Below are 544,024 nucleotides of genomic sequence, written 5' to 3'. Positions count from 1 at the left end.
CGTCCATACAGCTTGAACACAGGGTCTGCCAATGTGTAACAGCTCGTTGTGAGCACGCTTTGTTTATTTTAATGAAAGAGTCGGCACGTGGGATGCAAGTTAAAGCACATTCCCCTCTGTTTAGCATTACACGTCAGTCTTTGTGCAGTGATTTTCTATCCGTAAAATGTCAGAGATCCACGTTCTCGTTGCTGCGGTGTCAATCCACAGTAAGTGCAGCAGCAGCTCAGGTTCTCCATTGGCAGAGCAGGTGTATGTGTGTCCTCGTTGGGTCCACCCACCAGCATGGTGTGAGCCACTGTAGTTCAAAAGCCCATTTGCAATGGTGCTGGCAAGGCTGGAATTTTGATCATAGTCTTATCTTCCTAAAGCAAATGTTTGCTGCCATTATCGTGAATCAGACTTACCCCTGAAGTCAAAAGAACTGCTCAGAAGTGCTTGCGATAACACTGGCAAGCAGGATCCTGATCCCACTAAGACTTAGGTGGCCGCTTAACTTAACCCAAATTATCAGCATCGCTGAGTTCAGTACAAACACTGCAGTATCTCAGCTTTACTCATCTGAGTTCAAGTTAAACACGTAACCTATAGATTCCAAAGGGGCTCATGTTTTTGTTACAAATGCATCACAGCATTTGTTTTCAAAAGCAAAGCATTCTTTTTAAATATTCTCTGTGTTTTATAGTTTGGTATTTGCAAAAGGAATAGCTAAGCAATCCATTCTTTATAAGCATTTCAACTTCGACCAATACAGACAGAGTTAAAGTTTACCCTTGCACTTACATGCAAAATTATTAACAGTTATGGGAGGTATATGTCACAATCTCACTTTTAGTTCCAAAGTCAGTGTAAATACTCTGGGTATTTAAGTGGCTAAAAATTCATTTCTGTTAATTATAGATCATGTTCTGATACTTGCTTCAGACATTTGGGGTCACTGAGTTTGCCCTGCGTGCCAAAGGGTTCTGGACACGGTGCCTGAGAGACAAATGTGCAATTCTCAGGAGTAATAACATGCCCAGAAAATCTCAAATGCAACTGTGGTTGATAAGAGCAGTTTCTGGATCAATATATCCAATCTTAGGTAGGGAGGGCAGGCTGTCACCCCAGTGGATCTCTGGAGGAGAAGGAAGCGAGGACATAGGAGTGTTTTAAAGTGGCTTTGCATCACTGAGTTGGTCCATGGCCAGCATTCAGTGGTCATTTCTCATGCATTTGATGGAGTTACTTTCCATGAGTAATTTTAATCAGAGCATTGCCATTCTACCAGGGTTTTGTCTAAGATAAAAATCTTTTTATTGTAGACAACTTGCCAAGTGGGGCAAGGCTGGAAAAATATTTCTAAAGATAAAGGAGTAACATTTCAAGGAAGGAAAAAAGCAAAACAAAAGAAAGTCTGTAGAATGGTGCAGTGTACCGATGAGCTTCCAACAATAAAATGTTTAGAAGTTGGATGCCATCCTTCAAATGCACCCCTCAAAATCTAGGGCTCTTATTAATGAAAAGGAGGCAATGCTATCTGTTTTGTGGAACTCATTACACACATGGAAAAGGAGAAGAGAATGAAGAACTTGTGTAAAGATACGGCACGATAAATTTACTAGAGTCAGAATCTGGTAAGCTATAACTTCTGTGTTGTTTTATAAGGCATTTTACTGCGCTCTATCATTCTAGGAAGGAAAGCCTTATAACCACAGTAACTGCCCTATCATAGGCTGGTTAAATGGTTTTTGAGATAGAGATCACCATTTTGAAGACTCATATATCCCAGCACGCTAGGTGGAATGCTACTTTTGTACTTTGCTCGGCCTTGTCAGGGATAAGTGTTCATAGACACATATATCAAATGGTGTTTCTCCTTCCCTCCATGTACACCATGAGTGTAGCTCAACTGTAAGGCAGATGAACTTGGGCTTGAGAGCTGCTCGGTGTGGTTTGCATGATTCCCACCAATAAGGGCTGTGGCAGAGGGCTCAAAAGCAGTTTCCTTCACACTGACAACGCTTTACGATCGAATGATGGCTTCACCTTTTATAGCTCTTTCCTTTTGGGATAAGAAAATTGAATTTTTAGGATATATAACAAGCAGCACATGTAACATGAAATCATAGTGTTATGGGTCTGTACATATAAAGGACTGGCTGGAGTGCAAACTCAAAGGACTGCTGTTGTTCCCTATCCTGAAAATTCAAATTTACCAGAGAAGAAAACTGTTCTTGTAATACTATACAAATACTCTCAAACTGTGCTTAATATTCAGCATTTGTAGAAAACTCTTCCGTACAGCTTTTCTTTTATTTTTTTTTTCCCTCTAAATTTTCTCTTGCAGAGAATCCTTAATTGGTTAGACACCTTTGAAGTTCAAGATATGTCATTATCACTAACTGGCATAAAATGCGACATAAAATCCTGAATTTAAAATCCCAAATGTTATAAGTTTGAACTCATCCAAAGTTCTAAAATTAATTAAATTAGGAGAACAGCCAGAATAAGGAAAGTTTATCAGGAATATTTTAATTCAAAGAGCATTCGTTTATATTAGCTCTCTATCAACTAACATCTAAATTCTGCAACAAGTGTCTGGATTAGAGGACTGTATTTCTGTCTCAGAAGTATGTGCTTGGTTGTTTTTTTTTCCTGAAATCCAATAGGAAACACATCCTGTGAAATAGATATCGTAACTATGTGTAAACTGACTTTCCTTCCTTTTGTGTTTTCCTTGTTGTACTCACATTTTGACTTCTCAGTATGATGCAAATTGACATCTTTAGGTTCAATGCTAAGGAGAATGGGATGCCTTGCATCTCTCAGGGCACAATTAATTCTGCAATGTCCTACAATGGGGAGGTATCAGTCTTTGTCTTATGCACTTCACATTTTCAAGATTCTAAGGATGGCAAAGGAAGCAGCATTTTCCATTTCCAAAATACTCCAGAGCAATGTGATGTGTTTTGTCTATAGGTGGTGCTGCATGAGCCTGGAAAAAGAGCTGTGTTTCCTCTATGGTCCCCAAATGGTGTTTCCAGGGGTGGGGACCAGAGTGCAACACTGTAGGACCGGCCCTTGGGTCTTATGGGATCCTTGTTGGGGTCTTATGAGGTCATGAAACATTTGGGTAGTAGGAGCGGTGCTCAGCAGTTCGGTGCTGGGCTTCAGATATCTCGATCTATGGTTGAATGCCAAGCTGTAAAAGCAAATCAGTGGAGCAGAGTGATCATTATGGCAGTGGTAAGAGCTTTGCAAGGAAGAAGGAAGGCTTGTTGGAGTGGTGCAGCAGTGTCTGTCCCTCGCGTTTGTTTGGAGTTGGGCGTTTCAGTCATCTATGCAGATTTGCTCATCATTTTCTGATTTTGACCTTGGAGAGAGCAAAGTACAATAAAAGAAGGATATTTTCTTAAGGATCATCATCAAAAGCAAGAAAGGGTGAAATCAGAGGGCTGGGTCAGATATAGCAGTCAGATACACAGCAGTTTTATGTCAGAAAACATAATTGTGGGATATACAATTGCTGTGCTTCTCTTCTAAACAAATTCATGTGATTTATTGTGCTTTATATGTATGTTGTATTTAATATTTTCATTCCCCTTAAACACTCAGCGGCTTTCCAAAGGTTGGAGAACTACAAAGCCATGTTTTTGATGTTATGGCTGACCTCATTATTAATCAGAAAACATCTGGGCATTTAAAGCTGTGTATGTATGTTCTGAAAACTAGGGATAGATTGTCAGTCCTTTACAGACCCTCAGACTGTGTATCTTAGAAAAAGCCCTCATAGACTGTCATCTCTGGATTTTGCAGGCATTTCTCTGTGAGCTGCATCACATACAGATATTTGAGCCCATGCCTCAGTGTCTGGCCCAAAATCTGACTATAGGACAAGGGCAGATGATGCCAGTTACTATCTGTGGTTGTTGATTAAGGAGAAATCTCATGTCCATTGGCTACCTGTGTCTACAAGATCCATGATTGCACTGGATCTGTTTATGCATTCATGCAGTCTCTCCCAGAGTAAAAGTATTTTTCCTTTTGTTTTGAGTTGTTGAGCATTTGCTCAGGTTGACACATCCTACAGAGATTTGTATTAAACTTTCATATTGCATTTTCAGCGGAGACCCCACAATTTGCTCAGTACACATCAGTGGAGAAGATATGTAATAAAAATCAGACAAGTGTACTTATTTTCCAGAATACAGACACTACCCTACCATTATGCTTTTTACATTTAACAGTATAAACAACAATTTAGTTTGCCCTTAATGTCCTAAATATGCTTAGATCCATCATGGTCAAAATTGAAGGGCAAGGCAAAAGGACAAAGAAAATACGCTAAATGTTCTGCAGAAATAACCCAAAATACACTTCTAATAGCATAAGCACATTGTTTAAAAAATGAGCAAGTAATGGTCCAGGAAAGGGTGTGTATTTATGGTGTCATGCAGAGTGGAAACAAAGCCAGGCTGTTTCTGATGTTGTTTACCCACCAATGGAGAGAAATCTCTTTCCCTCTTGCTATTTATGCAAGGAGAGAAGAAACACCCTGTGATGGTTGCCTTGGATGGTAGTCCTGCAAGTGGGTCGGTGGGTATCAGTGCTGCTGGGAGAGCAAGCAGGAGAGAGCTGGAGCCTTCTGATGTACACAGCAAGATGCACGTTCACAAGTTGAACCTCCAAAAAGGCAGACTTTTTTTGGTCTGTGTGTGAATGTTTGTCTGCACAGAGAAGATACTGAAGAGTAAGACTGAGCAAGTTTAAGTTGGACAGGAGGTGAACTCGAGCATCCTTACAAGACCTTTCCAACTTGGGATGGTCTATGATTCTATGACTTATGCTACAGTCACTTCCTAGGTGGATTGGATGGTCTTGTAGGTTCTTTCCAACCTTGTGATTCTATGATTCTGTGACTTTTTTTTGGCACTTCCAGTGCTTATTGTGAGGTAAATTAGTTTGGTTGGCAGCAGGGCTGTGTCCATGCTGGTAACAAGTTTGGGGAGCTGTGTCCAGATGGTTATTTGTATTAGAGCATTCCTTGTTATTCAAGCATCAAAGAAATAATAAATAAGCAGGTTGAATATAAGCAACAAGGTGGGTTTAGACCAAACCTAGTTTTGCTAGCTCAAAGCAGAACAAAAAACCAGGGCTGCAGGTCTTGCTGTATTTGCTTCTCCTTGCTGCCCAGAGGAGCAGGGGCTCCTTGAGAGGGAATGAGCAGGTATGTAGAGATGGGGCATGGCAGCTGAGAGAGGTAAGAGCAAGCAGTGAGGAAATCTTTGACATCAGACACTTATTTTACCATTTATCTCTGTACAACTTCTCCACTTTTAAGCAAATTATTACATTCTCAGTGACGTTTTACTCCAGTTTTTATTTCAGGCATCAAATACATATCATTGCTAAATATTGTTTTTATTCCTATGGTTTCCCCTTGTCATGTCAGTCTTAGGTCTCCTGCTATCCTGTTATAATTAGCATTGTAACTACTCTGGCTATGCTACGTATTCTTCCTGCTGCTTAATTTTAAGTGTAGAATACTTCCCCATACAAATAATATTTTTATTGTTGATTGTTGTGAGCTAGCTAAAATGCAAATGAGTTTGGCTAAAAGTTACATTTTTAGTATAGCCGCTTTTTATCAAATGATGAAATAGTGGTTGTACCTCTTCATCAAGATGAAACCCAAAGTCCTATATAAATCCCACCTCAATTAAAGGTCAGTAAAAGTTTTTGGTTTGTAAAATATTTGCAATCTTACCTCGACTCAGACGTCTGCTAGAATGTGTTGAGATTGAACAGCCATTTTGTGCTCTTCATAAGCATCAAAATATGGTAGTTACCTAAGGAAAAGTGTTTCCTCTTATCTTTAGATGTACTTTTTAATATAATGCAGGAGTATAGGTGTATTTTATCTTTTATAAAAGGTTTGAAGTTTGTATAGTTAACCTATCAAGAAATGTATAAATTATAAAAGAAAAAAAACCTGCATCTTTTTTTTTTCTTTTTCTTTTTCTTTTTTTTTTTTTTCCCTGGGAAGTGGAGCAGTTAATATTCAACATGAAATGTCTAATCTTTAAATACATTATAATCTAACTGCTTAGGATAATTTTTGCTTTAATACCTTAAGAGTCTGCAAAGCCTGAAGGATGGGATTATTAAAATGGAATTTTAATGTCAAAATTATCAGAGAAGAGAACATATTGCTAGTGTTCATAAAAAAATGTATTCAATTTCTGTTTGATTTGTTCAAATAAGAGATGAGAATATATTTGATTATAGCTAGTAAGTATTCTGAAAGTTGATCAGATGACTGCAGGTCATTGCAACATAAGTGCTGTCAACTAGAGGGGGATTAGTACATTTAAGACATTGAAATATGTGGTAACATATAAACATACCTGAGCTAATGAATCAGCTACAAGCTTCTGTGAAGATGCTGCAAGGGGAAAAAGATTCGGGAATTAAAATCATACAGTTAATACGCTGCCCCATTGCTACAAAAAAAAAAAAAAAAAAAGAAAAATAAAAGAAACCAACCAATCAAGCAAAACAAAAACAAAAAAAAAAAAAAGAAAGAAAATCTACAATGTCTCTTGCAAGTGTATGCGAAAATGTTTAACATATTTTAAAGTTAAAATAAATACAGTTAAATAAATAAAATTAAATTAAATAAAAAAATAAAGTTAAAATAAATATAAAGTTTTCATCCCTGTCTCGAAAGGACTGTCGTGCTAGTGCTCAACAGTACAAGCCAGGCTCCTTGCAGCTCTGAAAAGTAATGAACATATTCAAAGACATTCCCAAATTCAGAAATAAACTTCATTGTTAGACTACCAGTAAGTCTTCTGCAGATAGCCAGGTCAACCTGGAGGCTGCAGCTCCAGACTACCCTGCCTTGCCTTCAGGAGTTGGGATCTGTTCTCTACTTCTGTCTGTTGGGAAGGAGCATCGATTGGAGGGATCTAACTCGAGGATAAGAGGAAAGGATTCCTGTAATGGAAAGGAACACCAAAGTGCTTTAGAACCAGCTGCTTTCAGTGACTTGGGAACCTAACCATGTCAAGCAGTTGCAGTGACATTTTTCCTTATTGGAAGAGCTAAAGTTGATTGATGTAATATTGCACAAGGTAAAAACTGTTGTTGGAAGTCACATGCTGTATTTGTAGGCTTCTCATGCAATAAGCTAGTCGGCATGGGTGCAAATTTGACATGCTTCAAAACAGAAAGCAAGAGTGAGGATTGCTTGTTTTTGGTTTTCATTTTTTGTTTGTTTGTTTGTTTGGTTTGGTTTGTTTGTTTTTGTTAGAAGCATGGGAAAAGAGAAAAGCAGTTCTGGAAAAAAAGTAACATGGAAGTTTGTCTACAAGGGAAAGGCGCTGTCAGTGTGGTTTTGTTTTTATCTCAGCAGTATGAAAGAATACTTAAGAGAGTCTAAAAGATGATTTTATAATTATTAATTAAGATATCAAAGTCACTTTCATATTCATAAATCCTTTTCTGTTTGTCATGAACAGCTATGCACAGTTTTCAAAAGAACATTCAGAGAAAATGACCATTTAGCAATAAGTATGTTATGAATTTATACACGAAAAAAAGGACAAAGTAATTTTGTGAATCCATTATTTTTTTTCTAAAAAAGTTGTGCCATGAGTAATATACCCAGATCATCCATTTTTTACATTGAAAAGGACTTATTTTGTGAAGAGACAATCTATCCATCTACCTTACAGTGACTGGTTGAAGACTAATCAAGCAACGACCAAAAAAGTACCAACAACCCAGAGGTTCAAACGTCTTTGGATAAAGTATTGAAACAATTTCAGATAACACCTGAGTTTGTGAAAAAATAAAAAATAAAAATAAAAGATCAACATCTGTTCATGGATTATTCATGAATCAGAATGTTAAAATTCCTTCAATAAATACAGACTTCAAGTGAACAGTTTCTGTGGTTCTGCTGCAAAGTAAGACTCATGCAAAAGAAATCTTAACTTTAAGACTTTCGTGCAATATAGATTCATTACTGCTGAAATTATTCTCTGGTGCCCAAATTGCCTCATACAAAATATTCAACTCAAAAAGAAGTCAATAACAAGACAGCATTTGACTGTACTAATTTAGGTTTTACATTTTATTTTTGCTTTGTTTTTGTGTTGTTCTCCCCCCACCAAATTATATATATTTAGCGTGCATCTGTAACTGTTTGTTAGTTTGTGAAGGAGGATTATCCCTGTAGTAATACCAACTTTTCTTTCTACTTCAGCAAATACTTATCAAGCAAAGTTCGTACGTAACAACTCACAGCTATTAATAAAAACTAAAATAAGAAATCAATAGTCATTCAAACCTACAACTATAATTTTTACACAACTGAGAGAGAGGTAGGAATCTATCCTATGGTTCAGCATAAAGACTGAAAACACAGTAGGTATCATTTTCAGAACAATGCACATTTTTAATTTATGAATGTTCTTTTATATATTTGTATATACAGTCACTTTTTTTTTTTTTACTTTTTTTTTTTCCTCCAGTGCTACATAATTATAACTTGCAAAATGTAAATATTTATGAATTCACAGGATGTTCGCTGGAAGAGGAGAATGTTATACTTGCAGATTTTTCTTGTACTTGCAGGATTCATATAATATTATTTGCCATCATGATGTACTGAAAATGCAAAAAAAAAAACCCAAAAAAACCCAATAATTCTACATTTGACTTTTTCTAAAAAATACCATCTGGTGTTATTTTTTGAGAGCTGGAGATTAGCTCTGTAATTGCTTATAGTTAAAGATAGACATTACTACATTTATTGACAATTTTATTCTCTACAATAATCTTACATTTAAATAGTGACTTTGTTCCTGAAGGATGCCAAAGTGATTAAACTGATATTCAAACTCTTTGGATCGCATCACCCACAAGTGAAATGCAGCCATCTCTGGGGTGAAATATTACAGCTGTTTAACAGCGCTCAACAGCACTGTATAACAGCTTTGGAAATGAAAAATACCTTATTCGAATGAAAACGGGGACATTTAGGTAGGCAAAATAATTATCCAAGTTGGTAGTTGGCCAGGATGTCAGTGCTCACAAGTCTACGCTCAGAGGAACTTACACTGAATCCTTAATAACCGCGGTTGGTTGGGATATGGCGCTGATGTTGGGCATTGCCCAAAGGAACCCCCATGGCACTGCTTAGAGCAGACCAAGACCTCAGAGCAGCTTTGGAGCACAGACTATGGAACACACTGCTTGGCTCACTCGCATTGCTCTTCACTAACTGGGTCTTGTACACCAGCCCTTCTGAACCTCTCCTCACACAGATCTCCCTTGTGGTACCTGTGCAGGTTTGGAGGCTGTAAGTGAACCTGTTGCTTACCAAAATGGACCTTGGAGATATTTTCATGTGACCAAACTGCATGGGATTGCACAGCAGCTTTTCCTTTGCCAAATTTCATCACACTTCAAACTGTTCCCTCAGCACAGCAGTCAGTGCCTTTCCAGAGACCTTTGTTGGCTTTCATACCTATCAGAAGATGGCAACTGCTATCTCGTCACCACATTGCCCTACTGTTCTGGGCTGACTGCTCTATGTTTTAGTTGGTGTTTCCAAGCTCTACAAATATTGCAGCAGAGATTTGCTTCCACCGAGTTCTGATAAAACTGTCCATGCCATTAAACTTTTCTCATCCTCATGCATTTGTTGATTGTGAATTAAATAGGCAGCACTTGAAATGTGAATTGCAACCATCAATCTCAGCATAACAGTGTGTTTAGCTGAGGTCCATCGTCAGCACAGAAAGAAAATGCTTGTCAAAGTCAGAAAGTAAGCAACTCTTTGGTAAGTCATCTGCCTTCAAGCAAACTTCTGTGCTCATAAATGCCAAAAGCTTTCTTCACCCACAGCTGCCAACCACGGTATATTTAAGCAACGTTCTTCTGTTTGTCATCTACAGTGCTTATTGATGTGCAATTACATTAAGACACATGTAGCCAAGCTGCACTCTTTCTCACTGCGTGGTTGTCAGAGATGAACAAAGTATCACACCTGTGGGTCGCTTCAGTTCATGTGAGAGAAACCTTCCGTGGGTATCCCCTTGCTGGATACGTCACAGGAAGGAGTAGTTTGGAATGATAGGTCCTCACTGTGTCACCAGACTAATTCCTCTCTGCTCCTGGCTTTGTGAGTTATGCATTTGAGGTGGGGAGAGTGCTCTATGGGAAATGATTGAGTGCTGAGACTGGATGCCATTATAAGGGGAGTTAGTCATGTGGTTTTAACAAGGACATTTGTTAATCAAACTTTTTGAGTAAAGGCTTTTAATTCATAACTTCTGTTTGGTGAAAACTTGAGATTTTCTTTGGGAAAGAAATGTGAAAAATTTCCCAACTTAAAAAAGTTTGAGAAATTAAAAATCTTGGTTCAGTTTTCTGAAGTAGTTCTGGAAATGGAAATCTGTATGATTTTCATTAGTGGGAATTGGGAGGAGATGGCACTGGTCTTCCATTTCTTCCTCTAACAATCAAAATTATGGAAAGAATGATTCCTTGGAGACATTTTTTTTTGATCATACAGAATTATTAAGATATATTTTAGTTCAATTAATTGATAGCAAATACTTGAGCCTTTGTATAGAACTTCAGTTGAAAATGATTGTGCTAGAAGCTGCAATGACCATCTTCTGCTAATAGCTTCCTTTTCCATCTGAAACACTTGAAGTCTTTCAAGTCCAAATGAAGATCTTTTATAATTTAGAATACGCATCCTATATACATCATAAAGTCTTTAAGCACTGAACTTGCTTCTGTGCTAGTTTGATTAATCCCATTATATATACACATATATTTATGTAATATCATCAAGAATTAGGAAATACATAGCAGCAGTGTCCTGAAAACTAGGGAGAAACTTCTCATTTCTGAGCACCTCGCTGTATGTAATGGTATCTACATGAGATAACTAACCTGTAATATCACAGAATCACAGAATTGTAGGGGTTGGAAGGGACCTCTAGAGATCATTGACACCAACCCCCCTGCCAAAGCAAGTTCCCTACACCAGGTAATATGGAGACTGCTTTTTCATGAGGTTGCTTAGCAAGGCAGTGACGTTTCTGTGACTGTTGAGACGTTTATTTTTTGCTGCAGTGATTGGCATCGTGCAATCAGCCAGTTCTCTGGAATAGCTACTTGGTGTTCTTCAGAGAAAATTCTGTAGGTTTCTTGATGCATTATTGTTTTCCCCTCTTTTCCACCTCAGCATCAACCCATTTTCCTGTGTAGCTTCTTTCTGTTTCAGCTATGTAATGTTCAGAATTGCTTCAGAAACTTATAGAATCATAGAATCACAGAATGGCTTGAGTTGAAAAGGGCTACAATGATCATCCAAGTTTCAACATCCCTGCTATGTGCAGGGTCGCAAACCAACAGACCAGGCTGCCCAAAGCCACATCCAGCCTGGCCTTGAATGCCTGCAGGGATGGGGCATCCACAACCTCCTTGAGCAACCTGTTTCAGTATCTCACCACCCTCTGTGTGAAAAACTTCAGATTTTCTTTTTGCTTGAAAGCAAGTAAGAATATATATATATATTTTTTAAATTATTATTATTTTTTTTCCTTGCAAAATGGGATTCTATGTTATGATTTTGTGACAAAACAACCACAATATTTTTTTATCTATCAGGTATGGCAATAACGTGGATACCCTTGGCTTCCTTAGTTAATGACACATCCATAAACATGAAGACCTCAAACTTCAAACACAAAGATTTTGAGAACAGAAAGGCACAATCATCTCTGAGCCAAAACACGAAGATCTGTTTGATAACGTGAATCCATTCTCTTTGCTGCTGAAACAGCAGTTGCATGAATTTAGGGTTTATGATTAAACACTTCAAAGGATATAAAAACTGAAACTTTTCTCTCACTCTTCCTTTCTTCCTGGTGCTTTTTAAGGAAAATATTTCAAACATTTCTTTGTGATATCTACCCTACTTCATACTCATATTTCAGAGCAGAGTTTTCCAATCTTGCACTGATCTTTACCATACCCCCTGATCCATACCATACTATACCATTGGTACTGTCTTTTTCACCTCTTACGCCAACTTCCTAGACTTCTTTGTTATGATAGAATAATAATTTTTCATAGATCACAGAAGTACAATAGGACATAATGAAGTTATCCACTGAAGACTGACTCTGAGTCAGTTCTTACTGCAGTTGGAATTCTTGCACATTCATCCTAGAAGTTTTCTTGAGGCTGCAGAAAGGCTCTGCAACGCCAAGCACTGAAAAGCAGAATGTAAGCCTCCACGTTCACCAGGGATTGTTTTCTGAGAATGAAAAAGAGACTTTTATAATGTTCATTTTACGCTCATTTAGAATGAGTATTTTGGAGATGCAAAAGTAAACGATAATTTTAGGGCAAATGAAATATGTCATTCCACTCAAAATGACTGTTCTCATTTATGATGGGAGAGTTTTTTTGAAAGCTTTTTTCTACATACATTTGAATAATATTTTGAACAAGTTGTCATTCTAAATTGAAGGGGAAAAAAAATCTTTGTGTTTGTTATAGAAATGATTTGGACTTGATAAAAAGACTTCAGAAAAGCCTGGGGAAAGACTTCAGAAAAAACAATTTTTTAAGAAAAATGGCTATATTTCCCAGTTGACATATTGTGTATTTTGATGAAAATTGTGAACAGAAGATGTGTCTGAAATTTAGGATCATGTTACACTATTTATCTTTAGTAGATGTTAGTGTTTCGACTGCAGGTTGTTAGAAATTTATGCTGCAATTGGCCTTTTGTCGAGAGGCCTTCTCTTGGTGCATTAGAAGGACAAGACTCCTTTTGAAGGAGTAGAGTTGAAAGGTTGGGTATTCACTAGTCCCTTTGGGGAGCAGACCTGCATTTCAGGGAGGTGCTAGAGCATGTAAACATTTAAAGAACAAAATATTTCTTCTAGAAATCACAGAATCACAGTTAGTCCTGGGTTGGAAGGGATATCAAGGATGATGATCTCCAGTCCTCCCCCGCCACATGCAAGGCCACCAACCTGTACTTTTAATATCAGCCCAGGCTGCCCAGGGCCCCATCCAACCTGGCCTTGAACACCTCCAGGGATGGACAGGGCATCCACAGCCTCTCTGGGCAGCTGTTCCAGCACCTCACCGCTCTCATAGGAAAGAACTTCCCCCTGACATCCAATTTAAATCTTCCCTCCTTCAACTTAAAACCATTTCTCCTTGTCCTGCCATTATCTACCCATTCAAAGAGTTGATTTCCCTTCTGTTTATAAGCTCCCTTTAGGTTAAAATGAGACCTTTTAAACATTCATACCCTTATGAATGCATCTAAAAAGTTTTCATCTCAGTAATTCATTTCTGATCAAATTTCCTAAAAGAGATGAAGGTAACCCTTCAGATGACAAGCAGAGTTTTTAGAAGTTGTTATAATTGAGAAGATTGTGTGTCAAGAAAACATTTTTACAATCAGTTTTTACCAATGTTGAGGAAGGAAATCAAAGATGTTTTAGGAAACGTTTTCAGAAGCTAAGCAAATTTCCCATAAGATTGAGGGCTAGTTGGTTTTTTTCTTTCACCTGCTTTCTGTTGGCAAGTTTTGGGTGAATTAGATGAACTTAGTCTTGAAAAATGAGCAAATGATGGAATTAGTTAGATCTAGGCAAATTCCCATTTGTGTGAAAAAAACTGTTCAATGTAATCAACTTCAATTCACTTAAACCACCCTTGCAATTCTGTTTCCAGTCCTCTTGAGGAAAATGTACAAGTTTATATTCTCGAGTGCCAAAATGTTTATTAGTTTGTTTAAATGGGTAAAGGTAGAACAGGACTGCATTAGGAAAGCAATTATAAACCCGAATATAGCACCATGATGGACTTGATGAACCAGCAGATCCCTTTTGGCACTGTCAGCGTGAGAAGAGGTTCTAGGTGAAGTAAGGGTAGTAAATACCAGATTTGTTTTTGAAGAGAGGTATTTACGTGGATGTAAATAGAAATGTTGTGCCCAGCAATGCACTTACAGACGCCATGCAGATAGAAGTGGTGCTGGGGGGTCTGTCCACTGTTGGCATGGCGTAGGTGTAATCTGGCAGAACACACAAATGTTTCTGTTACTGCAGTATCTGCACTACTCCACAGGGAGCTGTCTGTAAACTTGGAATTATCCAGACATGGTTATTCTGTTGCCTCGGGGTTTCTAGTTACAGCAAGTACTTCTCAGAACAGTGAATGTGCTAGAGATGTTTAAGGGATGTGCTAGGTTGGTGTTAGTTGCTGAACTGAAGCCCAAATTTGAACTCTGAAATGATTTTCTAATATATTGCATCCCTACAAATCTGGACTGGGAGACTGTTGTCAGCTGAAATAAATATGTGTGTAGTAGAAAAGCAAAATGCTGATGTAGTTACAAAGTATGCCTCTAGTTTAAATGGCACCACATAGCCTCCTGTACCTGCTGGGATGCAATATTGCTGTCAGTTCAGAAATGCAGACAACTGTTTCCTTCCCTGCAGGTGCACGACATGTGGGCAATCTCTAAGTACCTGTGGGGAGATCCAGATGGCTCATATCTTGCTACCTTGCTGCACCTCCACTTTCTTGCTAAGTGTTTGTAGGCTTTAAATACTCATTGACACTCTTTAGTGGGTAGAAATATTGTGTGCATTGCAGCTTTCCCATTGTGCCCTGCCTTTCTCTACGGGCAAGGAACGTGAAGCTGATTGTTCAGATCTTTTAGTTGTTGTAAATAATTAAGACCTAAGGGCTTGAAGATGGACATCATTGTGCTTTCTGCAGTGGGGGGAAATATCTCTAGATATTTCTATGCTAGCATCCTTTCTGAAATAACTGTGTCTTCTCATTTTAATTACACCCTGATAACATCTGAATGTGTGCTCTCTGTTTTGGGACATGAATGTAGTTGTCTGTGTTCTAAACAGTTCCAAACCTGACCAATAATTTAGAAATTCAGTTTAAAACAAAGTTCTAATCTAGACTTTTAATTTGTGTATTACAGCTGAGTTAGCTAATTAGAGTTATGATCAGGTGGCAATGAGTTTTTCAATGAAGATTTCTATTTTATATCTTCTACCAGAAGATTTCAGTTTGCTCCTCCAGCTAATGTCCGAAGCAAGTCCTCGCAGATCTCTATTACAAGTTACTGGAAAACCTGATACTTCTCAGTCTTGCTCAAAGGATTGCTCAGAGTCTTCCAAGCCAGAAATTTCTGAAGTCTGTTCAGTGTGAGTATATACTATAGTTGCTTGGTGTAAATACGATTGCCCTTTAAGAGAGGGTCAGAAAAGCAGGTGTAGTTTCTAATTATATAGTTATTTTCATAAATAACCTATTGTGACATCTCAGAATATTTTTACTGCATAGGAAATGTCTACAGTGTCTTCACATTTAAGTGGTTTTTTTTTCCCAATTTGTCCAGGTGGATCAGTGCAGTTGAACCTGCAGCTGGGCAGAGCACTGCTAAGCTCAGGGTTGTTCTGTACAGGGCCTTATGGGGAACTGAGCAATACTAAATATTTGGGTTTGATATTATGACTTTGTTTGCTTTTGACCCCTGCCTTACTCAAAGGCTATTTACTGTAGTGTTACATTCTGAGCAGCTCTGGAGTGCAAAAAATTAATACAAGAAGAGAAGTTTGCATAAAATGAGATTTTCCAGGGTGCCTCGTCAATGCTGATGGCTCATTACAGTGTTCAGTAGTATTTCTTTCATACAGGGATAGGATATAGTGGATATTATTAAAGTGTGGCAGATTTGGGAGACTCTGGAGAAAGACTTGTGCAGTGATTGCAGGTAAAACCATGTACAAACACTGAAATCTCTGTCATCTGCTGAGGGAACTGTTTGCATCTGTGTTTGTGTAGCATCCTCACTTCAGTGAGACTTCACATTGGTTTCCACTTTACATCAAAATCAGCTAAAATGAGTGTCTGTTTAACTCATTATTTGTATCATTGGCTGGAGTTGGCTTTATTCACATGGTGCTGGCTTTGAAAACAAAAATCCAGCCCAGAATCACTGTGTTCCCGTCCGTGGTTTAAGGAATTACATATTCTGCCTTTTGAGAGCATGAAATTATAGTTGTGTAAAATCACCTAGCAGTTCTTTATCATGAGTTGCGTTTTATTACCAGTTTTCAGATAGAGCCATGAGGTTACACCTAAAAAGGTCGCAGTGCAAATACATGTGCAGAATTTAAACAAGAACTTACTCTTTCTCCAATAAACACACACCGGATACAAAGGAGGAATTGGAACACTTTCAGAATGCAGCTCGGGCCAGCATGGCCCTCATCGGGGACCCTTTCAAAGATTAGTTTCTGATGTCCATAGAAACATATTGTGCGAGGCTGTTTTTAGATAATGCTCTGTTTCTGTGCATCGCCATCTCCTGTGGAAGCGTTCCGGCTGCACAGGTCTGATTGCTGGATTTTTCAGTGTCCTGTGAGAGCTGCAAAACCTCAGCAGCTCAAGCAGGCTGGCTCCCTTTGTAAAGTGAGCCTGGAAAGCTTTATTTCCTTCTGGGAAACCAAGCCTATCTGAATATTGCCCAGATTTCAAATGACCTGCCCCAGTGCTAAACAAAGATTCAAAGGAAGAAGAAAGGAGAAACGTTTCCAGAAGTGAAACCTCAGGTGATCTGCTTTCTATTCTCAGCTCCGACACTCATATTTTTGTCAGACTTGATAAGTCATTTAGCTGCGCCTTTTTCCTTGTCTTTATAATAGGGATAACAGGAGTATTGTAAAGCCAAAATCAATATTGCCAGTAAAACGCTGAGGGTCACACTAATGCAGGAGGCCCACACAAGTGTGTGAGCGTGTGTGTGTGCAGCTTAAGGCATGAAATACCATCAGTAAACCCTCTGCTGGGACTGAGTGTCCTTAGTCCAGATGGCTGTGGGCAGACAGTGATCTCCAGCAGCAGGATTTGCTTTAACAATGTGCACGGAACCCTTTCATGCTGAGTGGTTTTGGGCAAGAGTGGCCTCTCACCCTGACCTGCAGAACTCCTGCTTTTCCTGGTCACTGAGTGGACGTGGAAGGGCTGTTTCAGAAAGGATTCTAGCACAATCTTGTCTTGTTAGTAAATATTAATGAGAATTAGCTGGACAAGAGGTGAGAATAATCTCACTTTTTTTCCTGCTTTAGTCTTTGGTTCAATGGATGGGGATGTTTGGGTATGATTGTTATTAGCCAGTGTTGTGGAGATGGGGAAGGAAAACCCTCAGAGTGGCATATTCAGCTTTTATAGCTCTGGTGATATCCTGCAAGTGGTGGGCCTTCACCAGGCTTCACTGGTCAACTTTAGACCCATGGCTCAATGTTTTAAAGGGTGAAACTTCCTCCAAATTTGACTCAGACTCATTTCCAAAAGCACAAACCTGTGGCTGTGAGAATCTCTCTTTTGTAATCTGTCTGTTTGAGTTTCTCAAAGCTGAGTGACTGCATTATTGGGACGACTTGTCATTCCTGATTACATTTGCATGTTGGTTTAAACATAACAGTACATGCCAGAGCTTTCTAACTGGATGTGATGCAGCATCAAAGTGATTGTTTCATGCTTTGGGAACTTTAGAAAGTCATCGAAGGGAGAAAAGTGAGATGACAATGGGAGGAATGACAGAAATTTGGGCTTGGTACTACTCTAATCAAGGTAAATAGTAAAGCATGTTGACTGAGTTTGACACAAGACAGGGCTGTAATGACTGACAAGGTAGTGTATGTTTTATGATTTATCAGCCCTAAACTTCTGAGGAACAGAATGTCCTTCTATTGTTTTATTTTATTTTATTTTTAACATTGTGCACTGCATTGCCTGTTTCTTGTAAATACATAGAAAAATAATAATTGCTCTCTGTTTTATTTATAAAAATACTGGTGGAGGTATTCATTATAAATGACATTCAATTTGAATTATCCTCCCTTTTTGTTCGGGAATGTTTTCTACAAACAATGCAAATAAATGGAAGGAGAAAGTTTATTTTATTTTAGTAGGTAGGACATGGGGACACAGGAGCCTATAAACCCATAGTATCTGATAATGTGCAAAAGATCCTGAACTAAAATCGCCAAATGCCTTTTGTTGGTGTTGCACGGGGTCCTGTGCAAACCTTGATGAGAAGTAGAAGATGACTTCCCACCCCACAGCCTGGGACATCCAGCCAGCCTATTTAAGCAACAGGTGAGCTGTGGTTAAAGAGAAGGTATAGAGAAGGAAATGCTCCTGAAGACAGTCATTTTCACTGATTGTGAATTATTTTGCTTTTTCTAGTTTTTTTTTACATGTGCTTGCTGTTTTTTTGTTAGTGAATACTGTTCCCAAGATTCTTATTATCTGTTTGACTTAATAAAAATGTATTTTCTTCTCTAATCTGGGGAAAATAGAATTTACTGTTTATATATGTCCTTGGACTCAAATACACAGCAGCCTTTTATTCTTGAAATACCCAGAAGTTTCTCCCTACTGGGTACCCCAAAGTTCTCCATTAGACCAAATGTTTTCATATGCTCAGTTGTAAACAACGTGTATGATGGAATAGTAAATAAGAGGACTAATTACCTACCATATTTCATGACAGGAACAAAATAAGTTTCATATAAGGTTCACAGAACAGAGAAAACGTACCTTGAAACAGAGCTGGCAAATTTTTGTTCTTATAGACAAAACCTGACTGAATTAACCTGAAGTAAATGAACAATGAAAAAGTAAAAAAGAAAGAATAGCTGTTTGGTCTTGGGTTGCCTGTGATCTCTGAGTTTATGTGCAAAGTTTGAATCCAGAGGGAGTCTCGAGTCTTCATATACAAACTTTATAATGGAAATGCTGTCAAATTCTTAAGTACAGCGAGGCAAATGGTGCAGCTATAACATGTTAAAACAATATGAAAATGCTCTGAACATAGGGTGAAGGCTAGCTGTCTTGACACTGAATGTAGAAAGGTAAATGATTGGAACTTTAATTACTTTGATCCGTCATGCCTTGTAGCTATATGTCAGCTAAGCCAACAAAATTGACACAGAACAAAGGCCATGACTGTTTCAACATCTTAAGTCATTTCTTATGGTTGATTAATAAGTCTATTGAATGAAACATGTGATGAGAATTGAGAAAAACATCAAGTGTGTGATTTTTACAAACACACACTTCCCATGTACGTGACTTTTCTTCAGTGGATGTATTGGTTCCAACAATGGAGCAGTAAAAGGCAGCGTACAACTCTTACTGTGAGTGTTGTGCCTGAGAATGAAGGTCTGTAGGCAGTGTATGCAAGCACTTTAATAGGACGTTGTCCATGTCTAGGTTACATCTATGTTTGTGTAAATCCTCACATAACTCCTGGAATAGTTCTGTTGCATTGGTTTCTTATTATTTATGGGCTAGCCTAAATTCCTGCTAGATTGAATGTCCGTGGCCACCCAGTAGTTTCTCTGATAAAATGACAAAGTCCCCGAAGATACCGTAAAGCCTGTAGTATACAATAAAATACACTTCATGGGGATCTTGCTGTGTAGTCTACTGTCATTTCCTTCCCTAATCCAGTCCTCTTTCTGAGCCTCTAACAGCATTTTGGTCACCTAATACAGAAGTCCAATGGGACAGCTCATGTTTGTGATTTGTATTCATGTGGTCTCTTTCATTACTGAAGGATGCTGCTGATTTGTCAGAATGAGGCAACAACTATGAACTTCTCACCCAGAATAATAACTTGGATCTAAAAATTTCGTTTTAATTTCCTCTTTGCACAAATTCAATGCTGATTTCAGAGGCACTTCTATGGATATGTTAGTAAGCTTGGCATCAATAAACATGGCTTCCAAAAATAAGATCCAGTAGCTGCAGGTATGGTGAGAGAATTTGGCCTGTGTAGCATAGCCTAAAGCCAACTGCATAACTGATGTTTCAGATAGGTCATGCGATTATGTAAGGAAAAATAAAAATATTTCCTTGAAAAACATGTAAAACATGTTTTACAGCAGTTGCCCCAGGAATTATATAGATAGGGAGGAAATGTGCATGCTGCAGCTGCGTGGCCATGACATTGATTTCCATGGGAGCCATTAGACACCATGGTGTCCCATGCCAGGATGGGTACTGAGTCTCAGTATCTCCATCCACATGAACCTTCCAATGCCTTGTGTACTTCCTTTGCAGAAAGTAACTGCCTAGTTCTCATTTTGTAGTATATGTTGAATTACAGAATCAGCATTCAAGTTTTGATATATATATATTTTAATGTCTGCAATATTTCTTGTATTTGGAGCTAATTTTTAAAGCTAGTCCTTCAAGATGCAGTTGAAATAGCCTGCACTGGATTTCTCACAACTCATTTGATGCTATTTTCCAGTCAGCACATCTAGTTCAAGACCCCTCTCTTCCATCATTTGAAGCTCTGGAACATTAAACACTGTGTTGTGTTGTAGTTTGAATATGAGATTACTTAAATAGCAGTGAATATCTCAACAACATATCTGCTCTACAAAGAGAGCACACATTTGGATGCTGCCTGAAATGCTAATATTTTACAGGGAATTATATGGAGCTGTTCATTAACTACTTATTTTTGCCTTTGTGCAATATTGTACAAAATACGTTTCTAAACTCTAGTTCAGCAACTAAACCAGTGATTTTATTTGAAGAGCAGCACTAAAGAGCCGGCTTTTAAAACATTTAGCTCTGATTTTGCATTTTAAAAGTATGCTAATACTATAAAGGATCAAATTGCTCAAATACTTCTATGAAATCAGATATTTTTTGTTAAAGTTTACATGGGAAAGTAAAATTGGGTTTAAATAGAATGCAGTCAATTAATTCTTTTGAGCTTATTTATAGATTTGAGTAAATTCCCTGTCCCATGAAAATTAATAGGAGTCCATTTGCTTTGATTGAAATGGTCCAGATATCATCTCCTGAGTTTGGCACATCTTTGGTGTGTGTCTTAGTGCAAAATTTGTCTGATGTGACTACATGATTGCTTTATAAATTTTTTACAATGGAATGCATTTTAAGTACATTATTATGAAAGGGTATGTGTGCACGTGTCTTTCATATCAGTTTGATATTTGTATGTGTTCTTACTGTTAGAGCAGCCTATTATTAACCAGGCAAATAGGCAGTAAGTATGGTATAAGGTAGAGTAATGGAGTAAAATACCTACGTGAGTTCTTTACATAGGCTTCCTTCCCAGTCAGTAATAGTATAGCAAGCTGATAGAAGGTAGATATTTTGCATTTAAATAGCCCATAGTAAATACATGTATAATAGGGTAGTTTTGTTATGCACAAGTATGCTTGCAATCTACCTGTATTGAAAGAGATCTTTGTGACCAACTCTGATTTTCATTTTCTGTAACTGCAGAAAGTTTATGCAGTTTATACATTGTTAATATCTGTGCTTTTATTTCTAATACTTTACTAATATCATAGAATCATAGAATCCTTAGAGTTGGAAGGGACCTCTGAGGACCATCTAGTCCAACTCCCTTGCAATGTACAGGAACAGCACAGCTAGGTCAGGTTGCCCAGAGCCTGATCCATCCTTGAAAGTCTCCAGGGACAGGGCATCAACCACATCCCTAGACAACCTATTCCAATGCCTCACCACCCTTTTTTCCTTATATCTAACCTAAATCCACCCTCTTTGAGCTTGAAACCATTTCCCCTTGTTCTATCACCTCAGATGCTGTTATCGTACATTGCTAACAACTGATAATGGCTGCCCATTCTCATCCTGAAAAAATAAAAATATGAAAGAAGGAGCCAAACTGTATCATGTAGATGCCTGTATGATGAAGCAAAAAGCACTAGGAACAGCACATTGCACTAAAGCTCAGGAAAATGTCAACTATATTCCCAGTTGTTATGGTGGCCTGCTGTCTGCCCTTGAGCAAGTTACATCATGAGTCCATATCTTGGTGTGATCACACAGTGCAATGCTTAGCATCCTTGAAGAAGTGTTTTAAGATTGACAGATGAAAACCTACTATTTAATACACTATCCAGTGTAATTATTATTGAGTTACTGGTTACTGTTATTGAGTTATTAAGTTGGCAAAAATGTGTCTAGAACAAAAAGGGCAGCAAGATAAAAGCAAATGCTGATAACTTGTCTGTTCTTCCCTCTGTGTAGACACTGGACGGTAAAGGAAACAAATCCTTCATATGTCATGTGAGCCCAGCAGGGAAACAGAAATGCTTTCCAAAAAGAGAAAAGAAAGAAAAATGTAAGTAAGAAAGGAACTGATCCTTTGTATTTATTTAAGAACTCCTGAACCCCATTTTCATAGGTGTATTCTTTCTTGGGCAAATGACTTAATTTATGTTATATGATCTATGCAAATATTGTTTCAGATCTCTTGACTTTTCCAAATGAAAATTGAACTTACTGAGGTCTTTCTCCACAAAATAATAAGCCTATTTTTAGTGCCTTGGATGCCTAATAAAGAATGTTTTGTCCACCTGTAGGAAAGTTTGCTATTCAAAACAATATTGTATATGGCACCATTTTGTCCCTGCCACAATATAAACCTTGCTAAAAAGTATTAAGTGACATTGAAGACAGGAAAACTGGAAACTGTAAAGAGTAGAAGGCTCTTGAAAGCATCGTCTGTTATAAATACTTACAGCTGTTAAATATACCTGGATGTTGGAATTCAGTGCAGCTGTGATATTCTTGTTATTACTTTCATTTTTGATGGCACAATAATAAGAAACGAGGTGTCTTTAGTTTAAAACAGCTGTAATTTTTTCTTTTGAAAATGATGTGAAGATTTCTTGAAGGACAGAAGTGGTTTAATAAACCATGCAGTAATACATGCTGTGTATATATATATATTTAAAGTCTTCTTTGTGGCTTCAGCTAAGACTCAACCTTGTAGGAGTAAGCGCAGAGTGATTCACGTATGTTGAGTGTTTTTATTAAGAAATTGTTTTGATTATAGCTGAAACTGATTCCTCAAGCCAACTGTCTGTACAAAGAGAAAGCATTAACTGTAGGGATAGAATTGATTAGTGAACATTCCTGTCTGGTAGCATAAGTAAAGATATGTAGGGAGGTGGAAAAGAAGGACATGAATCAGCAATCACAGGAGACAGGGCAGTAGAGACCTGAGAGGTCACCTAATGCATCCCTGCCTCAAGGTAAGATCAACAATACCTATGTCAGTCTTGGCAGATGTTTGTTTAATTCTTCTTAAATGCCTGCAGTAATAGAGATTTCCTCGGCATATTATTTCAATTGGTAACTATCCTCACAATTCAGAAGTTTTCCCCAACTCCTGAGCTAAATTTTCTTTCTACGGCATAGTTTTCTCTTATTCTCCTAGTGAATATGGAGAAGAACACACTTCATTGATGTCATGGAAAACTTTCACCTTGTTTGAAGATTGCTACCATGTTTTTCCTGGTGAAAGAAATCCCTTCCTTGTAAGCCTCTCTCATTTCTTGAACATTCAGAGTATAATCAGAGGCTCTAAAAAGCAAAAATTCCTTCTTCTTCTACAGATGCAGCTCAGTTTTCTGCCCTGTTTTACTCAAAATCAAGCCTCTAGAGTTTGTGAAAGGATATGCACACCTTTACCTGTAGGATTACCTGTGAATGAGTATGGGTTACAGTAAAACACATCTTAAGTCACTTTTGGATCCTAATTTTGAGAACTGAACAATAACGTTGAAGGATCACATCCCTTTTTTTTTCCCCTCGGTGCTATCCTATCTAACCAGCACATTCATCTCACAGATGCTCTTTTACTCTTTCTTCTGAAGCATTTTGTGTTTGCAGTTGCTTTTGTGTTGCTTGTAGAAAATCAGCATATCTGCATCTGGCAAGGAGGGCATGGATGCAGCAGGTGAGGCTAGTGCTAGCCAAGGTGTCAGCTCAACAAGAGAAGTGTTTGGGGCAAAGAACCAGCCAAGGTACCGCTGTTCTCTGTTTTCCATTTTTATTCCAGTGGCACCCTGGAATGGGATTATCATATCATAGAAAACTTTCATTACTTTATTGTTGCTGTCTTTTCATCAGCTGCAAGTATGCGCTGCCTCAGATTGGGCTTCACTGGTTGAAAACTGGTTGGCCAACAAGATAAATAGTATCAATGGGAGACAAGAACTGGTTTACAGCACATTTATTAATTACCTGTGAGGATTAGCAAAAGATTCTTATCAGTGATTTTATTTTTCATTATCTATTTTGTACTCAGCTGCAGAACATTGCAGCCAAAGATGACAGAGTATAACATTGCACTTGACTTAACTAATTCAGCTGCAGGAAACTTAGGTTCAGCATGAACAAGCAGTAGATTATAAGTTACACTGATATTGGTCTATGTTCATTAGTCTAAGCTGAAAGCCAGAGTTTATTGGCACAACTATTTTTCTAGCATCTAACAAATAATTCTGTGTATCTGAAAGGCCTTTCAGTAATGTACAGCAAAGATGTTTTCTTTTTAATATCTATGAAATTCTACGCAAGAAATCCATGCTGAGTGATTTACAGTAAAGGCAGGAAAAAATATGTTGTTTTCCTTTAGCTATCCTTTTTCTCTGAAATCATAGAATTGTAGAATGGTTTGGGTTGGAAGGGACCTTACCTAATTCCAACCCCCTGCTATAGTCAGGGACTCCTCCCTCTAGACCAGGTTGCTCACAGCTCCATCCAGCCTGGCCTTGAGTGCTTCCAGGCAAGGGGCATCCACAACCTCGCTGAGCAACCTGTTCCAGTGTCTCACCACCCTCACAGTAAATAATTTCTTCCTAATATCTAGTCTAAATCTACTCTCTTCCAATTTTTCAAGACGATTTCCCATTGTCCTGCTTACCTGTCACAGCTTGATTTTTATCAAAACTCCTGGAGCTTCGGAAGCTTTCAGTAGAGTTGCCACCAAGTAAACAAACATACATGCATAATGTAACTTGGCATCATGATGCAGAAAGCCCAGCTGTCATGTTTCCTATGTTCTGCTCATATCTCATGAATTGTTTCCTAAACTGACCTTATCTGTGTATTTTAGCTTAATCAGCACAATGTTACTGAACAACATGTCTGAGACTGAAAGAAACAAGGTTTTCCTCAGAAAAGATGCTGTGGCTGGTAGGTCACCTGCAAATCCCAAACAAGTGAGGTCACTGCCCAGGTTTTCCATTTTAAATCATTCATACTGCTGACTTGGGCTGGGAAATTCCTGATGTGTATGATGGTATGTGTAAAGAAGGGTTGCTCTGGTCAGGACCTGTACCATTTGGTGAGAATTGGAAGGTTTTGAGATGCAGTTGGTTGGGCAATGACAGATACTCAGTCCATCTCTCACTGCATTCTCTTTGTGGTAATTAAATCTTACGAGCCGAAGTCAAAGCTTATCATGAGGGAATCAGGATCTCATGACTAAGACAGCGCATCTTGAAAATGTCAAAAAGCATATGAAGAAAATCCTGTCATCTTGGTCTATAGTTTTCAGTTGCTTTTAGTTTAAGCCTGTCCCAATCTATGCATTCATTAAACCCCATATACGTGAATGGAGCAGGGGGGGAGTGTGGGTGGTAACTTTTTGTGAGGTGCTTATGGGACATTCAGAATTGCAGAAAACAATCTTTTCAAGATGACACAGCCAACATTCCCAACTCCTTAGACTTCAAAAGGGCTCTGCTAATTTGGGATATCAGGAGCTTGAGCAAGTGTCCTTTTTCCATTTGAGATTTTTGCAGGACAGATTTTCATCTTCTTGTTCGGCAAATGTTGCTCTCCCTATCCCTGAAAGCATCCTAACTATCCTTCTCACATATATATATATATATATATATATATATGTGGTGCTCTATCCCCTATGTGTTAATGCTGATCTAGCAACAGCAGGCGAGTTCCAAATGGAATTAAGAGCGTGTGTGAAAAAAAGCCTGGAAAAGAGACCTAGAAATTTTTCCTTATTGGTGAATATTAGGCAAGGATGAAGTAGTTAAATAATTAATCCCTTTTTCTATCTGTCCATCAAAATATCTATCTGAAGGCAGAATAGAGGACAGAATAGAGATACATGAAAGAGCAGTTTGGGAACTTTGGGAGGGTATATATTTTGTTTGCTTTTCTCTCTTCCTATAGAAAGATGAAAGAGGTTTCATTTAAAGCAGTGGCATTGTTATGAAATTGCTGTGGGGTTTAAAATACATTTTTCCCCCTACAGTCATTATTTCTTGTAGGTTTCTACATTGATATGAGTCCAACCATGTCACTTTCCAGGCCTCAGTGTATATTTCCCCTTCAGTCCTACATTAAAGGTTTAAATATTCAGCTGTACATATTGTCCTGTAAAAAAATATTAACTTTTAATAACCGTGAAACTACAAGCTGCCAAAGGTGGAATGGTCCTGCTGGGGTGGCATGGTGATAACAACATACCGACAATAAAGGCAGTAAATTTCACTTACGAAAAAGAAAATGTGTAAAGTGAGTCATTTCTGCAAACACTGCAGATAGATCATAATGAGCTTCACTGTAAGACAAATGAAAGTACTTTTAAATAATTTCACCAAAACTGCTTTGATAATTATCTTTAGATTACAAGGCTACTTTCTGAAGGCCAGGTTGGATGTGGCCCTGGGCAGCCTAGTATTAAATGTAGAGGTTGGTGGCCCTGCCTGTGACAGGGGGTTGGAGCTTTGTGATCCTTGAGGTCCCTTCCAACCCAAGCCATTCTGTGATTCTGTGATTCTGTGAAGGAGAAAATCCTGTCTAATCATGTGAAGATCCCAGATATTCTGCAGGCTGCTTTAATATATTTACTGCCAAACATTTCCACCATTCAAATCTCTTTCTTACATCATGCCATCCCCATTATGCATCCTAAACAATCCATAAATAACTCTAGTGTGAATGGTTATGGACAAAACTGACTCTGATGGGAAATTCCACCGCAAGGAAACTTTGGGACATCCAAATTTCAGCAGCCTTGTTTAGCTTGAAAGATAACAAAAGCTGTGCTCTGGGTGAGGGCTGTGTAGGATAAGCAGGAAGAGGACAAGTTGCAGTGATTCTCACCATTTGAGCTCCTGAGGAATTCACTAACCGCTAGATGACCCCTGCATGCACTGAGATACACAAGGGGGAGAGAGACGGAAATCTCAGCTGCCCCATCCTCAGACATTCTCATGGGACACAATAGATTGTCTTCATGGAAATAGGAGCAATATTCAGGCCATTGCATTGAAACCAATTTTTTTTTTTTCTTCAGTATCAGATCTTAATTATGGTCTAAATAAGGCCCTTCTAACGTGTTTTCTAAAAGAATTATTTCTACTGTTTATTTAAAATTTTATTTCCAATTTTGTTTCTGTTGCTGACCTATAACAGCCCTGTACAAAAAGGAAAATTGAACTGACTTTCAGCTAATTACTTGGCTTTCATTTGCAGTGTTTGTTTTTATTTAAAACTTATTAAAATTTACCTTCAGTATTAATGGCAACAGAAAATTTTTCTGTTTCTTTGGAATTAATCTCTTCCTATTCTTAATAGAAACATTGATACATCAGTGTTTTTTTCCCCTAGAAAACTAGAAAGCAGAGGGATAGCCTATGTAACTCACCTATGCTTTCAAATGTCATCTTTTTAGGACATATCTTCTCTTGGATCATACTGTGCATTAATATATAATATACTCTTTAAGGAAAGAAGACTCCAAATAATTTTCTTAGAAAAGTGCTAATACATTTTATTTTAAACAAAAAGAGGATTTTTATTTATATTAATTACTTATGAAGGGTAAGTATCTAGTGATATATATTGCATAGATAGCTGGCTCAATACATTGCATTTCTGCTGTTACAGGTCGGCCTGTCATTGGTGAATTCATATGCCATGGGCAACATGAATTCTTCTGAACTTGGAAACCTTTCATTTGAAGGCATGATTCCCATTACCCCATTTCTTTATTTTTTTTTTCTTCCCTACAATTTCTCTGAAATAATCAGTCAAAAACATTTGTAGTTTTATTTCTTCTGGTGAAAAGTGTTCTTTCATTAGTATAGTTTGTATTTCTGATTTGTATGTTTTCAGTATTTTTTAAAATACATATATCTTTTATGTCAGTTAAAAAGCAAATCAGAAATTTTACTTATTTAGTGAGATGGCTGTGTCTGTTGCTGTTTTCATTTTCCCACTAGTATTGTACTTATTTCTACTTAATTTTAGTCAAGCACATAGCATAGAACAGAGAGGAAAAGAAATATTTTTGTCTGAAGACATTGGAGTAAATCACAGCTCTTGAGAGAAAATGTCATGAATATCTATGTAGAAAAGACAAGACTTAGATTTTACGAGAAAGAGATAGAGAGAAAAGTGCAAGGACTCAATTTATCTACATCTGAATGATAAAAGACTGACTGAACCCTTCTGGTATTGAAATCTATGCTTTTAGAGAGAGTATTTTTAATTTTTTAAGATAGTATTTTGGTCACTAAAGCATTTATAATTCATAAGGTCAGAAGAGACCATTGCCATGATATAGTTTGACCTCTGCAGTACAGACTATAGGGCTCCCTAAATTAATTCCCACTCAAAAAGAGTATATCTTTTAGAAACATAACTTATTTTAATTTGAACTTGTATTGATGAAGCACCCACATCTCCAATAAGCTGTTAAAAGATTTTGCTACTTCAGCTCAAAAAACACATAGATTTTGGCCTAATCCACACAAGGATATCTTGAAATTCTGTGGCTCTTCCCTCACCTTTCTTGGCTACTTAAGCATTTATTATGAATATCCTAGTGCTCATGTAAATATCTATGGACTGGTTGAGTCACGCCTTCAATTTCTTTGTTAAACTCAGTCTGCAGAAAGTGTTTCCCATTATATCATTTCTTCTGATTCTTCCCACGTTTTCCTACTGGGATAATTTTTTGTATTCCTCTGCTTATATATGTTACAAAAATATATTTTCCATCCTTCGTGATTTTTATTAATTAAAGATAAGACAGCAAAAGATAACTGTGCAGGTGGTATGCGTAGACAGGGTATCCAAGATACCAGCATTTTTAAGAACATGGCATCCACTGCTTCAAAATGTGGTTTGCTAATGACTTATGTTCTAGTGTTTATGAAACAATTTGAAGTTGAGAAGTTCAGTCTGATTACTGGTATTGCATACACTTCAGGAACTAGAAAATAATGGTTTACTTTTTAGTCGCTCATCTCAGTCCTTCAACACAAGCTACTGCTATTGGCTTTAGATGTGGGGCAGAGGTGTTTTTCCTTTTTCCCATACTATGGGAATGGGAATTTACAGTACTTTTGTAACTAAGATGATTGGAATACATTTATTTGTGGATCACACACATTCAAATTCTCCTCGTCTCTTGGAGAAATGGCTAAATTACGAAGGAAATTGTTCAACTTTTCTGTGTCAGCACTGGAAAAGGATGTCTTTTTTTTTTTTTTTTTGGTTGGTTGTTTTTTTTTTTGTTGTTGTTTTTTTCTTTTTTTTCTGATAGGCAGTGAGGGTTTTTAGGCCTCCATCTTGTTTATATTCCTTTGCAAAGAGGAGGGCATTGAGTATATTCATGAGCTGAAAGGAAATCTAAAATATAAGGTAACTGAACAGCTGACTCACTGGGACTCTATCACCACCCCAGATACCTCGCTAAGCTGGATAATTTGTCCATCACAAGACAAGTCCGACTTAGGAGGGGATTAGTGTAGCTAATGCTATAGACACTACTAGCTGAAACATCTTCTGTGTAATCACTGTATTGTTGTTTTTTTTTTTTTCCTTTTCTTTATCAACACATCCAAAAGGTTCAACTCTCTCTGTGTTGTCCTCACACAGCTTTCTGGTGGGCTGTGCAGGTCCTACAGCAACTGGAAAGAACTTAGAAAAGACACTCAACAAATGACAGCACCTGCCACAGTTTTCACATTTCTGTGGGAAAAAAAAAACTGTAGGTAATAATAGTGAGCACTACAGTGGCTTCCTACCTGCTTCTTGAATGGTTTCTTTGGGAAATGGAGATTTATGTGACATCCTATCTGAAAGATGTTTGACTATTTGATTCATAAGTGTAGCCCACACATGGGTCTGTGCTGCAACCGGAAAACTCTCTCTGTCTGAGGATTTCTACTCTTTATATCAGTGTTTTTTGCCTTTTTACACACAAGATACCTCTGACACTTTGTTCTCTTTAGAGTTTCCAGCAATATGTCCATCACTGTAGTAGCACGACAGCTCTTATTCCACTGCACTAGGCAGAAAACTTGTAAGAAAAGAGATGTACATGTCTGTGTGCATGCTGCTGCACTTGTGCTTCTCAAAAACACCTTGAGTTAATATTATGCTATACATAACCGCTCATTCTTATTCTGTATGAGTGAGTCTTTGTTCCCTGAATTTGCCATGGGCATTCTGGTGTTTCAACTTTATCTCTGACGTATCACTAAGATCATGTTCTTTTGCTGGCAGATTTAAAAAAAAAAAAACAACCCACAAACCAAAAGCAGAAAACGTATGTAACTCCCTCATCCATATTAACGTAAGCATCTGAATTACATTTTTAATGTACATCAATAATTTTGCCATTTCCAGTCCTATAATGTTTTAGCAGGTTGTTTGTTCATTTTAACTTTGCTCTGTAAACTACCACGCTTTGTTTTTGACAAAAAAAATAGCAAATATATTGTTCTTACACTGCTTTCTGGTTGCTACCTAGTGCTCATAATTTTCTCCTTTAGATTTCCCTTGCATTCTTTTGGATTTCTTTGAAGTGAGTGGAAGGTTTTAATGTTGACCCAAACTGAATTGGTTACAGGAGATAAGAAAAAACATTTTAATAGTGCATAGACAAAGATGATAAAGACAATTTCAGGCAGATAGGAAAAGCAGAGAAGGAAAAAGAAATCAAGCAATTTCTGCTCGGGTCTGGTAGATGACTGATTTCACACGCTTTTCAGCATAGGAATGTGGATGTTCATGAAAACTTGATCAAGAGCCATATCCAAAAGAGCATTTGCATATCTGAAATAGAGTGCACAAAGATTTTAAAGGCCTACATCCAAAATCATCATCCAAAACTTCATTTGTTCAGACGTGCTTGAGCCTGAAAGCATCACTGAACTTTATCAAGTCCTTTGTGGGAAAAAGAGAAGTTAACTGTGAGAAGTTGACCCAGTCACAGTCAGCCATGGGGAATGGCATAATGCCCTTCCTTCTGCTGCCAACAAGGCTGAAGTCACAACAGTCCCAGGAGTACATCCAAGCCTGACACTCATAAGACAGCATGGCTCATAATTACCTGCATGGAAGAAAATCATTGCATGGTGTGTTACTGTCATGAAATGGCAAGGAAGCCGGAAGCCTGGAAATGTATTGTAGTATCAGGAGAAGAAAAGGGTCCTGATAGTTCTATTAAAAAACTTGAAGGAAATCTTGAGAGGTTGTAGTCAGCACTTACTGGTGATGTTGAGTAAGTAGAGCAGACTCCAGAAGCTAAGGGGTTTGTGTAAGACAATTCAAAGTGCTCTGGTGTCTGAGGAAGCAGCGGAGTGGATAGGATATATTCAATAAAACATTTGATATAGAATGTACTCATCTAAAGTGCCAGTGGTTTCAGACTAGATTTGAATAAGCTGCTGTTATGAAGACAAGTGTTTAAAGTAACACATAAACTGTCCTGTGTCTGCTTAAGTAGTCTAAATGTTCATTTCCAAACTGACCCAGTTTAATTTTTTCATTAGAGGTTTGAACAAGCCTGGGTTGAATAGCGTAGCCCACATCCAGGGGACTGTGAAGAGAGAATTTAACCAAGAAATCAACAGCAGTCTTACTGCTTTGTTTCACATGGACTTAAAACTCTTCTCCTTGCCCTATATTGAGCACAAAGCAGATTCTGTGCAGGGGTGGTCATTTATTCTCTGAAGCAGCAAATCTCCAAAAATTACTTGAGTTGTTTTGCTCTGTCTTTATATAACCAAGAGAGAAAGACATGCATTTAAAAAGGGCCTACACTTATTTTTCCTTCTGTATAATTTCTTTCTCATTTGTCAGGGTAAGTATGGTTTGGGTTTAGAAGAATATTTAGTGTGTAGGCAAGACGGCCACTGATTTCTAATAATCTTCTTTCTCAAAATGGAAAACTAAAATGAGGAAAAGGGATATATTACAGTATAAAAAAATTCTATCGGAGCTGTGTATATTCAATAAGGCAATACATGCTCAACTTATATGAGGCCTTGTCTGCCATCTTGCCTCTCCTGACAGCATTACATGCTTGTCTTTTAGCATAAATTCTGAAAACCTGTGAAATCTGGTATTTGTGCATCTTTGCCTCTGCTGCTAAATCTTTATTGTCTCGTCTCTCAGAAAACACACCATCCAATTTCAGAAGCAGGCTTTGCATCCATTGTTTGGAAGAAGGATAGACAGTTTTGATTGCGTTTTGCGTTATAAACAACCAGCTTACTATAGAAATAGCTGGACTTATTGCAGTAAAAATCTCCTTTATGCTGAGGGCACTGTTTGCATGAAAAGAAGCCTTCTGTATGTAATGTGAAAGTTTCTGTGACTGAGAACTGCACAGTAGTAGTAGTAGTTAGGGCTTTATTACTTAGTTCTAATTTGTATTGATGGCCTAAAAAAAGTAGCATGCTTTGCAGTTCTATGAAAGAAAAGATTATAAATGGAGATTAATTATAATTTTGCTAGCTCAGTACTTGTAAAACTAAAGCAATTTATATTCTTTCTCTTAATGATCTCCATTCCTGATTGCAGTAATGTAATCTAATTGTGATTATGATAGTATCTGAATTATGTGGGCCTCTATGTGATTGGAACTACTCTTTGCATTAAAAAGTAATTTTGGAGTAATGATGAAAAGTTACTGTGGAAAATTGGCAAGTAATATATTTTACTCTGTATCTTAAGTTTCTGCTTTCATTTTTGATTATATCTTATAGCAAGGATAAGTATGATACTATATCAAGGATTTATTACATCAAAGACTTATCAATGATAACTATGAGTATCAAGGATGAGCATGATATTATTGGAATAACACAGATATGGTTGAGGCAAGAAATTGAGGTTTTTGAGATACTGGTCTGGGATTTGTGAAGAGAAAGGGGAGACAGAGGAGTAGCCATATCTGTATTCCTGGGAGATGAGAAGAATGCTGCAAGTGTTTGGGCTGGCATGGCAATGTCAATTCTGATGAAAGTTAAGCACAATAAAGGTAGTCATGTGGTTTCCTGAATGATTTTTTGAACTTTTAGATCTTTGCTTGCAGATGAGAGAGGCCTTCAAGAAAGCCAGAACTTTGATAACGATGGCTTTTAATTACTCTATTATTGACTGCAATAAATATGGTGAAACTAAAGAAGGAATACTCACATCTCTAAAGCTAACATATGATTGCTTCTAGTTCCTCGATTCAATAAAGTGTGCTTTATTGAATTGTCTTTCAGAAACTATTTGAATTAATTCGAGGATTTGAGCCAAGGGTAATAAAGGGTGTTGAACTGAAGAGGTATGAAAGATCTAGTGATCTCGACATTATTTGATTTGAAATATTTTTTGAGCCTTATGGCAGGCTGACTTTGAGGGAATGCAAAGTGCGCTGAGGAATTTTTATCAGGATTTTATTATAATGTATGGTAAATCTACTGAGGAAAATTGGAATATATTTCAGAAACAGTTGGAGGACATTTGAAATTCATCTTGGTTTAAGTCTAAAGAAGGATAAAGGTAACAATGCCCAATGTGGCTAAGTAGGGTTGTGTAGTAGAGAGTAAGATAAGCAATAAGCACAAGGTGTTAAAAAAAAAAAAAAAAAGTACAAAATCTGGTAAGGTGAAGCAGTTGAAAGCCTATATAAGATAGGCAGAAGCAAACTAAAAGACTAATTAAAAAGCAAAAAAGGGAATGCTGAATGCTAACCGCAGACAAAAATATTTGAGATGATAATAATATTCCGTAAATGTATTCCAGAGTATTGAAAGAAAAATAGATCCACAAATCGTGATAGTCTGGACAAAGAGATAACGGATTTGTTTAGCAGGTTTTATTTTTGTGTACAAATACGCAGAGGCAGATGGATGGATGGATGGGCAGATGGAGAGCTGCTGAACAAAGGAGGAACATTTTGCTTTACATTGCAACATGTGTATCTTCACCTGAGGAACTGACAAAAGTGACAAATATTGCAAAATTCATGTCATGATCTGTTAATGTGACCTCATTGGCAGTACTTGGTACAAAAAATAATCCAGTTAATCAAACTTCAAAGAAAAACAGAGCTATTGATAGCATTCGTTTTGGGCAACACCCACAAACCTGGCAGGGTAACCTGCGCCTCTAGAGAAAGCGTGAGCAGGAGGTGTGAAGAAAGCTAAGGATATATCTCAAGTATTTGAGATATCATTAGATCTCGTAACCAATTGAGATTGGTGTATTGGCCCCTGAGACTGGCAAGACTGTATTTTAGCCAGGATTTTGCCACAGATTGTCCTTTGGTTACTCGCTGAACCACCAGTGAGTCCTTTGCTCTGTCCTTGCACTGTACTTTCCACTTGAGTCACCCAACCAAAGCCAGTGTGCACTGTTGCACTGTCAGGTGGGTCTGAAAGGGCTCTGCTATGCCTGTGAGCTGTGTGCTGCTGTATTTGCATGGCCATTACCTTCTCAATTTAGTTGGAATGCAGACAGTTAAAAAATAATAGTAAAAGAATTAGAGAGAGATTCCTTATGACAAGCTGCAAATCTTCATTGTCTTTTTCAGCTTCAAGAGGGGGATCCTAGCATTTTAGCATTTCCATCACGAGTTACAAAGAGCTTGAGTCACACATTACTTTTGTTGCAAACTTAAGATTTCTCCTAGCTGTTGTTTGCCTCTGCTAATAGTTTTCATAGCAAAGTTTGGGCTAACCTTACGGCTTTGGCCTGGCTGGCAATAATAAAAATGTAGAAGAATTGTTTTCTTCGGGCTGTCTATTTCCTTTCAGAAATGTTTTTTGAATATCTGGTATTATTGTGAATTCCCCAAAGATGCAGTGATTTTTGCTCCCCCTGCTGTCTCTACAGCAGCAAATTAACCAATCCTTTTGCCCACCGTGAATGTGTATTGGTAATATGTATGAACAGGGTATTTTTGCTAAAAGCAAACTTCCAGTGAAGGGAGAATGGAGCTATGCTGTATTTAAAAAGCCAGTCCAGAGAATATTCTATATTTTAGTCCCCAACGGTGCTATGTTTTGAGCAAAAAGTTGACAAAAATTGATCAGGTGGAAAGATTAGTTGCTCTTTGTTGAAGATTACACACACACACACACACACACACACAAAAAAAAAAAAAAAAAGAGAGAGGAGTTATATTACTAACACTCTTTGGTTCTGAGAATGCCTACCTTGGAATTGTTCAGTATTCCTGCAGTGAAATTACTGCTTTATTAAGAGCCACTTTTAGAGGTGTAGGTTTGCTTTGCTTTCCAGCGAGCTAATCTGCTGACAATTTCCTTCAAAATTAATTGCATTTAGCTGGTTAGGTTCTGAAAAGATAAGGGCGACCTGTTTTTGAGGGCATGAAGTTTGTCGCGGTGGTTGTGCAAAACTGTGGGGGAAGTGCATCCTAGGTGTGGGGACAGCAGAGTTGGGCTTCGTTTAACATCTCTGCTTCTTAAACAATAAATGAGAAACAACAAATCCAGGCTAAAAAGCTTTCGAAAGGAGCAGGCTGGCAGGAAGATGCCTCTCGTGGAGGGCAGTTCGGAGCAGTGCTGCCCTCCCGAGGTGTCAGAGCTGGGGGCCCTGTGCCCCCGCCAAAGAAGTTCCTCGGGTGCCTGTGAGCCATGGAGCGCTTTGTGATAGGCTGCATAGCCTACCGGCTGTCAGCCCGCTCCCTTAAGGGAACTTGACAGATCTTAAAAAAAAATCAATTTTAAGCTCACATGCCCCAGTGGGTGCCAAAGCCACTTCAGAGAGGCTGAAAGATGGCTGAGTCGACAGGATTTGACTTCCAGAGGTAGAAAGGTGACAAACTCCATCATGAGAAAGGGGCAGCTCAGGGCCTCCGAGGCCGAACCTGCTCCCAGGATCCGGGGCCTGGCATTGTATTGAACCTATTTATCTCTTTCATGGGCCCAAGGTACCACAGGGAAAGAAAAGTTGTTCAAAAAACGCTGGCAGAATTCAAGGGTGTAAATGATGAATTACTTTTCATCAGCTGAAAGGAAACATACTCCGGAACAATACTGAAAGGGAGCAGGAGCATCTGACCTCCTGCTTCAGAGCAGCCAATATCTTCATTCAAGAAGACAACCATGAAATTACACAGAAAATGGGATTGTCATGAACAGCCCCTTGAAATCTCAGTATACAGTCATTACTGCATGGGAAAAAGCCTTCATCCACACATCATAACTTGTAACAGACAAGGGGGGGGCTGGGGCTGGAAAACCCTGAAAACAGGCCTTGGAGTTACCAGTCAGAATGTAGAAAATATTTGTTGATTCAAACTTTTCCCCTCTATTCTCCCAAATCACTGTAAATAGACATAACAATGTATGAGCTTCATAGCAGTGCTGGCTTTCTGGCCACAGAAAGCTCATTGGAGCTGTTTTGTAAATCAAAAGAAAGGAAGAGCAAGGGAAAACCAATCTATCGCTTTATTTATATTATCAGTCTTTGGTGAATGATTTATCATTTAAGTGCTTTGAGAAGAGAGTCCAGAAACCGTTGTCCAATTAGTGCTGCCCTCTTAAACCACATACTATAAATATTCATAATTATCAGAATCACAAAACAATGTTCATCAGGGGCTTCATATTCAGAGTAACAACTTATTTTCTAGGTTTGCCCAGAAAAGTTTATATTTATCCAAATTAGGCAAGCAAGAGGCTGTTGGTTTATTTGAGAGTGAAACAAATCACAGAGAATGAGAAGCCAGGAATACAGGGATAAAAATATAAAAAATAACATGTTTAACTGTTTATTTCTTCACTCTTGCAAATTTCTACGTTGACTTTAATTAAGCTTGCCCTGGGCTAGTGGGCATGGGGAGGATTTTTTTTCTTATTTCTTTTTTAATTCCTCATTAGACTGCTTTTTTTCCTTGGCTCTCGTTGCTCTAATGACTAGTCCCATTAAATAGGTCAATGGGTTTCTTTTATTTCAAGTTTTATACAATCTCATATTCCATAGAATCTTAAACACTGAACACCCAGGGTCTTTCTGGGCATATTTCTTCTTTCCTGTTGATGTAGATGCATTTATTGCACTTTTCCCTTTTCTCCACGGCAGCTGACCTTTCATTTCAACATACCTGCAGGAAGCTCTAGATAGTCTGGGCCTGCCACTTGCAAAACTACTTACTGGGTAAGTGCTTGGCTGATCTTTGCAACCTGCTAGCAGCAGCAAGGAGGAGGATAAACATGGGAGGTGCTCTGTGTACCCTTGCACCACCTTCTTCCCTTTTCTTGATGGGGCAGCAGTGTTGGCAGGACCAAGGGTAATGTAAGTGGACACCCCATATAGTTGGCTATGGGGACGGTCAACTTGAAGAGTCAAGAAGACTGATGCAAGCACAAGCAGCATATGAAAAGGCTGTTGTGTTAGGGCAGGGCTTGTCTTGGAGGCCAGTGCAGAGCCTCCTGCCCAGGGGGCTGGACTGTTCCTTTGCAGGGCTCAGAGACTCAAATCAGTGTGAAGAGAAACATGAAAGAAGTTGTCTTATGAGAGGTTCAAAAAGACTATTTTCCTAGTAAGAAACAAATAATATATAAAAAATCTTCTCTTTCTAGTGGAGGGAAGAAAAGCTGTGTATTAAGGAGATAAATTTAATCAATGTCAGTCTTTGGAATGAGAATGTGTTGCATGTGATTTTCCCTGATGGTCAGTCTGTGCTCCAACATTGCATGTAAGATGATCCTGCCTCCATTTCTGTTTTCAAAGAAAAAAACCAACAAAAGCACAAATGAGAGGACTATTTGTACTGTAATGCACTACAAATACCTGCATGCATGTGGTTGGAAGCAGTCACTTCAAGGTGCTGTGGATATTTAGAGAACTGCTTTACCCTGTTTTTCTAAGCAGAAATCTATGTGGAGCACATTCTAAGACATTGGATCAGTGCCATAGGTTTTGCTGTGATAGAGCAGTGGCTCTTTGCTTGTGAATAATTCATACCTATAAGAGAGATGGAACTTATCTGAAGGCTTTCCGGCTTACATGAGTTGCTGCATCATAAGCAAGTTGATCCAGCAAACATTATGAGCTGAGAGTTAATTAACTCTGCTACCAATTCATCACCAGGTCCTTGAAATGCGTTTTTTCATATGGTCTTTTTGTCAGGTAGACCATTCTTGAACTAGGTCATACTACGCAAAGTATCTGATGTCACTAATGCATCAGGTAAAAGCATGGAAGGCAAGCATGAGCTAACAGGGAAATATGGTCTTTGTTGTACATGATTGCCATTATAGTGCAATGTGCAGGACACAAGGGGATTGAGAAATAGTTCAAGATACAAATTCAAACTCTGACCCTTCCATACAATTTGAACAGTACAGTTTGAACTAAAAACATATGAGAGTTTCAACTCGTATGTCCTACATCTGTAATCAAATGGTTTAAATTGTGAATGAATTGGCTCATCTGCTGGCTCTGTAAGGAGCCCATGCAGACCTTCCTCCCCAGCCCTGTGCCTCAAGCAGTGTGCTTAAGCGTGAGAAGATGAATCTTACAATCTAGCTTGAATTTGTGGAGTAATTAGGACCTTGACTGTGACAACCTTTTAGCCTGTCAGCAGTCGTGGTTTAGCTCATAGTTAAAATGCCAGTGGCAACAATATTGCAGCTATTCTAAATATATCCATATTTTAAGTAGATGAAGTGATATGTGGTTTTGATTGCCCCTTCCTCCTTTAGAACTGTGCAGAGATGAAACCTGCAGTGGGAAATTAGGGAACCCCCCAAAATATAACCAAAGAGTGACAGCAGTGTATGGTGAATACAAACCTGTCACAGGCTCTGTTCCACAGCAAAGGATATGTTTTATTCAGATTTAAAAGATTAGGTGGGTACAATTAATCAAGCAATTTGACCACGGAACATTCTTTCATGCTTTAACAACATGACCTCAAACTACACAAACTGTGCAGCTGAAATGTAGCCTCATATACTCAGCTTATATATTTTATAACCTGCATGTTTTCCAGCACATTGTTAAGGAGCTATCGTTATTCTAATTGTAATTAAGTCACTTGAAATAAATTTGGAAATAGTAAACTGTAAAAATATCTAAATAGGGAGCTGGTCCATTGATTTTATGGCTAAGTCATCACCTTATGTAGAAATGATTCTCACACGCCACAATTGATAAACACTGCTTTTAGTTCACCAGTGAAAAAATGCTTGAAAACAAAAACTGATGTAAATACCTCTGATTTTGAGCACAGTATCCCATGCAAGTGCAACATGTGGGCCAGTATGAGGGAAAATTGAATTTTTGGCATACAGATCAGTACTGTAGATGAAGGAACTTCATCTCATTGGTAAACATAGCTGTTCCTTATGGGGAGGGGAATCTTCTATCCTGACCAGAGTTTCTAAAGTATGAGGCATCAGAGAGGTAATTAGTGGGGTCTTCAAAACTGTCTGGGCAGTGGATGCCAATTGAGTTTCTAGGTGATTTTTGAAAATGATGCTAGAATCCATCTGCATCCCTTGGCACCCAGATACCTTCAAAATGTCAGGTTCAGATGTCTGCCTCCATTGGTGATGGATACAGTCTGTAGCACAACTAATTGTGACTGACAGCACAAAAGGACAGGTGCAAAATTAAAGTGTAAGTCTTGAGGTTTGGTCCCATGTAGTTGATGGACATTTAGTATACTTTTAATGTCTCGCTTTCACTGGCTCCTTAATTAAATATTTTTTTTTTAGATAGAGCAGCAGAAATCAACTTATTTGACTGATATGAATCCTGTTTACTCTCCAACTCTGAACTCAGCAGGTTAAGTAATTGGGAGACAGAAAAGTTCCTATACTTCTATTTCCAGCTGGTGTTACACAAAAGGCAGGAAGTTATCTCATTAATGGGGCACCAGCTTTATGCAAATTATAGTAACAAAAAGGCTTCCCTTCATACTTTTCATAAATTACCTAATAAAGTAGGAATAAATGGCCATATTCAAGAGCCTTTGTTGTATTTTTAGCACAAGACTCTTTCTGTTACTGCAAATATGACTAAATGCGCCTTGTTCAAAAGGGATGTTTATGAAATAAGGCCACTCAAAAGCTTTTATTCCTTAACAGCCTTCAGTTACTTTTATGGCACAAAATTAACATAATTAGTCACAGAGAATAGATGACATAAGCAGCGTGCCATGCACAAAAGGGGAAACCAGTATCTAAGGAAGGTATTTTGAGAGATCAAAAATTTTCAAAGTGCTCAATACTAGAAGGTCCTTTTTATTTGTGCACAGCCTTAAGATACTTTCTTACTCCGTGAAATTCACATAATGAGATGCAGCAGACAGATGACATTAGCGATGAGCCATTAGAAAGAGGTCAGTTTCCTCTGAAAGATAGTCACTGTTCCTGCTCGTCATTAATTTGCAGCTTCAAAGCAGTGAGCATATGATAGTCTGGCATGTTAAGCAAGTTGCAGTTATCTTTAAATAACCATTTTTTTCCAGTTATTAGAAGCTAAAGTTTTTAAACTTCTGACTGAAAGCAAAATTAAAGCACGCAGCAGTGTAAAAAGGCTGTGGAGAGATTAGAAAAAGGAAATCAAATATGTTTTATAAATGAAGTTAGCTTTTCCCTGGGGAAAGGCTGTCTTAACTTTATGAAATTTTGGGTTGTATGTAGACCCCATAGAATTGATTGCTGGATAAGAGTAAAGAAGCTGTGTTTAGCTGCTACATACTTGTTGATTAACGTGCTGATCTAAAGGGCAGGAATGTGCAACTACATAAATGATGCTGAAGATGAGAAACAAAGATATCAGAGAAGCTTGAGTGAGGTGAGAAAAGGTAGAATGATCTACTTATCACTTGGTGTGAAGTTTGGGTGCATCTCTGGTTTGGCAGTGGAATATATTTGGATATTAAAAAGGGCTTGGGAGATTTGAATCATGTCTTTGCTATATGTGATTAGGAAATGCAGAAGCATGGTGCAGTAGGCAACTCCAGTGCACACCACTGAAATCTTGTTATAAAAAGTCTTGTCACATCTCCAAATAATGTCACATGTCCAAGCGGGTACTAAAAAACGCTCTTGTTTTATAATAAATATCCTTTCATTTCTAGTCTTCCCTTCATACTTAATGCTGGAGCTATGTCATGGGTGAAGCCTCAGAAGGATCCCAGTTTAAGCATTCCAGTCTCATTGTTTAAGCTCAGACTTAGTCATGGTGCCTTAGCAATGCAGAACAGAGGACAGCATCGCTAATGGTTTTATGCTTTGCCAGGGTTAGTAGAATTAACACAAGTATAAGGAAATAATAAAGTAGTAACTTGCCCTATACACCCTATTCGCATTATCATTAACGAGAGCCCTTCAGCTTAATTCAGCATGGATCAATGTACCCCTAGTTTAAGAAATGCATATGTCACCCAAATTAGGATTAATTTTCTTGGTTTCTCTTCATTGCCCTGCTGCAAAGAGAGGTCCCAGCCCATGCCTACCCTACTCAACCCAGTTCCCCATGTGCATATTTGGTACATGCTTACCCATCCTCTACATCTTTATCACAGTCCATGGCACAGCTCTGAACAGGACCAAGGTGTCTTCCATTATACAGACACCCCACTCTGCTCCTAGGGAGGCCAGGAAGCTATCAAGGTGCTATCTGTGCCACGTTCCTTGCCCTTGGAACCAAGCAACTAAACAGTTAGTTTATTAATTATAAACTAATTGATATATAGACCCAGAGATCCACATGTGGCCAGCTGCCCATTAGTGGCATTGGCATTTTGCAGCCCATGGCTGGGGAGGTCTCAGCCCAGTAGGTCAGATGTCTGAAGTAGGATGGGATGGAGCTAGGCTAGAACTCCTATGGAAAATCAGCTTACTGCACAAGCCTGGAGGCTATCATTCATCTGTGGTGTTTTAATTTAGACCGGACTTTCATTCTGTGCTGTGATTTACTTGGAATGAAGCAGGGTTCACTGAGCAAAGAGAAGCGCAGGATGTTCTACAGTCTGACTATGGGCTAGGCTGTTTTGAGTCTCATTTAGGATTACCAGTGATGCTATTTTTTTTTTTTTTCAGATAGTTGAGTCAGGTCATAGATGTATTATGACCAGTAGCATACACATGCAAATTTTGGATGCACTGTTGAATCCATCTATTAATTTTCTTGAAGCCTTGAGATACCCCAGTTTGATGACCCAGCCTGGTTTGCCAGGAGCACTTCCAATGCTACCTGCAAAATTTGTGGAGCTCCAGCTGAATTTAACTGGTGCTTCCAGTTGTGCATGTATCTAATGCCAAAACAGCTTCAAAATGACTGATTTCCCAACAAAGTTATTATCAACATGGGATTACCAGTATTTTTAAAAAGAGCGGACTTACATCAGAGCCCTGTTTTCTGAGCAACCTTAAAGCAGTGACTTCCCTCTCTAGTCAGCACCAGGGACTTACTCCCAGGGTGGAGCTTTCTAAAAGTTCAAACCTTCCCACTGCAAGGGGAAATTGGACCAGCTGAGAAATTAGGAACCAGCTTGTCAAATAGACACACACAAAATTAAGACTGTAAAATAAAGAGAAGATTAACAAACAAACTATTCCTCCCATCTTCCTCTTTCTCTTGTGAACACTGGGGCATTGCAGACTTACATTTAGGACAGTGCTCTCTCTCATTTTGTAAGAGCCATCCTTTCATTTTCCGTGCTGTGCTTTTTAATAGTTTTTTAGGTATGGGGCAATAGTTGTGGACTGCTCTTATATGGCATATGAAAGAATCTGTTTATGAAGAGCAAGGGGAGAGACTGGACAGATGGCGTTACATTAATCCTAACCCCTGGCCCCTACTTGCTTGGTTAACAGAGACATATCACCAGTCGTTTTGGAGTGCAGGAAATCTTCTTTCCTTCCTTAGGATGATAAACAGAACAGTATTCAAGCCTCGATAAGTGGTATTGAGTTTCAATATTTTGGCCAAAATTTTATTTGATTATCGTATTTTTTCTGCAGAAGAAAAAGTTAAGTTTTAAGGAAAAACCTGAAATCCGAAACATTTTGCTTCAGAAAGTAAATATTTTGATTTTGAAATGTTTTTCTTTTTTTGTTTGTTTTGTTCTATTTTTCCAAATGAAGGTTTTAGCCCTGTGGGTCATGCCCTGCAGTGGTTCTGTGGCTCTCTTCCATCCTCCCGTTTAAACAAACAAAAGCATGTTATAAAGAAACAGCTTCTCACATCTCCTTGGGCAGAGGTGATACAAAGTCCTTTATGTTACTTTTGTAGGTGCTCAGCACTTCACACATTTTGTACTAATAGGTCATAATGACTGCCAAAACCAGAATCCTCATTGTTCTCTTCTTGGCTCCTAACCTGTAGCAGGTTATCAATAAGTTGGGACTGGGACCCAGGTAAGGTTCATAATATGAATTAGTGTGTTGGCCTGCCTACCTTTATGTGGTGCAATGCCACAAATGTTTCTAAAGAAAAGAGAAAGCCAGAAGAGCTAAAACTTATTTACCAATGTGCCATTTATCAACAGACCCTTGGTAAAGATTGCACGTGTGTCAGGATTTCACCACACACCTTCCAAGAAATTATTGAATCTTTATGTCTAAAAAGTCAAACAGTTACTATCAGCTGTTGTTCTCATCTTGTCTGTGCCAAAATTGGTGAAACTGATACCAGCAAGTTTTCAATCTATTTTTACATATGTTGCATGCAAAATATCACGTGGTAATGCAGAGATGGAAGCTTATTATACCAAATCCAAAAAATATGGTTGGATGGGTTAGGAGAAGGGGAAATGCAAGCGTTCAACTCATGATGAAATGAAGAGCACTGAAAGCTGATGAAATGCCACTGTTAGTCTGCAAAATCAGTGAACAGTGAACACATGGGCAACAAATACCAGTGCAGAGATGTGTAATATGCAAACCTGTTCCAAAAAATGATGTACTTTGAAAAGAAGGATTGGCTACAAGATCAGTTTGATGTGAATGTGGGGGAGATGGAGAGGGACTTTTCTGCTATTTGGAATATTAATACTTATTACGGGCCTTTTATTAAGTTTCTTCAAGGGAAAATATAGTTTGTTTGTGATACATTCATACTTTTTTTTTTCCTGCTATGTACTTCTATGAATTTCTACTGTTCCGTTTTGTATTCCTTATATAAAACTCAAGTAATATATCAGTATACAACCTATCCCCAAATGAAAATGTTCATCAAGAAGAACTTGTTAATTTTCCATTTGGCTAATTTGGCTAATAGTATAACCATAAAGGTATCTTCCAAAAAGATGAATAGAATTTGTCTTGGTTCTTTGTTCAAGTATCTGAAGTGCATAAGAATTAACATTCGGGCACCCTGACAGCATTTTACAGTATATTATTTTGGTTTTCCTTTTCTTTGCTTTCTTCTCCATGGAAAGAAAAAAGAAAAAATCCTGGTTTGGTTTGTATTTTTTTTTTTTTTTCCAGTGAAATATAGAAAATATCCACAGTCATTCTTCTCTTTTTCAGACAATCTTTTCTTTGAAAAAATATTATACACCAAATCCCAGCATGCTACTGATAAAGAGTTCAGGTTAGTACTTGACATTAAACAGTGGGAAAGGCTTTGTGAGAACACTTAGTTGACCTAATAATACTCCTACTTACATCAGTGGGAGTAAATTTAATCAGTGCTGAGAGTATTTCAAAGTCTCATACCTAAAATGTCAAAAGGTGCTATTTCAGAACATTGCATTTGAATCTGACTATGCAATTATTTATTGTTTGGTATTTTGTTTATTTTTTGACAGTAAAGGTGCTGTATTTAAGTTATAACCGAAAAGATATGCTGAAGTGGAGATTTTACTGGGATAAGGGTGGTGATGCACTGGAACAGGTTGCCCAAGGAGGCTGTGGATGTCCCATCCCTGCAGGCATTCAAGGCCAGGCTGGATGTGGCTCTGGGCAGCCTGGGCTGCTGGCTGGGGACCCTGCACACAGCAGGGGGTTGGAACTGGATGAGCATTGTGGTCCTTTTCAACCCAGGCCATTCTATGATTCTGTGGGATTGATGCAGTGATACTGGATATCATCAGTTGCTCAAATTAAAAGATTTTAATTTATGTAATTTTCAAATTCTTTATCAGCCACTGTTGATAATTTTCTATTATTAATACAGTGACAGCAAAAGCAATTTTGGAAGAGAGACAGAATGGGAAAGTGCTGCTGGGAAAAATGGAAGGCTTCAGGATATTTTCTGAGATTCTTATAGTAAATGGAAACCAATGGTAAGGAAAGAAATACAACGAAAGAAGATATTAGCAATTTCTACATGTCACATTTCAGAATGGATTATTTCTGCTTTAACTAATAAGAATCTATAGAACGGAATGAGAGAATTATGAATTGGATGTTCTTGTTAAGGTCTAGTTCAGTTTAATTAAAACACGAACTCTAAAGCAATATATATGTACGTGTGTCTGTAGACACGTAGTCTGGTTTATCTATCAACATGCATACAACCCAATATATGCAATACAGACACCCTTGTTCATTATACCTAAACTTTTGCTTGAAACATAAAGCTTTATACATTATTTTAAACACGTTTTTAACACATGTTAATAATATTCATGCTGTTGCTTTGAAAAATCTGCGAGATGTAGTTAATGAAGAGAAACTGCAGCATAAATTGCATGTAAAATATGCAATCCACAACAACATATTTTTTCTCAGGCTACAGTTTTTTACATTAAACATCTTTTAGCTTGTTTAAATTTATTTGCTTTTGTTTATAAAGAGCATCGTCAACCACCACTGCTTGAAACAACTGCAAGTAGTAAACCAGGCAGTCTTCTTTCTTTAATAAGATTCTTTGGTTAAAAATAGATTTTAAGTATATCTCACATTAAAAGATGTAAATCCTAATGAAATTGCTGAAAATGTTTCTCATTTTCGATGCTTTTTTTCCCATAAAGCCAAACAGTTTTCCTTTTTTTTTTTTTTCTCTGAAGTTTCAGGAAAGTATTCATAGCTTCTTTCTGCTCCCGACAGCAGATAATCCATTGTGTATTTCCTGACCTGTGGTTTACTAAATGCATGTCATCTGGAGGTCCATTCCAGACACTTGCGCTTGCTCCAGTAGAGCACAAGATCATGTTATGCAGAACATGATGTTCCCTGTTCTGTATTTATTCCTGATACATACTGGTTATTCCTAACTAAGTATAAAGTTTGCAGTTTTCCTTCTATGCTTAAATGTTATTTTGTAATTTCTGCCATTTGACAAGATGTTTTGAGACCTAATTCTGTTGCCTAATGTACTGGATGTTCGTCTTTGCTTGGTGTTAGATTCACATGTTGTGCATATAGAGGAAATGTTTGTATGAGCTAGTGCTCAGTACTCAATCTAGGCATTCATGGTTTAAGAAATTAGTCCACCCTAACAATTGCTTAGCTTTATTAATGTTATTATTATTTGGGGAACTTTCAAGACTACAATTTAGGACAAAGTCCTATTGTTGTAATACCCTGTAAAAACGCACATGAAAACAGAAACCCTGATACAAATAATCTGATGAAAAAATAAACACAGTTACAGAGTGTGACAAGTGGTGATTTATATACTATCTAGAATCACCCAATCAGTCATATTAGCACTATATGCAGCTTAACAGTTCTCAATCATTTTAAAATGTGTCAATAAATGAGTTCATGTGCACCTCTGAAGCCATTCTTCATAGAGCTGACTTCCTAATGCCACCATGGAAGTCTCAGATATTGAAAAATAGGTGAAGAGATCCTTGGACTGGACATGACATAAATACACAAAAGTGTAAGTGTGACACAGGATTGTGTCACAGGACTGTGACAGATAAAGAGGCAGTGGATAATATAGAAGGAGAGGTACAGTGCTGCAAAGATAAAGCTGAAAAAAGGTATAAGGTATAAGGATAGGCAGAAATGAGTGACCTACACATAGGATTTATGCTGGTCCTACAGAAAAGGAGAAAGTGGCAGAGTCCCACTGTTGATTATTTCCCTTTTTCACTGAATTGAGTTGGAAGTCAATTTAGGTAGGAAAAAGGTAGGAAAACGTAAATTCTGTTCTTTTTTTTTTTTTTTTTTTAATGTGGATGTTAGTTTAGATATTATTGTTCTATTTTGCATGTCTGTATTAGCATATTAGCCCAATCTTTTGATTTTCCAAATTGGTGTTTTAAACCCCTCTGAGTTGGTGAAAGAATGGAAGCCAAATGAATAATTTTGGATTTGAGCTGGCGCCTATGAGAGATAAAGAAGCAAGAGTTGATTCTGTGTTTTTGAATTGCTTCTTTCAATGCGAGTCCCTTTGAACTGGTTTTATATTGCCAGCTAAGGTTTCTCTTTCAGGGGTGTGCTTCTTTGTACTAAAAGTACTCAGGTGAGCAACATACTGCAGTGTCATGCAGTTGCAGATTTTTTGCTTCTGCAACTAAAACCAGAACTGTTTTGTTCCTTTCTCTTGATGCATTTGATGCTCTGCTGCCTGATTTATTTGTGTTGGGAGATACCTGAAGCCTAGTGGTGTAGGATAGAAAAAGTAGTGGGAGCTTACCTACAGAATTGTAGGCTTTTGTTGAAGGTCTTCAGAAGAAACACAAAGCATATTTGAATTTGAAGCATGATCTGCATTAAGCAGATTATTAAAAAAAGTTTGAATTTGGGCTAGGAAGGGGCTATTTAAGTTGACGTAGATACCCTTAGCTTAGAGAAAATGAGCCTTCCTAAGTTTATGTGAGTTGCTGCTCAGCAGCATGTCCAGCAAGGCAATTTGTTGTCTCCAAAGGTACAGCTGACTTTAAGATTTGCAGTCAGACTCCAGGCCCTACACCTCACTCAGCAGGATCAAATTTGAGCAGTTTTGGCTGTTTGTACAGGTTTTGTGTTAGAGTATAATAACACCCTCAGCTTGCTAAGGATTGCTGTCTAAAGGAAAAAAAATAATTCTTATTTTTAAAATCTGAATTAAAGAAGGGAACGGGCACTGAGAGCCAGAGCTAGAGGTCATTTATAATGGAAAAAATTGTACATGCTCTCCCACCTGTAGGCTGTGGCTCAGCAGTACCTGCTGAGTTGTTAGCACGTATATATTCCATGGACTTCCCAATACGTTTCTTCTGATTAAGGTACATATGTAAAGGGGAAGGCCACCCTGAATCAGGCTGGGGAGACATACAGCCCAAGCCAGTCAGAATGTTGTGCTTTCCCCCTCATGGTGACTTGTCCAGGCTGGGGGAAGGGAGTGCTTCTGCAGCAGAAAACATAGGGAGCGAAGGAAGAATCCTATTAATGCTGGCTGCTCTAATGCAAAACCAGATTTCATTTTTAGACTTCTATTTTCTACTTTAATTATATAAATCTGAACATGCTTTCGAGATTATGAAATAAGAGCTGAGAAGCCAGTTATTTTTCATCATTTATTTTTAAAGCAAATTTATCTTTGAATTGTCATCTGTTAAAATTCCTGAGAAGCATACCACAAATGAGTACAATATGAACATGATTTTCCATGCCAGCCCAATTCAAATAAGTGATGTAAAGATTTTTTTTTTTTTTTTTTTGCAGGATTCCTTAGAACAATTCCACTGAGCAGAAAGTGTGACCAATTCCACCTGAGTAATACCTGGGTCATCCTCCACATTAGATGTGCACACATATATTCGTAAGTAGACACAAAACTAATGCTAAGCTCAGCCATGTATTGGCAACAAACACTCATTAAATCTTCAGTATAACAGATTCCGAAACCTTGAAATACTCTGTAAAAAGGAAGAGCTATGGAAACAAAGGAAAGAACGAAAAAGTTCTTTCCTGGAAAAGACAGGGAGGAGGCTCCTAAATGCTTCCTTTCCTTTCTGATAGCCGTCTCCCATTTAACGTCCTAAACTTAAAATTTTGTTCCATACATTTGGATTTCCAGGAAGTATTACCATCACATTGTATTAATATAGGAGAGGGTTGAGGGAGAGACTGTGAAATTTTAGAAGTATACTTTATGTTCCTTTCTTGCCATTTTGGGTGAGCAAACTGTTGCCCTTTATACTACAATTTTGAGAAGCTTCTGTAGCACTTACCCCCTTTCAACATAACAGTTGCATTTCTTTCATAGCTCCTTTCCCCAGCAATCATTAGGGATGATTGGTACACTTTCTAAACTCAGGCTTATTGGCAATATAACTACCATCTGTTTTATGCTTGCTGATAGTTTCTGTATGTTTCTCTCAATAGTTACAGGATTCTGCTTTCTGTTAAAGCTCTCCAATCTCTTTATCCTTTGCTATGTCACAAAGAGAGAAAGTTGTGACCCATAAGTCCTGGTCACCATATGTCACAACATATAATGTCCTGACTGCCATTTGTAGGTCAATTCTGTCTTCTGAACAAGCTTGTTTGGTCTCCCACATCCTGAAAAATTTGGAAATTCCAACTGGTTACTTAACTGTGAATTCAGCAGATACTTTATTTAAGAATGGCCACATTTCTCCTTCATGTGCAGTTTGCTTCCTCCTGCCAGAGTGCTTCGGAGCAGTTGGTGGCATCTGTTTAACACCACATTTATCATGATCAGGCACTGATTGCTAGTATAGCCATAGAGCACTTTTACTCTACAAATCTTAGATTATATCTATGCCAAATATCTTCTTTTTTTGAATTATACTTTTTGCATTAAGAAGGCACACCTACCTGTGTCTCACCTGGCCAAGGATATTTCAATGCAGACTCTGTACCCTGCTGTTTTCTAGCCCCAGCCAAACCATTCTTTCCCCTGTGAATTTTCTTTAACCTGAGTCTGTACAATAATGTCATCTTTCTAATCAGGCAGCTAAAAGTGCTTTTTCTCTGTGTGGATTGAATGATTGCAACTGTAAATTAAAACCTAGTTCTTCCTTTGTAGCTTAAATATTTGGCATCTAAAATATGCCAAAAAGTGATTACTTTTGGGGGTCCAGTGAAGGAATCCAACTGTGATATAAAGAGAAAGGAATATGAGAAAAACAAGCATTTATCACTTTGCAATTTACATATGAAGTTTAGCCCAGCTATGATTTAAAACAGCACATAGAGCTCCTAAATTGATCTTTGAACAGCAAAGTTGAGCTTAACGGCAGAAATGTCATAAGCATTGTTAGGAAATACTAGAATAAAATAACAACATTCATTGCTGATATCTCCTTAAAGTTTATTAACTCCTTGGTGCTAAGAAATATAATTTGATGTCACCAACTGTTGCAGTTTATTTTTGCACAAGCTCTGATGGACTGAGTCATCCGCATCCATTTCCAGTGGGTCACAGTGACAACTTAGCACTTTGATTAAAGGTTGAACTCTTTATTTAGTCACTTTTGTTCTACTTGGAAGTCTCTTCTGGTTAATACATATTTTGAAGCCAGAACCTGTGCTGGACTCTGTTGTTAACCAACCTTCTGGGACAGAATTGAGTTCCTGAAAGTCTAAACCCAAGTACAATTATGAATCGAATAGAGAAAGGAAATTGGAAGGAGGAACTAAAGATATTTTACTCTTATGAATCAGTACACAAATACAGATTTATAGTCTGCATATGTGTTTTGTTTTCACTGATGGTTGTAACTAAGGACACCTGTAAGTCAGGGGAAAAGGGAAAGAATGAAAAATGAATGGAAGAAAAATGTAATAATATGCGGCATTTTGGAGCTGATTTGGAATCTGTTATGTGAGACTTAAAAATTAGTTGTTCTTCTTCCTGGAAAAACCTGTATCATTTTGCTGGTGCGCTTTAGTGTAAAGTATGGAATATAATGATTTTTTTAAAAGATTCTTTCAGTGTTTCCAGCGGAAATGTTGAGCTAAGTGTAGAATTTGTGGGATCAGTTGGCTTATAAATAATGATCCTTTATGCTGGCATTGGGAAATCCGTGTTCCCACAGCTAGTTCAATAAAGCAATTAATATCAATGAATGCTGAAGAAAGCAAATCTCCATTCACTTTTGTCTGGATTAGTTAACATAAGAAAAATCCCATCCCTCTCCTAGAATATTTAGCCTGCTCCTAGGAAGACATGCTAATGAAAGGTAAATACAGTGTGCTGCTTGACATATGTTTGCCATTCTTTCCCGTTCCCCTTGTCCCACACTTTCCCTCTTACAAAACAATTAACATTTTTCTGTAGAAATCATCACTGTAGCAATTTTGTTTCCTGTATCCCTCTGTGCCAAACCTGTCTTGTCATTAGCCCTCAGCATTCCTGCTGGTGTTTCTAAGTTAGTTCCTGCTCAGCTGAATTTCATTACGGAGGGGCTTCACCTCCCAAACTCACAGATAATGTGTCTTAGGCACACAGGTCTGCTGAGTAAAACCTCCTTATTTCCTTGGCACTGCCTTCAATTCAAGGGCACGTGTTTCTCGTCTGACAGGGCATATTTCTGTAGCCCGCGTAAAGTTGTCTACTAAAGGAAAAGGAAGGTCTGTTGAGGGAATGGGTGTGGTTTCTCTGACCTCATCCAACAGCAATGAATTTGTGCGTTCAGCCTCTGTAGATCAAATTTTTTGATAAAACGGAGTCATAAAACAGCCCTGAACTTTTCCTGCATTTGGCTGCGTTATCTGAGATTTCACACACAAGCAGTAAAAAGCTTAAAAGATTTTTATCTCGTAGCAGCCAAGAAGTGTGGTAATAAGGTAAAGGTTGAGAAGCATTGTTGGCATAAGAAATCCCCTGCTTATGCTGGATTTATAACACACCCAGTTTAGTAAGAATTGGCGCTGCTGAGCATTTTCTGACAGTGTTGGGATAATATATTGCAAAAGGCAGCACAGCCAAGTCTCACACCTGAGAAGTAAGGCGCACTTCATTCTGCCGATGGAGAGACCTAAATCAAACCTTAACTTTACTACAATGCAATTACACCTCTCTTAGGAGCCCCAACTGTACAGAGCTGAGGTATAAAACTTGTGATTTTGGTATACTGTAAGAGTTTATTAACCCCTTAAGTATTTGTATATGCTCTGATTTTGGAGGGATAGCCTTTTAAAGTTTACTAGGCACGTTTCAAAGGAAAGTAATAGTTTCTGGTGGGTGATGCTATGGGTGTGAGGCCAAAGCAGGTTTTCAATGAAGCTTAATTTTCAGAGAGTAAATAAAACAATATGTGGACCTTTGGACTGCATTTCCTCTCGTTAGTGTGTGCTGTGAGACCTACCCCACGCTTCAGTAAGAAATGCTGCTTGGTGAGAGAATGTACTTTCCATGTCTGTATCTGTGAAAGTCTGATATTGCTCTTTAACATTCCCTTAGCTTATCTGTGAGCTTCCATACCTTGCCACAATCACCTCTCCTTTCTCCTTGCAGTAGGATTAATAAAAAAGATGTATTGTTATAATGAATGTATGCTAAAGCTATACAGGCAGAAGAAAATAAAAAGTTTTGTGTGTGCAGATGTGCGAGCTGCACCAAAAAGGGAGTGTTGAATATGAACTCGTGCGTGCTTGTATTCTGTATGCTATTTCTGTTCATTATATATACTCTTTTTCTAAAAGATCAGATTTCACAGACTTTAGTTCTTGTGATTTTACTTAGCTCATTTTCTTTCCATATATCATACTGTGTTACTATTCTCGTGTATGCTGTTTTGTACCTCCAGTGTTTTCCAAGCAGAAGAGAAAAAACAGAGGAGTTCAAGCCTCACATTTGATCTATTACTATGACAGCGGGAAGTTTGAGTTGAGAAAAAATGTAGTTGGAAAAGAAATAGAAGTAGACATATTAAGGCTGCAACAAGAGTTAAACTGAAAAACAGACAGTTTTTCTTGTAATGTGGGGGTATCATTGATATAGAGACTACTGATACAGCATTTTACATTTTTATTTCTTCAGTTTCTATAAAATTGATTTCTTTTGTTATGCATCATTATTGCATGATAAGGAGCATAAGATAAAAGAACCAAAACAATATTTTGCTTCCGGTTTGGTCAAACCTAATAAAAATTTCAGTTTGTCGTTTCGAAGAGAAATATTTCATTTTATATCAGCTTGACAGTCATCTGCGCCAGCTTACGTCGATACTGTTAAAGACTTATAGCTGAAGTTCCTCAGACTTTCTTTTTCTGGTAAACGCTAAATTATGATGTTGGTTTATAACCATCTATGATGATCAGCCCAACAGGTTGAGTTACATCATGAGTTTAATTCATCATGGAGATTTTGTTATTTTAGGGTAACTTAGCAGTTGGGTGTGTGAAATGTTGGTCTGCAGGAAAAGACTGAGTCATGAAACTGCCATCAGATTTTCAGCTTTTTGCTTCTGACAGCTCCAGGGAGAGCTAGCACGTGGCCTCTTCTCCCCACTCTACGCAATATTAAGCACACTGCTGTCCACTATGGGCAAGAGAGGTCTCCTATACTGCCTGGGAAGCGTTGCTGTTTGCATGGCTCTTAAATCAGCTCTTTCTCCAAAGTATTGGGGCATTTTCAACAGACACCACCAATACCCCCCAAAAAGCTTCCCAGTGTTCAAAAACAGGAAATTCTGTATTAAATAGGGCAACAGAACCTAGTAGCCTTTTAATACTTCATTGAACAGTGAATTATAATGTAACGTATATTTTGCCACTTCTATGTTTTGGCTATAATTTTATAAGACATTGGATCTCTTTTTTCATAGCCATGAGGCACTGCACTTCCAACACTGCTGAATGTCATGGAACAGGTTTGGCTGAAGTGCAGACAGCAACAATACAGCATGTACCATTTCTCCCTGCCCTGCAAAAGCACTGTTGAAATCTGCAACTACTGGCTGATGTCATTTTTTTGCTTTCAAACAGAAAATGAAAAAGTTACAAAAACTAGTCAGCACCAGAAGAAAGTATATGGCTGCACTAGAGGAATTTTGGACGTTTACCAATGTTGCTTTTCAGGTAAAAATATGTCTTCTTTTTCAGGTAAAAATAAACTAACCTTCTTCAGATAATACAGGTAGCAGCAAACTTTGGCTGTTCTGTAATTCCCAAACACTTATCCCCACATACACTTCCTGTTCTCTGACTCTTGTCAGCTGGAAAAGTCATTATCTGTATGGAGAGCTTTGCATCTGTCAGCTGGGAAAGTGATTACTTAAACTGATAGCAATAGCAGTTGTTTTAGCTTAAAATGTCTTGCTGTGTTTTTGGGAGGTTTTCTTTCTTTTTCTTTCTTTTTTTCTTAATTGTTCAGTCAGTTTTTCTTATTAATTTTGTGAACATCAAGCATCTAAACAATATCAACAACTCCGTTTCGTGCTAGGCAACCATCAGAAATAAACTTTCCCTGATAAAGGACATGAGAATGACATTTGTAGAGAGTGTTCTTTGAATTTTTACTATGACCTTCAAACATAAGTGTTTATTTGAACCCCTTTCTTTTGCCCCTTCTCTTTAAGCTGCTTCATCCCCACTGCTCTTCTGTCCTACACATGAGAGGCCAGCACTGGTGGTGTAAATTCTGCCCTGGGGTCCTACTGCTTGTTCTCCAGGTACCACGGATCCAAAGCTGACAGGAGCTGGAGCCATCCTAAGTATGTTGAGCAGACTGAAAAATGATGTTTTGTTAAAGGAAAAATGGAAGTGTAGCCAGTAACCATCCCTCTTCAAAGTCATCCTTTTTTCCGATCATGTGAATTGCCTTTAATTGCTATGAAGAACATAATAAATATTTTGTTCTTCTGAAAAGTTGTTGTTCGATGTCTCAAACTTTTCTTTATAAAAATTGAGGCCAGCTCCAAAATACTCAGAAGTATGACTTCACTGAATGCTCTTAAAATCCATATTTAGTTCCCAAATAAGTAGCCTAATTTTCCGTAACACTGTGTAATCAGTAAGTCTCATTGACCTCACTAAGAGTGTCTGCCTTCTCAGCATTTCCAAAAATGAAAGCAATTTTTTTTTTCAAATATACTCAGAGAGCCTTAAGTTTTGAAAGAAAGTACTTTCTGAGGAATACTGAACTTTCTCTGTTCCTTTTTTTTTATTTTTATTTTTTTTTTTGAGAGAGAGACATAGCCAGGATGAAGAATTGCATGTGTTTGCTTTCAGATGCTTATATGTTACTGTATTCAAAGCTGATATTAATCTTTCATTAGATTTGAATTGCACGAGAGGATTGAGATGTTGTGGGCTGTGCAGGAAATAAAAGAACAGTTGTGGATATGACTGGAAAATGTAGAAATTCCTATCTCCTCATTTCAGGTGATTTTGGAGTTTAAACGGTGCTTGGATTGGTGTAACCTCATTTTAGACTTACATGTTGTCTGCACTATTACCTCAAATCCTAATTTTGTCATTTTGACTCTTATCTTGTACTTCTTTATGACTTGAAACAACTTGTTGTCATTCTGCTATCAAACGAATGATTTGTTATTCTTAGATCTGCTATACAAATAAGGCCATGAGGACTGTTAACTGTGTGTTTATCCTGTGAAATATCACAAGCTGTTATGAGTATTTTATTAAACACGAAGCTTCTCAATAAATCTTACATTTAATTTGTAACAAAATTTAACTGAGAAAAGTTCAGAATACACTCCTCTAACACCCTTTTTCCACACAGGAGATGCAAAATTTACCTCTTCTTGTAATCTTATGGAGACAGAATTGTCTTGTATTTAAACCTGTATGCTACAGTCTTCTGTTTCACTAGTGATGGTCAAACTTCACTTTTTTCTTTCCCCGTCACCAACATTTCTCATTATTTATGGTCCACTTAAGATTTTTTTTTTCCATGGAGTGTCTTGTGCATTTGCCTTGAAACATGAAGTCAGAATAGATGAACCTGCAAGGCAATGCTTTACAAGGGAAAAGGGGTAACGTGCTAGGAAGGAAAACCCATTGGAAGTTCGCAGCCCTAAGGCTGAGAAATATTTTAAAATCCTGACAAAGTTCCCTTTTCACCTCTGTAGAGCTGTGCAGCGTTCCAGAGTGTCTTTCTGGAGGCCACAGATCTGGAAAAGCTGGAGTTTGCTCCTCACTTAAATCCCTATGTGCATCATCAAGAGGTGGCAGCATTACCTTTACTGCCCTCAGCTGAGCAGTTCCTACCTCCTAGCAGGGAGGAAGAGGGACCCTGACGCCCAAAGCCATGAGTAGAGGTATCATATGGAATGTGTCACTGGAACGCATGACTGCAAAACATGGTGATGCAGGCTGGGAGGTTATCTGTTCTGGCATCTCCTGATTCATATTTTATATTTCCAGTACTTTCCTGAACCTCATTTTACCACCCCTCCAAGTGTCGAGGTTTCCACAGTTTCCTTAGGGAAAACAGTGCTATAATGACTTCAACACAGACTAAAACAACCAGTAATTCCCTTCCATTTTAGCTGCTTTCTTTTATTTTATAGTCTGAAGAAAGTTGTATACAATTATCCATTAAATGATAATACCTCTCTTTAATTTTCCTCTGATTCTTTTTTTTTTTTTTTTCCTTAGTTCAAGTATTTTTATGGTAATAGATGCAGACAATTCCTGTATGTTGCTGTATACATTTTCCTAACGAGTCCACTCTTCTGCAACCTTGCATCTTTTCTATATGTTACACCAACCCAGTGCATTACAGAGCGATACATGCCAGGATATTTCTGCTAGTGCAAAGTAGCTTGCGCAGATGAAAACGCTGCACTGGGTGTAAGAGCTGGAAGTTCTGAGCCATAGTGGTGCTATGGAAAATGAGAACCTGTAGCACTTGCAGCATAATGAAAGTACCCACTTATTTCATACGTAGAGTTTGTCATAAAAACCAGTTTCATAGGTGCTATCTACACATGTACCGCTTGCAAAACAAGTTCTTTATGATTTAATTTTGTTTAAACTCACGCTGTTCTATCATGCAGGAATCACCTGCTGTTCAGCAAGGAGACAGGCCCCAAGTAGCTCAGCTCCATCTGATTTGATAGCTGTACCCTATCCAGTCATCAGTCAAACCCACCAGTGGCCAGGCCTGGAGCTGGGCTTATTAAGCCCATTATCATCAAGGTATGCTGTATTTTATATAGAATTCAAAATTTTCTCTTATGAGATACCATTTATGTGTCATGTTTAATGACACATAAACATGTTTAAATGTTTCCATGTTATGAGAAGATTGTAAAGGTTTTTGTTTACCAACACTTTGATTAGCAGGCTTATGGGCAGTTGTACTGACACTGCAGGTGAGATACAGCTTATTTATGTTATTTTTAAGAGTTTTGGTTGGATTTTGAATGTTTTCAGTTCTGTGATTTAAAGAAAATGTTTATTTTGCTGGACTTTGTACTCACAGGGAATTAGCATAAAATTTTGTTTCAATACCATGAACGATTAATTTGGTGAAACATTACTTTTCACATCACTGATTCCTCTGCCACTTTCCTTAGAAGTGCAGTAACTGTTGAACTTAAAAATAAGCCAGTAACAACTTCAGAGAGTGGAATCTATGCCCATATGATAACTGACAGCAATTTCAGCATCCTGCTTGTTTTGAAAGAACATTTCTGATGTAAAATAAACTGTAGAACTCATAAAGTACTGGAAATTCATTGTAGAGTGTAATTATCTGACTTTTAATAATTACCAAGAAATGCGTGTATGGACTTTAAATTTATATTGCTAATTGAATAAATAAGAACAAAATTTTCAAATGAAAACATAAAAAAGAAATTTTAATTATATTTACAAACCAGTTACTGATACTTAAATTAGAAAGTTTGGCAACTCATCAGTAGGGATCCTCAATTACCACAGAAGCTGTGACTCTGGGTATTCACAGAAGTAGGGAGGAATTTTATCTTAGAACAAGAATGATAAATTGAGTTTTCTCTGTCTCATAAATAGAAATAGACTCACAAACATAAAATGTAATGATATTCTGTACAAATTTGCTTTCGTTACTACTTTTCCACTGTTTTATATATCTAGTGCATCTGAAATCATCTATCCTTTTAGGAAGATAATAAACCAAACAATAGCAGTCTGTATTGTGAATTAACTAAAAGGGAAGCAGTGCACAGCTACTTCATAATGAAGGACAGAAAGATTACAGGATTTACTTACATAGGTGGTTTTAATTAGTGATAAGCAAACTGGACAAAAAGGATGGTCTTTTTCATATACATTTGTATTCCAGCACTTAATAGTTTGTCTGCAGGAGAGAAACCACATTTCATGATAGTTCACCACTACTCAGTGACCCCCATAGGGCAGTATGAGCTGAAAACTATGTGTTTCAGTGGATGTGGTATGGGAGAGATGTCAAATGCTACACTGTGAAGTGATCACAGCGTCTCATACATCTTATTAATAACAACAGAATTCAGTTGCCCAAATGAAAATTGCTCTTGACCAGACAAGGAGACTAAATGAGATTGTGCTATATATCAGTTAAAATACAAATTGCCCTGCAATCATTATGAATTTTTAGAAGATAACTTCTGTTTCATGTGGCATCAGTGTTCTTGGCATCTCTCACCATGGTATGCAGTCCTGGAATCAGGCCAGATTAACCAGCCAAGTATCATTGCCTTTTGATCCAAAAGCACAGGAGAGTAGAAAAATAATTCTCCAATGTCAAAATCTATTTTCTTACTTTTTGCAGTAGTTAACATTTTGTGATATATATGCTCAAGCCTATAATCTTATAATGAAACACGGTATGTTTTATGAGGCTAGCAGGACATATGTGGGAAAGAAATATGATGCATCTTTAAACTTTGTAAGAATGAAGATTATTTATGCTTTGTGTGATGTTTGAAGTTAATATTTTGAAATCTTGCTATGGTTGTGCTGTGTAAAATGAGTGTTGCTGTTGCTTAGGTAACATATCATCGTGTCTCATGAACATAGATTCCTAAAACTTGAGAAGTTTGTCATCTCTAGCTCATCTATAGGAAACCTGTGAGTCTTGTGAGTTTGTTTGCCCTTGTGGGGAGGTATTTTGAAACAGTTCTTATTTTGTTGCTTTGTGGTGTAATCAAGTGAGGTCCACAGAAATTAATCTACAATCTACAAATGCAAATGAGAGTATTATTTATAGTTTTCTCATTAAACCCAATATATTATTCTTATATATTTAAGCTTTTTGGTATTCCTCTTATTCTGGAATTCGCAAGCTGTCTTGCTTGTCAGAAAATTTATTTCTTAAAAACATATATTACTAAATTTGTTTATGAAAGTTTTAATTCAGCAAAAGAAAAACGCTTATGAAGTTGAATTGTTCTTTGAACTTTTAATGGTAAAATTTGGTATTTTTTCAATGACATTTGGCTGCCTTACATCTGAATATCTTCTTATACTTCTTGTAAGCTAATTGCTGATGATCATTGTTTCAGAAATGGTTAACAGAGTGAAGATTAATTGGTTAGAAAAAGATTAGTTCTCACGCAAGTAACTTTGGGTTTCATCTAGAGGTGAAACCAAAAAAGGGGAAAGTCTAAATCAATACTATCTCAGGTTCAGCTGCAACTATTTTGAGTGAGGATGATGTTATGTGAGCTTTTGTTTTTCATACTGAAATACACTTAGAATGGTCATTAAAGCCCTGTGGTGGCCATTGTCAGTATTGTAGCTAAGATAGGAGATGGTGGGTATTACCTGATAGCTTTGATGTTGCTTTATTCGCACAGGAGCGTGAGCTGTTCTTCAGAGAATAAAGAAAAAGACAAGAGTTTGACAAATGAGACTCGTCCTCTTAAAAAAAAAAAAAAGAAGTTTAAATTGCAGTTCAGTTGAATGTTCATTTATTCATGTATGTATTTAACATGTAGCCACTTTCAGGTCTTCAGGTGATCATGGGAGGTACAGATGTTGAACACAAATCCATGGTAGAACAATTGCTTCCAATGTTGTCGACCATCGCAAATACATGTTGTGGAGGCATGTGCCTGAAGGCAGTAAAGTGGTCCTGTATAAGACCTAACACAGTGTAATTGAAATCTAGATGATTACCAAAGCTCCATGATTTGACAAGCCTTGCAAAATTTCATTTTCAGCCATTGTCACCACAGTAAATACATTTTTAGTTCTAAGTGGTTGAGAAGAAATTTGAGTGTTGTGTTGAAGTCAGGCTGCAACTTGTGAACACTTTCACATCTTTCTTTGGTTTTCATTGAGTATCAGGTGTTGTTCAGCTGCAAGAAGGTTGCCATCAGAATGGACCACTGGTTCACTATTAACTGCCATGCATTTATCTAACAACTCTGAAGATTATTACCTTATATCTTAAAGTAAATAGAACCTTAAACCTTGAGGTATTCTTGAACCCTCTGAAAGGTTCCTGTAACTGGAAATACTGGCTGCAGGAGTAAAAGCCTGCTGAATTCTCAGTGACAGATCAAATGTAGAGCAATGTAGTGTGTGTCGTGATAAAATAATATGGGCGTATAGTAATGCATAACGGCACATGACAGGTAAATAAATAAATTCAAGATGTAAAATAATTGGGAGGCTCTCTTTCTTCCTGTGAAGATCATCAATATACAGTAAGTGTTTTAAAGACCAGCATTTAAATTATTAAGACCGCCAGTTTAATGAAAACATAACAGCTCATTTTAATAATTCATGACAACAATTCGACACAAAGCACACCAAATATTTTTAGCATGTGTCTCAAGAATAGCTGTGTGCAGATATCCCCAGTATCAAAATATGCAGTGCTACACACAGTAGTTTCTTATCTGCTAGGTCTGGCAAAGGGAATAAACATTTTTTTCCTGATGAGAAAATCAAAGTTGTATGCCATTTCAGTGAAGTCAAGTTGACACCTGCAGAGAAGCAAGTCATGACATTTTAGCTGACTGCTTTCTTTTTCTCCCTGTTGTTGTGTTTAGTTTCCTCATTTTATTTACCCTGACAGACAAAAGAAACCTAGATGAATATGTTTAGAATTTGGTGTCCTTTTTCAATTTTTTTTCCCTCCCCACTGTTAAGTAAGTAGTTCATACATACTGGGCTGTGAAGGTTCTACAGGGAAGAAAAACACTTGAACATATTTATATGAAAACACTGCATCCCTCCTTTCTCTTGATATCCCTCCCAACCCCACCCTGATTTCTCAAACCTAGGTACATTTATCAAGATAATAAGCTTCAGATTTTGTAATAAGAGATCTATTTTCTTGTCATCCTGGTGCAGTCTTGACTGACTGAGTTAGTAAGATTCTTTAAAAAAATATGAATTTAGGATCAATAATATTTACAGCCTCATTTATAAAGCAGAAGTCAAAGGCATGTATAATGCCATATTTATTAAGAGGACTTTCTCCAGGGACTTGATTGGCTAGCCTCTAATCCTACTTCTACTTTTTAACATCTCATTCTCTATCAAAAACCACAAAAAAAGTTGCAGGTGTTCATAAATGTAAAGTAGTGCATAAGAAAGTTCACAAATTTTATGTATTATGACCTAATATTGTAGTCTACAGCACTCATCAACTGGGCTTTTTCTGGCTCTAGCGCATTTTTGTTAACTGTGGATACCATTAAAGAATATGTTAAAGTTATTGTAATAGAATTGAAATACCTTTTATTACATCAATATAAGTTCCATTTACTGTGCAATAAGACAGTGCTTAATAATTTTATATTGCAAGCATAATTATGATATCAAATTAGTAATTTTCACAAAGTACTTGCATTAGACACTCATATGATACGATACTGTATATTCCACTTCTCAAAATGCCTCAAAATGCACGTTCCTTTTAATGGAGAAAAAGCTGAGATGTGGTCAAAGGAAGCACCTCGTAACTGCATCGAGCAATTTCATAAGGACACTTACCTTCCTCTGGGGTACAGATATTACCTTGATTGTTTTATAACTAGATTCCACTGCACTGTTGATAATGCTAGAAAATTACTGAACTCTAAAAATTATGTTGTCTTCCTCTTCGAGGATAATGTCAGAGGTCCCCAAACTACTGCCCTGCTATTCTGAGCAGCCTCTCAGTTTGGCTAGTTCAGTTTGGCACCAGTAAGGCTGTTCCCAACAGAGAAGTTTGTGGACAGGATTAAAAACTCCAATTCAAAAACTCTGAAAATGTGAACTAGTGGAGCAGCAGAATACACTTGTGATGTGGAAAAAGGGATGAATTTGTATCCCACTGAAGTGCAATTCCTTCCAAGGTAGAGCACAGCACACTTGGCAGTGCTGAGCCACATCAGTTTTAAGGCAGGAGCTGGAGACTCATGCATCCAGGTAATGGAGCATGTGGAGTCTGTGCTTTTTTTCCCCCTCTTCTGAGCATTTTTGCATGCAATTTATTTTTTTATTCGGGTACTGACAACTTTTGCAATGTAAATTTGTTCGAAGATTTGGCTTTTATCTTCAAAATGAATGACAGAGTGCTATGAAGATTCACTCCTAATTTAATAAACCTTTAGGAGTCTGCCTTAAATACAAGTTTTCTGTACTAGAAAGCTCATCAATATCTAGACAGCCATGCAAACAGCTAGGAGGCCAGTCCATTAATGAAATGTTAATGACTGAATTAGACCTGTAATAACAGAAGTAGAATGTACTGCTGTGAGTCCATTAACATCAGCAGACCCTGCTGGGAACAAGTAAACACAACATACAAAGGAAAAACTTGTGCTAATAAACAGTTTTTGTGCTGTAAAGGTGCTGGGAAGCCTGAGTTGTAAATCCCACTCACTGCTGTGCTACTGTCATTTATTTTTTTTTTTTTTACAAAGTTTATCCCAGCAACCTACCTTGATACACATTTCCCAATATGATGATAAAATACGTTTAACAGCACTCATGCAAAGTCCATGCCCTGATGGTAAGACGAAGCCTGCTGCCAAACATCCAAACAAACATGTCTATTGTGTCATGCTGTAAGGATACATTCAGTGGTAATTGCAGCTTTGCATTGCAGCCAGCCCAGGTGGGTAGCAGGGAGTGGTAGTTATCACCTGATGGATGGTTGACCCAAGTGAAATAGAATTTATGGACCCTAACTCTGGCCCTTGTGGGCTTCACAGAAAATGCCACTGTTGGAACTAATTACCAGTGCTGTTAAACTTTTATACTGTGCCTTCAAAGTAGATCATGCTTTGCAGAAGTTTTAAACCCTAACAAAGGAGATAAGAATAGTAACATTGCTAGCAGCTTAGTTGATGACCTTGTAACATATGGTGTAAGTGTTCTTGGCTGCAAAAGTGGACTCAGGATGCATAAAGTAATGACTTCTTGGAATGAGAGCTTCCTCTTCCCAAAAATATCACTCACCTTTTTCAATAGAAGTGAAGTGAAAATAGTTGCTTTCTCATCTGATCCTGAAAACCTCAGCGATTTCCTGCAAGGCAAAAAAGCAAACCATTTGCCACATCTTCCCACTGTGCAAAAGCTGCATGTCAAGCTGAATCGTGGCAGCTTTTGTAATGTAGTTGTCAATAAAAATTGCACACAAAAAGGAAAATATGTGTCCACAGTATGTTGTACAAAATACAAATTAATAACTCCCAAACTGCTTTTACAATATTTGGTCTTTTATTGAACTCAGTTTGGTTCCCTCTTTTTAACTTCCTCAGATGTGCAGCATCAGTTCCAGCTTGCCACATTACTTAGCAGAAAGCCAAAGGGGGGAAAAACCAAGATTCCTTCCCCTGAGCTTTGTGGATGTTGCTGCTGTTTCTTCTCCCCTGAAGCTGTTGTAGCATCCAGTAGTTTTGATCCTGTGTTTATCCCATTCATGTGACTGCTAACAAGGTTCTCCACTGCCCTCATTCCCCTTCTGACATCTGATGGCTGTGGAGGGTCCAGAATGAGCTAATGGTTGGGGTACAGCAGTTTCTTTTCCATCCGTCTCTGATGATACATTCTGGTGTGACTGCCTTCATGTCAACCACATACCTTTTAATTTTAGGTAGTTTTTTGCTTATCTTTTCTTTCTCAAGATTTATACTTCTTTTTTTAGTTGAATTTTTTCTTATATTACAATAAGATTATGATGTTGTTTGTGGTCTTAGAGTTACTACCATGATGCAACTAGTAATAAAGGAAACAGGGAAATAGAGAAATATTTTTGGGAATTGTATTTGAGAATTATACTTGTTATGCTGATGCTGTGGGTGTCCTGCATGCATACTCACCTCAAGGCCATGGTGCTCCCTATGCAGCTTTGAGCATATCAACTACATTCTGTGTTTCAGGTCTTCATCCCTAAATTAGGGATGTTATCATCAGCCTGTGTTGTGGAGAGAAGCTGCTGCTAGGCTTTGAGACTGCAAATATTTGTGACCCTTTTAAAATATGTTTTTAAATGATTTTTTCCTTTTCAGAAAAAGCAACTTTGTTGGTTTTGTAAGTTAAGTTGCACTTACTTTGCTTGTCAGCATGACGCTATTTTTCTGTATTTTGATGATTTTTGATTATTTTTTTTTTATTAGCATCCTGAAGCCTTTCCAGCTTCCTTACTACATTTTCACCTGCTATCAAGCTTTCAAGGAGTTAAGTTTTGTACAGTATTCACAATTGTTAGATCTGCTACCATGTTCACATTCAGATCATACAGTGAAATTGTCCTTGAAGAGGAGGTCAAAGACAAGCAGCAACATCTGACAAAAAAGAGCATTTGTTGAATCAGAACTGATGAATTAATCTTCAGTCCTGAGCCCTTGAGCACAGTTTCCATTCTGTCTACCTGGTAAGGAAAGAGAAACACATGGCAGATTTTGTATTTGATGACTGTAAGGTGAAAATCAAAATATTAACTAGAGATAAACTTTTCAAGTAGTACACTCACCATAAAGCATGTTGATGCAAGTTATTCAAAATACTGATGTAACTATAGCATGAGTTATTAAAAAAACAGTGACCTCACTTCATATTGGTCAAGTTGGCATTTTTCCTGAGTTTGGTGCAAAATTAATACAGATGCAAATGGGTATCCAATAGTAGAGCCTCAATGAATGGTAGAATCTTTTTTTCTTTTTTTTCTACAAGACTTCAGATGTGAGTCTTCCTTGACTTTAAGGATGATAATTTCAATAACGGCACATTTTACCCATTGCATCAAAATGCCAGGATGACAGGATGAGGGCTGTTGCAGTGACCAGAACTGGAAATGAAAACCTCTTGAATGAGAAGTACCAGTTCTGTGGACAGACAAAAATTATCTTACCAGCATTGGTGACCAATTCAGACCAAAACTCAGTTCTGCAGAGCTACCTGGCTCCATTGCAACATCTTACTTCATTTCTCACCTCTAACGCAGTAATGTAATTTTCTAAATCCACTTACAGCTGAAAGTGGGCTGGTAATGACTGAACATAAATTATTACATTACAAAACTGCATTATTACAGTTTGTTTATAATTAGATTGGGCAAAGGTCTTCTCCTTTCTGCTATATAGTTCTTGTGTCCTGATGCTGCAGATAGCCTAGTGTGCCTTGGAGCAGCCTGCCCAGAAAGCCAACCTGTGTAGTTAATGTGCAAAAAGACTGGGGACTCCCTGCCTTGAAATCCTTTGCAGTGCATCAGGACCCCAACACCGAGTGAGAATGGTTGCATTTAAGCTAATTTTTGAGACTTCAGAGGCTGGAATGATTTCAGCAAATATATGTCTGGTTTTTGCTGTCTTCTGTCATACAGTGAGGTCTGCTGAAGTGTTAGCTATCACTTTAAATTCTTCTCGTCTTGAGTCATTCCATCCTGTATGTAATTCGAACAGGTTTTTGTATAATTATTTCTCTTAATAATTACCATTATACAATTGCTATAGCTGCCAGTTTTGTTTCTCTTTTCTGCCAGAGAATAGAAGAAATGCATTACGCATTTGTGTAACTTAGGATCTTTGCTTCATGCTTAAAATGCATGGAATATTTTTCATTTTCTGTTTGAGGCAGTACCTCATCTGGGATCACCTCTCACAGTGTAAGCTTACACTGTATAAATGGACGCCTTGTATTGCAATATTGCAACTAAGTATAATCTACAGTAAAAAAGCAAAGGAGGTCAAGAGAAATGAATTTTTTAGGGCGATAGGGGCCAGTGAATACTAATGGCTGCAGGTAGAGGCATGCTGCATCTGGACAGTAATGCAGAAAGCCTTTTTGTACGGTCATTTTTTTCCCTTTTTAAATAAATTTGATTTGACTATCATTATAGCCCTTTGTTGTTGTCTTTTGATGAGGATTCTAGGAAATTGGCTTGCTGGCACGCATGGCTTACCGGCAGGGAGAGCAAACTGGAATTTGCAAGCACAAGTGTTCCTACTAGAGATCTAATTCAAGAAGTTATGTTCTCCAATTGAGAGAAGAAAAAAGTTTTTTTTAGGGTTGAGTTTTTTGTGGATGTCTTTGTTGATTTTTCTCCAGGATGGGTGGGAGCAGGCACAGCAGGCTGGAGGAGAGATGCATGTGCTCATCCCCAGCACACCTGGTTCCTTGCTGAGGTCTGCCTTGCAGCTGCCACTAGGGAAGATAGGAAATGAGCATGCATAGAGGTTGGTGTGGAGAGAAGAAAACTTTCTGGTACCAAACCCAACCTGTCTGCAGACTGTCTGGGAAGGAAGGGGAGTCATCATCCCAAGAGATTGCTCATGAACCGTGGAAATGTGGTACAGAGGGACACGGTCAGTTGGCATGATGGGGTGGGTTGGGGCTGTGCTTGGGGATCCTGGAAGATCTACTCTGATTCTGTGAAAGATTCTCAAGGAATACGTAGCCTTCAGCACATAATTGGTGTTATGCTAACTTCATTATGTGTTTTCTTAAAGTACATCCAAGATAAAACCACACCTATAGTTTGTAATCTAATGCTGTGTGTTCCACAGTACTTAGGATAAAGAGGGATATTTTAATCTCAGTTGTCTGCTGAATGTTGTTCTGAGGGACATCATAAACTAGAAAGGAGGGGGAAAAAAAAAGAGAAAAAAAAAAAAATTGAAAATTCTTAGAGTATGTATACATGAGCATGAGTTTCTTTCTGAGAATGTGGTTTCAAAGGTTGCATTATGGCACAAACAGTTTACAACTGCAGCTACAAGGGAGCAGACCAGCCCTGTGTGTCCATGGTGTGCATTTGGCACATGGGAGCTTGGACACCTCACTGCTCTGCCTTGTAATATTTTGACTTTAAGTGAGCAAACAGGCTGAGTATACAGATGCATTTGATTACTAACAATCACTAAAATGTGAGCAGCACCATGATTTATTAGCATAGCTGTTCACTGTGATTCCAAGAAAAGGTAATTGTTTCAGAATAATACCCACAATTAATTTCACATGTGTGAAGTCCATTAACTCCAGCCACAGGCCATGGGATACATGTAAATGTTCTCAAGCATGGGCTGCATTTTGAAAGGGAAGGATGGACCTCTGGTGATGATGGCTGATTTCAGGGGAATCTGAGTATGGGGTGACTTGTGGTGTTTTTTCCTTTGTCTCTGACTTCCTCTATACCCTAATTATTCAGTTCTTCTGAAGTGAAAAAGCTCAGCAGTGAAATTAAACGTTGCAAACATGCAAACATCAGAGATCCTAAGATGCTCAGACTATGGTAACTGTAGCATTTGTAGCTATGAGAATGCAAGTTTTAACACATTATTATAATTTATCCTTAGTCATGCATATGTTTTTGGCTGTTTGTCCAATGACACTAGAGCAGTGATAAGATATCCAACTATTATAAGAAATTTGTATGTCTTAGCTTGTGCTATACCATGAAACGCTAACATACATGGTGTGCCAGAAAGCCAGTAGTATCCATTCTCAGCAAGCACATCGATATACGTTATGACTTGTAATACGATTAATTTTGAACGGAATTAATCCTTACTCAATCATTAAACAATGAGAAATATTGAGTTGTTTATCTTAAGGATTAGGAAAATTCTTTTGGAAAGAGACAAACATTTGTCCCTGCTGGAAGCTCCTTCAGCTGTAATGCATCATTGTGCCTGACCAGCCCTAGAAACCTTGGAAAGACAAAATATGTACAAGCTGGTTGTTAAGCATATGTGATATGTTTTGCCTTGTCACCTGGCAACGAAAAGGTTTTTCTAAACAAATTTCATAGATTGCCAAAATTCCAACTTTTTGAAACACGTAAGCTGCTTATTTATTTATTTATTTATTTATTTATTTATTTATTTGCTTTTCCTTTGTCAAATGCAGCCCAAGGTACGTCTTCCTCAGGAGAGCAAATGTTATCGTTTCTGCTGGAGAAAGAAATAAATTTAATTAATTTCTTCTTGCGTACTGCATGTAGAAGCGTTGGGACTATAAAAAGACTGAAAATGCGCTGCCTTCAAATCTAACTCATCATCTGTTCCTACACATGTTTTAAAGCAAAACAAACAAATTAAAAAGCCCACCTCGATTGACCTAAATTAAAAGATGAAAAACTTCTAAAACAATAGACAATTTCTGGGGTCTATGCGTTGTTTAGTTGCAAAATATCTACGAGTATTTAGCAAGGAAGCGATCAGCTCATTGGCTGCCATGTCCCTAAGTGTTTAAGGGAAGGCAAAGAAATGTGGAGATGTTCTTTCTTAAGCTTGAATTAAAGCTTTTAAGCAGGACAACTGCAGTATAAAAGCCACATTGCTACACTCTAGCAAACTTTAATAACCTAATACATTTGGTTACCTCCTTAATCTGCCGCTTATGTTCTCTATACATCTGCTGCTATCTGATTACCAATATATTTATCTTTACCATTGGTACCTCCCTTCCCTGGGTGAGATGGTGTCAGTGATGTTCCAAGGCAGTGCTGATGGGATCACAGCTCATTACTGCATGGAAGGTGATTGAGATTTGGGCGCACAATGGGGTGTGACACCATTGAGCAGAGCGGGCTGCGAGGGGAGGCAACTCATTATAAATGGCAATGACACGCAGAGCTGGGGAGTCAGCAATGATGAGCAGACCTCTTAGCATTATCCTCGATAGGAGGAAACAAAAGTGACACCCGGGAAATAACGACGGATGGCTTAGGTGTGATTCAAACACCACTGTGCTGATGCCAAGTTAGCAGTGTGGTCATCGGAGCGAATGCTAAAAGCAATGGGTTGTCAGTGGATGTGCATGCCGTAAAATGGCCATGAACACTGGTATCAGCCCAGGAAAGTGTTCAGATTTTTACTACCTTAATGATGAAATAGAAAGTGTTCTTGTTTCTTGTGCCATGAGGAGAGAAAAAAAAAAAAAGGCTTTAAAGTGATAAAACAATAGTATCCTCTTTGCTGAATGATGTGGCACTTGGTAATAATGTGGTACCGTTTGAGAAGATCTGTATTTTTTCAAAGGCAAACATCAAATAGAAGGAAAAAGGTTATGTCACCTTCACCCTCACAGTACTGTCATTTATATGCTATCAGCTCATTAAATTCACATTAAGATACTCCATGGGACTTTAGGAGCTATTAATGCACCTAAAATGGCATAACAAAATCTCAGTTCACTTTAAGAGAGATGGCATTGCGACATTTTGTATTTCATCACTGAATTATTATAGTCTCAGATGCATTCTGCTGTGATGGTAATGGAAGGAGGAATACTAGAGAGGAAAGCTGTCCATTTGTTTATCCCCAGGGAGAGAAAAAAGAAAGTTTGATAAAAAACTACAGTGAAAGTAAAGCATTAACAATTTAACCCCTGTAGCAATGCTGAAGTACATGCAGGATTTTTATATTCTGCTCTTCGGGATGTTTAAGAAAGAAAAAAATAAGTATTGGAATATAGTGAGTTGCTTTGAACAGTGGAAGGTGCGGCAAATAGACTGCATGAATGCCAACATGCAGCAATCTTTTATAACTTTATAGGTGAAGTGTTGCAGGACAGACATAAAATACCTTCATTTGAATTATCATGAAAAAAATGTGGTTATTGTAATCAGATTCGGTTTTCCTGTTAGATTTTTTTTTTTTCTTTTCCTCTCTATCATCAGCATCCATACCCAAGTGCACTGCTATAGGTAAATCTGCAGACTTGTATGTATAAATCCCATGTGAGATGGTTGTTTGGACACTATGCTCAGTAAAGAGCAAAGAAACTAAAGTTTCTCTGAGTTACTTTCAGAGGAATCAAATACATTAATACCAAATAAAAACTATGCTGTTTAATCCATGGGAGATATATATATATATCTCCCATATATATATGTATAAATGTATATATATGTATAGGCTCCGGAAAGACAGCTTGATCTCAGAATTCTTTTTCTACAGAGTACATCTTTGTAGCTGGAACTATATATTTTATACATATATAATATGAATTGGAGGATAAAGAATAAAGTTAAATTCAGTTTTTAATAGGGGCCTATATTAGACTAATGTACTTCTAAGTGTGTATGAATGGTTAAAAGAAAAAGTGAGTTGAAGTAGGCTCAGTGACTTTTTGTAACCTATTTTCCTGATATTTAGAATTATTTAGAAAACATTGTAATTCCTTAGGATTCCTTCCCTCTCTAATCAACAGAAAAATGCCATCGCTCGAGAGCTTAGCCTCATGCACAATAAGAAGCCATCAGAGCGAAATGACAATTTGTGAGTCTGAAACATTTTAGAGCCTTCAAAATGCACAGGGAGTGAAATTCTTTCCTGAGTGGAGAGCCAGGACAAGTGCGACTTAAGCCTTCAAAATAGCTCTTAACTCCAATTATCTGATGTATGGGCCTTTGGTGGAACAGCAGTGAATTTCTTCAGTGGAGAGGAGCTCAGAGATGTAAGAAGAGTCGTTGCCAAAGAAAGCTCAGGTTTTGAAAGTAAGGTGGAGGGGAGCAAAAGCACAGGGAATAATCACTTAATAAATGCACGCCGAGCACCTGCTAAATTTAACACAGCATTTTACTACATTCAGTGCTTCAGAGCGTAATCTCTTTAGCACAGGGATTCTGCTGCTTATTAGATAGTTCACCTGTTGAAAAGCATGAGATAGACACCAATTTTATCATCAGTAACACTGTTCTTGAATGGCCAGTCTGAAGGCTAAAACCTGATTGCATGGAACATATGGTTTTCTAGCAGAAAAAGAACTGTGTGGCACATAAAGCCTTGCTTTTTGTGCATCACTGACTGATGATGTGGGATGCTGATGTGAGAGCTGGGCTGCCTGGCTGATTCCCATTAATGGCTGCTGGAAAACAGGGGATTTAATAGGGAAATTTGTTCATTCTGGGACAAGTGTTTAAGAAGTCTAATGAAGGTTCACAGTACTAGTGTTACTGTTGAAGAACACTGAATTTTAACCTACCTTCAGACAACAGTAAAGTGGAAGCCCTGAAGAGTAGTTGAATGTAAACATGGAAACTTAATATTTAGAATAATAAGAGAGAAATCAGTAGTATTTGTGCAATTAGTCTGGGGATGACACAGGTGCATGGGGTCTCCTCAATAAGCAGAGGGAAGATGCCAAACCCAATGAAAGCAATGTGTTTACTGATCAATTAATCTGATAAGGGTGGCCATCACGCTATGTATATCAAGCATTCTGTTCAAGCCTCAACATGCAAACTAATTGGGTTAGAGAAAAAAAAACAACAACCATATTTAAGCTTGATTGTATATTTATTTCTGAAGGAAAGCAGCTACCATGTGAGTAACTAAATTTATACTTATCATCTTACCAGAAACATAGTGACATATTTTGGAGTTATAAGTAACTTAGCATGCATAAGAGCTCAATTCATGCTCAGTTCATCCCCAAGTGTATTCTCCACTGTAAAAAAATGAGATTTAAGCCTTGAGATTGTGCCTGATTTAGTCCATACACTGCAAGAATGCAGTGCATTTGCACCAACGCTCACATAGCTCAAGCTGTAACTCATGCTCATACCTGTAACGATGGTGTCATGGATTTATGGGCATTCACCAGGAAAATCCACAAAGACTTGACCACCTATGTAGAAATACAGTCTTATAACCCATTCTTACATTTACCCCTTTTTTTTTTATTTTCTAAAATGTAGTTCCTATTGCTCTTTCAATGGTAACGTAGTTGACTTGGAGCCAATCATGCCATCAGTGGGTGAACCAAAGCCTGTCTCCATCTCCCAGCTTAGACAGAGGATTTCTTCTGATCCACGCAGCTTTAACTCCAGACTAGATTTTCCTCCTAGAAGTATGTATGTATCTTGGTGGGGGATATCCTATGGCCAAGGAGCTCCAGTACACTAGATTCAAAGCAGAAAAAGCCTCCATTGCCATTGGGAAGAGTCTGGGAGAAATCTTTGCCGTGTTCATTTTCCATCTGCATCCCAGCATAGCAGTCAGGTTACTAAGAATATCATTTGGTCCAAATTTAATGGGAGTTGGCTAACACTGTCCTTTTCAAAGTAGATGTCACAACAAAATAGACCCAGCTGAGAGCACACAGCTGAGAGCTGTGGGTGAGGACCTGGGGGCCAGCACTTGCCTTCTGCCCTGTCAACTTTCAAAAAGCAAATAAGTGGGCCAGTTTATCTGCTGCGTATTATAAGCTTCGTCTGCAAGATGGAAATAAAATAAGTGTTGACATCATTACCATCCACCAGAGAGTCTGATTTTGCATTGAAAGCACTATGTAACCTTTTAGTAAATTTGCCAAAAGATCCAGTAACTCTGATGTTTAATAGCATTCAGGGATATCTAAAATTTATCATCTTCTCATCAGCTCCAAATAATTCATGTTATTTGTTTACTGTAAGTCTATCACAAAGCAGATTATTTTTCATATCTCCACCAGCCACCAAAGCCCTGTAAGTGCCTTGCACCGTGGTTTACTGATCCTTAATGTTTGTTTTATAAGGTGAAGCAGAGTCTATCCTTTATCCTTGCATAGACACCTAAACGAGAAATCTCCTTAAGCTAGTAAAGAGCTTAATTCTGCACTTTAGTTTTTCATCGCATCTTATGACATATAGTAGATAATCATTGTTGCCACTAATGGCTTGTCTACAGCACTAATCCTTTCACAAGAATTAACTGAAGCGCTTGAAGTAAATATTGCTTTGGTTATAGATCTACCTATGGCTCAGTATCTCACTTTTATGCAGTGTGTCAAGAAAATAACCGTGACTTTGTAAATTGCTCTTGCAGCTGCTCAGACCTGCCCGCCTCCATGACGTTTGCAGGAGGGCTCAGCAGTACCCACCTCCTGCTCCAAAGCTCTTTGGCCAAAAGTTACACTTGGACCTAGAGAGGCTGCTTTGCAGAATCCGCCCCAGTATCCCACTCACAGAAGCTTTTAATTTCCTCACTACCAGTTTGAGGGGGATGGGAATAGAATAAATTGAGAGCAGAATAAATTTACGCTCTGTTAAAGAAACTGACAGGCTACAATGTTAGCGTACAGTAATATTATTCTAAGTACCCACGATGCTGTTTTTGGCACCATCACTCCGCTCCAGTGTGTAGGAGAGATCCTGACCTGCCTTCCTTCTATGATTCCGTGATTCCTCTTGTGGCTGCACATGAGGTACTGTATCAATAAGAAAATTATTTGCGTTATCTCAGTCAATTAAGGAGTGTATTTTGAAATAACGAGGTGAAATCTAGAGCTGCAAAGTGTGGTATGTACTTCAACCAAAACAATATTATATCTTATAGGGATATAATGGAATCCCTGAGCAGCCTGGTCTAGTATTAAGTGTGGAGGTTGGTGGCCCTGCATGTCGCAGGGGGGTTGGAGATTCATGATCCTTGAGGTCCCTTCCAACCCGGGCCATTCTGTGATTCCCTGATACATTTTTACTTGCTTAAATGTTAAACATCAGCTGTAGTGTTTAGTTTAGTAGTAAGTAGTTAAATACAGTGTAGAAATATGGAATTAAAAAAGACAATCTTATAGTGAACCACAAGTACATTTCCTAAATTAGAAAGGAAAAAAAAAACAACTGTGTTGTTTGTTTGTTTTGTTTTTGTTTTCCAAAAGGAAAATAAATACAAAGGGGGTTTATAACTCATCTGGAGATAGAGGGGAGAGCCACATTAGGAGAGTTCTCTCATGGACAGCAGGCTTCAGTTCAATGTGGTAGTTGGGAGTGATCAGTCAGAGCTTCAGTCTCGTGCCCTTATCTAAGCAAGAAGATCCTGAGTATTCTGCACCTGGAAAACTCACTGTGAGAGAAATCCGCACTGTCACAGCATTTCTGCCACAGAGACAGGTCTTTTCTGTTGCTGCCGCCAACTCCTACCAGCAGTCACCTCCTGCCTGTGTCTGCTCCCTGCTTTGGCAAAGAGGGATTGCTGCTGTCAGTGGTGAGATGTGATACGGTGTTGGAGCCAAATCCCCCACCGGATCCTCCATCACCAAGGCACGGGAAAAGCAAAAGGTTCCCTGACACATTTTCCAGTGTTTCTATTTTAACTGAGCACAGCTTCTAAGATGGTGCATTAATATCTGTAACTGTTTTGATTGCTAGCATAAGGCATTTAGCATAATGGCAATGACTATTGCTAGGGGTTTGAGTATGTGATTGAATTACTGTGGCCTGACAAATTAACAGACATCAGCTGAGCCCCAGAAACCAATCTGGTGCACTCTCATAGCCTGTGGCAATGGGAAGGTAAAATACATTATCTTTAACTTGAAAGAAAGAAGTCTAATCTAACTTGTATTCTCCTTGAGGTGGTCCAAGAATGTACAAATTGGGCAGAGCACCTCAGCAGATTCCTAGCAATTCCTCAGGCTGCAGCAGCTCTTGAGTCTCAGCCATGGTTCCCAGTATTAGGTCTGTAGATTTGCCAGCACCATGCCTAGGCTTCCTTGAGGACCTGAACAGCTGATGTCAAATTAAGAAGGATATCTGCGTGCTGCCTTCTGCAGGGCTGATGTGTCAAAGAAAGGGCCATCAGGAGAGGTGCTGTAAGGAAATGTATGCAAATAAATAGAAGGAAGGTAATGCCAACTGGAACACCACAGCCTGTTAATACCACCTCTTTCCATACAGCACCTCTGAAGAGTTGAGACATCTGTCAGCTTTGATAAAGGTTCCCATTAAATTCTCACCTCTTCATTTTTTCACATTTTCTAAAGCACAGTCTTGTATGAGAGGAAGTCTATTGTGAGCAAAATTAGGAAAGATTTGTTAAGATCTGAGGTGAATTTCTGAGGGTGCAGTTCTCCTACATTTGCTTGCTTTCAAAGAAGGTTGATATGCATGTTGCGTTGCACTCAGACACACTTAATTTTGTGTGGGACACAAAGTAGACTTTAGGGATGACAGTGTTGTATATTTGCCTGTTTGATATTACTCACAGTGAACAGGCTTTTGGGAAACTCACACTACCATGACCCACAAGAAATGTGGAGGTGCTCATGCACATGTAGTGGAGAGAAAATATTAATTTGGAGGATGAAAATGGCTGCTTAAAAATGCCTGTTTGTAAGTTAAGTGGTAAAAATGTATGTTAGGCCCGTAGGACAACTTCCTCCCCTTGTAGGACATCACACAGATTTTCTTTGTGATTTAACAATTTGTTTGTCATGTAGTAATTTACTTTTATGAAGCCCTATTTCTTTCTACTAACTTAAACTCTTGGAATGCATACAGGGATGTGGGGGAGGTATATGATATGGTGGTCTGCAGTCTCTAGAAGGTTGGAGAAGATATGAACTTCTGTCCTTGAACTCTTAAACCCAGAGAAAGGACTACTGGGGCATAAGGGGAAGATCGACCGCTTGGACTAAGATCTTATGTGAAAACAATTTACAGATAGCAGAAAAGTAATGTCCAAGCTCAGGAGAGGTTAAAGTACAGTCAGAACCAAGACTTTGATGAAATGCAACAGAATGCACACAAGGTAGAATAATGATCCACATGCTCAAGTACACAAAGAGAAATGGTTCCATAAGTAAAAAGTTGCCGCCTTACTGGACACAAAAGCGCTTTCAGAGTGAGTATGAAAAAGCTTTTAAATTTTTATCCTAATGTGTAACAGCAGTAAAAAAGACTTATTAGGATTACAAATCAAGAAAATAAAATAGAGAATTTGGAACAAAAAAAGGAAAAAAAAGAGTAGTTGGAGAAAACTATGTTATAAATTTGTATAAATCAGTAGTTGACCAAGCTAGCCATGGATCTAAGAGTGGTTTCAGGTCTTGGCAGTTGCACTCGTTGCTTGATCAGGTTTCAAAGCAGAAATGTTTATCCCTTACATCACCAGCACCAGTCCATAGTTACTTTCTGAGCTTGGAGTAAGCCATGAAGAACCAAACCTGCTGTTCGTACTCAAATCAAATTACTAGTAGGAAATTGTATGAAATAGCACAGATGAGTGACTGTGTGACAGCCCTGAGTGACTCATCCTGTGATATTTTTGAGATGCCGTTTTCTCAATCAGAATGTTTCAGTGTATGAGAAAGATGGCCATATTTATCAAAACCCATTCAATGGGCAGACATCATATTTCCAGAATTTTAAACTGTGTTTATATGTTTTTGAAAATTAATTGTTCATTTCAGTACCTGACCCAGATACATAGGAACACATACTAGCTCAGGTTTGGTCCAAGAGTGAATATAAGTGGTGCAGACAAAAAAAGTGTAATTCAGAGCTTTTGGCCACAGGCCAGAGTCCTACACATATATATAAATATATATATAATATAAATAAATATATATATATATATATATATACTGTACCATCCACTCTTATAAGCATCTTTCTGATCGGATAAAGCATAAACCTGAAAAATGTTTAAATTGATGAGGTGAGCAGTACCACTTACTACATAAAGTGTTTCCTTGGCATGCCTGCCTGGTGGAAAGATTTGGGGCAAATCAGGTCACCCCGGCTGTTTCTCGTTTTACTCATAAAGTAGGGATGTTTAGTTATGCTTTTCCTTACTGTGAAGTCTGGATGTATGCTGCTGAGCCGGATATGCTTGTTCTTATAGGTGGGGCTTTAAATCTAGTTTGCAGTGAAGGAAAATATGTAACAGAAAAAAATCCAACCTGTTATGTACACTAATAACTATTGTTATAAATATTGTTGGAGAAGTGGAGGAGAGTTGGCCAACAAGAGTATGCAGGAGTACTTCACTGTATTCTTAGATCTGCCTAGCAATTTTGCATGAGTTGTTTTGCGATAAGAGTTAAAATCTATATTATACAAAGCATGCTGTCTGGTCCAACCTTCCAGCAATATTTGCTTGATAAGTACTTAGACTCTCACTAGTACTGGGAAAAACTAATCCTGAGCATATCTGTTGTGTAGGAACAGCCCCAAGAGCATTCAGCAACTTCTCATCCAGACAGCAAGGTTTGAAGTGGATCTGCCAGTGCACTGACCTTGACTTTGCCCTTATTCCAAGTATATGTATTGCTAGATGTCAACAATCTAAACAGAACTAAAACCCTAAGCAACCGAAATATAAACAATCAAAACAACAAATGCATTTGTTGTATTAGCTGACAGCACCCATAATGTCACTGGACAAATATGTAAATACTGACCTAAATCTCTTTGCTAGAGACTTTGGATTCACTTTAAATGTTGGAATAGACAGCAGCCTGACTAGCCCGCAGCCCAACCAGAAACCTCTATGCCCACGCAGCCCCGGGTGCAGAGCTGTGCCATGGTCCCTCTTCCTGAGATCTCAGGCCTATGGGTATGCTATGGGATTGCAGGGATCTGTGACAGAAAGAGGATTTAATTCTCGTGAATTTAGCACTATTCATTAGTTGTCAATTAATTAAAAACAAACCTGTAATATTTTTGGCTGAGCAGAAAAAAGTAGACAACTAAATATGTGGAATACTGAAGTGCTGACCCCAATCCATCAATTAGTCGGACATTAATTGCATTTTTTCCCACTGACTTCAGGAGCTATGGATCAAACCAAATGTGGTAGATTGCATGAAATCAGATTTCTGTTGCTGAAGCCAAGGACTTTCATAGGTGTTTCCTGGAGCAGGTGATTAGTCACTTTAACCTTCCTCTTCATTTTAATGGTTAAGGGCAGGAAAAAAGATAGTGATGCTTGGTCATGTTGGCCAAATGGGACAATCCTGAGGGACAGAACTCAGATTGGTACCTCCATGGAAACTGATAAAATATTATAAAAAGTTTATTATCCCTCTAGTAGGAGGTGGTTTTTTGTTTTTTGTTTTTTTTTTTTTTGCTAAGGACTAGACAATTCTTAATATTTTAAATTTTCTGTGTTAATATAACTCTTTGTAAGTTCATAACTCCAATTCTGGAGCATGGCTTCCTTGCTAAAGTGTTTTTTACCTCAAGATAGGCAAAGCTTCTCTACTGCTGGAGTGCTATGATCTGGCTTATACACAATGCTAGGTATCTGTAGTATTTCCAGATGCTTAATTCAGATTAACTTCAGCAGGAGCTATGAAGCTCGCTGTCTTGTGGGACCTCTGGTGTAATTTAATATGTGTAGAAAGGCAATAATGCTATTTTATCTATCTCAGTGAAATTTGATATGTATAAAACTAAACTTTAAATCATCTTTACCAGTATGTCTGACACTCTTCAAGTTTTTTGGGAAAACGTTTCCTGTTGCTGCACTTTCTGTTGAGGGATGCGTAAGGATGCAGGAGCATCAGGAAGAGCCTACCTAAGTATTGTGCTGTGATAATTTTTGCTTGAAATCATTTTTAATGATAATCTGGATGATTCTAAACATGATTAGAAATGATGAAGTATCACAGTTTCTCCTAATACAAATGGAGGGAGATCCTAAATGCAAGGCAACCTCTGCCTGTTTTGCACAAGTGTGCACTTTCCTAGAGTAATTTGCACTTTTTGTGTATTCCTATGGTAATTCCCATTGCATCAGAGCTATAGAAATAGGAAAAAACACAGTATTCAAAAAGTGAGTATTACACAGTTCGATGTTAGGAACTTTATTGTCAGTTATGTGAAATTGCCTTAGTTCTCCTTATTTTTTTTGCATCACCACATTAAGCAAAACCAGCACTTAAACACATTCTCATCCATTGAAATGACACATGCTTACTAGAAACAAATTGCTACACAATAGAAAAAGTGAGAAAATAAATATTATAACATTGCCCATATTCGGTTTCTCATGTAACAGTAGAAGTGCAGTAAGTCACTGCTATTCTACAATACTAAAAATATCATTTTAAATAGAGTAGTTATCTGCTGATGTGTAATTTCTTCTAAAATAGTGAATAACCAGAGAAATTTTTCATTTGCGATGCAATTTAATTCTGAATTTTATGTTTGATTGTAGTTGAGGTTAACTTTGATGTTTTCAAAATGAATTATTTCAAAGACCGTTTATTCAGCTAATTTTGAAGGCAAAAACACACAGAAACTTTTATCCCAGTTGGTAAGCAGCTATCCCTTAGTTTTATTCAAGTTTTCACATAAAAATGTCAGTCGGGAATAAAACTGACAAATATATTCAATCAAAGATGGAATATTTTTTCCTCTTAAGTTGCAAATGGCTTCATTAAAATAAAAGCACCACCTTAGGGATTGCATAAAACAGAATATTGGTACCTAAATGGTATTTATGACTTGGCTAAATGTAAAGTGAATTAAAATTTAAAGGATTATAGTCAGGTAGGCCACAGACATTCATAGAGGAATGTCCATTAGGAAGATGAAAGAACCTGCTGTCCCCAGCGACAGCAGTATGTCGGTTCGCAGTCAGGCGTACCTATGCATTCAGTGGCACCGTAAAGGAGCGCATCATGGCTGAGCCCCAAGGTACTCGTGTGATGCTTCCTTCAGGCAGAGGAAACAAAGTAAACCTCCTGTAAACATCTATCCTTGTGTATACATCTGTCTACATGTGAAGGAGATGGAGTGCGTTTGGGTTGTGTAACACGTTTGCACACAGCTCTGGTATGGGTCGCGGTCCTGCATTTCCCGACTTCTTGCCTTCAAGAAGCATGAAATAATTTGCTCAGTTCTTTTAATTTGTTGAATTGAATTCTAGCCTTAGCGGTCAGTATTTTACACCGCAGTCAGCAGATGATTGACGGGAGTTCTTGGAAGTCTTGTTTTCTTCCCATCGTTTTGGTTTCTTCATGGAATAGCCATTGTTCGAGTTATTGCGCGGTGGGGAGCTGGTCAGGAAATAGCTGCTCATTACTCAAAGTGTTTGTGACCAAACAATAAAATATTCTTCAAGATGTGTGCTTCTAATTTACAAATGCAATTCAATGAGAACCAAGATTTCCAGTTACAGTTTTAAAAAGTATTGAAAAACATATTCAGTCATCTTTAATCGAATGCCATTGTATGACACCTATCTGTGCACTCTTCTGGCCATCTTACTGGGGCATTTTGCTTCAGGCATTGGTCTTGTTTATCTGAAAAACCACTTACATCTTAGAATCAGTCAAATAATCAGTCCTGATATTTATTCACCCAGCATCAGCCCCTTGAATATAGTGTGCGCAGGATCTTGACAATTATTTGTGTTGAGAAATAGATATCGTGCATTTCGCTGCCTTTTAAAAAGATGTGGCAAATTTGCATAGCATTAATTTACATAATTTTATTTATTTCCTATTGCTTCTTCCCAGCTACTCCCTATTGTAATGTGGTTCCTGGCCCTGTACGTTGCCTTCTCTGCTGCAAGTTCCTGGAGCTTGCACACACACATCAGTGTGTAATTTGCACAGCCATTTGTGTCACCTCTCTCTGTGGCCCTGTATGTTTAACTTAGCATATTATAATACCACAAAGCTTTAAATCCAAAGGAATGTGAGATGGGATATATCTATTTATTAGAATATTAGCATTTCTAACATGACACGTTATACAATGCTTTGAACCACATGGTGCATATTCCTTTATTTAAATAGTACCTCCGAGTCTGAATATCTCCTTTCCAATTTGGACAGATTAGCTAAGTGGTTAAGTGGCGTCCTTTTATTATCCATCTGCTCTGTGCCTTACTTGTATCTTTGATAAATAAGTGAATAGATGAATGTTTTTTTCAAAGCGGGTGTCTTTACAGCTGTGCTGTTATTTTTGTTTTTATATGCTTCACTTGCCACTTTTTAGAAAATTTCAGAAAGTCTTTTAGGGAAAAAAAAAAAAAAAGAGGAGGATAAATAGTAAAAAGTAAGCAAGCTCACAGCTACAGTATGAAGAGTAAAAAGTAAGTTTCAGTTCCAGAGTAATGCTTTAAGATTTTTTTTCCTGTCTTTCTACAATTCTGGGAGTTCTCTGAGAGGTTCCAGTGGGTAAAAGCAGATGCATCACCAGACAGCAAAACTTTTTCAAGGCAGGTCATTCAGCATGGTTACTGAACACTGTACGTTAGGAGCAAATGAGTGTAAGGAAAGGGAAGAAAATCAAAGCCACTTTATTTACAATGGTAAGTTCTAGAACACTGTTTTTGACAGTTTTCAGTTGGTTTGAAGGAAGATAACCATAGAACTGTTGCAGAGATTTCAGTATAATATGCTATTTAAAAATAGTGTATATGAGAAATACATCTTTAAGATGAGATGCAAAAATATAATGAAACCGGATGCCTTTAGCTGTGCTAATTGCACTTTGCCATTATGGGGATCTGACTCATAAAAGCACCAGACTGACACCATCCGAAATCACACAAAAATGCAAACTGCACATTTGGAATTAGCTTTTGGAAAGGTTAAATGCTCCTAAGGAAGGGAAAGCCCACATATCATGGCGAGGGATATGCAGAGTACTCTTGGAGCAGAGAGCTCTTAAAATTCATCTTAAAGGTTGAGCTTGGACAGTCAAGGACATGGAGAACATACATAATATGATGTTTAGTCAAATGTGGGCAATCCTTGGTTTAGGAAGGCTATACCAGAAATGCAGTGGATGATATAGCTGTGCTACAAGCAGATTGTATGAAGACATGGGTAAAAATCTTATTTGTTTGAAGGAGCTCATTACAGGGAATTTGTTGTTAGCAGAGTGAATCACTGAAGCTTTTGGTTTCATTTTTTTTTTTTTTTAATTTAAAAAACATTCTTGCTTTTAAGTAGCTCAGTGTTAGTAGAAAACAATGAGAAATGTATGGAATAAAATAAGATTTTGTACTTCTTTGTTTGTTTTAACTAACGTAACTGTAGTCCTCTACAGCTGTATAGACACCTGAAGACCATTTGTTGATTGCTGTTAGAATTAAACACGTGGCTGGTAAAGCCTGGAGCTAACACTGAACTCAAGGTGGGGGTGGGTTTGGGTTGGGTGAAGCTCAGCTCAGCTCAGCTGAGGCAGCGATTACTGATGAGCAGCAGCTGGGGCTGCAGGTAGGCAGTCATCTCCCACAATTCCTTTTGCCTGGCCCCAAGAAAAGAGGCTGGATGGTCTTTCTGGATGGCTGTGAAGCTCTACTATGTGTTAGTTACTTCAGTTTTTCCAGTGCTTCAGTAATGGGGCTCTACAGAGCCACCATCAGCTCCTGTGCATCACTTGCAGCTCCATGGCCTATTGAGGTAAGTGCAGTGTGATTTTTTTTTTTTTATTATTATTTTATTATTTTTAGTTCTTTGATGGTTTGGGCTCATTAAGTGGAGTTCAGTGTGGTTTTTGTTGGTTTTGCCGTTTTTCTTGGTCTGTGATCTGGTGGGTTTATATCAAGTATTGATGGTAAAAGTGAAGAGTGATGAAACTGTTCTGGCCTTGTGTCAGAGTTCTGTTGTGGCTTTGTTCTGGTGTCTTTATTGTTGTGATCCTTGGGCTTTAAATTCAGTAGATCCAGGTTTTCTGGAGTAAAAGTGGAGGCAGTTGTAAGTGGAGAGAATCTGCAATGGCCATGGAAGGCAGAAATAACAGCCTGGCGTAAGCTTCAGTCCTGTTCCTTCTATCTAAGCTTTGTTTTGACCAGGTACTGAGTTGTAGCAAATTCTGTGCGTGTCTCTAAAGCGTTCTTACGAAGTTTCTTTTCTATCACTGCTTGGTCTTTCTTTCTTCTTGTGTTATTCTTCCATGTTGCTATGTGTCCTTGGGATGTCCTTGTCCTTAATGGCTGCCAGGCAGCTCCTAAGTGCTTTCTAGGGGCTTCTCCATAATGTCTCCCTAACGTTCCTTAATTGTGGGCTGAAGTTTGCTAATGGAGATGTTGAAGTATCAATGAATCCAATGAAAAGAGTGACTTTTCAGGTATTCTTGTAGTTCATAATGTAGGTGCAAATGGGCAGTTGAAGGTGCAAATGAGAAAGAGAATTTTAGTATGAAGTTAAAGATCTGGGAAGACTGGTCTCTCAAGCAAGATTAGGTTTGTTTGCCTTGGAGTAAAATAAATACTACTTTTCCAAGAATTAGTCTGCTTATTCTTGTTTTCTTGTGCTAGACATGGCTTCAGCATCGATGAGTATATTAATGTATCTGGTTTTGCTAGATGTGACGTAAGTGATAATGTAATGGCGGATCAAATACAGGCAAGAATTTGCACAGCTTGTGGTGATTGTGAGTTTAAATGCATTAGTGTTTGTTACTGCTAATTATTTCAAATAAGAAGACATTAAAATCAACTGGCTTAAGAAAAAACCTGAAACGTAATTGTTTTAAAATAGCGGTCTAACAGTGAGATATGTGTTTCCTAGATTAGATTTTATTAGCAACAAACAGAACAAGCTTTGTGCTGTGACAGAGGCAGGAAAACTGCAGCAATATAGAAGATATGATGTTTGATAGCAGGAGCAATGACTTTTGGGTCAGGGTGTTACTGTTTTCTTGAGCCTGATACAGTGAAAGCTTTCAGAAAGCATCAGGAGATGAGAGCTCTGAACAACTGGTTTAACTCTCAATGCCAATTGTATTTGTGTCTCTGCCAGAATAAGTGGGCTATTGTGGAAGGGTTCAGCTAGTCCTGGTACGAGCCAGGTAGTGAGTCTGAGTGCTTAAAACAGGTTTTTTGTGATGTTAAGTGTTTGGATTGCTGAGCTCTGACTGGGGACTTAAGGGGCACGGGTTAGTGAGAACTGTAAGGGATTTGGCAGTTTAAACTTTTTGCCTTCAAATGGGTAAGCATGTGAACCTGTGGGTCCCTGAAATTGGCATGAGCTGCTCTATATGATGGTCAAGAGATGCACCTGGGCTGCTACTGCAGAATAACCAGCTAACCTGTACTGCCTTTGGTTCCAGTTGGTGTGGTGACCTGCTGGGCTGACTGAAGCCCGGATCTTTTGTTCTGGACTTTAGAATGCTGAAGGTTTGTGGCAGATCTGTTTTGCAGAGGGCACGTATTTGCCTGGGATCTCTCCAGTTGGGGAGTTGCTGCACTGAATTCAAAAGAAAACTGATTGGAGCAGCTGTGGCTGTGGAAATAATTAAAAGAAATGATTTATACCTGCCCAAGTTCTTTCTTAGGTATAGGACAGTCAGCGGAGTTCACTGAGATTCTTGGCTGCTGCTTGTCCATGCTAACAGTCTGAGTAATCTATTTATCACAGCAGCACATTTCTGATCCTTCTTAAAAGTATCCTGGACAAAATGTGCCAGCTAAACTGTACCCAGCAAGAATGGGGGAAGAAGGAAAGAGGAAGGAAAAAAAAAAAACCCTCGAAACCTGACCTGACTGTTATGGGAGATGATTATTATAATTCTTCACTTGCAAATTTCCCATTTGTGTTCAGCAGCTTCCCACAGTCTCTAACTGTCACATTCATTCAAAAGCCAGAATGGCATTGATGGTGTTGAGCGTTTTGGCTCGTTCTTCCCAGTTCTTCCTGGAGACTGGGTGTACAGTATGTAACGGAAACCTTCCACCAAAGTTCTGCCCTCCCAGTCATCCCTTTTCAATTGAAAACTCCGCTTAGACTTTCCTCATCCTCCTTTTGTTCTCAATCAAATATGTTTTGAAAACAAAACAAAACACTTGAAACGGCGCTTTTGGAGCTTCCCCTTTGCTAAGCTGTTCCTCCTTCAGATTATTATTATTATTGCTTTTAAAAAGCGAGGCAGCTCAGAAATCCTCTTTTGAAGCTCCCTTCACCTATTTATCTTTAAAGCGATGCGAAGTGTGGCTATAAAATCATTATGAATTAATTCGTTTTGTTTCCAGCTAGTTATCATCCAGCTCAGGAATATTTCAGGGATATTCATGTTACTTTTCAGGGAGCACTGTGCCATTTTCTAGATGTTATCATTATGGCCTTTTAGTAAAGAATTACCGCCACTATTACAGCAACTACAAGGAGATACTCCCACTCGGGGCTGTGATAAGATGTCTCACATCCCCCTTCTTGCGATGGCTTCCTTAGTATCCCACTTCTCCAGTGGAGACATGTTTGCAGCAATGATAACAATTTTCAAAAAGAAACTAATAAAATGTGGACTTTTTTTTTTGAGGATTGTGATTTCCTCCCTACAAAACTGTCACTGAAGCTAGTAACCACATTTAGTAGAAATGATTAGAGATGTGTGACAAACTTACAGCATAATGCACAGCGAAACTGGAAACATTTTTCTTTTCATCAGCTATATGAAAAGCAGGGGGGGTTGGGACATGTTTTTCTCTCCCTTTCTGCCTGACAGAATATTCTGAATTTTAAGATGTGGGAGTATAACTTCTGAATAATGTTTCTGTTAAAGTATTAGCCAATTTTTTAATAGAGAAAGCACATTCTCGATGGTAATCAGATGTCAGTGGCCACTGGCTAGCATCATTAATCAACAAGGATGAGAGATCTTGGCTTATAACAACAAAGAGGTGGAAACAAATACTGTTGGTTTGAGGTTGTTTTTATTTTTAACAACAATTTTTAAGTAGGAATTCGTGAATGAGAGAGAAAGTGTTTACTCCATGGGGACAAGTTGAGTTTAAAACTAAAAATGCAGACAGATCAATCTAGAAATGTGTAAAAGTTTAGATTTGGGCTTTAAGTCACTCAATTGATAAGTGTTTAGGCCAACTTGAAACTTAAAAGTAGTATATGACTGTCTCTGTGTCACGTTAGATTTGGTTGGCTTAAGGAGTACTGAAAGTATTATCTTTTGTCTCTTTGTTTTTGGCTTTAAAAGAAAACAACCATAACTCTTCAAACTCAGTGGCCGCTACCCAGCTAATCAGAAGGGTTCAATGTTCTAGCCTTGGTACTGTCTTCTGCTCTTGAGTGTTATTGAAGGTGGAAGAGTAAATGAAAGATTTCACACTTGTTGCTTCTCATTCTATGCAGGCCTATTCACTTACAGAAAATAAGAAATGAGTTTGGAAATAGTTATGAGATGCAGCTCTCTTGTTTAGAAATGTTCAACCCTTGACCCAGCCAAACACTGTGTGCACCCTGAGCACATTAAAAAAGCACGATACATGGCATAGGATGCTTTCGGAGCCTCTCAAAGGTGCATCCCTGCCTGTGCAGATCTTAGTCTTCAATGGTGATTGATAGCTTTTTTTTTTTTTGTTCTACTTGTGTTTGTCATTTGAATCGAGTGTGGGAAATTAGGCTAAGCCTATTGAAGGCTTTGAGCACCTCTTAGGACAGTGGATTTGGGTTCTTTACGCTGTCTTTTAGTGTCCGCAGTGCTCTCTTCATTAGTCAAGCAGTGCACGGTGTGAATACGTAGCTGAAATCTCAACTTGTGGCTTCATGACTTGGACCTGCATGCTTTGTCTGTGTAAAGGTGAGGGCTCTGTGTTCCATGTGCAAAAAGGAAATGTGAATGGCGCATAGAAAAAGCTGCTTGTCTTCAAGTCTCTCCAGAAACAAGAGTTCTGAGCTTTGTTTGTTCTCTAGCTGTGATTGTTATTCTGTAGTTTAAGATGAAGTATAAAATATCATTCTGCTTAGATCAAGGGGAAAAAAAAAAAAGCAGTAACTATTTGATACCTAAGTAGTGTTTTTAAGGGCGAGCACTGTAAGGAGTAATTATTTGGCTATCACGTGCAAATTACAAGTTTTGAAAGAGTAGTATTTGAAATTGAGATTCAAGAAAAAAACCCACCAGATTTAATGTTGGAAGTGAATAGACTTATCTCATGTATTCAATATAAAAGCCTGAGCAGAGTTAATGAAACACTGCCTTTCATAAGGAAAGGTACGTCCTATATTTGGGTGAGGTTATCAGCAACACAATGGAAAAAAGATTAGGGGTAAAGTATGTACAGGCCTCCAATCTACTGTGAGTTAGTATGAAAATAATGTCTGGAAGTAATTTAAATCCCATGGTAGTATTTAGGTAGAGGACAAGCTATAGAACTTAAGTTCTAAAGAGCACATTGACCTATTGGATGTTGTTTGGTGGGAATGTAAAGGTGTTGAATAACTTTGGGAACATACAACATGCAAACACAAAACTAGATTATTAAATACCAGACCTTCCCGAGAGATGCAGTACTTTGTTTTCCAGGACAGTCTTATCAAGAGGAAATAATTATTTTTAATTCTCATGTTTATCCTTTAATATTTGTTGAAAAATATCTTAAGTATCGTAGTGATGCAAGATGCTATTGTGACTTAAAGTCTTGGCACAAATAGTGGAGTACCATGATTGCATTCTTTGCTTACGATTTTTCTTTTACTAAATTTTCTAGGTTTAACTGCCATAGGGAAAGTTCTGTGCTTTTCTGTGAGCTTAGGAATGTATCGTGCTGCGTCACTGTGAGGTTTATGGTGATAGTATAAGCTTTGATTTGAACTAGCCAGAATGTATCTAAATGCAGGTACTGCATGACTTTACTCTTGTAGGTTTATACAGGTAATGAAAAGTATACAAGGGAGGATGATAAAATGAAAGAAAGAGTGTGTATAATAGTTTAACATCTACCATTTTGTTGGCTTAGGGACACTGAAGGGACTTGAGCATTTATCTTCAGGACTGAAAGTAAAGAAATGCCTAGCTTTCCCAAAGGTAAGCTAGTCATGACGTAAGGATGCCTGATGTGGCATCTCTAATGTGTTCCCATCAATACCATTTCACTGGTGTTCAAATGCTGGATTATTCCTGACTCAATTTCCCTTCCTGAAAACCACAATACTGTTCCTCATCTGTTGTACTGAGTTGTTGTATTTACCAGGGAATGTGTGTGCAGAATGATTTTTGAACCATGAATGAAAGATGCTCTAGAGTGCAAAGAATTATTGCATTGTTTTTATTCATGACTTGAGCTGGGTTTTAGTTAGTTGTGTGCCTTTGTATGCTGCGTACTGGGTTTTTATAGCAGTGTCGATGTTCTCTGGGTACCTAAGCAGAGATTTTCATTTCAATAGTACATAATTCAGATGCTGGATTCATACCAAATTCACCTCCTCTGCACATTTTAACTGCATTATTAATAATAATATGGTTGATTGCTGATGCTATATATTTGTTTTCTAAAGAGCTTGTTGAGAAGCTGGGCGTGTTAATAAGGTATGGTGTGTTTCTCCTGTGTTCCCAGCAAGACTCCTGCCTGTAGCATGCAACTGGCACTGCCTATATTCTCTTTTCACTGCTTCTAGGCAGAGTGTGCAGGCATTTTCAATTCACTAGATCATTCACAAGTTACCTCCAACCCAACCTTGTCATTGCAATTAGTCACACTTGCAGTGTATGCTTTTTATCTGCCGTATTTTGCTGAAGTCTCATCACATCAGGCCAGTGCTGCAGGGTACTAGACAACAACGAAGATCTCGAGCATGGTTGAAAAGGTAGCCCTGTAAAAGAGAAAAATAATGGCCCCAATCACTGCTAGATGTACTGTTCCCACAGATCCTGCAGCCTTTTTGCCATTCCAAACTACAGTTGTATGACTCCCTTCCCCATTGGCAGTACACCTGGCATTTTCTTTAGCATGGCAGGGAGGGAGAGCAGAAACTCTGACAAAGTGTCTCTGGAGGGAACATGCTGGGCACTGTTTCAATGGGAATCATTTCAGGGGAGACTCTCTCTCTGATCACCTTTTGGCTTACTGATCGTGGGAATTAGGATGGTGTCACGAATGGACGTCAGGCTGTGCAGCATTCATGGCTTTACCACAGAAATCTGAGCTGTCCTTGGACAAATCATCAAAGGTTGCTTTATCTCATCTTGGAAGCAATGAAGTTGTGCTAATACCAAAATTAAAAAGGTGAGAGCAGAATCAGTCTCCTTTGCTTCAGTGATAAATGGATGATTGGACTGGATAGTCTTGGAGGTTTTTTCCAACTTTGGTGACTCAATGAAAAAGTCCTAGTTTTCTCATGCCTCTCACATCTGTAGCTGAGGTGCTTAGAACTTGAGTTTGTTCCTTGGTGTGCTTTTTGTGCAGTCCCTCACATGAAGATTCCTTGGTCCCAGCTGCAATTTTGGGTTCATAGACACTGCGTAGTGATTTCTGTAGAGAGATGATGTTGTGTTGTGAGGTACCTTCCTTGGAAAATGAAGGTTAAATAGCTGCTTCTACTGATATCTGTGGTTGTGTGCTCCTTTATGGAGCTAGGTAAATTTTCATTTTCTGTAAGCATGAGTTATAGCAGGTAGTGATATGTACATACCCTTATGAATTGTGGTACAAAACTTACAGAAGCAAAAACAAAACAAAAAAAAAAGCAAAAATGAGGAAAGCTGCAATTCCATGCCAAAGGCGAGCAGAGCTTCACTGAGCTTCTTTCTCAATTTCTCCTTTTATTAACATAGAACGTTGCTGAATGTTTCCTCAGATATACTGCAATAAGTTCATGCTAGTACTATGCTCGTTTTCTTGGGAGAAAGAGATAGAGCTGCTGCCCCACGAAGGTGTACAAGGGCATAACAAAGGAGCATGGAGCTCCTCTTCCCTTCATCTTGCTCCCTTTTTAGATCAGTGCTGGTAGTTGAAGAAGTCTTTGACAGAGGCTTGTGTCCTACTGCGAGAAAAATGAATGCAGGGACCTACACATGGGTACGGGTCCAGCATTGTTTTGTTAGCAGACCACACAAGTGTAGTGATACTTCCCAATCTCAGCCTGTGGAGGGCAGCATTAATCCTAATCCCAGATCACCCAGCATACACACAAACTATCAGACAGGAGATGAGTCTGAGGAATGCTGCATCATCTTTTGAAGATGAGACCATTTTGCTTGGAATTTTGGTTAGATCCTGATAAGCGGAGTTAAGAATGTTGATGTTACAAACTCAATTGTTGCTATTATTTCTTGTCCCCACGAAAGGAGGAGGGGTGGTTTGAGATGCTTCATAGGCTGTGCATGTGCTCTGCTTTAAGCTGTAGCACTGAGAGACTCCTCTGCTGCGTTTGTTCGTGTTTTAAGCATCTTTCCTCTTGTTTAATAGTGTTGCTGTAATAAGATTAGGTCTGGACTTTTCATTGCTGCCTCTCAAGTTTCGGTTAGCGTGTTCTCAGATTGCAGGAAGCATATTTGAGCATATGCCTATAAATAAGCTCCATTGCTGTCTTTCCTTCTGAAAAACATTAAAGGATTGGAAATGACGATGCCATTGAAGTCTTGGGATCAGTTTGTCTAAACAATGTAGGACCTCATTCCAGATAATATTCTGAAGATGCATTTTTCTTTTTAAGAAGATTTGGTCAACAGTTGACAGGAAGAAAAGGTTAAATAGTAATGAGAAAGTACTGTAATTGCACTTCTTTCAAGACTGGTGCTGTAAGTGATTACATGCATGATCGCAAACCATACGTTGGCTCCACAAATGCAGTCTGCCCTACCTGTATATTTTCAATAAGAAGTAATGTCTCCTATTTCTAGGAGAAGGAAAAAAAAATCTGCTGTTTTAAGCTATATACAAATGATAAAAGCGAAGACATCAAAGTGTGCAGCCTTTCAACTCATGCTCAATTAGAATAAAAGTTTGGTTGCTGTTTTAAACATTTATGGCTAACTAACTGTGACAGCGTCTCAGCTCTGCAAAGGGGATGATTTTGGATTGACTTTTGATCTGACTGACAGTTTCTTATATACTTTGGTGTTGGTTTATAGCACACGAGTCTGCATTTGAATCCACATGTGACTAATTAGGAGCTGTTTATGGTCTGTATGTACACATTCACACAAGAGTAAAAGCTTTTTTTAACTGGAGCCACGTTATTAATGGAAAAGTTAATTTAACAAGGTGCTTGACCTGCAATGTTTAATGCTCTATAACAAAGATTAAAAAAGAGAAGAAAAATGTGTTTTTTAGCATAAAGAAACTTAAAATAGTATTAACAGTAAGTGTGTAAGCTGAGAGGAAGATGCACTTAAAATCCTTCCATACTTCTATGGCAATTACACTGCGAATGTTGTTCAAACTGTTTTACATGTGAGTCTCTCAGTGAGAAACTTAAGTGTAACTTCTGGCCTTTCTTATTAAAAAAAGAAAGACGACGTATGTCTACACCCATCTCTTCATCTACCTTTATCATAAGGGCTCTTGACAACACGAGTACTCCTATCGTGTGTTTGTGCTGCTGAACACCTCTGGGGGTTGCAAAGAGGCTGCAAAGAGAAGCACTAAGACGAATAGGAACATAATAACGTTTTGGTGATAAAATAATGCTTCCGTGTCACAGAAAACGAAGCTGTCAGCATTCCTTTGTAGGCCTCTCTCAGGCTTAAGAAAGGGTCCTTGACAGTTTCAGCATTGCCTTTAAATATCTTATTGAAATGTAGATTAAGACTGTACATCTTATAATGGTTGGAAAGCCTTTTCATTTTAAGTCTTGTAGAAAAGCAAGTATTAAGTAAGTATTAACTTTAGCAGTTATATTTTAGCATTTTTCTCAGGTTGATCCTTCCTAGACCTAATATTTAGATTTATTTAAAGAGGCAGTAGATTACCTGCCAGTACAGTAGTATGGCATTGTGTGCTTTTCTGAGTCACCATGAAGTCAGATTAGTTCTGTCTCTTATTAGTGCCATCTTTCATGTTTTACAAAAGCCTTGTGTGCACACTGATACTATCATCAATGATGCGTCAGTGTTCTTGGGTAATATGTACTGTTTTCAAACATACTGTAGTTTAATGTTAGCTTACTGGGAGTGGAAATGACATTGAAATTTTCTTCTGTAAGCCGGGCTTTTTCAAAATATTCTGGAATTCAGAATTAATCTTTTAACTGTTTCTTCTAATGAAATGTGAAATAGTGTTTAGTGTAGTTATCAATCAATATTTCTTTTGAATTACTTTGAGTCTCAGTTTTTGGGTGCTAACTTTGGACTCGTTTGGTCTAAATTGGGAGGAGTTTATCTTTCAGAAGGCTCTTAACTTCAGAAAGTCAGTTTCTAGCAGTTATTGGTCTCTCACTGTGAAATGGCCTAAGCTGAAAGTACCAATAATCCCAAATCATTTCCACATCTCATACATGCAGATACAAATCTCCACCAGGGTTTAAGATAATAATGGTTAAGCTCATAGGGATATTATCTCAAAGGTAATGACCTGGATGTGATGAGGTAGTCTTGTTGCTGTTGTTTCTTATATAACCCATATTATGTATATAATGAGCTTGATTTTTTGCAAAGCTTAGCTGTTACAAGGATAACTTTCAGCTGCATGGATGTGATATAGTTAATTGGAAGCCAATAAATGTACTGTTTATACACACTGACCTTTCAGAGTGGGTTCCTGCTTTAAACAAGTGCAAGAAATATAGTGCTTTAATGATGGTAGATTCATGTTTGCTGAAAGTATGTCAATAAATATTTGAATGTAGAAGAAAATAGTCTTGGCTCACATGAGATAGGAACAAGACAGCATGAGAAAATGATTCACGAATGAGAAAGATGTCATGTGAGGATGCAGTAATGACATGGGTGCTTTGTGAAGTCCAATAGTGGTAGCTAAGCTTCCGAATAGCCAGCATATAAAGTACCTAAAGTACTTCAGTGGTCTCTGTAAACACTCATATACTCCAGGATATTTTTAATTTTGAATGGTAGATTATCTTTTCTAGGACTTCTAGAATGAGTTGATTGGTGTGTAAGGTAATAATTGAATGGCTCTACAGAGGTTTAATGTGTGCTAGACTTCGTTTGAAGCCAACTGAATTTTTTTGATTTCTTATTCTCTTCTTCTTTCTTGTTCCTCCATTCTTATTTTTTTTTTGCTATGATATGTAGTATTTAATGCTTCATATCTGAAAAGGTAGGAAGCAAAATATTGATATGTCTGGTTTTACAAATAATTGATTTGGAGAAGAAGTAGACAAAACTGTCTTGATTATTTTTGGGGTAGGGTATTTTATTGTTTTTAAACCTGTGTTTAGCGATTAGAGGGACTGCAGAACTTTCAGTGTTGACTAAATAACAGTAACTTGTGTGACTATTTTGAGATGACATGGAAGAGCTTCTCACATGCACTTAGTCACAAAACTGCACTCAGCCCTCTGGTAGGCATTCATACGCTGCTTTTTTGTGCAGTTTTCTGCACAACAATGAGAAGAATGTTCAGCTCAGCAAGTTGTAAGGATTCATGGAAAAACTTTTTTCCTCTTCGGCCTCAAAAAATCAAGTTAAAGTATCATCTAAAATGGCATAATGCTGGAATAACTCCAACAAAAATCTGGTTTTACGTTCATAAATAAAGAATTTTGTCCTCCTGATCTTACTCTGAGGTTAAAATGAAATTGAAAAGTAGAAATGAAGCTTGCTTAGAAATGTGATGTTGTACTTGATTTCAAGCCAAAGCCATGAAAAATAATTGAATTTCCCTTTCTGTGATTTAAAAAAAAAAAAAAAAAAACCAACTTAAATCACACAAAGTCCATTCAAGCTGAATCCAGGGATTTCCACCAGCCAGATGTGAGAAATTCTTGAGAAACTCTGGAATTTCAGCAAATTTTAGATGAACCTGAGATTTGATTGCAGTATCCATAATCAAGATTTTTTTCTTGACTTATCTCCACATAACTGATAGATCTCATTTGATCCCAGTGAATAACGCTTCATTTTTTTTTATGAGTTATGTATTGAATGTGGTCAAAATACATAGCAGCCATTACAAAAGTAGGGAACTTTTCTACATTGTGTTGAACATGTCTGTTTTAGGAAACAGTTGTTTTTCTGCCCTTCTTAGGGCTTTTCAGCCCTTAATCTCTACTTTCTTTTGGTCTGAGATTATCTCAAAGCATTGTGATGGTCTTGCGTGATTTTATGCATTTGTGTTCTTGGATGTTACCATCCATCTCACCAGAAAAACAACTCTGAAACAGTGAGTTCACTCTTTGTAGCTATTGAATACTTCTTTATGCTCTCGTGCTCCCTCTACTGACTCTGAACCTAGGAATGAGATGCCCAGTAAGTACAAAGAGAAGACCAAGCGTGGTTGTAGGGACAGGAGTTAAGAGATAACATGTCTTGGTTTGGTGTTACAGCCTTGATTGCAGGCTGGTAAAATTGGAACCCAAATTGTGGATATCTGATGTCTGGTCAGAAAGGAAGCAGAATACTTAAGTCTCTTCCGGAGGGGAAGTCAGTCTGCAAGTTGGTATTAATTATTAACCTTGTGATCTTTGAGGAGGATGAGGAATACAGAAGCTGTTGAGAGAAGTGCACGTAAAGAACACCTCTATCTTTGCAACTGTTGAGTCCTATCAAACTCCAGGAAATTCTTTAGTACAGTTGAAGCTTTGGTGTTAATATAGCTTTTTTTCCCACTCCAGTGATGGGAAAGCTTTAAATTTTAAAGCATGAGGATGAATTAAGTACCAGCTAACTTGTTTAGACCTGACCTTTTGTCAGTCAGCAACCTTATACAAAAGGTATGTGTTGAAAAGACCAATTCAATGAAGGCATCCTGTCTGAATACAGTTCTGGTATTTTCCTAAATGTAGTCAGAAGTGTGGAAGGATTCGTATCTTCAATTCTGTTGAAGGGAGACAGAGTTTAAGGTGTCTTTGATCCAAATACTTGGTCATGAGTGAAGTAAATTATTTCAGTAAGGTGAGAAATCAAGAACAATTTCTTTCTACCATTTTTCTTAGATTTTCACGTTTGTTTTCCCTCTGATCAATGATTGGTGATGGACCTCTCCTGGGAGTAAGGGCACTCAGCTAGAGGGGAGATGGTCAGTCTATCCTTAAACTGTTGGTGCCATACCTGAACTTCAGCTCGCTAGCATGACAGCTTTCTACGGATGATCTATTTTTCTCTTCAGTTTACTCTGAACAATTTATTAAAACCCAAGTTCATAACATGTAAGATCATGTGAAACTCCACTTTTGCTTTGCAGATCAGTTTGCTGAGATGTGTTGGTGCAAGAGGCACATGGGTTGGATTTGCTTTTCTTGACATTACCTCTCTTGTACTGTCTGTATCTGGTGATTGCCTGTAGATGAATCAGTCACTTGGGTACTACTGCCTTCAACAAAGAGGGATACTCAATTCTGATATAAAGCATTTTGGGACTGAGCTGACTGAAAATAACTGTCTAATGAGAAGCTTCTGTCAGACTCGCGTTGCAATTTTAGAAGACTTTGTCCTTCATCTTTACTGTGTCCTATAACATGGAGGACCCACTGAGCATCTGAAGTGGCACTAGAATCTTGCTAGACAGCTGAATTAAGCTTTATATTTCTTCCTTGCAATTAAAGAAATCCCACCCTAGTGTGGGACCTGTTTCTCTTCCTTGACTACTAAGGACATTATGCATATGCAGCTTGAGACATGAATACATCTAGCTAGGTAAAGCAAATGTCATCACTTCAATCTGTTTTCATGTGGTCAATGCGTAATGCTTATGTTTGTATGGATGTTGTGCCTTTTTTTTATTTTAAACTCCATGTAAGAAGAACAGAATGAACTTTAGCTTCTGATGATTCATTTTCTTGGTTGTTTTGGGGTGTTCAGGCACCAAATCATTGGTCATGATTTTTATTTCTAAATGCACTCCAAACATTCATGTGATGAAAATACATTTCTATGGCTGACAGCAACCACAAGATACACAATTATTGGATTTCTGTCATACTGCCTTGATGTAAGTGTTAAAATATCCCTAATGTCATAACAGAATCAAATTTTAGATATATATATAGAGAGAGAGAGAGAGAGAGGGTATAAGAGTATTAGAAGCATGTCCTCCTAAATGACTTTAACATTGAAGTGTGTTTTTACTTGGAGATTTCAAAACATTCAGCATGCACCTTCAATTTTAATATAGGAAATATTCAAAGGCTGAAGCTAGGTGATGCAAATGGATTTAGAATGTGAAGTTTATTTGGGACAACGTAGAAAAATGTGAGAGGAAATCTAATCTGCACTCCAGGTTCTCAAGATTTATTTTTCTAATTCGGGTTTATCACAAGTTTCAGTTGTCCCCAGTCCTGCCATGTTGGGACTGGGGCTGCCCAGAGCGGTGATTCTTCAACCAGATGTGAACATTCACTTCAGCTGCTGTATGGGCACTGACCAGCTTTGTGTGTGAATCTGTCACTTGCTTAAGAATTTGCCAGACAAAAAGTCCTCCTAGATTGCTTTTTCCTTTTGCCACTTCTCCTGAGACCTGCAGGGGTTATTTCAAACTGGAGCCAAGATTGGACTCACGACTGCATCTTTAAATTACATCACCAGGCATGAACGGAGCAAAACTCCTAGTACTTCAGAATGTTCGTAAGATTTTTGTATTATTGGAAGATTGAAACACTTGTTAATATTAATTTACATTTTTCTAATGTTTATTGCCTAGCTTTGAGCTGAATTAGTGATTTATTAGACCACAAAGTATTACCCGAATTTTTCTTGCTTCTGATGTGAAACAGCAGTAATAGGCAAGCTTTTAGATGGTGAGATCTTAAACACCTGGAAAGAAAAAATGTTCTGTGAAATGGGGGACTGAAGTATTCAGGTTTAAAACAGCTTAGCTGGGATGCAAAATGTGTGCTCCAAATTATTAGTGTAACAGTAGATGGATTTGAGACATCTCAGTCTTATTTTTCAAGTGATGGCATTCTCAGTTCTGTTTTTCTTCTTCCCTTCTCTGGTCAAACTGGGATGCAGAGAGTTATCAAAAAAGAAAAGGGTGAAAATAAGTGACAGAATAACTTCATATTGATTATTGCACTGGAATATAAATACATTTTATTAGTGCATAGGTTGAAGCAAGCTTCCTTCCCCTTGTTAGTAGATGAGATTCTCCTTGATACACTTTAATGGGTTTATTCTAGTGTAACTGAGAAATTTCACAATTTTCTTTTCTTGTGGAAGAATGTACTTAAAGTTAACAAAATAGGCTGTGATGTTCCTGTGTATTCAGGTAGGTATGTTTGTTTAATTCTTGTATACTTAGTTTTGCATGTATTAATACAGGAGAAAAAAAAAAAGGGGTTCCTTATTGTTTCTTCCCTCCGTTAATAATCTGTCTCATAAATAATAAGAAGTGAATCCTCGATAGTTTGCAGTTTCTCTTCTATAAGGTGCCAAAGAAGTCAGTGTGTTGTCCCAAGGGAGTAGATGAAAAGGAAAACGAGTGTGTTTCTGTTTATTTTCTTGGCTCATTGCTTCATGGATATGCGGGACCTAAGAAATAAATGGTGGTCAGAAAGGAACAAACGCGTTTATTAGGGCAGTTAGAAAAAGATGCTGTTTTTCTATTTGCCAGGGTCCTTCTGAGTAGCGTGTTTGGCAGCTACCAAATGACATGGCCTGCACTGAGCTGATTTTGACGAAGCCTCTGGGATGTGTTAAAAAGTAAACCAGAGCAAATCATGTACTGGAAAGCATAACTCAATCAAGGAAAAATGTATGATTAAGGGCGACATGGGCAAGGAAAGCTTTGTCAGAGCTCAGGGTAAATATTTGTATCAGTGTGAAGTGAAAGCTTCACACTGCTGATGTCAAGCAGCTGGAATTTTCATTGTTTATAAACTTTTGTTGTTACAGTTGGGTTTTGGCAGAAAAGGTAGCAAAGAGAGAACAGTTTCCCAGCAAGCAAGTCTGAATTTTGATAAGGCAGTTTGAACGGGTAGAAATACTGCATCTTCACATTCCTGTGTCTCACAGCATCATGTGTGACCACCAGTTGCTCTGACACGCGGTTGACCTGCCCTGTTGGAGTTGTCCAAGCACACTGGGCAAAGCTGAAGAGATGCTGCAGATGGCTGCTAGCCCTCTCGAGAAGGCAACTAGTAACCATCAGCTCATGAGACTTAAATAGCTGCTTTAACAACCACAGCTCTGTCTTGTTCAGAGTCCAGAGTTCATTTGTCTTCAGAGTGTTGCTGGCATGAGTCAAATATTTTAAAGAGGAAAATATATGACCTATTTGGGGATTGAACCCAATTCTTTGGATTCTGACCAGGAGACTTAAGAAGATGAACGAACATGCTACCTTCCCCCACCCCGTAACCCTAATGTACTTAAACTGCAGCTATGGGCATGTGTTGTACTTTGCAAAATACTTTATTCTGCAAGTTGTTTTATTAGTGTGTTCCAAGGATTTGAGATCTAATACAGTTAATCTGCAGTGATAAAATTTTGGGGATAAAATTTTGGATTCTGGTCCTGTGTAACATGAGTTTAGGTTGTGGTTTTGTGGTTTTTTTTTTTTTTTTTTTTTTTGGTGGGAGCTCCCAATATTGGATATACTTTAGTAAACTGCAGGTCAGCTGCTGTGGATAGAAGTTTTTAACACTGGTGGTTCTTACGGTGCCATTTGTCATTAGGGACATGATCTCAACTGCCACTTCAGGTTTTGTCTCTAATGTAGAAATGAAAAGTAAGGTATTGTAGAAGCAACCTGCAGGAGAAAAAGTGTTGCAAGAAAAATAGGTAAAGCTCTGAGAATGGCTATTAAATTCCCAAGAAAGGAGCTATTGCACTCTAAAAGAAGATAGGTTCTGTTGAAGAGCTGGCTGGGGGTGTGACTGGAAAGCGTGTGCTCCTCTGCACATGTATGTGAGGATGCTTTCAATTTTAAGAGCTCTGTATTTTAGTCAAAGCAAACCAGGGGCTATCCCTGCCAATGAAAAACGGTGCTCGGCAAGAACCTAACAACATTACCCAGCTGCACTAAGAATAGAAATCAAGCCCCTGCTGGTATAATTAAGAAATCTTCACTTCCAGTCCCTGGGCTTTAGAGACCTGGATCACTCACTAATTCCAATTTAGAGAGCTTTTTTGATAAGAGCTTTTGTAAACTAGGAAATAAGCTGAGAGTGAAAACTTTTCATTGCAAGTATTTTAGTTACGCAGTCAGGCTGTTCAGTGTTATTTAATGTTTGGTCTGTCCTGGAGGGAAATCAGATATCAGCACTGAATTGAAGAAATACAGTGCACTCATCTTCCTAAGGTTTTCTTTCTTTCTTTTTTTTTCTGGGGGGGGAAGGGGGGACCATGGCACTCATCCACAGTCTGCTGTCTTACATTTGGAGAAAACATCAATTTCATTCATAAATGTGTAGCCTGGCTTGGCAATAATCTCCTGAGCCTCCTGGCTGCTTGGAGCTGCGGATAATGTAGGGGCAAAAACTCAGCCTGGGCACAGATGGATGTTTGGGTGAAATTAATACCTTTCTGCAGCATAGACTCTGTAGTTGATTTTGATCTCATTTATGTTGGTCTGGGAGCTGGCTACGGGAGTTGATCTGGCTGGCAGTGATGGGAGGGTTCAGTGTCTCACCTGTTTACCTCCAAACAGGATAGGTAGACTGGTGATATCTATATATTGTTTCTCTCTCTATGTGGGAAGAATGTCAGCTGTAGAAATGCTGAAAAGCTTGACTGAACATCCACTTCTTTAACGCAGGTGGACATTGATTTACTTTCACTGTAGCTTCTCTTTGACTCATCTCTTGTTCATTGTTTCTTAACATTCTTCCTTCTCACCAGGCTCTCTTCTGCAGTATCTTTGAAACAGCATGCAAATTTTGTACTACTTCTGTGTGATTCAAACCTTGTAACCCACACATTCCAGGAGGTTTAAAGACACTGGTGAGATCACCCACCCACTCATTACTTATTATTTTATGCATGGTAATGGAACAGGTCAAGTATATGCCTTGTAAAAGTGTGCATCATAACTATTACACTGCACAGAAGGTGGAACAGCATATTCTGTTTCTAATGCTGTCACTGACATCAAGTTTATCTTTTCTACTTGCTTTCTCACCTGGGACATGAAAATGTTGGTACCTATGATGATTTTGGAGGTATAAATTTAGAGTATGTTGGACCAAATGAGATAATGATGCTTATCGAAAGATCTTGAGATGGAGAATTCTCATATGGCTTGTCTGCTGTTTTCCACACATTGAGTGTAAGAACACTTTGCCTTCGATGACAGACCTTGACTGCACTGATAATCTATTTATAGCAGGTTTTTAAGTTAACGATCTCTATTGCTAGTGAGATCTTCCCTCTGTACCTCACTGTATTTTCTGCTCACCTCTGCTTTTTCCAGTCATGGACTGAGCCTTAATCACCCCCCCATTGCTTGTACCATGTGCCTGTGCCTATTTATTTATTTTATTTATTTTTGAACACAACAGCTGTAGTAGGAGGAGATTATGGTCTGAATTCTCCTGCTTTACAGAGGTTTCTCGGTGTTCTTGCTGATGTAAATCATGTCTTTGCTGTCCAGGATGAGATGTTGCTCATGAGTTTGGGCTTTCCTCCTTCTAAGAGTTGGTGTTCATTCTGACATATGTCTTTCCAAACAATACTGTGATAGGAATCCAAACATAGGAAGTCCCTCTAATGGAAGAGGGTTTCTGCTTCTCAACAAACCTGGTGCTGTTACTGTCAGAACTCTGAGTATCAAACAGAGCTCAGGGCTTTAATCTAGCACTGGGCCTTCTTGGAGTCTGAATTAGCCAATGAACACAATGTGCAATAAATGTCTATCTTCCTCCTTTTTTGATTTCTCTCCTTGCTTTAGAGGCATGCAGCATATTTGCTGAGCTTTTTGTGTAAGTACTTTAACCAGGTGGCAGAAGATGAATGATGGTGGTGTCCAGCAGGTCTCTTCTAATCTTTCTGATATTTGGGGGCACTGAGGTTTGTATGTAGTTATCTGCCACTTGTACAATCAAATCTCTTCTCATGGTACGGTGGGGAGGTGCTCCCCGCCCCGTGTGCAAAAAAAACCTGAGCAAATGACTTCCTGCAGCCTAATGTTTGTTCTGATCAACTTTATTCCCAGGGAAAATAAGTCTCCTCTGCAGAAGAGCTGCACCCCAGGCAGATAAGCAGGGAACTGGGCTCTGTGGGGCCTGGTGAGGTTCTGACGATGGCCCAGGCTTTAGATACCACTGCAATTTACTTGGGCGTGCGGCCCCCCTCCATGTGATCTGCTACCTTCCCTCAAGCGCATATGGTGCACTCTGCAGATATGCTATTATATGCCACCAGTAACAAAGTTTGAATTAGTCTTGAGGAGTTTCATTTGAGTAAACAGAATATTGGAAGGATTGCATTTGATGCTTTCAGAGACTGGCTACTGCTTTTTCAAGTTACAATCCCAATCATATTTGAAGCATTTTTTTTTTTTTACTTCCTAAGAGTAAAAACACAACTTAGGCAAACTTTTTTTTTAATGGAATGATGAAACTACTGAACTGCAATCAAACTGCAATAAAAATGGCAGATGCTGTCAGATGATACGAAGCCAGTGCGAATGAAAGCTAGAGAGAGGCAGAATCCTCAAACTAATTCCAGGAAAAAGCAAGCTTTCAAAATACAGAAAGCCAACTAACACGAAACGTACTCGGACAACGCAGTCAATTTTTGCATTTACCCAAAACGTAAGTGTGTATCTCGAATTTTCAGCAGTGATAGGAATAAAGCTGAAGCTGAGCGTTGGAGCAGCGCAGAACCAGCTCTGCAGAGGGGACTGTAGGTGGAGCTCGGCTCTGCGATTCCTTGCTGCTGCTCCACAATGAAGCGATTGTTTCCCGTCTCCTCTCATCAATTTCTCCTTCCCTCTCTGTGCTTTCTGGTCGCGTGTTCTATTTATTTTAATGTATACCTTTGTGAAAAGCCTGTCTGTGAGTGGTTAGATATCCCGTTGATATGTGGCCTTCTGGGGGGGAGAGCCGGGGGAAGGAGTGCAGTCTATTCCCATGACATCCGTGGGCTTTGTAGAGCCAAAAAAACCTTCTCGGGAACACCTAATCCTTGGGTTTGCTCCAAGGACCACAATCTCTCTGCACAACTGACATGGGCCGCTTGGGACACTTGAGGGCTTTAGGTGTGTCTCTCTGAAGTCAGCCACAGCCAAGCATGAGGCAAATGTGCCCAGACCAAAGAAAATAAATTATGTGGGCTCCAATTTTCAGCAGTTATGAAGTATTAAATTACACATCTGAAGTATTCACTCTGGGATTAACCCTTTGGAACCCACACTGTGTTGTGGCGGTTCCTCCCGGTACTGGCATTTTGAAGGCACGTGGGTCATCAATCGTAAGGCTGGAGTGCTGATTGAAATATGTTGTAATTAACAGTTAACAGTAAAAAGGGAGAGAGGGAGCAATGGTACCTGTGCAAGAGGAGGTGTGAGGAGCAGCTCTGGCCCTGGTGCTTTGCTGGGTGTTTTCTGGAAGGACTCTGTGCCATTGCAGTTTTAGGAGGAAAAAAAAAACAACAACAACATAATTTTTTAGACTTCTTTGGAACCACAAACACAACTTGCAGCACATCATTAGCATATGCTTTAGCACAATTAGCACTGCCCTGGTGGCTGCCTCTTCAGTCAGGTTTGGAGAAGTGGTTGCAAACCAACGCAGTTTTGCTGAGTTTCTTGCAAAAATCTACTTAGAAGGCATCAGCTCTTAGTAAGAGATACAAAAAGTACATCCTGCCCTGCCTCCCTCAAGTATTTCTGGTTCCCCACAACCATCTGTAGCATCAAAAATCTGGTACATTATGTTGCTGCAACTTAGTGTAAACCCCACTCTGGAAAAACAAACTACTGACTTTTATCTGTGTATTTTTAAAGGTATTTTCTGAAGCAAATAATTGGCTTTTGGAAACGTTAATAAACAAATAGTTATTCAGAAGGAAACTTTGGGCATTTTCACATACTCCCCTCTTCTTGCACTGATTAAAATTGGGAATCTTCTTGCAAGCCAACCCCAAAGTAAAATTTGTAATCGGCCTAGGAGCTGCTCCTTCACTGAGATTGTTGAACCTGGTGCTATCATGTTATCTCTTGACATATAACGTTTTCCCAAAGACTTAAAAAAAAAAAAAAAAAAAAAAAAAAAAAAAAATAATAATAATAATAATAAATAAATAAATACAAAACACACTAGATTTTTTTTTTTTTTGAGCCTGAAGGACAGATCTGGGAGATGCAAGCTTTGTGATTTAAATGTTGCTTGTACTAAACCACCCTGTTGCTGCTTTGCTGTCCTGCTTTGCTGGGGCCATGGGTGGCTGCCATGGGTTCTCCTGGGGAAGGGGTGGATGATGGGGGCCTATGGAGTGCTGGGCTGGAACCTCCCATCAGGAGCTGGAAAGGGAACTGAAGAAGAACAAGCAATCTCTTGGGGATCAGCTTTGAGGTTTCAGAGATTACTTTGGCCCAATCTTCAGTCTCTCCTGTGGTAAGGAGAGCACTTCAGTGTCCCCACACAGTACCAGCAATGCTCTGTGTGTTGTGTGTGCATAAATACCATGTATGCATTTCGGAGATGACAAGTTGGCACAGTTTGTATTAGAGATGAGTATCTCTGGCTTGAGAGTGTCTTTCAAAGTTCTATATTTCCCCTTTCCCTACCTTGCTGATTTAGTAGATCTCAAGTATGAGTTGGTTTTCCATCTATGTATTTTTAGGAGAGCTTTCACGAAAGTGTAGGCTTGGTGTTTGAGGGGGAGGCAGTTGCAAGTTATCAGTAAGAGATATCAGGAGAAGTGGAAGGAGGTATAAACAGGATATTTTTGTATATTTTTAAAATGACCTTGCAAGTGAAGATTTCTTCTGTAGTACTATCTCCAGGTCTTTAAAGTCTGCTGCATTAGAAGAGAGGGAGAACAAATTAGAGAACGTGTGTAGAGGGAGATTCTTTTTAGCCGCTGGACCAATGCCCAGCTGGTGGTTGCTGCAGGGCAATGGAAGTGTGTGGGGTCATACAGTGCTCTGCTGGTGGGCAGAGACTTGTGAAGGAAACCTCCCTGCTGTTGCTCCTAGATAACATCGCTGTCTTTCCTTAAACCATCAGCAATTCCAGGCTTTAAGCTTAAATGTCTTGTCTTGAGTACAGTGCTGAAGTTGTGCGAATTCACCTCTCTCTTCACTCCTTCCTCCAGCCCTCAAGAGCACGAGCAAAGCCTATTCTTAGGCTTAGCTCTGAATGTGTTTCCTTCTGTGGGTTTAAGTCAGGCCCTTAATGCTCCTTATGTCGTTTTTGTGGTCAATTTTTTCTCCTCTTGTGCTCATAAAGTTCAGAGACCTATGTGGTGTACACGCTCAAGTCAGGTCTCTATTTATACCCATAAGTCCTCTCAAATTGGAATTCATCCTTGAAGACCCAGAAACTGCAGGAATTTTGCCTTGTTATACTTTATTGCAAGGACATAAATTGCTTCCAGTAATCACAGTTTTCTATGCAATGGTGTTGTAGCTGGTGTTTTTGTTTTTTTGTTTTTTTTTTCCCCAGTAGCAATAGGGTGAGGAGGTGTTTGTTTTTTCTCATCCGATTCTTCATTGATACGTGACATCTTGTTGACACCAAAAAAGTGACAGAGAAATAGTTGCTTTTAGGACCAAACCTAAAGCATTTCTGGCGTGTCTGAAAATCAGGGGTTTTGCCTGCTCAAGAGAAAAGAGGATTTGGAAAGTGTGGAATAGAGCTATACGCAAGGGCTTTAGTGTGGATTAGAGCACCAAAGCATTTTGGCACGTTTGGGTCTGGGCCAGCGCATCACTGAGATGAGGCCAGATGAAAAACTTGGATCTAGCTTCTTTTCCCAACTCTCCCGGATTGATGCTTGGGTCACTGGTTTGGTTCCAGCTCTAGGGGAAGCTGGTTTTCTTGTGTTCTGGTTTTGAATACCTCGAACATATGAATTTTCTAGCATGCATATTTAAGACACTCAGTTGATTTTTTCTGAAGCTTTCCTGTGTTCTGCTTTTGAACCCAGTCAAGCTCTCGTGTAGAATTTAGAGTCAAGTGGAAAGTGAGAAAGCTGGATTGTAATCAGAGAAACCCTGTGAATGTATGAACTGGGAGGTAAGGGGTAAGGTGCCTCCAGTGACTTATTAGATCCAAAACAGCACTGAGGATATTTGCTCTCCTGTTCTAGGGAAACCAGATCCAAGTGGTTTCTTTGCTCTGTTCCCTTTGTAAAGTAGCTATGAGGAAAACTGCAGACAAGTCTCAGCCAGAAAATCCATCTGGTATGAGAAGAAGGGGCCAAAGTACAGCTCTTTGAACACTCAAGTCTGCCTTCTGTCTTGACTAAACTGTCTCCTATCCTGTCTGTTGATGCGGTCTCCCGTTCACTGGTGCTCTTCGCATCAACTTTACTATAGCACCTTCACTATCCACATGCAAAGTAAACCTGTGTTCAGTTTTTGAAGGATTGAGCATAGCACTTAGCGACCTCGCATCCTGCTCGCTTTCCTCCTCACGCTTCTCCTGTAGCAGCCCCGTGTCTGTACGATGGCAGGGCAGTGATGGGCCGTCAGGGCTCAAGTCTGGGGAGCGGAGGAGGCTCTGACACACCTGTTCTTACAGATGATGCTTAAATTCATGGGTGGTTCCAAAATCTTTCCCCCAAAATATTTAATATGCACTTTAGTTTGCGACTTTCAACCAACTTGAGAAGAGGAAAAACAAGTTTGTAGTTGAGCTTGATGTTCAAGCAGGAAGAGAACATGCAATATGACAAGTTGAAGTGAAAAGATAATTTTGAAACAGTAAAGATAAAGCATTTATTTCTATGTAGAATAGAATTCTCTATTCATACGGACTTAAAGACAAGTTCACAAAATATAACACTTGCAAAAAAGAAAAAAATCCTGTATATATTTTCTTCTTTCCTCGCAGAGCAAAGTATGGCAATGGCAGCCACCTCTAGCTAGTTATTAGAGGCTGTTCTCAGGCAGTTTCAGGGCAGCAAGAAAGTGTGCTCAAAGGTAGGATCAGGCACAGCTGCAACAATATATCCCTGAGGGCATCTAATGTGCATGGAGTAGAAGCTAATGGATGTGTCTAGAGATGGTTTAAAACTCTCCTTTAACTTTTCTGTGATCCAACTGTGAAGGAGATTACTCTAATTTTTACGTGGCCCAAAACGCATCCACAAGTGGGGATCACTTCTGTGTCTGTTCTGTGACTATTTTCTTTCTAATGCTTAACAAAGCAAGGTTTTGCATGAGTGTTATCCAGCAGTTGGTGATACCTATTCTGCAGCCATCCTTCCTCTTTGTGCTGTGTGCCAGATGGAGACAGGCATGCTGGGGATACCATGCAGTAGAGAACTCACACCCATCCTTGCGGGGAGGTGGACAGTAGGAAGACAGGAGGAACTGGAGCTTGGGGAAGCAGGAGACCTGAAGTTACAGTGGGCACACTGTGGGCTGCCATCTGTGCCAGGATATCTGAAGGCTCAGAGCACGGAGGTTTAAGAGGCATCTGGACAAATCTCAGTCATGTGATCTGACTTTTGAATGGTCCTTTGTGGAGCTAGGAGCTGGACTCGATGATCCTTATAGATCCCTTACAACTCAAGATACTCAGTGATTCAGTGTTCTGAAGGTGAAGGTAGTGTGAGAGACTCTGGGCTGTGTCAATCACATCCCCTTGAGAGCCGCTGCCATTGCTGCAGTGACACTTGTGATTTGCAAACCATGATGGGTTTAAAAGCAAAACTTGCACTGTATCAGGTTTTCTTTTAAGAACAGAACTCATTTAAAAAAGACAGTTTCTCTAAGGTTTCTTTAACCCCATTAACACAGCTGTTAAGAACATAACCACCAGACTGTGTTTATTTTTTTGTGGGAATTCTTGGCAATCACTCAAGAGATGCTATTTCCCCCCAATTATTTATTTATTTATTTGCTTCTCCCTCCACTAGAGGCAGAAATTCAACTTTTCCTCTGTTGATCTGAGTAGGAAAGCTGCCATCAGGGCTTTCTGCTCAAGTTGGCTATGGGTGTAGCAAAAACAACTGTTTGTTTCATATTAGCAGAGGGCCGAATCTGGTGTTTTGGATGACTTGATATGGTTTTCTTCACGAAAGAAGAGGCAGATTTGGGTTTTAGGCTCTGAGCATAAAGATGCATCTGGTCTTTGATTCCAGCGCATTCAGCTGCTATCTGCGCCTGCCTCTCTGTTTAAGTTTTGATGCAAGGTATTCATGCAAACAGTAATGCAACTTTTATTCTTCTACTGTTTCCTGGAATATTGCATGAGAATTAAATGTCTCTTTTAACTGAACTTCTGGAAGAGCCACGCATAAATATCAATAATCCCAAAGCCACATAAAACCCGTCCGTCTATCTCTTGGTAGAAAAGCACAAGCATTAAAAGTGAAATTCTGATTTTCTGAATACTGAAATTCTAATCAGTAAAGATCTTTCTTTCTTTATTGAACTCTTCTATACATAAAAATAAACTTTTAAAATCTTAATGCTCTCCTTTCCTCATCTTTCTCCAGTTTTGACTCCATTCAATGTGTCACCCAGAATCAGAAACAAAAAATGTTCAGCTTTTCTTCAAGTACGGTGTATTGGGTGGACAGTAACATTCTCCTGTAAATGTGTTAATTCTTCTATCAGTATTTCTTGTGCTGTTTTTTTTTTACAGCATGAAGTATGTTTACTTCTAGACTTCAATGCATGATATTGTGTCAGTAAGAGGAAAGAACAAACTTTGAACAGCAGATGCTTGAAAAATAAAATGCATGCTGCTTTTTTTTTTTTTTTAGTCACCTAAGGACAATTAGTAAGGTTACTGTTAATTTTGATCTAAAATAACATTTTTCTGACATTAAAGAAGGCAAAACAATCCTGCTATTGTAAAATGTGTTAAAAGTTACTCATGATAATTTTTTACAGTTCCTCTGGAGAGAAACTGCAGGAGTGATTAGAGCTTAATTTCATTTTTATTTCCATTGTCTTATATATTATTAAGTGGAGAAACTAGTGTTCTAGCTATAAAACTTGTCTTTTGCTCGGGGAAGGGATGGACGCCTAAAAAAGATGGATTCAGCACAAAGATACTGTTTCCCCATTTTTAATCAGGTGTTGGGAACAGGATTTCCCACACGCACTGCTGTCTTCATTAGTAAGTATGGATTTAGGACTGCTGTGAAAGGTTAGGCTAAATTGTCTATTGCAGTTCAGCAGCTTGAGCAACCTTAGGAAATGCAAGTCTTTTAACCTTAGTACAGCAGTGATATGACTTAATGGTGCTGTTATCACCTTATAATAACGCAACTGCATGCGAAGTAAGTTGTCCATAGGCTGTTGTCTCCTGCAGAGATGATGGCTTGCCGTAACGCGGCCCAATGGGCAATCTTGAGAGAAACTGCCTGAGATCTTAAAAAGGGCCAGTCAATTAATTTGTTCCAGCCCTGCAGGTCAGGAGAAAGATAAAAATTGCTGCTGTTTACAGCTGATCATCTTGTATTAAATATAATTATTTTAAGCATTCAACTCAGTTTTCCATGCGATGTGCTGGGGCAGGGAGCGTCCGGTCTCCGTGGCTGACTGGAACTTTGCATTTGCTGCTCATAAAAAATAAGGCATCTTGGCCTTGTAATATTGGGTTATTGGATCTTGTGTGGGCGTCAGTTCCCATACTGTTCTGTTTTCCTTTTGGTGTTTTTCTCCATCTTGCCGTTTACCTGCTTGCTGTTTCCCATGCGGTTCCTGGTGGCATTGTGATGGTGCTGATTTTATGTCCACACAGCTCTAGAGTTCCCTTACCATATGGTCATCCTGATGTTACCATTTGCCTCAATCATCCTTTTTGTAGCTGCGTGAACATCTTAATTGATCTCATGAGCTATGTTAAAGATTTATAACAGACGTCAGTGTAGTTTATTTCACAAGCACGTAACTACGCGTTTCGATTTGATTGGGGCATCCTCACCTCTTGCACATAAAAAAATGCTTACAAAGTACATTCTTCTGTCCCCGTGGAAAGATAATGGTCATCTTGAAGGATATTAGAGACCTTGCTTGACTTTAACCCTACACAAAAGAATAGGCTATGGACTCTTGGATTGTTGCTTCACTCTCTTAAAATAACACTTAGGAATTCTTCACTTCTCCCCTTGTAGTAGAGATAGTAGAACTCTTTCTGAGTAAGATTCAAAACCATGTGTTGATAATATTGTTAAAACTAAAATGCATATATCAGAATGGCAATGGTGCCAGGAGCTGCTTTTGGCCAGGCCTGTGTTTCTTGGTATATGCAGTAGAGGCATGTGCAATTAATAATGTTGGCAAAAGGAGCACTGTAGGAAAAGCACAAAATAAGAGGTTTGATGGTTTCTGCAAAGTACTGTGCCCATTTTTTCATGCAGAAAATGAGTAAATCATTACTTTAAATATGATTGGAGCATAACATAGCATTTTCTGATGGGGCTTGTCAGAGAGCGTTTAGAAAAAGCTGCATGTTTGAAGATAAATCTGATCACAGAGAAAAGAGAATGTTTAGAGGTAAATAGGAAAATGATAGAAAGCATCTTTTGTGCCATAAGAAGAGTGTTTGGAGATCCAAATCTATCTTACTGAGAATTTGTTCACCATTAATCGGTCAAGATATCAAACTATAGTGCTGTTGTTGGAAATCATCTTTGGTCGGAGACTGTTTTCACTGGCTGAAGTCTGTGTTACCTCCTTTCTCACCTGCATGGTTGTGGTCTTGAGCTTGAATCTATGCCTGCTTTTGGCTTAGGGTTTGATTTCAGAAAAAGAAGTGTGGCAATCCAGTGCCCATGTCTACCTGTGCTTTCTGGGTTGGGCCTCTGAGTAATGCCACGCAGCCCAAGTCTTAGTGAGTATTGCCTGTACTGCTCATCAAAATCAGATGCAGAAATCCTCTAAAAACTGTAGAGAAATTAAATGCGGGCAACCCATTTACCTGGCCACATAGCCATTGCTTCATATCCCTCACCCATGTTTGACTCCTCTGTTCTCATAATGTGGATATATTTAAATGCTTGCTCTCTATCCATGGGATTACTTGCTCTTTTTTTTTTTTTCTTTTGTCCCCGTGTTCTCTACGTAACCCATCTCCAGCAGAATCTGGCAGTAGGTTGTTTCTAATCTGAAGTATTTGTGACTGAATCACTTCTGCTCTCAAGTACCTTTAAGAAGCCAAAGACTCTTCAGTGGTAAGATGAAAGTCTGAACACATTTGGGTCTCGTGTTCAGGCTCTGGATGAGTGTTTTGAGAACCACGTGCTTCAGCAGCTATTGTAAAATAGAATGGAAATCTTTGTATTGAAGGAATCATAATCTTGGTTCTAGATTCAATAATTTATAGTTAGCATTCTAAGTCTATTCAGATATGTTAGGAAAAACTATACAAAGCTGTGAGGTTTTTTTTTTCCTAACAGGTGGACTTAGCCTCAGATGTTCATGTAGGGTGGCAAGATAGGAGGAAGGTGGAAAGGAATTGGTTATTTTCCTTTATCTAGGGAGTACAGAGTAATTTATACAACATTCTGGAGATAGATACAGCTTTTTTTTTTTTCCCTCCAGTCCCACGTACTTCAGTTTTTAAAATTTTGCAGAGTTAAATAATGAGAGTGAAATTATTGGACCCGAGGAGCCCAATAAAAGCAGATCTTTCTTGACTGTAGGAAAGCCAAGATATCCCTGGTTCTTCAATCTTGCATCTTCTCATCTCTAAACACCTTTACGCAGCATGTGGCCAGTTCTTTAGGAAAGGAAAGAGCAGACTAATTCTATGGTTGTTATGTAGGAAAGGTCCTGTCCAGTTAAGGCAAAGTGTTTCATATGCAGGTTTGTATACCGTTTAGAAGATAACACTGGAAAAATTTTTCTAGTTGGTGGCAAATAAAATAAGTGAAATGAGCTTAATTGAGAGTATCAATGAAATTGCAGGAGCTAGCATGCAATTAAATTGTGTGTTCACCTTGGCAAACCAGGAGTGATTGTACGTTATCCATCTCTGTAGCCTTCCCCTCGTGGGAGCTGCATGTAGGACTGGCAGCTGAGCACTGGTTCTTGAAACCAGAGTGAACCTCAGCACCAGGCCTGTGTTTGTACATAACATTGCAACAGCTGGTTTGGATTTTAAAAATTCTGTTTTTATTAGAACGCTGACTCTTGTTTATCGTTATTGATTTTATTGGGTTATTATTGACTGACTACACCCCATGGGCCCATTAGTGAAGTGCTAGTAAAGCATTAAAGGAAGACTTAGGCTTTTCAGTGCTTTGTACTTATAACACTTGCTTTTATCAGTGATTTTTAGCCAGCTGCCTAGCTAGAGATGTGGGCCGTTTCACCCACCAGATATTGCAAAGGGGACAAGAAAGGAAATAAATTGATGCTGTTCAGCATATAGAAGAATAGAACTTTATAAGATGATTTATTGCTTTGTTGGAATAATTCTAATACTTTTGCATCCTTCTCGTCCAGCTAAGACTTCTGGCTAATGTTGGATAGCGAGCAAACCTACCGGTCTTATTTGCAAATTAATAAGAATAATCTACCATAATTTTGTCGTTTAATCTTTCCATGTGGAAAAGGAAGATTTATTTTCTTACTCATATGAATCAAATGATGCATGCTTGTCTGCTAAAGCCCAGATGAGAGTTGAGTGGAGCTGTACATTGGTCTACATGCTATCTTAACTAAAACTTTAGGAATCTCTGATTGCTCTCTCCTAATACAGTGGATCTTCATATAGCACTCCTGACCGTCTTACTGATCCAAATCATCTTTCACCTTAGTAGACGTTTCTCTTTTTTGCTCAATAGAAATGAAATCTCCATTTACCTGCATACCTCAGTGGAGAACTGTGGGGTGGCCCCACAGAAGTTTAATGGTATAAGCAGAGGAGACATTAAGCAAACGATTGATTCCATTGTTTCATTCCTAAAGACTTGTCAACTACTGTGAACGATCAGCAGATGGATGGCAAAGAGGTCTGTCTCAGTGAGATCCCCTTTCCTATTAATAGTAGTCAACTGGTGCTCCTGACTAAGAATGTCTGTTAGGGGATAGCAACAGTGGGATGCAAGAGCAAGAAAGTCACTGTATAGTAATTATGTGAGTAATACTTTTCTTTGACAAACCTACTGCTCTAAGCTGTCATAAACTAAAAACGATGGCAGAGGGATGGCTCTACAACGTACCGTCAAGCTGAACCAATGAGTAAACTTTATTCTGTTTGTGGACAGTAAATCTTTGGAGGGGATTATTTAAAAAAAAAAAAAAAAAAAAAAAAAAAAAAATCTCTGGCATCGAATGTACAGAAACCATAGGTAGGTGAGCCATAGATTGGTCAGGTGCTTATCAGTTTTGAAAACGTAACTTAGAGGTTTACTGCACTGTCTCACTCAGAAAGCACGTGAATAACTCGCCAGTAAGATTTGATTTTTACCTGTGTAGAGAACACTGAGGACGTTAAGGATGGTATGATCAGGATGTAAGTGATGCTGAAAGTCATCTAGTTGTCTGAATTGTATGCAGAAGAAAGACTCGCATGATAACTGCAAATCAAAAGTAAGGCTTTTCTCTTTTTTTACTTTTTTGGAAAGATTTCAGTGCAAGTTGAGTTCACAAAGGAATCTGTTCTCTACTTTCAGCCAATCTAACATGTGAATGTGTCATTAAATGCAGGAAGTATACTCATAACTTTGTTCAGATACACACACCATTTTATTTTAAAAGCAATCTAATTTTGTCTTTGAATTTCACGATGGGTGCAGCAGATAGCAGCCAGGAATCAACAGTTAGTATTTAATTTGCTGGTACAATCAAACAGCTAGATGCTCTTACAATTGACTGTGCCCACAATTTTGTGCTTGACTGCAGGTGCAAAATCGCGGATGCAAAATCAGAGCACAACTTGATGGTTTAAAAATTTGGTCCATTACCGTTTGAAAGCCTTTAACTTCTGTCTGTCAGGAGAATAATGTATTTGGGTGGTGGTTTTTTTTTTTTTTTGTGAAGCGGGAGTTGTTCACCAAAACTTACTCTCAGGAATAAATAATCCTCCTGTAAACAGATGCTATATTCATGCTCCAAGACTGAAAGACAAATAAAAGGTTGTATTACTTCAAATAAAATATTTCTGTAGCATTAAACAGCTGTCTAGCCCCCTAAAATCTACCTCACTGTCATTTATCATGTATAAAATATTGAGTTTATTCTTTCTTTTGGTTTTTAATGTAGTATGCACACCTTATATAAATAAAGTAGTTCTGTAGCAGAAATGTGCATAATACAAGACTTCTTAAAAACAGCCACTCTTAAAAATTCCAATCTGCATAATATTCATATCTTTAATTTTCTTTCTGATAAAATACATGTGCTAACAAATCTTTTTAAGATATTATTAGACATCATGTAAACCTATACCTTGTTCAGTAGCAGTGATCACTGCCCTGTATGCGGTAGTGAACCCTTAGACTTCTGACAAAGTCACATGTACTCATGTTTGGCCAAATTCAGCAAAGCCATACTTCCATGCTGGCCAAGCAACACAGCTCTGACAGCTTCCTTTTAACAGTAATAACAACGATAAGCACTTCAATTGTGTATTGGAGAAATGACAAATAATCTGTCTCACATCAGATCGAGAAGTTAGCGTAATTTAGATTTAAAGCCGCTAACTAGTTATTTCTGGAGTGGTCTACTTCAGTGAAGAAAGCATTCAGAAAGCTTTTTTTTTTTTAACTAAGATTAGTACAATATTTTTTCATAACTATTAAAAAAAAAGAACCCAAGCATTGTCTGCTTTTCCAATTTTTTTTTATCTCCATTACTGAAGTATGCTGGGTGCACGCAGCAAGAGGCCAATTCACTGATCTAACTGTTCATTCAAATGTGATTAATAATCTCTCCTTTATGCCAAAGGACACTAGTCTGGCCCTGCTGGAGGATAGACCAGAGATAGTTGGCACACTTAGTGCCTTGATATTGTGCTAAGTATTACAATACGCGTGGGGTGATGTATGACAACATTTGATTAGAGTTCTTTTAAAAGATTAAAGATAACTGGAGAGCTAAGATCAAGTTTGTACATTTTGTGCCTTTTTTCTTTTTTTTTTCTTTTTTTTTTTTTCCACTATCTTTGGTGCAGATTTTTTTTTCAGAATTTAAGGTTGTGGTGTTTTGGAAGGGGCAATAGGACATCTCATAATCCCCTTCCCATCAAAATGTTCCTGGGAATGGAGATCAGGAAGTAGGGAAGGTAAAGAAAGTCAAAACCTGTTGCTGTAATGGTTCTCAGAAGTATGTTTGAGTATAAAATCAAGGCTGGAAAAGACCTCTAAGGTCAAGCCCCATCCCAAACATGCCCACTGACCATGCCACGTAGTACCACATCACCATAGTTCTGGAACACCTCTGAAGACAGTGACCCCACCGGTTTTCTGGGCAACCTGTGCCAATGCTTTGCCACTCTTTCTTTTTGACCAATTTCTAGGCTATGGCTGGTGAAACGTGTCAACAAGAGTCTTGCATTAGTGGAAGATGTTGAACCTTTCTGTTTTGCTTCGATTAATATAAACCAGAAATCATTTTGCATCTCACGCAGCTCCTGAGGCTTGACTTCTAATGAACACCAGTATTTTCTCAACAAATTCCTTGTAAAACTGATGTTTTTACCTAAAACAAATAGAGCACCAATCCTACTTAACTGCTTTAGGTAAGCTTCTTTCAAAGTAAATAATGTCACAGCTGCTTCTAACCAAATGCATGAATGAAAATACATTTGCATGTTCATGATCTTCCCAGGGTCCAGCTCTCTTCCTATTAATCCTATTCCTATTAATAATGCTTATTGGCAGATTCTCTCTGGAAGTAGCCAGTCCTGGAGTTCAAGCTCTTGGAAGTCTTATTATTCCTTTCATGTTATCCTTAGCTATTTTTCCTCTGATCTTCCTTTTACTTTTACAAAAATTGCTGAAATTTTCTGTGGAGACTGTACAATTTTTATTAGGGGAAAATCACTGCTTTTCACTTAGAAATCCCTCTGCAGCTTTTCTGCATCTTTTTTACTTTCCTCTTTCTAATGTTTCTCTTATTTCATGTGTTATTATTACTTTTCCCTCTGTTTCCTTTTCGTAGTTGCTTGCTTGCTTCTAGATGTTATTCCTCCCTGTTTCTTGATTAATTCCTCTTCCTCAAATTATTTTTCTGCTCGCTCCTCTCCATTCCTTGCCAGTTCTAACAGTCCATGATTTCAGATGGAAAATTTGTCACCAGAGCCCCTCCTCCACTAACGTTAATGGCCACTCTAGAAAGCCTGCCCTGCCCTCCGTCATCTAATTTCAGGCACTGAGGGGGCAGACAAAACAGATGGTTGGCACAGGGAAGGATGATTCACCGCTTGAAATCACGGTGCAACATTTCTGAAATTGGTGAGAGAGAAGGAGGTCTGACATTTGACAGAGCCACGTAAAAATTGCCCGATCCAGACAAAGTTCAGGCTAATCACTTGACTGTTATTTTCCAGATGCACCAGTCGTATGACTGTAATTGTAAAGACAACAGCACGTGTTGACAATACCCTGTTTCCCAAACGTGCTGTAGTTGTCCTTAACAAAAATGTTTCTTGCAGGATGCTCAGGTCATACTGATGTAGTAAACTGTGAGTGCTCTGCTATTTGTTTCAGCCTTGAGTTGTTTTGTTTTTGTGCAGGTTGGTTAATTCATCTACTTCCTGGCTATAGAAAGCTGTATGTTTCCAGGTACGCCATACATCTGACCAATTTGGTGCTGATTTCTTTATGAAGTGACAAGCTTTTAAAGAAAAATAAAGACAAGGCAGAAGTCAGCAAGGAAAACAGCAGGAAATCAGCTTCTCTGAATGAATCTGACTGGCATTTTGTATGTTACTATGATTATGGAGGTGTGTGTGTGTGTGTGTGTGTGTGTGAAGATGGTAAGACCCTCCTATAATGGTAGCAGGTATTAAGGCTGGGTAGATTATGTAGTGTGTGCATGGAATTGTGGAAGTGTGCATGGCGTTGGCCTCACTGACTTGTAGGTAGGTGCATCCCTCACCTGATTGCTGCTGTCTATTTGGATATAAGTGCCTGCAGCTATGCTATGGACTGAGCTGAAGTAAAAGAGTAGTCTTCATACGAAGCATTTAGTCAGTAAAGGGACATGGATCTTGAATGCCATGGTGAAAATATGTAATGACATGGAAAAAATACGAACTCCTAATTGTGTGAACTGAAAAGTGTCTTAGGAACTAGAAATCCTTGCTCGTCCCTGATGGCAATTAGTGTACTGCAGCTTTAAGCATCCAACTTAATGAGTGAAGTTGCTTATAATTAGTCTTGCTAATTTTTATGAATTTTGGGGTTAGTTTTCCAAATGTTCTCAGCCTTCTGCTGTTCCTAGTGCTCTGAGCATGTCTGCAAATCTTGCTATTTGTTTAGATATCAAAGTGGTAACTGAAATATTCTTAAATGTCAGTGCAGTTTTTGTTTAACGCTTGCAAATTAGGCCTTTGTTTTATTGTTCACTTTATCATTCTAAAGCTGAGACTGAAGGAGGAAAGCAGACGTAGATAATTGAAAAGTGCAAATTAAGTTACTCTGAATTAAGCTCCTTGTGAATTCCATGGGTAAAGGTAAACCCTGACTGGAATGGTGTAGGTGCATTAAAGAACTGGCTAAAAATCTAGATCTGCTCTTATGTTTTCTCAGCTCAAAGCTTGCTTCTGTTATCTCAAATTTGCTTAACACCTGGAGAATTCCAAACACAAAGGGTGAAATTCCCATGGGGTTCAGATATTTTGGTTTCCCTGCATCATCTAGGATGCAATGCATGGTTTTATTATTTTTCGAAAGAGGCGTTATTGGTATTTTCTAATGAACTTGTTGCTCCTGACTGGGATAGCTAACTTGTGATACCCTAGTATGTTCTTAGTGTGCAAAAGCGTGCTATGGCAGTGAGACCTAGTCAATATAATCAATTGGAAACACTTCAGGTTGATGTAAGACAGATACCTGAATTTGACCGTCAGGATTGTTTTCTGCACTGCATGAACTCCATTGACTTGCTCTCCTTGACAATGGCAGGCATGTATGTTTATGAGCAGATGCAGAAATGTCAGGCCCATCCTCCTGGAGCTGGGTTCCAGCCTGCATGTCTCAACTCTGAGCATCTTTGATAAAATCATGTCTTCTTGGCAGCAATGAGAATTAGCTTTCTTAGGGCGAGGAGCACGAGGACTCTCTCCAGGATATGAACCAACTTCAGCACCTTGAACGAAATCACTTCTTTTTACTTAACTCTTTTTGGCCTGAGGATGTCTTTGGAATTTAGGTAATTGAAGTTGGGGTGTTTTATTAGGACTTCAGATTCCTCTTCATTTTAGGGTAATTGATGGGAAAGACTGAGAAATAATAAAAAATATTGACTTTCGTGCATTTAAATCTTATTAACGTGATGCTGGTCCAAAGTCACCAAAATAACTCATACTTTATATATACATATACATGTGTGTCGGTGTGTAACTTGCCTTGGGTCATTTCTGAAAAATGTAGGCTCCTGTCTCCTAAAATAAGCCATCTCTCTGCTTATGGAAAAGCCATAGCCATGCAGGTGTTTGTCCTTTCTAGCCAGTCCAAAACTTCAAAGGAGATCAGACTTCACATGAAACGTGGCTTAATGACTTCATCTCGCAATGGATTCTGGGAAACCTCTCTTCTCTGATGCTCCTAGATGTGATAATAAATAAAAGGAGTTTTTCTGTTCTCAGATTTTGCCTTTCTGAAGAGTCTCTGAGTAACAGTCCATACTTAGACACCTTCCTCCCCTCTGTTTTTGCAAGGAGCTAGTTTGGATGAGATACTGATACAGTTGGGCTTGACAACATTGAGCTGAAACTGAGTCTCACTTAATTTCCAAAAATTATCAAAAGTGCCTTAAAAATACGTATACTTTTCCAGGTTATTGCTTGTTGCCATATCACTTCTATTCCTATTGAACGATAGGTTTGTCTGTCATAATAGGTAAATGCTGATACAGGCTTATTTGCCATTCAAGTCTTTATGCTTGAAGGAATTACTGTGCAACTTCAAAAAAAAAAAAAAAAAAATCCACTTTTTTCCCCAGTAGATTATGGGGAAAATATCAAATAGCAAAAATAAATTCAGAATGATTTGGAGAATATTTGCATGTCAGTAGGAACTCTTATCTTTGGAAACGATCTATCCAGAAGTCTTGCTGTAAGAACTTATGCAAGGCGCTCATGACTAACTAGGGAGAACAGGGCTGGATAGTTCTTTTTATGGCTGTTGTATGTACCAGGCAACCAGGAGGAGGGGGGAACTGCAGTTTGAGGAGGGAGGGGTGAAATTTAAAAAATTAGAACACACTGACAGCAAAAACAGTGTCCTGAATGTATTCTTTTTGGTGATAGAGCAATGTCTTACATTTGTTATTTTTTTCCTAATTAATTGTGGACAACTCCATACACACTAGCTGTTGCTTTTTCATTAGTCATCAAAATACCTTTTTTTTAAAGTATTCATTTAAAGTTTAAAGTAAGCAAGCTTTAACACGGAGGAATGGTTTAGCATAAGAAAACTTGTGAAGAAGCAGATATTAAGTTCTGTTTTTTTTCTGAAAGATAGTCAAGAATTTCTACCTGTGTGTAACTTGAAGAAAAAAATTGTTTGCCAATAAAAGAAGATGACCTTTCGTGCTGACTCTGGGGAAAACGTGTGTCCTTCAGCATGGGATTTGTAAGCCTTGTACCACCCAGTGGCTTCACTCTATGGCTCTGCCAAAACGTGTTGCCGGACACCAGTGCCTTGCCAGAGCATCTGCTAATGGGTGTGGGGCCAAGATCAGGTTGGATGGGGCCCTGGGCAGCCTGGTCTGGTATTAAATGGTGGAGGTTGGTGGACCTGCCTGTAATGGGGAGGGTAGGAGCTTCATGATCCTTGAGGTTCCTTCCAACCCAGGCCATCCTGTTATTGTACATGGCCAGAAAGGTTCTCCTTCAAATGTGCACGCCGACCTTTAGTTTCTGAGGTCAGGGGTATACCATGGTAGGGCTGAAGCTGCTTTCCCATTTCCTGAACTGTTGCTTGATCACGTATAGGAACACTTAGTCCTGGTTAAGATCTTGGAGATTGTGCTGAGCAGTGAGCTGAAATGCCCACAGAAGTCTTAACTGGAGAACAAGGCAAAGCAATGGCACTGCAGCAAGAGCAGTTCTTCATACTGCAACCTCTGTCTTTTTCTTCCTTTTGGAAGCTGGGTTTTCCACAGTAAACTCAAAAATGTGTTTTGCATCCCTCTCTCTCAGGTAGGGTGCTGTTGTTAGCTGTAAATGTGTTTTTTCCTCTGTACAGACTGAATTATGGGCATGTCAGTGTTGTGAATGCCCTTATCTCTGCTGCTCCCCAAATGAGGAAGGTAAAGCCCTGTAAAGATATGTTGTCTGTTTTGGGTCATTGATGCCTAACGACAGACTGCTTCATAAGTAAGTTCAGTCTGGAAAATATTATTTATTCACTGAAATCATCTCTGAATTACCCAAAAGTCAAATTAAGGAACTGGAAAAGCATCAGCTGTGTGGAAGGATGTTTGTTTGTTTGTCCCTCGTTTTGTGTTTTTGGTTTACCAGGATGATCAGTAGAGCATCTGTCTGGGAGGAGGTCTGTATGCAGAACTGGGATGCAAAAATCTCGAGCTGAGGGAGTATTACAAAGAAATGGCACGCCTTTCAAATGCAGGCTACAAATAGGTTTGCAACTTTCTTCTGTCTTTGGTAAATTACCCAAGTGAGGCGAAATCGCATTCCTAAAGACAGTCCCCTGGCATCCTTCGATAAACAAATTTTGCCCTGTGTATAAAATGTTGAGCTCAGTGCTTTATGAAGTAAAGGTCATCTGAACATAGATGTTGCAATAAAGGGCTGCCTGTAAGTGCTTCCACTGAGCGTGAACAGCAGCAATATTGCCTTCAAAACTCTGTGCTAATTGATTAAACTCCCGACAAACTAATTTTAATGAACCGTACCAGGTTAATTTTGTTCTTCCTTTTTACAATACCAAAGGTTTGTTAATGGTATTTGTATGGCCCCAGTTATTTATTACAGAAAAATATTCAGGTATTAAATAAATGTATACATTATAGAGTCTGATACATAGTGTGTATGTACATGTATAACATAGGAATTTTCTGTCAAAATGTACCTGCTTTCAGCTGATAGAATAACCTTTTTATTGTCCTCAGCGTTCACGTGTTCACCCTCAAGCTGCTCCTGGATCTGGCACTGCTCTGGGAGCTTATAGCAAGCAGTCACTGCACATACTGCAGGCACATGCAGACCTTCTGTGCTTCTCATTTAAGGCTGTGTGTAATGTTTCTCGGGGGTTAGGAGCATCCCTGGGTTTTTATGTAGCATATGTGTATATGCATGTATAAATGCGTATGTATATATATATTTAAGTATTAAGCTGCCTGATAATGAGTTACCTACCCTGCTGCTGACTTCCTTCAGACATTTAATAGCTTTTCGTATCTTGTTGTAGAGTAAAAGCTGCATGTGCTTTGAACAGTTCTGTATCAGCTTATTTCCATTCTGTAATGGTAAAGTTGAGAGAATTTTTATGTGTACAGGTGGACTTAAAATGCCCACGTAATGGTTGGAAAACTGATACTTTTGTCAGTGTCAGCCCATCTCTCAATAGCTATTCATTTGAAGTGCAGGTGAAAATGAGATAAGTGGGATGTCAAAGATAGGGATAGGAGCTGAGCTGCATGAAAGTGCCACTGCTTTTTAGTGAAACTGAACTCTTCTCTATCCATGTCTTGCTAGTTTTCTCCATTAGACTTGATCTAACGTGTCACTACAGCAGGGCAATCCTACCTTATGTTTGGAGCAGTGTGCCTTGCAATCTACTCAGCTGCTCCAATTTCCAAGATGGTCTTTCTAGGGTGACTGAGCAGTCGGGAGTAGGGTTTGTTTGCAGGCTCAGGGATAACTTACTGGGGTTTGACACTTTGCTCTGGTGCACGCATTGGTTGGTTTAGAAAACCATATGTCCACCAAGCACTCCAGGTGAGCTGTGGGTCTGCACCTTAGTGTACTGGTGCCAGTGAGCTGTCACCAGGTGTCTGGCTTGCGTTACTCCTAAGTGTGCAGTTGGAAGGCTCTGAATATGCTCGAGCAGTTTTGAAACATGTTAATGTGGACAGAATAATTTCTGTACTTTGCTTTCAGGTGTGCCCTTGTTTTCCTGCAAACAGGTTACAGCCAACTTGTTTCTTGAGAGCTGGAATTAAGAAAATAATTTGATTAATTAGAATAGTCCTGTTTACTTAGGGGTTGCAAATTTTGGACAAAGGCCACTAACTGTCTTTAAATTGGATGCTGTAATAGGTGATGATTGTGCAATATGGACTTGGAGCTTAGTACATAAGCATTAAATTTATTTTCAGTATCCTCTGAGCTTGGATCTCACTTGCCAAATAGGCTAATCTGCTAATTCAGTGTGCTCCTAGCTGCTCTCAGAACAAAACCAACTTTCAAACATTTTCCATTTGCAATTGTAATCCAAGGACAAGCAGTGATACAAGAAATGAAGCAATGTGGGTGAAGTAGAACAAAATCATTTAGTGGGCTACTGGAGGAACAATTAAAAATGATTCCACGTGCCAAAAGAAAAAACAAAAAAGCCAAATTCCACTTTCAAGAACAGCGTATCAGAAAATGAATGAAATCATAAAGCATTGGATAGAAATCAGAGTGTCTTTTTCTATTTATTAAAGAATTTAATGCATCTGAAGACTTGGCCAAGAAAAGTTTCAGTATTGAAAGCATGCTATAATACTGTATGTGTTATTAATGCTGTTCTTCATGTTAACTGGTACAGAGAAAGGAGTGGAAATCAGTGCTGATGGTGCTAAGATACACTGATATGAGACAAAGGTATTTTGGGGTAGAAACACTAAGATGGGGAAGAGCTGAACCTAATGGCCAAGTTGGAGGAGAGTAATACAGTGGGATCTGGGGCTGTTGTGGAGTAGTTAATTCATAAGTCAAATTCACCCTTAGGTGTTTGTGTTTTGTGTTTTTTTTTTTTTTATTTCCCCCTCAATCAGGTTTACGGAATCCTCCAAAACTAGCTTCATTTTCCATCTGTTTATTATTACTTTTTTTTTTTAAATTTATTTTTATTTCTCCTAACAGAAATATCATATGAAGCCCTCTAGCTCGCCTCTCCAGGCTCAATTAGTGCTTTCAGTTTGCATTAGGTTTGAGTACACATCTGACCATCCTGCAGGGTTCCAAGGCCCCATATAGCCCTCCTGGCCCTTCCTCCCACCAGCAGGACTGTGCTCCCTGCAGGTCCCTTCCCAGTCCCACAAGGCATGGTCAGCATCTCCTCTTGTTAATTTCCGCTGATTGCAAACTGCTTTTGTAGAATAGAATATTTCTATTGAAAGGGGCCTTTAGATATCAGTTGTCCAACTGTCCAGGCAGTGCCCTGATGTATCAATGCTACCTTTTATTCTCCAGCCTCAAGATGCTGTGTAGGATTTGCTCTGACAAACCTGCTATGTGGAGAATGAGGCGTGTAAGAGTGGTAAAATATTAATCAGTTGTATTTCTGGTGAATATCACTGTTACAGGTTTTTGTTGTTGTAAATAAACCAAAGGGTTTATAATAAAACTCTGTGGTTTCTTTATTTCTAGCTACCTGTTGTGTTATTTCTTTTCTTTTTTTTTTTTTTCTTTTTCTGGTCATTAGTTTCTTAGTAGAAAACCAACTTTCTGCACTGTGGTGTGGTCTAGAAAAATGAGCTCAGATATGGGCTGTTATGAAGAAGAATGAAGCAGTTGCTGAAAGTTCTTCATCCTCCTTCTATAGGGGATGAGGAGGTGTATTATGATTTATATAAAAAACTTTGATATATAGGCTTATTACCAGAGAAGGAAAAGACCTTTAAATTAGGCAGCAATTCATCCCACTCTTTTCTAGCTATGAGAAGGCTTAGCTTCTGTTTCCCTCATATGAGTGATAATGCTTACCTGCCTGGTTTTTGCTAGTGAGAAGGAGGTCATTCTGAATATAGGTGGTTTTTTTTTTTTTTCCAATCTTTAACAGGGTAATTAAAAACAGAATAGCAGGTGCAGAAGCTCAGGATTATTAAGGATGGTCTTAAGGCTGCTTTAAGTTTTGCTGCTAATTCAAACTGGATGGGGAAAAGAAATGTTTTATCAAACTTTTTTCTTCTTCCTTGCTCAATTTTTCTGTGTCCAACTCAGACCAGTGTACATATGTGTATATCAATACTTGAAACAGCTAGATAAATGTTAAACTGCCCAGGAGCTTTTCTTATCTGCAGAGTGTTCCAAGGTGTATACTGTGGTAAAATAAAACAAAAATCTGCTTTATTGTGCCCTGGTAACCCCTCTATCTGCTGGACGGCAGTGGAGCTTCCCAGCCTGTGCAGTTCTTCAGTTTGTTTTATTTTTAAAAAATGGAAAAGCATATATACCTACTATTGCATACATAATAGATGGGAATGGTTCCAAAACAATCTGTTGCATAATTACCTAATTAATACAATCTGTAATAATTAAAAATCCTTTGGAGAATTTATGAAAACATTTTACTGTGCGTGTGTCATAGATAATTCTTAGACTCAATGTCTCGTCTGTTTACTTTTATATATTATATAGGACTCTGATCTGTCAGTATCAGCTCTATGGCTGGTGATAATGCCTGCTTATACACTTGGGAGGTTTTTCTACTGCTGTGTTTGTGTGAGCACCTCTGTGTAGCTCTTGCACATCGTGGTATCAGGAGGGATTTCCTAGCTCTGGATTGTCAGCAAACTGCTTGGCAGAACAGTACCTACTTTCAGCAAAAATAGGAGGCACAAATTGAACAGCCAGGAAACTCTAGTTCTCTTCCTAATGGTCTTCTGCCTTCTAACCAGTGCCCAACCTACTACATTCAGCAGGGTAATGCAACTGAGTATAAAATCTTGTGTCCTGGAGAAGCCAAATGACTGCAGCTGATGCTACAGGCAGACCGTTTGCCTTCATTTTTCTTCATCTGTGACATCACCTAAACTGAAACATTTTTGATTTATTAAATGCAGTTGACAAGTCTGCGTCTACAGTATAGTTGAAAAGGCTGCCTTGATATTGATGATTGAGGTATCCCAGGCTTGGTAGCATTGAATTTGCAATTGCCAATCACTGATGGTTCAAAAACCAGGCAGCAAACTCCCCAGAAAACAAGACTCGTGGCCTTAACATGAATGCTAACTCCTTGTCAGCAGGAGAAATTTTCCTTTGAATAAATGATTAAGCATAGTGGACAGCATTAAGTGTGTGGTCAATGCAGGAGATGCTCAATGAATAATTATTAGAAAATAAAGGATTTCTGCTTTGTTTGAAGTGTGGGGTTGCATCAAATTGATTCTTAATTGTGAAATCCATTTTTCACCTCGAATGAGCCACTTAATAGTTGTGTCAGCTTGGTTCGTTATTTAACTTTGCAATAGGACTGACACTGGAAGAAGTCTACAGTACCTGAAAACCTTCACCTTGCTAATGCTTTTGGTCTTCATAAGGCTGATGGAACAAATTAATTTATCAATACTGTAAACTAGACGATGTAGGGGATGCTGGAGTGGCATTCAGCCTGACCATGGTGCCCAAAGCCTCGCTCAGGCCTGGTAATGAACAAGGCCTCACCAAGACGGATGGGTGAGATAGATTGTGCACGTGCAATCCCTCAGATGAAAACTATTGACCAAATCTGGGGTTAGGAGTGGGTTCAGCTTCACCTGGGCTCCTTCCCTCTGAGGGTCAAGATGTTTAGAAAGCAAATGGGTCTACTCTGAACCTAATTACTTCAGTGTGGGAGGTCTCCTGGTTGAGTGTTTATCCTCTGTTCACTACCTTGCCTTGTCAAATCTTGCTAACTTGCTGTCTTGCTTATGAATAAGCTTTTTAAAATCATTATATTCTATCAATAAATATATTCCCTCTTCTCTCTTACAAGTGAAATGCAATTTACATCTATGACAAGTACGTGACGTTTCTTTTCTGGGAAGCACCTGTAGTTTGCAGCCATAATTTGGAGTTTTTCTGATGTAATTGTCATTCTACAAGAAAACACTGTGTTCCATACTCCTTGTAATGAAGAGCGTGAGGCTCTCTTTTGGACTTATATTCAGTACCTAGGGCCAGAATATCAGCCCCGTGCATACTGTTTGTTCCTCCAAAGCACAGCACTGCTGTGGCCACCTCTGCTCTAGATGAGTGCTGCTAGAAACCCTCCCTCACTCAAAATGCTGCAGTGACTAACTTGGCTTGCTCTTAGGTCAGGAGGATTCATACAAGTTAAAGAGCTGTTGTGCTTTCCCCAGATAGATTGTGTACCTAAGATATCTAATTCAGGATGCAGATGTTAAGTAACTTCTTTATTTTTCATAACTCAGGTTCCTAAAATACTTTCATTTTTTTATACTCTGTTTTGCAATCACTGTGAATCATGAGCTGCCTAAGGATATACATTTTGCGAATCAAACTAGATTATTATTAGGCTTAGCTATTTCAGTGTGAGCAAGGAAGAGGAAAAACTATTCTGTGTACATCTTGCAGACCAGCTGCAGTTGATTTGAACGATTTTTCCTACACACACTGAGGAAAGGAATGACTACCTGGAATAGTGCAGGATGGTTTGTGTCAGTGATAACTTTGAGAAAGCTAGAATGAAGCTTTTGGTCCAGGATTTCCTTTAAATAAAATTAAAAACAGAACAAACAACAACAAAGAACACAACAAAATACAAAACATACTTGGGGCTTAAATGTAAATGAATACAGACATTCAGTGATCTTGGTTGTTGTGAGTTTGATGGGTTTGTTTCTTTTCCCTTACTGGCAGAAGATTTCTTGAGGGAAATTATGCCAGCAAATTACCATTTCCAGGGTATTCTTTTCCAGAGAGAGCACTTCTGGGAATGACAGCAACATGCCTGGGACTGCTCCAGCTGCCTGGCAGTGAGGTGTGTTCAGCATCACTTGCTGTTCAGTAGTTGTGATAGGGCACCTGTATTTTGTTTACTGTGTTATACCTTTGAAGTTTGGCCTCTTTGACTTCTTACAAAGATAATGTGCCTGCCAGGCACTTCTTGGTAGCCTGCCACAGCTCAAATGCTAACCTGTAAGTTCTCCTGAAGTCACTATTCAGGTGTCACGTATCACTTTCATTAATTCTTTTGATAGCCGTAATATGGTTGTGACTAATGCTATTCTTCCTATACCCTTGTTGTTATTTTTCACGTGTCTCTACAAACAGTTACGCTAATTCAATATGAACACCAGTTGTGTAAATCATTTGTGACCTGGTAGTGTATGGGAATGTAGCACATCATCCGAAAGGCTACAGTATGTTTTGTGACATCATCGTGACATGATGTAAAACATCATGTGACAGCTCTTATTGCACAGGTGTCATTACATTTTGTGTCAAAACACTGAAAATACCTTTTGTCGTTTTGCTAATTGCCTTGTATTTCTGTCTGGTAACCTTCAGCTCCATCACCTTGGTGAAATGGAGAGGTACAAATGCAGTGGTGCTTCTACCTTTGTGCCTGGTTTTACTGGGGAACAGGAGCATGGAATGGTGAGGTTGGCAGAATCTGCTTGAGTTCATTGAACCCAGAACCCATGCAGGAGATGGCCAGAGCAGGGTGCCCAGGACCAAGTCCAGGCAGCTTTTGAAAGCTTCCAAGGAGGAGATGCTACAGCCTCTGGGCAACCTGTGCCAGTGCTCACAGCACTGAAGTGCTTCCTGATGGTCGGATAGAACCTTCTGTGTTCCAGCCTTTCATTGTAGGGGAGGTGTTCCAGTTCCCCAATCATCTCGGCAGCCTTGTTCTGTACTAGTTAAAGCTGTAATTCGTGGCAGGTAGGAATCCTATGCTGTGTAGTAGCATTACAGCATTATGTTTGACTGCTCTAGTACAGTTACAGGCTGTCTTTTGCCTTTCCTAATTCAATTGTACAAGCAGTTATTGGAAGTACTCTACTCTGAAGTATGCATTGTATCCGCCAAAGGAAGTGCGTCTATGATGTACAAACAAACCCTCAGCCCCCCAAAAGCCCTAATGCCTGGATTTCTACCTTTGTACAAACTTCAAAAACATGATCTACTGTAAGTTCTGAAAGAGTACATTCTCACGTTCTTCATTACATGTCCGGACTACTACTGACTTAAAGTGAAGCAATGAGAGTGTTACATGTGGATCAAATATTGCTCACAATTAACCAATGCTAGCATTATGTCATTATTGACAGCTTACAATTACAGTCCTTTTACAGAGTGCTCTGTGATTATACTTAAGAAATTTGCGATAAGCTTTACCGGTCTCACTGATAATTGCATTTAAACTTCCTAGCAGCCAAACATGAGAAATAAGATTTAGTAGAATTTTACAAGCGTTAGGAAATTGGTCAAGGAATTATCATTGATATGCTTATGTCTTGTTACTCGCATTCTCCTTTCTGCAAGAGGACTTCAGTTCTGCATTATGATAAAAGTTAGCAGGTGTTTAGCAAGCTATGACCAATCGCACTTTTTACTTCAACTCTGACAGAATAAAAATTGAAGACAGCTTAGGAACTGGTATTGCTCTGATGGGGACGTTTATGGGAATCGTGGGTTTGGGATCGAAGACTTTGATTCCAGCTTGAAGCAGAAATTTCTTATCCTTTTGGGTAAACAATCCATTTTTTCTGCAGGAAGGCTATGAGACAGGGTTGGCGGTTTACCCACAGATTGCAGGAAAACTTTATTTTGTTTACTTCTAGTAGTAACAGTTCAAGTTCTGCTGTTTACAGTTAAACAGGTCTAGTGAACCTTTGGCTTGGGCAGCTCAGTGCTGGCATCCTACATTGTAGATAAACTTCCAGAAGCAAAGTTTAATTTAAGATGCGGCTCTCTATGAAAATGAAAGCTTTGCTTGCAGTACTTAGGAGGTATTTTTCATGTGTTCATTCATATGTGTCTAATTTCATTCCTGTTAAATTTACTGGGAATTTAACCACAGCCATCAGTTGGAGTTGAGTTAGTTCAGTGCTGATCGCTTCAAATTGTCTGATCAAAATGTCTTTGATGCCTTTATTGAAAACATTAAGAGAATTAATACCTCCCAGAATCTCAACACGAGAAAAACTGATGGGGATGGAAATGGTGGGAAAGCCAGGGATAGCATGTCAGAAGCTCAAGAAATCTTTAATAGAAATTGTAGCATGGAAACCTCAAAGAAATCGCATGCAAATATCTCATGAGCAGCATTTATGTAGAAGAAGCATTTTTGGAGGGGAAGTTACAACCTCTTTCACACGATCAATGTAACAAAGCTAATTTTCACCCCCCTCCTTCACAAACACCTTTTGCCCTCCCTGCAGGCTTGCTTTCTCTCTTTCCCACCGATGAAATATCTTTCTATCCCTTTCTTGTGGTCTTCTCCAGCACACTGAAATTACCTAGCATCCCTGGGACATTCCCACCCACATCAGAGGATCCTTCCCATGTCCACAGTACAGAGTTTCATTCTTAAAAATCAAGCCATTTAAGGTTTACATGTCAACAACAGGGAAGCAGTTCAAAGAATAATGCAAAAAATAGATAACAGGGTTTTCATCGTCAGCAGTTTTAAACAGTGGCAGAAGTTTTGCTGAACCACTGAAAGGAACTAACTCTAACAAGAGGAAGATGAGCAGAAAAATGCATTGCAGTAATCAAATCACATTGTAATAAAAACATTTAGAAGAATCTTTGTCAGTTAAGCAAGAAATATCTTTTTCTGGAAACATTGCTTAGATGAGGAAATACAGAAAGTGCTGGTACTGTGATCAGCTTTGGAATGCCTAGTGTCAAAAACGACCCCAGGTTTGCTGAAATATTCAACTATCAATAGATACGTTGTTGTAATTAAGAATGAATTTTTTTTTTCTGTCAATTATTAGTTATCTATCCTTCTCCGGATTCAGTCGAGCCCTAATATAAGTTTCCTGAGCCTAAATTTCAAAACAATTGAAAACGAGATTACCCATACTAGAATTGGAAATTAAAAATAGGTCAATTATTCAGTAAAGAAAATGTGGTAGGAGATACTGGTGAAACTGGAGTAAAACCCAGCAGAATTACACAATTTCAGTGTGGCTGGAGGTATGCTAAAAGACCAAAGTGAAATCTTGGTACCAGGTAGGACAGAAACCAAGCACAGGACATTAGGCACTCCAATAAAACTGCACGGTTCGCAGAGCTGAAGGCAGCTGCAGTCTCTAATAACATGAGTACAGTCAAAAAGACCCTGCAACAGAATTAATAAGGAGATCATTATAGGCTCTGACCAAGGTAGTCTCCATACTGACCTAATCGAAATCCAGAATGGCCATTATGATAATGTGTATGATGAACCAATAAGCCTGGAGCTGGGTTGCCTCTGCTTGATCTAGTATCTCAATTTAGAGTGGCACATGAAGACCAAAAAGAGATGAGAGCATATGGCAGAAGATGATGTGGTTCCTTACCATGGGAAGATAGCACAGACTTGAAGAAAACCTGGTCTCCGTTGGCAGCAGCTCATTGTAGCCATCCAGACTAATTTTTTGTTTTGGTCTGCGTATTCCTATTGAAAGGGAATGATCAGTCCTCCAAAGAAGAAATTACTAATCTAAGATAGGCTGGTTGCAGGGATTTAGTTTAAAAACTGTGATCCTTAGAGACTTTCCTCTGTACCTTTTAAATCTCTCCTTGCCTGGCATCCTTGCAGCTTTGCCCTGGGCTTCTCAGAGCTCGGGTGTCAGCCTCACAGTGGTGACCCAGTTCTCATGTCTGCGCCCATGATGAAAGGTCCCCAGGAAAATAGGGATGAGTAACAGTTTTCAAGCAGGTGGCTGCCAAGCTTCTCTGTTCCTTTCCTCTTGCATGTGAACATTGTGGCTGGAGATCTGAAGCTCTCACCAAGGTGGTGGAGGTATGGGGAAAATTTTATTCCTCTCTTGTTGAGGATATTTTCTGTCTCCCTCCCCTAGAGGCTGCTGTGACAATTTAGATCTAGGCGAGAATTCTAAAGAGATACGGTCGAGCTGGGCCAGTGTGCACTGATGAGCAGGTGGTTGACTGTCCTGCTGCTCTGGGTTCCTAAGTGGGGTGTTTGGATCCTGCCTGCTGCAGAGCCAGTGTAGTTTGCACAGTGCAGGTGCTGAATTAAGAGTCTAAATAATCTGGAAAGCAAGATTCCTGGCTGCATGTTTTCAGGAGGAGGGCAACTTTTTCTAATTCTTAGTATGATGTTAGCCAGTATGTCATGGTATAGGTGATGGAAATACACTGGAGAGCTACCAAAAGGAGTTGAAGAGGTGGCCTTTGGGTGTTTGTGCCTATTTGTGGATCCACCCATGAGGACCATAGTGATGTGTACATCAGAGATTTAAAGAGTTCAGAGGTGGGTTGTTAGCATAAGTCCCGTATGCAGGGAAGATTTAAAGGACCATAAGAGCTTAAAAAAGGAAAAATAAATAGACAACAGCGTGATAAAAGTGGACCTTAAGGTGATACAGGTGATTCTTCTTGCCTTGTTTTAGATAGCCAGAGGGAAAAATGACACATCCTTGAACTGGTCTAGGATACAAAGCTATCAGGTAATTTTTTAGAATCTATGCTTTCTACTAAAGAGAGTATTTGTGGGTATCTTCTTCTACCATAACCCAGTGAATGGAAATTTCTTGTCTTTCTTAAAGCTGAGATGAATGTGTCTGTCTTAATAGTGGTTAGTGAATGTCACAGTTACTACAACATTTGACTGTTTCTATAATTAAAATTGATAATTTTTGTTTCTAATATTTCATCTTTCTTTAGCTCTGGTTCAGTATTCATTTGGTGAATATTTTGCTCAAGTACTTAAAGGTCTCTGCTAAGTACTTGAGTTCCTATTGAAGGGTATCCCACCTCACCTGCTTGCGTGTTGTTGATGCATGTGATTGATATTGGGTAACTGAATTAATCTAATGGTAGCTTCTGCAAAGCTTAGTTTTTCATTGTAGATTTCACTAGTGACTGGGAAAAGGAACAGAGGAATGGCTGCAAACAAATGTAATGCTGAAATATTTTCTTGAGAGAAGATAAATGCAACTCGGGTAGGAACTAGAAAAGGAGGTGTGTGAGGAAATTGGGATTGTTCAGGCTGGAGAGGAGGAGGCTGAGAGGATTCTTCATCACTCTCTATAAGTATCTGAAAGGATGTTCCAGTTAGTAGGGTGTTGGCTTGTTTTCTCAGGTTAGAAGTGACAGACCATGAGGAATTGGCCCCTAGTTGTCCCAGGGGAGATTTAAATTGGATATTGGAAAGAACATCACGGGAAAGGGTGATTTGGCACTGGGACAGGCTGCCTAGGGAAGGGGTAGAGTTGCCAACCCTCAGGATATTTAAGGGACGTGTGGATGGATGTGGTGCTGAGCGATGTAGTTTAGTGGTGGACTTATAGTGTTAGGTGGATGTGGCTGGATTTGATGATCTTAAGGGCTTTTTGCATCCTAGATGATTCTGTGATAATTGCCCAAAATGTCATTCTTTAAATGTGATTCTCCTTTTGAATGGCAGATGTTCCTTGCTTTGCAGATTGCCCATACCAATAGCCTCTTGCATCAAACAGTACTGCTGACTCTTGTGATTTACTGAGGACCACATGATTCTGCTTGTTTTTCCCTTGTGGTTTTGGAAGAAAGTTTGAGAGTAAGTGCTCTGAGATTAAACAAAAACAAGAAGTAGGAAAATAAAGGCACATAACTTATCAGTTCAGAAGAAGTCCTCATGGTCTGTTGTGCAAGCTTGTGGTTGAGGATGGGAGGTGGAGGGTTGGCACAGGCTCTATGAGCACTGACAATACTGAGCACTCCAGACAGATGAATCCGCGTTGCAGCTGCCATCAGAGTGAAAATGAAGGATGCAAGAACCAGGATGGTTGTAGAGGTCTGATGTTTCAAATGGGTGGTGAAGAACAAGAAGCGCAAAGAAAGGTTCCAGGCTGTGCAGTACACACACATCTCAGAGCCTTGGCTTTAGTTGGGAAATAGGGAAGGTTTTAATTTAAAATTTGATTTAAGGGAGAGAGTCTTTTTCATTAGCGTAACAGTTACTCACTCAGTTGGGAGCTATTGGAAGAAATTAAAGTGGATTTGGCAATCTGTATGCTTCAAGTGGGAATGGGGTCTATCTGTTCATCCACCTTTCTGCATCATCACGTGAATTCAGTGGTACCTAATGTTATGTTTTTCCTTCGCTGTTGCAAAATCTGACATAGTGCAACCTGCTCAAAGGAAAAAGTTACTTTGAATATAATCAGGCAACCAATCTCTCAAGCTTTTTTGTGCTGCTGTTATTTTTTTATGCTTTTAACATAAAACCACCCTGGAAAAGACTCTTATTGTCTTTGTTTTCAAAAAGATTTTGCAGGAGGGAAGAGGGGGAAGCAGGCAAAAAGAAAGCAAGCCAGGCAAACGCTGACAAAAACAAGAGGAAAAGTGCTTTGGAGAAGTATGTATTTCATGCATAGCCCTGTTGTTGATATGCAGTTACCTTCTTTCTCATAGAGCTTAGTATAAAGTTTTGAAGGTTTTTTTTTTTTATTTTTTCCCTTTTGTCAAAAAAAATTATGAAAGTGTCACTTTTCCTTTGCGGTTAATTCAGGAGAGATCCTCAATTCGAGCAGGGCACATTTTCATGCAAATACAGCGGCACAGTTTCCAGCCCCCTAATAGCTTCTTACAAATGATGTGCCATTACAACGAGGTTTATTTAAACAAATTTAATACATCTTTAATCAAGCTGGAGAGCATTTTCAAAGGTCACGCTCCAAATCAGGATCACTGTTCAGAGCTTATCAAAGTATTAGCTTAAGGGGGAGGGAGAATTATTTCTTGGACAAGTAATTTTAGGCAAATCTTTATTTACATTTTTATTCAGTTATTAAATTTTATTCCTTTCCCTCCTCCTCCTAGTCTCCATTTATGAACCTATAAGAAAGTCTGTAAATGGAGCCATAAGCATATCACAGCAGCTACTATTTCCAGGGGCTATTCCTTTGAATCTAGAGGGCCTATAAAAGCATGGATGAAGTCACTTTTTTTTTAAGCACAAACTATGTGTGCCCATTTCCTTCAGCAAGCTTTTGCCTGAGGATCTGATATTAGGATAAATATATAGTTAGCTATATTTTAAATTAACAGAAGTTTAAAAACAAATTTTGGGCGTAATGGGTATTTAAGGGTGCTGTATATTCCTGATGGGAAAGGGGGATTGTTGATGCCGGTCCCATTAAAACTAATGGGAGCTGCACTAATGTGCTGAGGGAATCAACCCCAAAATTCACACCTCAGGTATCGTTCTTTAGGTGGAGATCTTTAAATAGATGGCAAATGTTTTAACTTACACACGAGCAGGCTTCACTTGGAGGGATGGTCGGTGTCTTGTGTGTCAGCTCCTCACCACCTGTTCTGCTATATGCTCTCAAGTTAGTGCTCTTAGAGCTCATGCTTGTTCGTAAAATTCAGTCCTTTGGCCTTTGCTTTATAGAAGTAACTAATGAGGCACCAGGATTAAAGAGAAGTTGAACTCTATAAGTGCACAGACAGAAATACTCCTGAGATTTTAATGCTCATTAGACTGAGGCACGTTCAAACTTTGCAATACAGGGAAGTAAAACTAAGCATCTGAGAAAATAATGAAAAGAGCTTGTGTGGGCTCTGTTAATTCTGCATTTGAGGCTCACCTTGCAGTGAGCGTTTGATAATAGGGTTTAAAAGAAAATATGTCAGACTAATGAGAAGGCACTTCTAGAAGGCTGGTTCTGCAGGTCACTGGTGTGGTTGGCTGATGTGTTTTGTACCCAAGTCTTCAATCCTCAGCAAGAAAATGTTTGCACCTAGCACCTGTGGCATCCCTGTGGCTTCCAGGAATATGCAAAGCAAACAAAGCCTATTGATGTCACACAATTTTCACTGATATATGAACATGTGAATATCCCTTGAGGCTTTTAGCAGAACAGCAATATACACCTGGCACCTTAAGTGTCAGTCTGGGTGCAACTAGTGATAGGGCATGAGGTAATGGGCTTAAGCTACTCCAGAGGACTTTCAGGTTGGATGTTAGGATCAATTGCTTCTCTGGAAGAGTTGTGATGCATTGAGACAGGCTGCCCAGGGAGGTGGTAGAGTCCCTTCCCTGGAGGTGTTCAAGAACCATCAGGATGTAGCACTGAGAGATGTGGTCAGTGGCCTTGTTGGGGGTGGGTTGGGTTTGGATTTGGTGGCCCTAGAGATATTTTCCAACCTTAGAGATTATTGCTTCTTGATAGGGAATTTTGGTGATTCACAGGAAACTGTTTGGTACCATTGGGCTTTTTGAATTGCAGTAACTTGAAAGTCACTATCAGTATGGGCTGAGAAGTAACAGTCCAGAGGTTTGTGTGCAGCTAAGCATCACAAAACAAATGTTGGTTCAGGTTTGGGAGCTGAAAAAAGTAGGCTTCTGTGAATAGGAAAAGGAAATGATAGTATGTGAATTTTTTTGACAAAAATAAATGAAGAAATAAACCTGAGGCAGAGGCAAAGTAAAACACTGACCTGGAGGAGGTCAGTGATAGAACGGCTAAATTCTTGCAGCAAACTGTTGGTTGCATACTGAACTGGCCTCTAAAAATCAGAATCAATATAAAAGTTTGGTCAGCCGAGGGTGAGGAAATGCATCATCGTATCCCAAAAACAGATCTTTGAGAAATGCAGAGTGTTCATGATGGCTTTTTTTTTCCCCTCTATTTTTTTTTCCTGGGGACTCCAGTATGATGGTTATCCCTTATTTACCCATGTAAATTTTAATTCCAAATTCATTCTTAAGTGACAGTGTTCGAACAATGAGTGCACATCTATGAAAAGGTAAAGACTCAGTACTAATTTACTCCCCACTTCGTCTTGGGAAATGTACAGTGGAAATGTATTTGTTAAATGACTGGAAATTTTCTGTTTAAAGCCAGTTAGTGGTATGAAATTTTCTGTTAAATTATATTTTTAAAAGGAAGTCAGATTAGAAAGTTAGGAGCTTTAATATGTTGTGATGTTATCCAAATGTAATGGAGCAGTTGGAACAATATGAATTTTTTCTTATATTATACGTTCAACAGAAGAATGCCCAGCTTGGGAAAGGGCATTTTTCTAACAGCTCACAATTCCAGGTTAAGATGAGAATTTTTTCTCCATTTCTTTTTTCTTTCTTTCTTTCTTTTTTTTTTTTTTCCTACTAAGGTATTTGAAATCCTTAAGAATAAAGGTAGGCTCTATTCAGCTAATGATAACTGTAAAGTGATTTCTGCTTTCTGTATAAATGATGTTAGAATTCTGTGATATGGGTTTGAAGGTAGACTGTATATAGCCGAAGTGAAATGCTGGGCACACACTTGATGCCAGTGTGTTGCGTCTTCCCAGTGGATATACGTAAGTCGGGCAACATTGCTGAGATTTTCTTTCTTTTTTATGCTGCATAACAAAGTATGATGTGAATTAACTAAGTGCTATTTTGATCTCATATTTTGCTGCTGTAGCGGTTTGAGAAGGAAAACAAACAAAACAGGACTGTTGACACTGTAAACCCTAAGGGTTCCTTGAAACATACACTTAGTTGAAACAGCAAATAGGTCAGCTGCTAAGCAAACTGCATCCAGAGCCTTCCAGGGTGTTCACGACCTATCAGACAGTAGATAATTTTGGCCAGACTGCATCTCGATATGTTTGAGAGCCAAGAAGACTCTTCTTAAAGAAATAACCAAAGTAGCAGAGACGTAATCCTCCATATTTGTGTTCTGAGGATAGTCCTCTGTCATGTAGCGGGATGAGGGCTGTATGAGTGCTGTAATACTGTCATTTTTCTCTAATATTCTGACAAAGCAATGCTTATCATTAACTGAAAGCACCAAATATCGTAGCTGAGACAATTTTTATCGTAATGTAAAAAAAGAAAAAGAAAAAAAAAAAAGGAAAGAGTAAAACATAAAGAACAGAAGAGGCATTCTTCACATTTGCGATGTTAAATTCACGCAGCTGGAAATTGGGAAATTTGAAGAATGAAAATTAATTTATCAGTGCTAACTGGAGTGTATTGCACAACATGAAAAAAAATAAAATGTTTAACCAGAAAGAAAGCAACGGGAAATGGATATACTAGAGAAGCTGTGAATATATAAATTTTCATCAAGGTACTAAGTACATGTATAATAAAAAAAATAATGTTGATTGTTGCTGAAAACAAGCAAAACACCTCTGAAATATGATATTTATCTTGCACTGACATTTTTTAATTATTATTAGTGCCTTCATTTATCTTTTTTGGAAGTTCCGGTTAATAGCGCATCCTTCAATGGAAATTTCAGGATTTTCCCCTGATTTTCATATATTTCATTGTAAAAATGGCTGCTATTGCATTTACTCTTGCAGCACACACTTGGAGAAATGAGATAGTGACTTAAGGATCTAAAACTAAGTTTCAATACACTGTACGTAATTAAAAAAACCAGGACACCTTTGTCATGGGTATAGTACAAAATAGTTCTATATTAATAGAAATCTTTTACAAAGTGCAGGAGGCTGCGCTTACTCTTTAATCTACTACTTTAATCAGCTACTGGTTGTGTTCTGAATTGCCACTTTATCTTACTGGAAAACTGCCTTCATGTTCAACGTATCTCTAGGGGCACCTGTCCTTAGAAAATGGGAGTTCCTGCTTTTCTGCAAGGGCACAGCAGTGTGGGTATCTGTTCTGCCAGATACTAATTGGGGTAGTATTGGTTGTGTGATATACATGGTCCTACAGAGTAGGGCAGGCCTAAATAAAACACAGATTCTTTTCTTGCTGGAGCCCCACCTGTGGTCTTAAGCATCTTTTCCTGAATCAAGCCCAGTTTTACAGCAATCCACAGTGAATTCTGAGCAGGAGCAAAGATCCCACCCCAGACTTAACACACCAAAATCTCTTTGTAGCTGCACAGTAATTTGGGGAGATGGTTTAGTTTACCATGAGCTTGTCAAATTGAGCAGCCCAATACCCCCTTACCATTTAAAATCTCTGGAGATTTCAGATCTCTGCCTACAGCTTTGCTCACCCTGTCCCTGCATTAGTATCTTCACAAAGCTGCTGCCTATTTTTCCTCTCCTTCTCAATGCATTTTGAATTACTGGGTGTTGGTTGTGCTTGTGGTTTTTTGTTTGTTTGATCTCCTGTCTGGGAAGCATAGGCAAGTTGCCATTCTGGTGATAAGTATTGCATTTTCAGGATTCTTAAGAGCCTTTTTTTTTTTTCCTTGCAAAATCTCTCTCGCGTTATTTAATCTCCCATTTGGACTTTCTAACATCATATTTAACATTAGTTTGATGCTATGCTGCTGAGGGGATGTGTCCTCTATGCAAACCATTCTGCTGTCCTTCAGCTGAAGAGCGTTTCCTCTGTAGGTTCATGAAGCCCCATGGGCAAACTGTGTGCTGGCATGCAACTGAAGGGAGGTAGATGGTGAGAGGCATGATTCCCTTTTTGCCTCTGAGACAACAACCCACAAACAAACAGAGATAATCGGTTGATGTCTTTACTGCCTTCAAGTCAGTAGCAACTTGCTGTCTCCGTGGTGTGAATGCTTGCTGAGGGTGGCATGCTGAGACAGGATGCTGATAGGAAGGAGCAGGCCCACTTCTTACGTCCACATTCAGGCATCAGTGATAAAGTAAGGGAAAACGTGGCCTGAACATCCTGGAAACTGGCTGCCCAAGCCTTCAGGAATTAGTTGGATGAGGAAGAATTGCCCTTTGGTGTAACCAGCCTTCCCGACCAGGTTCTTGGGCACACCTTGCACGTAGGCCTGGGCATGGCTGTGATGAAGCAAAGAGGTGAAAAGCAGGCGGCCAGAAACCCAGTGAGTAGCAGAGGGAAATGAGGTGATAGGGAGGAAGAAAAATTAGATGGAATGAGTTTTTTCAAACATGTTTTCACTGCACAGAGATTAGAGAAGACAACCTAGAAAAGAGGAGTGAAGCATCAGCGGTTGTCCTCTCTTGGAAGCTGGCATCTGATGTGGTCTGAGTCATGCTTTGCTCGGGGAAACGGTCCTTGTTGTTACTGTATATGGAGAAACAGGCTCCGTTTCCCACATTTTAAATCAATCTCAGGTTTAAGTGAAGGTGCAGGCTTAAAAGTTATTACAGCTCCACTGTTTCCCCTGATAAATTACATGAATAACATTTGAGACAATGCATTGTTAAATATTTATGTCTAGTACTATAGAACCAGAAAAAGCACAAGAACCCCTAGAAGAATAAATATATTTACCTAAATAAATTACTAAGACAAATATACTCCTATGTGCTCTGTACCAATAAACAGTAGGTATTCACTAAATTGTGGAATATAAATGGCTCATTTCCTCTAAATGTACACTGAAAGATCTATAACATGTTACGCGTTTCCTGTGCTTTGCATATATATTTCAATATTCATCATGAAAAGGCTTGCTTATGTGTCAATATACATTACTTTGCATACATCAAGAAATTTTTTTTTTTAATTTTACTATTACAGATGTGCTCCACCGGTGGGGGGGTGGTGAAAGTCAGGGCCTTATTTCGTGATTAACCCTTTCCAGGCTCGTCCTTTTTTTTTTTTTTTATCAACGTGACATTTGCACAAAATGAATTGCTTGCTTAGACACAGCTAACTAAATAAAAGCAGGCCAGAGCTGATAGTATGAAAAATGGATTTTCATTACTGTTTCATTGATTCTTGTAAATAAGGGCCTGAGGCCTGCTCCAAAAAGGCTGCAAACAGTAATAATTTAATCTGAGGTGACATAGACCAAAATGTATGTGGACAAAAATCATCCTTGAATATTAAACAACAGCCTGAAGACAGAGAAAAGTGTTGCAGGCGAATTTAAATGTATGCAGATCGGTGGGTAACATATTTAAAAACAGAAATTAAAGATTCCTGTCATAAATCACATTTGCTGCCATGGATATGCCTTGTTATGCTGGCGTTTAAGAAAACCTGAAAGGTTAAGGCAGTTGGTGCATTAAATCGTACAAGGATAATTAATACTTTTCTTGTGGCTATTTATAAGAAATGGAAAATATAGTTAGATCAGCTGTGGCACTGTAGTAATTTGAGGGGGAAGAAATGAAAGTATGAGTCAATAGTTTTAACTGGACAAATGTCAAAAGCTTAATGATGCAGTATCCTAATTTGGAGGCTGTCTGAAAGTTATATATGAAAAAAACAAGATAAAATAGTTCATTCTTCTATTGCACGTATGATTTGTTTGGCTTTCAAACCTCCAACCTGTTTAATAAAAATAATAAAGAAAATATCTCTGATTGCAGTTGAATAAAAGAAACCAAATCTTTTTCATGGAAGTGAAGTGCAATTCAGGTCTTGAGTCCAGAATCCTGACTTTGTTTTTTTTTTTTATAGACATCTTCTAATTAAAAAGGCCACTGTATTTTGCTACCAAATAGCCTGAAACTATATGTAAGAACATTGTTTCAGTTGTGGTAGCTTGACTTATTGCTATAGTACCAGCCATGCAAGATGGCTCATAGCAAGACCAATGTAGAAAATGTTTTTCCTTCAACCTGTTGGAGCATTATTTCTTTTTTAATTCTTTTTTTCCTTAACTTGGGGTTACATTCAAAGAAACCCGTCCAAGTACTGCAACTCCACAGAGGCAAATGTTCCTGCATTACTCATTGAGCTCAGGTTTATGATCAACCTATTATTTAAAGTTCTTATTTTCCTTTTTTTTTTTTCCTCTTTGCTTTCATGAATAAAAACAATAAACTTTCGTGGTATCAAGCATTATTAAAGAGTCTCAAAGCAACAAGACAGAAGGTTTATATGCTCAAACTCTCTCTATATAAAAGAGTTGCGTATTTTCAGATGTCACTGCCATTCATCTCCTCTCTCTTTCTCTCCTTTTACCTCCTGTAAGCCAGGAATAAAGATTCTATTTGAAAAAACCTGAGCAACGTGTAATAACTTTTCACCTGTTTTCATGAAAGTTAAACATTTGTGGACCCAATTTGCCTCACTATTATTTTTTTATTTGAAATGAAAACAGGAAGTGTTTCTTTAGAGTGAGGCAGATTATCCACAAAGAATATTTTCCATCTGAAAATGACACTGGGGAGAGGGAAATATTTCTCATACTTCACTGAATTTCTGATCTCTTTTGAGAACATTTAAAGTATCCCTGTAAGTTGTTATCATTATTATTTTTATAATTTTACCGTGGTTGCAATTTGCAAATAGCCATAAAAATTACCATGGCTGCATGGGGATCTTTGGAAACAAAGATTAGCAGTTTTTTGTTTTTTTTTTTCTTCACAGTTCTAGCTGGAACACACTGTCTTTGGCAAGTTTCTGTTTGCAACAAACAAAATGTGATACTTTATAGGTTATAATATTCATCATTGCACCGATGTGTCATTGGTATGTGGTGTCACACCCTGCTACTTTCTGGACAGTGTTCCCAAATTGATTATGACAAACCTTTTCTTAAAAACTGCACTTCTGAGAAAAAGAAAAAGAAAAAAAAAAAACAGTAAGAAATTAACCTGATCTAAAAGAAAGGGAAAAATCTGATTTCTTTTCAGAGGAGTATTGGATGAACGAAAGTTTTGGCCTGCTCACTTTGTAGGAATCATCTGGAAAATAAACCAACTTGAAAGAAAGGGGACAAAAAGAATGACTGTGTGACTTCAGACATTTCATGATCAGAAAATCTCTTCAAAAACTTCCATCAAAATAGGAGAGAGATGGAAAAGCAGTATTTCTTTGGTAACAGCACGGACTTCGTGTAATAGTATTCTTTTTGTTTCAATACATATATTTTATTTCTGGAATAAGTGTCTAAATATCAGAAGCTGAGCTGGATGTGAACTTCTTTAGTTAATGACTTAAAAAAAAGGAACAGTATAATGATCTGTTGAATGAAACCACTTCTGTCCACTCACAGCCTACTAATTCATGAACCATATCTTGATGGCTGAATAATCTACACTGTAGGCAACCAACAATTGCTTGTGTAGGTCAGAGCTTTGTGGGTTTACTTAGATTTTTAAATAAAAGCAAATTGTTTCACAGCCACTCTATCAATAAAAGCAGCATAACTTTTTATCTTTGGTACAAAGCTTTACATACAATGACTATAAACTGTGTGTAAAGTTATTCTGACAGCGGTATGTACAGCAGAAGGAAAATGTCTCAGACATTATATTGTGATCTGAAGAAGCACGAGAACTAAAAAGGGGAGATATTAAGGCTCGTGTTCACAGAGCAAGGCATTTTTTTTTTCTCTTTAAAATGTTTTAAACCAGTAGGCTAACAGCAAAAAGTCACGAGATCCAAAAAACTAGCAAATCCCATCCTAGAGTTTTAAGAAGTAGATGGGTCACAACTGTGCTTACCTTTATTTTGCCTAGATATCTGCCAGTGTATTTTAAGCTGCAGCTGATCAGTAGAGCTGAGCAAATATTTTGTAGTTATTAATGTTTTCCTTGAATTAATACTACTTTTTCTGCTTGTGAAATACGTGAAGAAGATCATGATGTTTCAAAATGTCTTTGTTATTCAGAGTTATTTATGATTTTTTTCCATGGCATATTTTTTCCTGTGGATGGTATTCGCTCTTGTGCATGCACAAGGACTAAGCAGTATTTAGACCCCGCTTAAATCTTCAAAATATGTCTTCTGCAGAGGATTGATTTTCATGCAAAGAGAGTTGTGTATTTGATCAGGTTGATACTCATTTTCCTATTCAAACAGATAGTTACAGGAGATAAGTTGTAATGCAGCAGTGCCATGTAAACGTCTGGGTATGTAGTCCAGCAGCTGTAAAGGGACTGCATGCAAATCAGGCTGTTTCTATAAATAATGTACAGTTCTTAGAAGTAAAACTTAAAAATGCAGAGTTGCAAATTAAGCTGTTGTTTCTAATACATTAACTCTCAGCAAATGCCGAAACTACCTGTGAGCTACAGGTTTTTCTACCTAATTGCTGTACATCTTTTCCCCTCAAAGTCCAAACAGAAGATTTGCTGTGTCATTGTTAGTTACATGAGAAAGTACATGTTGTAATGTACTTGTTTGTATGTTTGTTTGTTTTTCATACAAATGTTCCTTTTGGTCGTGGCTGGAAGGTTTCCAGATTGAGTGACACTGTCAATTTTGGACAAGGAAATAACAAACCCAAGTAGTGCTTTGAACCTTTCCTTTATCATGTGGATTGTGTGAGTAGTATGCAGAAGATGACAATGCTAGAAATGCAAAAACTCTGTGTGGTAACCCTTTCCAAAGCTTTAGTTGAAGAAATGGAGGAGAACCCGTGGTCCTGAATTCTACACTGCCAGCCCCCAAATCTTGTAGTGGAGGAGCTGCTGCTGCTGAAACCAGTGGGTTCAGTCAGGAGTAAAAGGGGCCAAGGGATGCATGGGACAGGAAGAATTTCTCTTGCACAGAAGACTTTAGGTCAGGCATGATTTTGACCATGTTAGTTTCTCTCTTTGCTTAGGCTAACTCAGGCCTCAGTTTTTCATGCCAAACCTCCAAGGCTTACACCTCTCCCTTTAATCCTTTTTGGCCGTTTCTCCCTCATATGAGAGGACTGCTTAATTGGTTATTTCTTCCTCAGGCCAAATGTTGTGAGCTTTCTCTGCTCCCCTAAGCAACAGAGATGTTACTTCAATGTCCACTCCCATTAGATGACTCCCATTACTAGTTCCACCTCAAACATGATTCATAAAGTTTAAAGCCAGAAGGAATGATTAGATCATCTAGTCTGACCTCCTGTACATCACAGGCCATTAAATTTCACTGAGTTACCTCTGGATGGAGACCAGTAAGTTCTGTTTGTCAGAGGAATATCTTGGAGAAACCACCCAATCATCATTTGAAGTGATCAGGAGCTGGAATATCCCTGTACCTTCTTGGTGGATTATTCTTGTAGTGAACGACAATCAATTGTTATGAGAGGACTCAGAAAAGTGTTGAAACAGTCTGGTAATTTCTGAACACTAAGTGGCATGCTTCACCTAATGGTTGATAAATTTTTGGAGTGCATGTCTTTCTCTGGAGACATGATAAATTGTATGTCAGAGGATGGTTTTGGTTTAGAAATTGCTAATTTTTCATGACATTCCTACAGTAGTTTTTTTTTTCAAATGATCTAATAGACCAAATCCAGGGAAATGCGTTGAATTTAGGATTGTATTGTATGTGTGAGTGAGTATATTGTCCTACTTCTGTGTAAGAGATGGCTGTGTGAAGATCAGCCCAAGGGTTCCATAACACATCTTCAGTAGTGGCAAAGTAGATGGTTGTGGGAACTACAAGAACAGGCCAGTCTCCTTGGAATGCCCTCACCAATCCTCAGTTTTGAACGAAAGTTATTGTAATCACTGTATCATCACATATGATTTACTTATTGCTACTGATTATTGGATGAGTGCTTCACTAATTCATCTAATCTGATTTAAAACTTGCATTTTGGCCTCTGCAGCTTCCTGATGAGTTTCATGGTTCAGTTATGCTCAGTGTGTATAAAGTACTTCAAATTATTTCATATAGAAAATAATGTCTTTTTTGTAAAAAACAGAGATACATTTGAGACTACTATAAACTCATTGTTTACTAATATTTCACTTAACTAAATATTATCCCTGTCCTGGATTTCATCCAAAGAGAGCTTCAACATATGACCAAAAAATTCTCTTAAATGTTGCTCTTATGTTTACTGCTTCGTTTGAAATGAAACAATTTGATGTTTAAAACACACATTCTGAATAAAACTCACAGACCAAAGCCAGAAAAAAATATTTAATTGTCATCTATAAATATACCAGCTAGCAATGAAGACATTATAATACATTTGTTTCCACACAGGAAGAAGGGGCTTGTTACACTTTGGTCCACCCCTTATTCTAGACCTTTACAATATTAGTGAAAATATGTGTTAAATAACCAACCACGCCAGCAATAAACTCTATTTATATTTTATATGAAATAATATTCTGGGCCATGGTACTTCGAGTGGTTCACAGAAGCACAAGAAGTCATTAACCTAATCTGCAACATAACATGATGTAAATCATATGAGATGTCATGCGTTTTTAGAGGAAGTATTATTTTGAGTGAGTACAGACATAGCTATTTGGCATGATGTCTTGAAGGGGATGGGAGTGTTATGACCCAGAAAATGTGCAGCATTTATTGCTTTGACTTAGGATGTCATGAAGCTTCACATAAAAATGGAAGTTTCAAAACAACAACTTGAGAGGGGAAAAAAAGTTAAATACCAGGAATGTCTTTGTCTAGCTCTAGATTTGGGCCGTGTTGAAGTGAGCTTTACAGTAAGTCATATTCATGTTTTTTTAAAGAGTTACTTCAAAGAAGGCTTGTACAAAATAAAATTTTCTTCTTTACTGAGAAAAAGAGTAGCACTTCTAGTACTATTAGATTTGTTTTTGTTTTTGTTCTTTTTCTTAAGTGAAGAACAAGACAAGGAAAATGTGAGTAATGACTTAAAGGACAGCATATGTGATTCATTTCTTGTCATCTCAGCTGTCTACACAAGGTCTAGAAGTCTACCTACTCTTACAGATGCTTTGGTAATGCAGATCCAGCCCCGTGAAGCAAAATCTAGAGCTTGCTGTAATTGTGGGGAGGCTTTGTTGATATTCAGGTGTTTGGATGCAATCAATAAATTTGCTCCTACAAATAAGGATGCAGTAATCTCTTTCATATGAACAAATCGAGTAATATTCTTCATAGAAAGAAAGTAAAGTATGTGCATAGATGCTGCGTGCCTGGAGTGTCAGCTCAGAGAAATGGAGCAATTGTAAACAAGTCCCTGGCTGCATCCCAGATGGAAGCAAGATACTTGCAACCTCAGAATCATAAATGACACTCATTATAATATAATTTCCTTTGAAAGAGTTACAAATCATTGGGTTTGAGTTCACCTGGGAACTCTAACAAAAAAAAAAAAAAGGCATTAGATTTTTATGTTCAGAGAAAAAGTTCTGATAACTTCTGTGAGTTTTACACTTGGTGATTCCACTTACTCCATAGTTGTAGTAATGTTGGAAATCAATGTTCTGCAGCGATAGGATGGAGGCAATAGTCTTATTGCTTCACAGTGATTGCAACAAGGTGGGGAACTTGGGTACAAGTCATGTCCCTTAGAATTCTCTGTGTGCAAATACATTAACAGTTGAACTTAGAAATATTTGTCATTCTGCTCTGCTTAGATTGTGAATGATAGGTTGATCAATTTGGTAATAACTGATATGAGCTTCTGCCAATCTCCTTAATGAATTTTATTTATTTATTTATTTATTTTCTGTTTGGAGGCGGTTTACAAAACCGCGGTATAGCTGGACTTGTGACACCAAGGGAAAAGTTGGTGCCATGTTGTTCTAACCTAATCTAAGACAAAAGCAGTGAGGATGTAGTCCTTGTGTCCATTTGCAGTCCGCTTCTGTAGGCTTAAATGGTTTCCGTAGTTAGGGCTCTTAGCGTAATGTGCAAGTGCTCAGCTAAATGGAACCTATGATCTCCTTCGAGGTTCATCCATCATTATTCAGAACCTCTGCTTTGTGCCGTCATGCGGGCAAATGCTTTCATGTATTTATTCATCTCATTGTAAGAATTTCTGCAAGCATATGCAGACCACTAAGGCTAGCAGTGATTAAAGCCATGCAGTCTTGAGCAGATGTAGACACTTTAGTTCACCCTATTCATTCTGCTGAAAGAGTATAAATCAAGTATTTTCGGCACCAGGAAGAGAGCTCATCTGTTGCTGAAGATCACTGCTCTCCCCAAAATGTCCTCCTTAATTGTTGGCTTTTTATAATATTTGCCTGTATCACGACTCCTTTGTACGTAACAGAGCAGTAAAATGGATGCTGAACTTTTCTCACACCCTTTGCACGACTGCAGTAAAAGCTTGCTTGTAAGGAGGTAATGGGAAGGATCTGTGATTCCTGGAAAAGAAGTCATATCATTTTAAGAATTTGTAATCTTTCCAAATCATTGGAGCCGTGGGGGGAGAACGTGAGAGGAATCATCATCCATGGAGAGAAAGAATTCAGCCAAAATAATTTTAATTTTAATAGGTGATAAAATCCAAGCTGAAACTAGCCTGCAACAAGCACAGCCGCTGTTTACAGCAGCACACTTTTAACCGCAGCTATAAAATACATTTTTTGTCTAAGGAGCATTTCTCTACTTGGTTAATTTTTGTGAGCCTTTCATTTACACAGTAGGTCATCCTCCCAGACAAGATTTCTGCTGGCCCTGAAGCTCCAAAGGAGCATTTGATTCTCGGCTTGGACCTTGTCCTCTACCTCTGTTCCTTACCGGCCCAATTAGCCTTATGCTACAGAGTTGTCAGTAGCCTAACTACCTTGGAGCCATCAGATAAAAGTTTCTCTTTCCCGACTAGTCTATTCATCAGGAATCCAGCACAGCCAAGGTTTGTATAACCTGCTATGACAAACCCTCCCACTCAATTGATTTCTGGTCCCTAATGAACCATAGGCTGATGGACAATTACTCATCTTGCTGAGACATATGGGGACTTTTAAAGGCAGGGTACTTGGGAGCTTGTAAAACTATACGCTTTCTTATTTAACATTAGCTATAATTTTTGACACTGGAAGGATTTTAACAGTGACTGTGAAACATCATCCAGACTATCTCAGTAATGGCAAAAGCTAGTTTATAAAACTCTCAGGCCCTTCATTATTTACTTGCTGGTAAACACATAACAATGAGACATGCAGACAAAGTTCCAAGCCCCCCAAAATACACTGCTGTGGAATTTGACATTAATAGCTCAGAACAGTTCAGTGCCGCTGATGGGAACTGTAGTGTGTTTTACTATAACTCAGATGGATACAATTAAAAAAGAGTATGATTATTGCCATTACTGTATTGTGCTATGACTGCTATGAAGTGTTTCAACAGCCCCAGTGCTTTCAAGTCACGCCGAGTGCTTGAGTTAAATCTTAGCACTGGTATGTTGATGAGGATACTGACTGAAATATTAAAAAAAAATAATCTATGCCTATACTTAAGCGTGCTAATAATTAGCTAAATTTGTTATCCCCAGGGTCATAAAACTCCTCTGGGAAATAAATTATTAAAATCACTTGGTTTGGTTTGTTAAATGTAAGGTACGCGATATGTGCTGTTTCCTAATGTAATGGCTTGAAAAATGGCTGTCTGATTTTTAAGTCAGTTGAAACTTGTTGATCATTTATGGTACAATAATGGGACTAGAAAATACACTGCTCATCCCTCTGATTTCAATTCTGGTGCAAGCAATTGGCCTACGAAGCGTTAAGTGAAGGGTTTAACTGTGTAACTGTAGAAGTAGCTGTGTTCTGCATTGCAAAATGAATAAAGTGATGACAGCGACAAACACCTCAAGGTTTTTGGTAGATCTTCAGTAGTCTTTTGAATCTGCTGTAGGAACAGAAATATCAGCTCATGCTCTCTTCAGAGAAGTGGATTAGATGCTCCAACATATAAGTAATTTTGGAGAATGTTATCATTCATTTGAACTATTGGTGATAGGTGGACTGTTAGACTGGATGATGATCTTGTCGGTCTTTTCCAACCTTGATGATGATTCTATGAGTTTCTATAAATGGCAGAGGTGATGAAAAAGCGTTTTTCTTTCATTTTCCCATTTTTGCCATCTTAATTTCTTACCTCTCGTCTTTATCTTCCTCCTGTCTGCCATGGTTTCTGTGGAGTCTGAAGTGGATTTCCTTATGGCCTCGCTCTCTCTCTTGAAATCCCTTACACTTTATTCCCATTTTCATTTGGCAGTATACCTGCAGAGCTGAAGTAGCCCATTGCTTAAGACCTGGCACATTCTTCTGCTGTAGAGTGTTTGGTCTTTAAGATTCTGTGTTTCCATTTAGAAAGCCATTACAGCTATTGCTATATTTAAATTATGTATAGGGCCCCCTATAGATGGATGCTGGTAAATATAAATAGAAAAGTTGATGACTCTTTGCCAACCACACAAATTCTAAACTAAGACATAAGGAGAAATATCACAGTTAATGGAAATGAAGAGGAGTGGAAGAGAAGAGCAACAAAAGCAATACTTCTCTTCAGATGGGTATTGAACATATCTTGGAGACAGACATAAAAAATATCTTAAAGCCACTGCTTCAACAACCTGTTCTAATCTTTTTTGTACATTCAACAAAATCTGCCTTAAAACTAATGAACCTAAAACCTTTTGCTTTTTGTTGTTCCAGCCTTTTACTTCTCTAATACATAATGTTGTGTCTACTTTGCATCTGGGTCAATCCATGGTGAATTGTACTTATCCCACTTGCCTCACGCTGACAATGTCTTTAGCAGGTGATCCCCATCCTTGCTGCCATTACATATACAGATGCTGTTTGTGGGTTGAATTAATACCCTCCAGTGAGCTGATACTCCTACCCTTTTCAAAGGTGCTTTTTCCAAGGCAAGCACTTTAAGTCTTGACTTTGCTTGGCTGCCAACAGCAGCCCTCCCCTCACTCTGCACCCTTGCACCGTTATTTCTCATTCTCCCACTAGGACCACGCACATGAGTATGCTGACACAGGCCCCAAAGATGGCAAGGTGTAGGCAAGAGGAAGGCTCTGTTAGGGCTGAAAACTACAAAACTGCATGAGGGATGGACGTACTGGCTTACGCACACATACGAAGAAGCAAGCAAAAACTCTGTCCAAAATGCAAACTAATTTTTTAGGCATTTCGAATGTTTCATTAATATTTATAAGGGGTTTTGATGTGGGCTTTTTTTCATCCCGATCTTGCTATTTTTTCATAAACTTTTAAATTTCTGTCTTTTGTCTGGGCTCTGAAATTGAAGCAATGAAATGGCAAGGCAGAGAGCAGGCGAAAATGGAAATTTCTCTTCGAAGTTTTCTAGCTCAGACCTCAAAAGTTGGAAGATGTTATTTAAAAACACGCTGCTGTTCGTATCAGCTCTTCCAGCTTTTTCAAGTGTGTCACTTGCTAGTTTGTCCCTTTGAAACTGTCTTTTTTTTTTTTTTTTTTTTTTTTTTTTTTTTTTTTTTTAAATTATTATGATTGGGACCTGGAGCGTAAATGGCAATTACAGTTCTAGTAGTCACTGGTGTACTCCCTGATATTCTCAGAAGATCATGTTGTATCATGAGAAATGACTGGTAGTGTCCTGAGTGACAGTGGTGTCTGGCCCTTCGTGTGTGACAGCTCCCATCTAGCAATCTGTGTTGGGGTATAGGGATGATGTCAATTCTAACCCTCAGACTGGGATCAACTCAACTCGTCGCTTCATTTCTTTTTGTTGTGTTGTTTTAAATCTCTGTGGTTCTGATGACTCTGAAAACAGAAATGATTTTAGCAACTGGTTTATCACAGGTGACGCAGTTTTTCTTCTGAATTTAGGGTCATTTTATGTTTTTAAATCTGTCAAGAGGTGTAGGCAGCTAATAACGAAGAGCCTGCGGGTGGAAATGAGGACAGCTTCTGTCACTTAGCTCTGCTGCTTAATAGCAGAGGCCGTGGTGTAATTAATGATTGTGGTACCTTTTGTTTCTACTGGAGTATGCCAAGGTGGTTTGCTTAGTCTTGAAATAGTGTGAGGAAATCTGTGCCCGGCCCTCAGGAGCACTTTGCTGCCAGCAGACTGGTTGTGGCTCATCTTTGCCCATTGTTTGGCACCAGGCTTGGGTGGAAAATGTGGGAAAGGGGAGCAGGTGTCAGTGACCAATCCTGTGGGAGGATGGAGCTGCAGGATGGTGTATCCTCAGTATCACTGACTGGAGGGCAAAGAGAAGGCAAGGACTGCTTCCCATGGGAAAAATGGAGCATCCCTTAGGCTTTTCATCTTACTAAGGGTCTTCTATCTGGTGGTGAGGAGGCTACCTGTATTTCTCTCCCCCAGCTCATGCAAGGACATGTGACATTCTTTAAAAGGAAATGCTTTCACTGAAAGCAGGGTTAGAGGCTGCCTGCAAAACAGCAAAGAGAAAACCAGATGTAGCTTGAAAATACAGGCAACAAAAGCCCGTTGCTTTTTTTTTATTATTTTTTTTTATTATTATTATTTTTTGTTTCATCTCTTTTCAAAGGCTGAATATCTACACTGCCAGGTCAGGTTGTGATGCATATGCTGAAAATGAAATATGTTCATGAAAATCAAATTTGTAAAAAAAAAAAAAAAAAAAAAAAAAAAAAAACCACAAAGAAAAAAAGTTTTTTTTTTTCTTCTTCTTCTCTTGTTTGCACAAAGAGAAAAGTGCTTTGGGGAACAGATAAATTGCGAGGGAAACTAATTTTGTGTAACCATATTTAAAAATGACTGCCATTACAACTATATTTTGGAGTTAATTTCTTTCGTATGGACTGTAGTTATTTGTTTTTAAATGTAAAACAGTGAAAATTTCTCTGGAAATTGAAGTTCAAGCCATCCTAATGGGAATTTTGTATCTGTGGAGAGCTGGATTATGAGGGAGAGCTGGATGGCAGCTGACCTGAGGCTTGGGGCACTGAGGCGGAAGATGCCAGAAGGCCAGTCATGGTGATTTACTCTTGTTAAGGGGTGTGGGGAGGATTAAAATGCAAATTGCACGTGTATTGTGGAGATGGAACTCAAAAGTACCTGAGAGAGACAGATCTTTGCCTAGGTATTTACTAAATTGATATTGAAGAGTTCCACTGTACATTTCTAGATCAGCATAATTTTCCTCCTTCTCCCATCTGACACAATCTCAACACTTACTCTGTCTCAGCTGTGGCTCCCTTCCTCTCATTCCTCCACCATCTGCTCCACATGCTTCCCCATAAATTCCTGACTTGGACTCCGTTTCCCAGCTCCCAGCTTATCTATCCAGGGTTACACACTGGAGCCATCATAAAACCAGACAAGAACTTTGTGTCAAATGAAGGAGCTTCTGAGTCTGTGGAAGGGTCAGAACAGAATTTTTTTTTTGTTTTTTTTTTTTGTATTCTTTGTCGTATAGGGGGACAAGAGAGGTGTCAGACAGATAGCAGAAGTTAAGATGATGAATATTTTCATGTTTTGAATGTTTTTCCTGGAGTAAAACTTTTCTTTCTGAAGTTTCAGATAGAAAAAAAGAAAAAAAAAGCAATAAAAATATTGCTAAGTGTTCATTCCTATTACAGTTAAAATTGATCCTGTTTTATTTTCTTAGCCACTCTCTTTCTTTTTATGAAAAATTGCTTCTCTAAAGCAACAACTATGGAGGCATGTTTTGAGAAAATATAAAGAATGGGCTTGTTTCTGCTACTCCATTAGTAAAGAGCATGGACACAGTGATATGGTTAGGAACCGAGATGTTTCTGATCACATTGTGCATCTCTGTTTCAGAAGAGCTCAGAAATCGACATAACTAGAGTTCCTGACCTCTCTGGGCTCAGTTTTTATGGAGGTTGCTTTGGCAGTGATCCCATTTCATGTGGGAGAAACACCTCTAACTCTGTTGAAATTTGTTCTGTTCTGCTCAGAAACAGTGCGTATAATGGAGGAATCCACCACTATCTGCAAGTTGTTGTTTGGTTAGACACTACTTCAGGAAAATGAAAAGCAAGGCTGATTTCACTGAAAATAAGTCATACCTAATTTATAGCATCTGGGTTATTCTCCTTAGAAAGGGTGCTTTGTTTGATTAATATATTTTCTCCTTTGCAGAAAAGAAAGTATTGAAACAGTAAAGCTAAAATTTAGTCTAATTAAGACAGAATTGAACTTCACAACTTTGCATGACCCAGTAACCACCCTCACTACAATGGGTAGCCTGGACATCCCAATTATGGGGAATGAAGCCACCCTAAAGAGTTGATGAGTAGGGTGGAGAAACAGCTACCCTGCTCAATTAGAGAATATTAAGCAGGCTAAGACAATACAGAGCATCACAGTGATTTAAGTCACGTTTGGGCTTTGGAATGCCAATAGCTCATTGCCATGATGAGAGTTGGAGCAGGAATGGGAGCTGATCACAGAGGCAAGGAGGATCAAGAGGACTTGACTCTTTCTCAGAGCCCTGTGAAACACCTCCTTGCTAGACTTGGTGTCCCCAGAAGGATAGAAGCCTGGATTGACCCTGTGATTCTGTGATCACTGTTAGGGCATAGTGCAAGTGCCTCCATGTTTCGAGGCAGATGCAAGTGTGAGCTGGTTTATTAAATTCAACAGCAGTCCTATTCTTATGATGCAGTAAGTTTGGAACTAATAAAGAAAAAGCTTTTATAAATAAAAATTAGATCTATGTAAATAAATACGTGATTATGCTGGGAGGTGATATGGATGATGTGCACAGAGTGGAGTATAGACCTCCTTGCTGAGGGGAGACAGGTCAGTAAGTGAGTTATATCAACATTATTTAACTTTTAAAATAACAGTAGACTTTTTGTTTTCTGAGATGTAAAAATCTTTAGGTTTGTGTATCTAAGACTAAGTCAACTGAAGGAATAAACAAACTCTCCCTGAATAATCTTTATATCAAAAGCTTCAGTCTGTCCTTATTTCAACTCTACAAACAATATATGTGCATCCCACCATGCCCAGAAGGTCATGAAAAAGGCGTGTTTTGCCCAGATAAAATGAGCTATCAGATACTGAAAAAAATATATTCAGGAATTGATCTTTTGTGGCTTCTGTGAGCAAGAAACAGGGTTATATTAATTTTAGAACCCTCTGAGCTTTGGGCACTGACTTTCATTGGCTAAGATGTTAATATTTTATGTGAGCCTAAAGCATGGCCAATTAAAGTGAGATCAGAAACATCCACAAGTATATTCAAAGAGAAGTATTAGAGTTTTAGACAGTGCCATAAATTCATACGCCAAAAAGCTGCAGTGGAATAATGGTAAGGGTCTGGTGAGTAAAGAAATAAATAAAAGCTGGGAATGTCATTTCTGTAGTTCAAGCAAGTCTCACAGTATGAAAGCAAGCCTTGTTATAAATCCTTTAAAATAACTGCCACACATGAACAGTTGATTTACAGAGTGTGTGATGTTGGCATGGTACCGGAGGATGGACCCTGAAATAGACCTTGAATCTGGGCACGGAGTTCAGTTATTGCTCTGCAAGGATGCCATCTTTTCTTAGCCCCTGGTTAGTAGTGGCTTTAAAAATGGTAGGATTCTGATCAACTAGTCAAGAGTCCTATTTTGGGACAGGTATTTTTTAGAAAGCAAACAAAAAACCCACCACAGCAGATTTCTCGAGACATACAAGAGTAACCCAAGCATACTGCAAACACACCAAAGGGCTTGGGTGACCTCTTTCACCACAACACAGTCTTTAATATATTTATTCTTGCAGTAGTGCAGTGAAAGGTTCTGGGAAATTCTGGTTTCAGTGGAAAAGGCATTTATGATCATGTCCAGTTCTTATGTTGCCTGCTAGTATATTCCTTTACTGGCAGTGCTTCCACCTCTCCTTCACTCTAGCCAATCTCCTCCATCCCTACCATGAGATCTTAGCGATGTCCATCTAGCCGTGACTGTGTCCAAACAAATGCAAACATTTTCATGTCTTTCCATAGGGAATACCTTTACATCTGTCCAACTAAAAAATGTTATATATTGCTCATGATACCTAATGCAGTTGTGTGACTGATGTATTAATAGGTTCTCTTCTGCATTCCACTTAGGCAGAACTTCCTAATTGTGTGATAAAGGACAACTTGGAGACTTGAGATTGGAATAAATCTGTAACAGTAAAAAGAATTTACCTTTTGCAGTTCTGTGTGACCTAAGTACACTCAGAACTTCTGTCATTTGGAGGCTTTTACACTGGGATTTTTTGTTGGTCGGTTGGTTGGTTGATTTGCTTTTTTTGTTTCATGAGTATCACTCTTGGGATGAAAACCTTTGGTTGCTAGTGTCAGATTCACATGGAAGAGCCAGGGACAGTTAAATCAGTTAAAATAAGAACTAGACGTGCGTTTTTTTCCCTTCCCCTTCTCCTTCTTTCTGTTTTTCTCTTTCCTCTCTCCTTCCCTTGGTTTTTCCTTCTTAGCCCAGTATTCCTATCACTTTTTTTTAATTCTTCAAACCAAACATAAACTTCTCTGAGGTTTATAGCTGTTTTGAAAACTTTTTCCTGTTTCTTTTACAAATTGTCACATGCTTTAGCCCTTTTGTGGTTGTGATCTGGTCTGGAAAGAAAAAATGCAACATAGTGCTTAAAGAAATGCCTGGTATTTGTTGATAAATCTCATGGGAACGCTTCCCTTCAAATTTTCAGCCATTTAAAATATTTTATATTTTTGCATCCATGGTCAGCTTAGCCTCATGTTGCTGGTAATTATAGTTAGACGTTGGTGAATATTGAATATTACCTTCACTTGCATATTTATTGGTTCATTACCATTCCTATATGAGTTAGTGTGGAGTTAAGGGATCTCTTAAGCCTCATGAAAGCTAAAATTATGTTCGTATAAAATTATATTTACCTTTGTTACAGAAAAAGAAACACCGGCTCCTAGTTACTGGTGTGCCTTGGGAGCAGATTTGCTGAAATTTTCACAACACAATCTCCTAGACCTGTTCATCTGAGGCTTTTTGTAGTAGAAAACCTTGATTTACTTGTTTGACTTGGAAGGGTTTCTCGAGTAACTTTTGAGAGTGTTTCTTCCGAAGTGGGCATTTTAAACTATATACAGGTGATACAAATTGCTTCCACGTTTTTATTCTAGGTTTTGGTTTCATTAGATTCAAAGTCAGTAGTGCAAAGGTAGGAAGGTCTCCTCAGAGTCTCCTGGGCTTCTCATCTATCCATGCAAAAATGACATTAGTTGCAGAAATGAATATATTTTATGTATTTTATGCAGCCAAATGAAAAACTCAGTTACTAACAACCTGAGTCAATTCTCAGTACTTGATTTAGGGCTGAAAGGCTTGTGTCCCATCACCACTCCCTTGAGCTATGCAATGCCTACAGAAGAAATCTATTGCATTTTTTGTTCCCCCATCTGGTCATCTGAGCATAGAAAGGAGGGCAGAGCGATGATGTGGCATTCACATCTGTTTTCATGTATCAAACCAAAGCTGTGAGGTTCAATTTTAGTTTGTTTTTGTCTCAAGCCATACTACAAGACCTTCAGTGAAGAATAAATGCAGTTTGTGAGTTGATGGGGTATGAAGAGGTTTTGAGTCTGAATAGATTCCCTTGCTCTTCAGATACGGAGATTTTCTCTTCATTTGCTGCATTTTGCTCATCTGTTGCCTTTATGAGCCTCCCATGAGGTCTAAACTTGACCTGGATTCCTCTAAACTTCCAAATCAACTGAGTTCAGCACAGGAATTCACCTTCTCTCAAGGACCCAAGGAGACTTTAGCTAGAGGTTCTATGCACAGCTATGGGAAGAACTCAGTAGAGTCATTCCTGATGTGTTAGTAACCGAAGAAAAATATTCAAAGAAAGCACATGAACATGCCTACTGCTTGCCTTCTTGCAAATGCCTATCACCATGTAAACCACCACTTCAGCTTCTTTGGTCTCATAGGTTATAATTTCCTGTTATCAGGGTAAGGATGTTTTAAACAGCTTTTTGTAGATGATTAGGTATTTGCTGATCATTCAGGACAATTTACAAAGATAAATATATGTTAAATGGGTTTCTTGTTAAAACCAATGTAGAAGTAACCCCTCGAGGCCAGACAGTAATTACTCCTAATAACAAATTAGAGCATTACCTACTTCTTTTCCGTTTTTCATTTTGAAGGGGAAATTACCTTACAGAACTGAATGTATTCAAAACTGCAGATTCATATTTTTTTTCTGATAAAGCCACACACACACAAAATAAAAAAATAAAAAAAATCCAAGGGGTTTAAAGTGCTTAGAGAAAAGGATGGACTCAAAGATGCTTCTTTTAGCAGTAACTCCATGTACCTTTGACCTTGCCATGGCCATCCGTACTTCTGCTCACTCCCTGCCAGTGGCACAATTGGGGTTGGGCTGTGGGTCACAACATCTCACTGTGGGTCCTGTATCCAGTTGTTTCTGCCTGTAAGTGCATGTTTGCATACAGGGTGCGAGTGACAAACCCGTCTTCTTAAAGCAGAATTAGTGATTAATTCAGTCTCAATAAACGGGCCAAGACTGTCAGGGATATTTAGACAATACTACCTAACTGATTTCATTCATATCAGCAGGAATTAAGTATCTAGATTCCAACCTGTCCAACTCTTCTTTTTTTTTTTTTTTTTTTGTCTATTAGAAAAAGAAAAAAGATTTTACAACAATTGTTAACTGGTGTGATCTTTGGTTAGGACTTACTACTCCCAGTTCCTTTCTCCTTCATGCATTCCATAGATAGGTGCTTGAGTTCTATCCTGGTTCCTCCTAAGATTTTGTCTTCTCTTGAAGAGGAGTCTTGTTTTAAACACTGTGATGGATTCTTTCCCAATTCTTTTGCCTGATCCTCTAGGTCCAAACTAAAAAGCAGATTTGCAGACTTGCTTAGAAATGTCTCAGCCATTGGCTCTTAATTTTCCCTAAAATGTTTGCAGTATAGAAATTGCATTTCACTTTCTTCATTTTTTGTTGCTTTTGTTTTATTATCCTATAAAACTTACTGAATATTTTCTGGCTATGGATATCATAACTATCAAGAAAATGTAAAATATTCTCAAATAATTCCACGAGACCTTCTATGAGCTTCCTTGCCCAGGGTTTAGCTGTTAACGTGGGAGCTCTAGGGATGGATACAAGGATGGCAGCTCATGTGGTCTTCTCCATCAATGAGTCAGTGTGTATGAAGAAGGACTTCTCAAGTCTTTGGTGCTTTTTGACTTTTAGAATAAACATCTAGGACTTAATGACTAGAACAGTTTTGTAGCTTTCATATGTGTCTAATTTATACTGAAATATGGGATAGTAAACGCTTCATGGTAAATCAGGGCAATGTGTTTGACACAATTCCTCCCAAGTAAAGATGGCTTTGGCTCATCTAATTCATTTATGTATGACAACTACTTCAGATGTTTTTCAGGGCTCCATAGAATTTGTATGAGTAAGACATTTTTACATGAATTTCTGTCTTTTCACTTAAAAAGCATTTTCTATCTGGGTCTTGCCATCTGTTTGCATATCTGTCTTGCTAGACACTTACTTTAAGCAAATCACTGTGCTTCTGAACCCAATCATACCTTTGTAACTCAGTCAGAATTTGTCCCCAGTTTGGCCAGAAGCTGACAAAAATCTGCATGCCTGGAGAACTAATACCCAATCCATCAGTGCACACTAAGATGCACCATGTTACGTATGGAAAGAGAATTGGCTTGTAATACAAAAACACTGCACTAGATCCATCTTTATCAACTAAGATTCAGCTTTATCAGCTGTTCATAGTTAAATTTTTAACAGAGCTGAGATCTTTCCGTAAGCAGTGCCCTGTGGTTCATGGGATCTCCATGTTGATAATGTAACACATTATGCTTATTGGGCAGTAAAATAAATGGTAATTTCTGACACATGTTGGTCATTGATAGCAGAGCACTTACAATATTCTCATATCTCATGTATGATCGCTCGTGGAAAAGTCTATATGGCAATTCATAGGTATATGTTCTTTAGTGATGGTGTGGAAATGGAGATTTTGGAAAAAAATATTTGTGCTAGAGTTGGAAATCCACATTTCCTTCTCATGAAGTCTTCAGTTTAACTGCAAGATCCTCAGAAGTAATTTTCTCCTTTCTGAAATGCTCGTGTTTTGAAATATGCTTGCTAAAGCACTGAGAAATACATCTGTGTATCTGGTAAATTCTTTCTGGAGTAGCTGCAGCTTAACCTGTATTAATGGATCGGAGTCTTACGATCAAAAAGTCCAGATGAGTGTGTGTCATGAGTAACACAATTAGTTATTTTCTCAGTTTGTCTTCAAATGTACCATTTTGTTTGGGAATATTGCAGATATATGTCACTCATTATTGATAGATTTGTCTGACTTCCTGTCAAATCTATGTACATTGACAAAAATCTATTTTGTTGTTTTTGTCACAGAAATCTATACTGGCATTTTTCCCCATGGAGATTTGGCTAGTCATTGTCAGCATGAGGTGCCAGCTAGAGCTTTTACTGTTTTTATTGTGCCAGCTGCTTTCTTGGCTTCGAATCTTTTGGTTCAGATTGTAAATGGGGGCGAGACATCCATATCTAGCCAGCGTGCTTGATGGAATATGACAGGGACTTGATTTTTCATTTCTTGCTGCCTTTCTTAGTATTAGCAGAAGATGACATGGATGGCTTTATCTTCTGACCAGCAGAGATTGGTGGTGAAGGAATGGGGAAGGAGAGTGCGTGCGCATACGTGGGCCATGGGAAATGTTAAAATGTGAATTTAAAGCTAGTCATTCCTACTGTTTTTCTGTAAGGATCTCTGAGGAGATCTTGGAGTTCATAAAAAAACAAAAAATATTTTCCAAACATTTTGGCTGACGTTAAATCAAAATCATCATATTCTTTTCATAATAGTTTTGGCGTAAGCTATTGTAACTGAGCACAGATCCTCTGAGAAATCAGGTCTTTTTGAGGTGTCTGAAGTTTGTTTAGAGGCATCCAGAACCATCAACTGGCTTGAAAATTTAGGATTGAGTTAATAAATAGTTTGTGTTTTAAGCCAATTTTTTTGCTGTTTTGAAGCATTGGCAACTTTTGCAATTTTAACACAAATCTTGTGATATTTGGTATTTTCCCCAAAGCCCCAAGTGCTAGAGTAAGGTTGTTAATCTGAACTTGTAGACCTTTTAAAAGTGTGTTTCCAGCCCGTGTGTTTACTAAGAAAAAACTTAAATTGCCTATCTAGTATAGCAAAACAATTACAACCAATCAGATTCTTGAACTACTGCAATTTTAAAGGCAATCTTCTGACTTTCTGGATTTGTGACTTTCAAATATGGAAAACTAGCATCCCGTTTGTATTAAACTGTTTTCATTTTAGATGGCAGCCTTGTGACAGCCATCCAAACCATCGAACTCGGCCATCTATTACAATACAAATCTATATGATGGCAGAACCAAAGGAACATTTTAACTCTCTGTTGCGTGGATGAGATGTTGCAGGGAGGCTTTCTTCAGTAACATCTTCTTACAAGCTGAAATGGGAACCATTCAGTCATAGTGGGATGGATGGGAACGGACCTCTAAAAGCTGTTGGCTTCACATATGGGGTATGGCATCCAGGCGCGACTAGAATTAAGACCCCAAATCATAACGAGCCATTGCAAGAAAAAGATTTTATTGTCTCTACTGGGCTTCCTTACATCCTCCACCCCATCAGCCTTGCTGCCCTCAGCAGGAAAGCTTGCAGGAAGGCCAGGAGCAGTGTGGCTGTATCAGCACAAACTTCAGTTTGAGCCAGTTACCTAAGAAGACACCCAGGGTCCCCTGCAGGCTTGTAAAGCTCACACTGAAGCCTGCTGCTGCCACTGCTATTCTACTGTTGGTACCCAAGGTAGCTTGATTAAAGCTAACTTGGATATGTAGATACATGCTGTAATCATCCTCTAAATGGTTGCAAATTTGGCCTTACTGATCTTTTAAATCCCAGCATTTTCAGAGTGCCAGTTCACTGTAAATCACAGGCGTTCTCCATTTTCTTTATTTGATTCCAGAAAGCTGTCTCTGTACTAAAAACAAGTCTTTGAAAAATGCTTGCATATCCTGCTGTCCTCTTCTACTTGGGGTGATTGCATAATTAACCTGGCCAAGTATCAACCATACAAGAGTTGAATGCATCCCAAGTTCAACTGGGGAGGTTTTTACCATAAGAATGTGCCTGTCCTGAGACTAAAACACAGGTTAGATTTCCAAGTTTCTGAATATTGCTCAATGAAAGGAGAATATGTTGCCCATGAGAAAAAAATAAATAAATCAAATCGTGGTGTAATCTATAATCAAAAGCCCTAATGGGCACAAAGCATTTTAGAACAAAGGTTTGCTGAATCTGCAAGGATATTAAAAGTGTTAAAGCCTGAACAAAGCAATGTTCCTATTTACTAAGTATAAGGAAGTTACTAGAGCACAGATAAAAAGCTCATAGGGCAGACAAAGCTGTCTGAATCCTTTTACTTTTCCTGCAGTCAGATATGAACATATGATACATGAATATTTATCAGAACTGCAGATAACTAGTGACTACTGTTGGATTTAAACTCAGCAAACCATGGCTTGCAGTTTGCATTCGCAAAGGCTTCGTGCAAGTTGTTGGCTTTTTATGTATTTATTTATATTTTTTAATTTTTTTTTATTTTTTTGTACTCCACATATGCGGGCTTGTCTCCCCTAAGCTGTTTTTTGCTTCGAACTGAATGAACCTAAAAATACAGTGAAGATCTTTGATACCAAACATCCAGTGCCTATCAACTAAAGGCTGATGGGGTTTTCTACATTCAGGGTTGACACAACTGATTCTCAAGCTGTCTGCAGTCAGATTCAGAAATCTCCAGACTTAGCCCAGGTTTCCTTTTAACTCTGTTCAGGTTATGTCGAAACAGTCGTGAACCTCCCAGAGCTTCATCTTTCCTCGGTTTTGTAACAGCGTCTGCAAGCCAGTGATGCAATGGCAGTTTCATGCTGGTATAGTTGCAACTCAATTGTCTGCTACCAGCAATTTTGAGCAGCAGAAAATTGGAGTTTCTGCAGAGAGAAAAAGCTGTTTGATTCACATTCCTATCTGCAGGTAGAGCGATAGATGGTAATTTCCTAAGTAGCTTTGTGCTGTCCTCTTCCCTTGTACTCTTGTGCATATTGTGGATGATTCCAAACAGTGAGCAGATAAACAGAAGGGAGCATCAGAGAAGGCAAGATGGTGTGGGTGAGAGTTTAAAGCAAGTGAGCAGAAGTTGGTTGTCTGCATGGCTTTGCAGGGCTGCTCTCATTAAGGATTAGCGAGAAGTCTTCAGCAAATCCTACTAATATAAGAAAGTCTGTTGTGGGCCAAACCAAAATTCCCTCTAGCCCAGTACCCTGTCTCTGACAGTGGCTAGTTTGGGAAGCTGTATAAGAATAGGACGTTGGTATGCCTCCCTGGCTTTTGGTAACTTGTGTCTGAGGGACTTTCTGAGTTTGTGGCTGGTTGGGGACGGCTGCGTTTTCCGACTGATTTTCCATGAGCTTGTGTAATCACTTCTTGAATTCACCGATGCTTTTTGCTGCTCTGTTTCTTAATCGGGATTTACTCAAGTGTAACACAGGTTAATCATCTTCCTGCAATCTCCTCGTGTCCCTCTGAGCAAAAAAAAAAGCAGAAATGTGAAACGAAAGCCAGTCCTGTTATAGAAATGTGTCTGTCTCGCTAAGCCAGGTTAGATCTTGATCTGGAGCTGAACCTGAGATGACTTCTTATTCACCTAATTATTACTAAATTTTCATTTCATCTGATTGTTTTTTATTTTTTTGGTTTTTTTTTGCATGTGTATGTGGTTTTTTTTTTTTATTTTTCCAGTTACGACTTTGTCATGTAGGACAGGGTGTCCACAATTGCACTGCTAAGGAGATAGAAAGGTCACAAATGTGGAATTCATTACTTTTATTGAAGGGCAAGGTGGACAAGAACTGCAGTTTTGAACTCAACCCTTTATGAGCTGTGTAGCTGGGAATGGAAAGGTAGTTTTCTATCCCTGATTTGGAAAGCATTACCACAGTTTATACTATGAATGTGATTGAAAAAAAAAAAAAAAAAAAAAAAAAGCGAGTCTATTTTCTGCTTTGGTTTCCAGTGTGACTGAAATCTATCAAGAACTCAAGGTATATCTCTACTGAGGGTTTTAAAGCAAATAAAGCAATTTTGGCTTGGGTGGGATGTAAGTCTTGTGTAACAACACGCAAGGATGCATACAGTGGTTTTCAAGAGTGATAAAACAGGCTCAGAGATGGCAAAGAGGAAAAAGAAGGCATAAGACAAGGGGAAATTACAGAGCATAGGCGAGGATTTACTCAGAGCTGAAACTCAGGAGGGAGGTATGCACGGGAAATGTTTCAGCAAAGGTAATAGCCAGATTTGCAGTGCTAGGAAATGTGAGAGGGAAAGGAGATATGCTGCATAATGTAAGAAAAGTTGGCCGGGTTGTAGAGGGGAGAGGCTTTTATTCACAGTCTTAAACTAAGATAAGGGTCATCTGATTCATCGTGACCTGACTAGAACCAACTTGGAGAGCTGGAAAGCTTCCATGTGAGTCATTTTCCTGCGTCCTGAGCCATTATTATTCTTATTAAACCCAAAAACTACGCTGCGTTCACATGATAAGATTTTGGGAGAAAGAAATAAGAGAAGCAAGAAGACTTAAGAGTTAAAGAGATCCAGTTTGTTTACTCTCCCTTCTCTCCTTGCCCCAGACTGAAAGGGGATCGGCCGCCCATTGGGGACCCCAATCCTCCTGTGGGTGGGATGGGGCAGAGCAGGAGCAGCACCTCAGCACTGAGGTGGGGTCAGATCATGTAAATGCAGCAGAGCTTTCTTGTTGTCCTGGGCGGCTCTCCAGAGGCCTGGATGCCAAACTGAGCTTGGAGAAGCACCCAAATAGGCAGATGTTTTATATGAACATGATTTTAGAGCGGTGAGCTTCACAGAGGCATAGAACTGGGTTGGAAAACTTTCTTGTGACTCAGCACTTCGCTCACCAAGTGAGAACAGGAGCACACAAAAGTCAAAAAAAAACCTTACCAAAAAAGCCAAACCAAACCAAACCAAAACAAAAAAACCCCACCCAGACCAGTGTTTTTCAAATCTCAGGGAAGGAAAAAAAAAAAAAAAAAAGGTATTTTTCTGATTTCTGGTAAAAGCTTTGGTTGGTGATTGTTTGACAAAGCTGGGTGTGCAGTCAGATTTCTCAGGACCTGGCATCTCCAGAATGAATTGGTGGTACCAGTGCTGTCACATAAGGTTGACATCTGCCATGGTCGCCACTGGGAGGAGCAGACACCCCAGATCAGCAACTGTGCTGAATCTCCTGGAGCTTTTTCCCCTTGGGATTTGCATTTGCTTGGAAGGTGGTTAGGGATACCCAGGGGATGTGATGTTGTGATGTACCACCTGAGGTCTGTGAGGCTGTCACCCAGGACCTTGTGCAGATGGCTCCTCTCGGCAGCTCCTTGGGAAGGGGTTCATCAGCTGAGGACTCACCAGGGAGCACAGGGACCATCCATGTCTCAGCACAATTCTTGTGCTTCTCCTTGGCTGCTGTGGCATTGTTAAAAACCTGGATGGGGGTTGTAAGAGGTTGCTACAGCAAGGCTGGGAAAGGAGTGGGAGATTTTCTTCCCCTTATCCGCACGTTTCCCCTAGATCCAGAACTGGTTTTATCAGTTCTGCTGTGATGCATCCTCATCCTCCGCCACTTTGTATCCCACCTGATAGCAATGTTTTTGAGATTCCTTTTGAAAGAGGAAGGTCTTCTGCAGAGCTCGCAGAGTCTCAGAGCACCCAAATTCAGCGCTGAGCAAGGGTGACTAAGACACATCTAAGGTAAATAAATGTGACATGCACCCAGCTGGCTGCGTGGGAGCCCTGCAGATCAGACTTTGGAGACAGAGATCTTTCCTCCTCTGCAAAGCCAGTAGAAATTTAATGCCTTTATTTCCTACAAAAATATCTTTGTGTCAAACATTCTCCCTTCTCTTACTCGTGTTTTGCACTGCTGTGGTCAGGCAGCTTGCTGCTGTCACCAGTTGAAGTCTGAATTCCCTTTGTATGGTCAGAAATACTTCACAGGTTTTCACCAGTACTGCCCATATTCATTTGCAAACGAAACCCAGCTGTACATCCAGTCTCACTCTGGAAGCAAAGCACTATTTTCACAAACACTGGACCTGTGGTTTGCAAAATACGATTTAAAACATGTGAGAGGTACATGGAAAGATGGAGGGAGATGTTGTGCCTCTGTCAGATGAGATGTGCAAACCCATGATGTATCCAGGCTTCACAGGGTTAATAGTCCCAATTTACTAATGCCAGTGCTGGATTCATAGTCATAAGACGCCACCTCATCTGAATGTAGTCACTAAATTGGGGTCAGTTAATTGCTCTGTAAAATTTCAGTGATGAACCGCATGAGAAATATGTTACACAGTGTAATCTCCAGAAGAGCTCAGAGTGTGGTCACACCTAAATTAGTAAGTCTCATTCACCTACCTTTTCTTTGGCATATGCTGGAAAGACATATGTTGCAACATCAAGATGATGTCTCCCAGACATTTATTTTTAAGCTTTGAGTTAGCCAGAGAATTATCAACGCTCCATCCATTAAGTGTGGGTGTGCAGCAGAGAGTACATCTCTGCCACTTCTCCATCTGTGTGGCTCTCACAGAAGTTACTGAGTCTATTTCAGAGTGCACATGCCCTACAGCTCACCTTAGCTGAAGTTCTCTGGTGCCACTTGGGGTGTGATCGGCGAAAGCACAGGCCAAGGTCCTTATTGTGACCGTTTCTGCACAAATACGTATTCAATCTTTCACTTGGGGTTCAGGGAAAAGGGAATATTTGCAGGGAAATAACTGGGAAAATGAGGAAAGATCCATAATTTTATTTTCCACAGCACACAGCAAGCTTTAGGTTAAAGCAACTAAGGTTACTAAAACCCAAAATGCATCAGTGTGCAGCCATTTGGAGGATTTAGCCTTACCACTTTGAATCCACGTACCAAAAATAGAATTGTTGTTCAAAGAGTACGAGCTATATATGCAATGAGGAGATCTTTGTGAAAGGAGACTGACATAGGTGACTGTATGACATTGATACATTTCTTCTACATTGAAAGAACTACCATATTTGATATGACAGCTCAGATTCCACAAATACAGAGGAATGGTATAGCTTACAAACGCATTATATGCGTGTTCTGACGAAGCTGTTCAAACATGCTTTCTTGGTACACAATCTTTCTTTCATAAATCCTTTTCTTTCCCTATGGTGATTCACTTTGGGCCAGATTTTGCCTTTTTTATTCATATTGTATAGTAGCTTGTTTTATGCCTAACTTCCCTGAAATAATGAAGACAGAATGAATCTTAAGTTTACTTGATACAGGTGAATGCTTTGTCTCAGTTTAAAAGTGAGGCAGTGAGTGTCCAGAGCTTGATTTTGAACTGAAATGAAGCAGACAGTGCAAATACCTACAGTGTATCTTAGCAAACTGACTTGTGTGTGAATAAAAGTTGGAACTGACGTAAAGTCATGCATGCCATCATCCGAGGTGAGGATGCTGCTCATATTCTTAAAGCAATTACCAAACAGTGTAATGTTTTCTTCTACACCAATACCAGAGAAATTTGTTTTGTTTGTCTTTTATACGTTGAAGTATTACTTGAATATGTTATAAATTCTAGACTAGCTAAAGTGCTTGAATTGCTATGGTCTTTAACTTGCATTCATTATACCTTCTATGATCTATAGCTTCATTTTATGCAGACCATATGCAGTTAAAAATAACTGGAGTTGCTGTATTTTATATATGCCTTTGTAAGCATTTCCAACTGCAAAGGGAATTTTTTTATAAATGCAGAAAAACCCCAACAAGCTTTATGTTTTCATTTCACCTCTTCCCTTTTTATTTTTTATAGAAATGCTACAAAGGGGAACTTTTGATAAGTATTACCAGCAAAGCCTAGTGTTGCAACACAGTCAACTGCTGCAGAGTTTCTATTTAAGGTTACCTGGCATAGTCAGCTTGGCCAGATGTACTTCTGCTATTGGATAATTTGATTTGCTGACAACGTGCACTGCCTTAAAACAAAAAAACAACACACACACATACAAAAAAAGGAAGTGCCCAGCCTAGGTGACTTACATCCAAATCACACATATTCTTTTAGTTAAGATGAAATGTGAGACTGAATTTAGCCTTTAATTACATTTCCTTTTCCTACCTCCAACAAACAAATTTTTATAACCTTTCCAATGAAGAGAGTCATATTTTGTGAATTAATTGCTTGGAAGCTTACCAGGAGCAAAAGTTATTTAGGAAATGTTCTATTATTTGTATTAATCAAATATCATTCTCTAGGTTTCTGAGTATTCCATATGATGAATTATCTTTTTCAAGCAGTTTTGTGTATAAGTTTATTTTTATTTTAGAAATTTTATCTGAGTTGCTATCTGGGAAATGGAAATTATACTTGTGAAGAAGAGAACAGGATAAATATAGGATCCATCACACTGTATTTGAGGGATATACACTTGAGCTCTTACAGTATCATCTTAAGGACTTAAATCAACTCCAATCTTATTTTTATAAGAATCTGTACAGTGCAAGCCCTAGTATAAATCAGCAGTGGAAAGAGAACTGTTTTGTATGTGTTTGAAGACATTAAATTGTATTGCTTAAGCGAAGCATTAAAAATAAGTATTACTTAAATTATCTTCCCTAATAAGATATGTCTGTCGTTTTTTCATTTAGTGCTGGCTCTGAGGAGACTGCATTATTCTGTCAGGATTAAAATATGAAAAACCTGTCCACATTTGAGCATGTGCTTAAACAAGCAAGGCTAAATATTAAATCTGAGTCCTCTGTACTCTGAGAAGCACTTTAACAAGTGGGAAGTTGTTCAGCTTAGATAGTTCATCCGTTTTCCAGAGCCTTTTAAAGCTGCATAATATATTGAACGTCAGAATGCTATAAAATATCTTTAACTTTTGATATCTATCTGTAGATAGTGATATAAATTCTGCCATGAATTGGAATGAGCAGATGACTTGATCTAAACAAAGATGTGGTACGCATCTATATGGTTACTATGACATTTTTGGCTTAGCACGATGGGGGTAAGATTCTGTTTTTTCATAGTCAAGGCTTCCAAATTATCGCCACTGGAAATCAATGTGGGGTGTTGCTAAAAGAAGTCAGTGTTATGATTTAGCAGTCAGAGTTGGTGGTTTGTCTGAGTATCAGGATGTTAAGAAGGATTGCCCGATTGCTATCCCAAAGGACAGTGCACATCACTTTACCCACTGAAGGCTGCATCTTGATGTTTGTATCTGATGGGGAATTCATGTTGCCACTCCATGGACTGCCATTTTGGACTCTGTCTCCTCTCCTAGTGGTGACATCACATTTTGTTGCTGGTAATGATGTGATACAGGAGACTGTCACCTTCAGCCCCATATTGATTCAGTAGATCCTGACAAATTTCAAACAGTTGCGTTTGATTTGTCTATGAATAAAATCAGTAACGTGTTAATAGTTGCATTTCTATGAAGAAGGCACTAAAAAATGGCTGCTTCTGGATAGTCAAAGTGAAAGAAGACGTGCAGTCCATGGGCACATTCCTCGCTGACCCTGCACATCACCCACTTCCAAAGTCAGAAATCAGACATCCTTCATGTTTCACAATCCCGTCCAGCCTCTGTTACCAGGAAAGCAAACCCTCTGGTTTTAAAATCACTTAGTGTGGCAAAAGTGTATAATAAAACACAGCGGAGCGCAGGAGGCTGGCAGGAAGCTCTTTATCCTTTTACAGCAACTGCCTGTTTGGCTGGGCAGCAGCATTGCTGGACAGCTTGAAACATTCTTACACGCAGAGGCTCTTTGGCTTCGTTTCGGAGCAGACCAGAACCCTTGGGTTTTTCAGAGCTGCAGCCTCCTTACAGCATTCGGAACCACAGCACGCAGCTCAGATGCAAGGCCTGTGCTTCACAGATTGTGGTTTCTGATATCGTTACCTTTGGGACACTGAGCTCTTTTCAATCTCTAAAGCAATGAGGCTTGAGCATCCTCGTTACTTAGGAATGTGTCTGAATACATCTTTATGCTTCGTTTTTTCCTTTTTTTTTCTTTTTTGTCCCATGCTGTCTGCTTGCACCCCACCTCCACACACTTTTTTTTTTTTTTTGGTCCCAGACAACAAACAGGAAAACCACAAGCCTTCATCAGCAAGCTGTGCCTTCCTCTCCCAAGCCAAAACGCTGGAGCTCAGCACACGGTTCACATGTTCAACCCCTCATGTGCAGTACGGTTCTGATAAAGTGCAGTGGGCTGAAACCATGGGGATGGCTCCCCAAGTGCACAACGCCTGTCCTTGTGGTTGGGAGGAGGGAGAGTCCAAATGCACTGCTTTAAAGATGGGAGGGGGGGAGCATGCAGAGCCTCAGCAGGGAATAGCAGGCAGGAGTTACCTTGCACACAGTTGTGTAGATGCCCCTGAGGAGTTTATTACAAAAGAAGAAAAGTTGCAATAGGAATGAAGTTTGTTGAAAAAATAAATAGTACTGAGTGGATTTGATGATGGAGGAATCCACTGAGGCTCTATAAGAAGTATCTTGCTGTTTATGACAGCCCACATGTATGTGTTGTCCTGGTATGACTCAGTATCTGTTTTCTTTGGGTATTCATAAGACTATGCATTAGTTCTAGGTAGTAGTGATCAGATGTGGAAGGAAGAGTCAGAGAGGATAAGGCCACACAACAAAACAGTGTCTCGGCCAAAACTGCAGCGTGAGCCTGACCAGTCTTCTGTCATGTGCTTCAACTTCTATTTGAAAATTATTCCTGTTTGCCTTCTTTCGGCCAGAATTTACGTCTCTTGAGCCCACAACCCCTCTTGGAATCACCATGTACTGCAGCATGCCTCTGGGACTCTCCGGCATTGGGGGTTTTTGTGCTACGCTTTAGGATGCCTTGGTCTGCTCTACATGCCAAGGCAGGCAAAACCATTTTTTTAATTTGTTCTTGATTTTTTCCATATTCTGTTCATGGTGCATTACCTTCCCTCTCCTGCGTTCAGGGACTGTGACTGTGCCTGGCTCCTGCTACAAGAGCTGGGTAATGGAGAAGTTTCATCACCTCTCCCCAAACTACACAGCCATGCAGAACCCATTCTCAATCTTTCTTCTGTCAACACGAAAAACATACTGTTATGATTATAACATGAAGACAAGGATTCTGTTTTGTATCAGAGTGGAAAGGTTTACCAAGGGTTAAAACAATCTAACCTGTTTTTTTTTCTTCTTCTTCTTTTTTCCTTTTTTCTCCTTTTCTCTCTCTCTTTCTCTCTCTCTTTTTTTTTTTAATCCACAATGGCAAATGTTATTTATATTAAAGGGAAAACCAGCGTAGCGTTGCCAGATCGAGCTCACTTTTCTTTGCCAGCTAAAACACAAAGCAGAGTTACTGCGTTTTTCGTACCTGCAAAACAATCTGAACATAGCGTTCTGTCATCCTTTGAAATGGCAAATGGAAGTCATTTAAACCAGATGAGTTGACTGAGTGGGGAATTACTGCACCTACAGCACAGGATATACAGTACCGTGCACCTATTTCAGGAGGGCTGGGGTGGGTGGCCGGAAGAAAGGAACTTTTTTCCTCATTTAACCTGCAATTTGACAACATCTGCAAAGAATTATCCCCGGTACTGGCATTGTAATTGTTGTATCTAACATCAATCACCGGGTAGGGGAGGTTGCTTTAAATAGATGTTAGCTGTATTACAGTTTTAAAACATGAAAGGAAAAAAAAAAATAAATTAAAAAAAAAAAGAAAGAAAAAGAAAATGAAAGGAATTAAATATGTAAATTGCTAAAGAAATTAATTACTGGAAACTCTGACACTAATTTATTGTTTAAATAAGAAATGCAACTGGCCAGTGTGGGTGACTGTTTCAGTTTGACCTTGTATGCTTTGGCAAGTGTTAGGAAACAGAGGCCATTTTATTCCAATTTATAAAAGTTGTAACCCCTTTTCTCAAGTCTCTATGAATGTACAGAAAAAGAACAGGATTAGATGGCTGACTAATATTTTACACTGCAAGGACAGCAAGTAGGAAAGGTTCCATATAGTGCAATTCTTTGAAACAAAGTTCTTCCTTCCCAGCTCTTTCACTGGGATTTCTGTCTTTGACTTCATCAGAAATATGATTGCAAGGAACAAAGCATGCACGTTTTTGGAAAGCAAAAATTGTAATTCCAAGCATGCTCCAGATTTCCAATAGCAGCTCAGCAACTACAAGAGTAAATTCGTATTCACAAGTTATCAAATTTCCAGCGTGCATCCAATTTTGTATTGGGTTTTGATTCATATTTGTGGCTAGATGTGAATCAGATCCAGTATTTGTTTCTCAGAAATGTCATGGAAAAGGAAATCATTGGGTGCACTGGTATTCACAGCCAAATACAACGCGCAGTACCACTATCCAGTGTGAGAGCCAGATGAATGATTACGATGGTCATGGGAATTGTACTTAACCTGGGAAAATGTTTTAGAGACAGAGAGAAGAAAAGCCTTGTGCTGTAGTGTCTCCAAAAACCACCACGCTCTCCCTATACGTATACGTACACGTTCAGCCTGAAATGTTACACCGTATTTTTAGAAGTTAGGCAATATTTTTTTTTTTTCCTTTTTTTTTTTCCCCATCTCTATGTCTCTCCCTCTTTACTGAGCCATTACAAAGAAGGCACTGATAGGGCTTCCTGAATTTCTTTCATCAAACTCAAGCTGCTTATTACACTCACCTGAAGACCTGCCTGTAGGCACATCTCCTAGCTGAATCTTACATTTATGTATTTACATCATAGGTAACCTCTACAAACTGTTGCTTATAAGGAACCCATCTTATTCAACAGGACCGTAAAACTTTTTACATGCATGTATAGAGGAAGAAACTCTTAACGATGGTTCTTCCTGTAACATCTCATCTCTTGTATTTTAATTTCATATCTTGGAACAGTATTCCTATATATAGTTACTGTTGCCTCTACATCCAGTAATGTTGAATATTGGTTAACGATGATGAATTATTGTATGACAAAGTATATTATTTCTTTTGATTCAGTCCCATGCAGATTTCTTTCTATTCACATGGAAGCTCTATAAGATTGCTCCTCTTTTCCTTGAATAGGATTTACCTTTAAGTTAAACTACTTTTTGATCTTGGAGTTCCTACCTGAAAACATTACCCTATTGCTCATGGAGTGTTTTTTTGTCGCTCCAGGCTGTGGTATTATAAGCAAGTTTTCTGGTTTAAGCTAAGCAAACATTTTGAATTTCCTAATAACTTTTCCTGCTATTTGATTTGTTTCCTGAAATGAAAGTTAAGAAGCCTATATATGTATAATTATCATGTACAACAAGTATATATAGGGAAACAGTTGTTTTATGCTGGTCAGCAGTGAGTTTATCTGTTGTGAAGATTTGTAGTAGTTCCTTAGTAGAGCTTGACTCAGTTGGCATGTACTGGTATGTGTGCCTCGACCCTGCAGAGACCAGCCCTGCTGCATCTCTGCTAGCACAAAAAGTCCTTTCCCCACATGGGCTAAAGGGACCTTATAGAAGGGAGGACAGTCTCCTTTCTCCATGTTTTGGATGACAGGAAGCATCTTGGGAAGAGACTGGAAAAGAGGATAGGGTGGGAGCACATCAGAAGGATGAATGTGATGGCCATGATGGAGTTTGGCGAAGCCATCCATCAGTATCTATTCAAAACAGAGGTACCCAGAGAGCTGTGGACAAACAAACGCTGATAACACTGCAAAAGACCTTGAAGTGGACTTACTGATTCCTAAATCCTATTTATCTATTCAGGTAACATTAATATTGGGACGTTCTCAGAATATCTAGGAACTTCACCACCTTCTGGTATTTTTATGTACTGGAGAGGACTCGCCACGAAGGAATGAGCAGCTTTGGGCAGAGGCCCTGGAGCAGCATGGGCTACATCCCAAGCCTCTGTTCCAGCAGCACTACTGTTCTTGTCACTACATGATCACTTGGGGGAATTTCCTTCCCTGGGAGTAGCACCAGTTCCTGTACATGTCTTTCTCAAGTGGCTCTAAACTTTTGAAGAACAGAGTTGCACGTATAACCTGACTGTAGTGCCGATAAGTGATTTATTTTCTATACTATCATCATAATTCATAAAAATTCTCTGCCTCCTGAGGGAACATTTTATCATCTGATAAGGGGCAAAAGCAAGCCAAAAATATAGGGCCTTAACTAAATGATAAATACAGAATGACATAAGCTATAAAACATAAAAGGGTGAGTGTGTGTAATACATGCCAAGGATGGCTGAGGATCAATTTAAACTAAACGTTTTCTGTTAACATGAGAATTTTTTGTAAACTGGAGAAAATGAGAAGGAAGAAGGGAACGATTTATGGTGTAATGTGTGGGAGGCATGTGGTGTTAAAACAGCTAAGACTGGGGCATGTTTGTTCTACTGTCTCAGGAGTAGTTTGTCCCATCCTTACTCTCTTTCTGGCAAGCTTGCTGATGCCTTTTGTTGGACACATTTGAAAGTTGAGGTTTGATGTATCTGTATTTCCTTTTTTGGATGAACTTGGAAGTGGAAAGCATTATTCAGTGAATCAAGCATCCACCTGACATAGCCTCGAGGATTAAATCTATCCACTAACATCCCTTTCTGGTGCTCACGTCAATGCATTGCTGGATTTATTTTCCATCCCCATTTTCTGTGGGATGCTCACCTTCTCGGGCTGCTCCAGTGGCACCATCGTTACTCATGGCGTTGAGCAATATCTGTCTGACTCCTCGAAGAGCCTCATCCTCTGGCAGCAGTGTTGCACATCCAAGGGAGGTAGAACCTGGCCGTTTATCGCTCGGGATTTTCCAGCAAATTCATCATCATGCTTTAGGCTTGCAGTCCCCTCCCACCCCTAAATAAAATTCATTTTCTGATCCATGACCTCATTCCACATATAATATTTCAGCCCAGCTGCATGATTGGGTCCCGCATTTGCAAAACTGTAGTTTCCCTGCCAGCTCAGTGCCTTGCTTGGTTGTTGGTTTTTGTTTTTTTTTTTTACTATTTTCTTTTCGGGCTCATCACTACTTTGGCTACCTACATGGATACACTGAGGCATATCATGAAGGCACAGCCTCGAAGCCAGGAGAAGAAATCATATGACCTCTGTGAGGCCATTTCTCCAAAGCTTCCCAGTGGGGAGCACAGATCACTAATCACTGCAGGTCTATTTATGAGTTTGGAGAGCTTTCCAAGTTCTAAAAACTTGCTGAGTTTATTTCAGGTATGTGTATTTCCAGGCCCGTAAACGTTCAGTTTTAATGTAGCTGCATCAGAGAAGAAAGTGAAAATACTGCCATGTAAACAGAGAGCAGTAATTCAGCCCCACATCTCCCCTTTTAAGTGAGTGCATGGGCACATGAAGAGCAAGCGATTCTTAGATATATAGCCCACCTAGGTAAAGCACTTTCAAATGTACTTCATTTATTTATTCTAGACCATTTTTGGCCCAAAATCATCAAAAATTACTGTCTCTAGTTTCATTCTGCCCTTTTGAAATTGTCCAGATTTTGTGCTAAGAGTCTAAAGCCACAGCAAAGAAGCAGGCCAAGAGGGAAAGCTTTTGAAGAGTTCCCACAGCTGTGAAAACACGGGCCTCAGGCTGTGTGTAGAGTTACTTCAAACAGCTGCTTCAGGTGACTAAACACCTTGAGTCTCATTCATCAAGTGTTGTTTATACTGGCTGACAGACCAGACTTGGAGAATTAACTCTGAGAAAAAAGATGTACTACATACCAAGTATGGGAAAGGAACTGAGTTCCCTAAATAAGAAAGAAGGGGGGAAAAAAAGGAGGGGGGGTCAGAGGGGGGAGAAGGAGTTGCTTTAAAATAAAACAGATGAGGACTAATTTTATTTCATGTTAATAGGCCTTTTGATGCCCTTTGCACGTTTAAAATCAGAGGAGAAACAATATTGATGGTTTGCCACTTCATAACCATGCAAATAAAAGCAATACGAATGATCCCTGTACGTTGGCAAAAAGCTCAGCTAGCCTCATGTAAAATCTTCATGTTAATTAGGAGCCCTGAATAACCTATTAAAATAAGACCTTCCTAACCATCTTTCACAAAGAATATCAAGCAAAAACTCCCTGTGCTGCTGCCTCCATGCTCCCATTTAGCGTCAGATTGTGCAGATTCCACCCGTAGGTTTGGTGCAGGACTTATCACTCAGCTTGAGATAATATTCTTTCATCTCATATCCATATGAGAAGGTGACATGATAAGATATTTGCAATCGTGTAACCGCTTTGCATGGATCAAAAGAGGAATGAAAGAAAATGACACGAGTCAGTGTCAAGTGAAGTGCTACTAGTTAAGTAAGCTTTAAATATTGAAAGGGATTTTTAATATTTCCTTTTAATCTTGAAATCTGTCACTTGGTGATTTTATATAACGTTGGAGTTGTTACTAACAACATTTTCCATGGTTTCATTCAGCCCAAATGCAAAAACCCACCCCATCTCGGTCATGGCAAATGTTGTAATTTCTACTGGCAATTTCTCATCCGCAACGCGGGCAGATTTCAGAGGGAAGGACGTGTTTTTCAGGCACTGGGATACTGTTGGGATCCTGGTGTTTGAACGCTGGCACCAGAACATAGGCCAACAGGGAGATTTTACTGTTTTTCTTGTTTTTTTTCTTAACAAGCAGTCAGACTGCGAGGGTGAATATTCCTTGAGACAAAAATAGCGTTCAAAGGAAGAATTTAGCAGCAGATATTATTTTTAAAGGAGATTGTTTCAGATGCTGTTTCCCTGACAAACTTGGTCAATAGTTTGGCAGATACTTAAGCTTTTGGATTTGCATATGCAGATAGAGGCGCTGAAGAAAAATACCAGGTGGCTGACTTCTTAGTGCTTCTGAAAAACAGAAAGTTGGTGGCAGTAGATTTGCATCTTACTTTCTGGGGAAGTTGCTCTGCAAGAGGATTGCAGAAAACAGAAGAGTAGCAGGCTTAACGTTGAATGCGAGGTATACTGGTGAAATAGATTCTCTCTTTAGTTAGGATGAGATACGTTGTTCGTGGACCTCCCTATTGGTTTGTACCTAGGTTGAAAGAAGCAGAGCTAATTGGATTAAGAAGAAAACCTAAGTAATCCAGTATATATCCAAAATAAGAAGATCAAATGACTGGAATAATATCTTATTCTTTCCACTCTTGAAACAGTGATATCACTTGAAAGGATTAAAAATTAAGTTGTTTATGTCCCTGGCTAACATGGTTTGGGACGGTTTGTAACACAGCAATACTGGGTTTGTGGCTGAAACCTGTGTTAGGCGAGAATTTGGGGATGTTTCATCTGGGACTTAGAAAAGCATGGAAAGTGCGAGATGGTTTGAATGGAAAGGATGCTGCTGGGTGCTGCAGCCATGGCTTGGAGAGGGTATGGCTGGGACCAAGCTATTTGCAAACCAGCAGCTGGAAGTGAGCAGGAGTGGCTGGAAACCTCAGTAAATGAGCAGCTAAGCCCCCTTCCAAGCCAGGATGGGTCTACTGCCTTGTTGCCCATTGCTGTGCCAACTCTGCTGTGGTGGTATGGCCAAGCATCAGGGGCTTCCCACTCTAGACTTGCATCTGTGTAGACTTGCTCTGTGTAAGCAGAGGGCATTTAGGTAAAGTTGCAGCTTAGATCGTAAAGATTAACATATAGCTGTGATGTTATATGAAATATATCAGATGAATATTGATTCTTTTTGCAAGGCTCCAGGGGGAAATTAAATTGATTTCTGACGTTTATTTTTGATAAATTGTTTTTTGGGTCCAAACAAAATATATATATTATCATAATTTTGAACTGCACAGCTCTTTATAATTTGGAAAGGGGGACTTTTGGCAAGCCTTGGTGGCTCAGCTTGTATTAAAATGTAACAATCCTCTACACTTTAATCAAAGTTGGGCCAGTGTGTGCATGGGGATGCGGTGCGTGTGGCCCTGCTGCCTCCGCTTCACCATCCTCACTCCTCCTCTCATCCATTAGTGAGTCTCTTGTACAGTGTTCCTGCATGCTGGGGGAGCCCCAAACCCAAGCCTTTGGAAAGAGAGTGGGCATGCCAACACATTGCCCAGGTGCCACTGTTTTATTAGGTGAGTGCCTCTCCTTCCCATCAGTGCTGCTCTCCCTGCCAGGCTTCGAGTGCCGCCATCCCGTCTCCTCATCCGGACGGGGCTGCCAGGAGCCACTTATTCTCCTGTCCCTTGCTGAGAGTTGAACTCCCTCCAGGTCCCTTGATTTCTCCCCTCGCTCCTCCTCCTCCTCCCTCTTCCAGCTTGATTTTTCTTTCCTTTTTTTTTTTTTTCTTTTTTTTTTTCTTTTTTTTTTTTTTTCTCTCTCCAGTCTTTGGTCTCCCGCTCTTGATGTTGTGATCATCAAGGTGGGTTGGGGTGAGATGTCAGCATTGATATGCAGAGGTATTATTTCTCCTGGTGTGTGGAGCGTAGCCAAACTCAGGACACTGAGATAATATAAAGGTTGTTTGTTCCTTAACTAAAACTGAAATTGCACTGAAAAAGCAAGAGTGCCTTCCAGGCTCACAAAAACACTGCTCCATTTTACCTTTGCCGTGAATTGCAGTCATGGCTTTTCTATGAATCTGAACCATGACATTTGCCTAAAAAATAGGATAGCCTGCCCACTGGAGTGAAATTAAAAGAAACTAGTGATAACAAGAATCATCATTAGTCACAACTGTGTAAATATGATATAATTTTATAGCGCGTGGCTGAACATTTTGCAGTGGAGCTGCAAGGAAATCAGGTATCTCTTCTTTGGACAACTCAGAGGTAGTGATAATCTGATAGGTAGTAAATAATCAGCCGGAGGAATTAATGACCCCCCACCCGTTATTAACATTACAAGAGTCCTGTGTCATTTTAGAGCAATTCAGATCGAATTCAAGGAGATTTTTTTCCCATGTTTCATGAGGCTGAGCCTGGCTTGCTGATTGAACAAAGAAAACACAGTAATAAATTATCTAGATTATACCTGGGCTCATGAGAGGCCACAGTAAGCTTCCTAGCTTGGTATTTTTTTTGACATAAATTCTAATTTATTTTGTACTTTAAAAGTTTGTTTTGGCTGGGGTTGAAATTTAATTTGTTCTTCAAAGAACCATAACAATGGAAATACAAAGAGGAAGCTTTTGTTCTCTCCCTGGGAGTTCTGAAAGGTAATAATTATGAAATGATAAGATTCTAAATGAAAATGTCATTCGCAAAGGTTGAGGTTGAAAACAGCACAGACCTGTGCAAAGCGAGAAAAGTCGCTTTTGATTCATGAACACAAATACAACCAGTGTGATTTAATTTTAAATCACCTAATGATTTATTGTCTAAATATTTTATAATTTTGAAAGGGAATTCTTCAAAGCACGGGTGTCTGTGAGAGCATAATGCGGCTTTGGAGAAACAGTGCTCTTATATTAATAATAATAATAGTAATAGTGGGAAGGTTAATAAAATATCATAAACATAGACTGAACAGTAGTTATTTGTACAGATTCTAACCTATTTAACAATACCTGGAATCAGATGTAGGAGTAAAGTTTTAAATTGTCTCTATGGTCTGTATGGTTGCAGTGATCAGCATATCAGTGGTCCTGGTGCTTCAGCTTTTCTCCTACTAAATGAGTGCATTATGCCTCCAGGCTTAAAACAAATATATTTAGCTTTTCACACTGTGTTTTCTGAGTTATCCACTGAAATTTAACCCCTTCTAGCTTGTCTGCTGTCTACCTGGCTGTTTCCTGGTTTTATTTAAGAACGTGTATGTTTCTGTAGAAGATAATTCCTTGATACTTAGAAATGTATACATGCTACCCATCATCTCCTGTACATCTTAATCAGGCAAACACGTATGCAATATATTTCAATGGAGTTTTCCCATGAATAAAGGGCTCTCCCTTTAAAAGCAGGCACATATTGTACAGTGAAAATGTTGCAGTTAGGAGAAAGCGATTATTACTTCTCAAGAGATGGATCTGATAATGTTTGTGATGAATTGAAGGGTAAATCTGCTAGAGAAGGCTGAAGTCACCAAGGGTTGCCAGAAACGTCTGGTTTAAAGAGAAGAACGTGGTGAAATTATACTTTTTTCCTCCATGCCTTCTTCTGGGGAAGCGGCTATAAAACCCATTGAACATTTCATGATTAAATAACCTTTGAGAAAACGCCAGTTATTTCATTTACTGAGCACAAAGCACAAATGAAACCTGAGCACATCTTTGCCAGTGGTAGTCCATGGCTTCCCATACTGGCTTAACCATCTCCTTTTGAGCTGTTCTTTAATCCCTTGCTCTGATTCATTTATGCACAGTTATTTTTAAGTGTTTGTGCCCTGCGTGGAGGTTCATACCAGTAACTCCTACTGTCCTGCAGTGATACTGTGTTCCCATACAGGTATTAAATATTTTCGCTTGGCAAGGTTTCCAGGGAGGGTATGTTGCTTGAGGATGTGAAGTCAGATGTGAAGGAGGAAAAGACACGGTGGTCTGCATTTCCTTGCTGACAAATCCTTCTCTCCACTGATTGCTATCTGCATCTCATTTCATTTTTTCCCTTTGAAAGAGATCAGACAATATTATCAACTCCTTTTCATTTGCTTACTTCCTCTGAAGTCAGGGGGTAGCTGGCTGCCCAGCTCTCCTCCCAGTGCTTCAGCCTTTTTTTGGCTGACACACATTTGTTTTGTCAGTTGATGTTGTGCAATCAATCAGTTGGGCCGAACAAGCGATCCTTATTCCTGAGCTGTTTGTGAGCTAAGATTTTGGGATATCTGGCTCATATTTGAAGTTTCTTATTCAGTATCCAACGTAAGATGTCCTGATAAGTGGGCAAAGAAAGCTTCAGTTTCTGTTGCTGAGCTGGCTGAATAAGGGATCTAGAGATAGATTTCCAGTGAGAACATTCTTAGTTCTCTTAGTTCTGAATTAACTACAAATCGTAAGTTAACAGAAACCACTAGTTGTTTGTGCATCAGCTTTTATTCCAAATCTTTTTCTTTCTTATACTGAAGGTTAACAAAGTTTCGCAGAAACATCATGCCTCTGTATTACTTAGGAACTGGAGTTTTAAATAAGTTGAGTTGGGGATCCTGGCTATTCACCTTAATTTTGGTTACAACTCATGGAAATGAATGAATCATAGTATCATAGAATCATAGAATCACTCAGGTTGGAAAAGAACTTAAAGATTGAGTCCATCCACGACTGTGAAAACACTTAGGAACACCTGAACTTGGTCTGCCCTTATGGTATTTTCAGGCAGTATTGAGAAAACAAACAAAAGGTAACACAGATATTGATCTGGATAAGAGCATTTATGCTTTTTGTATTCAATTTTTAGAAATACTCTAAAAGCAATTTACTAGAAGGAGATATCGTAGAAAATATTGCAGAGTGTATACTCAATAAAAGAGAGAGTTTTGTAGAAGTTGTATCAGATACCCACTTTTTAAAGGTTTTCCAGTGCAACCTCATTACTGGAAAACTCTGCACTATGACAGTGTCCTATGTCTGTTTTGAAAAATTTATTGGATTTACAGTGAACTGACCACAAATGACCACTGATATGAAGTACAAACACAGAAGACAGAAAGGTTAGAATTCGCATTTCATTTTCCTTTCTCTTTCAAATTTTTAAGCTACTTTAATCACAGTTATTAGCTCACGGATCATCAGTCTCTCTCTTTTCACCCATAAAGAGGACAATCTCTCTTGAGCACAGGTCAACAAGTAGGCAATGGTTCACCCTTCTTTTGCACATTAGAACAGGCACGTTAAAAGTCTTCTGCTGGTTAAAATGGTGGAGTCTATACTGGTGGATCTTACTGTTATTCCCAGTTTGAATTTAAAAATAAGAAGCAGCACAGCTTCTCCTACTCCACGTGCTTTAGATCTTTTTTGCATCAGTTGTCAGGTCAACAGCCATTCAGCTCATCAAAGCAAAGTGTTGTGCAACATATGCACAAATTCTGGTACAGCCATTTCCTTCTAAAATGAAAGCTAGTGGCAGATTTATGAATGCACAATTCTCTTGCAATTTGAAGAGTGTAGCTTAGGAGATAGCTCTGCAAGACTTTTCTCTGTGCTAGGATGTTGGTCTCCCAGGAAAATAGCCATCATGATCATTTATACCCAAAAGAAGATTTTTAGTGGGGACAGAAATTTTTGCATGAGTTTTTCTTTTATTTCATGGAAGAAGAGAAAATCTACTAACCCTCTAGGTGAATAGGAGAATTTCTCATTGACATCACTGCATTTTACAGGAGATTATAGAAGTGGAAGTTTTTATGTGGGCTGTAGGAAATACTGCTCTGAGGAAAAGAGCAACTTCGCGTTCAGATGCAGTCATGTTAACTCATAAGTATCTGACACATTTAAATAATGCAATAAATCTATTTCTACATGTGAAGAGTAAATAAATACTAGGGAAAAAGTCTTTACAAGAGAAGATGCTAAAGCAGACATATAGGTATTATATTTTTACACTGGTTTTAAAACCAGCCCAAGGCATTCTCCCACACTTTTTTTTCAACATTATCTCCACCTGTAATAATAAAACATGTCTTCCAATTACTGTGCTTTCTATTATCTCATGTCTGTATCTAATTTATTTGCTATCCGGGCTTACTTTTCCTGTGTTAAAGGGCTCTTTCTTTTTTTTTGGAAATGCAATCCAAGGTTTGATTTAGTAGGTGGAAATCACTTAGCCCCCCAAAATGTTATTTTCTTGCTGGAAAGAGAAAAGAAAAATTATAGAGCTGTTTAAAACAGGATGTGTACCAAACTAGAAAACGAGACTTCATTTAAAAGATGTGTTTTAAAATTCATATACATGGTAAGACAGAATTGCTACTTCAGAAATATGCAATTGTAAAAGCCCAAAGAGTAGAATAAGTTTTAATGACCTTCAAAGTGAAATAGTCCCACTACGATTTCTGAAATATTAATGTATGCAGATTGCAAAGTAACTTATAATTTTAGTGTGTATGTTCTCAAATTTAATGGGACATGTGCTCCAAGTTAAACTCATGTATATATATATGTGTGTGTGTATATATATATATTTATAAGAGCTGGATAATAATTTGCACATATAAGAATATAAATTTGTCAAAATGGACATATCTGTTTTTTATACCAGTGTTGTACGTTGTTCTTGTATATGTCCTTTATAGAGCAAAAAGAAAAGACTCGTAACTACCAGGAGCTCAAAGGTTTCTATATGTTTCTTTGGTCAAAAGCTCACTTGTAGGCTCTTTTTAAAAGCTCTATGGCGTTACAGCCAGATGTAATATTCATGGCTTTACGTCCATGTCAACAGGAGTCTTTCCATTGTTTTCCATGGATATTGGAGCAGGCCCTTATTATTCTTCTAAGGCTCAGTTTCCTTTGTTGTGATCCAAAAGTATGTGATTATCAGGACAGAGGAGATAGTGTATGTGAGTGAGTGATTTATGCTTTGCTTGTTTCTGTTGCCTACAGAACATGGATTTGTTACAAGATGAACTCTGATTTCAGGAAATTACCCACATTGTCAGCAAATTTGCTTGTCCTTCTTTAGCATTATGAACAGCCCACTTTTCATGTTTTTAGAAATATTTTAATGCTGGACTTTGATATATTATTACCACATGGTCATATCACAATAAACTTTCCACTGCACACACACAGACTCGAAGATTCTTAAAAAAATAGTATCAAAGGAGCAATACCCTTGGGTCCCCGCGGAGATCCAAAGGAAAAGCTCTCCCTAGAGCTGGCTCAGTTTTACTTTTCCCATAGATAATTACAGTACACAGGAGTCAGAGGTTCCAGTCTCAAATTTACTCTTAAAAATGAGGAATTTGGGGAAAAGCAACATACAGAGGGCTTAGGCAGAGAGGTAAATATTCAAAGGAGGAAGTGCCAAACTGCAAAAAAAAAAAAAAAAAAAAAAAAGTAAGGCAAATTATGTCATAAAAACTCAAAAGCATCTGTGTGCTTTATCTAAAAGCAACATTAACTGACATCACAGAGAATTTCATATAGTAGACACTTAAGTCCCTGATTTGTTTCATCAAAGGACAAATACACATGAGAGAAGCAGCATTTAGGGTCTATTGTACTTTATGGGTTAGTTTTAATTACCTGAAAGGAAATGGACCTGTCCTTGAGAAGGAGGAGTCTATCATTTCCATTGGCAAAAGCAACAGAGGTTTACCTGTGAGTTCAGTCTAAGCAGGCAGGAGTAGAAGGTGGTCTGAGAACAGAAGAGTTAGTCATGATACAAATAAAATAGCTGTGTGTGTAATTTCTGTACTTTTTTTTTTTTTTTTTTTTTTTCTTGCAGAATATTGAATCTCTGAGTTGATTTGGATCAATGCTGAGAACAGAGTTGTGTTTGGAGCTAAGGGCTTTGTTTTCTGCTATTAACTGCAGGAAAGATGCACGTTCTCATGAACTTAACTTTCTTTTCTAGCCAATCAAGGTATCAGCTCAAGAATCTAAAAGCAAACAAACAAATGAAGAAAAAAACCCAATATGTTGTATCGAGCTTGAAATTCCTCTCTTTGAGACTAGTGAATGAGGAACCCTGTGGGGCTGGTAGGAGAGGTTATCTTTGGAGATGTTCCAAACCCAGTTTGCGGGAGGCCTTGAGTGACCACCTCGGAGTTGGCCCTTCTTAGAGCAGAGCTTGGGCCACTTGCCTCCAAAGATGTCTCCCAGGCTTAATTTTTCTTTGATTCCATGAGGAAATGAGCTGTGCGAAACATAGGTATTTGTACCTGAAGTTTGTGTTGATCATTCCAAGCGTTTACTGACTTCAAGCAAGTATTGACAAAAATATTAGACAGAATATGACTCATATCTTCACTTTTGAAATGTGACATAAGGTGAACTTTTCAGCAATTGTAAATTAACCCAATAGAAGCACATTGCTTTAAAGCTTTTGCTTTCTAATGGCTGTTTATAAATACCAGAAAATACTGGAGTGCAGCAGAGAATCACTGAGGCAAAAGAAATTAACATAGTATGTTGATTGTTGCAATCAAAGAGGATCTCACTATCTCCCATAACCTGCAATCTCCGAGTTTACTTCTGAGGAGGAGTTTACCTAGAATCCTTCTTGCCATGTTTTTCTTCCATGTAACTTCCCATGCCTTTAGCGTTTCCACTCAGCAGAAACCAAGGGACCAACCATTCTGGCAGTTACTATCTCCCCGTAACTCTAAAGCCTTATCCACCACATCTCTCCATCTCATGTGTAATGGGGATAAACTTAAATCAACTCATTGCATTAATTCTTCTAGGCCAGATTTGCATATTTTTCCGTTCCTTTGGTGTTGTGAAGCAAATTTGCTTTGTTACAATCACGCAGGTCTCTCATCTTTCTGTGTTCCTTTATTATGAGATAGAGTAATGATTTTGAAATGTCACAAAAAAAGCTGCTTGAAGTCCAAAGACAACTGACATCACTGTTACAGTTCTAGACTGTAGCATGTGAGCAGACTTTGTTTATCAACACCCAACCACATTCTTGCTAATTGCTATCACTTACAAATGCAATTGGACAACTCATTCAGGTAACATTTCTTGAGAAGTTCGGGATATTTTAGTTCCAACTTGTAAGTAGAAGCCTCCTCCTCCTCGTGGTTTCTTTGTACTCCTGGTTCTGTTGCTTGCCAGCAAAACTGATGTGGCCAAGCTGGAAAGGAGAGCACTGACTAGGGCTGTGGAGCAGGGGAAGGCTCAGGGGATTTGACCACATCATTTTATCTGATTCAACCCAGCTCAAGAACCCCATTAAGTTAGAACTTGTACCCAGCATTAACAGGAGCATTATTACTCTGTCTTCTTCTCAGGAGCCAGCTTCTGCTTTCTGCAAGCAAGGGCAACTTAGGCAGAGGCTTTAGAACCTTTTCTTAACAATTCCCCCTTTGAATCTTCATTGCGGGTTTGGTAGCCTCCCTTTAGTTGTGCTGAACTGCCTTTGCCATATACTTGCTACTTAAAAGATCTAAACCTTTCAGTGTGATGCCAGTGCTGTTGATCCTGCTGCATGGATTAGCTGGTTAAAAGTGCATTCTTGGCTGTGCAGGTTGGTGTATCGTATCCATTTCTTCAACGTTAGAAACACCACCCATTGACAGCAGGCCTCATCAACAAGTACAGTCAGAAAATGGCCAGGAATGTCAAATATTTATCCCTTTTAAAAAATTTAATATGTTCTCCTGGGGCCTGATTACAGAATTTTTTAATGCTTACAAATTTCTTTAGTGCAACAGTACTAGTTTGTTTCCAAGGAAACAAATGTACTTATACTACACTGCACACATTCTTAATCATTAAATTCTATAATCTCCCTGGCTCGTTCTTTCTTTTTCTCTCTCTCTCTTCCCCTTTCTCTTTGAATGGGCAACTTCTAAATTTATTGGCCTTTTTTTTTTTTTTTTTTTTTCCCCCCCCCCAATGGTGTCCCCAGATACAATTTAACTGCAGGTAAATTTTCAGATATCTTCTCACCAAAGGATTGTCTCAAATTACTGAAAAAAAAAAAAAAAAAATCCCTAATTGTCAAGAGCTTTTATGAAATCATTTTAATCAAGATAAATATGTATTCTTCATTTTTCTGCTATTTAATGTGCAAATTCATTTTTCTGAAGCAGATCTTCAGCGTGGTTAGATGTGCAATGTCTGGCTACAAGTGATATTTAGAAATCAGTCTGAAATGTGTATGTATTTTTTAATTCACGATCTGCAGATTATGTATGTTTACACAACAAAGTTTCTGTGAAGGAAAATATATGCAAACCTATAAAGTATATTACAGATATTCGTATTTACATATAAGGCATCGACTTTGAATTTTTCATTCAAAATATACTAAATATTAACTGAGAACTAATAGGAGCTCACTGGAGGGACGACACATTTTTAAAGTGACATTTTAGCATTCAAACCATTCATATTCTTCAATGTGAATGTAATTTTTATCTAAATGATTTCGGAGGAAAATTGATTCATTTGACTATAGTGCTCCTAAGATCAGTGGGAAGCTCATCATCTTAATATTGAATCTGTAAATCCTTTCCACTAGGGATGATTAACAGCTTTGTCAAGTGTTTATTTTACTTTAAGAAGAATATGTAATTTCCTGGCATAACTCAGACAGATTTCAGTCTATTTCTTCTTTTGCATGTCACATTCATGCTGTAGGTTAGCATGATCTAGCCTACCTCTATTAGACTTCTATTTTGAGCAGCAAAAGGATCGCCTAATAAGTTTTCATAGTTTAATGAGCGTACATCAGATTGCCCTATGATTCATTTATAGTTGATAAATAAAAAACCCTCAGCAGTCCTGATAAGAAGTAATAACGGGGAATTACTTCCAGATGGCACTTTTGCTATACTACACGTGTGGTCTCAGCTACCCATGGGATATAAACCTTGTATTAGCACAGCGACGTGCTGCTCACATGACTGCTGGCTGGGAAGCAGTGGTGAACCCTTCCCAGTGGCAGGATGAGGACGGGCAGGAGGGTTCTGTGGAAGACTTTAGCTGTGCAGTGACATTTGCATGCTCAGATTCCAGGGGCAGGCATAAACAAAAAGCTAATGCGAGACAATGCCCTATCCACAGCCCTATTGTTGCAGTTTAATTAAGATGCCTTGGTTGGCCGAGCTGATCGTTTGCAGATTCTTCATCATATACTGTGTTAGGCAGTAAAAGGTTATTGGAATGTACACTTCCCCTCCGAAAAAAAAGAGGGAAAAAGAGATATGCATTTAGACTTAGATAATTTCCCATCCCTGACAAGTTAAGATACAAGCTCTAATATCATTTTTGGGATTCACTTGCAAACTTTTCCCCCTTTAGCAGCTCATATGACACGTACATCTCTGTTTTGGCCACAACTTCAATGCTGACTAAGGTACTATATAACAAAGAGAGTGAGAAATTGTATATAAAGGGATTCCTAAAAAGCTTTCCAAATCTGAATTATTCCGTTTTGTAGGAGATAGGGGGAAAATCATGTCCCTGTGTTCCTCTACTCTGGTGAAATCTCAGCTTTTTGCAGGAGTGAGGTGGGAAACATTTTGACTTCAGAATGGTCAGTAATGAGCTGTGTAGGGTTTGCAGACCAGCAGAGCACCAGGCTTCAGGGGGAATGAAAAAAGAAAAGTTTGCTCAAATCCATGGGTTGCTCTTCCAAGATGAGATTAATTACAGCCAAAACCGAAGGCGAATGCTTCTGCTTTAAAAATAAATATTGTGAGCGTGATTGCCTTCAGAATGGGACTGACATAAATCTATTCCGTTTCTGAAATGGTATCATCAAGTTTTGTTTGGTTTTCGTGTTTTTGCAGCAAGTGCTGCGTGCTCTTTTCTCTCCAATTTCCTGGTCAAAGTCTAAAATAGAAATTGCAGATTAGAAAATCCTTTGAGAATGGGGTTCAGCAAGTGAAACTGTTTGAAGGTAAGTTTCATACTAGTTTGACTGAATTTAATGAGCCATTGTTAGGAACCAAGCAAGCAAGTATTCTAGTGAGGCAGGAGGTATACACAAGCTGTCTTTTTAAGAAAGCATTGTAAATCTGATAACAAAGAGAGCCTGAATTTCTCCTTGAATTACCATGTTGACAAAAAAAGTATACTGCATGCCCTGCTAGCAAACGAGATACGTTTTGCTAGTAAAGAAAATTAGACCTTAAATTTAACTCTATCAATCCTAATGTCTAGGGCAAGGGAAAAGCCAGAGTCATGCTGAAACACAAGCTGTTGCACCAGCGCGGAGCGAAGCACAGGCTGTGTGTGAGCCCTTGTTCTGAAACAGAACATTTTGTGCAACTTTGCTGTACGATTAACGAATGTGTTTTAACAGGAACTAAAGAGCAGGAGGGGAAGGAAAACGTGTAGCAAGCTGTGTCGTTAACCAGTAGGGATTAAACAATTTGCGTTGTTACCTAGGAGGCATCAAGGTGTAAAGGTCTCGTGTTTGGCGGGGCTGTGCTCGCTAACCTTGGGCTGCCTGCTCCAAACGTGTCTCTTTTCTTCAGCCTGAAAAGGCTTTTTTAATATTTAAAATTATTAGTTTATAGTATCCGTGTAATTTCTTCAGCCATAGGGCTTTAATTTCTTTGATGTGCATCTCTGTTCCAGCTGGTACTCCTACCACTCCTGCTGTCTCTTAGCCCTAAGTAAGGTTTCTCTCTTTGTTAGAGCTGGTGCCACTGATTTGTCTCTTGCTCTGAGAAGGGCTTTTATCCATTTTAAAAGTGATGCTGCTGAGACGACTTTCCTTTGCCCCGAGAAGAAGATTTTTTATTCATATTTGTGCGTTTTCATTTTTGGGTGATTTTATTTTTTTCCTCTTTTACAAAGAAGTATCCTTATGGAGATATGAACTTCTCTCAGGTTGTCTCTGGGTTCCCTTCATTTGGGGGAAACAGCAGATCTCTCCCTTGCTGAAGAGCGTAGCAGCCCAAGGGGGCACATGCAGTGTTACCCTAAATAGGGGTGGGAGGGTAGAATGGAGAATTTTCTCATGCAGAATGTTTTGTCAGAGAAGACCATTCTCCTACAATTATTCCAACTGTGTTTCCTTCATACATGTACTTGAGCCAACAGTTTCCTTGTGAATCTGGCTCATTATTTGTTATTTGAAATAAATGTGTCGAGTTTGTGTGTTAGGGCTTCCTAGACTTGCCTTCTTAGACCATTCTTCTCTGTGTCCCCTTTTAATGGCTATCATCTATTCTATGCTCAGTGCTTTACCATTTTCTTTTAATTGTGTGGATAGTGAAAGGCACCTTCCGAATTCATCTGGTCTAGGCTGGTGACTTGGGCTGTTGGATCCCATCAGAAATATTTAATTTATGTAGCATTTTCCACATAGACGCATCCCAAAGCACTTTGTGTTAAATGTAATTAAAAAATAAAATAAAAATTAGAAAATAAAAACACCCTGAACATTAACAAAATACAATAGCATTATATTTAAAGGATCCTGTAGATAGAAGATAACTTCGAAAGATGGAAACCTTCTTAGCGTGGAGTGCTGGATAAGAGACTGGACACTGAGGAGAAGGGTTTCACAAGATCATGTAATGTCTGCTGTAATTCAGGGTCTGTTGCATTAAACATGTTTATTTATTGTTAAAAACTAGCAAGACATTCCATCAAAGGCCAAATTAACTTGTAACTTGGTATAACTGAAGGCCCTGCTGCCATCTATTCTGTCTACGTGCTGAGAAAATGTTTGGCTTTTTAACAGTTTTCTTCTTTGGAGTCAGTCAGAATTATGAACTATCTGGAATATCTTATATTGCCCGCAGACTAGACAAAGTGCTGTCACACAGGCCAGCAAATAAAGCTTTACACTAATCAAATGCTCTGCTGAATAAAATATGAACAAGTTATTTTGCATAATAAATAGCAAGTGAAAATATAAATTGAACAGTAGTGCTAATAAATAAATGAGATCATCTAAAGCCAGTTTTCAAAAACAAAAGTTTCTGCCTCCATCCGTTAAGTACATATGCATGTGTGTATGGGAGGGATGAAAGGGTGGCAGCATCTGAATTTTCTTTGGTGCCTCTGTGGTGTCTCTCTCACTTTGCATCATTGGGAGTTGTGCTGGAGGAACAAGCTACAAGAATTTTCGACAATGACTTTTTTCTTTCTTTCTTCACGTTTTGCTGCAAATGGATTGGGGTGGGATTTTTGTTTTGTTTCTTTTCAATTATTGCTGTTTTTATTTTTTCAACTAAGAGTGAATCCCTATGATCTCTACTACCTTTATAGCATGAAGAAGGTGGGTGGCTTTTCAGCACTGTTAGTACAAAACAAACCAGAAAAGAAACCCTTAATACTCCTTGCAAAGCCAAAAGCTTGCATTCGGCTTCTACTTTCCCCAAACAAACTATATCCTCGTGTGTAGATGCTGAGAGTCTGTCCTGTGCATCTGCATAGAAGCAAATGAAGAGAATGTTGGGTGGGTGGCTGCCTGGTGTCAGTATTTTGGGCATGTTTCCAATAGGGTGTTTTCAACCAATTCCAGCATTTGTTTCAAAGTTTACATCTCCTATCGTTCCTATCAAAAGTAGGTGAAGATATTTATGTGGCTCAGTGGGAAACAGGACTTTAAATTCTGATTACAGGTCTGTGGAGCATAGCGGCTTTCCAGCACCCTGGTTGTAAACACCAGTTGGAACGAACACAAACAAGGGTTCATATTTTCAAAAAGAGGTTTGGGGAAGTCATGCGTCACCTATCACCACTGGCTACCACCAAAACAGCAACAAAAATCTGAAGATGTTGGCAAATTTTCAGCTACCTCATTTCATCTTCCTCTTTTTGTTTCCAGTTATGGGAAAGTGTCTTCTGATTTTTTGGAAGAGAGTCAGAAATCTTCTTCGTCTCTTCTCTTAGCTCACTGTTCCTCCTCTGAGACTATGGTGAAGGAGAGACTGGGACCAGGCAGAGGTCTTCGCTTGGGGTGTGCCAGATAGGGCAGCCCACAGCTTGCCCTCATGCCAGTGAAGCTCTCACCAGGTTAATGATGCTATCTCCAAAGACAGAGACAGTAGAGAGTGAAGGAAATCTCAATCTGTTCCCAAGTTTCTCCTCATAAACAATCTGTCTGTTGACACCCACAAGACATATAAACCCATAATACAAGGATTATCTTTTATTCCTTCTTTTTATTCTTCCACGTAAAGCCAGGCAATGTTCAAGACGTTTTACCATTCTGTATTGATTAATTTATGCTTATGTTATTCTTATTTACTTTTTTTTCCCTAAACCTATAACTAGTGCTTTTAATTAAAGCTTTAAATTTTCTCCTTTGATCGTAACCACCACCTCTCCCTCTTCTTAGTACTCATTTCTTCCGTGTCTTCAATGGGTACTCATTCTTTCCGCGTCCTACATCTCCCACCTGACATCTTCTACTTTTTCCAGTCCATCCCAATGCAACATTTGAGGAATTGTTGATGTCTTTCGTTCTGTCTTAAGTAATGCATCTGTTCCTCAGGGGGACACACTTCCCATCCAGCAGTTATCGTTGTGGATATCGATAGATAATTTAGCATCCACATCCCCCAAGTGTTTGAATTTCTGTTTAGAATCCATGCTTTGCACTACCAATCAGATCTGTGTCTATTCATATTGCAGATAAGTACTACTGAAAGCACAGTAGTACAGTGACTACTGCTTAATTCTTGGTTTTCTGAGAAATCATTTGATGAAACAACACTCTGGGCCTGCGCTCTTGGAGCATTACCTAGACAGATGTTCCAGGTTTTCCCAAAGCTTCATGAACTTTTCATTTATATATAACTTAAACCTTGAAAATTTACAACAGGGACAAATAGGTCGAAACGAATGAAAATTAAGAACCTCTGCTCACAGCAACCATTTTCTGAAGTTGAGGATTCTTCTTTTGTAAACTGATAGCTGTAAATGAACACACTAATAAAAGATATTACCTATTTGTAGGTAACTCGTTACGAGGAAACAAGGTCTGTATTTGTCATATCAGCTATTCTCAATTAACACTCAGGCAAGTATTTTTTTCTCAACCTCTACGTGTGCTAAACAAGAATAACAAATCCTATTAAATGAATGGATGCCTACTGAGGATGCTTTTGCAGAAGCCTTCTTGGCTTACCTATTCGTGTTGGGTGTTGGGTGGCACCACATTTTGTTAAAGAACTGTGAAGCGTTTCCTAAGATGTTACATATTGTTTTTTTTTAAGACAGTAAGCTTTACTAAATCTTCTTGGCTTTGCATAGGTGATAACAGAAAAGCAGAATAATGAGATAAAACCTTTCTTTCTTTCTTTTTTTTTTTTTTAATTGAAGAACAAATTATTTCATAGTTTCTCATTAGTTATTCTCATGGATTGTAATGACAAGGTGCCAACTTTCACACTTTAAACAGGTTAATTAATCGGGTAGTAATGAAATTGGGTGATACCTGCATGTTGGTGTGCCACAGCTCCTAATAATGTGCTCAAATGTCTGCAAACCTTGAAAGGATGTTTTCAAATTCAGCTCTTCTCAGCACTGCATAAATAAATGCATATTTCCCAATAGGCAGACTATTTTTAAAGTCATACTTTACCATTAGTAAGTTTTAAGATCATAAAGGGGTACCAGAAAAGCTGGAAGACCTCACAATTGGTATATTTATTTTCTTTCTAGCCACTGGCCGTATGTTTTAAATATTTGTAATGTTATTTCTTTCCCCCCATCAAATATATAAACAAAAAATCTTAAAAATCCTGATCTTGGATAAAATCAGTGCAGGAATCTATGCAAGTTGAAGAAATATTAATAATATAGCAGAAGGAAGTAAAAACGTTTGGGGAGGGGGGCAAAAAGAAGGGAGAAAAAAAGAAGTTTCAGGCTTCTTAAGAACCAATATATATATCAGTACGAAATGTATAATTTGGGAAATATCTTAATAATATTCTAAGGAATCCCATAGAAGGAAACTTAGCTTATATCCAGCTGTACTGGGAAGTATAAAAAGTAATAAATGGTTGTATTTAATAAATTATTCCATAAATTTTGTGGGTTTTTTTTTTTGTTTGTTTGTTTTTTGGTATTGTGATATGCCCATGGAGCTATTCTGATTTCTAGGGATCTTTTTATTATTTTTAAATATTTTCTGGCTGGCTTATGCAAACAAGCGTTGGGCTTATTCACGCAGTGATCATTTCTGCTAGTCATTGTTTATCATACACAATTTGTCATCAAAATCACATGGGTATTGTATTCATTCCTTAACAGGATACTTGACTGTTTTTGAATGGAGAATAGCTCAGATGGAAAGTGAGGGAAGAATAACAAATACAGTCTTTCCTCTTATGAATTTTTTAGCAAATAAACAGTTGGACCAAATTTCAAAGGTCTTGCAAATATTTGTATGAATGAAGCAATAAAGCAGTCAGGGCTCATCTGAACACTTGCAGAGAGCAAACAACAGCACCCTACAGAAAACAGCAGAACATATTTCCAAAATGTATTTGTAGAAGTTGTTTTCAATGAGTATTTTGGATTGGTTGACCACAGAGGTCCCAGTATTTACTCACACTAAGCAGACTACTGAACTTGAAAAACTTCCTTGCAAATAAGTTTGAATACAAACAAAATTGGTGTTTCGCTTTTTTTTTTTTCCTAATTAATCCTTTTTTTTTTTTTTTTTTTTTTTTTTTTCCCCCCCTAACAGTATTCAGATTAATTTCTGGGACACTTTTTGTGTCTTAGGTGTAGAAGATTTGTGCAAAATTCTATTGACTGATGAGAAACTCTTCTATGGAAAACACCAGTAACTTTTCTCGCTTGCTCCACTGCACTCTTCTGATAGCTTTTTGATCCTTATTTCACTTTGTTTTGGGGAGGATCTCCAGTTTGCTTGTTTTCAACCATTGGGACCATCTGTTGGGAAAGATTTTCTTTTCTGGGATAGAACGCGGTGCAGTTGGAACTGTGGGGTACTCAGCAAGTGACTGAAAAATGCAGTGAGTAAATGGAAGCTTATTCTAAACAAGAAAAAAAAAAAAAGAGAAAAAAATAAGATCTCAGGACTAGGTGGTCTAAAAAGATTAAACTTCTCTCCGCAACGGTATGCAGAATAATGACTCAACAACCAATGCATCTCGGCCCTGCGTCTCCCACTCTTTATTTTACACATTACAATTGCAAGGCATGATCTTCATTCATGAGTTATTGTGGGTGACAGGCCATAATCCTCATTCATGATCAGCTATAGTCAAAAAAAAAAAAAAAAAAAAGACACAAAACAAAAGCCCTTCATGCTACTTAGACAGAACATGGCATTATGCAGAGTTTTCCTCATCTTAAGAGCAATACAGAGATGTTAGAAATGCTGCAGCACAGATGCTTTTAACGCATTTGTTTAAAAAGATGCAGCTTCCCTAAGTTGTTGTTCTGGGGAAGAGAAAAAGCAGGGTAGAATTGCAAACGTGTATATCATTACTGCAACTGCATTCCATTTATTTTCCTTTGCAAAATAAATTACATAAATGGGGTTTGTATTGTAGGCTATTCTTCATTCAGAGATTGGGATAATTAGGTTTCAAATACGGTGATGTTTTAAAACACATTTAATTTAGTAAAATTGGTAAGGAAGCTACTGCAATTAAAAATAAAGGACAAAAGTTTCTTTTGCCTTCTTGGGTAATTTGGGATGAATTTAGACTATGGCATTAGAAGTACAAAAGGTAACTAAAAATGCCATTAAATGAAATGTTCCAAGTCCAAGCAATTTCCTTCTTAACAGAAAGTAAAACGCAAACAGAGATTACTAAAACCCTGCTGTGTTTAATTTAAGTGTATGTAAGCCTTTTACTCACAGTTATTTTGTCTGGAGATAATCATGTAGATCCTCAGTGGTCAGAGCTGTGAAGCGTGTGTTGTCAAAAGTTGCTCACTCTTTGATTCCCTCTTGCTTCTGTCAGCCATGGTTCACATCATGCAAGCTCAGCTCATTCATCTTCCGACAGGGTGGGATTCTCCCATTTCTGTCTCCATCAATTTGTTCCTGTCGCCTCTGGATTGCTTGCAGAAATACTGAAAGAAGTGTGTGAGTTGTGTGTAAATTATTATTATTATTTATACGGCTAGCAGTAACGGACTGTAGGCATGAAGCATATTATCCCTTGCAGCAACAAGCAGTGGTTTGTTTTCAAACTAAAGGGAGAATTCAGCATCTATCGTAGACTCATTATTCTACAGAAATGAAAGAGTTGAAGATGCATTAGATACAGAGCCATATGGTGACAAAGGCTGTGTTCTGGAGAGGTTTGATATAGGTATCTGAGGAGCAATTACATGCAGCAAAAATGAGGGGCTAGTACCTGCACTGCCATCCTCTCTAGGGCAAGGAAGTCAGTGGGGAGATTGCTGGCAAAAAGGGGTGCTGTGTTGGAATTTGTTTTGTTGCAGATGTATTTTGCATTGGTGCTTTATATCAGTACCTTGAATCAGGTTGAAAAGCACTCCAAGAGAAGTGAGGGGTTTTTGTTACCTAATGCTGGAAATTTCTTGATTGTTAACAATATGTTATGATGCAGACACTGTTTAGACAGTCACTACTGTTTCCTTAGGGAATAGAAATTGCATTTATTGAGAGGCAATGGAAGTAGAGTGGATGCAGAATGGTTTGCATTTGCCAGTAGTGGGATGTTGAATAATTACAGGGATGAACGAAAAGCTGTGATAGAGCAAAGGCTGATGTGCTTCTCCACCAACAAAGGCAGAATTGCTGTACCCAGAGGTCAGGATTCAGACAAAGCCAACTGAAACCAGGAGATTTCACAGCACACAGTGTCCTGTGCCCTCGGGGAGCACCCCAGACCCATCAGCTGCTTGTGGCTTGCCCTGTCATTGTAACTTACTTTGCCCTTCATTTTCAGAGCATTTCAGCATTTCCCCTCCTGCAGCTGTCCATGGGTTTTGCTGCTAAATACAAAAAATGACATCAGTTTTGGAGCTGAGCTCCTCTAAGACTGGAATGAAAAGAGAGCACCAAGTGGTGGTCAAGCAGGTGGTTTTCCAACACGTTTGCATTTCATGTAATAAAGCCTCATTCCTTTACTCACACAAAGCACTTTGTACATTCCTGTAATCATCATCAAGGGAGTGAAACACAAATTACTCATCTGAATAATACCTTATAGCAGCAGATGAAGTCTATTGAAAGTGAGCCTTCCTGTATATATACTTATTTCCATTCCTGTATGTGATGTGCTAGATATTTTGCAGACTGAAAAGGAAGAACTTTTCAGTGTCTCACCAAGTCATGTTTTGCAGAGGGATGGGGAGATGGTGCAGGGATGCAATATGCCTTATCCTGGCACAGCTAAAACTGTAGGCCAGTTGCTTTTGTGATATGTTGTGGTGGTGTCAGCGTGCAACATGCAATGACGTGAGCGCAGTCAGTTTTGTAGGCTACGTATTGTTTAAGCTGTCCCTTCATGTAGAGGGCATGTTTTTATTATTATTATTATTATTATTATTATTATTATTATTATCATGTTGAACACGAGGATGCTCTGATAGTAAAAAGATTTTCTCATCTTCTTTTATTCCCTGTTGTACTTGGCATGTGAAGTAGCTCTGACACATCCAGTTCTTTTAAGGTGAGAGTAACCAGAGACTGATGGCGATTCCCTCTGTTCAAGAGGGCCAGGAGTCCTGCTCTTACTCTTCCGTAATGCGCTCTGGGAAATTCACTGCAGATAAAAAATTAAAAAAATGAAAAATGGAATTGGTGTACAAATGAAAACAAGGTCTATATCAGATTAAGTGGGTATAATGCATTCCTAAATCATAGGATCGTAGAATGTCTTGCATTGGAAGAGACCTTAAGGATCAGAAGTTTCAACCCCCCTGCCATACCAATGCCCTTTTTTTTCCTACAAGTTTTTTTTTTTTTTTTTTTTTTTTCATATTTTATTATATTTTTTTAGCTTGTCTTTGATGGACCAGGACTTTCCTAGCTGTACCTAATCCTGTTTCCACCAATTTCTTGGTGTTTCAGATAGGAGACTTTTCTCAGCGACAGTAATTTGTCCTGTAGTAATGCAAGTAACATCAAAACTGAGCAGAAACACAGTTTCTGTAGTTCCCTGGCATGAGAAGGCACCAGACATATGCAATAGCTGCTTGTTAACTAAGGAGCATCAGAATTCCACGTGAAATCTGTTGAGGAACTCTCATGTCTTAATACCACTGATGTCCTATAGGAAGATGGTTTTATCTGTTGTCCAGAATGCTTTGTAGAAAATCCTATTGACATAATGACTGCGAGCAAGTGCTGCTTTGTTTTTTTTTATGTGTGTGTGTGTGTGTGTGTGTGTGTGCAAGGGGAAGGACAGGCAAGTAAAATAGTTTCATTCTTTCGTGAATCATTACGTGGTTATGAACAGGAAAGATTTTGGTACCTGTACTGGTATATTGCCATGATAATTTTTGCAGGGAAGACTTTCGGTGTGTGTCAATGAAAGGAATGCATTGCTAACCAATTAAAAAGAGATGATAAATGCTTTTGAAGTATACAGAATATTGGCCAACCTTTTAATATTAAACAGACTAGCAAGGTGGGAGATATGATTTTATATGGTGCAAACTTTACACTATTATTTTTGTCTGTCCGTCATGGTCATCTGAGCCCTGTTTCTACATTTTTATGATGTATTTTATTTTTGTAGAGATTTGACAGGAAAGCTAGTATCTGAATTCAATTATCTGCTAGAGAATGCAAGCCACTTGCATGTTTCAGGAAGATTTTGGATTGCTATCAAGATATGTCCTAACCATAAACTACTGGGTTGCTGAAAAACTAAACTTGGAGGAGAGTTAAAGCTTAAGGTTAGGAAATGATCACAAGTACAAGTGACTACCTTTAATCATAGCCTAGCTTGCCAGGAAGAATTTCCTTGGTAGAATGTCTTTTCTGTACAGAACTACAGAAGATTATAGGCTCTTTTACTTAAGAAAAGTCTTGTTGTTGTTTCCCAACATAAAAATGTTATTATCTACCTGAGAAGTACTGTCTGCGTGAAAATACAAATGCTGTACTACAGAAATATTGCTTTTCATTAGATCACATATCATTACGCATGCTAGACTTATTTGTGTTAGCCTAAAAAAAAAAAAGAAAAAGAAAAACAACACTGTATATTTCTGGAAATGAGGTTTTATGGAATGATATGAATTATGGTTATGTGCAGACGCTGGGAAGAAAACTTTCTGAGAAACTGAAAACAAAGTTTCAATATTTGAAGTTTGCAAAAAGCACCAGTCTGGAATTATAACAATCCTTTCCCTGCTTCCCCAGTCATTCCCCCTCAGTCTCCACTTGGCATTTGGAAGATCCTTGTGATGAAGGAAGTCATAGCGATGGCTTCCCTGGACATGCCAGGAAGTCTAGCAGATGTCATGTGAAGAACTTGTTCCTCTTTAATTAAAGTGGGGATTGGAGTCAGCTCTGGATGCTTTGCAAGCTACCTTTGCTCTTTATCAGAAACAAATGTCTCCCCCTCATCACAGACACCTCAGACCCAGGATAGCTGAGCTGCTAAATATCCTTAGAATTAGGTGAGTTTATGTCCAATTCTGCTCCTTCCCAGATATTACCTGTCAAAATATTCTTTGCCAATCCTCAATTATCACTTTGCTCAAATTGTCGTTTTCTGAATCAGAGAATTGCTTGGATCCCTATTGAATAGCTGGTTCAGTTGCTCATTATGAACAATTTTCTGATAAATGCTTCTTATGTTTAGGAAGCAGCCCTGATTCCTGTGAATGCTTTAGTCATTTTTAGACACTTTACCAGCATTAGCTGTAGGTGTTCGTATATTTTTCATTTTGACAGTTTCCTATTCACCCTTGATTCTTCATGCTTGCTATAGGTCTCCTAAGGCACATGATATCTCCCCATATCTTCTTGATTAGATTGTTGAAGCTTTTTTTTTTTTTTTTTTTTTTTGAAGAGGGTAATAATTAATAGTGCTTAGTGAATAATCAAATGAAAAGGCAATTAATGAATAATGCACACCCTATGCGGATGTTCAGACATCGATCATCTGTTCGTTTTGTGCAGTCTTCTGAGTTGACATGCATTTTCATTCATAAACTTGTGGTCACACGTGGATGCTGGGTTTGGATGTTGCTTGCCTGAATGGCAGAAGAGCAAAATCAGCCTATTTCTTCGCACACGTGCACACAATTTGGTCATTTCATTGTTCCAGCTTTTCTTGCTAGGCTTTTGTGACTCAGTTTTTCTGTCCTCATCATCACCTCTGGAAGCTTGGAGTAAAGAATTGCGTTTTACAGTGTGTTGTGCAGCCACTGGCTATCTGAATGTGCAGTCCTGGTGCTCCAGGAACTTTGTGGTTGCTGGTAAACCTGAGAAATAGCACTGGGGCCAGAGTTGCCTCAGAGCGTCTGAGCGCGACTCTAGTTTGCCTTTTTTGCCTTGAATAGATGAATTTTCAATGGCCCATGAGTCCCTGCCTTGTGATGCAAGGAAACTTTGAAGCTGTTGTCTGTTTGTTGTTGTTATATTTAATTTCCACTTATGTGCAGCAAGGTGGAGAACCGGAAAGGTTTAGAAATAGGTATTGAAAAAATGATGCCACGCTGAATTTTTCATCGTTAATCTTGCAGGGTAGGGTTTAGCAATGCTGTCTTGGCTCCACCAGCTCTTTCCTAGCTCCTCTGTAGAGAAGCAGCTCTGTAAATGGGTTGAAATGTATCCTCTGGTGCATGGTTTGCAGAATGACTTCTGAATTTAGGAATGTGGCCACCAAGGGGACAATTGGTGCCCAGAATTTGAGCTCCTAATGCACTGTTTTTGCTCCCTTGAATGTGACATCACAGAAAACAAAGCTTGTTCCTTTAGCTCAGATGAGTTTTAAGAGTTTTGAATAAAGTTGTATATAGCTCTTCACTCTTGAATGATTTTATGAAAAATATATTGCAAAGCTTTAAAATCCAAATAAAAATACTTCAGAACTTTATTAGTTGTGACTAATCCACGTAGCTTGGAACATAGATTATAATGAATTATGAATAGACAATTTATAGTTTTTTTATTTATCGTGCTCATCTAAATGAACAGTATTTTACAAATACAATAAAAATATAATGAACAAACGGAGGAAGTTTGTTCATTTTAACTGACAAATATAATTTTTGTGTTGCCAATGCTGTTCACTCATTTACTTCTGTTGTCCTGAAGTTACGTGTGTATTTATGTGAGTATATACATGTATTTATGAAGTAGACATGCACACAGATACATATACATACTTTTTTTTTTTCTTTTCTACTGTTGTAATTCATATCTAGTGAGCTTCAGTTTATTGTAAGGTTACTGAAGACAAACTTTTCCATTTCCTCTATTATCCAAACAGAATGGTTTATGGTCAGTCTGGTCAGGATCAAATTCAAAAGGCCTCAGAGTTCAAAGGAATGGCGATGACTCAAGCAAACCATTTTTGTAATTTGTAAATTCCATTTCTACAAAAATAAATTGGCTAGAGTTTGTAATGGGTAAGGCAAGATCTTGCAAGGACAAGAGAAAGGAGTGCTAAGAGTTTTGACTCTCTTTCAGGACAGAGCACATGTTTGTAAATCAGTTCATTTTACAAAGATTTTGAGGTTGGTTTGTTATTTTCATTGTGGTTTTTTTTTTTTTTCTTTTTTCTTTTTCCCTTCTTATTACTTAATGTATAAATACGTGTTTTGCATGTATTTGTTCCACTGCAGGGAGGGTATATAGGATCTGATCTAAAGCTCAGCTGAATAATCAGGAGTCTTTTCATTGGGTTTTATAGGGAGAGTCATACACAGAGAGGAGAAAGAGCTGTATGGAGATGTTAAGACTTGTTATTTTTGTGAAAATATACATATTTGGGAAACGTTCCTGAGCAGGACCGAGGCAATAAGTCATTTCCTACTGAGACAAGCTCACCACATTTACCTGGGGGCTTGGGCAGTGTATGAACCACCCCAGTGCCCACACCCACACGTGCACAAATGTTTTTTCCTGCAGTAGAAGGGAAAAAAACACCTTATTCTTGTTTGTCTGAAACAAGATGATAAATTGTTCTTTCCTTTTCGATGGCTAGTCTCAGACTTGGAAGAGGGAGTCTACTGTATGGAAGCACCTTTATCTTGAAAAGATAAAATCAGGATGCTGTAGAAGAAAGAGTAATCTTGGAGTGAATTCTCAGGAGATTGCCGACCAACCAAAGGAAAGCTCCTTCTGGAATGAAATCCTTTCTGAGATCTAAATGACTATGTCAGCCTTCCTCTTGAGCATGAAGAAGTGATACGTGTGCATTGCTTCAGATGAGAAGGATTCCAGATCTGATGTTTAATATGAAGGAGTGGTGTCAGGTCTTGAGGGTTGCATATTGGGCAAAGAGCAGAAGAAGGGATCTAATTGTGCCATTTAAGGGGGCTGAGCAGTCTGCACTTTGTGATATGCTCAGGCAGGTGATCTTGGAGGAGCGAGCAGCCCACTCCTACAGCACCGAAGTCCTGGCTGGACAGAGGTCAGACCCCACACAGTCACACAGACTGAAATGCATGTTTCCAAGTGACAGTCTTGTTTAAAACATTGGCATATACAGACTGTGTGTGCCAGAGCTGGGTGCTCTCTGAGTGGGGAAGGAGCATGGAGGACCACCATTTTGAGCATCCCAAAATTTGCTTGTGGCTCACTCGAGGCACCTCTGCCTATCTAACTTGTGAGAGCTTGTCATGTTGATTGATGATTGCTGTTGTAACATATCAGATTGCACTTGGTATGTTGGTATAATATATTCTTCTGGAAGCAAATTAGAGATCTCCTTAAGGTGTTACTCATTCAGAGCTTCTTTAAAAGTTGCACAATCAAACCATCTGCGATAGACGAGGATTTTAAACATATTTATCAGATATTTGTGGATTTAGTACCTCCGTACTGCGTAGTTTATAATAATGATCTACATACCAGGAAAATAAAAAGAGTCTCACAGCGCTGACATTGTTAGAAATAATGCAAATGGCATTCTATCAGTTGTTTTCTGAGCAATTTTAGACTTGCTTAGAAACCATGCAAGAAGACAAAAAGAAAATATTCTTAAAAAGAAAAAAAAAAGCTATCTTTGAGTTAAGAAATAAATAGTAGGACGCTGTTGAAAAATATTTCTGAAATGTCCACTACCGAACTGCTAGTGTCTTATTACTCTATTTTGCTAAATATTTTTTTTTCTTTAAATAATAATAAAAAAGGAGTGGGGGGGTAGAAATGGTTTCAGCCCAAGATGTTTTGCTTTCCACTAAGCCTCATGCATGGGGTTTGTCGGGCTTAATTTTCTCAAGATAGGTTGGATGTTGCTGAAATTCAACTCAGAAGTTGACTTATCTCCATTTTTTTCATCTTAACACCTAATGACTACATTATAAATCTGCGCAGGATAAGAAAAAAGTGTGAAATATGCCTTCTAATTTATAATGCAGATTTTTGCATAGCAGGATCAAAACTGTTATCCTGTTGTGAATGTAACATCAGAGTAAAATAACAAGCATTTTACCAGTTAACAGGCAGGCTAATGTGACAAAAGCATTTTTACATTCATTTACAGAGTGACTATCACCCTAAAGAACTCTTGGGAGATAAATGAAACAAAACAAAACAAAACTTTAATCATTTCCATAACAAAAATTAAACAACTGTGGCATACACAGGGTGGTTTAGAAGGAAGAAGAAAAGGACAAGGGATAAAGACAGAAGGATTACTAAAAAAACTACACTAAAATTCAACAAAGGCTGTCGTGTTAAGAAAACAATGGTGAAAAATTACTCATTTCTCAGGAGAACAATTGTAATGAGAATTGGAAACTGGTGCTGAACCAATTCTCTTCACAATCTTCAGATCTTAATCATGTGATCCTCTTAGGATGCCAGAATCTAGTTTTCCTAAAGGCCTGTATAAGCATGTTCAGTGGAAAATCTATCTACCAGCAGGTGTCTTTTAACTTTATTTTGTCTTCAACATCAAACAAAGATTAGAAGAATGGCATGAATTAGTTGATAAGTATTAGGAAAGCAGGTGAAAAGCAGGAGGATTGTGTCACAGTAAGGTTTCCAGCTTATCCACAGGCTGCAGCATTTAATTAGGGAGTTGGCCCTATCTTTCTGATGAGGGACATAGCTCATTCAGAGCTCATCCTAATAAAAAAACGACCAAAAATTAAATTGCATATGTATATAACTTTGAATTTGGGATGCAACGCTAAGTCATAATGAGCTTAATGAATTAATTGCATGAAGGTCTGCAGTGGGTAACTAGAAGTGTAACCGATGAGTTCCAAAGCAAACAGTTTTGCTAGGAGCATCAGGTCACTGTGATTATTTCAGGAAGAGCACGGCTCCAGCAGCTCATTCTGGGGCATTTTTCCTTGAAGGAGGAAACAAATGACAATTTTTTTTTGGTCTTTGTATCCAGCAGAAGGAAAAAGGAAAACCATGCTATTCTTCTTGTCCTCCAGATCTTATGAATATTCCTCTCTCAGTCCCCTCTCCGTTGACAAGTTGGGTACTTTCACTGACAAAGTGAATCAATAAGGTGGACTTAAACACAATATTTGTTTTGGCTAATAACACAAAAAAGCAGCTCTATTCCACGTAAAACTTGTAAAGATTGTTTTACCAGAAAACAGGCCTTGGAATATAAACAAAATATATTAAAAGGAGATGGCAGGACATAAATATATGACTGAAACCATTACTGCCAAGTCTAACAGCGGGATGTAGCAGCTTAGTGTACAAATTGTTTCGAACTTTAGAATTGCAATGGTGAGCCTGTTTTATTTTAGGAAGCAGGATATTTTCATTGGGTACTGGATATCTTTGGGTGCTTGGATTTGAAAGGACTGAAGAGTTCAAAAACGCGAATAAAATCCATATGCTATCATCTCGCTGTAAAATAAAAGCTGTAAATAATCACGACTCGGTATCTGGAGGAGCGAACTCAGGATTGTTATGCTTTGGTTGTAGAGAATAGCAAAGGTGAAGGGGTTTTGGCACCCACCTCACTGGAGCTCGCCTAGGAAGAAAGAGCACAAGTGCAGTATGCTGACCAATTTCCAAGAGATGTTGATCACGGTTAACACATGCAATGCAACAGCAAGCACGAACAGCAGCAGAACGAGGCTTTTCCTTAAGAACACGTGTTTAATCAAGACATTTCTGCACCAGCCGTCCATTTGCATAAATACCCATTATCCGTCCGAGGTGCTCTGCTGCAGAGGGCCAGCTTGTGGTCAGGGCGGCTCTCCTGGCTCTCTTTCTGAGTGTGATCAATGAACTCAATTACAACCCCATTCTGGAGACTTTCAGCCTTAGTTTACAATGATACATAGTCACCGCCATCCCTGACACTTCTCCCAAAATCTCTTCAATAAATAAGAGGATACTGGAGAGCTCTGATTTTGTTTCTTTTTCTTTTTTTCTTTTTTTTTTTTTCTTTTTTTCTTTTTTCCTTTTTTTTTTTTTTTTAACAGCTCTTCTGGGTCCCCAGTTGATTTTCTTCGCAAGGTTAGTTGCTAATACATTCCTAGCACCCATGCATTATTAATGCTCACTGCTCTCCAAGGTGGCAGTGACAAATAGGGAGCAAAATTCACTGACTGGTGGGGAATGTACTTTTTAGTCATGCTTGAATTTTTCAATCCATTCTGCTCGTTGAGGATTTTTCAGTAGAGGTACTGTAGCAAAATATGATTTTTTTTAATTTATTTTTTTTCCCAAACCTAAGAAGCACTCTAGTAACCAGTGGAAAGCTTATGAGTCAGGGCTTTTCCCAGGAGGCTTTGAGGGGGAGTAGTGCAAAAAGTACCTTTGATGTTTCCAGTAGCATGGAAGTCATTGTTTTTCCTCCCATGTACTAAGTGGCAGTTTTGACTGCAAATCGACTATGCATGCAGTCAAGTAAATTATAATATTTTAACTAGGCTGTGCATGCCAGCTGTAGCATTCCCAGAAATAATACCAAGTGTGTATCATGAGAAACATTGATTTTTAATGTGCAGATTTGTTTCTTCAGATATATAACTCTATTCATTTTCCAATATAAAGAAGCAATCTGTGAAATACATTCTTAGACTGTTATCGGTTACTATAAATCTCACTAGTAGTACTAGCACACTTGTTTAATTCAGAATTACTTCATTTAAAGTACAATTTTGTGCATGTGGTGGAGGTGCTGAAGATTTGGCAAATACCTCTTTAATATAACAAATAGCTGACTGTAAATATTAGGCTAATTCTTCCTAAGACTTAATAGAGGGATAACTCACTGGGCAGAATAATGAATTCTTTGCTAATGGCTGTACATAAGGGATTAACACCTCCATGCTGCTATCCAGAAAAGCACTAAAAATATGTATACGTCTATTTTGGTGATTCTTGATATTTGTTCAGCTCTGAGCTGTATGCATAGTCTAAATCAGGCATCCTTGGTGCAAGGTTTACTTTAGGACAAGAGTCAAGAATTAATCCTAGGTTAGAGCCGAGGTGGGCACAGCGTAGTGAAGAGCCCATAGCTACATCTCTTAGTCCTTCCTCAGACAGCCGTGGGCCTTTTTAATAGAAAAAAAATAGATTGTTTCTCAGAGCTGTTAGCCCCTGGTCCCAAATCACCAGTGTGGCAGCTGGGAATCCAAAGTATCCACTTCTTTTGCACGTTCCCCCATGCCCTTCATCCTGATGGTTATGAGAGGCCAGGATTGGGATACAACTCAATAAAATCTGACATTTTCTGCAGTATGGCAATTTTTTTTGGGGGGGCATATATGATATCTTTAGGATTTGATTTTTTTCCCCGCTGTGATAATGGAGTATTAGGATTAATCTCCCAGTCATTGCCTTGCCTCTTTCTTTCTCTGCAATCTGGTTTACAAACTGGCTTTTCTCTTCACTGTTGACCTAAAACTGCTAGCTGATTTATGTGTGCAATTATAATAACCAAACAGGGCCCTTACTGATGGGTAGCACTTGAGGCTACCTTGGCTTTCTGTTTGCTGTGTGAGCTGCTGCACCTACACTGAGGTCTGCAGCTGTGAGTTTATGCAAAAGAAAGGGCTGTTATGGGGTGAGTGGGAGCTGAAATTATGTCACTTAAGAGGATCCATGAGGAACTGGAGACCAGTTATTTTGAAATACGAGCAGGAAAAGGGTTATATTTTTTAGTACTGATTCACTACTGATTCAAAGATAAAAATGATTTTGAGGTGTGAAGAAAAACCCTGCGCTCTCCTATTCTTACACACATTCTTATGCAAACACATTTTAACGCTTATCATAAAGGCTTTTCCCAGAAAGGGATTTTCTCTTGGTCCAACATTCCTCAATATTTCCTTCTCCAAGCCATGTTCTCTTGAGTTTCCCACTCTCTCATCTATCAGCCCCACTAAACCACACTTCCCACTCCATCCCATCCTTCCCATAGTGCAGAGATCGTGGGGAACTACAGCAACTGGTAAGACTGAGAGGAGGCATGAAATATGAGGAGTGCAAGGGATGCAGTCAATGAAAGTTTTCTTTACGGTCTTTAGAATGAGGGAAAATTCTTTTCTCTCCCATTGCAGAGCAATTTGGCTTCAAGATCTCTTCCCTAATGATGACTTTTTCCTTCTGTGATACTTTCTAGTATTCAGTTCAAAGCCATCTGCACGTTGAAACTCAGATTCGGGACAATCATAGTGCATTATTTCCAGCAGGGATCCATATGAAATAGTTAAGACCTGCAAAAACAAAAAGATTCACCACTTCAGCAGGTCTCCCATCACAGGAGTTTTTAAGAAAAACAAAATAAGACAAGGAGATGGGAGGAAAATGCAAAGTAAGTACGGAAAGAGAGGATGACAGAGAACAAGCCTGTGGAAATGAGAGGTGATAGCTCTGGGAATGTTATATTAGAAAGGGATGGAAGTGTCAGAAAGGAACCAGAGAGCAGCAGATTGGTTTAAAAAAAAAAAAAAAAAAAAAAAAGTGTGTTCAGGAGATGTTGATGGAATCCATCCAACATCTGAACGACTCAATGAATAGCAGACTGTTGAAACTAGATGAGACGCTAACTAATTTAGTTCAGGCTGTCAATAATTTAAATCAGAATGTTGCTGTATTCAATGCTAATATGAAGACTGATTTCAGAAGCTTAAGGTTTAAGAAGCTGAAATGAAGCTGTGCCATCATTTTCCAGTTGTTATTGTTCAGAAACTGTTGGGAAAATGCTATTGATTCTTTATTACTATTGTCTGTGATTTTTAGTACTTAAAGATGTTGCTTACATTTTTAAGTGATGACCTGCGTTCATCACTTCGGAGGGTGCCATGTATGGTGGGAAAGGGCACAGCTTTAGTACTGCAATACACCAGTGTTGCATATACTGTTTGGTATAATTCCTCAATTCCATACATCATTCCTGTGAGGGGGAAAAAAATTGAAAGTCCTGTCTTTGGCAAAGTCCCTCGCTGCTCCCTTCCAATCTGCAGTGTCAGAAAACTCAAATACTTAACGAATCCTCTCATGTCTGTTGGCTTCATTTAGCAAACGTCTGTTCAGCTAACATGGATTAAAGTAAAATATTTATTAAAAAAAAAAAAAAACACAAAAAACACGTTTTCCTCATTTTGGAGATACAGCAAATATGAGTTAGAGAAATTCAAAGATGGATTATTATTATTATTATTATTTTTAACAGTAATTTATGTTAGAAGGACATGAAGTAATGTAAACGCAACGGAACACAGTTTGTGGATTAGAGATTTTAGGAGAAAGGAGACTTTCTCCCAGGGTAAATGTCTACCAATAAAGAGCAAAAGCTACACAGAAAACATTTTTAGGCTCTAAGTTGTATGTGTGGTCAAAGCAAAAAAAAAAAAATCTTTGTCCAGCAGTGAGCAAAAATTGCAGCATTGCTGTGCCAGTTCAGCACAAATTGTGTAACTCTAAGGTTTTGTTCTCAGTATCTTCACAATACATGAATTTTCTCAAAGTTTCTTCCAGGGCACAAGTCTGTTGAATTTCTTTTTAGTGTCCAAGCTGGATTTAGTAGATGTTAGAAGATATAGCAGAGAGATGACAAATACATAAAATACTGCAAGTATTTAGCACCAGGAAAAAGCTCAAACTTAGGGCTACAGCATGGGTGCATTAGAAAACTGTATTTTGTGCTTTCTGGGCAATAGCACGCATTATGGACAGCCTCCAGAGCCACTGGACTGCAGTGCAAGGCTCCGTGGTGAAATTCTACTCTGATGAAGTCAGCTGGGGTTGTGCTTACCTTGTAGGGCAATGTTTCACCATCAGGTTTGCTCCCACCCAGACGTCATGTTTCCCAGCAGAAAGTCAGGATGTGAATGTGTAGCAAGCTTTTCTTACTTACACAGAGCCATGTGGATGTGTGAGGGGGTTTGTTAAATGATCCAGAGAACTAAACATTTAAACGAGACACGGTGGAACTTGGAAACCAAGGGCTTTGTGGAAGCACAAAGCTGAAAGGGAAGAGAAGAAACCATTTGCCTGTTTGCAGAGCCATGAGCTGCTACTTTTGGCTTTTCTCTGGTGCATTTCAAAAGAATGTTTTGTCTCCTTAGCACATCCACCTATGATAAGGTGTTTTCCTAGCACCTGCGTCACTGGTTTTCAGAGATATATCATGCATACGTTGGATGAGGAAGGAGCTCCTTTCGGAGCACTTTTCTGGACACACATTCTGCACAGGAAGAAAATATTCTTAGGAAGAATGCATAACATATTGAGTACTTCGACTTCTTTATGTGTCTGCTGTGTGTACCACTGGGACCTGCTGTTCCCATCCATATGCCAGAATCGGGGACTCAGTGCCCAGTGCCATCAGGTGCTCCTCATGGCTCTCGTCGCTCACAATTTGCTTGTAAGATCCAGGCTGGTTTTATTTTATTTTATTTTTGTATTTATATAAAAGCCTGCTATGTGTTTTCTCACAGGTAATAAATAAAATAAGAGATGAGCTGACACCATTTACAGCTGTGCCTGCGTGTTCAGCTCGTGAGTCAAGAGCTCAGACGAAGGTTTGCTAAGGGACGTGGGTTATGGTGACAGGATGAGGAAAACCCCAAATTCAAACCAGTTGTGGGCTGAGTCACCAGCACAGGAACACAAGAGCCTGTTTCCTCTAAAACCTTGTTTGTACAAGAGGTGATAGTTTGTAGACACCAAAGTCACACAGAAGACAAGGCAAACAAAGGACGGGCTGCTTATTTTGCTTTGTAGAGCCAGTAAAGTATCAACGGTCAGCAATAAATATAACTTTTGGGTTAGTTTGTTCTTTGTTTTCCCTTCTGCTGGCTGTAATAAAGTTTTGCCAGCCTGGCCTAACCTCTTTTATGAAGAGCAATTTATCTTACTCCCTCTGTCTTCATCACATCACAGGGACAGGTGAAAGAGCTGAATTTCCAAAGGCAGCAATGATGCGCACCATGTATCACAGGGCATGACCTATTCCTAGCTCTGAATTTCTCATTTTTACCAGCACATACATAGCTGTAGCCTTATTTTTCAACGGCACTTTTCTATAAACATATAATTATTTAAACAGTTTATATTTAATACAACTTTACACTGACAAATCTCTTAAAATCCTTTGTATCCATATATCAAAAAAGTCTGCCAAAAGAAAATCTATAGTATCAGCCTACAGTGGTGTAGCTTCCAGTAGAAGATAATGCTATATCCTATGGAAGAATTCCTACGGTAATTTGAAAGGCTGCTGTACAGTGCATCAAATACTGTTGTATTGATGATTAGATTAAAAAATAAAGATATGGATTAATAATGGGATGGTTGAGATATGGACCGTGTTTTTGCCTGGGTGAATTCAGTGGTTAGGGGATTATTAAATCATCTTCTTCATTTTCTTCCTTTAAACCATTAATTTTTGTTTACAAAACACTGAACATGTTTTTTGGAAATTACCACTTCTTGGTCTTGCCTACTGGAGGTTGTTCTGGGCTCATAGATTATTTAGCCAAGTTCTGTTTAAGATGCGTTACACTGTTGATAATTCAAGAATTACATACTCAGAATTTCCTTTCAAAGCTGAGTTACTTGCAGAAACGCTGTCAGTTCTCTTCTGTCCCCTCCTAATTTTTTGTTTTTCAGTCGCATTGAAAAATTAAAAAAAAAAAAGTGTTGTAAAATTTACAGTCTTCAACATAAAACTCAAATAGGTAATCTATTTGCTTTTACTAGAAGAGAAAAAAGTAATTACTGAAGGCTCCTTCTAACTTCAGGTAACACGAACTGTTGCATCTGTATTGTGTGTATGAGCTGAATCATCGTGAACCCAAATTAAATTTCCATTCATGTCTTGCAAAACTCAGTAAAGACCAAAGACGTGCTAATCCTGGCCAGATATCTGGCATGCCAAGTTCCATTTGGGAGATATTTTTTTCAGATGTGGAATACACTCCTGTGAACCAGGATTTATAACAGAAATGCTGACAGACAATATTGGTGATACTGTTCTAATTTATTTGTGTTGAATGGTTTTTTCATCTCTTTCCCTTTTAATGATCTAAGTCTTTTTGCATCTGGCAGTATGTTTCCTCACTGTTTACCTTTCCTGCCAAAGCAGTATCATCCATCTATGACTATGCTTTTCTTGGTTTCTTGCTCTCTGTCTTTAATATTTTGAGCCAATTTTCCATTTATTCTAGGACTCCTGTGCCTCTGATGTTGCCATTAACTTCTAAAGTGGAACCCTGTCAAAAATGCTTTCAAGATGCAGTTTTTTTTTCATTATGAAATATGTGGTTATGTTCTGGTATATTTTTATCATAAACGCTGAAACATCCTGCATCTACACTTAACTGGCATTTGCCATTCAAAACAAAACAAAACAAAAAACACAAGCCTGTTCTGACGGATGCTGAGTGAGAACTTTGTGCTGGCTGTGTTGAGGAACACCACTGGGCACTGGTGCCACTGACTGGTGCTCAGCACCTCCTTGTGCTGTTGTACCAATCATTGCTGACACTAAAGGAATACGTCAAGGAAATTGACTCTTCTATTTACCTACTCCCAAAATGACCCAGTGATGATGTAATTCAGCAACATTTCAACCGAAGGCTTTGGTGAAGAGGCAGCAGGACTTAAGGGATATCTCTTGGAAGGGGACTGGGGTAATGAGAAACTACTTCCAGCCAAGAAGGGGAATGAGGATGAGGCAAGGGAAACCTCTCCTCTCTCCGTGAGTGCATTTATGGAGCTTGCTCCTCCTGCCCTAGCTCTGGACTCAAAACACTGCTTTTCACCAGCATTTCACATGGTGGATCTCAAAGGATCCCACATCCATGCCTCCCTTGGGTTTTTCTGCCTTTCTGACTGGATGGAATAAGTTGTAAAGAACTCCAGCCTGAGCTGGAGATGTCCAACACCATCTACATGCTCAAAGGGCTTTCTATGCAACTGTGCTTTCAGGCAGCATGTAGCTGTTCTCCAGTACAGCTAGGACAAATGGCCGTGTTCAGGATCTGGCATGCTCAGGAACTGCTTATTTTCCTTCAGGTTGAATAAATTGCAACATCCTAAAGGAAAAGCATGAATTACAGGTAGTTAAGAATGTGGGTAGCCTGAATAAGTCTGGTTTTCAGACACTTGGGCCAAAATTGAGACCTAGCATTTTAAATAGGGCTTTTTCAGCTTTCGGTTAGCATGAGCTATATTGTTTTTTTTTCTGGTTATTCTCAAGTATTGGCCTCTTCTTGTTGGACACAACTCTCATAGACAAGCCCTTAATTTAACAGCTCATTCACACTACCTCATTTAAATAAAGATTATAAGGGAAACTGTAATCCTACTGATTTGCAAATTGAACTGTTTTGTAGATATTATTTAAACACAGCCACTATAACTGTCTTTCATGAGAAACATGGTACAGTAAGAGAGATCAAAGATTCATAAGGAAGCTCTTTTTCTGAATGCTGATGCTCCTGGCTTCTTTAACTAATTGAAAATTTTTCTTTACAAGAACAGACCTTCAAGCACTCTGGCTGCTGCCATAAGCCTTATCATTACAGAGTTGTTACTTCCTCCTTTAAGGGACTAAGCTGGAGATTAATGGAAGTCTGTGCTGGCACTTTAGAATGAACTTTGTCTATTTTCAGTACACTATACAAACGCTAAGACACAGGTGATTATCAATGGCCTTAGACTGAAAATAAATGAATGCATCCTTGTTTTTTCAGCTCAGAGGCAGCGCTTCATGATTTCATGGGGTGCCACAGTAGTGAATTGCATTTTTCCCTTAACTAAGGATGACAAAAGGAAACTGTACTGGCTTGATTTTTGAGGTGCAAGCTTTGAATGGGGTTACTCCCAGGGCTGACGTGTTTGCCAAGGAAAGAAATTCCAGCTCTGACGTTGGATGACTTGGCCCCTTGGATGTCCACAAAGTTCTGCTGTCTACTGGCGCTATCGCTGTGGTGCTGGAGTGCCATGCATGAAAGCCATATCCTCTCATCTGCTATTACAGACCACAACCCAAGACTGCAGATATCTCAAATTTCTTTAAGAATGTGACTCATTTTTTTTTCCTGCTGGATTGGAAGGTGGACTTCCAACTTGATGCTTCACAGGAGATGTGTGTAGTTGAGCAAAGCCTATCAGCCATCAAGCTTGCTTACTTATTTTCTAAAATCAGAAAAGAGGCAGTAAACTACTGCTTTTGTAAATAGAAAACCAGCTTATATGTGGCCTCTACATGTTTTATGGTACAATGGGATATTCGTAAAGCAATGCATTTGTAGATTTGGATTACAACCATGGAATCCTTTTGGCTTCAGCTGACAGAATACAGGCCACGAATATTAGTAACTAGCTGTATTGTATAGGATAAATTCAATGGTAGAAACTCATCAATGATCATGTATTGTACATTGCCATCTGAAGTAAAAAAGTGCCCACAGCCATAAGTGAGAGGCTGATTTGGCATTAAGTATGTCTTCCTAGCACTATCAAACAATGGATAGACCTTCATGTGGTAGGCACTGTCCTACTAAGAACTGACCACCAGCTTAGGTGCTAAAACCTCTCTGTTGCATTCAGTAACTTGTAAATAGTCAAAACCTTTGCATATCATGTACTGCAGGATTTATTAAGAAGTTTACGTTCTTAGGAATCGCTGAGAAATGAAAAAGAGAAAGATTCTGAGGAAAATAAATAGAAGATTTATTATTGATTTTGACCTTAAATTGTCTATACCCATATTAGATTTGAAAGCCTGATTTTACAAACTGCTTTGGAAAGAGGTGCCCACTGTACAGCTGTCCCAGGCTGCATTTTGCTGATTTCAACTCTGCATCACTGATGCTCTTTAAACCTTCTGTAGTTGAACTGCACCAAGCTGCTCATTACTATTCTGTGTGAGCCAATGCCTGAGCTCCCCTGACCCACCCACTCCACGTTTTGGGGAGATTTGAACTAAATCAACCTCCTTCCAGGTGAATGGCCTTTGAATTCCAGGCATGAGTGAACGTCACCTTTAGCAATGTTCTAACTCTTCCCTGGTTAGTGAGGAAGCAGGTGTGAGGAAACCCGCTTGTAACCTTTCACACATTGCTTAATTAGGCTAGAGGACTTGATTAAGAAAGTACAGAGTTTGCCTGAATTCACATCTTGTGCAACAGAAACTGAAGCCCTTTTCTTGGCAGCAGAGCTTTTTCTTGGGAATGCAATGGGATGTTAATAGCCGTGTTCAACAGCAAACTTGTGAGTGGGCCTCTCTGGCAAGAAAGAGCCACAGAGATTATGTGACACCGTGTGCCACTGAGGAAGGTGTATGCAGAAATAAACACGTATTCCATACATGAGGCTTTTATCTATTTATAACCCCTCCCACACAGAGTTGCCCCAGCCAAACTCCCTGGGCACCTTGCTGTGTGCAGAGAGGGGCAGAGCCGCCAGGAAGGGCAGAGCATCTTGTTAATTCAATATATCCTTGTTCTAGTCTAGTTAACCAAGTATCTCAGGAGCACTGTGCAGTAAATGAAAACAGACGTTTGAGTCAGGCAGAGTAACCGGGATTTTTTTTTTTTTTTTCTCTCTCCCCCCCCCCCCCATGCTGTGACTGTAATTTTCCAGCTCAATTAAAGGTTGGAAACTTAAGCAAGGAATCATAATTGCAGCAAAGGAGGAAAAACATAACAGGCAAATTCCCATCCTTTGGGGAACGCAGGGCTGTGTGCTTCCACTGCAGCAAAAGGACACCTTGAGGACATGATGGGGACATTAGGGCTCAGCCCGAGCTGCTCAGCCCCTGGGAACCCAGAGCTGGGAGAGGCAACTTCCTCCACTCAGGAAGTTCTGTAAGATGCTCATTAGAAAGGTGTTATCATACACGCAGACAGCGGAGGCCGTGGGCTGAGCAGATGTCTTTCCCCAGTTGTCAGAATACCAGGCTGTACGGCAATGATACACCTTCTTGCTGGATTTATTAGTGAGCTGATTAACAGTGCAACACTTGACTCAGTGCTTCCTCCTGAGCTTGTTTCCCTCAGCAGAACTTTTCGTGCTGTTCTCAAGTAGGAAGTTGGATGCTGTGGTGTTCCTTCCAAAGGACCACAATTTGTCAGCCAGTGAAGGATGATTTGGGGGTGTCTGGTTCTGATCCATGTCCCTCCATCCACCTCTCAGAGGTAGTGCTGCTCATGGGGCTGTGTAGCTGCAGTTCCCTGTTAGCTACCTATACTTGCCAAGAAAGAAAACCTCCCTAGGATTCTTATTTGCTTCCTAAGTTCCTGCCAGCAGAGGTTTGTTTTTCAGATAAATGGTTGCTATACAGCTCATTCTCACAAATTACAACTCCTGACTTCCTCGTTGGCTGAGAATGGGTGGAGGATACTAACGAAACTGATAGTAAGATGCCAGTGGGTGGATGTGGAGGCAACATCTGTACGTCTGATCTCATGTGCTGATCTCGTGTACTGGCAGGGACGCGCATGACACTTTGTTATTCCAGAAGTATCTCAAGGACATAAAATTCCGACAGCTGGAACCTGGTCTGGAGCGTCTGCGTTATAAAATTGCTCTCTCCTGCAGCTATGTTGGGGCTTTCTGGCATTAGCAGAGGAGGAAAAAATGTCCTTACTTTTTCTTCAGTTAGCTTAGTATGCAGCATGGGTGTATGTGGTGCTTGAGAAGGATGTGTGCACGTGTATCTGTATGCATACAAATATGTGTGTATGTAGGTTCCACGTTTTAGTGCAGCTGGGTGGTGTGGACCATTACCTGAGAGTAAGACAAGCAAGAGTTTCCTTTATGCGGATGAAACACTATTCCACCTGGAACAAAAACACTGCCAAGAAGGAAAACATACTGCTGGCCATGTGAGTTAGATGGCCCCCATCCATGGGTACGGTTCAATGGCTTTGCACTATTCCAGCACCTGGAAAAGCAACTTGACAGTCTTCCTTGAGCATCTTCCTGCCTAAAGGGAAGAAAAAGGCCTTGGAGTGCATGAGCAGTAAACAAAGTGGATTTCTAAAGCAGAAATCTTGACAAAAGCACCTTGTATTTATGTAGAGTACAGAGTGAAAACGCAGTGGCTGTAATACATTCGTGTTTTAGTAATGCTTTTTCGTGCCTCATTGCTCAATATTAACTTGAAAAAATCACTTTGGTTGAAAGCTCTGAGACTGACTGCACACACAAAAATTACAGTACTGAAGGGTTGGTAATAGCAAAGACACACAGGGAGCTGAGGTAGATCTAATGTTACTTAAGGTTTTAATTATCTGGACACTGCTGTGGTGACATTCGCCAAAAACACAAAGACAAGTGTATAAAGGAATTAGCAAAATAAGAAAGCCAATCTAGAGAAACAGCTTCTGCTTCTAACATCCTTTCAAGCCCTTGCTGCTTTTAGCTCTTCTACACTTTGTAATTTGGAAAACAGTGATGTCACTGGAAGCATTAACTGCAGTAGTCATAGTGCTACAGTTCATGCAAGCTGTTATGCTTCTTGTTCAACTAGAGGCTTTAACTGGGAATTTCCACAAACATTTATTTTAGCTTTTTTTTTTTTTTTTGGCATTTTCCAATGGCTCCTCAGAGGCTGTCAGGAATGAGGCCTTGCAGTGGCCCCCATCACCCTGCCATCACCTCACGGAGCTGGGACACCAAGCGATGGGTGGGCTGGATGAGCTGGGAAATGGGCCTCTGGAGGGGAAGGCTAAAGCATTTCTGCTTCTCCACAGGGAAAAAAGAGCTCTCCAAGCTGCCTGAGGGAGAGCTGACCATACTCATGGCCCCAGCAACTGGGAGGGATGTTTCTGACCTTCTCATGTGGGAATCAGAAAGCTGCCTTGACCCAAACCCCCTGGTAACTTCCAGAGCAAGAGGGAAGATGTTATTAATAGAAAAATACTGAGCTCTCTGCAATTACTTTGCTCCTCTGAGGTGCCAGTGACAGATACTATGTGGGATTTTGTGCGTGAGATGGTAGTTTTGTGATGGAAAAAAAACTGGGGAGTTATTTAAATATAGGCCATGCTGTGAAAAAAGTTTGAGAAGCCAGCACTGAATCAGCCTTCCAAAGCCATGCTGTCCCCTCACTTGTTTCTGCTGAGAGAAGTGTTCCCAGCTCAGGATGGAAGGAGTGATTGATGGGTGGCTCCTGTGCACTTGGCATTAGTGGGCCTGAGCTGCTAGCTATACTGGCAAGGGTTAAGCAGACAAAGAATCTGACCCTATCTCTTCCAAACAGGCAATTCTGGTAAAAAATATGCTTGCCCTTAATTCCTCGGGAGCCTGGAAGTCTTTGTTGTTAATTCATTGGGAACTTAACACGCATAAAGAGCCCGATGATAACACAGATTTTGGGGTGGAGACAAACCATTTGGTTTGTCTTTAACAGGAGACCAAAACTTGGAGCTCTCTCCAGTTCTTGCACTCTCTTCCCATCAGCTGAACCACAGATGCTTTTTCGGCAACAACCTCATTTACCTCGATTGCCTATTCCTTTCTTATTTCTTTCAAATGTCAACAAAATTATAACCATTATAATCATAACAAACTGTGATCCAATGCACCAAATCAAAGAGTGAAGTCTGGCTCTGTACACAAAGTAAAGGTCTAAGACCACATTGTGCTTTAGTTGCACTATCTAGGTTCTTGCAAAATGCTTTAATATCCTTTTTGTGTTGGTTTATTTTTCTTCTTCTTTCATGTCGCTTTTTTTTCTTCCCTTTTTTTCCACTTTTTTTTTCAGTTTCGTATAATTAACATGGAAGTGACTGTTTTGTTTGAATAGTGTTTGGCTTTTAGAAGAAAAAATGGATACACTTAGCCTGCTGTGACAGAAAGGAGCTGAATTGGTATTTAAACAAGGACAATTTCTGCAGACCTTTTTGACTGTTAGATGAAACATAGTTTAATTTTCATTGCTCTAAATTAGTCCTGGAGGAAGAAGCCCTCTTTAAAGGCAAGGCTGATAACAAAACTCATGGCCTTCTAATTCTGTCACATACGGCTACTCTTGTCGAGGATCTGCTCCCCAGTTTTTGAAAGACTCTCATTTAACTTTCTAAGCTATAATAGAAAAAACTGAAAACCTCGTAAGCCAGGAGCTAGTCCAAGGAAATTACATAAATCATTAAGAGTGGAATGAATTGTTTCCTGTGATCTGCAGACAGCCAAGAGTCTGTTCCTGCCGGCGCGACGCTGGGGCTCTGCCATCATGGTGACGTCCCCTGCTTGACAGGTATCTGCTGTCCCCACACCAGCACAGGGAACCAACAGGAAACTAGGAAAAACCCATAGAGGAGACACAGATATCTGACATTTGTCCTGCTTTGGAGACAAATTAGCCTGCTTGATTAAATTGATGTGGGAGCTTTTATTCAGCGCCGTAACATGACGTGGCCCATGGTTGCAGAGATGTCTGAGGCAGGGAGTGGGTATCCAGGCCTGTTTTGTGGCAGCATTGCACTTTGTGAAAGGAGCCATCAAGGATTAGGATCTGGAAGCGGCCCACATTTGCTGCTATACTATTGTGATGTGCATTTATAGGTTCCTGCAGCCTTATGAATTCTTACATTTTATCACGGCTAACCAGCTTTTCCATTCTAGGTAGTAGATAATAAGTAACTCCTACATCAAATAGTGCAGGGAAATATTGAGTAAAACCAGCAGAAGAGTATCAGTTAAATCACAGAATCAAAGTTTTTAGATGTCAACAAACAACCAGAAAGTCTACATTATGTAGTGGCCAGAAAAAAAATTGCTGTAAGGAATGTATCAGTTCCTCTTGAGCTGTCCATCTACATCAGATCAATAGCCTTTCCAAGCATGGGACATTCAGACTTTCAGCTTGAGAAATTGAAGTTCTCAAAATAAGTCAGGGTTGTAACACAAGTCCATCATTGCGTGTCACAGAAATGAAATGAGTTGTCTCCTGTTCGATTGATGACTGACATAAAGCTGGGAGGAAGAAAGGGGAAAATAAACGAGACGTGTGGGTTTTTTTGAAAAGTTGTTACAAACTCTTCTGTCAGAAAGTTTACACTAAGGGCTCTGCTTTCTTTTCCATGTATATGCCTCATTCCTGTTACTGATAAAAGGAGTTGCATAGTGGGGAGTGGGAGGAGAGATGTGCTGGGTCCTGCAATCCTGCTGCTACCAAGACTAAGAGATATAAGGAAAAAATGTAGATCAAGCATCTCTTAGAATACAAAAAATCAAACAGATGGTCAGGTTATGGTGACTCTGGAAGTATATAATGATTTAGCTTATGATACTTTTAATTTAGCATCAGGTGAGGACAAATGAGTAACTTGGAAATGAAAATAAATAGGCTTGAGTATAGCTGGAAGAAGCCCCCATCTGAATCTGCTTATGTGTTGAAGCTCTTAGTCCAGTATCTAATCTGCAAGTCTGGAATTGAATGCACATTTACAATCCCAATAGAAACCAGGTAGAGAATTTGGCTTGAGATGGAAGTTCGAGCTTCAGTGTGTCTTAAAACAAGGAGACTGCAATCCTGGTCCTACAGATGTTCAACTGACATTCAAATCAGAGTGGTGAAATTAATGAAGCTTCTCCTGTCAGCTCTGCTCTGTGAAATAGTACATATGAAGAATGATCTGCAAACATTATTATTATTATTATTTTAAGTTTTACCAGTTAAAAAGGTCCCTACAGTGCCTGTAAACAGGCTAACAAAATCAATGCCTGATGCAGTTCCTAACTGAGCTGCTTGTTGATGTTAAAGGAAATAACTTTGTTATCCAAAGTACAAGTGCTCCTCTATTATCCAGGCTTTCAAAGTGATTGAGCCTAAAATGTATTCGACTAGTGTATATAGATACCCCTGCTACCTTGGAGACCAGGCAGTTTCAATACATTAAATATAGAAACTACAGTTTCCATTGCCTAGAGCAATAAAAATGGAGACAGAAACAATGGTTAGCTTAGGTACATGCTGAGAAATACTGAAACTGTGTTACTAAACTTCTCAGAAAGCGGTGATCCCTTGTTTTTGTTTGATATTCTTGTTGTTTTCTTTTTATTTACTTTAGTTATTTTATGGGGGGAAAAAAAAGTTTTGATTCTCACAGAGAAGTAAGAGCAACCTGCTTGCTAGAGCAGGATTCTGAAAAGCAAGGGCTTGTTCTGCTGGGATCCTGCATGCTGAAGTCTTCAGGGATGTTGTTTAATTTCTTTGAGTATATTGGTCAGTAGGTTGGGCGAGCTGTTGCAGCACCTGTCTATGAAGAGTTCCAAAACATCTGAATCGAAACATTCCAATTTGACCCAGACTATATATAAGGTTTGCATCAGTAGATGTGTAGATGTGTAGGCAGTATCTGCCTACCCCAGAGATGTGAAAGCAAGGAGGAGATTTTCTTGTGTGGAGAAAGTATGTTTCTAAAATGTGATGTACACCTGGAAAGTAAAACATTCAAAATAAGCAAATTCAAAGCACAATGTGAAATATTACAGAGTGCTAAATTTGGTAACCTTAATTTAGCCAGAGGTTTGATGGATTGCATACACCAAAACATTGGTCAGGTGCTAGAATGGGCTGACCAGGGAGGTGGTGGAGTCACTGTCCCTAGAGGTGTTCAGGAAATGCTTAGACGTTGTACTGAGGGATGTGGTTTAGTGGGGAAATATTGGTGGTAGGTGAGTGACTGAATTATGTGGTCTTGGAGGTGCTTTCCAACCTTGGTGATTCTATGATTCTATGATTTGTGTTTACACAGAAGTGAAAAAACAACTTTATGCACTGTATTAGAAGATGTACTAGGAATGACAGTCCTACAGAGGATGAAGTTGGCATAGTCCATTCTATTCACTTAATTAATTAAAAATGGATTGCAGTGAGGCCAGAGGACAAGCATCTAGATATTTTAGTTTGTCTTGTTAAAAATAAGGTAGAATTTTGAGTCAAGTTGATGTGATATTTTACTGAGAATTTGAAATAAATTTCTTCTTTGTAATTTGAAAGGAAGATGCCTACAAAGGGATAGGCAAACATCTCAGGAAGAGCAGACATTCCTTGGGGCAAACAACTTTTCACTCCCATTTTGTCTATAATTCTACTTTAACTTTGAAAACATATTGTATGTCTTGCAAGATTTCTTTTATCACGTGTGCATGTTTTTTTTAAGTATATTATGAAAAGGATTTTAAACATAATAAAAGTTCATTATAGATGTAGTACCAGCTTTCAATGGGAATACATTGCATGTTTGTTTGGTTGTTTTTTCCTTATATGAGGTCACACAGGAAATAATGCCTTGTGGGTCACACAGAAATAGAAAGGAAGGGGCTTCAATCTTGTCATTCTCTTGTGGAGCAGAATAATAGCTCAGCTCTCCCTGGACAATTAACTCCTACAATGTGGACATGGTGGTGATGGGTTGGCAGTTGGAGTGGATGATCTTAGAGGTCTTTCCCAACCTTTATGATTCTGGGATATCTAGGTCTAGCCTTAAAGATACTCAGAGCTTTGCACGTTGATATAAATAATAATAAAATCAGTCTCTGTGTTAAGACCAGTGCACATTTTCTAGTCCTTGTGTCAGCTCTGATGTGGGATACTCAAGGTCTTATTGTGTCCCATTCGGTACCTGGCAGAGTGATTATTGCTTATGAAACTTGGGTGCTAGCATGACACATTGCACCACTGTCAAGGAATAGAGGATCAAAGCATTTTGCTTAGAAACGAAAAAAAAAACGAAGATGTTCTCATGGTTTTCTCATGCTTGCTATGTTCTTCTGCTTGTTTCTGAGCTGTTCAGTCACTGATTTTCTGCATTTGACTTCAGACACTGCAGAAGCAGAACAGCTGGGAAATCAGTGGAGCAGCAGAGCAGAGTGGTTACAATAGGAAAAAAAAAAAAAAATATAATTCTTATTGAAAGAAAACTGTCCAAGGCAGCCCCATGGTGCTCTTTCACACGGAGACAGTGTCCTGGGGAGCCTCCTGGGAAATAGCAAGATGTATTTTTCACTGATAACAATGTAAAGAAGCACAGAAGTGCACATGGCATCTCGCCACGCTGCTTTCGAAAAGCAATACGATGAGACTGTGCACTTTGCCATCACTTTAATAATAATATGTTCCATTCTAGATGGAAAAAAAAAAAAAAAGGGAGCCTCGTACAAAAAATGGCCAATGTCTCATAGAGGACTTGTTTGTTAAGCACTGATGAGATCCTGTGTACAGTCATGCTGCCCTGAGGAGCTTATAATACCAGAGCCTGAGCCTCCAACATTTCCTAAGTATTGCTGTGAATAGCCTAGTGGGACTGCAGTAATTGAGGTAACTGTGTTACTTCTGGACTAGATCATGCAACTCTTACATCAGGCATTAAGCACTTACAAAAGCAGCCCCATTCACTTTACTGATGTCTTCTAGGCTAGAAAAATGTATTGTAATCACAAAGTTACTTACCCTTGAAAACTCAGGATACTCAGCTCCCAGAGAAGAATGAATGAAAAATATTCATGATAGCAGAGGTAGCTATAGGACCTGTATAAAGCTGATGTCTTTTGGTAATTTTGCTCCCACTTCTGGATGATCAAGCCCAGTTTTGCAGACAACTGACAAAAGACAGTGCTATTGTGTGTGCAAGTAAGGTTTAGCTCCGACACACAGTTATATATTCCAACTAAATCCATCCCTCAGTGACATGGCACTCAGTCCTGGACATACCTATGGAAGACCTCTGGCTTTGACCAATGCATGGACCCAGAAGCTGACCAGGACTGCTCCATCCTGAGCAACAGGCTATTTCCCATGTTAAAAATCAGCTTCTTGGCGGAGGAGGGCTGACTGTAGAAATCCATTAGGATTGCCTATGTGCTGATGAAATTCTGGCACTGTGTTAAATGCTTGGGTGTTCTCTTCTTTTGAGAGAGAGAAATGTCACATTTGTGGTGCCACCACAATCACAGACTTGTATATCCTTGTAGTAGACAGTGCCGTTTATAACGTTTAGATGTTTAGATGTTGTACAAAGGGACATAGTTTAGTGGGGAAATATTTTTGTTAGGTGGACAGTTGGACAAGACCATCTTGGAGGTCTTTTCCAACCTTTGGTGATTCTGTGATTGTTGTAAGCACCGAGAAGATGCCTTGGGCAAAATTCACCTATAGATGCAGTCATATTTCTGTTTAATCAAGCAACATGTTATTCCCAATCTGCCTTGGAATACTGCTCATTACTTAACTTACAAAGAAATCACTTACCAAGATTGTGGTTCTGTGCAGTTCTCCATGTGTTCAGAACTCCATCGTGTGAAGCTGAAGGGACTTCTCTGGGGGTATTTTTGGAACTACAGGTATTTATTAATGCTTATCTACTGAGGTAAACTGGATTTAAGTGATTCATTACAGCTGTTAGATGACGGCACCTTTATTGGTAATTGGAATTTTGCATAGGCCAATCGAGAGAAAATCTTCAGAAAGTCATTAATTCTGTCATCTTTTCTCAGGAACTTAGTAGTTTCCTTAGGAAACCTGAAGGTTTTTTCTGGACAGTTTGCTTGCACAGTCCATTTCCCAACAACTGCTATTGTTTTGCATCCAAGGTTCTGCTTGTTCCTTCCTGTTACCGGTACTGAGGACAGACTTCGTTGGCCTGAATGTCCTTTCACCTTCTGGTTGTGCTGCCTCCAGACCTTGGAGGTCTTCAGGACCCACGTCCTGAGCAGTAGGGTTAGTGCCCAGCACTGGCCCTGCTGGAGCAGGAGAAGCAGCCCCTTCCCACCTGTTGTGTTCTATGATCCTACGTTCTATGATAGAACACTGTGTGTTCTATGATCCTACGTAGTCCTATGATTCTTCCACTTGTGTAAGTGAGATGTACTGCTCACTTGAAAAGCTAGATTTTAATGCTTTGCTTACTGGATGGAACATTAGCCAGCATCCACGGGAGTTTGGAACCTTAAATCTTGAAATGCACTGCAAATTATTCATGTGAGAACCAAGCATGGATAACCCTGGCAATTTGTCTCTGGCTGTTGTGTTTAAAGGTTCTTTGTATGTATGTCAGTGTAAAATACTTAATTCTTTCATAGAAACCTCTTTTTCTGGAAGACATATCATCCTCCAGTGGATCAATTTGTCTAAGGGAATGTAATCTATATTTACTTTGCAGTAGGTACTGTAGCTCTCCACTCTTCTTTCAGCTGATTCAGCTCCTATTCAGCTTGCTTTGACCTCAGAAATATTCCCTGCTAACTGTCCTCCTGTTCACTCCAATTTGTACTGCCTAAATGCTTACTGCTGAGTGTCCCTCTGGCCATTTTGAAAGGTGTTTCATCACACTACAATAAACGTGAAATACTGATGCACTCAAAACAGCAAAAAAGGAGAAAAAAGAAGCAGCTGTATATTGACGTGGGACTAGACAGGGGCATTTATTACACTTTACTTTCATACCATTGTCTACCTTTGGCAAAGGAAGAGTCTAAGTGTCCCTGGTGGTCCACACCGATCAATACTGCACGGGAGTTAAATTAGACCTCAAGTCAAGCACATATCTACCTTGGCTGAGATACCTCCAACCTGAAGTCCCTGGAAAATTTACATTTTTCCACTAAGTTAACCAATAACAGAGTCAAATGAGTGAGAAAAAAGCAGCTGTCTAGCCTACATCTTGCATCATTACCAAAGGGATGTTGTCCAAACAGCAGCTACGATGCCTTTTGAGCAAGGCAAACAGACTGATGCCTAAGCAGGGCAGTAGTTATTAGGCACATTAAGTAGCAATGATAGAAAAAGAGTCAGTAGGCATGTAGTAATATTTGTTAAAGGCATTTGCTATGCCTATTGTTATCCTGAAGCTGTGCGCTCTTTTTTTCCTCTCCTTCTCTTATTCCCACAGCAACTAAGCTGGCTTTTATTGCTTGCACGCATGCACAGAGATCTTAGTATCATTAGTAAAAATTAAATTTTCTTGTCAGTGTAGACACTCAACTGAGGTCCCTAATTCAGAGACCTAAAAAGAAAAGAAAAAAAGGACCCTGAGTTGACTTACTGGTTTTATACTCAAGCTACAGTAAACACTCAAGACTTGAGGCATATATGAGGGTGTAACCCTGTGGGTTCAGAACAAACATTTGCAAAGTGATCTCTTTAGTTGTAAAACAGATTAAGCTGATTCAAGGACTCGGTTGCTGGAGATGTGGACAAACCCCTCCAAAAATATCCTGGGAAAAAACTGTTGTTTTACACAGTCACCTCCAATAAGGGGTCCACATTTGTTAGATTTCCAGTTAGGAACGCTGGTCTCTCTCTGTCCCTTAAAAAAATATCATAGAATTGTAGAATCTTTAGAGTTGGAAGGGATCTTTAAAGGTCACCTCGTCCAACTCTCCTGAAATCAGCAGGGCTGTTCACAGTTAGATCAGGTGCTCAGAGCCTGGTCCAGCCTTGCCTTGAAAGTCTCCAGGGTTGGGTAATCCACCACATCTCTGGGCAACCTATTCCAGTGCCTCACGACCCTCACTGTATCACTTTTTCCTTATATTCAAGCTAAATCTACCCTAAAATATGTCCATGTACTATTAAGCTAACAGCTTAACTGGCTGTGGTAGATTTGAATATAAATAGAAACATAAGAAAACAAATAATTAATGAATAAGAACTCAGAACAAAACCAAACCAACAAGTCATCTTTTTTGCACATAAGCACTATTGCTAGTGCCTCTATATTATTTCATCCTGTGAGCCAAGTATTCCATCCAGTGTGAGCTAAAGCAGGGTAGAGGGGCTTAATCTTTGCAAACGTGATTGCTTAATTATATTAATAATTTGAAATGTATTCCTCAGATGTCAGCCCGTGTTCAAACTTGGACATTGTGCATAAGCACAGCGCTGTCTTTTAAAAAGCTGTGCTTGGTTTATTGCCAGAAGAGCTCTTTCCAACCTATTTGATGGTGGAAAAAATTATTTTGAAATATGAAGCAGGTAAACCTTAACCTGCCAGATGTCGTCTTCGTGTAAGCAATTTAAATTCAATTTGTGGCAGAAAATGCAGGCAACTTGTGGATCAATAGGCTGCATTCAGCAGAGCTGACATCCAACACCCGATCCATAGCCAACCTGGCTGGGCTCTTATTGCTCATACCTGAGGGACTTTCCCTGGCTTTTATCACACGGTACAATCTCTCAGGATTACAGGTACTTAAGGCTAATTAGGTCTGCTCTGTTGCCTTCCATTTGAATGCCCTCTGTTTCCCTAACAGCCAGTTTACTTTCCCAGTTCAGGGAGATAATTGTGGTGGCACACTCCGGCGAGGTAAAATGATAGCCTTGCACACACGCACCCCACATGCCTTCCCTTGCAGGAGCAGGGAGGTGATGAGATAATAGCCAGAACAATGGCTGCTACCAGTTTACCTTAGTCACTTTCTGTGCTTTTATCAGATGTCTGCCTTCAGAGGTGTAATTATGTGATTAGGAAGAAGGGGCTGTAAACAGGACTTCACTCCTCCCCATCCATGGGAAGAGGCCCATAAATCCCCACCTCTTCCTGGGGTACCTCCAATTCTCCATCACCTGGAAGGCGATCCAAAGCTCTGCTGTGGGTGCACATCAATACTTTTCTCCCCTGGATTCTTTTTTTTTTTTTTTTTTTTTTTTTTTTTTTTTTTTTTTCAGTGTTAACAGCATACAAATTATCAACACAAAAACCATTCTCTGTGCACATTGAAGTAAGGTTCAGAATGGAATTTGATCATTGCTCGGATTTGTAATAATTATCATTATATGTAGGGTTAAGTGCTGGAAAAGAGGAATTCTTATCTGCCGTTTAACAATTCCCTCTTCTGTCTGTGAGCTCTGATTCTCCCATTATTGTTTCCTACAAATATCCCAGATACTTATAAATATTCTATTGCAATGAATTTTATATGACCCTTCAGTTCTAACAGCGGAAGCTGCATTTTGAACTTAACCTAAAATCCAGTGCAGTAAAGCCAATTTTTGAATGTAACCTTTCTACCAAGTGGTAAAGACAGTAATAAAGTCACTCATCACTGTTCAAGTCCCTCTTGACATATGATTAATCCATCCAACCCCCCATCCAAAAATCCAGAGGCAGCAAATTTGCCCTTCCTGCGTGCACAATGCGCAGAGACTGAGCATCATCCAGTACTCCCCAACTGGGTGCTACCACAGAAATATGCATGGTAAGATTACACAGCACTATATTTGGGATGGCCCCACAGTGGGCTGTATGTGTGGAAGTCCTCTGCTTTATTTTCTTTTCCGTTGTCCTGTGCCTCATCTCTCACTCTATGGCATCACGGAGGGAAAAGTAAGAAATTAGAGTCCGGGTCATTCTTAGCTACAAATGGACATTCTCTTTTCTTTGCCATTGAATCATAGAATCGTTGAATATCCTCAGTTGGAAGGGGCTCTCGAAGCTCTCTGAGTCCAACTCCTGTCCCCACACAGTCCCACCCAAACCCTAAAGCTGAGGTTGGTGTCCCAGCACTCCCTGAGCTCTGGCTGCCCTAGGAGCTGTGCCATGCCCACTGCCCTCTGGGGCACAGCCTGTCCTTTCCCCAACCTGACCCTCCTCTGACACAGCTCTGTGCTGTTTCCTCAGATCCTTCCCAAAACATATTTGATGTCCATCTCCTCATTTATGTTTAGTCTTTTTATGAGCTGTTCCTGGATTCTCAGCTATGTTCCTTACTGCCTTGTGATGTGCAGCACCTTTCCTTTTATTCAGTTAACACTGCCAGGAGAAGCACTGGCTCTTCTTTTCGCCATGCCAGTGTGTGCCATCCACTACTGGGTTTGCAGATTTCTCCTGAGGCAATCTGTGCTGTCCTGTGTAGGCTGCATACTTTCCTTCTACCCTTATCATCAGACTAGGAGACCTTAACACCCTGGAAAAACAAAAACAAAAACAAAAAACACCCTCTTCTTCAGACATCAGGCTCTGGATGTCAGATAAATCTGTATGCTGATAGCTATGCTTTGCAAGGATGTGTAAATAAGATTAATATGTGCCTCTCATTACAGCCCTGGGGTAAGCAAAGTAGAAAACAGTCACTTTGGGGTGATTATAGGCTTGAGCTACAGAGATCTCTATCTTTGTTTTAGAGACATCCACATGTAAGACTCCTGGAACTAAGATTAAACTAACAACAACAAGTCCTTTTTGAGACTATGGCATTTTCCAATAAATGATGCCATCATCCTGGGGAAATGGTAAGGTAGCAGATGTCAAAACATGAGCTTAAATAAAGTTTTAAGCAAGACGTAGTATTTAAACTGGGCTTTGACCTTTGTGCACACTCAGGATAAAAAGCAGAGAAGCTCTCAGAAAACCTGAACTTAAGCTGCTGTAGGCAGGTTCACTGCAGTCCTGAACGTAGCCCTATAAACTGCAGCCATATCTTCCAGCATCAACCAAAGGATGCTAAATGCCGAACTTGTGTCTCTCTTCTCGTAACCGGCCTAAACTGAAACTCTGAATTTCCCAAAGCACCAAGCAAAGAAGTTATGACTCTAGGAAAGGGTGAAAAAAGGGTAAGAATTAGAAATAGTCTGTAATTTTATTTATTTACTGTTAAAGACAAAAATCCAATGTTACTGTAGCTCCAGTCTAAAAATATTTTTATCATGGAATCACAGAATGGCCTGGGTTGAAAAGGAGCACAATACTCATCCAGTTCCAACCCCCTGCTATGTGCAGGGTCGCCAACCAGCAGCCCAGGCTGCCCAGAGCCACATCCAGCCTGGCCTTGAATGCCTGCAGGGATGGGGCATCCACAGCCTCCTTGGGCAACCTGTTCCAGTGCCTCACCACCCTCTGGGTGAAGAACTCCTCCTATATGGTGTTTCCATCATATAATCATTGCCTGTCTCTCTCTGTATCTCTAGAGACTACCAATCACTGTAGCAACTAGCTATTGATATTACATGAAAATATGCTTGAGTAAACTGTAAGCTGGATGTATTGAGAGTAATGCAGTCTTACCATGTGCTTCCTTTCAGAATAATCCTTCAATGTATGGCACTATCCAAACTCATTACTGGAAATCAAATTAAGTTTGTCACTGTTGCATCCACAAAGTTATGAATTTACTGAGATATCCTCCTATGAAACATTACCTCTCATTTTTGTATTGATCAGAAATGTTGACGTATAGAAAGATTAAATTTTTCCCATAAAACTGGGAAATCAAGTGACCAAATCAAGACATTTTCAATGCAGTTGAGTGGCTTACAGATCTCAGAATGGTCAAAGGAAGGGAACTTGGCATTTCTATTCAGAAGGGTCTTGGGGACAAGAGACAAGAACACACATTGTTTTCTTTTGGAAATTGTCTTAAATGACTTGCTAGCCTTCACTTGGGAGATTTGCAAAGGCAGGAACCGATTTTGTCTCTCAGTCTTTAGCAAATGTAAATGCAAATTCTGAGCGTATTTGGAGGTCTATGGTTTGAGCATGTTTGGGTGAATTTTCAAGAGAACAGCAAAACAGTGCAAACCAGGCACTGTAAGTGCTATACCTGTAGGACCCAACATTGTGAGTCAATGTTGGGGGGAGGAGAGTGGGAGAATTTTAAAAAAATTAAACCATTTTTTTATTTTTTAATAAGGAAATATTTTAGGAAAATGAACTGTCTTGTATTAGACCAAATCAGGTAGCTGAACAAAGAGAAAAGGCTTTGGGCATGTAAAACTTCATCACTTGTCAACTGCACTCTGACCATGTTGTATACTTGGTGCAGTAAGAGCACTGTCATTGCTATAAAGATCTAATGTGCAAAAGAAAAAGGAGAAAAAAAAAAATCGATCTGAACAAATAGTTGAATTATTTATACTGAATTCTTCCAAAAATTAGTCCTGACATAAGTGCTCAAGATTCAGCCCAAGCAATTACAAATTTGCAGAGTTGTAAGTGACAGAAAACAAGGGTTTTATCCTGGAAGGCATTAAGGCATCCTTACGTACTCATGCAGGGAGAGAGAAAAAAAAGAAAAGGAGAGGCAGAGAGAACATATGTTGTAGACAATCCCGCCTCCCATAAAATTGCTGTTGAGTCAAGTAACCTGTTTAAAAACAATGTATTCCTCTAACTACAGCCACCTGGCTTGTAATTATATTCCTCATTAGAAACTGCTACGGGTCTTGAGTGATTAGTTATTGTTTATAAACTGTTCCACTGTAGACCACCTGTTTTCATATACTGCTGCACCTTCTTCTTGCCATGCTGCATCATATCTATTAATAGAAAAGCACCTGTTTCCTGACAGTGCAAAACCAGAGAGGAACACGTCTCTGTAAGCAGCTGGGGGAAAGGTCTTGCTGAAGGACAGCCCAGTCTATTTGTTGCTATGAGGATGCCTCCGGTCCCAGTTCTAAAGCTTGATGATGTTACCCCACCTCGCGTGCGGGCTGTGCATGACGCGGTGCTGGTGGAGAACATTTATAATTAGCCCTCAGGAGAGTGGGAAGTCCGGATAAATAAAGCACGGATCGTGGCACTAATTGCCAAAGAGTTAAATGATTCGATGTAGAAAACACCCATCGGACAGGGAAGGTGAGGGGCACGACGTGCAGATGCAGGAGGTGAGGCATGAAGGCCGCACTGCCTTAAATAAACCCACGGATCGCTGCGGCCCCAATGGCAAAGGCAAAGAGGAGACACTGAATTTCTTAAGGCGATTCAGTCATGTAGACAACAAACTCATGCTGCAGTTGAAATATTTAGAGCCAAATTCTGCTCTGAGTCACGCTGGCTTCGGCTGATTTACCCCCAAGCCCAAACAGTGTAACGGAGAGCAGGGTTTGGGCCCTAAATTGCTAAACTATAAATAATTATCCCACCAATAGATTTCACAACTTTACCACAAGTGGCAGATAGTATTTTTCTTCATTTTTAAAGGACTGAGACATCTGCCCAGGATTGAACTGAAAGCTCCCTGAGACCACTCTGTTTCATCAAGGGGAAAGGTGCCCCTTGCTGTGGCTGTTTGGAGCACTTTGCATCTTAAATCCATGAATAGGAACTTGTGGTGACCCAGGGTGATATGTTGGCAGCGCTGGGAAATGCTGCTGGGAGAGGGAGATGCAAACTTTCTGGCCCCTTAGCAGCACTTTCCCTACCATGCTTTAGATACTTCTGGCCACGTCTCCTCCTGTTTAATGTTTGCTGTGGTTGTTTGCAACAGCACAGCCCGCGGCAATGGGCCTCCCCGCCATCTAGATCTGTTTTGGGAGTCCCCAGCCTCCCCATGTGCTGTTTCTTTTTTTCTCACAAGCCAGGCCAGAAGCTGACTGTGCAAGGGAACCTTAAGTGTTCCCCAGAAACACGAGAATCATTTTCCCCATGGGAGTTTTGGGATTTGCTGATCACCCTTAAGGACTTATTCTTATTCACGGGCATTTGGTTTTGCTTACTCATTTATTGGGTAACTGATAGTTTCCAGTTTGAGATGGCACACCCTGATAGAATGGAGGATAACACAGCCAGGAAAGTTTTTTCTTAATAAGACACAGTGGTATGATGAACAACCTCGTCATCACCCTGTGTTCCCACACAGCAAATGTTAAGCACCTGTGCGTAGCAGCAAATCATCGGTTGTTTATTCATAACTGAACATGTTCTCAGACCTAATTCTCTGTATTTATCCATCTCACATACATTTTTTGGACTTACTTCACACCTTAAGACACCAGAATTATGCAAATGAATTGAGGAGAACCTGTTTCTCTGATGAACATTTAAACCCTAGCATTACTCCCCATCAGTACTGCAAGGATCCCACAGAACCTGTCCTCCAGCAAAACGTCAGAGCATGCAGCATGAAGCCTGTTCACCCAAAGTCTCCAGGGCACATTCAGCCAGTGAAAGACTTACACCTGGCAAAATGGATGACAAACCATTGCGTACTTTATAGAGATTCAGCTACGGGACTGAGATGTTTCTGGATATCATCACAGTCCAACTTTCTGTTATTTTTTTAGCTGTAGATGTGTTGGAACCTGTAGGCTATGAGAGCTGGTTTGGGGGGGAGGGGTTGTGCATTTTTTTCAGGTGGATGTTAATGGGCCCCTGGCTGGCTTCACTTTGATGGCGACTTCATTGACAAAAAGCTAAGAACATCTAAGGTCCCTATTTTTAAAATGATGATATTTGGCCTCCATCAAAAATCATCATCTTTTGAGTACTGAACGCCCTATGTAAAACCGATCACATTCCTATCCTTTCCTAAAACCAAACAGAAGTAAACAAACAAACAAATAAAATAGCCCTTAGAGCGTAATTCCCAGTCATAAATGCTTTTTCGTACAGTTTTTATCTAATTCCCAGTCATAAATGCTTTTTCGTACAGTTTTTATCTATTTCCTATTCCAAATACGGAGATAAAATGTTATAATGTCAACATTATTATCCTGGAACAGTTGCTAAAAAATGTAGTAATAATAGTTACCTCTTTATTGCCCTATTGTAGCTTTCCTGCTGGCATTTTGGTAGATATTTATACACTTTGGTATCTAGTAATAAGAGCACGTTAAAAAAAAACAAAACCCAACAAAAGACTGAAGGGTTACAGAGAAGCACAAAGGGGTCTCTTTTTAAAGTGACTAACCCAGTTGATTTCAATAAGAGTTTGGAACATAATCAAAAGTTCTCAGTTGTGAAGAACTGGCAATAGGGTCTGCAGGAAGCACAGATCTTCCTTGCCCAGTGGGTTACAGCGTGTTTGGAGAAATCAGAACTTTTCTGAGCTGGTGCAACCTCTCTCTTTGAAATCTTTTGCTTGCTTTTTCTTTTTTAAAGGTGTTAAAGAAATATGACTGTAATTAACAACTGACAAAAATATCTGGGTTTGAACTGAAGTGGGAAATCACAGAGGTTACTTATTTCCTCATGCTTTTACCATTTGTTCTCTTTTCTCAAGGAAGTTGAAAGACCCGAGGTTCAAACTTAATAAGGCCCCATGCCGTTTCTAAGAGTATTTACAACGTGCAAAAAATAAGCCAGCACATTTCTTATATTTAAATTTGTTTTCAGTCATCTGAGCTATTACACAGTATGCCATCCCTAAACCTTTTGTGACAAGCAGTAAATGTTTCTCAGACAAGGGAAAGAATGATGTGTTCAACTACTCTAGCTGCTTGAGCCCAGGAAAGCGACAAAACATTGGTATGTGAGCAATCCCCACATCCCAGTTTGCTTCGACATCACAAAAACCAGGCTGCTTCCAGCTCGTGGTCTGTGCCACAAATGTGTGTGTTTGGGGTTAGTCCATGGAGTGCCCCATGAGTGGGTGGCAGGAGCTCCTCTGACAGCTGGAGCTTCGGATTACTGTTGAACAGACAATGATATGGTGATTATTACCTACAATTACTCAGCATTTTCTGTTATCTGCCCTTAGCCCCTTTAGTTCAGTGGGAATTTTACTGTTTCTGGCAGTGCAGATTCAGCTGGATTCTTTTGGTGCTGGTTGTAGAAAAACTTGCTGTAGAAACTATCATCTCAGCTTTATCATGATTAAAATCTGATGTCTGATGTCTTAGTGTGCTGTGGACAAACTAAACTGGCCCAGATCCCTGAGACTGTCTGGATGCAGCACCCATGGATGCTAAGCAAACTCATCAGCGCGGTGTCTATGTGTGAGATAACCAAGCAAGTCAACGTGAGTTCTTGTAATGTGTCCTCATATATCTCAAGGAAACAGCATTACAGCAGCCTTCCTGGTGAAATTACCTTTTGGATGACTTCTGGTTCTGGAGAATCTTGATCTTTTTAAGCAAATACATGTGGAAGGAAAACGTGAAGGTCTGGGTGTCACTTGTTAGTGTCCTTAATCATCCTTTGGATGGCGTAATGGAGGAAACTAATATTTTTCTCTATTATTCCTTATACAAACAAACGTAGCACCTACAAACGTTGAATACACCCATATCCATCACAGAGCTGCTGGAATGCAGTGAGACATTTCACTCAGCGCTCTACTGAGTCACTGTAAAAATAACCCCGCCAAGAACAGCTGACCAACACTCACTTTTATGTCCACCTCTTAAAAAAAATTAGATTAAAAAATACTTTTTAATGGAAATTTGTAGATTGAGAAAGGTTCTTAGATGGAAGATCCAAGTCATTATTAAAGAAAAACAAAACAGTTACTTGTGCACATGGCTCACCATGGAAACCTTGGAAAAAACATGAAGATGAATCATTTTCAAACTGAGTGGGCACAGAGTGGTGTTCAGGGTCCTGTTTGGCAGCTTGAGCTAAGGAGAGCTGCTCACCATCCACGCATAACAACCAACAGGGAACAAGGTGCTGGTCTTGCCGAGGCCAAGGTCGCATTGCCAGAGACATGGCATCCAAAAGACGTGCAGTAGGGTAATAAGAGGCTAAATAGACTTGTCCTCAGCTCCAGGGCTGCCAACAGTGATTATTTTTTCTCATAATATCATATTTTCTAATGGACAAAGTGAACCTCCTGCCACTAGGCAGTTATGCAGCTGCAACTAGACTGTATTTAAGTTAATTTCTTTGAGAAGCATAGAAAAAATACTCTCTAGAAAGCTTCTAATAGACACTTTTAGCGTTTGCTTTCGTCCACTTTTTCTGGGCTTGTCTTTACTCTTATCAGTATTTTGGCCAAGAAAGTTTCTGAACAAATCTGCTTGCAAGAGTTTCTTTAGAATGGTAAGGCAGTTTAATGTCTCATTTTTGTTATTCTAGGGAAAGAAGACAACCTTCCACATTCCTGCTACATCTTCCTTCAGTCAACCACCTTCATTCTTTTAATCTTTATATATTCATTTAATTGTCGTAGTATCTGAGAGAATCATTCAGCTTGAAACTTCCATCCTGAATGCCACCTGGAAAGATTTTGAGATCAAAGAGATATGGATGCAGATAAACATCCAAAATATTGTATCTTCTATCACTTATATGACTTCTTGTGGATAGAGATTCTCCAGCCATGGTGTGATTCCAGACTGGAAACTGTTTTCTAAAGTGGCTCAATATGCTTTGATATTTATCATTTCAGTTATTTCCAGCTATGTGCAGTATTGGCCAGATCAACATGTGTGCAGGGGTCCATGGAGCTGCAGGTATCAGACTCAGATAAAACAATCACTACATGGCTTTGGAGCATAACTACCAGATTGTTTATTCTTTCAGATATCCAACTCTACAAACTTACTTGCACTTATTTGCAAACTTACTTTTATATGATTTGATCAGGTGATAAATGTTACACGGAGACAAATAGTTGTCTCAATATCCATGCACAGGTCAAAGCCAAGAGGTCTTACCTTCCAACACCAAGACCAAGTTGCTCTCCTTGCTCGTTCTGTGACACTAGAAAACCTGTGTCTGTGTCCTAGCCCCAGAAATTCTGAAGCAGAAGATTAAATGCTCTGGTTGCATTTAATGCTAATCTCTCTCTGCAGAGCTGTATTTGTTTTAATTTAATTTATTCACTGAAATCACAAAGAAGTTTTGTATCTAGTGCATATTTATCATTATTCTGATTTAAAGTCTAATCCTCCACATCTGGATGACACATTGTTTTATACTGTAATTATTGAATAAACTATTTCTTTTGCTAGATGAAAAGTAAGGCAAAAGTTTAAAAATTACAAGAGGATGATTTTAAAATACGGTTGAAATAGACTTTCTGTAAGTATTGCTTACATGCAGAAAATGAGACATACCATCCCTTCTGTGCTGGGATATCTCTCACTGAGTGCAAGGGGAGGGAGGTACAGATGTTGATTAAAAGGCAGCTTGGACTATACCAAGGATAAAGAAAAATTAAAATGAAATCTCTGTATAATGAGATCAATTTTTATTTATTTATTTATTTATTTATTTATTTATTTATTTATTCCTCTATGGATTTGTGATCTGGGTTGTTTTCTTTGTTGCTTATCAGGACTGCACTCACCCTCTACCTTTTTCCTCAGCTGGGATTTGGTGTCCTCCCATGTTAGCTTGTTTTTATGTGAAATATAACCGTTGTTTTTTGTTTGTTTGTTTGTTTTTGTTTTTTACCAAAGAGGGAAGTTGTTAAGCGGAGAGGAAAAAGCTAACAACTATTTTCCCTCTGCTTAGGAAAATAGATCAAACAGTTTAATCAATAAAGAGAATAAAAGAGGTTAGGATCTTTCAGAAGCAGTTCATTCAGTCAAAACTGGATGAAAATTAATCATAATTTATTCCTCCCAGATGTAAGGCCATGCTGTGACATGCCATTTAGCCCTGTGTTCTCCCTCTGCTCATGGACAGCAACAGATGCTTTCAGTAAAGGGCTGACTTAAATTCAGGCATCCAGGAATGTTCCCCATTCATCTCTGATCCTACAGAGTTTATCCATATAGCTGCTTTTTATAGCATCTTGTGGACCATTCTATGAGTTTTCCATGTTGTCTTGTGAAATCGCATTGTCTCCACAGCTCAATTGTGAACCATTCAAAGACATTATTTTCATTTCTGGGTACAGCATTCAGTGAGAATGCAAGTAGAAATGGAAGTGCGATAGTGGAAAGTGGAGAATTACAAGTGGAAATAGGGACCTTTGTATTCTGATTCCATTGTACCTGTCTGGAAAGCACCTGAAGGCAGGGAGCTGAGCTATCAAAGCCCCATATGTCCCTTACGCTCACTTCCATGATAGGTCTCACAAACAATTCCGAGGTAAAATTGTCGCTACATCTGTTTGACCTTTTATGTTGCTGGGGTGAATGAGTGACTGAAAGTCTCAGAAACAAATGACTTTGGTCTCAGGGATTGTCTTTTGGCCTCCCATTTGGTTATGGTTTTGTGTTTGTCTTTTTGACGCATCTTCCTGAGATACATGGAAGAGTGGCAGGGCTCCATTTCCAGCTTCTCTTTGAGTCTGTACCATGTCATGCTGCTCTTTCCATCTTGCCAAGGATATTCAGTTAAACAGTGTTTACTAAAGGAGCAAGAATAACCTTTGCTATCAAGCTATGAGCTGAAAAAACCCTCAGGTTTAAGGAAGAGACGTCTTATTGTAGGTGGTAGCGTGAGTTCTGAATTTCTGCAAGCTCCTCTACATGTGAGTAATTTACTTTGAAGTCCCTTTAAGCATATCCTGATACGAATTAAAACTGGAAACAGCTGAGTTCCAGCACTTATAGATAAAGTCAGTATTCATTTAGAACACAGAAACATGGTAAAATAAACATAAATCAGTTTTGGACATTTGCTTTACCGCATCAGCTGCTTCCAACTCTCTTGATGTTTTAAGCCAGAATATCCAAGTGAGCATTTGTTCCAGCAGTTCCTAATGGATGATAACTTGCAAAGCTTCGGTTGGTCACTGTGGTGTGAAAGACACCTAACTTTCCTGTTAATGTGCATTCTGTGCCCAATAAATAATAGTTGTGTGAGGCAGCACTGTCTGAACATGCTTACTAAGAACATAGAAATAGTTGAGGAGATGTATTTCGATGCTATGACATTTTCAGATGGAGAAAAACTACTTTTGCTAATTTAAAATAATATTTACTCCTTCCTACTGTCTCTTTAGAAATGAATATGAATTCCTCTTTCATATTAACATTTTGAGTATTGCCAGCTGTTGCCAACAAAAGAGACCCTTCAGCTTCGCTTCCTGAAAGGTGTTGGAACTCCAAAGTCGCTGAGCCCATGCCCTCTCTGTATAGGAGAAAGCCATTTCTTCCAAATTATATATGCATTTTTACAGGCTGCAGTCTTTATGGAGACTTCTCCCAGTTATGCCCCAAATTATCTGGACCATTAAAAAAAATTCACATTAGACATTCCTTACTTATCTCCATGAGATTATATGATGCATGCTACAATTTTCCTGAAGGTGATCGCATTTCTGATTGGTTTATTAATTTGTGTTTATTGTAGGTACTGTGGTATAATGTTTTATCTTAATTAGTATTTTTATGCCCACTATATTAAGCACGTATGTGGCCAGTTTTTTATGCTGCATGTCTTTCCAGTGCAACTAAGGTTTAGTGTTTTACTTCAAGAGGGAAAATTTATAATCGAATTAAAAGTAATTACATACACATTTTGCTTCAAAACTAAACTATATTGTATTCGAATGAGACAATACTTGAGTTTCAAATCCATAAGTTTCTTGCTAAGACTCCTGTTAACCTCCGTATGATATCAACTAGCCTTAAATTCTTTGGATAAAATATGTGTTTTATTTTTCCTTGCAGAAATAAAGCCTAATCTTTGGCATTTATTGCAAACGCTGCTTCACCCACTTCTTTTTAATAAGAGATTTTTTTTTGTTACTAGAAGCCTGCTAGAGAGGCAAAAAAAGGTATATTCTTTCAGAGTAAATCTTTTGCGTTCTAGGTGTGGGATAGGATTTTGTTACCCACTGTAACAGAAATATAGAAATATTTCAGAAATATTATGAGCCCCTGAAAAGCAGGTCTGACAGGACTAGCAAAGCATCAAAGCACTGCTTTCTTTTTTTTTTTTTTTTTCCTGGTTGACACCCGAGATTCAGGCTTTGTGCTCATTGGTTCTCAGTGGCAGACACCCATATAGTTAAAAGGCCACAAACTAGTGCTAGCTTTTGTAACTTTATTCAGGAAATGCTCTTCAGCTTCAGCATACATCAGTTGGTTGTTTTTTTTTGTTGTGCTTTGTTTTGTATTGTATTTTTGTTCTGTTATTTATTCCTGATCTGGAGAGATGTAAGATGTGTTTTAATCTGATGTTTTCACTCTGGGAATGCCTAGAAAATCATGTTGCTTGTCACTACATGCTGTTCACTTTCTAACCTGCAACCTGCAGTTGCTTGTTGGCCATGCCCCCTTGCAATAACATCTTAAGCTTGGATAATTCCAACCACTTAATTGTTCAAATGAGAAGTATTTCAACATTTTATCCTTAAACAACTTCTAGTTTTGTCGTCTGCTGCTTGAGGTTGGTGCACTGCGTTTGAATTCAGCAAAGCATGATGCAGAAGCACTTCGCTTTGTAAGGCAGCAGTTCTGTTGAAATGAGGAGTGAGCTGTAAATTACCCACCACTGAGTTGCTGAGTCACTTGAATACTTCAGACTGCTCTAAATGCAAGATCCAATGGGGCTGCTGAATTATCCTAGGCTGTTTTTCAGAAGACCTTGTGTCGTGATCTCATTCTGAATATGATTTTTTCCCTGATAAGTATTTAATTTGAGATTTCAGTAGTTAAGAGAATTGAACAGAGACATTTTAAGTGCTTCTTTGTCTATCATTAGAGACACCAAGTGACACAGGAAAGGATAATGAACATAGAAAGAGCCCCCAAAGCACTTTTAGATCGTTTCTTGAGAGTCAGCAGGCCGATATTGACTTTGATTAAGCACTCTCTCTGGTCCCATTAGTTTGGCAAACTGTGAAACGAAAGTGAGCTTCCTTTCGAAGTTGGTTTCACATAAACTCTTTTACAACTTCAGTTCTGAACTTCTGTAGAACATCTCTAGTTTGCTTTTGTTGTTGTTGCTGTTGCTTCTTTTTGCTGCAAGAAAGCGTTCTTTTTAGTTGTAAAGAATTCATAATCTCAAACTAACAGTTTTTCATGGTATTGAGGCATGGCACAACAGTCTCATATTATTGTATGTCTCAAAACTGCAGACAAAAGTGCAGAAACGTGTTTCCTTCTGTACCTCTAAACAGCATGAGTGTGTGTGGTTTTCATTTAATTGACAGATTTTAAGTCAACGGATTAAGTTTAGACACAAATTTCTCAGATTGGCAAATACTGTATTTATAACAACAGTTTGCCTTCTTGTTGTCTGCCAGTTGCCAGCAGGTCTCTCCCACACCTTTGCTGTGAGTTTTAACCCTGCCTATCATGAAGGGTCATGGGAAATTTGAAAGATTTGTGATGATAAGGCCTTCAAATGTGTATTTGACCTTCTTTTCTCTTAACAAATCCATAAGACAGCAAATCCTTGTCCATTTAGACTGTTATTTGGCTTTGTGTGAGAAAGGAAAGATATTGTGACAAGCCTTGAGCCGTTGGTTGCTGTGAATCTCTTTGGTCCATAACATGGTCCCCAAAGGTACCCAGGTAATGATTTGTTGTAACTTCCAGCCATTTCTAGTTGCTTACAGGTTGAGAAAATCATCACAATTACCCTTTGTTATTTTTGCTTCTAGCATATGAGAAGAAATATGAGACACATAAATGAACAAAAAGGGGGCGTGGGGAGGGGAGGGGGGGGAGAAAGGAATAATTCACTCATTCTTAACATCCTTCAAGCCAATTAGCAGCAGATCCCAAGAATAGACATCTGACAGATTGGCTGTAGTTGGCAGCTTTTTCTGTGGCAGTTTGCTGCCACTCTCCTGCTTCACCTGGGAAGTCTCAGAAGAGGTTACATCGCTGAGCTGCCATTGTAGCAGTCCAAGATCACATCCATCATAGCTTCTGTTCAAGTTAATTCCGTGCAGGAAATACTGTACATATTATGTCACATATGCTTGGCACTATGTGCCACCAGAAATACATATTAACACGTTGCTAAATATTTTATAATCAAACAGTATATTATCATAAATAAAAGTGGAAAGTGGGTTATTTCCTATCCCAGCATTAGAATCTTTCAGATCACTGTAAGGGCGGATTAGTTAGCCCAGCTGAGGCACTCAGTCCAAGGTACAGTTAGGTATTTTTTATCTCAGTTATCTTGTGTCAAACCTTAAAGGTAGTCCACATTAAGGTTGTATCTCTGTGTATATATAGATAAAGACGCATACACCTACAATCACACGTGTGTGCACACATGAACACAGTGACACGTACACAGGCTGGGCACACAGAGAGTATAGATTTCTACATGAATTTGACATTGATTTCTGGGGTAAACAAATGGTTTTAAGTCTTTACTTGCCCACAGCTAGATCATAATATTCTGCATTTCAAAGTGTCCAAGTACCTTTAAAGTGATGGCTGCAGAGTCCCCCAAGGCATAAAGCAGATAAAACCTTCTTTTAAAAGTATTTTGCTCACCTTTGTAAAAAAAGGAACTTGGGGTTTATTGAGTGTAGGAAAGCCTCATTCCCATAGTAACCAATGCACGGCTGATATTGATCAGTGGAGTCAAAGGCAAAACCTACTGACAGGAATAAAGAGTGACTATTTCTTATCCTCATATGTATTCTTCCTGGAGTTCCTGGAAGTAACTGATCCCACAGGCATGTTGTGCTCCCCGGGAGTGAGAATATTCCTGGTTGTGTCAGTGGCACACAATAAATAGGGATTCGTACCCAAAGATGCTCAGAGTGCCTCTGTTTCTGACTAGATCCCAGCAAAGCTCCCTATGATTTTAGAAAGATTTTGCTCAAGCAAGGTGTGTGCAGAGCTGCTCCCTCCGCACAGTCTGTCTGGAGGCCTTTGAAATCTCTTCCCCATTTTTTTTATTTCCCACCTCAATTAATGAGACCTCAAAGGTTTTTTAAGTTCCCATTCTTTGTTCACCATACGTGTGGCAGGTCCAAAATCTGATAAATTAACATTTGCAGTCATGTCTGATCTCTCTTTAATGATTTCATTAGGTGTTAAATACGAAGCTTAGCATCTTTTTTCATGTTAAGGTATTCCTTTTTGAACTGCAGAGCTTCAGGAGAAGATCTTTGAAACCAAGAGCTCATGAATTATTAGCATTCACCACAATACATATACATACCTTAAATCCTCATCACGATTAGATCATTCCCAGAATTGACAAGTCTATAAAGATGAAGAAAGGGGACCTGTGAGAGCTGTGCAAGGAGAGATATTTTGTAGAACATGATATCACATAATAAAGAATAAATTCTCTCAAGCCTGATAGTTTTACAAGGTTTTACATACTCCTAGGCAGGTAATAATCTTCCTTAGGTTTTCTGGACTTGCAAGGAGCTTTAACATTTTTTTTTTTTTCCTTGACAAAACTGTTAGATAACAACTGAGCCAAAATTAAATAACCCCAAAAGTCTTCCTCTCTAATCCCTTCTGTGCATGCTTAATGTTTCATTCTCCCACTTCAATTATGCCATCTGCATTATGTCTTTCGCTCCCCACTCAAAAAGTTGTTAAAATGAAAAGTGTCACAGCTCCATTATGCAGGCCTATACCTGTGCTGGCAGCATGCTCTTCTTCTCACCTCATATTGCCTTTTGCCTGGAAAAGAGATCCCCGCGGTGCATATGAAACTGGAAACTGAAATGAAATTAAGTTGATATGCAGGAGCTGGAGTATAGGTTATGACAAGCGAGCAAAATACATAAATCTGGGGAGAATTCTGAACTTAGTTAGTTCTTTGGGTCAAAAGTGATCAAGCCTGAGTGGCCAGCCCTCATCATGTACACCAGCATCCCAGCCTCACAAAAATCAATGGTGGGACTTGACTCTGAGTCCTTAGTAACAAAGCTAGCCTGGGTTTTACAGGTGTGAGGAACACACAGCTGTCATCGGCTCCAAATACACATTCAGAAGTCAGATTATAGGCATCAGTTTTAACATACTGGCTGTAGACCGTTTCATTTCCTGTTGTAATCCATCTCCGTACAAGGTGTCATCAAGACTTTTCCTAAGAACTCAGCTGAGAAGCAGATACAGTAGATATTTTTGAGAGAACATATTGGATTTCCACTGGAATCAATTCTTCGAAGCAGTAATGAGTAACACGTTTTTATGTATTCCCGAAACGTTCTCCACTTTCAGGGGACTCACTCAAGAAGGATTGCCTTGATGAGTTTATGATTAATTGGAGGATATAGGTGTATTAAGTTAGAAATAATTTAACAACAAGTTTTGGAAAGATGTTTCAGATTTGCACCTTTTAAAAGCACCTGTGTAGACAGTAGTTCGGTTCTCTGCTTCGTATCTTTTCATAAAAACCTGTTTTGCATTTATTTCTAGCTTACAACTGTAATACATCTTATGTTAGCCTGGCACCACAGATGATTTGAAAATTTGGGAGAAAAATGCACGATATATATTTATATACATACGTGTACTGCAGGTTAAATCATGCACCAGAGTGCAGAAGGATTTTTCACTGACGTACTTACAGAGCAGTACCCTGGAGACAATTTCATGTTTAATTTAGAATGGCTGCAATATAGGAAATTGTAGAAAACAGGCTGTTGTTCACAGCATTTACCACCACTATCTTTCCAACAAAAGATGTCACCCAGGTGTTTAGTTTGCAGGATTTCTGGCTGTGCTTGAATCCTTGGCTGGATATTTCCCTTCAAACCCATTACCGACAGACTTTCCCTTCAACCACATTACCAGTAGATCCATTACCCTCTGAGCAGTGCTCACTACATAAGAGGACCTCAGGAGCATTTTCACTAGCACAAAAGTCTGTCCTGGGGACCTTCAGTGCCACTCTCTTTAAGTGATCCATAGCCATTAGGAAGGTCTTGAGGCACAGCTGGGATGAGAAAAAAGGTCTTCTTTGTAATTCAATGCTATCATTAAATGCTCATTTTCATTTCTGGAGCCCAGAGAAGTTTTAAGTTAGCATGGAAGCAACCTTCAGAAGTGGATGTAAACTCCCACAAGCTTTTTGAAAAACAGTTTGAAATGGTTTGAAAAGCTATCAGAATGGCTTCTGTAATTCAAAAGTTTTAATTAAATGATAGGAGTTTATTAATTTATCAGCTTACCACAGAATAAAGTCAAACCTAGGTGCTGTTTAATTTTAAGAACAATTGAAACGTTTCCCATTTAGTTCTGTCTCTTCAATACAGAAGTCAAAAGCTGAACATCCAGAAGAAGACTGAGCACAGTTGCTGGAGCACTGGTAGTTCATGTAACAATCCATTGACTTTCCAGAGTAGTATCTCCAGGAGATACTAATGGTCTTCCAGCACTCCTAGAGATGCAGAAAATTAATTGCAAAACCCCCCAGGCGGATTGATCAGAGCAGTGGCATGCATATTACAGCCAAATGTGGATTTGCAAACCATGCTGAAAATTCTGCATGGAGAAAAGAAGGGCAAAAGGGAACTCTGGAGACTGAGCTAACGTCTCAGATTGATTGTGTCAAGTACAGTTGGATTAGCATTGGGAGCTTATGAGAGATGGTATGCGGAGAATCCTTACCCACCAGCAAGGGCCACAAAGTGAAATAACAGCTGGGGTGTTTGTGGTTAAAAGTTTTTGCTTGTTGTAAGAAGTGTCTGTGATGTTATTAAAGTGAGGTGGTTGGACTGTGTCTTTTTCTTTGCATCCTTCAGAGGTAATTAGTGCACATCACAACTTACCTGCTAGCGGGTTCAACTGATTGATTTGGCGACCTCATATGAAATAGATTATTCAAGATCATAGCAAAGAAAAACAAATTATTTTCTCTTCTTTCTGTTGCAGTCTGCTTGAAAGCTAATTTTCAACTCCATCCTTTCATGTGCTTTACAGGAGATTAAAATGAAATTAGTTCAGGAAGGATACTGCTCAAGATCATTTTAAGATTTTCCGAAGCTCACCAGCTTGTTGACCTGTAAACCACCTTTAGCTGGACAGATGGTAAGTAACAAATTGATCTCAGCCAATAAAAATCTGTCAGAACAATCTGCTGTTGGCAGGTGTCAGATAATTATCTCAATGAATAGATAAGCAAAGTAATAAGCAAATTAGAAGCATCCATTGTAAGTAACAGGAGGAATTTTATTTATTTATTATGTCCAAGTCCTTGATCATTTGTTGGAAAAAAAGGAAAAGCCCATGCTGTGTCAGGAGAATCACTGAAAAGTTGTATAGGGTTATAGGTGGTGTCACCAACTCTAAAGATTTTGGTTTTCAGCCTTGTGATTCTTCTTTACTGCTTAAAATTTCTGAAAAAAGATTTGGCTGAGATGCAGCAGGAGCCCATTGCTGAGCAGTTTTATGATATATTGTTGCAGTTATTGCTTATACAACATGCTGTCAGAAACTTGCATGGGAACCAGGACCCCTCTGCCCTTGGCACATGATAAAAAGACAGTCCCTGTCCCAAAACTCACATCCTGAATTATAAGACAACAAAAGATAAACTGAGGATCATTGGGCCAAAGAGAAAAGTGCTGTGCTTAGAAAGGCAGGCTTGGAGCGTGTTGCCTGCAGTAGGATTTGAGAGAGCCACAAGACAATATTCTACCATCAAGACCAAAGGACACACTATTAACAAATGATATGAATAAACAAATACTGAGATGGCTTGCTAAGACGTTGTGATTCCAGCTTGGTTGGCACTGAATTTCCAATTGAGACACACAGATCACTGTGAGCTAAGCCTAACTGTTGTACCTAGGTGGGGGCAGTGCAGTATGGGTGCTGAGGTTTAGCAGACTACAGAGACTTGCTTGTTGTTACTGATTTGGTCCATGAGGAAATTTGGAATGGTCTGCATTCAGGAATGTTTAGGCTTTCTGTGTACTAAATGAGGAGGTTGGTGGCCCTGCATGTGGCAGGGGGGTTGGAGCTTCATGATCCTTGAGGTCCCTTCCAACCCTGGCCATTCTGTGATTCTGTGATTTTTATGAGATGTTGGGTTGTTTTACTATAGGCATATATATGGATGTATATATAGAACAAGGACTTGGACAGAAAAGGATATGGATCCTTTCTGCCATCCATTTATGTACATAAATATATATCCACACATACAACAATATAAATACAAACATAGAAATAATTACAGTATATACAATATGCAAATATGTTGTTAGCTCAGAGTCAAGCTCCTGGATCTGAGTCCTGGAGGCCAGCATGTGATGACTGCTCAAGATCTCCTGCTCTTGAGTTGTGTGCAGGTCTAGGATGTGCCAGAGGCAAGTGATGACCTGGAATGCTGGCTTCCTGCTTCTGCAGTGTACATGCCTCACCCAGCCTGTGTGTGCCTGTGCACAGCTTTGTAAGAGCTTCTAATTGATCTGTGATATCCAAATGTGAATTTCTGTTGCCCTATAGATATCAAGAGGAGACTAGAATTTTGAATGCATCTTAATTGCACATTAATGACATTAACTTCTAATACGCATTCCTGTAAGAGAAGTTTGATGACAGTGTAACTTGTATGAGTGCTGAGAGGAAAGGCCAGATTAGCTCAGGCATCTAGTCCTTGTTACTCCGGATCCTGCAAGGCAAAATCGTAAGGACCAGCACTACACTTGTTGGTCAGGTTCAGCTGGCCATAGGAAATTTAGATTTGAATGTTCAGGTTTACCACGGGTTAACCTAACAGTCTGAATACTAAATACAGCACACTTTGTTTTCTTCCTCTAGGAGCCACAAGCTTATAACCACTTAGACACCTGATATCCCCTTTTAAAGGGGATTAGAAGTCTATCCTGCCTCAGTATTTTGGGATATTCTACTAGAGACTGGGACATTCAAGAGGATTGGATGTCTAGATGTATTCTTTACAGTGAGATTGCAGGGCCAGATTTTTACCAAGTTATTAGTGATGAGAGCAATCGCACCTTGACATTTTTCATGCTGACAAGGTATTTTTTAAGACGCTGTTTTCTAGATAAATGGGGAAGAAAATGTGATTCACATCAAAAAAAAAAAAAAGGAAAAATCAGAGATCACTCAAAACAGTTGCATAAAAATAATAAATGGAGAACAGCAGCTGGAGAAAAGCATATTTTGATTAACTATTGAGCCTATTTCTTCCTTCTTAAAAGAGGAGAAGAGAGTAATTCATAACTGAGGGCTCAGTGCAGCTCAACTGTGAGATGTGGATCTGGCCCATGCCACATAAGAGAAATATTTTATTTAGAAGAGTTGGATATTTTTGTCCCCATTGTGTCCCTTGTCCCAAAGAAGAAGCATTGTCAGAGTTCCTAATTGACAGCCTTTTGTGTAGGAAAACAAATTGTAATTTATTTTATGGACCCTCCATTGCAGGTTTGGAATAATCTGTCTGTGAACTTATTTTTGTTGTTTTTTTTTTTTCTGAAACAAGTTCTTAGATCAAGATCGCTTTAGTAAAAATGATAACTAAAAGTGACACACAGAATGAAAATATTCTGCTATGTGTTTCAATTCAGTCAGGACAATGGCATCACACAGGCAATTCCAAAATAATGTTTAGACAAAAAGTTCAAAGCTCCTTTCAACTTGCTGTGGATTTTACTACATATTCTTAATAAACCCTCTTCATCTGCTACTGTTGAAATACAAGCTTTCAAACAATGTAAACCTAGCAAAAGCCTTTATGTTTTTTTACTTCCTTCTTTCCTTACCAGCACTGCTATTATCACATGGTGTGTTCCACATGATAAGCCATTCATTAAAGCATCACCTACTGTTTTTTTCCTCCTCAGTACCAGCTAGAACATGATCTGTCTCTGCAGGAAGACATTGGACCTCTGACCTCTTTTGTAGCTATTCCAGGCAAATATAATAAACAGGGTTCACTGAGTTTGTGTAAATCTCTGATTATGTTTACTCTGAAATCCAAGTGTTCATCTCAGGCAGAAAAATTAAGGCTGATTTTCAAATATTATGTACAAACTCTAGCTACTAAGCATTCCATAATGAGCACTTTGGCAATTTAAAGCAAATTAGGGTTCCCACTAGGCAGAGAAGATATACAATATAGTCAAGTAAAGATTGTATGTTGTTTGATGAAAAATAGGTATGCAGAAAAACATGATACAGATTTCTGGCTCTAGATGAATTAAGAGAGGGCTAGTGCACTTCATTACCGAAACTTTGCATTATTCCTCACTTTTAAAAGCTTAGTTTCAGTTTACTAATAATTTCTCTAATGTAGCTTGAGTAAACATCACCCTAGAGAACCTCCTGTTGTGGCAGTACGTGCCCTTCTGCTATGATAACTGGGATATTTGGGTGTTACTGTACAGAAAAACCGATCTATAATCCTTACATAGTAAATTCAGCTTTGTTTAGTGATGTGATGACCCACATTCACTGAGAACTGGTGAAAAGCACTGAAAATGCCTTTACACCTGGTGGGAATTCCACTATCATGGATCTTTGCTCAGATCATTTGCCTTTGTCAGTACAAGGCAGTGCATTCCACCAAGCTTACAATGTCACAGGGAAATACTTCAGGCTTCCCAAAGCAGCCTGGAGTTGGGTATTCAATCACCTCAGTTAATTTCTGGATTTGTCTTTGGAAGAGGAAAAGGGATGTCTGGGAATCCAGAAATTGAATGAAAATTGGTGATATTGTGAATAAGATCAACTTCTGGCCTATTTGTGAATAAAAGCCATCCCAGGTGGATCTTTTCAATTCTGCTCTACAGTTTCTGGCTTTGCTAGACTTTTTCCCCCTCATTTTGCATTTAATTATTTGTATTTGGGGTTTATATCTATTTAGTACGAAGCAATTATGTCATCTTATGGAAAGAAGGGATTGGGTCTACTAGAGACATTTTCTGTGTAAGATGGAAGAAAAAAAATGAATTAATGCTCAGGAAGAAAATAGTAGACATAGTTGTGCATTGTTTAAGAACACTAAAATTAGGGCTCACCTGGTTTCTTTGGTTATACTTTTCACTTAAGAAAATGTACTTTCACTTGAAAATCAATGAAGCTGAACGTGGAAAAAAATACTACGTTATTATAGTTGCTCAAGAAAAATTTCGGAACATTCTGAAAATTCTACTGTAATAATAATCTTGACATGCAGATTTTAAGTCCTGCATTGCTGTTGTAATTGAGTAGAAATCACAGAATGGTCTGGATCATTACCAGTGGCTGGATAAGGGTTTTAGCATCTTTTATCTCCTTTCACTCCGGCTAAAATGTGATCCTCACTAGCAAGTTAAACAGCAATTTAGCAGATTGCTCTCTACATTCTGAAGTTCCCCTCTAGTTTGATTTCATTTCTCCAGTCCTTTTCCTTCAAGGGTGACTAAGCAAGCAGTGTACTCAAATTCTTGCAACTCACTGTTTTCTCCTTCCCAGTGGGATTACTATGTGGTATTACTGATTTAAAGTTTTAAGTGGCTTTATGAAATTTACTTTAGAAAAGCTGAGCGTGAAAGAACGTAGTTAGAACCTGAGCAAAAGCAACTGATGATATTAACTGATTGAATTTCCTTGAATTTCAAAGAGTATTGGTTGTAACGTAATCAGGATTGATGTTCCCTGTGCAGCAGACAGAGGAAAAAAAAAGGGATTTTAAGAGTTTTACGATGCATATAGAATGATCTGAATACCTGTAGTAAGGATGTGGAGCATCTATGTGCCTCTTGCAGAAGTGCTATGATAAAAGGAATGAGTTACCATTACCAAATGAAGACATTTCAACAGGTTTTTGGTTTTCATTTATTTTTGTATCGCTCAGTAAAAGCTTTCTGAAATTTTCACAGAACGTTGCTTAGAAAAGGAAGTAAATTAAATACTCTTTCCAGAGACAAGACCAGAGTCTGCTTCTGTCACCTTTAAGGAGTTTATTTAGTAGAAGGGTAAGCCCCGTAATGGTGTTGTTTTGTGTGAGTATGGGTGGGAGAAGCTGAATCATTATTAATTGCAAATTGATCAGTTGCCTTTTTTTTTTTTTTTTAATTTAATGAATTATTCATGAACAGATCCCAAACTTCTGTGAATATATTCAGTATTCACCTAACAGTTGGGATGAACAACTTTCAGAAACTAGTGATTGACAGTGAACCTTCTGGTACACTATTTAAACAATATTGATTCATGGGCATGTTAATATATTTGTCTTTATCTTGAATCTCTATAAAATCATATCCGTTGGCAAATGGACACAAATATCTGGTTGTGTGACCCCTCAGCCCTGGATAAAACATGTTGTACTTCATCTCACTGTAACATCTGCCCTTAAAAATTATAATGCAGTTCATAAAGATGTGTTCAACCAAGTTAGCTCCTCACATATGATCTACAACAAATGCTTTGCCATACTGTGGATGGAAAAATTACACTCTTGTCTTACTACGTAACAAGAGCATTAAACACTGTATTTCTTGCTGTCTGCTTTTCAGAGTTTTCAAACCTTTATGGACTTTATGAATTCTTCTCCTCCAGTATTTTCTTTCATTAGGAAATACCAATTCAGTGTGAAATGAGGACTCAGTAGCTTACTCCATGAACGAAATGCTGACTCAAACTGTCATTTATGCAGATGGCTAAGTGTATTTTATCCCTATATCATCAATTATATGATATCCTCTGTTACAGTCAGTTTTATTCCTATATTTATTTTTGCAGAACTTTATAGAGGTCTTTTTCCGGCCCACCACCTTTCAGATCCTTATATTGATTCAGAAACAAAGCAGGTCAGAGTCCCCTCTGCCCTGAGGTGTTGTCTCAGAATGTGCTGGAATTGATGTCAGAGCAACAGACTGAAAATGTCCTCAGAAAACGTGAATGTCAACACCAAAGGAGGGTTACTACAGGCAGACAGGCACTTTATCCCCAGAAACTCGACTCTGTCTCATAACAACCTCAGGGCCCTATAGCAACTTCCTATGTGGAAAGATCATATATGTGTAGGAACGTTGGGTATGACACTATGGCCAAGGTTCAAATGTTCAGGGATGGACTGAGGTGTACATGAGACTGCAGCATGGTGGGAAGTCTGCTCCCACTCTGCCTGCAGGAATGATTTACAGCTTTAAACATGCCTTTTTGTTTTCCAGATAATTACAAAAATAATGAATAGTGATTAATAATGTTGATTGAATGGGATGTTCTATGTCTCACAAATCAGGAAGATTTTAGAAGGAAAGCAACCTGATTGTTTGAGGCTATTTGCATCTGAATATATGACTTCTCCTTTAACTTATGAAGACCACAGTACCCTTCAACCTCCTTACCATATGAAACTATTAATTCACAATCTGATGGAGGGAGGTGTGTATGAAACTTTGGCAGAACAGTCAAAGCCCATAGATAGCAAATACCTCTAACACAGAAGTGCTCAAGAAAATGGAGGCTCACCCGGTGAAGTGGACCTTGATAAAGGCCACACTTAGGAAGGGGTAGATAAGAGAAGGCTGCTGCCCGTTTTCCTGTCCCTTTGCTGGTTTTTGCAGTCCCATAAGAGTTGCAGAGTTTCTTCTTAGAAAGGGAACTGCACTTCATCAGAGTGAACAATGAGTGCACTGCGGTTCTTAGGAACAAGTATTGCAGACCCTTGGAAAGCCCTGTACTCCACAACAGTGCCTAACACAGGAGAAATGTATATTGTAAGTGGATAGATGGAAAAAGGGGAAATTGTATTCCAACCTGTAATTGCCATGGGGCTACCAACCTTGCAGTTTTGGCTCTTCTGGCCAAGAACTAAGGGGGTCCCAGCAGTGGGATCAAGAAAAAATGTAATCAGCCCATGTGTGTGCCATTGACAGTGACCAAGAAATCAGTGGGCTAAGCTAAAGCGTATGTTAGATGAATTATATGATGCTGAAGACAAAGGGAGAATCCAAAATAGTAATAGCAAAGTACACTGGACAGATTAGGGAAGAGAGACCTACAGGGAAAATGTGGGAACCCCGTGAACCCTCATGGCTCTATGCAGAGCTTGCTATTTACCTCCAATTTCCTGATTCTTTTCAAATTGTTCCATTAGAATTAAAATAACCAATATTTTCTCATTTTGCTAAATCCCATTTGAAGTATTCTGCTTATCATGTCATGTGCTACAGCCATAACACCTTTGATCTCATTCTAAGCCTTGAAATAACTAGGCATGTCTCATAACAGTCAACATGGCTTTGGCTTAAAAGAGAAGGCCTACAGTACCTGTGCTAAGTGTCACGATGCTAACAAAATATGAATGAAAAGTCATTTACGCCTTCCCCATTATTGTTTGTCAAATGCATGCATCCGCAGTAAAGCTCTAGCAAAATGTCTTTAATTGTATTTTGCATTGAGCACTTCTTATTTTGAACCTGCAGCTCTTTTTTAGTTCTCATTCACGATATATAATAATAATCATCATCATAATCGTAAATACGAATGGAAAATATGTTTGAATAGTAAATTTTGGCCTACTGGGACTGTCAATCGTGGATGGGCTCTTGATTGATCAGAATATTACACAATGGCATGGTGTAATTCTTTAGTGTGATGTTGTAAAATGGAGTATTGCTTCTGTTATTTTATCCAGTTTGCTTTTATATGACAGGGTTTATTGTGCGTTATGTTGTAGCTCATTCCTCTGTTCACAATGCCTACTGATGTGTAATTATGACTTGTCTGAACTGTAAGAAGGAGCAGTAAGTGAAAGAAAATCTGCAAGCACACTTGATTTATGAGCCCTGATACTATATTACAGTCCTAATCTGCCTGCTTAACTTAGCTTCAGGCAAACTTACTGTATAACATGCTTACGATTAGCACTGCAGCAAGTTGTAGAAGATTTACTCTGTTGGAGCTATGAGACTTTTTTAAAAATGATTTAGTCGCTATTTCAGTTACAGGTATGGCAATAAATTACTTCACATATAAAGACTCTGTGTCAAGGAACAGCCCTTGCAAAAAGGCTTTTTATGCGGTAACAAAGAACAGTGCTCGGAGTGTTTTCCTCATACAAAACGTCTCAATGTTATTGGTCATTTTTTTTATGATGAAACTTCTTACGCATTCTTCTCACATTCATACAATTTGTTTTATTATACTGCAGCTTTTGTAGCTCAGTACAATCTGCTTATTATAAGAATGTCTATTTGGATCCAGTGAATCTCATATTTTCAATAGTGTCCAAAAATAGAAATTACTATGAATGTGCAAATGAAAAGAAGGCCATAAAGCAATGACTTAATGTCAGGAAGAAAAGATGTAAGGAGATTTGCATTTTTTTTTAATCACCATTCATGAAGACAGATGCATTCGTTCAGTCTGCTTGAAACTATAGCATATTCAGAGCAGCTACTTTTGGTAAACCAGAGCGGTACATTCTTACCCTGGAATAATAAAGATCAGTGTTGATCATTCAGGGCTGAGTCTTGATCATGAAATCATTGCATGGCTTGCCATTTGACTTCCTTGGAATCCCTATTATACAGCATTCTCTATAGCAAATAAGCAAGAGATCTAAAGCTTGACCCAGGGAAATACTCCCTTTGGTTACATGGGCAGTTATCATTCATTCTTTTGCTGAACAGGACTGCGTGCCTTTAAGTAAGGATAGGTGTTCATGCAGAGATTTTGGAGTTGGTCATTAGAGTGATTTTTTTCCCGGGCATAAAAGAAATAAAAAAGAAAAATAATAGGTAATTTGTGCCATAGTAAGGTCCACATCAGATCAAAAATACAATGTACATCTCAAAAGAATGGTAAATGTTAATAAAAATAGCTGCATGGGAAGAGCCCCCAGAAAACTACTTCCAACCAGACTTGGCTTTGTTTTTAAGTCTTTATTCAGCTTCTATTCACTAAAGCTGACATTGTGAATGCTTACTGTTATTTTTCTCCTTTAAAAATAGCTACTCACACCTATCTAAGGCTGTTATGATTACCAGTGAAATGTGGACTGTTTGAAAGGGACCATACATAAGTTATTTTTCTGTTTCTGCATTGCAGTAGCAAAATGCAAAGGTCTCTGAAGGGTACAGTGGGACTGAGATCATATATGTGGAGCTTTTTGTTTTCTGTCTTGTTCCAAAATAAGTTTTTGTTGCATGCTATAGAGTCACTGTCCAGCCACTGTCCAGGAGGATGTGGCTTTCCTACAGCCAGATGTACAGCTGTAATCCTGAGCACAAACACAAAGCTGAAGGTGGGGTTCGGTGGTGCCCACTCACCCACTTCTGTCATCTACCATGACACCATTTGGTAACACATGCCATTTGCAAGGGCAAAATGCACAGTCCGGGGCTGGAGGTAGCAGTCATCATATTACAGACATCATCCACAAGTATGTGCTGATGATATTGACTGAACAAAAGGTTTATGAGGCAGAAGACGTATTTTTTTCTAAATGCTCCTGTGCTACCTATAACCTAATTAACTTTACTTTAGCCAGCTGAGTATACCTGGCAACAAAATATATCATGTGGCAATTAGCTTTCCTCCTTCTGGCTTAGTACACTTAAGTTGTTTATTGAAAAGGTTAAATATTGATTGAAAACGGATAATAGAACCATATTACGGTTGTATGCTAAATGGCTGAAGTTGCCTGTAAAACATTTCCAGTTACCCCACAGTAATACAGTTACAGAATGGCAATCTGCTGCTAAGCACCCAGGCAAAAAATCAGAAACAAATATAAATCACCCACTATGCAGCCATTCTTATCAGTACACTGAATTCACACAAACATGTTTGGAAGTTCAGTCATTAATTATCATGATGTTGAAATAATATAATAAAAATAATAATTGCTTGTGAAGTGATCTGTTGACTCCCTCCTCTCTCGGCGGAGGCTCCTCTCTGTCTCTCCCTCTCTCCTACCATACCATGTGAAGCCGCACAGACAAAGTATCAAGTGATCACATAGCATGAACTGCAGCCCGAGGCAAAGCTTGTTATTTTACTTGAAACGGTGATGCATTTAGGACCCAGAAACTGTCAATAATTTTTTCTGACTTCCAGGGGATAAAAATCCCAATTACAGTAACTTTCCTGTGAAGCTATAGAGTGTAGTGCCACTACATTAATATTGCGATACATCCTTAACACCTATCAGCTCTGTTGTTTTATTTGTGCTGTAGACAAAAGCTATGCAGATCTGCAAGGTTACGCTGATTCAGTCTAATTGTTGCTTGCTTTAAAAAGTGGAAAGTAGATATTCCAAGAAGGCCAATCATAGTGGGGTCTGGGGACAATAAAGCATTGTGACTTGGCATGCTTCAGCCAGTTGACTTTGATAAGACTGTTAATGTAGATTCAAGGGTCTTTGGTTTTGTTCTGTTCTTTTTTTTTTTCCTTTTTTTTTTTTTTTTTTCTATAAAACATGGAAACAAGACTGTTTCCAAAGGAATGATCTGAGAAATTGGGTTTTAGGATCAGCCCCTACGATTCAGCTGATTCTGGAGCTCTGCGGTGTGAGAGATGAATCCAGAGAGTCATGCATAAAGAAATATCAGTCCTCAGAGAAAGTGTGAAAAAATGAACCTTATAGACTTGGTTCTCAGTGGGGAGGACCACCAGGAGACTTGGCAGCTGCATTGTGTCAATGGGAAACCATTGGACACCATTGGGTGGTTGAGGCTTCCAATCCCTTGGGTGATGTTTCTGTCCTGCTACCTGCGAGGAGATGGCCCTCTCTCCACACCTCACAGAGGGATGCATGCCAGCATTATTCCTGGTGCACTCCCACCACGCGTTCCCATCTGTCCCACTCCTGGGTAGTGAGAAAGTGATGATATAACTCAATTTAATGCCATGATAATGTAACCACGCCAGAGAGAGACACCCACTTTGTACTTCTGCACTCCTTCAGCTGGTGAATACATCTCTGACTCTCAACTCTCTCTATCTGAGGTCTGATCCTTTTTATTTTCTTTTTTCTTTTTTTTTTCCTTCTGATAGCAGGAACAGGCATGTACCGAATTATTGGTATTTAATAGCCTGGTGCCAATATGTGTTTTAGAAAAGAAAAGATGCATACACTAGATGGTACGATAGCTAACAAATGTGTTTGTTACTGACAGAATAAGAAATGCCATGCTGGAAGGCTAAAAATGAAAAGCTTGAGGTCTCCCCCTCTGGTTAACATAGCTCTGTTATTTCAGGTCAGGGACAAAGTAAATGTAAAGACGTTAAGAAAGAGTCTGAGTGAGCACAGAGGTGAGTCTGCAGCAATACCAATACTAGATTAGTTCTGCTCATTCCATTGCTTGCTTCCTAAGGAAACCCTGGGTTGGAATCGCTATAAAAATATGTTTTACCTGATAGCATTTTACAAAGATGTCATGTGTTACTCTGTGGTTTCCAAATATCACTACTAAATACAAAACTGCATATTGTTTCCTTGCTTCTAGTAGTTATATTGCTACAGATGTGTGCTCTCAGACTGTAAGGAAGATATCGCTTATAGGGGTAAACAATAACTCAGCAATGAATATGACTATAAACCCTACTTCTTTATTTTAGTGTGCAGTTTATTTATTTATATTTCTTTTTATGGTTCTCTAGTTTGTCTTTGGATCTGATTTACCTGATATATTAGGATAATATACAAATAGCTCCACACTGTTTGTGTGACATCATCTGTTCATCTGATTCAGTGGCAGCGGATTTGTGTGTTTACAAAAGGTTACCAAATTGCACACTCTAATTACCTTTGGAGGCAAGATTAAAGTAGCTTGTCTAATTCAATATTTCTGTATTTTTTTTCTCTGCAATTCAGTATCAGGGCTTAATAGAAATAATAATCAGACATCTCAGCTAGTGTTATAAAAAATCCTGATGATGTGAGAGATGCACAAAACAGGCACGGGTTGTACAGTCAGGTGCTGAAATCCTAATATAAATAAGGAGAGACAAGAGAACACGTAAGATGTATGAGTGTTGATACACCGGTCGAGGTTTTCATTTGTTCAGGAAATTATTTTAACAGTTTTTTACACCTATTATGAAAGCTTGGCATTTGGGGAGGTACTTAGTTTTGTGCATTTTAATTTTTCACAAGAAGCATAACAGCTTCAGAAATATTAGAATTGCTGTGTATTTTGTATTTCGTATGATTGTAAAAGAAATGCCTTCACTGTGGTTAATTATTAATCTTTCTTTGTGTATAATGGCATTATCTTAAAAAAAAAAAAAAAAAAAGGAGAAAAGGAAGAAAAGAAAAGGGAATGGCATGTTTTTCTATGTTATCTCCTTGGTTGGTTGCTTTTGGTAATGAGGATCCAAAATGAACCTTTGCAATTTATACATTATTATGCTTAAACCTCAACATTGTGCAAAATACTTCAAAAGCTTCCCTTGATCAAAATATAATGCCACTGAAATATGTTGGGCAACATGTACCCTACCTACGCGCATCATGTCAAATGAACTGCAGCATTCCAATATGGTGCCACATGTGCATGGAAGCCCGTAGCGCTTGGAACAGGTGCTGCCAGAACGCGCTTGACAGAGATAGCAACAGTAAGGTCATCTGTGAAAACAAACACCCGAAATATCAGCGGAAGGTTACCTTTGCATATTTTGTGGGGTGGGGGGGAGGGGGGGGAGGAATAGGCGCTAAAAGGGTGCTGTGTTTGTTTGTTTCCTGGAATGCATAGGCAATAGGATGCATTGGGGATAACACTGAGATGGACGTGGTGAAGAAGTACAAAGGGGAGCTTGAAAAGGGATAAATGAGACTGGGACACCTTCAGAGGGCATCTCTGTGAATTTTGCAGTATTTGCATAGAACTAGATGATGATCTGACTCTTCTTGCGTGGAAATATGCTTCTTCCAAGGTAACAGGGTTAGAAATACTGAGTACAGATCAGAGCCTGACGATACAGTGGTGGAGCTTAGGCCCTTTTATGAGGACAAAGATATTTTGTATGTTAGCATTGCATTTTACACTTCCTCCCATGTTTTGTGAAAAGAAAGCCTTCCTCCCACTTTGGTTTGGTCTCCGTCAATCTGTCCTCCATGATGCTCGTGGCCTTTGTCTGACATTTATGGTCCTGTGTTTATCATTGTAAGCAGAGACCCAGTTTGCTCCCTCTCCTCTCCCCCGCTCCTAAAATGGCATCTGAAGCTGTTAAAATTACAATTAACTGGACTGTATTTATCTGGGATTGATTCCTATGAAGCGGCTTCAGCAGGTTTTCCTACAAATACATGCGGCACAATAATGCATCACAACACATTATATCTTATTTGTATTTAAAAGTCAGATATTTTGTTCTGGATAAACTTCAGAAATGCTCTTCAATTCTCAGTGAGGCAAGCATTTCAATTTTCTGCAGTATTAGCAGCAGTAACTAATGATGGCTAATTTTTGCCTGTAGTATTTCCCTCAATCTGCTTGTGCACTTTCAGTTAGTCTGGCAGCAGCAGCATTTGTACATTTTCTGGTCACTAAACACTCAAGTACAATTGTAAGTGATCAGTTTACAGTTGGCCAACAAAAGAGCTGCAGGAATGTCTAAAAAAAAAAAGAAATGTGAATAAATACGCTTGTGTATATCCCATATTATGTGGCCAAACACGCAGCTCCTGCAAGAGAGGAGGACGGAGGGCAACATAAATCTATTTTAGCTATGAGAATATATTCTGAAAAACAGGATCATGCATTTATCCTACCATGCGAGGGTGCGGTGTCAATCCTAACCATACAGCTCTTGAAAATGCATTGTTGTGTTTCTTAGTGTTGAATGCAGATCCTCTTCTTCACCCCTTTTTTGTCTTCAGTTCTTTATTTTTTTTTTAATATTTTTTAAAAATGCATGCAATCTATAGGTTTGAGAGAAATACTGGCTCAGGTTATAGTACGGTATAGCACCCTCTTACTTTCAGATTTGAAAGCTATCTTGTTCAAAGAGAATATTTTAGATGGGGAGATAACATTTTCATAATGCATTATAAAAATACACTGTCGTAAAACCGGGAGAGTCTTTTTACTGATAATGCTTCTAAAGTGGGAGACTTCAGTATAATTTGTTAATTTTCACAGCCCGTGGACTACTCAGATCAACCAAACAGAAATGGCAAAGAAGTATTTTTTAAATGAAGAGGCAGCTCACTTATGCCCTTATTAATTATTATTTCCCAGTGAAATTTAATTTATTGCCTCGTATTTTGGATGGTGTTGTTTATGATGGAGTGGCAAGAAGAGTTTAAATTAAATCAGAACTCTGTGGAGACAGTTCAACAGCTCATGTCACAGGGAAGCTTTCGTTAGAAATCTCACATCCTGCAAAAGATAATTCTGTTTTTCTGTGAAGAGGTGTCATCGTTCGTGACACTGTTCTGCAGACATAATGCCAAAGAAACAGGGGGATGCACCGTGGGATTTGCATGCGTTACACTGAAATATCATCTGAGGTGTAGGAAACCTGCACAGCTTCATGCCTCAGTCAGAGCAAAGAAATGTGCACTAGAAGGGAAATCCATCAAGAAGTATCAAAATATTAAAGGCTGAATTATGGCATATGCAGAGCATGCCTTGCAGGGAACCGAGGGAGGTGGTGCAGAGGTGCAGTGTTGGAGCATCTGGGGCTGGAGGCACTGCTATGTGCAGAGGTGGGCAGATATCCTCTGGGGAACTGGGAGATGCACTTAGGAGCTGCATCTCCTGAAAAGGATGCTCCTGCTGAGCACCTCCTCAACCGTGCTGGGTACCATAGGCAGAATCTGAGCCCTTAATTTGTCATCATTCGCTTGTTGCTGAGGGGAGTGCTTTAAATGTCAGTTGTTATTATTCTTTTTTATAAGGGTACAGAATACCCTTTTGCCCTGCCCTCCTGGTCCTGTCCGTGGGCATTAGGAGATGCCAAAGTGGGCTTCTGCCCCTGCTCTTGCCAGCCATGGTCTCATAGGTCGTGAAAAGGCTCCGCTCTCCCTGACCGCCTCCTGTTGTGGGTAAGTGCAGGGAATCAGCCTGACTGCATGCATTTATAAAGGCAGGAGGCAGAGCATTCTACTCTCAGCATCTGTTTTTTTCAGTAAAGGCCACTGCATCTGATCCTTAGTGTCAAGAGCAGAACCTCAACTGGTAACCTCACCGGACCAGAACTGCGGCTGTGTCTGATAGGTGGCCCTGCTGTCCTTTCCCACCTCTTGGCACTGCTGATGAGACTGCAGCCAAAGGTGAAAATTCAGCTGCTGTAAGCACTATACACATGCACACACACATCTGGGCAATAAAGCATCCGTAGTTTTAACATACTTTTAAAGCACTGTAACATTACAGATGACATTAGAAACAATAGAAGTAAGTTTTAGAGACAGATTTTCATCTATTTCAAGAAGATGGGTGATTTGGGGAGCTTTGGGAGCTCCTTCCTTCCTTGACGCAAACAAGCACAAAAAGGAATGGCTTTAAATTGAAAGAGGAGAGATGTATGTTGGGTGTTAGGAAGAAATTTTTCACTCAGAAGATGATGAGGCACTGGAACAGGCTGCCCAGAGGGGTTGTGGATTCCCCATCTACAGAGGTGCTCAAGGTCAGGCTGGATGGGATCCAGGGCTGCTTGATCTAATGGTTGCCAACCCTGCCCTCCAGCACGGACGTTGGAACTAGGTGATCTTTAAGGTCCTCTTCAACCTAAGCCTTTCTATAATTCCATGATTCTGTGACACAAACACTGGCAGAGCTGGGAGATCATCCAGACCTCCTGACTCCCAACCCACTGCCTTCACCCGCGGCTGCAAGATTCTTTCTAAAGTGTGGTTTTACAAATGAACTGTTCATTTTGGGTATAATGTGGCATCTATATGTGGATACATTTACATGCATTGTTCAAAGAATTCCAGCCCAGTCAGCATGTTTTGAGTGAAACAAAAAGTTGTGCCTAATCTGATGACAGAAGGTCTCTGTTGAAATCCAGATTCAGTGAGTCACCAAGGGGATAGTGCTTCTCTCAGCAGCAACAGCTCACCCCTATCCTTTCTGCTGAAAACATGTCACTGCAACAACATGGTGAACCATTAGTTTTATTTATGAAGTTAATGGCTATTTTACTGTGTCAGAGTCTATGATCTGCTTTCATTCATGCCTCTCGGAAACGTGTACAAGCTTTGTGCTGCTGGTAATTCCATGGAACTTGCAGATCAGGACCCGTGTTCCAGTCAACTTTAGAGTTGCGATGCTGTGATTTGGTTTTCTCTGAGCTCTTCTGGAAAAGAAAGTCTCTGAGAAGCCATAAGTAAGAGGAGAGCTCAGATTTATTTTGGATAAATATACAGAAGTCTGTGTGCTTATCTAGAGTCTTGGTTCTCAAAGCCCATCAGAGTAGGCTTTCTTCTGATATTGTCAGTGTTTCGGTACAGCTCATTGAATATAAATATGTGTATATAGAGAGAGAGAGAACAGAATGGATTATTGTATTTCATCATATTGAATTCTGGATTTGAGTTGGTAACACAAAATCAGGATAAAAAAAACCCAAAAATCATGAAAATATCAGAACTTCAGTCTAGCTGGACTCTAGAACTGACTGAAGTTCAAGAGATACCCTGTACTTTACAGGTTAGATGACAATTCTAGCTCACTTGAAAAGGATGAGGACATTTGCAGATTAATTTGTGGTTGTGATAAAATTCCTTGGCCAAGAGGCTGGAGCAGCTTCCCATGAAAAACCCTAGGGGAAGGAAAGCCCTGTACAGATCCAAGCTCAGATTTCCCTCTCTGCCTCCAAGCCAAGAAGGAAAGTGATCTTTCCCGTGTTTACCAGATGAAAAATGCCTAATCCCCATTTCTACTTATCCCAATGGATAAAAACAGGTCAGATCTATGAAAGCATGTGTCACTAGCAAAGGTCTGCTCTGTATTGCATATGGTTCTTCATACTGGGACTTGGATCAATGAAAAGATGAAATCTATAATGGAGAGATCTTCTAGAATGACAAGTTACAAATGGGGCTTATTTCACTGACGCATCTTCAAGCATCTTTTGTAGTAAGTGATAATTAATAAAATGATGCAAATATCTTGATAAAACGGTGTTATTGGAAATAGACTCAAATTTGAAATTACCACAGTCTGTTTTCACTGTCCCTGGGCTAAGAGAATACCAGAATAAAATGCATATAATATATGCATTTGCTCCCTAAGGAAAGGAAATTAATTACAAACCGATATTTAAAATTAGAGCAAATATTTTTAAAAGAAGTTAAAATTTCCTTTTATCTGTTGTGTGATTATAGAGCAGCACTCTCAACTGTACACTGACTATAGTGTAGTACATGTAAATAGATTGACAATTAGAACAAAGGGAAACACTGATATTTGGTGACTGTACAAATGAGGTCATGGCTGTTCTTTGTGGTTTACCCCAATACAAGTGTGGTGCATTTACCTTTTAATAATTTCAGAGGCAGTGATACATAGATAGCTCTATATTGCAGTCTTTCTTACACTGTTATTTAGAATTTTGAAATCTAATCATTTGAAAGTTGTTCTTTTTTGTTTATTCTTTCTCTCGTCTCCACTGTAGTTTTATGCTTGATGGCTGATTTACACATAAATTCTTTCTGCTATGTTGAAAGTCACACGGGATCTAGCCCTTAAGGGAAATATTCATAAGGTATTTGGTAAAATATTGGTTTCTATTCCTCTGATTTTTCCACAGCAGAAAAACTATCATGTGGTTATGGTCATTTTGTTTCTCCCTGTTAAGTATCTGATATATGTGGAAAAACATACAAGATCTTGCATTATAACTCAGCTGATAAATGTTTTTAAAAACACCTGAGGACATGAACAGCATTCATATATATATATAAACTTAATCAGATTTCTGAAAAAATAAAAATTAAAAAACAATCATAAGGTAACATCTAACCAGATAAACCTGGAGCTGTCTGGGTATTTTTTTTTAATTGACAGAGCTGGTCAGCTCTGGGAGGAAGATAAAATGAGCAAAATAAGAGCAACACTGAAATTTCCTTGTGTTGAATGTCTGATATGTGAGGTACTGTGCTCTGGTTTAGGATGGCATTTAAGCACAGTATGTAACATAAGCAGAATTGCTTTGGAGGTGCACATGCAAAAAGATAATATTTCTGTTTGAGTTACTAGTCTGAAATCAGGGATTCAGATCACTGTCAGAAAATATGAGATACCTAATGGATGCTTTAGTTCACTAGAGATCTCATCCAAGCAGACTAGGATTTTCCTAAAGATGGAAAAGCTGGAAACTTCCAAATGTTTCATATCCAAATAAATTTTACTGAGCAGCAAAAATGCTGATACATATTTAATGGAAATGAAACTCCTTTTTTTCCCCAATAGTGTCTTTTTTTCCTTCCTTCCTTCCTTCCTTCCTTCCTTCCTTCCTTCCTTCCTTCCTTCCTTCCTTCCTTCCTCCTTCCTTCCCTCCCTCCCTCCCTCCCTCCCTCCCTCCCTCCCTTTATTTGATGGGTAGGGAGAGGGGTGGAGAAGGTGAGGAGATAGGAATAAGATATAGGGGAAAAAAATACAGACCAGGTCATATTCTGCCTATTACATTCCGGCTGCAAATATATTTGCAGTGAGTTGTAGTTTGAAAGTAAATCTGGCACATAGAAACCAATAAATGTTAGGTTTCCAGTGGCTTCCACCTGTTAAAGACTTACAAGACAGCAGTACCCTTTTTAAAGCCATTAATAATGCAGAAGGTCAATATCTAAACAGATATATTGAATTACACACTGTATCATTATAATAGCAAGAGTTTTGTATTGCAGGTGATTTTTCTCCCTACCACTTGACATTTTAAACTAGTCACGGTGCTTTCTTTAGATTTTAATACTGTTTGGAACAGTGTTGTTTCATATATCCGGATGGTTGGCCTCCTCACAATGGGTAAAAGTATACAATCCAAAGATAAAGGTAAAGGTAATGCCTTAATTCAGTGGTATGGGCTTCTGTGTTGTTTTGTTTTGGGTTTTTTTTTGGTTGTTTAATACTAAAATCAAATTGCAGTGCTATGAAATCCACTGTCAGTGTCTCCCATGGACATTTTACATTTGCATAAAGTAAAATCAGGACAAACCAAGGCACCACCAGCATCCCAGCCTTGTTTCTGCAGAATATGTTGTCACTACAGAATGTGGTGATTTCATCTCATGTGTGCTAGTTTTCTGAAATTAGTGGCTGATCTCTGGGCGCTGTGGAGCTGAATCTTCGTTGTTTGAGACCTGAAAAAGAACGTTAATGTAAAGGTTTAATTCAAACCCCATTGTCCTTAATGGTAATTGAATCTGATCCTAAATGCAGATCACATAAACTTGACTTACACAACCGGGGACTGGCTCCTTAGTTGTCTTCAAAAGAATAACGATGCATAAAACCTGAAATTTAGAAAACAAATCAAATTAGATTAAATCCTCTTCTCTTCTTATATTCAAAACTGTAATTTCAGTATGAAGGTCCTTCAAAATTAACTCATTTTCCTGTTCAGCTAACTTATTTGGTTTAATTAGCAGCAAACACTCTGTTGATTCTGATCCAACAAAGGAAAATTCCATAGTTCGAACTTCTCTGAAGGAAAATCTCATTTATTTAAATATAGGAATTACAGTTGCAAAACGAAGCAATTTTCCCCAGTAATCTCTGAGCCAAAAAAGTCCTTATTTTAAGTTAAACTACCTTGAGTGGAAGATTATTTTTCCCAAACTAGTATGCCTGCTCGCCAGGAATAGACACAGAAATTTCCTTTGGAAACTACCCTCTAACTGGGTAGCAAAAAAAATCCACAATGATGATGATTATTATTCATAATATTAATAGTATTAATAAGGAGAAGCAGCAATTCAGATCTTACTAAGCAGGGAAAAGATTGGATCTAAAAATACACAGGGACATTGCCTGCCTGTTTTTGAAAGGCACGGAGAGCTGGCAATAGGAAGGAGAATGCTGCAGCTTCAGACTGATTCTGTAATTCAGCTCATGGATCGAAGCAGATCTTAAAGGCAGATTCCTCATGCAAAAAGCTGGATGCGCAGAAATTTCTTGTTTCTCTTGATGTGATCTGCTCTGCTCAGCCAGTCCCGTATGTGACGTCCAAATTCGCAGCCACAACTTGTAGCGAGAGGCTAGCTCAACTGTACTATGTGACACTTTCTCAGATTCCTACTGACATTCGGATACTGCCAAAAATATCATGTCCAACTTAACACAAAGCTCCACAGGCACAGAAATATTTATTATAAAACGTTTGTGTTCGGAGAAGGAGAGTGGGCTCCAGGAGCGTGGGGTTTTATGTTCCAGATTTCACTGTCAAAGATTATGCGGCCTCGCAAAACGTGCATTGAGGCTCTCTGGCCAAATCTTTTCTCCTTAATATTTGATGTTTGCTTAGTTTTGTTTGTTTGCTGGGTTTTATTGCTGTCAGTGTTATTTCTGGTGACTACATGACTCAGAGGGGCTAGAAATAAAATTAGAGACTTTCACCTCCAGGTCAACAGTTTCATTCTGGCCCAGGATTCAGGGACCTACGTAAAATAAGTCATTGATCTCACTCCAGTTCCCAGTTGGCAAGTATGCATATCGCAAACTGTATCGTTAAAAAGGGCAATAAATTATCATCCTCTGCAGCAGCCCCGGCAGTGAGCTCAGTGTTTGAATTGGCGGTGCTGCCGGACCGCTCGGCGGCCAGGAGATGCGTTTCTCCTGGGCTGTGAGAGCACTGGGAGCTGAGGGGGCTAGAGATGGTTTACCCTTACCACTCCCCACGCTCTCGGCTCAGAAGCTGCACAGAGGACTGCATGTTGTGGCATAGGACCTCCTCAGATAGATAAGAAATCCTTCAGCCAGGTGATGGAACATGATTTCATAAGCATGCATCGCCTTGCTTTGTCTTCCGAAGGATGCAGTCTTTGAATCAGAGAATTAGAGAACCATTAAGGTTAGACCAGTTTGGATGGGGCCCTGGGCAGCCTGGTCTAGTATTAAATGTGGAGGTTGGTGGCTCTGCGTGCAGCAGGGGGGTTGAAGGTTGATGATCCTTGTGATCCCTTCCAACGCAAGCCATTCTATGCTTCTATGACAAGACTTCTAAGATCATCAAGTCCAACCAAGTCTTAGTATAGCGAGTTCTTTCCCTTCCCAGTAAACACTGTTTGCATTTCTCTATAGCCACAGAGGTGCTGGATAAATCACCTAATTCATGGAGCCAGAGATGCTGGAACACAAAGGGTTGAGTAGCTCCATCTTCAACATTACCTGTTTGACCAAAAGCACGGTTCTCAAATAACAGCTCTCTTTCTCAATGAAATAAGAGCCTGGTTCTCTTTCATCAAATAAAACACAGGCAAAAATAACATTGCTATGATCTACAGCAGTAACAAATGCTCTTGATTCTATAGGAGAGGGGAAAAAAAAAAAAAAAAAAAAACAATCCTCCAAAACAATTATATTTCATTTTGGCATTATTATTGATCATAACAGGTGTTTTGAACTGAAGACCCCCATGGCTTCCAGGCATCTGTACGAACTATCAGTTTAAACTACAACAGAGACGTCACCAATGCTCACTAAAAAGCTATCTAACCCTTTTGTAGATCCCCAGATACTTGTAATCCTCCATTCTTCAGCCCATTGCAAAAGCAGGAGCATTTACCCTCAGATCTTAGCAGCACAGCTCATTGCTGGATTAATTTATTTCTCTTCCCTATCAATTCTCTGGGTTTACAACCACTTTCCCGTCGTCTTTGGAGCCGGCGTGCTCTGCTCTGCCATGGTACAGGTATGACTAAGTACTGTCTGCTCCCATTGAGTATGGTATCATTTGTCTTACGTGATGCAGGCTGGCTGCACGACACGACAGCACACAGTGACAGTAATTTGCACTGATCTGCCCCCACTGCTAGTCCTGCTGCTACAAATAGCAATTGATTATAATGCTGTAGTGTTATTGACTGTCACTATGAACACAAGCTTTATTTCATTTTTAAAGTAACACGCCGCAGATTTACTTAGCAGACACGAAGCAATAACAACAACAACAAAAAGAACAAAACCAAAACAACTCGAGGCAAGGAGGAAGCAGAGGCAACAGCACATAAAACATGGGAAAAAATAGTTAACTTCCTTAGTTGATTACAATACCACAGATGAACAGCAAAGCTGTAGCTGCTATGAAGGGATGAATGCATCCATATTTCAGAGGAGCAGTACCAATTTACATCACTTGAGGATCTTGGCTCAAGCATTTGGGTCGTGGAAACCTCCCAATTCTGCCAGAATGTGGGGGAAGGGAGAGAGAGCCAGCCTTTAAAAATCATTGCTTTTATGGTCAAACCCAGAATGTGCTGATGCAGCAAAATGCATTGTCACTGATGTGGATTTGCCCCATCCTCTGATTCTCCCTCCCTTTGGTTCAGGATTCAGTTTTTGCTCCACGTTGTTAAAACTGATCCTATTTCATATATTCCATATGTACGTTCTCTTTCTGAATCCTATGTTCTTAGAGCATTAATCTGTGGGATTGTCCCTTGAGTCCGTTTCAAATGGGCACAGAAATTTAGTTCAGGTAATTATCCTTTCTTTTTAAGTGAATTAAGAATCTGAGGATTCCTGCTTATCAGACAAAGTGTAGATTTTCTCTTTTAATACTTGTCACCTGCAAGACAAGTCACACAGGTAAATCTCAAACTGTGCCTTTGTGCCCAATCTAAAGTGGATTTTGGATGTCTCTGTGGAGTAATACTCCAAGGACATTATAGTTCAGAGAAAATGGTAATGTCTACGTATAAAACGTGAATTACTTTAATAGGCTTTGGCAGCACAACTCTCAACAAGACGATCCACCCCTGCTAATCTACTGCTTACGGTTTCTCTCTCTCTCTCTTTTTTAAAGTCTGAATATGATTTCTGTAAGCTGCAATTTATAATGCTAACGTTTTACCTTCATTAAAGAAGGGGAGACAGCTTCTAACTGACTGTATTGAGCTGTTGAATAGCATCTTATGTTGAAATTCTGATTTCGTGATACTTACAGTACATCTGCTTTGCATATCTTTGCCCTTTAAGGTGGTATTTGTGACATAACGAAGCACACAACTTGCAGAGTGGCTGGTACGTCTCCTATCTGTGGGTTTTGAGCCGCATGTGTGTACAAAATCAAATTTCTTCCCTTCTCTCTTCGGGTATGACAGCCTCTGTACTCTAAAAGACTATTTTATTAGGAATAATTAGTGTATTGGTAGTGATGCTCCTTGTAACAAGGCTGGCTATGGGAGATTTATCTTATTTTGTGCTTTAGATTCCACTTGTATATTTATGGATCCTTATTTAAAGGAAAATGTCTAATGTCAGTTGTCTGTCTGACCGAACGGGAAATGAGAGACTAGGATTGGACTGGCACCCCACTGGACTGGACAGTTCACAAATCCTGCTTTGGCTTTCTTTGTGTTTGGGGTTTTTGTTTATTTGTTGATCTGGGGTTCTTTTCTGGCTTTTTGTCTTTGCAGGGTTTGATATCTGATTAAGATCACATAGCAATTTTGTGGTGCACTGTAATGAACAGGAAACTGAGTCTTCATTCCTTGGCTGTTTCTGTATTCCTGTGGCCATGGGGTTCGTATCTGTGCAGGTCACAGGATCTTACAGAAGAAGTATTGGTTCCCATCCCAACCTAGGGTGCAAATCTTCATGTATAAATTATAACATACAAAAACTTTCAGGGCCTATTTTTAAACAATTACATTTTGCTACAGTAATGACCAGTGCTAGAGTGCAGAAAAAGCGTATTTGAGTTTGAGTTTTTCTGGAGGTGTTTCTCTTATACATGCATTTCAAACTGATATTTTTTTTAGAAAAAAGAAAATTACAGGTATCACTTGTTTTACTATTCCACAGCTCAAATTAAAGCTTAAGCAGCTCTATATTTATCAATTAGCATTATTTCACTATCCCTGCCTGACTCTCTGTATTGTTGTAACTCCATCAAATAGTCATTTGCTTTTTTATGGTAATAATCCCTTCACATTCACTCCTTTCATCTGGATCCCTGTATGTTATTTGTTGTTCTGCTAAATCCCTATTACAGAGGCCTAGGAGTTCCAGCGGCCTGATGAATAATTAGAAATGTTTTATCCCTGAGCTTCAAAAGGGTGCTAGAAATAATGATAAGCAAACATTTTATGTAGAATTCCATATCAATCCAATCCTGGTTTTATGTTGTTTGTAATTTAGATTGCAAAGAAGAGTGAGATCTTGGTTACCCTTTCCATTGGCATAAAGAGGGCAGATGTTGAAGTTTCTGCAGCTTTCGTCTTCCTTGCCTCTCCATTCCTGGCACTGGGATGCTCAGTGCATCCCAGGCTTGTAATGGCTCTCAAAAGGGTGTAGTTAATCATTGGTCAATCAAAATGAGCTTCATTAGCCTATCAGTGTCCTCTGCCATCATCTCTTTTCTGCAAAGACCTTTGGGCCTGCACCATGAGTAAATAGCACTGGATCAGATTGGAAGAAAGCTCAGATTTTGGAAAGAGAAATTTGCTAATTTAGTCAAGACTAGTGTGTTGGTTCAGTCTTATTCCCAAGAAAATTTTGAGAGCCGTAGCACTGGAGCTGTCCTTCAAGGGAATAGACTCTCACCACAAAGTTTTTACACATAAGGCAAGGAGAGAGAGCTGTGTCTTGAAAGCCTACAAAACTAATTGGAACACACCCAATGTCATTACTTTTGACAGCATTTTGAGAAATACCCAATCACTTTGTCATCAATTTTCAATTTTGTCAAGAGAAAGTAGCTTTTCATTGGCAAACAACCTGCTGTCCCCACACTATTTGTGAAAGTGTCCTGGCAGAGAGTAGTGTCATCTCCAAGAACATTTTTCAGGCTCACTTTATCTGTAAAACTTTTATCAAGGAGTTTTTTTAAAATCCTAGGAAACTGTGTTAAAATGAAAGGATCTCAACCTGGAGATAGTGAATGTTTATGGCCCACTACAACAAAGGGCATAAATATATGATTCCCTTTAAACTTGTAAGCTATCCTACTGGGTCTCCACTAAAACCAGTGCAAGTTTTAGTGATAAGGAATTTTACCTACTGGCTTCAAAGAGGCTGGGAAAGTTTAATGCTGAAAAAGAATGAATTAATAGAAAAAGAGGAAGACAATAAAAGAACATATTTACAATCAATATGGCAAGGGCTGTTGTGAAAAGCATTGAACAATGTGGAGATCAGGGGTAGCAAAACATCACCTCTCTACCAATCTGCTGCTGCTTTTGTCTTCCTTCTCTCTGCAGTGAAGTCTCCTTCATTTCTCTTTTTAAGAACAAAAGGCAATGTGGCATCACTGCTGGTTTTGCTGGGAAGCCATATTTTTTGCCTATTTCCATATTTTTAAAAAGTCATTGCTTTTGCTGGGAGATCTTTGATTTGTTCATATTTCCCCACCTTCACATGGTGAAATCATGGTATGAAGAAAAATGTCAAAAGGAAACTGGCCTAGTTAGATGTGGCTTTTAGGCGCTGCAGCACGTGGGCTCCGTAAGAACTGCTGAAAACATTGTGCAGCACAGCAGAGAGGTGGTGGCGTGTTACTGGAAATCATCCCTCATGGCTGGCAGCCCTGGGTGGTGCTCAGCCCAGGGGAAGCACCACGGTGCATCTTTGAATGCAAGTCCACCATCCAGTACAACAAAGGAAAACTTTCCTTTACTGGAAAAGATTTTTCTGCAGAACTCACATTACAGAAGGCGTGCCGAGTGGATTTTTTTTCTGGTTGTACTCTGTTGTTTCAGTGACTAATGAAAGTGGGCTATTTGTTTTCCTGGGCATGCCAAGCACAAGGTCTAATGCCAGCATCTTGCCTTGTCTCATTCCTCCATCCTAGAAGAATCATTTTATCTACATGGTTGTTTTTGAAAGAGGCGTATACTGCTTTATGCTGAGATCCTGCCATCAGAAAAGCAACCCCATTGCCTTGGAGTCCCAAAATAGAATAGATCACATGCAGCAGTGCAACTCTTCCTGTCAATCAACCATTCACTATGCTTACTGAGCACCTTCTGCTCATGCCACAAAGTGCCTCATGCTACGCAGGTCCTCTCTACCAGCCCCAGGAAGATCCAAAACTCACAAACTCATCTGTATTTGGCATCTGCTTGGCATGGCCACTGTCCTTGGTGAGGGTGGCTGCCTAGGTGTAAGGTCTTTCATGCTCTACATTCTTCTGTGCTTTACACCTAAATTTACCACCTCCCTATAATTAATTGTCACAAACCCCATCCTTCACACCAGGTGACCTGGGGATCTCAGCAGGCTCTTTAAGAACCAAATGACTTGTCAAAATCACAGACCACAACATCCACAATGTTTCAGTTTGGATTCAAATTCCATTTCTCTTTCAAAAATAGAACTTTAAAAAAGTTACTGTTAGGAAACTTTGTAAACTCGCCAAATTATATTTTAAATATAATTTGACTGCAAAGTAAGCACTGCAAAAGCTTACTTGTATTTTTGATTAATATGCAAATGATGTGTGCTTCTAACTTTCATCACTGCTTAAATGCTATAGAGGCATCGTAAATAACCTGCCTATTCAAGTTTTATCTTGTCCACTTTACATTGCACTGCTCTTGTACAGGAAATGGACTGTATTTAATATTGATGGCTCTGTATGTGTCATTTAATCGTCCGTATTGATTGGATTTCATCAGAGTGTGGGACTTGGACAGAGGCTTTGATTATACTGTAAGGAGTCTTTGCAGTTTTCTGTTACCCAACACCATATCAATGCACCTTCTGGTGTGATATCACTTTCACAATCAATACCTGGGAAGAAAATAAAAAGGAGGCCTCTAGGAAAGGAAAGGGAAAAAAAAAAAAAAAAAAAAAAAGCTGAATTGGCCTCTAGTTCCCTTTTTGCACATAGATTAAACCTCTCCAATTCAAAGGATGTTTACTGTGTGGTTTAACGTTAAGAAGCAGGGCGGGGGGAGGGAAGAAATCTGAAAGAGTCTCCGTGGGTTGTTTGTTTAATTTCTACATCATATTTTATTTATAAGCTTCAACTCCTCCTTTAAATGTCCCTAGCTGACATCTGATAGAAGATAATTTCTAACAGTTACATTTCATTGTTTCAGTTAACCGCTCCTCATGATCTAATAACTGTGCTATAAACACATTATTTGACCAAACTGATACTCTGAGAGGACTTTCTCCTTTTCAAAGCTTTTTCTGCTCAGAATGGGCCATCTGAGAGCTTTCAAACTTCCCTAATTTGACACTGTCCCACAGTGACATCCACCTAAACCCTCACCCCAGAGCCATGTTAGTATGTGTGCCTACATCCCAGCTTCCCAAGGCCAACCATAGCAGAGAGGCAGCATGAAACAGTAATCCCTTGAACAGTATTAATATGCAGCAGATGGGTATTTCATAGTGCTGGTGAGAGGGTTTCCCCATCTGGGCATCCTCAGTTTAAATGGATGTGTTGATGTTCTCATAAATTCAGAGCTTCAATGGATGACAGAAAACATCATTCAGAGTTGTATCAAAGTATAGAGAACATAAAACCTTGCTCCAAATGGTTGTTTGTACGCCGGTTCTGCACATTCATTGTCCTGTGATGAAATGCACGGACAATTTATGTTCTCTGACAGTGTTTCTCATCTTTTCCAGACTGGTGATCCCTTTTCAGAGATACTGCTGATATTTAAGAATAATGATAATATTAATAAGTCTTTTTTCTAGAAAAGTGGGACTATAACATATATTAGGTGTGACAAGGTTTGTGCCAGTAAGGTCCCTATGGGTGTGAGTGGGTATGCTGTGGGAGAATGGGAAAGTACAGGCTGGACCTTGACGTAGAGAATGGTTGAGCAGGAGAAATGAATGTAGTAGTGGTTTAGATTGCAGTGACATTTTCATCCTGTGGTACATACTCTCAATGCATTTTCTTGGTTCTTCCAGGTTAATGGCAAGTAGATATTTAAGAGTATGTATTTTAAATAATTTCTTTTCCTGGAGAGATCAGATCATTTCTTTTAATAGGATGTGAAGCTGAAGCTCTAGCTTTGTACAAAAATACCCACTGTTTGACTCCTTGAAGAGTGGCAGAGGGATTTCTTTTCAACAGAACGAACAGTAACAAGCTGAAGTGCTGTATATTGCTAAAAAATAATGCTTCTTTTGCAAAATATTGTTCATCAAAGAGTGTCATAAAGCCAGGTCTGTTCAAAGGAGTTGCTCTATCTGCCTGTTGTACACATCCAGACATACCTAGGAAAGAGATGCAGAAACTAATTGAAGATGACAGAAGGGGTAGTCCACGTCACTTTATTCCATCAAATGATCTCAGAGGTCCTTTCAGTTATAAAAGCAAGAGAATGCAGCAACTGTTGGAGTCAAACTGTTGCCTCCTTTACTGGAGTAATGCCTGAAGTCTCAGGGTTGGTGGCATTGGCTGTGTGCCAGAGGAGAGAAAGCAGTGTACTATGGGGCAATCTGATCTCACTGTGGAGGAGATCATCAGGGAATTCTGCCTAAAATGACAGGTATTTACCCAAAAGTGTACAGACGGATGCAAGCATCTGAGCTGCTAGACTTGAAGGATCTTCAGTCTAGAAAACAAAACTATGGTGTTAGCAAAGTACAGTGCCTGAACAGATGTACCTTACTCATAGAAAGTGCCTGTAGGTTTTCTCCTACCAAAGACAGAAGTAACTTCTAGCCCTGAGCAGATCTCCACTGTGAATAGTTGCTGAAATTTTAAAATGATTTTTCTCTGCCTCTCTTTGATTGTATTTCTGTAGTTGAATAACTTTAAAACAACAGCATTAATGGAGATGTCAAGCACAAATAGAACCTGTATGTTGATTTCCTAAACATGAATATTTGCATGAAAAATGTGATCTGAAGAGTTACACCACTTAGGGAATGGGACAATATTGAGTGTGCTCTGTTCAATTCCATCTGAGTGAGGTAGTTTGAATTCTCAGTGCTGAATTTTCACAATGAACTTTCTTGGGAATAAGTTCTTTTTGTGGTTATGAAAGTTACAGAAACTGGGTCAGTCCATTCACAGAAAAGCTATTAGTCAGAGTAAAAATGTTTTATTGCATGTCTTTATCAGCATGCATGGATCTTGTCAGGAGGATGCCACCACTGTCAAGGACAGCTCATTATTAACTCTGTCCAATTCAAGTCCAGTGGAATTTGATGCGTGAGAAACAAATAACTTGGCAATTTTAGAGAATAAGTCCGTAACAATATTAAATACAACCTTGAAGTATTAGAAAGCACTGAAACTCTAATTTACAACCTTCTACGTAAATGACGTCCACTGAAGTAAGATCTTTGCGTTTCACATCTGTTGGATCAGACTTCAACCACGGCACCATTTTGTCCTGAACTGCCCACTGCAGTTGAGGTATGTTCTCATGCTGGTTTCTGCAAATACCTCTCTTTGGAGGTTGCTGAGACCACGAGCCCATGCCAGATAGCCTTGCCAGTAATTACCGGATGGCAATGACAGTCAGTCAGAACCAACCTGTGCTACATTCCAATTCATGACCTGAAGGCGAAAAGCTTTAATTCCCATTAATAACGCTTTGAGCCTCTCTGACCCACCCCCAGGATGTGATTAAGAGCCTGTTAAATTCACCCAGTAGCTTTGGATCATATTGTTTGCATTTTGCATTATTGTTGCATACTGTTTGATAATCTGATTATTTTATTTGATTACTTTAAAGTGTGTTTTTCTGTTTTGTGTTCAGGAATGCACCGTGTTAAGATCTCTCCTCACCTAGGAAATATCTTTGTTTTGCTTTTTTTTTTTTTTTTTTTTTTTCTCAGCGGGTGAGCAAACTGCTTTCCTTTTTTCTATTTGCTCAAAATAACAAACCGTCAAAGCTTGGAGACTGGTAATTTGGCAATTTTAGACAATCGCCTCATAACCACATTTTAGTACACCTTTGAAGCGGTAGAAGTTCAAAGGCTTTGAAAAGACGACTATTGCTTTGCCTGTTGCTATGAGTCATTTGAAGTAATTGGTCCTGTCTGATGTATGTTTTGAACTGAGGAAGTAGTGCTTTATTACCACAATCAGATACAGGTTTTTAGCTAAGGAAGTGGAGTTTTCCTCACAGATGTAGATGTCTGCTTGATAAGGCAGAAAACAGACAGATGTGCCTCTATGCGCTGGGGAAGAGGTGTGGAGAAGGAGCAAATACAAGAGCTGAGAAAATTCCATGAGAGTGGTTTTGGAAACCTTCCCAGTAAGAAAATTTCTCACAAGCAAGGAAACTCATATTTTAAAGAGATAAATACTTAAATTCTTATATATCAGATAAAAGTGCCCATCATATCTTTTTCAAGTTGTTAGACTGCAGTTGTGATGAAGATGTCTAAATGTATTTTACCTTTTTTTTTTAAATACAGAACCGTAAGGTATCGCTGTCAATACATATTAAGTTGGCTTCAGGATAATATGGTGTAAGATTAAAAATTGGGGGTTGATGTTTACCTCTTATCAGTGAATAATGCATTGCATCCAGTAAGAAGATTCTCTCTGCTAAGTGTTTTACTAAAATTGGGAAAAAAAAAATGAGAGTGCAAGCACCAGATCTCCACTGCCCGCCTCTCAGATGTGCATAAGAGCATCCTGCAAAGCTAGAGCTTCCTTCTGCTTCCATGGGGAAAGGCTGAGTTGTTACCCCAACCTGGTGCTTACCAGCTCCTGGAGGCAGAAACCTTGTGCTCAGATGTGCTGGAGCTCAGTCCATCTATCTGTGCCACAGACGTGAGTGCAGAAATTGTTTTTGGCGTGAGGGAGGATCTTCTCTTTCGATCCCCTATTGAATTGCCCCCACTGGCTATGTTGGGTCTGCAACACTCACCAGTGTCACCATGCAATTTAAAATGTGTCTCCACATCCAGGGGATGTTCCATTACTGATCTGAAGAAGCAGTGGTCTGAGCATAAGAGGCTGATGATATGAATGTTGATGGGAAAAGAAAAAAACAAAAAACTAATTGATATCTCCTGGTAAAAGAAATCCTAAGGCAGAATCTTCTTCCACTGCTGCATTGCAGTGGTTAGAGAAAAACAGTAAAACAGTGGTATGTAATAGTAATGTATGATATCCGTTTCAGTTTGCGAGTGGTGTTGAGAACAGACTAAGGAAAAGAACCCTCATTTTGAAGGGAAAGGAGATTTTGGGTAAGCTGTTGCGTGCTGTTGAGGGGAAATCCAATTGATGGAGACATGCAGATGCAGATATGTTGTAGCACTTTTGTTTTTATCTTGCTGATGGTAACAAAATACAGAGATGGTTGAGTCTTACCAGCTTCAACAGGTCAAAGTCTCTCATTGGTTTTACAATGAGTTTTTTTTACTCATTTACTATGTTGAGTTTACCTAAAGGCACAAGAATCAAAGTAAATACCTGTGAGGTATTTACGTTGTCAGGGTTACTGCTAAGCCAACAAATAACAGTGCCTAGTGTTTTGTATCTGCTCCCTGCACCCACAATGGAAATTCCCTCTTCCCATGCTTTGCCTCAGCCATGCATGCACAGCCTTCCCCACTGCTGCTCCATCTGCCCTGGAAACACGAAAGAGAGTTTGGAAAGAACATGTGTGTGGCACAGATGTGGAAGGAGGGTTGGAATGTGGGCCAAGCCTAATGTCCACTGGAGTCAATGGAAGGTGGTCTTTTGGGTCTTGATGGGATTTGGATGGGGCCCTATGTTGTGTCTCCGTCCAGACTGTTGGAATAAGCTGTTGGCTCTCAGTCTGTGTTTTGCCCACACATATATTCAGACATAAATATTTGAAGATCTTTCCTCCTTTAAATTAATTTTCTGTTTTGTAGTAGATCAATGCAGAGGGAACAAAATGATCCTAGTAGAGATTGTGAAGAGATGGGCGCTGATAGCTTTGATGATGTCTCCAGAATTTTTTGACTATTGAAAACATCACATTTCTGTTTAATCTAATGTAATTGGGTTGGTGGTCTGATCTCATCCCCCATTTGTGCCCATCACAAGGCTGTCACATGTTTCAATAGAATATGAATATTCTTAGGATCACTGAAATTGCCAAATCAGATTATGCCTACAGTGGGTTAACCCACTATCCTGCCCTCTGTTACAGCCAAATACAAGCAGAGAAATCCCCTGGCTTTGGAGCAGTGGTGGTTATTTCTTCATCTGCTTAATATATGTGTTTTGTCCTTTCATTTTATTTATATGCTTTATTTTTTTAGGAAAGGGCAATGAACATGGTTAAGTAGGCAGAAATGAAAATAGTTTGGCAGCACTATTTCAGAAGCTCCAGTTACAGTTTACCCACATTTTGCCTGGCAAGGTATGAGTATCTTTTGAAAAGGAAAACCTCACCAGTAACTTACAGAATAAATTGGTGAAAGAAGGATCTTTGGTGCCTGCCAACCTTAACAAACTGGAATATTAATGAAATATGGAACTTTACCTTTTTTTACAGAATAAGCTTGACATCCGAATCTGGACACCAAACCTACCAGAACTCCCCTTAGCCCACAGAGATCCTTATATTATAAAAATAGCATCACATTTCAGGCTTGAGTATGTTACACAGCAACAGTTCCTGTTGAGAGCATCTCTCAGCATCCAGCTCAATGATTTAAAAAGAAAAATCCTATGTAGTCCTGATTAATGGAAAGGCCTAGATACACGGGTGGATCTGGAAAGCATCTCATAATATTTGACAGAGAAGATTCTTTTATTCTGAAGGGATTTGATCATTGTTTATGAAATTATGTGACTAATACAGCATCACTTCAAATGCACTGTTATTTTTATACTAGCATTACAGCTGGTCTAATAATTTGGATAATACATTTATTTTGGCAATAATTCATCACATTTATTGAGTTCTTATCAACATGTTCATTTATCAATATTCCTTATGAGAATTCTTATCAATATTTTTCCATATTTGTTTTCCTTAAAACATTCCTCAGAATTAAAGTTGCATTCTACTTGTATTAATGCAAAACAAAAGGAGTTGATTGATTTGAAATGGTGACATCATTCTACTCCAGCCTGGGAAGGTTTACACTTGGCTTAAATTTAAGCAGAGAAGCAGCCCCGCTGCCTTCAAGGAGAGCATGTCTAGGTTAGCATATCCCCATTTAGGATATAGGTAGTGTTTTCACCAAAAAGTGTTCATTACAATGGAGGAGAAAAGCACAGGAGGATTTGGGCTTCTACACTACGAGTATATGCATATATTTCAGCTTTGAGTTGCCATTAATTGTCTTGAAAGCAGTGCATTAATAGGAACAAGCCTGTAGAAGTCTCCGTATTTGCCTCCCTTGAGTCACTTGCTAAGCCCAGCCCCTGCTTCTACCAGTGTGTAAAATTGTCACCAGAGATCACTCAGACAGAACTAGATGTAAATATATAAGCTCCACTGAAATACAGCAGAAGCTGCACAAACCCCAGCACACTAACATCTGTCACAGTTACTTCACATTCAGATTTTCAGAAACTTGTGTTATAGCTCAGCCATCACATTTGATTATCCTATCACTTTGAACACCTAAAAAGATTCTGGAGGAATATATCTATCGTCTTATAGATACATAAAGTCATGTATTTCAATTGATGTGAGTGCTGCTGGTTGAGCCCTGATCTAACTCATATTTAAGCATAGGCTAAACTTCACCATACGAGCAAACCCAGCATTGAGAGCAGGGCTTACGAATGCTGTTTTGTACCTCTGAATGTTGAAAATACGTCTGGCTTAAAAATATCCATCAGTTGAACCAGCACGGCACAATGCAAAGTATGTCAGCCCACTGATAGCGTGATGCAGGGAAAATGCGTGCGGAGCATTGCTTTTAGTGAGCATGATGGCCATCAGAAGGGTTAATGCCTGTATGGGAACTGCTGAATCACGGCCTGAACCTCTGATTGATCACCTGAGGCGAGCACTGAGTCAGCCACAGAGCACAGGTGAAGGCAATTCACCTGTGCTGCCAGAAGGGGTGGGGCCTGGCTGCAGCTCTCCTAGACCTATTTAAGAGCTGACTACCAATGGGGAAGAATCTCTTCTGGAGATCCCTCCTTTGGAGTTTTATAGCGAGCCCAGGATACGGGTAAGCACTCTATCTATTCTCTTTTGGTATAATAACTGCTTAGCCAAACTCTCTGGTATATTTCATAATTATAACATCTGTACATTCACTGATTATACAATTCCATTCATAACATTGCTTAAATATACCCATGTTTGTTTTAGCCTTTGCTCATGCTACCTCTCTGATGATGTCATGTCATGAGATGTGTGGCTCTTCCTTGGCCTCAAAGAGATGCAGCAGCAGGGAACAGAGCTGCAGTATGGGAGCAAATAACAAGCCATGCTCATCGATAAAATAAGGAAAACACATTTAGCATTTACAGTTTCTTCAGTCATCAGCTACATAAAAGGCGTTTTGAAAAAAGAAGCCTAAATGCATATTTAACCAATTGACCAGAATGGCACTGAAGGAATTTTAACATATTTTGAAAAATTGCCTAAATACATATTTACCCAATAGACTGGAACAGCTCCTTCAGAGTCTCTCTGGTCTCTCGGGTACGTAATACATGTTTTTAAAAACTGCCTGACTATATATTTACCCAATAGACCAGAACAGCTATTAAGTAAATAATACACATTATATAACTATGCCAATGAGGGGTTTTTTTTTGTGTGTGTTTTTTTAACAATGATATTTTAAACAAATGCGAAGAAGATAAAGAGGTAAATGTAGGGTATTTACTAAGATGGTAAAAGGCCATGAACGTGAAGTTAAAGCATACGTATGTCACACGATAGCAAATATCTTCAGTTGCTAGTGTGCTGTTGTGTGTAGTTTTTAAAGTACAAGGCATTGTCAAGTACATCAGAGCCTGAGGTGCTTAATATAGAAGATAGAGCAGCAGTTGGGAGTTGGAAAGGTCTGGCAGGAGAGAGGGAGAGGAAAAAAGGGAAGATATGAATCATAAATTCCAAGGAAGGACGGGTAAATCAAGCAGTTAATTTTGAGAAAGCCTAAAGATAGCACACGAAACACTGAAAATATATATTAAAAAATAAATAAATGAAGAGGAAAAAAGCCCAGCATTATAGCATATGAGACCTGTGTACCCCAGTACAGTGTGCAGAAGGACTGTCTCACTGAGTACAGATAGTCTCCCCCACTTCATAACCACCTTAAAAGAAAATCATCAGTTCAACTTGTTGACCCTTTAAAGTGTCTGAGACTGACAAAAGTTTCTGGGATGACTTTTTTTCATTAATTCTCCGTACGTTCCTAAAAACATTAAAAATAATTGCAATTGATCACATATTCTGATTGTGATTCTTTTTTTTTTTTTTTTTCCCAGCAAAATAATTTACTTCTGAATATAAACATGAACACTTAGTGATTTCTTTTGGATCTGGCCATATTTTGAACTATTTTGATATCACAGAGGAATGGATCTGTCTCGCTCCCACTCTGTCCCCCCGCACAGCGAGGGAAAAGCAGCAGAAATTTTCAGAGGGAAATACCATTACTTGAAAGCACTGCACTCACTTATGTACTACTTTTTTTTTTTCTTCCCCAAGTTCAAAAGTTCTGAGCGAATGAGGCAGTAAGGAGGGCTTCATATACTTTGCGCAGAACTCCAGGTTGGCAAAGGATGAGAAATGGCCAGGAAGTGGTGGAAAGCAGTGAAGCCAACTTTTATTACAGGCGTATTTTTTCCATACACTAAGGTTCTACTTCCTGGCCAGGCCTCGTTTCTCACTGAAATCTCTCTGCCATCCATATGCATTGAAAATATTGTGTTCCCTGGTTGGTCAGCAGACACAGATTTGTTGGCGCCGGACATGACACAGTCTGGATTGGGTACCTGAGGTCCCACACTGGTGCTGGATTGATGCCCTCTCCGGCTCTAGGCAATGGTAAAGAAAACTCAGCAGTGAATGAGGTGCTCTGGGGCACTTTACCTTTATTTCTGCTTCAACTTTGATAGCCAGGCCCATAAAAGAAGTTCATAACATCACCGCGACTCATCAGTTCAGTATCACTGGCGGTGCAGTCAGCAAGAGGTTTTTGGCTATTTCGCTATTTTACCTCATTAAACCCTTAACTACATCAGCCAAAGCTCACCTCTTCATTTATTTAATGAGCTACTGAGTGTTATTAATAACATAACCCTGGACAGCAAGCAGCAGCTCTCAGCCAGGAGCCCGCTGGCCGTGCTGACCCTGTGGCTTTCCCAGAGGACCGAGACCCTTCTCATGCTTCATTCCACCACTGCAGGTTGCCTGATTTGACCACACGCCCTCCTGCACATCCCCTGCGGGTAACATTTCCCCCCTGCACAGAAACATCTTGTTGGGATTGGACAAACAAAGGATGCTGAGAACACTGGACAAAGATGCAAACCCACTGTCTGTTTTCCACAGAGCCTATTATTTCATGTTCTATTTGCTACTAAACAACCATCAGATAATTTATTTATTTTTTTTACTTATTGCCAAATTCATCCAGGCTTTGACTAAGCAGCTGATGAGTATAAGTGTCAATATCCCCTTACTATCTCCATACTTTACAGCTCTCATTTCCTGAGTGCTGTTAAGTGAAAATCTGCTGTGCTAGAGACAGTAACATGAAGGTAGCATTAATCAGTGCATCTGTCGCCTCTGTAAAGTTTAGAATAAACATATATTTACATCTATATCTCACTATTTGTTTTTAAAATCAGGCATTACTTTTGTTGCATCATTTCCAAACTCACTATTTAGCAGCCTTCCTGCAAGACACAAAATCCATTGTGCAATAATTTCTAGCAGACTGCAGGAGTGTAAAAGTAGACAGTGCTTCCTTCAAAAAATGGAATCATCTTTCGCAGATGTAGATGTGTACTTGTTATGCCAAGATGAGACAGATGTGGCTCTATTCACTCAGGGACAGGTGCGGAGGAAGAAGAGATAAAACATTTGTAGAAAGTGTAAGCAACTGCATTGCTGTTGTTAAATAAATAAACATTCTGCCAAAAAAAAAAAAAGATTTATTTGATTATTTTTTCCAGAATGTTTATTTTAAGCTGCAACTTAGCTGTGATTTATTCAGATTTCTGTTCCTGCGTTGATTTAGATTTATAATATGCGTTCTATATAAAAACATCTGTTTGTATGTAACTGGGGGGAAGGTACCTTGGCACACATGAAGAGCACATATGCACAAGCATACACGCAGTTAGTGTGTAGAAAATAGACATAGAGGTGCACGCACAAAGGTGAAGGGTGGAAAAATATCTTCATTAATTTAATGAGGCTTTGTGCATGTGTGAGAAGAGCTGGGAGAGAGAAGAGAAGCAGATGCTGGTTTGTCTCCTGTGGATTAAGCCAGTTGAAGCTCTGGATTGCAGGACTGAAGTTGGTAACTGTCAAAGAGCCTCATTGGCCTTTGACCAAATGGACACTAACAGGAAAGCTCTGTAACAGTCTTCCTCACCCAGTGGAAAATGTGTGCAATAGTTTGGAGCATATGAAAGAGCTTGGAAAAAAAAGATAACGGGAGCCAACTTTTATCAAGTTTTATCAGTCCAGGAGTGACTGGGGAAGAGGGTCTGCAGGCAGATTGCTGGGGCTGAGGCTTGGGCTCAGTAGAGAGAGGAGGTAGTTCAGTTGTTGATTCACTTGTTAAATATATTGTTGCTTAAGTATATTTGTTGCTTGTGGTTTTTTTTTTGTTGGTTTGATTTGGTTTGGTTCTTTTTTTTGTGTGTTTTCATTGATGTTGTTATTTCTTATTGGCCTTCAGTCCAGTCTCTGCAAATTTGCCATAGAAAGAGCTACACATTGCAGTCTTGTCCTCCAACCATAATAAATCTCTATGCATGGGTGTACACAGCAAATGCTACCACGTGTCCCTTGGAGAGTCCTGTATTTTCTTTATCTTTGAGTGATGGGATTTGACAATGTTTATGGTCCCTTCCAATGCAAGCTATTCTAGAATTCTGTGATCTTGGAGTCATCAATGAGGGTTTTGTGATGAATGGAAGAGCCTAACTTCAGGTCATCAGGATGGAGAGACCTGGTGGGGTTGGGGAGATGTTTGTCCTGGGCTTTTGCTGCATCATTTTGGAGAGCCTGGGCCCATGTATTGCCTGCAAAACAGTTCTTCAAGATAGTGATTGCTAAGATCTGCTTTGTTTATTTGGTGCCCAGCTTTATGTTCATTTGTGGCCAGGTTTGTTAGAGAGGCAGCTTGTAGTGTGCCAAGGACCTTGTTCCTCCCAGGAACAGCAAGTGAGAACGAATGCAGATGAAAAGAGAGGCGTGCCATGAAGCCTGGATGGAGCTGGATTGCTTTTCTCTGAAATATTTAAGTGAGCCAGGGGAGGGAGAAGAGCAGGGATGATAGAGACAGTGATGGAAAGAGGAGTGAAGATCTGCAGCTGTGAGGAGAACTAGGAGGAGGGGGAGCAAAAAAGAAGGATGGTGTGATTTGGGGAAAAAAAAAAAAAAGAAAAAAGAAAAAAGAAAAAGCACAACTGCAAAAGGGTTTGTTTCTGTGTCAGAGCGCGGTGCAGGAAGCACATCTGTAAGTAAAGTCAAGTGACTTTACTATTTCTACAGGCTTGTCAGCTTAAAGGTTTCTTCTTTCTTTCTTTTTTTTTTTTTTTTTTCCTCCTTATTTCTCAGCAGGAGGGGCCAAAAGAAAAATAGCAAGTTTGTTCACCATGTGAGTTTTTTTTTTTTATCCTAGCTGTTATAGCTTGACCAATGAATCCAGCTTAACAAAAATATTTCCCTTTGTAGGATGAACATTCAAAGACTTCACTGGTCTACATCCAAATGTGAGATGCTACTTTGTTTGAATGCCAAGGATTGTACAAAAAAAAAAAACCAAAAACCAGTTACAGAGGGCATAATATTAATTCTCGTGAAGTCTTGAGGAGCAGTCACATACTGCTCAGTGAGACTCAGTGAAATTTCTCTTTTTGCATATTTCCATCACTGTGTGTATGGGTTTTCCATGTGTGTCAACAGGAGTAGGGGAAAGGAGACTTTGAGTTTGCTCCCCAGGGAAGCTGGACATGCAAAGTGTGTTGCAGTGATACTATTACTTCTCCTACATTTATATTTTCTACACCCAAGCACTGATTTGCTCCTTATTTAAGCAACATTTTCTTGATAAATTAAAAAAGCAGCAATAGCCATTACTGCAGGCTATATACAGCCTCTAATATCACTTAAGCATATTACAGAATATAATATCTGGTACTTAACGACTAACTTGCATATGAAAGCTCACATAATGTCTCATAAAACCCTTAAAATGGCTTCAGTTTAAGAGTCTCTTTAAAAAAAAAAACACCTTCAGGGAATATTGTAAATGAAGTAGCACTCCAGCCTTAGAAAAAAAAAAAAAAAATCACACACTTGCAGAAATTTTTAATATAAATTGAACACATTAAAAATTAATTTTGCATGACCATTTCGCATTGCAGTGCCAATGCATAGTTAAGATAAGGCCTTAACTCTTCTTTGTTTAAAGTAACATGGAAACGTGTCTCTCTCTTCGTTATCTGTCTGTAATTAAAATTTTCATTAATCAGAAATTGGAACCCCATCCTCTTTAATGACAGCCCTGGCTGGAGATCAATGAGACCCTACCTGTTTCACTGGGGAAACTTGGTGTAAACTTTCAGCAAGCTCATTAAGAAAAGGCATGACCTTACGATTAGATATGGCTGTGTAGAGCTGCGTGCATGTTTATGTCTTACGTTAGTCAGGGAGAAGAATTTCATTTGCTGGTCTGCTTTATGACACTTTGCTCACAGAAAACTTGTAGATTCTCCAGTGACGTCAATCGTCATCTTTGTAGAACTCATCTGACATAAGTGCTGGCATCAAAGATGTTATACCAAGAAACAGTTTGAAGATATTAGACTTCAGTGGGAAGTACATACAGAAGAGATGTTTACCAATTTTCCTCTTCTTCTGCAGTTTTTTGGTTAGACTCATGGCCATGGTTTTATGAGGAGGAGTTCCCCTGCCAGGTGTGCTGAGCTCTGTGCTCCCTACAAGTGGTGATGACTGCTCTTAATGGCTGAGAAATACCCTAATCTTTGAGATGTCAGTATGTCACAGCAGGCAACAAAATGTTCCCTGGTTGGACTTTGTTGAGAGATTTGCTTCTTTTAATACCCAAAAAGTATGGTAACTTACTTCTTTCTTATGTTATTTACCTGTGGGACTTAAGTTTATAGCCACATTCTGAAAGCTTGTTATGTGCTACAAACGCTTCAGAATATTACAAAATTATAATTCCTGACATTCATCTATGTCAGGGATTAAAATCTTCACAATGTTCATTAATTCCATCGGAGATGTAGAAGCAAAATAATTTGCAATGTGGATTTCATCACTACTATGGCTTCATCACTCCTATGGCTTCTTGGTCAGTAGCACCTAGTTTATATATTTCTCAAGTTAAAATACAGTATTTAGTTCAAACACAGAATCCTTAAGGCTGGAAAAGTCCTCTGCGAGCTGAAGCCCACGTCCAACCAGCCCCACCACGTCCACTGACCACATCCCTCAGTGCCACATCTCCACAATTCTGGAACACCTCCAGGGATGAGGAATCTACCACCTCCCTGGGCTGGCTGTGCCAGTGTCCAACCACTCTTCTAGAGAATAAACATTTCCCACTCAGCTAGCGTATGCGCCTTCAGAAGAAGTGCACAATAGAAGTGCTTCCTCCTCCCTCCCCAGTCACATCTTTAATCTCCCTATGTGTTTTATGCCTGTAGGTTATGAGAACCTATGACGTAGAGTGATAAGGCTGGCGGGCCATCTTCACCACACTTCATAGCTACATGGTCCAACACCTGGGACAAAGGGTGCTGAAAGATTCTGTGGTTTTAATTGACCTCTTCGTCAAACACAGCCATCTACTCTTAGGGCTGATTTCAGGTTGGATGTGCATGTATCTGCAGAACTGCCACAGATGTACATGGCGCAAAGTTCAATGTGAAAATCGTCACGTTGTTCTTTATGGGAAAGATTCTTTCTACTGCAGCACTGCAAGAGAATAAAAAGAAATTATCTTTCACTGCAAGTCAATTTGTGGGACATAATGGCACAATTTAGAAAGGAATATTGCAGACAGTAAGACCACTTGGATTAGAAGTCTTGAATCAGTTTGCAGGGCTATATATTTCTATAGCGTTGTGTTTTGTTGTGTGGTGAATTTAATAAGAGATGTAAATCTAAAAACCACGATGGTATTTCCATAAAATATAAAAGATTCATGTATTATAAATAGATAGGATAAATAAATTATTTATGTGAACGTATATCTGTGTGTGTTGTGTGTATGTAGGCACACATTCACTTTTCTTTTTGAACTAATTAGTGGTGAAGTCATCTATTGTGCATTGCCCTATGACCTGTGCAAGAGCTTTAATGGCATTTCCTGCAAAGAGCTGAAGGTACAGCCTGCTTTGTGCTGAGCTACGACAGCTCCAACTCATTCAGGTGGGAAATACAACAAGCCATGAGCAGAACAAAGCTATCCAAAGTGTCGAGGCAGCCCTGAGCACCACAATGGCAAACCTGAGCCCCAGGCATGACACAGGGGATTGCATGGGCTCCTAACATCACCATTCTAGCAATCGGCTGCATGTTCTTCTGCATCTTTCAGCAGCACCATGACAATATTTTTGCTGCTCTGATTGACAATGTTCCGCACGGTGTGCCAGCTCCCCAAGAGCACGTGCACTGCTCATTAGGATTAAGTCACACAAACTATCTGGTAGGCACTTAAGGCTATAGATTTCTCCTTGGTAACCTGTTCATCTAAAGATATCCAGCTATACAGTCTCCTATTTTTAGGATAGGTGGGACTCGTCTAAATAAAGGCATGAGCAAAACAAAATTGGAGGAGGGCTCCAGAACATTAGAGAAAAATCCTTCAGTTATGTTATTAACTTTTCCACTTTTGCTGCAGAAGTTGTTTCTGTCAATATTTTACTTTAGCTGTGCTGGATGGGAGGAAGGAGCAGGGTCCAAGCAGATGGCTGTCAGCAAACTGATGACGGCAGTTGAGAATTAGTGTCCAAATACAGTATTTAAAACTTGCTACAGTACATAGTTCCCTGCGTACGCATGCCAAAATAAATCTGGTTTGGAGAACCTTTCAGGATCTTTATTTTATTTTTATTTGGAGCTTATTCTATTAAGAACAACTAAGCAGCAGCATACCTTTGCCTTGAAGGAAGGTGACTCCATCAGATATTAGATACAGAACCAGACAGCCCTCCCCAGCATGTCCTCGCTCCAGCTATTGACTATCTAAGCATCTCTAAGTGTTAAGATGAATGATAATTGAGCAATAGCATTAATTTGCACCCATTTTTTCCCCCCTTACTCACTCCCCATACACAGGCACTGTAAAAACCTCTCCTTGTGCCTGCTGCTTTTTTTCTTCCTCCAGGCAGCCCTCCTGTATTAAGGGATGGGTACCATCAGTCTAGGAATATCTGACTTTAAATTTCCAGGATGCTGAGCAAAAAAGTTCCAGCACCCAAAACACCTCTGCTTTTAGCAGACGAGCGGTGCAAAAGGCAGTGGCTATTTTAGCTTTGGGTCTGCGTGTGACTAATATGTTGTTGTAGATACCTGGCTGCAGTGAGGTCAGAGCAGGGGCAAGCTGTCTCTTCTGCAGTGAATTAGAGGCTTACATTCATTATCTACCAATACCTCATTAAAACAGCTTTAATGTGGTGAACATTTGATGGTAGACAAAAGCTTTAATCTTGCAAATATCAAACACACCTGTGTTACATTTCCTCTTGCGAGCAGTTAGCAGAAACAGGTTAACAAGCTATTTTAACTCCTTAATCTGCTGAATTTGCGTGGAAACCAGACTTTCACCAGTCACCTGTGTTTGAACTCAAAAAAAAAAAAAAAAGCAGCCCGCTAACACCCCTAATTTATCAAGCTCTTTTTTCAGACTCTGACTGCTCTAGACACTTTTAATCATCTGTTTAATTTTGCACCTTTTTTTTTATCCTGATATATTATATGCAGGTTATACTTAAGGCCCAGATTTGCCCTATTTTTCTTCCTCATCTGACCTAGATTCAAATTTACACACTGTGAAATAGCTAATAAATCCCCATTAAGGTTGTAAAAGGTGAAGGTTCAACCAATGTGCAAGTCATCAAGTTCTAATGTAAAACTGAATGAGCCTTGATATTAGCAGCAGCCTCAAAAAGTGAGGCTGAAAGGCTCTACAGGTTTCCAGCTTTTTTTTTTATGGGAGGCCATGCTTAAATCACCTAATCCGAGACAGCTCTGCTAAGCCTATGCAACAACAGTGACAACAACAGACTCAATAACAGCAAGGGAAAAATAACGGCCGTCTCCGAACATGGGATGCTGGTGATTTTAATTTGTACCACCAACACACTTTTTATTTTCCAGGCATTCCATATATTTTACTGCAAGTAAATACAGTTTAATAAATATTTCCTAATAAATACTACAACCTCTAAATACAAACATTCATGCAAAGCCGTCATAAAACTCTTCTTTTGTGTGTCAATCCATGTTTCTGAGACAGAGGTGTTTTTAGTCTGTTGCTGGAGGCTCAGAAAAGTACTTTGTCAGTCCAACTTTTCTGTCTTACTAGCCATAGAAAGTATTACAATGATTTACAGAGACATGCTGAAAGTAAATTATGTTGTAAACGCCTGTCCCTCGGGTCGACAAAGAATCACAGGGAAAAAATGCAAAAAGTTTGAAATTCCCAACAGCAAAGGTTGACAGGAAAATATGGTGTTGTTTTTCTGTGAGTAAAAGTAACTTTTATGTTGTGTTTTCCCATGAGAAATTATAAACTTTCAAAGGAATTTTAGTCTCTTGTATGCACACATAAGAGCAATTTATCTGGTACTGCCCCAGTGAAAACACTGTTAAGACTTTAAAGCTGTTAGAACTATGGCTGAACTTCATCTAGACTGCTACTACTTATTTGTTCTTGCTGCCTCTTCTTGTCAAAACATTTACTCAGACTTCGAAGAGTTGCAAGTTGGCAACGTGTTAATAATATTAGAATGCATTTGTGTCGGCCATGTGGCTGCAATATTTGAGTAAATTCATCACTTATTTAATGAATAATGAATTCACGAGAGTAGCTATGGAGACGTAGAACCATATGTAGTAAATTAAATGGGAACTTGTCAACGTACAGTAACAGCGAATGTCACCAAAGTAGTTTTGTCTGTTTTATAGCAGCAGTGATGGACTTACATTGAGATTGGTGTGTGTACTTTCCTTACTACGTATAGTTCAGTCACATTTTTTCACACCTAAGTTGTAACAGTGATTTCCAACAGGTGTGACGACAAAGTGAGAATTTACACAAGTTTCTCTTTGGTAGCAAAGGAGGAAGAATTTCAAGATATTCAGCCTGCAAGTAATTAACATTTTGAAAAGATAGTTACAGAACTGCAGCGGTGAATGAATATTACTCAGATTTGTTCTCAGCTGCCCTAGAACACAGTGAAAACTCCAGACATCAAGGATGTCTTCCAAGACAATCAGCAGGGAAAAATCAGGCCTACAGAAGAGCAACAGCTCTGCAAGAAATTAATAGGAAATTATGAAAATAGGGTGGTGAATAATTTCAGAAAGTTGGGCCCACATTTCAGTTTGTATTCAGAGCTGTTAGCAGTTTTTTGGACATCACGTCAGGTCTCACTGGTGCTGTGTGCCCCATTTGCAATGTTCAGTGGTTAGCAGTACATCTAAGAGTTGGAGGGAGTTTCCAGTTGGGGAGTTAAGGAGGGATTTCAGGTTGGCTGATTTTCAGCTTCCAACTCTGACAGTATCTAAAGATCTGAGAGAATCCACATTCATAGGCTCCATCAACAAAGTGGTGAAAAAAAAAAAAAAAACAATGTGTGTGTGACTGCATTCATAGAGCTCTAGGTTTGGAGCTGTGTAATGCTAGCAAGCATACCATATTTGCGTGCATGGCTAAGTTTTACTAACCTGGAAAATATTTATGGTGCAACCTCAGTAGCTGTAGAATCTTGCAGAGTTGACCAGGCAACTTCATATTCTGTGCTGAGGTTCTACTTTTGGTGTAGAAAGAGAGAAATTCCTGTTGATGCAGCCAATGAATGTTTGTGTTTATAAGTAGGCATAGCTTCACTGCAATCAGAAAGAATAAATAGCATCACAGTACCATATAAAACACAGACACTCTGCTCCTGACGGTCCAAAGGCAGGACAGGAAATAGTCTTTAAGAAACGAAAGCAGAGCTCACATAGACTGGAAATACCTTCATTTTAAATGTATTAGAATCATAGAATGATCCTTTTCAACCCAGGCCACAATGCTCATCTTGCTCCAACCCCCCTGCTATGTGCAAGGTCGCCAACCAGCAGACCAGGCTGCCCAGAGCCACATCCAGCCTGGCCTTGAATGCCTCCAGGGATGGGGCATCCACAGCCCCCTTGGGCAACCTGTTTATATCTAACCTAAACCTCCCCTGTCTCAGTTTAAAACCATTCCCCTTTGTCCTGTCACTATCCACCCTCATAAACAGCCATAAGAAGCTGTTAGAAGACTACAGCCAGCAAATATCTAGCTTGTAATGTGTTCTGCTTAGCACATCCTTGAGGCTGCAGAAATTTTAAATGCTCTAAAAACCCAGAGATGTTTCCAGCCATGGAGAGTTCCAATCTTGTCTCTTTTCAGGCATAAGACTCTCCAACAAGTAGTTCCTGAAGAGCTAGTTTGTGCCACTGAACCCAGTGAGACTGCTGTCATGACTGTATTATCCATCCACTGCCCCTCTGTGCGCAGTAACCCAGACCTCATCCTCCTAAAGACGCAAGTCAGGCAATGGATCCATTTTTATGGATAGCTCCTGGGATCTTCCTCCTAAGATTCATTACAATGTAATTTCAAGGACCCGTGTCACACCTACAAAACTTTCCCTTTATTTTCTCAGCTGTTGAGTTGTGTTACATCTCCTCATGTCACGTCACGTTGAATAGCATAACTGCCTTCAGAAGTGACGGGATAGAGCATGACTTAATGTGTTTTGAATGATGTGACACTATGTGACATATGTCATAAAATCATTGTCACCCATCAAAAACAGTGACAGATCAAATTCAAACAAATCTTACTATATACTTTTAGTGGCTACCCAATCAAGTAAAAACAAGTATTTCAAATTGTGAGCCAAAAGCGTGGGAGCGTGACTCATTTTCGGTCAGTCCTTATATGCTTAACTTCTTGTTTTACATTTCTTCCACATTTCTTCACAGTGTTTTATCCTTTCAGTGGGGAGGAAACTTGTCTAGTTCATTTATATTATTCAAATACTGTTCATATTTGTCAGTCCATTATTTCTAAAAAGGTTTTGTAGTTGTTCCCATGAATCATCTCCATTTACCTTATCTTTCCCGATGCCTTTGAGTTATTACTGTGTTATGGAAGTAGCAATATTGTGGAAAAGGTTGAATTTGTCATCCTGCAATGCAGCAAACGGAACTATCAAGGAAAAGGAAACAATTTTCTGTAATTCTACATCTGACGAATACAGTATCTATTCAAAAATACCAAACTAGTTTATTTCCACCCTACAGATCTACTCATTGAATATTAATAACAAGAGATGTAAGACAGGAGGGAGAAAATTAAAAATAGCTTTGCAAATGAATTGCTTCATCTTCAGACATCTCCCATCTTCAGTATGGGAATAAGCCCAAACAGCTTTTCAAGACTGGAGTTGGGACAACTGGCAATATCCAGCAAGTAATATCAATGTATTACCATTGCACTACCTGAAGAGTCAAAGACTGAAGCTTTTCAGGGGGGAAAGGCATCATCATATAGTGAAGGGATGTGAAAGATTGTGTGGGTGCCATCCGCCGTTGTGATCACATAAGGGAACCCTGAAATGTCATAAAATTCCACTTTGATCTGTTGTCACTACTGTTGGTAGTATGGAAAATTAACACATTTAATTAACTGCCTGACCAAAGCAGCTGTTACCTTACATAAAACCTTAAACACCAATACCCAATATATCCCGCTAGGTGTTTGAATGTGCCAGTGGCGTAAGACTGATTATATTTTTACTGAATGACACAGCACGATTCCTCTCCCAACACATTCAAGTCAAGATCTTCTTTAAATTCTTCACGGAGCCCATTGATGCTCCAGCCCAAGTTGCTTAATAATGCTGTTGTTCAGCCAACAAGATAAACCACACATCAAAACGTGTCTGGGCCAAACCTGTTCCTTTAGCTGCTTTTGTTCTACAAGCGTTCCTGCTACCTACACCGTGGATACATTTGGCTTGTGATTCCCACCACTATAGTAGAAGTACTATTTTATTTACATTCAATTTCTGTCATTTATGGCAGATGGTTACTTGCCCTAAATTTTTAAAAATTATCTTGGCTGCAGAATTTCAAATTACAAGCAAACTATCCAAATCAGAGGCAACTTGAAGTTCAGTTATTTTCACCAAAGTTATTTTTGTAACAGTGCTCACCCTGTGCATGCAAGTCTGCACACATGCAAACATCACATTTTTATACATAGTTTTCTGATGCTTGGAAGTACTTTTCTGTTCTCCATTTCTCTGTGTATAGGTTTCTATATTTGTATGTAAGTATATATAAAGTAAGCCTTTTCCACATACATGAAATATTTATGAGTTATTATGTTATTTCATTAATGAGAAGGATATCCTGCACATAGCGGAACGCTTTCTAAATGTCATTGTCAAGTTATAAATCAAGTTTTGAAATACAGTAACCTCTGGACATGGAGAATTCTCTCTCTTAGTACTTTTACTACTGATTAACTCTCCATTCCCCTTTTGTAGTAATTGAACAGATCAGTATGATGGGAAACAGAGGTACAACAATGAAGGATCGACACAATATAAAAGTGCTGTAAAGAAAGGGAAGAAGATCTCTCACCTGTATCAGAAGATTCCAGGTTCACAGAGGAAAGGTCCACCAGGGAGGGATCTCTAGAATGAGATCCTTCCCCAGCTGCAGTCAGCCCTTAAATGGGGTCTAAGAGAGGTGGAGCCAGGCTGCACCTCTTGCAGTCATACAGGTGAATTGTCTTCACCTGTGCTCCCAGGGCTGACTGGTCCTTTTCCCAGGTGCTCAAATCAGTGGTTCAGGCTGTGACTCAGCAGTTTTCTATTACACTTTTCTATGCTGCAATAGCCACGATGTGTTGTAGCAAGCTAAGAGTGTACACTGTGCACGGAAGAGGGCAGTTTCTCAGCCAGAAACAAAGTGGCACAGCCTCACCAATTTCAGAAGAGATATTCAGGCTTAATATGTGGCCATTCAATAATATCTAACTTGCGTAAAGCATTTTCTTCCACAGGTTTCAAATCATTGCAAGAGAAATAGACCCCAGTCCTGCAAACATTTATGTGTGCGTAACTGTGCATAGGGGAATAATCCCATTAAATCAATGGGATTACTCGTGTGCATAAAGTTAAGCATGTGTGTAAGTGCTTGCTGGAGCTGGGCCTGAGAGAAATGACAGGGTTTTTGAGCCACTCGTACAGCGGATGTGAATGTTCCTATTCTGGTTGTGTAGCTTCAAACACTCCTCTCGAAGTCAAGTGATATTTGTGAAGGAAAAAATTGCCCTTTTTTCCATCAACTCAGGACATTTTAAGAATCTGTAAACAATCTACTGTCATAACACAAGCACAGCTTATAAAGAGGTCTCAATAAAGCTGAACAAATCAGTTATGGGCTGAATTCACTGACAGTTTGGGTGCCTACAAGATCTTATGACGTATCCTTTTGTCTTTGCAAGTTTATATAAATGGACTTGAATCTAAAGGTCGTAAACTATGTGTACATGTGAATCATGCTTTATTTTTTGATAATCTTGATAGTCAAATGGAAGTATGATTCAAAACTAAAAGAAGCAAACAAATAGAAATAGCAATTATGAAATCAGGGGGGAAAAAAGCAGTCCTGTTTGTACATAAAGAGAAACCAATTCAGCCTAAGTCAAGGGACACAGAAGTTCGCTGTGTAGGCAGGAGATGACTGAGTCAGAAATATTTTGGGAAAAGAGCAAAGATGGTAGAGAATGCAATGCTGTGCCTAAAAAGTCCTGTTATCCATCCAGGGAACAGCTAAGGACTTAGAAACAGAAACGAGGAGAACTTCTTATCTATAGTTTCTCTTTCAAAGAATCATAGAATGGTTTGGGTTAGAAGGGCCCTCAAGGATAATCTAGTTCCAATCACCTGCCTCAATTCTCAACCAGAATTTAAACACTTCAGTTCTTAGGGCTGGTCAGAGGTAGATAAACCCATGCAAGGATGTATCTGCACATCACATTCATAGCTCCATAACTGTTACATACTAGGTGAGTATCCCCCAGAGATCAAGAACAGGTGATTAAAGCTGGAGAAATTCAATTTATCCTTTCACTACTTTGTTGAATAAACCAATGATTTACAGTATATTGACTCAGACCCTCGTGCTGCAGAGTAGACCCTTGAAAACAGCCAGTCTTTGAAATAAACACACAAATATTAATATATAAATTACTAGTATTAAATATCAAATACAAGCATATATGAAATAGCAAATGTGAGTAAGTGACAGTATAAAGCATAGGGACTAGAATTAGCCTGACCCCTATGTATTACAGACATAAAAGTAGAAAATTGTGTGTGGTCTTCCTCTGATGCTATACTCAGGATTTTTATTGCAAACACCTTTCTTTAAACACCCATTCAACATGCATCCATCTGTCAGGCGATGTTTTCCACAGCAGTGTTAATGTGCATGTGCCCCCATTCACTTTGGTAGTTCACACCTTTAACTAGGGCTGGAGCCAGAGTGAAATAAATAGGCTTCCACAGTTTGAGTATGAAAGGCCCAAAAACGTGAGAGACGCTCCATCAAAAAGAAGGAATAAAACCAAAAACAAAGGACTGAGGAAGGACAGAAGGCAGGTTTGAAAGGCAGTGGGCTTTAAAACCCTTCTTGTAGATATCTCTTCCAGAAAGTAAGAATGACTAATAGCTCAGAAGCAGAATACAAAGTAGTACCCAATGAACACGTGCATTGGCTGAAAGGAGAACCCTTTGTTAAGCTCACAAGCAGATGCTGTACCTTAGCTTGTTTAAAAGACTTCTGGTTTTAGACTGCTTGTCCAGAAAGGCTTAAGAAGACTTCTGCTTAAAAAGACTTCAGTTAGTTTTAGCAAGAGCTCCTCAAAGAACGCATCAGTCTGAGCTCTAAGTTTCCCTACAGCATTTTACCTTTCTTCTTCAGAAAAAAAAATAAATCAGTGAGATATGAAACTTGAAAAAATACACTATGAAAGTTACCGCCTTAATGAAATATTAAAAATGCATCAGGAATACAGTTCTGGCATTAAAAATAAACAATAACATTTCCTCCTAGTTACGGTTCACTTCAATTCTTTAAAAATTAATTATTACCTCTTTAAATATTTGATTAAATTAGATTTGGGTGGGTTATCGCTATCCACAAAATACATGTTGTTGTGTATAAATTTGCTTTCTTCAGTTTCTGACATGTATGGGCGTGTTGTATGGCTGTATGATTATTAGAAAACTAAATCCAACGGCTCTGTTTTGGCAGTTTGCAAAACATATACTACAAAGTATGCACTGAATCCTGTCACTTTGGATGAAAACACAGTATTATGTTAGAAATCTCTAATAAAAGAGGAAAAGTAAAGCAGCAAAATTACATTATGCTTGGGACTTTCACATCATATCTTATCACGTTGGTATATCTCACGTGGTAGAAAGGCCACATTATTTTTAATAATGGTTAATTAGGATTTGGGGGATAATAGCCTAGAAATCATAAGAAATTGCTAGACACATAAAGCCTATTCTGCTCTCAGTGCATGAGGATTTATAACTACGTAGATAGCAAGGAGAGAATAAACCCTGTAGCATGTCCTAGGAGAGGTAAGACAATTATTTCTCAAGTATTTTGATAAAAGCAAATTAGTATGTCCGACTGGATAAATAAGAAATGCTGTTGGGTGACTGCAGTGGCTGATATAGAGTTATAAAATATTAAATTAAGTGAAACATATATATTATAAAGGTAGTCTGCAATGATAATAATAACAATAAATCTTTCTTTTCTCTCCTTTTGCCTATATTTTACACGGAAATTCAGGGTTACTGGGATGATGGCTTGGCAGTCCAGTACCCCTTTATGACCAAACAACCAAACAACGGCAAAAGGTTTCTCAGTCATTTTCCTTTTTTCTTGCTGGAGGAGAGGACTTTAGAATTAAGATTGTCAGTCCTTGGCCTCCATACCAGTATTGCTAACAAGAAAACACAGAGGGAAAGGGTTTTTCTTGGCAATGGGGATGAGGACGTGTACCAGCAAAGAGCAGTGTTGCGACTCAGTTCAATCTGCCTGGATCAGAGAGGAGTCAGCAGGGATTTTGGTTGTAACAGACCCAAACTAAGTTTAAACACGTGATGTAGGAGATAAAAAAAGATTCAATGCGACATGTGCTAATACCTCAGTAACCCAAATTTTACTCATTAAACTTCCCTTTGTAAAGATAAATTATGCATAAGCTTCATTTTAGGAGGTTTAGGTTAGATATTAGGAGGAAGTTTTTCACCCAGAGGGTGGTGAGGCACTGGAACAGGTTGCCCAAGGAGGCTGTGGATGCCCCATCCCTGCAGGCATTCAAGGCCAGGCTGGATGTGGCTCTGGGCAGCCTGGTCTGGTGATCAGCGACCCTGCACATAGCAGGGGGTTGGCACTGGTTGAGCATTGTGGTCCTTTTCAGCCCAGGCCATTCTATGATTCATAACTGAAACAGCCAAAAAGGTGCATGTTTTCAGAAAAATCAGCTGAAGCGAAACTTTACCTGAAACCGAAAGTTCTTTCTGTTCTGTGCTTCTTCAAGAGAGAAATGACTGAGTTATAGAACCAAACAGAAAACAAGAATGTTTGTCTTTGGGGAATGTAAATTCTTTTTTCAACTACATTGAGAATACCCAACTTAATCCTGGGGAAGCCAAAATTAAAAAAAAAAAAAAAAAAATCTTTAAAATTAATATCACTATATCACAATACCAACATCTGGCTCCTGACATTATACGTGTTGGATGGCTGCTTAGAAATGGTAATTGACTTTGTAGTAAAAATAAAGAGTAGGTGTCTTCAGACAAGTGTTCCACATCCTTCATTGAGATCCCATTGGTTATGCAGAGTTCAGACTTCAGTGTATAAATGCCTGTTGAATTGGTACAGTGGATAGGATTTCATGTCACAATATGCATCCTCTCATTCATTAAAATGCACAAGTAAACACTGCCACTTCTCCTTTGTAGGAGAGTGCCTATCAGAATATATACTTTATGCCATATACATCTGATAGCAACTCAGCTTCATTCACTGCTTCAAACAGCTTTACATTGTACTTACTTTTTCAAACTGAGATGCCTAACTTTGTAGAAAGAGTGAGCTTTTGGCATGAAATGCACCCATCTATCCAAGCAGCACAGTCTTCTCAGCCTAAAATAGATCTAGAGTGGACTGAAGAGGCTGCACAAGGCATTCATCTGCCCTTTGCTGTGAAGTAGAGACACCCAAATAATAACAGCAAAATCCGGAGGAATATCAACCATCTTGTGGAGAATGAGAAAGAAAGTGGCTGGAAAACCAGCCTGCAGATTGAACTCTCTTCCTGCTTCAGAGCCATCCTTAGGTGCTTCAGTTCAACAGCTATATACAGCTCTGAAGCACTCAGAGTCGTAGGGAAGGAAGCTGGGCACGGGCAACAGCAAAGGAAAATAGTTTTCTCATTATATATGTAATAATCTGAGCTTCATTTGCATACTTTGATTTTCCTGTTCGGTAAAGTTTGGCCCCTGAGACACTCAGGTTCACTTGAGGGGCATTGAGAAATAGCACAGAGAGGCAGTGGGGAGAGCTGGCCTACAGCCGAGGAACCTGCCCAAAATTGGAAATAAGTTGTTCTTGTTTTTTTGGGGGAAAAAAAGGAAAAAAAAAAGAAAAAAAGAAAAAAAAAGACAGCTTTGGATGGGAAGGCTGTTTCCACAGCCAAGAGGAATTATTTGAGTTGGCTAATGTAACATGGCCAGTTGAGCCTTTGCCTTTCATATCCTTACTTGCCTGCCTCCCTTCTCCTCAGGGCAGTCTGAAGGAAGGGAAGGAACAGACAGATGTTCCTGGCCTGTGCTTCTGGGTTGTGAGAGCAAATCCAAGAGATTTGTCACTCTCCAGAGGCACCCAGGTGGGAACTGGGACTCACTGCTGGGTCATGAGGGTCTCGTTGTCAAACTGGGAAGTTGTCGATGAAAGCCCAGAACTTTTCCAACTGCAAAATAAATGGGAAAAATAAAATAAATAAATAAATAAATAATGATAATAATAATAAAAAACAGATTTATGTGAAGGGAGGAAGGTATTCATCTTCTCTGCCACTTCTGTTGCTTTTTGTTGCCCTTAGAAAGGCAGGCTGGTCCAAACAAGAAGGCGGTGGCTTCTGGCTATTCCTCTTCTTCTCTTCTTAAGGTAAAAGAATTAAAAGAGAAAGGAGCTCTAAAAAATAATTTTTAGTCAGTTTTCACAAAAGACTAGGATCCTGTCCTGCAAACCCCAAATGGGATGCCAGGCAGGTCCCTAAGGGATACCAATGTTTCAGTGGCCCAGTGTCATTGGAGGCTTGGGTTAATGGAATAGTAGGCAACAAGTTGGCATCAGTTTGTGCTGGCCTGTTGGGTCTGTCTTCTGCTGCCCAAGAATACTTATATCCACATAGTAATGATGAAGATTCATTTGTAATAATGAAAACCTCATAAATTTTGGCGTGACTTATTCACTCAAACCACGCAGACCATGCAAGATAAAGTCAAATCATACAGTCTAATGAAAAGTAGGTACTGGCATTATTCCATCTATCATAGAACTGTCCTCAGACTGGAAATAAAAGGTCATAGCATTCTATTCCTCAAGAGTAAGTACCAGTACTTAAGGAAAAGGAAATTAATTGTTTAGTTTTGATATGTGATATCTAAGCTATAGGTCATTCACAGAGAGACATCTTTCCAATTTTTAGGGGACAGTGCAAAGTTGAATGTGCTTGGGAACCATCAGCAAATATAACTAGCTACAAAACATGAATATGGTTGGCATTAATGGCTCAGGATAGAGCAGATTCTGAATTTTTTTTCCTCCACCTATCCTCTCTTCCTCTTGTCATGTGAAGCACACTTCCAGCCTAAACACATCAAATAATTCCTCTTTGATTGTCTCATTGCAGCTCACATGTCCTTCATTCTCACACAGTATTTAAAATCACAACATAATTCAGTTTTTGTAGGAACACTTTTACTCCCCTATATTCATCCCAGAGAAGGAGGAATTATTTAATGATTTTCTTTTTCTTGCAATTCTCATTCTCATGCCTTCTTCCCTCTGCAGTGACAGTCAGTCTTCCTCTGATATACTCAAAAAAAGAATAAATGATAACATGTTTCTGTTGCTGCTGTATTTCCTCATTATTGATACATCTCCTTTATAGAGCTGTTCTTCCTTTGGACCTCTTTTTCAAACGGTGCTATCCACAGGTTATATTCAAGAGCAAAAACATAGTTAAGACATCAGACCTTAAAGTCACCAGTCTTTAATAGGATTGCAGAAAAGAAATTGTGTTTAATGATAAATGAGACTTAGGCCATTTAAAAACGTGAAAAAGGTAAAAAAGGTCTATTTGTGCAATAATTCTGCATGGGTCATACCCCATGATGTTGAAGAGGTTTTCTGTCTTACGTATTCCCAAATGAAGTTAATGTATTCACTTGAATCTCCATGCTTGCTGTCCCTTCTGTCCTTTCAGCAGAATCTCCTCCTCCACTTCCCCATCACCAAATCTAATCTCAGTTATTTCTGCTTCTCCTCCATCAAGCACACAAATCCAAAGCCCATCCACAACCTCAAGTCTCCAAAACCAATGAGAAGACCTTTCTTTGTTCTAAGGATTAGAGTATTTTAGCATTTATTTTTTAATCTATTTTTGTACGCATGAACTTTGGAGCTCTTGTTGGGATATCACTCAGCGCTATAATTAATTACCTTGTTTACTTTATGCAGAAATTTCCTTTTATTGGATAGTAGTAGTCAGCAATTGGAAGTGAACTCGGAGATCTAACTTGGTGTCTTCTGGAAGTGATCTAACTGTTGGATCAGTGTGTCCCTGGCACATTTGTAGAACAAATTCATATGTCGGTTTCCACAAAGTACTGGTAGTGTCTCAGCTTGCCAGCTCTTCCGTTCTCCTGCAAATGAAACAAAATTCGAACTTTAAATCCAGCCTCTGCAGCCTGTTCCAAGATTGAAATTCAAATGCACGGATCAGAGGCCACCTCTTTAACCTTAGTTTTGGTTAATCAAGAGCTTAGATGGACGCGCTTTTTTAGATACGAATTGGTATTGTGGGAACCTGACAAAATCATATTATTTTGAAAATTTTCAAATGTGTCAGTGATGTTTTGAGAAGTGTTGATCTCTTGTGGTTTCCATAATTTAAAACACCTTCTGGATCAGGTAAACTCAACAGACTGGCACACCCAGTTGAGCCAAGTTTTCACACTTTATGTCTTATATACTGAATAAAGAGAAAAAAACGAAAATGTTCAAACCAGATTTGCTTAGCAAGCCCCACATTCATTGCTGTATTGCCTGCAGAAACTTCGCCAGAAACAGTGGAACAGCAGTTTTCTTTTAATCGAGCCCTTAATTTGCATCCTGTAAAGGGTTTCAGATTTTGACTGATCTGAAAGCCCTGCCCCAACAGGGCTGATATAAGATATTTCACAGAGTATTATAAATAATATTTTAAAACTCACATAAATGAGGTCTCTGAGCATTTTTTTTCCTGAAAAATTTTACTATATTTATGAAAATTTAAATATGCCTCTTGAGAACCAAAACCATCACAGCAAAGAAAACAACAGGACCAGACACGAGAGCACTTGTATTCTGAGCACAAAGACATTTTAAAAGAAGACAAAGCCTGACATTTGCCCCATTTTTAGGTGAACAAAAATACATAAATAAATTACTAAATAGGCTTATTACAGAGTCATTCTGCTTTTTCATATACCTACAGCGAAAATGAATCATATTTTAATGCAGGAAAACCAGGTGACAACATATTTGAATTCTGTATAAGATAATGAGCTGTATTTTCATTTGAGATGTGTCAAAATAAAATACCACTGGGAGAAAGTGTGTCTTACTGAATCCTTTATAATAGGCAACATAACCAGCAATGTGTGAAACCAGAGAAATTCAAAACCACATACTAAGAATCACCTTTAAAAGGTGGCAGGAATCTTTTAATTCTTTCCAGCTCTTCTTTTTGGAATAGATCACAGAGAGGAGAACCCTCACAAAAATTTTGGGGTTCACCATGGGAACAATTCTTCAATGGCAGATATTGATATTTTTGTTAATGAAATGCCCACCTGATGGTACAAACCCTGAGCTGAGCTGTCGGAGATTTGGACTGTGCACAAACAGACAGACCTTGAAACTCGCTCTAATAAAACCAACAGTTTTCTTTTCCTCTGTTTAGTTATTTCAATCACTGCCGAGTCTACATGGCAAAAGAAAAAAAAAAAAAAAGACAAAAAAAAAAGACAAAAAGGGTTCTTTTTCGTGTATAAACATATAAATGAATGAGACACGAACATGCCTCACTGCTCTTTCCAAGGTGGATAAATGACCATCTTATGTCACTCTGAAATGGAAAAGTCCTAGGTACCTACAAAGTCACAGAATGGCTTAGGTTCAGAAAACCTTAAAGATCATTCAGTTCCAGCCTCTGCCTTGGAAGGGACACCTCCCACCAAACCATACCGCTCAGGGCACCATCCAACCTGGCCTTGAGCACCTCCTAGTATAGGGCACCCAAAGCTTCTCTGGGCCACCTATGCCAGGGCCTTGCTATCCTCTGAATATACAATTTCCTCCTTACATCTGATCTAAAATTACCTTCTTTCAGTTTAAAACCGTTACTCCTGATAAAATGTTTCCACATGTATTATAAACCCCCTGTAAGTACTGAAAGTTTTCCTTCTCTTTTGACATGAGTCTGTTTAGAGGAAAAAAAAAAAAAAAAAAAGGGCAGGCCTTGGACACAGACTGTGTTGCCTTGCAGCATTGCACTGCCCTCCCTCAACGGCAACCTCACATCATGTTAGAGATGTTCCATCACCCTCCTGCACTGCTCATCTCTCTCCAAACTCAGATGGGTGACAGATGCTTTTTCCCCTCCACCCCATTTTTTTCAACAGGATAAAAATAAGTGATTTGAAGGAGTCTTTCTCTAGTACCCAACCAGCTAGCCTTGCCTAATATTTGCAGTCTAAATAATCGCCATATGTGGCAGTGGAATACAAGTTTGTGGGCTTTTTATTTATTTATTTATTTATTTATTTTTAATAGAAGTTAATCCAGCTTTGAGCTGGATTAATTCCCAATGAGGCTTGGGGACAGACAGCTGTTTCTGTTCTTTTGCATGGGAGTATTGCCCTCAAAAATCCACCTATGCTGATCAGCTTCCCTGATGCGCACAAGTTATGCCTATTTTTGAACTCTTGGTCACATTCAGGGGCAGCACTGCAATAATCTCTGCTTCTCCGAAAAATAAATAATAGGAAAACATAAAAAGTTACGACATTTGGAAATCTTTTGTTGACTATTTAGCCATGGAATAAGAAAGGCTGCAAAGCTCCCATCTCATCTGGAGAGTTGGGAAGGAGGAATATTTGCAAAGGAGACACTGGACAGGAAAATCAGTCTGTAAGGGAACAGCAGAGCCAGATAAATCCTGTGCTGATTCTTAAGACTGAAATCGCACAGAAACATTTTTAAGGAAACAAGCCTTAGAGTGCTTATTTACCCTGCAGCAAGCAACAAGCATTGGTGAAAATAGCAACAGGAAAGAAGAGGGGCAAAAGACTAAACCAGATAATATTCTGAACAAGTAACTTGCATTTTCCAACTTGCTAGTACTAAAAATTGGGCGACTGCTCTACCAGAGTTACACATGCTTTCGTATTATTCTTTGGCCTGAGTACTCTCCAAACCATATCTTCATCCAAGCAAATTATATTTTGCCCAACAGACATGGAGGGTGTATAGTATCCAATCAGCTAAATTTGGTCAGAGAATGTTATTTCCAAAGTAAGGCTAAAAATCATACCTGAGGCTTGAAGGTAGAAGCATTTGCTTGGCAAGATTTAAATATCTGTCTCTGCTGTTTTGTTTTCTCAAACAGATTATGTAAGCAAGTCAACTCATACCTAAAATGTGTCTCAGTTTGTGTTTGTTCTGCTTTTTTATTGCCACATTTGAAAATTAATAATTCAATGTTCTAATATTAGCTGTCATCTTAGCTGTGATAAAATTAATAATTCATCAAACCGATATCAAACAAATGGCACCTTTTTATGCTGGATGAGAAATATACTTTGCTACATTTTGCAGAGCTAAATTTGGTGAGATTCTCCACTTTATTTCAAATGAAATCATATTTTACCAATTAGTATATCATTTTATCATCTCTATTTGCTTTAAATTATCTACAAGAAGACTTGTAGCAGCATAGGGTATTTGCTTTTTTGTTTTTTGACAACCTGTTTGTTTTTGTTGTTTTTTTTTTCCAGATGAGCTGCAAGACAAGAACAGTGTTTTCTGACCAAGCAATTCAATCATTTATATGCCCTTTCCTTCCAATAATGTGCTCCCAGGGAAAGTATCCACCATACCTGCAGTGCTCTGGCCAAATTCCAGTTCGGGTAATTACGTTCTGCCTGTCTAAACTCTGCCTGGAGTTTCATTTGGAGGAAGCATTGTTTGCTCCTTGCTCATTGTTGTGGGCACACGGATCAGGTGCTGGGTTCATCTCTGCAGGGGCTGGCTGGGCTCCAGCCCTGGATGAAGCGAGATGCAAGAGCAGAGCAGCTTGTGCTACATTTGCAAAGCGTCAGGAGATCTTTGGAGTGAGAGGTGCTGTGTAAATGAGAGGTCACCGGTGCTATCTGGGGTGCAAATAGAAGCTCAGAAGCCTTTATGGGGAAAAAAAAAAAAACAAAACCAACCAACCAAAAATAACAACAACAACAACAACAACCAACAAACAGGAAAAGATCTCTTGAAAATGTTTCACATGTATCCTGACACGTGTTTGAAATTCATTTTGCTACAGCATGCACCTTTCCCAAAGGGTGGATTCGTAGCTTAAAAGATGTTCAGGAAAATGTCCTCAGAAGAGGGACAGCATCAGAGGCTGGAGCATGGACAGGCTGCAGCTGGCCCAGGACCGGAGGTTGGGTACTGCAGAGCCTTCTCCTCTGACACACTAATCTGCCCTTGGGGTCCTGCAGCACAGGCAGATGTGGCCTGCAGGTATGGGGACAAAGGGACAAATGGAAGACAAGTGCTCACCACCAGCAGCCCTCATCATGCAATGATAGATGTTCCCAGCTTCCCAGGCCTCCTGTGGAGAACACCCCCTTCTGTGTCCTCACTTATGCTGCCATTACACATTCAGAACTGGCCTAATCCGTTGCTTCTGAGCTGCAGCATCCCAAGGGTGCCAGGTGATGGCCTCAGCAGAGGCCTGAGCCCATCCATAGTGCTACCAAGCCCTGGAAGAGCAGCCAGCTCTTGGTGGCTAAGCCGTGGTTGAGAAAGCTTATAGACATGACAGGTGCCCATCAAAACAAGCAATATAATGACACATGAAAACACCAAACTAACTTCCAGCTACAAGAATGCTAATATTATATGCTGCCAGGATGTATTGGGAACAGCTGCAAACCAACATACAAAATAATCTTCCCCACTGCATCTCATTTGTTGCAATGTTAAAATTACTGACCCCTCTCTTTATTAGCTAGTACCCAATCTTCCCACAAGTTCACCTCCACATTCTTCCATCCTTTCTTCATGTTTGCCTTGCAATATTGCATTACTTATATCACGTTACACATCTGCTTTAATTCCCATCCTGCTTCTTTTGGCACATCTGTGCACTGCCATTACTCACCTGCCTCCTCCTAACGCCGTGATCGAGTTCCTGCGACCAACTTTTTCTCACTTCATCTTTCTTTCCTTTTCTTTTCACTGCTATTCAACTATCATCTGGAAACCTGATTGGGTGATGGGGGCTCGTGATCAGTCACTTAAGCAACCTTAAAGGGACAGAATTTCTAATGGAAATTGAATCTAAAAGGTTGGATTCCATTGGGAAGTTTCAAATTGACAAATTTTCTGAATGGATCTCTCCTAACCTTGCTGTATATAATATATGCATTTATTGAGCTTAATTTTTGGTTAGTATCAAAATGTATTGATCTGCAAGATAAATATTGACTTGACCTCGCTTTCTCTCAGTCTATATTTACTTCTGGAGTCAATAAGTCTAGAAACTGATCTGACAGGAGTCAATAATGGTTTAAAATTCTCAAAATAGCAGCTTTGCTCTAAGGTTGCAATTCCTTATTTTAAAGTTACTGCCTTAAATACATAACCACTCAGGAGAAGTTAACACTTTACTGCACAAAGCCACTGGGGAAACATGCAGATGCCAGGAGACCTTGAAGCGACTTCAGGCCAACTGTGCCATTTCAGCACTGGCCAAGCTGTATTTCAAATATTTTAGTAGTGACCTATTGCAGTCCATCTTTTGCCCTGTGGATCCTAAAAATGTGAGCTTATTTCTGGAGGTTACGCCTGGATATCACTGATTGGATTTGTCAGGGCTAAACTGTCTTCAGCCTTGGGAAAATGCAAAGCTTGCTAATGGGTAAAGGTTGTCATCATGAACATGCCCTCCCTGCCTTAATTTCTCTGCTTTGTGAACTGGTAATTAGCCTAGAAAGAGTTTTAGAGTCAAATGGGATCGTATTCTTTCAATTTCTTGTAGTGTGGTAGACATGTCTCCAGTTCATGTCTGCATCCAGATTTTTCTCATGCTGTAGCAGTGCTCTTTGTGATTCTGAAGTTCAGCTTCCAGTTCCTGGGGCTCCTTCTGAGTAACTTCATTAGTGGACAGTTTGATCACTCCTCTTAGTTGAGTCCAGTGCTACTTTAGTACCTGAGAAAATACTGTAATGTGATGTAAGGAAAACTGTAAGCATCAGGTATTATCCCATTCATTAGATGATTAAAGATAAGCCAAGGAATGAAAATGGAGTGAAACCCCTCCCTGAAAAAAGAAATTAAAGATCACCATAGAATATAAGGGAGCAACAAGGTGGGTCATGTATGTTTATATGTACTTGAAAAATTGAAAGGGTTGGGAAGCAGAAGGTGGAGGATGAAGTCCAAAAATTTGTTATAGGAAATTTTCTTTAAGACTTATTTTCCCCAGATCTTAATACAGGTAGTTTTTAGAGAAGATAGTGTGCAGGGCAATAGGTTCTAGCTGAAGCAATCTTATCCTAATATTCACGTATTGACATATTTTACTAGTGGGTGAAGCAGGAAGAGAAGCATATGATATACATAAAGATACATAGGTATGATTGAATGGGAAAGAAAGCATTACTTTTCATTCTCTCTGCTAATGTTACACAGAAAGGACTAGCAATGGCAGGAAAACAGGTTTTCCCACATTGAAGAGGGGAAAAGGAAGAGCAGCATTCCCACTTACACAGAGGCAAAACCCCATGCTAAGAGGCCAAAATTCCTCACGGCAGAGAAAAACAGCCACACCAAAATATTAACAAGCCAGGAATCACTGCACAAATAGTATGAGATATTGTTTCCATTCCTGGTCACAAGGAACAAGAGGAAGGTTCGACCATCCTGCAGGCATTCTGTTCTGCCGTTACCTTTAATGAAACACAGAGAGCTACAGCCATGGAGATTCCTCAGTCTTTAGACAAGAGCTCCTGTCCTGGGCTGTGCTAATAGTTAATGCAGTCAGACATGGAGCAATTACAGCTGGGAATACAGAGAGAGGGGTGGAAAGAGATGCCCTGGCTTCCACGGTTGGGCAGCCCCTCTCTAAAAAGGGGATGACGGTTTGCCGTTCCTAGCTGGGATGAGAAGTCCTTTCCTAGAACTGAAATCTCATTCCTTGTGGAAACGGAGGGATGGATTTCTACGAAAAGAACGTTCTGATTTTGAGAATCGGTGTTCACTGATGTGAAATCACTCTGCTGAAAAGTTTTCAGCCAGCCTCAGTGATTTTAGTTAAATAGCAACGGCCGTGTGTTGAAATTCGCAGTCGCCGTCCCTGTTTGCTTGTGGGTGTTGAAAAATAACCTTAAAAAAAAAAAAAAGTTTACTCTTTACTCAGCAACTTGAACAGATTTCAACTAATTTTGCAGTTGGGAGGAATGCGCTCAAAGACAGAAATTTTCTTGACTGAGATCATCAGAGCCCTGAGCTGAAGCAATTGTGCAACTGAGAAAAGTATTCAGGCTAATTTCACAAGAATTATTTACTCTTTATGCTATTAATTCACACCTACAAGGAAAAAAAAACCCAAACAACCACAAAAAACAAAAGGTTCAGAGAAACTCTCTGTCTCTCCTGATAACTTCAAGATGCTCATCTGAACTGGAGCCTGAATTTCTCCAGTGAGAAGTGGAGAGTGCTCATCCAAAACCATTTAACCCAGTCCTCGATTTGTGCCTCTGCACCCGCGTGGGGAGATGCTCACGGAGGGGAGAAACTGATTTTCCTTTTCCGCATTCTTTCTAATAAACAAAAAGCAGCTTGCAGCCTTCCTCTTTTGTGTGAGTGAAAACAACCCCCTTTTTATTAGCGATATTTTTTTAAATATTAGAAAAAGGGACAATATGCTAAAAATATGCAGCGAACAAATATCATCTGTACAGACTGGAAGAGAACCTTCATAAATTAACCTTATTAGTGCATTACTGTAAGTGAATGCCAAAAAAGCTCCTAATTTGCATTAAGATAGATTTTTCAGGTTGGCTGCATGATTTAATTAAAGAAAAGATTAAGAATCATTAAACAAGCTGCTCTACCTTGCAATAACAGAATTCATATCTGATTCAGGTTAACGAAAACACAGATGGTGATTCAGTAACTGTTGAGTTGCTGTAACAGAATGAAAATGATCCCATTAGTTCTCTGGAAATGTGAGGGAATTTGAAAATTAGCATGCAGATACATTGTATGGTGCTAGACAGCTTGGTCTGCTTGGATCATCACTGATTACTCTTTGTTTGGGTTGGCAACACTGAACTTAATAAATGAAAAAATGTTCCAGTATACCACAGTTGGAAACTGTTCAAGGTTGAAATAGGTGTGCAGACTTTCAAGAAGAGAGAGTTAAGTAAACAAATGTCAATCAATTTGGGGCTGGCAGTGTTTTTTTCTTCCAGAATGTCTGTTCTTGAGAAGGAAGTGTCATCAAAATTGAAATCCTTTCCTTGATACATATGTTCGTGTGGTATTTATTATTACAAAGGTATTTTAAATGCATATCTTTCATTTACAAAGAAACGTTTTGACACCAAAAGAGGAGAAGAGCTCAGAGAAGAATGGATCAGGTTATGTGTATTATTGACAAAGAAGTCAAACTGTTGCCACAAAAAAGGTTATAACAGAAGGAGATGTAAAATATAGGTAGAAACCCTTCTAAATATTTCAGTGAATTCAATAAGGCACATAAAATGATCATTGTCAGCCCATCTGGGGAAGCAGCGGCTAGGCAAGTGCAGGAGTCATTTCACTCCGCACACGAAATTTTCGAGGCACTCTCACAGAGATAACTGCATTATGTAGTTTATAATACCTGAATCACAGAACCTTACGACTCCAAGCATGAGATTTTGATGACGAATCTTGCTGAGAACAGTGCACATAGGAAGATCAGCTCTGCGTTTCCCAATGCATACAGCCACTCATTTTGTTGCATTATCTGCTCGACAGCAAAATAGGAATGTGTCTTGTCTTTCCCAGAGGTTTTTTGTTGTTTTTTTTTTTTTTTTTTTTTTTTTTTGCTTTTCTTTTTGTCTTCTTAATTTTATTGCAAGTGACTTCAAGGCCAAAAGGTTGTGGGTAGGGTGTTACAACAGAAAAGGAGGTTGTAACACTCAGACTTTTAGGTTAAAATGTTCTCTGCTTATCACGTGTTAAGATCTTTCAGAAATGATGTAATGCACCAGGGACTGTGGTGCTACATTTGCAAACCACCTTTTTTTTAATCATTAATTGACATCATATAATAATGTCCAGCTCACTACTCCCAAAGTGATGGCAATTAATCTTGTGAAAAAAAAAAAAAAAAAAAAAAAAAAAAGAAAGACATTTCTAGCTTTTAGCATGGAAAGGTCATAAACAGGTTGTCTTAGGTTTGACTGGATTTTAACCATCTGATCAAACTTTTCTTTTTTTAGCTTTTTTTTTTTTTTTTTTTTTACATTTACCTTGTTTTTTTTAACACTTACGTTTTTCAGGATTGTATATAACAGAGATATCCTCAGCAACTTGGCAATGTTTGAAAGCACATGTTATTACAAACAAGCGTGTCTTAGTTACAGAGGAAACCTTCTCTGTTCTTCTATGCCCAGCACTTTTTTAAAATGGCTTTAGAAACTTTTTGCTATGTGATATACTGCAAAACATCTTTTTTTTTTTCTAATTCTCTCATTTCAGAGTCACAGTATGGTCTCAAGCAAGGTAAATAACAAGGAAAATTATCATTGAATATTTTCTCAGTACTCCAGCTTGTCCTATAGCAGCTAAGTGTTCTGCTTCTGTACTGATCGTACTGTTTGGATTTTTCATCTGCTTGCAGCTCCAAGTCCTTTCTTGGCTCTCTGAGCAAGAATGAGAAGGAGAAAGACTGTGAATTGTGCACAGATTCTTCACTGTGAAACTGTACAATCGAGGAAGATGTTAAGGGATAATAATGCTGTGCACGCCAAGGCAGTGTTGGTCGAAAAGGGTTGGATTACTGACTAAAGAGAATAGATCAGGATATTAACTGCCAGATATCAAATGATCTCAGGATATTTTGGTTGTTGCTGCTGCAAAACTGAGCAGACCTTTTAAATATTCTGTGTTATTTCCATGAAAGCCAGACAGAGGAAAAGAGGATATTTGGTTTGGTATTTGATTTATATTAGTGCATTTTTGTTTGGATGAGAACTGTGAGAACCCGGTGGTTTTGGTTCATGGGAGATTTGGCGCATCACTTTTTTGGTTTTGATTCAAGCGGGTTCACATCCCCCGAGTTTCACTTTGACTTTTGAATTTGAACAAATCCAGAAATTTCAAAAAAAAAAACCCTGATGGAACCGCTAGCTTTCACATGGTTTCCACCCAAAATTGTAAACTTTGCCCCCTCTGCAAATGGAAGATCATATTCAAAGAAATATGCATTCCAAATTGCATTAACAGAAGTTATTTTTAAGTCAAGAGAGGAAGATGACCCAAATTCTTCAGATTTCTCCAGAACATGGGGCCGAAAGTCCAAATGACCTTCTCAGAAATCCAAATTGCAACGAAGGTAATCATGCACATGGAAAATATCAACCCAAGGGCTTGAGTTTTCTTTCTTGAGAAAACACAAATACATCACCCCTACCTCTACCGTTATTTTGCATTGGGCATTTCAACCGTGGGTTAAGCACAGCAGACTTTCTGGACACAGCTCTGGCCAGAAGATGCCATTCCCCTAAAAGAAGGTTTTCTCACATTCTGTGGGGTCATGTAAAATGGAAGCTTCAGCAGAGACATTTGGATGCTTGACAGGACCTTCTTGTAAATGATGTGTCCTTGGCCAGTACAAGAAAACCTCCCAAGTGAATATATCACAGAAAATCAGGCATACAGTTCTGGCCCTTGTTAAGAAAATAGATAATGAAAAGCAGAGAAACCTCTGAACATTCAGAAATAACTTTCATAAATATCCTCAAAGGACATGATTATATATTCCAAATCAAATACCTCAGAGACATAGAGACATACGTATTCCAGTAGGCTCCCTTTTTAAAAGTATTATTCGCCATTTTCAATTTATGCTTCCACTAAATCTTATTTATTATCATGCTTTTCTCAGCTGATTAAACCCAGATAACAGTAACTTTTTTTTTTTTCCCCAATACTGGATTTGCACACATCTTCAAAAATATTTAATATTTTTCTACTGAAAGTTTATTATGGACATCAATTAACTTAAAGTTCTTTGGTGGATAGTAATAGCATTGCATTTACTTTTCTCTCTCTCTCTGAGTCTCCCACTTGCTTTTTCTTTCCTGCTTTTGGCAGATTTGACTTGGTGTCTTTAGGGTGTTTGGTACTTCCAAGCAAGAAATTACAGAACCTAGCAGCTTTAACCAGGTTAATGCTGCACATCTAGCACTGGACACAGAGCTGACATTTCACAGGAGGCTGGAATGTTCTCCATTATCTCTGTAGAAGCACTCTGTAAACTTGGATGGGATCCAGTTAAGGAGCCAAAAACAATACTGTGGAAATTACCTGTCCAGTCAAGTCTATAAAAAGTGAGTCACAGATAACATAAGCTAAAGCCAATAATTCCTTCAAATAATCCATGAATGTACTGTAAGTTGAAAATGAAATAATTTAGAGTAATGAGGACATATTAACCTTTCAACGTGAATAAATAACAAAAATCATAGCTGTGTCTGTCTGAAAAATGATCAGCTTTTGATACTGGAGCCAGTCTGATTCGCCATGTGTCTGGGACCTTGCACATGGCAAACAGCATGCAACTTTACACCGCATCCTGAAACACCCTAGAGGGAAAATTATGGGACCCTGAGAAGCTTCCAGCAGCACCACACACTGCTACTGGATCAGACCTCAGTATGTGTTCCCATGACACTCAAAGTAGGCAAAAGAGGCCCGTTTTCCCAAGTTTGTAAACAGAATGCAACTTACTTCAAGGAAAAATGGTGAGAAAATTTCAGAGAATTTTTTCAAGCATCACGCCTTGTCACTCGTGGGATCTGGGAAAGTAACTGTGTTGCAACAAAGCGGACCTTAGGCTCTTTATGAAACAGGATGGAATGTTTATATTTGACTATTATGGTGATGGCTGTTATTGAAAACAAAGAATGAAAGAAAGCAAAGATAGATAAACATATTAATTATGTGTCAAACCACAGGATACCTCTTAGGACACTGTGATGGGAAGACTCAAATACTGCAGCTAACTTTGCTTATTTGAAGTGTATTTCATTTTGGGCTCTATATTAATCTTCAGGGAGAAATGAATTTCAGAATTAGTATTTGATGTGGTGACCTTCTGAATTTCCTCCTTATGTTTAAAGTGAGGGTGATATCCATCCAGCAGAGAAGCAAGGTGGTGACAACACATGTGATCCTCACTTACATGAACCCCCATGCTTAAGTGGGCACTGGGAACGAGTGTCCCTATGTCTAAGTTGCACTGGAAGTTATTGGGCTATGGAGGGACAAGTATTTTCCTGCCTTCATACCCTACTGAGAGAATTTTAAATTCACTCAGCTCATTCCCTGTAATTTCTCTCAGTGGCCCAATAAAAAGCATCATTTTCTGTTTTTCAAAATCAAAATTCAGAGGCAGAAATGCAGCCACATTAGAAGGGCAGAGATACCTTTTAGAATCCGTGTTCCAGCATATAGAAGAAGACCTCCAATTAAAGCTACTCTCTGGTCAAGCTGGCGCTTCTGTTTTAATTGCACTCTCCTGTCACCTTGGGTATTATTTTTATTTTTTCAGCGCATGTGAATGTCTCAGAGCTCCCCAAATGAAACTGGGACTGTCAAGTGATGTGATGCTGTGTCACCATGTAGCTGATGGCCAAGAGCCAGCTTTGCCAGCACTCTGCTTTGTACTGTCCGGGGGAGAGAGCTGATTCTTCTGCAGCGTCTAATCAGTTTAAAACAAATCTGGAAGATGTTACTAGTAGACGAGATGAGATCCAGACCACAGCAGCCTCTGCATACAAAGAAGTGAAGGATTTCTTCTGAGAACAAAATTAAAGAGGTGGAAAGAACACTTGGCAGTTTCAACAAAGTAATGACTGAGAAGGAGTGTACTACTGGTTGAGGAAATGGGATTACTGGTACCTTGAGAAAGGACACAGAGATATCAAGATCTCAGATCTGGTCAGCACTGGAAAATTTCCCATAAATTCATCAGCTCCTGGTTAATTCTTGAAAAGAAACCAAGGCCAAAGAAGTTAGAAGGTAAAGATGACACATTTATCTAAGAAATCACAGGAGGTATTAAAAAATGCACGCTTTGGATTTGTGTAACATCTTCCATCTTCCATCTGACTTCAGAAGCTGTGTGCTTTCTGCCCCATCACAGATAACACAAAGGTCCCCATTCATCTTACCAGTGCCTCATCTAGAAACCTCACAGAAGGCCTGGATCACACAGACGTACTCACAAATGAGAAACTCCAAAGATTTTCTTCGGGCTGTTTTTCTGGAAAAGTTCATTTCCTTTGGACACCTTGCAGTAAAGGTGTAACGCACAGAAATGATGGCAGAAAACCAAATATTTTCCTGCCTGCAGGCACCTGACCTGGTTCAGAGATCAGTATCCAACGTAACTTGACCAAGACCCACATTTTAGTTCTTGCAGGAATTGACTGAGAGAGCAAGTATGAAACGTAAGTACCTAGAAGGGGGATGGAAATAGTTAGAAAAGTGGCAAAGAAAAATGGAAAAGGAGCTGCTGGCACTTTTCACTGTTACGGGAAGAGGTGAGAGAAGGAGGCATCTCTGGAGACACATTTCCCAAACATAAAGACTTAAAGCAGAAAACAGAAAGTCACTGCTAGCTTCCATTTGAAACAATCACAATAGGTTCTATAGATCAGCTATTACCAGGAGGGAAAAAAAAAAGAGTTGTACATCTATAGGAAAAGCTTCCACCTTCAGCATGCTGTAATTATGAGACTGCATTTATTCTCTGCTTGTGACAGAGCAGAAAGGAAATGCTTTCCTTACTGTGGAGGTAGAGCACCAGGATGTATCCCTCCTCCTCATGAGAAAAAAAAAACCTCTTCAGACATTTTGCAGCATTTCATCCCATCGTTTGCTTTCTCTCAGAAATCTATTACCTTATTTCCTTCACTTTATTATTACCCACATTGTTGATCACATGGGCAATGGCTCAAGTGAGTGAAAGGGAGCAGAATTTATCCCTCAGCCTGCAGGGCTGCATCTATTAAAGCTTGCCAACTTCAGTTGAGCAAAACGTGGTGAAACATTCTTTCACCTTACATGGGAATTAACCCAAGATCTGAGCAGAGAGAAATTCTCCCACTTCTCTGTAAAATTTTGTAATTCATCTCTTTCACTTTCCATGAGGATTTTTCTCACGGTCTGTGAAGCAGGTCAGATTACCTTAGATATTCTGTCAGTAGCTGAGCGGATCGGGTATTATAAGCTCTAATTTATGGTCTCCTGTAACATACTGTATTATAAAATACTGAAAGATTACAGATCCACTTCAGTTAAACCCCTAAATGTCTGCTTGCTTAGCCAAGCATGGCCATGGAGGCTTTTAGTCCTGCAGGGACCCTGGGCTGACATCTCATGGGAAGTGCAGGGCACAGAACTTAAGCTATCCCTGTCCATCCACTGAGGACCTGTGCTGTTTTGGACTCTTGGATTTTTCACCTTCTCTTGTTCTACCCTACACTGCACACTCAAGCCCACTCCACCAACCCTGATGGCCATAAGATCCAAAATTTGAAGGTTCTATACCTGCAGTACTAAATATCAGTGTCCTAGCATCACTGTACAGTCTTTCTTCAGCACAGGGCATTTCAGTGTGTGTTAAGAATTGCTTATTGCAGTATGCTTTTTGAAATTTTTTGGCCTCTTGACTTCATCCATTCCTACTTTCACATTACTCATCTCATTCTTTTTCTCCTCTCTTACTCTTTCCTCACTTTACTGCCCCATCAAGGGCAATGGGCAGGACGTGGCTGTTGAAAAGATCTGAAAGTTTTTGTCCCCTTCTACTTTCCACACCAAAATTTTAGGCTGTTCATCACAATACCTCAGCAGGGCTGGCAGCCTCTTCCACTGCTTTGGTCCTTGCCTGTTCCAGGCACAGGATGTGAACCCTCAGGCACCCTCCAGCAGCTTTGTTTCAAACACAGCATCAAATCAGCTGTGAGTCCCAGAAGCTGCTGTAGTGGCTGCAGTGAGAGGGGGGAAAGAGGACAAAATGCCAAAGCTCCCCTGGGAAGTGCACATGGAGAGCTCAGCTCTGTTCTCAGCAGAATCTTCCCATTATAGCATCTAACACCATCACTGACACTAATTACGAAAAAGCAAGGGGGGAGCAGGCACATGCTGGGGCAGGAGAACCCTTAGCTGCTCTCTTCTTCTGTTCCCACCTCAAAATGGCCCTGGCTGAAGGCACGAGGCCACGCCAGCTGCAGGCTTACCTTGGGAAGCAGCAGAGAGGATGCTCCAAGCTTGGCTGCGTCTCTTCATTTGGATTAACACATCTTCCTCATTTCTGGGAGATGGTCTCAAAGAACAACTGAGTTCGTGATGAGGAGCGTGGGCTGATGGATTCTGCATACAGATCCCTGTGAGACGACCAGCCTGCAAATAAAGACCTGAGACTGCAGCATCTTGTACCAGTACAAAACATACAACTGCACAGAAATCCTTTTCATAATCAGGAGGAAAAAGAGAGGGGAAAAAAAAAAAAAAGCAGCCCAAATTCTTAAACATATTCAGACTCAGCTGGAAATCGGACCAAGAGATGGACTAGCTCTTACTTATCCCTGAGGCACATTCACCCCTCCATATAATTAAGCTCTTGGGCTGTTTTGTTAGTGTTGAGAAGCAGGCTTTGCCAAAAGTCATCTGGCTTTCTCGCTTAAAACAGTGACAGGTTTTTTCCCCCTCCTTGCTAAGGAAACCTTTCAATTTCATTGCTTGTGTGCTTTAGGTATAATTTTTTTTTTTTCACCTTTCACAGTGTTTTTTCCTACCCATAGAATTACACAAAAATGGTCATCAGTACTCCTGCTGAGAAGACCAGCCACTGCACATTGCAGAGAATAACTTTAATATTTATAAAAAATAAAGACCATACTTCTTTTAAAGATCTTGCTCTAAACAAACTGAATTATTCATGCACAGAATTGTACAGCATTAGAACACCTGTTTTCAATCATGCATAATGTAAAATCACTCATTACCTCACAAGAGCCTCTACATCTCCAGCAATCAAATGGCATTGAAACAGCGGAACAGGTGCTTGGCAGGTGGATGCAAACAGATGTTTTGGGCTTGCTTGTCTTTTCTTGTACAGGTGTGGTGATCTTGTTTTTAGCGGTGTAATTGCTATTTAAATAGGTGATATTTAATTCTTACGTGATTCAATATTTATTTTTGCTTCTTCAATTCCTTTTTCCACTCTGTGAACTGTGTAGGCTCCAGGCAGCCCATGCGATGTGCAAAGGCTCTGAGCTGTGAGGTGGGGTGATGGCATTGCATTACAGTTACTCTGACTTTCAGCCCACAGGTCCTTGCCCACAATACCGTATCCCTCCTCTGCAAAATCTGTGCTTAATCACTGCAAAGACCACCTCACTCCCAGCTATCCGATAGTAGACAGGAGCCAGGGTATGTTTCCTGAAGGAAATCTGAACAGTGGGCATAGGAGACAGAATAAAGAAAAAGATCTATTTTCAGGCAGTGAACCAGTCGTGGTCCAAAAGTACTTTGGTTCAATGTCATTCAAGCAGTCACTATTAGTTGGCCAAAACAGACACGTTCCTAGTCTTACTTTGGATTTCACCAGTGGCAAATCATTACAAACATCTTTAAACTTGACAGTCAGTGATGGATAAAACATGGGGAGAGTTTTTTACACTACTAAGACACATGTACCTGTTTTGCTTTTTGTGGTCCAACATCTTAGGGAAGATAAATATCAGATGCAGTGAGCTGCATGAATGGTTCATGCAAGTGGGTTAAGAGCAGAACAGGTTTTCATGGCTAGCATACAGTGCTAATCCATATGTAGGATGTAAACAAGTGACAAATGGTGTAGCATGGACCTGAGCAGTAAAATTTTTGGACTAAAACATGCCACCATAAGATTAGCCCTGATAACACCTACAGAGCATTACTACAAAGGAGTTGTTTCTTCCTTCTGTTAACTTGAATTCCTAAATAAATAGAGAAAAAAATTGTTAGAGCTTCTGTAGTTCTTTCCTCTCCTCCTTGTGATCTAGTTAACTGTGGAGAGAGCAGTGAGCAATCTGATACTGCTACTAGAAATGCTCTCTCTTAGACAGTCTGATATGTTGGAAGCACTAACACGTATAAAGCAGTTATGTATGTACACGTTTAAGATACTAAATATGATAATAACTGTGTTCACAGAATATAGCCAGCATCAGTTCTTAAGTCAGCACAAAGAAAACAATCTACACAGACAAACAAATTCAATAATTTCACCTCGGTATACCTAAATAATTAACTTGATTGTATTTCTCAGCACCAGATACATCATTTTTTCTTTGAATATAAGCATCTCATTATTTCCAAGCAAAAATAGCAAAAGAACCTGGGAAAATTAGGGGATTTATTCTGGTTTTACCTCTAAGAAACAGGTGCTCAGATGCTGGAGTAATAAATAGGAGCAGTTAATGAATCTGTCTTGAGCCAAGTATGACAGAATTTAAATGACACAATTACCTTAACAAGTAGGATACCAAGCCTGATAACTATGCCCATATTTGTATGTGTATCTGTATACGTACAGCTCACACTTGCATGGATAAGAAGTACATCTAGCATTAATTTATGTGTTTATTCATGTGTAGCTTTTCAAATATGTATAAACCAGAGGGAAAAATATCTACTAGTACAAGATAGCTTTACCTATTCATCCTGAGCACATGCACTGGCACAGGAACTCCTCCAGAAGCAGCAGGTGCTTGCAGTGAGCCTTCACACCAGCATCTCCTGGGCTCTTCTGGTTTAGGCTCCAGAAATCCTCCTTCCAGCATATGTCCTGAGAGACTGTGAAATTCCTTTCTTTCTGGGTCAGAAAAGTGTGATTTCTAATGTAACAGAGGTTACTTTAAGTGAAAGAATGGCACAGAGAAAACAAGGGTTGAATCAGTGGACACAGGATGAAATTGAAGCTCAACAAACGCTTCCCAGATTCCATTTGGGAATCATTTCTGACCATTTCTTTGGTAGGAAATGTAAACACATTTCACAGAACAGGTCCACCAGCACTCTTTCTTTGACCTCCCACCCAGCCCCAGGTGCTGGAGCTCATCCTCATCCCAGGATGAGCGCGTTTTGAACCTTTCCACAAAGGGCTGTTTGATGTGGAGTGCTGCCTTCAGGAAACGGAGCCGCCCTCATCCTCACTGTAAGAACTTTTGACCACTTTTCGCTGCAGGACCATTTCCCACAAACTTGTCTCCATGACTGGGCTTCAAAGGACGCTGTGCTGCTCTTCCCTTTAACATCCTCACCAGCCATGCTGCTTGGATTGGGAGGGGGAGCTGCACTTTTTTTCTGCATTATCTTTCAGTTCATGCCTCGTGTTTTGTTTCTGTCTCAGCTGATGGCAGAGGCAGCATGGATTGGTCTCTCCAGGATGCTCCTGATCAATTTTCTTTTCACGTGAAGTATAAATTATTAACAGCTGCCAGGCACACTGAACCAATTCACTCCCCAAAAGCTTTCCCACCAAATTTTCTCCACGTTTCGCAAAAATTCTATACAAATTAATAAATACTTTCAAGTTTTTTCCCCCAAAAGATTGATAGCGATATAAAATCATGGTAGGATCAGTTTTGGGTAGGCAGGTCTTAAGCCACTGTCAGAAAATACTCTAGCTGGGGTTACACAGGATTTTTTTCTCTGTAATTTTAGATACAGGGTGTTGTGGGGAGCTCAGGCAGCATCTGAGAGAGGTGTAGCCTTCCGTGCATGCACTGCTGGACCCCATGCACTCAAATCTCCATCGCTTGAAGGAGTCATGCGATTGCAAACCTCAGTGGTCTTCTGCCCTGTGCTCCCAACTCCATGCGCAATGTATCAGCTTTGCAGTGGGATGGATCAAGCCTGTGGATTTCCCACACTGCAACACCCTTATAACGTGTGGGGAAAAGAAATTCTGTGATCTGTGTAACCACTTAGATATAGCCTGTATTTCTGAAACATGGTTTCCTGCTCCCGGAGAGCAAAGCTGCACAGAAGATATAGCACTGCAAAAATTGGGCAACATCCCTGTATTGATTCTCCCCTTTCATATAGCTTCTGCACCTGTCTGAATACAGGTTCCCTCCAGGAACCAAACCTGGCATTGCAAACAGGTATCCCAGTTACCAGGTGTGCATATATGTGTCTGCGTGTGCACACGTACACAATTAAAATATACGTACCTAAAATGGAAGGAGGCACTGAACACCGTGCCCAGCACAAGCCCTGCAGCCCGAGCTCGGTGGGTTTTCACCCAGCAGCTCTGCTTTCAGCCGACAGCTGCAGATCCCAGGTGGTCTGACATTTGAGATAGGGCTGCAGGGAGAGTGGAAGGTGTTTGAGAGAGAAGGGGGCTGTGAACAGCACCGAGCCCTCATCCAGATGGAACCGTTCACCAAATAACCTGAGATACTCTATTACCGTCCATATGTCTCCCAGGTCTCCAAAGGCCATACTCCATTGATTTATTAGAAATCTGCTTTTTTCGGCATGGGTTCTTTCCAAAACAGAGTATAATGTGGGATTTAGTATCATCTGAAATGCTCTTTCTTAAAAATTAGTTCTTCACTTTGGAAACGCTTCACCAGACTAGAAAGTAAATATTTTGGGATGGGAGCCCTCTCCTCATGTACCCTTTTAACAAGTTTCTTCCTGCCACAGCAAAGAATAAAACATTTTCTAGGGCATTTCTGTGATAAATAAATGACTGAAGGCACAGTACCAATGGAGCAAAAGCCACCATATGGATATAACTACGCTCACAGCCTGCCTTGCGCCTATTTCTTCCTTAGCATATAAGCCTGGCAGAATTATTTTATTGTTTTAGCACTGCAAACAGTTGTTATTAGTGTATCTTATTTATAGTCGGTTCTTTGCAGCACTGTAGTAATATAGAAAAATATCAGTTATTTCATCACACTGGTGAATTTAATGAACCTGAAGGTGTGTGTTATTTTAGCACTTGCTGCAGCTCCTGTGAAAACCCAATGGTGCTAAAATCTGTAAACCTGTCACTGCTTAAGTAATAACCTTGTTAAAAGCATCTTCATTTAACTTATTTCAGCTTTTGCAGAATGCAGGTTTTATTTTATCAGTGCAGGGAATAGGTGTTTCCAACCAAACCACTTATTGTAAATATATTTAATTGTAGTTCATTAATTTATTCACAGTGTTATTGCTTTTATTTTAACACTTAGTTTAAATTAAGCGTTGTCTGGAATTGAGTTCCCATTTTCGATTTTTTTAAACAAACTCTTAATTTATATGAAATATCTTAGGTTAGAACAGTAAATTTTATTCTGCAATATGGAGAATGCTCTTTGCATTCATTAATATCCCTTTATGCTGCAAGAAATGAACTTCCTTTCTTAACACTACAGACAGGAAAACAAAATGAGATTTTTTTTTTAATCTTACTACTGTGAAATTGGACTTATTTTTTTCATTTAAAAATATAGAGAAAATGAAGCATTGGCAGCATATGTTCCAAATTATCAGTTGATCCCCGCAAATACACATCGACAATTACTGAAATTTTGGCAATTAAAAAAAAAAATTGGGAACTCCCTGCTACTTAACATCTTTCCTCAAAAGTGTAATTTGCACCATCACTTCTTTATAGCACCAGTGATACTTCCTTCATTATTACATTGTTTGTGACAAATGATAAAAGCATCAGGTTCCCAGTAAATTTTTACAAGGTGGGCAATTATCTATCCATTAATACTCTTTCTTTCAGACCTGCAGTGCTACCGTGTACTGCTTGGCACACCATCCATCCCAGGGAACAAATCCTCAGAATCTCGTATGGCCACCCTGAAGGCAAAGGATTGCAGTAGAGACTCAACTTTGTTGGTTACTTTGAAATAATTATTGGAGTTACTTATCCGGAATGCTTCTGTTCATTTGCCATTTTTGGGAGGGCTGTGTTATTCTTTTTTATTCCATACTTTTGCTAGCCTACTCAGTGTGGTTCTGTTTCAGTGTTTATTGATTTGTACTTTGGTGTAGGGCTGTGACTAATATAAATGAGAGCACCAGCATCCAAGAGCATGCAACGCCCCTTGTTCGCACTGCACATGAAGATGACCTGACCACTTAAGTGCTTCTGGCAGCAGAAGTTTCTGGCCTATCAGCCTTGATTTTAGCTTGCAAACAAGTCAAAAGTGTTGTTTAATGTCATTCCTTCTCCTAATTTTGGTGTTTGAAACCCCTATGAGGGATGGCAGTGCATAGTGTTAGTAACTCTGGCTGTGTTACATACACAGCAAGAGCGATGCAATAGGAGGCATTTACTCCTGATCTGGAAATTAGGGAGCAAGGATGGATGAGAAAGGCAACCATTGAGGTGGGATTAAAGAACAAAAGTGAGATTGCAGCGATATCCCAGAGAAAAGGCACACTGTGCATGCTGTGGGGTCACCACTAAATTGTCGTTCTGGTTGCAGACCCAAAGAGTGCAAACGTGCCCCAAGAAGAGACAAGGGGATGAGGAGATAAGCCAAACTGCCAGCCCTGTGTCTGACTGTTGGATTGGGATTCAGGGCAGGAGTTAGGATGCTTCACATCCCAACAGCTGCACTCTGTCTTCAGGATCTGAGAAACTGGACTAGACAACTGAAAAGGAATCCAGTTGTTTAAGCTTCGGCTGGGATTGTGTTTATATTTGTTTTGCTTATAACCTTTCGTTTCTAGCCTTGCAACTAAAAGTCTGACCTTGTCTTGCTTAATAAACCTCGTGCAGAAGCTTTATTTTGTCATATACCGTGTTCCACGCCAAGGGGAAGATGGATGGGTGGGATCAGTGGGGCTGCAGAGCAGTAATATGTTCCATGGGTACTCATCCTGCCCTGTGCTGCAGCCCAACCATTGAATGGCACCTCCTGACCAACACATCCTCTGCCAGTGGGTGTGCTCAAGTCTGGAGCTCCAGGGGCTTCACCACCATGACTGTGGTTTGGAGGCTCACAGCTGACCACCATGCTTAGCTCTGCTGTGTTCCTCTCCAGCCATACATGCGAGATTGGGTTTTGAGATCCCACTTGCCCTGACTTCAGCTGGGTGTGCTGCTAAAGAAACATTGAAGAAGACCTGCCAGTGCCAAGCATCCCCTTTCAGATCTTCTGTTGACATTAGAAGCTATTGCAATTCAAATTGAAAAAAAGACAAATCCAACTTACACACAGCATTGATGAGCCAGCACTGACTACAGCCACGGCTGGGAGGGAGGGTGGAGAATGGCAGTACTGGTATTACATGTCTGAACCCTGTGCACTAGGGCAGTCCAGCTGCCAAGTTGGAAGGGCAACTTCCCTTTCTACAACATATAAAACGGCCTAGCAATGGGCTTAATTCACATTTACATTGTACTGACCTGAGCTACTTCATAGCTAAAGCTCCAACTGTTTATCTTGAGACAAGATAATTCCAGGTAGGGTTTCATGTTAATGACCTTGTCTTCACATAATACAAAACCATCTCACTGTAGTTCTGTACACACTGCTAGTACCAAACCAGAGCTAAGTCAACGTAATATTTATGACCATAATGCTAAAAATGGGAGATTCAATTTAAAATTACTGAGCAGAAATCAGAATTTAGTAAGATTTCTTGTTAAACCAGAATCCCACACATTGACACAACAGTAATAGAAATTTGACCCACATAACTTTTTTTGTTTCTTAAGTTCTACTATTACAGACCAATTATACATTCTTGAAAGAAATGTTATTAATTATTGAAATATTAAAAGCTGGAGTCATTGTTTTTCTCCACTTAGCATGCCTTTTAAGAGAGATTATAGAGAGAGAATCTTTTGATAGTCTTAAAATATTCACCAGTGCTAGAACAATTTAATGAAATTCACATTTATTTCAAGGATTTTTTTAATTAAATCTATTGGTTGTTGGTATCCGTAAACCCTTAAGAATAAACACCTGCAGTGTTTTATTATGTAAAAAGGTAGTTTAATTGCATCATATTTATCACAGACAAATCAAGCCCTATTCAGAAGATAATAATGACACAGTAATTGGACCAGTAATTGGTTCAGGATGATTCAATATTGTACTAATAATCATAAATACTACTGTCTCCTGCTTTGGTACAAGGCTGACACTATATTATAGATTGGATTTGGTGCAATAAATATTCGTGAACTGGGTCCAGTAGTGCCTAGGTCTTTAGTTCCACTGCGCTAGTAAATAACAGGTATCAAATAATAGTACATCCTACTACGAGCAATGATTCCTCACACGTGGCACAGAGTATGCTGTGCTCTTTTCTGCCTCCAAAAACGGCTGGAATAAGCATCTGTACAGTAAAGAATCGCCTTGCATTAAGCATCAATATTTGCCTCGAGATGTTTCCACTCCAGGCAAACCTGGTCACACTCAGAGCCAGTTGTAAAGTAGACTCATTTGGTTTAAATCTTGTTTTCTTTGTCTTTTTGCCTGTTTGTTCCTATTTATTCTTATTAATAACAACGGGATAAAGGGCACTCTCCAAGGGACTGAACTGCAGAACAAATGCTGAACATATAGCATCAAAGAAGACATAGGAGAACAGATAAAGTAACCCAAAACTGATCACTCCTATGCTCTACAGTAGGTCAGGGAATAAGCATGGTGCACAGAAACCAGTACCATTAGTGCTTTCTTGGAGATTGTCTCCTTTTCACACATTTGCAGTATTTCCTTTGTTTGGCTGCTCTGGAATATAACTACCCCATGAGAGGCATTGCAATTGTCCCTGCTGCTACAGCCTCTCAGGAATCTACGTTTCCAGTATGAATGGTTCTTTTTTGGAAAACAGGATTATTTTGTGCATGAAAATACCACCTGAAAGTAAAACCACACCATCACAATGCTAATTAGTTGCTCCTTATTACGGTATGTCACGTCAGGCCTCAGCTTCTCAAACACAGGTAGCCCTGAATGAAAGGACTCAGATTCATCCTTAGGCAGACAAAGACGAAAGAGATGGCAAATTTTCAATATGCTTCTTCCCTGACTTTCACCTGGAGCTTCAACCAGAGTTCTCCAGACTGCTTTGATGTGATCCTGCTTAGTATTGTGCCACTTCAAGTTCCCTATCACGTCAATAAAAGCCCTGTTCATCTCAGTTGTGCAATATAAATTGTCTTACTGGTACCCAACTGTAACCTACTTTTTTTTTTTCTCTCACTGTCTTTATTTGTATGGGTAAAGTTATATGCCAGTTTTATTATTTTCTTTCCTGCCTTGACTTGTGGAGAGAGGGAAGAAATCTAATCAATCAAACACAATACCATTATGGCAAAGGGCGGATGGTAGGAGGTGACATTCCCATACCAATTGCTTGTTTATGGTGCCTTGATACAGTATAACGTGGCACACAAAGCCACTCACATGCCACTTAATGATAACTGTGAAAATCACGCCTGTCACCGCTGCATTCAGGGGAGGCTTGGCGGACCCTCAGCACTGCTCCTTCGCCAGGGCTGCGAGCTTTCAGAGGGAGCCAAAAGGGAGTGGAGCCTCATTATCCCCGAAACAATGATCCTTATTCACTACACAGAGAAACTTGCTTTTCATTGACGTATTATACAGCTCGGAGCTGGAATAGAGATAACGTATCCCCTTTATCACTGGAACAAAAGATTGGGGGTCTTTGCTCCTTTGCTTGGAATAATGCCCTCAGCAGCCCAAACTAGTGTGTGGTATTTTTTTTTTTCCAGAATTTACCTCTTTTCCTTGAATTGCTTTGCATTCGAGGGATGGTGCAGCAAGGCCCAGGTACAGATAGCAGCCAGGCTGAGTACAGGGTTGAGATTTCATCTCTCTGTCCATCATCTCGCTCGCTGACACTGGCCCTCCTAACCTGAAGGATGGAGGAAGGGAGGGAGATGAGGAGTGCAGACAACCAAAGACACGTCTCATATTGCAAAGGGTACTTAGGGAAGCCTCTTAAGACTATATAGTGAAGGAGACATAGTGTAGGCACTAAGGCTGAAAGCAATCTGTACAAATGAAATGCCATGGCTGAATGGCATCTGGGGACCGGTTCACTCATAATGGAGTCAAAGTAATGGAGCCCAAACACACCCCAAGATGATGGCAACTCTGGGAAGGCATGCAACACCCAGTCATCCCTTCCCATTTCTTTTTTTCCTCCTCAAAGCCCCATCACAAAGTCAGCTTTTCACTTTGCCTAACTCTCTCTTACCTTTGCCTGGCGCAGGGAGGAGGAAAGGTGAGAAGACAGGAGAGCTATCACTGTGCACAGCCAGGCAGGCAGGCAGCAGAGGTAGCAGCAGAGGTAGAGGAACAGAATGTGTTGAAAGCATCATGATCCAGTGCCAGGAAATAACAGTTAGCATATCCCTGAATGACATTTACAGGAAACCTATGTTTCCTTTTCAGGGCCATAAGCTTCAACAAACTGGTGTGTTCAGTCAGCCCTTCCCCATGTACAGTATGGATGCCACAATTTTCTCAGCATATGCTCAGCTGCGTCCTTCTGATGGCATCCATGTTGGCGCTTTTCCATCTATAGGCATGGAGGGATGTCTTCATCTTCTGCAGGAGTCTGGGGCTACTGCCAAAGGCAGGCATCCAAGCACCGCAGGCAAGGAGAGGGGAGCGTTTTGGTTCCTGAATAAGGATTAGGCTTTGCAACACCTGAGCAGTGAAAATCCTGTGGAGCTTTGGTGGCCGGAGCCAGGAACCGCCACAGCTCTGCTGAATATTGCTGAGTTGAGCCCCATTTAACCAAGGTGAGCGTGTGCTGCAGAGCAAATTGTAGAAAATTTAGGAAGCAAATGGCAAATAGGCAGCCCCATGAAATGCCTCAATGGCTTTGGCTCTGATACATTTCTAATGCGTAAGAGAGAACAATTTCATTAGCTTAACTCACTCCCAGTTCTCACCTAAGGAAAAATTGGGCCACCAGTGCTCCTAGTCCTAGAGCTGATTTAGTTGTGTGAAGCCAGGAACCCTTTGATCTTTTGTTATATGCTCCTGAGGAGCCCAGTAGTGCACCATCCTGAGCAACAATACTAGTTAAATCCCTTTATAATTTGCTTTGTTTTTAATCACAAGCAGAAAAGGGGAAAAAAAATCACCTCTCCCTTTTTTTGCCCTGGAGCTTATCTACTTCTTGTCTTTTCACAGTATGGGACAAAATGTGCTCTTCTTTCTTGAGAAAGGAGGATTGCGGTGACATAAACAGGATACCCAGACTTAAGGGCAGGATTTTGTCTACACACTCCTTTATCCACTGTACATTTATTGCACCTAATACATTTAGGAGAAGAGAATGGAATTTACTTAGATATTAAATGGCCTTAGAAATCATTCTCAACAAGGAATAAAGCATTTCCTTTACAGAAAATCACTCTATAGAATAAGTGCTTAAGTTAATTTAAAGAGAAAATTAGGAAAACAAAGGCGGAGTGCCGGAGATGTGGATAGGCATGCACCAGCTCACACCTCTGAGTTAGAGATGCAGAAATCCTCCCTCCCCTCCTGCCTAACCCATGTGCTTTGCTGAACTGAAAGGTAACTGTATTGATCGGCGGCCATAAAAGCCCAGCAAACACAAAGCAGCCAGAGGTGATAGAGATGTGAATTAAAAGCTCTGTTATGGCTCTCCACCTGATCAGGAGAACCCTATTTAGCTCAGCCTCTGGAAAGAAGTTGTCTTCCACTTTTGAGCCATTTTTCTTCTCCTCTTGCTTCTTCCAAAGAAATGATGACGGTGCATGGCTAATTAACAACAAAGAATAATTGAACTAAGACTCTAACTATCTACCTTTAAATCAAAGGAAGGAGGCAACCAATAGTAAAATTTAATCTGTCCTCTGGGGCAGGAGACAGCTTACAGGTTCAAGTCAGATAGCAAATGTAGCTAAATGGCAGTCAGAAAAGATCATGTGACTGGGGGCTAAAAACTAATTAATCTCCATAAAGCTGTAAGTGAGGTAGGTAAGATGACTTGAAATCTGATTACATTATTGCATTTAAGGAGGGAAAATGCAGCATGTATTTTTCATGTTGATTTTAACCACCTGAGCCCTTAATGACATTTTGTACCTTGAAAGAAAAACTCATATTTCATCCATATTTAAAAAGATCTACAAAGACACTGTTGTCGGCAGCAGAGAGTTTACAAATTTAGCTTAAATAATGGTGCAGAGAGCATTTCTAAACTTTTTTTCCCCCTGTAAGCCAGGCAAAGATCCCAAGTTAACTATGGGAAGACACAATGCCAAGCATGGAACAAAAACTAAAATAAGCTTTAGAGCAAGGATAATTTTACTGTATGCTCCATTACAAGGAAAAGAAAAAGATGCTGCATTCTAACTGACTGCTGAGGATGCATGTGCTTTGCCCCTTTGATTTGTAAACAACCTGCGATGCTAAATTCTGAATTAGTGGGAACAGAGCACTGCTTAGGATTTCTATTATTTATAACTGACTACAAAGCAAGGAATACACAAACAAGCACCAAAAATAAGACTGCAGGCAGATGGCAGACCTCAATTCCACGCATCCAGTCCAAATACACACTGAGCAGACCCACCTACTCTACCCTATGAACCTTGATGTGCATTTTTCAGGCTTCAGTCATAGCTATGGGCACAAGCTTTGTCTCTTGCGTAGCAGCATCCATAATAATATCAGAGAGTGGGATACACCATGCACACATACCCCAAAGACAGAGGCTTTCTCAGAGTCAATTAGGGGTTCTGTGTGGCATTAGCAGCAGCACCTGAATAGGGACAGCTTTATGCAATGAAAAAGTGTACTTTTAAAATGTTTGTAATATACGTGATATATACTGCCATACAAGTATATAGCGGCAATAAATAAATAGCATTTAAGTTAACAAGCACACGTTTATAGGTATAATAATGGCATTTTGCACTAATGCAACACCTTTGATCCCAGAATTTCCAAGTCCTTTGCAAGGATTAATTAATTAAGCTTCAACACGCCCCTGTACCAGATGTTATTAAAATACTTTTATGGCTTACAAATTCCACAAAAGATGTGCTTGTATTTCATGTCATATCGTGCCTCCCATCCAAGGCAATTACTTTTCTCCTCACTTGGCTCTGCATTGCATGGGAAATGATGCTCACATGGGCAGCAAGATTCCCCTGCAGCTTTCAGCCTCTTTTTGCAGGTGGGGAATTTTAGAGGTTCATGTCTGCCCCTGCACCCCTCCCTTTAAACAGCTCCCTTTCTATGCTTATCATTTTCTCCTAAAGCCTCAGACTTTCTCTGTTCACTTCCCATGTAGCTTTTTTGCTATGACCAATCTTCCTCACACACTCTGAGATTTTGCAAGTTGCTCTTTAAAGTTAAGCAGACATTTTTCCCACATGGTGAAATTGTCGTGTGGCTGAAAAATGTTCTCACACACACACACCTTTTCTCTCAGGAGCCAAATCATTACACGCCTTACATCTTCATTCCTGTTTTTGCCAGAAGCCAACATGAGTTCCAGTTCAGAACCTACTTGCAAGAGACTTAAGGTAGAGCAACTTGGCAGCCAAACTTGTTGGATGAAAATGTGTGTTTGCAAAGTCTGGCACAGATGGAGGCACCTCTTGCATGAACCCTTAGTCTCTCTCTGGGGAAAAGACAGCACACAGGAATTAGCTCTCAAACCTAATCCTCTGCTTATCACTCTTATCTAGAGCTGGCTATGAATCCTTCCCTGCACTCCGATTTGTAGGAAACTCCCACACAGAGCAAAGTTTGGCTTCTTAACTTACTAGACTTCAGAAAAGCCAAACAGACACTTGAATTTAATTTCTGTCGGGCAATTCTCAAGAGAAATCAACTCTTCTTCTCTCCTTTCCTCCTGCTTCCAGAAGTAGGCTCTCAGGTACCTGATGAGAAGGAAAATCTCACAGTGCTGCTCAATAAGCACGTCAGTTCAGAATTCCCTACCTGATTTATTATTTAATGAAACTGCTTGTGTCTTCTGATCATCAGTCAAACCTGACCAGAATTTGGCCAATGAGTTCAATTTGTGGATGGTATAACTGCACATGTGCATAGACAACCCGCTTCATACACATTGTGCCCTTGAAAACATCCAAGAAAATGCTCAGATGGTTTTAATGTTTCACTAAATAAATGCTGGCAGAGACCTTATGTTGACTCTCTCTTTACCTATTTATATTTTCTCCTACAAGGTAGAAGACCACATCACTTCTTTTTGCAGTTATGGGACTCATAGTGATAGGGACTCGTATGTCACAGATAAGCTTCAAACTCTCCATAATTTTACCCCTAAGCATCAACAACAACCATCTATCTATCATTGTTATCCAAATTCCTTAATGCACCTGGAGATGGACAGACACAAACATAGAACGACCCTCCACAGTGCCATAGGTCTAATGTTCCCAGGCTGCAGGTAGTTTGGACACACATTTACATTGCTACATGGGGCAACTTCTGTGATGCCACTGATGATGCCACAGGCCTTCACCAAGTAAAGAGTTTTTCACCTTTTCTTATTGATATAATTTGTCCTTGTGGTAGTTGCCATAAATCTTGGAATTTTCTTTATCTGAACTCTGCATTTTTTGCCATTCAAACAGCTCACAAGAGGCCAATTTTAAGCGTCCTGTACTATTAGTTCCTGCATGGCTTTTCTATAGTGCTGTGACATACAATTTTGTGCCATTTGCACTTTTGGGAAATGCACTGACTGACTGACCACCATTGAGTGGAGCCTTTGCTGTTCCTTGACAAGGTACTCCACAGCTTTCTTTTTGGAGGAAATAAGATCATTCCTTTTATGACCAAAGGAGAGGGAATCCCCATGCCAAACTTCAGATTCCTGACATAATTTTCCACCTACTCAGCTGTAACTGTGTCCCAGCACAAGCACATTCCCACACAATTTGAGGACATTGCAGCTTTCATGGACCCCTGGAGAGCAGAACCTACCACGAGAGCACATTTTCCTTAAATAAAAAGGATCCTTTAGAAACAAATAGCAATCTTACCTTTTCAGGTCACAGATAATGCAGCTGAGTCCAGCTGGACTGAAAAAGTATTTGTATCATACAGATGTTGATACCACAGCTCAGTGTGCTTTGATAATTACATGAAGGTACTGAAGAACCAAAATACCTTGGCTGAATTTAGGTTGCACCTGCAAAAAAAGTCATATCATGTCATTTAAGATGCCATAAGGTGTCATACTTTCTATTATTTTTTTTTTCGTTTTATCTTCTTACAAATCTACAATTTCTACCCATAACGTTTAAAGCTTGTAGAGATCCAAGCATTTTTTAGGTAGAAGTGTTGTATGGTAATCAAAGGATTGGCCCATGGATTGGGCAGTCCTTGCTTTTAGATACTTGAGACCAGAAACTGGATACAAATCTATCTGAAGGTTCTTTAATACGAAGGATGGCAAGGAAATTCTGGTTTAATATAAGAGCCAATTCAACTATTAATCATGATTATACATAATTTCCAGTGTGGCATGATATCATTTAATTTCCAAAAAAAACAGAGGAAGTGGCAGCAACTTCAACCCTCTCCCCCCAAAAAAAAGAAAAGAAAAAAAGTGGCAGCAACTTCAACCCTCTCCCCCCAAAAAAAGAAAGAAAAAAAAAAGAAAAAAAAGGGCTTTATAACCTTTTCTTTACATAGGTCATAAATTACCAATCAGACATGTAGATCCCATTTAACATTTTAAAGTCTTGTTGTATATACTCTTTTTCCTTGTTCATGCTTTGTCTTTACAAATACACTTGGCCATAATGAAAATAAACCTGCTGAAGTCTCTGTGGCCTGAGACAAGCTATAACACATTTCTGCACCACAGGGTGGGCTCATGGGATACCTACTGAGAAAATGCATCCCCTCTGCGCATGCCCAGACTATTAAAATGAATTGACATGTTAATGCTGACAGGAAAAGAGCACAAGAGAGCTTGCTAAATTACTGCTCAGTCAGGCACTAGGAATTCCTCAGTGGCCAACTCCTGAGCAAAACCTGCAGCAAGGAGACGAAGGGGAAAAAAGAGAGGAAGAAAGGAGAAGGGGCAGGGGGGGAAAGCAGAAAAAAAAGGTGAAGTGGGTGGAAAAAGAAACTTTATTGTCAAATGCAACAAACCAAACAAACACTGAGGGGTTGTCATGTTAGCGACGCACCTACTCATAAATCATATGGATTTTAATCATACCTGCCACCTCAGCTTGCTTCTCCCTTGAGAAATTGTTTTCTTTTTGCTCCCTCCTTCACTCGCTTTCAATTATCTGGAAGCTGTTTCTCGTGTTTATTTATTTATCTAAAGTTCATATACAGTATGCATGCAGAAATTTCCTCTGGGGGACCAAGCCTAGGCAGATCATACAGGGATGCGGTGGAGCGTAGCAGCTAACAGCTCAGATGAATGTACTCAGTCTCAGAAAACCTGCTTTGGACCACGGTGACAAGAGAAGGGGAGGACAGAAAGTAATTAGTGTGTGTACAATGATGGATTATGGCTTAATATTCAGGCATTTCACCTTTTGACTGTTATAGGTAGGCCCACAAGCTGACAAATAAAGTCCACATTCTTGCCAATAAGGGGGAAAAAAAAAAAAAAAAAAAAAAAGGAAAATAAAACACTCTTTTAAACAAGCCACGACTTCTGTTTGGTGAGAAAATCGCAATTAGTTGTTTTATTTGCGTTTCAGACCTTTTATAGTTTTGAAAACATCATATATATGCTCATACACATACAAGGGAGACCTGAGGGACAGCTGCTTGGCACATTTCTGACAAGCTGGCATAATATTGTTTTTATGTCTCACAGCTTCTATATGTAACTTTAGTACGAAAGAGCAACTCAGTCTCTCCAATTTTAAGGAGGGAGTGAACTGCCAGTGACCTTTCCTCAGCTCTGGGAGGTGAACGTGTAGCACAGATCCATCAAGACATGAAGATCTTATAGACAACTTCAAAAAAAAAAAAAAAAAAAAAGAAGAAGAAGAAACCATCAGTTTTTTTAAGCCAGACCGAATGAAAAATAGACAAGAAGAGTTCAACAGTGAGCTGCAACTACAGGTGAAATAGAGTTTTAACTCAAAAATGAGTTTAGAGCAGGGTTCAAACAGGAGATCTGCATGTGGTCTATAGCAGCTTTTTTAGGGATGTTTGAATCTACATTTGCTATGCAAAGTATTACTCAGTTAAAGGACCATCTAGACAGCTCTCCCATTTGGAACACTTGTAGAAATTAAATGTAAAGAGATTTGGCTGCCCATGCTTTGAGGTGGAGGGTGAGCATAGCATTCCCAAAACCCCCAGCTCCTTTCCCAGATCCAAGGAGCCCACACTTGCCTGCTCTCTGTTCCTTTGCAAACTCTGCTAAAAGCAAATAGACCTTGAGAGCAAAGAGTTTCTTGTGCGCTACAGCACACCAATCTTTTTGTGTAAAGAGAAGGTATGTCAAGGGCAAAGCATACCATTCACAAGGTGAGGGTTCACAAGCATTTCTATCTGTGTTGTCCTTAAATAAATGTGTGAAGGACCTACATGATACACCAAAAACACCAAATAATGACCAAAACATATTCCACTGACATAATGCTCCACAAATAATGATGTTACCGTATAATGTTATTATCTGACCTGGATCGTGGCCGTGGCCTGGCAAGGAGCCCATTTCTTGACCTTCGTCTCTCAGAGGTACCTAAGCCAGAACACAAAACAGGTGGTTTCTTGTGAGCAAAACTTATTTTTGAAAAACCATGTGCTTTCTGCCTGTAGCTTCTTCGACCTAAAGATCAAAGCCCTACGGCGTGTGCAGTTCACTCCTCTGAAATGCCAGCTTCCTTGTTATAAATGACATGTTGCAGATTTGGTGTAACTTTCGTTTCGTTTCATATTTTAATTTGCAATCTCAGATATCAAAGAAAGCTAAACTGACAAAAGACAGCTTGTAAACCTATTCAAGTGGAGTTTTCAATGGTTTACATAAATCAACCCATAATCTACTTTATTTAAATCTCCGAGTGTATAAAAGGCTGCAGTTTGTCAGAGTAAGATAAAATGCATATATTAATGAGAATGTAGAGGAGCAACATGAAGCAACATTAAACAGTACACAGCAGTAGGACATAAGCAGACTCCAGTTTCTGTTAGTTACTATGAGTCACAGTGCATCCTCGTGGTCTGGATGGGTTCCACCCACCAGGGAGGTGATGGTTGGTCTAAAAGACTTGTGCTGGAACAGGCTGCCCAGAGAGGCTGTGGATGCCCCATCCCTGGAGTTGTTCAAGGCCAGGTCAGATGAGACTCTGGGTAGCTTAGTCTAGTATTAAATATGGAGGCTGGTGGTCCTGCATGTGGCAGGGTGGTGGTGGTGAGGGAGGGTTGGAGATTCATCATCCTTGAGGTCCCTTCCAATCCAGGACATTCTATGATTCTGTGTCAGCACAGCGATTGCTCACAAACCAGGTACCCAAAACCATTTGGGATTTCCATCCAACAAACTGGTGTTTCTCCAATCTGGTTGGTATTTTCTACATGTTCTTCCGCCACTTCACTCCAAAACCAAGAACGTCACAAATTTGTGATGGTTTTATATTTAAGGACCTACAGGGAAATGTGAGTTATTCCTTTCTTTTCAGTTCCCCAATTTTTTGCAAAAGGTTAATCTCTAGTAAATGGTCCAAATGAACAACCTTCTGTTGTTAGCAATACAATTATACTGTGTAGGACCTGTGTGAGGTAAATGCATCTAGATATAACTCTAATACATTACTCTCGGTTTCATGTTACTCAGATGACAGGAATAAGTGCCAAAGTTTTGACAGATCTTAATTTAAAACAAACAAACAGATAAACAAAACAAACAAAAAATCAAACAAAATCCCTTAGCTTCACTTAGCTCCCAGTCTTGCAGTAATGTGAGTTTTCCTTATCCAGTTGGGGGAAAAAATGAATAGTTACCATGGAAATTGCCACAAATCTTTTTATTTCAAACTCCTCCAACAGAGGAGCATGTTTATGAAGACACACATAGAATCCACTAATCGTTTACTTTGGCAGTGATATAACTATGATTTTTTTCCCCAAGTTTTACGAGGTATTTCACAATAATTTGCTCCGCTCTTGTTCTCGTTACAAAAGCAATATTAGAATGATAATGACTTACATGCTCTGTCATACTATACTACCCTGACCTTTTCAGTATGCTGCCTTTTGAAAGCTTGACAGGGCCACCTCTCCTGCACACACTAACATGGCAGAGAACTGTGACCGGGGAACGGGAAGGAAAGAGAAGTGGATGACAGCATCAGACAATTTGCCAAATTCTTTTAAGCTTTAAATAACCTTTCTCTAACTCATCATTTTTTTGTATTTAAGCAGATTTCCTGTCTCTTTCCAGCACTGCATGTCCTTGGAATTGCACTGGTCATTCAGTGCAATGACTTATCCGCAGTAGGTGCTCCGCAAAGCGAGAGGTCTCAACCCACGCCCTGCTGCTTGCATATCAGTTTGGCCCTCTGAATTATTCATCAGCTCAGGAACAAAATCAGAACTTGGTCCCGAATGACCAGACATCTCTTTTTCTCAGCATACACAACCTTTATTTTGTTGTTTCTTTTTTTGTCAAATGTGCATTGTAGCGACCAAGCCTGTCCCTTTAGACGTATGCTGTGCCTACTTTTGTAGGATAGGAAATTTTCTTCAGCTGCATTCCCTGCTGCAAATTCCCCTGTGAAAGATCAGGAGAGTGAAGGCAGCTCCACACAACGGGGCCAACTCATTGCACAGGCATGGAGTCATTGGGGGACATGCTCACACAGAGCACGTTCCTCCTGCTTCCTCACTTGCCGGAGCAGAAAGCATAAAAAAAAATGTCCCAAAAGAGAACTATTTCAAATCTTCTGCCTCTTGTGTACAGTTATTAGTGGGACAAGGCTGCATCATTCCTTGAAATCAGTATGGAAGAAGGCAGGAGTTTTTACATGATTAGAAACCTTGAGATGAGGGAAATAGTCCCAGAGATCTTAGGATGGTGGGTAGGTAGGTTTCCTCTTGGTCATCACTCTTTACCCTTACCAGTCCAGGCTTTGATTTGCCGTGCTGGTAGCCATCCAAACAACACTTGCATTGCTGCTAATCTCTATTTTTGGAATTGCTGTGGTTCAAAGGAAATCTTTTAGAATTCAGCTGACTTCCCTCGGACATTTCCTGATACAAAACACTCCCTATCTTTCTGCAGCAGAGGTGGAGATTGAGAGCTGTTCAGCCTGTAATACCTCCATCTCACATCTGTCCTCTCCAACACTCCTTGCAAGTGTGCTGAAACGACCTATAAACCCTGAAAATAAACCTTTATTTTCCCTCCATTTCTTTGAAGCAGGCTGCCCCTTACATTATATCTGCCTACATCATAGTCCTCCACAACACTGCTTTGCTTGGGCTTCGGCAACAAACAGGGCTCCCACTACTTTCCTGATGGGCTCTACCTCACCATTTTCCCAAATTCCCTCACAGGGTGACTGAAGAGTTAATTACCTCTGAGACTACTGCTTGAGGATTATTTGGCACACCGGACGCCTCACTAGACAGAACATGGGAATGGATGAACCACAGCTGCAGAACAGTGATCTGGAAGCTGGTGAAGGACCGCCATCACCCACAAGGAACCCTCCTCTTCTGGTTACCCAGTTATGTAGCACGTATGTCAAGCAAGTTGGAACAGAGCCCTGATGTCCACCTTCTGACCACACAGCCTGGCATTGCTCAGCACCAAGGGCTGATCTTGGGAACACCACATTGGTTGTGTCAGTTCTCACAACATAACAGTCCTCAGATCCCTGCAGGTCCTTATCACCATCTTTTGGATGGTGCCATTAAAGCTTCTCTAACTGATTTTGAGGACTTTCTGTGGCTGTAAAGAAGGATAACATTTCACCATGGCTTTGAATTCTTTTAATCTTAGCAAAAGAGCCAATCCCTTCAGTCATGTAAGGGCAACTATTGCTCTGCATGCTCTTCTTCACATATACCTTTCGTTTCCTTCAATGAATGGCTACTTTTTCTCAAACACACTCAGAGCAATATATTTTCATTTTACACAGGAGTGCAGAAACCATGGGCAACCCAGTTGGACAGGAGATCCTATCCACAAAGAACAAAGATGAACAACAAAAATACCAAAGATATGGTGACGGCAAGCAACTGACACCTTCTGAAACACCAACCTCAGGCACAAGGAGCTCGAGAGGGAACTGAGTCATTCCAGGCCCATCTCAGGGAAGCAAGACTTCACAATATCTTTGAATCAGGATACATGAGTTCTGAGTCAGCTAAAAGCAACACTCAGATCCAATCCGGGATGGTTTTATTTGCATAAGTCATAATGTAAACAGCAAATAGATCTGCAGGATTTCAGTTGACTTGTCAAAGAAAATAGATCTTTGTTGAAGTAAGCATTAACTGGTAACCGATATGGAAAACACACTGAACCGCTCAAAGGACAGACATTTTTGATCCTCCGAGCAGCTTTCCTGTATTTAGACATATCAGAGAAATGCCTAGTTATAACAATTATCCCTCCATAAAAAGTTGTGCTTTTTTTGTTTGCTTTTTTTAATGAAACAAACATACTTTGGTACACCACCTCCCACGTCCCACTGAGGTTAAATGCATCACACACAGCAAAGGCAATACACCTCCCTTGCAACTAACGGCCTTGCAGGAGCATCTCTATCTACAGCTAACGTAGAGGGTAATAATATGGATTTCACACCAGTGCTCCAGGTATGTGGGAGGAAAACTGTAACAGTCCATCTCCACTCTTTGCCCTTCCTTCTCTGAGTTATGAAACAGAAAATGATAAATAATTTATAAACAAACAACAAAAACAAAACCCACTCATTCCTCTCCAGAGGCTGAAACAGCACAAATGTAGCTAGCAGCATGATGGCAACAAATCCCACAGGACTGCTCATCCCAGCCATGGACTGACTATATGTGCATCTCAATGACATATGCAGCAGTCACCTCTCTTCTTCATACCTGAGACTGGGAAAATATTTCTGGCCCTCTGCTCACCTTCTCCCAGGATGCTGCATCGTGCACTGGGTCTTTCGTTGAGTAGAGCCAAAGAGCTGCTGCAGGAAAAAATGCCGCAGGAAATGAGGTCAGCATCCATGGTACTTCCTAAAAGGATCCCTGTGTGACTCCTACTACCAGTATCCCACATCCAGCTTCTTTCCCTTTGCTGTTCTCTTCTTCACAAGTTTCTTTTCAATTTCCTCAGTGTTTACTGTACTTTGAATAGTTATGTGGCTACCATCCATAGGAGAACCATGGGAACTGGCAGGCAATGAATGACTGGCATGTAAAAGTTTTTTTTTTTTTTTTTTTTTTTTTTTTTTTTTTTTTTCCTTCTTCTTCTACTTCTCCTTCTTGAAAACAACCTTGGCGAGCCATCAGATGAAAAAAATCTATTCTTCTGCCAGCTTTTACCCAGTGCCAGTGTCGGGCTATTTAAAGCTCTCTGAGAAGCGGTATGGGGAAAGGTTGCATCAAACCAGTGTAACAAGTTGCATCTTTTCCCTCCATATTGAAAATAAGAAGACGCTGAGCTCTCTTTTCTGCCCAGACTTGACTCAAGTTAAACATCCAAGGCTCTGACATAAATGTACACTGTAGGAATCCATAATAAAGTACCACAGTTAAAACTAGCAACTGCATTTTCGATGTGAGAGCATAATCCTTATTGTTACTGGGGAGTCTGGATCCTGCCACAACAGAGGTTTTTTTGTTATATTACATGCCTACCAACCAAGACCTTTTATTTTATAGCTCCCTATGGTAGGGAGAGGAGAAAGAGTGGATTTAAGTTTCCAGGGAGCTGTCGGCCTTTGTAATAAGGTACATGGCTCACTGCTAGTTCACAAAGGGGGTTAGCACTAGAACTGTGGTGAACTATTCATCCTGCCAGCAAGCTCAGGTGAACACAGTGCTCGGAGCCAAACGGGAACGTTCAGTCCCATTCACCCAGTAGCTATATAATGTACCACAAGCTGAAAGCCGTTCATTGAGCCAGCAGGAAATTCAGATGTTAGCAAGAACTGGAACCAGAGCTGCTGTGATGGATGGCAACATCCAGACCCTGGGAAGCGTGTAGTAGTGCTGGGTTGTGTGTGTGTGTGTGTGTGTGTGTGCCATAGCATGGGAGTGCATTGCTTTCGAGATCAGTGAGCAAGTCTGGGAGTCAGGAGACTGAGGTGTTCCTCTTCTCCTTCTCCCTGGGAAACTGTGAGCAAAAAATGACGGATTTGATTTATTTCCCATTGTCAGCTACGAGGAAAGGAATGAAACTAAGAGTAGAATGAAAAAAAAAAAAAAACAACCCACAAAACAAAAGACTTAACTCTAGGAGGAAAAAGGCCTGTTCCCAGAGGAGAAATGTGATACTCCCCAGCTTGCCCACTATCAGCACTCCAAGACCCATTCCCAGCTGCTCCGCATTCTTGGGTTTCATCACTCAACTCCAAGTTACAGGGGAGCATTAGCACTGGCCACTCTGCTCTTGTGGCTCTGCTGGTGCTGCCCATCAGGGTGATGCTCAGCCAACACCAAAAAGATATGACCTGGAGAGGCTGGTGCTCACAATGGAGATAGCACTGGAACCCTCTCAGTCCCAGAACGCACAGAATGAAGTCACTTCTTGCAAGGTGAAATTATGTCCAAAATGAACAAATAGGAAGCTTTAGCATTTTTCATCTCCCCCCCCCCCCCATTTTTTTTTTTCTGGAATGACATTCCAGGAAATCCTTTTGAGTCTACGGAGCACTTCAGTTCAACGGGTGTGGGAGGAGAATGGATCCATTGGTAGCCCTCAGATATACACTAGGAGCTCTGGGTGACCTAGCAGGACTGCTGCAGCCTATTGAAACCTCCCATGCTGAAGTCCCACTTCTCTCTAGACACCTTTGCTTCAGTTGTGGGCTCTTAATATAACATTAAAAACCAGAGAATCATTAAGATTGGAAAATACCTCCAGGATCAAGTCCAACCGCAATCCACTCCCACCATGTCCACTCATCATGTCCCTCAGTGTCACATCTCTGTGGTTCTGGAATACCTCCAGGGACAGTGATTCCACCACCTCCCTGGGCAGCCTGTGCCAATAATACCTATAAGGCATGTAAGATATTAGTAATTCGAGATACAGCACCATGATCTGCATTTTTATCTTTATCATTTGATGAAATCAAATAACTTATTAGTAGGGGAAACTGAGGCATGGTTGCATTAACATCCTTCTGAAAGAAAAGGGGATAATCACTTGGCTATCAATAGTGGTTATTCAATACAAGCTGGTGACATTCCCAGTGCTCATTTCAACACACCCAGCCCAAACAGGGCACGGCATCACCACTTTGCTGCATACACCTAACATGGAGCTCTGAGTGCAAATACTGTCCATACTGGCCCAGAATGCTGCCAAAGCTCTGAGATTTCCCCTAGGAAATCTCACAAAATACACCGTAGCTTCAGCACTAGCTCTCTGGAGACTCAGCTTCAAGGGCTGGTGTCAATACAGAGGGCAGGGATGGGGCTCATCCACTCTCAGCCATCATGTCCTAGTCCTGCCACCAGCTCACCCTTAGCAAGAAGGGCACAGAAGGGTTATTTCAGTAACCCTGAGCAAGCAGAGAGCATGGAGATGTGGTTCTGATCCACACTCCCAGCCTGCAAAGCAGGATTTCCATAATGATTAACTCCTCCATCCCTTGAAAAACTCATTTTTTGTGCAACAACTGCAGACGATTCCCCCGTACACCCTTAAAAATCTGTCTAGCTAACAGATCTGAAAACCCAACACCTGTGTGTCAGCACTAACAGCTGTACACTTGCCACTGCTCCTCAAGCTGCAGAGGATGCCACATGCCAGTTGCTTTACTTAGAGCAAGTGGGGAGGCCAATCCATCGGAGGGAGAATACAGCATAATTAAGAAGCAACATGCTCTCTTGCTCCTGCTGCCCTAATTTTATTTCCCCCTCCCCCCCACTCTGTTTAAACAACTCCATCAATGTTAGGATGCTGATCTCCATGCTTGCAGGACTGTGAACTTAGGAGGCAGGAGTTCTCACAGCACTCATCAGCTGGTGCGTTAGGACATAGATGCTTCCAGTTCAACTACATTTTTGCTGTTTTTTTTTTTTTTCTTTCCCTTTTTTCTTTCTTTTTTTTTTTTTCTCTCTCATCCCTGAGAAATATCCTCGCTAAGAAAACTTTTCTTGGAATAAATAATGGGAGACACGAAGTGTGCAGAAACCAAACACAGGCATTCCGCACGCTGTGTGACGGCAACAACCGATTACATCCACCCCGAAACATTCGCAGACAGTCATGTTTGTTTTCACTGCATTCCAGATATCAGTTGCAATCAGTCTATATATATTTCTTTCTCTCCCGTGTGTGCGTGTGTGTGTTCCCTTTATATACAGAACCAAAGGAACGTTTTGCTAAATCAAGCAAAATCTTCAAAAAACCTTCAAAACCTGTGTTCTGAGCTTGTTAAAAATGCAAGGAGAGAAAAAAGAGGGATTTTAAAATGGAGCTAAATGACTGAGGGTCCAGTTGGAGCCATAATGTGAATTTATCCTCGGATGAATAATTTGCCTTGGTATTCCTAATTTGGCAAGTAAAGAGTGCAGCGCTGCTTCACAGCCATAGTACCTTTGTGCTCTTAATCCACCAGGGGCTACCTATACTTGTCTGTCTGTACATTGGATCACTGCTAGTGGAGGTCTGAAAAGCATCTCCAGCAATCTTTAATTCATGTGATTAAAAATTCAAAAGAAGCCCTTGTACCAGCTGTTAAACTATGTTAGTAAGCTGTAATTCAGAGTTCAAATCCCAGCAAATTGAAGGTTAGGTTAACAGGATCATTCAGTGGAACTGCATTATGTCGTAGCGACTAGAACAGTAGGTGGACTGTTTTATACAGGCTCACTTGCAGAAGATAAACTAAGGATGAGCAAACTCATAGCACTGCAAACCTTGCCCTGGATTTATTCCCCCCCGCCCCCCCTTCTCTTTCTATGGCATGATTTTTTTCTTAAAGTCTGGCAGATGAAACCAACTGTGGGTTTTGTTTAATCTTTGCACAGATAGAGGCAGAATAAAATCAGCATGAAGTGTTTTGTTTAAGATTATCTGGAATCCGAGAAATGTGTTTTTCATCTCTGAGACTAATTCGTTTAAGTATAACAAAGGTGAAATGAGTCTGATGGTCTGAAGTCTACTGTTCATTCTCCCTCAGTAAACAGTGAGAAAGTATAAGAGAAAAGAAATCCACCTTATTTAGAAGAGTTTGGTGTGATTTATTCTTTGCTCAGTCTCTCCCCAGCATAAACTTACAGGAAGTCTGGAAGAATCAACCTTAAGTGCATGCAAGGCCAAAAGTATTATTCACAATTATTACTTATTATTAGCATTACAATAGTCATTAGTTTTCAGCTGCAAGTGAAAAGCCATTGTGGAAAGTGCTGTGTATAAAATGACAGTATTTGCTCTCCAGTGCTTACAGCCTTCCCAGCTTTGTAGAGCTTGCAGGGAAAAGGTGAGAAACAGGATGTAATATCATCTTTAGTTTGCAGATGGGGAATTATGGCACAAAGTGTCTTTCCCAAAACCACACAGGAAGCATGCAAAACTAGAAGCTGAATCCTGATCTCTTGAAGGCTTTAACCAAAATACCATCCTTCCTGTCTATTGAAAGACTCCTACTTACTATATAGTGGGCTGTAAAGCAGACCTTTAATGAGCCCACACCCAGAAACTAGATGTGATCCCATGCCCATAATACACATGAAAAATTGAAGCCCTTATAAAATACACTGATAATGTCATTACACTTGTGGTTCTGGTGACTTCGATAAGGTAGGTTTTGTGCAGTAGAGAGCAATTCTGAAAAGGGAAGTCAATGGGAAAGGCTAGGAAGGACTGATGGATTGCTCAAAGTGGCACCAAAGGCAAAAGGGAAAAATGGCCTGTTGGGGTTGTTGCTAGGATAATATCAGAGGACAATAAAATATTTAGGAAAACTGTGTCTTTCCTTTTCATTTGGAAAAAAGAAGCTAAATGAAAAACAGTGCTGAGTATGAGTGCATCTTGATGCTGGGAGAAGAAACCTTGAGCTCAAGAAACAGTTGAAGAGAAGCTTACTGAAGAATGGAGAATTTTAGTAACAAAGCACTGGAGTTTGCACAGGTAGCAAAGGAATACATATCTGTAGCTAGGAATTTCACCTCCTTATTGCTGGTAAGAGACCCACTAGTGAAAACCTTAACATACTTTGCATGCAGTCCTTCCAGTGATCCATTCACAGGTCTGAAGGGAGAAGTCATGCATCTTTTGGCCATGACACCTACAAACACGAAATTCATTCTCATTTCCTACTTAAGAGAATATTTGTTCTGAAACTACTAAAATTCCTAACTATTTAAAGAAAATAAATATACATTTTAAGTGATTAACATGTGTTTCGCTGTATGTGACCAACCTATGACTGATTTCTTCCCTTTAAATCCTCCATTAACAAATCGTTCCTGCTATAGGTCAGATGTCGTGACTAAACACATGGCACTCCCCAAACCTTTTTAAAGTTTCAAGAAATAATGTTTAAAAATAACATTGTCTGACCAAGGACTGCATAAAAGTTGTGAAGGACTTGGCCTCGTAATTTAGAGTCATCATCATCAACAGGCTTTCACTTGGATAGCACCTTTCATTCAAAGATCTCAGAACACTTAATTTAATTAAGCCTTTCAACAATGCCATAATGCAGCCAAATGTTATAATAACTGCTTGTAGAGGTTTGAATCTGAGACAAAGAGAGGTTAAATGAGTCTCCCAAGGTCCCAGAACAAATTAATAACATCGCCAAGAGGAGGCTGCAAAGCCAGACCCACAGCCCTCTCCTTCACCATCAGCTCCTTTCCTCCTCTTTCACCCTAACACATGGACATGAACACTGGGGATTTCTGAGGACTGTGGTCCTCATCTTCCTAGGAAGCAGAGTGTGTAACACCAAGCAGTGTTTCAGGCTCGTGACGAGGACTGCATCCCTTATTTAGGCTGTTTGGAGCCCTGCTTTCACTCCCCAAATAGCAAGCCACGTTTCTGGGCAGGATTAGCTGCACCATATAATGGGTGGTAGTAACGGGAATATTTCCCCCAAAAACAAGATCAGGAGAAGTATGTCACTGCTTTCCTCCACACCAGCACTTCCTCTGGGCTACCTGAGGAAGTGGGATTGTTTGCAGCTTTCCCATGGCTACAATCTGCACTATATTCATGGTACACTGAGCGGTCGATTTTGCAGCCTGTGAAGACCAAAACTGGGTGAGCTCACAGGCACCTTATCTACACTGAAGGACAGGGCTCAGCAGGAGGAACACCTCATCCTCACCACCGCACAGCGTGCTCCGATGTTTTCTAGGAGGTCCCTTGCACAGGCTGCCTCATCCTGATTCCCTGAGCCTGGGAGATCTGAAGCACATACAGGCTGCAGTGGTATGGCTCCAGGCCATACAGCACGCACTAAGCACTACCATATGTCACAGAGGCAGCTAGACAAAATCTTCCCTGAAATGTGAAGAGGAGTGCTGGATACACGCGAAGCTTCACTAGTTTCAAACCAAACAGCAAAGGTTTTGTAAAACAAAACCGGTTTACTGCTGAGCTTCAGCAGCTGCTTTCAAATTTACAAATACGTTTACATTCTGCAGAACGTAAATGAGAAGTGATGGCTTTCTGAGCTGGCTGTCAGGACCCCGAGGTGGGGATTTGCCTTTTCCCAGGTGCTGCTGCAGAGTTCGATGCCCTACAACATGCAGGTGGAGTGGCATGGGACATCCGCTCAGCCCACGAAGAAGGCCTGAAGCTCCTTGGCATGAATGGCCACAGACTTTTTACAGGAAGGATTTGGTCATTATTACATTCAGTATTTCCCCATCATGGAGGGGCTCCAGAATTAAATATTTGACCCTCTGGTTTTTGGAACTGTCGGCAAGAGATGCACCAGGCCCACACACGCGTGCAGGATGCGTGGGGTCCCGTCAGCAAGGCCCCATCACGCATTCCTCCAACTCTATAATCTCATGAACACAAATATTTAGTGTCCATCCCAGCCCCAGATTTATAAAAGGCCATCTGTTAACTGCTTTCACTGGTTCCCAATTAAGTTATCTCCATAGTGGGATTGATGCCACTCACGGCTGACACGATACCTTCAATTTGAGGATAAGATAGTTATTTGGACTAATTTCCTTATGGAAAGGCCTTGTGTAATTGAACAGTGGTGAAAACAAGCAGGGTTGGGCAGAATTACAAGCAGGGCCTGTGCTGCAGACAGTACCCACTACACCATTAACATCTAACTAAAACACAAATCCAAGAGCCATATGATGCTTAAGAACATGGACTTTTGCTTTCTAAAACCATCCCCCTATCTTTATTATTGAGAAGTTCAAAATGTGAGGTCGAAGGCTGAAAAATAAAAAGACAGAAAACACCCCAATTGTATTTTTTACATCTAATTATTTTAAGCATGATTTCAGAACACTGGGAGCAGATGCAGCATGGTAAATTATACAAATTCTTACAAAATTATGTGAGTTTGAACTACCTTGGGATAGTTTAAGCTTATCTATGTTAATTAAATGAATTAAAAATTTGTGACTTAATACATTAAAAAATTTAAAATATATGATATAAAAAATATAAAAAATATATAAACTCTTGTCTCAAAGGTTAAATGGGCTCAATTCTCTGCATGTGCAAATGAGTGCCATTCTGTTGCTTTCATCACCATAATTTTGCTCACCTACATTTCATGTAGGTGAACAGATACATACTTCTAGAGTGCAAGCTTACCTTTAGATTCTTTCTCCATGAAGGACAGAAATCATAGAATCATAGAATGGCCTGGGTTGAAAAGGACCACAATGCTCATCCAGTTTCAACCCCCTGCTATATGCAGGGTGGCCAACCAGCAGCCCAGGCTGCCCAGAGCCACATCCAGCCTGGCCTTGAATGTTCCAGGGATGGGGCATCCACAACCTCCTTGGGCAACCTGTTCCAGTACCTCACCACTCTCTGTGTGAAAATAAACTGGTGGGAACATTCTGCTGATGGGAGAGCTCACCTTTTCATTACTCCGTCATCCATCCTTAGTAATGGCACGTGGACGTGACCACTCAAGTAGAGCAGAGTGCAGAGATGGGAACCTGGCTTGGCTCACAGCCTTGATGGAAAGCTCCAATGTTTTCCTCCTTGTTTAAAGCGTCACGAAGCTCACCTTCGAAACTTCTTTTCATGAAGTGAAGTTTGCTGCCCTAATTGGTGCACACATAACATGTTTTTAGTCACGAGATAAACAATTTACTACAGCATCAAGAAAACACTGGGCTGAAACTTTATTAGCTATGTATAATAAACCCATTCCTCTGCTTGTTTCGATGGTAAAATCAACTCCCAGCATGGACGGTGGAGATGGAGCACAGCAATTTGTTTCAGCTCAGGCCCTGTGTCCTGCTCCCACCCGCACCACTTGGCGAAAGCATGGCCTGCGCTCCTACAGGTGTTACATTTTTTACTCCCCCAGTGACCAGTAACAGTGCTATTGGATGAGCATAATATATCTCAAAACAATGTGCTGGCATCGCTGAGAACGTACATATAAGGCCACTAAGGTCCACACAGCAAGGATTGCACAATAACCCATTAAAATAAACATTTGCAACCACAGATAGCTGGCCTGAAATCCCTGCTCTGATACAAATAACATCTGGACAACTTTTGTATGCATCTTCCAGCATAAAACACCCTTGAGAAAAAATAGAAGGCAAGCTAAAAGACAAAGGACCACTAAAGATTTTATTATGCTATGGGTGTGGTGCCATAAATTTTAGGAGATTCAGGCAAGAGTTGCCAAGCCTGAATTTAAACAGCATGTTGTTTTTAAAAGTTGTAACATTAGTGACGAACAAGTCAGTATTCTTACATAATTAATCCAGTGTGAAATAGAGTGACTGGAAGACATCCAGTGGTTTAAAAATAACTCAATCATTTATAAGATCCACAGCACTATAGGATTTAACATTAAGGCACAGGAAGTGAAGGCATCTTGGTACAGAGCATGTTGTTTTAATTCCACAAAAGCTTTGTGAATTCGGCTTAACGGAGCTCACTGTACAACAGCCCTGTGCTGCGCAGAAGCGAGGGAGGTTCCTCTCAAGTGATCACAGGTTTAACGTCTGGGTTTTTGTCAGCAGGATTTGATTTCATTTTTCCTCTCTCCACCATTTGGACATGTCCTTGGCTGGAGATACCATAAAAGAGATGAAAATGGGATTTTATTTTTATTTTTTAATGGTAACGCTTAACTAGAAAGACTGGGAGGAAGACAAAGCTACACAGGGAGCTAAAGTGTCTTCAGATGGTAATCATGGTATGAATTTGAATGGACTACAGCCTTCAATCTCATTTGTGAGTGATGTTTTCAACTGGCAAGCTGCATTAATAGGTGCATATGGGAGACACAGCGTGAGAAGGGCTGCATGTAAAGATATAGACATACCGCCAGGTGAAATCCTCAGTCATTTCTGACCCGAAGTCATCACTTATGTTTGCAAACTGAGGGCTCGGTTCTGCAGGTCATTCTGACACCTAGCAATCCCCACCCAGCAAAACCACCTGTGAGAGTCAGACACAGTTACAATCAGCTTTTCTGCAAACTGGAAGAAAGCCATCATGGCTAGTTATATTGGAGCCCTCCCCTTACATGTTCAAAACTGGGGGTGAACCACCCACACAGAGATGCTTCTGGCTTTGCTATTTTCCAAAATTTCCAAGTAAAACTGGTGGCAGTGCCATGTGGCCCCTCAGCCCACCATCAGGGTGCCAGGTCAGTGGCATCTCATCACTCACTGCTTTGTTCTGTGAAATCCCTCACAATGACACAGTTTGCCCCAAAGAATATTAGGATTCCTGATAAGGGGAAGTAAAGAATAAAGCAAGTGGATATAAGGTGCCTCTTCCTCGCAGCACATTTCCCCTTTGCCTGGTTTGACATAGAAGATGAGAGCAGATACATCAAAATTGTAATCTCGAATGATCAAAATAAATCACATACAATTGATTTTGACTAATGTAAAACTAACTGAATACATTTCTGGAAACAGTACTTATGAATTAATAATAGTGATTAAGATGAATTAAACACACAGACTAAATTCTGCTCTACAACATGCTGACTTCCATGGAAACTGTGCATGCAGATAGAGTCTGAGTATAGCAAGTTAATTCAGAATTATTTTTATCTGTTGAATCAAAGTAGTATGTTAAAAAGAATTTATGTGACTAAATAACATGCTAAACTTACCAATGTTTATTAAGCTTTGAATATTATATTCTCAAATTATCATTATATCTGCTTAAAAATGCAAAAAGTGGCTTTGTGAAATCCATCACTGACAGACTGCAGAGAGTCTTAAGGTACAAGAAATGTGACCCAAAACAGTATTATCATTTCATTGGATAAGGATAGGCTTAACGAATCGTTAATCTCATCTCCCATTCAGTTCTTGGACCCATTCACCATTTGCAAGAACGAAATCAGATCCACAAATGCCACTTCTGCTCATGGCATCTGTCTCAAGATGGACCCAGCAACTGTGATACAGTTTTTCTCTTGAAATACAGTTATATTGTTACATTTGTTTTTTTCTATAAGCTTGTCTTTTTCATAAAAGCATATTAGCTATATTTCACATATGTACACACATTTTTATGAGTGTACATTTTACACATTTAATTTCTATGCTTATATACATATCAATTTTTCCTATGTTTTTGTCCATTTGCTTCTGTAACCATTTCGTAAGTTCTTTATGGCAAACTTGTTCTTGGACAGAAATTCTGTGAAACTCAGACTAAGGGAAATGTACTCCACTGAAATGCACCATGTGGTATCACCTATGAGGATTTACAGATGTACACTTAGGAAAGATTGATTCAGGCAAGTTCAAATCTGTCAGGTGCTTAAGATTGTGATAAGAACTGCAAAGAATATGGATAACTGAAAGGTAGCATGTGTCAGGTTAAACTCTTGTTGCCTGGTAGCAGTTCAGATTAATTCTGATGAGAACATAAGTAAAGAACGTGTAGGTGATCAGAGGAGAGCCCGTACTGCTGGAGAAGATTAAAGTAGCAAGGTACACTAAGATCAATTAAATGAAGGCTGAGATGCAACTTCTGTCTATGAATAAGCCAGCGGGGGTTAAAAGAAGCTGTGAGATTTGCTGTTTAACACAAATATGAATGGATATCATCTGGTTGTTAATGAGCTTCAGGAGAAGCTTGACAAAGGGATGTGACCATGAGAACTCTCCAGCAGCCATCCCACAAGAGTATGGGGATAGGGGAAGTAAGAAAACAACAACCTCAGAGGCTGGTTAATATGGAGCTTGTTCATTTCTCAAATGGGATTTGGGCAAGAAATTCAATGCTCAGAGGGTCCCTGCTAGTGCTGTGCTGTGAAAATGAAAGGAAAGGGAAAAGGAAAGAGGGAAAAGGCAAAAGGCAAAAGGCAAAAGGAAAAAGGAAAAAGGAAAAAGGAAAAAGGAAAAAAAAGGAAAAAAAGGAAAAAGGAAAAAGGAAATAATCTCTAAATGTTTAATACGTAGGAAAAAAAAAATAGGAAGATTTACTAAAAGTGATGATTTTAAACAATTCCCATCAAAATATTCCCCCAAAATATTTTGATCACTATTAAATGGTTTTGCAGTAAAAAACTCACTCTTACTTTGTTTTTCTAGTGTCTCAAGGCAGAAGTAGGCAGAACGTTTAGAAGGGACTTGAACATTTATGCCTCACTGCTGCTGCTTGACCTCCTCCAGAGAAGGGAGGGCATGCTTGGGTTAGTCTTCATGTCTGTGATGATTAAATAGCTCCTGGTCTCACCTCTTGCTGAATCCTAATGAAATATGATATGTTGTCTGTTTGCTAGATATTAACAGGAAAATATTCTGTTTTCCCATCCACAGCTGTTTGCCAAAAGGGAAATCACAATTCTCCTTTCTAATGTGGACGTTGCAAGGTCTAGCACTAGGCAAGGACACTTGGGCACTGAAATAGATTCTTGGAGAATCCGATGGTTCTTCTGTATGTGATAAGTTTAAGTAAATATCTGCTGCCAGGTTTCTTACCTTAGATCAGCTGCATACACCAGATGCTTTAGTTAGTTGACCATATCAGAATTTTTCTGTAGAAATTTCTTTTGCAGAAGAAAATATCCTTTCCAGGAAAAGGCTGTTGGGAAAGCCATAGTTGATTTGAAGTGTTTTCTCCCTGTGTTGTTAAAATACAGTGTTAGCTAAAAAAGTTTTAATCAATTTCATTTTTATCAGTAATTTGAAAAATCATTGTGATTTACTAAAAATGTGGTATTTTTGGAAATCCTTTTCTATGAAGAATGTTGTGGTTTCGAATTCTCATCCAAGAGCTGGATTAATTTCTTTTCTGAAAACATAAAATATGTGATGGGAAGGGATTTCCATTTTCTACCCAGCCATGACATTTAGTGGTATTATTAAAATTAGTTATTTTCATTCCTTTTATGTAGAACCATTCATAAATATTGTACATTGTAGCAAGTTGAGTTTGGGCCTACACACAAGCTAGTTTATACAGAGTAAGGCAGTCAAAACCAGAATCTGACTTTTGCAAAGTATGTATGAGTGTATGTGTGTATTATATATATATATATATATATATACACACACACGTATATACACATAAAATGAATTTGTACAAAAATATAATTACAGCACAGGTCAGAATATGTTAAAAATAAAATTTTAATGACCAAAGACCCAAACTAAAATAATTCAATACATATAAATATCCCAGCTTTCAGAATTGCTATCAAGTAACATAAAGCAAATCATACAATCAAAACTTGGCCCTCGCTCTTCAAGATGCTGAAGGCCATCCAGCCCAGTTATTAGGTGGATATAAGCTATATATAACATGGGAGTTTGCTGCTAATTGGTAGAGGTCAATTACAAATTAATCCAGCATCCTGATAAAATAATCTTCAATTTTCAGGACTCTGATTTTTATTACTCCTTCAATATGTGAAAGGAAAAAAAGAATTTTCAATTGCATTGACCTGGATCTTGTAAATAAAGAGCACAAAGGAATGGCTTGGAAATGAAATTCTTACCACTGTCAATATGACCTAGAGAAGGGACACTGGTATTGGTACAGGTTTTGGTGTTTATATCATTCTCTGGACCTACTATAGATCAGGAGCTGGTGCTACCAAGCTTGGTGCCCAGCAAAAAAGAGGTTCAGAAAACTGCTGAAGATCAATCAGCTTTAGATGGCCAACCAACTTTCTGAAGTTGTGAGCAGTGCAGAAAAGCCATTTGTTCATAGGGAAGGTGTAGATCTGGCAGCAGTTCTCCAGGTAACAATGTCAATAGTTCCCAGAATATAGAGAAAATATTTTTGTCAGACACTATAATGCCCCTTACATTTGCGAAAGGAAGATACATAAAATGATTTGAGCTGTAGCATCCCCGATTCATAGAATCATAGAATAGCCTAGGTTGAAAAGGACCACAGTGGTCATCCAGTTCCAACCCCTCCTGCTATGTGCAGGGTGGCCAACCACCAGACCAGGCTGCCCAGAGCCACATCCAGCCTGGCCTTGAATGCCTCCAGGGATGGGGCATCCACAACCTCCTTGGGCAACCTGTTCCAGTGCCTCACCACCCTCTGTGTGAAAAACTTCCTCCTAATATCTAAATTCAGATTCAATCTGTAACATCCCCATACATGCGTATTTTAAATGTCCTAACCTTTGTTGCAACCTAAATGAGGAGGGGAAAAAAAAAACCAGTCCCATCACTTACAGATCATGAATTAGAAAAGTGATTATTTTCCTTTAGAGAAGATACCTACTGAAAAATGGTGACAGTATGCTCTTTTCAAATGGATGCTGTGGCTTTTATAGATGCTCTTGGTACAATCCATTTCTGTGAACTGCATGTTAGAAGGCTTTACCACTCCATTATAGATAAGTGCTACGACTGGGCTGGGAACATGTGCCTTGGTGCCACAGCATCTTTTGGACTGCATTGCCTAGATGCAAGGGAGAATAGCTGCAGTTCAGCTTCAAGTTAGGTAAGAAGGAATGATAGGATTGTTCCTGCCTGGAAGTGAAAATCTGAGCACAGAAGGTACACAATGGGAAACAAATTTGTCCTGTGAACAGGGGCCTGGGATTTGCAATCTCATCCAACCACTTACTGACAGCAATGTTTCAAACCTACCTCTTTGTCTCTGTGTATTCCTATGTTTCTCTGATATAATACAAACTTTCTTTGTATGTAATCCAAATCCAAGCTATAAAATCACATATTTGGCTCACATTTAAAAATTGCCGAGAAAGCCATGTTACTCTTTTTAAAAGTAATAACTTTTTAAAAAGTAGAATTGCATTATTATTCTTTGACTTATTCATAGTTAATAATCAGATGAGATTGTTTCAACTCCAAAGCTGACATTTTTACACTCTCTGTTTTCCGTAATATTAAAGTATAGTCCAGCTCACACAACTAAGATGAAATATTTCATGCAATATCAGCTTTTTGGCAGCCATTGGATTTGTGTACCCATCAAAACTGCATCTTCTGAGAAGAGAAAGAATTAAGAAAAAGTCATTTACCCAGTTAATTCTGTAACTATTGATTTCAGTGTAAACCCCTTCCTCTTTATAAGATTAATTTTGTTCTTCCCATGTCCCACAGAAAAATCTTGTGCCCAGAGAAAAGCTGCTATGAAAGGGATACAAATGAATCTACTTAGATAATTGTAATTCCAGTCAGACACTGGCACCATGTAGTTCATGTTTTATCATAAGGGACCAATTTCTAAGATTTAGCCATCAGTCTAAAGAGTGCAACACAGCATTTAGACCCCAATTCTGCAACAAAGACAGAGTTGGCTCCAGTCAAGGAGAGCATACCTAGGTCTTTACTCAAGATCTTCAAACAAGTTGGAGTTTTTGGGATGCAACGATAACAGCATCTGCAAAAGCCTCATGGTTCTAGCATTCAACATATATTTATCTATAAAATGAGCACTTTGGGTCCCCTTCAGCCTATCAGTGGTGAGTTTGGAGGGATAAAAAAGAAAGAGAACATGGAATCCTGAGTGCTGCCATTGATGATGTCTACCCTACATTTGAGAAGCAACATCAAATAAAAGCCACACCAGTTTCATGTGTTTTGTAGTGGAATCGCCACAAAAGGATTTCCCCCCTCCTCTTCTTTTCTAATCAAAGACTGATTAATTAATTCTCATTATCTCCATCTCTGTCACAAAGATAGCATGGTGACGCTGTCAGAAAGCTGTTGTAATTTGCCTCGGGCACGGCTGTAATTTGGTAGTGGTTGAAGTGATCACTCGTTATTTTAGTAGGTCCCATCATCCCACGCCCACAGAAAAATGCTCACAGGCAGAAGACATGTACCAGAGTACAACAGAAATAGGTGACAAAAGCAGAATGAGCCTCACCCTGAGCAATCCTCAAAAGAGCAGAACAAATAAACCATGGCCTCCTACTTCCACAACAGCACCAAAGGCAGATTCAGACCAAGTTAGGACAGAAACCAGTCTGAAAAACAAAAAAAATCCTCTTTCAAAGATTGTTGAGGGAAAACTTGTATGCAGCAGCTGCTATTGGGGCAGAGAGAAGGCTGAAAAAAAGCCTCTCCTAGAAGACTTGCAGAGCAGCAGCCTGCTAAATGTGACCACATCAGGAAACAGTCCTCACCGCAGCTTCATCAGGGTGAGCTGAGACAACACCATAAATGTGGGAGACCAGTAGGACCAAGTGTTACTGGCAGCGTGCAGTACAAACTGAAAGCATCCATAGACAATTGAAACCACATTGCATGAATCTTCCTCAAATCACAAGGTTAATGCAGATCCAGCTTTCAACTCAGTGAGCTACATAAACCAGATGAGGTACAGCGAACAATGGCTCATGCGGGTGTCCCAGTTTCCACCAACAATGTTAGCCACATTGGTGGTGACTCAATTTGTTTCCATCATATGCTCTTTAGAGTCGCCTCTGGCGGCTTTAATTTTCATACTCCTTCTCCAAATGAACATTATCCAATTGCAGCAAGAGGAGTTGGCACCCAGCAAAAGGCATGTGAAGCTCCATTTTCATAACATACTAAATGACACAGGGTTTAAGGGTGGCTCCTCTTCCTCTTGACCCTTATGGCTCAGATTAGGAGTTCAGCTTAGAGCATGATATCTTCCTATGCTGTCGTAGAGTAAAACAAAAGGAGTCAGCAATACCTTAATAACCATATATAACATTAAAAAAATAGCCAGGTTTGGAAAAAATGAATAGTTATCCTATGTGTATAAATACCCGCCTTTTACATGGCCTTGTACTACATCTTCTTTAGTGAAGAAGAAGCAAAACAGAAGAAATAAGATAAATCTACATCTGACCTCAGTGAGAAGATCGTCTTTCTCATTGTAACATACTGTAACATGAAGTTTGCTCTCCCAGCATTATTTGTTTAATAGAAATATTTTCCATACCACCTGGTTCTGGCAGAAAGTCAGAATTTGCATTTATATGAGGTAGTTTATCAAATACAACATACAGAAGTCTGTTAAGTACACATTGCATTTTGTTTGTGAGAAAATCTGTTTGTATTTAATGTAGTTTTTAAATTAACCTTAATGAAAGCTTCTGAAAATTGTTGTTCTAAGCATTTGAAATATGCAACAAGAACTAGTGGAAGACATAAACATGTTTTCCATTATATGTTATCAGATAGTCCAAAATTACTACAAAAAAGAACGTGGGACTATGTTAAATTAGAAAGATAAGCAAGCATTTAGTTAAAAGGCAAAGGTCTTTAGAAGAGTAAAGCATCTGACAGTTAACCCCAAAGTCTTACTATCTCCTACTAAGAGGAGTACAGCACTTGCAGAATACAGTAGGGTGTTTTAACCACATCCACAGCTCAGATGAAACACAGGGTATGTTTCACAGTAAGCCCGTGCTGGGTGTTTGTTCCAGCCAATATTTATAGAGTAGTTGCATTCCTATGGTCATTTTGAAGATCTTACTAAAAGAGTATCAAATATGATTTGCCCACAGCTCTATCTTTTGGAAAGAACCAACCTAAAAACCCAACCTTTATAAATGGCCTTACTATACATAATCCCTTCAATTATCAAAATACTATTTTCTGTTGTCCTCTGCTGTTTGCTGATTTAATTTTCTCCCGTAGCATAAGACAGCCTGTTTTCAGTTGATAGTTACACTGGTGGTTTCACAAAGAACACAACATATAAAGGAAGAATCTTTGACGTTATGACTGACTTTCCAGCCTTTCCTCATATATCAGATTAAATCTTTTATAAAAGAATAAGGTGATAATGTGGAAAATTGCCAAACAAGGACAGGTATCAACAGGACATTTAACCTATGTGATCAGTGAGAGTAGAGGGAAGCAGTACCTAAGTAGCTTCATGATGAGTTGTTGGGACAAAAATCATTCAAATAATAGCAATAAAAGTATCACTGGTAGTGATCAAGTAAGGAAAGGAAAATGTGACTAATGACTTTGTTTTACTATTCTGGTAACCCTTTGCATAAAGAAAACTCAGTAAAATCAGGTTTTAATCAGGGTGATATTTTTCTGGAAACTCTTTCTTCCCAACACATTCTGGCACTTAACCAGTGTTTGAATAACATTCCCACAGTAAGTTTTGAGTCAAACTTCTTTTTCACGAGCAACTGCTCTGGAAAACAGGAAAATCAAAGAGCTTTTCTCAGAAAGTCATTACTTTTCTGAGAGATATATAAAAAGGCAAATACTCAGCTGGTTATATAGTCACAGATTACGAAACAAAAAATGTTAAGTTCTATAAGAATCCATCCAGTAAGAATAAGGTCTCTTTGACAGGCTGCTGTGAAGGTGACCAAGATGTGTCATCATTACAGACCATTTGCACACACTGAGATTCAGACTAAGTCTGCATCTATCCACACAGATCACCTCCAGTAAGCATCTGAGATTTCTCCCTGACTCCATTTAATTTATATCCTCTCACTATTGTGTTGGAAAATTGGGGTATTTTTGGTTTTATTTTGGAGCATAATAGAGGCAGGGCAATCTATCTGTCATCTGGGTGGTGGAATACTGGAAATCCTGTTTTGGATCATGTTCTCAGTCTCTAGTTGAAAGGGAATGATTTCCTATAATTGAACTACAGATCACTGTGCTTGTAGGGTGGTCACAGAACACCAGCTCTGCTTTGCATTAAAAGCAGAATTTTTATTAGCTGAGGAGGAAAAAGAAGGAAGAACTGAAAAATTGCAAGATGAAAATTTTGCAGTAGGGACTATTCCTAAATACTATGCCATCTCATTGACTACATCGACTCACTGATTTCCAAGGTTTCTACAGTCCTTTCCAGCCAGAACAGACTAAACGCGGAACATTTGGGAGAGTCAGCCTCCCATAACCCTTCACCCCTTGGCTTCCCTCGTATTTCTGTGAGATTGTTAACCAGACACCCACAGCCATGAGAAGCCTGATGAGTTCTTTGATTACCTAACCCTACAACTTGCAATTTTAATGTAAAGGGCATAGAAACCCTCAAATTTTGAATGTTTCATGTTTGTGGCTTCATAAATGGGAACCGGGAAGGTTTAAGAACTTGACTGCATTTTCTGTGTTTGCTGGCTGCAGTCCATTGATGGGATGGGGGATGTTGACTTCTTGGATACTGTGAGGAACAGAGCTGTTGTAGGAATGCTGAGAAGCCAGTCTGGGTGAGGGGAAGACCTCAGAACAATAGTAGAGAGCTCGAGGACATCTTCCATTAATAAGAAAGTTCTTGGTGTACATAATAGCCACACTTATGAAAGTTTTCTCAGCGTTTCCTTAATAGCTAACGGAGAGTCTTTTTAGGTTTTTTATTTTGAGAGATGGAATGAACAGAATGTGCACAGTCTTTGGACGCGATGGGGAGAGAGATGGAACTGTGCATTTGTGCCTAGGCCAAAAAATAATTAAGGCAATAATATATTGCAAAGGAGTATGTTATGAAACTCCTTAAGGAGGACTTTTAGCCAGATACAACTGATGACAAATATTTTTTTGCATTAATAGCCCTAATAGGCAATATTGTAAATACCTATAAGAACTTATAAATGGTATTTCAGGGCATCATTCTGGTTGTTTTTTTATATGTTAATATATTACACATTTGGTTTAAGAAGATACTGAACGCTGTCTGACGGCAGACTGTGAAAAATAGCATAAGTGGAGGTTTAGGGCAACTTTGGAAAGATCTGGGGTTGCATCATGAAAGCCAAATAATGTAAGTTTATTGTAATGGGATAAATATACCTTTGAAAAACACTAGAGCTACAGGGTCATGGCCCATGACACAGAAGGGATGCAGAGGGTCTCTGGAGCAGGAAACTATTTGGCAACCTTTCTTCCTTAGCTGGCTGGGAGCAGTGAGAAGCTAATTTAGTCAGTGGGTAGGAGAGGCAGCTCTCAGAAAAAGAGTTGGGAAACCAAAGGCGGCCGCACTGAACTATCAAGAAATGCATTTTGAAAGTTATTATGTAACATTACGGTCAAAACTGAAGATAAGAGGCTGATGCATCACAGCATTAGTGAAGTCAGTGTTAATATGTTTGCATAGATAAGGAAGATTTGGCGTAGTATACAGGCATAAAAATGAGGAGCCAACATTAGCTGAAACTGAGCTGAAAGCACCATTGCCAAGAGATGTAATTCTTGTCTTCATCTCCTGGAATATCAAGGTTTCTATAGTTTACAAACATATGGGTTTTCAAAGCTATTACAACTGTGACATCGATTTAGAAGCTACAAATAGGCAAGAGGTTAAGATTAGAGCTGGCCAGGAATTTTTGTACAAAACAGAATTTTGCGTTTTAGCCAGGATTAGTTAAGATAACTGAGCTTTACAACATCATACTGCCAGGTGAAAAAATGACTCACTTGACAAGCTCAGTGCAGCTGGGATGAGTACTTCTGAATTGTGTTTTCACATAAACATTCACAAAGCATTGCCATTGTGAAGGCACTAAGGAGAATTGTACCTTCAAATTGTCCAGGCAAGGGAGGGCACTTCGGGAGCCACTGCTTTCCTTGGATTTCACAAAGCACTGAGGTGGCTCTGGCTTCTCTGTACAACAGGACAGCTTAACCCTTTATGTCATACCCAGGGTCTGGAATAACCTATGCTTTTGAAAAAGGTCATCAATATTAAAGAACAACTGTTCTGCATCAAAATGTATCTAAAATTAACATCAGAAAAAAAAAATCAAAACCAAATCAAATCTTGCTTCGTAGGAAATTTCTCCTTTGGGCATGAAATCAGTAGCCAAGTACCATAATAAAAAGGAGCAAAAGAAACAACCAGATAATATACGAACAGACAAAAGGAAAAAAAATAAATGATACCACACAGGGAACGTTTTTGCACAAAAAAGCTCTGTCACAGAAAGTGTAAAACCAGCCGGAGAAGCAATGCAATCCTTTACCCAATCGCTACGTGCTCAATCAAAGAATTCCGAACTTCAGCGGAATTCACTTAGACACTGAGGATTAAACGGGCAGAAACCTAGATTACAAATCAAAGAGCACCAAATAGCGCTTGTATATGTTCTGCTTATGAAAGCTGCTTAATGATTAAAGTCATCTATGCTTAAAAAAAGAAATAAAAAACGCGGAAAAGCAAAACTGTTGAGGTCTGAGAGCATGTCTCTGGATTGACAGGTCATAGGTTAAATCCAGATGAGGGTCACTCAAGCCTGGTGTTAGTCTAAATGAGTACAACATTAATGCGGAAAAATCCTCGCGATGAGCTCACCACCTGTCTGCTGCAGAAATCCGACCATCCGGGCTCAGTTCAAACTTGATGTTTACTTGCATTTACAGTACTTGCGTGCTGCTAACTAGAGAGAATGAAGTTAGTAATCTGGCTTTTGATTTCAATCATTTTGTCTATCCTTAATATACTTTCGTCTACTGCCATATAAAAAGGCTCTATTTTTCACTGCAAATACGACAGGATGCTCGTACTTCAGGACTTTCGTTTCAGTGAGACTTTAAATGTTGGAAAACAGATAGGAAACTTCCTTTAAAGGAAAAATCTTATTTAGAAGATGTTCATCTTGAATCAAAACAAGAGAAATCTGGAAAAGATAAAGCAGAATTTGGGTAAAGTATAAATTGGCAGTCATAGGTAGGCAGACAATACTGACATTTAGGTCCTGATCCCAAATCAAAAAAATACCCTACTGATACAGAACTGAGCCTTGAAAAACATCAGAGGGTTAAAGTAACCAACACTTAAAGGAAAGAGGAATAGATCACTTGCTACACATATTCCATTATATTTAAAAAACTCGTAGGGTTGATGTGAGCTTGTTATCATTCATTAAAAGATAAAAATTGCTGCAAAAGGTACATACTTTGCAAGTATATAGCAGCTAATCTCAGAACTCTAATAGATTTAACCTTGTATATTCATAGATATTTTAAGTGTTATGGTTTGAAGGTCATCTCCTCTGTCTTACAGTGAAAGGAAAGCAAAGAAAGGAATAAAAATTAGACAGAATTAATTCTTCAAAAAGTTTTTACAAATCAAAACCCTGCAGTTTCACACAGAGAACAAAAGAAGCATATTAAACACCAAAGTTTATCAAGACAAATTAGGTCCCAGTTTCAAATTTTCTTTAATCTTTTGCATCTGAACGTTTTTTTGCCTCATGCTGTTTTCCCTAGTTAAATGTTAAAATGAATTCTAGCCAATACCATTGACTTCCTCCCTTAAAAATATTGAGACACATAATAAAAAATTAATTACTTCCCCTAATTTCCGTGTGATTCTTTAAAAAGATGTAAAATTCATTTAAAGTAAGTGGTGACTTTGTCTTTGAAGATCACGACAATTAACATGGATCAAAGCTTAGGTTCTGTAACGATGATAGCTTATTAGCATAATGAAATTAACTTAGAGACAAGAATCTTTAATAGGTACAACAAAAACGCTTTAATAATACTTGAAGAAAATTATGTATTTGCTAGAAGTACAACAGTTTCAGACTTTCTATCCAATTAATAAGTTGTTAATTAACTCCTTTTCCAAACAATGTGCACTTTAAGTTAACATCTGCCCATTGGATAACACTTTCCTATGGTATTTTTTTTTTAATATGTTGTAGAACTGCCTCACTCTTTAACTGGGAATTCCTTGTAGGACTATTCCTATACTAGGGAAACAGGACCCAAATATAGTAATACGCTTTCTGTATCTAACCAATTGAATAAAGGAGAAGGCTTATTTCAAAGATGAGGAGAAGGAGTGGGTAATTCCTTAATTATGGCTGCATTGTTTGTGGCAGTGTTTAGTTTCAGATTTCTTTGCATTTTCAATAGAAATTATTTTCTGCAGTTTATATGTCTCTGTAAAATGGCTCTCTGCTGACTAGTGCCATATATGGACTTGACTTGGGAGCAATTTTCATATTTTTTCAAATATCTATTTATAGCTCTGTGTTACAAGATTTTACAGCCTTATTTATAAGATTGTAAATCAATAACTATTGTTTTTAAAGATATGGAGAAGGAGGGTTGCTCACAGAAAAAAATTAAAACAGAGCTGCATGTATAAAAATAGTATTTTCATAGTCTTTGCTTTGTAGTGTCGAATAATAAGGGCTTTCAGGACTTTAATTTTTAATTACAATGACACATTTTTGTTTTAGGGGCTTCTGCCTGCATAGTGGCTTGGGGATGAAGAATTTCACGGAGCATTTTGCTTTTTGCTAGTGGATTTGAGAACACGTGGGATTGTGCGGAATGGATAGGGTTCAAAGCCTCAGCACGAAATGTTCAGGCCAGCGATGGAACAATTAAATAGGTCTTATTTGAAACAAATGAGTTATTATATTCTATCAGGTCAAGGATCCATGTTTTAATAAATCCCTAATTACAGTAACTTTTCATTTAATCTGGCAAATTCTAAGCAAGTTAAGAATTTATGAGTTGGAATCGGCAATAAAAAATATGCCCGTCTCCTAGTCCACTCAAGGCCACACAGGTTGATCTCATTTTGAGTAACAAGGAAGCCAGGAATGTATCTCCTAAACAGGGCACTCTGACATTTTGTTTTTGCAGAAAAAAAAAAAAAAAAAACAACCAAGTCTGGAAATTCTTATTTCCCTCTTTTCAGAGATAACAAGCAAACAAAAGCAGCACAAGAATAAGAACATTTCTGAGGTCATCCTACACCTTAGAGAACTCTTCTACCACAAACCTAAGAGTCTATAGACCTTTTTGTGCAACATCCAGCCAAAATTCTTCTATCCAGCTGCTGCTGGCTATGGTTATGTTTTCTATTTCTGATCCAGCACAGCTCTGTACAGTCCCACAGTACAGTCACCTCTGAAATGAGATCAAAATGAGTCCTGATATAGAGCAGAGTGTAGGTAAGATCTGGGGTGCACCATGAGTACCAATGATGTCCACGCAGCACCAAGGCAGTATGGAGAGTCATGTAGCCCTCAAGGAGTTGCAGGCCTTCATGTGGCATTTTTACCATTGGAATTAAAAGGCTGATTACCACTTTAAGTACATCTCCTTTAGCCACAGCCACACCTTAGCTCCTTTGGAACAACATCCTCATGAGTAATAACTAACGAACACTCAGCACATGAACATAGTAAGCAGCACTATCCACCAAGACCATCATCTTTCGGGTGGAAATGAGATGCAATTATTAACTCACATGGAAATACATCATCATGAGATTAAGCTGAGAAAACCACTGTTTTCTGCACATAGCTAGACAATACTACTCTGTTATTGTCTCTTTGATGGGCACAAATACATAAAGTTCTGGTTATTACAACTATAGCTAGCTTTTGATTGCTTATTTAACTTCTTGCAGAAGTTTATTTTGTCATAAATCAGAATAGATCTCTCTCCGTTTTTTCTTTTGTAAATTTCTCCTAAAATGTCAAAGGCTAGAAAACCTTGTTTGGAAAGAAAAAAATAAAAGAAGAGCAAGAGCTGTGCAATGCAGCATCTCTAGGGATTTGGAAGTGGCTGCCTGTGGGCTCCTGTGGGCCGCATGCTACTCACTAATAACAAGTAAACAACTGGAACATCATGAGAGGTGGCAGATGTGACCATCATTTTGCTCAACCATTTCCAGGCGTACCTTGTTCCTGGAGCAATTTCGAAACTGAAATTGCTTCTGGACCAGTAATACGAAGCCCTCTGTAACTGGTGGATTCCTCTTGGAGTATGCTAACTCAAACTGGGAGAATTTGGAACCATTTCTTTGAGAAGTCCCCATCACTGACTGGTGCAGGTGGCTGAGTTCTGTAGAAACTAAATCCACAGGCTCACAGGAGAATCCGCCTGGAAAAAAAAAGAAGAAGAAAAAAAAAAAAAGAAAAAAAAAAGAAAAAAGACATTTCCTTTTAATGACTTGCTTTTGGCAAATCAGGATTTTGGGGGGTAAAGTGTTTCCAGATTGTAAATCCATCAGATAATTCCTCATTTGCAAGTTCCTTGGTATCGTATTCCAAGAAATATGATATTACCTTGGCTGGAAAGTACAGTCAAAAGAGCATCGTCACCTACTTCTTTGCTTTCCTGCAAGCTTCCATAGCCTACCAATTTTTCCTTGGATGATTCCCAAGCAAGAAAAGGTCTCTCTCCTTGCTTGAGAAACTCAGGGTCTTAACTGTACAAGATGCCATGAGTACAAGCCAGAAACACTGAAGGTTCCTTTAAATAAGATATTACATTCTTTATGAGAGTAAAAAAAAAAACTCATCAAAGCTCATCTTTGAAATGTACTTATTGTTCCAAAATTTTGAGCCAAACTTCAGAGTTAGGTTATAGATAAAGTATTTCTAGAGCTTTACTGGTGCTTGAGATAATGCCGGAAGACACTAAATTCTCATTTTTAAGTGAATGACCACTGCACTGAGCTGCCAAATGAGAGCTTCCTTTAAAGTAAAAAAAAAAATGATGCTGATAAACGCATCAGTTTAAAGATAATCAGTGCAGCGCTTCCATTGCTTATGAATGGTTTTCTTTTTGGTTAGTATTATATTTTCTTGCCCAGGTTCTGCTTCTAGTGAAGTCCTCCTATATTTTTCTTGATTTTGAAATAGAATGCACTATGATTATATCACGAGTACACATGCAACACATTCAGTCAGCAAAATGCCCTGGAAATATTCGATTTGGTGGGTAAGATGGTGGTGCAGCATGTTTCTCAAATGATATGACAGTTTTCTTTACCAATACTATTCCAAACCATATCTATAGAGTAAAATACTATATATTCTAGGTCTATTTTTAATTGATTATTCCCTCTGGAATAACACCCTTCCCTGTTCATGTGGTTTTAGTTCCAGCTTGTCTCTGTTTTGTCCTGGATTTGGATTTCCCTGGATGGCCCTTTGCCGTTCCTTTCTATTTTCAGAATTATTTATGTTTTATTTGTATACTATCCTCATTGCATGGATAACATAAGTACAGGTTTCCTTGTCTCCAGCCTCACAGCTAAGGAAAAAATCTTCTCCCCTTCCTTCCCATTCCCCACGCTGCTGCAGTCAGTCCCATTGCTACAGACATTCACTGCATCATTGTTGAGAGGCATCAACAGAAACCACAATTATGTGGTGGGAAAGCACAAGCAGGTGAAAAAGAAACATGTTACCTCTGTACTATGCCTCTTGTGGGAGTATTTTTTATGTCTTTTGTTTTGTTTTGTTTTGCTTTTTCCTTGTAGAGTAGCACATGTCATAGAGATAGAAGACACAGTAGTTGAACCACAAAAGACAGCAACCTGAGGATCACATACCACTAAAACCACATAGAAGGCTCAAGAAAAAGTCGTAATATAGGAATTTTCACCTTTTTCAATTCCTGTTGCTTCAAAACCAAATTTACTTCTAGATTTGGATAATCACTCACTAAACTCCACATTTTAAACCACACGGCTCAGTCATTACCTTTACTTCCATCAGCAAGTTGAACTTCAGTTTCAAGCTAGGACAGTACAGACAAACTGGCCCAAAGCAAAGGATGAGCACAGCACTGGAGTGACCTCCAGTTATTTTGATTGTGCTCACTGCTTGGATTTGTACTCTCTCCATATGCTGTTATACACAATTAAAATTTCACCAAGTCAAAGATCTTACAAAGCTTTAGGAAAATTACATCACGTGTTAAGAAAAATCCAAATCTAGAACCTAAGGCATGGTAGAAGTGCTGCACATTAAAATTATTGAAAAATCAGAAAAGAGAGCATAAATATGAAAGTAAGATTCTGGTACTGAAGCAAAACTGCAAATGTCTCAGAATTACAGTTTAAATTTTGGGTGGTCCTGTGTGGAGCCAGGAGTTGGACTCAACAGTCTTTGTGAGCCCCTTCCAACTCAGGATTCAATGAATATATGATCTAGCATCAGCAAAGGCTGCCCGGAGAGGTTATGGAGTCTGCTCCCTGGAGATCTTTGTAAGCTGTATGGGCATGGTCCTGGCCACACTGCTTGAGCAGGGCTTGGATCACAGTGACCCAAAGGTCTCAGCCTGAGATTCTGTGCTCTCTAGAAATATTGCCTGTTTCCTTTCCTTGCTTCATTTATAAACCTTCAGGAATCACTCTGAGCAGAGGATAACTTCATTAGTTGGTCCTATGCAGTGGATATTACTCATTATTCGTTATACCAGAAACAAAAAAGCAGAGAAGAGTGTGCTCCATATACACCCATGCTTGTGCAATCCAGTAACACAACCCACAGTATGACAGCACTCCTTTTAGACCTCATTACTGAGCATTTAATATTCACACCATAGTTAACTGTTTTTGATAAATATATATTTTTTTAAATAAGAACCTGTTTGCTTATTTTGTACCTATTTCACAGATTTACAGAATTCCATCAATTGTTGCCTTACTTACATTGATTTCACTCTAATTGTTGGGATCCTAAATTCTGCACAGATGCTATTACTGTGAATTTAACTTCAGATAGCAAGAAATTCAGGACTGCCATATGCTGTCTTTTATGAGCTTGCAATTTGTAACAAATATCTCTGACTAATATTCTTGACCCAGGTAAGCCCATGATTACAGAAAGCAAAAAGTTTACTAAACTTTATTGCTGCACTTTTACTAATACTGTCAACAACAAATGCAAAGGAACTCCCATGCCTGTGTGTTGATCTGAAAGACTGCTTAGTTCCTCTCAGCAATGCCTGCAACCAATGCCATCTGGGGATTCTGAAGAGATTGCCAAAATCTTCCAGATCCGTATATATTTGTATCAATGCTGATAGGATGGTTGCTCTTAATATTCAGTAGTGTTCAGACATCTTTACGTTTTGTAGCTTGGATCATTTTTCTTGGCTGTTATTCTTTCTTTCTTTCCTTCTTTCTTTCTTTAGTCAATTGGGTCAAAACTATCAGAAGCAGCCTAAGAAGAATTTACTTGCTAGAATTCAAATACATTTATTAAGGACGTAGTTTTAAGTATTTTAAACAATTGCTATATAACAGTAGGGAATACCTATTCATAAGTAACTCAATCTTTATTAATCCTCAAGGATATGAACCAGATATTAGTTAACATCCAAATTAATTTTCAAAACTACAACCAATCAAATAGCAAATTTAAAACTGAAAAATTTACCTCCAAAAGCATGTAAGGGAACCAATTGCATGGTGCAATTAGCTATTCCCCATAACACAGAGAGGACTTCTCCCTGCATAGAGGCACTGAGCCGTGGCTCACATGCACTGTGGTGTTTAGCAAAGCTTGTGACACTCATAGTGATGTGCAAGTGTGGGAGATACAACGTGGCATGGATTGCAAGGCCTTGTTGAGGTTGAAAGAGAGGGCAATCTTGCTTAAGCAATTTGTTGCCATACTGAAATCTATAGCTGGAGCCCCTCTGGGGAGAATGTCCACTCCAAGGAAGGAGGGACTCAGGGTGACAGCAGACCTGGTCTTCAGCTGGAAACAAATATTAGGTGAGATGGGGAGAAGCCAGCTTTCTCCAAGGATATTGAAACTTATTCAAAAGGCATTGAGCACTTTCCTAGAGAACTTTCAATCAGGTAATTAAAAATCATTAAATCATAGAATGGTTTGTGTTGCAAGGGACCATTAAAGGTTGTCTAGTCCAACTCTCCTGCAATGAAGAGAGACACCTATAGCTCCATCTGGATGCTCAGAGCCTTGTCCAGCCAAATGCACAACAGCAAATAGCAAATTAGGAGGCCTGAAAGTCAAATTTAACCCACTCAGTATTAATCCATTGACATCCAAGTGCACAGGAGGTGACTTACCCAGGGCAACCGAAGGTCACATCTCATCTGCAAATAAAATCAAGCATATTAGCCACTAGAACTCACACTGGCAACTATAGTAAAAGTGTTAAAACTCTTTACTATGAACAGTTGCCCATACAGCAACTGAATATTGGCAAGGTAGAAAAATAACAGGAGAAATTTTAAGTATCTGTTAGAGAGTAAGAGATTGAACGTGAGCAAATGTAAAAGAGTAATCCATTTATTCAGTGATGAATAACACTTTTCATGTAAAAGACCAATGAAAATAATCTAAGCAATAGCAAAGGAAGACTGGTCCTTCATCATTAACTTTTTGTGAGCCAGCAGATCCACTGCTGCTTTTGTTTTTTTTGAGTGTGTTGAATGTTATGGAAGAGATGGATGCTCATTTCACTGTACAGCTAGCCAATCTCACCTCATAATGTACAATGAAGCAAAACTAGTGTGAGGCAAGAATGAAGTTTTCTGGGTATTAATCTCCTATCTCCTTCCCACATAGTCATTTTCACTCTGCATAGTGAAAGTAATGCATGACAACGTGAGAACTGCCTGAATCCTCACACGCAACCACTGAGCAACAGAGCCCTTCACCTGATCTGAGGGTACAACCCACAGAAGGTCTTTCATTTATCTTCTGAATATTTTTTCCTCTCAGTCGGATATTAGCACCACAGTTTTGGAAAAATACTGCCAGGAAAGAGTTACCAGTATGGCACCAGAGACATGGCTCTCTTGGAAAGGCATCACTGCAGCTATATTCAGGCATCCTTTACTGAACTACACCATCCAACAGTTGGGTATAGACTCTTTTATGCTGATTCAGATAACCACTTACTCTAATTTTAATGTATTTTGTTTTGTTTCATTGTTTGTTTGTTTGTTTTTACTACCATGGTTTGTTCTCGATTCAAGATATTTATGTTCAGTTCATTTATTTTCTTGTGAAATCAAGAGTCAACTGTAGCAGAATTAGCTAATGGATAAGGGATGTTTATGCTGTTCAGTGCTAACACAATTTGGAGTTAATACAAGAGGAATTTATGCAGGTGTCTATCACCATAACTATGGTTTAAAAGCTGCTTTCTGATTTTAGATAAAACAAACAGCAAAACACCTAGATCTTTATCTGGAACTCTGGAATCTGGAAAGCTTAATAAAAAGAGAAAACTCCCTCATTAAATTCCACTGTTTTAGTTTTACTGCATTATTCTAAACCAAATTCTACAATCTCTCCTCAATACCCGATTATTCTTTTTTTTACAGATTCTTCCATCTAAATAGCAAAAATGCGTAAATTCTCTTACATTTTTGATGGTGGGGAGATAAAAATGAATTTGATGTCCCTCTACAGCTGACAATCATGTAAACCAAAATCTCAACTCTGCATTTTGCCTGTGACATTTTTCTTCACCTTTGGAGAGCACCTTCTGGCTATTTTCTACAGATGCACTTGGGAGATACCAAGAAGGAACAACAGTGAGTTCATCTCAGCTTAGGGAAAAGGAACCAGAGAAGTGCTACACCTGCAGGACCAGGAGAAATCCCTCCTTCCACAAGGAAGAGCTTTATGCATTTCGCAGCCCTTGATGGAAGACACAAACATGGAAGCAGAAGAAGAAAACATTGAAACTACTGCTTTATCCTGCCTCCTGGACTGATGGGTGAAGCTGCTGCCAGCTTAACATGGACTCAGATTCCAGAAAATATCTTGGATGAAAGGGTAGCAGAGATTTCCATCAACTGTCCCCATTTTGGGTAAACATTCCTTTAACCAAGTGAGCACTTCACCTGAAGAAGAAGCTCTAATATATAGATTGCAGGGGAGAGATTTTGTTCCCTTGCTTTCAGACAGAAGTAGAAAAATCAGAGATACGTGAAAAATACAAAAACTTTTATGACCTATGATGTGGTTCATAAACTTATTAAATTTCATTTTACCCAAGACAAGTGGGAAGCAACAGGGAGAACTACATCTGAGTTTATTAGCTGATAATTTTAGCCATTAGTATAACCCTGTGAAAAAGGCAGCATGGTCTCAGGGTGCATCAGGTGAATTATTCCGAGGATGAAGCAGTAATGTCATGGTAGAGAGGGCTGGGAGAACTTGCTCTGAAATACAGAGGATGGTGAATTCAGTTGAGTTGAAGCTTCAGGAGAACAGGATCACTGCTTGCTAGTTAATGCTTCAGTCTGTTAGTAATACAAAGGAGAAAACATTCCAGCTGAAGAGCAAACTGAAAAGGAAACAGGAGGAAAAAGGAAAAAACGAAATCAAGTGGTATAAATTAGTCATACATAGATTTCCCATGTAAATTAAAAAAGTCTTTAAACAACAGAGAATTGCATGAATCATGGAGTCAGGAAACCTCAATTATATCAGTAAGCAATTAGTTAACTTTTTGAAAAGGGATAAGGAAAATGCAGAAGAGATGGGGGGGATCTAAAAACCCAGAAGTTCCCTGACAGTAGAATTTCTATATCTCTACCTGGCCTACTTCCCTTAGTCAAACAATAAGAGTCTCCCATAGGTAGAAATCACATCTTTAACCAGGAAGGCAGAAAAGAATGAAAACGTAATGAATCTGACGCACCAAAAAGTTAAAATTGCTGGTGAAGAAGCAGCAGCAATAAGTTTGTAAAAGATCCTGTGTTCCCAGCAACTCAGTGCCTATGTAGTGAGGCAGCTAATGAAACAGGAATGGGAGTGCTGCGCTCATGAGTCACTCTGTTTGGAAACCTTTACATACTAAAAAAAAAAACAAAAAAACAAAACAAAAAAAAAAACAACAAAAAAAACAACAACTAGAAAAAGAAAAAGAGGAAAAAAAAAAAAAGCCATGTGTTAGAAGTATCTTAGCCAAACATGTTCTTTCTCTTAAACATACAACAAAACACAACTGTCCTCACGGTAAATATCCTCCCTTTTATTACTTTAGATCACTTTTCAGTGCTGTAATCATGTCATTAGGTTTGCAATTGGCTCCAAAAGAAGCAGCCATCTAAATATAAACTTCTTGCTTCCCAGTCCACTTTGTCTGTGTTACTTTGAGGAGGACAACCAGAGTTCAGAGGGTCTGAGCTACCAGTGACATTGATGGGAGTAGTCTCAAGTCTCCTTGTCAATGTCATGTCTAAGGAGACTAATTTTCTTCTCCACATTGCAGTTTCTAACACATTCAGGCTGTTCAGATCTTTTTCTATGAACTGAATTAGAGATCTGCAGCAGGAAAAAAGAATTTGACAAGTCTATGTGAACAGCTGATGTACCACCAGCATTTTGATTGGTAACATTAGTTGTTGGCATCAACCGATATTTTCTTTTGCATCCTACAAAAGGTAGGAGAAAATAAAATGAATTACTTTGCTTTTAACTATCGAGGAATTTGAATAGTAGTCCACTGAAATCATTCTTAAACAAGTCTTTATAGGGTCACTACTGTTACTCCTAGGATCATATTGTTTCTTAATCTTTACTCTAAGATTTTTTTACCTTACTGTGCAATATCCTTGAGGATAACAGCTCAGAAGCTTGGTTTCAGCCTGTTACAGATAGAACAGAGACATAGCATGGGAATTCCAGTTGTTTTGTTTTCATAAGTTTTTGCAATATGTAATGGTTTATTTTCACTACCTCTGGAGCCAGAAAAGTTGCATCTGTCATGAGTAACTTCTGCAAAAAATATGATGGTAGAGACTGAAGAATAACAAAAGTGCTTTCACACTGAGAGGCCTCTCCCTATAATAACAGCATTCATCAATAATCGTAATAGCAAGTGGCAGCAAGACTTAAGTGTCCTTAGACTACCTTTGTGCCTCTACACAGTTACACTGTCCCATCCTATAAAAAAGGCTAGAGACTCTCACATGATAAGACAGGTCTGGGCCAAATAGATGGAAGCAGTAGGAAGACCATCTCCCAGGTGGTTCAGATAGATACCTAGACCAAAAAAAAAAAAAAGAAAGAAACAACTGGGAATAGGTAACCTGCCCATAGAGCAGATCAGTGCAGCATAGAAAGATGCTCAAAGCTGCTTTTAGGCATAGGGTCCACATCTCATGTTGTGCTGGTCTGCAACGGCCTGCGTAGATTGACTGACCAGAACTCCCATAGCTCCTGAATAATTTTAGTATCTCTTAGGAAGGAAACCATAGATATAAGACAATACATCAAAAACTTTGCAGATTATTTTCTAACTCTCAGTTACATCTCTACATTTGTCACATTTCCTGAGGTCAAATCGGTGGCAGCTTTAATTGTACTTACAAGGAATACTGTAAGAAATGGGCACAGAATTCTAAACCCAGCTTTTACTTCATTATTTTGCAACTTTGGGAGCGGGCCAACATCATTGCAAGATTTGGCATGCATTTACCTGGAACGAATGAGAAGGTCCATATTTCATTTCAGCTTTGCAAGGTCTCCTCCTCCCTGCACCCCCTTTCCAAACAAAAACAGGGCAAGCAGAGGAATTAGTCAAAGGGCAAAGCTGATTGTTCTGACGTTGATGTCGATCAGCATGGCTCAGCAGGCTCCTGGGGAGCAATCCCTGAAAGCAAGGTTGGCTCCATCAAGGGTCTGCATACTTTGTAGGTAACCATCTCTGTAAATCTGGGGGCATAGAAGATATTTTTGCCCTCTTTTCCAGCTAAGCCCTGTTTGCTATGTAAGAGATGCATTAGCTTGGGTGCAGAACTGTGAACTCTAAAGGCCAAGCTGATAACCCTACCTGCAACCTGGTGCCCTCATAAAGATCTAATGAAGGATCATGTCTAACTCCTCTTTTAGAGCTTTAATACAGAAAATCATCCTCATATATCAGCTACTTTGTGAACAGAGCTCATAGATGCCTTAGTTTTTACACATAAATTTGTCAGGCAACTAACAGAGTTCTTAAACAAATTACGCAGTGCTTTAAAGTAAAATATTTTAACAGCCTTGAAAAATGGATGGAAATAGAGGTTACCACCAGCTCAGTCCCACCAGAGCTGTGTCCCCTAGGGAGTCCCAGCTCTGGAGATGCTGCTGCTTCATGTTTGGGACTTCCTCAGTAAGTATTTAGGTACCTCCACATAAAGCAAAGCTTTCACAGACAGAAATGATTGATGTCTCTTCTACAGCCTTCACCTCCCTGTTTCTGGGTTAAAGTGAGGGCTCTATGGGGTTGAGTTCCTCCAGAAAATCACAATAAAATCATGTCTCTTACCACATGGAGTAGGACCTACTCTGTGAAGAAGCCAGTCACCGTGCCTTGGGGACTGCAAGTCAAAGGTTGCCCACCAAAGTGCCCCTTCTCTTTTGGGATGCTTTAGGAGTTCAACAGAAGCATTCTGCTGTTCAGCCTCCTGGAGCTGTGCTTTTTGCCATGGGATATCTAACTTTCTCTCCGCACCCTGCAGAGTCTCGCTAACTCCCATCTCAAAGCACAGCGATGTACAGGGGAAAAAACGGCCCAGCACAGAGGAGAGGTGGTGGGGACAGCAGAAAGAAGCAGCCCCAGGCTGGGCTGGGAGCAGCTGGGAGGGAGCCAGATGGGCAATGAAAGGGGCACAGCCAGCTCCTCAAAAAAAATAGGCTTTTAATTGTAGGGCATGTTGTAAGACACCCATGACATAAAGTTGAATTATTTTCATTTTTGCTCGAACAGCAAAAATGTAAATGCTGCTGTTTGCACAGAGAACTTTTTTTTTTTTTTTTGAAGTTGTTGTTGCAAGACAGCACTTAAAAGGAGGCTAATATTAATCATCTCCACGTAAGACAAGTTTAAAGTAACACATCAGCCATTTACTGGGAGCAGCTGATGGGCAGTGGCCTGTTGTGCTGGCTGGTGTTTCTTCCGAGCGGGTATCAAATGGGTCCACGTGGCAGGAACAGAAGAGAGCTCCAGATGGGAGAGCAGTTCCCATCTTTTGCAAAGTAAATCTGCTGTTTGAGGCTATATTATATGACTGAAATTTTATACATATGACTTTGTTGGAGCTGAGATCTCTTCCTTTGAAAATGTGCTACAATAATAATTGCATTTACCAGTTGCCAGTCCTTCTCGCAAAACATTTTTTTTGTTCCGATTGTGAAATTAATTGTCTCTAGCTAATGTAATTAAAAACAAACACTTCTGATTTCAGAGGAGGGAAAGGGGAGAGAAAGAAAGAAAGAAAGAAAGAAGAAAAAAAAACAATAACAAAACCAAAAACACACAACTGCAGTCCTGGTTTTCTATTGACAACAAGAAAGCTCTGCCATCCCTGAACTGTTTAATTATTGAAATGAACTGTAACAGTACACTGGATTGTTGCCGAGGTCAGCGAGCAGTGCTGGATGTCAAGAGGAAAGCAGCAGCTCTGAGAGCCCTGCAATGCCCCAGGCTCCGTCTGAAAGCCCACACACTTTTTCTCAGGCATTCAGCCCCAGATAGGTAGCCTGATAGCACGGCCGATTTGCTGGTGTTACAGAAGTCCGACGGTGCTTGCTTGTTTTAAGACAAGCCAAACTATGCTCTGGTGACCACCGTGACGCTGTGATTCCCATGCCCTATCGCATTCCTCTTTCTCAGATCCCAAGCATTTTTTTTTTCCCCTACGTGCAGTCCAGGATGTAGACAAATGAATTCCAAGTGACCTATGTGGGGGTGGACTCTTTGGAAACAAACAACAAAAATAAGATATCTCCTGTCCTCACTTTTTCATTTGCTTGTTCCCTGGATACAGTTTGTTCGTGGCAATGAAACACACATTGTGTCTCTGGAGCGAGATCCAGCAGCAACATCTTTACCACCCCCTAATTTTTTTTTTCCTCCCTTCTCCCTTTTTCTATTCTTTTCCTATTTCAGTCCTTACAAAAGGAATCTTGTTTTACGTTATCTGCTCCTTTAGATGCCAGGTTGCCCTTTAAAATATATCATATCAAAGATTTGTATTGATTTAAATGCTTTTTTTTTTTTTCCTAGAAAAGTTTAGGAAACTGCAAATTTTGAAAAAATGCATGTGCATATCTGCACTGGCAGCAGGATCTGCTTGCAAATAATCGCTGTGTATCCAGGGAAAGGGAAAAAATTTCTTTTGAAACTTTCGACGTGGAGAAAATTCTGTAGATAGAAAAACTGCTAGAAAGAAATAAAACTGCAGTTGGGGGAACAGACAATAAACATTTCAGATTGCTTTATGGCTCACTATTACAGGCAACTATCTTGCTTAAGTAGGCATAACATTTTTCACAGTATATATTTAAGGTTTTATTATGGTTTGGATGAACAGCAGGAAACCATCGCTCTTGAAGGGAGGGGAGAAATAATTTTTGCCAGTCCAGAGGCCCGGCAGGTAGCAAAAGGTACTCTGGAAAAAGGACATGCGTGCGTGCTTCAGTGCTTCAGCCTGAGCAATGCCCTGCGTGGTGTCCAGCCATGTGAGCTGCTTGCAATGTAGGATGCATGCATGGGAGCGATGAGGTAGAATGGACCCTGGGGACCAGCACCACTCATACTGGTTTAGTTGCACTGAGACTTTTACTGGGGAACCAATGGAGAACACAGCCCCGCAAGCAGCCTAATGTTAGGGGCAAGCATCGGAGCATTTGGGGCCACTGCAGGCTCCTCTGGAGCAGCACTCCAGGACAGTAAGTTACGCAGAGACATCCACCTCCGGGCTGCCAAATCCTGACAGCTCAAAACAATGGAACAAAGACTAACGGGAAAAGAACAGTCCACACCAACGCATCCAGCATTGTCCTGGATTCCCTTCGGCTTGCTTACAGTGAGTGACGTCCTTCGGTCTGGGGTGCACTACTTCTGCCAGGATCGACCCCTGCCCATGCCCCAAACTTGGGAACCATGCCACAGCCAACAGCAACCCATGTATAAGTCATTATTCAAGACAAATTGAAGTCACTTGATTTTCATCATTATTATTCCCCACACAGCAACAGCTTGCCCCTCTCCCCAGTTTACTTCTGCCTCCATTTATCCCACCGTGGCCACCAGTAATCCAGACCCTTCCAAGCACAGGATAGGGACAAAAGCTTCCAATAAGCAGAGTTTCCTTGGCAAAGCCAGGCAGAGCCATGAGGAGCTAATCTCTGTGTACGTTACATGAACTGAAGTAAGGAATTTAGCAGCTTATTCCCCTAGGTAGTCAGTGACCACTGTCTGTCCCTGCTATTTAATTTGGCAGTTAACCTTCTGAGGGCTAGTAGTCATTTTAGATTAACCTTTGTATCTTAAAAATTAGTAAGCAATTTCCTTCAGGTTATTATTTTTAAAAAAAATTGTTTATTTTTCCACCTATTTCCAATGGTCATCTCATCTCCCAAATTTGTTTGCCCTTTTTAATGCATCACTTTGTGAATCACAGTTGGTGGAGGGTAGGGGGATGGATTGCTAAGAAATTGGAAAACATTTTAAAAGAAGTAAGACGAAGCATTTGTGCCATAGTTTACAATTATAATAAAATAAATCTAGAAACCATTTCATGTATGAGAGCATGTATATTAGAAAAAAATATTCCTTTCTATAATGGATAACCATCTTAGGAACAGTAGAATGTGAGTAATTTGTCAGTTTTTCTTTTAATTAAAACTGTGAATATAGTTCATGCACTGTTTGATTCAGCATCAGCATTTTGGATGGGGGCTAAAACCGATTTCCTCTTAAATCTGTGGGTTTCTCAGGACAACTAGTGAAGTGTGCCTTAATATTAAGCTCTTGAACCCAAGAGAGGTGGTCTTGTTCCAAGACCAGTAAATCAACAGATAGTGGAGTAATAGCTCTAATAAGGCTCAGGACTTCTATCACTTCTGTAAATGCTCTTTTTACCAAAACTGCATCCATTTTTCCTCTCAGACAACCCATTTTAATTCATTGCATCATTACTAAGCTGATCCACTGTAAAATGAATTAAAATCATGGTAGTTAGAACAGATTCATTCTAGGTATTTTTCTCAATGCAATCCATGGAACATTTAACAATTTTTTTTTTTTTTTTTGACATGCAAGAAATCTGCCTGATTTAACTCTGAATCATATTTTTTTATCGTTGCTACCTTGAATCTGCCTTGGGAGATGATTTAAGCCAGTGTGAATTGAGGGTGGTCTATTCCCACTTTGCAGTGGGCAGGCACACAGTACCCATGCCCGTTCCAGAACTGTATCAAAATCTGCCTAACCAAAATACAGTACTAGTGTAAGTGTCCAAGTGGAGAGGAGCAATGTGTTCCTTCTGTAGAAATGTGAATGCATGAATGTATATTTTTTGGCTGAGAAGAAGAGGATGAGTACAGAATATTGTATGGGTTGGGTATCGAAGTTTGCATCCCTCTGATTCTGCTCACCTCCCACATCTCCCTCACTACAGCTTCACCATTCAGGGGGCAGAACTCACTGTTATGGTTCCAGGAAACTCTCATCCCCTGCAGTATTCAGCTTTAAGTTTTAGATCCTGCTACCTTGCCTGTTTTCATAAATACCCACAGCACTCAATAAAATTAAAACATCAATGAACAAAACAGATCCATATGAAGTTTTCCCCACAGATTAGGAAAGGAGAGGAAGAACATCTGGTAGAGGAGTGTTGTGTTGCTAAATATGTTCAAGTTCCATTCTGATAGGTGAGTATAGCCATCGACTAACTTATCTGTAATGTACCTGAATGCTCCTCGGATCAAAGCCTGGGGGATGCAAAGGAAAAAGGCTAAGGACTGAAAAAGTGCAGCCAAAAAAAAAAAAGAAAAGGAAACGTTCAAATGTATACTGTAAGCACCATGATAGTCCCCTCTGTGAGAAAGAGCTCTTACTTGATTCCCTGGGAATTACTTGAAGACAAACATGGTGAGAATTACTTTGGAGAGAATTTGAGGGGAAACACACCATGAGTAAGAGGAGCAGATGCATCTTGAGAGTTCAGAATTCTTCCTGCCTCTAACTTTATATGCCCTTTACACAATCTTCCACTAATTCTTCTACACTGATAGTCTATAGAACTTAATTACGCAAAGTTTTTAAAAAATCCTTATATAAAATGCATAATGCCTGATATCTGAGTCACAAGCACAGTTAATGTAATCTAACACATATTGCGGGAACCTACTGCACACAGATATTACCAATTAGCACATGATTTTAACAATCAACATTCATGCAATTAATAGAACACTTCATATTCCTTCTAATTTTGAGCTCTGCATGAGCATATGTTATCATGACGGAATGTGGGATCATTTATTTATACTGGAAGCAAGGCTCCACACAGAAAGCTGAGATGCTGAAAGTTAGCTTAGAAGGGAAAAGGGTTCAGTTTTGCATTGAGAAATAAATACTTGCAGTCTGATTTTTGAAAGTCGAGCTGCATTCTTACCTTCTCCATGATTCTAAACTTCTGAAGGGGAAACTGTGATCTGATTGCAGCCAGGGAACACAACCAGCAGTGAATCAACAAGCAAGTGAACACTTCTCCCTAGGAGTGGAGAGCACAATGTCATCAAGATCCATGAGAAAGAAATAACCGTATTGTCATGTTGTATTACTTAGATACTTTTCGCATTTAAAGATTATAGTAGCTGAACATCTTGTTTTCCTTAGTATGTCTTTTGTCATATCTTACTGTGATTAGGGGGGAATTATTATTCTTATATGCCAGATGAAGAACAAAGGTATAAAGAGATTAAGTCACATCCCCAGATTATTTAGGCAGCCATTCCCATCAAATTCCACAGGATTAAGGCATTTAATACCTTTAGGGTCTGGTCCCATCTCCTTTTCTCACTGCAGAGGAAGCAAGGAGCTGAATCCCTGTTCCAAGAGCCCTGCTAATTGCCAGCCTACCTGACTTGTCTGCTGGTTCTGGGGTGCTAACATAAGCAAAAAGCAATAAAAACTTACTTTAATTACTGAAATCATAGATGCATTACTAGCTCATTAGGGAGAAAAGCTGTTTAGTACAGAGGTGGGTTTTTTTTACACGTAGGTTGGGAAGAATCACAGTGCTGTTGCTGCTGCGTTCCCAGTCTGTCACCAAAAAGAACTTCAAAACACAGAGGTTGCACGAGTCTTCCTTCCAGAATATCCTCGTATCTGCAGCTTCTTGCAGAAAAGTCTCACATGTTCCCCACCAGTGAAAACATTCATACAGGCTTCACACCCAGCAGCTCACCCCGTGAGCTTCAACCAAAGGTATGCCAAGGCCACACCTTGCCCTGCTGACCTGCACCTCCTTTAGGAACCTGCCTGCTCTAATCTGCCTTTCTAAAAATCTTGAAAAATCCAACAAGAGTGACATACAGCCCTCTTCCACTTGCAGGTGATGCATCCGACAGCAGAAGCGACCGCACTGCACAGTGGCTGCCTGCTCCTCACCTGTCCAATGAGCAACTGACAGCACTGAGCCCAAAACCCTTGGGCCTTTGCTTCAGGAACTGCTCTAAGCCTCTGCCTCAGGAGGCTGTTGCTGCAGGGAATTTTCCTCCAGCAGCAGGAACCAAAGCAGCTGCAAGAGCTGCAGATGTAGACTCTAAATCATCGTGTCTTTCCCTCTTTCAGGACAAGCTCCTGAGAGAATTTGGTTTACCACACATCTGACGTGCGTTTATGTGTTGCGGAATGGGAGTAACGCAGTGATTCTCAGGGCATAACTGTTGTGAAAAACATCAGAGGAGTTTTCATCTCCCTCTTCACTTGCCCCCCTCAAGGTAGCATTCCCACAGCATCACCTTTGGGCTAGCTGCTGCTCCAAACTAAAACATATCATGGTAATCTATAAGTGGCCAAAGAAATGAGAGATTTCACCTGTGGCTGCGGTGTTCCTATACTTATCTCAAGGGCTTTTCAACTAAATTTAGGTAAGCAAGGAGGAAAGGGCTCTGAACATCAGTATCCAGTGTCTCGACTGTATGCCTCGAAGCAGATGTGCTGGGAAGGCAGTCTCAATTTCCTTGTGGAAATTGAGAGGATACACAACTGTAAAGAAATAAGAGAGGGAAAAAAAAGAAAACCTTCATGTCTCAAACTCAGTTTGCCTCAGGTAACTTCAGTCCAGGTAATAGAGCCTCACTGATGTCCCTGGCAGAGTGGGAAAATAAGGGTAAAAGGCTTCTATGCTGACTAAATGTCAAGAGATACTCCCTTTTTTGTTGTTGTTGTTGCTGATATCAATAGTAAATGTGCATTTTTTTTAACCATTATTTTTACTGAAGGCTTTACTGCACAAAGAATCCAGGGGGAACAGAAAATCATATAATTGTACAGGTTGGGGAATTCTCTAAAAATACGTAACCATGACACCCTTGTCATTGCCAATCAAGTAATCTTGAAAAAAAAAAAAAAAAGTAAAGTAATTAGCCTTTGAGAAGAGCATAAAGCTAATTAAAAATGACAATTTAGTCATCTCCACAAACAGCACAGAACCAGTCAGTAGTTCTAAGCTCAATGTGATGCAATACCTTCACCTGCCAAAGGGGCCTTTCTTCAAGCACATCAAAAGAAACTACTGTCATAGGATAACATTTTTCCTTTGTTCTAAAATTTGGATTTGCTTCATCTACCATACGGTATGTCTTTCAGTTCTGTGAGTGTGTGTGTGTTTTACTGTCTTTTACTAAGACTTTTGCCACCTATCAGTAATTTTTATAATCTAAATGACATTTAGGAGCATACAAAGTCATATAAAACGAGACTATAAAATGTGAAGCATGAGCATATGCATTGTCTGAAAGACTTACAAGTTACAATTAATAACTTCATCCTCATAACAAAGTTGGTTCTTCAAGGCTTCCTAAAAAATAGTCAAAATCAAAAAGAAACCTCCAATCCTTCATTTATGCAAATATTTGGGGCTTCTGTACTCCCACAGATGTTAATAGCAATGGCTTAATTAATATTTTGGGAACAAGAGTGAATATTACTTTTTCTATTGCCATAAAAAATGCTTGAGGAGGACACATTTTCAAAAAGTTATCACAGTTGCTAACACTTTTCTGTACAGATATCTTGCAGGTGTAGAAGACAACAAATGCTTATCCTTCCAAATCCTAAGATTCTAAGTATTTTCTAACATATGCATACAATATAAATACATATATTATATATAGCAAATATGTATTTTTATTATATAGCAAATATATAAATATATTTGCTACAGCTACCTTATTGCTTAAAGCCCATCTGCATTGAAGCGTGCTAACCTGTGGTGTGCACAGACATCTTAGTCTCCACGAACTTTTGGTGCAACTCCTGAGCGCATATCCACTGGCTTAGGTTCCAAAAGAGCCAGCCAGCCCTGCCATGCTTTGGTCTAGTCCAAACACCAGTATCAGCAGATTCAGCTGCGTGCTGCTGGCACTTCATCCCACTAATGCACTGCCTTCAACCACATAGAGGAAATGCAGGTTTGATCCTCAGAATAGGAACTGATGGGCAGAGGAAAAGAAGTTTTGATCAGATTTTCCCTGCTAGTGTTTGACTATGGTTTAAGTTCCAGCTTGCTAGAATAGAATAATGATTTAGGGAAGCCCTTAGGCTGCAGAAACACAATGCATTGGAAACAACCTGCAAAACAGAATGATAGTGACTCAGAGTAAGAGCTGAAAACTTAAGCTCCTTTGACTTACCGGACGTAAGAGGACATGAGTTGGTAAAATAGTTACAGATGTGTATCTAGAGCAAATAAAAAGACCTTGCAGCCATACAGAAAAAATGTATCTGCTTGTGCTGCACTGCTTCCACTCCTATGAATGCTTGAAGCAGAAATCAAACGTTTGCTTATATTTTGAACAAATGTGGGATAAAACAAAACTCTGAGCAATGTTGAACCAGATAAGGACCTTGATCCTGCTCTGTAATGAATCGTAAGGCGCAGTTCAGAGAGGCCAGCTCTGACTTAGGAAAGCAAGTCTCCTTAAGCTTCCTCTGCAGTCAGAGGGGATCATCCATCTTCAGCTGTTGCAAAGAAGCATCATTCTATTCAAGTACATGGAAACAGACCAACATACACAGGCTGACTATCCCAGGCTGTTATCCCAAATGTACAGACCTGCACTTCTTAATATGTAATTCTTTACATGCCAAAAGTAACAGCATTGGAGAATCTTTCTGAACTTCGACTTGCAATCTTCTCATTGAAAACATTTCCAGTGTCGAATGGGCCCTCTGGCTGAGGTCTGTATTTGGTGCAATTTTGAATGATTCAGAGGTGTTTTTTTCAATTCTCTATTTATTTTAAAGAAGATTTTATATATATTAAACAAGTTTTTACAGCTCCTCAAGGAATCGGCCTTTTCAATAAGCTTACTGGACAAGCAGGTGGTTTGTTCTCTGGTTTTCTTTGGTGCTATAGAGCATAGGGAAGATAAGAGAAGTGTTGCTTTCTCTTCCTTTTTTTGCTTTCCCCAAGCAGAAATTAAATTTTTACAAGAATGAAGTAGTGATCTACAACACCTGCAAAGAGAAAGCGTCTACTTGATCTTTTGACATTACACTTGTTTCTGAAGGGAAGGTGGGAATGGAAATAAGATATCTGTGTACAAAAGAGAGGAGAAAAGAGTAAAATCTCCACTTGTTCTTGTACCTCTCACCAGACCTACAGACCTTAAACTTAATTCCAAGTTTAACCTGGACAAATAAATGGAAAAAATACACTGTGAGGAACAAACCTACGCTGGCAGTGGAGCGGGTTTGATGACCTAATAGTTCTTTTTCTGTCTCTGATTTCTTGGATACTATTTATAAAAGGGAAGGAAAAATGATGGGCCACTCCAAAGAAATTGTCAGCATAAACCAAGAGCAAGCATCAAAATTGGCAAATGCCTCTTTAAGACTTGTGTGGCTTGTGGAGCCAGGGAAAAGACTAATAACGCACCTCTCTGAAGGTCCCGGGCTATGTTTATTTCCCATATTTATTTAAAAGAAAATCAAAATACTTTTAAGCAAGTCAGCTGGTTCCAAATTTAGGAACAATTGAACAAAGAGGAATCTGCTAATTCCAGATGGAGTGCATATAGTCCCTTGGCACTTATTACTTACCAAATGTTTCAGAAAGCAAACACATGACCTAAAGGATTTTGTGAGTGTGGGGTCCTCAAAAAAGCTCTTAACAAGTCATGTCTTTCCAACCATATTTACTTTACCCACACACAAAAACCCACTTAGTTTTCTGATTTTTTTTTTTTTTTGGGGGGGGGGGAAGGAGAGGGGAGGGAAAGAGCAGACAATGCTCCCTTTAAAGACTATTTACGTACAATCCAGTTATTCCACAAGGCCAGGGGCTCTGTAGGTGTCTCCTTTGAAAGGCTTCAGCTGTGGAGCATCTGCTTCCCGTGCATGAAGGCCACCTTTCCCTGCGCCGTGGCTGGTGGAGGTGTTAGCTAATGCAGGAGCCCTCCCATGCTGCAGTGTGGGAAACAGGCACCCACAGCCAGCTCCTTGTCTCAGAGAGCCAGCACAGGTTTTGTTTGATTTTTCTTACATCTGGTCCTTTTCACGCACCCCGTTGTATCCCGACATCCTGCAAATGGATGCTATAGGAAACTGAGTCTGATAAACACAATTAGAAATTATTTTTTTTTTTAGTGAGTATTGTGTTTCATTATTATAATTGTTTCACCTTCAAATTAAATACTTCGGGGGAAGTATAAATTAGAAAGAAAAAAAAAGAATTTGAAAGTTTTGCCCAAAATAAAATAATCCTGTGGAGGTGTTTCCCTTTGCAGCAGTGATCCAGCCCCAGGAGCACACCAAACCTTCCCATCTTCTGCTGTCCATATGGGAGCATTTCCTACAATGGGTCTGTCCTCTTTAGCTGGTGGAACAAGCCCACTCCCACCAAAGGGGCAGAAACCAAGAGACCAGGCTGTGAAATAAAAATTGGGCTTAATTAACGTTTTCTATTTCTATTATTAGTTTTAACATTAGGACAGTATGGATAATATACTGATTTTTATATATATACATACATAAAAATATATGTATATTTTTTAAAAAGTGAATACCCTCTTCTGCAATGCCAAAAAAAAAAAAAACCATAAAAAACCCACATTTAAGAAAATGAATCGAGTTTAAGAGAGATCTAAAAAAGATTTTTCACTATATTAAAAACAGATAAGTATAATTTAGTTACAGGTTTTGTGTGAGATCTATTTCCTTAAGGCTTGTCTTTTTTTTTTTTTTTTTTTTTTTTTTTTAATAGAATCACAAGGGTTGAAAAAGACCACTAAGATCATCCATTCCTACTTAACCCATAAATATCTAAAGGAAGGTAAGAGGCAAATGGATGAGGTTAGACTCTTCTTGGTGATGCATAGTGATAGGACAAGGACTAATGGCCTTTGTGGTTGGACTTGATGATCTTGAAAGTCTGTTCCAACCTGAGCAACTCTATGTTTCTATGATTCCAATATTTGAACATAGGAAGTTCCACACCAACATGTGGAAGAACTTATTTACAGTAAAGGTGATAGAGCAATGGAACAGGCTGCCCAGAGAGGCTGTGGAGTCTCCTATGGAGATATTCAAGACCTGGCTGGATGCCTTCCTGTGCAACCTATTGTAGGGACGTTGGTCTCAATGATCTCCTAAGGTCCAAAGAACCTCTGTCGTTCTGTGATTACATTAAATTATGTGATTACACATGTAATTTAGTTACACAATTTGAATAAGGTCTATTTCCTTAAGGCTTATCTTTTTTATTTTTTTTTTCCATAGAATCAGAAAGGTTGGAAAAGACCACCAAGATCATCTCATCCAACTGTTAAACCCATTGACCCATTGACTCTTTTCACTTTGTCTCTTGTTTTAAAAACCCTCATTTACTCTGTAACCCTCTTACTGGGACCTGAATAGATTCATATTTTCACATATTTTCTTTTTGGACTCAGACCAGAAAGAACCTGAGGACAAACGTGCTTACTTCAGTGCAAGAGCCAGCCCCACATGGGCGGCCCACTGACAGAAATGTGTGTACCCAAACCACGCTACCACAATCCCCAAAGTTTTTGCACCGCCGCTATTTCTCTGCAAATCCTTAAGCTGCACCAGCTGACTCCACCGAACAAATTATTTTACATTTTTTAACTGAAATGCTTTTTGTTTTTATTTTAATGAATCCCCTAACTCCGAGTTTAATTAAACTCATGTTTTTTAATTAATTACCAACAAATGCAAATAAGGGAAACTACACAAACATGCATTCACCGCTCACAGATAGATACAGTTGTTGTTTTTTTTAATCCTCAAGAGTCAGGATTTGAAAATCTTTAAGTCTTGAGGGTCACAACCCCCAAATTATTTTCAGTTGGGGATTTATGAGAGTATCTTCCTAGTGAATGGCAGGGAGCTCAATTGCTTAAAGGAACATAAAGCAAACTGCAGTTTCATTAGCTTAACCGAGTTGTTCTAGTTAAACAACGGTACAAGTCAGCAGAATTAAGCTTCTGTGTAAGTTATTAGAAGAGAAGTGTAGAACGTAGGAACTTCTCCATCAGAATTGTGTACAGTTAATAGTCCTAAATGCTGACAAACGCAAATGCAGGCATATTAAGTACTCTCTCTGGTTATCCAAGTTCAGCCACAACAGAAATCCTAAAAGAAGGAAAGCAGAGTTCAAGCAACAAATCCCAAGCTCTGAAAGCCAGGAAACACAAATTTAATGCATGGAATATGCTCATGCTTAAAGCTTGGAAATTGCAAGCACCTCCAGGCAGAGCTCTCCTGGTACTTGCAGTGGCTGCCAGTGCCTGAGGACATTTCACAGGGGGGTTACCTTCTTTCCTGTATAAGAATCATTATTTTCAGCATGAAATATTTCAAAATCTCATGAAATACTACTCTGAAGAGCTTCTCTGATGACTTTTTAAACTTAAAATGCCATAAAAGCAGCCTGTCCTGTTTCCAGAGCTAATACATAGGATTATTTAAATTGCTACAGCGAGAAGCCAGGAATCTTTGTTCCTGTTCCCTTCTAGGCCTGACACGGACGAATTTGGCCATGTCCACTCGTCCCATTTAGATCTCAGAGCCACAAAATGACTTCAGTTCACATACAGCGTTCTCCAGCTTGTTTAACTCTGAGCTGGGCGATGAGTTCTGACCTTGCTGGAACACGGCCCAGAGCCCAGCTCAGCATCCCATCCCTGGCACCAGGCACAGCCAGCAAGAGGCCCCTGGGCACTGTGCTTTCACCTAAAAGCAGCAGGTAATGCTGGCTTTCCTGCAAGGCAAAATAATTTCTTATGTGCAGCAAAGCCACATACCTATGGAAACTGTGTTCTGCAACATATCCGTCATGTTTCCACTTCTTTTTATTTATATGAAATGATATTCAGAGTTTTTATATGTATATACCCATACACTCTGTGTTGGTCACTTCTTATCCCCATCCCATCCTCCTCCTCCCCAAAATATCAGGCAGATTTCTCTGCCATTTACTGTGGAGCAGGTCAAGTGGTTTTTTGACACCAAAGTATCTGCACTTCCTTAAAAGGCTTTATTGCCCCACAGGATGCAATGTGTGAATGCACTCATTTTTGGTGCTTCTTTCCCCACCAAGAGAAAAAATAATATCTTACAGACATGCCTATGTCATACAGCTTTGGGGCAAATGGGAATTTTTCTGACTCTATGTCCCCTCTGCATCCCCAGATGAAAAATGGGAATCAGTCACCCTTAACGAACTTATGCAAAAAATGTAATTATGTTAAGCTTATCTAACTGACGTATTTTGAGGAGGTTAACTGAAAGATGTCAGACGTGCAAAGTTATTTGTTGTGTTTAAAGATACTTGTGCTCTCATCCTTGGGAAAATTCTTCACGTTCCCTGTCCTGCTGCACTTAGCAATGATCCTATCTTGATTGTGTTCCAGTTACCCTGTGTCAAAAATAATCATGAAGAGGAATGATAAAGCGCGAGAGCATTCTGAGGAAGGCTGCACTCCCAGAGACACCTCCTTCCCCTGCTTGCCCAGAACACATGCAAAACAAAACAAAACAACAAGAAGAGATCTGTGTCCACCCACCTCCTGAGCAGTACGATGGTCTAAGCACAAGAGGATGGAGTACACAGAGCATTGCTCCAGGCACACAGAACCTGGGCTCCCACCCAGCCGGGCCTCGGCGAGGTGGGATTTTCCTTTCTTAAGAAATATTGCAAACAGAAGATTCCCATGTTTGAAAGGTCAGAGGAAAAAATATAATGCACTCATGAAGAGACAACCTCATTAATCCTGTTGTTCTTGGCCCAGTCAATAGAAGAAACATAAATGCTGTCAGCACTGCGCCGCTAGATAAAGGATAGAAAGTGGGAATGAAATGTTTTACTGCGAGGACTGTTCTGATGGTTTGAGAACATTTCTGGAAATAACCTGAGCTGAGAAAATGTTTCCTAGGAGGAATACATGCTGTGGGAAACTGGGTGGAAGATAAAGTTTGGTCAGTGACCTTCTCACTATCCTCTAATCACGCACCACGCTGCTCAAAGAGAGAAAAGGGGAAAAGAAAGGGATATTGTGCAGGCAGAGATGCTGTACCTTCCTGGCACTACATGAAGTGAAGTGGAAAACACAGTGGTATCATAAATCTCTATTTCATGCTCTCGGATACTGTAGTGAAATAATAATCGACTGTAGCTTGCAGGGAAAAAAAAAAGCATTACTTTTGGTTTAGGGCACTGTAAGAGCACAAAACGCAATACACCTTCAGTGAGCATAAAAACAAATGACAAAGTTGCCAAAAGGGGAACATGCCTTTCCGTCTGCATAACATTAGAAATGGAGAGAGAGCATCACATCTCCCCAAAAGCAGCAGTGACAGAGGGGATCTCTTCCATACAGGTGGCTCCAGGAGCCATCCGTGGCCAAAAGCTCTGCTTAAATACACACACGAGTGCATCAGCAGCATTCGGATGCTGTCTGTGTGCAGGAGTGAGTAAATATTAGCATACGTGGGTACTCTTGGGAAGATTAGGAAGCCATCAAATACAGCTATCCACAGCGCTCTGCACACTGAGAGAGCATTAGAAAACTCCTTACTTTGGCTATTTGCAGGGAATATCACTTTGCTTTTCTTTTTCTTTTTTTTTTTTTTCCTTATCTCTTTTTCCTTTAAAAAAAATTCCTGTAATTAGTCTGTCTAAAAAGCAGTCGTTTCAGGACTGGTGCTACAGAAATGCCAAGACTGTTCTGATTTCTGTATCAAGCCTTTGAAAAACACAGTGCAGTCCTCTTGAAGCAGCACCACTGGGGTAAAGCCACAGTACAGAAGTTGGGTAAATATTTTTCTTGTGCTCATCAGTAGCTGGCTGTTGACAAACATCCTCCTAGAGTGGTAATGCAGGATAATGCTGTCATTACCGGGGGATAAACGCTGCGGTTGCAGCACGTCTCTATTGCTCTCTCAAAATAGAGGGCATGCAGAGAATTATACAAGATCTCCCAAATATTTCACCAATCAGCACTGAAATAATTGCAGAAGTGACTGGTGAGGTAGTTGAGAGAAAAAGCAGGATGAGTCAAACTGCTCAAAGTAGAGATAAACCTTTCCATTTTCATTTTTATTTATCTTTTTTAGGTGTTCTTAGAGAAAAAAGGAAATGGACTGGACAGAACGAGATTTCTGTCTGTCTTCTTCACTTGCTGGTTGCCTATCAGACATGAAACAGAACGGGTGCAATAAGCTATTCTCTTATTTTTCTTCCATCCATCTGGAAACAAGAACTACCAGAAGTCTGACAAGAAAGCCTGATCTCCAGCCAGATTTCTAGAAATGTTAATAGGAGTTCCTTATTCAAAAGTCACCTTCAGAACTTTTGAGTTTCTTTTCCTGATAGTTCAGATGTCTCCTCATTGACCACAATTATTTCTGGAAAGGGATCAAAATGTGTCCTTCAGGATTCTCCTGCTACCATATATAATGAAATATACAGCTCTGTAGAAATATATCTATATATCATGCATCTACATGATAATGCTGGTTACTAGAGATGAGATTAAGAATAAAACCTTTTGAAAAGATGATAGATAGTAACATAGGAACAACAGGAATATTTCACTCATGGGCTTTGCTCAGAAGAGTTTGATATGGAGAGAGCATTTCTTCTGCTTAAGAATCAGCTTGGAGCTTTCTGATGCCAACCAGAGAGGTCTCACAGATGCCCCAGTGATGGGGAGCATCACTGTAACTCACGCATAGCTTGATGAGTTGGAAAGGACCTTTAAAGGCCATCTTTTCCAACTTCCCTGCAATGAACAGTAGAAACAGCTCAATCAGGGTGCTCAGAACCTGGTCCAGCCTGACTTTGAGATTCTCCATGGATGGAGCATCCATGGAGGGGTATCAATGTCTGGGGCATCCACAGACTTGCCTGGGGATGATGTTCCTCGTCCCTCAGAAGCTGGAGATGGTGATTCAGAACTTGCTGTCACAGTAGGAGTTCAGAAAAAAACAGCAAAGACCACAGAGGCTCAGACAGATCTCTACAACCAGGGCATTAATTCCATCACTTCTACTGGGTGAACTTCAGGACCAGTTGGGACCTATAGAGGCTCCGAGCAATACCACATCACAGCACCAGCAGAATTTTCCTTCTCTATTTTGTACAGTGCATCTTAATGGCCCTATCGACATCTTCTGTGATATACGTCCTATGATCAGTGCAATTACTGCATGTCATCACCACTGTAAATTTACCCAGCCTGAAACCATTTTAAACTTAAACTGCATACTTAAGAACTACTATCCACCTCCTCTTTGTAAATTAGCTATATGATTTATCTGTGGGAACCATTTCAAAAAGTATACATTCAGAAATACATATACCACATGATGTCTTTTCCATATGGCATCTCATAATTATTTTGCTGTGTGTGAACATGATGAAAACAGTTTCATAATTCTCTAAGGGTTAGGGTAAATTATTTCAATTAGACATATTTCAGAGCAAACATTACCTTAGGGTTTATTAATAATAGTACCTGAGAAGGAACAGCTGCCTTTTAAGCAGTGAGAGCTGTCAGCTTCTCATTGCCCCCCCTGTAGCACCCCTTTTGTGACTCTAAAAAAATGGCAGATTTTCTCATGCTTTACCTAAACAGAGAACTTGGCAGCAGAGACCTGGTTGTAATCCTCAGCAAGGGAGCTGGTGGGTGGATTTTTTCCCTATAAACTCTTGTATAAACCACACCAGTCTCCTGGTATTTATTTTGTGTAATGTTGGAAATCATACACAGATCCAACAGGCCATGTAAAAGAGTTTTGTAACTTCCTGAAATCCTTTCAGACGAAATCTTTTCTCCAACAGTGGTCCCAGGTCATGGGGATATCATCACCAGTTTTTAAGGGCAAGGTTCTTCAGCCGTTTGTAAGAACTTTGAAACTAGGCAATGAAAATCTAAATTAGATCAGCTAATTATTAGGAATTGCTAATGGAATTATTAAAAAGAAAATTAGGTTGTTGAGGTATACAGACCATTTTGTAAGCACTGAGCTTACAAGCAGCCTGTATGACAGTTTTTAGTGCCCCGTTCCTTATCCAGCTGTTTTTATGTATTAATACTGTGGTATGGTGTGCACTGATTTTGAACTACAGCTTCTGTGGTTACGCCCCACTGCAATTAATACTACTATGTTTTAAGGCAAATACCTAAGAATCACTTAGGTGCATTCAACTCCCTAAAAACCTGAAGCTGAAGTGTGCTGAGAATCGATTCCTGTCTCTCCTCACCCCACTCTGCTTGCAGGGCTGAGGAAACTGACTGACCTTAAATACACAGTCATTACAGCTGGGTTGAAGAAAGGGACAGAGTCTTTAGGGTGATAAATAATACGGATGCAATTGTGGAGAGGGCTGGTGTGACTGACTCCTCGCTACAAACTGTGGGCTGGAATAAAATCTGCCATGGAGCTGTAGGTCTGAGTGGGAAGTAGGGAATTAGCTCCCACCAGCTCTGCTTATCCATGAGAGCACGCGTGAAGGAGAGCTGGAGGCACCCAGTATGGATTGAAAAAACTGAAACTGAGAGCCCTCTAATAATGTCTGTGGAAGCATTTTAGAATAAATATGCTGAGAAATCAATCCATCAGGTGTGGGAACTGGAACTGCTCAAGGTCCCATTGGATGGAAATTTGGGCAAACTGACCTAGTGAGAGTTATCCCTGTCCATGGCAGGGAGGTAGAACTAGATGGTCTTTAAGATCCATTCCCATCCAACCCTTCTATCATACTATGACTGTCAGTCTTTGAATCCTGCAGTCCTTGGGTAGCTATGGACTGAGATGGAGCAGGCATCTAATTTATACTGTGTATCGTTGCCATCATCTATAGATACATATTTACTTTTATATAAATAGCAAAAAAGGTACAAAGGAAATATACATACATACATAACTGTAGGTATAATAAACACATACACTGCCCATGATTGCTTGAAAGCCAATACCAGGATATCTAAACTGCTTAGTTATCACCAGGCCAAGCACGAGAGTTACACTACATCATTATCACACACTTGAATCTTTGCATCTTAGCTACAAGAGACAAAAAAAGCATTTCTAAAGAGAAAAATTGATTGGTAGAAGGCATTCAAGCTATAAACTATTTCGTTTTGGTTCAGGTCCTAGTATTTTTGCCTGGCTCAGCTTCAGGCAGCTCTAAAACTCTGCTGAATGATTTCCAAAGGGCCTCTTGCCCATATCTTTGTGCAAGAACACTCACACTTAGCCATGAAATTGTCACAAGAGAAACTGTTTGCTTCCCTGTCTTCTATGGCATTTTGATTTCTCTGGGACTTCCCAAAGAGGAACCTTGCATGGTCCCAGCCCCACAAAGACATTCAGAATTGGGTGCCACCAGCTGAAAACCCAGGGCTTTTTCTCTCACCCTCTTGCTCTGCTCCTGTGCATAAATATCCAAAGGAAGAAAATGACTGAGATCCCAGAGTCTCTGATCCCTTTGATATTTTGAAAAACCAAGCCAGTTGTTTCACATTGGGTCTACTGTTTTATTTGGGGAAAAACATATTCTCAATGGTGGAAGTGTCTAATCTCTTTCTGCATGTCATGCAAGGAAAGGACTGCTATTATAAGACCTCTAAACTGTGCTGTCTTCTCTGCTTAATCCCATTATTTATTATTTTCCCCACAACTAGACAAACATAATCACAGTTCATATGGTTTTACACTTTTCAAGATACCACACTTTGCTGAGTTCAATTCTTTGAACAAGCATGCTGAAGAAATGATGCTTACATGTTGATACTCTCTGCCAGACCTTTCCTTCCTTAACCATTTGCAAATCCATTGGCTCATTTCAATCCAATTCAACAGAGATAGAAGCCCTAGAGATAATTAAATTCCTGTAACTTCTGCTAATATTGGCAGCTGGAGACAGGTAGGAGATGAAAAGGAGTGCCTCTGCAGCAGGAAGACTACAACATGAGGCTCCACGGCACCATTTATCTTGGTTTGTTTGGCCATAGCCAATAGGTACACGTTGGGTTCTGCACAGCACCCAGCCTCTCATACAAGCAGCAGCTCAGGGAAAATAGAGGCATCATTTGTAGGATGCATGAGGGGATAGGAAGTAGTGCAAGAAGGTGAAAAACTAGTGAGAGAGTCAAGAGATGGAGGACCCAAATTCAAAGGAAATGAAGCTTCAGTAATTCTGTATCTGAGTGGAAAATGTTTATGCTGTTGTCCTCATTTCCACAATGTCTTATTCTCAAAGCACTGTTTCAGTCATTTTCTACATTGCAATACATTGAGAGCAACCAAACTGACAGAACTGCCTGATATTGAGTGTGGAGAATTTTTTATCCAATTCTACACCCAGGCACAACATCTTGTCAACTGCCTACTGCTTTTGAACCTTGAAGATTACAGCAGCAATGCAGCACGGGCTTATATTGCCATTCATCTGTACTGTAACTTCGTGCATACTGCAGGGCTCATGCTATTCTCATACTTGTTTACAGTAACATTGCACAAATAAATCATGTGTAAACTCAACAATTATGCAATATTCTCTATTGGCAATGGGATTAGAGTGGGAGTTAAGAGAAAGACTTCTATCTGGTAGTAAAAGGTTGTGGGACTATAGAAAGTTGTGTGGTTTTTTTCTCCCCTCTGTCCATTCTGCCTCTTCCACACTTTGCCTCATTTGTTAGTTCAAACTAAAAGTCCTCGAGCGGAAAGGCCTATTTTCACCAGATATTTGCATGAGGGAGCCCCTTTTAGTTGAAGTCCAGATGGCCTATAGCAAAGTAGATAATAACAAGACTCACACATTGGCTTTCTTATATCTGTATGACAACATCACCATTGAAATGGGAATACTTGACTATGCTGTAAGAATACATTTTCACTTGTGTGTTTAGCTGTAACAGGCCCACTAACATACAAACACAGGAACTTAAAAGTGCCTCCGTGAGAAGTAATGGACAGTCTGACAAAGATCAGATTTGTCTTCTGCCAAGAAATTATGCTTTAAGAGAGAGAGAGACCATCCCTGCCTAGTTTTGAGTGCCATGTCCAGTCAGTGAACACATCTCTTACCCTGCCCCAAGAGAGAAACCAGACTCCTCCCTAATGTTGTCTACCACCCACAAGCCTGTCTCAAGCCTCAATCCACAAAGTTCCTTTGCTTTTTGAAGAAAAGAAATTTTCCTTGACAATGGTGATTATCAGGCATTAAAGGCTAATCTTAGGTTTACTAATTCACAACTTTGTCATACTTCTTTACTAGTCAAAAGCAAATCCCTCTTGCTCATACCTTGTTATGTTAATAATGCATACTACCATCAATGGTATTTAATCACTGATCAGGAAAAAAAAAATCTCAAGCAGAGATATTAACATGAGCCAAGGTGGTAAGATCATGCACTTCAATGTGTTTTTCAGGTTATTTTATTTATCCCAATGGGCTTTTATTTTGTGTGTATAATTTGTATAATAAAGCTGTTTTATGAGATTGAGCTTGCTCATATGTTGTTAGTGCACTTAATTAAACTCAGAAATGCTTAATCCCTTCTAGGGCCCTGATTCTATCCTGAAACAGTGTTGTGGGGGCCCTTATTGAGAGAAAGTCCATGTAATTTGACACAAATTACAAAGGCCTCCCTGAAGTGTTTCCTTGTATGTTGGATGAAGGGAAGAAGAAGGATGTGGATGAGCATCAGCTGTTGAACTTACCCATTTTGAAGGGAAGAACAGTAAGAAACACTTGGACCCAGTTCTAACACCCCTGCAGTCTGGAGGCACGGCTTGATTTGGGTCCATCTGTACCCAAAAGCAGGAATAAATAATACATGCCTCCCCATTAAACACTGACCTACCGGCCCTCTGCCACACACCTCCAGATCCATGGTAAATCCCCACAACTACAAGGTTTGACTCTGCCCTCCAATACAACCTGAGCTACAGACACCCAAGATATATCCTTTCCTGCCCGTTCTGCGGTAGTTCTCTTACCTCCACCATCTCCAGATGTCACTCCACAAGGTAGATGGTAAGACTTGAAGCAGACCCATTTCCAGCCCTCTCGTTTGTCTAATCCACTGGTCACTACATTTCCCAGTAAAGGTGCTGACATTTGTTTGAGGCTATGACTGATTCAGACCTGTGAAGTATAAATAACAATGAGTATTAAGTAATTTCTCTTACAAGAAATAACTGTAAGCAATTTTCCCAACATTTGTTGGTTATGCCCAGATTTCTATGGTGCAGTGACTCATATAAAACAAGCCCAATTATTTTAGTATTAGGCACACTAGAAATATTCAAACAAGCATCAAGGTAGCATGACTATGTAAGAAAGGCCGAAAGGGTGGCATAGTCAGGATTGAGATCGGATGTTCCACTTCAGCTAAATATTAGGTAAAAGGTAACACGCATATTAGAGTTGTTCCACACCTGAAAACATGGATTATTATTGGAAATCACTTACTAAAGATTTATTGTAGTGTGGCCATCAGACAGAAAACTCTTACAAACTCAGCCTTGATTAACATAGTTCCATTTTTTAACAAATGCAGCAAAAAACTGTGGAAAATAACACCACGAAAATTAAGCAGAATGTTCTTATTTTCACAGAAAGATTTGGTTTTAGCTTTTGGGAGGAGATTGAATTCGGCTGACATTTTCATACAACCAGTACATCCTTTCGTCACTGCTGAACTGAGCGAGTTCAAAGTCGCTGAACAGAAATAACTGGCGGGCCAGTTGTGGATCTGACATTCAGAATTAGGCAGATGGTAAGCACGAAAATACAGTCTGGGTTAAATACTGACCACATTTGCCAGAAGCACAGACAGAGAAACCCTATCCACGTCCAGATCATAGGCGGAGCACATCCAGATCTACCAAAACATTAAGAGCAGAATTCAGTATAAATTATTCCATCTCAATAGTACATGGACATCTGACAGTATTTTTCTTTCATGCACTTTTCCTTCAAAAGGATGGAATTTCGCTCTGTGCTGGACACTTTGGCCAAGTGCTTTTTCCCAAATGGATGCAATCCCCTTTCTGATCTGTGTGCCTAACACCAGTCTCCTACCATCTCGTCCAGACACTCTGCCCCGCTGCGCTGACGGCTAGGAGGTGATATTTAAAGCCATGCCAATTGAGCACAACAGGGGATAGGCAGAGCAGAAGCAACAGAAGGAGGATTTTGCAAGAGCTCTCTAGGTCATGCTAAACTCCTTCTCTGGCCACGTCCAGTGTCCAGCCTGTATGCCTGAAAATCTTGCTTTAAGCTGTTGTTATTTATTTGGAAATTTACCGTGGCTGTGGTTTAACTCCACATTTCAGAGCTATCCTTTAATTGATACAGTGCTCTTCATCCTTCATAAACAATAATCAAAGGCGCCAACACCTTGGAGGACAGGGAGGCAGGTGATCAATACCAGAGGATGACCAGGTCTCTGTAGGAACGTTATTTATACATCAAAATTTATACCGAAGAAGAGAAAGCAAGTCTGTAAAAGCTGTATTTCTTCATTAAAAGACTCGTACCTTTGGCTAAGCTTCAGTAAAAGCCTCACAGACAAACTTCTTTGTTTCTGGCAGAAATAAATATTTATTACTGAACTGGGAAAAATACTCTTACGAAGTCTAACTATTTTAATAAAAAATTTAATATGTTTATTTCTTCCAGACAGGAGATAAAAAGCTGTCAGACAAATAATGGTTTAAATTACAGTGAGATGTTTTCTTTACCTAATCTTTTTCTTCTTCCTTCAAATCTATGCAGCATGCTCTGAATTTTTATTTTTAGTAAGAAATGTCAAGGAAACACTTTATAGTAAGTGGCTGTTCACTATTAATTCTTTTGTTATTAAACTTGGGAACATTAATTAGCATTAATCGCTTTGGCACTAATATAGATTTCCCACAATAAATTCTTTACACACATATACAGACCCTATAATCTAATCAAGCAATTTTCTCCTACCTACTTGGAAGGGAGAAAAAGAGCAAGGCTGTTCTCGTTATTTCTACTTTTTTTTTTCTTTTTCTTTTTCTTTTTTTTTTTTTTTTCAATTCTGAGAAGGAGGTGGTGCAGGAGAAATGGAACCTATACATGAACAGAGAAAATAACTATAGCCACACTCAGTGTATGTACTACTCAGTCAATAGCTGTATGCTATAGGTGACATCACTGACATTTTGATAAGGAAAATAGATGTATGCAGCTCACAGTCATCAAGCAAATCTATTTCTTTGCAAAAGCTGAGATGATAATAAAACATTGCTTTTCTCTTAAGAAAGAAAACAACATCTCAAATAGTTTAGTAGTAAATAGCACAGTGATTTCTAATGCTGTTGTGATGCAGCCCAAATTTCCAGCATCGTAAGTGAATGCTGCTCTTTAGATAAACATAATAGAAATTAACCAAAAAGTCTTCCTCATGAAGAAGGAATTCAAAGTTAGAAACACTACTTGCTGTGAACAAGGTGATCACAGGAGTATGTGTATCCTGCTCTGTCAGGCTCCAGAGTTTTACACAGCAGAAAACTGAGCTGCTGAGTTCTTGTCAAGTAAGCCATGATCACATTTACTAATTTTCACACTGACAGGTACTTTCTTGAAAGCACTGCAGAGAACTTTGCAAAATAAGGTTGTCATTACTCCTCAGATGCCCTAACTTGAATAAACATGATGAATGAATATGCTGTATTTCTCAGAACAAACAAGCTGCAAGCATGGAAGCTACAGTGTGACTGATTAAGTATGTATGTTGCTTGCCAAATCTCTGCAGATCAACACAGGACTTAAATCTCACTTTCACTTTCAGACTTATAATTATTCTCAGAATGAAGTTTCCATAATGAACGCTTAAAACCATTTATTTCAGATATTGATTTACAACTGGAGGCCTTACATTAATACCTTTCTTGGTCGCTGCGGGCCATCTCCACTAATCAGGCTCTGTGCAGGTAGAGGAGAGAAAAACTACTCCATACCCTTCAGTGGTATAAGGTCCAGAAGCAGCATCTGAAAGTCCAAATTCATTCATCCAGTATCCAGCAGCAAAGCATTACAGCCCCAAACCAGCAGCTCCTTAAGTCCTTTCCCCTCACTTCATGTTAGATTGAATTTATTGCAAAACTTGAACAAATCAGATTGAACTTCTTTTCCTACTCGAGCTCCCACTCTTCCTGTCTGAACCTTTGAGCTCTTCAACATATTTCCTTTTATTCCCAAGAACTCTGACATCTTTTGCTATCCTTTAAAATCATTCAAGTAATGCACACTTTGATATAAAATTCGGTCTTTAGAAAAATGTTTTTTCCCTATTTTTCCTCAAAAAAAAAAAAAATTAAAAAAAAAATCATGGAACCAACAAGACACATCCCAATTTCATCAATTTGTACATCCTGCTTCCCCAACCTAAATATTACTATTGCCCTCACATACTGCAAACTGCTGCTTTCAGTAGGCAGTTCAGAAGTATTACATATATATTTTTTAAGGATACTGCAAGCTGGGAAGATGCAGAGATGACATGCTGGTTGTAGGTCATCTACCTGCAACACTGTGTGGATGCACTGAGTTCACACACCTTCCTTCCCATAACATTTTAAGAGACAGAAAGGTTGAGACCTGAGTCTCTGCAGCCTTCCACAGCAGACTAGACCATCCTTGCTTATGGAAATATTTCAAGATTATATTTGCCAGTATTTCAGTAGTTCCCAGAGGTAGACAGGAACTGTATGGAGAACATCACTTTAAATGCAGCATACAACCATTCTGATCTGGGAAAATCATGGGTTTCACTTACAAAATAAATACTTGCAATGCACTTGGCCGAATTGTCAGTCAGCATTTCCTGGTGAGGATCCCACCTTTGTAGGCACGGAGCTTTTGAGAACAACATTTATTACATAAAGAGATTGATTGTATTATACAAGTGCTTGTGGAATACACATAAAACCATCATAAGGACAAGTAAATTCCTTGCTGGAAGAACCTAGCTGCAACAGTGCCATCTAAAAATACCCATCTACTCAGTGGATAAACTGCACCAAGTTCCCCACAGATAGCATGCTAAAGCATAGATCTAAGCAAATGTAGCAAACAAAATGTCCCTTTTTCATTTCCCTTCATCCATCCTGCCAGGAAGGCAGCAAATCTTCTCTCAAGAAGCCTCTGTCTCTTAAATGAGCACTGTCCTACCAACAATTCCACAGCACAATGACATGGAATAAGCAATGCTACCTGCAACATTCATCACTTGATAACATTTCAGTGCTGATTTTCTTTCGATACCCATCAGTGAATGGATTGGATTTTCCTTTTTCTAGGACATCATGGACTTATCAGTATTGACAGAACCAGGTTAACAGCGATCAAAGTAACACTACGAATTCCTGCCCCTAGCATGAACAAGTGTATAATTGCTTTCCCACCTCTCTTTTTTTTTTTTCTTTTTTTTTTTTTTTTTTCCCCTAGAGCTTAAAACTCACAGATTTTGGGTTGCAATACAAGTTACTGTAAAAATTCACAAATTCTGAAAAACATCAGGTTGCAATACAAGTTATTGTGAACTACGCTGTAATGGTGCATCCCTCTTTGCACCCTGCCCAAGGCCTGCCTGGGTAAAAAAAATGCCATTGCAAACAGGTAAATTCTGCTCAGTGTTGTCTTTCAGCTGCACAAAAGCAGTGCTCATAGAAAAGGCAAGCTGAGGTTGCATAGTATATCTCTGTAATAAGAAAAAAACCTTAGATTGTGAAACACGCAGAGCTTTTCAGTTCATGCCAGAATTTGGGAGAGCTACCCCAAGCCCTATATTAGTCTAACAACAATAACAAAAAGACCAAACACGAGAGTCTGTCAAAATTTCCAACGTTATACTCCCTCATTTTCAAGCAATTCAGATGTGATTCACAAGCTTAAGGTTACCTTCTGGCAAAAAGACAGTAAATAAATAAATAAATCCAAACGTTCTCAGCTTCTACAATAGGAGAGACAAAACGCCTATGACTTAGCCAACCTGTCACAAGTTATAAGCATAAACACCACAATTTTATATCTTCAGGAGGAACTTCAAATACACAGAGCAGCCTCTGGTTTTAATCTTATTTCTTTCCCTTAATGATTGACCTACATAAGCAACCAAATCCTTGACACTTTGTAGTGGTGCAATATATGTTTCCCTTACATATATTCCCTTCGGTCCAAAATCACTAACTAATAATTACAAAAGACTGAGGACTGGAATATTACTGTGGTTGCTGTTGCATTTCAGAAGAAAAAAAGAAAAAAGAAAAAAAAGAAAAAAAAAAAAAGAGGAAAAAAAGATTAAAAAAGAACAACCTGGTGGAGATTTCAATCCATAAGCAGCACTGAGCTTGCCAGTTCTTTACTGCAGCATTTGACAAGGCTGTGAGCCAGAGATTAAGGCACGTCTCCCGAGGAAGGAAAAGAACAGGAGCTTCCACACTTCATTAAGGATACGTTTTATTTGTAAACTGCCAGCCCACAGAGTGGCACTGACTTTTGGGTCATGGAAAAGGTTGCAGTTGTGCACTTGAACTGTGCCAAGCTGAGCAAGATAATACCCCTTAAAAAAGCAAATCACAGAAAAATGATAAGAAAAATAGGGAAATCTATGATTGCAAATGACCTAAAATAGGACTTGAAAAGTAACTTGTGCTCCAGTCAGGTTTTCCTCCTCAAAAATTGTACTAAAGCAGGAAAAGTGCCCAAAACAACAGGGAGCTGTTAGCTACAAAATACATATTCATGCAGTATTTTTTATAATTTAAGCATATATTCTCAGATTTATTTCACATAATTGCTTTAAAAATGTTAATGTCCCTATAGAGTCGAGCCTTATCATTACTTGATCCTTTGCCAAAGACTGTACTGGCACTCCATGACCGTATACATTTTTTTACTAAGCTATTGTTGCTTTTTCCTGGCTTGTTTTTCAAAATCTGAATAGAAATGCATAGCTTGTACTGTTCAAAGTATAAATCATAAATCACTCATCGTAAAGGGCCAATTCTTGGAGTCTTTATTTGGTATTTGCACTGGCAATTTCCCAATCTTTTTCAAATAGAGTTGTATTTGAGTACAGGCATGGATGCCAGTAAAGGTAAGTTTTCTTTGCTCCAGGAAAAAGAGGTTTAAGAATAAACCTTTGTGTTCAGTCCCAGATCTTCTTTGCACTAACATCAATAGTATCATTTGCAATGAGATGTGTTCAATACCACAAAAGTGCCTAGAGGAACTTTACCTGTGAAATTTGACTAAAAATAGGTCTTGAATTCACGTGTGTGCACTAACAGTGATTGCCAGCAGACTTTTGAGCTGCCCAGACTGGACATGCAGTTGATATGTTTGCAATCATCGCATGCATCATCACAGCTATTGCCCATTGAGTCAAGTACTGCAAGAGTTTTTCACACACTCAGAACCCATAGGAAGAAAGAATAAAAAATTATGATGTCTTTATGCTGTTTTGGCATACCCACTTCTTTTGTAAGGATATAGATAGTGGCAGGAGCCAGATCTGGAAGAGTCTGGATTTGAACAGCTCACAAATATAAAGGAATCTAAAAAGGAATTGAAGGCCTACAACAGATGCTGATGTTAACCTACAACTCTCTCAACACCATTCCTCCCACCTGGCATTGAAGGTCCTTGGATGCAGTCTTTCCTGCAGTAGAGTCTCTCTGCAGCTGGATGAGTGCAACAAGTAATACTGGCAGAAGTGAAGGTGCAAGTACATCATAATCTCAGATTGTGGCAGTATACCTTCATCAATGCCTAAAGAAAATAAAAGTAATTAACTTTTTTCTTAATCTGTAACTGAAGTCATTTATGGACACAAAATGCTCCTGCATTCTCTGTTTTTCTTCATTACCCATGAAAATATGAACTTCATGACATAAAAATACATAAAGTACCAAGAATTGTTGAAGTACTGAAGGCACAATGATCTCAGTAAAAATTTGGCTTTCTTCTTCTTTTAAATGCATGCTGATCATAGAGTACTCAGTTTTATTTCACATATTTATAGAAGCGTCTATCTTACTCAACTATAGCTGAGTGCTGGTTCCCCTGTTGAAATTCCTGGTCCTCCATGGTTTTCAGCTCCTAATGAGCATTAGTACCACTACTTTCACTCTAACCCAAGACGTCATGATGTCTTGACAACCATACTTAGCAGCAAAAATGGCACCTATGCTTGGTCTAAGCAAAGATGACAATCTTGGGTAAGCATCATTAATGAGATCAATAAATCTACTTTGCTCCATCTCTCCTCTCCTTCCTATTTTGCTATTCATGGTCATACGGGGAAGGGAAAAATCAGCAGCTGTAAAGAATTTCCTATTTTTTATCCTCATCTTTTAGGATAACCAACTGTGTGAACTTTGGAGGAACACTCAAACTATTTCTAAAGCTGAGAGTAAGGCTCAGTTCTGATTCAAGTTTCATGATTAAAATTATCAGCCAAAATGCAGCATTCATCTAGGGAAGAAGAATGTTGTTACTTACAAGAGAGAACATTTGAACTGTTGGCCAACTTTGCTTTGTTCCTATAAATTTTCTTCACTTGCCATGTTCCTTTTGCAAGAGAAAAAAAAAAAAAAAAAAACAAGCTATAAACATTAGTTAGCTTTGTGGTGAGGTGTTGTTCTGCCAACCTGAGGTTAGAAGTGGAGCTGAGATCCCAAGAGCTAGGCTTTGTATTATAGTATTGTATTTTTGATGCAGTAGTTAGAAGTCAATTACTGTTTCCATTATAAACCCTGTTTTCCAAGGGTTTATACCTCAACCATTTTCATTTCCATCATGCTGAACTTGGCATACAAGCAGTATGAATACACAATTTTTAAATAGACTAAATGAGGCTGGCTCATTTTTAGATACAGAGTAGTCAAAAACTCTATGTCGGATGATTTTTATTCATTGAATTTAACAAACTATAGTTTCACTTTAAAAACTGGATTTTGTCAGTGAATTGTCTCTGTGGTTGGGCTTGATATCTTTTACACCTTCTAAGGAAAACAACTGCATTAAAAATATACATATAAAAGCCTGCTGACAAAATTCCCTCTTTAAGATTTGATTTTCTTGGCATTTCAGATGCCAAGACTCCCACACCATATGCTTCATTGGAAACCATTGTGTATCAAGACCCTTATGGCTCAAAGGTGGATTTTATCCCAGTAAGTTTTCCTCCTTTTGGAAAACTAAATCAAGGCAACAACTCAAGGGTCAAAACTCATCAGTGATTATATCTCTGGAGACTTCAGGAATCTTAGGAGTTGATGTGAGCAGAGGAACCATCCCCAGAGGTCTCCCCACTATGACTCAAGGCTGACGGTGGCAGGAGAGACAGATGGAGGGCTGTCCACAGGCCAGGTGAGAGCCAGAACAGAGTGTACCCTGTAAAGACCAAAATCCAGATGGCCACTGGCTGTTCAAGTCCTCCATCTGGGGCTGCATGTCACTCGGTAATTTCACTCAGCAGATACTAATTGCTTAAAAGCTACTTCAGCTTAGAAAATTCACTTTGCCAAATATTTTCTTTGACTTCAATTTCCATGCATTCCTTCCACCTGATTTTTCTGCATTTTTTTTTTTTTTCTCTTAATTGAAGATAGCTGGAATCACAGAGCAGTGACACAAAAGTTTCACAATTCAGCTTTACCACTAGTAAACAGATTCACACGCAATTCACCCCTGTGAATGTCTGTTTCTATAAAAAAGGTTTGTTTCTTACGAAGAACTCAAACTTGACTTTTACTCTAAATGTTTCTGTTATTTTTTCCAGCACATCTTCCCTGCAGACCAAAACCAAAAATGAACCAGCTACTTATTAAGATGAACAATATCACCCTGAACTTCTAAAGCATCATCTCACTGACATTTCAAACATTTTCTAACAAATATTTTTTTTAGAGCATTCCAGTAGCATTCCAGTAAGATATGCAAGTTAACCTTAATTTTTCTTTTGTTTTGGAAAATAAATCATAGTAAAACTGTGATTCACCAAAATCTCACAGAAAATCAGGGTCAGAAGAAGGAATAGCACAAACATGCCATGGGACAGACTTCCTGCATGTTGCTTTTCCAGCACAGAAAATGAGAAAGTCATTAGGTGCTGATTCAAATTTTGCTGACAATAACAGATTATGATAAGCTTTAGATTAAAATCTTATTTCTCATCTACTTTGGAGTGAGAGAGAATCTAGGCTGATGTTTTTGAGATCGCCCAACAACGCATCACCATCACACCAAGGTCAGGTGCCATGTTGGTTTAGCACAACACTGAGCTTTGTCACTGTTGCCATTTCCATTGCATTTTTAGGTTGACACATTTTTTTTTCTCCTGTGTAACAGATAGGGCATAACACAAAGGTGGAATACCCAATATTGGGTTGCCACCTTCCCTTTCACAGTCTACGTTCAATCACCTCAACCCGGGTGCTCTGAGTGCATGCTCAGATCATGTTTTTGTGAACACTGACAAGAACAACTATCTCAAAAGCTATCAAAGCCATCCTCATTATCCTTTATGGGCTGTGTAGAAAATGTCACCACTATTAGACATTTAACTGGAGTGCAGCAGAATGGTTTTGCTGGCCCCCTCCAGTTCTTCGGGTAAAAGCTCTGTTCATAATCAGTTTCTGCTTTTTTTAATGACCCTCAAGAGGTCCCTTCTGGTACACTTCAGTTCCCTTTCTAGCGTCCCATTGATTTTACAGACTTTAGGAACTTGCTCTTAACCTTCTGCTTTTCCCTGGATCGCTGCTGAATGATTAGGCACTACACAGCCTTTTGTTACCCTGAACACCAAGAGATATCTGGAGAATTAAAGCACCAGCTTCAATAGCATTTGCTAGAGAAAGAGAACACTCTTCTCCCAGGTCTATTCACCCTATTTATGTGCTTGATTTTTTTTTTTTTTTGGAAGAATAACTTCAGATTTTTTTAATTACTATTATTGTAAGAAACAAAAAAGATAACAGAGCTATCTTCTTGAACAGAAGAATGAAATTCACTCAAGAGTTCACATTTGTACCACGAATTCTAGCAGCAGAAGTAGAAGAATTTAGTATTGGGAAAGGGAGGGCAGAGCCTGGTGGGCAGAGTGTAAGCATAAAAAGTAAAGGGTTTTTCTTAAAAAGGATTTTAAAGGCTTTTCCAAACAAAGTCTTTCCACTTATCTGATTTGATTCACATGGAGCCACATCACTGCCAGAAGTACATGCTGGGGGGGTGTGGTTTCTCTTTTTTGAAGTTAGAGTGGTTGGAGACATACCTCTGACATGGAGACATGTCAGGTAAATTCAAGGAGAAAGAGCTTGGTGCAAGGGCATCCTCTTAATCACAGCACAGCAGAGATGCAAAGCTGTGATTAAAAGTGGTGTTCCTCCAAAAGCTCTGCCCCTTCTCGCATGCTTTTGCTTCACCAGTGTCCTGCTGCAGAAAGGACTGCTTGCCCTTGCGTGATTTTAGGGCCACTTCAACACTTGCAGTGCCCAGGAAATGTATAAAAATACATTTAAAAAAAAAAAAAAAAAAAAAAAAAGATAAAGAACGGAGCTCTGGCTCTACAAAACATCCCCAAATTCTTCCTGGAGGGTGAAGTTCAGACAACCTCATTTGCACCAACAGGTTTGGAGTAGCGTGCAGGGATGGCTGCATCCCAATTACCACCTGCTCACCTCTCACTGCCTCTCTGAAGGATGCTGGGAGGAAGAAAACAACCTTAAACCCAAAACAGTAATGGCATTCTTCTGCTTGTTGTTGAGACGCCAGCTGAAAAGGAATCATTATAAAGAGGTTGATGTTTTCGGGGGGAGACAGAGGACTCACCCGAATGATCCCAGTTAAGGGCCTTAACAGAGAGGCGGCTTAACTCCGCTTTGGAAGTGGTGAGCCGCCCTGCTTGGCTGAGCTTGGATTGTGTTACTGCAGGAACATGGCACAAACAGGGATACCCCCTCCTTTTAAAAACTGCTCGCTCCCAGAATAGCAACACAATTTAGCAATATTTTGTATCAAGACAATTACACTGTAGCATTATTGTAGTCTTAGTACCTCATTAAAACAAAAAAATGTTAAATCCTTGTTTTGTTGAACACAAGAGATGAATAGTAAATATTGATTTAGAATGAATGCAAACATTTCCCTAGGAGTGGATAATTACAGCCTTTCTATGCAAAACACTTATATTTGAAGAAGCACTTCACTTACTTTGCCATGTGGTATACATTCTTTAGTACATTTTAAATTATACGTTGTCCTGGACAGTGTCTGCTCTATAATTTCTTGTGTCTCTACACCAGAGTCAGTATGTAATTTTAAACTGCAAACTTTCTGCCAACTAGGAGAGGAGAACAGGCTTAACTCTTTCCCGGAGCCGCTCTCAGGAGCAGCCCAGGCTGCACATGCAGACACGAGGCTGGTTTGCTCAGGGCTGGAGCAGCACCGAACGAGTTTGGTTTAGCTGGAATCCCACAAAGATGCTACTCCCAGCAGTCTTCGTTTTTCACACGACATTTTCTGATTACGTACGAGGCCTGATGTGCTCTCATTTCCAGCCAGATCAAATGGAGTCCAAAAGTTTGAACAAACCGGAGAATTTGCAAATGAAGAGCTGAGCTTTGGAAGAGAGCATCTAGGTTGAAAGCTCCCAAACACATATTTGAAGCAAATTATTTATCCTACTTATTTTGGCATTCAGACACTCGTTTGCAGATGGAATGGGACTCTTTCTAAGAAGAGTCAGACATGCACACGATGCTTCATGAGAGCACAATTTACGCACAAAGCCCCCGCCATGCATTTTAAACCATATAGGTTTATTAGGCTGCAAGGCTGGGACATAAATTCATATGCAGCTTAATCAGGCTACGTGAACGTGAACACAATATGCCCCTGCATAGCTCAGGAGATTAATCCACATGACTTGTGCATTTTGTTATCTTATGCAACCACAAGCACCCCTAGCGCACACATTTTATGGGTCAAATTTTCCCAACCTGGGACCTTGCACCTAAATTATTTCCATCAGTATTCACATCCTCCTCTTCCCTTCCCCAGAACAGAGAAAGGCCTCCGTGGGTATTTAAACACTTTGCAACCCACACAGCATTTATAGATATGCTTACATCCCCTTGATACATCACACCAGGAGGGGCTCATGAGTTTTGCTGGATACAGAAACTTCAGCCCCACAGCAGACTCTGGTTAATTTGTTGCAGTAATGAGCATTACAATGGCAAAGGGAGAGCAAAGAGGATCTGATTGTGATTCCAGACATGGACCACAAATTGCATCAACTAACCCAGCACCAGCACTGTGAACAAGAGCACAGTGCTCTGTTTGGAAGCCATTATACTTGCCATATACTCTGATTACCTCCAGCATTTTCAGTAAAACTGAACTACAGACTACAGCTCCAACATTTGCATTCACACTTGAGTTTGCTCACAAAGCAGATTCCAATGTGAACTCTCCTGGATGTTCAGTCTGGAAACCTGTGAAGTATCTCTTACTGTACATTAGATTTAAATGTAGAATAAAGAAGATTTGAGTAAAACTTGCATTAAGGGGAAGAAAATAGAGAAATGAAGAAGAAAATGGAATTCAATATTTCAAAATACATCCACTATCCAGGGGAAGGAAAAAAACAAAACAAAACAAAACAAAAAAGGCAAGAATGAGAAAGAAAGACTAAAAGTATATCAAAATACAGAATGTGATAATCAAAACAGAGAAAGTTTGCTGGAATGAGGTGTCAATGCCCCATATTTTCCTAAAGATACTTCTGATGAGCCCCACCTTCACCCATTGCCAAACCCCTCCATGTAGAGGTTCTACTCAGCAGCCAATTACACTGAGATACATTTCACCAAAGCGTCCCTCCTAAGTCAGCTTTGTACTTCCAGAGAAGCTTAATGGAGCATTAAGGCAAGAGACTTCAGTCCTGTGGGCAAAGCTATGTGTGTACAAGGAAAATATTCAGCCTCCCCACTTGGCACCTATCCCTGTGTTATTTGGAGGTAGCCACAGCCCTGCAACAGCACCCAGGATAGGCCCGCTCGGAGCGACTGAAGAAATCTCCCACTGGAATTTACTGGCTTTAAAATTAGCTTTTCCCCTTGCCCCTTATTCCGAGGATTTGCATAACCATAGGGGAAAAGACGACATGAGATAAAAATAAATTTGGCCGCCGCAGATCAGAAATCAAGGCGAAAGTGTCAGGGCAGTGTTTTGCTTTGGGTTTTAGTGGAGACAAAATAACTTAAACTACTAGGAAAGATAACGTATGAGTAAGAAAATTCCCCAAGCAATCAGAGGATGTGTTTTCAGCTTTTTTACATTTTGGTTTTATTTTCTCACAGCAATGAGAGAGGATGAGATTGGAGTCCCATAACCACGCTGGCGCAATCCGCGCACCCTACCTGGATCATCAGGGATTGTAAATCATCATTTTATAAGAATTTAACTTTTCTGCTTCCAACACAATCAAACGCAGTGGTGAGGGGGCCACTCATCATGACAAAAAATATACTTCAGAGTCTTTCTTGAAGTGCCAACTCCAATAAGTTCTCCGAGTGAAATTAAATGTACGCTGTTCTTCCAAACCACAGTTTCCCCCTGGGATGGACGAATCTCAAGTGGAGGCTGAAAGGCCAGTTGTACCATAGCCACGGGTTACACCCATTTTTGCAGGTTTTTTTAACTACTGCATGTAGCATAACTTGTATTCCAGCCCATTCGGTGACTGTGCTTTCCAGCATTGGTAATAAAAAAAGAAGTCTTCATAGTTTCCACATTCCGGCACTAATGAGTGGGCCAGTCCATATCTTCCCCTGGTTTCTCATAGTTTGGTGTTTGTTTGCTTTAAAGCCTTCTCCATGAAGCAAAGGGCAGAAAAGAAAGAAAAATCTGATGTGTGGCGTAAGGAACGGTTGGTGCTGAGTCTGAGAACAGCAACCAAGAGTCATTTTCAAATAGAAATTGAAGTGGAAAAGCCCTATTAGCTCGTACACTTCATCATCCTGCCAACACGATGTTGCTCCATGGAGTGACTTTTTTTTTGGAGGCTCAGCACTGGGCGCTTTGCTCCCACCACCACGGTGCTCCCAATCTGAAACTCCACCATCTGGGATGTGCTCTGCATCCCAGCATCCCCAAACCACCTAGGGCTAAGGACTGAACATCCCCATTCCGCACACTGCTGGGTATCGGCAGAACACCACCTCTGGCCAAGGAGCCAGCACTGCCCTATCAGCCAAAGCAAACATCGTGCCATGCAAATGGATAACAAAAAGCAGAGCAGAGGCTAAATGCAATGCCCTCCTGGGGAGAGAAAGTATGAAGACAAAGCTCTTTTTCTCCTTTTTTCTTTTTTTTTTTTTCCTCCCCCTTCTTCTTAGAAGGGAGGAGAAATATTTCTTGGCTGCTCTCTGTAAAATATAGTACTGGCAAGGAAGAGGAAACAATCCTGGGCACTGGCTTCAGCAGATATCGATCTCTCTACTCACTGAAGTGGATATTGACCTCTGGCAACCTCGCCCCCAGTCAGAGAGTGGGGTCAGGGAACGCTTTCAGAGATGGGAAGAGACATTTTCACCTCTTTTCAGTCCTGCCATCCCTCTCAGGAGCTTAAATCCTGGAGAACATACACATTCTGGCAAAACAGGGGGGGTGAGTGAACGCTTCAGCAGGGCAGGCAAACTGGAAGGGAAGGTTGGAGTGAGGTCAAGATTTCCCATCTCAGTTCCCACACCATCTCCAGAAAGCTGGTGGTCTAGGAGAGCACTAAGGAGGGTAAAGGCCCCTGCCCATGACATGAGTCAGATACGGAAGCAGAACAAAATAGTACAAGCACAAATGGGCTCACACTATTTAAAAGAAAAAGAAATGATGCTTTATCAACAGTGGCTCTCAAGAAAGATGCCTTTTTGTGAATGCTGCCTTGTGCTTGGGGCTGCAGTATCCTTATCCAGGCTCATCCATCCTCTGTTTATTTTGTGGCCAACATCCCCATGATGCTCCTGATCTCAGTGTGCAGAAGGGCTTGGGACAGCATGCAGCTGATTAGCACACACTGTGGGCTCTGCTCAGGACTCCTCTATGTCACACATCCACACTGGAGCTGCTGAGGCCTGAAAACAGTCCAAGCAAATAGCCCAGACACTCTTTCTCTGTCTGCAGAGAATTTTGGAGTAAAGCGCCCTCAATTACACTGGTTGAGAAGGGGCAACCCTCTTAACATCCCCAGTAGGAACACAGGGACCCAGCAGGCAGGCTGGCTGGGGCCCGAATCTTGGTACTGGATAATAATCAGGGGCAGAAGAAACAAATCTACATTTCCTCCACACAGAGAATACTAGCAGAGCTGGTGGGGACCGCACTTTCCATCCGAAAGTGTTAACAAGCAGTGAAAGAACTGAAGCGCATCTAATTAAAAATGCATACCAAGGCATAAAGACAGAGTATAAGAGTAAACAAATGGCAGAGACCAGATTTGTTTGCAATAAATGAAGAGGAAAACACCACACAATGCAAACTCATCCAGCACGGAGACGGAGGGAGGCGAGCAGGCGAAGGCAACATGCTGCAAAACATCTTGAAACAAAGTACAATGCAACCAAAAAGCAAGGCATGCAGGGCACGGTAGTGATGGAGGGGCAGAGGCACAGTCCATGGCAGCAACACATTTGCCATTGCAGACATGGCATTGCCACATCCCTGGAGGTGCTCAAGGCCAGGTTGGATGGAGCCGTGGGCAGCCTGAGCTGGTAGTGGGCACACAGCCCATGGTAAGGGGTTGGAATTATATGATCTTTATGGTCCCTTCCTACCCAAGCCATCCCGTTATGCTATGATTGCATGCAACACGGATAGGCTGAGGAATGATGCCAAGCAGAGTGCCAGCTCAGCATATGAGCAGGCCGCCATGGGACACAGCACACAATAACACCTTCTAAGGGAAAGAATCTACATTTGGATGTTTGTGCTGACATACCCAGGGAGAGGCAAACAGATAGGGTTTTGGGTTGAGGTCTCTCTGTCTTGTTGAAGGGCTCACGAGTGCCACAGTGAGCACAGCACCTTCCTTACCCTGAGTTCTCAGAAATAAGGTGGGCCAATTGCAGTCAGGCAATGCTGAACACCCAGCACTGCTGGCACATTAATCATGGCTCAAAGTCCAGCAGCAACGGCATGTGTTGTCACACCTTCACTGCAAGGACAGCAGTGCTGCTTGTAGCCCAGCAGGAGCTCACCATCATCTTGCCTTGCTGCAGGAGGACCTTCCTCTTTCCCATGATTATCTTTCCCTTAATTCCTGCTGCACTGCATGATAGTGATCACACCATTTCTCAGAAGCCGCTGCTGCTTGATGGCTGCAGATGAGCCCTGTCATCTGTCTGGTTTTTCAAAGCACGATAGGCCACTGTGTTCATCCCCATGGGATCTCCAGCCATGCACAGTTCCCATCCAAATGGGGATAAAAGTTCAATTTTATTTCACAGTTTTGTCTTCTCTACCACAAATCTTTTCTGACAGTGTTTTCTGACTGCTAAACTGACCCGTTTTGAGCAATTGATCTAAAACATCTGTCTGAGGGGTTGAAAGCAACACAGAGAGGATACTGCAGCTCTCCTCCAAAGGTGTGGAAGAGATGAGCACCAAAATATTAGGTGACAGGAGGAAACTTTTAGACAAATGAGTGCCCTATAGCACATGCATCTTTCCCCTGAAAGTTTTGCCAACTGCCATGCAAACCAGGAAGTCATGCTTCCAAATATTTAAGGCTGCATTTCTCTTAATTTCCATCTTATCTTTCATAAGACTTACATTTTCAAATGTCAACCTACATATGGGAATGTTTAATCTCAAGGATGCCGATCCATCAGGAAACTTCTAAAATCTTCTCCAAAAATTGTTTGGGTTTTTTTCTTCCTCTTTTTTTTTTTTTTTTTTTTTTTTTTTTTTTCCACAGAATCGTTAAAGTTGGAAAAGAGCACTAAGATCCCCAAGCCCAACACCAACCCATCCCCACCATGTCCATTGACCACATCCCTCAGTGCCATATTCCCATGGTTCTGGACCAGCTCCAGAATAGAGGATAGTGACTCCTCTACAAGGCAGCCTATGCCACCACGTGGCCCTTTTTTTCTTAATGTATTGCCCACGGGTTGGTGAGGGGACCTATACAAACTTCAGGAGTAGGGAAAAAATGCACATCCTGACATGGTTCAGTTTTCCAAGAAATATAATACACTGATAAAAGAGCAAACTTCATTCTGAATGTATTTTAACTGTAAAAAATTGTGTGCAATGACTGCATAGAATATTAGTTCTGCAGTAAGTCTGAATACCATTCCCAATGCTTGGCATTACATACATTTTTTTTGTTTAAATTCCACTGCTAACACTTTTGCCATGTCCCTGTATTTATTTTTGTTATGCACATTCCCTACTGCCAATGTAAATTCATTTAATGTTAGGCACACAACAGTTTTTCAATACCTTTCTGCTATTTGGCTGCACAATTAGCTTCCTAAAATATGATTTATTTTAGTTGAGCTTAGTTTTGGCAAGGAAGTGGGGGCATGAGAGGGGGATTTTTAGTGCAGGCACAAATTTACTACTGGGAACACTGCTATGAATGGCATGGAGACCAACATCAGAAATCCATCTTACTCACCAAAAGGCTAAATCTACTGGGGATTAAGCATGGCCCCTCTCCACCCTCCCCTTCCACAAGCCTTGGGCCCCCCTCCAGCACTCACCAGCTTGGGGAGTTGGAGTTTCCTTCAGAAAAAGGGGCTATTACAGAGCAACACCAGTTCTGGTTGTGCTGAATGGCATCCAGGGCAAATTGGTTCATGTCTTAATAACGTCACATCTTTCTAGGTCATTAATAAATAAAGAGGTTTGAAGGGGGGATAAAAGGACCTTCTTTTTCTTTACTAAATTGAACTATACTGTATAGCCCCTACATAATTTGCAGTGATCTGTGTTATCTTAATATGCTGTGTTCTTTGGCCCCCAGCTCATATATGTACTTAAGAATCTGCCTAATTTTAAGGCTGAATGTGGCTCTCATTTAAACTAGAAAACGTTTCCCAGCCTGTCTGTAGGACAGTACATGCCAGTGCCTGTAGATACTTCGGCACCTGTGCACTCTGACTCTGGAAATAGCCATAGTGAGGCCAGTGGCGACCAAATGCACCAGACTCTGAGTGCTGCAGATGCTATTTTATACACAGTTATTCCATGCATGGTTGCTTTTGCCCTTTGGAAGGCTGGAAATCGTTTCAGTCTGAGCACCTCTACCCCCACAGCACCAGTGGACCAAAAGAAGCTAACAGAGAAGTCATCTGTAAGTGCAACACAAGTTGAGTGGTTTCATTTCCCACCTCAAAGCTAAAGGAGCTCTGTGTGATCTAATCTCCAAAAATAAACTCAATTTCACAAAAAAGCCAATCAGCAATTCCAAATCATAAGGAAATACATGTTGTCTTCTCTAATGGAACTAAAAGAAGCTATAATGACAGGTACATTGGCTGGGTGTAGATAAGGCATGTATTTCAAACATCAGTGTTGTACTGGTACTTGTTTCTAGCACAGATCCAAGAGAGCCTATTGCAATAAATTTTTTTTTTGCTATGAATATTTTTCTACTTTTTTCCAACTGCTTTGCATCACACAGTACTAAAATGCCTTGGCAGCCTCTTTGGGACAGCAAACAACATAAGGAATACGTATCTCATGCTGCACATGACTCCACTGTCACCCCTTTTCCACTCTATGTCTTAATGCAAATGATAAATAGTGAAAATGTGTAATTCTCTAAGTGTGCTGTTTGTACTGCCTGAGGACATTGTGGACGTAATGCAAACCTTGAAGCACGTGCCTTTCCCTCCCCTTCATCCCATGATGAAGAATTAACAACGGAGACATCACATATTTTGGACATCTTTTGGATTATTCTGCACACAAAAGTATAGGGCACAGTACCTCCAAGCAGCACATTCATTACATTAAGATACAGGATGGCTCTCATGATGCCTTCCCTGCACTCAGCTCATCAGGCCCTACAGAGACAGGTGAAGTTTCACAGTGCCAGATGGCCAAGGGATGGGGATGGCTGCAGCCTCTCTCCAGCTCACATTTTCCACCTGTAAAGTGGGATGGCAGGCAGGGATGGCAGGAGAAGCTGCGCTTCGTGCCTTTCCCCCAGACAGACTAAGAAATGGGGACACTACACATCCTCTTACACCACTCAGCTATGAAACTGGTGCGGGGCTTTGAATAATTAACAGCACCGACCAGCCTCGCCTGCTTACAGGAGTCATCAGGAGAGATTAGCTGGAAGCAAGCACTGATGCTCTTAAAGTTCTTATGTCTACAGCTGGCCTTGTTTTTCTCCCCCCATCTCATTTAGCACCAAATCCTCCAGGTGCTCGCGGGACGAGCTGACATGAGCGGTGGTGATGGCTGCTCTCTGGAGCACTGCTCAATGCAGACCCTGGGCTGCCTCAACCCCTCCCTCCATGGTGCCAAGCTCAGGTTCCCCAGACTTTGTTTGTCATACAAGCAAAACGGCATGAAATCCACAGGCCATCCTGCTTAATTACTATAGCACCTCTATTATCCTATGTGGACTTCCAGTACTGAGAACGCATTTGTATTTTCCTCCTGCAACTTTAGATTTATACAAAAAATGCCCCAATTTCCATTTATTTGCAACAGAATATTGCCAGTCTTCTTGTTTTATCTTTTCAGCTTAAGAAAAATAACACGGGAAGTGATTGCCACTAACGAGATGGAACATTCCATATCACTTGTCCCACTGTGTTGTTTTATTTACCAGCTTTCAAATCCCTAACCTTCGTCTCTCCAACCTCCTTTTAAATGAAAGGATCCTCTCGTTTCTGTGAAGTTCCTATCATGGTTTGCATGTAAAAGTTTCAGCATCCGTTTAGTCAGCGATGGTTATTCTGCTTAATGACTCCTATACCCCTGCTAATACTGTTTTATCTGGCTCTAATATTTTAAGATCTTGTCTAATATTAATGCTAAATGCTAATATTAAAGGTTTGCTACTAATATTTTAAAGGTCTATCTGCTGGTGCACTAATGTTTTGGGAGGTGCTTGAGGGTTTGTTTTATTGGCAGGAATGCCAGGCCAATTTTAACATCCTCTGTGACTACTGCATAGAAATCTAAGCAAAGAATACAGGGACAGATTCTCAGTAAATAAATTAACTGAGAATTGACCTCAGAATCGAGTTGAATACATATGTATGTGTGTGTGTGTCTTACCCTCATTTTCCAAATAGCCCCAGGATGAAGTAGTGGTGGGGATACCATGAAGGATCTCCCCCATGGGGCTGTATGAGAAAAGGAGCTGGGAGACCCCAGAAATCCCAGTCCCCAGTTACAACCCCCCAGTACTGCCATTTGGAGTACACCTACATACATCCACATTTATCTCACCCTAAAAACTTGAAAGAGGACAGAAGAAAAATATCCTGACTTTGCATCGGTTAACGCAAACCTCTGCCATATGCAAAGAGAGAATAATAGAATGCACTCCTCCTTTGAGAAACAACGTCTCCACTAAAAATAAAATACAGTGCAACGTTTATTTCACCACTGTTTAAGAGTTAATGAAAGATTTGCACCTGTACAGCTGTTGCAGACTGAAGCGAGCTTGCGGAGCAAATGTGTTTTCTGGTTGAGACAGTTGTAAATGCCTTGAGTAAAAACACTGAGGACTGCTAATGGATAGGTTTATTTTAAAGCATGCCATCTGCTATCAATCATAGAGAAGTATAGGAAGCAAGTTTGGCTGTGCTCCCTCCTTGTGAGCCTGATAAAGATAGGGCTGTGGTACTCTGGAACATTTAGTACTCAAGAGAATAAAACATCAAACCTACTCAGCAGCTCCACTAACAATAATAAAAATGCCTCTGCCTAAAGGTGACATTCTGAATTTACGATTATTTGTGTCTATAAAGTGTATTCTTTGGCTCCTGACTCATTCTGACTGTCTCACTACAAGAACAATACATTAAGCCTGCCTGAAGTAAATGGAAATCCTATCCTTTTATTAAAGCAGCAGCCAGTACCTGAGATGTTCTAACGCCCTGTAGGACCCAAAGAAGGTTTTCTGCTCCAAGTGTTCATTCTTTTGGTCGGATTAAAGTCAACTGCAGAGAAAACGCTTATTTTGGTGCACTCAGAATGAAGCCCTTCTTCAGGTAAATGCAGTTTTAAAAGAAGAAGGATAAAAACAAGAAGACCCAAGGCAGATTCTGAATATGCAAATCATCACAAAACAAAGGCTACAAAAGCTGCAGCTCACCCCGTGACAGCTCGTATTTTATGCCACTTAGCATTCAGTACAGGAAAAACTTAATGCTGGAAGAACCTGCCCAGGAAAACCATGCACAAAATGTCCAAAAGGTGTGTGCCAATCTTCCTTCCTAGCAGCTGACTTTACATGTGCTGAGATTCTCCAGAAATGAATCCAGGGATTTATTTATTTTTCTCTCTTTTTTTTTTTTTTTTAATTTTTTTTATTTTTTTCCTACTCTGCGTTTTCCTCAGCTGGAAGATGCAGAGCTACTTCTCTGAGACACACAAGCACTTGGTGAGCTCCAGAGGTATGAATCATTCCCCTGGCTAACGGCCCTCTTCTCTCATTGCCCCCCGATGCTGGTCAAGGGCCCTCGAGCCAGTCTGCTTAAAAATAATCAAGCCAATAATGCTTCCTGGCAAATTCAACTGATATAAAACACACTTAGCTCTGAAACACTCTGTATCCAATAACATTAGGCTCCTCTCTGCAGCTTAACAAAATTCCCTTGCAAGTCTGCTGCTGATGGGAAGTATAACAGTGGAAGCTTGGGGAAAACCCACCTGGTGATCAAGCTCATGAGCCTAATTAATGTTAATAGAGAAATCAAAAGTGGGCAAAAATTGGAGCGGCAGCATGGAAAAAAAATGAAGTATTCATCAGAAATAGAAGGAAGATAAAAAGCAACGGGAAAAGTGAGTTTGCCTTTGATGTCTGCTCTGGAAAGTGACGGTGATTTCTCTCAATGCCCCTCAAACCTGAAATGCTGTACAGTAGGCCATGTCCAAGCAGAAAAAAAAAACCAGAAAGCAGAGGATTAGGCTTATTAGGTTTACAATATTAAATCAAGGCTGCTTCTGTTCTGTATTCACTGTTTTGGTCCTCAGGAGCTTAACTGTCTCCAAAGCCCATGGTCAAATGACTGCTGATTTCAAAGTGTTAAGATCAATCCCCTTATCTGAGACCAAAAGGGTTGAGAAATAAAAATAAGCTCTTTGGTAAGGATCAAAACTAGTGGATACTTGAAATGAGAAAGATGAAAGATTACAAAAAAATTAGGAAACTATAGAGACCAAAGGAAAGCACAAAGGTAGAAAAGGATGGTCTGTGGGAAGATGGACCATCTCTTAGATTGCACTGTCACTTCACTGCAGAAACACTGAACTACTGGAAACAATCCCAAAGTACATGAAAGCAAAGCTCATGTGAACAGAAACCACCCCAAAAAAGTCAGTTATTGAGATTTCCATGCTCAGCAGCATCAGGGGAATAGATCTCTGAAGGTACTCCTCGCTTCTAGGTGAGGATTTCCAAAGAACAAGAGCAACACCACATCTCATAAGGAAAGAAATACCAACATCAGTCTCTTACTCCAAACCCCTCAGGTACAAATTTCAAGTCAATCACAGAAGAACATATTGTAACACTGAGCACTCGGAACAGCTATGGCCATTACAACTTCCAGGAAGATCAGAAAAAATCCATTTGTCAAAAAATTGCAATTGCAATGAATCTGTAACAGCAGAATATCTGTTTCTCCATAGAATATCCCAATCAGGGATTTTTCCAATATCCCAATCAGGGATATTCTATACTGCTGGGAAGGCATGAACCATTAGGGATGGAGTTTTTGGGTAGATGGAAGAAAGTCATCACAGACTCACCCATAGCCCGAAGGTCACACAACTGGTGGGAGGTTCGACTCTAAGCTGGGGAAACCCATGATGTAGACAGCATCTGGCAGGGAAGAGTTTCTCCACAGACTTCACCCATAACACTTCGTAGGGAAAAAGAAGAATCGCAGAGGTTCTGTTTTTTCCCTCCTGAGAAACAGAAACAAATTAAAAGGTTTGCAAATTTGTCATGACACCAGATGCTTGCTCCTGGCCAGCCCTTATCACCCGACCATGTGGAGGCTCAAAGGCACACTGTTCTTACCAGAACTGGTGTTATGAACTCTCCAGCTTCTGCACAAATGTAGCAGGTTCTTTTTAAGACTTGTTCTTTAATACACACAGTACATTTTCATATGAAAGCTTGCAAGCTTGGAGCAGCTTGCTCACAGAGTTCAAGTCCCTGGCACACAGTTCATAGCAGCTCTAATGAAAAAGCACAATGATTGGGCCTGCGTTGCTAAGATTAGACATTAGTGGCTGTATCAAGAAGAGAAATACCTGCAGATTAGCACAGCAATTTGCTGCTCTAAATCTGAACCTTCTAATCTCTTTTTTTTTTTTTTAAGTAAGTAGCAGTCCATGAATATGGGAAAAGAATTAAAACTACATTTACTAAGTGATTTCTAAAATACTTCAGCATGTTTTAGAAAACTGACAAGTCATTAAAATATAGTTAATAAACATTATTCAGGACTCACTGCCTGAGATTAACGCTGCTTTAAAATCACAAACATTCATTGGTTCAGGCAACGCACTGCTGCAAAAGTAACTGCAACTCATGTTCTTTGTTTAATTACACATCTAATGGCCAACTCAAAGCTTACCTCGTATTTGTCTTTTCTTAAAACAGCGGTGCAGTACTCATAAAAGATGATCCAATCTTGTGCCCAGGCAAGTGAAGTTTCCTCCAACACTGCTGTTTAAATAGATGTTTGCAATATCAGCATTCCTGGTGGAATGAACTGCATCTTCCAGGTGTATTGGCACGGTGCAAAGGCTGAAGTTAAGGGCAGCTCAGACTCACTTTGCATTGTGTCCCACCACCTCTTGTATTTTTCCATCCTTCTGTATTTTTCCATCCTTGTGCACACTCCAAAGTTCAAAATATGGCAAGAGAGGGCTGATAGTGTGGAGAGACTCAACTTATTTAAAAAATGAAAACATTACTATTCATAGCAAGCCTAGTAATGCAGTTAAAAAAAAAATTCATGGCCTAATCGAAATTATGTCCATCCAACTTAAGCTAAGCTAAACATTTGCAAATGTTCCTAATGATCATTTTTAACCACTTGCAGGATTTAATGGGCAGCTTTCTTTTGTTCTTACTTCTTTTTATTTTTCTTTAAACAATGGACTATTTGATATTCAGAGTTGTCTGTAACCTGATGGATGGCTTTGATTTATGCCATCTCTCAGACATCAGAATTCCAGATTTGAAAGCTGAATCACAAGGGAGATCCAGGTCCTCCAACTGGTTTTATTTCTCAGTCTTTTAATGTTATTTGGAGTTCAAAGTCTTTCACTCATTCTCCCTTCATGCTGCTACGTATACATGAGACAGAATAACACTTTACACCAAGCAACTGAGATCATTTGAATGATACCAGCAAAAGTGTGCTTGAAGGTACTGAGGCAGGTGTGATTAAACCTATTTTGCCTACTCTATACTAGAATGCTGTATATAGTGCCATGGCTCTGTCCAGCTGCAAGAAACTCTATAAACCTGCCTATCTTCTTGTAGGACAGCAGACACTACCACCATGGCCTGAGCATTCTTTCTCCATAGGGCTGGGCAGAAGGAAGCAAAGCAAAGTGAAGAAATGTAACTCCAGTATGGGGGGAGGAGCAGGGGAAGGAGGTAAGGAAAACAGGAAAGAGTTGCTTTAGAAGGATGTACTCTGAGGTGTAAAGTGGGATGATGAGGTCCATTAGGACCTCTCTGGAGCAAAGCAAGTTGGAGGGGACAGAGCCTACCTTGAGCCCATTTTGAGGCAGCAGGGACGTCTAGACGCTGCAAGCAACTGTCCTGAAAAATGAAAGAAAAACGACACATTTAATAAGAAGGCAAAAAAATCCTTAAGAGCGAGGTCCTGTTTTCCTTAGCCTACTGGTGAGAGAAAACCGCTTCCAGAAATACAAGTATTTAAACGGCCTCTGACAGCAACAAAGCAAAAGACTCTTTTTGCCAATGACTGAGGAGAACTCAGATGCTTGCTGCAAGCCAGAGGGATTTGCATCCAGCCCAGAGCTGGGAGCACTGTTTGGAGCAGAAATCCCTCTCCTTGGCCACCCCAGTGCCTGTTGCAACAGGCATTAACCAAACCAAAACCCCACACTACGTGAGCATGTTCCCATTTGGATCTATCATCCAGTCCCACAGGAATGGGAAGGTAAAGAGGTGGCAAAGGTGGACCCAGTTGGCCCAGGGTCGTAGTCCTATCTTCTTCTGGTGACTGGAGCAGCACAGGATGCTGCCACTTCCAGCAGATGAGAACAGGACATCAGTATAGAAATATGTGAAAATATTTATCGCCCACTCTTAGCCACGTTGAAAAGAAACCTGTTGTGGTTAAATGACTCGGTCAGTTCTACAGGGATTTTCCAAAGTTTCCTATAAAAAGAAATCTGTGGGAAATGAATGATTGCATAATCACTAACACATGCCAATTCATATAAGCCTATTATCTTTTATGGCATTTTGTGCTCTATTGTCCTTACTCTGGTGAATTGCTATCTTACAATTCTTTTTCCCCATTAAATTATTTACACATTTTCTCTTTCCAGCCCTTTTGCACCAGTATGATACTTAGCATCCACATTAGGAAAGAAAGCAAAGACAAAGGATCCCTTCTCCTTTTTTCACATCATGTTTTTCCCACCTTCACATGAATACTGAAACAAACTCTTTGAGAATGGGAAGGGCCTTTTCAAATGGGAGAAGGCAATAACATTAGCTGAGTTTTAAGGCCACAAGAGATTGTTTTTTCTTAAAGAACATACGTTTTTACAGAAGCTTGCTAAGGTCCTGGATAGAAATTACCAGCATCCATAACTTTAAAATTACATAGTCCCTTGAAAATGCTGAAAATTGCCTACAGGTCATCTAAGAGCTTCTTAGAAATAAACCCCAAGTGTCTTGGAAGCCTTAATTACGCTGTATTTCAATTGGATTCAGGTTGCTGGCAGACATTTTAAAACCTGTATTTTTTTACTTATGGGAGTCTGACCTTGCCTGAAAGCCAACAAGAATTTCACCTTCACAATTAACATTTAATCATGTTTCTGTGGTTTTTTGTTTTGTTTTGTTTTGTTTTGCAGCCTTTTCCAAGAACAACAGGTTAAGAAATGTATGAATCACAGTGAGGGATTCACCTTCCCAAAAGGTGGGGCCTCCAGCACTGCTGCATTTTTAAGTAAGGGAAAATTAGAGGAGATTCATGTGACTGAAGACCTACAAACCTTTTTTCTAAACTAACCCAGATCCCGAGAGCTGTTATCTTGAATTCTTCTAACAACAAGCCTCAGGATCAGAAAAGGGCCCAAATTACCTGCAACTGCCTTAGATTAAACTGAGTTTAACATGTGAGAGCACACACTGCACTGCTAACATGGCTCCTATGAAAGTCCACATGGAGATTCCATGAGCTACAGGTTCATAAGTAAAGTTTCCAGTCCCAACTATGTGCTAGCATAGTCATCCTTTGGCTACACTGCTCTTATTCAGCTGCAGGGCAGACATGTCCAGTTCTTCAGAGCTCATTTCTGTACATTGTTCCAAGAAGTGCTGGAAAGAGGCCTCACATCTCCTGGACATGATGATGCCCTGCCTCCTGCGTTTCCCCTGGGAAACTGTCCTTAGGAACAAAGGAACAGAACAGAGCTGGCAGCACTTCAAGAATGCCTTTCTAAGGGTGCAAGAGCTCTCAATCCTACAGAATAAGAAATCAAGCAGATGAAGCAGGAAATCAGCATGGCTGAGCAAGCATCCGCTGATCAAGATGAGGGAAATAAAGGAAAAGTATAAGCAATAGAAGTGGGGATGGGTGTCCAGGGAAGAATATAAGGATGCTGTCTGGACACGCAGGGATGGAGTCAGGAAAGCCAAGGTGCAGATGGAATTAAAATTGGCAAAGGATGTGAAAAACAGTAAGAAGGAATTATTTAGATACATGAGGCAGAAGTGACAGGCAAAGGAGTATGTACCCCCCTGTGATTGAAAAGGAGAGCTGGACTCCTCAGACATGGAGAAGGCTGAGGTACTTAATGAGTTTTTTTGCCTCACTTCTCATGGCGAATCAGGCTTCTGATGCCTTTTGTGTCCCTAAACTTCTAAGCAGGGGGGCAAAATCCCTCCTAGTGTAAAAGACCAGAAAGTCTGAGAGCACCTCATGAGGCTGAATGTTTACAAGCGTATGGAGGCAGACAACATGTATCGAGGGTCTTGAAGGAGCTGGTTGATGTGGTTGCTAAGCCAGTCTCCATCATATTTGAAAAATTGTGGCAGTCAGCGAAGACATTGGTGACTGGAAAAATGGAAATATCACTCCCATATCCACGAAAGAGAGAAAAGAAGACCTAGGGAACTACATGTTGGTGAGCCTCACCTCTGCTCCTGGGAAGATCATGGAGTGGATCCTCCTGGAAGAGATGTTAAGGCACGTATGAGATGAAGAAGGTGTTCCAAGACAGCCAGCACAGCTTCCTCAAAGGAAAATCATCCCTGATCAATTTGGTGGCCTTCTATGATGGAGCAATAACATCAATGGACAATTGAAAGACAACTGATATCATCTACCTGGACTTGTGCCAGACCATTGACATGGTCCCACACCACATCCTTATCTCTAAATTGGAGAGAGACGGATTTGAAGACTGGACTATTAGATGAATAAAGAATAGGTTGGATGGTCATGGCCAAAGGGTTGGTGTCAATGGCTCAATGTCCAAGTGGAGGCCAGTCACGAGCGGTGACCCTCAGGGATTTGTCTTGGGACCTGTGCTTGAACATCTTGATTACTGACACAGATAGTGGGATTGAGTGTACCCTCAGCAAGTTTGCTGATGACACCAAGCTGTGTGGTGCAGTTGAAACAATAGAAGGGAGGGATGCCATCCAGAGGGATCTGGACAAGCTTGAAAAGCGGGCACACAAAAATGTAATGGGGTGTGACAATACCGAAAGCAATGTTTTGCATTTGGGTTGAGGCAATACCAGATACAAGTACAGACTGAGAGAAGAACTCCTTGAGAGCAGTCCTGTGGAGAAGGTCTTTGGCATCCTTGAACAGCTTGCCCAGAAGGGTTGTGGATCCCGCATCCCTGGAAGCATTAAAGGCCAGGTTGGATGGGATCCTGGCAGCCTGATGTGCTGGGTGGAAACTGTGCCCATGGCGGGGGTTGGAAGTAGATGATCTATAAGGTCCCCTCCAGCCTAAGCCTCCCTATGAATCAGCAGGACAAGGCAATAACATCTTTGGATAAGCAGCATCTCTTTGAAAGGGTAGCTTAGGGGTAGGTTTGGAGGTTAACAGAGGTCAGACCTGGTGACTCTGAACACCAGGAAGCAGGCAAGCAGTGATCAATTACTGAAAGAGCGTGTGGACAGGAGAAATTTCTGTTGTTACACAACATCCTCTCAAACACACAAACCCTTGGTATTCATGCGGTAACTCAAACAGTTGCAATAACAAAAAAAAAAAAAAAAAAAAAAAAAAAAAAGCAGCTTTGTACTCTCTTTTTGTCCATTCCTGAGCTGTTCCTGTAACTCCATTTCCCTCTGAGCAGGGAAGAAACGACCAGAGCCGCCCCATTTTACGTGGCACATTTAACAAGGTCTGTCAACTCTACTGAGCCAATATGAACTGCTCTTCATTAATCTCTGAGTATCAGCAATATCACCAGGGGTGCATCTACAGCAGAAACATGCCAGGCCAACAAAGAAGCCCATGCAAACTATGCCATCCCCACATACAAAACAAAAAGTTCTTTCCACTGTCTCCATGATTTGGCTTCTACAGACAAAAATACTCATTTCAGACCTCCTGTGCTAGACCATTAATCTTAGGTGTTTTCTCTAACATACACATTTCTGAACCTAGATTTCTTTTAATTAGAAATAATCTTTATAACTATTTGCCATCATTCACACCCAGCAAACATATGCTTGCTGTCAAGAGTTCCTGTGGACCTCCAGAATTTGTCATCCTCTGCCAAGATCAATCTTTTCAAATGGGCAGGTGCCCAGAAAAGTTTATGGACGATTATAAAGGGCATCCATCTTAAATTATTCTCTATCATGCATCAGATGGAGGGTCTATTCTCTTTTACACTTCCTGAATCTTCTCTTGATTCTCCTCTCATCAGATATACTCACTTTTATATAAGTGTAGTAAGATCCAGTTCAGTTCTACCCCTTCCCACAAAACAGAAGACCAAGCTAGTCAGTCTATTGGTAATATTTTAAAGCATTTTGTCAGCCTATATAATTTTATAATCGTTTTGTTATTTTCACTTAAAAAAAAAAAATGTAGCTGATCAGACACCTAATGCTACTTAAGTGTGCATAGATTTTTTTGTGGTTGAATAATAACATCTGTTTTGATTTTCCAGCCACAAAAGTGCATTTAATCTGGCCTTCCTTTATTTGAACTTTTCACATCTGCTCAGGCCTGCTTCCCATAAACTAAATACCAGATCCTTTCCCAGTGTAGGAAATTTACCTGCACAAGTTGTCCCAGCTCCAAAGACTTCTTTATAGGAGCCAGATAAAAATGTCAAAAGACTAATAAATACATTCTTAGTGCGCTGTATATTTATTAAATGTTACTGTTTATTTTCTCAGTCCCAAATGGTTGATATTCACATGCTTAATCCTGCAAAAATTTTCATGAATGAACTCATTTACTTTAATTGAATAAAGTATATATGTCATAGGATGGTACCCCATATTCCAGACAAAATTTAGAGATAGGCTTGTCCCCAGAATGTTAGAATATCAGCTACAAATTCAATCAATCCAAACTAGCAGGGATGGTCAGCACCAGTGTGCTTTCAGCAAGCAAAATCGTAAGGAGTATTTTGTGTGCCATTTCCAGGGTTATCTCCACATTTGGCTTACGAATTAGGCTTGATTTATCTGGGAGGAAGAATAAATCTAATCAGACTTTATTTAATTATTTAGCTTCAACTGCAGCTCAGATCTCAAAACTTAAATGTGTTTAGCTTAAAAAAGTTGAAGATGGAAAGGGTATGAAACTTCAGTTGAAGTCGAACAGGATGAGGAGCTTTGCCACTAAGGCGCTCTGTCAGGCAAATATTATGGATCATTTTTTGAGCTCAGAGCTGAACTACAGAAGAGTTTTGTTCTGCTGATGTGACCAGGAAGATATGCAAAAAAACCACCTTCCACACCAGCCTCTATGGTGATTGGTGACTTCCTCTAACAGGAGTCCTCTTCTATTGTCATAACAAGACAACATTATTTCATTAATTTACCTTTTAAATTTTGTTTCATTTAAAATACAAAATTTTTGCTCTATGATTTGGTGAATCTCATTAAAAATAGGTTTATCAAGCCAAAGTATCCAGCAGCACCAGTATCTTAAATAGATGTGGGATAGGAAAGCACAAAGACCACAGTGGCTTTGGGAACAGTTGGAGACAAAAGGCACTATTTACTCACTGCCCTTGATTTACACCTTGATTCTTTCTCCTGCACAAAGGATTGGAACTGCGTCATGATGGAACAGTTGTGAGAATCACAAAGAACTTAGCAAGTCAGAAATGGATTAAAAACACACTTTATGGCTTGTTAAAGAAATCCCCCTGTTCCTCAGAAGCATTTTTAGCATCTTATTAGTAGTATTTGATCTGACTAACATATTGACTAGTCATTTGAATAGGAGATGAATCCTTTTTGATGGATCACAAAGGGAGTATAAATTCAAATGAGGCACTTCTCCCAGTTTTTATTTTAGTATTACCCCAAAGAACCAATAACATCTGTAAAGGTTTTTTCTGTGCCCCACGAAAGCCTATCCTAATGATATTTTAAATCATGCATCTTTTTAATTCGTTAAAATAATCATTGCATTTGTATTTAAAAGAAGTCATAGAATCATTAAGGTTGGAAAGGACTACTAAGATCCATCTAGACCACTAGCGACAGCAAACTCAAAGTTACCTTTTATCCACCATCTGAAATGCACAGGATTTATTTGGCTTACAAAAATACTCCAGGTCATTACCTTTTTCTTATTGTTTTAAGCCACATCCTCCATGGAAGCAGCACTTCACTACCAGTGGGTCATGCAGTCAGTATCCCATATGAAGCAGTCCACAATTTGATGAATGAAAAATAAGTGAGATATTTTTCGTATCAGGGAAATTTCCAGAACATAAATAAATAAATAAACAAAAAGCAACACCGTTCTTTCTGTTATCTCTGATCTGAAATGGTTTTTTATCTATTCAAGTATTCTTCATGGGACTAACTTCATTGCTACCCATACTGGGGAGTTACTGGGTAGACCCATGATTCCCTAGCATTTGGAAAAAGCTAGAAAAGTTGCTTCTATTCATTTTTGAGCAGTTTTATGTTATCTAACTTTTCTGCACTTGGGAATAAATTGGAGACCTCCAGCTCATTTTGAAAACAGTAATTTATAGCTGCACAGGCATTATGATTTTACAGTGTTTTGATAGTTACGCCTTCACTATCCAAATGGAACATTTAAAAACAGTTTAGAAACCATTAGTCTTATAAATACAAGGGGTTCTCAGCCTGAAGAGGAAGTCAGTGTGTTTATAGGCTAATTGTCTTTCCACACCTAGGTGTATGGTTTAACTAACATTTAATATTCTATTCTAGGAACAGGTCAATTTAAACATAAGTAAACATACTGGGGTAAAAGTGTTAGATTATAAATCAGGATCTGAATACTTTGCTATAGGTACTCTTATTGACTTCAAATGTATTTAGGTTGAAAACCACTTTAAGTACGCCCCTTATTATAATATCCACCATATTTAATTGTCATATGTAATTTCACCGTTCAGACACAATAATAATCATAAATACAGCCTCCTGCTTCATTAGAACTCTCTCACTTTAAATTTAAATACCTTAGGGGTCAAGTTAAATGAAATCTTTGTATTTTCTACACCTATGCCTCAACATACAGGAGAGATTTACTCAATCAGTAGGCGCTTAACTCCACAAGAGGCTGACCTCAAATGCTAGGTTCAAATATGCTTGCACTCTAATGAATGTCAGGTCCAAGCCCCAATCTGGATCCCAAACTTGTGGTAAAGGCCCATCTGTACTTGAAAGCAATGTTTTGAAGAAAGAGAAAAGCTAAGATCATGAAAATCTCTGTTTGAGTACTGCATACAAACAGATTCATGGACCTAAGGAACTCCTTTTCCTTGCATAAAATCAAAACTACCACAGGATTTCCCGTCCATGCATCCCATATGCTTTTTCCAACTTTGTTTAAAATTCTTATTGTCACAATACTCCAAACCTTCAGAGCATCTGCCATTTCTACAAGCATTATCTACTGTTCAAGCGAGGCTGTAACCAAGAATTATTTTTACTAGAGAAAGTGATTTTATCTATTTACTTTTGCAGTATGGTTCTGGCTCGTGAAAGCATTGTACACAATGAAATTCTTGGTCAACAGCCTGAAATATGATTAATACTCTGAAATGACAAGTGCGTTTATTTCATTGTAACAGACTGTGTATGCCAGGTCAAGACACATGCAAAACCAAGTCCCACACTGTCAGTGCACGCCTTGCAGGATCTTCTGAGTGCAGTCTTCATTTAGAGAGCAGTCAGAAGCATGTCAAGTAAAACACCAACAACACGAAAGGGAACTTATAAATGTTTGCAAATTCATTTTATGGATTAATGACCCTACATATAAGAATTGACATTTCCAGGACAAATCACTTCTTAATCCTACAAATATTTCAGCAGTTTTTGCTTACACTAAAGCAGGGGCAATTTTTTCCTTCTTCAGGATCAAACAAGACTTAAAATCTGGGAAGATTTAACAGTAAAATAAAAACAATGGGGAATGAAAATGTTAACCATCTGCAATTGCTGTTACTGCTATTCCTTATTACAAGATATCTCTATCAATGGCATTATATTTTTACTTTTTTTCTCTCTCACAACTTTTCAGACTATAATGGTTAATCAATTATAAACAAGCACTTTGACTGACTTAAAAAGTGGCAATCATCTCCTCTAAATTTAACTGTGTAAAAGTCAAACACCTACTCTAAGCTACTCGTGAAGGCTCCTTCTATAGATAGTGGTGACAGATTGGCACTTTCAGAGAGAGAGACTTATCCTACCTGTCTTACACACTTGTTTTAAGATGGGACTAATTACCCTCTGGAAGTACTTTCTTCTTTTCCTTTCCTTGGACCGACTTCAGTAAAAAAAAAAAAATAACACACCTGTTTTGTTAAGAAAAGAAGGAAAGAAAGACAGGCAGAAAGAAAACCATGAGATTATTTCAGGCCTTGATCTCAAATCCTTTTAAAGCATGGTTCCCCTAGGATGCAGAAGTTCCTCCTAAATACAGATGGGAAGGGGTAAGAGAGGTAGGAGAACAGCCAGTCTTTATAGTTAGGCCCATCACCTGTCCTGATTCACTGCCCTTAGGGTTGGGTGTAAAACAAGGCACAAAAGATGATCAGACTGTTAACATGTATTACTCTACCCATAAAAGCCATGGGGGTTAGCACCGCTCCACTCTCAGTGGAATTCCAATGACAAAAACATTTTTTAGACTTGGGCAGGAGAAAGGGACTGGCCAAAAGTTATTCTCCTTCAGCAGGAGAAAAGCAAAACCAGCATCTTCCTTTCTTTATGAGATCAGCTCCAGCTCATCACAGGGAAGGACCACACACCAACCACTGCTTCAGGACACGAGCCTTAGGAAGCAGTTCAACGGAAACATCTAATGCCCTAAAAGTCATTCAAATGAAAAGATGCTGATGCCGATGAGGGAAGAAACATTCTTCTTGGCATCCCTCCATTTTAAATTCTGCTGTAGTTACAGTATCTGGATTAGACTCCAGGACAGTATTTCTGAAGCAGCGGGAACCCTGCTTACTGCATCAGTTTTAAATTATAAGCCTTCCAAAGATGTCAACACCACTTTCCTGTAGACTTTCCTGAAATTAAAATGCTGAGCTTTTCCCCCGAGCCTTCACCGATTCATATGGATCCATAGCCCAGTGCCACCATTTGTATTATGATTCGCCTGTGTTGGGTCACTGCTATGTCTTCCTTTTTGCTCTATAGTCAGCCTCACTCTTTGATGTTACTCAGTCACTATTTCCTTTCCCTTTACTTTTATCTCTGTCCTGGCACTTTTCCTTTAAGCATCCTCTCTACCAGATGGTCTCCATCTCTCCTTCAGAAGTGCCCAAAATATTCCTACTGCCTCCTCTTGATCTTCCCCCAGCAGCAAACCTCTTCATCCTACAGAGCTCAAATACCAATGGATTTCTCCTCCTTGCTGCTCTGCATCTTTCTTACACTTTGAAAAGGAATTCATTGGAAGTGGCTAACCTCCACTCCTCATTATGCATGATACACTCATTTATAAGACTTTACCCAGGAGAAAAATTCAGACGGGATATATGCTGGTACAACAACGTTTTTTTCAAGTGCAAACACATCTGATGCCTTCATGCTGAGCTGGAGTTCAAGTTTTATACAGGAGTTCTAACTTTTTCATTTGGAAATCCATATGGATCTTTTAATCTGAAGGTCAAAACAACTTTCATGAAAGATGCTGAAAACAATGATACTTTATATTCACCAGCATAATTATATAAAGATGATTCAATACCGTAGTATCATCAGAGGACTCAATAGTCTCCAAATTATGTATTTTTAAGGTGGGATTTACAGACTGTAAGATGGGCCTTCAGAAGTCTCGTCACAGCTTATATCTTCCTAATAGGTCACTGAAACTCTGAGGATAATAATTGCTTTTGCTTGCTTGGGATGTTTACTATAATCAAGGGTAAAGCTCAGATTTCTTGTGGAAGTACAAGTACTTACTAAATGCAGCATAATAATGTATTATATGTTATACAAACACAGTGAGATGGGATTTGTGTTTCTGTCTTTGCAGGAGAAGAAAGAACTCTGAAATGACCTTCTGTTCATAAGTTGCTTTAAAAAAGACTTGGCCTGAAACCACTTCACTACTATTGATATAGCCTGTTTTTGTACATAAATCTTAAATATAAGCATTACTTCAAAACTAACTAAGCAATTACAAAGCTCTACTTTTCAGATTCAATTGCCATCAAATCCTTTACTGAAGTCCCCTTGGCACTGTCACTTCAAAATCGGGATAATGCTGTATAGTGTCTCTTCTCAGTAAAACAAAAGCCTTATTGAATACATATGTGAGAAAACACTGCAAACAAAACCATCTCAGCAGACACCAACCTGACTCACTCCCAGTGACCCTCCCCAGTGCCCTGCATGGGCTCAGCACTCAGCTTCTTGTCATCACAACACTGTTCTGCTGTTTTTGTCCTTAAAATTGAAAAATAGTGGTGATAATCAAAAAATACTACAAGATACTGAATACTAATTTATATTTCCTTGCAGAAACCTGATAGCAGACTTTAGACATCAAGGAACAGCAAGGTGACCTAAGATTTCCATATGCAGGAAACTGCCGATCAAATTGTACATCCTTTTTTAAGCTGCCCGTTCTGTTGTGAATACACCACAAACCTCGTGGTTCTGATAATCTCTCCGCTCAGCTTTGTAAGGAGAGCTTGCAACGATGCCCTGTCACAGAATGTAAAGGTAGGATGAAAATCCAACATTGTGCCTCCTTGTGCTCAGGAAACAGGATGACTCAGGAATGTTTTTCTTCTTTCCACGCATCGTCATCCCGCATATCCTACACTTTCTTGTACTTAAAGCGTTGGCTCAGCTCTGAGAATCCCATTATTGCAATAAGCCAGCAGCATCATGCCCTGGTGGTCCAGCTCAACTTCTCCTCTCCTTCCCACCCCATGGTTGTGGTCTCAGGTGTCTAAGTCACTTAAACTCTGCAGCGTTAAGCACTTTGGGCACTTGCTGATGGCAACAAGTATATATCTGCACTGATTCACAGCTGATTGCACCAGACAACTGCCAAGCCTGGTAAGGTCCACTGAGTTAGGTTTTACTTTCAAAAGGTTTCTCTTATTAGTCTGTTGCAGCCTTGTATTTCACTTTGCTATCAAAGAGCCTCAATAGTCTTCAGAAGCAAAAAGCATCTCATTCAAAAATATATTTTTGTTAGGAAGGTGAGCTAATTTTCAGTTTCGGGAATTTTCAGTTGTGAAAGGCTAATTTCAATGTGTTTGCACTAAAAAGCAAGAGTCACTGCTACTTCTATTTATGACTCATTAAGCCCATGTTAAAAAAAAAAATAAAGCACACAGTAATTATTAGAAAGCAACTAATTGAATATGAAAGAAGGAACAGCAAATTGTTGTTTATCACAATGAAGTGTGAACATGTAGTTTAAGTGCCAGTAATACAAAGGACACCGAGTCTCTATAGAAACAACCATCCAAGACAACAGTACAATTGGGAAGTCAGGCGAGATAATGCACTTTAATCTCACCTGAAGACAAGGTGCTCCCAACACCTTCACTTCACAATGGGAAGCTGTGAACACCTGATGCTCCACACTTTGCGTCCATGATGTGCGGCAGATTTCCATCAGAATGGGCAGATAACGAAGGAACACAACAAATCGAAGTAGGGTCAGCTCTGCAGAACAGGAGATCAGACAATACAGAAGTAGTAATAGTTTACTCACAAATCAGAAGCTGATAAATGAGTGAGAGAGAAAAGGATGGAAAATGCACAACAGAGGGGAAGATAGGAAGGAAGCTGTTCATCTTATGCGTAGGAACCAATTTCTGCATATATACTTCCTATGTAATTTTGATATCTGATAATCCAAAACTCTTTGCGGGAAGTAGACCATGGCCCAGATTTTCACACCCAGATGTAGACATCTTGCTCAAATAAAGAAATCCTGGGAGTTCTAAGAGCTCGCGCATCTGAACCCTGAATCATTTTTATTTGCACACTTAGATGTTCTTGTAGCATAACTATTGATTAGCTATATCAAATACAAAATTTAAGCCCAGTTAGACCTGCGTTACTATAAGGACAGACAGTAGTCCACCATAGTTAGCAAGGCTGAGTAGGTAGTAAGCCCAAATACCATTTTCCAATGTGATTAACATAACAACAAATAACCTGTAAACTAAAGTGACCACTTGTTCATCAATTAACACAGACCTGCCTGGTGGGAGCACAGTATGTGTACTGTTCATACGTGGCACAAGTTTTCAAGTGGCTGCATCCATTACAAGACGAGGGCTATGCTCCCACTATGCACATTTTCATCTGGCCTTAGTCTTAAAAATAACAGTATAAATCAAACACAAACAGTTATTTTCATTCTTTTGCGATTTGGCATCTGTGCTATAACAGAGAGAGATGGAAACTTCTAAAATAAATTAAGGAATGTACTTGTCAGTTTATTAATCAAAGTTTACCTGCTTCACATTACACGGAGACGAATTAAACAAGCTACTATGGCACTCAGAAAACATCTGCTAACAAAGTCAGAAGTAACGATAAACAAACTTGAGTTCCCTTTGTGGTTGATTTTCATCCAGCTGCATTTAATTATAAAAGAGCTATCAAAGAAAGCTCCCCATTAGCAGCAAATTCAGAATGACTTCAGAAGAAAATCCCAGAGCCTCCAGTGATATCTCTCGAACAACTTTCTCATCTCTGCAAGTGATTGAGAAGAGCTGAATGAGATCAGCTTAGTGATCAGTTCTCTTGCTAGCTGCCAGAGTAAAATGAAGATGATGTATCCTTTCATACCTGTGATTGCCCATTTTCAAAGCACTCCTACTGGTAGGACCTATAAGATCTACCAGACTCTCTCCTGCAGCTGATCTCTGCCATATGTATTGGTGTCAATCAGGATACAAATGTAACTCTAAAAATTGCTGTATGCATTTTCTAAAGCGTAGTGTCTGCTGATTTTGCTGAGAAAGTGAACAAATTTGTTGTTACAAGTTTTTTTTTTTTTTTTTTTTAATAAAGTCTTATTCTTTTTGGTATTTTCCATAAGGAAATTAAAGAAATAGTCATTTATGAATTTATGACTACCTAATTCTGGTTTAGACTGATTGGGAACTTTTGCACTGATTTGCACTGAGTCTGAGACTGATGCTCTAAATCAGCATGACATACCTGAATGTTACTAGAACACAGCAATGATTGTTTTGTTTGTTTGTGTTGTTTTTTTTTTAATAAGAAAATAAATCAAAGAGAAAAGAACTGAAAAGCATGTTCATCATAGTTCCCCTGAAACATCTCACATTGATAATATCAGTTATTCCATGAATAGGTAACTCACGTATTGAAGTTAAAAGGGACATTTTGTAAATGTACCCAGAACTACAAGCAATTACAATAAAAGTCCATTAACTCCAGTGATAATTATGAACCCTCAAAGGAATCTGTGTATACAGCAATGCACAAACAACTTGCAGTGTTCTGCTATTGGAAGGTTTGCATAATGGCACAGAGGCAAGCATTATTAAAAAAAATCAATTTCATTTTCCTTCTTCCTTTTCTTTAAGAAAGTAATGGGTGATTCTTCTCTGAAACCTAGCTGCTATCTGGCCAGCAAGTAAACTTGAAATCAAAAACCCAGTGTGCCAGATATGCACAGCTGTACTTGTGCTTCTGCAGCTCCCGGAGGAAAACACGCCACATGTTGGTTCCTTGACTTTAGGGTGGGTTGGTGAGGTGTAAGTTAAAAGGGCAGCTGTACACTCTGGGAAATTTTCCAGATTCATTTTCTACCAATTGCTTTAACGATGCCACAAGCAGTGGCAAAGAGGTAGGGATACTGGGCAACACAGGTAGAATAGAGGAAAACTTTTCCTACAGCTTACTTCTTATCCGGTCTCCAAGCTCTCTTGAAAAATCTGTAGGCACTTTATAGAGGATTTTTTTCCTGCAAGAATAAAGGGGTTGGCTCCGACTGCTGCTATTCTAAGAGGTTAGGGAAAGAAAAGGCATTATTATGTATCCACATGGTAATCAACCAAGGTCTCATGCAACTATTGCCGTTGATGTGGTTCTTCCTGGCTCTTCCAGAAAACCACTTATTGGTGTACCTGGCCTCGAAGTTTGAGAACTGAAGGAAGAAAATGATAACACAGTTTAACAGACCCTTTGTTTACGTAAACATCCATCCACAATCTGTGTCTGATGGGGTGAACATACGGCTTTAATTTTACCCTTGGCACATGGATCAAACAACGTTGCCAATATCTATTGTTCTCCTCGTAACAATATGCCTGGTGGTTTCAACATATCCTCTCCATTAGCTGGCTGCAGATCAAGCATTACTGTGTATGTGCTTGTGTCTTCATAAAACTGGAATATGGATTTTTTTTTCTTTGTACCAAATGTGTAAAAGAAGGAACACAGTTAAGAATGGTGGTCAACCATCCCCATGAGTCATGAGAACAGCTCGCCTTGGATCACACAGCACAGCCAAGTGGGAAGATGGGTTTGGGTTGTGTTTGCAAAGCCCAGGCCGTAGAGTTTAGCTCTTTCAAAAACCAGAGGAAGTGGTGATTCAAATCTTTATCCCATTTTATCTTGGCTTTCTGGACTTGGTCCATCTCTGCCCTGCACCAGCCCCACAAGGACACACTAAGTAGCTATAAGAAAGATGGTTTAGGTGTCGTCTTATTTGTTTTTGCCCTCCTTATTTTTTTCAGTTTAAATTCCTATTTTCTGCAGAAGACCAAAGTTAAGGCACTTTCTGAAATATTCAGCATCTGTAAGGGAGAGTAACTGAGGAGACTGGGATCTAGTGAACGGCACGAGGAAAAACCTCAGATGGTCTCCCTGAGCCAGAGCAGCTTGTCATCTCCGTGCTAATCTCCCCAGCTTCTGCCTCAGCCCCTGGACCAGCAGCGCTGCTTTCTTATGTTTCCAGCAGCAATCAAACTTGACATTTCTCCACTACATTGTGCTACATTTCAGCCTATGTTTCCAAATGTTTGATCCAAAATTCATTTAAGTCAATGGAAGGAATCTCATCGTCATGAATGAAGTTTGAATCTGGCAGCTTCTTTGCACCTGAGCACCAATGCTTGATTTTTCCCTGCTAAATTTGTGAGAAATTACAGCTTGCTACCATTTTCACTACAGTGGAGCAACGTTCACAGAGAAAAATACACTAGTAAAGACAAGAATTATATTTGGGCCATTCTTGGAACTTACTCTATGTTTAATGGTTTCTTCTGGGACTGACATTTTGCTTTCTGCAAGATGATGTTCAAGAGGCACCATCTGCATCAGCTGAAGCTGCGTGGCCCCAGCCATTTGCTCTGCCCCACACCAATAGCTGCAGCTGTGGGAGGAAACAGACGTATACTACCAGTGCTACAGGGTCCTCGTGCAGCACAGAAACAAAGTGAAAACTTGCAGAAGCACTGGGGAAGGAGGCAGCTCTGGGAGATAACACGGTCGTGATTAATATCACCATAAATAGGGATCAGCAAGACTTTTTTTTTTCACCCCGTGCTCTCACGACACTCCTCCTCACTGGAAGTAGTAATGTTGAAAAATTTAGTTCTTGATTCAGTATTTCTATTTTCTTCCAGCTGCCCTTTCTCTTGCTTCTCCCTCTAATTCTCTCTGACTTCAATGTTTTACTTTTCAAATGTGCTGAACCTAAGCCCAGTCCTTTGAATGATTTCCCTGACCTTGCAGTGCTGCATACCAACACAGATACACATCTCTTAGGTTTGCTTTTATCTATGCTAATTTGGCTTCCTTCTCACATTTGCAAGTAGAGAGCAGCTACAAGGTTTCCTGTGCATTGCAAGATACAGTTTACGTAAATTTTAAGAAAAATTAGTCTAGAGACTGCTTGTGCTCTCATACACGTGCAGCAAAGCTTTCTGATCTGCATGCATGTGCTTCAGCTTGTTCTTGACTGTCAGAGAGCTAAGGTTTCTATATAAACTGCTTCATTAAGGCTATGAGAATGTAATTATCACTAGTGTACAGAAGGAATGTAGGTTTTGCTCTCATAGTATCATGGCAAGAGAAAGGAAACAGAGGTGGAAGAAGCATTCTTTTGTTTTCAGAATTACTGTTTTAAATATAGGGCCACAGCACTTCTACCATCACTCTGAACACACTGCGAAGCCTAGCAGTGACAGGCAAGTCATAACCACAAATGCCTTAATCTATCTACAAGCAGAATCCTCCATAGAACAAATCTGGTGGTTTCTGTACATATATATTTTTTAATTTTGGGGGTCAGACTAAGGATATGAAATTATTCCCCAAGAAAACCACCTGCAGGAGGTGATGAGACTGACTGTAGCCAGAATAGACTTATGATTCCAGCCTTATGGAGAAAAATATAATACAGTTATTAGCTTATTATTATATAGTAAATTACCTTACTTGAAGGGGAACTTACATGACACGTGATATTTTCTGTAATCATAGAATCATATATTCCATTGTGTGTAAAAAAAGCACTACAATATGCAAGCAGCAATGTAAGCAACTGGCTTTTACATAAGTAACTATAGACTGATTTCTACTTTTTTCCCTCAACATTTTGTGCTACAAATTTCTCAGCTTTACTATCACTTTGGCTTCGTACTGAAATTGCAAATTATAGACGTAAAAATCCTTTGGTCCAAAATGCATCCAGCTTAATCCTTCCTGGCCATTGTCCCACTAGGCATAAGAACAGGATTTGAGATCTGAGGCAGTGAAAATCAAGAGCACAGCAGCACCACAAACACCTGGGTCAAGCAACAGAATTATTGCAAGATGCATTTGACTCACCTCTACCATCCATGCCCAACCTATCCTCAGCAGACACTGAAGCTGTGCTTGGGCTACGTTTGAAATAACAGGGAAAGAAGTTTCTAGCTAAACATCTCCAGCTTGACTAGAAGACCTGTTAGAGAGGGAAATAAAGCAGTATTAAGCCAAACTAAAGTGAACATTGGCACATAACTAACACAGCATTGTCAAAGACATCTCAGAGTTTAATTTTAGCATGGAAAATATGGCATCTCAGATACCATGATATGGGTGTTTGTTCACAGCCACTGTACCTGTCAACTATTATTATATTGATGCTGCCGTGTTCCCTGAACTGCTTTGATTTCTCAACAAGAAGAGAATTTTCTCTGATGTGCCATCTGTAAGGTATAGCTTAGCAAAGAAAAACTTTACCTCAAATTTTTAATAATTTTCAGTCAATTCCAATAAAATCTGATATATTTTTATAATACTTACAAAATAATAGCAAATGTGACTCACCACATGTGCCACTATTTCATTTGATATTCCTCTTCTCCCACTGACTTTTCTTTTGAGCACAGAATGCAATTTAAATGTCAACTTGAACTAAAAAAGTTACATTCCTGTGGAGATTGCTGGTATCTCATGCAATCTCAAATAATTGAACTGTTTTCCAGCCCTTTAACTACTTCCTTCTATTTTAGTATCTCATCATGCAGAATAAAAAAAAAAAAAAAAAATGGTGGAAGGGACAGTCTATCACATCATTTTTTACAGACATGTGACAGGACAAAATGGCTTTTTGTGCCTAAAAAGGTTCCCAATCCATCACAGGGCCCAACGTTCATATATTGAGTGTACCAGCGCAGACTGAAGGATTATGATGTGTCCAGCAAGGCCACTGCCACCTAAAATGAAGAATACAAGCCAAGGGGAAACAAGTGGTAGGAAAAGAAATAGTAAGAAGGATATTTTATCTTGTATTTAATATCTACTTGCTGATCATGTGTATAGACAGCAGGGATGTCCAAGCACATGAAACATTTAGAATCATAGAAGCATCAAGGTTGGAAAAGACCTCCGAGATCATCTAGTCTGACAGGCCATCTGCCATCAATATCTCCTCACTAAATCATTTCCCTCAGTACAACATCTAAATACTTCTTGAACACCTCCAGGGATGGTGGCACAACCACCTCACTGGGCAGCCCATTCCAGTAGTTTTGCTTTGTTCTTTCAGGAGACCTCATGTTTAGGCAATTCATTAAAGATAAAACTCATGAGGGTATTTAGAGTCTTAAATTTGGATGTAGGGATCACTGAATCCATATACAGAGATGTCTGTACCCTTCACAAACTTGTCTTTGATTGGTGCACAGCAGCTTACAGGCACTGGTCCCACCAATACTCAGGTCAGGCACACACAGTCACAGCACACACTTAATTTTCAACTCCAATTCACTAGGTTAGGCAGTAAGCAGCGGTACCAACTAACACCCCCACCTTAATGCTAGAGTTCAAATCCCTTCTTTCATTGGATAAACTTATGTCTGCCTTTTTCCACTTCCATAAAAAGCACCCTCAAGACCAGATAGCTTTCATGATCTTCCTAGCCTAAGGAGTGCTTTTCCATTCATTTCCCAGGAAGAGTGCAGAGTGGCATTCTCCACTCTTTGTAGTGTTGCACAACAGACATGGGAAATATGAGGAAAATAGCTGTCTGTTGACATCAGACAGACGTCACAAAGTTTCTATTACAAAAACTAAGCCCTGAGATTTAGCTGAAATTTCCAAGTCTTAGTTGACTGAGCCGTAACATTGCTATAACACTAGTGTTCACCTGTTTATGAGGACACACATGCTAAAGATTCAAGTGTTCATTTTCTCTGTTAGTGGAGTCAGAGAAACAATTCAAACTGAGCTGCTTAATGGGAAATAAGGCAAAAAGGACTTCAGATTTAAAATACACCAAGAATTCACTCTTGCTCCATTTTGAAAGGTTGGAATTGTCCCAGGCTGAAGGCAAATTAAAGATAATTCATCCTCTGCTGTCAGGTAACTGCTGCAGTAAATAGGTTAGGACATCATTAATTCCCCATTTTTCATCTGCTCCCACAGCAAAATCCATCCACTGCATGGAACAGAGAATGATCCTGCAGGAAATGTCTTTAGGTAACATTTTGTAACTGCATCTGATTTTAGATTTGACAAAGATAGCTCTGCTTAGACCTTAAGTAGCCTCCATCACTGTATGCTGGGTCTGGATTCTGATCAGACTTGCACCAGTTTGATGAAACTTCAGGAAAGTGTGCTGTCCCACAGCAAGCAATTCCATCTACAGCCTCTGAATTTCATTCACCTCTTAAACAACAACAACAAAAATTTTAAAAAAAGAAAATAGAAACATTGCCAGAATGGCAATGGGGGAAGCATGTCCAACTCACTAATGCACCACTCTCAGCTTAGCATCTCAACTGTTACGATGATCTTATAATCAGCAAAACCACACAACCAGCAATAAATCTAACACAGCGTATTACCATTAGGCATATGACTGACATCCCATTGCAGCCCCTTCAAGTCTAACCATGAAGAGTGCAGCCCTCCTGCAGCCCTGTATATTGCACGATGCCCCAGATCAGGGCTTGGTAAGGCTGCTCCTCCACAGGAGCAACTGAAGAGCATCCTACACAGCTGCATTTACCTCACAGAGGTGTTGGAGGCCATAATTAATTACTGTTTGTAGAACTCATTGAGATTGTTAGAGAAAGGCACTAGAGAGACAGAGTGGTGTTATAAATTATTACACTTGAAAACATTCAAACTCCTCAGCTTTCCACTGCCTGCCTCCTCACCAACTTGAAGCATTTCCTTTTCTCCTCCTGAAACTAAATTCGCCCTCTTGACACGCACAAACCATTAGAAAGACTGTATTTACAAGCACCTAGCAGTATTTTCTCAAGTTTATTTTGACATTGACTTTTAATCAACTTGATGATGATTGAAAAAGCTAGTTCAATGTTTTGCTAAAGAGGAATATTAAAAGTACATTGATTGTGTCTACAAAGATATGCAATTAAAAAGTATGAGTCAAGTGCTGTTATTTAACACTTGACTTTACTTATTTTGAACTCTCGTGGCCCTGTTGTGTACACGGCTAAATGTGCAATGCTGTGTGTTTCAAGTAAATCGGCTGTAAGCAATTTTATATTTTAATGAAAATAATTAGGGTTTGAGTAATATGAAGTGTATCTGAAGTGTAACCCCCGATGCTACTGCCTTAGAATTAGCTGTGATATAAATTATCATGATTTATTATGGTTACTTTGTGCTTTACGTGTTTGTAGGGGATTCTGGCTAGCAATGATGATTCTTAACTAACAAAGAATTGCATTTCAAAAGCAATTTTTTCTTGGATCTCATCTGTAATTCTTCCACAAAAGTGATATGATTTAACTATGCTGCAGTATGTGATACTGCAAAGATGGCATTATTGTGCTGTCATTTTGACAGCTTACTTTAATTTACACCATTTAATGGATGAATACATTTATTTTTTTTAAAATCTGGTGTTACTCTTTCTTAATATACCATATGCCATCGATCCCACATGCACTTCTTTGCATAAGCACACTAAATTATATAGTGGTATAAAGCAACGTATGTGTCATATACATCATATCTGTTGAGTGACACATCAGAAGCTGAGGCCCTGTTTGCTCTTCAAGGGTACCATGGATCCTACGACATTTTCAAGCCCCGAGCTATGTTATACAATACCTTGTGCACTGATTGGCATCTGTCCACCTCAGAGATAGGCACATTTCAGATGCACTGTATGAAAATAAACGCATGCAAGTCATTTGCCTTCATAGTAGCAGCACTATAGAAAGTTTAAAGATTATAATAATTACACTACTGCAAAAGCGAGTATCTGTAGCAGCTGGTTTCAATTGTGGCCAGTATTTTAAACTGTTTTGTCAAACAAAATCTTTTCCAGTTCCCTAAAATGTTTTGCCAGCTAATGGCAAGTACCTGGCCATCAACAGGAGTAAAGGTTGGACAATTGTTCCCTTTGTCTTATTTTGGGGGGGGAGGGGGGGACAGCTGGATCACTGTCTCCAAAGTGTTCAGCAAATATGCTGTCAGATATTCTCTCATATGGTGAAAATGTCATGGTTAGTGGGGGAAGAAGGCTGATTTAAGACAAAAATGATAATAAGGTAGCTGAGTGGAAAGCTGATGCTGTACTCTAAGAAATTACTTTTATTTGGGAGACTTCTGTCTACTTCCCAAGGACAGCTAAGAGTTAAATACTCTAAAACTATAACAAAAATAATAATAATAAAAAAATTAAAAAAAGACAGCCTAAGCATTCCATCATTCCATTTTCCTGTTACAAATATTATTTTTGGACAGAAATCCTGCAAACAAAAATGCAGCAATAGCTAAAGATTTTTAAGCAGGAGGTATCCAAGGTTGAAAGGGATTTTGTTGACACGAACTGAAGAAATACAGCATACTTTTATACTTACTTAGCTCTTTGATGTTGTACATGATACCTCGTGTGGCATTACAACCAACTGTACATGTCATAAAAATGCAGAGATTGCATGTGGAGTAAACCTGCAGTGAATTAATACCTCTGTCAAGGTGTATCCTGCTATGTATGCTATATATTAAGCCATTCTTGCTTCATTCTCAACACTTCATATGACTGAGAACACGCAAACATTCCAGCAAAACACAGACAGTCTATTTTAAATTACGTCAGATTAAACCAATATACTTGGAATAGGAGAACAAGATATTAAAAAAGTGCTTAATTATGAGAGTTAATTTTTGCAGAAAAATATATATATATTTTTTTTTTTTTAAGTGAAGAGAGTAGCTATGATTTTGTCTGTCATCCAGGAAACTTTTAGGAGTTTCATATGACCAGAAGTAATTTATTTGTACATAGCTAGGGAACAGATATTGGTAATGGATACGTACTTCCAGCACTTACTGAATATTATCAAGACTCCAAATGATCTTCAGATGCCTGTTAAGAAAGCTACAGACCACTGAGAAGTGGATTAAGCTGAGATAAACTTTTTTTCCCCCCCCCCCAAATTTATTTGGTCACATCAATTAGAAGAAACATCAAACCTAAAAGAAAAGCCAATAGATACTTATGTGTTAAAGAAAACTATTTATTTGATGAGAGACTTATTCTTTTATTATTTTTATTCCCCTCTAGAAGAGATTCAGGATTTTCATTAGGTTTTGCTGAGAAACCTAATGCATATTACAAATTGCATTTGTAAGATCTCAGGCAGAAACTCTACAGCATGGAGGGAGCAGTGAGTTCTTTCCTCCTTCAACATCAAAGAACAAACTGATGAAGTTTACAAGCTGGATACGTGGCTCTTTGAGAACATTTTACAGTGTCAAGTAATGGATCACCTTAACCGCTGCCCTCAAAAAGAACCCTCCTTATATTCTGAAAAGGACACTTGCCTATTTCTGGGGTGGATCTCCTCCTGCCCCACTTTCCTTATAGAAGAATGCAAAAGCAGAACAACAACAACAAAAAAGTTTAGAGAAAGCTGATTAATCTGAAAGCAAAAATCAGTATTTCTCAAACCAGATTTTATAGGGTATATTTCTGGGTACTTCTGCACACCTCTTTTGTCTGTTTTCAGGATGGGAATGGAGCTCTGGAAAAAATCAACTGGCTTAGAAACCATGATGGAAAGAAGAGGGTTTCTGGACGCTGAGAAAAGCATTGAAGCAGACTGGTACTGTATCATATTTGTTTCTGATGGATTTTGTTGGTCAGCCCACTTCCTCTTTCCATATGATACGTGCACACTGATCTACAAACACACACATATGGACACCAGCATATAGGCAGCAAATGCCAGATATAGTAAAAGTAAATTTAAGAGGTTATAAATGTTTTTTCGTAATAGTATGTATTCAATATTGTCACTAATGTGAGAGTCCACAATCTGAAAGCTTTTCTCCTCTTTTTACATGATCATAATATAATGAAGGAAAATAATTTCAATTCAACACGGTAACAACTTTGCTGCATTATCATTAGAAAGTTATTAAAAAGGCAAAACAAATGGCAATGTTTTTGCAGAGCCACTACCATAGTGAAAATTAGTCAAAAAGGTACAATCCTGCCATTAGGTCACAAAAAGGGATAACATTTTCAATGGGGAGGAGGAAGTGGGACCAGGGGACCACAACGTGGTTGGTACAACACATACTATCTGTCACATCAAAGGAGAGACTGAGGTCTTGTGACATCAGTGCTGTACCACCTTCAAAGCCACGTCCACCCCCTCTGCATGGTTTCAGACATAATCCTGGCATTGTATGGTTTCAAGGAGCATTTTGTTCAAAGAGATGGTGAGATTTGCTTCATCAGATAAGTGCTAAAACCCTATCTAATGTGGGACACGAGGAAGAAGACACAGCCTTAAAAACACGCCAAATTTTGTTTTTAATGCCACCCACATACACAGTCACTCCTTCACCATCCTGAAAGACAGAAATGCGCGATTCTTCCGCATGCTGCAAACCATCTTTACCACTTGCATGGCCACTGGAAGCCTGTGGAGGGCTGGATTTCCCAAGGACCTCCATTCCCTTTTCAGCACAAAGTTGGGTGTGCAGCACACTGAGTACCTTTGGGTGCTCAGCTGAGTGAAAAACCTGGCCACAAGATTGGAAATCAAAGGCATCGTGCTGAAAATCTGGCACTAGCTGAGATGTCGGACTACTTCTGGTCAAAATATGGCTGTAACCACTAAAATATACAGTTGCTGCTCATAATCAGCAGTACTTGCTCACACAGATAGTTTCATTGACTTCAGTCACAGGAAATACTAACTTATCTGGCACTGGAAAGTACTCCTAAGACCTCGAAGACAATAGCAAAAATATTATTAAGACAGAGTTATCTTTGTCCAGCAATTAATCATGTATCACCCTATCCTCAACAGACACAAACCAGAATCAGTCTTACTTCTATAAATGTTTCTGCATCACCTCACAAGTTTGGGGGAGTGAGAGATGGGTTTATTTTTATCCCTTAGCATAAAATAAAGAAGTAATGAGATGTTACAGGGAAAGATGGAGATCTCTTGGAGTATAGTAATGTATTTGCAAAGCACAAAACGGCCACATAACACCCAAGAAAAGATAAACATATTGCAACCATTTGAGATACGGTTTTGTTCAATCTCAAGAAAAGAAGGACAATCATACAATCATAGTACTCAATATTTCTTAAAAAGGACTGCTCTGGGATGGTTCCATATTAAGGGATCAGCTCTACAACATCAGCTAACAGACCAGAATGCATAATCAGCTAGGTGACAGATATACTTCATGTCAAGCATACGCTCCAGTATTTCCTTAAAAAGGTCTTTTTAATATAGACTCAGGGTCTTGGGATAGACTAGGCATAGCAAAGTCTTACAATATTTTCTTAAAGTATTGCCCAGCCTTGCAAACACAGCTTAGCGTCTTGGGCTCGTCTCATTAAGTGAAAAGGGCCATGTGTCTTGTAAAGACTGGCCCCGAGGGAACTGAGGTAAAGTATTTTTGTAGCCTTAACACACATTTTCCTTGTGTTTATGGCTTCATTATTTTAGTGGGTGTGTTATTTCAGCGTGTTTTTCTGCTACTTATTTTCTATCTTTCTTACTGCTCTTTTTTATTTATTTATTTATTTTTAAATGGGGAAAATGGACTCAACAGATGATGCAGAAGTATTTATAGCAGAGCTACTGGTTTTCATTTCTGTTTCCTGAACCTCAAAAAGTCACACACATAATGTACTCTAAGAATATTTCTGTACCATTATAATATTAGAGTTACTGTTAATGTCTGGTCACTGGAAAAGTTCCCCTCCAAAAGAAAGGTGAATATTTTTAGGCATTTATCTTTGATAAATAGATAAGAGTTAAGACAAAGTGAATTAAAGAAATACAAACACAACAACAGAAAAACAAAAAAAATGTTTCTGATTAGCAGGATTAGGATGTGGTTACTTTGTAATTGCAAAATCTGATCTCTGGCAGAGGGAAGGGAGAGAAAAAAGAAACAGCAAAAAAAGACAGTGACACCACTGAAAATTACTATTTGGTAAACTCTTCTAAAGTATTGATCTCCATAGCCACGGAGATGGTCCCTACCACTGAAATCAGCAGGGCATATGTAAATCAGCACTTTTCTTTCTGCTAGAATCAGAGGTATGTGAATGGATGCTGTTCAACATAAATGCACAAAGACAGTAGCTATTGATCAAGCATGGCTAAACTAATACATTTTCCATTCTGATGGCCATCCAAATTTCCAGTTTATTAATTATCACATGTACTTTACCTAATGTCAACTCACTTGCCAGAATCTGCTTTACTGGTTGCTTGTTTGTCTAATTAGAGTAATTTGCATACTAACTGGGCTTGTACATTCCCCTGTGTTTAGGGACTCCAGTGATCACCAAGCTGTTGGTCAAAGTTTTGATAAGAAGTAATGCCTAAGTAAATTCTACAAGCTACCACCCTAAGGCAAAATAAGTTCACAGTAGGGATGAATGGGTAAAATAATAGGAAATAATAGGAAGTCTGAAGCTTTTCTCAGACCACAACCAAAACCTTGAGCCAAATCTTTAACAAGACATGAAGTTCTTTTTTCTTTTTTTTTTTTTTTCCTTTTTTGTCATAACCTTTTGTTCTGTGCATTAAAAAAAAAAAAAAAAAAAGAAAAAAAAACCCTGAAATATCAAGACAAAAGGCTATTCTTGGATTGTGACATGAGAAAATCCAGGAAGGAAAGGAGACCTCATGAGAAAGCCTGTTTTCACAACATTATCACATAGCATTCAAAGTGTGTGAGTACGTAGGGACAGAAAATGGTGTATTGAGCTAACAAAACAAAATGTACCATAACATGATGAGTTACTCATCTTACCAAGTCAAAATAGCCGGTATATTGCATTAAAACCTGGCAGAATCCTTACGTTCCTCTCCCATGATGTGCAGGCTCCATCTTCAGCTTGTCACTGCCTTGCACAGCAGGAAAAGCCTGTTAATTCCGAGTTGTCCTCCACAAAGTTCTTCCTTTAAACTTTATCGCAATAGCTCTCTTTGATTTTATCAAAATATTTGGAAAGTACGATGGATAGACATGGACATGGTATAGCCACAGTTGATCTGAATAGCTGAAATAGAAGACAGAAGCATGCTCAATGTTAGCAGGTTGCTGTCGTTAACAGTTTACTATTTCAAACAAAACAAGAGATGCAACAAAAATAAATACGTAGAAAAGATTTGACACACAACAGTTTGGTAGGAAACAAAACGTGTGATTGACGCAGCCATCAATGAATACATTTTACCAGATTATTATAAGGAGCAACTGAAACCTCTTCTTCACCCACCCACAACTAAATGCAGCATGGTAGAATTTACCATGCACATAACTGTACTCAGCATGGACCGCAAAAGCACGTGGCAGCAATTAATTAAGAATATAAAGTATATAATTCCTCTTTAGTTTAATTTCTCCTTTTGTTTTTGGTGGCTGTTTCTTTTGTTGTTGTTGTTGTTGTTTTTAAATTATTTTGGAGTTTCAGAGAACACTTGAGATTAAAATTCATCTCTTATCCACGAGATTATATATTGCACTTGATCTGTGTCACGTGTTTCTGCTGATATACCTTAGCTTTCACCAAATAACTTAGTTCTGTTTCTACGCCTATTTGATTAGACAATTCTTGCTGAATTAATGCTAATTAGTGGAAAAGTAGGGAGGACAGACAAAAAGACATTGCTCACTGACAAAACTGAAATTGCAACCAGAAGCAACTCCCTACAAATACTTTATGCTCATAAACCCTTCATCCTACAAAAACCATTCTTACAAGTTCACTTTGGGTCTGGGCAGTAGAGCTGCGCACTTGCTATACATGAGTTTTCTACAGGTGTTCAGGATCCACCCCAGTAAGCCAACTGGACTTTGCCATCCCTTCCCATGCTGAGATCTTTTGAACTTGATTTCTTACTTCATGCGGCAGTTCCAATCTGACCATGTAGAAGATTAGCCATGTAAAAGTGGATCTAAGTGCCCTTTACACTCACTCTTTCAATAATTTTTCTAGAAGATTGCCCATGCAGCCTAACAATCTAGCCAAGGGCCAAAACATCAGTTTTCACCTAGAATATAACATTGCCTGATACTGTTTAATCAAGAATGCCATTTTCCCTTCAGTTCAAAAACCTTCTCTGAAAAGTAAAAACAGAATAAAAAACTAAGATCACTACTAATGTGTAAACTATGCCTAAGTAAAGCAAAACAGCAGAGAAGAAAAGGCTTGTATTGCTAGCACAATAGAAAATTAAACATCAAACTTTAAACAAATTGGACCATTCATTTTTGCAGCTCCAAAGGAGTTTATTATTTCACTATTTCATCTCACCTTGTGTCATTAAAATATAGGACACAAGTAGTAAAACACAAAGTAAATATGCACATATCTTTACACCATGTAGTGTAGCTATAAATCTTACTCTTTGATAACAGCTGTACTATAGCAATCATTTGAGTAGTGCAGCTGCCACAACAATATCAAATTTTATAGTTAAAAAGCAGTCAAAACTTTAATGGTACAGTGGAGGTAGATATATATTGTGCTATAAATAAACATTATCTAATGAAGAAATGAAACGTTTATTTTTCCTTGACATATCATTCAATATCATATATCTTTGCTCCTGCAAGCTGCTATAATAGCAGCCATTATACTTCAGCATGTATAACAACAAAGTCTGTAGTTGTACTAATTATATTGGATTTAAATGAGCAATGGAAGAACTTCAGACAACATGGCCTTGCAAGCAAGAACTTCATTTCATTAAAGCTGTATCTTGAAATGTTATCAGAGTTAACATGTGCTGGCAGAAGTTCTGAAGTGGTTGGGAATGCAGTGAGAAACGAGTGGGTTTTCCCCTTAGATGATGACTTTTGCTCTGTTTGTCTGACATGGTGTAATCGATCCGGTGAGCAGGAGACCATGAGAACTGACGTACTACTGAAGACAAACAGTCACTGCCACATTAGCCAAAGCCATAAAAAAAACCCTTTGAAAGGACAGAGAGTCCCGTGGCGGCAGGCTTACGTCTGTCCCAAGTCAATGCATGTCTCAAACACAGTCTCCAAGAATTGACTTGGCCTCTGGGAGCACTGGGGTGGCCTGCTGAACCTAGGAACTGAGACAAGTGATGGTTATGCTTCTAGAGATATTGACTCCAGTGAATGACAGCATGGAATTATGGAACAAATCTTCAGCAAACATGCTAAGTACACCTAATTTTGAAGAGTCCACAGAATGTGGCCAGTCCCACCAGTAGCATGGAGCAAGCCCACGGGATCATGCCTATCTCAGTCCAAGACTAACTCCAAAGCAGACACAGAAGATATGAGCTCCTCAGCAGCAGCGGCTGAGCTGCAGGTTTGTCCCTGTTGTGCTGGATTTATATAGACACAACCTCAGACCAGAAGGTAAGAGAGCAGACACCACCATGATAGACAGTATGCCATAAGAAGAGAAGGAGAGGAACAAATATCCCATGTTCCAGCAACATCAGGGAGTTCGGCAAGCAAAATTCAACAGAGCTGTTCTCTTAAAAGTCACCCCTGAGAAGCTAGGCTTGCACTCTTTACATCAGAGAAGCGATGCTCAAAGCATCTCTGTCAGAGGAGAGATTGAAGCCCATCTCCCTGCTTGATGTGGGCACTCTGCAGGTAACACCCTGGTGGGAGAGCAGCGATTAAATTCCAACTAACAGCTTACTGCAGTTCAACCTGGTGTGCGCCCACCATCAGAGAACCTCAGGGTGCCTTCACTTGCCATCAGCAGTGCATTTATCTGAAAAACCCCATGAGATGTTATAAAATAAACCCAACAGCTGCTAGCAGAAGATGACAAATCCTGGATACCTTTTTGTCACATTGCAACCTATACAATTCACTCCATGTTTACAAACAAATTGCTACAGAAAAAATATTAAGTCCTGGCATTTAGAGAAGCTCTAGAAATTACTCACTCCCCTGGAATTCTGCATGACAAATTAAGACTACGCTTCAACTCCTAATAAATGTAGCTAGAGCAGAGTTTCATAAACATTCTTGAGATTTCTTCTGTAACAGCTTTATTTTGGCTCCCCACTTTTCCTGCTTAAACAAATGGGAAGGTTGGCTGATATTGTCAAAATACAGCACTTCTTGTGAACTAGGAGTCATTTATTAATGTAATATATTGAGCCTGCATTGTAAAACATAAAATCATATTTCTGCAGGGAAAAAAAAAAAAAAAAAAAAAAAAAAAAACACATTATCACCCTAAGCTAAGATTATTTTCTTTTAGAAGACAAATTATTGCAATTGTGGATCCTGTAAGTAAGACGATGTGCTTCCAGAACTGGCCTTTCAGGGGCCAGTGGGGTAAGTTTTAATGAACCGTGCAATGTTGGGTAAGAGCAGAACAGATGTTTGCACAATCATCAGGTAGACCTTTGTTTATACAAATACACCGTGGTAGATAGTATCTAATACCTTTCTCATGGCTTAAAATAACCTTCCCACTAAAAATACAAACAGGCTTTTTCCCAGTTGTGAACATGCCTAAAATCTAATTAATACACAGCCCATTGCAAAACCAAACTGCTCACAAAGGGTCGGCCCTGTCATACAGCATCACCTCTTTCCTGACACGGTCTTAACACAGTCTTAATCTCCTCCTTTGTCGTTATATTGCAGTTTTTGCTCTAAAGGTTTCTGCACTAAAAAGTGGGAAGGTGAAGCCATAGTTCAATTCAATTTATTTTTATATTGCCTCTCACACAAAGTCTTTTGAAACGCTTTATAGCGAGAGATAAAATAATCATATAACACTTGCCAGAATTGAGCGTGGTGACTTTCATACACTGAGGCAGGGTGTAGCTATGTACCAGGAATGGACTGGAGAAAAAAAGGGCAAGCAGCAACACAGAGCAATAAATACGTATTTGTTCCATGTTGTACAGCAATGAGGGAGGGGAAAGCATATGCTGTGGTGCACCTATGGAAGATGAGTAAGTAGGAAGGCATCACCCAGTGCTGGTCGTGGGAACCTGCTTTCACCCATACATAAGGCAAATTTTCCATTCAGAAATCTAGAAGAAAACTACAACTCATTTTGAAAAATGCAAGGAAAAATCATCACCACACTTTGGCTAGTGTAGTAATCTGTAAGGATAACCCCAGATCCAGGGGCAGGACATGCAAAGCAAGGAGCAGCCTATGCACAGGGGCAGGCACAGCAGTTGTGGAGGCTTCATTATTGGGTCCAGAAAATGGGACTCAAGTTCCCTGTTTCTGGGACAAGGTTTTCCAGTCTTGTGTTCCCAACATAACACTTCCTATCCAAACCATACCTGAGGGTCAAAGCACTCACCTGGTTTATTCCAGTCTGACCTTAACAGAAAGAAGAGAAAGATGCTCCTAAAAGTGCTTTGATTATTAAACAAAGTGTCTGATAAATTCTGTGGTTTATTCCTAAATTGTTGTTCTAAGTGGACATGGAAGTTTACCACATCTCTGAGGCCCATAGCCAACACATAAAGAAGCCTGGTAAAAGAGCATTTCAGAAAATATTTGGACAACAGCTAATATTTCTTCCTACCTATCTTCACGCCTCCCAACAGAAGCCACATCTTTATAATGCACAATAAGAAAACACAATATATAGTAACTCATTTTCTGACCTTTTAATATTTCTGTCATTGATTGTCAGAAGTGAGGACTGCTCTCTATCCTAAGGTGATGGATTATTTAATTAACTATTGACCTTTTCAGTATCAGATGTTGACAGTGAATGCACTCCTATGTAAACTGCCTCCTCTGGATGCTGTTCAGCAATATGTCGTACATTCATTTGTCTTACGGTTTGTTTTTAAGCATAACATTTCTATTACGTTGACTCAAAAACAAGTCAAAGTCTTATATATAGTGAGAAATACTTTTATGATTCAATCGCTTTGAATTTTCTTTTGAACGTTGGTTGTTCTTATGGCGGAATTTATATGAATATTAACAGATTTAAGCCTTTTATAGATAAAATCGTTGGTACTGCTTACCTATTACTAAGGTCTCTGGCATGCTTTCAGGACAATTTCTTCTGCGCAGAAAGGAAAATTGCTCATCATCTGTGTACATGGGTCAAGAGACATCCTCGCTCAGATTTTGCAACCCAGACTAAAAACTGCAGGAAGCATATGATATTGCTGCTTGCCTTTGGGTCCAGCACTGACTCCTGCCAGGAACATGACATTTATGCTGAGCACCTTGAAAAACAAGTGTTTCACTACTTCCCTGCATGAGTGGCTTTCTTACACGTATGCAAACAGAGACTCAAGACTTTTTCACCTCCAAAAAATAAAGGATCCAGACCAGTTTTGCTGAAGCCCCAGTATCCCAGGGTTGTACTCTCAGCAACGGCACATTCAGCCATGCTCTTTTTACAAGCAAACAGAGTATTTTGCTCTGTGAGCTTGTTGTTTTGATATGGGTATTCTGCTGCCACGCTGGGGCCGAGTGTGCTGAACAAGCTCACATATTCCTGGGAAAAGGTGAGCAGCATTTCTCCCGGAAAAAAAGTTTGTAGTCTGGCACACCCTCACAACAAGGAAGGTTCATCTGTCTGCTTAGTAAACATAGGTGCTTTTTTTGCCAAACGCTGTACCTGCTTACTGTTTATTTGGCGTGTGTGCACATGCTAAACAGTCACTAATACGCTTCAATATGTTCCTCTTCCCTAATTATTTTGATAACTGTATAAGCGTGCAATCACTTCACGAAAGCATAGTTCATAAAGCATCCCAGCACCAGCCTGGACAAAGATTCATGCATCTCCAGAAAGGCTGTTTACAACAAACCGTCATGCTCCCCTCGTGTTTTTTTCCTCTGCAAAATTAGCAGCAGCCCACACAGCAGCAGAGACTCCTTTCCCTGACGGATTCAGTAAGTGGCTGCAACCATCTTTCCTATCGCAGAATCCTCTTCCTCCCATCGCCTAGCAGAGACCCTCCATATGTCATCAATAGACCAGACAGAGAAGTTCTAAGCCTGTTTTTGGGGGGATGTTAATACAAAATGATGATAGATAACTACTAAGCGGAGCAGCAGACAGACACAGCGCCTCTGACAGCAGCTGCTCTTCCTTTGTCAGTGTCAATCGGCGCTGGCATCGCGGGGAACGAGCAAAAGTGACAAGAGAAGAGCGCACCAATTATGGATGAAGGGATACAATCTACTCCCACTGCTTGATGTGATTTATTCGACGGTCCTTCTGCATTTATAGAGCAGCAGATTGCGGCTGCTTATGAAGTGACAAATAGTGCTCAATGACATTGACTGACTGGTCTGATCAATTTAGCTTGGCTGAGAAGTAGCCACGAATCGCTGTCCCGGTTGAATGACGTACGTACCAACCCAGCTCCACTTGGCTAAGGCAAAAATCTCCAATGCTGTTTGGAAAACTGATAAAAAAATGACTCCTTTCAAATAAATAGCACCACAGTCCCGTACAAGCAGTGAAAAATTGCAACCTTTCCCATAGCTTCGTTTTGAAATGCATCTCACTTAAAGAATGTTTTGTCTTCGAGACAGTGACATGGGAGCATTTTTATTCTCTTATAAGTTCCTGAATATTTGATATATTTTGCTGGAGAAGCAATGTATCTGACAGAAGGGAAAAATGTGGAGGTTTCCTTGCAGGAACCAACAAAGCAACTCTTCACGTTTTCTAGCGAAGTTGCCAACTGCCCTGATTTTACTGAGTCTTGAGTCATTGGAGTCATTTTGAAAGTCCTGGAATCTGGTGATGATGTAATTCAGCTTTTGCCTTAAAATAAAGAAAAAGGGGGGGGGGGGGGGGGAAGGGGAGAGAGGGGGAAGAAAAAAGAAAGGAAATTCCCAGCCTTGTGGTCAGAGAACAACTTGAAAATGTGATTTCAGTGAACCCAGCAGGATCAAAAGCCAAAGGAAACTAGGCCAACTTATTAATGCAGAGGGGGTTGGAGCTATTTTGTGGGTTCCTAACCGAAAAGTAACCTTAGGACTACGGGAGCCTGACAGAACTTTTTAACACCTAGGGCTGACAGCACAGAAATGTCTGGCTCATTCCAGCAGAGCTGCTGTGCTAATAAACCAATACTGAGAACTGTCGGACTGCAGAAACTGGTAGGCCTTCTGGCAGGAGGAGTTTCTACACGTGCAAAGGTGGCAGAAGCAGGCTATGGGGTGCCATCTAATTTTCACTGCTTTTAGTGAGTCATGCACGGCCCTTCTTGTAATGCTGGAGTTACAATTAGGTGTGAGCTGGCACCAGCAGAGACTGCAGATTGCAGCCATTGGGCAAACAAAGAATTAAAACCCATCGAGAAAGCATTAGTAAGTTTTATCTAGCACTAGATTATTTTTATAAAGCCATCATTTCTTGATACACCTTATAAATAATACTTAAGATACCGCTTAAACAAAGCAGCGCATGGGTTGCCTGCAAAAGGTAATTCCGTGTATAAATATAGACAAACTTGTGATCAGGTCTACATGTACATATCAATATATATGGACTTACATGTGTATAAATCAATGTCTGCACGTGGGGGGGTGCGCGTGTGCGGTTCAATATATATTACAATATTAAACTGTTATCCATGCACAAGTATATTTATGTATATATTTCAATTTATTAGAGCTAGGCAGTCCTTTACAGACTTAATAAAGAGCACCAGCATTATAAGCCAAGAACCATTTTTCCCTTTCCCTGTATTATTCAAATTTATTAAACAATATTTCACATTTGTTTGACACAATGTCAAACTCGGGACTCCTAAAGAACTGCTGCAGCTTTGGAACTGTTATGCTTTCTTGGACTTTAATCATTTTTGGCAAGGCTCCATTTCCTGTCAGAAAGTGAAACAGCTTAGGAATGTCATTTTCACGAAAGAAAACAGAGAGAATCCGAGAGGAAGTTCTCCTCCACTCCAGAGCCCCTAAGATACTCAAACACACTCGCAGGAGGGCTGGAATACATCAAACATTAGCAAAGGGAAAAGGACACACTTTTCCCACATTAAAATACATGGATAAAGTTGAACTTTTGCTAAATATAGTTCCCATGACTAATCCTATTAAGTTTTTAAAAAATTGGGCCGTATCTCCCTTGAAGTCAAATTATTTTTTAACTTCAGAATGACATTAGAAAAAGACTCTAAAGTGCCTTTGCTTAACTCGAAGTCCCTGGAAGATATTTTTCTACTTTTTTTTTAAGTGAGATATGAAGAATGAGGACAGGAGCACAGATCGCAATCCTAACAGGGTAATTTACCTATTGAGGAGTTGGGAAGTATCAGGCTCTCCCAGATCGTCGCCCATGATTTACTTTTTCAAAGAGAGGGTCCCTATGGAGACAGAGGGTTAAGGGAGCAGATTAAAACCAGCCCTTGGCTCTGCCTGCTTGCTGCATGCTGAAGCTGAGCACAGCCTTGCAGAGAGAACCCCGCAATGCTTTGGGGCACAAGCCACCTATTTGCTTCATTCAGAGGTTATTTATGTAAAAACCACCTGGACTGCTTGTCAGTGGGGAAACAAGTTTGGTCAAACTGCTTGCAGTGAGTAACACTTTCTGACATCCAGCAGATCCACGTACAATTTATGAATGCTATCTGAGGCTCATCTGGGTGGTTTTCTATCAGCCACTCCAGTGTGTGCTTACGTATCAGACAGGCATCCCAAGCTGTGGCACCAGTTGTTTTAGAGGGAGAGCAGATGGACGTTGGCTGAAAAGGAGGGCAGTGCTCCATTTCTGACTGCAGGAATCCAAGAGAGAAAGGGTGTTTACCACCTTCAAGGAATTTGACCTACATCCAAAACAGCACTCACACAAACAGGACAGGTAGGTAGGTGTACCTTATTCTGTTGCACTTTCCCTTGAATTTGGCTAAACACTGAGTAGCAGGATTTTAGGAGATTTCCAAATGTCTTACCATGCTTGCTTTGTCTGCGGCAAGTGTGGTTGTCACAAAGCCCAGCAGACAAGTGATACCCATGGAAGCAATGCTCACAGCACTGGATGAAGGAACCCATACTGGGAGCACCATGGTCTGTGGGATCCATATACCCAGATGGTAAACACTGTGACCAGCTGAAGCATTGGATAAGGCTGTCAGAGAAGGGGCAGCAACACAGAAATAAATTCATGAACTAACAATAAATCAAAACTCCTGCATTTTTGATTTTTCTATGAATGGATGAGAGCACGAGGGGAGAAGGAATGGAAGAGTCACATGAGTTGGCTGTTTCCAGAAACCTGTACAGCTCATGGTTTACATGCATCCTCCATCTACCTTCTGCTCAGGACCGAACACAAAGCAAGCACCAACAGCATTCAACTTACACAGGTAGGCACACGCATATGCTCTCAGGAAAAGAAAGAGCAGACCTACACAGTAGAAAACCAAGCCCCTCACATGTGCTTTCTCACTGCCTCTCCCACAGCATGGGTTGGGGTGAGCGGGTGGTCTGAGCATGTTACACGCACACCAGGGGACTGTAAAAACTCTCAGCGTCAGGCTTGCATTGAAGTCCTGTCCATCCCCCACCTGACAGAAGGGAGCTGGGTCAGAACCCGAGCACTTGTGAACATGTTGCCCCCCACCCTGCTCCTTCCCGTCTTCTTTGCCTTTTTGCACCCCGCTGAGCTCTCACAGTTCTCTCTGATGTCCCATCCCCAGTTCAAATGTGCTCAGTAAATACCTTTGCTCTCCTAGCAGCATCACTTCCAGCCATCCTAACATTAGCTCCTACCTCGGACCAGCTTTGCTGCCAAGGAAGCAATCTCTAATGCAAAACTAGGACACAGCGTTTGTTTGTTGTTAAAAGCATAACTTTGTATGCACTTATAATAACATCTTGTAGCAAGTTAGTCACCGAGGAACATTTCCAGTCATCTATTTTCCAGCACAGACTACTGGTTTCCATGGCTATGTTCCACAGGAAAAAAAAAAAAAAAAAATCCAATTTCATGTGTAGATGAAATACTTCAAAGTCTCAACCACTCAAGCTATCACTAACACATACAATAATATAAACTGGAATGAATTTTCAGGATGTAGTAGGCTAAAACTCAGCATCTGGAGCAGCAGGGCTGAAGTGCACTTTGACACTGGCTCTCTCTGTCCCCTGCTCCCCACACCCACCAACTGCTCCTTACCTCATCTCCTCCTCACGCTTGGCTCCATCTGACAGCAGTTGGCAGCCACCAGCTGACCAAGAGCCTACAAGCTCACACAGCCACGATTCAGCCTATGCAGCTCATGTGCATCCTTCACCATGCCAGCGTAAGCTGTGATGCTCTGAACTGGGCTCCACAAACTCTTCATGACTATCACTCCTCAGCACCTTCTTCATGTTCTCCTCTTTGGTACTGCTTTGGCCCATGATTGAGAGGGTGATCTTTATTTCTTCTCTGTTCCACTTTATAACAATCACATTCTCCTAAACCTCTCCAGTTTCTCCTATGTAGTCAGAAGGATCTGGATGCTTGCTTCTGGCTATGAGGTTTAAGCTCTTACAAAAGCTGTGACTACTTGATGAAGATGGTGTGCAGCATTTCACACAGTCCCTGCTATAACTGACATCAGCCTCCTTCAGCTCAGCAGAACACTTCATCTCCCTGCATATTCCTCCATCCCTCCATCCCGTGTTTGCTGCCACACTTGTTCCATTGGCTCCATTCACAACTTTCCCTGACTGAAAATAATTGAGTTGAAGTTTTTAGGGTTCTATTCAGAGAACTCTTTTAACTCTCTCTTCATTCATATCTATCTTTAACTTCATGGTGCCACGCATAATTCCCTGACCATTAGTGCAAACTCTGATACTGTTCATCTCAAAGACATCACTAGTAAGATCACCGTGACTCTTCTTGATATGTTGCATCACACAAATCTCAGCCATTTTGCATCACAGAATCACAGAATTGTAGGGGTTGGAAGGGACCTCTAGAGATCATCGAGACCAACCCCCTGCCAAAGCAGGTTCCCTACACCAGGTCGCACAGGTAGGCGTCCAGGCGAGACTTGAATATCTCCAGAGAAGGAGACTCCACAACCTCCCTGGGCAGCCTGTTCCAGTGCTCCGTCACCCTCACCGTGAAGAAGTACTTACGCACATTCGTGCGAAACTTCCTGTGCTGCAGCTGATGTCCGTTTCCCCTCGTCCTGTCTCCACGTACCACTGAAAAGAGACTGGCCTCACCGCTATGGCCGCCACACCTCAGATATTTATAAACCTGGATCAGGTCCCCTCTCAGTCTTCTTTTCTCAAGGCTAAACAGACCCAGTTCACTCAGCCTTTCTTCATAGGGGAGATGCTCCAGGCCCTTCACCATCTTTGTGACCCTCCGCTGGACTCCTTCCAAGAGATCCCTGTCTTTTTTGTACTGGGGAGCCCAGAACTGGACACAGTAAATCTAGCATCCCCGTTGCTAGATGTGTCTATAAAACAGTCAGGCATACATTACGCTCTTGCCTTTCTCTTAGCCTTGTACCTCTTCAAATGTGTTGCATGCAGCCATGCATTTACCTTCTCGGTTTATCAACACCTTGAGAACCCTCAAAGACAGTCACAAGTTCTTGTTCTCCCCATCTTCTCAGTTGCCATTTCCATTCAGATCTTTGCAAGTCCGATACAATCTAATGGGTAGAAGAAGGTCTGATCCCAGATTGCTTAACAATGCCTGGAGGGGCTGATTCACCAAAGTTCGACGCTCTGATGAACAGCTTGCTGCAGCTCTAATGGTAAGGCATATAAAATGCATCATACATTAAATTTAATGTTGCCTCATTAGTCTTAATTAGATTCCTACATTACACCAGGATTATAGTTTCTTCATGTTTATGTTTGATTCTAAAACAAAATCTACACAAGACAATAGTTTGGTGTACTTTCCAACCTTTGAATAAATATGCCCTGAATTGATACCTATTAATATTCTTAACCTTGAAGAAACAGAAATTAGGCAACCCTACAGTTGTCTTTCTGATAGGCAATGGAGAGTTAGTCACAAAGAAAAAAATTAAAGAAATACAGTACACAAATGTGAATAACTACTTATCTTGTGTTTTAAAGGAGTGACTCTTCCAAAGAACTGGTTGGCTTTGCCCTTTCTGTTGAACATGCTGTGATAGGTTTCTCTCACGTTGATAATTACTGCCTCCTAGGTTAGGGTTTTCACATTTTATTTACTTTCAACAGTAAAATATATTTTAAGACGAGGCCACTAATTCAATTTAGGAGTTTGGCTGGAGATTGAAGTAGGAGTAAAGCACAGCCCAGTATTATACATAATGAACTATGCCAGGACCATGGCATGTCAAAGGCTGATAATGAATAAAAAAAGATGACCTGAATCGTGTTATTCCCTAAAAACAAAAACACCACTACCTGCTGAAATCCTAATGAGAAGTATATAATGACAGCCCCAACTGAAATAGCATTTGTATTTGGAATGAATAATAATTAATATATGGGATATATTTTTACAGTAATTAGTAAAGTATTGGGATTGAGAAGATAAAAACCAAATGGATCTTTTAATTGCCATTACACTTTTTTTTTTTTTCTTTTTAATAGGAGAATGGCTGATTCTGCCAGGATTCTTTGAAAGTTTGTTTTCAAGAATTTTTTTCCCAAGCTTTAATAAATTGTTGGATTTATACATTTTTCTTCTTGCACTTAATTTAACAAGCCATCTCAAAACTTCAAAAAAAGTTGAAAACATAACAATTTCTTTTTTGGTGTCAAGCTAAAGCTTGATTGTCTTAAACACTGAAAGGATGATGGCTGGTTTATAAAATGTTGTAATTCTTAATATTTTGGCCCAGTTCTTGCCATGAAATAGTTCGGTCTCTTGAAACAATTTCTCACCCAGAACAGTCATACATGTTTATCTTTTTCTTTCCAACTGACTTATCCAAGCATCCATAGTAGTATGGGAGCACAGAGAAGCCAATTAACATTATTGCCAGTTAGTGTTCCGCTGATATTTTTAAGACCATTTCCTTTCATGTCCCATACCATTAAATTGATAAAATTCAATAACATTTGATTTGAATTAAAATGTGCGGACAGTCTTTCTTGTTAATTGAAATTTGTGTAACATTATAACAAAAGACAGTGCAATTATATGTATTACATAGAGATCTTTTGTCCTTTTTAGATTTTTTTTCTTTAAGAAATGTTTGCAGAAAACTGAGCTTTTGATGTGTACTCACATAGAAATGCACATATTCCAGCGGTCTCACCAGGTAGACTGAAATAACATTATTTTCTCTGAGATGAAACAAGCTGACTTAGGCTTTGGAAAAAATCCATTCCTTGGCTCAGGAAATGGGGAAATACTATGAAAATTTTCAAAACCTCTATGGCTTTACAAGTAGATCAAAGTCTAAATATTTGTATCACAGACAATACCGAAACAGTCATCTAAGAAAGCCAGAGATTTGACAGCATCCATCCCCACGCACATTAGAGTGCTCAAGTAGCGATTTCGTCCAAACTCCAATTTTAACTTTGCATCCATTTATTCTACAGTCACACATTTTCCTTGGGACTGATATCTTCAGAAAGGCCAATGCAATTCAAAAAGGAATACGTTTATATTTTCTAAAATCCCCTAATCCTGCCTTTCTGCAGTCTCTCCATAAATTGCTACCTTTTCTTGAGAGGATAAAAAGCTCAGTAGTTTCTTCAGTGCTTTGAGGACTTTGTAGTATTATATTCACCAGCAAGGAAACAAGAAAAAAAAAAAACAAACAACTGGATAACTTGTGGCAAAATACAGCTACGGAACTGCTTGAATTCCAAGAAATGAACAAAATTCCCTTCTCAAAGCTCACAAAAACCCTACCATTCTTCACGAAGTATTCAGAAAATAATAAAATCTTTCACTAAACATGGATGTGGGCTATGTCCTTGGGCTATTGGTGGTTCCATGGGAAGAAGAAAGACTGTCAAGTACACCACCAAGTACCTGTCCTGAGCAGATTATATCATATATAAATACAGTATGGAATTGAGCACTTGAAACAAGTGTAGAAGAGGAGGAAAAAGACTGGCAACTGGATGATGAGCTGACAGTTATAAAAAATAAGGAGATACTGAAGAACCAATCCATCACTTTCATTCTGAAACTACAAAAAGCGCTCCACGGTTAGTAAAACTTAGCAGAAATGCTTCTTTTGCTAAAAGGCCTCCAAAAAGTCTACTTTGTCTCTAGTTTCTTGATGTGTTCACCTCTCCTGACTCTCGCTAACACAACCTCAAGCAAAAAAAAACAACACATATTGTAGGCAGGCTAGGAGAATGTCTTTTTGTCTTTTTAGCACCTTGATGCCTGGGATGTGAGCCCCAGGCACTCCATGCAGTGGAGCAGATCTCCAGATGTTGCAATGAGGGTGGTGATCCCACCACAAGGAGCTGCTCTGTGGAACAGAGCTGGCAGAAGATGAGAGGTATGCAGAACTTTGGGAAGAGCTGGAGTAACTTCCTCCAGATCAACAGGGAACCAAGTACAAAGCCACAGCATGCTAAATCGCAACTCCCTCCTCCAGGCTTAACAGGTGAGGAGCAGCTGAACACTGTTCTGTGCCACAGAATCATCAGAGTTGGAAGGGACCATTAACAGCTATCTAGTCTGAGTCCTCTGCAACAAACAGGGACGCTTACAGCTCAATCAGGGTGCTCCAAACCCTGTCCAGTCTGACCTTGGGTGTCTCCATGGACAGGGCATCCACCACCTCTCTGGGCAACCTTTGCCAATGCCTCACCACCCTTACTGCAAAAACCTTTCCTTATACACAATCCAAATCTCCCCTCTTTTAGTTTGAAACCATTTCACTTGTCCTCTCTTCTTAAAAAAGACTCCTCTAAAGAGTCCCCTTTAGATACTGAAAGGCCGCTATGAGATCTCCCCAGAGTCTTCTCTTCCCCAGGTTGAACAGCACCAGCTCTCTCAGTCTGCCCCCGTGAAGGGAGATGTCCTAGGATAATGCAAGCAGTCCAATCCACCCATAACTACCACTTTATATATCTGGTTTGATCACAGCCTTCTCCTTTTATTGGCTGTAGTAGGTGTGATCTATTTTCTTCTCATTGAGTTTTGTCTGAGACATACGGACAGCTCTGGGAAATTACCCAGAAGCTGATTAATTAAATTATTCTGCCATTCCAAAGAGAGTTTGAATGCTTCTGGGATCAGCCGCTCTCCTTGTGTTATACATTGGCAGGATTGCCTCAGCCCAATTTGGTTTGAGTGACAAAAGTTAATTTTATTGATGTACAAGCCTTCTGTGATGCTAGGTAGGAGGTCCGACGATGCAAATCAAATGACTTCTCCAAAAATATCGCAGTGATTGATAACGAGGCAGCGATGAAGATTTTTGACACCTTTGATCCTTCCCCAAGTAAACTCTAAATTTAGACATGAGAATTAAAAAAAGAAACTAATGCCATGTTGCATTAAAAGTGATCGGTGAAAGATACACATAGCTTGACAAAGATTAGTGCTGTTCAGTGAAGATTATGTTAGACACAAAACAGAACTGTAAAGAGCAGGATTTTTAAAAAGGGGAAAATCCTCACCTCAAAACAGGCCTAAGCAGAGAAGCATGTTATTAAAGTTTAATTTCACTTTTAATGGGGAGGTCATGCACTACAATTTGATTTCACTACCGTATATTATTATATGCATACATATATGTATCAACGATTAAGTTAGGTGTATGGGGGAAGTATCTGGAAGCATTTGGACAAGGAGAATGACTGATAGTTACAAGAAAAGCCTTTATTATACTCCTATGTTTTGTTTCATTAATCATGCATGTTCATTAACCAATCATGATAATTTAATATTCACTGTTTCAAGGCATCTTGTGCTACAATGGTGTCATTTTCACTTTGATCATCTAAAGATCTCACAAGATGACATTTGCAACCAAAGGACTTGGCTCTTTTGTGCATACTGCATGAACATGTAGGAAGGGATTCTGAAGTGTTAAAAAAAAAATAAAATTAAAACAGTCCTACACTGCTACACAGTTTGCAAGATACAGAAATTAATTATGTAGCTTGAAGATAACAAACCCACAAATTAGGTAGAAATATTCAGGTGAAGTGATATGTGCATGATTTTAATTGTGGATAAGCAACAAAAGGAAATGTTATTCATTTTGTCATGTAATATTTGATCAGCATTTTGCCAGGTTGTATCACAGTCGATCTATGCAACAGTCTGAAAAACATACTCTTTGCAAAACAATCTTAGAATATTCTCAAAAGTCTTGGCTTTCATCAGTCTGCTATGGCATACAGTGTGAAAAACTAAATATACGTTTAACAAAAGATATTCAGGGGTGCCATTACATAACACAGTACTTCCTTTCCCCTTAGTCTAATGGCCACTGAAACAGACGTTGTAAACCTAAGTATTAGATAGAGGCTGGTTTTATGGAACCAAGATTTACATCATCTTTACCATTCATTCCTGCCTTCTATTGCACCTTTCATAAACCCACTGATTAATATCAAACAGTGAACAACTCTGACAAGCGAGATTACTAATCCAACATAACTGTTTATAGTGTGAATGAAAAAAGTGCTCCATTTCCAGCCACTACACTTAATAATAGATTCCTGTTGTACTTAAACGTTGAAGGGATTACATAACTGTCAAATTTCCCTTAAATGTTAAGGGTAGTAATCATATTAAAGACATACTATACAGAAGCAAAAGCAAATGTCAATGTAGTTATTATTACCACATTTGCATGGAGTTTTAAAATATAAGGGCAGATTCCCAAACACGTCAAATTTGCGTTGGTTACAGAAGAAGAGAGCACCATAAGGTGCTGGTAGCTGCAAGCCTCACCAGCCAGGCTGCAGTCGTGTGCCATATCAGGGGCAGAAAAGGAGCTTCACGTGCTGTAGCATAGCCACAGGCTGTTCTTGGTTACACCCACTGAAACAGTACCACCAGGACAATTGTGCCAAAAAGGCTCAGAGGAATGCCACACATTCCTCTTCCCTCTCTCCCTCTTCCGCTGTGCATATTTCATGCAAGAAAGCTGTTGGATTGGCTCGATATCATCCCAGGACAATTCTGAAGTAACCACTTAAGACATGCTTATGACAACTGTGGCCCTCTTAGGTATTCGAAGACAGTGATAGCCAGGAATCTGGAGCAAAATAGTCAAACATGCAGATGCTTGTATAGGCAGTCTTCTGATACTTTCCCCTTGACCTATGCTGTTGGCTTTAATGCTCCATATTAAACACCTTGGAGACAATTAATTGCTTAACAGCAAGCATTGCAAGGAATTGTCCAATGTTTCCATAGATAATTCTGATAGATTAGTTAAACATTTATTTAGAATAAAAAATAATAATAATAAAAAGAGATAACGAAGACCTTCATCTCGAATTGCACTCTATATTTGATTCCTTCACTGCATTGGAGCCATTTTCAGGATTAAAGCCTGAGCCTGGCATCTCCCCACGCTACGGTTATTGGCAAAGAAACAATTATTTGACTGTCTTCCAGCCCTCTTTCAAAAAGCCGGGGTTATTCACGCAGAACCACACCCCACATGCAGCAAGACAAGAGGAATGCTTGCCCATGGAAGTTATGTGCACGCAACGAACCTCTTGTTCCCGAGTTAGAAATGGGACTCCATTATTAGCATTCCTGATATTCATAGCGCTGCTCACGTTCCACGGCACCCAGCAGTGCTCAGCCAGAAGCCTCAGTTAAAAAATGTCTAAGCATGATTTATACATGATTATAAAATCAGTTGTTTTCCAAATTGCTCACCTGGGGAACTCTGCTGGAGCTAGGGATCCTTTCACAGCCTCGACCAAAACCTCCACCAAATGGATGCCAGAGGTGCTGGTTGTCACTAACACCCTGGGGGAGCATCAGCCCCATGGAAGCACCCAGCTCCTTTCCTCCTTTAGAAATTGCCCACTTAAATGCTGTCACAGATGACAGCTCTGACTTACTAAAAGACAATAGTGACAAAGCAATGAGGAGCAATGTTATTAATTCATGGCACAGTAAGTTCTAGGGATAGTTACAACATACTCGACACCTAAAAACTGGTGTACTGTCTGGCAACCTATTTAGTGCTGGGTGGAAAGCAGTCTTCCATGGCTTGAAAATCCCTGAGATGTCGAACATTTTCCTCTACAAACTCAAAAATTTAAAGCATTTGCCAATAATACACATGTAAGAATAGAGATGGCTCTGGACAGGGTCTAGAGAAGGTCAAATTGCATTGAAACCTCATCTCTTTTTTTAGGTTAGTTATTGCTATGGCAGTAGTGATAAATATTTTGTGAAAAATATAAATAAAGCAGGCTGGATGTTACATACTCAGATTGGGTGTCAAGAGATTTTTTTTTTTATTTTTTTTTTAAGTGAAATTTCTAGGAAGGATTTTGGCAACAGTGGTAGTGTGGAAAGCACCATGGGAAGCGCATTGTCCCTAATGCACGATGAACTGCAGCACGTTCCCTGTCATCATGGTTATGAGCCTCTTTCCTCTCCCTGACTTCTGACTCAGTCTCCACATCAAGCTCTTCCTTTATGGGAAGTTTGAAGGGGGGATATTGCCTGTGCTCTTATTTCTCAACATTCTTTGACCAACTGTCAAAACAAACTGCCTTTTTCAAATTAAGTTTTTATTTAGTGACTCTTTTTTTAATCTCCAGTTTGGTGCCTGTCCACAAACAGTGAGGAGGCCTCATGGCTTGGCAGAGGGTTACTTGTAGATGGTTTTCTGAGCTTTGGGAAGGGTCAAAGAAAGAACCCCACACTCCTTCACTGGATGGAGGTCTCTCTGGTCCATTGACATCTACGATTTAACACCTGATGACAGTTAATGGGAACGATGTGTTTCAGCTACATTTCTAACACTATCAAAGCCCCTTTCCATTGCAACTGAACTGTTCTAATTATACACATTTCCCTTTGCTGTATTCCTCCAGGTCTTGTCTCACCAAATGATGTAACTCTTGATTACAGATCTTGTATTCAGCTTGCACAATGAGGCTGAAATACTCCCTAACACCTTGATGACAAGTACATGGATTTGCCTGGCAAAACAATAACCACGCTAAAGCTCTTTTAACATGCTGGTTTCTTTGCTGAAAGCATCTGCCTATACTGTCAATTCATCCTGTGCCTCTTGGGTGTCTGACTTTAGCATAAGTATGCAAGTCCTATAAATGAATACATGCCGCTGGGGGTAGCACTTACAGTAGAAGAGTATCGTCTCATGAGTGATAAGGGTGACAGAAGTGCAAAGCAGAGCTGAGTGGATCTGGCACTCACATTGCGAGCAACACAGCATTCGTACTGGAAGATTTTCCCACAGAATGACATGCAATAATTTATTCTAAGCCCTTCCAACTTGTGTGTGTGGTTGTTTTATGGTGTTTTTTTTTTTTTTTCTTCCTCTGTGAAGTTGCTATCTTCTGCAGCTTTTCTCTAAATAACTACTTAAGTGAAGGTACCACTTCTTAAACAAAGTACCTCATTTGGAAGAAAACTAACTCGTATGTCCAAGTAAATAATTGTAGCAAATTTTTTTCTCATGTGGTTACATTCTACAAAAGCATGCCAATGTGGAAAAAAAGGTAGGTTTTTATACTAAAATTTGAAGGCCTAAGCTACAGATTTACAAAAGATCCAGCTTTTAATCAGTAGTTATAAATACACAAAATAAAAATATGCTCCTGAAGTTTTAAGCAGGAAATGCCATTTACCCAATGACAATCCTGCTCTGAGCATTTCAACTTCCTAAAGGTCAGAGCATGAAAGACTTCCAGATCCCCCAATGCTCTGCAGCACAGGGAAGCACAAGAACTCTCATCCTGAGCCAGATTGGTTCTCTAGCACGTCTACTGTCATGTCTCCAACATTAGCCACCACCAGATGTTTCAGCAGATGCAAGAATGGGTGAAATAAAGATGGCAGCAGGAAACTTGTCTTCTGTAGAAGACCAAATACTTTCCAACCACATATGAACCCGTATTAGCTATCTATGCATAGGCACTGTCCTGTCACCATTTTGAGCCATTAATCACAAGAGGACTTGTTACTCTACAGTGGTATCCTACCTTGCACTTCTGGTGAAAAGAGCACGAAAACAATGAATCACGAGTCTGAAGCCATTGTATAAAGTCTGAAAACTTCCTGGCCACCTATGAACAACCATTTATCTTCCCTGCATTTCTTATCCTCCCACTTAGATCCTCTCCTGTCTAGGTTACTCCTTAGCTGTACTATTCAACTATTTGGTAAAAAATGCCTATAAAGTAAAAACTACTTATCTTGCATTGGGAATTTTTTTTTTTTTTTTTAAATCTATTATATGCAATAGTAGAAATTCAACTAAAGGCAACAAAAAAACTGTACCTTTCCCCTGGAAGCTTTGTTCATCTTCATGCTTAAGCACATGCTTCCTTGAGACGTGCTTCTCTTCCCTCTCTTCAGCCTGGTCTCCAGCTGTTGGTGGTTAGCACAAAAGAAACAGGGTGGCAGATACTCATCTTCTGATAATTCCTGCTCCTCTGTCAGTGACTTGCTGTCTTCAGCGACCCAGTCAGATAACAACTCTTGAGCATGCACCTTCTTCTATACTGCAATTCCCAACACAAATAAAATCATTAAAACATGGGACGTGCTCACAATTACTGTCAGTTCAGTAAATCTTGATTTTCCTTACAAGCAACCTCAAAATACAATCACAACGTTCAAAATACAAGGTAATAACATCAGATAAAGGTCACAATTTTATTATTTTTAAACTAGCTAAGTAAGAGTCTTAAAATATACGAATGAAAAAGAACAAGTAATGTTATTCCAGTTTTAAGCATGTAGCAAGTTTGAGATATGGAAATACTTTAGGAACTAAGAAATCCATGTAGTGAATGACCAGCTATCACATTGCTGCACAGAAGTAGGGAAGGAGATCTATGTAACTTTTAAGAAAAGTAAAATGCTATATATAGGGCTACATTTAGAATTGAAAGCCCTGCTGGTAACAGTCTACTAGCAATTAATGCAGTTCACAGCTTCTCCAGGTGGTAATCCACATGGCAAACCACATGGTCATACACATGGCAACCATGCCCACGGCATCATGGTTGGAAGTAGATGATCTTTAAGGTATTTTCCAACCTAAACTATTCTAGGATTGTATGGCTCACAATCATAGCTCCCTAACAATAATTTTAACAAGAAAAACGGAGATCAAAACAAAAAACAATTAACAAAGTAGAGGAAACACACACACAAAGAAATTGGTTTTGGAGTCAACCTCTGAGATCATGAATTGGTATATTCCAACAGATAGCTACGATGCTCCCAGGAGACAAGCTGCAGGAGCACATGAATCATTGCTCTAAGCATACGCAGGTCTTTGCTAGACTGAGTCTTAATAGATTTCTGTAACATGTGTGATTTAAAAATACGCTTGCATTTAAAAGTTCAGTTTTGTAAGCACATCAAAGCTTTGGAAATGTAGATATGTGTCTTTTAATAGTGCATATTAATAATATTGATATAATTATCGCTATTTCATATTTGAAGACTCCTGAATGAAATTTTTTTCAAAGACTACTTGAAATTCAGAATCGGGAGTAAAGAGATCCATAATTTAGTGGGTAGAAGTAGGAGTCAAGATTTCAGGAGCTATTTTTTGCTAGTATTAAAATACTGCAAGAGAATCAATGCAAAGCTCTGAAATGAACTGTGGACTTCTCATTACTACATTTATCCAGAACATACACTTGATAGACTGATATACTTGACAATGATTTGGTGTGGTTTAGTTGACTGTTTTGAGATCTCCTGGTAAAAGAATTAACAAAAGTACAAGCTATATACTAACATTAATTAGAATTATTACAAGTAATACACTAAAACCTATAAGTAAGCAGTAGGAATCAATTTATTTATGTGCGTTTAATATGAGGTTGAATGTTAAGAATATTAATTTGAACAACTGACCATATAACAGTTAGTCATTTTGTTGCTGTAAAACAGGAATATACTCTAGTCTAATCGAAGTGTAGAGACAGAAGATGGTCAGTTAGTACTCAACAGCAAGTGCTACGTAAAATTAGTCTTTCCCAGATCAACCATTATATAAAGTAACAGGGGGAAAGTGACTTTTCTCATGTCAAAGGTGGAGATCAACAATCCTGCTGTCAAAGGGCATCAGGCTGCAGCCCTGAGCAAGTAAACAGATGTAATATGCATCCACCGCTCCGCTGAAAGATAATGAGATAATTCAGTAACTCAAGTGTCCAAAGGAAGCTTCACCGATGGCCAAGCCAGCTATCTGCTGCCAACCTGAGGACTGTGACTACCACACATACATTTGCATAAGTTACATAAAAACGAATATATAAAGTTATATTTATCTGTACTTATATCTTCTTTGATATGAGTGGATGCTGCTTGTCCACCCACAGTAAAAAGTTACAATATTGTAGGCTTATAAATACAGAAAGAGGGAGAACAAGTTACAACAGATTTCTCCCAAGCTACACTTCAAACTCCGTTCAGAAGGATGGAACTCTGGACAGCAGTTAGGGCTCATAGCACATCAATAAAATGGCCATCAACATGGCAACCACTACCAGCACCACTGCATTCCCACAAGGTGTGTGTGCAGGAAGGTCTGAGGAGGTGTGCTACATGACTTCTTCACCTTTGCTTCCCACTGTGCCCAGGATCCTTGGACTAATCTCATTAGTTACAGTTGTCTGTGTGCATCCCTTCACATTCTACCCCAAACAGAAATGATCACAAGCAATAAGGGAGTGAGCCAACTCCTGCTGAAAGTTGGTGGGAGTCTTCCCATTGACTTCAAAGAGAGCTGAATCAGGTTCTCACCGCACAGAGAGGAAGATGTTAGTTAAGATTTATAAACATGATTTTCTGTTCATCTTTCTGCTTCCTAACTTCATAATCTCGGTTTCCTGGACTAATGCCACGGGTTGCTGTTCTGTAGTTGATTTACAATAAACAGAAGAGAAATTCTGTAAGCTTGTATTTTACTGCCAGTGACACACGTTTCAAATTCTGTCTGTATTCTCAATGAAAGAAAAAATAAAAAAAGAAAAATTACTTTATTTTCTCCAGATCTGTGTAGTATCTGGCTTAATCCCTAATTGAAGAAGAGTAGATTGTTATGGAGACACAAATTATATTGTACATAATAAATTTCATCAGAATACAAATATAACAATATTGCTTTTTCCTTTCAACTAGGGAACATCATATTTTAAACTTGGGAATCATTTAGCTTTCAGATTTCTGAAAGTAGTTGCAAGGAGACTTCGAATTTCAAAGTAATTGCAAGAGTATGTGAAGCTTAAATCCAGCTTAATGACAAGGAGGAAGAAAAACTGAGAAATCTCAATTAGCACAACCAGCAATAACTAGATTCAGCTTCTCAGTGAGCAGTATCAGACCAGTACAAGGAAACAAAACAGTCATTTAGGAAATATCAAGGTTTTGTAGGAAAATGGGAGAAAAGCCAGGAGATCTCAAGGTCAAGTTGCCATTACACCTCTGAAACATCACAGCTCAAAGAGAGCCAAATTGCCTGAGATAACAGGGTGACAGCCTGAACTTGCCTCATTTGGGATATATTTATCATAAAACCTCTGTTTTTGCATTAAAAGTTACCCAGTGGGTAAAGCTAAATCATCTACTTTTGGTAAGAGAATTTAAAAGGAAAAAGTTCTACTAAAAATATACAACATATCTTCACCTCTGTTGTATGCATACAATATTACTGACTCTCCAGGGAACACAACATAGAAGGTACTAACACATGGGATATATTTGTACTTGTTATTCTGCATCCATGCTCTGATCTCTAGAAACAGAGAATTAAAATGTTTGCCTTGAAACTTCTAGTGTGCACCCAAATAAAATAAGAACATCTTCACTGGATAATACAATATAAATTACTTAATTAAGACACATGATTCGTGTAGCAAACCCACTTATATATAACATGTGCAGTAAATAGTTGTTCAGACCAAACGTGCCATTGGATTGTTGTTTGTTTGTTCTTTTTTTTTTTTTTTTTTTTTTTTTAAGTTGTCAACTTAGGAAAAAAGTATGCCACATGAAGACAAGTCATCTCCTAAATACCCTTTTTCTTTTTTGTTTAAGCTAAAAGAGTATCGTCATTACACAAGTCCAAACACAAGTTCCTCATGCTGGGAAATTTGTGATAAAATTTTAACCTCCCCCCCCAAAAAAGCTGATATGTTCATCTTTAGAAGGTGGTAGGTATCTATGATCTCAAGGTTACGTATGACAGCAATGTGTATAATTCTATATAACTCTTGAAACTATTGTTGAAGGAAAAATTAGCATAAAATAGAGTAAGCACAACAGCATGAAGTTCCGAAGGGTGAATGTTATGTATGAGGACATAAAATGGAGAACAGCATGAAGCAGCCGAGAATTCCTATCACCTTTGTGCACAGCGCTGGGGAAGTCATTATGAGAAAGAAAAAGAAAAAGCAAAAAAAAAAAAAAAATCCAGTTCTTGAATTCACAGAGTAAAAAGTATGGCAAAAAAAAAAAAAAAAAAAGGAAAAAGAAAAAACCAACAAAAAAACAAAACTGGAACTGACTTTGAAAAAAAAAAATATTAAGAACAAGCTTTACAGACTTAAACTCCATCTGCTTCATTTATAAAAGAGAAGGAATCTAATATGAGAACTTCTCATCAAGCATAAACAAAATCCTAAGGTTGGAAGTTAAAGCTAAAGAAATTTAAGTGAGAAATCGTTTAAATACTGAAGAAATTAACGACATATTAAAACCAATTATTTCCTGAGGAGGAGTATTTCTTGAGTTGAAGCTTTAAGAGATATAAGTTGAATCGCAAATTAGAAATCTCATGTCAGTGTTACTGGACCCTACACAGCCTATAGAACAAAAGGTCAGAATAGTCCCTTTGGATCTTTAACTGTAAAAGCAGTATTTTTATTTAGCACTTCTATTACTTGTATTCTGTTAGTTCTGAGAGCTCCCAGTCACTATTAAACCCCACATTTTGGAAGACCCCAAGCATACAGACCTCGTGACTTGTCTCCAGGAGTTTATAGTCTTAAGGCTCAGTTTTGCAACTTGCAGTGAACACAGTTCCACATACATGGGATAATTTTCCAAAATTCAGTGATAATACTATTCCAAAATTTATTATAATGGCATTTCTCTCATTTGGCCATTGCAGTTTTGGGGAATTTGATTGCATTCCATGCTAAGCGTCTATTCTGTTTTGCACTTGCAAGACTCCAAACTGCCATTTAAAATTCCTGACTTTATTAACTTTAAACTTAGTGCCAGCTATTTTACACAGCAAGCCAGAAGGCAGGAAGAGCCCTGTGACCTGTATGACAGATACATGTTCCTAGAAAATGCACAGGAGAGTTTGCGTTAGAGAGGTTCAGCCCAAAGAAAGGCTCCTGACATCAACTAGTCAGACTCTATTTGCAGACTTGGCGACATTAAGGTTACCCAGATTCGCTAATCCTTATTTTGGAATAGCCAAGCTAGCAGGGTGTCCCAGTTTCTAAGTCATGAGATGGAGGAGCCACATTTCCAAGGTCTCTCTTGTTTGAGGCCTAGTGCTGATGTACATGAATTCTGGCTGTGGGTGCCAAGAAATCACACGCGCAGTGCCTAAGCAGTGCAGTTCACGTCCCCAGAATTGTTATTTCTGATCATCACAGTAGTTACTAAAAGCTTGTGCTCCAGACTGGTGGGATTCTGTTTCAATTTTTAGCACGCTATTTTCACTGCTTCCTACACCCAGCCATAGCTTATCTATCATTTGATTCTGACAGATACATATTTTATATTTTGACAAGCAACCCACTTGACTGCTTCTCTGTGACATCATCTTATCTCTGAGTGTACCAACCTGTTAATAACTTCATTTTCTGGTTGAATTTTTCCAAATTAAATTAAGCAGGCGAAACATGTTAAGCTCACCAAGTCCTCTTAACACTTCTGCTGAAGGGCATCTTCTGATAGCTTGATTTTGAAAAGGCCAGCGTACAACCTGTTCAGAGAGGGATTTGGTCCAAAATATCAGGTTTCTGGAAGGTGGGAGATTTATTCCTCCATTAAGAAACATAAAGAGGACAAAATGCAAAACCATACAACAAAAATTAAATATTTATAATCTGTTAACTAATATTCTCAAGATTATATCATTATTTAATGGCACTTGAAGGAAGCCCTTATAAGATAAAAAGGAGCAATACAATCTAACAAACTAATTTTCAATTTTTCTTCTGTAGATAGCGAGATGGAAGCTAAATATAGTCCAATGTTAGCATGAAATAATTTTCTCTATATCTTGCAACAATAAAAAGTCAGCAGAAGCTTTTCTTTCATGTTAATTAAAACAATTTTAGGAAGAAAAAAAAATCTTCTTCCTGGATATACTATATAATGTTGTTAATTAAATATGGGCACTTTTGTACTTATCTTACTCAATAATTAGCTCTTCTGTGGAAGCAATACTGCACTGGACATGAAATCGCAGGACAGTGACAACATTTAATTGGATAACATGGACACGAAATCAGAAAATCGGGCTCTTTTCCCAGTTGTGTAGCTCGGAACATTATTTCCCATTCTGAGCCTCAGCCTTCTGCCATTTAAATTGAAAATGTTGCACCACAGAGAAGGAAAATCAATATGAAAACATAACACAACTTATTTTTTCCAGTTCTGTTACAAGCTGAAACACAGCACTCACAGTTCCTGATTTCCCCATGTGCTCAGGTTGCTTCACAAAGAAGGTTGGCACCCACAGGGCCACACGCTGCCAGCATCTCACCACATCATCTCCCCATCCTGCCTTCCAGGCAGTCCCAGCACTTGCCCCTCCAAAGCTGTAGGGACCACAAGGGGTAGAGGAGCCAAGAAACCCTGTCCCCTTTGTTGGCACTTGACACCTGCATTCTGCTCTGCAACTGGGGAGCTGAGAGGTTGATGCTATCCCCCTGGAGTTACATCCTTGAAAGCCTGCTCAGAGACCTGAAGTGCACAAAATGCCATTGCATACATTACTGACAGAGTGGGGATGATTAGCATTGGTGGCTTGCACCGCATGATATACTGGAAAGCATCCACTTAAGTCCGAAGCCTTCTTCTGATGAATTCCAAAGAAGTATAACTTTCAGTTCCAGAAGGGTGTCAGACTCAAACAGGGAGTTCTGAAAACACAGTGCATCTCGTTGGGCTTCCTACCAGCACCTTTCAAAGATGTGTGTTGAGAAGCAGCACCCAGCACAGGGAAAGCAGAGAGATGCACGAGGGGCTGCCAGTGCTCGCTGGCCTCAACCCTTCCCATTCTGCTACCGGCTTGGAAGCCAGCCTTGTATTTACTAGAAAATACATTAAGACAAATTACTAAAGAGCTTCGATTACGATATTTTCATTTTCTTTACCAATGCTAAAAACATTTCCAGACAACAAGCAGTCAGATCCTATCCACTGAGATCCCCTAAACAACGTATTTCAACTTCTTGCAGGTTTTGCATAGAAAAGATGTTCAGACCTGCAGCAGAAGTAGCCTAGAACTGTAGATCTGCCTTTCAAACACAGATCTGTAGTAGCTGGGAACTCTATAACGCCATTGGATCGGGGAGTTAGAATAAATAAATAAATAAAATCTCAACTTCAACTTGTTTAAAACAGATTTAATTAGAACTAATACAAATGCATCTTTCCTACGTGGTTGATCTAATCAACACTGGCAGTTTTAATTACAAGCCTATTTAAGGTGAACATATTGCATTACTGTGAAAAAAGATGCATTATTTAACGTTGTAGGTGTACCTCCTACTTCTGTATCTGTCACACAGGCAGCATCTTTAATAGCTGTTAATGTTATGTCTCATTTTCTGACTTCAGTTTTTGAAGTTCTTAAGCACAATCTGATGGAATCCAACCCAAATCTAATAATTGCAACCTATTTTATTTTTGCCTCACTATTTAGTTTTCCCCACAAAGAGAATGACAGGTCTAATATGAGGCTCCTGAAATGTAGTTACATCTAAGCTTCAGCGCTCCAGAGCACATAAAATAAATATATGATCAATGAAATGAAACATGACAAAATGTTTCATATTGATGTTATTTTTCTTTTCAAAACGTCTTTTATGGTTAATGCCCTCAGTCACTTTTTCCATACATTTTCTTTTTTGTAATATATAGCTTTCCTAGTTCTGATTTCAAGTTCAGGGTGCCTGGGGAGAATTGGAAGATTTCTTCAAACCAAGACTGTTCCTTCAGCCTTTCACATGAGAAAATTGTTAGGCGCATTAAAGTATTCCTGACTATGTTGCATTCCTTTGTTCAGAGTGAGTTTTGGGAACACATCCTTTTCTCATTATATTTCCATAAAATATATTTGATCTATTCTATTCTTAGAATACCTCTGATGTGGTCTGTGAATGGAGCACAGTATAAAAATATTTCTTTTTTTTTCTTTTTTTTTTTTTTTTATATGAGACAAAATGTTTCCATTTCTTAGACGCATAAAAAGTTGCTATATAGCACTCCACGAAAGTAAAACTTCACAGAAAGTTTTGGTACAACTCAGGACAGATCACAAAAGGAATCCATCCCATCACGTCCAGTTGCAACTCAGAGCCTTGTCAAATGCACACAGACGGTAACAGAAGGAGAAAGAGGGGAGCAGGGAAGAATAGAGAAATCGAGGAGGAATGAGACCTGGATAATACTACTGGGAAGCAAGTTTATATTTAGACTCACAGAAAGATGTTAACCATGTGCCTCCTAGGAAAAAAATAAATCTGCTGTAATAGTAGTTAACAATAAAATCACCTTTGGAAAAAGCCTAAATACTTTCAGAGTGCAGCAGCCCAGGATATTTCCAAACGCAGACAGATGTTTGAAATGTTTACACAGACAAATCACTGCAGCAATGTAGGCATTTTCCCCTTTCCCTTCCCTATCTGCTGATTGTTGCCTTCTTTAGGACCTTGGGAACACGAAGCAGCAGCTGTCCTGCGCGGTGCTCCGGCCGCTCAGCCTTGCCTTGCCTATCGCTACACCCACAAAGTTATGGTTTTGATCAGTCTCAAGATCTTGCTTCTTTGAAGTCTGCCTCTCCTCACCGCTCCAACCCAGAGTGCAGGACCCACCAGGACTGCCAACAGGCTCACGGGCACCTCCGCGTGTCCCGACTGCCACAGGGGCCGCGTTGCAGGCTGTACCCCCAGCTGCACGGGGACTGACCACAAATGACTTAATCCCCAGCACAAACATGGCCTAATGCTCCAGCTCCTCTGCTGATTCCCCGCAGCTTCCCACTCACAGCTCAGAGGGGATCGCATCTCCTCGTTCCCACGGCTGTGGAGTTGGGATCAAAGGCTTAAGGACGAAAGAAAGCTTTCGTGCTCGTTCTTCCTCTCAAAAACTCAGGTTGCAAGTGTCTTCGCTTCACTGCGTTGAGAAAAAAATAAAAGCCACGGAATATGCTTAAACCTTCATGCAGTTACAGGCTACGTACATACAGGCAGCAGCAGCTGCATGGGATGCGGTTTGTGCTGCTCACTGTCCCCATAAATACACGAATTTATTGTTGATTGTTTAACAGGCAAACTGGCATTCCCTCCAGATGCTACTGCACAGCCGTGGGAAGGTTCGAGCTGGCTGAGCCAGAAAGCAGGTGAAGCAGCTTCCTGCTGTTTGCATCCTTTTTCTTTTTTTTTTTTTTTTTAAACTCCTGTTTGATTTCTAATCTCAGCAGAATTTAAAAATATCAGAGGAAAATCACTCAAACTGATGTGTAAAATCTGCACACAATGCTGTTAGGTTTTTCTCCTCCACAATTACCCTTTGACTTTCTAAGACTGACATACAACTCACGGTCTCAAATCCAGATCAGTGGTGTCAGAGACCCTTCCAACACAATCCCTGATCCGGCACAAAGAGCAGTGATGGAAAATGTGGGAGTTATTGAGGGAGGTGTGTTGGCAGAGCTGTGCCGCTCACCCCACAATGCACCTGGTTGCTATCACTTCTGCTTTAAAGAGCCCTAAAATTCAGCTAATAAAAATTTGAAAAGAAAATCATATAAAGTGACATAGAAGCAGGTTTCACATGTGAATAAAAAGAGCTTTAGCATGTTCTTCGACACGTGAAGTGTACATTCTCTTTTATCAGGCTTTTCCCGATTAAAGTAATGAGAAACATGCACTACCTAAAATAAATAAATAAATAAATAAAACAACCAAATTCACCCAGATTAATAAGAACTGCATGTGTAACGGGATCATTCTGGCAATAGCTTTTTTTTTCCCCCCTTTCCTATGAAATATTCTTGGGTATTATGCAACAATACATTTTCACCACACTGTCCACAGATCTGCACACGTGAAGAGACTTTTATGGACACAAGATATTTTCCACCAGGAACTCCTCATTTCCAGCAGCTATCTGAACTGTCACCTGGCACTCATTTCCATTTGGTGGTCTTTGGGTCTTCTGCCACCACCCTAACTGTCCTTCAGTGCCGTGACCTCAACTCAGGAGGGTCCAGTCATACAGCCAGAGACACCTAGGTTTATGGCACAGGTAAAGATGTTCACATTAAGTCCCATATCATAGCATAGTTGAATTTCAGACGCTTTTTATGTTAAAGAATCCACCAAGATCCAGCACTCACTACAAGGAGCTGAAGAACAAAGAGTTGATTGTCAGCTGGGCTTCAGCTCTGCGTTCCCCCCCTCTCATCTTTGCCCATCATCATTTGTCCCCAGCTTGTCCAGAGATCAAGAGTGCCTCACCATCTTCATTTTCCTCACCAAACACTGTACATCTACTTAAATGCAAGGTAGAGGCAGGTGACAGAGTGAGCACTTTATCAACATTTCTTTAAATCAACTCAAATATCTACAGGATCAATCCCTTAATTTGCAATGTCTTTTAGACTTGTCAGAGATCAGAAATGAGCCATATCTTCCTTCTTATCAAGTTTCTATATAAATCACTACCTTATTTAAAACAAAATGTATTATCCTCCACTAATGATCAAATTCTACATTTTAGCAATGTTAATGACCCTTTCCTGTGGAACACCAAAATATTTTTACATGAGGTGCACTGTATTCATTACAAGCAAGGGTTTATATTTTATATATTAGAGAATCACAGAATGGCCCAGGTTGGAAGGGACCTCAAGGATGATGAATCTCCAACCCCCCTCCACATGCAGGGCCACCAACCTCCACATTTAATACCATATCAGGCTGCCCAGGGCCCCATTCAATATGGCCTTGAACACCTCCAGGGACGGGGCATCCACAACCTCTCTGGGCAGCTGTTCCAGCACCTCACCACTCTCACAGTAAAGAACCTATTAGTATGTAACAACAAAATATATGGCTCTCCTATGGCAACATTTCAAAGGCGATATGTGGATTTTACTTACTTTTTTTTACTCTTCTTTTCTTTAACAACAACAACAAAAGAATAAACTAACTTCAGAAAGTTGTAAGCATGCTAAAAAGCTTGGTAATCACAAAATTATGTAAACTGAAATTTGTTTGGGGTAAGTAGAACCTCTGTGATTCAAACTGCCTTTGTTTCATATACACTGGTTCACATGTCAGCATGCCAATGCTTCATGCCTGGTTATGTTTGTCTTGCTATGATAAAATAAAGTTCCTGACATAATGGGTCTTGATGCCCTATGTCCATTATGCCTTGGGGTGACCATTTTAAGAGCTTTTAGTGCCTTTGCAGTTCCCTACTTGTTGCATGAGTTTGCCGACTAGTGGGTAAGGCTGATCCCCACTTCACTCCCTGGTCCCTGCAGAGACCGCCCAGCAAGATGCTCGCACCCACCAGGACTACAAACACGCTTAAATCATACGTGGCAATTGTCCAAGCACAAAGGAGAGGCAGTACAATAAACAGCTGCATCAGCTGAATGTGACAGTACGGCTCGGTATGTATCGCTTTCCCAGAGCCCTCCCTGAAAGCCCAGCTTCTCACAGGACACATAATGAATGCTTACATTTGTCACTTGTGTAAATCACACTCAAATGGTGAAATCAGCTACCCAACGAAAGACCATGTGGGTACAGAACTGATTGGCTTCCTGAGGGCTATGTCCAGCAACTTTGTGCTTAACCAGATATCCCAAACAAAAACTAAGTAAATACAAGGTTTGAGCCCACTGACAATCCTCTAGGTAGGATTATTGCTCTACAACACAACTCTCAGCCAGCTGTTAGAAATTCAGATATGTGACAGCCTCCGGTATTAACATTTATTTCCATTAAATTCACTTAAATCATCAAAATATCTTTCCTCTCTCTTCCTCTGAAGTACAGCATAGCAGTCAGCCCAATACACACAGCTTCATTTGGGATAGCTGGAAATCAGCAGTAAAGAGACATTTCCTTACAAAGACATCTTTTTCATCTAAAGTTGCACAGTTCTCATTACAGGGCTCAAGATTTCAGTGTAGATATTACTAAGATGATAACATGCTGCGTGTTATAGATGTAAAATACATCAAAACTATTGGACTGAATTTGAATAGGGCTACAACGATAACGACGTGCCAAACAGTTTGTGCTTCAGGGTTGCATTCTGACTGTTTTCAAACTAGGACACAAGGTAGGGATCACTGTATGATGCTTCATGGTGTCCTGTAAACAGCCAGCCTTCACTCTGTCATGTGAGAGTCCTCTCTGTACCACTGGCAGTCATCAATTGAAAGTCTCTTTGAGCATGATAGCCTAGAGAGCATTCACCTGAAGGGTACAGCTCATTTTTCCTGTAATATTCATTGATTTTATTGATCACTTAACCTCATATCATATATTGGGCCGCACAATAAGGAGCAGAAGCAGCAATGTATTGACTTAGAAATCTTTGTACCAGAGCTATCTCTCCTTTGGAAAAGGGACTCTGGACTTCAGAAATTTGTATTATAAATTATTTATACAAGCACAAGAGTAAAGTAAATGTGCTCATTAAGTGCATACTTTGGTACAGCTGACTTGCACGTAACTTCCATGTTTGGATCTTGAGGTAACAGATTTCACAGCTGATAGAAATAAATTTTATAAAAGCAAAGGGTAACAAAGCAACTATTAATCTAGCTACCAAACATAATTATGCCACAAGTCAATGCTTCTCCAATACCAGCAGTGGATGTAAACTGTGCTGTGGTCATGCACATGTAAGAAGCAACAGATACTTTTTTTTTTGAAAGAATTTAGCAGCAACCCCTGACTTGTGGAAGCTAATGTGTATATAATTGCTGATGATAAAGGTATTTGAGCAGTTAAATATGAATATACCTAATAAACCTAAATATGTCACCCTTTGACAAGACATAGATTGGACTAAAATACATAGAATATTTCATAATTCAAGATATAACTCAGATTACAAGGCTCAAACTCCCCATATATTAATAACAAAGTAGTACACTATGCCCAACTTCATGTATTTTTCAAATATATTATGAATCAGAGAAAGACTCCCCAGAAACGGGTTCTAGTTTGGGAGGTTTTGAACCGAATTGCAGCTTCTCAGAGGACAATGTGAAAGGCAAATTTCTTAGACTGAAGCAAAACTTTTTTTTTTTTTTTTCTTTTTTTTGCGAAATTGACTGGTTTACATCTTGAAGCATTCCAAAAAATTAAAAATAATAAACATCCCAGGCTTGCTGCCTCTTTAGCTGGACAGGTTTCCCACAGCTGAATCCTTTGATGATACTCTTTGGACTTTCTATTTTAAGAAGTCATCCCTTTCTGCTTCTCTCTGGAGAGAGTCTTTTGCTCTCCTGCCAATCTTCCTCTCGACCCTTCTGTCCTGCTTACGTGGCCTTTCCTTCTCTTAAGTCCTCTTTCTCCCTTCATATTGCAAGACCCTCTTCATTTTCAGTGCTAATAATTCTCTCTCAGTTGCCAGGAGTCTCCTTCTTTTGCCCTAGATGCCAAATTATTTCGTGTTCTAGTCCTTCTTCCTCACTTCTGCCAGAAGCTCTCTCCAATTTCCAGACAAAAAAAAACATATTGCCAAGACCACCCCATATATTTGTGGCAGCGTAACAGCCGTTATTGGTACAACTGGATATATTAACTGCAGAAGCCACACATAGTAGTAAAAACCTACATTATTATGAGATTGAAGTTATATGTAAACATTGACCTTAATTGCACATCAAGAGGAAATTACATTTCAAATGCCATAGGTAATATTTTTTAATTCAATCTCTAATTTCCAAACCAAAATATTATGTTAAAGAACATGTAAAGATATATTGGACACCACCTTTTTTTGTATGTGGAGGCCTCCTTAGTAAACACCTTCTTATAATGATTACCATAAAAATAGCAATATGGTTAAATCTGCTGCTTTGTATGAGTTCCGTGTGCTCTGCCTAAAAACAGTACTGTTTGTTGCAATGGTTACAAGACAGTATCCAACAAGCTCTTCAGTAAACTCCTTGACATACTTCTCAACAACAACCTTCTCTAACTCTCACTGGAGATGATTTACCAGACATCTTCGCACCACAAAGATCTACCCACACCTGGGACTAAGAGTGATGCTCTTTTTGGCCTTGAAGAAAGAACTTATGTAAGTAGGCATATTATTCTCTTTCAGTTATAGAAATATGTCTTCATCTACTCCAGCCAGATTCATATTCAAACATGATGGCATTGTCATTCAAAAACTTCGGGCTCGATTACCACACAGTCCTCACAGTCACAGTAAGAAACCCCTAACTATAAAGGGATTACAGATCTCTTGGAGTACATCAAACAAAAAGCAGACCAGATCTCTAAGCCCACCGTTCTTTGTGACGGCCCTCCTTCCTTTAAATGTAAAACAAGTCACTTTGTGTCATTTTGGAAAGTCTCTGAAGGACAGACCAACCCTGTGGGCTCCATCATCAACGTGAATGCATTCCCACTTGAGAACTTCAGCAAGAAACATACTCGTGGGGATGGATAAAAACTATCAGGTAACAAAAAGAGAATTATTCCTAAAAATAAATTATAAGATAAATCCACAAACTTCTCTTCGTGTACTGGGAGTAATAATGGTCAAAAGAATAGATGTCTCTTCTGAAAAATTGAGATGAAATACAGAAACTGTTGTCCAAATACCTGCTCATACAAAAGTACTCAGGAAAAAGCTGTTGTCAGCTGATACAGAACACGATCAAATACTGTTCGCTTGGTACAAACTCCCCTCAATATAAAGACATTATTTGTTCAGCTTAGAGCACTGAAACCTACGTACCATTCTTAACCTCTGAAGTCTTTAAAGATTATTACAGCTTTGAGGGCCTTCAATCTCCCCATGTCAGTTTTACCTGGCAAAGGTACCCAGCATCCTAATCTTCCAGCTCACATTTTATATGGTAAAGTAGAATGCTTTCAATTTAGGGAGTAAAACACCCTCCAGCTGAAGAAAATTCTCACATTACAGTATGTTAAGAAGAATCTACTCCAATTGTGGTCAGTTGTCATGGAGAAAGGGGGGGGAGGAGGAATTATATTCCCATTTGAAAATCTCTCTCATTAAAAAAAAAAAAAAAGGGGGGGGGGGGAGAGAAAAAGAAGAAAAAAAGCACAAACAAAACCTCAACTCCCCTAATTCCTGTGTTTGACATTTTATGCAAAGTAGGTGAATCTGGAATAAGAGATCATTTAAAAAATACTCATTATGCTATTTCTGTACATAAATGTGGTTGTGTAAAAGTATAACAGGAATGCATTCACAATTGGTTTAAGTAATTTTCTCTTGGCAAACCACCATAAAAAACAGGAGCGTCATGGCGCCACCAGAATCCTAAATTGTGGTGGAGAATCATCAGTACACATGGCATTAATCTCTGTCTCCTTGCAAGAGACACCCTTGCCTGCATTACTGGCCTCTCTCTTAAATCTAAGGCATTGTAACTTCAGTTTGAAATGACACCATAAATAAGATACACTCTCTCCCTCCCCCAGCAAAAAAAAAAAAAAAAAAAAAAGAAAAAAAAAATTACCCACTTTATTAAAAAGACACAGATTTCAGTTTACTGCAGTTAGCGTTCTTCATTGCCGAAGCACACCAAAAGTGCAAAACTAATGGGTTAATAATGGATCGTGTACTCTTCAGGCTTCACATTGGACATGATTCAGACTACTGAGAGACTTTTTAAATACATACGTATAATTAGTTAACCCATTGGTATTACATTCTTGTTACTTTGGATGGATCACAAGACTTTAGGGATCTCATTATACCATACTTGCTTATTTTCCCCAGTGACTGAGAACGCTTAGCTGTATTTTAATATCTTACTATTAAATGCTTACTAAGTTTTCATATCTTCTTTTTCTCCTTCTCCCAAATTTAGGCAGAGCACAGTTTTGTTAATAGAGCAATTTAAAATACCACCATTCTCTTTGCAAATTTCTCCGTGACCTGTAAGCTGTTTTGGAATGTTCTACCAGATGAAATTCATGTCTTTTAAAGGAAACTGTCTCTCTATTTTGGTGGAAAAAAAAAATAAAAGACTGATAGTTTGGGAACACCCACTCAAGATAAAATAAGGATCCTGAAGATTTCCTGTGGGGGTTAATGGAGGCCAGGCCAATGGTAACTGACCTTGAAATCTCCACATGAAGCTTCATATTTGTCCTCAGATTATTTATGTTTTCTTTTTTTTTTTTTTTTTTTTTTTTAAAAAAAAAAAAAGGATTCTTTAGTATGCAAAGCTAAGTTTGTCAACCCTGATATGGTGAGAGTCCAAAAAATGTCGCTGATAAGTGCCACCTTTATGTGCACTTAAGAAAAAAAAAGTAGGGAACTAAATATGGAAATATTTTTAGTTGATTTACTTATAATCTACTTACTGTGACATTGCCAAAAACATGCTAAAATAATTCAGAGATAGTACAGCAGCACAGTATTAGCATATCAAATAATTAGCAGTATAGGTATTTTAAATGACACTTACCCACAATGACAATGTTTAATTCAGACTGTGAGCCATGGCATGCTTTTCCCAACAAGTTATGTGACCGTAAGACTGTCTTAAAAAGCTATTATTTTAGGTACCTCGGAAAAGAAGACAAAAAAAATAAAGTGTTGAAGATCCATACACAGGGTTTCTGCAAATGAATATGATGTATTCCAGAAACAACATGCATTCACACAGACACTCAATAAGAAAGGGACTGTTTACTCAGTTTATAGCTTGAAAACCACTAGGGACTGTGTTCCAGTATGGGAAATTTTAGTAGAGAGCATTGTTAATACAAAATAAAAAGCAAGCCTGGGAAGTTAGGATTATATTTTTTTGAAAATACTTGTTTGGACCATTAAAAAAAAAAATTGCCATCTAATGTCAAAGTATGAACAGATACTTTTTCAGATGAATAAAATCTGTAATCAGTTAGATAAGAGCAATATGCCTTTTTTTTTTTTTTTTTTTTTTTTTTTTTTGGCATTTAATCAAACAATGAAATCACATACACATTTCCTGACACAAAAGACAAATGATGTAATAATCCGAAGGAGTTTCTCTATCTCCTTGGAACTTTGCATACTTGACTTGTTTTCCATATTTTGTGACTTTAAATGGTGGGAAAATTATATTAAAATGCTTGTAGCAGTTCCTCTAAACTAGCATCCTTTTTGTTTTATTGTATTTAATATAAAAGCAGCAATTATTTGATTTCAAAGTTATGAAAATATGTACCTTATGAGAAAACAAGCAATTTAAGCTTTAATTGGTGTCATTTTTCACAGAACTGGCAAGATTCTTGCATCCCTGGCATGTTGTTTTCTATAAAACTGCAGAGCTGCTTTCAATGAATGTTTTACGAATGTATAAGTTGTTACATGAAGGTACGTGAGTGGATGCCTGGAAATATAAGATTTCTGAGGGGATTTATTCACAAAAGATGCATTTCATTTCATAGCATATATACTGTAATTTTTCCTTAATATTCCTAATGTGCTTTGCTTCCCATTAAGAATTTCTTCCATTCTTCTATGAGAAGAAAAGGGAGGTATGCAAGAGGGATATTTTGCACAGGAGAAATAGAAATAAAGATGGGGAAAAATTTGTTTTGAAATCAATTTTTATGTCTGGCTCTTGTATAAAAATCAGACACCCAAATCAGTGAGTTTTGCTTTGTTTCCTTACTTGAAAGGGCTCAATCTATACTTCAAATTTCCTCTGTGAAGTATGCAATAGTCACACCCTTAAACGATAGGCAAATGTAGGTGTATTTTTTATTATTTAAAATGGTACCCCAAAGGTGTGTGCTAGAGGCCTACATCACTAGTTCCTCTAAAGATGTACTGCAGAAGATAATTCTAGCTAGAAAGCCTGACCTATTGTGCAGCTGTCCATCCCCATGCCAGTCATGGCAAGGGGTGTATGGCCATGAATAATGAGACAGCCATCAACGCCTTGCAGCGACCTCTAGACACGAGAGAGCTTGTGAAGATTGAGATATGGCCACAAACTGGAGACAAAACTTTTGATGATTTTGTGACCTTCCTTAGAAGAGGGAACCCCATCAACTCTGTCTTTTTTTTGTCAGCATTTTGGAGGACTGGTGATCTTGGGGGCACCTGCAGCACGAATTTGTGTTGCAGGAGCAAATCCTTTCGCTCGAAAGGACTTTGCTGCTTCGTTTTAGCAAGATATTTAGACACAATATCATCCAAAACGATTTCAGGATTTCATCCTGCACTTGGGTTGAGCTGGTCAATTTGTTTATATATACGCTTCTAAGAGGAATCTAGAACACTGTGAGCTGAGGCAGCACAAGTTACTATGCTGGGAACATCAGCAAGTCTCAGGCTCAACCAGGAGGGCCCATCCATGCTGAGCAGTTAATTATGGGTTTGTGGCCATTTAGTCCGTAATTTTTCTGTGCTAGATTTTATGAGGTAGACACCAGTGTGTCTGGATCGCAAACATACCTACCCAGCCATGTGTTGATTGGAACCCACTAACACCCCAATGCTGTGACAAGCCCTGCAACCCCTCCTCTCTCTATCTACCTTCTCATACATTCCATCATATATCAAAACACCTACTACCACGTTTTTCGATCCTGCCTGTGACCATTCCTTCTTTACACTTCAACATTTTAATTAAAAAGCAATAAAACACTTTAATTTGAGGTTTGTACATAAAAATACAAGTAAAATTGTCTGAACACTGGGCAAATACTATTGAAATCTGAGCTGAAAGGCAGTTAGAGTAACTTTAACCACCTGAGAAATGCAATAATCACCCTGAAATGCACAGCCTGGAGTGTTTTATTGCCATTATAAACTGCAATTTATACATTAAAATAAGGAAAACAGTCAGACCCATCCATTTATGAGGTATAATAAATATGGTTATGACATCACTGACAACCAGTCACAAACTTCTAAACACATCCAGAGCTCTAAAGCAATTTCACAGTTACCTTTTAAATCTGTTTTCTATCAGCACGTGTGTATTTCTTGGGTGTGCACACAGCCATTGGCCCGACTCAGCAGCAGTGCCTTCATGGGTGTGAAGGTCTCCTGGATTCGGCAGGATTTGGGATTGATTTCCAATTTCATTGCTTGTACCCATCCAGCCTTCCACTACACAGACAGATATTACACCATCTCATACCTTTCCCCATGACACTCATCCTAAAATAAAACAAAAAATTTCATCTTTAGAGAATTGCCCCCCCCTCCCTTCCTTTCTTTTTCCTGTCTCATAACATCCCTTTAACAGAAGTTAGAGATAAAATGTTCTAAAATGGCCATTATAGATCACTGCAAAGTCTGTCTTTTTAGTATTCATGTTAAGTGGTAGCACCTCAGAAGAGTCAGCCTTTGCATTCCCCTTTGGATCCAGCCATTCAGTTGTTTTTGCCAGAATTCTTCTTCAAACATCCCCAACTTTTGTTCTTTCCACTGTTACAAACTTCTTGGGGGAGGAGAGTTTCTAAAATGGATAAATGGTACCTCAGGGAACAGCTCTTCTCTAAGAACAAGCTAACAGGATAAGCCCATAATAGAAATATAAATCAACTGCAGAATTTTTTTTATTTTATTATTTTATTTTTATTTTTTTAGCATTTTTCTCTCGTAACCAACAGCAAGCATTTCTCTCCCTTAATGCTCAGCCCTTTTGCAGATAAAACTTGGTCCCTCTGCCTTCCAGCTGCTGTTCATTTGTCACATGCACAGCAGCCATGGGCCTGAATCAGCAACGGTGCCTCCCACTCAGTACTTCTTATATGCTTTACATTCCTTCTTCATAGCCCAGTAGTAACTGCTCTTCATCTCCCCAGTATTTACCCTCAAGTCAACCCAGCATTTCTGCAGAGGGTATTCCTGATCAGCACTCTGCTCAGGACGTCATCTCACTGTGAACTGGTCTTCAAGTCCCTCACCTTCCCTTGGAGGCATCACTCTCAACCCTCAGTGGAAACTTCTAGCACAGAAGTAGCAGCAAGCACACTTAAAAACAACATAAAATATAACACTAAGGTATCTTGAAGTCAGCAAAGGCAGAACAGCATGGGTAGAACAAGACAGCAGAAGAGCACTCAGATAAGGCCTTTTGACACAAGCCTGTATAGAAATTTGCTGGGAAGGTGCACTGTGGCAGTTTGCACACAGAAGGATCTTAGCTGTTGGCAGAGCTAAAGATATTTGTCTCTACAACACCTCTCTAAAGCAGTTGGAAAAAGTAGCCAATTTTTATCAGTCTCAGAATGTAAAAAACTGAAAAACATCCAGATTGTGTGATTTTCCCATAGTTTCTACAACCATGGAAAACAGAGGCAATTATGGCAAATAATTTTTAAGTGACATTTTCTATACCATCTCTGCTTATACCATAGAGTAACTCACGAAGAGCAAGACGTACTTTTGGACTGTTTTGTCTCATCTCTCTTCGTCTTTCAAAACTACATGGAAACTATGTTCTTGAGCACAGAATATCTTACAGTACCTGAAATGCAAGAACCGAAACATTCACCCTGAATTTGGGGCTTGAAAAAAAAAACTACAGAGCTCCTAAACCAGACTGAATATTTAAAGGTAAGTTGAGAAAGAGCGAAGTCAAATCAAACATGCCTTCAGTGTATCACATCACTTTCACTGCAACAACTACATAGAAAAAACAAAGCAAGCATAAAAGATGAAGTCACGCTTCAAATGAAGTCATCTCTCTACAAAAAAACTTGTGATCAACTGGAGATGGCAGGAGCTGTTATTCTTCTCTGTAGTATAATTTCTTCTGTTCAGTCAGGTACATCCAAATACCTGAGCCTAAAATGAGATTACAACTTTTGTCCCCATGACTTTGCCTGACCATCATCAGTACAGGACACAACTCTCTCCAACATTTGCAATTTTCTCTTGCCTTAAGGATTGTTGGCACAAGAACATTTCATTTCACTAACATCTTGCTTTCAATTAAGGAAGATGTCAGTCGGGTCTTTATCTAGATAGGGAAGTTCCTGCATAATAATAATAATAATAATAAAGAATAAAAAATAAAAAACCAAACATGAGAGGAAAAGGATGAAATTACTCCTCTTTTCTGCTCCTTTTGCTGCAGCACACAAAGATACATACATTTTCTATACCATCCAGTATACCTCACAGCAGTAGCATCCCATGGAAGCTGAGGGAAGCCTTCAGATTTTGGCAGCAAGCCCACTGGCACGGCTAAAGGTTTGCAAGGAAGACAGTTTTCTTGACCAGAGAGTACTAAGATCTCTGTCCACTGGGAGAACAACAGCAAAGAACTACTCTGCAAAGCAAGATTGCTAGAAGATGTTGACCTTTGGTGGCAAAAGCTTTCATCAGCCATGTAAAAGTAGGCCAGACTCTAAGGAAGATTTTTCTTTCGTTCTGAATGTATGTTAATATTTGAAAACACGCGTTCTGAATAACTGCAGTGGATTTGGGTGACATACTGCTGGGGGGGGAAAGGAGAGAGAAGCAAGTAGTTAAAAATAGTCGATGCTAGTGGTTAGTACGATGCTACTGGAAGATGCTGATAAGAAAGGAAGGCAAGGATGATTTCTCACTTTCTCTTCGCCGTGTATGAAAAGAGTAATGAAATACATTTTTACATTGTGAGCCAGTTAGTATTGCTCCTCCTGGTTCAAAACTGAGCAAAAGCAGACAGAGAACCTGGCATATTGCACACGTCCACACACCCCTCAACACTGCTCAGTCCTATGTTTATGATCCCAGTGCTCCTACCTTCTGCTAGCAGAAGTAATCCTTTCTTGGTATTAATTTTAAAAATATTTACAACACAAATTCAAAATTTGGAAGAGTGACAATAAGAACTGGCATGCGTGTCCATCAAGTGCAGATATTCTTCGAGGAAAATCAACTTTGTTTTTATAAACTGGAAATTTACTTACCTTTGTGCACTTTTCAGCATTGACACTGGTACAGAATAATTTCTCACCTTCATCAGAAAATCACTCCTTAGTTGAAAAAACTTCTCTAGTGCTGCTTATTTATATTTTTAATAATTAAAAATGTTTATCAGTTTAATGCATCTTAGATATCTAATTATCTGCAGACCTTCACTTACACACTGCTAATGGGACAAACATCTCATTGCCTCATTCGTTTTTACTTGAGAAAGTATTCAGTTACAAAAAGAATGCAGCATGACCTAAAATTCAGAATATTTGACTGCTTCATCATGGTAGCCAGCTGATAAGCAGGGATTATTCTCTTTCAAAACACTGAGACACTGTCCGTCTCAGTGTCTGATATGTATTATTTGCTATTTGAACTGAGTGTCTCATCACTGTAGCACTCGTTTTTTCATTAGATGATCTAAGCCACAAAAACAGGTGGCTACTCTTAAATTGGCTTTGGCTTTGCTTTTCTCTCACAGGGATAGTGGAAGTACATTCGCTGGTGCAAATGAGAGATGGTGGAAGTCAATGCCACAGAATGATAAAGAATTTAAATCTTTCTTATGCTCAGAAGCAAGCAGTGTATGTGTTTTAGCATATGGAGCAACAGGTTGATGTCCAGCATTTTTCTTAATAAATAAGGCAATAGAGCAGTGAAAGTAAAATATATTTTCAGCTTCGATTTCAAGCTTCTCTTTTTTGAGATCTCTATTGAAAATGAAACTGTGCACCTGTAAACCAAGCCTTAATTGAATAAAGACACATTTGTATGTTTAGCTTTGCCCTAGTTGAATAGCAACATTTTCATCAATGAGATTCATCATGGGGCTACCTAGACACATTAACAGCAATTAATCACAAGTACAAAACTCTTCTCAGTATTAACATCTAAACAATTTCAATTTCCACTAAAAAATATTTCCATCTCATAATTAAGACAAATTTTTCCTACTGGTTTGGTATCTGATCTCCACTTAAACGTACAGAGATAACGCTGTTAGTGGAAACACTTTCAAAAAGCCAATAAAATGAACATATCTACACTTGTACTTCTAGCCAAGATTTGGTTTCCAAGTTAATCTCATATTACACAAGTTCTTCACCACTCCTCATTATTACTAGGACCCCACCACTAGCCCAATCTGCATTTTGATCACCCTCTGTCTTGCTTTTGGGTCTTATGTTCTAGTAACCCTTCCAAAATTATAACAGACAGAATGCTCTGCATTTTATAACTCATGGAAACAGCTCAGGACTACTGTCCCAAACTTTATAGCATCCCACATACTAGAATCCACCAACCATATAAAAGCTTTACAGGCAGTGGGAGTAGTCTTTTCCTAACCTGAAGTTACCTTGCATGATACAAGCTCCTAATAATGAGTAGTTTGATCAATTCAGACAACACTATTATTTAGGTGAGCTATGTTGTGGTTTGCTTTCCAGCATTTACATTGCTTTTTACCACATGCAAGTCAGAATCTCTTCTGGAAGGTTACCACTTTTAGGCCATGACCTATACATGTTGGAGAGTCAAAGGGACAATTAAAAAAAGAAGGAAAAAATGGAGATAAAAGGAGTCAGTATTACTGTCGCATTATGGTACTCCCATGGAGCCTCCCTTAGAGAAAAGAATTCTATACAAGGATGTTACTGAGCACAAGCAGTGCGCATTTTTTGAGGTCAAAATCTTGTTCCTCCCAAGTTTGAAAAGTGAATATTGGACTCATGATCAGTCTCTTGTGGTTTAAAATCCAAGAATCACTTAGCCAGCTATTTCCCCAGCACTGTTAACCACAGCAGAGAAACACAGCTTAGGACTGAGACAATTGTACTACTAACAGTGCTAATGTGGTTTGGTATTCGTTTTTTCTTTTTTGGAGGGGCGAAAATGGTGGTAAATCAGAGGAGGAGGAACTATTGACCCCCACACTAAAAGCATACTGCATGGCTCAACAGAAGTAAATAAAGCACTTATGAGATTATAACATTTCAGATTATGAGCGGAAACAACTTTAATTTTTTTTTTTTTTTTTTAATCTCAAAATACATGCACTTCAAACTTCTGATGGCCTATTCCAAGGACTTTTCTAGAATGATGACAGCAAGCCAAGGCCAAAACCTTAATATGTCTGCTTCAACCAATAATAAAAATCTTACTATTTCCATTGACAAGACAGCTAGGAAAGCTCACTCTGGGAGCAGGGAGTCCAAGAAGCAGCAAGGCCCTGGCAACCAGCAAGGGGCAGAACAAGGGCCACTCTGCACCCTGATCTCAATGCTATTTTTACCACTGAAACCTATTTTGGGTATTTTGAGGTCTATTTTAAGGTTTTTGAATGCTGTTTTTGCTCTGATCTATGCATAATTCGGGAATATCAGGAAATACAACATTAAACAACATATCCCTTCAAAAATAGCCTTTTAGTGTCCTTTCTGAATCTGGACTGAGATGATCTCATGAGATCCCTGTCTTCCCCTGTCATAGCCCACACCACTAAGAGTTCAGGGCTCTGGAGCCTTGGAACAATCCCCAAATTTTTAGAATTTAAAAATGAGGGGAGCTGAAAATCTTGTGCCACTGAGGCCTGAGGGAAAAGCGTTGCTCTTTAAGGTGATAACTTCATCCCAGGCATGCTTGAAAGGAAGTCCAGCAGGACCTTTTGGTGTAGGAAAGGGTGTGGGACAGGATCTGCTCACTGTGTCTGGGTTATAACTTTCTAAGGCATATTTACAAGCTAAATTTCTGCAGTAATAAATGTCACAGCACCCATTTCCTTTTCTCTGTACTAAATATTTCTGTAACATTGGAGGGCTATTATAGCATCAAACTATAGAGACTGATTGGCCCCCTCCAGAAAGAAGTGTCTTCAAAAAAACTTAGGCAGCAGCAAGAGACCCCAACAAGCATTCTGACAGTCACACACAGTAGCACATCTCTGGCCAACTAAACTTACTGAACTCTCCTCTATGTTTATTGCATGTTTTAAATAGTTTACTAAGAGCTCAGGAAGTAACCAGCAAGCACAGTTTATTTATTGGAAAATTACTCTTCTTAGAGTTAATGGATATACTTGATGTTATTGATGGTCCACATTGCTGTATGAAAATTAGCAATATTAGGGAGGTGTATAAATAAAATAGGAGGTATAAAAATAAAATACATTTACCAACAAAGCAAAAGCAAATGTACAAGTCACTTGGTGTCCTCCTGCTAATTCTTAGCTGCTTCTTTTGTCTAAAAGACAAAAAAATGCCCAAAAACTTACTTAAAATTGTGAACAGTGAACACAGCATGTTTTTGCCTTGGTATGTCATAACACCTTGCTATGTTCTCCCTCCTGACATGTGAAAATAGGCTGTGTGCTGCAGCGTCAATTGAAAACCTACTGAAAAACAGGCAAAGGAAAAGGCCAGCCTACAATCCATGCAGGAGCCTACCTTCTCTTTGGCCTGAAAGCATCACAGAAGGCATTTGTGACTTCTCTTGCATCACATCTGGTGGCAAGCACAGGGCAGTAACTCCATTTGCTGTTGCTATGTCCAGGGTGGGTCCCTGCTTTTGGTCTGAACACAGCCACCTAACCTGTTGTAGAGTAATAAAGGAAAGCTATTTTAACATCTACTTATATGCTTACAAACAAACATAAACAATGACAAGGCTGAGAAAGAACGTGTTGCAGTGGAGGGTGCTTCCAAGCAATGGCCACTCTTCCACCCACCATCCACCTTTCCACCAAATATCTACTGGTTGTAGATTGAGCACTAAGGTTGCACCTCATGGAAGCCATGCCTTGGAAATTCATGCAAGAGTTGATCACAATTATTCAGGATTGTGTTTTGGCAACCAAGATCTAACAAGCAGCAAGAGATTTGTTCATGTGTACACAGCTAAATTTCAAGCTCTATTTTGATATGGGAAAATGGCTTTAAACTGGAAGAGGGGAGATTCAGGTTGCCCAGTGAGGTTGTGGATGCCCTCTCCCTGGAAGCATTCAAGGCTGGATGGGGCTGAGAGCAACCTAAAAGAAGGTGTCCCTGCCTACAGAAGGGGATTGGAACTAGATGGTCTTAAAGGTCCCTTTCAATCCAAACCACTCTACGATAGTTTTCAAAATTTTAAGGGAGTCCTCACACCACTGAGTCTCAACAGCTTTTCAGCACATTAGCAGTCCATCTAGATTTAGATAAAATACTATATATAGCCTACTTAAACTGCTGGATGTAAAATACCATCATGTAAGAACTTGAAAATAGAATACATTTTTTAAATAAATAAATACTCATTGCATAAACTTGATGATTGCCAAAAAAGAAAAAAAAAAGAAAAAAAAAAAAAGATGAAGAGATCCCCAGTAATACATTTGGAAAGGAAGTTATTTTTGGAAAATTATTTTCACTTAGAAAAGAAAGAAGTCCAACTGAAGCAAACAATTTAGGTTTTAATCATCAACGCTTTTCATAGGGACACTTTTCATAGACATTTTCTTTCATAGGTCACTACATTTGTTGGATTTGAATTGGTTAGAGAGTTTCAGATTGAATTTCCCCAATGAAAACAGTAAATGACAGAAATTACTGGAATACTGGAACAGCTTATAAAGAAAAATGCAGTCAGCTGAAGAAAAAATTGAGACATGGTTCTACTGAGCCTCCTTCTACCTATTTTATAATTGAAGATCCAGTTTGTATATCTACAGCTAGTGATAACATAAGACTTATTAAATATTTCAGCTAATGGGAAATGATTTCACCTTTTCAAACTTCTACAAAGCATAAAAAAAAAGAAGGAATTTTTTTTTTTCTTTTGGATCAAAGTCTTTTTTGTTTGTTTGTTTCCTGTTTGTTGTTTGCTTATTTCTTTAAATTGTCCTCTGCATAGCATTGACACTCGATAATACAGTGTAATGCATCAATACACGATAACAAATTTTCTCTGTTTTAAATATCACTCCCATTCATACTGAGATTCAATTTAAAGAATCATTCAAAGATAAATCTAAATAAATAACAAGCTAGCTTTCAGGCAAACAAATGAATTTGCATTGTTTTATATTCATCATAAATATTTCACTTAATTACTGAGGTACTATGTTCAGAAATACAAAACAACATTATAAATTTATTAGCACTGTCCCTGCTGATTTTACAGAAGTTCTGTGGAATGTAAAAGCCAAAAGTAGAAACAGGCTCAAGAGCATAACCAAAAGAGCACATGCTGCATTCAAATGCTAAACAGGATTGACACACTCTGCTTTGCTCTGTGTATTTACAGCAAGGAAAGCTTCCTGTCTTGAATCAGGTGTTATCCTATTTATTCTCAAAACCCAAGGTCAACAAAACCCTTTTCCTTCTGTTGATTTTTCCAAACCTAAACATCTGAATTAGACCCGTTCAGTATTATCTCGAAAACTATCACAGGAGTTATTTTTCCCCTCATTGTAAAATTGTTAAAACGTGAAAGGATGTAACAGCATTTTTCAAAGGTTTAGCAAGGTCAGCTATGTGAAGGAAAAATAAAAAGCGCTACCAAAACATAAAAGCACCACTAAGGAGCATTTATCATCAAAATTATTTAAGTTCTTTTAATGGCTCTGAAAGCTACGAAAAATATTTTTAAAATGTAAATATGTGGGTCTTTCAGAAGAAGTTATCCTTCTTTGTAAACCACAGTATCACTGGTGATTTATAATTTTCAGAAAAATCTTAATCCCTTGGGAAATACAGAAGAGTTCCCCTTTATTTTTAACCTAATGCTGGATCTGATATGGAATGCAGCTTTTATTATTAGCAAAAAACCCTATATTTTTATTTGCTCTTAATAAGTTGAGATAAAATCTGAAGCAGTGCAAATATGAATACGTGCTAAAAACAGATTTTTTTTTTTCCTCTTTACATTTGAAATAACTTCAGATGTAAACAAAATTGTGGCTATCACGTTTCCCCAGGGATTAAGTACTCTTACTGTTCAAATGTCATTAATTACCCTTAATGCCGTTACGAACTATTTGGAGATTATCATTATTAAAGAGTATTTCTTAATTCCTCCCCAGAAAGCCACAGAGTAACAAGCAGAGCCCATCCTCCCCTCTTTTTGTTGGAATGACAGTAGCCTGGAGGAGCTGAGTCTAAAAAGAGAGTCAAGAAACAACAAGAGACAATATTTTGTTGGACTAAATGACAACAAGGGGGAAGATTTGGGGTTGAAACCATTTTCTATTTCATAAACAGAGTCTCTGGGTCTGATGCAGACTATTGCAAGAGGCTGGGTTTCTCCAAGCAGCAGCATAAATCCCTCCTAATGCAAGTATCTTATCTGTAGCATGCCTGTGCTGGCAATACTGGACAATGTCTAATAACCCCCTCCATCCCAAAAATGAGCATCCCCTGCTCATAGCTGCAGAGGACACACAGGAGGTAGGGCAGCTCTTATGGTCAGCGATTGAATTTTAAAGGAAATAATACAGATCCTAAAAAAATAAAATAAGACGATTGAAAAACTTAACAATAAGAAGTTTTGTGGTCAAGGAGAAAAGTCTCTGAGTGAACAGCAGTACCTTCATTGATTGCCAGAATCTTTGATTTGGGAGTGGAGGGGAGAGAGAAAGGATGCTTAATTGCTCCCTAAAATATTCACTGGAGCACAGTATGAGTACTAGATACCGACTTCCTATTAATGTATTTCATATTTGCAAATGCAAACTGTGTGCAGTTTTTGTCATTTCCTCCTCCTCTTCTCCTCAGGATGACAAACCAATGAGGATTTTAGCACAGTTGGCTTTTAAAATGTGTCACCTGGTTGTTTGTTGCAGGGAGGACGAGCTTTCCCCACCGTAGCACTCACATGTTCTCACTACAGCTCACACACACTGCTCCTCTTCCAAGATAAATCACAGTTGCTTGAATTCATATTCTGAAGCATATATTTCACTTTGTTATTCTTACTCTCAACTTCCATTTTTCATTCGAATACAAACCAACATTTTTACAAATGCATGTTTAAAAACTCAGTGTATTGACTTTGGCTACTGGCAAAGTTCACTGCAAACTGTTTAAGAACTACCTGAAGAGATAAGAGTGGACATGTCTTCAGTATCTACACAGTCCTGGTACTGGAAAACAAGTTATTTGTAAGCTTGAATGCAAAGCTTTTAAAAATTACCTTTCCTTACACCTTGTGCTTTCACATGAGGTAAGATGCTTTGGGGAAGGACTTTCCCCAGAGAGCCAAGCAGAGGACCTCAGCTCTCTCCGTACCTCTCCTCTGGAGGAGTTCCCAGCCTATGTCTGGAGAACAGCTGGCCAAGTTTGGTATTTAACAGGACAGAGGAGCTGCAAGGCAGCTTAATAACCCAATTGGGTTACGCTCCGGGGCCATTTGTGCTAATGGAGAAGGAGAAGACACCAAAAAACAGACTGCTGGGGTGAGAGGTGGGGAAAGCCTCAGGACCACTGCAAAGAGCAGTGATCATCACTGTGGGAAAAGCACAGAGCAATGAGATGGAGATGTCTGACAGGAGATGGGAACAAGCTTTCCTCTGTCCTATTTCCAGATCCCATCTGCACATTGCCTCTCTGCTGAAAGGTAATGCAGTGCTCAGATCTGTTCTGAGTTATTTCGGCGAGGAATGTCTGGCTTTTTATGGTTGTTTTAATTGGTGACAGTACTCACTGCTTAGTGTGCTCAGTCTGGCATCACTGCTCTCCCATGTCCTGCTCACAACATCCCCAGTGCTCGTCTTGCCTCACAGCTACTGCCTCGTCACCACCCTCTCCCTGTCCAGAGAGTTGAAAGAAGTTGAGAAGTGAGAAAATCTTTAAAGCAAAACTGAATTCCAAACACTTTTTATTCTTTCATTCAAACCAGTAACAAACAGCTCAGTCTGCTCTTTCACACATGAAAGATTTTGTTTCGGTGACAATGTGTACGTGCGGGACACCAGGCTGTGACAAAAAAGACCAAGTTACACACCTTTGCACAACATTTCTTCCAAGAGAAATTTTACTACCAATAATGGTACTTAACTTGCAATACATTCAGAAGAAAGCAGTTATTGTGTTTTTATAAGCAGGACAAGCAGACTTATATGCATGGCAAAGAAAATACGTTGGTAATAAGGTCAACATATACTTAAACGCAACTCTTCCAACCCACCAGGCAACAAAGGTAAATAAAAAGCCTTCAGATCTAGAGCAGGCTCACCTCAATGTGTACAAAGCATGTGAAAGAACATATGGGATTTACTATCATCCTCCTTCATTTCACCAGACAGCCTTGTCTTTTCCCTCCCCATACTGCGGATGGAAGAATAAGCACGGGCTAGTGAACTCAAGGGGAAGGTCTTCTTTATCAAACAGCTCCACATTGCAACTTTCTTATTCTTGCACTGATCCTACATTGGGCCACTTTTTTGATCCACTCCCCATCTCTTTCTCCAACAGCTGTACAGTTATTCAGCTATCCTAGCAGTGCATGGAAAAACCCATGTTTTTCTTCCCCAACTTAAATATTTGCTATGACCCAAGAGATGCTACCTGAGGACAACACATGTCCTCAGTCGTACAAGAAATGATATTTTGGGCCATTAGTTGCCAGAAAAGAAGAGGAAGACTGAGGAGGGTAATGACCACCTCCCTCCACTTGCATCCTTCAAGGCACCACGCCTCCATCCTTTCTTTAAGTCACTCTCAACATCATCTCACATGTTCTGCATTGCTAGAGCGTGGTAGGCTGCTTAACCTCTGTGTCAGTCATGGAGAAAGGACTTTCCTTTCATCCCTGCAGGCAGTCTTTTGTGGAGAGGCCAGGGAAACATCACAGGACAGCTCTGTTTCTATCAGCAGAAAGAATCTCTGCTGCCCAGTGCTCCCCTTCTCCCACCTGGCATTGCCACCAAAATCATCGCTCCAAAGAGTAGGGAGGTTACATAAGGCTGTGAGGCGAGGATACAACTTACAGTAGTCAGGAACAGTGGGAAAGACTACCAGCTACTCTTCATCATTTCTAGCTGGAGTGCTAGGAAAAATGGGTCAAGGTTTTCCAAGGTGACCCTCAACTTTCGATGGCTAAATTAATGTGTGTTCAAAAACCCTAGAAGGATGGTTTTGGAAAAAATAAAAATAATTTTAAAAATCACTAATTATCTGGTTGCAAGGGATAAAAAGAAAATGAAAGCAGATAGCTGTGACTTCCAAGGTGCTTGCAGTCAAACACCTCAGAAAAAACGTTATCTGAAATGTCTGAAAAAAAATCCCAAGCATGCTGTGCAAAAACCAATGGAGGAAACCTCATGGGTAAATAACTATCCAGCACGCACAAGAGCACGGCTCTCAGGATGCATGTGTGTTTCTACTGCGGGAGAGAGAACAATTGAATTACGAGGAGCTCTTAAGCAAGTAAAGTAAACATCTTTTGGCAATTTAGTGCTGCACTTTGAAGCGTGGCTATGTCATACAAATGGTGAAATAGCACGGACACCCTTCTGCTGGCTAGTTTGTTTAATATGGTGAGTTGGGAGCTTGGGGAGCGCAGCGCTCTTTTATGAGCTCAAGAGCCGGAGGAGGGAAGGTGTAGTAGGAACAGGAGAGGGATTCTGGAGAAAGCTACAGCTTCCCAGAGCCAATGGGAAGGATCCACTGTGGGAGCCCACAGCATCCGTGGGGCAGCCACTGCCACCCGGGGATTGGACCCGAGCAGCCTCAGCTGTGGGGCAGTGGGACAGGGAATAATCACACGAGAGGGGTTAATTGCTATAAATATCAAGAATCAAATCAATATGTCAAGATGTGTGTTCCACTTTTTGCATGTATGCGGCGTGTAAATGAGAAACGGAGAGAGAGGGAGGAAGAGCTAGAAAGAAAAAGGAGAGACTACTAAAGAAATAAGCCCCCCTGTACAGACAGCCTGACGCCAGATGGCTTCTTCTAATAAATATTCAACCTTAACTCAGTTCCCATGTAACTTTGTTGTAAAGCTGCCAGCACACCCACACAGATCTGGGCCAGCAAAATGATTACAGTAGTACAAACAAAATAGTGCAATAGAGGAAACAGGCAGACAGGGTCCTGTATACAGAAAGACAGAGCTGTAAAGATGTGAGTTGATGAATCTCTAGATTTAATACCGAGAAACTTAAAATACTGACTTGGGCAGAGGGGAGGAAAATAATAATAATAATAATAATAAACAGGACTTATTTTTTCCTCACTGTTACTTTTATTGTTGGGCATACGCAGAACATCCTTCTGTCAAGACAGAAAACGAGGCACTGCACATTAGTTGCTATTCTGCATGTTTTCTGCATTCAGCTGGAATTCAGATACTTGGCCTGAAATCATCGTCCAGCTTAAATTTCCCATTGCCCATCCTGCTCACATAGGGCATAAGTTTAAAAGGAAGATTTTGTGCATGGCATTTGTTATTGTGACATTTGTTGTTATTAATTGGGAAAAGGAAGAGATTTGGTGTATTTTTATTAGGAAAACACTGGCTCGGTGCTCAAAAACATGCAATTCAGTTGTGAGAGCGTTTTTGCCTCAAGCTCTTTAATTTCAAAATTGGATTATGAGATCTGAATATCAGAGCACACCATGTTGGCAACCCCAAAACTGTTTAAATAGGACCCTGACCAGATTCACAATCTAGTGCTGAGATTAAGAGGAGGAAAAGGGCAATGAAAAAAAGGCCAAACTGAACAGACAGATGCTTTGATGGAAGACAAAAAAAAAAAAAAAAAAAAAACTCAACAAAAACAAAACAAAACAACAACAAAAAAAAACAAGATGCAAATAAAATAGCTTTAAGAAGTTAAGGATTCAAGGTACTGATTTCTTGGATCTGTTTCATGCAGTAAGTCTCAATTTTAGTGGCAGGGAAAAAATGTGCATGATCAGCTCTAAACTTCTACCTGCAGTTAAGGTGGTTATTCAACAACCATTCCCGTGCCAGCAGCTGGTCAGGTACATGAAACTATGCATTTACATTCCTGAGAATGCAGCTTTTGATGTTCCAAGCTAACTCGTGGCGCTCCTGGAAGGACATCATTTCAGATGATACAATAAAATAGCAATAGAATCAATAAGACAGAATTTAAAAAAAGAAAAGAAGTGATGGCGGGGGGAAGTAGGCTGAACGTCAGAAAGTATTTCCTGGTTGTGAGCATTTCCCTCTGCAAAGCAGATCGACAAGGAGAGGCTGTGGAGTCAGGCTTTCACTACTTCCCTCGGGAGATTGTCACTGTGGAGGTTTCAAAAACAAAGCTGAACTCAGCACTAGTAAATGTGCTGCAGGGAATAATCCTGCATTGGGCAAGAAGTGGACAAGATCAATTAACAGATCTCTTCTATGTCTACTTTCTATTATTTTTGACTGTTAGAAGAAAACTTTGCGAGGGAAGAGCCCAGAGCTCCCTCCCTCACTTGTCTGAGAGCAGACTGTATTACGCTGCACACTCTTGTCTGAATCTCTGCTCGCTGCAACTGCTAACTCTCTCCAATCGCTTCTGCTCTTCTTGCCCTTGATTCCCACTACTACTGAGAAGCACTGGAAAGAATTTCCCAGAGAAAGAAGAGATTAAAAAAAATAAAAGGGGAGAGGAGAGGAAGGGGGAGGGGAAGTAAACTGATATGAATCTCTCATTTCTTATCTTCCTAGGCCTCTTTATAGCATACATCTATTCTGAGCAGTTTGACACTTCTTTCCCACCCACCCCCGTTACAACCAGCTGTGAATCATCTCCTTGTGCTCCTTCTCCCCCAGCCCCAAGGTGTGCTTTACAAGTCCACCCTCTACCACAACATGACAGCATCAAACAGGGGAGCAGCTCTGGGCCTGGGGAAACGGACACCTTTTGTATGCAAGCAAGCAGGATGAAAGCAATACAATGGAGCTGGACTCCAAGCTGTCAGCCCTTGGGAGAACACGCCTGCTGAAGCCACTAATGACACACCTACCCAGCGCCACAAGACATCAAACAAGACCTTCATTGGTTATGCTGGCTTGAAGTTTGAGAGATCTGTCCTCACCTTAGTAAACCAGGCAGGCGATGCTGAGAAATCCCCGGATAAAGCTTAGGGGTTCAGAGACACCACTCAGATTCCTGGAGCACTCAGCTTCCCTCTGCAGCCAAAATTGGAGGAAAACAGGGGAAAGTTCAACATCAATTTAAACCCTCCCCAAGATCTTTTTGCTTAACAAATAAATAAATGTTTTGAAGTATAAGGGAATAAAAGTGATATACACAGATTTCTTCCTCATGGCAGCCATTTTTCTGCAGGCCTTGGGCTGCCTATAAAGCCATCCTCACAACACTGCTGGACCATTGGTTTTCAGATCTGCTTGATTTAATGCTGTGCCAAGTTCCCATTGGTACTACACGGGTTAGGAAAGGAAGGAGGCAAAAAGAAACAGAGTGAAGAAACAAATGGCAGAGAGAAGCTGGAAGAAAGTTCAAGATGGATATAGCAGGGTCTACCCATCCTGCTGTCTGTGTCTCCTCCATCTCCAATTCCACCTCTCCTTCTAGAGAGGATGTTGCCATCGTGGCATGGACGGATCTCAGCTAAGTCCCAAAATAAATCAAAGCAAGGAAAGAACAAGGAGATGAAATGTGGGCTCCAGGTGCAGAAAAGAAGAATGGAGCTTCATAGAGCTGAGAGAAGGAAGTTGCAGCCCACCATTTCTTACTGCACCTCCAAAGAGGGTAAATCCCACCCAGGTCCCTCCCCTCCTGCTGGGTAGCTTTGCCCCCCCATCACAGCCAGTATGACCATGGGAGGAGGGGGGAAAGTAGGAGGAGCAGCCCCAGTTTTAGAAGGGAAATAAGCAACATTGCTAGCCAACAAGGTGCTGGCAGGGGCCAAGTTCTGAGCTTTGCTTCTGAGCTGTGACATCTGCCTTGGTCCTGCAGCTGCTGGGGTGCTTGCCCAAGTGAGCACCGTACTGGCACACTCAGCTCCTTTGGTGGCAAACATCAGGGTTCGTTAGGAGGGCACGCAGCCAGGTAATTAATGTCCACACATTGCAACTCCCATCACGTTAGCAATGGATTTCCTCCAAGCAGGGTATTTGTCTGGTTGGAACATCAGCAAGTCTCACTGCTGCAGTCAAACAAGAAAAGAGTCAAAGGTGATAAAACTGGTCCTATTTAACACATTTCTGTTCTGTAAAATTCTGTGTTGTCTGAGAAATGCATGCAGTGATTTTGGACAAGAGACTGAGCAGAGCGCAGTGTTGATGCTCTCAGCCATTAGTTTATAAATTGAATAAGATAGATGTGTTCATTCATATGAACTAATGTAGTTTTTCTTATGAAGGTTTCATATTATACAAATCCATTAGCATATTTACAAATTAATCTTCCCTTAGGAAGAAAAAAGATCAAAGATTTACAGAAGGAAGTGCTTTATTACTTTTAAACTGCCTTTTCTTTTTTTTTTTTAAAGAAAGAAAAAGAAATGAAGGGAAATTATGTTGAACCATAAATGTTTCTTTATGACTACTGCACAGCAGCTTTGTGGGAGATTTAAATTTACTAAAGGGCAAGGGGGACTTTAAGCCATCTATACAAGTTCAGTATTAAAAATATATATACATGACAGGTGCCCATATAAGTTCATGCAGTACAAAATATTCCATAAATGAGCTCATTTATCTGAGTAATTTAAAAAGAGCTTCTGCACGAGGGGAGATATTTAGTTTGAATTATAGTCAGTTTACCTTTCATAAGTTTTTTCATCATTTCCCATGCCTCCTTTGGTGCTACTGAGACTATCAGTAGTTATCAAGCATTATACTCAACCTTGCTATTCCCTATTCCCAGCAAAGCCCTATCGTTGAAGTGTCTCCACGTTCTCTTCAAGATATGCTGTTTGTAAAACCCTGCATGCATGATTATTTCCGCATCACAGATACCAGATAAAACAAGATCAGGCTGAGAAATCTTTTATCTAAGCAAAGAACTTGAGTAATAAAGCACTACAGGTAAAGGAAAAAGCTGTAGGCTTGTCGACATCGTTTAGATTTGACTCTGTTGTAAAACAAAACAAAAATTCAGGTTTTCAGAATGACTTTGTACTGTGGCTCAAAATACACAGTAGTAGAACAGCACGGAAATGAAACGAGATGCAAACCTTTAATGATTTATTAATAACCACTTTCTGAGACATTTCTAACTACTAAAGAGAAATCAGAACACTAAATACATTAAGATCTTTAGGAAAAAAAAAAAAAAGGGAAGGAGGAACCACTCTATGATTCTATAAACCTTTGAAAAGTTATAAAAATAACAGCTAGATTTCCAAGGGGGAGAAGAAAGGAGGAAAAAGCTGGCAGTTGAAGCACATTTTAGGTTGCACTGGTCCTACTTTGGGACAGGAATGTGAAGGAGGTGACCTCTAAGCCCTCTCCTAGGTCTAAATTTTTTACTTCTATGCTGAAATATTTGAAGATCTTTTCCGGTAAGTGCCTTTTTTTTTTTTTTTTTCCTCCTTCTTTTTAATACTTTAGGATACGTTCCAAAGAAAAATGTCATGTATATTATGAAGACTAAGGTTAAATTGCTATTATTCAACAGAATAATTCTCATTTTCTCACGATGATCATATTCACTCAAGGATAACTTCTTCCACTTATGTGAGCTCCCTTAAAAATTGATGTTATATTTAAAAGGACCTGTACCTGGATAACCTCTGCCACTCCTCCTCCTCACTACATGCCTGACAATGAATGAAGCCTTTCTGACAATGAATAAAGCCTTTTCCCAGCAGGACAGCTGTGCTTTTACTGTGCTGAAGACACAGACACAAAGAAGCCAGCCATGCAGAGGTCAGTGCCAGACAGTAAATGGTTCTGTAGAATGATTACCCCAGTGAGCACACTGCTAAGAAAGCAGGTATTCTAAAGCTGCTCAAATAGCTGTATGTTCACTCTTCACACATCACACCAGCCAGCATCTAGTCTGCAGCCTTTGCTGGGAACAAGACTGGAGCCACTCTCCTCCTCACCCATTTCTATCCCACCTGACGCCTAAGAGAACACATGCCTTGAGAACGTTTTGAAGGAGAAATATTCTACTCCAGAGATGACTTTTATTATAAAGAATCATTGCTCTTATTCAAGCATGCCCTCCTCAAATAACCAGGCAACTTCACTTCTTTGCTCTTTCCCTCTCATTTCCTGAAAGCATCAGAGGGAAACTCTCAGGAATGTTTCTCACAACTACTTAGGAAACTCAGTGTTGATTTTTGTTTTCCTGTGGATGCTGCATTTGGCTATCAGAATGTTCACGGGTAACAAGCCATAACTTATCAATGTCTCTATCTGTCCATTTGGGAAACCACAAAAAGATAAGTCTACCTAAGCTTCAGGTCTGTGAGGGCTGGTAAATGTTTCTGAAGGCATGACACTGCCCTAGCACCATTAACACGTTGTAGTTGTACATTATTTTATTTCAAGATTCAAAGATTCTTCCAAATCAATAACCCTAACAACTGTGACACTTAAGTAAACACATTGAGGATAACGCCTAGCCCACTGTATCTTAGTTTGAAATACCGATGCCAGATTCAATTGTCATTCCTCTGATCCACTAGTCCTGCTAAAGTATATGAAGCCTTTTTGCTGAAAATATTATTGACAAATCTATTCAGAAGATTAATGCTAATTAGCTTAGGGTGGGGGAGAGTTTCATATTACTTGAAACTTGGCTCACAAAAACAGAATGGCAAAGAAAAGAGGCATGACCGAGAGCCAACGGGACAGAAGTCAATGACTTCTGAGATTCAATTAAAGTGAAAGAAGCCACATCAACAAAATAACCCTTAGGCCAGTACTCCACTCTCACACCAAGAGGCATTTAAGGTTAGCACCTCACACTTTCCAAGCACTCAGCTCTCCAGCCATCACCACCTTGTTTAGGATGCTGACTGCAACGCAGATGGGAGCAGAAGTTTGGCACCACGAGTTTTTCAGGTGAAAAAGTGTGCCATCGGTGAAGAATTACAAGTCATTAAACTGGAGCACATGCTGTGTGTGCCTCTTCAATTCAATATAGGGAATTAAGAAGTCTAATGCCTGTGGCATTAAATATGAATGATGAATGTGAGAAATAAAATAAGTAGAAGAGAAATCTATGTGTTTCATTACACAAGCTAGCTATGCCACTGACACCTTTGCTTCTGCATAAAAAAAAAATCTGTCTAAAATTAGAAAGCAAAGAAAACCTGAAAGCTTGTTTTTAAGGAAATTTATATCAAATTCTGGTGAGCTTAAGGAGAAATGTTTTTCTCCAGTTTCAACACTATTCTGATCATCTGAAAGGTAATAGCATATGATATTTTATTAACCAGGAATCAAGAAGGGTAGCACAGTCTTTCTTCAGAACAGATTTGTAAATGAACAGGCAGTATTTAAAAGAAAGAACACAAACTTTAGAAAGAGAAATGTCAGAAGTGACACATTATCTCACTTGAAGGCATGCATCTGACTCCTTCCTGCAACATGAAGGATAAACATCATGAGCAACAAAGGCTTCTGTGTATATCATAAACCGCACTGCATGGGAAAACAATTCTCCAACTCTCCAAAGGAAAAGGTTGCTTTCATCTCTGATCAAGTTTCAGAGGTATTATTATTTATTTTCACATGAAGGACTGTGAAAAATTCACCTCATCATTTTGTGCAATGAGTTGGAGAATACTTGGGAGCCTCACTAAGGCATCTAACCTTTACAGGCACATCCGAGAAAGTTACCCTTAATCTCCTCTGGAGATAATGGAAAGAAAGATGCTCCAGAATAGGGTTCTGCAGCAAGCTCCTAATACAGACCAAGATGAGCAACACATTAGAAAGGTCACCTTAGAATCAGAGAATCATTAAGGTTAGAAGTGAGCACTGAGATCACCAAGTCCTACCATCTACCCATCCCCACCATGCCCACTAAACCATGTCACACTCAGTGCAACACCTATTCTTTTCTTGCAAACCTACAGGGAAGGTGACTCCACCACCTCCCTCCTTCTCCCCTTTGCACTCAGAAGCAAAAGAAGGTTGCTGCTATCTGTACCTGGTACATCTCACTTCTTGACATCAAATATTAAGCTAAATACTCTGAATTTTGGTAGAACAAAAGACAGGATTGAGAACAAGACACTATCGATAGGCACTTAAAAAGGAAGCATGGCAGGAGGTTGGATGTTAGGAGACATTGAAGATGATGGAAGAAAAAAAATCCATAAACTGATAATCCATCTTCACAAGTGAGACTGAGGTGAAAGATGAAGGAGTGTTGGGATCCACTGGAAAGACATTAGTTAAAGGGAAAACTGTGTTGGCTTGTCCAGAGGGTTCTGAGACAACATGGTGCCCAGACAGCCAAGTATCAATAAACTCTGATCCATTTTATATTACACTTATGGATGCTTTTGGACACACAGTGAAAACAGCAACTGTTTGGAGACCTCCTAAAGCATCTGTTCCGACTGAGCTAATTTTGAAATTATCTTTCTTAGGCATAACTTTTTTTTAGTTGTTGATAAAAATGACTTTTTTTTCTTTTTTTGGGTATAGAGGCATGAATTATGCATATATATACACATACACGCATGCATAAATAACATGTGTATGGTATATTTTGGCACGTATTTTAAGTCCTATATACTTCCATCCAGATTTTTCTCCACTTGCGTTCAGGCACCAAACAGGAGATGTTTTCATCATGTGATTTCCTGTTAGCTATATTTTTTACGCAGTGGATCTCAACATAGATGGCATGGATTTCATCCCAGTCAGCAGAACTTCTATGGAGGTGGGGGGACCTGGAATCAGCAAGTTGAAGGAGAGACTCACCAACCACACTGCAGCTGAAAACGGGGAACTGTTGATGCAATCCAGCTTTGTGTAGACACCTAGAAAGAGCAGAACATTCAGATTAATCCCCCAAATTTCAGGAGGGCAAGCTGTGTTGGTTTGGTTTTGTTGGACATTTTGCACATGCGTTAATGTGAGGACTGGGTCATAGGCACTAGAAGCATCCACGGGTTTTCCCATAACAGCTCTTTTGCCAAATCACAATTGTCAATCAGCACTGTCCACCACACACATAATGCTGGAATAATTCAGGTGGCAATGGGATCCTGGAGAATTTCAGTCTGAATTCATCTTTTTGAAATTAGATTTCTTTTCCCCCCAGTGTCACAAACTAAAATGATGTAAAGTGCAAAATCTCTGTAGTAAATTAGGGATAAAAGAATAAAATTGTTAAACGAATATATTTTTCATGCTCGAGGGCTGTGTGTTTTAACAGTTTTCTAACTGTTCATTCATTTATATAAAAATACTTCAGTTATTATCTACTTGAGTTGAAATTAGATATTTAATTGACTGGAGGGAATGAAATCCGCTCACTTTTAAATAAGGCAATGATTTAAAAATATTCCTGTAAAGTGATTTGTAAGACCACACCAGCACTAGTTCTTGGCACACGTCCTTGTCTGTGTATATATTTTAAAAGCACGGTTGTTTTTACAAATGTAGTACTGTGAGAGCTAACTTCTTCAGAAACATGTTTATCTTAATTAGGAAAGTCAACAGACTTCTAATGGGAAGAAATGGGTATTTTTCTCTGTGGTATCTAAAGCATCAAAGGCCTCGTTCTCATGCCAAACCAATCTTCCTTCCTGCCTGCCTTTCAAACCCAGGTGATTGCAGACAGCTGAGCAGACATTTTCCCAAAAGCTTCTATTGACCTGGCTCCAGTCCTTTCCCGTGCTCTGTCTCCTTTTCTATCCGCATGACACTTCTCTTTCTCTTTCTGTGTATTTGTTGTATTTTTGCCTGAGGAAACCTAGGGATATTCATGGCACTGAGGCAAATAATGTGGAATTAAAAACTAAATTCTTCAGGCCTTATCCTAGCAACAGGACCATCACCATCTGTTCAGAGGACAGGACTGCCATTATCTGCTGCATTCTTTGTACATACTCCATCACCTGTGAGGGGAAAAACATTGCCCCTTATCCTGGGGTCTTTGTTTAAAAACAAAGTCGCCTGCTTCTTTCTGGTACCAATGCATTTCATAAATGTGATATACAGTACATTTAAAGAGATTAGACAGCAAGAAAAGCCTTAAAAGCTTTATATATTAAAAAAAATAATAATCTTGGAAAGACATCTGCATGATATACAACAAAAGCAAATATTGTTTAATTTAAATAAACAGGAGAGATTCATTGGTAAAAGTTCATCCAAATTCCTCTGTCTACTACAACTTTCAGTAACACAAGCACTGCGCGTTTGACTTTAGGGTCATTTTTACAACAGCAGCAGGATTGTTATTAATTTTTTTGTTTCTTTTTGAATTTAAACACCTAATTTAAAAATCTGCATTCCCCCAACTGCTGTGAAGGCCATTTTTGCTTCCCACAAGCACATCTCTGGCTGAAGTCCCAAATTACAGCCCTCTACTTAAAGAGCTGCATGCTTTCTACCTCAGGAAAATGTGAAGTTTATCAAAGAGCAGAAACATTGTATAAATTAATTCAAAGTCGTCTTATTCTACTCTTTATGAATCTTGCCCTTTTTTCCCCCATTTCTGTCCTCTCTGTGCAGTTGAGTGAGGGAAGGAGCGAATGGGGGAAGTAAGGTAAAATTTAGAGAAATTAAAAAAAATCCTGGAAATCAGAAGCAGCAATCTTGACCTCATTATGTTTTCAGTTAAAAAATGTAATTTATAAAAGCTGGGTGACTGGCTGTCTTTGTTGGTTTTATGCCACTTATAAACAAAGCTGCAGTCATACTCATTTCTCAGCACTTACAGACACATTTGTGGTATGCAGCTTGGCAACATAAATTGGTAAAATCTGCCTGCTCCCACCAAATCTGCTAAGTGCTTTTTTATCCCATACAGCCAGCAATCTGAACACCAGAGCTGCCCCATCCTCTCTGCCCAGCAGGAGAACAAGGAAGAGCACAGGAGCTGGAGCAGATGGGCTTCAGCCTCACCTCCCTCCTCCTCCTCTCCTCAGGACGCCAGCAGCAACTGCCAGCACAGGAGGAGCAAATTCAGTCCAGACTTAGCAGAACTGTCCAAAGAGTGTGGAAAAGGATGGAAAGTCAGGCTTAATACTACATCTTCCCCTTTCCCTTCCCACATCTCTCTCATCCCTTAGCTCCCCACTTCCAATTTCATTGATTACCTTAATTTGTTTGCTCCTGCTTTGTTGCAGGCATTCTGACAAGCAGGTACTGCCACCCTAATTAGCAGATCATAGAGTTACTCATAGAGTTATTCCATGGGACAAGAGCTGTCCCACATAAGCCCTTAATATCACCTAACAGAGGCTGAACTGAGCACCTCCTCCTTTCACATTAAAACTCATCTCCATTCAGTTCCTTTCTCACAGATGTTTCCATGGATTGAGAAAACAGATCCAAGAGAAGTGAAGGAGTGGCCTGCAGTGTCAAAAATTAGCTAAAAAGCATCCCGGTATGATTAATTGGTTGCACTAACAGCTTTCACTTCTTGGTCAGACAAAGACCAATGGTTTGGCTTAGGCAAGCGTGGAACAAGGTGGCCAAACACAGAAGCTGAGAAATCTCATCTCAAAGCACCTGTACTACAAAGTACAACTCATCCCAAGTGCCATCAGCTCCTCTGTGAACTTACGTGTGGGAAACTGCTGGGGAAGCTGTAGAGATGAAGGCCCCCGGGTAGAGGCTGGTGCTTTAATTTAGCCCAGGACGATTCAGATTGCTCTGCACTGAGGTGGCTTCAGATAGGAAGACACTTTGGCCAAATCTGAATGTAATTGTGTTATTTAGATCTTCTCTCAATGGAAAATCAATCTCAAATGGTACTACTTTGGTGGAATTATCCACAGATTTGTCAACACAGACATAAAGATTTATTTTAAAAGCCTTTGAAGCATTGTTTGGATTCTGGCTTTCTTACCAAGCACTAAACTTCTCATCTTTGCATTCCTCCAATATTTCATGAAAGTAATAAACTGCAGTACACATTCTGTAAAGAACCAAAATGATGTTGCCTCACTGCAGGGACTACAAAATTCATGTATTATCATTCACACAGTCTTGTCATCATTATGGACCAGGCTTTAAAAAAAAATGAAAGATGGATAGAAATACTGTATTTTACACAGAAAATCTGGTGGGTGGGGTGTGGCAGGACATAAATGCATGGTACTGAAAGCAAAGGTTACATTTCAGTAACAAGCTAATATTTCTAGAAGTGCAGAAATGCAACCTAAGGTCAGAAATAAAGATGCCCTCTACAGTTTCCCAATTTCAAGTAGGAAATTGTTCACAATTTAAAACAGATAAAGAAATACATTAAAGTATTCTGAGATGAAAGGTAACTTCAATTATTTTCCTGAAGTAACGCAGTCTAGTAACAGCACGACATGACAATATTTTATACAGTATTGATCTGGTAAAAAGAGACTACAAACTGAATTTGAATTTTGAGGACAACGACAAGAGAATGGTTGCAGACTAAGCCATTGCTAGATTTATCACACTCGAATACAGAAATAAACAAAGGAAATCCTCATGTGGAAGAAGAGCTGATGTTGAATGAGAACGAAGGTTGCAAGGGAGAATGTTAGCGAGGTAAAAAGTTTCCTCCCTTTGGAGGAATGGCATCAACTCAATACTGTGCACTTTTTAATTCTCTAACTTCTCAGTTTTTTACAGGTGCTGGTTTTTGTGCCATCCAAATGCATTTTATTCCTATTTCTAAACAACAGCAAATATGTGAAAGCATAAAGCTAAATTTCACAATTCACAGAACAGCAGCAAAGAGCCTGTTCTCCAACTCCATATCTGAATACAAATAGCAAAATCAACTTCCTCTCATCTTGAGAGTAACTTAACATAGCACCACAATACCCACCAAGATGCCCAGGGTCATCTATAAGAGAACTAAAGTAGCTGCAGAGCTTAAAGTTTTCCCTCTGGTGTGATGGGGACCTCGCAGGGCTCTCACCCAGCCTGGAGAGCTCTCTCACAGCATAACGCACTTGGGCTCAGCCACTTAAGACATTCTATATCTCAGTTTCACCATTAGTAACGCAGATATTAAACATTTGTCTCGATCCTGAGGTACTGCCAGACGTTTATGTTATAGAGGAACGTTTCAAAAGCTATTGAGGAGCACAGATGATCGCTGTGACTATCAAACCAGTGCTGAGCTGCTGTTGTACTACGTAAGCATAATGATAACAGTGAATGGTAATGACGTTTTAAAAGCTACTTATTACTTCAGCAAGTTGACAGCTTCAGGTTTTGATTCAGGTCTCCAAGCTCCCCAGCCAATCACTAAATGAAGAGTGGAGAAGGAAAAAAAAAAAAAATAACAGCAAAGAGCTCTTTTTGTCATATAGTGTTTCTTTGGATAGACTTTATAGTCTTGCAGATTAATAGGGCTCATAAAGAGTGAGATGAGGAAGGGAAAAACAAAGGTAAAACTCTTAACGAGGGAGCATATTGCATGGAGGTGACCACGAGGACCTAATGCAGCAGCAGCTTGAGGGACAAAAGCCCCAGGCCACACATGGAACACTGTGATGGAGGCAGCATTGAGGGCATCACAGAGATGAGGAGCCAGGCAGTGGGTATTGCAGCCCCAACCCCACAGCAATCACTTCTGTTGCTGCTGCTAATGATGAATACCATATGCTTGGCTCTGGCTGTTCCAAAGTACGTTACATTGCTACTGCCAATGAGTCAATCGACTCTTTTCTTTCTGTAAGATGTGGAAGTTTATGCCCTTGCATATCTCCTCAAAACTAGTACGTGGGCAATAATGTCATAAAACTGAAACAACCTCCAACAGTGCCTTTTTTTCATTGGTCGTATTGCCTTGTTCCAGTCAGGTACAGCATTTACTCTTTCCCTCTCCCCTTCTCCCAAATAATTATCCTTAAACAGGAGAGAGAGAGAGAATGTGATTATTCAGATCTTATTTTTTTTCTTTTGTTGCTTTGAACCAGTTGATTTCACTATAGTTATAAACATGTGATTGGTTAGTTGGTTTTTGGGAAACTTCACATCTATTTTTTTTTTTTTTAATCACCCTTCCTGTATCACCCTCCCACTATCAGAAAAATCAGTTTCATTCAAATCATTTTGGCCATCACATATTAATTTGTCAGTGAAAATGAACCCAATGGATCCTCATTTTCTTAATTATTTACAGCTTCCCATCAAAACAGCTTATTTGGGGGTGCCACCACAGGGGATCAAGTCCATAGGCATGCAGTTCATGTAATTAGCATGCAGCCTGCAGCCTTATCTGCTCAAACCCTATAGGAAAGTTCTCAGATTTCACTATTTAAACTGTTTCCTTCACAACTATGTACTCTGAGCAGCTGTGAAACATCAATTTATTTATTATTATTATTTTTACTGTACTTTTGAATCTATCAACTTTTACCTCCACTTTGCAAGTACGATGACATGCACATAAATATTGCAACAAGCCTTATCTACAGCATGGACACCAAACCACAAAAGCAGAGCTGATTTAAGGCCTTGCTGTGCCTGCTGCCACTTCTGGGCTTTCAGTAAGAGCAGTTTCACCAGGCTGCTGTCAAACGAACAAAGCTCCCAGGGAGCAGCACAGTGTCAGTGCAGGTAGGACAGTGACACGACTGGATGCCTCAAAAGACCCCTTCTCTTTCTGACAAAAGAAACCTGCACATTGTTTCAGAGCCAGCTATAAAAAGAAAACAGGGGAAAAAAAAAAATAGACTGGCAGCCGGCCCTTAGCGCAGAGACAATCCATTGTAGCACCTCTCTCCATTTGTTCTATGCCAAAACGATTTCCTATCCACCTGTTCATAAAAAGATAGAGCTAAAAGTATCCAGTCATTGTGAATCAGAGTCACAGGGAACATTAATACCTTGGCACTCAGCCTGTAGGAAAAAAAAAACCACAGTATATTACTTCCGTCATACATGTAAGAACTACAGGGAATCATTTTCATACACTTGAATAGGCCACTGTTAGTGATCAGCAGTTGTTTGGTCAAATTAACCCCAGGTCTACCTCCAAAATGATTATGATTGCATATTATAATTAATGATGACACTAAGGATATTAGGCTCCGAGGGGGTTTTGTTTGTTTGAATGAATGATAGATTTGTTCTATTCAAAGAGAAGTATAAGGCACGCTTTGGGCTTATGCATCTACATGCAGCCCTTCAAATGATCTCATGGTTGATGGTAATTTGGGAGAAGTGAGATATTTTGGGAAAGAGAAGGGGGTCCTTTCTGGATTTTAACCTTCTGTCTTCTCCTAATGAATAAAAATGATCACAATACTTTTTGGTCAAAGTCTAGTCTATCATCTTAAACATATCTGAGAAGTCACCATGAAATCTAGATCAGAGAAAGAGGCTGGCAAGCTCAGTATTGGCATCTAGGGACAGCAGGAAATGCCTGTAGCAGGTATTTATGGTGTGTTTGTTGTAGTAAAACATGTGAGGATTTATGCACGTACAAAGTGGTGGAAAAAGATGAAAAAACAAGATTCTAAATTAACAGACTAAATCCATATTTAGGAGTCTGAGTGACTACAGATCTAAATCTTGCCTGTCACTGACCACTATCTCTAAAATAAACCAGCACCTGAAGTCACATTCCTGGAAGTTAAGGAATTATGAAATGTAGCTCAATTATTTAAAACTCAGCTACAAACGCTTTATTTTCCTTCTCCAGCCCTCCTACCCCCCTCTCCCAAGCACTAAGTGCAGAAAATCTGTGGGTTTGGAGTTCAGTCAGCAAACAGCCCTCAACACAGTGCTTGCTGGCTTTGTGTCACTGCTCCAACAGAAAAGCCATGCGAGTTGCTCTAAGTGGTTGCAGCAGCAGGCTCTGCAAACCTGAAATGCTGCAAGGTTTTACCACCCAACTTACGTCTGAAGATCTGGTTATGATATTCCCTTTACTCTTTGTTCTATTGCAGCAGCATAAGTCACAAATGGAAAAAACTAGAAGTGAAAAATGTTAATACAAAACTGCAGTAGAAACTTCATCTTCTTGTCTTTTTGTTGTTGCTGTTGTTCTTTCCTTCAATAGCCATATAGTACTTGACATACACCAAAAAGTTTGAGGTTTACGAGACCAAAAACAGTCTCTGTGAGGACTTATTTGTTCTTTAGTTTCTCTTTCATTTCTATAAAAGCATTGCACTGTATAAATACATTATAGATACATTATTTATAGCCCTCCTATCTAGCCAAAAATAAAACCAGCATAATTAGTTTACATAGCCAATTTTTCTATTGCTAAGATTTATCCACCTGTAGTTTTAAAAACAGCAACTACTTGACAGAGTATATTGATGTGCTTTAATCACTGCTGAACATTTCCTGTCTATTTGTAGGCACTCAGAGAAACCCAAGGGGCATAATTTACTGGAGTCCAAACTGAAGTCGTTTGACAGGATGTCACAGGGAATAATCCTAGAATTATGAGCGTAAAAACAGGATATTCAACAGCGTGAACCAGTCCAACCTTGGCAGTTTAGAAATTTCTGTACAACCAGAGGAACCAGAGTGGTAATCTTTTACCAACTTATCATAGTTAAAATGAATTATTTAAGAAATCTTCATGGAAATGTCAAATATTACTGATCTCCAACCAAAGCCTGCAAGTTTGAAAGGAGAGGAGAGAGAAGGACTACTCATGACCTTAAGTTTCCCCCATTCATGAAAAGTTGGTATTGCATTTGATGTTGCTTCTAAAAGAAACAAAGAAATTAATAATAAGCCCCTTACTTCAGTCATCTGGCCTTGTAGAGGAATGGAAGCAGTGGTACATGTTGGAAGAGCAGAATGACTCCAGCCCAGCCCAGGAGCTGCAATGAGCTGTTTGCATCAAAAGCTTCACCCAGACAGAAGTTGAGATGGCCCAAATGACACAGATAGGGCCAGACCAGGACAAATATCTATAGGAACGGCGTAGAGTCAGAGAGGCCACAAAAGAGTTTGGGAGCTGCAGAGGAAGAGCACAGGAAAGTCCCAAGAGGAACGCTGACAGAAAAATAGGCTGACAAGGTAGAAAGGAAGGAGCGGGAGGGATAAAAACAAGTTGAATCGTATTGATCATAGAACACAAATATCATTTGCAAACAGTATGAACACGGGACACTATTATTCCCCTCTGTCCTCACCACCTAAAGAAACATGACTGCAAGCTCACAGATATCAGGTGAAAGGGAGAAGGTGCTGAAGGCGTGGAAGAAGGGAAAGAGGTTGTGGAGATGCATTAGTGAAGCTGAATTTTGACAGCACATTATGCTTAATTCGACATGGAAATGCTCTCAACAGTGTCTAAGTAGAACCCAAAAAAGCCTCCTTGACTTCTTCCAGCTAGGTACTCAGCTTAGCAATTTGTTAAGCCAGTGCTGTAGAGAAAGGAAGTGGAGTCAACTGATAGTGAAAAACGTCTGTGAGGAAAGAAAAGACATACGTGCATTGTGAGGAAAGACTACAGCCCTGGATTTATTATATACATAGTAATTAATAATGACCCATTTTTCCTATTCCAGATTTCTAAATTCCTTACTCATTTTAATTAAGTTCACTCTAAAAATAGGATGCTGTAAGAACAAAGAACTTCTTACTACTTCAAAAATGCAAGCTTACTCTCCAGCCAGTATTTTCCCAGCTCTCAGTGCTTTGGTACAAAGAGCTATTATGACACGACATAAATGCACTATCAGTGGAAGACATTTTTAGATAAAACTTGATAATGTAACATTTACTGATTCCGTCTGTCAAGACAGATAAAAAGAATGAGACTTCATAGTAAAACACGCAGGAAATGTAATGGCAACAACAAAAACAAGTACAGGCAGCATAGGCACTACTTGTTGACCTACTATCTGCATTCGTTAAATTCTTTCCCATAGACACAGGACTTGCTTTCTGCACCAATATGGCTCTAGGAGCTCCAGTTCTAACAATACAATTACATTTACTTGACAGCATTCAGAACTTATTTCTATTATTTATTTTAAACTTCCTAATTCCATCTTCTGTAAACAATTTTAATGATACACAACAATATGGGGCCATATAGTTGCCTAAATACATAGCCAGTCTGATGAGATCTCCCTCTTCTCGGGCACTGTGAGGCCTATCAACAACACTCAGCTCAGAAACACAGCCCAGAAGCTTTACGTTTCCCTTCTGCGTCATGAACTTGATTTAAATTCAGAGCAAAGACAAGCATCCCTGGTGAAGAGCAATTGCTCTTTAAACAACTTTCATAAACGCTTCCTGTGCTAACAAGGGAGCGTAGAGTTTGCTTAGGTGAAATAAAGCAGACGGACAGACCTCCCCATATCCCGCTTTGGTTCCAAGTTTCAATAATGAACAAGGGTGTGCAAAGAAATGAGAGCAGTGGAAGTGCCAGAGGTATCCCTTGGAGATGTGTATATCGTGTTGTCATGTAAAAGAGCTCTTGAATGATAAAGAAGCAAAACCCAATTACTACCGGTTTCATGCTAATCTGAACCAATAACTAACTGCAGACTTTGGATGGTATCATGATGCCCGCAGTAATTAATTCACCTCTTTATTCCCCAAACATGCTAGGAAATTAATTTCCAATACTAGAATTAATTTGGCACTAGAAGATATGAAAGCATTTGGAGTTACCTGGCAATCACTTGGAAGTCTTCTCTTGGATTCAGCACAGTAGAGTGCGTGGCCTTGCAGAGGTGCAAGCTCAGAGATATCATCCCCACACATGCTAAGTCTGCTGGAGAGCAGAGCTTACCCCAAATTGTGGTCTTCCCTTGGGCAACAACCAGACATGGAGGAGAAAGCAGAGAGCCACGGTTCAGGCAGGTTTGTAGTTGAATGGAGACTGTCCCACTCTTGATGTTCTGGTCTACAGAAAGAAGAAGATAATATCCAAATTAACAGCGAGTAAGCTCTTCTCAGTGCATTACACCACCAAATGAACACGAATATCTCTCTGGCTTTCTGAATAGCTGGTGTTAAGTATGAACATAGAGGTGTCAAGTAATCATCTACATTGTGATCTAAAAATGAAGTCTACTCTTCAAAGCAAGTGAAAGCCAGATTTTAAGTGATTTTGCATTATTTTCATGTATTTAGGCACTGAACTATTCCTGAAGCCATTTTCACTGAAGCTTGAATTCCAGTTAATGAGAAAAATTCTGCATGTAAACAATCTTAAACTTTTCAGAAATCTTCACACTAATTACCTTTTTATAAAGAGAAAAAAAAACAACTTGTAAAGCCAACCTTCATAAAATTATACTTTATATGTCATCCACTAAAATATCTCCAAATTTTTAATTCTTTAAGACTCATGAATTCTTGTTAATAGATGACAACAGAACAGCAAAGGACTGAACTTGGCCTAGGATTTCAGGTATGCAGAGATCATCATAGTTGTTAGATAGAAGTTTTCTTTATTTTAAAATGTTTCTTAGAATAAATAATGCTCTAACACCACAGACATGTTGGAAAACAGATTGTTAAGGCTAAAAGGAAAAATAACACAATGTGAATGTAATGATGTTGATAACCTGCAATATACCAAAGTTATCATGAAAAAAATGGTTTCTCTCTCCATTGAGCTCTTCTGTCAATCACTCTTGCAGTCTTCTCCTCAGCCTTTACAAATCAGTGGTTATTTATGAGTCAGTAGGAGACAACAGGAAACATGGTACTGCATCATATCTTGGAAGGATGAGGAAAATTTTCCTCCCCAAACCTGCAGCTGGTAATGCTGGGATACTGCAAGGGGCCACACTATAGTGGTTTGGATGTGGGACAGCAAAAAAAGAAAGAAAAAAAAACTACTATTTACCACCTTAAAGAAAAAAAAAAAATAAGAAATGTACCTTGGACTAACTAACTAACTTCATTTTGTGAATTACAGCTTTTTTTTTTTTTTTTTTCCTCAGTAAAGAGGAAAAAAAAAAAAACATTGAGAAATGGAATTTTGCCCATAGACTGATGACTACAGATCACATTTCTAGTGGGCTTATAACCTGCTCCAGTGAAAACATAATTTTTAATTTGCTTTTAGGGTTATTTATTTTTTTTTATTATTACACTAAGGGTTTATAATTTAACGTCAAACATAATTTTGCACGAATTACGAGACTGCACTATGATGCTGAAGATAAGATGTATGTGACTGGTTGGCATCACCTCAAACTGGGTTGCTGAGAAAATGGATCACTAATTGGCAGGCTGCCATCCCATGCTCTGCTCCGCGTAGCTTCAAATGGAATGAGCTATCTTTGCAGAGTTACTCACAACAACCTCTCAGCAAAGAAAAATAGGCATCTTTTAACCCTGTTGTATTCACCATTTCACGTGGCGCAGGCTACACTTGATGTTAGCAATGGGTGATCACATTCGTTTTGTGTAGTTCTATTAAAAAAAAAAAAAAAAAAAGAAAATCACTATTTCTAAATGTTTATGCTTTAGAAGAGACATTTCAGGTACCAATTAAAACACTAAATTATTGGTCATATCACTTCATAAAAATCACACCAATTTTGATTAATTGTAGTTCAGCCATTTAAGAGCTGAAAAAACATGACATTTTACTATGATGTCATTTTCTCGTTCATTCCAGTGGTAAAAGTCCGCCGCTACAGCTCCAGAAAGAATAATATAAAATTAAAGCATGGAAATGATCAGAGGAAATAATTTTGACAATGAAGTAATTTCCTAGATTGGTTTTAAGTATGACTTCTTTGTCAGCCTTAAATAAAAAAAATAAAAGATGCCATAATTTTATTGAACTTGCGTGGTGAATGAGTAATGGGCATATGTAAGAAATGCTGTAAGTTAACATAAAATCAAACCATATGCTTGAGCCCAACTAGAAGAGAACACCCCAAGACTGAACCCAAATCAAACATATACAAGGGAATCCCAAGCCAAAGTAAGATGTCTTCAGAACCGAGTATTACTGAACTTAAAAGCCACAGAAAGGGGGATGATAAGATCAAAGGCAATTCCTTTGACAAATAGACAGCGTGGCCTACATTCAAGCTTTCAGATATACTTGACATTCAAAGCTGTTAAGCAACAACTTAAATTTCCTATCAGAATCTTCTGTACATTCGGAAGAGTTTTTTTCCCCTCTAAATAAGTAGTTTCAGAATTTTGCCATTAGATTTTTTTTTAAATATTATTTTTGAGTGCAGATGAAAGTGAAGCCCTTGCATATGTTTGTGTTTTCATAGGTGCCAAACTGATGCTAGGATACAATCCAACTTCTTTTGAAATCAATTGGAATTTTTCACTTGACTAGAATTCAAGCATCTGTTATTAGCAATTTCAGAGAGAGAAAAACTTCAAAAATAATGCAAAATGGGGAATTGGGACACTGTCATTTTCTCTGTAGTCTTCGTTCATTTAGAAATTGAAGTAATTTGTAAACCCTGTGACTTCCCGAATTAGAGACCAAGGCTGCCCAAAGGAAGCAGCGAAAACAACCTTGTGAAAAATGTCTGTACAGAAATAGGGGCAGCATTCCCTGCTAGCGCCTTTCTGGAACTCCACCATTTCAGATACAGATGTACAGTCCGGTGCAATCCAGAACCTGCAATAGGATCCAAGAGCAGATCTGTGGAATGAATTTCCCTTTACAGCAATTTACGTCATCAGATGTCATTTGGCTGGGAACAAAACAAAAGTTCTGATTATAAGGAAAAAGAAAAGAGCTGAGAAAGCTGACAGATTTTCTCAAGACTCAACGTCCTCAGTTCTTTCAAGCACTAATGGGGTCCTTGAGTACCATCAACTGCCATCCTTCCCAATGTAGAGTATTTTCTCCATTACCGACCTCCATGCTAAGAGGAATGTGAATTCAAACCTGCGTCTCCAACGCAGTGTGCAAGGGAAAGGGAGCACCCACCCACTGAAAAGGTTAATAGAGTACTGCTCAGAAACATCTCAACTGTCAGGAAATGAAATTTTTTGAGGGGGGTGTTACTCAGAAAAGAATCACCGCCTGTGCAAAACTGCATGGAGTGAATCATCAGTGCCAAACTGGTTTTGCTTTAAAAGCATGCAATAGTTTGTGTATTTAAGGGGACATTCGTTTAGCAAACAGACGTCAACAACAGGGACATGGCCTTCTCAGAAGAGGAGAAGCCAGGCTGAAGCACTGCAGGAGGTGCTTGGTCCTGCAGGAGGGACCATCTGCAGCTGCTGAGCGAGGAAGGATTTCCTGCCTCCCACATCTCGTTGAGATCTACCAAATGGAAAGTGGAGATGGAGAAAAATTTAAGTTTTCCATACAAAAATATGACAGCAAAACAAAAAATACATTTAACTTTAAGCACAAGCCTAAGCATCAAAAGGCCTAAGCCCATGAGCCTCATCACCTACGAAGTCCAATCAGAAGTATAGGCAATGAGGGATGTTTCTGAGTTTACAATCATTTGATGCATGCAATATTGTATTTAAATCGCTGACACCCAATAGTAATGTGTCACAGCCACCAAAGGCAATGCAGTCATTGGTCAGTTGAGCATGCAGATTTGCCCAAGAACAAGCACAAGATTGGTGGAATGAGTCCTCTACCCTTTTAAAATGTATGCATGCTTTTTTTATCAAAAAAAAAGCTCATTTCGCATCACAGACTCTCATTAGTCTGCATGTACATGGGATATTGCTTTAGATGATTTTCATGTCCAGTCTTGCATTAGTAGGAGTCACCTATTTAGAAAGCCACTTTATCATCCATGGGATGTGGAAATTCTTGGCAAGTGATGCTTAGCTAGCTCTATAAATTATTTGCCATCAGACCTTCCCTTTTTCCAAATTTCCCCCTTTTCCTGTTAAAACTCTAGAAATTGGAAGTGATGTTTCCACAAAACTGTTTCACGTAAATACATAAATGCAAGGTCAGGAGTTTCACTTTTTGTAATGACTAAGAAAAACTTTTTAGTTTTGCTTGAAATACCCAGATTTTTCTCCTGCCTAAGTTATGTGCAAAACTGATCTTCTTTCTACCAGGTTGCTGTAATGAGTGTACAGGAAATAATATTTCAAAAGACTTCTACAGACTTGAGAGCTCACTACCACTCTCAAAGAATTTGATAAGACATATTTCTCAGTTCTAGTTAAGAGATGAGTGTTTATAGTTTTATTTTGCCTTTTATTCATGCCTGTATTCCACCACAGCATGTTGTAAAAGCCTCGCTAATCCTCTCTAAGCAGCCAGAAATGTTTGAAGTCCTCTTTTGCCAGCAAATGAGCAGGCCATATCAATGACCCATTTTGGTGCAGCAAAAAGTAGCTCCTGAGTTATCTACAGCTTCCTAATCCAGCAGCAAAACAGTGCCTGCTTGTCTCTGGAGACTCTTCCAGTTGGCATGGAGTCCACATCCCTCCCATCCCAACAGCCATGCTATAAAACTATTTCTGCCCATTCTCAGACACACAGAAAGAATATTCTTCTTGTCTGACTCATCCAATCAGCCTGTGACACAGTTCTTCTAAGATATTTAAACACGACAGCCAAGTGAATTATTTTATCATCTGATCATTTTTGCAAGATGCAGCAATTCATCAAACAGCTGCCTGCCACAACCACATGGACCTGCAGCTCCCACCATGGCCTTGCTCAGGTACCATCTCCCATCATAATATTTCTTCAGTTCCCAAATTCTGAGCCCAGGCACTCCTTGGCATGCTCTTGTTTTCATGTTTCCTCTCATCACAGAAATAAACTCATCCCCAACACACAACTCAGAATAGGAGCACAGCAACACGGACTTCCAACCCCTTGGCAGTCTACAAAGTTTAGTCAGTACCACATTAAAGGAAAAAATTACAAACTATATGTCACGCTCTCCCACCTTTACGCACTAAGTATATTTCATTGCAAAGGTCATTCATAGAAACAATTTTGGGCACCGTTTTTTCCTGGGTTATTTTTTCCCCCCTCAATTTGCTTTTTCTAAAGCAGCAAGAATATGGAAGTCAAACTTCGAAATGATTCTAAGTGCAAAAGCTGGAAGGTCACTTTTTTTTTTTTTTTAATTTTTCCCCTCTTTCTCATCTACTGACTCTGCAGTTCTCCAGGGAATGGTTGTCTAGGGTTGTCTACAAACATACGGTTACTGCAAAGCACAACACAGGCCATACACCAGCAGGCCCCTGGGTGCTATTCATTGCATCAGCAGGTAGAAGTCAGCCATTACAAGCCATACAAACTTCATTTGCCACGTATTGGTTCATTCCTTGCAAAAATAATAAATAAATGACTAACATTCAGGATTTTCACATTACCACGTGCTTTTTTTTTTTCCTTGTCCAAATTAAACACACGCCAAAAAAAAAAAAAAAAACTATTTGAGAAGAGGCAAAGTTTGCCAATGAAATATAAACTATTTCAACAGCATCCTTTTACTTCTCTGAAAAGGAAAATGCGAGTCTAACTAGTCACAAACTCCATGTGAATCATTAGTGAGCAAGATACTGTTACCCCGGGGCTGCTGTAACTTGCATGCGTGCCCTCCTTCCTATTTCAAGATCTTTGAATTTATTTTTTTCAGGAACATATAAAAGTGTGTATGGTTGAAATAAAAAATAAAGCAGATACAGATGATACTTGAAAGTTCAGCAGACTCTAGTAAGGCAGTGAAGGAAACCATTAGGGCAAGAATATACTGTTTTCCTACGGTCGTCATCCACGTAGAAAAAAAAAAACAGCAGAGGTTTCAATATCTTGAAAGCAGAGAAAGTTTAGCGGTTCTTGGACAAGGAATTATTTTTTGAACTTTAAATGCAGGGTCTTCATCCTGTTTTCCCTACCCAGCCAACTCCTGCTAGCTTTAATACAATTTCCCTGCCTAAGTGCAGGCAGAGCAGGCCCCGTGTGCCTGCGTGGTTGGGGCCATTAATTACATTTGGAAGAGGAGCGCAGTCCAGTCCAACTCTGATGGGGATGTCTGTCAAAACACATATCTCCATGTTAACAAGAAATGTCCTGTCAGGATGGGAGGGAAAAGAAAAAGAAAAAGAAAAAAAAAAAAAGAGAAAAGCCCACTATAAGCTTATGCCCATCCATGCACATTCTTGCTTTATTGTTTTGCATTATCCTAGGTATAGTTTAATGCCCTTCATTGTACAGATCCTTCTCACTGACCAATGCAATTGCTGTTTACAATGAGAAAAAGCACTTTTACCATTTCAGTTTCTAGCTCAAATGAAAAAGTGCACTTTTTCCCATGCTTTCAGAAATATTTCTGAACATAAGAACAATCAGTTTAAGTGAAACTGACTTCAAAATGCAATGCACTTGCTACCAACAAAACTGCTCGATGCAGGCGTAAGGAAAGGTGAACTTATCAGTTTAAGCTAAGCTGTATCTGAGATAAAGCAGCTCACATTTTCAGAAGCAAAGAATCAAAATTATAATTGTTTTTGCCATTTGAACAGCAATTTTACTCCTGAATGCGTTGTTTTAGGCAGGAATTAATAAAAATTGCATGCGCTTCAGGTGCTGCACAGCTCACCCTTCTCCACGCAGCCCAGCCTGAAGCTGTGAATGCTCCTTTTCTTATTATCAGTTAATAATTCTCTCTCATTGAGGCAAATTAGGAACTTGACTGTGTTAGAGAGTCCAGAACGCTGCTAGAGGCAAAAAGGGGCTAAATGGCAGAAATTCCTCTCTGAGCAAGATGCATGAAGCACAACATTGTGTCCACCACAAAAGCTGCTCTGTATTTTTGATCCTTTCTAATTTAATTAGCCCAAGAGGTAGCGCATTAATTTGCCAAGAATTCTTCTGATGCGAAAGCTGCCCTCATTGCAGCGAAGGGAAAAAATAACCTGCCTGCTACAGTGGCATGCCAGTAATGAAAGGGGGTTATTTTTGTGTTACAAATGGCATTGCAGGGTTACAAGAGACCTTTAAACCTTTTTATCTCTGGTTGGGTCATATGTAACACAGTGTAACACAAAGCACTAATTAACCAATTCTGGTCCAGAAATCTTTTTAAATGCTTGAAGGAACGCTGTTAGAACCCAGGTCATAGGCACAACATATATATATATGTATAATTAAATATATTAAATATAAAATTAAAAAACAATTGCTATGTTAAAAAAAGCATTAAAAAAGAATCAATCGGCCACAGAAGTCCAGTTGCATGGCACTGCACATCCCAGACGTTCATCCTGGCTTTGCTTTCTTTATGTTTAATGATATTCTTTATGTGGGCAATCTGGAGCCTTCAATTCCCTCAGCCTGTCTCTTGGCTCTTAATGCTGTATTAGTTTGGTAAATTGTCTCCATGCTAATCTTCTTCATCAAATACTTGGGGTCAGATTTGAAAATCTTTGATCAAATCTACTACCACCCAAGCTTCTTCACTGCCATGTGCTTCTGATACGTTCTTATGCACATTAACGGGTCATTTACTCATTAAAGAACAATGAAAAACATGCATAGTACGAGAAGTCCTGCAGGAGACTTTGAACTGTTTATTAAATTTATGAAATCATTTCTCCCACATGACTTTTTTTCCTCCTGTATTTTTTTTTTTTTTTTAAAGGGATGATAAAAACACTTGCAGAGGGATTCTTGTGTGTTGCATGATTCTCCCTTCTCCTCCCTGTTTCACACTGCATGGCTCAGAATTGATTCTACAAAAACAAAGCTCTGGTACGCAGAGATTCACTCTGTAATATCAGAAATAAATGGCAAGTAGAGCAGATTTTACCCTTTGCTACATAACAATCAAGGGGCACATCAGCTCTTGAACGTGCCTGGGCCACTACACCATTGCAAACAGCAGAGCACAGGAACACAACCTCCAGTCATTGAGGCTGCCCATGGGCAGGATTGCATCCCTCGTTGGCAGTGGCCAAGAGTGTTATTTGACTTTTCGTGGTTTTCAGTAATGTGCTTTTCTGTTGTGTTTGAGGTCAGAGGGACCACAGGGTGAGCCACGTCCAAATCAAGCCTGAATCTTTCTACTTCAGGGTTCTTTCCCCTTGCATAATCATTTATGTTTTTATTTGCCTGGTTTTTACTGCACATGGCACCAAGCAAGTCCAAGTAAATAGCTTTACCCAAATGAAAAACCTCCCATTTCCTTAAGAAAAAGAAAACTGATATATCTGCGAAGCTCAGAAAAAAATGAGGCACTTCACTCTTCCTAGGCCTAGGCTTAATTTATAAAACCTGTTTTTTTTCTTACAACAATTACTATAAAATAAATAAGAACCTTCCAGCAGTGTCAATACTGGCCCTATGAAGTATCATTTGAGATCACTATTTGTTGGTTGTGTTTTTTCTCCCTCCCCTCTATTAAAGCATCTTTCAATACTTCATGGACTGGAAGTCCATTTCCCTGGGTGTCTTTCTACCGTTTCCATTAGCTTTCTGATGTACGTGTAATTACATTGCAGGAAGCATTGCACAGGGCAGTCTCATGCACGGTGCATATGGGAAATTAAACAAAGAAGCTCATGCTTCTAGGAAGTCCTGAAGAGCTGAGTCCTGGTTTGGTCCAATTAATAAAGATATCGTGCTAAAACTGATAAAGTGCTGCCTGATTACCAGCTCTGCTTGGAGCCAGCTTCCTACTCGCAGGAGAGGAAAACTCCGAACCGCCCAAGCATTGCCTGGGAAAACCCATCAGAACAATCCCATAAACAACACAGCAAGATCGTTGGATGAGTTGGGCAAGGGCCCCGCAGTCAATGGGAGGTTTGGCATAGGTTTTAATAAAGCCAGGACTCCAGCCAGCACGCTTAGGGTTTTTAGCAGCCCGTTGGGCAAGTGGCCAATACTGGGAAGAAAGCAGCTGACCAGCAGGAAGAGGAAGCTCCTGCATCTCCCCACAGCCATTGTTTCCCTTCCCCGAGTGCACAAAGTATGAGGAACCCACTCCTGGAGATCATCACAGAGTCAGCAGTGAAGGAGAAGGGCTCTGCCCAGTTTGGCTGCAAATGCACAAGGTTGGAAGGCAACAGAGGACAAAACTCATTTGAGTGGTGGAAATCCTGACAGAAATGCTGAGATGATTTTTCCACCTGGAGAAGCAGCATATCAGATGCTGCAGAAGTTAGTGGTTTTTTTCCAGCTTTAATGTCCTGCTGCAGTTTGACTCTCAAAGACTTGGTAGGCTCCCAACATAATGCTCAAACATCAGATGCTCCTACATCCTCGGGGCAACTTCTGAACACTGCCAATGGGGTCTTGTCACACAGGATATGAGTGATGATCACATGTACATTAAAAAGAAAAAAGCAAACCAAGGTTTAACCTTTTGGTGCTGAGGTCAGTTCTGTGCGTCCTACAACCAAATAAACCCTCCTGACCTCTTACTTGAAACGTGCATTGGGTGGCCACAGCCTTTCCTTCAGCATCTATGCAGAGAGTGACCACATTGAAGCACTGTAGCTAGTGCAAGTTGGAAACACCTTTCACTTCAAGGTGGGGAAACTTGCATCAATTAGGAAAGATTCTTCCTGTACATTTTTCAGGTGATCTTCATGTATTTGGGAGCACTCAAAATGGTATTTTCACAGAGCACAAAGCACTAACAAATCCTGTATAGTCATTGCTAAAAGCCTGCTATAGAGCTAGAAGAAGTCTAAGTACTATGAGGTAGTAGACTTCTATTAAAGAAAATAAAGCATTATAAGAAAGTAAATGTCCATGTTCACACTACTGATTCTGCCTATGGGCACATGGTACTTCAATAATAAGAAGCATTCAAAAACTTGTTAAAGCAATAAAAGATCTTCTGTGTGAAGATGCCCCAAACCCTGGGAACTACTCTTATAATAGTTTTCCAATGGATATATATATTTTTTAAACTATATACCCCAAAATAAAACTTCTGATTTGCTCCTAGACTGATATACAAAGTTTCCCAGCAAGAAGCTACCTGATACTCTATTTATTTTCAATTTGCAACTAAAAGTTCTCAATACAAACAAAGCTAGAAGTCATAAAACCACACAAGCAAAAGGCAAAACTCATCTCTTTCAAGCTAGACCTAAATCACAACACCTAAATCCTTCCTGTACATTTGGGATAAGAACACATCAAAGAGCACATGTTGAAGAAAATGACGTAAGTCATCTCCATTGTTGGCATTTTGTGATACAATGAAAGCAGCCATAAGTAAACAAGAGGCTAGCAGAAACAAGTTAATTTAATAGAGGTGTCATTTTTGAAGATGAGCACTTCTACTGTAGACAGACATATTAGGGTATTTTTGCAAGCATGAGAGGTTCACCAATAATTAAGAAGTCTCCTAAGCAGATTTAACTGAATTTAAAAACTCTCCATTTTCTCAAAAGCCAGTTTCTTGCCAGCAGTCCTAATTTCTCAAGCTACACCGAGTGCACAAACACAGAATCATAGAAGCATTACTTTTTTTTTCCAGGGAAATATATGAATTTGCAGTGCTCTTGTCCAAGTAGATAGGACATCACTAACCTTTCCCAGCCCCAAAACATTAGCATGCGACTTGTGAGCACTACCTGCAGCAGCACCTCTTGCTTGAGGTAAAACTTCAAATATTTTCAGCACAACAAACTCTTGCATAGAATAAATATGTCCATAAAATAGATGCATAGAACAAACCTGCAGTAGACCACACCAATATGAGTGGTGAGGCACTGGAACAGGTTGCCCAAGGAGGTTGTGGATGCCCCATCCCTGGAGACATTCAAGGCCAGGCTGGATGTGGCTCTGGGCAGCCTGGGCTGCTGGTTGGCGACCTGCACATAGCGGGTGGGGTTGAAATTGAATAATCACTGTGGTCCTTTTCAACCCAGGCCATTTTGTGATTCTATGAATATAACCACGCTGTGCATTTACAGAATGTCTATCAGGCAGGTCCCTCCTCACATATACCAGGTTATGAACCAAGCATTGGCCACAGGGTTTGCAAGGGTCTTCTCTCATCTGTCCTGCCCCACTACACCATAATTGCTGATGCTGCCCCAAGAGTTATGAACCAAGAATGCACTTGGTTCTTCTCTCCTTCCCACTTCTTGGTGGTTGACTTGATGATCTTTAGGGTCTTTTCCTGTATGATTCTGAATGATTCTATGATTCTTGTTTTGTTCTAAAGAGAGGCCTGAGAACCAAGCTACTTCTCTGCAGCAAACAGAAGCAGATCAAGTATTTTAATTACTCTTGGGTCGTTTGCACTCTCGTAATTTCATACCCACATATCTTTAATATTTATAGCAGACACTGAAAAGATTTAACATATGTAGCGATTTTCACCAAGTAACTCCACACTCTTCCTGAATACAAAGATGTAATTTGTCACCATTTATACAACCTGCTAAAAATCCAGCTAGTAATTCATGTGAACAAGTTTCTCCTCCAAGATTTTAATTAAAACACAAATGCCTTGCACACTTCAAATTGTAATATCCTGCGCATGTATTTTAACTAATGCCTGATCAGAGGGGGGTTTTGTAAATAAGATGTATTCTCACATCTGAAGAAGTTCCATGTAATTAGCTGAATGCAGTAAAAGATATATTTTAAGACGGCCCAAAAATAGCAGCCCTAATGAGAAGCATGCAAACTGGAAATAAAGCATTCGAGAAGCAATAAAAACAATCAGTAAGACCAACAGTAAAGCTGAAGGAAGGACTAAAGCAGAATACTATTAGCAGGGCAGCAATTTGTGGTGCTTTAAGGAAAGTTCATATTCTTTCGAGAATTCTGTGAGGAGTTTTTCAGAAAGGAATCCATAAAACAGGAAATTTACCGTAAAATTGAAACGTACCTCACATGGGATCTGGTGGCTGTTACACAGAGTGTGTGTGCTTGTTGGTTCGATGAATACAAAAAGTTATTATGATGCATAGGGGATAAAAACAGCCTCGAATGTATGTTTTCCTCAGTACTTGTTAACAAATGCATCCCCACCGCGTTAGGAGTTAATGAGAGGTTAAAGCAGTCACTTAGGGGTTCTTGCATTTGTGTGCATGTATATGCTTACGCAACTTGTGGGTTAGGAAACCAGCCATCAAAGGTGGAATCCTGCCCTCAGATGCCCACCAGAGCTCCAACTGAAGTCCAGGAGCTGTGTGAGCTGATGGACAGATGGCCCCAAAGACTATTTCTCAAGTTGCTGAAAATCTCCCTGGATCAAAATGAAAGTGATAATAGGAAGAGAATATAAGAAAATAACTGTTCTCTCAGGAGAACCTAAGACCACATCCTTTGTTTCTCTGCAACTCTTTTTTTGTAACTCTTCAGCTCTGTCACTTGTTATTGCCCATGCTCCATACTACCCCTGTCCTCATCTTTGTGCCCTTTATCACCAGTCTGTAATTTGCTGATAATTTCAGCCTTACAGAACAGGCAAAGATTTCTCTAGATTTCAGAATGTGAAGATAAATGCAAAGAAGAGGCACATTTGACAAACTGACACTCAGCAACCACTCCTGTAAAATGCATGACTGCTTTTTTTCCTTATTGTTACCATTTTCATAAAGCTATGATTCACAATTTCTAGAAACTGAGGTCAAATTAATTGAGAAGGGTTATGAATACCCCCAGCATAACAATGCTTTGGTCCTGACACAGCTGTAGGCTGAGCATCCCTCCTGCTACACAACTTCTGAGATGGCAGCCACCAGGAATATTCAGTCATTTACTATCAGCTTAACAACACCATGCACAGCACAACAACTCTAAACAAATCTTGTACAGAAATAAATCATTTTTTTTCCCCTGTTTTAAACTCAGGTTAGAAGAAGTTCAGCCTGAAAGGAGAGTGGCAAGAAACAGTTACACTCGAGCCAGTTTGTGTAATCTGGCTGTATTTGTGGCTTCTACTTTTCTGGGAAGGAGGTCTCAAATGGTATCAGTGTACTTCTTGTATTCTTCAGTCCTAAGGGAAAGTTGACCTTATTTTCATTTTCCCACTGCCTGAGCCTTTGGTTTGCTGCAGAATTCCAGGAAGAACTTCCTGCAGGAGAACAATATCTGGCATCCATTTCGCTGACTAAGTGAAGGAGCAGTATACGAAAGGGTAGGTCAGGCCCAAGTAAATAAGGTAAATCACTCTTATCCTGGATACAAGACCTCTGAGGCAAAGCTGTAACACCTTTCAGGAAGCTCAGAGCTGCCAGGGGAGGCTGCTGTTCTCCTGGTAACAGCACACAGACAGAGGGGCATTCTTTTATAATGCCTGCTGCGCTTTTCTCACACATCTTTATTCTTTTAAGAAGGCATCAACAGCACTTTCACCTCCTTTGGGCTTAGGAGAGAAGATTTGCTTGGTTTGATTTTTTATTTATTTTGAGGAGTTTTCGTGACTATTTTTAGTAGACAGACATAAAATAATGCATGCAATAAAACTGCTAAGAGCTGCTGACAGACCCCTTGTAGCTTAAGCAGGAATAGGAATGCACCCTGCCAACAAAGCACCTTTAGGTCAAGGCAGCACGTGAAACCTGCAGTGTCCAATGCTACTCAGCAAATTCACACTCACCAGAGTGGTTCTGTCTTGGTTTCTTGCTGCTTTGACATTTATTCTATCTGGTGGTTGCTCTAAATGTGAATCATTTCCTACAGGAACCAGCATGTGCAAAATGTGCATCTTATCTACCTGCCTAGATCCAGCCCAATAAAAGGCAAAGAACAATGCAAGAAAATGTAGCAGAAAGTACAGGAGGAGAGCAGCAATCATCTCTGAATCCTACCACAGCTGTTGTGTAAACCCACGTAGAGCACTGCACATGGTCAGGGCTCTGTTTCCACCCCACCAGGACAGGGTGCCAGGTTCAAGGCAGAGTTCTGTCAGTAGGTGCCTACAAACCAGGCCAGATGGTCCTCATCACACCTCTCCCTTTATCCCTTCCTTCCCAGTTTGGATGCGAATTGCTAACCAAATCAATGAAACATGACATGGCCAATTTCACCTCATTCCACGAAGCCACTCCTCTTTTTACCACTGGACAGAGGAACAGGAGCACCACCAATACCTTGTTTGTCCAACGTGACCACTTCCTATGCATGTTCCTGGTCCAGCACACGGAATGATATCACAAGCTCTGGATGCACTCGAGCCATTGAACCTTCTGGCTCAATCCTGCACTAATGTGGCCTCTCTGACTCAGGAATAGGCTTTGTGCAGCAGAGCATTCCTAATAAACACCCACATCTCGTTCAAAACCACTTTCCACGTCGACGCTATTCTTAAATTCTGTGGTTAATCTGAACTCTAATTTCAGCACTTTTACAGCAGCTGAGAATCCATTGCCTTAAAGTGTAAATCCAGAAAGGATTAAACGAAATTTTAAAAACAGGGCCTCTCCTTTGAGGCAAACAGGCGTATGGTTTTAAATATTTCAGTCTCCTAGCTGTACCTGTGAAACATAAGCCTAAGCAGCTCACTAGCCTGGGTGCTAGTTAGCTAGACTCATTCAAAAGCTCCAGTACCCTTAAATTAGAAGGCTTTTAGGAAAGCACATTCCTTTGAGTTGACATTGGCAGCCAGATGAAGATACATCGCACCGGTGTGGCAATTATCCCAAACTCAGCTTGGGACAGCACAAGTGATCTGTAGAGAGCAGTTGCCCTTGAGATGAAGGGAGCAGCAAGGCAAAGCGCGCTGATGGATAACCCAGCACATGGTTCTTGAGGGAAAAGGAGGCTCTGGCAGAGCTCCAGCAAGGATAGAGCAGGCAGCTGCATCTCGCTCCAAAAATGCAGCAGCAACAGCCTTCTAGGAGAGGGCAAAGACAGGCTGCTACTCTGCAAAGAGCTCCTTGCAATCTGCAGGCGTTCCTCCAGTGCAACTTTACACTGCTGTTTTATTATTCTCACCAGGGAGGAGCAACATTCTGCAAATGCATTTGAAGTGTAAATATATTAATGCAATACTTTCTCCCAATTAAATAATTTATATACTCCCTTTATAACTGAAGCATGAAAGAACACGCGGCTTTCTGCTAATATTTGAGATGGCAGTGGTTCAAGCACTGCCACTTTGGGGAGCTGACAAGTTGTAGGTAAAACAGGAGCCTGTTATCCAGCATCCTTGCATTGTTCTGTATTACCACACACACCTATGTGCAGTATCACGCCAGTGGAAACCAACATCTATAACACATACTAAATTTTTAGTGCTTTCCCTTAAGTGTGAAATAGGAAAAGAGATATATTCCGTAGTGCAATATTAAAAATGTATTTTTTCCTCCAACATTTGTGAGAACCTGTAGATCAGACCTTTACAACAGCTCTCCCCAGGCAGGAAAAATCATTTCCTGCCTCTTTTCCCATGAATTTTGCTGCAATTTGCAGGACTTTGTGGGAAATTTGCCACTATTTGTGGGACGCTTCAGTCCTCTATGGGAATTTGCAGTTGTGTACTTCTGCAGCCCGAAGACCTTGCCGAGATATATTTCATATGGTGTGATTTAAACAGAGTGCTTCACGTGGGGATAGAAAAAGGCCTTGTTTGTTCCAGCTCGCTGGGAATGACGTACTACTCCACATTCATGGAGTTCTGAAATCAGCTGGACAATCAGGAGCCCCATTCATGAGCTATAGGTCAAGGGTAATTAGGAAGAAGGAAAAGAGAACCTCTTCCAGAAGAAAATTACAGGTCAAACAGGGAAGAAAGTTCGAGAAGACACAAACCACAACAAATACCGTCTATTACTGAGAAGCAGTTATACTGTGAGCTCACTATTTTTCCTGCTTTTCGCTAAATTCAGTTACCCAGACTCCCAGCAAGCTGAGGAGCAGATTCTGCAGCTTCTGGGCTGCATCCCAGAGTTTCAAGCAAATGCGATGACACAGTCTCATGCAAAATAACTCTGCTGAGTATCAGAGAGGAGAAAAACTCCTTAAATGATGGCATCTCCAATACAAAATTGTTACAAGATTGAATACCTAAACTGCAGCTTTGCTTTTGGCAGGCAGGAGAAACTGCTACCGAGTTCTTGAACTGCTAGTGTTTATCAACAGCACTGTAGGTAGCACTACGTGAGTTAGAGTTACCATTTCAAGCCAAAAAGCTGTATTCCTCTGCATATCTGAGTGAAGACACCCTCTGCTTTACACTTACTGAGTTTAATTATGGGAATCCTCGATTTAAAATGGAGAATATCTTAAGTTTGATGCCAGTTGCTCAGGTAGAGACCTTCGAGAGGTGTCAGTGAATTCACGCTTAACAGGCTCTCTTCACTGCCATTCAAAAAAGAAGCATTTCTACTTGATACAATGAATACCTTGTTTCTTTTCATGGAATAATCCTGCCTCTGCAATGTGAATGAATGCATTTCAATAGCTACGGTGCTCACTATTTCATTTTGGTTCCACTTGATTTCGTAAAGGCTGCGTTGCACACTTCAGAAGGCAGAAGAGACCATTTCTGCTACAATTGGCACTGTAAGGAAATCTGCAAAATAAATACATAAAAAGGAGTAACAATCCATTGGGCATGCATGGGTATATAGGCACAGACTTCTCACCTATTTCCCAAGTTCCTGCAGTTATTTAGATACATTTGCTCAGACCAGATACTCTAATATCATCATGGAAGACAGGTGGAGATTTTTAGCCTCAGAATTTTCAAAATCTGAAGATGTACTTAGCTCCCCAAAGTGATGTCAGTGCTTCATTTTGAGCAAGCAGAAAGCCACCCTATTACTTGATAGCATGTATGTACTGTAGTGTGAATTACATGCCTGTAATTCAAAGTTATTAAAGAGTTAAAATACTGTGTTTTCCTATAAATATTGTGGTTTTGTCAATCACAACCCACTGAACTCTCCACCTTTTGTACTCACATACAGTAGTTTTGTAATATCATGGTCACAATTGGAATCTGCCTAATAAGAATTCAGTTGGAAAAAAAGATTTTTTGGTCTCCTTTTGCTTCTTGGCTCCTGGGCTGATTTCCATTATTCCACAGCCAGTGACAACAAATCTTGATACTCCACACTACGGATTTCCCTTTTTATTCATTCTATTTAAAGGAGAACACTTTCTCTACTATGGAAGGGCTGATAACAGTACATTTTCCAGGCACTGCTCCCACTGATGAGAAAACCAAACCCCTCACCTCTGTTAGTGATGAGCACTAAGCACCGTAGCTGTTCGCAGAGGCGATTCTAACCACTGTCAATGGACCATGCTGAAATTAAGTCATTCCTACAGATAGGTCTGTGAACTATTTTTCTGACCTTCATAGCATTTGTTATACATAAATTATTCAGCTTAAATCTCTCATCTTTCAGATAAGTTTGAGAAGAGCATTCTCTGAGTTTTTTTGATGAGCACCAGAGCAGGGACTGCTCCACCAGCTTGAACCAAGTTCCCATTGGTTCACAAGGAGCCACCCGGGGCCCACACTTCACACTGAGGGGTTTGGTTTTTCCCCTCAATTATTTTGTAGAGTACTTTTACATTGCATGCATTTTTCTTCCCTCTACAGCAAAAGCCACTGATCTGGTACTTAACGAGACAGACAATTAATAATTCATGTGCTCACGTTAAACCAGGTAATGCCATGAAATGGTGGAACCTGCTTTTTAGTTAATTTTTAAATAGTGCTTCTGAACGCTGAGGGGACCACAGCACCTCAACAGTATGTAATATTAACACACAAAAAGCTACATTTATATAACATTTATGTGACAAATCAACAAAAGCACAGAAATTCAAGAAGGCAAATGCTCCATCCGCAGCTTGTTCATCTACTTTCTGCTGTGACACACCAACACAGAGGAGCTGGATGTGGAGCCCACAAGGCATAGCACATCAATACAGGTCACTGCTGGTTTGGACCCAACTGCCTCTGCACTTGCTGACTTGAGCTGTAAGACAACAGTGGTCTAACTGTTCTTCAGCAAAGAGGCTGCATCAGTGCTGCTACTCAGGGTGATAGAGCAATGTCTCCAAATGCACAACTCCATGCCTTAGCAAGACATGCTCTGTGTCATCTGATCATAATGCCCAATATCATCTGGTATGTGGTGATTCTTGACTTGGATTTGTCATTCTGACAAATATATTTGGAAGTCTGAGAGGTTGCAGCTGACGCTGGGCCAAAACTCTTGGTTTACTCAAATAAAAAAGAATCTGGCAAATGTTTCTTAAGACACATTTGAGATTCATAGAATGTCAAACTTCCTAAGTGCTTAAATCCTCAGTGAATTCAGTGGTTTTCTAACTTTTAAGCACATTTTAATATCTCTTAACTAGCACATCACACACTGGATGAGTCTACAGTGGCAAATGTCCTTCAAAATTCTTGTTTGTCAGTCATCAAAACTGGAAATTAAAACAAAACAAAGGTAAAATTGCTCCTTGTCCACCACCATAAATGGCTCCAGCAACTGGATTTCCTCATCTGCCCAACTTCTTTAGCCAGGGAACCAGAATCACCGCACACCACTTGCGGCTAACTGAGACCAACTCAAAAGAGAACCAAACTTGAAAAACCAAACTAATTGTTACAGATCTTTGGAGTCCACTTAATAGCAAGTGACAGCTTTTCCCCAGTAGAAAAAAATGCCATTTTCATACAATTATGTTTCATTTTTGAAATTCAAAATACATGCATATATTGAAGAAGAAAATCTTCTTTAAGATGCCTGCATGAACCTACCTATGAGGCACTAGCCACCACCACTATAATAAACTGTCATTCAAAGGATAGCAAATTTACATAGGGTACTAATGCATGGTAATACATGTAATACAACTCAGTAAAAGGCTGAATGAGATGGAGTGATTTCCTTGGCTTGGGACCGCCCAGATGAGGGTGTTATTATCACACAAATTAGTATGACTTGAATGTCTCCCTTTAAACGTATTAGGATAACAATAAAGACAGTTCACCCTAATATGACCTGCTTCTTCCATAACATTTAACACAGTCTAATTAAAAGTGCAAATCTGTTACCACTGCAAATAAAAAATGATGTCCCTATGTCCCTCATATTATTTTAGGACTATCTTTTTTTTTTTTTTTTTTAAAGGTACTAAGTTATACATCCTAGTAAAGGAAAAAAGATTTGAACAAGTGAAAAAAAGAAACTTACTTTTTTTTTTTTTTTTAAGAGGCACAATTAAGAACTTGTAGTCTCAGCATACTGTAGCTCATTTTATGCTGTAACTATGGATAACTTGTTTGTTGAAAACTGCAATTTCTTATAGGCTGGTTAAATGGGATAGGAGCACAAGGAGATGGGGTGAATATCCATTATTTTTTGTCAACTGCCATCAAAGACAGCCCAACTTCTAAAACCTCCCTTTGTACACAGAATCTAGATTAAAGTATATATTATTTACAACATTACATGTCTAAAGAGTAAGAACATGCTTCATGAATTCAAGAATGTGCTATCAAGACCTTTCGTGATATCAGCGGATGTTGTAAATAATCTTTCTCAAATTCATTGCTTGAAATGCTGAATTAGCATAAATAACACAACCTTCTCTTAAACCTTTGCCTACAAAGACCATCTGACACTTCCAAAGTTAATATTAACTGCAATCAAAAATGTTATCTGAGAGATACTGGAGATAAATATGAGATGTAGCAGATGAATCCACCGCTTTACCACAGCTTTCCCTACTTCCCTTCACACGCACCTCAGCTTTCTCACCCTTGAAAAGCAAATTGAGACTACAGCAGCTGGAGTCTCAGTCTATTAGATTGGGTTCAACTCCTAATCTGCAGGAGTAAACCCAAACTGGAACTGAAGTACATCTCAGCCAAAATCCATAGTCAAACCACATCAAGCATTTTGGAAACTTCATATATACTGGACATCCAAATACAAAGAAACTGGTTTAGCTGCCTATATATGATTTTCTGCTCCTGCCTTCACATTTGCAGCAAGAGATTTTTAAAGTACAAAGGGCAGTCAGACATTCAGCACCATTGATCTGCAGCAGAAATAGGCCACCTACCTAAACCATATGCATTTAAATATCTCTTGCCCAAACCTGAAAACGATGACTACTATTCCTCATTTCTCATCATAAGCTTCTTATCCCAGAAGAGAAATATCAAAAGAGAAAGACCTTAAAACATTAAACAAACACAAATGTCAGACTTTTTTTTTTATTATTATTAAAAAGAAAAAAGAAAGAAAATTTAAGACAAAGCCAAGTATTTCACCAACCAAGAAAAATAGGATGGTGTTAAGCTCTAGGTCAGGATGTTAATGGTGTTAGAACAGGTCCTAGGGCTAAGGTTAATGATGGTATCTTCCATCATAATCCTAAATGTAAAATACTTGCTATTATTAGAATCTTTTATTCCTAATCCTGTTAAATTTCTACTCTCACAGTGACTTGGAGAGTCGGAGAAGTAGAGCACAGGTCAAGCAACTCCTCAGTGTTAAAAATTTCTCATTCAAATGGAGTTGGTTTTTTTTTTTCCTGCGTGCATGTAAGTTAATTTCCATTTAATCTGCTTTTTTTCCCCCTCCCTCTCTAACCAAAACTATGATATTTGCTAAGAATGACAAGCCAATGGGAAAAAAAAAAAAAAAAAACAACAGGATTTCACCTTTGTGCCTGTAGCCTTAAACAAAAATCAGGGAATATTTAGGGGGCAGGAAAAGGAGGACAAGGACCATTCAGCAAGCTCTCACCATGCTGAAGTCACAGCGCTCATTAATTAAGTACTTTAGTCCGCTGCTCAGACTCAGCTTGCTCTAGTTTCTAGAAATATCTGTTGCATCCTCACAGCCAAGGCTTCAGGATCCTGACCTGTACTGCAATAATTCCTTAAGCCCAGAGCTATGAGAGGATCTGGGCACCACACAGACTCTCCCCCCCGGCAGCCCTGGTCAGTAGGGCTGCTTGTACCAGAATGGGCATAGCATCAGGTCCCAGCTTATACTTCACCAAATCCCTATGACTACAGACAGCCAGCACCCAAAAAGCCCCTCGGGTCATCAATCCAACTTGCACCTAGCATGTGATTTACAGAAAAAATACAGGATTTGTTCTTCAGAAGCTGAATCTTATCCCTCTATATTCATGACCCTCAATAACAACAACAACAACAAAAGCAACTTCAGAGAAGCTGTCTACAGTTGTCCCAAGGAAGAAGGCAGATGACATGAAGTCATCACGTGTGCATTTAGCCTGAAACCCAGAAGCAAAGGCAAAGTGAGGTAAAAATGGCTGAGGAACCTCAGGAGCCAAAGCTCTGGCACAGTTACTTTTATTTTTTCTTTGACTTCAGAAAAATCTCTTCCATCAGATTTGCCACAGCTGCCAATACCTGGCTTTTGGCGTTCTAATTTCTACATTTAAATAATACCCAGGTCTACAAAAATACCAAAGGAGGATACTCCTATAATGTATGACCCACATTCTGCAGGCTCCAGAGGTGAAGTATGGATGGAATCAGAAAGCCCATCCTCATCCCAGCATGAACATGGCTGCAAGTTATTTAACACATTACTCAAAAACCTTGAAATGAAATGCTAGGGGACATTTAAGCTATTTTCCTCCAAAGGATTAATCAAATCATACATTTACATCCAGCAATTCAACTTCAAAAGTATTTTAGGACCTACTTTTACTTTCAAAGAATATGTTGTTTCTAGGTAATAGAATAGTTCTTGCTGGCTGATCTCACTCAATTCAGTAATCGTTCTGAAGAAGAGCTCCTATTTTTGCATTTCAGATTTTACACAATAATATTAAGCAACACTGCCGCGCCCTTGGTTCCTTAAAGTGACTTAATATTTAAGGAGAAATCCCCAAGATGCACACCACAGCCATCTCTGTCAAATCAGGACCACCAGATGGGCATTTGCACTCCCCAAACTGAGTAATGGCATGGCTAACTACCTATTTGCATGCGATATTACCTAATTTGTGCACATGGGCAGAACCTGCATTCCTTATAGGCTGAGGGCAGAGAATCATAGAATGGCCTGGGTTGAAAAGGACCACAATGCTCAACCAGTTCCAACCCCCTGCTGTGTGCAGGGTCGCCAACCAGCAGCCCAGGCTGCCCAGAGCCACATCCAGCCTGGCCTTGAATGCCTCCAGGGATGGGGCATCCACAGCCTCCTTGGGCAACCTGTTCCAGTGCCTCACCACCCTCTGAGTGAAGTTTTGTGCAAGCAACACATGCAAATCTCAGAGGTGTCAACATCTACAACAAATGTTTGATCCCTCAAAAAAACCACAGGTTACAGAAGCAAATTACAATCCAACAGCAATCATTTCTGCTATCATTACGAAGTGCAAGATATTCTATTAAAATGGTGCTGTTTGCAACATAATGTATTTTAAAATTACTAAAGATGTTTGACTTTTCAAGAGAATCAGTTTGGAAAAAATGTGAAATTGCTTCAATGCTTTTAAAAGTAATATGCTATGCATTGCTACAGTCCAGAACAGAGATCAGCTCCAAATTAAAGCACCTATAAAACATCTGTAGTGCTCTGATTATTTTAAATCACTTTGCACTGCTGAAGTCCAGATTCCCTATCACTTTCAAGCTGAAACACTTATGATAAATTTGAAGAGCTCTAATAATTTTAAATCATTGTGTACTGCACATGCTCAGAACCTTGATCACTTCCAAATTCAAGGGCATATAAAAATTTGAAGAGCTTCAATTATTTTAAATCACCATGTGCACTGTATAGAGTGATTTTAAATTGTTGTAGTGCTTCACATTTTTTTAAGCACTTCAGTTTGGAAGCGAGTCAAGAAGCATTCCAGCCTAGCAGCTAAGGCACACTGGGCTGGTTTTGAAATGAAGCACTCATCAGAATGGGAAACTGAACTAGAAACCTTTCTGGGGGCGGGCGTAGGAAAAAAGCAACTACAATAATTAGCATGTTCTTTAAAAAGACTTGGGAGTTACAAGAAATAACATTTGCTCGATCAGAATTAAAACCAAAGTATTAAGAAGGCAGTCTTACAGGGTTAGGATTTCCCCATGTTTCAGCACGATAGCAAGGAGTGAAACACGCAAAATTCCTGTTTTTTATGCCTGAAATCTGTTGATAACTTCTTCTTAACCAACCAGCCTTCCATCCCTTGTCTGAGATCCTCTGGCCTGTTGCTCTGTGTAGAAACCTCTGCATTTTGGGGCTTTCACGGCATGGCCTGGGTTGAAAAGGACCACAATGCTCATCCAGTTCCAACCCCCTGCTATGTGCAGGGTCGCCAACCACCAGACCAGGCTGCCCAGAGCCACATCCAGCCTGGCCTTGAATGCTTCCAGGGATGGGGCATCCACAACCTCCTTGGGCAACCTGTTCCAGTGCCTCACCAAAAGCTTTGTGCCTTTTAGCTGACCTTGCCTGATTTAACTCTCATCTCCATCCTCAAATTGGATGACACTGCACTGTGACAGCCTTGGGAATAAGTCAGGATCACAGAATCACTAAGGTTCAAAAAGAACCTTGTCCACCCAGTCCAACTCCAACCCACCCCACCGAGCCCACTGCCCTCAGTGCCACATCTCCACAGGTACTGAACACCTCCAGGGATGGTGACTCCACCACCTCCCTGGGCAGCCTGCGGGCTGCCACCACTCTTTCAGAGAGGAAATTTCTCTTAATACCCAACCAGAACCCATCACCTCTCATCCTTTCGCTGTTACCTGAGAGAAGAGGCCAATTACTCCCTTGCCACTACCCTCTTTCAGGGAGCTATAAAAAGCAGCGAGATTAAAATTTGCGTTTCGTCCCGAGTGCTCTGACTACGTTCACTGCCCACCAAAATCATCACATACAGTATATACAAAACAACGTATGCACAAAACAGAAGACCTGCTCAACGTGCTCACAACGCAGCAGCAGCGCCCACCCTGCTCCCCCCTGCCTCCTTGCAACATGGCCTTGCCTCTCACATACCGCCAGCATGTGCCCACCCGCTTTGCATCAGAAGAAGACAGGGAGGGGATCGTCCCTCCCTACTCTGCCTTCATGAGGCCCCATCTGGAGTACTGTGTGCAGATCTGGGGCCTCCAATACAACAGGGAGCTTTTGGAGAGGGTCCTGAGGAGGGCCACTAAGATGATCAGAGGGCTGCAGCACCTCCCCTATGAAGACAGGCTGAGGGAGCTGGGCTTGTTCAGCCTGGAGAAAAGAAGGCTGCGGGATGACCTCATTGCAGCCTTTCAGTACCTAAAGGGAGCCTACAAACAGGAGGGGAGTCAACTCTTTGAAAGTGTGGATAACAGCAGAACAAGGGGAAATGGTTTTAAGTTAAGGGAAGGAAGATTTAGGTTGGCTATCAGGGGGAAGTTCTTTACAGAGGGAGTGGTGAGGTGCTGGAACAGGCTGCCCATAGAGGTTGTGGATGCCTCATCTCTGGAGGTGTTCAAAGCAAGGTTGGATGGGGCCCTGGGCAGCCTGGTCTGGTATTAAATGTGGAGGTTGGTGGCCCTGCCTGTGGCAATGGGGTTTGGAGCTTCATGATCCTTGGGGTCCCTTCCAACCCAGGCCATTCTGTGAAGTTGCCCCTGAATCTCCCCTTCTCCAGACTGAACAATCCCACTACCCTCAGCCATTCCCCGAAAGACTTGTGCTTCAGACCCTTCCCAACCTCACTGCCCTTCTCTGGACATGCTCCAGGACAGCCCAGCATGGGCTGGAACGTACTTCCCCCAAACTCAGGTGGGCACATCCCTGGTGTTCAGCACTCCCAGGATGGCAGCCCTCACTGCTCTCACCCTGAGCTTCCTCCCAGCTATTTGTTGGTAATTGTCCCTTTTCTCTCTGCACCAGACCAGACAGTGGGGCAGGGAAGGTGATTTGTTTAACTTGGTGGTCATCTCTGTCGCCTGCAGGTCTGCACATTTTGCTGGTCGGGCAGTGCCCAGGAAGCAGGGCATCCTTCATAATTCTGCTTCAGTGAAAACATACTGTCCTGCAGTTAGCAGGAAAAAGGGAAAAAGAGCCTGAAGGCGCTGGAATAATTAAGCGAATGCAGTGACAGCTGTGGCAGGTCCTGGGCAGGACTGGCTCCACTGAGCTGAATTAATGGCATCAACAGCCCAGCATCTCCATTAACATTTGATCATTAATTATTACCCTCTGACAGTAAGATCTGAAACCTTCTTATGAGCGGTCTGTTATTAATCTACCTTACCTGCCCTGAAAATCAGGCACATCTCCCACCTAAACATAGAGGCTTTGCCTTAGTTTTACCTCCCCTAGGGAAGAGGAAAAAAAAAAAAAAAAAAGGAAAAAAATAGCAATTGCTTTCAGGATTAGTTTAGCGAATAATACCCACATAACTACTTTTAAATTAATTGGGTGCATTCTGGAAGCATCAGCAACATTCCTAGCATGTTCTTATGTTGACTTAAACATAACACTTACCTAGTGGACACTACTAGCTGCCTTCTCTTAATATCTTCAGAAGAAAGAAATGTGGGTGCAGCTCTTGAGCTGCCTGCCATAACCAAATGAAGGGCTCAAAATGAGGAGTTGGAGTTGTTGCATTTGTTGTTTTTTTTGTTTGTTTTTTTTTTTAAAGCTCTGCACAGCTGATGTTCTGAGCTTCTAAGCAGTCCAACGACTGATTTATCAAACCCAATTCAGCAATCTGCTACCATCAGAAGACAACCTATTGCAAAAGCCAAACAACTCCCTGCACTTTTAGCTTGTGAAGGCAAATGAGAGCAAAAAAAAAAAATAATCTAGGCTTCTTTAAAAAAAGGAAAAACTATATTGAAGGCCTAATTATATCACACAATTTGCATTTAGCAACCTTTGCACAGACATTTGGCTCACGGTCATGTTAAAGGGGAGTTGTAGCGCATTAATTTTGCTTTTTTGGTTTGTTTGGTTTTAGGTTTGTTGGTTTTGGTTTTGCTTTTTTTTTTTCTAAGCCACCACATCTTGCTATTGGTATGAGTACCAGAAAGGAGAATATTAAAAAATAACAGTAAAAAGAATATTAATTTTCTACCAGTAAGCCAGTAGCAGCAGCATGAGGATCATCACTCTGGAGGGTCTGAGAACCCCCTCCTTTTTCTTGCTGAAGGAGCAGCAAGTGCTGAATAGTAACCAAATCAGATTAGTTGCCTCTTTGACCTTTTCACAAAGCATGGGGCAGTGGAAGACGCCAGGGCCAGGTTCTCTTGCAGCACAGTGGCTTTTCTAAGAGAGCCAAACGGACACCAACCTTGTCAGTAAGGGGGGAGAGACAGAAAGAGGAAGAGCACACAGGTGGCCAGCAGCCGCACAGCTCAAAAAGAGAAGGGGCAAAGAAAGGGATTCAGTCCCCCCAGCCACAGCAGAGTATCATCCCCAGGGCACTGCAGAATATTTTCTTTTAGAAGACTTTTTTTTTTTTTTAATAAGATACCTTCAGAGTCATGGTTGCTGATACTGTTTTGGAACAAACATAAGAGGATAAGTATTTTCAGAGGAGGCCGTGTTCAAGAGCAGATGGTTTCTGTCTTCTCGCAGAGAAGCAGCAACTACACAGGCATAGCAGTGCTCAACACTGAGAAGATGGCACCCACGTTTTGGGGCAGACAAAAGGGTGATTCGTGAGACTCTCTTGGGTGATTTTTATTTTTTTTTTTGATCCCTTAGTATCACAGTTAGCTGTGAAACAAGATATCGTGCATCACCACAGGCCCATTCTTTCAAACTATATTGAAGGCTTTCACTGTCAATACACCACTGCACTGAGGTGCCCAGGTCAGCCAGGCAGAGGCAGTGACTTTTCTTCAGCTTTCCACAATTAAGCAGTACCTCTCAATCAAGTGCTTCAGCAAGCTTGTAAAAGCCTTCAAAAAGTGAATACTACTGCTCTTTTTCATAGCTTGCTAACATAAGGACCAAGGCCTTATGGTTTTTCTTTGGTTTCTAAGGTTTTCTTTTGGTTCTAAGGTTTCTCTTTGCTACAGACTCATGTTACTAAATACCTGCTATCTAATTTTCAAGAATGACATACTGCTCTCTGCCCTTGCATTTTGCTGGAAGCTTCACATACACAGTATATCCAGAGTTGCAGCTGTTTCAAGCACACCTCACTCCTCATGTGCCCCGACCTGCAGGTACCTTTGAAAGAACTGATCTTAAAGACTTACCCCAATACAAATGGCCTCATCCTGCAACCACCTGTGAATGCTTACAGTCTTAAATAGAAGTGTTCAACAACCCTAGAAACCTGGACGATGTAAGCAGATGCCTTAGTTTCAAAGCAAAGAACAGCAACAGCAAGGCAAAGGGCTCAGTTACGGCATGCATGAAAAGTCAATGTTTTTGAACTGACCTTTCCCTCTCAAAGGTGAGGCTGGAATAGATTGCTGTAACCCTACAGGGAGTTTTACCACTTGCAAACCTTGCAGGTATTTGGGAGGTTATTAAAGAAAACACCCACCCCACAAGATGAGAAAGTTCATGGAAAACTTGGGATAATTAAAATGCCTAGCAAGCTTTGCTCTGTCTTTCTCCTTTCTTATAAAGCACTTTTAATGAAGACAGGACTGTTTCACTAATAAAAAGTACCATAATGTTATGTATCTACATGGCACTCAAAACATTTTGATAATTCAAGCTTTTCATTACAAGTCAAGAACATTACATTCCTTGATGTTCTCATATAGTAAAAGAAATATAGATTGAGAAGCATTTTCTAATTTGATTTAGTGAGCAGATGTGTTCTTCGCAAAACACACCAATTATCCACTCTCTTCCAAACTCTTGATATCATGAAAACATCACAGAGTATCTTAGAACAAAATATACAAACAAACAGAAGCAAGTACTAAATTCAGAAACGCGTTCAACAAGCCTGAAATAATCTTATTAGCTAGAGATCCAGGGCTCACTGTACATAAAGGTTTCCAACCCTAAGGATTCTGTGATTCTAGATTCTACTGATACTCACTTTTATTATTATGTTCTGAATGCATCTGGATCATAGCATTACCCTCCCACACTTGGATCTAGCAAATAGAGGTCTACAAGATATCTCGATTAAAACTGCCACTGTGGTGATAATGAAACAAAAGCAACTCAGTGCTCTCCCTCATACCCCATGGATAAGCAAAGCAAGCTGAAATGAAGCAAAAACCCACACACAGGCTATGACTTTAAGAATAAATGAAGCTAAGGACATGGTTCCTGAGGACATCAGCAGTGACCAAAGTTTTCTAAGAGTTTCCCCTAGCAGTATGCTAGCACTACTGTGTACTACTTCATTCAGACCAGGGTTCAGATGAGATAAAAAAATCCATGTGCACGTGACTAAGTTTTCAGAACTATTTCACAAATTATCTACTGCCCCAGTAAACCCTTCCATCTCAGCTGTTCCTGATCTGTAATGCTCCAGTATAATTAAAGCCACATATGACGTTGATACACTCAATTGTTATGAATATCAGAGATTTACCAAAGCAGTCAGAATACTATTAGCACTGTTTTTTACTGGTTTTACAAAGAGTTACACTACATCGCTTTGGTTTGGTATTAAAACAAAAGGATCACGTTAGCTTCTAATTGCACTGAAGTTATAGATCTGAAATTCATGCAGAGAAAAAGCTCTTTGATGAAGAGCTTGAATCCATTTCAAATATTTGTCACATTTCAAGAGAACTGGGTATTTCCTTAAAGTAAGCAAGCTGAATAATTCACAAGTCCCTAACCAAGCCAATAACTTCCCACTTCTTTCTCTAGAATCAGATAACTTGGAAAGTAACAATATGCACCACACAACTTTCAGATCTTAATTGTAAGCAAAGTAGAGAGAAGAAGAGAGAACACATCACAGAAGTTAGGCAGTATGGGGAACCTTCAGACACATTCCTATTTCTAAAAACCTCCTGATAGCATTTTAAAAAATTATACACATATGCATTTTTTTAATTATCTTCAAGATTTGTCAAAAGACAGATGGTTGGGACTAAGGTCTCCAGTTTGCTTGGCTATATTTATCCAGTAGTAGTGCAAGTTTGTACATGGTCCTTACATCACAGACAACGTCCTACTCTGAGTCTGAGGTCATGCTCTGAGTTTTCTTAAAACTACAAGGATGCAATTCTAGTCTCAGCATAATTCATACTAGATATGAGAGGATGCCCAGTCTTGGACTCATTTACTTATTTAAAGCCTTCCTCTTACATTCACTTTTTTGGAACTACGGCTGTTACAAAGCCATCACAATGTTTATTAATAAGTGGGTGCTTTCTTTAAGAGGCCCAAATAACCATTACTTAAGAAAGCTCATGCTTCATGCTGTGGGAGTGTGCCAGTCAGCAACAAGCCAAGTCAAGCCAAGTTATGATCCTAAAAGTAAAACTTGGTTTTCTACAATAAATCATCAAGAACATGTTTTTCATATAATGCGCTTTGTGCCAGCCAACAACCATCTAGCCACTTTGATGCTGACCACACGAAATACAGATTAAACAAATCAAGTTTCCTATGCCTTTGAAAGCAGATAATCACAATGGATTCAAATCCCTGCACTATGCACACTGAAAAGCCTTTCCAGGAGGAGAGCAGTGTGTAGGCGGTAACACGTAGACTTGCATTTGCACTAACCCACAAAGCAGGGTGCTTTGGGGCAACCTTATGCGCATTTCTTTTTCGGCCCATCTCCAAAAAATACTTTGGAGGACCACCCTAGGAAAAGATCTGTGCCAAGGAAGAAGAAACAGCCCTTAGCTCAGCGTGAAAAGGCAATGTTCCCCAGAACTACGGAACATGCTGGCCACTTCCCTGTAAACTGAATCACTCGTGACTGCACACTAGGACTGTCGAAAGGGTACTGGAAGCTGTTAGTACCTGATGAACTTCATTGTTTCTGTGAAACTGTTTCTGTGAACTGAGCACGTGTTCTTCTTTGTCTTTAGCTGGTACCTTCACTGGTAAAGTCAGCAAAAAAACCCACGGACACAATATTTCCCAGTTCTTAGACTTCTGCATCTTACCTGGTTTTGTTTCTTGCTCTAACTTGGTTTTGAACAGCCTCCTGTGCACTAGGGTGCAATAGGATACGTAGCATCACAGACCTCGTTACTGGTGGCTGTCCCCGAAACCATTAGCTGCTTTCAAAGAGTAACCACCTAGGCTCACTGAAGCCCATATGTTAAGCCTCTGAGTCTTGTAACATTATTTTCTAGACAAAGGGGCTTTCAGAAATAGGTCAAATTCATCCCAGGCCTATCAGTGCAAGTGCAATTACAGCAAGGAAAACTTTGTCCTCACTCATTTTTACCATTCAGATTACAGAGCTACAGAAGCTCTCGAGACTCACATAACCACTTGGTAGCAATCTGATTTTCCAAGGCTTTTCTTAGTCAGATGGTGGAAGTTTGCAAACAATGGCTGTAACTCCAGAAAACATGTCTCAAAGTTTTCTGAAAACTGTATTTCTCTCTGATTGTATGCAAGCTAATCTAACTGCATCCTGAGTTTTAAACCACCCAAAGTGTCTAGTTATCAAGTCAATAGGAAACAATATTTCACAATTCAACCTGCAGCTCACTTGCTACTGTGCATAAATCCCTTACATTCTACTCCTCATCATCCTTTGCCTTCATTTATTATTTAATAAACTGTTTAAAAGATCCCTAATTGTAAACATTTGTTAAAGATACCAAACCCAGAAATGCACTAGGATGTCTCCCACCTAAAGTTTTAATGAGTTTATAATACCTCCAAGCCCATATGCTTCAAAAACGTTATCCTCAATTATGTAACAGGGGGTATGCTGCTGATATCTGTTAACAGCTAGAACAGCTGTGGTTTTCTGCTTTTCTGCGCTGCTCAGGAGAAGCAGCAAATTCAGCTTCCTTTTTTTTTTTTTATTATTTGGTTGCAAAACCTCCAAGCTGAACAGGTGTGTGCAATCACGAACCACAGCAATGAGCCCAAACTGCTGCTTTTCTAAAAATTCCACCAGTCGGTGACACACACTGGTCAAGGTTGCACAACCTTGTTTTCCACAGGCTGTTTCTGATGATTCATTGCCCTCACGGAGGTGAACTTCAATTATCGTTAATATGCTTTTTTTTTTTTTACTGTACTGTACGAAGAACTTCCTCATTTTCATTTCTTCTCCTCTTCCCCCCCAGCTCTCCATAATTAAGTGAGTTTCCCTGTTAATCGAGAAACTACCGTGAACATTAAGGAAAAAATCTCTCCTATTTATCCCCAGAGCAGGTTATCACAGCAGAAAGTTCATTGTATTATTTTATCCATGTCAGCCTGCTGTCGAAGTGCTCCTCTACCCAAATCACTTCATTTTTTTCTCGTCTAGTGGTTGGCACAGCCCTCGGTGTAGCTATGGGGTGCTTTTGCAAGAGACACTTAGCCACAGCTGCCCAGCTAAACCCACACACAGGTGAGCTTACAGCTCTGTTGGAACCAAAAGAATGGATCTGGCATGAACCTGACCTTCTCATAGTTCCTGCACTTCAGACTAAGGGGAGAAAAAGAAATCCCTATTCTCCGATTGTCAGGTGGTTTAAGGTCTTATTTCATTTCAAAGACAAAAGTGGAAAAAGCACCAAGGAAAGCTTTCAGAGTCACATTTCATGCTGTGTCTGTCTGTAACCAGGCCCTCACCTCCACCTAAGGACCCAGCATACCGTAAGCAAAAGGAGGCATACGTAAAAGAGCCATACCTTCAGTAAGTCAAACTGCACCAAGAACAGCAATCATGAAAGCTGGCATTACACTTATTTCCCTTTTATGTCTTCACCAATTCTGACTGCAAATATAGCGAATGTTTTGTTTTGCAACAGCTGTTTGAAGTGTTCACAAAAAAGAGGAGTTTGTACCTAGAGTGCAGTTGTGTGTGTTCAGTATTGGTTCCTACCAATGAAGCATCACTTGGAACAGAAACTAGGTTTCTCTTCTTTAGAGAAGCTAAGCTTTCATCAGGTTCTTCAAACGTACGTGTCTAGGGGCACATCCTCCTTTCCCCACTGGAGGGAAGGGCTTCAGAAAGGGCTTCCATCCCCCATCCACTCCTCTTCACCCCACTCATGGTTTCCGAGAAGCCCTGGCTGACATGGTAAAACAGGAGGCAGTCAGGGAAAGTCCTGCTTTGTCTTACTTGCAGAGCTTTGGCAATCTTGGATTTCTCAGTAGTGCTTAAGCTTTATCAATGCACACTTGTATCTATGGAATGTAAGTTCATTCAGAGGTTAGGTGGCAGCAGTATCCAGAACCTAGGGGGGTCTGAATTTTAGATTTTTAGGCCCAGTTCCAGGTAGATGCTTCATCTCAAGTCTTTTTCCAGAGTCAAGACCTATGAAACTTCAGTAATCCCACCTAACACGCACTTTTTGATATCTAATATCTGCAAGAACCTAAGCATTTTACTTCCTGAAAGTCCTCAAAAAGCTGATATTGAAGGGATCTGAACTCTGTCCCCAGGTCAGACACCTTTGTAGCAAATATGCTTCCTACAGCTCTCTTCCAATATAATGAATAGATGCCCTGCATGC

General features: G+C 39.5%; 2 protein-coding genes and 3 long non-coding RNA genes across 5 annotated transcripts; 1 reads left to right on the top strand and 4 right to left on the bottom strand.

The window, feature by feature from the left end:
* Positions 1–57,073: 57,073 nt before the first annotated feature.
* LOC146544024 (uncharacterized) lies at positions 57,074–306,998 on the top strand. Its single transcript, XR_014884341.1, has 3 exons — positions 57,074–57,209; positions 242,481–242,588; positions 301,374–306,998. It is a non-coding gene; the product is annotated as an uncharacterized LOC146544024 (long non-coding RNA).
* LOC146544025 (uncharacterized) lies at positions 96,141–130,173 on the bottom strand. The gene is made up of 4 exons (XR_014884474.1): positions 129,867–130,173; positions 129,659–129,756; positions 102,434–102,501; positions 96,141–97,476 (listed from the first exon to the last, which is right to left on the bottom strand). It is a non-coding gene; the product is annotated as an uncharacterized LOC146544025 (long non-coding RNA).
* LOC104911830 (uncharacterized) lies at positions 303,692–390,011 on the bottom strand. Its single transcript, XM_085227993.1, has 18 exons — positions 389,877–390,011; positions 373,789–373,887; positions 355,160–359,492; positions 350,557–350,656; positions 347,178–347,319; positions 344,549–344,664; positions 343,115–343,304; positions 336,952–337,090; positions 334,998–335,056; positions 330,558–330,618; positions 329,125–329,355; positions 327,935–328,083; positions 322,647–322,782; positions 317,106–317,238; positions 315,583–315,742; positions 313,890–314,336; positions 313,122–313,284; positions 303,692–303,819 (listed from the first exon to the last, which is right to left on the bottom strand). Exons 7-10 carry the CDS (start codon positions 343,135–343,137, stop codon positions 330,609–330,611), a joined length of 231 nt encoding a protein of 76 aa, XP_085084119.1. The 5' UTR covers positions 343,138–343,304; positions 344,549–344,664; positions 347,178–347,319; positions 350,557–350,656; positions 355,160–359,492; positions 373,789–373,887; positions 389,877–390,011; the 3' UTR covers positions 303,692–303,819; positions 313,122–313,284; positions 313,890–314,336; positions 315,583–315,742; positions 317,106–317,238; positions 322,647–322,782; positions 327,935–328,083; positions 329,125–329,355; positions 330,558–330,608.
* A 7,212-nt stretch (positions 390,012–397,223) lies between these two features.
* Positions 397,224–414,076, bottom strand: LOC116216859 (uncharacterized). The gene is made up of 4 exons (XM_085228683.1): positions 413,966–414,076; positions 413,766–413,857; positions 412,930–413,088; positions 397,224–397,488 (listed from the first exon to the last, which is right to left on the bottom strand). Exons 1-4 carry the CDS (start codon positions 414,018–414,020, stop codon positions 397,474–397,476), a joined length of 321 nt encoding a protein of 106 aa, XP_085084809.1. The 5' UTR covers positions 414,021–414,076; the 3' UTR covers positions 397,224–397,473.
* A 798-nt stretch (positions 414,077–414,874) lies between these two features.
* LOC146544023 (uncharacterized) lies at positions 414,875–432,018 on the bottom strand. Its single transcript, XR_014884532.1, has 3 exons — positions 431,915–432,018; positions 426,609–426,757; positions 414,875–414,967 (listed from the first exon to the last, which is right to left on the bottom strand). It is a non-coding gene; the product is annotated as an uncharacterized LOC146544023 (long non-coding RNA).
* Positions 432,019–544,024: the final 112,006 nt, after the last annotated feature.

Source organism: Meleagris gallopavo, chromosome 7 (assembly GCF_905368555.1).
Source record: "Meleagris gallopavo chromosome 7, MGAL_WU_HG_1.1, whole genome shotgun sequence".
In the NCBI taxonomy this organism is placed as follows: domain Eukaryota; kingdom Metazoa; phylum Chordata; class Aves; order Galliformes; family Phasianidae; genus Meleagris; species Meleagris gallopavo.
This window is presented reverse-complemented; position numbering and strand designations above follow the sequence as displayed.

Coding starts and splice junctions, on each gene's coding strand:
- LOC116216859 (XM_085228683.1), bottom strand. CDS start 414,020: ATGGAAAAATACAGAAGGATGGAAAAATACAAGAGGTGGTGGGACACA. Junction 413,858..413,965: donor GTGGTGGGACACAATGCAAA/GTGAGTCTGAGC, acceptor CTATTTAAACAG/CAGTGTTGGAGGAAACTTCA. Junction 413,089..413,765: donor TAAGAAAAGACAAATACGAG/GTAAGCTTTGAG, acceptor TCTGTTTCTCAG/GAGGGAAAAAACAGAACCTC.
- LOC104911830 (XM_085227993.1), bottom strand. CDS start 343,137: ATGGATGACGGAGTAATGAAAAG. Junction 337,091..343,114: donor GATGACGGAGTAATGAAAAG/GTGAGCTCTCCC, acceptor CATGCCTTATAG/GTATTATTGGCACAGGCTGC. Junction 335,057..336,951: donor GGTTGGACTTGATCCTGGAG/GTATTTTCCAAT, acceptor TTTTTCCTGCAG/CAGCTCTTTGGCTCTACTCA.